The sequence below is a fragment of the Typopeltis vanoorti genome, chromosome 5 (genome assembly GCF_054136105.1).
Source record: "Typopeltis vanoorti isolate ZY-2024b chromosome 5, IOZ_Tvanoo_1.0, whole genome shotgun sequence".
Lineage (NCBI taxonomy): Eukaryota > Metazoa > Arthropoda > Arachnida > Uropygi > Thelyphonidae > Typopeltis > Typopeltis vanoorti.
Genome location: NC_143553.1, coordinates 149,829,173 through 150,270,013, shown reverse-complemented (window position 1 = coordinate 150,270,013; position 440,841 = coordinate 149,829,173). Strand labels below are relative to the sequence as shown.

Here is a 440,841-nt window from a genome sequence, read left to right as displayed (position 1 = left end):
TGCTCTATATTGAAATGTATTCACAGTAACCTAGATAACATAATTTAACAGAACTACATTTCTTAGCATGCTAATGCTAATTGTACAAATGAATAATCATTTGTAATTAAAAGTGCAGTTACTATTAAACATGAATTAGACTCATTACACTACTCTATCTCCACTTAGTTTCTCTGGTATGTTGGGATAACAATTGTAATACCCTAGCATGTATATGCCATTGTGATGAATTATTAAATGTCTTTTTCCTGTTGAAAAGGTCCTTCACCTGCATATGCCACTGAAAGCAGAGGATTGATTCAAGATTTCTGCTTATATTAGAGGATTATTGATAACTCAAAATGTGTTGTTTATTATGTAAGCTGAGCCCTATTCATTCTGAATAAAAGAAGAAATACAAAATTGCAAACATATGTTCTCTGCTTCAGAGATCACCAGTTTTGTTTAAAAAATTGCAGTTGTTACGTCGTTGTTTTCTCATATATTTTACCTCCATTGTTCTCTTTGTGGCAACTGAGATCTGGCTTCTAAACTGACTTTCTGGGGCCGTTTCTCTCTTTGAGCTCTGACAAAATTTATTTGTTAATGCTGCGCCAGTCAGAACTCTAGGATAGAAATTCTTATAGTTCGCCCGGCGATTAGAGGTCCCTCGACACTTCTGCGCATGTCAGAAAAAGGAGAATCCATTCCGATAATAGGGTAATCAATCTGTCTTCTGGGATGTGTTTGTTTATTATTACAGGTCGGAAAATTTAGGTTTTCTTTTACGAACATTGTAGTTTTTAAAGTGTAACTATTTTGCTTGTATAACAGTTGGAAAAATGTACGTAGAGTATTAACAAAATTAAAAAAGGATAGCATAAAACAAAAATTTAACTAAGTTTATTTTTAAGAAAGTTTTCTATAAAATAAAAATAATTATAATGAAAAACAGAAAATTTTTAAATGAACTTAGATATTCTAAACTTACAGTTGAGAGAACTGAGACACTTTAATGTCCTAAACCGATTAATTATTTATGACTTGTTGTGACTCTTTTAACAAACCCATGCAAAAAAAGGTTGAAAAAAAAATACCATTATCAAATCCTTTTAATCTTCATAGTCATCTGAATTGGTGTCCGAATCGCCATCACTTTCACTTAAACTGATCACCAAAGGTTCGCATAATTCTTCGATAATTCCATATCTGTCCCAATACATATTTTCCAATGAGGTGACATGAAAGATATTTTCCCCAGTTTTGAACTGTAATACTTTCAGTCGCCTGTTCAGAAAGCTTAAAAAGTTTCGACATGTCAATATCTCCAGTTACGTTGCGATGGCGAATGAAACTTTTCACTTCTGCCCAAACATACTCAATAGCATTAATATCGCAATGAATATGGTGGTAGCCTCAAAGCTAGAAATTCATGCTCTTTGAGCATTGTGTCGAATTTAAATAGTTTAGTTGTGGGCGAGTTTCTTTTGACCAAAATAAGCAATTCAATTTTTCACATATCTGAGGAATGAAAAATGTTATTTGCAGAGAGCCAATCCATAAGAACTTGCGTCTTATTAGACCAATTTGAAACTTTGTTTAATCAAATAGAGTGATATGAAGCGTTATCAATTATAATAACAGCATTTTTAGGAAAGTTTGGAATCAGTTTTTCTTCTGCCCGCTTTTCGGAGATCGTAGAATTCATTACCTATGGTAATTGGCTTTGTATAGTAAGTTTGAATTCGGTAAAAAAAAACCATTTCTCCACCTGCACACCAAATTATTATGTGCCGTGAGGCATTTCCGGTTTGTAGCACTCCACATTCTTCTTTAGACTGCCAACATTTTCCATAAGTTAAATTACTATCAATCCAAGTTTCATCTAGATACACAATCGGTCTTTTCTCTTCCCTGAAACGTCTTATTGCTCTCAAATACTGCATTCTAGAAAAAACAATGTCACTTCGCTTCATGATAAGTTTCCTTTTATTCTGGGACTTTTTAAAACAAGCGTAAAGTGTTAACTAAAATAAACCAGTGGACCAGTAGAAGGCGAATATATGGATGCTTAGGCAAGTAATCATGTCTCCTATAAGATCTGTGCTAGGGCAACTCGTAAATGCCAGTAGTAGTAGTAGTACGGTAGCCACTAGTGACCAGAACAAGATAAGATAACGAATCGTGACGTGATTGGTTGTTCATTTGATTACGTCATTGTGTGTGACATCATGAGTTTGTAATGTTTGGAATTTCCCTGGGGGCATATGTGTCAGTGATGTCAGTTCTTGTGTTTTGGTTCGCGTATGGAATTATGGGTGATGGTAGAGATAAGGATTCATGTTGTGATTGGTGGGGCACTAGTGACCAGATCAAGATAAGATAAGGAATCATGTCGTGGGTGTGTGTTGTTTTCAGATGTAGATAAGTGACATCATTTGTTGTTCTAAATAAGTGACGTAATTGTTATTTGTAAATAAGTGACGTTATTGTTTTGAATGGAAAAGGAAGATATTATTTTCGTGTCGTGATTGGTGGGATACTATGAACAAAACAGGGGTAGGGTGAATGGGGGAAGCGATGTCAGTGTCTTGGATGTGTATTGTTATGAGTTGTAGATAAGTAAATGGTTTGCGTATGGTATTATGGGTGATAAGATAAAGTTTGAAAATGTTTGGAATTTCGCTGGGGGCCCCCTTCTGTCAGGGACATCACATGGTGTGTTTGGTTCGCTTTATTGCATTGTGTGTGATGTTTAGAGATATGAATCGTGATGTTATGTGTTTGGAAATTTCTGGGAAACATATGTCTCTTTGTGATATCACATGGTGTTTTGGTTGGCCTATGGAATTGTGGGCAATGTTTTTGAGATAGGATATCTTGGAATTTTCCCAGGGTGACAAACATCCGTCATTGTCATGTTTTGTCTTTGGTTGTCTATAGATGGCTGTACTAATTTTCCAATACATTTTGGAGTATTTCTTTCCTGTTAAAGGGTGGGAATTCTTAGAGTAGAGTCATGATGGCAGCAGTGATTAGGCTTTTCTGAATAATTTAATTATATGCTGGTGTCCCTCAAACACACACACACGCGCACACACACACACACACACACACACACACACACACACACACACACACACATATTAGACATGAAAAGTAGCTAATGTAGCCATGTTGATACTCTAATATGTACCCTATGATTAATTAAGACTTGGTTAAGGTTAGGACTGATTAAGTCCTAACCTTAATTAGTACTATAAATATACAAGAAATGAATTTCAATACAAACTATAGAAAGTTCCTTAGCAACAGTTAGCCAACATTGTACATGCGATACATGTTTCACTCATTTGATACTATTTTATTTGTAATTATTCCTGTCAGTTTTACAGTTACTCATAATTGTGGAATTGTTTTAAGCCTATATGTCTGTGCCCTGAAGGTGCCAACAGTTAAAGTTTGGCGAAACTAGTTGGTTGGGTTAATAAATTTTATCAACACTTGATCTGCAAACCAAATATTATTATACTACATTTGGAATTTGTTGTTTCACCTAAAACGCAAAATACGAGCATCGAAATGTGTTCAGGGAAAGAACAAATATATTTTTTAAGATTTTGATGGTGATATATCAACTTTCCAGTCAATCTTTTCTGATTCTTAAAAACTATAATCCTTTCTTATTATAGAGCAAAAGAAAGAAAAGTGAACAATTGTTGGGCAGCAGATGGCATTGATGTGGTTGATTGGTAATAATAATAATAAAAACAATGAAAAGCAATGACACATCTTTGCAGGTTAGAAATTCAGTCGCTCTTGTTGTCTGACTCAAGTTTCTCATGATTACAAGAAAAGACGTTCATTGCATGCAGATAATTACGTAAAAGTTATCTCAAAAGTAATCCTAACCTGATTTAATTATCACATTACGATAATGCAGGCATTTCAAGAAATAAAACTAATCGGTACACAGGAAAGTTTCCATTCGCAATCGAAATTTTGTTAAAATGAACACATTTCACATTCTTTCTTATTCAAAACCTTATTCAATTAAAATCCTACCAGCTGCTCTATTGTTATGTCATTACTTTCTCTATATATTCCGTTTTATATATATCTATTCTATCTGTCTATCGCTATTTTACTTCTTCAGATATCGGACCTAATATGCTTACATCTAGGATTGTTTCCTCTTCGGATACTGGCAAATTTATATTTTACTGCGCCAGCCAGTATCCTATAGCAGAAAAGGATCCTTACTCAGGGAGACAATACTAGATTCTTAGGCGTTCTTACACAATGATCTACTTTAACACTGCTGTATAGATTCAGATTATTGCAGTCGTGATCTAAATCTATAATTATATACACTTTCTAATTCCTTACTGCCAAATCTATTTTTATAAGTGGTAGTTTGGAATCGTAATCAGGCATGACTCAGGATTAGGTAAATATGTCATGTTTATTGGAATATCTAAACAGAATACAAAATTCATACACTCAATTATGACTCAATACTAAATGAAAACTCGAGTTAAGAGGTTAACATATTCTAAAATAATTAAAGGTCATAAAGCATGCGAAACACTATAACTGCATCTTGGGATAGATAGCAAATGATATGAAGTTAAACTAAAATTCCTTTCTGTAATGCTATTCATAAGATAATTATAAACAAACATTCTAATGTTACTCAGTTACTAAAATCCACAATTCTGATCTCATTAAGTTAATCCTATCACATACAATTACTAAAGATCTTTTCCAAACAATTCTTCTTACTCTCTCAAAGGAGGTTAACTTTCTAATTAGAGACTGTCCACAGAGTTCTTTAGAATACTGTTCTTAATTTCACATTCGCAAACAATCTTCTCTCTTCTAATGAATTTTATACACAAAAATAGAGTAATTTCACCTTACCGAACTTTTTCCGTGTCTTTCAGCACGATGTGTACGTCTGGTTACTTCTTGTCTATTGGCTGTCCATACGGCAACGTAGGAGTTATGCTATCTTCATTATATCTGCCGAAAACGGACTTAAATCTTTGCGTTTCAGGAACAACTCAATGGGATTTCTCAGCGAAGGCTTGATTCTGCTAGGACTGGAAATTTTTACCTTCAGCTCTGCGTAGAATCCTTCTCCATTTTCAAGAAAGCCTGTTGTCCGACATCTTATCTTAGCACAGATGCTTCATCCCCTCCCTTTACGCAAACTCCTGCTAACTTCCAAGCCACCAAACAGGAAAACGATACGGCGCTCATCCCCCTTATATTCTTCGTTAGAGCACCCTTTTCTTCCTCAGTCCCCTTTGCACACGACCCATATCTTTTCACCCCTTGGGTTCATCCCTTTCTTTTTCCTGACGCTGTTATGCTCTTGTATTCCCAGAATTTGCGTCAATACGTTCCACTTAAGCAACTGCTGCCAGCGTTTCGCTGTACACGTGTAGTTTTATACCTTCCAAGAATTATTATTTAGTAACTATTTGATGACTTACAGTTAATTTTACGCAGCTTAAGTGAGGCTTAAATTAAGTCATATTATCCCTCTTTTAAGACATACTCTAAATAAAATCTTAATATGATCACCATAGCCAAGTTAGCCAGTCTTGGGCGTGGACAGCAGGGTTTTTTCCTCAGTTTATTCTGGGGTTTTTCATCCTGCAAAGCAGGCAAATTGGCCTTGAGAACTTAACACTACAGGTCATAGGATATACCGGGGTATATGGCTGACCACCTTATCCTGTAAACAGATTGAGGTCCGATGATCAATGGACCCTCGACACCGCAAGGTAAAAGAGGGTATAAAGAAGATGAGATGAGATGAGATGAAGATGAGAAAGATGAGAAAGTGAAGAAGTTTCACTTTTAATTTTAGCTGATGTGCAGGTATTTCTGTTTTTTTTGTAAGTTTAATATGTTGGATTCTGAATGAATGATTTCTTTGCAAGATTCCTTCATTTAGGATCTAACAAAGGCCCCCTCTTTTTATAAAAAAGTTTTTCTAATTCCTTTATAAAAACTATTTTTGCTTCTCCTTCAATCCTCTGGGGATGAACCTTGCATTCTTTCTCGGCCTTAGGTCATATCTAGATTGGACAAACCTCTCTTCTATCACTGGCTGTGCTTCCTTCTCTTATCTCTGTTGAACTTAACACATATCCCACATTACTCTGTACCTTATTCTTCCATTTACATTTGACAACACTGCTCTCTTGTAATGTATTGGACCAAATTCCATTTTTATCTGAAATATTCACAAATTTTGCACGATGTGTGAGTATGTGTACAGCCTTCATAGCAAGAGGTAAATCCCAAACTAATAACTGACTTATTGCCCTTCTAAGCTTGAAAAGAAAACATAAGAAGTGAGCATAAATTAACTGCTGCTTAGATTGTACATTTACTTTGCGTCTTCTGTTCCTGTTCCACCTTGAATAGTTAAAGGAACCTCTAGATCTTTCAGATTTCTCAATTAAATTCACAGCGATTGTTCCCTGACTATTTTCTCCTAATTTCCCTTCCTCTATGCTCTGATCATCTACTACTTTGATGTTTGTTATGAGGTAAGTCTCAGTCTAACTGTTGTCTTTGGATATTGAAGTTAATGAAGAATCAGTTTGGTTATCTATACATTCTTCATTATCCCTCTTAGACTGTATCTTAGACATTGTACAAAGTGTACGATGTTAGTCTCATTTTGCATTCTGCCTTGATGTGATTCCCTAACTTTCCTTCCATTATTATTTCTCTCTTTACCTGAACGTTTTCTTCCCATAAGGAACATTTCATTACAAGAGAAGTCGCATGAGAATTTGTACTTCTCCAGAAATCTTATTCCCAAGATGATTTGTGAACTTGGGCGAGATATCCTAGGGAGGACCAACAAATCTTGCCAAACACTCATGATAAGTACAATTTTACTCTAACCTTCTTTGTTACATATATCTCTGATGTTGAGATTCCTGATAATCTAATCGGTCTCTTTAGTTTATAACTACCTTGCCATACGCTGGATTTTATTTCTTGAAGATAATCTTTAGTAATTACAGAGGCCCAGGAACCAGTATCTTATAATAACATCCCTGTATGTTCCCCTTGATTATCATGCTCGATCCTCTTAGATGTTCATGATTCTTTTGTCCGCTCCTCCATTTTTTACCTTTATAATTATGAGGAGTGTGCCCAAACCTCGACTCATTTCTATTATTTATCATGGGGAGCCTCTTGTTCTTAAAACAGTTGCGAGCTATGTGCCCAATCTCATTGCAACAGAAACATCTAGGAGGCTCCCTTCTGTTCTTTATCTCATTGGTCTTCTCATTTTGAGGTATAGTTGATTCTGAAGTCTTTTCTGTAACTGCCGCCAGCTGTTTTAATACAGTTTCAATATGACTCACAATCGGTTGTTGTAGTCTTTTGACTTTTTTTCTTATCATCTCGTCAGTCTTCTCTGTTTGAGAGGCCTCTTCAGTTATTACCGCCAGCCGCTGAAGTGCAGCATCAAGATGGTTCATTATAGGCTGTTGTAAGCGTTCAGCTTCTTGTTTAATCATTGAACATACATCTTCAATGTCAGACAGTCCTACTTCCTTTGTGGTGTTGATCTCATAGTCAGTCACTTGATTGAAGTCGATTGATCCTTCTCCATCTTTCTCACTACTCATTTGATCATTAGTAGTCATGCTCTCACATGTGCCTGATTCCCTTTCAGTATTGTTCACACAAGCGGAATCATTCGCCTCTTTAATCATGTAAACATTGCCGTTTTTCTCTTCTCTAATGACATTGTCGGACCCAGTTGAGGCTGCGGGACAAATGTCTCCAAGCAGTTGCTCTCTTTGTTTTACTGCTGTCACACACTCCTCTAAATTTGTTATGTCCCTCCCAAACGCTGTTTCCTTCAGTTCTTGTCTCAATCCCCCCCCCCCAAAAAAATGTTGGAAAACTGCCCAGTCAATGTGGTGCCGGTCTTTGTCAGAGACACTTAAAGTATTGGCAAGAGCTAAGACTTGGTTGTGGTAGTCTGACACACTTTCCTTGTCTTTCTGTACCAACTTCTGGAGCTTCCATAAATTTGGTTCCACATTCCTTACTTTAGAAAACTGGTATATTAGGACCTGCTTAAACTTATAGTAATCTCTAGTTTCTTTTAAGACAGGCGAGGAATAAAAGTATGTCTTTGCCTTCCCAATGAGCTTACTACAGAGATGAATTAGCAGTTGGAGCTCACTCCATCTACCAATTCTTCTTAGTTCTTCTATGTACTCAAAAAACGCCAGAACGTCATCAGACTCCTCCCACGAAAGCTGAGGAAAAACCTTTTCAGGATTTATCGTCCTAAAGAATTCAGTCATCTAAATCTGAGCTCAATGGTTGAGGCATACCTGCATTCATCTTACAAACTTAATTATTATCTCTTTTCACACTCTTTGTTATTCCAACAAATGCCTGATTGCCTTATACGAATCCAAGACCTACTTATAGTGATTATTCCCTATTGACCTTAAACTTTAGGGGCCCTAATCACATTCTGTCAGTTGCACCATTGTTATATATTTTTATTTATATGATTTATGTTTAATTAGCTTGTTTACTGTATTATGTCTTTTCTTATTTTCAATTAAAATCCTACCAGCTGTTCTATTGTTACCTCTTCCTATTCTATCTTTCTGTCGCTATTTTACTTCTTCAGATATCGGGCCTAATATGCTTACATCTAGAATTGTTTCCTCTTCAGATACTGGCAAATTTATATTTTGCTCTGCCAGCCAGTATCCTATAGCAGAAAAGGATCCTTACTCAGGGAGACAATACTAGATTCTGAGGCGTTCTTACACAATGATCTACTTTAACACTGCTATATAGATTCAGATTATTGCAGTCATGACCTAAATCTATAATTATATACACTTTCTAATTCCTTCCTGCCAAAATAGGTTCTATTTTTAAAATAGGTAATCAGGCATGACTCAGGTTTAGGTAAATATGACGTTTATTGGAATATCTAAACAGCATGCAATATTCATATATTCAATTATGACTCAATACTAAATGAAAACTCAAGTTAAGAGGTTAACATATTCTAAATTAATTAAAGGTCATAAAGCATGCGAAACACTATAACTGCATATTGGGATAGATAGCAAATGATATGAAGTGTTGGTAGCTTGCTCCACCTTTGCTATGAGTTGCATGGTGTTGTTCTACTTACCCAGGTAAGATGTACAATACTATATTCAGTCCTGAAGATATTTTCAGGCGCAAACTTTGTTTGCTTTCACTGGGATAAAGGATTAAACTAAATTCATTATAGTCTAACCTAGTGAAAAATAAACTTTCAACATCTCTCTCTAAATCCAGAGTAATTTAACAAAAAAAGGTGGCAAACCTTTTGGCAACTCCTATAGGTAAAGATGATCTTGCTACTGCTTCTGCCTGGTATCTCCAACTGTGGGCCTGGCTCTCAATGAAGAGACCTCAATAAAGGTCGAAACTAGTCTGGATAGTGGACAATCCCTTAATGCATAACAGTATATATATCCACAAGAAAGAGATGTGTTTTGCATTATGGGAGATACTGAGATAGGAGTGTTGGTAGCTTGCTCCACCTTTGCTACGAGTTGCCTGGTGTTGTACTACTTGCCCAGGTATGATAGTACAACACTATATTCAGTCCTCAAGATATTTTCAGGCACAAACTTTGTTTGCTCTCACTGGGATAAAGGATTAAACTAAATTCATTAAATTCTTCTTATTCTCTCAAAGGAGGTTAACTTTCTAATTAGAGACTGTCCACAGAGTTCTTTAGAATACTGTTCTTAATTTCACATTCGCAAACAATCTTCTCTCTTCTAATGAATTTTATACACAAAAATAGAGTAATTTCACCTTACCGAACTTTTTCTGCGTCTTTCGGCATCACGTGTACATCTGGTTATTTCTTGTCTATTGGCTGTCCATACGGCAACGTAGAGGTTATGCTATCTTCATTATATCTGCAGAAAACGTAGTTAAATCTTTGCGTTTCAGGAACAACTCAATGGGACTTCTCAGTGACGGCTTGATTCTGCTAGGACTGGAAATTTTTACCTTCAGCTCTGCGTAGAATCCTTCTCCATTTTCAAGAAAGCCTGCTGTCCGACATCTTATCTTAGCACTGACGCTTCATCCCCCCCTTTACGCAAACTCCTGCTAACTTCCGAGCCACCAAACAGGAAACCGATACGACAAGAGAGCGCTTGATACAGCGCTCGTCCACCTTATATTCTTCGTTAGAGCACCCTCTTTTTCCTCGGTCCCCTTTGCACACGACCCATACCCTTGGGTTCATCCCTTGCTTTTTCACAACACTGTTATGCTCTTATAATCCCAGAATTCGCGTCAATATACTTTCCGCTTAAGCAACTGCCGCCAATGTTACGCTGTACACGTGTAGTTTTATACCTTCCAAGAATTATTATTTAGTAACTATTTGATGACTCACAGTTAATTTTACACAGCTTAAGTGAGGCTTAAATTAAGTCAGATTATTTCTCTTTTAAGACATACTCTAAATAAATCTTAATATGATCACAATTGATTAAATATATGGTACATGAAATAAAGAATGCAAATTTTATACATAAAGTGATGAAGTTTCACTTTTAATTTTAGCTGATGTGCAGGTATTTCTCTTTTTTTTTTTTGTAAGTATAATATGTTGGATTCTGAATGAATGATTTCTTTGCAAGATTCCTTTATTCAGGATCTAACACCAGTGAGTGTATTGCCATAAGCTCTTCTGTCAAATTTCTTATGAAATTTTCATAGTTTCTGCATTCGGCTTTGAAATAATAATAATAATTATTATTATTCAGGCCCCCATGGAGTCAAGAGATTCATCATGGGAGGTTCTTCTTAGGAAACACAAAGTCTATCACACCACTCATTGATCGTATTTGCTCTCGCCACTCTCTCAGACAATGCATTCCACAGTTCAACCACCCTCCACACACAGAAACCACTCCTCACCCTCTTGCTCACAGCTTCCTTTCATAACCTCCAGGGATGGCTCCCTTGTCATTGCTCCTTCTCACGGTTCCACCAAGCAAAAGAATTCCCCTCTGTAACTGCCTCTCAGCAGTTTAAAAGTCTCGATCATATCATCTCTCCTTCTTCTATCCACCAAACTCTACAGTCTGCATTCCCTTCAAATCCTGGGGACCAAATTTGAGAACAATAGTCCAAGTATGGTCTGATCAGGGTCTTGTACAACGGAATGATAACTCTTTTATCTCTGCAGGTCAGCATCCTTCTGAGTATTGCAGCAATCCTCTGGGTTACCTTCACCACCTTTGCAATATGCTCCCAGAATTTAAATTTTCTATCAGTGATCACCAGATCTCTTGTCTCCCCTTACTTCCTCCAGTACAGCTACTCCAATCGAGTATGCAACCTCCCATCGATTGATCCCAAACTTCAAGACTTTACATTTTGCTGCATTAAACCAATACCCCATTCATTTGCCCATCTGTCTAGTTTATTCAAATCCTCTTGCAGGGCTGCCACATCTGCACTATTACTGATAACCCTTCTCAGCTTCACATCATCTTCAAACAACCGAACATCCCCTTGCAATCCATTGACAATGTCATTAATGTAAAGGTTGAACAATACAGGTCCCATTACTGAGCTCTGTGGAACCCCACTTGTAACCTTCTGCTTCCTTGATATTGCCCCACTATACACAACTCTCTGATACCTATCGGATAGCCAATCCTGAATCCAGTTGACCAACCTGACATTCAAACCCATATGCTGCAATTTAAATATCAGCTTATCATGTGGCACCCTGTCAAATGCCTTCACTAAATCCAAGATAATGGCAGTATATGCCTTTCCCTCGTCTACTGTTCTTGTAATTTTATTATAAAAGGCTAGCATATTACTAAAACAAGAGCACTCCCTCACAAATCCATGTTGAATCTTACAGATAATATTACCCTCTTCTGCCCAACGTGTATATAGTCCCTCACTAATTTTTCCAAGACCTTAACAACTACTGATGACACACAAACTGGCTTATAATTAGACACTTCTAGTCTGCTACGGTCCTTACGCAATGGCACCATCATACCTTCCTTTTTCCTTTCCTAAGGAAAAATGCTGTTTTCCAGGCTGCTGCTTTACAATTGTTTGTGAGGAAGCATTGTAGTGAAGAAAGGTTAGATTTTGTGAAGAGAAGGATTTTGATAGATTTGGAGCAGATGATATGATAAGGAAAGGCTTTGTCATGATTAGGAAGAGCAGAGTGAATGTAGCAAATAACTTTGGTAACCAAAAATCAATTTATGCAGAGTAGTTTTACCCAATGTAAGATAATCCAGCACAGAACTAAAGCATTTAATAAAAATTACTAGCATTTCCTCTGATAATAATTTATTAGAAAAAATAATAAAGAAAATAATGAAATAACATCCTATAAGGTGAAAATATTTTTTAATAATCATATTTTAAAATTCTGAATATTTTTAAGAATTGTTTATGTTAGCATGTTTATTAGTTTTAGTTTCACTAATAAACATTCTAACATAAACAATTCGTAAAAATATCCAGAATTTTAAATTATGATTATTAAAAAATATTTTCACCTTATAGGATGTTATTTCATTATTTTCTTTATTATATTATTTTTTCTAATAAATTATTATCAGAGGAAATGATGTGCCCGTTATTGAAATTGTTTTGTCAAAGTGATATGTAAAGCATTTAAAAAAAATTGTGTACTTACTGGGTTTGATATTTGTATTACTTACAGGAATTTTATTGTAGTTTAAAATTATCAAAAGTTGTGTTTTATGGAGACATTCTCTTGTCACTAACGGAGACAACGTGCCAGCCTAGTTTCTCGCTTGCCACTTTCATGGAGTGCGCGCATTCTCGCCGAGAAATTTGATGTGTGATTGACAGCTGACAAGAACAGTGTTCGATATCAAAGTAACCGCTGTAAACAAGAGGAAAGAAATTAGAATGCAGGCTGGCAGACATTTAGATTTGGAGGAAATTGAGTTTTTTTATGTGACAGTCGGAGGAAAATTAATAGTATATTCCAAAAAAGGAATTGTGGAACTATGAAGTTTTAATGTGGAATAAGTATTGATAAATTAAAGGGAAATATTGCTATAGGCGTTTTAAAAGGAATATTGGAGGAAACGCTAATTGGAAGATTAGTAGTAGATTCCGAAAAGGGAATCGTATTACTGTGAATTTTTTAAAGTGGAAGAGTTAATTGTGTCAATAAGCACATTAGTGAATAAAAGAAGAAATTGCTATTTACATTCTAAAGGAATGTTTGAGAAAACTCTGATTAGGAAGTTTCATCTGTATTAAGGATGCCGGATCTAACTATTATTTCTACTAAAAAGAAACAGAATTGAGTTAGGAAGAATTAATGTGTGCTACACGAGTGATGAAAAAAGGATCCTGTGAAAATGAAGAATAAAGTCATATATCTTCAGAAAAGGGCCTTGACAGAGAAAGAAACTGGCTATGAACATTTTGTCATTGTGCAAACAAAGTGTTTAGTCTAGTCTTGAGTGTAAGTTTATTTTTAAAAGGCCTTGGATCCAATTAATTCTGTTGTTAGTTATAGTTATGTAAAGTTTTTTAAAGTGTGTGTATATATTGTTTTATTTATTAAATGTGTTTATTTTGTATTTTGGTCTTGAGTTAGTGATTTTTGGATTCTGAAAGCAATAGTAAAAAAGAGGTCATTGCACCAATTGGAGTGAACCCTTGTGCATATAATAATATATAGGTACACTCGGAAATAAATTTAAAATAATTAAACAGAGATCATTTCTATATACAGAATATTAAATAATTAAAAATCCTATATTTAAACAATGGCATAGCCGGTAGGATTAATATTACATAAACATCTCTATATAAAAATCTCTAATTATAACAACATCCTATAAGGGGAAAATATTTTATTCATCTAGATGGTGCTGCTAGTGAAAAGAATCGGTTAGAAGAAAAACAAAGAGATGCAAGAAAACAAAGAAAGAAAAAGAAAATTCCATGGGAACCAAGGTAAGTGAGAGAAAAAAATGCAATAAACCATAAATCAGGTAAGGTTAAGGTATTTAATAAGTAATTCATTAAAGATACCAAAAAATTATATACTTCATCATCATCCTCAAATTCCTGACATGTACCCCCAAGGGGTGTACAGGATATGATAGTACTGCATGAAAAATTTACATCATTACTAACTTCCTATCTACAATTTTCCTCCAAATCAGTCTATTACTTGTTAAGACCCCAATATTATCATTATCATATCATCTATTTCTATCATCTAAGGTACATTGTACCATATCAATCCACCTATATCTTGGTCTTCCTATGGGTCATTTTCCTGCCAACCTTGCAGAGAACACTTGTTTTGCTCATCTTTCCTCGCTCATTCTGTTTAAGTCACCATACCATCTGAGATTAGCTCTGCCAACACATTCCTGGATGCCAACAGTGTCAAGTGTTTTCCTACTATCCTCGTTTTTAATATGATATTGCCATTGATGCCATCTGTTCACGCTTCTAATCTTTCTCAGGACTCTCATATCTGCAGTTTCTAGTCTTTGGTCAAGTGTTTTACTTCTGACCCAGCTCTCGGAACCATAAGTTAAAACTGGTTTGAACACTGTCTTGTATACAGCTAATTTAGCATTCCAACTAATTTCTCTCTTATTCCATATGAATTTATTCAGTTGACTTCCTACCTTACCAGCTTTGTTGATTCTGTTGTCTATTTCCAGATTTAATTTGCCATCTTCATTAAAAATCGTGCCTAAGTACCTGAAATGTTTTATTTGTTCCACAGGTTCTCCATTCATAACGCAGTTGACATTTTCAACAATTCTACCTATTTTCATGATCTTTGTCTTTTTAATACTGACCTTCATACCATATCTATTACAACAGTTATTCAATTTAGTCAGGGATCTTGCAAACTTGTAGCAAATTTATTCAGAAGTATAACATCGTCCACATAAAGCAAAGAGCTGACATTAACATCTCCAATTTTGATATCATGTTTAATACCACTTTCCTTCATAATGTGATCCATATAGATAATGAATAACAAAGGGGATAATGTACATCCTTGTCTCATACCAGGTTTAACATTAAACTATCTTCCTGTACATCCTTCATTTCTAACTGCCGACTTACAACTTATGTGGTGTCCCATTGACACCATATAACTGTAGTGTATTGAATAGCTTCTCTCTTGGCACCTTGTTATATTCCCATGCTTTCTCAACTATTTGTCGTAAAGTGAAGATCTGATCCTGACAGCCTCTATTTGGCCTGAATCCAGCTTGTTCTTCACCAAGCTTTTCTTCCACAATTCTTCTCAAGTATACTTGCATAGATCTTGCCAGGAACACTGAGTAGGGAAATACCTCTGTAATTCTCACATTCAGTTTTATTTCCCTTTTTATATATGGCACTATTAGAGCTCTACTCCAATCATCGGGAATTCATCCCTCTGTCATGCTTTCTGAACTATGCAGTGCAGCCACTGTAAGACTTTTATATCACCATACTTCACCATTTCTGGTCGAATATCATCTACTCCTGCTGCCTTGCCACATTTCAAGCCTTTGACGGCTTTTACTACTTCAAGTATGGATATGTATTCCTGCATATCCATACTTGAAGTTGAGTGGTAAAAAACACTTGTTTTTTATGCCTGTTGAGTGTTTTTTACCACTGTGCTATCACTGCTTGTTTCATTTAGCAATTTTTTGAAGTAATTACTCCATACTTCAAGGATATCTTTTTTTTCCTGTTTTTGTGTCATCTTTATCATCTCTAACTCCTTTTACAGCACTCTTTCCTCCATTTCTCTTCTTCAACAACCTCCTGAATATCTTACCACCTTCTTGATATTCATTTTCTATGTTCTTGCCAAAGTCCTCCCATGACTTTTGTTTAGCTAGTTTTACACAGTGCTTTGCTTTCTTACATTTGTCTCTGTATTCTCTAAGAGCAAAAGCTGACTTATTTGCCAGGAACTTTTGATATGACTTCTTCTTTTCCTTCACTGCCTCTTTAACTTCCTGTGTCTGCCACGGAGTCCTGATTTTTCTATCCTTGCAGACAACCTCACCACATGCCTCTCTGGCTGAATCAATCAGGGTTTTCTTCAAGGCTTGCCACTGAATCTCCAAGGTTTGGTTCCTGTTCTCAAACTCTTTCATTTTTTCTTCAATAATCTTTGTGTATTTTAGTCTACAGTTCACATCTGAGAGCTGCTCAACTTTTATTCGCTTTAAAACTTTCTTACATGTTATTCTTTTCAACATGAAATTCAATTTTATCCTGCTCAAGACTAAATAGTGATTGCTTCCAATTTCAAATCCTCTGTACACTCTGGTGTCCTGCACCAGGGAGAAAACATCACTATCAACAATAACATAGTCAATGAGACTTTTCTTATTCCTTGCCTCTTCTCTCCATGTGAATTTGTGCACATTTTTATTATATATAATTATATACTTGGTTTTAATAATTTACCCAAGATAGCAAAACAATGTTTTGTGCATGAAATATATTCACATCTGAGCTACTTGTATATAGAGGTTAATGACTTTACAACACTTACCTTAGTATCCCATAATTGCAAAGCACACATTCGTTCACACATGTAAAATGCTATGATAGGAGTTGTCACTACCCAACCAGTTTCAATCTTTATTGAAGTCTTATCAGTGGAAGCTAGACCTGGCAGAGTACCAAGGTTGAAGCAATGCAGAAGTCATATATTTCATATACAAGTAGCCAAAAAGTGCTAGACCTTATTAATAAAAAATTCTCTGAATGAATGAAAGATGTGGAAAGTTTTTTACCTTGGTTCTATGATACATTTATAGATCTATAATAAATTTTTGGCATCTTTCATTTATTGAGCACTCGTTAATTTAACAATCTCATCAGCTTTTGACACAGCAGTACCATCTGCATTCAGTAAAGTTATTTTTCTACATTCATTCTTTTCACACAATACTTCTAACTTTTCTAACCTGTGCTTTATATAGTCACAACTCCTCTAAATCTTATTCCTACAATATTTCTTGCACATCATCTTCTTATGGATCTCTTGCATAATAAGGTTGCACATCCTTTCACTCCCACCCTATTTGTTCTTCGAACTCTATTTGTACATTCAGATACTTCCTCATTTAAGCACATTACCTTTCCCATTCAGTAACTGATACCTTATACCATGAGACCAATGATAGTATTCTTCTGAGTTGGCCATAATGAACCACATGATAAAGATGTTTTACTTCCCAAAAAATGTACAGCATGGTCACTTTCACCAACTAGTGGTAATATAGTTGCATTCTTAATTGATATCCCTTCTGACAGTATGATCAAATCTAACATTCTTTCTTCTTTCGCATGCTGCTTGAGAAAGTTGTCTCGCAACAGCTCAATAAATTCTCCATCTTTCTTATCATGTGCTTTCTTTTTATCCAATTAATGTTTGTTTAATTTAAGTCACTCATAATGATTACTCATTTTGTACCCATCAGCATAAATTGGCAGTGCATTTCATCATCCCTAGAAGTTGAACCACCAGGTCTGTAGTAACATTCCACCATATATTTCATCCTATTAGCCTCCACATCATATCAGATGGCCTCATACTCGCTACTGTATGGAACATTATTATCATTATTCCTTTCATGCATTTCTATCCCAATTTCTACCCTCTTCTCCTGTCTCTTCTATCATTACTAAAAATACTATACCTTTTTTTGAATTTACCTTAGTTTCCTGCCTCCACATCCCTTCTAAGATTTTCATATCACCCTGGCAATCAGACTACTAGATTTGTGCACAATAGTCCAGATGTGTTCTGATCAGAGCATTTTATATATATATATATTTATCCTTATTTTGAAACTTTTCCCAGTTTTGTGTTATCAGAAAACAACTGAATATCTGAATATCAAACATTTATATAGAGATTGAATTGTGGTAATCCAGTGTCACCATGAATGCATGGTAACAATATTTCTCAAGTGGGAGTAATTGACAAGTAAACTTATAGATGCTTACTTTAATTTTCCAGTAAAACACCTTGAATATTAGAGGCCTAAAGTGGCTATTACCATTCTTGATTTCCAGACATGATTCCAAAAAAATTAAAGTTTCTGCCCTCTCCCCACTTCCTATATGCATTTCATTTTAAATTACTCACTGTTTGAAAGCCTTTAAAGGCATGCTAAAACACATTCTGGAGACAAAGAATCCCTTCCAGTGTGTGAGTACAGTACAAGCAGTAGGCTGGCTTTTAGATACCCTCTGAAACTAAATTGGATGGTAATGAATCAGGAGACTTCCTAACAAGTTTGCAAATAATCCTTGTACCACTTAATCTTCCAAATTGTGCCCTGGGGGATGAAAGCATGGAGGAAGCACAGTGTTGAGCCCAAACGTTTACAAGAATACGGGTGAAAGCATAGTGTTCTTGGGTCTTTCTCCTCTCACTGGAAATCCCTGTTGTTAAGTTGAAGATAACATTAAAAATTACTCACTGTTTAAATATTCGTAAAATATTCAAACACCGAGATGTTTTGGAGGACTTCACTGTCTGTAGCTCCTGGCATTCCTTCTCAAATTCCAATACTGAGTATTGACAGTTAGCAGCAACAGTAATTTTCACTTTCTTCCCAATATTTTTGACCTTCTCTTAACCAGTTCTCTTTACAGATGTGGCAGCTCTCATCTTAGGAACTCAGACCGTAACCTCACATAAGTTTTCTTTTTTGTGGAGCATCCTTTATCCAACTGGTGTCTGTCTAATGCCCCTTGTCATTACAGTGGGGCTGAATTTGATGACTTCTGTGATCTCTATTGCTCCCTTTCTATGGGCTGATTACTGTTCCACATGATCCAAATGCCAAATCAATAACAATATCTGAAGACTTTTATTCCCCCCTTTCCTCTCAAAATCCCCAACTACTACTCTTTTTTTTTCTAAATGTTACCTCGACCTTATCACTTTTGATTGTCACTTTTGATCGGCACTTTTGATCTCAACTTGTCAGAAAACAAATTTGCAAGGTCAAGATCAGAACTCCAACTTTGCACTCAGCCTAAACTGCTAGTTCATTTTTTTTTTTTTTTAGGACAAAAATGTAGAAAACTTGCCTAATGCTCACATGGTACTCAAACCTTCTGGTCTCTTCACTGGGACCACCTGAACATCATTCTCCTCTTCATACAACTGTCTGGTTAACCAAGAGAAATTACATGACATTATATCAAGAACAACTCATTTTATATCTTCTATGGTCCTTTCCAGAGAATAATCAAAAACAAACCTGAATAGTATGGATTATAACAAGTCTTCTGATCCTGAAAGTAAATCGCCAATCTAGATCAATACTTGTACTGCAGAATTAATGGCCATCCTGTATTATCCTTACAGCATTTCATACTCCATGGGAAGCAAGCTTAATTTAACCTGTTTCAAAAAGGGGTGATAAAAGTCAGCCAGCTTCTGGAGGCCATTGAACAAATTAGTGAACAGCAATGGTGATTTCTCCCCCCCCCCTTGCCCACACAGTTTACAACAGATCTCCTTGTCATCCCTACCAACCTTTGGACACAAGCCATGGAAAGGCTTGCAGAAACTTATGTGGTACTGTTATGATTTCCAGGGCATTTGATAGCATCTGGCAGAGATGCTTATAGTAGTTTACCTTCTGTATTTTGCATTTGGATTGCCACTTTCTTATCTGGTCATTCACTGTATGCCTCCTCTTTTTAAATTTCCACTCCAGTATCAGATTTACTTCAGGGCCCTGTACTTTTACCATGATTTTCTTCCTGTTCATAAATAACCTTCTTTCACTGACCACATGACTTCATAGTTTTGTTGATGACTGCACCCTGTCATTTGACTAACCTTACAGTATACAATCAATCTGATCTCCTTGTCTTTCTCTTTCCTTAGTGGGACAAGTACAACCTTATGAACTTTGGTGCTGCCAAAATGCAATCTGTTCCATCTTATTTAAGAAAGAACGCTCTCCATTTGCAATTTGTTTTAGCCAAATAGAACTGAAACTTGAAAGAGTCAAAATTTTACAGAGAGCTTATTCTCATAAAAAATATTCTCTTACAGCTTATTCTCATTAACAAAAATACCAGAGGGTTTATTCTCATGAGCTGTTTGGTAATTTAAAAAGAAACGAAAATTTTGCTGTCTACTGATGGGAATATGCATTCAGCCATTCATGGATTCCAAATTTTCCAAATTCATGGATTCCAAATTTTCTTCCTGTTCATAAATAACCTTCTTTCACTGACCACATGACTTCATAGTTTTGTTGATGACTGCACCGTGTCATTTGACTAACCTTACAGTATACAATCAATCTGATCTCCTTGTCTTTCTCTTTCCTTAGTGGGACAAGTACAACCTTATGGACTTTGGTGCTGCCAAAATGCAATCTGTTCCATCTTATTTAAGAAAGAACGCTCTCCATTTGCAATTTGTTTTAGCCAAATAGAACTGAAACTTGAAAGAGTCAAAATTTTACGGAGAGCTTATTCTCATAAAAAATATTCTCTTACAGCTTATTCTCATTAACAAAAATACCAGAGGGTTTATTCTCATGAGCTGTTTGGTAATTTAAAAAGAAACGAAAATTTTGCTGTCTACTGATGGGAATATGCATTCAGCCATTCATGGATTCCAAATTTCAAGACCATACTGTACATTTAGTTGCATTCTACTGACATCCTCATTTATTTGCTTCCTCTTCGAGCTTCAGTTCTATCTAGCTAAAACAAATTGCAAATGGAGAGCTTTCCAGTGACCAGAAAATCAGGCAATCCAGTGACCAGAAAAGAGCTGAAAATTGCCTGAAAAGAGAGCTGCTGTGGTTGCAGTTAATGTAGTGATTTTGGCACACTCAGAAGAAGAGCTACACAAGATAATGGACAACTTGAAATGTGTGATTCAGAATTATGGATTATATTAATAGCAGGAAGAGTGAGAGCATGGTTTTAAATCATAGAGAAAATGCAAACATTAATGGTGTTTGACTCAATGGGCAAGTCTTGAATTCAAAACTTCATTCATCTGAGAGGTATATTTTCTGGTGATGGAAGTTCAGATCAGGGGATAAGAACTTCACTGGGCTAAACCTTTTTTTAACAGTGTAAATAGTCTTCCAACTTAGGTGGGAGATGAATTTCATTGCCCAGTGTGAGATCCCCACTCTGCTTATTTAGATGCCTGAAGTGGCTTGAAAAAAGTTCCCTGTTAGGTCTCTAGAGCAGGATTTTGAAAAATACAAAAAATTATAAAACTCAATTAAACAACAGAAAAAATACCTTGGCCCACTCACAGTACTAATATACTATTGGCTTACAACCTTTGGTAATTGGGAATCACATAATAAAAATAAAAAACTTTGAATAGTGAAATCCCACTGAAATGCAAGCTTTGATTAACAGAAGTTACTTTTTGTCCATTTTTGTCTTTTGATAAGTAGAATACATGCAATGGAAACAAAAGTTTTAAGAAGAAGATTGGCAACGACAAGGAAAAATGGAATAAGAAATGTGGACACTAGAAATGGTTCGGTGCTAAAACATGTTGAAGAAATTCTTGTGAATAATTTTTGAAGTGGTTCTGACATATGATGAGAAAATTTGCAACAATGGAAAAGGTAGAGAGAAATCAGATAAGAAATGATGTAGCAAAAAGAAACCTAAAGTGAAATAATATTCATGAAGAAAGAATTTGGGAGTAGAAAAAGAAATTGAGAGCTTTGGTTTTCCTGACAGTTTCTTTTGGAGCAGTTGTTGATAAAGAAGAAGAATCTGGTGACAATAACATTAACATAAAGGTCAAACAGCAAAGAACCCAGTACTGAGCCCTGTGGGATCCAGAAATCAGGGCTTTCTATCTGACGAGAACACCAGAAGACATCATTTTTAAAGCTATGGCAAATTAGTTCTAAGGGATCATGTTCAGCAGGTAAAGTGGAAGGAGAAAAAAAAAAGATTCAAGCCAAAAATGAGCAGTCAACTAGCTTCACAACCAAGTTCCAACAAATAAGAATGGCATAGGATTGACCAATTAGGACACCATTAATGTTTGAAGATATTCTGATATCTGAAGTAATTACTTTGAAAGATTTCTATGTGAAACAAGCAATGAGAACATAGTGAAAAACATTCAGGAGGAATGCAATCAGAAGAGCATAACAATACTCAAGGTAGAAAACCATCAAAAACCTGAAATGTGGAAGAACAGTTGTAATAAATGATACATGACCAGAAATGATCAAATATTAAGATATAAAAGTTTTATAATGGTTATACTGCATAATTCTGAAAGTCAGAGGGTAAAACTTCCAGATGATTGGAGTAGAGCTATTACAGTACCATCTATAAAAAGAGAAATAAAAACAAATTAATGTGAGTGTCAGAATTACAGAGGAATTTCTCTAATTAATGTTCCAGGTAAGATTTATTCAAGCATTAGAAAAGCTAAGAAAAATTGTGGAAGAGAAGCTTGGTGAAGAACAAGCTGTATCAAGGCCAAAAAAAACCTTGTTAAGAAATCCAAAGAAGTAAAAGCTAGACCGATTAAAGGACAAAGATCTGCTAAACAAATTAAGGATATGATTATTGGAACTTGGAATGTTTTATCATTGTATAGACAAAAAGCTTTGATGATGCTCCTGGATGAACTTAAACCCTACAATATAGACATCATCTGTTACAGGAAATAAGATGGAAAAGGGAAGATATTATTGAAAAAAAGGACTGTACAATATTTTATAGTTGTCAAAAAAAGGAACACAAGTTAGGCTTTATTGTTAACAACAGGGTTAAACACCTTGTTTTAAACTTCAAAGCAATAAGTGAAACACTGTGCTGGTTAAGAATAAGAGGAAAATTTTTTAACTATAGTATCATTAATATACATGCACCTACTGAAGAAGAAGAAGAAGAAGATGAAAATGATAAAGATAGTTTTTATGATGCTCTGGCCAAGTTATGATACATGTCCAAGACATGATATAAAAATCATCATTGTAAATGCACAAATAGGAAAAGAAAAATACTATCCTATTATAGGTATGAATGGACTACATAATAAAATTAATGATAACGGAGAACGACTTATGAACTTTGCTGCCTCTAGAAATATGGTAATAAGATTCACTTTGTTCAAACATAAAGATATACATCTAGCTACCTGGAACTCACCAGATAAATTATATTTTAACCAGACCATGTCCTAATTGAAAAGAGAAATATCTCTGACCTGATGGATGCAAGAAAATCAGTGTTCTCCCCAGAAATTTTTACCAGCCGGATTGGAATGAAGCATTAGCCAGGCATACAAAAATTTTGAATCAGTTAAGAAAGACCCTTTTTTATAACAAATTAAAATAGTAATTTTATTAGAAATTACTTCAAACAAGGATAATATTTTATATAGTAATTATAACAAACAAGACTAGGATTTTTCTTATTTTCTCATTAAGTAATGAAAAACCTTGTAATGCTCACAGCTTAAAATTCTATACATTAATTCTTCTCTTCTTCTTAGAAGCCCAGTTTCAGATTATTGAGTGTTCTGACTGATGAGATTCCTCATACAGGTTTTTATCCTTTTTAATGCAGAGAAATCCCTTTCACATTCAGCTGTGCTCACACGTATGGCCAGTCCAACAGCAGCTAGTTTTGCTAAATTTGGAAAAGACTCTTTGAGCTCAGATGTTGTTGCTAATTTCAACAGTATTTGTCTTGGATTTAGATTTTTGTATGACTGTCCATTAATCATTTTTAATCAACTTCCCATTCTAGTTTAGTACTTTCATAGTTTAAACTGCAGCTCTTCCATTTCTAGAATAATAATCAAAAAGAATCTAAGACACCTCACTTTGATCATGACTTTCTGCATTGAAAAGTCTTGAAAAACAGGAAATGATTGGCATATCTGGAAATCTTGCTTCTAGACTGCCTAGATTTTCCAGGCTGCCAGTCTATCCAAATCATCTTACAAAATTTTAAAATCATCTGTGTTAACTATTGCTCTACCCAATTTTGCATCATCGGCAAACAACTGAACAGTTCCTCTCCGATCCTTTCCTTTAACATTAATGTGCAAATTAAATAGTAGTAGTAGTGGTCCAAGAATGGAGCCCTGTGGCACACCACTAGTCACAGACCTTCTTGTGGACTCTACTCGTGAATAAACTACTCTGTGATATCTCTCCATCAACCATCCTCTTATCCACTTCACCAACTTTATATCCATCTCCATGTGCTGCAGTTTATTGATTAGAATTCTGTGTGGTATCCTGTCACAGGCTTTTGCAAAGTCCACTGTAAAACATTACCTTTATCCAACTCGGCTGTCACTGTATTATCTGAGCAAGTTACTGAGGCATGACCTACCCTTCATAAAACCATGTTGCCCCCCCCCTCCCCCCATACAGTATCCCATTTCCATCTATCCATTCCTGTATTTTGTTTTGACAATGACTCCTGATATGTGTATTGGTCAGTAATTTTTGCTACATCAGTCCTGGAGCCTCCATTATGCAATGGAACCCTCATTTTAGGACTAACTCAGAGTTGAGATTTTGATTAAACAATGTGGCCAAAGTCACTGACAGTTCCCCAGCATCTTCACGTAAAACTTGAGCTGGTATATCATCTATCCCATAACTATATTCACATCAGAGTTCTGTAATATGCTGTGCACCTCCATTTCCTCAATTTACCTCAGCTCCCATATGTCTTTGTGCCTCTTGTTACTGCAATATCTCCACCTGAATGATATATTCTTGCAAAGTGTTCACTTAGTAATTCTATTTCAAATGCTTCAGTTACCTCCCTACCATTGGCATTCATTAAATCATTCTGCCATAAACATTCTTTCTTTTACTTGCAACACATCAAAAGAACTGTTTGGATTTCTTTGGTCTGCACTGCTAATTTCCTTTCATACACTGCTTTTGCCTTTCTTACCCCACTGGTTACCCTTCTGGCTTATGCTTTGTACTGCTTGTGTTGCCTTATGGTCACCTTTCTCTTTGAATTCCCTCCACAGCTTTTTTTTTTTTTGTATCTCCAGCTTAATGATCATATTCATCCATTTAACTCCCACTTCATTTACTCTCCTGACTCTAGGTATGCAGTCTGCCATTACTTCCCTCAAACACTCCTTTACCACTTCCTATGCACTATCAATACCCAGCCCTTGCATTTTCACATACCATGACACTGATCTAAGCAATCTCCTAAACTTGTCATACTTACCAGTCCTGTAATTCCACATATACTCCCATCTCTTAACTAAACATTCCACCTATTTAGCCACCTCCCTGGTTAAGACCATATGATCACTCTCACCAGCTGGTGAGGAATAATTGCCTAAGGTAATTATTCCTCAATAATTGCATAAATTTCATTTCCTTCCTACCATGTGTCCTTTCCTCCTTCCAATCTATATTCCCATAGTTGAAGTCCCCTCATAATAATTACCTGCCTTCCACTCATCGAGATTATTTGCGAGTGTATACTGTCTCCATCATCCTTTACATCTCCTGGTTTATTGATGACAATGATGAAAGAAGTTCTGCTAAAACATGTTACAGTGGGGAAAAAAAAAATGCAAGACACATTTTCAACAATAAAAGGCCCATTTGTAAACATTGGAAAAAAGTGACATACAAAACTACATAACTGAGCATTCTTTATTATTCTGGAAAGCCTATGTAATTATGCACATACTTACGTATTTTCCAGTGTATAAGACGCACCCAAGAAATTTAATATAATTTTCTGGAAAAAAACCTAAAAAAAACTTTTTCTGTAGGCGGAGGTCCAAAATATCTTTCAGCTTCCTTATTCCCGTGTTCTTCTGCATATTTTACAACCTGAAATTTGTAACTTGAAGTATATGAATGTCACTAAAATCTATGGGGAAATATCAAACTGAACACAAAATATCTCAACACGTCAACTCAATACTGATAAACATCAGTAACTGATTACTCGGATAAGATATTATGAAACTTGAATAGGGACTCCCCGTTCTTAGCCAATGACGCGCTAGAAGTCACGTGAAGGTCACGCATCAATTTGATTGCACCATTAACCGCCTACTAATCTTGGAACATAAAAGGGAATGCGTATGACTTTGAAAAGAGGAAACAATCTTTACCTTCATTATATAAGATGCACCCCATTTTTAAGATGAATTTTTAAGGTAAAAAAGTGTGTCTTATACACTGGAAAATACGGTAGTTTTGCATGCAAAGATGATCACATTGCAATTCTCTACTTCTTTGGTAACTGTAGACAAAATACTGGTACCGAAGTTTTTTTTCATACTAGTTATGTGTTTAAATCTATTAAATCATCATCATTCTAGTAGCAATACTGACAGTAGTATGTATCTCTTACAGATGATGGAAATAAGGGAATTGCGTAACACAATATGTAAAATCAGTTTGTAAAATTAACTAATTTTTAATGCCTTTTTTTTTTTTTTTTTTCATAGGTGGTTCAAGCTGGGACAAAATCCAGTTACAAAGGAACCTGCCTGGTTATCTAATGGTGAATATTGGAAAAGAGATTTTTCAAATTGTCCTGACATATTCTGATATTTTAATTATAGCATTGCTGTTATAATTTAGATAACTAGGCAAAGTTACCAGGAATGGCATAGTTTGTCAAAAATCCTGTTTGCCTTCAGGTGCAAAAAGGCTGTACATCTTTTGAAGCACAGCTAAGAGTACAAGGATGTTTATTCTTGGACTGATGTTTTTACTATTTATTGTTTTATGCAGAGAAAAATGGAATAAGTGACAGCAGAGAAAGACAATAGAATGTTCGAGTGCAAGTAATTGAAGCTTCTAGTCAGTGCTATGGCTTGGGTCCAATTTATCCTTAACTTTAGTGTATTAGACACTGGAAAGTATAGTTAATCAAATAATGGACTCTATTTATATTTTTGCTCAGGAAATACCTGGCTCATGCTTACATATAAATAATCAGTTTCTGTCTAACAGAAGTATGTCGGTACATCCTTGTTTATGCTTTAGATCGTATAGTAAGAAGTTATAAAAACTTCTGATTTTATTGTTCAGTTGTGCAAATTGTGTCATATTTTACATTGAGGAAAGCTATTAAATGATAATTTGGTAATTATTGCCATATAAGTTATTGGCAATATAACAGATATATGAAGAAAAAAAAGCATTTGTCTGTAGTAATTTAGGAATGTGGTATGTTCTTGTTTTTGTGTAATTAAAAACAACCAAACAGAAAAAAGCAGTTGTATACAGTTTTTCTTTAATTGTCATGATTATATTTGCTTTGTACTTAAGGAACACTGGATTATCATTGTTGCATTTTTTCCAGTAATTTGTGAAATTCTCTTTGCTTCTAAAAGCATATTTTGAGTATGAGGGATTGAACAATTCTTATTCATTTTTACAGATCCTGCAAAGGTATTAACTGATTTACACTTCAAATTCTGAAAGAGGGAAAAAACTCTTAAAAAAGTAGAAATTAATATTTATGATTTTCAAATCATTGTTTGCAAGTCTAATCTTTAGAAGATAATAGTGGCTTTAGATCGGTCATTATTCTAAATTACTTGAAACTAAATATGTACTTTTGATAATTTTTATTACTATTATTTCAAATATTCAAAGTAGATGGAACTTTTGCATTCAGTTTCATATCCTTAATGCACTGGTTTGCAATCTATGGGCTTTATGTAATCCTCTAGATCAGTTGGTATTCTTCTTTTTTTTTTTCCGGTAGGCCATATTCATGCCCTGGCTTCATGATGGGAGGTGGAGGCATTCAATTATGTTAGCAGGTTAAAAAAAAAGTGGCAATAGATATTTTGTATATATTATTTAAGTGTTTTCAAATGAGATAATTATTTTTCTTGCAATTTTATATTTTGTACCTAAACAATAGCATAATAGTTTCAAGACAAATATAGGATAAAAGATGGATATTAGATATTAAAATTATTAAGAAAGCTCTAAACTTAGTGGAAGTATTCAACTGGACATTATATCAATGAACACTTCCGAAGAACGTTTTTGAAGTTTTATTAAGAATTTTTTCTGCAGTGATATTTTTAAGTATTAAATTACCGTATTTTTCCGTGTAAAAGACTATACTTTTTTTCTAAAATTTTTAGACCAAATATTGGGGGTCATCTTATACATGGGGGGGGGGATACCGGTTGAGAGACCTACAGTTGCCATGGTGAAACAGCTGGTACCTTCTCCACGAACACGCTTCCGTCAATCATTAGCCTTTGTTAACTCTGTCGATTGACATCATTAATGGCTGATTCTGAATAAACCAATCAGAACTTTGAAAGCATTCATACGTACGTTTGCAACTCGTTGGCGTAAGTTAATGCATTAACAATATTTTGAGCTCTAGTCCATAAAAATGTCCAAAAATAAAAACGATTGTCATATTTTTTAAAATTCAAGTTAACAGTCACCAATTATGCAAAAGAGCATGGAAATAAAACTGTCTGGAACTGATAGTGATGAAGGAAATGATATGCCCAGAACTGAGAGTGATGCATAATTTCTTAGTATGTATCTTAAAAATATTACCTAATTACTAAATATACTTTGAATATTTAAAAAAATATCAAATGTGTACTGTTTTATGTTTAAAATATTGATTTCTTAATTTTGGGTTAGAAAAAGTAGGGTTCGTCCTGGGAGCATCTTATACATGGAAAAATATGCTATATAAGGAAAAATATGATTCTCGTAGACAGGCTTATACGTTGGTTATGCATTATTAAAACACTTAAGGAATAGAACAACGTAGTTAAGGATATAAATTAAATTAAACTTTAATAAATATTTTCCGATATTTCGGCAAACGTCACGTTGCCATCTTCTAAAGGAACTTACAAAAAAGTTACGTGCACGTAGGCACTACAACACAGAAACTGGGAATGAAGAGATGAAGCTATTGTTCTCCTTACAGTCCTGATGGTGCCCTCTAGCGGGCTAAGTAGGTGTTCTTGGCCGTTGGGCTGAAGGTCTGCTGATGTAGGCCTCCCAAATTTGGGGCAGTCGCATACAACCAAATTTGTTGAGGTTAGAATTATCTGGCATTCTGGTAGGCAGGAACAGTTAATGTGATAGCATTGATGAGAACAGATGCCTCAACATTTGTTATCTTCAATGAACCCAAAAGTGGATCTGGAAGGTTTGCATATTCTACATACAATCTCTTTCTTTTTGCTTGATTTCTCATGGATGTTGTGTAAAAATTTTAAATGGGAGGGATATGGAATATGTAGTAATAGATTGTTTGCTGAACCATACACAGAATAACATGGACAGTTACACATCTCCTCTGCAAATCATGATGCTAGTAGTTTCCCCATCAGCACATACACACCATTACCTGGACTCACTTCAGAACGGCTTGGCAGAATAATAGCAGCAAGAATATTGCTAAGTTTCGTGTCATTAAAATGTTTCCCAAAATCATCGTTTGCTTTGATGAGAAAATGATGTGATTATAATCACATATGAATTAACTTCTGTTTAAATGGTTACTAAAGAACTATTATAAATAAGATTCTAAATGATTGTTTACCTAACAATTCCCAATTGGGCAGATGAGGATAATATTACTTATGAAGACAAGCACAGATTTGTTAAAGGATACTCTTGTTTTAGTAATCCTTTTACAATAGAGTAACAAGAGCAGTGGATGAAGGTTATGCATACACTGTCATTTTTTTGGATTTTTCCAGGGCATTTGACAGGGTGCCACATGACAAGTTGATTTTTAAGATGCATCATATGGGTTTGGATTGGTGATTGACTCTCTGATAAATATTAGAGAGTTATATATGAAGGAGCAGTATCTGCACAAACAATTGAATAGGGAGATGTTCAGTTGTTTGCAGATGATGTGAAGGTTATTGATAATAGTGCTGATGTTTTGGCCCTTCAAGAGGATTTGACTAAGCTGGAAGGGTGGGCAAAGGCATGGGAATGTCAGTTTAATGCAATTAAATGTAAGGTTTTAAAATGTGGGATCCTAAGAAGGGATGCTTTAATACTCACTTGGTGGAGTTATACTGGAAGAAGTGGAGGAAGCAAGGAATCTTGGGGTGGTTGTGGATAGAGATTTAAAGTTCTGAGGACATATTACAAAGGTTGTGAGGACATCAGAGAATTGTAGCAATGTTTAGAAGAACATTGACCATGAGAGATAAGAGTGTACTGGTCCTGTTTTATAAAGCTTTGATCACATCACATCTGGATTTCTGGTGTCAGATCTGGGTCACCGGGATTTGAAGGTAATGAAGAAACCTTGGAGAGGGTGCAGAGATGGATAACAAAAATGATGTCATGATTGTACAACATTGATTATGAGGATAGACTGAGAGTATGCATACTGCAGAGTTTGGTGGATAGAAGGCAAGGGGAGAGGGGGATATGATCAAGACATTTAAGCTGTTGAAGAGTTATTATCATATTAACATGGATGAGATCTTTCATATGGTAGAATGGGTGAAAGGAACAAGGACAAGAGAACTTCCCTGGAAATTTCAAAAAGATGTGATGAGTAAATGGGTAAGGGTAAGATGTAAGTTTTTTTGCATGGAAAGTGGTAAGAGCATGGAATGCATTGCCTGAGAGGATAGTGAATATGCAGACTGTGGATGAATTTAAGGAGTTTATGATAGACTTTGTGTTCAATAGTGTTGATCTGTTGTGATAAGTCTTGTGACACCATGGGGATCATCATCAAATTCCTGATGATGATCCCCAGGATATGATAGTACTGCATGAAAAACTTACACCATTACTAACTTCCTATCTACAATTTACCTCCAAATCAACCTGTTACATGTCAAGACTCCAACGTTGTCAGATCTTATATTTCTATCTTCTAAGGCACTTTTTACTGTATCAATCCACCTATATCTTGGTCTTCCTCTGGGTTTTCCTGCTAACCTGGCAAAGAACATTTGTTTTGCTAATCTTTCCTCTCTCATTCTGAGATTAGCTCTGCTAACACATTCCTGGATGCTAACAATATTAAGTTCCTTCTTAACCCTTTCTGACCTGAATTTTTTTTTACAAGTGAAAAAAATTTTTCTTTCTATTTATTTTGTCTTTAGGTCTAAAAAAGCAAGGATATCAAGTATTTTTCTGAAAAATACATTTTCATTTTTCAGAAAATGAAAATGTATTTTTTTTCAATGATTCATGGAAATTTCATTTTCAATGAATCATTGAAAATGAAATGATTCATTTTCAATGAATCATTTCAGAATTGGAATCATTCGCCACGTAATATGGGCTATGAAGGCCAAGAAAGTTAGTGATTCCAATTGGAATCACTAGGACAGAAAGAGTTAATATCCTCATTTTTAATATGATATTGCCACTGATGCCATCTGTTCACCCCTCTAAACTTTCTCAGTACTTTCATGTCTTTGGTCAAGTATTTTATTTCTAACCCAGCTCTCAGATCCATAAGTTAAAATTGGTTTGAACACTGTCTTGTATATGGCTAATTTAGTGTTTTGACTAATTTCTCTCTTATTCCATATAAATTTATTCAGTTGACTTCTTACCATACCAGCTTTATCGATTCTGTTGTCATCATCATCAAATTCCTGCCATGTACCCTCAAGGGGTGTACAGGATATGATAGTACTACATGAAAAAAATTACAGCATTACTAACTTCCTATCTACAATTTTCCTCCAAATCAGTCTGTTACTTGTCAAGACTCCAACATTATCAGATCTTATATTTCTATCATCTAAGGCACTTTGTACTGTATCAATCCACCTATATCTTGGTCTTCCTCTGGGTCGTTTTGCTGCCAACCTGGCAGAGAACACTTATTTTGCTAATCTTTCTTTGCCCATTCTGTTTAAGTGACCATACCACCTGAGATTAGCTCTGCTAACGCATTCCTGGATGCTGACAATGCCAAGTTCTTTCCTAATATCCTCGTTTTTAATATGATACTGCCATTGATGCCATCTGTTCACGCCTATAATCTTTCTCAGGACTCTCATATCTGTGGTCTCTAGTCTTTGGTCAAGTGTTTTACTTCTGACCCAGCTCTTGGATCCATAAGTTAAAACTGATTTGAACACTGTCTTGTATACAGCTAATTTAGTGTTCCGACTAATTTCTCTCTTATTCCATATGAATTTATTCAATTGACTTCCTACCATACCAGCTTTGTTGATTCTGTTGTCTATTTCCATATTTAGTTTACCATCTTCACTAAAAATCATGCCTAAGTAGCTGAAATGTTTTACTTGTTCTATAGGTTCTCCATTCACAATGCAGTTGATAATTTTAATGCTTCTGCCTATTTTCATTGTCTTTGTCTTGTTATTGTTGACCTTCACACCAAATCAATTATGACAGTTATTCGATTTAGTCAGGGAATCTTGCAGACTTGTAGCGGATTTATTTAGAAGTATAATATCGTCCACAGAGCTGACATTAACATCTCCAATTTTGATATCAGGTTTAATACCACATTCCTTCATAAAGTGATCCATATAGATAATAAATAACAGAGGGGGGGTAATGTACATCCTTGTCTGACACCAGATTTAATATTAAGCCATTTTCCTGTACTTCCTTCAGTTCTCACTGCTGACTTACAACTCAAATAAAGACTAAGTATTGTTTGATATAATGCTCTGTTGACACCATACGACTGTAGCACTTTGAACACCTCTCTCTTGGCACCCTGCCATATTCCTTTTCCAGATGTACAAAACTTAAATACAGGTCTTTGCTTTATTCCCACAATTTCTCAACAATTTGTCATAATGTGAAAATTTGATCCTGACAGCCTCTATTTGGCCTAAATCCAGCTTGTTCTTCATCAAGCTTCCCTTCAACAATCCTTCTCAACCGTTTCTCAAGTGTACTTGAATAAATCTTACCAGGAACACTCAGTAGTGTAATTCTCAAATTCAGTTTTATTTCCCTTTTTATATATAGGTACTATGAGAGCTCTACTCCAATCATCTGGAATTCATCCCTCTGTCCAGGCTTTCTGAACTATGCAGTGCAGCCACTGTAGGACTTTTATGCCTCTATGGGGATCAGGAAAATAATAATAATATATATTAGAATTGGATAATTATTCCTCAGCAATAGTGTTTCTGAAAATGTTTCTCATATTTGATAAAAATTCTAGTTTCCTATCTCCTCTCCAGTTCAGTAGTGTTCTTTCTTTTTCCTTCTACAAAAGACAAGGGATGCCATTGGTCATCTCTTGGTGAATATATTCCTTTGGTCATGTGACCTCATCATGCTAAGGTTAACTATGAAGTACATATAAATTATATTCATTTCCACCAACCTGGTATATCTGAATATGGTAACCATGGTATTAACCCTAATCCATTATATAATAGTCCTTCATTTCAGTTCTTTTAAAGTTTCAAGGTTATTTGAGGAATATTCTGAAGACTTTGTAAGATTCATTATTGGCGGCCCCATCTTAGATAACCTGGTCTATCATGCCATTCCTTAAACTTGTCTACCATCTACACTTTCACAACTATGATAGTCCATTGCAGTTCAAATTTTATTTCTATTTTTGTATCAGCTACTCTGACTTTAACATTCAACAAAAGTGTAAATACAGCAAATTGTTTACTATTAAATATTTTTCTTTGTGTTTATGTTTGTTCAAATATATGATAGCCAGTCTGGTTGACTGTGTGGTTAGCGTATCTGCTCTCCAGCCAAAAGGCTGTGGGTTCGAATCCTGCCGTGGGCATGGATGTTTATGATTGGCTGTGAAAATACCAGTGGTGGTGGTGGTGGGCAGTAGATGGCTTTGCTGTAGAAGACGCAATTTGCTGTAGTTGGTGGATTGAGTGGTGGAGATGAAGAGTTGTATAGTAAGTGCCCTCCGTTGATGAGTCTTTGGGACTCCTTTGAGGTATCACATAATAATAATGATAATCTCAAACATATTTTAGATTCGAGTCGTTTTTACCTGTACTATCTTCATTCTTTAATAAAGTTATACAGATCTGAATGGAGTAACTTCAAAATTTGAAGAGAAATTATAAGAGAAAGAGAGAGATGTACTTCAAAATTTAAAGGGCAATTATAAGAGAATGGTGCCATCTTAATTAGTATAAAATGGCATCTTTCTCTTATAAGATGCCATCTTAATTTGTATATTCTTATAAATAAGTACACATTATAAATAACTAAAAATTGCCAATAAATTAACTTTATTACTGAACAGTATAATTATTTGCAATGGTTACATGTGTGTGGTATTCAGTCATCATAAACAAACATGAAAAATTTTGAATCAGTTTGGAAACTTTGCACTCTCCTTATTAAAAGGAATGCATCACTTCACACTTACTTTGAATATTTGCTTTGCATTCTTTGTGTAAGTCAGGATCAGCAAAAAAAGCCTTTAGAAGTTTGAACTCTATAAGATAAGAACTTTAGTTTCCCATAACCTTCAAACAGAAGCAGGTGAAAATTTATAATTAAAAGTCAATTTAGCAAATTAGTGGCAGTTACATTAGCACCAATTAACACTTCCCAGATTTGTTTCCCCACATTTTTAACAGAATTTACTTTGTGTAAAGGAAAGTTTAACTCATTTAATATTTATTATTATTTTTGGGTTTTATGGATTTAATATATCAGATCCCAAACTTATGAAACATTTAAAAAAGATGAATAACTTTTGGTGAAAATCATTTATCGGTTTATCTTTTCTTTGTCTGTGTAAATATCAAATCAAAACTTGTTTTGGTTTATATCAGGGTTGTCCAACCTTAGGTAATCTGAGGGCCGCATTAAAAAAAAAGATTTATCCATGGGGCCACATCCAGATTAATAAGGTACATATATTATATATACAGTATATTATATATATATATATATATATATATATAATATATGTACATACATTATATACGTTGGGACAAAACAGTGCAAGGACGCTTCTTTGACACATCTAATATTTGAAAACACATGGGTATATAGTGATGTAAAAACACCAAATAAAATTGCCAACATCGAGATTATCGATTAGTGATAGAATTAAAATATCGGACATGCATTCGATTCAAATTGTTATTTTATTTTCTCACTCGTGAAAATCAAAACCCACACACCGTGGCCGTGTTTTGGACAGCCCTGGTTTATATAATAAAAGGCTTAAATATATGGCTGCCAATAAATTGAAAAATGAAGTATGTGATAATCAAAAACATTTATTCATTTAAAATTATTATAATGACATGCTATCTGTAAATATTTTTCCAGAAAAATGAGATGTGAAAGTAAAATCTTTATTAAATTACTGTTATTTATTTTATCATGGCTTCTTTCAGCCATGATAACAGAGCTTATATTATCATGTGATATATAAATTGACGTATATTTTATATCTTTCATGAAGTTCCTACCACTGAACAAAATCATCCTTACCTTTCTCCTTTTTTTATTTTTTATTTTTTCCAAGATTCATAATTTTTGTTGAGTCATTAAGTGTATGGGTATACTCCACACACAAATATATGCATAATTGTTGCCATGGAAATTGCTTTATATGGTGCTCATAAGCTGTCTTTTAATGTCAAATCATAGTAAATATTGAATAATGTGAAGGGTTGATTCAAGTGAAACAACATCCTTTAGTATTCACTCTCTCTCTCTTTCTCTACACACACACACACATATATATATATCCCAAAAAACTTCTCATCCTCTAATAATATATCACCAGTTTGATTTTATTGAAAATAGCCTAATTCCATTAGAGATCCTATGATTTTCTATTAATATACGAGCATTTTGATTTAAATGCAAAATAAATTAGACACTAAGAGGTGATGAGTTCCTGTTTTCTAACATGTGCAGTTGAGCAGATAACCTCTTCTGCTCCTTTTTATGAGGTTACATGAAGGATATAGTGTTTGTGAGGGCAACCTAATTCATGTTGTATCAGTATTGTACCTTAAATTGTCATCAAATTTCTGATATGTACTTCTAGGAGGTATATATGTACAGGATGCTTTATATGCATATCCTAGAGAGACGTGTGTACCTGTACCTCTGGGGAGTACATATGATATGTACAAGATGCTATTTATAGTCCAATATGATTAATTTACATTATTACTAGCCTACTATGAACAATGTTTGTCCAAGTTACTCTGTAATTTATAAGGATTCCAATATTGTCAGAACTTACATTTTGGTCACATTTAAACTGCATCAATCCACCTAGATCTTAGTTTTCATTTTAGTATTTTTTTCCTGCCATCTTTCCTCTGCTTTAAAGATCAAAGACCACTCTCTACTCTTTGGTCAACTGCTTCTTTAACTAATCCAACTTTTTCTGACCCATAAGTTAAAATTGGTTTGAATACTGTGTATACAGCTGGTTAAATGTTTTGTTAATTTTTCTTTTATTCCATATAAATTTATTCTGCTTGCTCCATGGCAATTGAAAGCAGAATGTGTGGTGAGAGAGAAATGGAACTGTTGAGAAAGGAGATGGAAGGAATGAAGACAGTGGAGGAGGGGAATGAAGATCTTGGGAGGATAGAGAGGTTGGCTAGTATGAGAGGAATGAGAGATGAGTGAGATAAATGAGAAAAAGATGAGAGAGTGTGGAAGCAAGGGATAGAGAGAGAGAGAGAGGAGGGATGAAAAGGGGGGGAGAGAGAGATTGCAAGCTGTAAGAGTCAGGGATGCCAGTTAGAGAAGAATGAATGAATCTATTTGGAGTGCCATATATGGAGATTCAATGATTCAGGGTGTGTAGAATAGAATGCCAGAGGAGCGCTTGCCTGGTGGGACAATAATGTGTGTGGTAGTGGCAGTAAAGAGAGATGAAAGTGTGGAGGAGATGATAGTAATGGTTGTTGGATGAATAACCTGAGAGGTAGTGTGAATCATGTGAGATTTGAGGTTGATGTTAGACATAGTGAGTAGAAATGTGTCTCAGGAAAGATAGCATGTTTTCCCAGTATGATAATGTAGAGTGGAGGAGAAGAGCAGTGATGACGATTGAGATGATTGCAAGAATGTGCAGAAAAAGGAGTCTGGAATATGTGAATGTGTGGAGTACATTTGAGGATAGAAGAGAGCTATATGCAAGAGCTGGATTGCATTTGAATGCAGAAGGGCACATGCATTTGGAAAGACTGTTGTTTTCTGGGCAAGTGAGTGTGTTTGGGACAGGGAAACTAGAATTTCACAGGTAGAATGTTGCAGGGATGGCCTCATGTGGAGATAATGGCTTGAGAAATGGGGGAGAGAGGAATGTACACTATATTTCAGAGCTAGGTGGGGTATGAGAAGAGTAATAATGGATATAAGAAGGCTGGTAATACACTGTTTTTTTTTTGTATACAAATGCCAGAAGCATTAGAAATAAAGGTAATGTGTTTGTGGCATTGATTGACTGAGGAGGATGTTCTGATAGGGATAGAAATTGAAGGGTATAGCATTTTTCACCAAAATATTGGGAAGGTAAACATTGGTGGTGAAGTGTTACTCATGATAAGAGATGAATTGTGTGCTTTCAGGGTGGAGAATCTCAGTGAAAATAACACTAATAGTTTTGAGAGTATATGGTGTGAGATGGATGTTTATAGGACAAGGTTTTTAGTGGGATGTTGCTACAGATCAGGGAATATAGATGGTGATGAGCAGGAAAGGTTTAGGCAAATCAGTCTGACAAGCACAAAGTGAGCAATCATTATGGGGGACTTCAACTATTGCAATATAAACTGGGCAGAGGAGACAGCATGCAGTAATAAGGGAACTGAAGTTTTTGATTTTTTTGAGGGACAGCTATCTTAGGCAGCATGTAGGTATCAAAACAGAAGGAAGTTATGTGGAATTATAAGGCTGTTGACCATCAGACTTAGAAACCAACTTGTAACCCTGCAATGAATGAAAGAATTTAAAGGACGAGGGGTCATTACTGCATGGGAGATACTTAAGAAAAAATTACTGTCAGCAATTGGTATACAGATTGTATACCGATTATATACAGATTGTAGGAGGAAAAATGATAGTGGACAGATTATCTTGCAGGATGCAGATGGAAATTGGATGACCAAAGCAGATGACATGTGAACTGTTTAATGAACGTTTTATTAGAATGTTCCATCCTAGCACTACAGGCATTATTCCTAGAAGGATAATGTGTAGTGAAGTGTTAGAAGTGAAAGGATGTATTTTCCAAATACTGAATACACCAAATGTCAATAAGGCAGAGGAACTAGATGGGATTTCACCATGCGTTTTAAGGGAATGTGCTATGGAACTAACTGTGCTGTTAACTTGGCTGTTTAATGCAATTTGGCAGGTTCCTAGAGATTTCTCTGAACAATTATCTACAAATTACAAATACAAGAGACAGCTGACACAATCCATGCAACATTGCATTCATGTTAATGAATTGGTTTGTATCTTTTCTAATGATTTATTTAGTGTTAACAACATCTGCTGTTATCTATTTCTATATCTAAAAGCCCTGAAAAGCTGCCAGTTTGGACATTGGCAAAACTAGTTGGGTTGGTTCCAAATTACAAAATGATTAATAAATATTCTTTAATAGTTATCTTAGGCAAAAAATTAATTTTGTTGTTAAAATGTGAAAGTGTAAAGGTATTGTATAAACTACTGTGTATACAGTATAGCCTATCACAATTTCCCTGGCATATTTGTGCATATCTAAAATTGAGTGGGTCTATACTAATATGACTCTTACACCATCTCTAAACATGCTGTTATATACTATAATATTTTATTGTAGTTTAATTGCTGTTGAAACTTAATATTTCTGAAACCTATACATAGATCAATAAATAAAGTATTTTTAGCTATGAGGTATGTGTCATTCCAGGTCTATTCCATGTTAATTCTGAGCAGACAGCTAATAAGGATTAGTTTCTGTTAACTACTTCAGCCTCTGTTTCTGCCTTTGGAGGAGAGGGGGGGGTCTTTCTTTCTTCTTAGATAACCAATCAAATGAGAAAGAATCAGAAAAGGAACAGTGTTTGCAAAAAAAAATCTCTACAGATACAGAATGTTCATTGTCATATGTATCCAACATCTTTAGAAACATTAAAAGTTTTACAATAAAACTTGGATCCTTGTCAGCAATAGATCCTTAGTTAGTTTATCAGAATTAATAGAGATAAGGCAGGGGACAACAGGTTGACTAGAGGACAGCTAGGAGAATTAAAACAAAACATTAAATTATCAGTAAATTTCAGATACCAAAATGTATTTTTTTAAATTATTTATGCCTATACATTTGGTATAATGCAGAATTATTATATTACATCCTTCATGGAGTCGGCAGACTCATCGTGGGAAGTTCATTCAACTGGCAACATATTTATCATACTGAATCTTAAAATCCTTAGCATTCTCTGCAGTATTATTATTATTATTCATGACACCTCCAAGGAGTCTGAAGACTTATTGCAGGAGGACACCCACTGTACAACTCTCCGTCTCCACCACTACACCAAACCTCTACTACCAATCGTCAGCATCAGCGCCATCCACTGCTGCCACCACCACAGCTACTATTTTTTTGTCTGTAAATTGCATGTGTTCTGAAGGGCCGATTTGTTTGTATGTGGGATGAAAAATCCAAGTGTCCGGGAGAAAAAATCCTGCTACCTCCATATGAGATCGACTAACTCACCTTCGATTGAAAAAGTCCATATAAAGATTCCTCCCATCATGACGAGAATCGAAACCAATCAAAGGGCGCAACGTACCATCATTTTTCCAATTGCGCTTAAGGGAGTGTTAAGGATTTTAAGAAAACAGAATCTGAATTAGAACAGAACTCTTGTTAGATTAGATTAAAACATGATATAAAATTAATCCAGCCACAAAAGAGAAAAGTGGAATTTTGGAATGACACATATCACACAAAAATTTTCAAATAAGGTGCTATATTCTAAGTACTGAGTTAAGTAAATAATAAATATAAATTTTTAATGAACTGGTGGACTTGTTGTAAGGCTATCAAATCTGAATATTCTGTAATAAAATACATGTGAAGCCAATAAATGTGTATGTCTCTGAAACAGAGCCAGTGTGATGGCATTTGTAAATTACACATCATTTGAATGCTCTATAAAAATTCAGCAAACAGGTAACTTATTGTAAATGAGTTTTATAGGTCATTGCTGAATAGGCTAAACCATACTGTTAGCCAACATATCATCTGATATGCTAATAATAACTGTTTGATGTTAAACTATTTGTGATTGACTTTGAAAATCAAAGTATTCCACTTAACACAAAAGCCAAAATAAGTTTTTAAAGGAAGCCTATAAGTAAAAGGAAATGTGCACACACACACACATTATTATATCCATGCTGTTGTATTGTATATATCAATATATGGATAAATTCATATTTGTGTACAATTAATGTAAGGCCAATGTAGCTGTACTAGAGTATAGCTGGTTTTTGTAAACAGAACTAATCAAGCCCAGGTGCAGTCCTGTTATTAGATGCTGCCATCTTGTTTACATTGCATTAAGCAATAGATGACTGTGTCTTTGTATATATATGAGATATTAAACAGCATGGTTGTTTGGTAGTCAAAATAGAATAACGTATTTTTCTGTTAATTTAAATTTTAAACAGAAAGAACTGTTTTGCATTATGTACAGGAATGTAGAAAGAAAAATTTTCCCTAAAGGAAAGCATAATTTATTAATTTTTTTTTTCCAGTTTAATGTACATATATTAGAGTTAAAAATATTTTTAAAAAAAGTTAAAAACAAGTGCTTATTTGCATAATTTAGTTCTTACATTTATTTTTTTGGTAATCAGAGTGAGGTCCTTCTCTCTTCCTCAGATCATTCTTTTTAATTGTGTATAATTATATAACTAATAAGTAATGCTAAATGACTAATCCATGAGTAGCATTGATTAGTAGTCATAATGAAAATATAGTGATTCATATAGTACTGAATCCATAGTTTTCATTCTAGATTGTAAATGAATGAATGGAAACTGATCAGAGTTTCAAGAGGCTGGCCTTGAAGTGCTTTGAAATGAATTCATGCTGCCATTTCTGGTCTATAACAGAATTTTTGGATTTGGTTCTATATGAATCATCCTGTATAAGTTCGATATGAGTCTTTGACTCCATGAGGTCTTGGGGTAATGATAGAGTAAGTATATGCTTGCTAGCTGAAATCCATTTAAAGTCTAATCTACTTAAATAAATGCTGAGTTTTGATTATTATTGGACTGTGAAAAGAAATTTTAAAAGAAGGTTAAGGAAGAATACTAAAGCAAATTATGTTCATAACAAGTTTTTGTTGTCTGACTACTACCTTTGTTTAAAGATGTACATCAGATTAATGTTAGTTGCTTTTTTGAATGAAATAAAAGTAGGATGGACTGGGACAGTTTGAGAACTTCCACTGGCATTGTTAAAAAAAAAAAATTGTTTAAAAAGTTTAAGCTACTTAACATAAATTAATTTTGTTAAATAGTTTAAACTTTTTCTATCATTTCTATAATGAATGTTAGTTCACATTTCCAGCCAATCTGCATCAAATACTCTCAAATGGTTTAGACCAATACTGCTTCACAAAAAAGTCAAAATGCCCATATATTCTTATTTCATATTCTCTTATATTTTATTCTGTAAAGAAGGCTCAATAATAAGTTTAAAGAAATTTATTTTATATTTATTTAAATTGTGTTGATTTATTTAAATACTTTTTGGAAAAATAAATGAAGTAGAAAGGTTGTTTTGTGCAAAAAAAAATTATTTTCAGCTTTCAAAGTAAACTGAATTTTTTAAAGAAAATAAAGTATCCTACATTTCTAATAATTTTTGATGCATTTCTTTTATGTGTTCATAATTAGCGAAGCTAATATATCATATGGCCTTATAGTGATTTATGAACAAAAAGTTCAAGAGATACACAATAAAAAAGATTAATTATATTTTCTTCTTCCTTTTACAGGTGTCTGTACAAATCAGCCTTTATTGATCTTCTTCTTCTTTTCATTTATTGTATGTTTACAAGTTAATGTTCAGTAAACTGTTATCTGTTTGATTTAAATTTTCTGTTCAATTTTGTCTATAATTTTTTCATGAAAAATTTATTATTGTATTTTCATATTATTATTATCATCATCATTAAAATAACTTGTTTTTGAGCCAGTAAATTATTTTTTGTTTTGTACTCTGTTCTCAGTGTGAAACTGAAAAAACTTCAATACTTCAACAAATTCGAATTTAGATAGTTTTCAGCAGACATTCTTATTTATAATGTTAAGCTACCTTACTATTAACCATCTAATGATTTAAATATGCTGACCATTTTTACTATCAATTTTTTATTAAAAAAAATAATATATTTTTGTATTATTATTATTAGATTACTTCCATGGAGTTCAGTGCATTGGTTTTTGGTTTACACTCCTCATCATTAAAAACCAAAGATTTTAATGATAAGGAGTGAAAGGATCTTGATAAGGATCTTTTATCATATTAAATTTACAATTTATTACTAACCAAGCATAAGTCAGGCATATTATTTTCCCCAATAATTTTTCTTTAATGATATAATTTTTTTTCATTAAAGATAAGAAAATATTCACATGCTCTTATCTTCCTATTCCACATCTACATGCACTGCTGAAAATGTAAAGCTAATTGAATATCCTTAGTAGGTCTTCCAAAAAGAATTTCTGTATATTAAAAGAAGATATAAAAATTAGTAATTTTGCCATGTTAGTTTTATTAGCATGATAAAATTAATCTTCAGAGAATGCTTTTATATTTTAGAATGTTTTTATAGGAGGAGGAATGTTTCTCATAATACACCTTTCCTGAAATGTATCAGTATTCTTACAGTAATCCCTGAATTATCTGACTGCAGTAGGAATTTTTTGCTTAAAAGTTACATGTTGTACCAGAAATCGGTTGACATACTGACTATTCAAGGATCAGTTATTTATTATGTTGGCCGAGTGGTTAGTGTATCCGCTCTCCAGCCAAAAGGCTGTGGATTCAAATCCTACCATGGGCATGGATGTTTGTGATTGTCTGTGAAAATACTTGTGGTGGCAGAGGGTAGTAGATGCCATTGGTGGATTGAGTGGTGGAGACTGAGTTGTGGAGAAGGTGCCCTCTCTCGATGAGTCTTTGGACTTCCTGGAGGTGTCATGTAATAATAATAATAATTTGAAGGTTGGATAATTGAGAGATCACTGTATTTCCTTTATTTCATGCTTTCATTGTTCAAAGAATAATCTCAATCTCAATCATCGGGATAAGGAGACATTTGGTTTTATATAATTATTGATGAAGTAGTGGAGAGGATCCAGCAGTGAGCGACCAGGATTGTGGCAGATTTATTGAATGCTCCATAGGTTGATAGATTGAATGTCTGTAGTTTCAAAGACTAGTTGATAGGCAAAAATAGAGGGGAAATGATAAAAACATACCAATTACTAAATGGGTTTGATATGAAGACCTTTTTTCATTGTATGGTGGTGGGGGGGGGGGAAATGAAGGGTCACCCATAGATATTGTGTAAGAGCATGGTTAGCAAGATTGTCAGGACCACATTTTTGTTTGGAGGGTTGCTGAATGGGCAGAGTGAGTTGCCATTAGATAGCTGCGAGTTCATTATCGGTGAATAAGTTCGAGGAGAGGTATAATAAATATGTGTAAACGTTTAGTGAGGGCCTCTGTGATCAATCCTCGACTTCATGGAGATTTCCAAGAAAATAGGTAATAATAATAATGTAAAGTGGAGGTGGATATAAGAGATATTTAACTGGATATTGCTGTAGGCCAGGGAATGTAGAGGGTGGTGATGAAGAAATGTATAAGCAACTTGGGTTAGTGATCAAGGGAATTGGTGATCATTATTTGATAATTTTCATTATGGCACTATGGATTGGAATGAAGAAATAGAATTTGGGAATAAAGAAAATGAATTTCTTAACTTCTTGAGAGACAGCTATCTTAGGCAGTATGTAAAGGAGGACATGTGAGGATCAAGAGTTTTTAGATTGATCATTTCATCAAAGGATGTGATTATGAGTGGAGTGTTACACTTCCCTCCAGTTGGTGAGAGTGATGATGAAGTGATCATCTGTGTTGTGGCTATCCATATGAAGACTTCTGTGAGAAAAGGATATATATAGAATTACAAGGCTAGTAATTATGAGAAGCTTAGGAAAGAGAGAACTTAGAGCTCTAGAGTATAATAAAAAGTTAAGCAGGAAAGAAATAAATGCTGCTTGTTAACTGACAAAGAGATACTTTACAGCATTAATGTGCAAATGTATTCTGGAGGTCAAAAGGTTGAATAAGGTATGTGTTAAATGGATTAATGAAGGGATAAAGTATGAAATCTGGGAGACAAATTCATTTTGGAGAAAGTACAAGATGAATTACAGTAAACCCTCGATTTAACGGACAAAATTTCCATCTGTATGTCATGTGAAAATTAACACCCTGTTAATTTTAAAATGCTTTTAACCAAGATTTTCTTATCATTAAATTAACAGGTTATTTTTTGTTATTAATTTCCTGTTATTTTTAACAAATTTTTGCGAATAGGCCATCATTGTATGGCAGTTTTAACACATGCCGGCCGATGTTCCGACGTATACGCTAAGCCACGCCCAGTAGTATGCATTTGTTTACTCGCGGTGAATGGTTTATGTACATATGCATTTTATAGACCTATTCAATATAAATTTAAAATTGCAACTTTTCTGTGAAATTAAACTTTTCATAGATACAGTTCTTAATTTTAATTACATAAAAGTTTCTACATAAGTAAAAACATGTAAATTAGCTAATTTGTCAATTTTTTAACATGCGTATTCAGAAAATGTACTTTATTATATAACGGACACCCCCCCCCCCTCACCCAAATTAGTCCATTATATCGAGGTTTTACTGTAATGGTAATAATCAGTTGCACAAAAGATATAATGAGCAAGCTTGGAGGATGACTCATTTGCTAAGTACAGTATGAGCAAAAACTGCACATCAGGCCAAAAAAACTCTGCAGATCTTAATATGTGGCAAGTAGATGAAAATATGTACCATATTTTTCTGTGTATAAGATGATACTTTTTTTCTAAAATTTTTAGACGAAAAATTGGGGATCGTCTTATACACGGTAGGTAACCGGTTGAGAGACCCGCGGTCGCCATGGCGAAACTTCTAGTACCTTGTCTCCATGAACAGGCTTCTGCCAATCACTAGCCTTTGTTAACTCTGTCGATTGACATCATTAACAGCTGATTCTGAATAAACCAATCAGAACTCTGAAAGCATTCATACGTCTGCAACTCGTGGCAGGATAAGTTAATGAATTAACAATATTTTGAGCACTAGGCCATAAAAAAGTCTGAAAATAAAAAATGATTGTCATGAGTGATGCATAATTTCTTAGTATGTATCTTAAAAATATTACCTAATTACTAAATATACTTTGAATATTTTAAAAAAATATCAAATGTGTTCTGTTTTATTTAAATTTGGGTTCAAAAAAGTAGGGTTCATCTTATACACGGAAAAATATGGTAGTTAGTCAACCCTAACCTAGCTTAACCAACCATTAGCTAACACATTAAAATATGGTCAAGATTCAGTCACCTTCACAAGAGATCGGAATTTAAAATTAGACTCGCCATATATATGTGTGTGTGTGTAGAGAGAGAGAGCCTCCGTAGTTCAGTCAAAATAGACGAAACCCTTTGGTCAGAAAGACCTGGGTTCAATTCCCGTTGGTGATGTGAGGAACCTTTATCTGGTCTCTTTCGACAAAAAATGAGTTAACCAGCCTCATATAGAGGTGGGGGGGGGTTCACCTGGAAACTCTGGTTTTTTGTCCCCCAGAATAGGGAAACTGGCCCAGTGAACACATTGGATTACAGTCATGAATACATCCCAGCCATATGCTGGTCCCAAGCCTGGATAAAAATTGAGGGGGGGAGGAGCAATGGTGAACTACCCTCTAAAAATCTCACCAAGAATACTTTGTGGGCAATGCCTACAAAGTCACATAAAGTCGAAAACGACTGAAAGGAAAAAACCATCACCACCACCAGAAAGAAGAATGATTATGGCAGAATGATATTAATGGATGAAAGTGGTAGGTTGGTAACTGCTGCAGAGGACATAGTTGAAGTATTCAGTGAGCGTTCATTGGAGTATTTGATCCTCAGTGTGAAATCAGGAGAAGCTCAGGTGAAGAGAATGAAATAAGAGAAGACTTACTGGTCAGCAAGCAAGAGGTGCATATAAGGAGTTAAGTAAGCTAGATGTCAATAAGACAATAGGACTTGATGGCATATTACCATGAGTTAAAGAGAATTAGCATCACCCTTGGCCTACCTGTTTAACAAAAGTCTTCAACAGCACAAGTCCCAAAGGAGTGGAAGGAAGATAAAATTGTTCTACTTCACAAAGGTAGCAATAAAGCGAAGGCTACACAGTATATGCTAGTCGGTATTTGTGGAGTTGTAGTTAGGATATTGGAGCAGTTGGTGAGAGATAAGATATGGGTTTGTAAAAAAGGGAGGTCATGTTTTATCAACTTATGTATGCAAGGTAATAAATGTATTGGACAAGGTATATTTAGATTTTGCAAAGGCTTTTGATTTTTTTTTTTTTTTTTTTTTTTTTTTTTGTGTGTGTGTGTGTGGGAGGGGGGGGTTTCCTGCCCATGAAAAGTTTAATAAATTTACAGTACATTTGTACCATGGATGGGCTAAGGAATTTTTTCCATTTTTGTCAATTATATATATATATATAATTTTTTTTTGTGATTTTTATTTATTTTTACATAGAAACCCAGATCTTGAGACCAAACATGGAACTATTTCAAGCCACTTCAGGTCTCCAATAAGCAGAGTAGTGGTCTCGCACTGAGCAATGAAATTCATCTCCCACCTAAAGACAGTCACGAACATCCATCCCCACAGTAGGATTTAGACCTGCAACTAATTGGTCGATATGCTAACCACTCAGCCAACCAGGCTGGCAATTGTGGTGTAAACCAAAGACAGAGATGACAGTTTTTCTTTTGTAGAAGGCAATAAGGATGAAATTTTGTTGATAGGAATATAAGTGGGAATCAATTGGTACTTTTTTTAAAATTCTACATATAGGTTCTGAGATTCCTGGAATGTAGGGGATTGGAACTCTGCGAACTGTTGAAAAAACCTTAGGTATTGGAACATAAGATTCAGTTATCTGTTGGATTTGATTAGAGTGGTAATTATTAGATACCATTAACTTTTTAATGATGGAAAGTTCTTGTTGTAAGATTTCTGGAGAAGAGCAAACTTTATGTGTCCTATTAACTGATGATAAACTGTCATCTCTGTCTTTGGCTGGCGTTTACAAAATTCCTTGTGAATGCGATGTTTCTTATTTTGGACAAACTGGCCATTCTGTGGAAAAAAGAATTAAAGAACATCAATATTATATTGATTACAACAAACCTCAGAAGTCTGGTCCAGCACAACACACTATTACCACTACCCATAATATCCAGTGGGATAAAGCTAGTCTACTTCATAGATGCAGGTTCAAATATGAATGCCTCTTTAAAGAAAGTTGTGAAGCTTTTTTACACCGACTGAATTTAAATCGAAATGATTGTCTCTCTCTCTCTCTCTCGAAGATCTGGGAGACTTTTATTTTATGTAATCATTAAAAAACTAATTATCTTAAATATTATTTATTAATTTCTTTGATTTCCTAGCTCGCGAGAACGTTGTATTTTAATAGGTGATCCACCGAATATTCGTTATTACTTATATTCTATTCCTATCTGTTTGTAACACTGAAGATGTACTATTATTTTTAGTACGAAATACCTACCTTATTTATTAATTAAAGTTATTACTGTGGACTTACGTGTTGTTTTTAATAATTATACTATGCCACAGGTCCCTCTAAAATAAGAATTGTGGTGTAGCAATCTTTTGATAGATTGACACACACCACAAATTTGCAAAAGTGTGTGGCAATCACTATATTAGAGCAGATGGGATTGGATGATAGATTAGTGAGTTGGATAGGCAGCTGGCTCTCAGATAGGTATCTGCAAGTTGTGTATGTGGGTGCAATATCCCAAAAGAGGAAAGTTACTAGTGGTGTGCTGCAGGATTTGTTTCGGAAACATTGTTATTTAACTTGTATATTAATGATATTGGGATTTGGATAATAAGGAATCTCCTTACAGGAGAACTTGAGTAGATTGTATGAGTGGGCAAGTGTATGGTGCTGTCAGTTCAATGTTGTATAGTATAAGGTTCTGAAATTTGGTAGGCAACAATAGGATGCAATGTATACACTTGGTGGAGAAATTCTGGAAGAGGTTGAGGAGACAAGAGACCTTGGAGTGGTGATGGACAAGTATCTCAAGTTCAGAGGTTACATTGCATAAGTTGTGAAGTCATCACATCAGATTATGGCAATGACACTGAGGACTTCAACATGCAGAAATAAAGAGGTTATGGTTCTTTTGTATCAGGCTTTGCTGACATGTTAGCTGGCCTTGATCAGACCTTGCATTGATTATTGTACACAGATTTGGACACATGGTGATGAGGATGTAACAAAAGTTCCAGAGAAGACTGACTAAGGCAGTAACTAGTCTTTGAGATGTGGGATATGAAGACAGATTGAGGGAATGGAATTTGCAAAGCCTTGTGAATAAGAGGAAGGGAGGGGTATGATTGAAATGTTTAAGTTGGTAAGGGATTATTACTGGGCTGATGTGAAAGAAATTAACCCTGTAATTTAGAGTAGAAGAAGGGGACATACCTGGAAACTATATAAAGGGAAGGTGTAAACAAGGGCATAAGGAACAGGTTCTTTACATGGAGAATGGTTGGTGAGTGGAATGCATTGCCTTGACAATGTGGTGAATGAAGCTACACCACATTGTTGAATGAGTTTAAAGCATGGTTTGATGAGCTTTGTGTGTGACATTGTGTACCGTCTGCAGTGAGTCTTTTGACTCCATGGAGGTCTAGTGTTAATAATAATATGTGGCACAGTGACTGTGACTTTTTTTTTTTAATTTGCAAAAGTAAACTGCACTTGTAGCCTTTTTTCTTTCATGTGGTTGGTTTATAAATTCAAAATGTTATCTGCAATAAAAGGAACTAATGCTGGTGAAGGGTGAAGTAACCTTTGAGAGAGTACTGGCAGATAACAGAAATGACCACCCAGCCTGGTTGGCTGAGTGGTTAGAATATCTGCTTTCCAGCCAAAAGGCTGCAGGTCTGAATCCTGCCATGGGCATGGATGTTTGTGATTGTCTGTGAAAATGCTAGTGGTGGTGAGCAGTAGATGATGTGGTTCACTTTAGTTAGTGGATTGAGTAGGGGAGATGGAGAGTTGTAGAGTAGATGCCCTTATATGCCTACTCGGTTGGTCGAGTGGTTAGTGTATTTGCTCTTAAGCCAAAAGTTTGCTGGTTTGAATGCCACCATGGCATGGATGTTTGTGATTGTCTATGAAATTACTAGTGGTGGTGGTGGTGGGCAGTAGATGGCATTGGTGTAAATGATTAGGTTTGCTGTAGTTGGTAAAGACAGAATGTAGAGTAGGTGCCCTCCCTCCATGAGCCTTTGGACTTCCCTGGAGGTGTCACGTAATAATAATAATATCAGGACTGTGCAGTATTGAGAATAAACTGAGCTCATGCAAAGTGTAGAATTTGGTAGATATGAGACCAAAGAGTGATATAATTGAGAATAAACTGTGGAAAGGTACTGGGGGATTGATACTGGGGAGGCCATTCCTGGAAATTGTGAAAGGAAGTGCTAAGTGGGTTAGCAACTTGTTTATTCAGTGTGGATAAACATTGTTTATCAAGAATTGATAGAATGACAGTACATTCACCTTTCGATTTTGAACCCAAGTTCAGTTCATCTCACTGTGAAAGAAATCTTTATATGGACATTTTCAGTTGAAGGTAAGTTAGCTGACCTCATATGGAATTAGGGTTTTTTTTATCCCTAAAACTTTGGTTTTCATCTCATCCCACACATATAGGCAAATAAGCCTGAGAACATGCATACACACAATTAACAGACAGAAATTACTATTAATTGGTGATAGATAGTCTTGTTTAGATGGTTTTATTGAATGTGTAGAGCAGCGGTCGCCAAAGTGGTCGATCCCAACCCCCAGGGGTCGATTCGGGCTCAGGGGTCGATAGAAAAATATAAGACATCAAGCCACAGTTAATATTTCATTCGGTTAACTTGGATTACCTCCATCCTGAATGAGAATGCAATTAAGAGTGAATCGTGGGAACAGTGACATGAATAGGACCTGTAAGATGGAGAAAGGTCATGAAAATAGTTATGGAAGCCAATCAAGTAGGCCAAATTAACGTATTTATCAATAAACAGATGTCGGTGGTTCCTGCCCAGCAACGAAGCACACCCTTCACATTGACAACGTTAGTAAATTGTATACTAAGTTAAAAGTCTTATTTTCATATATGTAAGGAAGATTGTATTATTGTTATTTTGTTATTTAAATTAAATTTTATATTTTATATATTATTTATCCCTCCTATCAAATATGTAATGTTAACAAGGATGTCAAAAACAAAAACTTATCCCTTTGATGTTAAGCCAATATAATAATATATGCTATATTATACATACAATAAACCCTGTAATTATAAAATAAACAATCTAAAAACTCACATAAGCGTCATTTTTGCTTGTCCTATTATAATTATGTAATAGTAAAATAGAGGGGATCGATAAAAAGTCAAGAAACTCTTGAAGGGGGTCGACGGTCAAAGAAGTTTGGCGACCCCTGGTGTAGAGTGACCTCTGTGATGAGTCCATGGAGGTGTCATAATGTAAAATTTTCTTTTTCTTATTATTTATTTATTTATTGTATGTGTGTGTGTGCTGTTCACTTGGGGGAGGGAATGATTGGAAAAGAAGACCACCACCTCCATGCAAGAAGATTGACTAACTTCATCTGAAATGCTGTTAGGCATGTTTGTGCATCTTAGGATTTCAGCCCTTGTCTTTCCAACCAGAGAGTGCATTTTTCTACTTGTGCTACAGAGCCACTCTTCTCCAATTTTTTGGAGAAGAGTGGCTCTGTAGCACACTCTGTAGTGGCTCTGTAGTGGCTCTCAAAATTGTTTTTGGTATATACATGTGTATTGTTTATTTGATCAGGAATAAATATTTGCAACTTTACATACTACAAAAAAAAAATCACATAACCATTAAATGATTCTTCTGCAAGCTTTAGAAACCATCCACCTGTAATGCACATATTTTTCATTATCTAGAAGCAGCAACTATTACAATATACAGTTATCATATAGGATAGGAAGGTTAAGCTTGAATAATTATCTCAGGGACTTTTCTACAAACTCTTCTGTTGCATGTATTTACATTGTTCCTGACAGCCATTGTTTCTTTCATGTTCACGTTGTATGTTTTTCTGATCTCTGTGAATTAACTTCCAGTATTATTGACTAAATTTGATAGATTGTTATAATCTAAAATTTGATGTGCTGCATTTAAAAATGTCAGATCATGAAAAGAAAAAAGTTAATGGCAGGTGTTTCAGCAGAATTGCTCACATTTTTCATTATGTAAAACACATCATGATTCACAAGTAATATGTGTACTATGAGTGGTTTACAGTTCCAGTTGTGCTTTTTTTATGGTACGTTTTTTTATTTATCAAAATCTGTATAACTATCATCTTAAGGGTTTGTAGGTTGTATTCATAGCTATATTGTTATGAGTCACTGACTCCGCTGGTTAATAATAACAGTAATCTGTAATAAGTCTTTTGACTCCATGGAAGTCTGATGTTAATAATAATAACATGCTGATATACATTTTATTTTTAAATATATAATTTTCATTTATCACAGTTAACAAGAAATTGAACTAGTACCTAAGAAATAAGTAATAAAAAGTAAGGAAACCATGTTGAAAGTTTTTTCACTTGGTTATAACATAAATTAAAGATGCCAAGAAATTATATTCTTGGTTTAATCCTTTATCCAAGTGTAAGTGAACAGAGTTTGCACGTGAAGTCACTTCACGACTTGACTACTTGAATATGGAGGCTGATGACTTCACATCAATCGTCTTAGTATCCCTTAATACAGTATTTCCCAACGTTTTTTGGATCATGCCCCACCTCAATGCCTCAAAGATTTTGATGTCCTCCCTCGCCGACAATGGTGAGTGTTTTGAGTATATCCGTGATGAGATGACGAATGCAACATCATTTTCTAATTGTCCCCCTGTGGGGCGTACTAAAGTATTTCCCAACATTTTTTGGACCATGCCCCACCTCAACGCCTCAAAGATTTTGATATCCCCCTTCCCCTCGCCGGCAATGGTGAGTGTTTTGAGTATATCAGTGATGAGATGAAGAATGCAACATCATTTTCTAAATGTCCCCCTGTGGGGCGTACACCCCACATTGAGAAACTGCCTTAATACAATGCACATATCCTTATGGACATGCATAATGCTCTGCATTATGGGAAGGGTCACTATCCAGGCTGGTTTCAACCTTTATTGAGGTCTCATCAGTGGGTGCAAGACCCAGAAGTGATGCCAAGGTTGAAGTAATGCAGAAGCCATATTTCCATATACAAGTAGCCAAAAGGTGTCACACCTTATTATTAAAATACTCTGGATTAGAGATAGATGTTGAAAGTTTTTTCACTTGGTTATGCTATAAATTAGAGAAGTGAAATGACTTCATGCACAAACTTTGTTTGTTTACACTTGGATAAAGGATTAAACCAAGAATATAATTTCTTGGTATCTTTAATTTATAAGAAAACCATGTATTAATTGAGGAGTACAAATGGTTCAGTGATATATAAAATCACTGATATAAATTAAACTGCCAAAGAAGAGTTTAACTGTATTGTTGCAATAGTTAATTACAATTTAGGAATTTATTTGTTACCTTGTTTTTTATATGACTTTGACTAATGAAAAATTGTCAAAAATGTTGGTAAATCACTAATGAGTAAAATCTTCTTAGTGCCTGTTGTGGTATTGTTTTTTTTGAAATGAGCAAAATGTTTGTAGAAATTTTTTTCTATGGATTTATCTCTATGAAGCATCTAGCTGCACAGCACTACATAGTCTTTTCAAGTGCCAAATGAGATATTTTAGAGCACTGCCATTATGTTTTTTTTGTAGTTTGTCATATTGGCCGGTGCTGCCTGTGGCCACCATAGATACCTCATAATTCTCTACTGCACACCGCTGTTTCTGTACACATATCATTTGTATTTGTATATACTTTAGAACAAAGTGTCTAAGTTGTGTTGAAAGTGGTGGCAATAAAAAAAATATAAAATAATGTGATTAATAATATTATTTCATTTTTTTTGCATATTAATAATGTACACAGTATATTCTTATTATTTGCTGCTGAAAAAATGTTTTCAGTGGCAAAAGTTATAATACTTTTCTTAATTATTATTATTATTTCTATTATTATTATTATGAGTCTTCCAACTCCATGGAGTTGGAAGGCTCATCATAGAAGGCTCATACTAAGTAACCATTTTTCACACAATAGCTATCATATTCCTTAACACTTTCATTGCCAAGCTGAAAATTGGAATTTCGTGTGGTGGCCAAATTTTTTATATTTTTTTATTTAGTTAGCGACATCCACGCGATAACGGGTGATCGGCCGTTTGGTGAGAACTTGCATCGCGTGATCGCGCGATATCGTTCATTGCCAAGCTGAAAATTGGAATTTCGTGTGGTGGCCAACTTTTTTTTATTTTTTTATTTAGTTAGCGACGTCCACGCGATAATGCGTGATCGGTGGGCGGTGAGAACTTGTATCACGCGATATCGCGTGTTTACAATGAACATGTTAGAGTCATTCACTCTCATAGCACTAACAGTTCCTCTGGCACTCCATTCCCATCTTTAACAATTCTCCAAACAAAAAATTTAGTTATCACACCTTTACTAACCATACTCTTACACAACTTAGGAATAACCACAGTTCTTTTTATACTTGTCATGTTTTGTACCAGTCTTTTAAAATGCCTTTAGTAATGATACATTTCTAGTATGTCCCTTATTTTCTACCTTTCAACTAAACTTTTCAACTCCACATCTTCAGTCATAGGGAGCATTCCAGAAACCTTTCACCATTTTTGTCATCTCTGGCTCCTCCTCATCAACCATCTCATTCTAAGAAACCTAGGTAACCAAATCTGAGCTCAGGTGTAGCCACATCATCACCCTATAAAGATGAATAATTACTTCTCTATGTGTACTTATCAATGTGTTCTTCAACATTTAAGTGAACCTTTTAGCTTTTTTTTTCCTCTCTTGTTATCCAGGTTATTTTAGTTTGTCTTCACCGAGTGTGTGTGTTAAATCACCTCTGATAATACTAGCTTAAGCTAGCAAAATGTTGGCTGTAAATAATTAATTTTAGCTAGTATATTATTTGTTTGCATTCCACTTTCCACCTAGATTTTTGTTCCAGAAACTTTGACATGAATAATGCTTTAAGCTATTTTGCCAATTTTGCATTATGCCCTTTGAACCTCAACTCTCTGTCCACTATCAACCGAAATCCTTAATGTCTTCAATTTCCTGCATTACCATCAATGTAATGTGCAATACGTAATCTTTCATCTTATAATGCATAACATTTAACATTTTGCTACATTAAACAACAGCCATTATGCTTTACTTACCTCTTTAACTATCCTGACTATACCTTGCATGATTTGTTCCTTCATGACTCCTCCCTTCACCTGTACATCTGTCAGATCTGACATTCATTCATTATTCAAATATTAATACCGAATGAATATTTGTTCAGATCATATTCCTGAGGATGAAGACACCCACAACTCAAATTAGCTTTCCTTCTTCAGTTCTGCAGATAAGGGAAACTAATTTGCTATATATCCTGTAAGCAATGAATATTGTTCATCTGCCAGATGATCATTCTAATGCCTATCACTATTTCTTAATCAGTTTTCTTTCCAAACCATACTATAGATCATTCATGTTGTTTAATGGAAAAACACGTTTAAAGCTAATAATTAACTAAATTTATTTAGCTAATTAGATTAATAAGCTAATATTTCTCCTTGATCACCATGGCATCATGAGCACAACAGATATGAGCACAGACATGCTAGTAGGAAAGCAAACACAGAGTGCTTGTAAAAGATTGTGCCCTATATGGGTGTGGTGATGGACACTTGTTGATGGTCTCAAAATGTTCTTCCAGATTTTTATAGTGTGATGCAGCCAAATTTGTTCAAGTTTGAGGAATGTTAGTGTTGTGGTGGATTCAAGAAATAGTCTTTCAGATTTAAATCTGTTTTTGTATAGGTGGGAGGTTTTCTTTCATTTGATCTGGTAATCTCTATCCCTGTCATGGTCTGCCACCCAGAAATGACTGTAGTATAGATGAAAGACACATTTTCTATGTTCTTCTAGATGGATGTTGACAGGTCTTCCAGTTTGTCTTAAGTATTTAAGCTTGCAGGTGCAATGGATACTGTAGACCCCCAGGATAGTCCAGATGGTGGAGAGGATCTTTTTTTTAGGTAAGTGGACAAATATAGCTCATCTTAAGACTTGAGGGATATCTCTATGTTATGAGAGCATGCATTTTTTTCTGAGGTATCCCAGGTTTAGGGGGACGGAAGTGGATTTTTTGTGTTCTGCATTTTGCTTGAGGTTGGGTTGGGCAGATGAGTAGAGCGCTTTAGGCTCTGGACCATTAATAATAATCAACATCCATACCAGATAAGTAACCATACTGTTGATGTCAGCTGTTGTATTGGTAACTCAAACGATAGCCTGTCCAAGCTTTCTTTTCTGCAGTACATATCCTTCACCTAGTAAACAGTCTTATGTCCTTTGGCACATTGACTCCGAATTGGATGACCTCCATAATCTCATCATTGTTTCTGCTCTCTCTTGATCCAAGCACCTTTCTCTGACCAAATAACTGAAATAATCTTTCTAGAATAAAGGGTTTCATCCCCAAATGTTACCAAATCCCCTGACTATTGTTCAAGTTTTGTTTTTCCAAAAATTTGTAATATGCCAAATAAAAGTGGCTTGAGAAAAATAACCCCTTGAGAAGCAAGTATGAAACAAGTTGCAAAATGGTCATTCTGTTCATTGAAGGCTGAAATGGGATTAAAAAGTACTGTTTGTTATCTAGAGCAGGGTCTCCAAATTTAACATTTATCCCACTATCCCACTCCAAGTACAAAAATGTACATTAAGCTCACAAAAGAATATATGAAGAAAAAAAATCCTATAGCATAAAAGTAAACTGATATTCTGTTTATATAAAAAAAAAAAAAAAAAAAAAAAAAGAATTTCATCACTCACCAACTCATTAGGACAATGATATAAATTTCACCACATTTAACAACTAACAACCTATGTGATTGTATTAACTGTTCAAATTACACTGATTTCATTCATTCCAAATTCCAAAACACTAAATTCATCTTTCTTTGATTTTAATGTCCACAACTCTAATTGACTCCCTTTTTCTAATTGCACGGACCAGTCTGAAAGGGAGGCAGAGATTTTTGCTTTAAGCAATCATCTCCCTACCAGAATTCCTAACAATCACCTTCATTCATCTAACACTATTGGATTTCTTTTTAACTATGCCATTAGAGGTCATTGCATCTCTTGCCAATTTATTATTATTATTCCTGACACCTCCAAGGAGTCCGAAGACTCATCTCGGGAGGATACCTACAACTGTCTCAACCATTTAGATCTCATCCAAGTTTTATCTCCAGTAGAACATCCTCGAACCATTCACAAACTAGTACTATTCCATTACAGTGATGTTAAGTGGGAGGGCTTATGCGACTTTTACTCCTTTCCATGGTCAGACTACTTTTCATTCATACTTCAGGTATGAATGAAATATTTATTGTGAACTTTATTTACAGAAATAGCCCATATTGGAATTGAATGGAAAGTTTCATTTCTCACCCTGTTCTATGTCTAAACCATGATATTCCAAGTGTGTACTAGGGCAGTCCCAGAAAAGAAAACTTATCACAAGTGACTTGAAATCAAAGCACTTTTCTTCACAGCCTACTCAGTTATCCTAACACTTTGTAAAACCATCATTAAAAGCACTAAGTGTAGTGCTTTTAATGATGGCTTTACAAAGATGATTTTTTTAAACTGTGCTAAATGCAGAATCCTCGCCTTCCACTGGCATTCATGCCTTCTGGCCTCTTGCCAAATCTGTTGAGACTACTTTTATCCATCTGTGCTCCGTCTGTCTCACTCTTATGATAGCAATAAAGACAAGGCTGATATCTGGGCTTCATTCTTCTCTTAAAACTCATTCATGGCAAGGTAAATTAACTCTTTCTTTGCCTAGAACATTGCATTGCATACTTCTGTAGCCTTCCACCAGAAAGAAAGAAGATTCTTGAAAAACTTGGGTACCAAAAGGCAGCTGGTCCTGATGGAATCAACCAATTGTGCTTCTTAACTGACACCTGTTCTTTTTCCTTCACACACTGTATGCTCGGCTGACATCTGTCCCATGTTTGGAAGGAAGCCCATATGCAGCTGATTCAAAAAAGGTGATAAATGTCCCATCAAGTTACTGACCTGTTTTTCACCTCAATTTTGTTCAAAGTAATGGAGAAAGCTACCAACAGTTAACTGTTTCAACATCTGGAGAACTAGCAGTTATTAGTGTCCACCAGTATATATTTTGCCAATTTAGATCCACAATGATAGAAACAAGTTAGTTACTAAAGGGATTCTATAAGATTGACACAAAATAAATTTTTCAGGGTGTGTGGACTAGGTTCTTGGAGAGTGGCGTGGTGAATGAGTGGAATGAATTGCTACAGATGGTTGTGAGTAGGGCAGCTGGGTGCATATGAGCCACCTTTGTGCAAACTTTAAAAAACATCTCCTTGAAAGGAATTAAAAAAGGGAACATTTTTATAATTATAATATATATATAACATCAAAAGAAAATCAGCTAACACCTTTTTTCCCATATATAGGGAGTAGGCCAGGCCATTTTAGCCCTATCTAACTTTTGGAGACTGAGTGGGCAGTTCAATTTCCACTGGTACCCAATCAGAGATAGCTGGCCAAAGGCTATCACTAATTAAGCGGCATGCAGTGAAGAGCGACAGCTCAACAAGTGCTGCCATCTCGTGGTCCCTACCACAATATATTTAATGTCTGAAATAGTGTGGGTTCTACGGTCGATTTTCTTCAGTTTACGAGACAAAAAACCCGAGTTTCCGGGAGAAAAAACCTGCTTGCCTGTGCCAGAGATCGACTAACTCGGGAACCGGTCAAAAAAAGCTTAGAAAAATTTCCTCTAGTCGCCGACTAGATTCGAAATCAAAAAAGTTTTCCGTGTGGTCAAGCACTGTGGTGTGCAAACATCCACCACTGAGCTACACAGGCTCCATTGTAATATATATTTATTATAGTAATAAGTATGAGAGTAATCACACAAAACAAAACAAGGAAATCACATATGAAAAGTATGTAATTATATGTATAACAAAATAAGTTTGAATCATATATACATAAGAAATGCGTAAGTTTATAAATACAATCACATTATATACCTTATAAAATCACAAAATTTGTACCCTTCATGCTTTTAATGCCACAAAATTCTTAATTAATTCGCCAAAGTTTAAACTATCCATAATATCATTTTCTATATATATATATATATATATATATATAGGAAAATCTGTTAAAACTTCTTGGGTTATGCTTGATTGTAAATAATTTTTAATTATTTTGAGTTTTGAGAAACTTCTTTCCCCTGAAGCTACTGATAGTGGTAATGTTAGATAAATTCTGAAAACAACTGAAATATTCAGAAACGTATCATGTAAACTGATCTCATATATATGAAGTTCAGCAAATCGTGAGGGGATATATCCTTTTTTTATGAAACGTAAAGTTTTGAGTTGCTCGAAAAGTACATTGCCATCGATATCACAATCATTTGGATTTTTATCGTTGTATAATTCCAAGAGTAAATCTTTGAAATGTTCCATTGTTTCAATGCATTGACATCATGGTTGATTTTAAATATATCATTATTCTTCTTTAACACTTTCATTGCCAAGCTGAAAATTGATAGAATGATGGTACAACATGACAAAATTTCATGCCGGCTGGGGCATCGCCCGGTTAAACAAGGCCCCTGTTATTTTCGCCAGGGAACCAGGGCGAACAGCGAAAAGTCAGCTACTGGAACAAATCTGAAAATAAACCCCAACTCAACATCACCAGAGTTGAAGATCGGTACTATCAACATAAGAAGCCTGAATGGCAAAGAAATGGAGCTAGCTGAGGAATTAGATAAGTACCAGATCGACATAATAGGGGTGACTGAAACAAAAAAGACCAAAACTGGTGAGATCTTTCTGAGCAATAAATACAAAATGTTATATTCAGGCAATGACAATCAAGGAAAAGAAGGAGTAGCCATAGTATTCAACACAAAATACGAGGCAAATCTTCTTGAATGGCAGTCAGTCTCAAGTAGAGTAATGTGGGCAAATATGAGAATGGGGAACTGGACAATGAGACTTATTTGTGCCTATGGTCCCACAGAAGGTTCTACTAAGGTAGAAGTGGAGGAATTTTTTGAGGCTTTAGAAAAAGCAACTGACACAATGAAAAATGAAAAGTTGGTCCTTGTTGGGGATCTAAATAGCAGAGTAGGAAATGATTGTCAGACATACAAAAATATTTTGGGAAAATTTGGAGAAAAGTGTAAAGCTAATAATAATGGCAAATATCTGTTGGATTTCTGCTCAGGACATGGACTGGTTATTACGAACACCATGTTCCAACATAAAAATGTGCACAAATTCACATGGAGAGAAGAGGCAAGGAATAAGAAAAGTCTCATTGACTATGTTATTGTTGATAGTGATGTTTTCTCCCTGGTGCAGGACACCAGAGTGTACAGAGGATTTGAAATTGGAAGTGATCACTATTTAGTCTTGAGCAGGATAAAATTGAATTTCATATTGAAAAGAATAACGTGTAAGAAAGTTTTAAAGCGAATAAAAGTTGAGCAGCTCTCAGATGTGAGCTGTAGACTAAAATACACAAAGATTATTGAAGAAAAAAATGAAAGAGTTTGAGAACAGGAATCAAACCTTGGAGATTCAGTGGCAAACTCTGAAGAAAACATTGATTCATTCAGCCAGAGAGGCATGTGGTGAAGTTGTCTGTAAGGATAAAAAAATCAGAACTCCCTGGTGGACACAGGAAGTTAAAGAGGCAGTGAAGGAAAAGAAGAAGTCATATCAAAAGTTCCTGGCAAACAAGTCAGCTTGTGCTCTTAGAGAATATAGAGACAAATGCAAGAATGCTAAACAAAAGTCATGGGAGGACTTTGGCAAGAATATAGAAAATAAATATCAAGAAGGTGGCAAAATATTCTGGAGGTTGTTGAAGAAGCTTAAGAATGGAGGAAAGAGTGCTATAAAAGGAATTAGAGATGATAAAGGTGACATGAAAACGGGAGAAAAAGATATCCTTGAAGTATGGAGTAATTACTTTGAAAAACTGCTAAATGAAACAAGCAGTGCTGTCAGCACAGTGGTAAAAGACATTGAGCAGGCATGCAGTCAGGAATACATATCCATACTTAAAGTAGAAAAAGCCATCAAAGGCTTGAAATGTGGAAAGGCAGCAGGAGTAGATGATATTCGACCAGAAATGCTGAAGTATGGTGGTATAAGAGTCTTACAGTGGCTGCACTGCATAGTTCATAAAGCCTGGACAGAGGGACGAATTCCCGATGATTGGAGTAGAGCTCTCATAGTACCCATATATAAAAAGGGAAATCAAACTGCATGTGAGAATTACAGAGGTATTTCCCTACTGAGTGTTCCTGGCAAGATCTATGCAAGTATACTTGAGAAACGGGTGAGAAGAATTGTGGAAGAAAAGCTTGGTGAAGAACAAGCTGGATTCAGGCCAAATAGAGGCTGTCAGGATCAGATCTTCACTTTACGACAAATAGTCGAGAAAGCATGGGAATATAACAAAGATCTGTATTTAAGTTTTGTTGATCTGGAAAAGGCATATGACAAGGTGCCAAGATATTCAATACACTGCAGTTATATGGTGTCAATGGGGCATTATATCAAGCAATACTTAGTCTTTATTTGAGTTGTAAGTCAGCAGTTAGAATTGAAGGAAGTACAGGAAGATGGTTTAATGTTAAATCTGGTGTGAGACAAGGATGTACATTATCCCCTCTGTTATTCATTATCTATATGGATCACATTATGAAGGAAAGTGGTATTAAACCTGATATCAAAATTGGAGATGTTAATGTCAGCTCTTTGCTTTATGGAGATGATGTTATACTTCTAAATAAATCCGCTACAAGTCTGCAAGATTCTCTGACTAAATTCAACAGCTGTTGTAATAGATATGGTATGAAGGTCAGCTATAAAAAGATAAAGACAATGAAAATAGGCAGAATCATTGAAAATGTCAACTGTGTTGTGAATGGAGAACCTGTGGAACAAGTAAAACATTACAGCTATTTAGGCACGATTTTTAGTGAAGATGGTAAATTAAATATAGAAATAGACAACAGAATCAGCAAAGCTGGTATGGTGGGAAGTCAATTGAATAAATTCATATGGAATAAGAGAGAAATTAGTCGGAACACTAAATTAGCTGTATACAAGACAGTGTTCAAATCAGTTTTAACTTATGGATCCGAGAGCTGGGTCAGAAGTAAAACACTTGACCAAAGACTAGAGACCACAGATATGAGAGTCCTGAGAAAGATTATAGGCGTGAACAGATGGCATCAATGGCAGTATCATATTAAAAACGAGGATATTAGGAAAGAACTTGGCATTGTCAGCATCCAGGAATGCGTTAGCAGAGCTAATCTCAGGTGGTATGGTCACTTAAACAGAATGGGCGAGGAAAGATTACCAAAACAAGTGTTCTCTGCCAGGTTGGCAGCAAAACGACCCAGAGGAAGACCAAGATATAGATATAGATTTTTTCACCCGAAAACTAGGGTGTTTCGATGCCCCAGGACAGCAAACGTTCCCTGTGAACACATGCTTCTACAGACATCCAATTTTCAGCTTGGCAATGAACGATATCGCGCGATGCGCGTCCCCACCAAACGGCCGATCACGCGTTATCGCGTGATCGGCCGTTTGGTGGGGACGCGCATCGCGCGATATCGTTCATTGCCAAGCTGAAAATTGGAATTTAGTGTGGTGGCCAAATTTTTTTTTATTTAGTTAGCGACGTCCACGTGATAACACGTGATCGGCCGTCCGGTGAGAACTCGCATCACGCGATATCGCGTGATTAGCAATGAACGTGTTGCCAACATTCTGTCCTAATGTACAATCACACGTAGACCTACACGTTTTGCCATGTAGGTATTCAGAACTGAAATCCTACGGAATAGGTTGGTTACTCCTTATTCCTGGAGGTGTCCTATGTCTGTAGAAGCATGTGTTCACAGGGAACGTTTGCTGTCCTGGGGCATCGAAACACCCTAGTTTTCGGGTGAAAAAAACCCTAGCTCCATATGAGACCGGCTAACTCACCTTTAGTCGAAAGACACTAGATAGTCTCCTCACGTCACTGATGGGAATCGAACCAGGGTCTTTCTGACCAAAAGGCTTCATCTATGCTGACTGAGCAACTGAGTTCTAGTTTTCTATACCAAAAGAAAAATCCAAACACGTAGCATCTGCAAACAATCATTAGCGCCATCTAGTGGCCAAATGGTGAAATTTTATTGAAGACTGCATAAAATGATAAATGATTATAACTCATTCTGGATTTATTTTACATTTTTAAGCTTACTGATCCATCTTTTTTTTTTTTTTTTTTTTGGTGGGGCAAGAAGTATCTCTGTCCAATTAGAAGACCAAGAGACCCATGGACTTCAGATTCAATATGGGATCTAATCAAAAGAAGGCGGTTGGAGAAACAAAGACATACAAGGATCAAATAATGTAAGATATTACATAGAGAAGTCAGAAGAGCCATACAAAGAAAAGTTTATACTAATAATGTGAAGAGACAGAATTCCAGATAAAGAGGTACAATTATAAAAGGATGTTTTTTTTAGTTTGTGACCTAAAGAACAAGTTTAAGCCTAAATTGAATGTCATCAAACACAGGAATGGAGTAGTACTAACAGAACTTAAAAACAAACATATTGAGAAAATATTGTGAGGAACTGTACAGCAGAGAGAATAAAGAAAAGTTGAGGGATGCCTGAGGAACAAGCAAGTTTTAGGAAAGGTAAGGATAACCAGACACATCAGATCCTTTGTCTTATACAGATCATAGAAAAGTATAAAGAATTTAGACACCCTATGGTAATGTGTTTCATACACTATTGTAAAGCTTTTGTCTGTGTTCAGCATATAAAACTGTGAGGAGTAATGAAAATAATGGATTTCCCTCAAGATGCTATCAGGCTAGTGTGTTACCATGGCTTCTTGCTCACTACAGTGAGCGAGAAGCCCAGTAAGAACAGGTGTTGGATTAACTGATCGACTTCAGGTTGGAAAGGGAGTTATGCAAGGATGCCTAATTTCTCCTCACCTGTTTGGTATCTATGCTGAGGACATCGTGTGTGAGTTTAATACAGGATGAGCTTAAGACAGTAATCAGGATAGATGGCAGATTGATCAGTAATCTGAGGTGTGCCGATGATGACTATTCTTTTGTAATGACAAAGGAAAAACTAAGACAAATTCTTGACAAAGTCAACGAGATCAGTAAGAACAGAGGACTTCAACTTAATCCTAGCAAGACAAAGATTATGGTTCTCAAAGGAAAGGGAAGTTCTAGAACCGTAGTGGAAAAAGAATTGAAGAAGTCAGGAAGTTCGAATACCTGGGCTCTTTTATTAATGTAAGAATTGCGATTCAGAAGACGATTACGAATGGCTAAAACAAGTCAGAGATTTGTCTAAAATCTGAAAGGATGGATCTATCACTACAGGAACAATGTTGAGGATTTTGAATATCATATTCTGAAAGGCAAACAAACGAATGGTGCTAGAAAGGATCAGTAGAACTTTAAGGCTCCTCCCCCATAATGATAGAAGAAAGCTGACTTTGGACACATTGAAAGGATGGAAGGACTTCACAAAACAGTAACAGAAGGTTTCATTGACGGTCTATCCTTTCCTAAAAAAGAGAAAGGGATAGACGCTCAATGAAATGGATGGGTAGTGTGTCTGGAGTGACTGATCTTCAGAGAGTTGAAGCTTTGAGAAAATCATACGACAGGACTATCTGGCAAAGGCTGGTGTTGCACATCACCAGGCATGTAAGTGATATTCCATTTATTGCTGTTTAATGCATAGATGGATGATAGATGGAACGCCTGTTATTCTCCTATGGGGATTAGGCGAGACCGTTTAGCCTTGTATAACTTTTGGAAACTAAGGGTAAGTTCAAACTCCACCAGTAACCAATCAGATATAGCTGCTCCAAGACTATCTAATTATAAGTGGCAATCGATGAGAGATGGGCAAACAAATGCTGCCATCTCTTGGTCCATATGAAATAAATAAATACTCTAGGATCTTTTATTCCAACAAATGGAGTAGGTGAGGCTGTTTAACCTTGCTTTTTGAACATCGATTCGCAGCCAACCTGCAAATTTAGCTGTCACTGATAGTTGGCCCAAGGTTAGCAATGATTTTATAGGCATCCGGGAAAGAGAGTATGCCAGACAACAGCAGCCATTTGGGATTCCTAATGTTGTATCAACCACTACTGCAACAGTATGAATTGGTTTGATTGTCAATGAAAACCATTTGGAATAATTGTTTCATTGACTCTGATTGTGAAAATCAGGGGCGAATATTCAGGGTGTGCTAGGTGTGTAGAGCTCATCCACCAAATAGCAATACCACCAATATTATATTTTTACATTTATTTCCGTTAAAGACCCCTAATTGTTTCTAGACTTCGCGTGATTCCTAAAAGTAAATACAATATACTAATGCTTCATGAAGAGGACACTTTTCGATGCGTAAAAATTGCATCACATTCGCGTTAATAGACCGGGTGTGCGTTCAAAATACATATACTTTTGAGCCCTTTGAAAAGATGTACAGATGGCGCAGTGGGCCAAATCTTTAGCGTTCTATTAGTTTTTAATCGCTCAGAAGGCGACGCGATGAGCTCTGAGACAATAGCACCTAGAGGCTGTGATCGGTTATTGTGTCAACCAATCCAATTGAACATTGTCATTTATCATCAGTTGCTGTTTTTGTTTTCTGAGTTTAATTTGTTTTGCATGAGTGAAGTGTGAACAGAATGTGGTTGGCAAATTTTTATATTTAATATAGGCAAGTTTTTAATATATAATTTTCGATAACTTTCGATAAATTTTCAACAGATGGCCATCAACGAACTCGAGAATTGGTACAGCAAATGGCTTCATCTCAATCAATTCAGAAAAAAAGCTCCGCAGTACTATTCACCAGACGGAAAACAGAACCGAATACAAGCATACAAATATTCGGAAAAATCATCCCTTGGCACAACTCAACCAAATATCTAGGAGTTGAGCTTGATAAACGCCTAAACTTCAAGACACACATAAACAGTATCTCCACTAAAACCAACCAGATCATATCACAGCTATACCCACTCATGAATAGGAACAACTGAATTCTCCTCTACAAATCAATGATAAGACCTCAACTACGGTATCCATATAGGTTCCAGCCAACCTTTCATATATGGGCCCAACATAAAAAAAAAAAAAAAAAAAAAAAAAAAAACTAACCCATGCCTCACCAGCCTGGGGACACACAACTAAAAGAAACATCCAAAGACTACAAACAATCCAGAACAAATGCCTACGAATGCGTTAAATGCTTCCTGGTTCATCATAAACCTTCAGTTACACCGATGCGCTAACCTGCCAGATATCAAGACCAATATGATAGGCATTGCAGAAAAATTCTTCACAGTCACAGACAATCACCCAATTCAGCTGATTCGACAAGCAGCTGACTACAAGCCATCAGATCGCTTCAAACATAAAGACCGAAATTCTTCATCACAAAAGAAAGCTGAAACTCGGATAATGGGATAAAGAGTGAAGGACTCAGTCCCTAGGGCACCCCAAAGAAGTTCACACTTCACAGTATTACAATCTCCTGAAAATTATAAAATAGGGATAAATAACTTTCAGGTTCATAAAATGTATAGCTTTTATAAAAATTTGATATTTGATGTACATAATGTTATAATTTTTAACGTTTACGTGCATGCAAAATCTTTCCTTTAATTAATGTAACTTTTATGCCTTTGTTTAGAGTTTCTAAAATAAAATGTATACAATTTTATATCCATGTTATTTTATTTCTATTGTATAATATGTAATATTTTATTAGTACAGTGTATTAAAATATGATATACTGTATGTATAAGAATATCCTACCGTCGATCTTTAGCTTCTTAGGTATTCTAATTTTGAGCTATCTGTTGTAGTTAAATATCGGACAGTGTCATTAAGTTCACGTGCTTGCAGTCGATTTTTGTTTTGACATGCTTATTATGACTGTGGCAGTTTACACAGTTAATCTCGGACTCATTTAGTGAGTGCTCACTACGCTTGTGTTCCTTCAAGCACGAATAAACATATCATTTAAAAAAAAAAAAATCCATATTTTGAATGCTGGCGATGAAAAAGAATTTTTTTTGATAAGAGTTGCCTCCATGTGTACCACCTCGGAAGAACGAATAACTCTTGATAAAGGCTGCTTTGAGTTCGTAAAACTTTCATATTCTACCAGAAGTTTGAGTTATTTTTCTGCATATTTAATATACGTTCTTAAAATAAGATTTTTTAAAAAAATTCAAATTTTTAAAAGATTTATAGGTTTATCAAAAAATACAAGTTTTTTTTTTTAAGATGATTATCAAATACACCATTTATTTATTTCAATCATTTCTTCTTAATTTATTTGGTAGACTTCTAGAAATTCTACTGGTAGGTGATTAATACCCTTGGAGGGTAATGCTGTAGCCAATGAAGTTCTAACTGAGGCTTGGCTATTGCTGTTACCCTCCTGCCATGATCATAGCTTTAATAGCTCAATAACACCTTATCCATACACTTTCCTCTACAGACAACGGGGAAGATAAAAAGCATTGCTTCGTCCCTTTAAGCCAGTCCTTATAAGGACTAGAAACTCTACTATATGTTGGAACGAGTAATACCCTTGGAGGGTAATGGATGGCAGTGCTGTAGCCAATGAAGTCCTAACTGCGGCTCGGCTATTGCTGTTACTCTCCTGCCATGATCAGAGCTTTAATAGCTCAATAACACCTTATCCATACACTGTCCGATACAGATAACGGAGAAGATGAAAAGCATTCTTGCTTCGCCCCTTTTAGCCAGTCCTTATAAGGAATATAAGGACTAGAAATTCTACTGTTGACGAGAACAGACGTATTAATTTAGATTGAGCCTGATTGGATTGCATACAGGGTTTTTCAGGAATCTCACATTGCACTGCAGCTGACAGTTTGATCCTACTGTCTCCCCTTCTGCATGAAACATGCAAGAGATCTGCCCCACCCGCAGTGAGGACCAGTGGTGGATTTAAGGTATTATAGGGAGGAAGGACTTCAATCTGTAGCCAAGTAGATTCTTGACACTCCTTTTCCCTATTTTAGGGAAGTTAACTATAATATGTTGTTGCTGGTAGAGACATCTGTGTGTCTACGGGATTTGCTAGTGGACTCCCCAAAAGTCCACAGGATTGTCTGTAATCTGCTCGCGGCACCTGAGCAATCTCTATTCTTTCTCTATCTGTGTCTTTACACATTTTTCACTTATTGTTGTCATGGCAAAACCTGTGAATGAGGCCATATTTGAGGAGGTATACAAGAAATTCCTCAGATTGGGAAAGCTGCTGCTGAGCGACAACTGGCCAGGAAAAGTTAAGATTTTTGATACATCCCCCTCAGCAGTAAACTGGACACACAAACAAAATTAACAATTTACAGACTGGTCATCACTTACGCATCCCCCGTATGGAGCCACACCGCGAATACAAATATTCAAAAACTACAGAGATTATAGAACAAGTGCTTGAGGATGATTCTAGATGTCCATTGGTTTAATAGAAACTCCCAGATCCATAGAGAAGTCAACATCCCTTGCATCTCTTCCCTTCTCCTAGATCTAGCTGTGAAGTTCTTTATCAAGACAAGCAACTACCCAAACCCGTTGATCAAGGAAGGTTCGGCATATAATGAAACGGAAAGCTACAAATATAAAATGCCCAAGTCAATCTTAAGTTCAGCTGAACACAGCTAACTTCACTGCTCTCAATGGGCGAACATATAGCTCACAAACACTCCATTCAAAGTTCTTTCATTACAGACAAAGGGGAATATGAAAAGCGATTTTTCTTCACCCATCTAGCCAGAAATGTTATTGGTTATTCGTAGAAAATCAACATTTCAACATTTGGTAAACTAGACCGAATATCAAAATCGTATTGCATATTTCTCTGGGACGGTTCAAATGGTAGCATTAAAGTGTTCGAGAATAACTTATGTAATGTAATACTGTTTTGTGAAGAGATGGGGTTCAATGAAATAATATACATTAGGACCATTTATTTATATATTTATATATATTTATAAGAACTCTTCAAATGAAAAAAGTTATCGGACCTTCTAATAAAGATGGCAAATATTTTTTATTCAAAACTCGTGTGCCTACTCCTTATTGCAAAAACAAACTTTCTCTCTCTCTCTCTCTCTTTATTTGTTTAAAATAAGGCTCATTATCGCATGAAGGTATGTAGTGTATTAAAATATACACATATCATCCACTGAATTAGAAAATTTTATGCAGATATACACACAAAACGCCAGTTCTGCAATATATATGCAAAATATTTGGTCACGTGCGTCACCGCGTCTTCTAGGCAAGTATTTAAGAATGCTTCTGGTCTGTGATTGTCAATAGTGTTGATCGCAATGGAAAAAAAAGAAAGGATCGTTAGGAGTCCGATAAATGACTTATTGTGGGTGTCCTTCTGGCTGGAGTCACGATTTTGAAAACAGCAGAGCTGACTGGTTTCTCAAAAGGTGAGATGTCCCGGATGTTTAATCAGTGGGAAAATAATCCACATTTCATGTCTAAGACGGGTAACTGTGGTCCTAATACAGTTTGTCAGGAATGAGATTGCTCTCACTAGATTCACTCTGCCCTTCCAGCTGTATGCTTTCAGATTCTTATTCGACTGCCACATCATCGGTATCGACGTTGCCATTTGATTTGAAACAGCTGAGTTCGAATCCTGTTTACGACGCGAAGAACCTTTATTAGGACTTTTCAACTAAAGGTGAGTTAGCCATTCGCATACGTGGAAGGATTTTTTCCTCCCAGAAACTTGGATATTTCATCCCCTCGAAACAAACAAACAAACTGTGCAAAAGAACACACACTTTTAATTGACGCAGTCCTCGTAGCCTGAGTTGCTTCAGTCATAAATCAAACTAGCTAAATCAATCATCATGGTTGGATATTAGTAGACTGATGTTCTTAGCGTCTAAGATAATGCTTCAATTGCAAATTAATCTCTAATACATAATTAAAAAATAAAATACATAATTAAAAAATAAACTATTCATCTATATACAATAGGCAATAAGGAGAAATTGGTGTAAGTTTTTATTATTTTTATTTAAAAATAAATAAATAAAAAGAAGCATGAACTCAAGAAGCTCCCACATCTTGGGCAAGTTTCAAACTTGCCCAAGATATGGGAGCATATTTCTTCTGTACCAGCCTTGGTACAGAAGGAATTATTATAATAATTACCCATAGATGCATGTATAGCTCTGTAGAAACGACATTTTCATCTATAGCGCTAGGATGCCCAAAGAAATACTAGTTTCCTCACAGAAAACTAGTTACAGGTTTAACTGTTACAAGACCATCAGTAATTTTATTGGCATCTGGGGAGGAAAGTAAGACAGACAAGTACCGCCATCTCGGGAACTGATAGTAGAAAATTTTAGGAAAACGTTTGGCAAACAGAATCGAACTTACTGTTGTAAGTTCGATTCTGGTTGCCAAACTTTTTCTAAGAATTTTTATATCAGTTCCCGAAATAATCGATCTCTGAAAAGAGAAAGCGTTTTTTCATTTTTTATTAGAAAATCGGGTTTTTTTTCTGTAAACTCATGAAAATAGACTGTTCATCCCATTGTTTTAGACAATATGTAATGTTAGGGTTTAAGCCGTGAGATGGCGGTACTTGTCTGCCATACTTTCCTCCCCAGATGCCAATAAATTACTGATGGTCTTGTAACAGTTAAACTTGTAACTAGTTTCCTGTGAGGAATCTAGCTGCCCACTACTCTTCAGAAGTTGCTGAGGACTAAATCGGCTCGCTATTCACTTTCGGGAATAGAATGCATTAGCGAATTTATTTTTATATATATTTATTTTATAATAATTATTTAAAATATTATGTCGCTATCGCTGAAGGGCGCCTGCCGGAGAACCCGCTCACTCGGGAGGGCTCGGCGAGGCCCCGCATAATGGTCAATGGTCATCGCGCGCTTAACACCCCGGTTCTCGTCCGATCACCGAAGTTAAGCAGCGTTGAGCTTGGTTAGTACTTTGGAGGGTGCCCACCTGGGAATACCGAGTACCGTTGGCATAGAGAATAATTTCACGTCTTAGGGGGAAAAAAATTGAAAAACATAGCAAAAATTGTAAAGTGTGCATAACCATTACACACGAGTTTTCTGTATTGGGATTGGTTTGGAATATTGATAATTATTGGTATAATTAAGATATTAAAATAGAAGATAGCGTGGATTCTAATAATAATAATAATAATAATAATAATAATAATAATAATAATAATAATAATAATAATAATAATAAGCTAACACCTTTTATTTCATTTCAGGGAGTAGGGTAGGCCTTTAAATCCTATCTAACATTTAGAGACTGATTGGGCAGTTCAATCTCCACCAATTAGAGATAGCTGGCCCAAGGCTATCACTAATTATAGGCGGCCATCGATGAAGAAACCGACAAACAAGTGCTGCCATCTCTTGGTACCTAACCCTAACAGGATATGTTACTGTCTGAAAAAAATGTGGGTTATACTGTCGATTTTCTTGAGTTTACAGGACGAAAAACCTGAGTTTCCTGGAGAATGCTAGCCCATGTCAGAGATCGACTAACTCGGGGACCGGTCGAAAAAAGGACTAGAAAAAGTTTCTCCAGTCGGTGACTAGACCTGAATTCTAAGTCTATTTTCTGGCGGTTTAGTGCATAAGATGCAAGTACCACTTTTGAGCTACACAGGCCTTAGCGTGGATTCTTCGTAATATTAAATTATATAATTGTTTCTTTAATTTTGTTATAAAATATGGCTAAACCCATAATATTGTCTATATTTTTCTTTATTTAAATTTGTTGCTTCTAATTTGTTTTTTTTTTATAAATATAAATGTGTTATTACCATTTTAAACCTTATTTGCAAGTTCTATAATAAGTTACTAATTTTTCATTGTTTTGTGTGGGAGCTCCCTGTGTGGTGGCTGGGATAAGAATAGCTCCACTGTAGCCCATGCATGTCGTACGAGGCGACTAAAATGGGTACCCAGGGAAGGTAATGCTGTAGCCACTGAAGTTCTAACTGGGCTTTGCTTTGCTGTTACCCTCCTTCCAAGATCAGGGCTTATAGCACTATATTATCCTATCCATACATTTTCTGCTACAGATAACGGAGAATATAAAAATCATTCTTGCTTCACCCATCTAGCCAAAAAAAAATTCTTTTGTGGCTTCAACGCTGTCATTTGTCTTATAACTAATCATTCATTAATGTTTGTCTTTGGGTTTGTTTGCTTCCTGGCAGATTGATCCTCTTTACTTGGTGACTGCTTTTTGCTTTGGGAGACATCGCTGAGTTTCCTGTCCTGGAGTGATTCAGATCAGGAGCGATGAGTGTAGTGATCGTTTGGGGTAACTCTGTGATATTTAGAGTGATCCTATAGATCACTCCGAATTTTTGGAGAGGAATCCCTGTGCTTTAACATTCCTTTATCATCGTATCAATGCCAGAAGTACAAATAAAGTATTATTACATTACTCTTATTTCTCCATAAGGCAATACTTTTGGCCTGTACCAAAATTGATGACCAAAAGCTAAGGACGAACTACATTTTTCCCTGAATATGAAGACGTTTTCATGACTACAGCCAAATGTAGATATTAATTTATTGCCAGCATACTAATAAATGTTGCAATAATAATAAATAATTATATTATCCCATAATAAATTATATTAGTATGCTGGTTTCGTTCACATCACGATTACTTATCTTATCTTGATCTGGTCAGAAGTGTCCCACAATCACGACACGATTCCTTATCCGCTAATATATCTTCCTTTCCATTCAAAACAAGAAGGTCACTTATTTACAACTAACAAATGGTGTCACTTATCTACATCTGATAACAACAAACATTCACGTCACGATTCCTTATCTTATCTTGATCTTGATCTTGTCAGAAGTGTCCCACCAATCACGGAACACGATTCCTTATCCCTTAATATAGCTCCCTTTTCCATTCAAAACAACAACGTCACTTATTTACAACTAACAAATGACGTCACTTATCTGCATCTGAAAACAATACACACCCACGACACGATTCCTTATCTTATCTTGATCTGGTCAGAAGTGCCCCACCAATCACAACACGAATCCGTATCTCTACCATCACCCATAATTCCATACGCGAACCAAAACACAAGAACTCACCTCACTGACACATATGCCCCCAGGGAAATCAGAACATGCCAATCTCATGACGTCACGCCCATAATGACGTCATCAAATGAACAACCAATCACGTTACGATTCCTTATCTTATCTTGATCTTGTCACTAGTGGGACCCTACTATTGATCTGTGTTTATGTAACATGGCAGTTCTTTAAAAATAGACTCGAAAGCATTAACGACAGAGTCTGCTGATTATTTCTACAGTGTTCGAATCCACGCAAATCTGGAAAAACAATCAATGCATACAAGAAGGCAACACATTCCCTTTTGCATGGGATGACATATCTGCCAAATCACATTGAAAAGTGTGTAAAAGTGTCGGGACTTTGATTTGATTGCATTTAAACTTTCTTCTAATGGGTTTATGTCTCACATAAGTAGACTGTGTGCTAACCAACTTTTCATGGTTTCATGTGGCAAATTTGCATGTTTCTGTAAAGTTTTGATACTTCCAAAACTAACTACTGTATTAGGATTATAGTAATCTGCTAACTTTTCCATCACTAATAAGGTTTTTTTTCTTTGCAGGTGAAAATCAACAACCATCTCAAAAACGGCAGATACTTGCTTTTATAACAGTGCTGCTAATATTGCTGTATGTTGAAATTGGCATACTAATCTGGGAAGCTGTACCAAAATCAGACAATCGCACATGCCTCATCAAAGAAATGTTACGACAAGAAAAACACCACATGCATTGGTGATATCTGTAAATTCCTATTTCGGCATATGATATTGTAAATAATATCTGTGAAATAAATGTGTAAACTTAAAAGAACAAACAGTGTCGTTGATGTGTTATGCATATTTAAATAGGATCACTTTTGAAATCACAGTGAATTCGCACACGATTTGTTTATTTATTTATTGAACTTTAAGATCTTAATTGTAAAAAAAAAAAAAAAACCAGCTAACGCCTATTTGTTCCCGTATAGGGAGTAGGCGGGTCCGTTTACCCTATCTAAATTTTGGAGACTGAGTGGGCAGTTCAATCTCCACTGGTAGCCAATCAGAGAGATAGCTGGCCCGAGACTATCACTGATTCATCGGTACACAGTGAAGAAGGCGGCAAGATAGTGTCGCCATCTCGTGGTCCCTAACCCTTACACGATATTTTTAATGTCTGAAAATAGTGTGGGTTCGACGGTCGATTTTCTTGAGTTTACGGGGCGAAAAACCCGAGTTCCCTGGAGAAAAAACCCGCTAGCCCGTGCCAGAGATCGACTAAATCGAGAACCGGTCGAAAAAAGGCTTAGAAAAATAATTTCCTCTAGTCGGAGACTAGATTTGAACCACCAAATCCTTTCTTCGTGCGGACAAGCGCCGTAGAGTGCAAACTGCACGTAGACAAATCAAAATATTCGGATGAATTATGAATAAAATATGAATTCGAATATGAATGTAGAATAAAATATGTGTGAGCTATGGAAAAAAAAGTGTGTGTTTGAGGGACACCATCATGTAATTAAATTATTCAGAAAAGTCTAAACGCTGCCCCCACTAGTCTCTACTATACTCTAAGAATTCCCATAGTCTTTTAACAGGAAAGAAATACCCCAAACTGTATTGGAAAATTAGTACTGCTATCTATAAACAACCAAACACAAAACTTGATGACAATGATAGACGTTTGTCACACTGGGAAATTTCAAGATACCTTATCTCAAAACATCGCCCACATTTCCATAGGCAAACGAAACCACCATGTGATGTCACAGAGATATATTTTCCCTGAAATTTCCAAACACAAAACGTCACGATTCCTTATCTCTAAAATCACCCACAATGCCTTACGAGAACCAAACACACCAAGTGATGTCCCTGACAGAAGGGGGGGGGGGCAGCGAAATTCCAAACATTCCAAACTCTATCTTATCACTAACCATCACCCATAAGGCCGTACGCAAACCATTTACTTATCTACAACTCATAACACCACACATCCACGACACAGATGTTGCTTCCCCATTCACCCTACCCCTGTTTGGTTTAAAGTGTCCCACTAATAACGCCACGAATCCTTATCCACTGATATAGCTTCCTTTTCCATTCAAAACAATAACCTCACTTATTTACAACTAACAAATAATGTCACTTACTTCATCTAATAATAACACACATCCACGACACGATTCATTATCTAATCTTGATCTTGATCAAAATGCCCCACCAATCATGACACGAATCCTTATCTCCAGCCATCACCCACAATTCCACACGCGAACAAAACAAACAAAGTGACGTCACACACACACACACACACACACACACACACACACACACACACACACACACACACACACACACACACACACACACACACACACACACACACACACACAGATGGTCTCTAGAAAAATTTCAAACATTCCAATCTCATGACGTAACACACACAATGACGTCATCATCTCAACAAACAATCAAGTCACGATTTCTTATCTTATCTTGATCTTGTCAAAAGCGCCTGGTATACTACTACTAATGTCTAACGTTAAACTCGAGCAGAGCATTAATCTCAACTTTCTTGCGTCAGACAGTTAACCAGCAATATTACCTTGAAGTTCTGGCCAAACTGAAAGAAGGAGTGAGGAAGAAGAGACCCGATCTGTGGAAGAACCTCACTTGGATTCTACATCAGGACAACGCTCCAGCCCACAGCGCACTGTCTATAAAGCACAATCTGGCTGATAAGAAGATCCCAGTGTTCGACCATCCATCTTACTCACCAGACTTAGCTCCATGCGACTTTTACCTTTTCCCAAAGTTCAAATTCGCATTGAAGGACACACACCCATTTTCAGTCAGTGGATGCGATAAAGGATTTGTTTTCACAAAATAAGAATATATAAGTAAATAAAAAAAATCAAGAACTGCATTCGGTTGGAAGGAAAAAAATCAGTATGAAGTCGTATATTTGCCCAAAAAGTGATACGTTCTCCTGTGTAACGTTAAGGAGAATAATTAATCGGTCAATACTAATAGAAGTTGGTAACTGCTGCAATCTTAACTCAAACCATAACCTCATCCTAATTTCGTTTCCTGAAGGACCACCTTCAGTCGCGTGAATTTTCGCCAAGTTTTGGTGTTTGTTTCAGGTTATAATATTTTGGTTTTGATTTCGGTTTACTATTTTCGTTTTAGTTTTAGTTTACTAGTTCGGTTGAGTGCTGCGTGGTTTAACTGTCTTTACAAACATTTATTAATGGTGTTGTGCGTTTTAATAGTGTAAACAGGTTAATATTAGTGTTTTATTCATTTTGTGTAGCTATCATATGGATAGCTACACAAATTCAACTCAACAAATTCACAGATTGATCGAATACATCACCACAGGATGCAACTGGAGACAACACATTGGTGCCATATTCCTAGACATCGCAAAGGCTTTTTACAAAATTTGGCACTACGGACTACTCTATAACTCATCATTTCTAATATCCCGTTGAAAATGATACGATTAATCAAATCATATCTCATGAACAGAATGATGCAGGTCAAGATAAATGGAAGTCGCAACCAAACGTCGTATTTTGGACTGGGTTCCAAAGGATCCTTACTAACCTCGATTCTATTTTCAATATATACGGCAAATATCTCGCATAAACCTCATGTCATCCATTGTGCAAATGACACGGCTGTATTAACTAGATCACTTCATCCACACCTTGTAACCAATTAACTTCAAGATACATTCTAAAACTAGAACATTGGTTCTCTGACTGGAGATTGCAAGTTAACCCAGAGAAGTACAGGAATACTGTTAGATAAAAAATTAAGCTTCAACAACTATATAGGAACATATGTACAAAGGTATCTAAAGCCATCGTCCAATTTTACCCCTTGAATAATAGACGCAGCAAATTAAACACAAGAAACAAACTAATACTCTACCAGATGACGATTAGTCCTATAAACAAATATGCCTCTCCAACATGGGGCCATACCTCCAATGTTAATATTCTTAAATTGCAACGAATGCAACAGAAATGTTTACGAATGATTCTAAATTCTCCATGGTTCCTCAGAAATGTTCAGATTCACCGGGACACCAATATTCCATGTATCTCCTCATTGTTACATTCTCTAGCAGCACGGTTCTTTTCGAAAGCGAATCCACACCAGAATGAACTTGTTTTACCAGTAACTCCAATGAAAAAGACCTCTACAAGCACAAAAGACCTAAAGCCATTTTAATATTCAATGATGCTATGTAACTCCCCCCCCCCTCGCCCTCAGAGCTAAATGTTCACAAATCTTTCTCATCATTGTTTCCTAGGTATCAGACAACGAGGAGTATAGAAAGCGGTAAGCTTCACCCTCTGCAACAGCAATGTTCCGGTTGTTGTGATTAATGAGATGCGTGAATTTATTTGAGTGAGAAGTGAAATTTGTGAAACGTTCTTCAATAGCGTCATGGCAATAAAACAATAAAACGAAAAAACAGTGGAGTGTAGATTTATATACAGATTTCTTATTGTCATTCAGTGGGGGTTGTTGTGTATAGTTTAAATTAACAGAGTATATGTAAGAATAAATTCCATGAACTTTCTTTAGATAGAACACCCATACAAGTTATGATAATCGAATGCAGTTCTTCCAAACGAATAAGAATTCAATTATCAATCTGTATTCTTTACAAATTACAAAAGGAAAAGCGTTTAATTATATGCTTAACTATATTATGATATAACTTCATTCGATTCACATCATGTTTACTATGAATGACACATATACGTCACACCATGAAATATTTCGAGGATTTTAAGATGGTGATGCGGAAGTCGTTTTCATATTAATATGCTTGACTCTTGCATTCGCTCTTTCTATGTTCTTAAGTAGGCGGCTAACTATTCTTGGGTACTGAAGAAGCTTAGAAATGGAAGAAAGTAAGAAACGACTCAGACACTAAGATAATAAATGTCAGATAAAAGCTGAAGGTAAAATTATTCTAAATGTCTGGAGTTACTACTCTAAAGGACCACTAAAAGAAACAAAAGTGGTAGAACAGTGTTAGGATGTATTCATGAGGAATTTAATCAGGAGGGGATGCAAGAAAAAAGCTATCATGAACAGGGAATGTGGAACGGCAGGTGGAGTAAATAATAATAATAATAACAATAAACTAACCTCCGTCTTGAATACTGGTATGATTATGCCAGTCTTCAAGAAGGGAGACCAGAAGGATTGCAGTAACTATCCTGGCATCTCTCTGCCGAGCCTGCCTGGGAAAGTGTATGCTAGGTGCTTGGAAAGACGGTGCAGGAGAATAGTTGAGTCAGAGTTCCAGGAAGAACAATGTGGCTTTCGTCCTGGTAGAAGCACAACTGACCAAATCTTCACTTTAAGGCAAGTCGTTGAGAAATCTTGGGAATATGCCAAGAATGTCTACACATGTTTTGTAGACTTGAAGAAGGCATATGACCCGGTTCCTCGGGATAAGCTTTGGCAAGTAGTACAGGAGTATGGACTGGATGGCCAACTATTAGCTACCATCAAGTCCCTTTATGAATACCCAGAATTTTGTGTCAGGGTAAACAGCACAAACTCTGAACTTTTCACAATCTCCGTTGGCCTCAGCCAAGGGTGTGTTCTGTCAACCTTCCTTTTCATAATATTTATGGACTGGATTGATTGGCACAGCTGAGGCAGTGAGTGTGTAAGAATTGAAAGATGGAGCATTGGACGTCTGCTTTTTGCAGATGACCTAGTTCTGCTTAGCTCTTCCACAGATGACCTCCAGCGGACCCTGGATAGGTTTGTAGCTGTTTGTGCAGACCCTAGAATGAAGATCAGTGTGGCCAAAACTGAAACATTTGTGGTCTCAAGACAACCATCCCAGTGCACTCTACATTTGAGTGGAGTCCCAATGAGGCAGGTGAAGTTTAAATACCTTGGGTCCATATTTACGAATAATAGAAAATGGGACATAGAGCTAGATACGCGAATTGGCTTAGCAAGCTCAATATTGCAGGAGCTTCGTCATTCGGTAGTATTGAAGTGTGAGTTAAGCCAGAAGGCAAAGCTGGCTGTCTTCAATGCAATCTATGTCCCCATCCTCACCTATGGCCATGAGAGTTGGGTAATGACCGGAAGAATGCAGACACGAATCCAAGCGGCTGAAAGCTTGGATTCGTGGGGATGACATCCCCACAACGAATCCAAGCTTTCAGCCGCTTGGATTCTGTCGAGTCTTGTCATCCCCACAACCCCTCGATTCCTTCGAGGTGTTGTAGGGATGACAAGATTCGACAGATTCAGAAGCTCTGCAATTTGGGAAACCCTCTATACTTAACCGCTGCTTCTTCGTGTTGAGAGATCACAGTTGCGTTGGTACGGGCACCTAGTCAGAATGCCACAAGAGAGGCTCCCACAGCAGGCCCTCTTTGCCAAGCCAGAGGGTGAAAGGCCAAGGACTCGCTGGATAGATTATATCCAAAACCTTGGGTGGACACGTTTGGGAATCGCACCAGAACACCTGAGCTTGGTGGCAGAGGATCGTGACCATTGCAAGTTCCTTTTGCAGCTGTTGCCCACACAACCCAATTAGGAAAGGTGGGCCTTGAAGATATATGTATGTACTAACCTCCTTTTATTCCCTTACAGGGAGTAGGCGAGGCCTTTTAACCCCATCTAGCCCTTGGAGACTGAGTGGGAAGTCTAATCTCTAGTAGTCAATCAGAGATACCTGGCTGGTGACTATCACTAATCATAAGCAGCCACCTATGAAGAGACTGGTAAGCAAGTGCTGCCATCTCTTGATACCTAACCCTAACAGAATATGTTACTGTCTGCATTCATGTGAGTTCTACGGCCTATTTTCTTGAGTTTACGGGCGAAAAACCTGAGTTTCCGGGAGAAGAAAACCATCTTGCTTCTACCAGAGATCGACTAGCTCGACAACCGGTCGATAAGTTAGAAAAAGTTCCTTCATTTAGCGACTAGACTTGAACTGAAGTTCATCTTCAGGTGGCCTAGCGTAAGACCTCGGAGCAAATAATATTCAAGTAAAAATACTCAAATCTCGATATACAGGTTTTACTGCAGATTCTTGTAATTATTCCCGAGGTTCAATGCGCATTCAACGAACTGCAGAAATCGATAGACAGAAAACGATGTACCCAATCCTGGCTGGTATTTATTATATGCATCTGTGCTCTATAATTAAGACCTTTTGCTAGAGGATCTGTCCATCAAAGGTGTTAATGGCATGAACTCCAACAAATATATAAAGTCTTACTTATATTGTAATTTAATCAGTTTATTCCTTCACGGAAATATTTTCCTTCAAACACAATGACTTACTGCAGCCTTTTATTATTACCTTTATCCTGTTGAGTGCTATCACGTGATCCCTTTGACACCGCGATTCGAAAATTTGAATGTGTACACGCTTTCAATTCGAAAGCTTGTGGCAATACTTTTATGTATTGCTACAAGCCGATTCATTTTAATTTGCGTTTGTAATCTGCAGATTGAGTGTTTATCCCTAGGTTTTGGACACCAGTGTGCTATTGATTAACAGCCTGCGAGATGATTGTCATAGAACGTGGAATGTATGTCTGCGGTATATAATATTTCACATCTGCTTCTATGTATACGTATATGTATATGTATAATATGTATAATAATTCATATTTCATCATCATTGGTGTTCTATCTCAAACATGAAAGAAATCATATATATATATATATATATATATATATATATATATATATATATATATATATATATATATATATATATATATATATATATATATATATATATATATATATATATATATATATATATATATATAAATTATATAAATTATATATATATATATATATATATATATATATATATATATATATAGATAGATAGATAGAAATATAGAAACTCATACATGGTGTAGTTAGTCAAATGCTTCGCAAAACTAACCCACGGAACTAAAAATTCCATTCGGAACTTATTATAGATAAAAATTTGAAATCAAAAATTGGTGTCTTAGATTTAATTCAAAATGTTTAAAGAGTTTTAAAAAGTTCGAAATTTAAAAAAAAATTACTAAAGAATCCTTAGCTTTCTCAAATATTATATAGGAAATTATCATTTTAAAAATAATTTTAAGATAAAAAAGAGAAAAAGTTTGTTTATTCTACTCTAGACGGAAAGAAAACATACCTGAAATAACTCTATTACATGATTACTTTATCATCATTTTGGGCTTTTTTTATGTATCGTCATCATCATCTAATTTCATCATTATCTAACTTTATTAGATTATACGATACACAAAATATCTTCCTTTTTTTTTAGATTGGTTGTATAAAAAGTTTAAGTACTCACTAGATTCATCATAAAAAAAAAATAAAATTGGTTGTTTAAATATCTGAAGATTTTTTTCAAGTGGACACTGTAGGAAATACACAAGAGCATATTATTATTGGTAATACTATTAGTCACTAAAGAATCCTTAGATTTCAGAATTCAGGTCGGTGGTGATTAATTATTATTAATACCCTTGGAGGGTAATGGATGGCAATGCTGTAGCCAATGAAGTTCTAACTGAGGCTCGGCTATTGATGTTATCCTCCTGCCATGATCAGAGCTTTAATAGCTCAATAACCATATCCCTACACTGTCCTCTACAGATAACGGGGTGGATGAAAAGCATTGTTGCTTCGCCCCTTTAATCCAGTCCTTATGAGGACTATAAGATTTCAGAATTCACCAGCACTGACCATATTGCACCAACATCACCTGATGAGATATACGACATTATTAAAAAATTAAAGAACAAAAAAGCTCCTAGGCCAGACGACATTATTAATCGGGTGATCAAACTTCTGCCCCAAAAAGCAGTAGTGCACCTGACCTGTATAATAAATGCAATTTTAAGATTTCACTATTTTCCTTCCACCAGGAAACTGGCTGATGTAATTCCTATACATAAGCCAGGCAAAGACCCACACTTACCGCAAAATTATCGTCAAATCAGTCTCATCTCCCATCTGGGTAAGGTCATCCTCTCACGACTTCAAACCTCGGTAAATGACCTAAACATCCTCCCCAAAGAACAGTTTGGTTTTCGGCAACACTATAGTACTACTCAGCAAATCCACAGAATTGTCGAATACATCACCACCAACTACAACCTGGCACCAGTGTACAGGAGCTGTTTTCCTAGACCTATCCAAAGCATTTGACAAAATCTGGCAATTTGGACTCTTGCACAAACTTATCTCAGTCGGTACCTCGCTAAAAATGGTTCATCTAATCCACTCATATCTTCAAAATAGATCAATGCAAGTTAAAATCAATGGTTCTACATCGTCTCAGCGCCATATCTTTGTTGGAGTGCCGCAAGGATCTCTACTGGCTCCATTGCTGTTCTCTATATACATGTCAGACATCCCACACAATCCGATGACTTCCATTTTGGCCCTATACGCGGACGATACCGCAATACTCACCAGATCTCTTCGACCCCACCTCGTTACCAGAAAGCTCCAAAAAAAACCTTCTAAAGCTGAAGGGTTGGTTCTCCAAGTGGAGATTGGAAGTCAACCCTCTGAAAAGCTCAGCCGATCTTTTCTCAAAAAGGCCAATGTTTCCTGCAGGAGATGTGTTACTATTCAATACTAAAATTCCCTGGCAGACAGAAACAAATTACCTGGGTGTAATGCTCGACAAAAAGCTATCTTTCAACCAACACATCAAGTCTACGTGCGCAAAGGCATCTAAAGCCATAGCTCAGATCTATCCGCTAATTAATAGAAATAGCAAGCTCAGCAACAGAATCAAATTGCAGCTATACCAGATGACGATTCGTCCTATAATCATCTACTCCTCCCCGGCCTGGAGCCACACCTCTAATACTAACATTATCAAAATACAACGAGTGCAGAACAAGTGCTTGAGAATGATTCTGAACGTGGTATGTTAGAAACAATCAACTTCATAAAGATACAAATATTCCCTGTATTCTCCCTTTTCTACAATCCTTAGCATCCAAGTTTTTCCTAAAGACGTCCACACACCCCAACGATTTGGTTCAGCAAGCTGCAGCATACGAGGCAACGGACATATTCAAATATAGAAGACCAAAAGTTATATTAGCCTCCTATAGCGTTGCATAATCTCCATGCCCATTCAGGGCGAGCAAACTGCTCATAAATTTTACCTTCACTGTAACCACAACAGATAGCGGGGAATATGAAAAGCATCTGGCTTCACCCCTAAAGGCATAATTGTCAATTGCCAATTTTAGAATAATTTTATGATTTTAGAATAATACGCGCAATATTAAAAGATATTAAAAGAATATTAAATTTTAAATTTAATATTATTATTAATAATACAATTACGGCAAACCATTTTTTTTTTAAATATATAATTTCCTAAAAAAAGTTCTTTTCTTTTTTTCTTTCTTTCTTATTCTTTTAATTTTCTTTATTTCTTTTAAGATTTCGATCACTTTTCATAATTTGAAATTATTGTTTATATTAATGACATTTATTGTAAATGAAGGTAATATATGTCGAGAATAACACTTACTGTGTTAATCTCACAGTAAGAGATTAACAAAAAATAATGATAAAATAAAACAGTTATAACAACATACTGTAATAAAAGTTATCAGAATCTGAATGGAATCTTAGCAACCTCAGCACACGTTTTTTTTAAGCATATCCGAATTGTTAGCATCATTACATCATTATTAAGTAAAATAAGGGTTACTTGAACACAAGCATTGCGATACCGCGATAGTCGATCTGACAACCGAGAACCACCCAGAACGGCGCTCAATTCCTGATTTATGAAAGGTTACAAAGTGTGTGTCGTTTTTGCCACCTTTGCAACGAGTTGCCCTGGTGTTGGACTACTTCTACTTCTGGGATCATCCGAATAGTTTATTACTAAAAGAATGAGCCACACGGCTTCATTTCGGCGATGTAAAATTCCATGGACAAAGTGGATATTAGATCCGACATTATTTCAAAGCCGAATGTTTATAGAAACTATGAGAGTTTCTAAAATATGGGAACCTCGTTTGGCTCGGTGCCAAAAAGAGTTAATTCAAGTTGAAGGGGAAAAAGAAATAAGGCGATGTACGAATCGGTCACCAACACGCGAAATCACGTGCTTAATACGTAAAATTTTCCAACTGTTATACAAGCAAAATAGTTACCACTTTAAAAACTACAATGATCATAAAAGAGAAGTTAATTTTCTGACGTGTAATAATAAACAACTCATCCCACAAGACGGATTGATTACCCTATTATCGGAATGGATTCTCCTTCTTCTGACATGCGCAGATGTGTCGAAGGGTCTCGCATCTGGGATAAGCCGAATAGCTAAGGCAACTTGGGGATGCCGATTACCTCCAAACCCGAGAAATATTATCACAGCACTATATGCGGATGACACTGCGATACTATCAAGATCTGTCAGCCCTCAAATGGCAATTAGAAGGCCGCAAGGCAGTATCAGTTTGCCAGCTAGAAACTTAGCTAACAGATTGGATGATCCAGGTAAACACCCTAAAAAGCTCGGCTGTACTATTCTCCAGAAGAAAAGTCACCAGCAAGGACGACATTCAACTCCACGGCGTCAAGATCCCATGGGAGACAGAAGTGACATATCTCGGAGTGAAACGATACAACAAACTACTATTTAGCAACCACATCAAACTAACAGGAGTGAAGACAGCCAAAGTAATTGCACAACTCTACCCCTGATCAACCACAGAAGCAAATTAGATCTACAAAACAAGCTAACTCTATACAAAACTGTAATTCGCCCAGTGATCACCTACGCTTCTCCAGCACGGAGTCATACCTCAAAAACTAACATACAGAAACTTCAAAGACTCCAGAATAAGTGCCTAAGAATAATCCTGGATGCTCCATGGTACATAAGAAACTCCCAGATCCATCAAGAAGTAAACATCCCTTACATCACTTCTCATCTCCATGATTTAGCTGAAAAATTCTTTTCCAATGCAATCCTGCACTCAAATCCACTGATCAAGCAAGCTAACAACTACAGTGAAGCAGTCCACTGCAAATACAGAAGACCAAAATCAATTCTACTGTAAACCGAACATAAATAACTTCATTCAACAAGAGGCGAGCAGAGAGTTCAATAACACCTCATCCATTGTGTCACTTACACAGATAAAGAGGAACAAGAAAAGCATTTTTGCTTCACCCATCCAGCCAGTAACGTTATAGGTTATAGGGATGCCGATTATTGTATTCTCGTAAGTTCTCAGGTCAACTTACGAAACTTTCCGAGTTTCTACAAACGTTGGGCTTTGAAATAATGTTAAATCTAATACCCACTTTGCCTATGTAACTATAAATTGTTTATTTCTGGAATTTTCCATTCAATATTTTCGGACGGGGGTTGACTGCGGATAACTGAAACCGCGGATAAGGGGGGGGGGATACTGTATACTAAATGTTTTAAAAGTTAAATTGGGTTGCTTCGTGCTCAACAGATGACTTCATCTTCATCTTCGTGTTTTTATCGAATTATCTCAATCGAGTCAAATTACGATTTGAACATGGCAATTTAGTGAGAAGTTAATTCAATGTCTACAATAGTTTGGTCAACTGTATGCTGCAGATATTCTTCACCTGGAAATTTGATGTCCAACCTCAAAAAGAAGATGACTCGGTTAATAGTAAATTGAGTTTTAATGTCGGCTTTTCTCCCTTCAAGTTGTCGTGTTAAACTCCAACATTGTTCGGAGTTTAATACTTTCCGTAAAATAGTCTTGTACATTCACTATCGTCTGCATCAGACTTATATAGCTGAGGGCAATCAGGATTTTTAAAAAAAGAAAAAAAAAAGATCACAGTGCAGTGGATTGAGATATTGAATTTTGGTGAATCGTAAAAATTTTCGGGTGTGTGTGGAGAGGTACAATAGTAACATCCGTGGACCTCACCTTTGAGTTTCGAATAAAAATTAACTACAAATTAATAACTACTGTATTTTCAAATAACGAAATCCTCACTGTAAACATCTGCTCGGTATTTTCTAGAATTGGTTAATGTTTTTTTAGAAAATGTATAGCATATAACATAGAACAAAATAATAAAAGAAAATTTGCATACACAACGCATTAAAAATTTATATTTTCATTAGTATAATTAAAAATAATATAAATTACTTTTAATTTGTTACAATAGTTGGGATAAAATATAATACACCATTTCATATTTAAAATTTAATAAATATATTTTGTTTATTAAATTGCCATGAGCATAATCTAATCGGCCGTGAGATGCCGTGATTAATTAATACACTTGGAGGGTAATGGATGATAATGCTACCAATGAAGTTTAACTGAGGCTCGGCTGTTGCTGTTACCCCCTGGGGTGCAGAGATTCAAGAGTTTGAGTTCGCTCTCTTAGGTTTTTGTCTTAAGAGAGCAACAATTTGAGTCTCCGAGGAAGGTGTTTTCCGGTGAGGGGCTTTGTCGGCGAATGCTTTTCTTCGGAATATGAGCGGTTCTGCTCGGTGGTGGGGGAGCTCGTCACTGAAATGATTCATACCCTTAGAGGGTAATGGATGACAATGCTGTAGTCAATGACGTTCTAACTGAGGCTCAGCTATTGCTGTTACCCTCCTACCATGATCAGAGCTTTAATCTTCATTTTCATCTTCCCCGTTATCTGTAGATAACGGGGAAGATGAAAAGCATTCTTGCTTCGCCCCTTTAAGCCAGTCCTTATAAAGACTATAGCTATGTAGATTGTTGTACTTTGTCATTACACCGTCTCTGAAAATTTTATGGTTAGTTCAGAATTGATTTCTTCTAATATTAAGATAATTCTAATATTTAAGATATGCTTAGAATTTATGAAGTTTTGTAGGATAAGATATAAGCAGTTCGTGATTGGTATTCAGAGGAATAGTAACTGTTTTTAATGTTTTTTTAACGAAGCAATTCCTATAAAGGCAGAATTACGTGTTCTTAAATGAAAATCATTTTTCCCCCAAAAAGGAAGAATTGAGATTGAAAGCTAACTAGACAGGTTCAAGATAATTCTTATTATTGGTATCATGTACTCAAATTCTTCCATACTTATATAAGTTATTTAAATTTAATTTAATGACTATTGATTCTATTTTATTACTTTTTTTTTAATTACTAAGTTTCTCGAAACTAAACTGGAGATGTATTAAGTTCTTTGACAAGCACTACAACCATAGAGATAACAAGAAACTTCTCTTAAATTACGCCCAAAAGAAAAAGAAATTACAAACAATTACTATAACCATTGAGGTAAATATTACTGTTTACGAATACAATCTGCACATCACGTTCTGAGAATCGTGTACAAAACTATATTACAATATTTCCAGAATAAACTAAAAGAATCAGTTGATATATAATTCAACCGAAGATTTTTAGCATATTTTTTAATTTTTTTATAAATAAAGTATTAAATAAAATAATTTAATTGATCCTTGTTTTTTTTTTTTAAATACTAGCTTAAAATTTTATAAAACAATACATAAGCTAATTAACCACTTACAAGAAAAAATAACTTCTATTAATAGGAAAGTACTCGTGTTTTATGTTTATGCTGGGGTAATAGATCGTGGAATAGATAGAGAATGGGAGAAAAGTCATTTTTAGGACTTCCAGGGTAACGAATGGCAATGCTGTAGCCATTTTTTTTTTTTTAAATACTAGCTTAAAATTTTATAAAACAATACATAAGCTAATTAACCACTTACAAGAAAAAATAACTTCTATTAATAGGAAAGTACTCGTGTTTTATGTTTATGCTGGGGTAATAGATCGTGGAATAGATAGAGAATGGGAGAAAAGTCATTTTTAGGACTTCCAGGGTAATGAATGGCAATGCTGTAGCCATTTTTTTTTTTTTTTTAAATACTAGCTTAAAATTTTATAAAACAATACATAAGCTAATTAACCACTTACAAGAAAAAATAACTTCTATTAATAGGAAAGTACTCGTGTTTTATGTTTATTCTGGGGTAATAGATCGTGGAATAGATAGAGAATGGGAGAAAAGTCATTTTTAGGACTTCCAGGGTAACGAATGGCAATGCTGTAGCCATTTTTTTTTTTTAAATACTAGCTTAAAATTTTATAAAACAATACATAAGCTAATTAACCACTTACAAGAAAAAATAACTTCTATTAATAGGAAAGTACTCGTGTTTTATGTTTATGCTGGTTGCGATAATGATATCGTTATAAGTCCTTTTTAGGACTTCCAGGGTAACAAATGGCAATGCTGTAGCCAATGAAGTTTTAACGGAGGCTCGACTATTGCCGTTACCCAGCCATGATTAGAGCTTTTTAGCTCAATAACACTCCATCCACACAGATTCACTTCATTCAGATGACGGGATAAAGAGTCAAGGACTCAGTCCATCGCCCAGTTCTTATAAGAACTATAAGAACTATGTTTATGCTGGGGTAATAGATCGTGGAATAGATAGAGAATGGGAGAAAAGTCCTTTTTAGGACTTCCAGGGTAACGAATGGCAATGCTGTAGCCAATGAAGTTTTAACTGAGGCTCAGCTATTGCCGTTACCCAGCCATGACTAGAGCTTTTTAGCTCAATAACACTCCATCCACACAGATTTTCCTCATTCAGATGACGGGATAAAGAGTCAAGGACTCAGTCCATCGCCCAGTTCTTTTAAGAACTATGTTTATGTTGGACAATCTCCTTGGAGGGTAATGTATGGCAATGCCACGGCTATTGCTGTTATCCTCCTGCCATGATCAGAACCTTATGTTTATGTTTGGTTGGTCGGGAGCTAAGTCCTTTTTAGGACTTCCACGGTAACGAATGGCAATGCTGCAGCCAATGAAGTTTTAACTGAGGCTCGGCTATTGCCGTTACCCAGCCATGACTAGAGCTTTTCAGCTCAACAACACTCCATCCATACAGATTTACTTCATTCAGATGACGGGATAAAGAGTCAAGGACTCAGTCCATCGCCCAGTTCTTTTAAGAACTATGTTTATGTTTATTTAGTGAGGAATTTTCGATGGAGATTTAGTTTTTGAGAAAGTCAAGTAAGGATAAAGGAGGAAATCAAGATATTTAAAGGTAAGATTTTTCTGTTTTATGACTACGAGATCTCTTTTTGCTGGTAGATCATCGATTTGGTCTACGGGATTTCACTTTTAGGACCAGCCTAGACATGGAAAATCTGATAGACGAGACAAGTGTGAGGACGTTTATCGGGAAATTTATTTGCTTGGGTGAGGTGCTTAGTCGTGGGTGGCTAGGAAAAGTAAAACTCTATGACACGGTTCCCACCAAAATTGTCACAGATGACAACCTGGATAAGGTGGCGGCAATAGACATCGGAGAGCGAATCTCGGATCAGTCACTTGATCCTAAGCATGCGCAAATATCCCAAAACATTGCCCACCGTATGTTGGATACAGCTGACACAGAGGAAGAATTCCAAACTGTTAAAACAAAAAAAAATTAAAATTTTCGTTACTAGAGCATTATCCAAGACAGTAGAAATGGAGACTGATATTAATAGAAATACTGAAGAAAGAATACCCCCAGTCATCCTAAGGGATAAAAATCATTGGACATCAGTTGTTACTTCACTTCGAACTCTAGAAATATCATTTACGAAAGGCACTAATACAGAAGAAGGAATTCGCATTCAGCCAAAGACTTCCACCGATTACAGACAACTAAATTTCTGGATAATAACAACCTTCCCTATCACACATTTGCACTCAATAGTGAAAAGAACCTCAACGTTGTACTCAGAGGGATAACAGAGTCCATTACAACAGATGAAGTACAAGAAGATCTCCAAAACAAAGGCTTCAGTCCTACAAACGTCAGCCGAATGCGCAGAGCTGATAAAACTCCATATCCTCTAATATTGGTAGAGATAAGTAAAGACCAGAAACACATCTACGATCTTCAGACTATTTATGATTTAGCCATAAAAACTGACTCGCTGAAACATAAACAAACAACGACGCAATGTCATCGCTGTCAAAAGTTTGGCCACCCACAACGCTGCAGCAAAGCAGATTACCGATGTGTTAAATGTGGTGACAAACACGCAACCAATGAATGCCATCGCACACAATCAGCAATGTGTGCAAATTGTGGAGGCCCATACCCAGCAAACTATAGGGACTGCATAGCATTTCCTCAAAACCAAAAGACTCAACTCCAAACCAACAAGAACACACATCCTCCCATCAAACCATAATCTCCACAACGGACGGAAGGACGTATGCTGAAGTTACAAGACCAACCTACCCTAAAAGATCCAGAACCAAAACAGTCACAGCAAACCAAGAAACCTATCCTACAGAACATAACAAGCCACATAGGAAAAATGCTTGCTGAACTCCCGGCAAACCAACCCAACTCAAGTGGCTAAGGATATCATCTTAAGACACACTCAATCTCTGCTTGTTGAAATCCTTAATGAATAAGACAAATAGAAAACCTAAATCATTACAGATTGTCAGCTGAAACGCAAATGGACTGTCAAACAAAATGCAGGAACTACAGGAGTTTGCAGCAGAAACCCAAGCAGATATCATCCTTATCAAACCTTCGTTCAAGTGACAAGGTCAGAATCAACAATTATAGCACTTGCCGTACAGACAGATCCTATGCAAGAGGAGGAGGCACTGCCATCTTTGTCAAAAGAAACATAAAGCATAATACAATAGCCGAACCCCAAACAGAACACATGGAAACCACAGGAATAGAAATACATAAGAAAAGCACAAGCAGTATCAGGATATTCGCAGCCTACAACCCCCCCCCCCTCCCCAAATAAAAAAAAAAATCCTAGATTCATATCTGGATGAAATACTAAACGCAGGTAAAGCAGTAATCGTAGCTGGTGACTTTAATACCAAATATTCCACATGGAACAGCAGAAATTCAAATATCAACGGCAGACGACTGAATTCATATACCACTAATAGGTATATGAATACAGTCATAGGACGACAGAATCTACAATCTACGGAGCAACAGGCCGTCCAGATGTACTTGATATACCAGTACTATAAAACATTGCGCACAGCTATCAAATACAAGCAGTTAACGACTTAAGTTCTGATCACAATCCCATCAGTTTGCAATTAGGAACCATACAAGATTTAACGGAAAACACTACCACGTTTATAAATTGGAAACAACTTCTCTCAGCCATTCAGAAAAACCTTGCCCCAGTGCCACATATAACAACCACCGAAGATATAGAAAGAGGAGATTGTTTTTCAAACAGTGAAAACCTTTGAAAAACAATTACTAATAGAAACATCACAGGTAACAAATATAACCAAATGTGCACCATCAAATAAACTCCCAGAGGACATAAAACGTCTTATCCGTGAGAAAAACGGATTAAGAAGACAATACCACAGAACAATGGATCCCGCAGATAAGCAGGGAGTTAACAGAGCAACAAACCAGGTTTGGTATGCTCTAAAGTGCCACCGAAACTAACTTTGGAATAAACACATGACCTAAACACAGAGGATCAGTCATTGTGGAGAATGATCAGATCACATCGTTCGAAGACTTACAGACTTCCTCCAATTCAAGGTGAATATAGAGTCGCCTACAATGATGATGAAAAAGCAGAAGCATTTGCAGACAGTTTAGAAAGACAATGCTGCCCCAATTATACCAATATAGATATAAACTTCGTAAGAAAAATCCACACACAAGTACGTAAAATTACTCAAAACGCCTCATTTCAATCCATCAACAAACTCGTGTCACCAACAGAAATATATGAGATCATAAGAAAGCTAAACAACAAAAAGGTTCCGGGTGCGGATGGAATAACGAACAAAGGACTCAAATTACTCCCCCAAGAAGGGGTTATGCATCTGATAGCCATCACTAATGCCATCCTTCAGCTACATTATTTTCCAGAGCGATGGAAGATTGCCGATGTCTTCCTAATTCCAAAAGCTGTGAAAAATACACAATTTCCTCAGAATTATAGACCGATCTGCCTTCTTTCATGTGTTGGCAAGATAGCGGAACGCGTTATACTCACACGGATTCAAGAGGCAACAGATGACAACCACGTCATACAAGACGAGCAATTCGGCTTTAGGAAATATCACTTCAGAACGCTCCAAATTTATTGAGTCGTTTAATACATCACACAAGGATTCGAAATTCACCAACATTCTGAAGCAGTCTTCCACAGTCATTTGACAGACTGTGGCACAATGGTCTAAGTTTTAAACTATACGAAGTTGGAATCCCATTATCACTAGTTCTACTTATCAAGTCATATCTGAATAATAGAAAATTTAAAATAAAACTCAATGGAATTAGATCCGCAGAGAGGAGAATCACGGCTGGAGTCCCTCGAGGCTCTCTGCTGTCCCCCTACTCTTCTCCATATACATGGAAGATCTTCCCAAGTTGTCCCCATCCATCACCACTCTTTATGCCGATGACACAATTATCATAGCCAGATCCCTCCGTCCACATCTGGCCTCAAGCAAGTTACAGAGAGCAGTTCACGAATTAGAGAATTGGTAAAAAAAATGGCGTATCGCAATCAAACCAGGAAAAAGCTTTGCAGTACTTTTCACCAGACGCAGAACCGAACACAAGCATACAAATGTTTGGAAAAGTAATCCCTTAGCACAACTCTACCAAGTATCTAGGAGTTCATCTGGATAAGCGCCTAAATTTCAAGACACACATAAATAGTGTCTCCACCAAAGCAAGTCAGGTTATTGCACAGCTATATCCACTGTTCCATAGGAACAGCTTCCTAAACATAAGCAACAAAATTCTGCTCTACAAATCAGTGATAAAACCTCAGATAACTTACGCCTCACCAACTTGGGGATGCACACACACATCTAAACAGAACATCCTCAGATTACAAACGATACAGAACAAATGCCTTAGAATGGCATTCAATACCCCTTAATTCATCAGAAACCTGCAATTACACCAAGAAGCCAAACTTCCTGATATCAAGACCGACATGACAGGCATTGCAAAAAAATTCTTCACAATCACAGGTAATCACCCAAATCAACTAACTCGACAAGCATCGGACTACAAACCCTCAGATCGTTTCAAATATAAAAAAACCGAAATCCGACATCAATAGAGAAAGCTAATACAGCTTACAGTGCTCACAATGAGCGGGTAAATTACCCACAATAATCCCCTCGCACTCAAACTAAAATCAGATGAAGGGATGAAGAGTCAAGGATTCGGTCCATCTCCCAAAGAATTTCCAAGTTCTAAGTTGTCATAGCAATGTAATGCACAGTGCAATGTTATGACAACGTATAGCAAAGTATGCACATTGAAGGCTTTTTGATTTCATCAGTTTCGAAATGTCCTAATCTGGGCAGAAATGAAGAGGTACTATTTAATAATATCAAAAACAGTTGGGAGTAGCCTTTTCGCTGTCATTTGTCATGGAAGATTTCTTTCGGTCGACAATCTGGCTCAGATACGTTGACGACGTGTTCGCGATCTGGCCGCACGGGCGACAAACGCTAAACACATTCCTCAGCCACCTAAACAAACAACACGAACGCATACAATTTACCATCGAAATCGAAAACCAAAACTCGCTCCCGTTCCTAGACACACTAGTTACACGTCTTCCTTCAGGCAGTCTATCCTTCACGGTCTACCGAAAACCGACACACACGGGCCAATACATACATGCGAATTCATACCACCACCCAGCACAAAAATATGGAGTCATAAACACCCTTAAAAACAGAGCCACAACTATTTGCTCTAACCAGCAAGCCCTGAAACAAGAACTAAAAATCATTAGTGACACATTCATAAACAATGGCTATAACAAAAATACTGTCAATAAAATACTCTATAAAACCACAACAAAAACGAATCTAGATTACGGTAAAACCATAGCCATCCCATACATTAAAGGGTTATCAGAAAAAATCAACAGAATCCTACAACATTATAACCTCAATGCCACCTTTAAACCACCCACTAAACTTAAAACCATATTCAGCTCCTCTAAGGATCCTCTCCTCCCATTAGCACATCCTGGAGTCTATTGCATCCGCTGCACCTGTAACTTACCATACATTGGTGAAACAGGACGAACAATCCCTATACGCAAGAAAGAACACATTAGACACATTAAATATAACCATTATGGTGAAGCAGGCCTCTCAGACCATGCACTTATCACCTTACACCAAATCAACTGGAAAAGCACCTGCTCCTTATACCGCACAAAAACATGGTACGAAAGAAAATTTAAAGAATCCTGCGAAATCCTGATAAACCACCCAAATATCAACAATAAAGATGGTATGAAAATTCCAAGGATCTGGATGGCACACATTCAGCCAACCTAATATGAAAGATTCAACATTAGTCAGGACTCTAGCCAATCCGCTAGTATTAGAAACCTTTCCACTCCAACTGGCTGGAATGATGTTAATATATGTATATAGTAGACAACACAAATAATAGGACTCTAGCGTTGATGTATAATTAATTTTTTTATATTTTTTTTAAATTTTTTTTTTATTTTCACCAGAGGTCAGGCCAACAGTTGTGGTAGCGGTTAGTCAGTGTCTTTAACCAACCAGTATGATTGTAGTATAGCTTGTTTCTTGTGTATATTTGTACGCTCCAGAAGATGACCTTGACATAAAGGTCGAAACGTCGAATTGTAAAATTTTAGTAATATTAAACTAAAGTTTTTATTCAAACACGGTAGTTGTCTCCATAATTTCCAAAAATGCATTCGGATCACCGTGCAAGCCTAAAAGAAAGAATGCCTTATAAGGACTAGCTTAAAGGGGTGAAGCAAGAATGCTTTTCATCTCTCCCGTTATCTGTAGAGGACAGTGTAAGAAAATGTTTTATTGAGCAATTAAAGCTCTGATCATGGCAGGAGGGTAACAGCAATAGCAGAGCCTCAGTTAGAACTTCATTGGCTACAGCATTGCCTTCCATTACCCTCCAAGGGTATTGGATCGAATGAATCAATCACCGCATCTCACGGTCGATTGATTCAGTTCAGCTCACAGGTGTAGCAATATTTTACAATAACTTTGGGATATTATACTGAAATATTTTATAAATGTAAATAAGAAGTAAACAAATTTTATATAAATTATAAAAATATATAAATTACTTAAAAATTATGCTATTAATTATGTACTTTCTTCTGTACAACATCCTAACTTTTAATTGTAGAGGTTTCCGAACAGTTTTCCTCATAGCAGTCTTTTGGTAATAATTATAGCTTGATCCCATCATGCCTCGGTCAGTACATTGTTAACCATTTAAATACTGTGGTATCTCGCTAATCCGAACTGATAAAAACCGTGCTCGTTCGGATTAGCGAATTTTCCCCCAACAGACAACAGTAGCTAGCGTTAAAATAATCAGATTCTAATGGCACATTAATTTAATTCTGTAAATAAATGAAGTAACTGATAGAAAAAAAAGCTACTGTACTGTAATATAAAACTTAAAAAATAATACAGTACACAAGTTTACTTTAATATAAAATTTAGTTTGCATGTACCTGGATTGTTGGGGATTCTGATTTAATAAAATTGCCTGGTTCAGTACATAACCTAATTTGCGTAAAAAATATCACTATTTTGTACAAAACACACACAAAAAAAATCACAAAATAACACACAAAAAAAAAGCTTTTTTTTTATTTCTTTGTAAAAGAGTCATCGATTTTCTTTTGCTTCTTGGAAGCTAAACTTTTTTCGAATGTTTCATCTTGGAGCTGCATTAGCTTTAATAAAGTTTTGTGGAAAGCGTATCATTCTGCTTAGCACATTCTATATGTGCTAAGCTTTAATATTCCATATTAAAACTGTCAACTGCCTCTTCATGTTTTACTTTTTTTTCCCTTCGAGTTCTATATCGTCATCATCGTCTTCTATTTCATTCTGTTGCATCATATTTATAATTTCAGCGTCTGATTTGATTTCGAATTCACTTTCGGTTCTACCTGTAATCCATTCCTTAACATCTGTATGTGAAATTTCAACATCTGGATTTATATTTTTAACCAAATTATGCAGGTTTTGAATTTCCTCTTTTTGTGGATCACCGTAATTATCTTCTAGAAGGCCACGGTTCCATGACCCTCGAATGCTTCAGGTTCGACAGCTTCCCAAGCAGAAATACAATACAATACATACTGTACAGTATAAAAGAGCAAACGTGGACACACAATAAATCAAAATAGACCTACAGTATGACCGTACAATCGACAGTATGAAAATAATACTGTACTGTAATAATAATAAAATAACTAATAATAGTTAAAATAATTATTATTAAATCAAAATAATAGTATACAAAGAAATAAAACTTTTTTTTCTTTCAAACCGCAGTTCGGATTACCGGAGGATTCGGACTAAAGAGGTTCGGATTAGCGAGATACCACTGTATAATCAAATGAAATATTGGTAACTCAAAATGAAATCAAACTAAATAAGCAATGTTTTTTTAAAGTACATAAGAAATAACATAAAAATGTGTGTAGTATAAAATATTTAGATAATTTATATATTTTTATAACTAATATAAAATTTATTTATTTTTTATTTATATTTGTTTAAACGTTTAAGGATAGTAGCTAAAATTTATTGTAAAATATTCTTACACCTTTTAATAATACAAAGTTTTATTTATAAATAAATTTTTGGGATTGTCTTTAGGTTTTTGGATTGATTCATTCAATCCAATACCCTTGGAGGGCAATGGATGGCAATGCTGTAGCCAATGAAGTTCTTACTGAGGCTCGACTATTGCTGTGACCCTCTTGCCATGATCAGAGCGTTAATTGCTCAATAACACCTTATCCCTACACTGTCCTCTACAGATAACGGGGAAGGTGAAAAGCATTCTAGCTTCGCCCCTTTAAGCCAGTCCTTATAAGGACTCTAGGTTTTTGGGATTGTCTTATCTTATAGTCCTTATAAGGACTATAAAGACTCTTCTCTTTCAAGTGGAGTCAATATTGAAGAATTCTTGACTCTTCTCTTTATTGTATTGTACGTTTCATGTGAAGCTTAGAAACTTTCAATTCAACAGAATGCCTAGATTGCGACAAATTAATATATTATAGAAATTCCAACAACCACAAAAACATTCATTACATATCAAGCCATATTTCTTAATGTTACTCTTAGCCACGAAATGTTCAATTCCGATTGAAATTCAATTTCAATTGAAATTGAATTTCAATGTTCAGTTGATTTCGACCCAAAGAGACCGATAGTTTTTATTCTTAATAAATACATTTGTTGATAACTGGAAACAAATTATTCCTCTAAGTCGAGGTTAAAATGTTGATAAACTGCCACTCTCCCAAACATATATATATATATATATATATATATATATATATATATATCCAAATAAAAATGTGTAGTACCGCAAGCTAGCCTTACAATAATCTTGGGAAATGACTGATTATATTAACTAGATATAAATCCCAATTTTAAGTGTACAGGTTTGAATCAGAGTAAAGTTTTACCCAGTGACGCAGATAGAATATACAGTTTATTTGCATGATTGCAAATACTGTAATAATTTTCAGATAATTATATATCGAATATTCTATTAAACAGTATCAAACCTTAAACAATCTCTTTAGTGTTATATTTTTACAAATAATAATAATTATCATCACAAAGAAATCTGTATTGGTCTTTGTTCAGCAAAACTCTACAAAATTTGAATTAATTACTTCCCACACATAGAGCAAGTACGATTGGGTCGAATCCGCCCTGTTCGAACTTATGTAAAACTCGATTGTAGCTTAAAAATATCAAAGCGATTTACATCGATTTTTATATAGGTCAAGTCTCATGAGAACTGTAAATAACCTTGTTTGTTTCTATGTATATATTTCGCTAAATAGTAATGTAGTTGACCCTATGGGAAGTGACTGTATTTACTGTTTTAACGTCAAAAACAAAGGCAATGCTTTGCCATCGGAACTTGTATATAGCTGTGTGTAAGAGCACAGGAAAGTTGTTTACAGTTTTGTATATGAGAAAGTTGATTACAAGCTCTGTGCATAACACCTTTAAAGTTAGTATCTAAGAGTTCCGCTATGTGTATAGACGTTTCCGCTGCCCGAAAAGACATGGAATGTATCAAAGAGGTCCCCTAGTTTTAGACAAGTTTTCGCTGCCTGGCAAATTACGATCAAAAGAATTCACGGAGGAGAACAAAGAGTGGGTCGAACTTAAAAGAAGATGAAAGAGTCATGCCGAATTATTCTGGGTTAACTACCCTTAGTGCAAGGACCCGAGATCGAAAAATAAAAGGGGACTGAGCCGAGCACAAGGGGCTTCCAGTCGTCAGCAGAGAGTCATCAGAAGTCGGAACCAGGACGGAGGCGAGCTGCAGACCATAAGCAGAGTCCGGACCAGAGGCAGTCTCCAGCAGAAAACGGTAAGAGGCAAGACCCCAGTTACAAAGAGGAGAGTCCAGGTCCAGTTGTCGACAGAGGAGAGTCGAGATCCAAGTGCCAAGTGAGCAAAGGCGAAGCGCTGTTAACGAAAAGAGCCAGAGTCAGTCGACGGCAGTCACAGTCATCGGCAATTAATAGCAGAAGTTCCCGAAGTAAGGAGCCAAAGGAGAATTTGTCCGTATGCTGAAACCTCTTGTATGTTCTATTCGAGTACCGCAGATTGCAGTCCAAAAGCCCGCTAATATCCAAGTGATACCACTGAAACAAGAAACTCTGGAAGGAAGCCTAAAACTCGAGATGAAAGTAAAGCCATAAAGACTTTAGTAAAAGACTCTTGACTGAATGTGTGATACAGCGCCCGTGTAAGTTACATCCTTTTGTATATTTCTCTTATAATCTAGGAGATATGATGTATATGGACTATTAAGAATTAGTTTAATAGTAATAAGAAGTGTCCATAAGAGAGTCAATTTAGAGAAACAAATTACCTGGGTGTAATTCTCGACAAAAAGCTATCTTTCAATCAGCACACTAAGTCTGCGTGCACAAAGGCATCTAAAGCCATAGCTCAGATCTATCCGCTAATTAATAGAAATAGCAAGCTCAGCAACAGAATCAAATTGCAACTATACTAGATGACGATTCGTCCTATAATCACCTATGCCTTTCCGGCCTGGAGCCACACCTCTAATGCTAACATTATCAAAATACAGCGAGTGCAGAACAAGTGCTTGAGAATGATTCTGAACGTGGTATGTTAGAAACAATCAACTTCACAGAGACACAAATATTCCCTATATTTTCTCTTTTCTACAATCCTTAGCATCCAAGTTTTTCCTACAGACGTCCACACATCCCAACGATTTGGTTCAGCAAGCTTCAGCATACGATCCAACTGACGTATTCAAATATAGAAGACCAAAAGCTATATTAGCCTCCTTTAGTGATGCATAATCTCCATGCCCATTCAGGGTGAGCAAACTGCTCATAAATTTTACCCTCACTGTAACCACAACAGATAGCGGGGAATATGAAAAGCATTTTGTTTCATCCCTAAAGACATAAATGTCAAATGCCAATTGATCTTGCTAATTAGCTGTGTATAACTTTCATTAGATGTAGGTGGAAATTTTTAACAATTATATTTAACAATTATATGATAATCGATATATATTGCATATCGCGTGCGTGCAGTAGCTGTCACCTGGTAAGAGAGATTTGAAGATTAATGTTGATAAAAAGTGAAATACGTTACCTTAAAAGTATCTTAAGAGACTTCCGGATGTGTGATAGTCCTTGGAAATGTCTGTTAAAGAGACCCGACTGAATGGCTATCTCAGATTCTTTGTGTAATGTAGAATGTTTGCTTTCTTCCAAACAAGGCGTGGATGAAATATCCCATTCAACTCTATGGCTAATATATTAGGGGCCAGACTGCACCTTTCCTTTCTTTTGTGTTCAACATGTATCCTTCTTTCTCAACTCAAAACTGCGACTTGTCTGCTCTATGTAAGCCAAACCACACGTGCATGATATCATCTAGATCCACGGATGGTTTTAAAATGGGGACATTCTGTCTTTAGGAGATCTGAGAAGATTACGAACGGTTTGTGGCCATCGACTGATGCCATAATTATTTTGCCTTTATATAATTTGGATGATGGAGAAATACAGAGAATTTACAAGCATATCCAAGCTTGTAATCCATTATCTCTGATTCCTACACTATTCTTAGAATTTCCCACATGACGTAACCTCAGTAATAAAAAACAAAACAAAATTCTACATAACCAGTGACTTAATTTATTGAAGGATTTGAGTGATAGCACAGTGGATCATAAAAAGAGGGAATTACTTTGTACGTAATATGTTAGATAATCAAGGGGGAGGGGATACAATGAGTTAACTGTATGATCAGAGAAGCACATATGAAATGTGTGTGCCTAAGCAATTAACGGAGACATGGTTCCTTATCTCTCGCTATTGTGTCCTCCCAAACTGAGATAAACATTGAAACCATTGAGAGAACTCAATGATGTCATATCAAACGAATAACTTGGGCTTCTACTAGAAAGGCAGCAGTCGCTATCCTCGGTAAAACGGGGTTTACAGGCTTAAAAATTTTGAACTCCAGGAATGCGAGATTATCGTACAAAGTTAGACAAAATTACACATCCTTGTTTAAATATGTTTAGAAGCTTATTATCGATTAAATCAGTATGGCAAGTGTCGATCTGTTATCTTAAGTCGATGCGAGGTTAAAACTATGGTGGGAAAGGTGTGCATTTTATAGTAGATCTGCGTCAACAATCTACAACAAGTATTAGCATATTCGCAGTCCCTACTCTGTGGCAGAGACTTAAGTACTGTGAACTCAACAATATATATATATATATATATATATATATATATATATATATATATATATATATATATATATATATATATATATATATATATATATATATATATACACGTGTATATATATATATATATACACGAGGATGGTCTGAAACGTTCTCGGCCTAACAATGAAAAAACGAATATATAATTTCAAAATTATTTATATTTCTCAACATAATCTCCCTCTTAACTTAGAACTGCAGTAGTTCTCAGTAAGATCTGCAAAATAAACCTCTACAGTTGTAATCACCTTTTGATTCGAAGAAAAACCTGACCAGCGAGGAAAAGTTTTAGTTTTGGAAAGAGATAGAAGTCAGAGGGATCCAAATCCGGGGAATAGGGTGGATGTTCCAACAATTCATAGTGCAGATCCCTTAATGTTCCCATTGCCAAAACACCTTTGTCGGCAGGTGTATTGCCCTGATGAAAGATGATTTTTTTCTTCTACAAACTGGGTCTTTTCTCGCGAATTGTTTCGTTCTAGTGTGGTTAAAAGATCGGAATAATATTCTCCGGTTATTGTTTTACCCTTTTCAAGATAACTAATAATCTAAATGCCTTTAGCATCCCAAAACACCAATGCCATGACCTTTCCTGCTGATGGTACATACTTTGTCTTCTTTGGCGCTGAACAACCGGCTTCTGTCCACTGTTTTGATGGATTCTGGTGAATCCAAATCCTATTCATAGTAATAAATCGAAGCACAGAATCAGTTTTATTCTTGTTAAAGCGCTGTTCAGAGATTTTCATGAGAGTGCGTTTTTGATCTGTTGCGAGCAAGCGCGGCACCCATCTTGTGCAAAGCTTTTTCATTTGCAATTCTTCATGCAAAATATATCCTACACATACTTTTGAATGCCTATAGTCTCAGCAATTTCACATGGATGCTTGAGACAGATGTACGAACTTGGAAAAAAAATTGCCGATAGTGTTGCCATCTATGTTCGAGGCCGAGAATGTTTATGTAGTAATCCACTGACAACCATACAAGACTCTTTACTCGAGTTTGTCAAAACAAAACAAAACAAAAAAAAAAAGAAGTAATCCTTTCTCTTAATTGTCCAAGTCTTCCAGCTCATTCCGAAAATTTTAAGGGCGCAGTTACTCCGTATTTCCAGATATGAAATGTTCTCTGCAATTTGACTAAATAAGGACTAGCACGTTAGCGTGTCTAACCAAGTTGTGTCATAGAAATGAAGAGAGATTATCAGCGAGAAGTTGGAGTCATATTTCAATTACCTAGTTCAACTGTATCTTGTATTCTTGAAATTAGAAGCTAATAAATAACATTAAAAATACAATTCCATTTTTTTCTCTTTATTTAAAATAATAATAGCAATAAAATAAATTCTACAGAGATGTTTCATATAGAACATGCCCAGTATCCTCGTAAATTCTTTGTTCTCTTCCCACAACTCAGCAGTCAGTCCAAACATCTGTTATGATGAATATATATTAAAACAAAATTTGGATAGATGGAGGAAGCAAGAATATTTTTCATATTCCCCGTTATCTGTAGAGGACAATGTAAGGATAGGGTGCTATTGAGCTATGAGCTCTGATAATGGCAGGAGAGTAACAGCAATAGCTGACCCTCAGTTATGAACTTCATTGGCTACAGAATTGTAATCCATTACCCTCCTTGGGTACCCATTTTAGTCGCCTCGTACGACATGCATGGGCTGGTATGTAAGTAAAGCCCTTTATAAAAATTCAGACGATCCCTGAACCACTCCTCACGAGTGGCCCGAAAGATCGTCCAAGTCAGCGTTGGTTCCACTCAATGACGCCCCCCCCCAACCACCACCGAGCAGAACCGCTCATATTCCAAGGCTCTACCGACAAGCCCCTCACGGGCCACTCCGGAGAACACCTTCCCCAGAGACTCTAAATGCTCTCTCAGGGCAAATCCCCCGAAATCTAAGCTCCCCCCCCCCCTCACCAGGAGCAAATTCTCGGAAGAAGCCTGAGAGAGCGAAACTTTCGAAACTCTGCGTCCATTTTAGTCGCCTCTCACGACATGCATGAGTTACAGCTGGGAGATTTTTAAGTAAAGCCCAGTTTAAAAATTAGAGCGATCTCTAGACCACTCCACAGTGGCCGAAAGATCGTCCAACTCAGCGTTTGCCCACTCAGTGACAGGTTCACCCTACCACCGAGCAGAACCGCTCATATTCCAGGGAAGGGCATCCAGAAACAAGGCCCCACCGGAAAACACCCACCCTGGAGACTCAAAATGCTCTTTCAGGACAAACCCGCCGAAATCTCCCCCCCCCCATCACAGGGATCAAAATTCCGGAAGAAGCCTGAGCGAGCGAAACTCTCGAAACTCTGCATCCATTTTAGTCGCCTCTGACATGCATGGGTTATAGCGGCGGTATTCTTAGCCCTAAGAATTCTTGCGTTTTTCACTTTTTTACATTTAAAAATTTACATCTAAAAATAAAATCAAATAAGAAATACAAAAGCCCTAATAAAGGTTTTTTTTTTATGTCATGAACGTAAAATATCTTTCCAACCAACAAAAAGTACAATAAGATATATGATAAAGACTTATGAAAAATCTAAATTATTAAACCTGGTAATGTGCCTAAGATTATTTCATAGAGAAATAAGTGCTACACGCGTCACATTACAGAGAAGCGTAGAAACCAACTGATTCCTGTAACATAACTTAAAAAAAAGTAAAAGATTAATTTTTTCTTAATCATTTGAAATAAGATAAGATTACTTCTGAGAGTTCCCAAATAGAAGATTCATAAAAAAAAATAAATAAAATAAAAAAAATAAAAAAATCCAAAACAATAGTGCATTCCATGGATATTGAGAAATTTTTTAAAATTTTCCGGCGTTAGTATTATTTATTTATTTATTCAAACTACTTAAATAAATAATACTCAATTGGTGTAATGTAACAATGTATTTTTAGCATTATTTGTATTATTAAACATGCTTGCAAAGTTACGTGATTGCTATTCAGCCATGGATTACTGTTTATTGGTTAAAATTCACAAGAAATGTAAAATTAGCGATTTTATTTTTAATTTTTATTTATTTTTAATAAATTATAGAAAATTTTAATAAATAATACTGTAAATAAAAAAACAATCTAATTATGATTTTTAAAAAATTTGAAAATAATCAAATTAAATTTTTAAATGTGAAAATATTTTAAAACCTTTAAAATAAAAATATCTTTTAATTATAATAATAATAACGATAGTCATATCTCTGATTTTCTTTGGGATTCGTATAATTCTGACATTTAAGTTTATTGAACTAGGTCTACCTACTCACTGATGAGATTTTGCTTTTCTCTGTACTTTTTTTTGTTTGTTTTGTTACATGTTTCCTTTTTTGTAAAGTGAAAAATCAACGACCGTTTTAGAAACGCCCCTGGGGGGGCAAACAGGTCAACTGAGGCCTCTTTAACCTACTCTACCACTATGCACTCTATCTTTATTTCCTCTCCTACTATCTGCTGACTCTCAGCCTATCTTATTCTACAGGCCGATGATGAAGATTTGTTGAACTCACAAATTATTATGAGACCTCAATAAAGGTTGAAACCGGTCAGGTTTCCCTTCATAGGTCGTGATAATCTTTCGCTTTGCGCAGAGGCAGTGTTGTAGCCAATGAATACTTCACAGGATCATTTCTGTAGTGTGGTTAGCGTACCGTAAAGTGTATCCAGTCGATGCCCCCGTAGATGAAAGCTGCTATTTCTAAGTCGCGGTTGGTAAGATCTTTTTTCTTTTTTTGCTTCGTGCCTTTAGTAAGTCCGCCTCTAGCTTGCCTAGTCGGAGATTTCTGCTAAAGGGGGAACACTTGGAGACTCTATGTCTTTTTGCTAGTAGGCTTTTGATCTACTGATTTTTTTTTTTTTTTTTTGTGCTGGTAGGACCTCTTCCTACGGGATTTTCTCTATCTACTCCAGTCCCTTACGCTTTTCATCCTTTGACTTATTCCTAGGACTAGCTATGACCTCTCTACTTCCTAGGGTTAGAACGCTTGGGTTCGATACCGAACCCACTCTGCATAAAAGGTATATCTGTCAAGCGCTATGCGAGGCAGTAGGCTCCTCAAACATCTATGGATTTACCCCATACGGGCCCGGAAAGTACCAGGTAATCGTCAAAAACAACGAAACAAGGGACAAACTCCTGGAAGGTTTCAAATGTAGGGAGATTGAAATCAACCCCTTCTTAGTGGGAAGCCTGTTGAGAACAGTGAAGGTTAGCAGATTCCCCCTTGAATACTTCGAAAAAAGTGATGATGTCATTCTCAAGGTGTTCTCTAAATGGGGAACAGTCAAGAACATAAAACTGGGAACCGATCCCGACAAACCGGAATGGAAATCAGGAGACGTCACCTTCACAATAGAGATGAAGACGCCCGTTCCGAACTTTGTCACTATTGGCTCAGCTAGAGTTATGGTTAATTACCCAGGTGTGAAGAGGCAATGTTTTAGGTGTGATTCCTATGAACACCTGGGAGCAGAATGCGGTAAGGCAAAATATAGTAATTGCGGTGATTCTGGGCATTCCCTACAACAATGCAATAACCCTTGCAAAAAATGCCACCAGGCAGACCACAGGTTCAACACCTGTACACAGAGATCATTAGCAGAACGTGCGGGGGGTGCGATACAACCGCTCCTCCCCCCTCCCCCCATCCCAGACAATACGGAAACACCCATAGAATGCACCTCCGCTTTTCCTCCTCTACCCACATCAGGGTCCAAATCTAAAGGGGGGGAACAGGAGATTTTCAAACAGACCATACTGGTGCCAAGAAACAAGCCTAAAAGCCAAGCCAAAGAAAAGCAGAAAACAAGACCCCCCCCCCACAAACAGAGACACAACCGAAGACACACAGGTAGAAGAAATGGAAACCTCTACTGTCAAACGCCAGTGGGAGCATGCGGAAGAGGAGCAGGCTACATGCAAAAGACTGCCCATTGGGGGAAATCCAATCACCCCCCCCCCCACAACTGACACAGGAACAAACCCCCGTCCATTTTCCAGAATAATTAAAGGGGGAGCTGCCATTCTCCAACTCGTTCAAACAGACCAAGAAGGTCATGAAAGGTTTGTCACCGCTATAGAAAGGGGCGGTGAGCCACGTTTCTTTACCCACTACCAGGAGGGTGCATCCAAACCCTGTGTTAATCTGGAATGGGGAAACTTCGTCGTGCCTGACATTCTTAGCGAACAACAGGACTCCTTCAGGAACACCATCGTAGCCAGTAATCTGGGCTTACATGAAAGTGACATAACATCACTACACCAAGCAGTAATTGAAATAGCTAACGAGGAGGTACTAAACCTCAACCGTACTTGAAAACGCAATTCAAGGACGTATATCGGGAGTTCATCAGATTGGGGGAAGTCCTTAATAATAACTGGCCAGTAATAATAAAGTTCTATGAAACATTTCTCCCCACAATCATCACAGAAGACAGTCTGGAAGACCGAAACCACGAGAACGTGACAGCATTAAACAACAGACAACAAGACAACACGGCTCAGACCAGTCACCAAATCCTGAGGATGCGGCAGAATTCCAAACAATGCTCACCTTATGTCGGACACAGCTGACACACAGGAGGAATTTCAAATAGTTAAAAAGAAAAAATACCTCCGTTAGTAGGGACACACCCAAACTAGTGGAAATGGAGACTGATAATAATACAAATTCCAAAGAAAAAATACCTCCCCCCCCCCTAAGTCATCCTAAGAGATAAAAATCACTGGACGTTCGTTGTCACTTCACTCCGAATAGAAATATCATTTACGAAAGCCACCAATACAGAAGGAATTCGCATCCAACGAAAACTTCCACCGATTACAGAAAACTAATCAAATTACTGAATAATAGCAACCTACCCTACCACACATTTGCACTCAACAGTGAAAAGAACCTCAAAGTTGTGCTCAGAGGAGTAACCGAATCAATTACAATAGATAAAATCACGTCAGACCTCCAAAACAGAGGCTTCAGACCTGTTAAAGTCAGTCGCATGCACAGAGCTAACAAAACACCATACCCCCCCCCCTACCACTGGTAGAAATCAGCAAAGACCAGAAACACATCTACGATCTCCAAACTGTCTGTGACTCATAAAGACTGAATCATTAAAACACAAATCAATAAAGAAGCAATGTCATCGCTCCCAAAAGTTTGACCATGCACAACGCTATTGAAAAGCAGATTACCGATGCGTTCAATGCGATGACGAACATGAAACGACTGAATGCCAAAAAGCCACGCACATAACCAGCAAAGTGTTCCAACTGCGGAGGCCCACATCTCGCAAACTACAGGGGCTTTACGGTATTCCCATAGAACCAAAAGACTCAACCCCAAATCAGTAAACCTTCACGAGAACATAGAACCACCATACAAGCCACAATCTCCACAACAAGCAGAAAATCTTATGCAAAGGGCAGCTGCGCGAAGACCAACTTACCCCCAAGACCACATACCACGATCAGACTATCCCCAAAATTCCAGTAAAACTGACCTGTGAAATTTAACAAGCTACATCGGAACAATGCTATCAGAACTTCGACCTCCCCCCCCCCCCCTTCAAGAAGCCAAGGACATCATCCTTAGGCATACTTAGTTACTATTCTCAGAATTACTCAATGGATAAACACAATAGAAAACCTACCTCATTGCAAATTGTCAACTGGACGCTAATGGAATAACAAACAAAATCCCAGAACTACAGGGATTTGCAGCAGAGACCCAAGCTGATATTATTCTCATCAGCGAAACACATCTGCGACAAACCAAAAATCAACAACTATATCACCTAGCACGGACAGATTCAACGCAAGAAGGAAACAAGCCATTTTCATCAAAAGAGGAATAAAGCACAATGAATTTGATAAACCAGAAACTGAACATTGAAACTCCAACAAGAATCGAAGTCCACATGGAAAACACAAACAGTCTCAAGATATTTGCAGCCTACAATCCCCCAAATAAAAAACTCCTAGAATCAGACCTTGAAAAACTCCTGAACGCAGTGATCATAATGGCAAATACGAAACTTGGAACAGTAGAAATTCAGACATTAACGACAGAACACTCAACTCATATGCTACTACAAGAAACATGACAGTAATAAGACCCACAGAGCCCACATACTATGGAGTCACCGGACGTCCGGACGTACTTGATATAGCAATACTAAAAAACACAGCACACGGCTATAAAATACAGGCGATCAACGACATGAGCTCGGACCACAACCGCATCATATTGCAACTAGGCACCATACATGATCTAACTGAAAACAACATCACCTTTATTAACTGGAAACAACTATCCTCAGCCTTCCAGGAAAACCAGTATCACACATGATATCTACTGAAGAAATAGAAAAGGCAGGGGCAACCTAGAGAAACAAATATTGATAGCAATATCCTAAGTAACAAGCACAACCACACGTGCACCGCCAAACAGAATCCAAGAGGAAATAAAATAACTGATATGAGAAAAGAACAAGCTATGAAGACAATATCATAGAACAATGGATCCCACAGATAAACAGGCAGTTAATAGAGCAGCGAACCAGGTTCGGTACGCACTAAAACACCACCGAAACCAACTTTGGAACAACAACATGTATCACCTAAGTACAGAAGACTAGTCAATATGGAAAGTTATGGGGTCGCTTCGCTCAAAGCACAGCACCCCCCCTCCAATTCAAGGTGAATATGGAATAGCCTACACAGATGAAGAAAAAGCAGAACCATTTTCAGATAGCTAGGAAGACAATGCAGCGCCAATGATGCTCAAGTAGACTTAAACTTCAAAAGAAAAATTCACACCCAAGTGCGCAAAATAACTCACAACGCCAAGCCCCAATCCAACAACAATCCCATATCACCAGCAGAAATTTACCAAATCATAAGAAAACTCAATAGCAAGAAGGCCCGGGACCGGACGGAGTCATGGACAAGGAGCTCAAGCTACCCCCTCGCAAGGGCATTATGCATATAGTGACCGTCGCCAATGCCATCGTATAGCTAAATTATTTTCCAGAACGGTGAAAACTTACAGATGTCTTCTTAATTCCAAAACCAGGAAAAAATATACAATTTCTACAGAACTATCGACCCATCAGCCTACTATCACGCATAGGCAAGATAGACGAACGCCCTATACTTGCACGGATCCAAGAAGCAGCAGAAAACAACCACGTCATGCTAGACGAGCAATTCGGTTTTAGAAAAGCACTCCACAACTCAACAAATCTACACAGTCGGTGAACACATTACCCAAGGGTATGAATGGCACCAGCACTCTCACGCAATCTTCTTGGACTCAGGCATTTGACTGAATCTGGCATTAAGGATTAATTTTCAAGCTACACCAAGTAGGAATCCCATTACCACTTGTTTTACTCATCATGTCATATCTGAATAACAGAAAATTTAGGATAAAAATAAATGGAATTAGAGCCACTGGAAGAAAAATCACTGCTGGAGTCTCCCTTACTCTTCTCCATATACATGGCAGATCTCCCCAAGTTGTCTCCATCCATCACCGCCCCCTATGCCGATGACACGGTCATCATAGCCAGGTCCCTCCGACCACAACTGGCCATAAACAAACTGCAGATAGTAATCAACGAATTAGAGAATTGGTAGACCAAATGGCGCATCTCAATCAATCCAGAAAAAAGCTCCGCAGTACTCTTCACCAGATGAAAAGCAGACCCGAATACAACCATACGTCATGTGCAAATGTTAAAATGTTCGGAAAAATCATCCTTTGGAAAAATTCAGCCAAATATCTCCGAGTTCAGCTTGATAAAAGCCTAAACTTCAAGACGCATATTGATAGTGTCTCCACTAAAACAACAATACCATAGCACAGCTATATCCACTCCTGAATAGAAATGGCCACCAAAACATAAGCAACAAAATTCTCCTCTAAATCAGTGATAAGACCTCAACTAACCTATGCCTAACCAGCCTGGGGACACACAACTAAAAGAAACATCCAAATACTACAAACAATCCAGAACAAATGACTAAATGGCGTTAAATGCTCACTGGTTCATCAGAAACAACCCCCAGTTACACCGAAAAGCTAACCTGCCAGATATCAAGACCCTCATGTTAAGCATTTTTACTTTATTTTATTTCTATTTTATAGTATGCAATATTTTATTTGTACAGTGTATTGAAATATGATATGTATATAGGAATATCCTACCATCCAGTTTAAGTATTCTAATTTTGAATGCTGGCGATGAAAAAGAATTTTATTTTTTTTAACAGGCGCTTGAGTCACCTTTGCTAAGAGTTGCCTCCATGTGTACTACCTCGGAAGAACAAATAACTCTTGGTAAAGGTTGCTTGACTTCGTAAAACTTGCATTTTCCTGCAAAAATTTTGGTGCTTTTCTATATATTTAATATACATTCTTAATATAAGGTTAAAACAATTATAAATTTTTAAAAGAGTTATAGGCTTTTTTTATAAAAACACAAGATTTTTAAGATGATTATCAAATATACCATTTATTTATTTCAATCGTTTCTTCTGAATTTGTTTTATAGACCTAGAAAATCAGCGGTTTCCACAGCCATTCCTTTGAGATGTTTCCGTTCCTTTTTACGAATTATCTGTTTAAGTTTAGATTTTGCTTTGGGCTTTTCACGAGAACAGACGTATTATTTCAGATTGAGCCTGATTAAAGATTAGATTTCACAAGGTTTTTCAGGAATCTCACATTGCACAATTGTACAAGCACTGCCACAGTATGATTCCTGATGTCTCCCCCTCTGTATGAAAAATGCACGAGGTCATGATGGCCGTGTAGGTCCCCACCCGAAAAGAGGACCAGTAGTGGATTTATGGTATTTTAGGGAGGTAGGTTTACACTGTGTGGCCAAGTGAGTTCTTGACACTCCTTTCCCTTTTTAGTAGGACATTACGAACTTGCTTTACTTAGCTAGTAGACTTCGGCGTGAGTCTTATAGCCTAATAGTAGACTAAAAGCCTACATAATTGCCAAAAACAGACATAACTGAACAAGCGGTATATCTACCAAGGCGCTTTGTATACAAATATGGACATCACGGTCGATAATGTTCAAGCCGTTAGCAAAGAGCGGTTGATATTAAAAAGGTTTGATACGGATTTATAAACATATACGCCCAGGTCAATGATCAAGAAGCAGAGGACGAGGATACAGAGGGCGAATTCACAACCGTCCCATCGCCCAAGAACCCTCGACAGATCGACTCCCAGGGTGCTCAGGCAACCAAAAGATGGAGCACCTCTGACGATCTTATGGAACACCAGAATCTAACATCACAACCTTCAGAAGACAAAAAGGAAAAAGTTCCACCAGTGATTCTCCGAAACAAAGAAAAGTGGACATCAGTTTCAAGGACCTTTGGTGAACAAACCATCAACTTCTCCAGGGCCAAAAACACAGACGAGGGAGCTAAGATTCATCCCTCTACTGTCTCAGATTATCGCAAAATGACAAAAATGCTGCCAAATTCCAAATTGCCCTTCCACACCTTTGCAGTAGCAAGTGAGAAAATATAAAAGTGGTCCTCAGAGGGGTTCCCGCGGGCACCACAACAGACGAGGTCACTGCCGACCTCATCAGTCAAGGACTTACCCCAATCAAACTCAGCAGAATGCTGAGATCTGACAAAAGGCCAATTCCTTTAGTGCTAGTAGAAATCAGTAACACCCAGAAAAGGATACACGAAATAACGGGACACAGACGACAGAGTTCCGAAATATAGGCCTACTTGTCGCAGACGTCTTGACACCGTTTGTCGAGATATTCGCATACCTGTGCTTGAATGGGGCCGACTTGCAAACTGACCTGTTTTGGTGTTATAACCAAAAATCTGTCTTCATGCTCCGTGGTAGAGCAAGGGAGACCGCTTAGAAAACGTCTGGAACATGTTCCATTGGTTTAAAATGCTTTCCAGAGCCTGGATATAATGCTATGTGAGATTCCAAATTCTCTGGCAATATCTGTAATTATGCTGCCTTCTTCAAGCTTTCCAATAATTCTTCCCCGCGTGAAATCTTTTCGATGATGTCTAGATGATTTGACGCTACAAGATATCCAAGTTTTCAACTTTTTTTCTTCACAAAAAGAACTTCCTTAAACATAATTCGCTTAACTCAGCCCTTTTATCCTGTTGAGTGTTACCACATGACTTCTTTGTGTGCGATTCAAAATTTGAATGTGTACCCACGTTCTACTCAAAATAACCAGTTTTACACATTGTTACAAGTTGATTCGTCTGAATTTGCGGTTGGAATCTTCTGGATCAGCGTTCGTCCTTAGGTTTTGAACACCAGCGTATTGTGTTCATTATCAGTTACTCGTCATACTAGCTTCAGTTTAGACGGAGCGGAATTTCATGTCAGTTATGTGCTTCGTAACTAATTCAAAAATACCAAATATGGTGAAATTCACACAATAAATATTTTAAGACTGACCTTTCATATCTGAACCAAACTGAAAATTCGGAGATTTCACGAACAAGAAATAATGTTTTTAAGTGTTGATGGTGGGTGGCAGATGGTGTTGACGGCAGTAGTGTCATTAGGTGTAGTTGGAGAATTTTTAGTAATAATGCTGCCCCACATCTCTAACCACAGGCAAAAAATCGCAAAAATAATCTTAAATCCGGCTGCATCTCATAGTTCAGTTTTAATTCAATTTTCAAAATCCATTTAATTCATCATTTTCCGTGTTTAGTGGTTTTATTTATGTTTCATTGTCGTCACCATTCACTTACCTCATGTTCATGACTCCTAATATTTTATCATCCTCCACCTTCTAAAAATATCCAACCAGGTATGTCTGTTTGCTTTTAGTATACATTGAATATTTTTATATTAATCATTTAACTTAGCCTTTGGTTGGAAAAACGAGGTAGCTTCATTACCTAATAAGGCTTTGTATTTTTATTTTGGCTTGATTTGTTATGAACAGCGACATGAAATCTAATTTCAGAAATTCTTAATGACTAATTCAGATTTACTGAGTGCGATCTGTTATTCCCTTATAGAAGAATAGGCTTTTGGAGACTGATTGGGCAGTTCAATCTCCACCGGTAGCTACTCAGAGATAGCTGGCCCAAAGGCTATAACTAATTATAGGCGGCCATCGATGAAGAGACCGACAAACAAGTGCTGCCATCTCTTGGTACCTAACCCTAAGAGGATATGTTACTGTCTGAATTAATGTGGGTCCTACGGTCTATTTTCTTGCATTTATGACGAAAAACCCGAGTTTCCAGGAGAAAAATGCCGATTACCCGTGCCAGAGATCGACTAATTCGGGAACCGGTCCAAGATAGGCTTAGAAAAAGCTCCTCCATTTGGCGACTAGACTTGGACTGAAGTCCATCTTCGGGCGGCCTAGCGTAGAAGATGCAATCCCCACTTCCACTGAGCTACACAGGCCTCGGAGCAAATAATATTTAAGTAAAAATACTCAAATCTCGGTATACAAGATTTACTGCAGACTTTTTTAATTATTTCTGAAGTTCGATGAGCATTCAATGAACTGCATAAATCGACAGACAGAAGACGATGTACCCAATAATAGCTGGTATTTATTATATGCATCTGTGCTCTATAATTACATATTATTATTATTAGTAGTATTATTGAAGGCCTTTCGCTAGAGGATCTGTCCATCAACGGTGTCAGTGGCATGAACTCCAACAAATATGGAAAGTCTTACTTATATCAGAATGTAGACATAATCAGATGTGTTGAAGGTCAGTTTTATATTTGTGAGGAAGAAATCAGAATTTTCTGTGGATCGTAGCTCCAACTCCGTGGTACTTTTAGTAACTTGTCAAACTGCAATTGAGCTATTCTACTACCAGAGTGGCTAAGGAGTCGGAACTAAACTGTTTTGAAGTAAATTAGACCAAGGATGAGTGAGACCTGTGGGCACCTATAGCTAGCAGAGTATTACCAGTTTATTTTCTGGGTATGAAATGCCTTTTTCGTCCTGTTCATGCCCAATCTTCTTTTGATGTGCATGCAAAGAATTCCATTCATCTTGAGTAGAACTGAGTAGCTGTTTGTGCCACAAGTGAAGAATCTACGCGTCTGGATGGTACTCCACTGAAAACGTTTTTATTTTCTTTTATTTTTGTTAAAATAACATTACGACCAAAACTGAAAAGAGAAAAAAATCTCCAGAATTTAGTTCGTGAAGAGAATATTGGAATATCGACATACTAAACGATCCTTTTCACCTTTTATCTCGGTCACGTTCATCAACGTGACCTATTTTAGTTAAACTTTAGTTTAACTAAAATTTAATTTAAATTAATTTTTTTAAATAAAAAATAAAAATAAAAAAAACTAAAATTAAAAAAAAAGTAAGTTTAGTAAAAAAAAATGTAAACCAAAATTTTAATATTTAGATATTTTGGAAATGATGTGTTAACCATTAAGTGCTTTATTATTCTGCATTTTATTCAAATATAAATTATTATTTTGAAATTTCTATTATTAAACGTCAATAATCACTAATATAAAATAGAGCAATATTAAAAATCTTAAAGGATTTGATCTAAATTTAGATTAAGTTTAGAATTTCCGGAAATTCTCTTAGAAATATTAAAACACCTTTTTATTTATTTATTAAGACATAAATATATATATGTTGCTTTGAATTGGCTTATATTCTTGTATCATCCAAGTTATCTTCTATGTCTTCTATGATTGTAGAGGGTGGGAGGCTTAACTTTTTCCCGGTCAGCTATATAACTCAGCAGTTTTCCCAATCTGAGGAATTTATTATATAAACCGCCTCGAAAATGGTCTCGTTTAGAGGTTTTGCCATGGTGATGAAGCGTTCGAGCAAATTACGATAATCCTGTGGATTGGATCCACTAGAAAATCCCATTCAGGTGTCTAACAGCAGTACGATATATAATTTAGTATGCCCTGTCATTAGGCTTAGAAGATGGTTTCCAATGGAACTAAATATTTTGAAAGTACAGTAGGCCCCCGTATCCGCGTGGTTTGGTTCCATCGTCTTCCGCCGATAGTAGCAAACCCTATATATAGTATGTTTTTTCCTATACCTATGACGAAGTTTAATTTATAAATTAGGCACAGTAAGAGATTAACAACAATAACTAATAATAAAACAGAACAATTATAACAACATACTGTAATAAAGTTATGTGAATGGAATCTTAGCAACCTCAGATATGTGTAGCTTTCTCCACCTTTGCAACGAGTTGCCCTGGTGTTGGAACAATCTGTGCGATCAGCAGAACTGTCTATTACTAAAAGAAAGAGCCATACGGCTTCATTTCGGCGATGTAAAACTACATAAGCAAAGTGAATATTAAATCCAACATATTTCAAAGCCGAATGTTTGTAGAGACTATGAAAGTTTCGTAAGTTGACTTTTCGTATGTTTATATCTTCGGACCGCGGATAACCGAACCGCGAATCCTACTGTATTTACTCACCTTCAGCTTACAAAACCCTTTCGTAATCAAAATGCTTGATCAACACATGCGAACATAATATTCGTCACTAAAGCATAAATCGCTAAAAACATTATCAATCGGATTCACAATTCACCATCAATGATACACGCAACTAACAAGCGATCCACCATCTTTTTCTCCTGTCCCCGTATAAGCCATCCATATATATATATATATATACAGGGTCACTGGATGGATCGACCGTGAGATGCGGTGATTAATACCCTGGGAGGGTAATGAATGGCAATGCTGTAGCCAATGAAGTTCTAACTGAGGCTTGGCTATTGCTGTTACCCTCCTGCCATGATCAGAGCTTTAATAGCTCAATAACAAATTAATTAAATTCTGCTGGTAGACACCTGAATGCGTCTACGGGATTTTCTAGTGGATCCAATCCACAGGATTATTGTAATTTGCTCGAACGCTTCATTACCATGGCAAAACCTCTAAACGAGACCATTTTCGAGGCGGTTTATAATGAATTCCTCAGATTGGGAAAACTGCTGAGTTATGGCTGGCCGGGAAAAGTTAAGCTTTTTGACTGATTCCCACCCTTTGCAGTCATAGAAGATAACTCGGACGATACAAATGAGGATCTCATTACTCAGTTGCAGTCTCCCCTCAGACTTTGAAGACGTATGTGTGCGCAAAACCGCTGCCACAGAACCTCCCATAAATTTTGGTATGGAAGAGGTTACTCCCAGTTCCAATCCCTCGACCGCCACGAAAGAGAGGGTTCCACCGATAGTCCTCCAGGAAAAGAAAAGATGGACACACTTAAGGTCCACCATGATAAATTTGCAGATACAGTATCTCTCGCCAAGAACACGGATGATGGTATAAAAATTCAGCCGGCTACTGTGACAGACTACAGGAAACTAACCAAAGTGTTTGACTCTAGCAATATTCAATACCACACCTTTTCTCTTGGTTCGGAGAAAAATCTGAAGGTGGTACTGCGGGGTGTCACGGAGGATATAACTACAGATGAAATCGAGACTAACCTCCACCACCAGGACCTGCCACCTATTAAGATCAGCAGAATGACTAGAGCAGACAAAACCCCTATGCCTCTGGTCTTAGTGGAAATCCACAAGGCCTATAAGAATATCTATGATTTAACATCAGTCTGTGGACTCCAGATCACCCCAGAGCCACTCCGTAAAAGGCCATCTACTGGTCAATGCCATAGATGCTAAAAATTTGGCCATGCTCAAAGACTCTGCAAGGCAGAGTACAAATGCCTGAAATGTGCCAAGAACCACCCCACGAACACCAGCACAAATCCAAAAACTACCTCGGCTAAATGTGCCAACTGTGATGGCCCTCATCCAGGGAACTACGAGGGATGTACTCAACACCCAAAGAACAGACGGATGGAGACAGCTAAACCTCCCTCTTTCTCTAGTAAAAGAACACCTAAGGCTCCTGCTCCACAGTCTGAGACTCGGCAGCAACAGTCGGTGACCTTCAAAGACAGTGGAAGCCAAAGGCAAACAAGAAGTTATGCTGATGTGGCCTGCACAAACAAACCAACATCAGAACAAAATCAGCCAACCGCACCTACTAATCTGACAGCTGTTATTACGGCCTCTCCAGCTAATATGTTACAAGATTTCAGCCTGTCTAACCCTTCAGCAACATCCATTAAAAGATTCCTACGTGAAACACAGGCCATCCTCACAGCAATCATAAATGAATAAAAACAAACTCATTCCAGCCATGCAATGGCTGGAATGAGTTTGTTTTTATTCATCTGAGATCATTGCATGGAATGCAAACGGCTTAAAGAATAAAATTCTGGAGCTACAAGATTTCACCTACAGATACCAACCAGATATTGTACTAATTGGTGAAACACATCTTAGACCCTCAGACAGCCCCAAAATACGGGGTTATCTCATGTACAGAAATGACAGATCAAACTACAGAGGCAGTGGCACTGCCATCTTCATTAAAAATTATATTAAGCACCATTCTGTGAACAATCCACCAACCACTAACCTTGAAAAAACAGGCGTGGAAGTTTTCACCAGCCTCGCCGGCAGATTAAAAATCTACTCTGCTTACAATCCACCCTTAAAAACTCTACTGCACACTGATCTAAATGCCATTTTAGGTGTGAGAGTACCCATCACTATTGCTGGGAATTTAAACTCCAAACACCCTGCTTGGAATTGTAGAACCATCAACAAGAATGGCTGCATCCTTTCCAACTATATTGGATCAAACTATGCTGTTGTGGCTGGACCTACCGAACCAACTCATCTCAGTACGTGATGAGCTGGTTCGGTAGGTACTGCTGACATTCTGGATATAGCTATCCTGCAAGACATTAAACATCAGTACAGCCTTAAATCACTAAACGAGCTGTCATCGGATCACAACCAAATTCTACTACAACTGGGAGAACAAGAATACCTTTCTCCTCCCTCTCACTCATGCATTTCGTGGGATGTTCATATGTGAGGGAGAGGTCTAAAGCACATATGGATCAAATTAGACCTCTCCCTCACATATGAACAGATGAAGATGTGGAATCTGCAGAGACTAGCCTCACCCGACAAATTAAGTCCGCTATAACGGTTGCCACCTTCTACAAATCTGTCCCCAAGCCTGGTCGTTTGCCCGAGGATATTATGGACCTGATCAGAGAGAAGAACAGAGATAAGAAGAGATTTTGTAACACTCGCGCACCTCAGGACAAAACAGTTCTTAATAGATTGAACGGCGCAGTGAGACATGCACTTAAAACTCATAGAAACCAAGTTTGGGATGAAAAGTTAGCCTCTTCACCTATTGATCACTCTATCTGGGGATTACTGAGAAACATCAGAAATAAAAACAGATCATCCCGCCTATAATCTTCAACCAGGGCCTAGTTCACACCGATGTAGACAAGGCAACAGCCATAGTAAAAATCTAGAGGAGCAGTGCAAACCTTCATATGACAACTTAGATTTCAATCACATATAAAATCCACAGACAGATCAGACACGTATTAAAACTCCCAGATAACAGTGCTGACCATATTGCACCGACATCACCTGCTGAAATATATGATATTATTAAAAAACTAGAAAACAATAAAGCTTCTGGACCAGACGGTATCTCAAATATGGTGATCAAACTATTGCCCCGTAAAGCTGTAGCGCACTTGACTATAATCATTAATGCCATCTTAAGGTTTCACTATTTTCCTTCCATCTGGAAACAGGCTGATGTTATCTCAATTCATAAACCAGGTAAGGACCCGCACCTCCCCTACTGGGAGGTCCCTTCTGGCTCCATTGCTGATCTCCATATACATGTCAGATATCTCGCACAATCCGATGTCATTCATCATGGCCCTATATGCGGATGATACAGCAATACTAACCAGATCTCTCCGACCACATCTCATTACCAGAAAGCTTCAACAAAACCTTCTAAAGTTGGAGGGTTGGTTCTCCTAATGGAGATTGGAAGTCAACCCCCAAAAAAGCTCAGCCATTCTCTTCACGAAAGGTCAATATCTCCTGCAGGAGATGTGTTACTATTCAATACTAAAATTCCCTGGCAGTTGGAGGGTTGGTTCTCCTAATGGAGATTGGAAGTCAACCCCCAAAAAAGCTCAGCCATTCTCTTCACGAAAGGTCAATATCTCCTGCAGGAGATGTGTTACTATTCAATACTAAAATTCCCTGGCAGACAGAAACAAAATACTTGGGTGTAATGCTCGACAAAAAGCTAAATCTCAACCAACACATCAAATCTATGTGCGCAAAGGTATCTAAAAACATCGCTCAGATCTATCCGCTAATTAATAGAAATAGCAAGCTCAGCAACAGAATCAAATTGCAACTATACCAGATGACAATTCGTCCTATAATCACCTACGCCTCTCCAGCCTGGAGCCATGCCTCTAATGCTAACATTATCAAAATACAGCGAGTGCAGAACAAGTGCTTGAGAATGATTCTGAACGCCCTGGTATGTTAGAAACAATCAACTCCACAGAGACACAAATATTCCCTATATTCTCCCGTTTCTATAATCCTCAGCATCCAAGTTTTTCCTAAAGACGTCCACACATCCCAACGATTTGGTTCAGCAAGCTGCAGCATACGAGGCAACGGATATGTTCAAATATAGAAGACAAAAAGTCATTTTAGCTTCTTGTAGCGACGCATAATCACCATGCCCGAGCAAACTGCTCATAAATTCTACCTTCACTGTAACCACAACAGATAGCAGGGAATATGAAAAGCATCTTGCTTCACCCCTAAAGACATAAATGTCAATTGGCTTATACGGTTATATCTTCAGAAAATATTTTTTATTTATTTTTATGGATTTATGGTTACTTTGCCTATTTTTCTTTATATATATATATATATATATATATATATATATATATATATATATATATATATATATATATATATATATATATATTTCTACTGAAAATTTACTGAAAATCGTGATATTGAAAATAGATAGTTTTATATATATATATACTCGGTGGTACTGAATTAGGAATCAAATTAGTTGTGTCCTAACATAGGCTTCCCTAATGAAATGTAGCTGTTCTTACAGAATTTGAATTCAGGTGGAACAATTATGTGTACATAACCACAAAATTGCTAAACACCAAAACAACGCATTCCATTGATAACATTTCATCAGAGAAAGCTTTCATTTTTAGGATTAATTGTTAAGCATTTGCTCCAACTGCTGAGATATAAAGCTTGTGGAGTTATCCACAAGTTAATATCTATTTACCTTGCGGATAACTGATATTTGATAAAAAATGAAGTAAAAGAAAAAAGATTTCGTCGATGCTAAAAATGAAGACGAAGATTATACGCAGGAAGTACTTAACTTCTGTTCTACGCGATTTCGAATTGCAATTGAATTCCCGAATAATTGAAGATTGGCTTGCAGCAGTGACGACAGTTTGCCATCGTCTTACAATTTCATATTATTGCTTGTTATGTTTCATATTATTATTTATTATTTTATTCTCTTATTTAATTCCTTCGCCTTTCCATAAAATATGCGATCTCCACAGTGTACGTATATAAATTAGAGAATACTTCGAAATATCACCGGAATATATGTCACTTACGTGCTTTGCATTAAAATGCTATGTTGTCACCTTGCACACAGTTGGATTAATTTGTTCAAACCAATGTTGAAAATGTTCAAACCAATTTTAAGTTGTGGATCTCAGAGTTGGGTTAGCACTTAACGACAGATAACAATGAGAGCGCATATCAGGAAATTGACTATTATTATTATTATTATTCTTAGTAGTAGTAGTAGTAGTAGTAATAGTTCAGGAGGATTTGCAGTACTATAACGCATCACGGATTCCTAATTATGGTGTGCGTGCGTGTGCAAGCTCAGACATTACACCTCAACTGGGATCAATATAAAGAGAAAAAAAATCAATCTATTACAACTTCAGCATTTAATTTCTTTAAAATAAGTAAATAAACGCTTTAATTGTAAAAATATGTATATATCGAATGTATGTATAATGTGTATTATAAATAAATTATTATTTTTATCCTATAAATAGTGTAAAATGTAATTTTATTCAAATGCAAGTGTAAATGAGTAGAGTTTCTATTATTAATCGTTATAAACAAGGGACGTTGTAAATATCAAATACATGGAATTTGCATATCACGCGACTCAGCAGGTGCTAGGAGGGTTTAAAGAGATGGACACGGGATTTTTCCTTTCTTTCTGGTTGCTAATATCATCTACACCAGGAGTGTCAAACTCAAATTGGAACTGCGGGACATTTGCTGTAAAACTGTATCTCAAGTGGGCAGCAAACAATTTTCGACTAAAAAAACCTGCACTAATTAGAATCGAAGGGAAGTGAAAAAATGGGTATAAATAAATTTGAAAAATAATAACAAAAATTTTATTTATTCTAAGCATTACAAGACATAAAATAATAGTATAATGATTATGACAACTCAAAAAAAAAATAATAATATAAAGAATATTTTTATTATATTAATATTTACAATAGATAGCATTTAATCCAAATTAAAACGAAATTAAATTTTATTTAAATAAATCAAATATTTATATATTTGGGAAAAATTATAGTATTTTTGGGTTAAAAATATATACTTGCATAATATAATTATAATAATTTAATTTTAGTATGTTATTTTTTTCCCGACACTTGACAACATTTATTATTAACCAGCCTGTTAAAATTTGGACTCAAAGATTGTGAGCATACGACCTTCATTATGGCAGAAAGATTGACGTCGGTTAGTTTTGATCTGTGGGCTGTTTTGTTACCTGTCATACATGAGAATAATTGTTCACATAAATAGGTGCTTCAATAATAACATAGAATATTTGCTGCAAACGTTTTTATTTCCGGATATTTTTGACGTAAATAACTGTATATTTTTGGTACACCAACTTCTTGGTATTTCGCTTTTAGAATGGAATCATTTTGGAAATCAATAAGTTCCATTTGAATACAAATAGGAGATTTTTCGAAATTAAAGGAAAAATGATCCGTAAAAAGCGAAAAAACTTCTTCCTGCTCTTTGAAATCTTTAAATCATCTATCAAATTCTTCTTTTATCTTTTCTAGTTTGGGACAATATTGAGAAAAGGTAAAACTTTGATTCTTATTGTTCAACTGTTCACACATAGGAAAGTAATTTAGAATATTTTAAATGATTTTGAAAGAAAACTAACTCACATCTAAAACTTGCCAGTGCATCATACATGTGTGTTATTAACCAATCTTTCCCCTGAAGTTTGACATTTAAATCATTCAAATGTCCTGTAATATCAACTAAGAATGCCAGATCTTTACTCATGTCTGATCATTAAGAAATGCATCATCAATTTTTTCATTTCTAGGAACAATTTGATCTCCTCTAAAAGTAAAAAATATCTTTTTAGAACCTTATGACAAGATAACCAACGAATCTCTGTGTAATAAGGTAGCCCTTCAAATTCACTCTCCAAGTCTTTTAGAAATTATGCAAACTGGCGGTGATTGAGGCCTCTGGATCGGATGAAGTTTACGGTATTTGTCACAGGCTTAAGTACGCTGCTCATGCTCATTTCCAACATTTTGGAGCACAGGACTTGCTGATGAATAATGCAGTGAAAATATTGCAGTTTTGGAATGTCTGGATACATTTCCTTCAACTTTGCTGCAAGTCTTGATACAAAACCTTTATTTTTGCCTGTCACTGCTGGAGCACCATCGGTTGTCACTGCTACGAGCCTGTTCAGAGGAAGTTGATATTTTTTAAAAATACCCCACACTGAGTCAAAAATGTCTTCCCCTGTAGTGGTTCCATGAATGGGAATCATTTCCAAGACCTCTTCAGTAATATTCATATTGTCATCGCAAGCCCGAAGAAACAAAGCAACTTGAGTCACGTCGTGAATATTGAAACTTTCGTCAAGTCCAATTGAAAAGCCTACGTTTACGAATATTTCTTGCAACTAGTCACGCAGATTATCTGCCATTTCGGTTATTCTTTCGATCACAGTATTTTTGGACAAAGAAATATCACGAAATACTTGCACATTTTTGGAACATTTTTGCACATTTTTACGTTTTCGGCTGCTTTTATCATAAAAGCATATCACTAAAAGGTTTGGAATGTTTCGCCAATAAATAGCTGATTTCATAACTGGCTCTCACTGCTGATTCATTATCTTTCATAATTTTTGAAAATACTTGTTTTTGACTTAGAAGTGAATCCTTCATACTTCTTAATTTTTCTTCTCTCAGTTTACCCTCAAAGCGTGAATATTGTTCTTTGCGAATTTCATCGTAGTGCCTTTTTATATTATATTCTTTGGCGACACTAATTGTTTGGTTACAAATAATGCACACAGTTTTGTCCTTTGTTTCAGTGCAGAAGTAATTTCATTCCCATTTTTCTTGAAATTTTCTCCCCTCATCAGCAATTTTTCTTTTTCTTGTTGGCTTGGAAAGCGACATTGCCGCCGTGAATAAATATAGTATTAATATTATTAACAATTTTTATAAAAATGTTTGAATAAAACCGCACAAAACTGTAGACCAGTGCACGATACTATTGCAAATAAAAATAAAAAAATAATAAGAAAAGGGATTCTCTCACTGCTAGATTGTCGTTGAATCGTGTTCGGCGCACTGACTTCAAAGATCACTGATTGACTGTAGCAGGCAATTATAAACTCATAGCTGAATTCCCATGAGTGCGTATGCTGCGCGTCACGTGAACAGCTGGTAGCTAATAGAATTCAACTTTTTCAGTACGCTACCAGCGTACTGAAAAATTTCAGTACGCTGGTTTCAGTACGCTACCAGCGTACTGAAACCAGCGTACATTGTTAATTGTAAATTAACAATGAAAGCATAAATATAGTTTATGACTGATTAGGATCGGATCTAACATTGAAATTGCGACATAAATGTTTATTATTGCAATTATATTATAGCAGATTGTTGCATCCATATTGTAACTATAAATGTCGTATGAAAACGAATAAATCGATACCGTATTTACTCGAATATAACTCGCACTTTTTTTTTTCCCACAAAATTAAAGATAAAAAATCATGGTGCGAGATATATGCGGGGATTTTTTGAAACTAAAGTTTTCTGAAAAAAAAAACTGAAAATGGGGATGACTTACCAAGAATCTCCTCTTCGTTATAGCTACTTCCGTCTCGAGAGCAGTTTCCTCGTGTGCATTGTCAAAGTCATCTATCCAAATAGCGTCATCTTCTTTCCCATTATTCCAAGTAAAAATTACAAGTAATTCACAAGATTTTAGATACGTAATGAACACCCTTCACGAATGTCTGAGAAGTGAAAGCAGAACGTGAAATAGGCAATGGTAGGCCAATAGAGATAGAACAGCTATGAAGATGTGGATATGATTGGTGTGGTGTTAACAAAAGATCGCGTTACCAAAGCACAAAGTCAAGCCGACATTTTTGAGCTGAAACGTTAATTCTCTTCAACCAAATTCCATAATATCTGAAACTGTCTTAACAACATTGATTCAATGTTGAAATTGACACAGTGAGGCACTCACACACATCTAACTAAAGAACAATAGATTTTAGTTAGATACTGTTTGCCGGTGAAACATATGGTTTTGCTTAAGTCTAAACAGCATGGTTAATGTGGGAGGGGACATGTGATTCATTAGTTAGTACAGTTTTTATACCAGTTGTCTCTAATTGCAGTTGGGGAAGGCATGTTGTTTACCGCTGGGAGCGAGTTATTGTTCCGACATGAAAGTGGTTAAACTTTATTTTCGTGTGCGATGTACAGTACATGCAAAACTTTTTAATTTCTTTTTTCATAAAGTAAAATGAGGGTACAGGGGTTTGAGTCATATGGGAGGGCGAGTTATAGTCGAGTAAATACGGTATTTCTGTTTTATTATAAAAAGCAATCATTCTTTTTTTTTAAATCTTTCCTTCAGGCGTCGGAGGCCGCACGAAATCGCTTTGGAGGGCGCCAGTTTGACACCCCTGGTCTACACTGATGGCACTAATCTTGCCCCAACGTGCTTTGTCGTGAGGCTGTGCTACCTAAACAACTGTGGTGCTGTTGCTGCACTTCGCGAATTACGATGCCTAAACTTGGAGTCAACGAGGTCCAGTATCTCCGTGGCTTACACTCATACAAAGAATGAAAACATAATATAATTTCTTGGCATCTTTAATTTATAGTAACATTAAATGGAAAAACTCTCAATTTATAACTATAATTCGGAGCGTTTTAGTAATAAGCTTTGACATCTTTTAACTATTTGTATATGGAAATATGACTTCTAGTATTTGTTAACACTGCATGTCCAAGCTCTAAAAAGTCCTTTTTAGGACTTCCAGGGTAACAAATGGCAATGCTGTAGCCAATGAAGTTTTAACTGAGGCTCGGCTATTGCCGTTACCCAGCCATGACTAGAGCTCTTTAGCTCAATAACACTCCATCCACACAGATTTACTTCATTCAGATGACGGGATAAAGAGTCAAGGACTCAGTCCATCGCCCAGTTCTTTTAAGTTTAAGAACTGCATGTCCAAATAGAAGTTGACTTCTATTCTATATTTGGTATACATTGTGTCATTCGCAGGTAGAGCAACAGTTATCAAAACAGTCCTAAAACCGATGTTACTGCACACCATTAACCTCACAAACACACAAGACAATGCCATTCACAAACATGTCACTGATTTTTTCTGGAACAACACGAGGTGCGCAGGGCCTTTCTCCATCTTCCCCCCACACAAGGGGGATTCTCCCTGCCAATCCTCAAATACTGCCACCTAACCAACACTGCTCAGATCATACGGAAAGCACTGGCATCAAATCACCCTTCCAGCAATCTGATTAAATACTTCTTAGGATTTTTCCTACCCTACTTCGGGACCACTGGCCACGCCGGACCATGTGCGGAGACGGTGCCAGAGTGGTACTACACAATATGCAAACTTTTCAAAAAAATGGCAACGGATGGAGTTCGAGTGCTTCAGCTCAGCCCAAACAAGCTGTACTGGAAAATTTTTGACCACTTTGACTGAGAAAAGCCCGATCTGGGCACAAACGAAGAGGTGCTGTTCACCAACATAATAAACAGCTGGGGGCAACCATTTCACCGGGACTTAGCCTGGAGAATCGCCTACGGCAGACTCCCGGTGAAACTGGTAAAATCAGCCTACAGCTCGCGACCGTGCAACCCTTCTGCGGCGCGGTAGAAACCGTAGGGCACTTCTTTCACTGCCCCCCAGTACAGCGTGTTTGGCACAGGCTAGCTGAGGTGCTTGCGATCCCAGCGCTCACATTCGCCGAAGTAGTTTTGCTACAGTTTCCTCCCCCAGTAACCAAAAACAAGAAACACCTGATTTTCCTAATAAATGTGATTAAACACCATATTTGGAAAATCAGGAAAAGACACCTTCTTAACGAGGAGGATCGCATCTATCTCCGTGTTAAGAACTGTCTCTCAGCCTACCTCCGCCGCTTCCTGGAGCAGGAAAGGTGCTTACGGGGTGAGAAGCGGTTCCTGAGGAGATCGTGCGACCCACCAACCATCTGCCAGATCATACAGGGGGGGGGGGGAATCCGGTTGAGTCTGCACCTATAACACCTTCAAGTTGTAGGTGTTGACGCTATCTCGATTTTCCTTCCCGATCAGCGTTTAACCCACAGGTATGTCTAGTCCTTTTGCAGTTGAAAGTTGTTCTGACCCCAGGTTGGGGTTGACCTGAACAAACCCGGACTGTGAAGGCCAACATCGAGGTGGTCCCAAGCCCTTTTCAGGGCGGGGTCTTCCGGGCCAGGTCATCTCCCTTCTTTTCCTGGTTATACTGTTCTGGGTTTGCTCGGCAAACTCATTCCTCTATAGAATTGCCTTGCACCTAGTTTATAGATTTATTTACACTTGTTAAATTTGCTTAGTCTCTCCTTTTTTTCCTTTTCAGGATTTTTCCTTTTTTAAAAGTGAAAAATCAACGACCGTTTTAGAAGCACCCCTGGGGGGTCATCAACAGCTAAAACAGGTCAGCTGAGGCCTCCTTCATCTACTCTACTACTATGCACTCTATCTTATTTCCTCTCCTACTATCTGCTGAATCTCAGCCTATCTTACTCCACAGGCCAATGATGAGATACGTTGAACTCACAAATTATTATTGTTAACTGTGCATGGAGCAATTGGAATGAAATCGACCGTGAGATGTGCTGATTAATACCCTCGGAGGGTAATGGATGGCAATGCTGTAGCCTGTGAAGTTCTTGCTGAGGCTCGGCTATATTGCTGTTATCCTCCTGCCATGATCAGAGCTTTAATAGCTCAATAACACCTTATATATCCCTACACAGTCCTCTACAGATAACGGGGAAGGTGAAAAGCATTCTTGCTTCGCCCCCTTTAAGCCAGTCCTTATAAGGACTATAACTGGGCATGATCTTGGTGAGGGAAGAGAAGATCAAGTCCTTCATAGGACTTGCAGCGTAACAAATGGCAATAATGTAGCCAATGAAGTTTTAACTGAGGCTCGGCTATTGCCGTTACCTAGGGATGACTAGAGCTTTTAACTCAATAATACCCCAACCACACAGAATTTCTTCATTCAAATGACGGGATAAAGAGTCAAGGACTCAGTCCATCTCCCAGTTCTTTTAAGAACTAAGTCTGCATGAGGAGGATATTTGAAGTTAATCGACCGTGAGATACGGGGATTAATACCCTTGGAAGGTAATGGATGGCAATGCTGTAGCCAATGAAGTTTTAACTGAGGCTTGGCTATTGCTGTTACCCTCCTGTCATGATCAGAGCTTTAATAGCTCAATAACACCTATCCCTACACTGTCCTCTACTGATAACTGGGAAGTTCAAAAGCATTCTTATTTCGCCCCTTTAAGCCAGTCCTTAAAAGGATTAAGTCTGCATGAGTCTTATTTCAATTGAAGCTCGTTAAGTTTTGACTGAGGCTCGATTGTTGCTGTCACCCAGGGCCTGAGTGGTGGGTTAATGAATGGCAATGCTGTAGCCTGTGAAGTTAACTGAGGCACGGCTGTTACTGTTACCCTTTCAAATAATAGGCTCTGCTCGATGGTGGGGGAGCCTGCCACGGTGTAGAGCCAACTGACTTTTTGATCCTGTGGGTCAAATTTTAAGATCTCCTAAGGACATTAATATATTCTTTAAATATGCAGGTGCATACAACATCCCAAGTTCCTGTAGATTAAATTACATAGGACAAACATCGAGAAGTCTGGAAATTCGAGAAAAAAAACAGAACATATAGGAGACGTGAACAACAACAGAACAGATACTTCAGGATTTGCCGATCACTTCTCGATCTCTGGCCACACCATCGATTGGGATAACAGCTCCATGCCTTATATAGAAGAAGATTTTCGATGTAGAAACTTCAAATAAGTCGCGGATGTATTCCGTTCGGGAGAAAATCTAAACAGAAATCAAGGAATGATTCTGAAAGACATCTCGAAAAGCCAAATAAATTCATTCAGCTTACCAGAATTTCATTTCGCTAAAAACTATATAATGCGCTCAATAAACAATGACTGAGTCTCCATGTTTATGATGTTACGCGTCAGTTTTAATTTATTTGACTGTGTTACTCCATTCTTCTTTTTTTACTAGCACACGTTAGTGTGTACCATTATACTTGTCCTGAAGAAGCCGGGTAGAATAGCTGGTGAAACTTGTTGACAATTTGTGTATATCATTTACAAATATCTGGTCAACGAATAAAACCAAGAAAAAGCTCAAGTGTTAATGTTTAAGTGTCCAAATACAAAACAAAAAATGATTACTAAACGTTAGTTATTAAAGTTAATGAGGTGTGTTATGATCCGTCGAGTCTTTTCCGACTCCACAAACATACACTCCATTCCGATCTGTCCCTGACCGTGTCTTTCAGAACCTCCAAGGGCACTCCAGTTGCTTCTTTAACTCCATCCACCCATCTAATTCTTGGTCTTCCTCTTCTCCTGCTTCCATCAACTTTAGCAAGCATCATCATCTTCTCCAGACTGTCATTTGCTCGCATAATATGTCCGAACTATGACAATTTTTGCTTGATGATCATGGCTTCAAAGGAGCAATCTAGCTTTATTCTGTTTATCACTGATTTATTAGTTTGCTTTGCAGTCCATGGTATTCTTAGTAAGCGTCTCCAAACCCATAATTCAAATGCATCTATCTTCCTTCTTTCACTCTTTCTCATGGTCCAACTTTCACATCCATAGAGTACCACAGGGAATACCATTGCTTTCACAATTCTGATTTTTGTTGTGAGCAAGATCTTTTTCTTTAAAGATCTTGCTTAAATTTGTCTTTGTTTTTTTTTTGAGTAATAATCTTCTTCTAACTTCTTCGGTACAATAACCATCTTTATCAATTCTCGATCCTAGAAACACAAAATTGTTAACTGCTTCCATTTTCTCCCCATCTACTTCAAAATCATTAAGTTCACATGTTGCCATAACTTTTGTCTTTTTAAGGTTAGGTTTAAGACCATATTTATCACTTTCTTCTTTAACTTTCATAATAAGTTCCTTCAAATCTTCTTTGCATTCTGCTAGCAAGGTGGTATCATCCACATACCTCAAATTATTAATATTTTTTTCACCAATTTTAATTCCAACCGAAGACTCCTCCAGCCCTACCATTCTTAAAATGTATTCGCTGTACAAATTAAACAGCTACGGAGATAAAATACATCTTTGTCGCACTCCTTTACCTATTGTGAAATACTCAGTTTCTCCAAGATCTGTTCAGATAGTAGTTTTTTGTTCCTAATAAAGATTCCTCAGAAGGATAATGAAATGCTCTGGGACTCCCACTGTTCTTAACACATTCCACAGTTTCACGTAATCTACAGAGTCAAAAGCCTTGCTATAGTCAAGGAAACAAAGGTAGACATTCTTGTGATATTCCTGTGCTCTTTCTATTATCCATCTCACATTGGCGATTTGATCTCTTGTTCCTCTGCCTTTTCGAAATCCTGCCTGTTCATCTGACATTTCTCTCTTCATTAATGGTTCCAGTCTTTTCTGAATGATCTTAAGTAAGACTTTACTTGCATGAGAAATCCGTGCTATAGTTCTGTAATTTTCACATTCTCTTGCATCGTCTTTCTTCAATAAAGGTATATAATCTGATTTTTTTCCATTCCCTAAGCCATGTAGTTGTGATCCAAATTCGCTGACATAGACCTGTTAGAATTTTAACTGTCTCTTCTCCTAGGGCTTTGAGCAGCTCAATAGGTATTCCATCTCCTCCTGGTGCTTTCTTACTGGATAGCTGTTGCAGTGCCCACCTCACTTCACTCTCCAGTGGTACTGGCTCCTGTGTATAATCCTGCTCTTCAAATTTCTCAGCAATTTTGGAGACCTTTCTGTAAAGGGCTTCTGTGTACTCTTTCTATCTTTCATTAATGTCTGCATCTTCTGTAAGATATCCTTTGCGTTTACTTTTCAATATTGTCACCTTGGAACTAAACTTCCCTGTTAGTTCTCTGATCTTTCTGAAAAGATCTCTTGTTTTTCCTTTCTTGTTTTGGTCTTCTATTTGTTGGCATTCCTGGTTAAAGTATTTTTCCTTGTCTCTTCTGGTTTGTCGTTGAAACTCTGCATTCAAATACCGTACTTCCTGCAAATTTCCTGTGGCATTCATTTTCCTCCTTTCCTGAGCAGTTTTGATGGCATCTTCTGTCAGCCATTTGGACTTCTTCTTCTTACAAACTGTTGGAATATTCTTCTTTGAGTCTGTTTTAATTATATCTTTAATCTCTTCCCATAGTTCATCTGGTTCTCTTTCACACAAATTGAGTGTGTTGAATCTGTTCTGTATGCTAATATTGTATTCAGCTGGTATGTTTCCAAGTTCATATTTGATAGAAATTAGTGTTGTTTTCAGTTTCCGTGGTTTCACATGTATCGTAGCCGCTAATAACTCACGGTCTGTTCCACAGTCTGCACCTGGAAAAGTCTTGACAGACTGAATTGCACTTCTCCATCTTCTTTGTCCAAGTATATAGTCAATTTGATTTCTGTGTTGTCCATCAGGTGATATCCATGTGTACAATCTTATTTTGTGCTGTTTAAAGCAGGTGTTAGCAACAAACAAAGAATTCTCTGCACAAAACTCAACTAGTCTCTTGAATTGCCGTGTTACGAATACCTAAACCAAAACGACCTGTTATTCCTTGTTCCTCAGTCTCTCCCACTTTTGCATTCCAATCTCCAATAAGTAGCCATAAATCTTGCTTTGGTGCTGCATCTATCACTTCTTGTAACTTGCCATAAAATTCTTCAATGTCTTCTTCTTCTGATGCCTCTGTAGTGGGTGCATAAACCTGAATGATGGTCATATTCATTGGATGTCCACTCACTCTGAGAGAAATGATTCTGTCACTCACTGGATTATAACCCAATACATACCTAGCATCATCTTTTTCTGAGTAAGAAAGATACTCCAATTTTACGACTTGTCTCGTGTCCTGAGTAATACACCATATTACTCAGGACCCTGACTGAAAATGGCCCATTCCTATCCATTTAAGTTCACTTATTCCCAATATATCCAGCTTCTTGCGCTACATTTCCATCTTTATTATTTCCAGCTTACCTTGGTTCATACTTCTAACATTCCAAGTTCCAATCCTGTCATTTCTTGTGAAACAGGGAGTCTCCCTTTTCCAACCAGCAACATCCGTGACCAACTTTCTTTCCGGGTTTGACCTGGACACATCATAAAAACTAGTTCAAGCCCTCTGTTCTTTCCCAGTTGCATGTTGGATGCCTTCAGGCCCTGGGGTTTTACCATCCAGCACCATATCGTACTTTCTCATTTTTGGCATGTTCATGGAATGTTAATTATTAATAAAGTAATTTTAAAAAGAGCAGTTTGCTTATTAGTTTTTTTTTAATGAGTTCTCTTTCATTCGCTTTGGAAATCATTTTGCAGTTTGAAATAACATTTCTTTTTTCCGTTTAGTAACGTTTAAGTAGTCCATTTGTTCCGAAATTTATACTTTCTCTATGCGTTCTCCTCCTGCTGTCTCTGTTGATTGTTATCATTTCTGTTTCCATCGCAAACCAAAATAACTCCACTACTTCCGTGGTTTCTCGTCGCTAGATGGCGAGACTGCAAACCGTTATGGGAAGTTGTGATTTGCCATATCTACGCACAAACACTGACGTCGCTAGAGTTAGAATTAGAATTAGAATCTTTCTTCTAATTTTCTTTTAATTACAAATTAAAAGATTCTATGTATTTTATCAAACAGACCTTTAATTTTCTTTTTCTAATTAACTTCTTTCCGATCGTGAATTTTGTTTTAACAACTTCCCTAAAACACACCAAGTTGTCTTAGCAGAGTCGCCTTTTACAAATATTCTTTCCCAAAGCATCTTGGTTGAAATGTGTTGCTGATCTCCAACGTTAGTACTTTATCATTCCTCCCCCCCCCTTCGGAATGGATGTTAGCGATGATATCTGAATCTAAATATTGAGTGTGTGTGCCACTCTTTAATATTGCTTGCTTGGATTTACTCATTTTCTGTATAAATGTCTAATTTATACATTTAACCCTTTAAACGTATAATTGCAATTATATTTTATGTTGAAATTATATTTACAAATTAAATGAAGTAGAAATTCGTCGTATAGTATTTATTGTTAAAAAATCTCGGAAATGTCCTCATCCTTATAAGGACTGACTTAAAGGGGCGAAGCAAGAATGCTTTTCATCTTCCCCCATTATCTGTAGAGGACAGTGTAGGGATAAGGTGTTATTGGGCTATTAAAGCTCTGATCATGGCAGGAGGGTAACATCAATGGCCGAGCCTCAGTTAGAACTTCATTGGCTACAGCATTGCCATCCATTACGCTAAAAGGGTTCATCTCCTCTCCCGCATTCTCAGTACAGATAGTTATAAAATATCTCTTCAACTTCTAAATAGGTGTATTAATCCATAACAAAATTTTAATACAATTTTTAATTTTTCAACAATTTAAGTTTAAATTATTCTTTGTTTTAAAGTTATTTATAATTTTGCTTACATTTATCTAAAAATATTTATCCACATTTGTATGGATTTCATATTATTGTTTGTGATCTCTTCATCAATTAATGAAATAGACGTTTCCTATCATCATTTTCGAAAAATATTTCTAACATTTTTAGTGGTAAAAATATATAAATTTCTATTATAAAAACAACTCTCTTTCAGTAAGAGATGCAGGTTTCGTGTAAAATGGAAGCTAAAGTGCTGCCAGTCAGTAACGCCAACTATTAAATACAATCATAATATATGCCAATTTCGCAATACACCACATTTGTCATTAAATAATAAAGTAACACGTAAAACCACAGTGATATCTTACAGATATTTCGTACTAAAAATAATAATACATCTTCAGTGTCTGTAACACTAATAGAAATGGAATACAAGCAAAACGTTTGGTGGATCACCTATTAAAATATCAATTGTTACCGTGTGCTAGGAAATAATAGAAATAACAAATTTAATCTATTAAGATAAATGGTTTTTACATAAGGTAAAAGTCTCCCAGATCTTTGAGAGAGAAATACAGTCATTTCTATTTAAATTCGGTCGGTGCAAGATAGTTTCACAACTTTCTTTGAATAAGCGTTCGTATTTGAATCTGCATCTATGGAGGAGAACTGCTTTATCCCACTGGACACTATGAGTAGAGTCAATACTGTGCTGTGCCAGACCAGACTTCAGAGGTTTGTTATAATCAATATAATATTGATGTTCTTTTATTCTTTTTTCCAAATAACGGCCAGTTTGTCCAAAATAAAGGTTTGGACAAAAATAAAATATTGTTTTTCCAACACCTACAGTTTCTTCAACAGTCCGCAGAGTTCCTATTCCGTACATTCCAGGAATCTCAGAACCTATAGGTAGAATTCTGAAAAAGAATCAATTGATTCCAACATATATTCCTATCAACAAAATTTCTTCTTTATTACCTTCTACAAAGGATAAACTGTCTTCTCTATCTTCGGCGTTTACCAAATACCTTGCGAATGCGATGTCTCTTATTTTGGACAAACTGGCCGTTCTTTGGAAAAAAGAATAAAAGAACATCGATATTATATTGATTATAACAACCCTCTGAAGTCTGGTCTGGTGCAGCACAGTATTGACTCTACTCATAGTGTCCAGTGGGATAAAGCAGTTCTCCTCCATAGATGCAGATTCAAATATGAACGCTTATTCAAAGAAAGTTGTGAAACTATCCTACACCGACCGAATTTAAATAGAAATGACTGTCTCTCTCAAAGATCTGGGAGAATTTTATCTTAATTTATTTTAATTTATCTTAATAGATTAAATTTGTTATTTCTATTATTTCCTAGCACGCGGTAACAATTGTATTTTAATAGGTTATCCACCGAACGTTTTGCTTGTATTACATTCCTCTTACTGTTACAGACACTGAAGATGTACTATTAATTTTAGTACGAAATATCTGTCCTTTTACTAATTAAAGATATCACTGTGGTTTTACGTGTTACCTTATTATTTAATTACTATGCCACAGGTTCCACTAAAAATCAGAAACATTTGTCATTGTCTCATTATGGTTACCATGACAACCATCAGAATCTCTAGAAAACTTCGCTTCGCATCATTTGTATTATTCGTATTATTGTCTGGTATGATTTAGTTATTTGGGGGGGGGGGACAAGTTTCTCTTATAATATGCATCATTACTCTTTTATTTATATATACAGTCTTCTTTTTCTGCTAAATTTCACCAAATATTTCTTTCTCTCAATACTTCCATGTCTTATGTTTCTTTATTATTTTTTCTATCAATTAATTCCACCTTTGTTGTCATTCTAACTTCTGAAACGATTTTATCCTCTTTTTCATTCTTTGTTTTCAATATGGTTCTTTTTTTCATATTTCATATAATTTGTTTCCTATTTTTCTTTTTTTGCAGTAACAGTTTAAAAGAGATACTCCGTGCAAATTTCTATTTTGTTTTATAAGCGAATGAACCAATGGCGAGATAAGTCGAAGGCACCTCTCTGACGATTTTTTTTAAACTTTAGTTCACAAACCAGATGTCTTCAAGACTTCCACAATTCCCTTGAATAATAAATTAATATCTTGAGTGCTATGTTTTTAATCCAGCACATTTTCTTCGAAGTATATGATTTCTCAGTTAATTTGTGAAATTTCCCTCTACTGTAGTTTCCAATCCTGTTCACTCAGAAGGAGCTTCTTTATATAGAACGTATTTCATTCTTTAGAAGATTTCTGACGTTGCACATTCCTCAATGGTTGCAATCGTCTTAAAGAAAATCTGGATTATTATATTAAAAAATAATACAATAAATAAAGTCCGTGCTGGGTTAAAGAAAGTCGGATGGCCATCAGTAGTCAATATGACATTCTGGGAACTATTTTAGTTAAACATAAGCTGATTGTTTTAAAAGCAAAAACACTTAAGTACGTTTTCACAATAGAATTGGTGACGAAACGAAGATGATATATTTAAAACCTCTCCTAAGAATTCCCTCAAATTGCTTTGTTCTCTTAAAAAAAAAACCCTCCCCCTTCTTCTTTCGATTATTTTCTAAAATGTGGGCTTCAGATTCCTTTTTTTTTTTTTTCACTGAAATCTGTCTAGTTATTCAACCTATCAAGATATTAATCAAGAATCGAAACCACTGAAAACCGACGGTAGCTGAACAAGCAGGAAGGTTGATGAATTTAAGAAGCATTTGGGTCCTGAGATGGATTTCCATAACAGTAGAAAGATCGAACTAATAATTAGAAAAGCAACTGCTGTTCAGCCAAATCCAGACACATTTCCATTTTTCTTTCTTTTATGTTCAGTTTAGAAGTATCAAAAAATCTCTTGTTTTATGTTTTACTCACTTCTGAAATATTTCTGTTCGTTTTATTCTATTATTCTGCCAGTAATTTCAAGAATCCTCAACAAGAGAAGATCGGGCACAAATCAGATCGGTTACGTAAGTTTTATTATTTTCTTCCTTTCATATTCGTTTCATCATATTTCATCATTCTCAACTCCTCTGTTTTTTTTCTTTATTCTTTCATCATTTAGATTGTAAATTGAAAAAATAAAGAGAAATGGTTTTCATGTAAAAAAGATTTGTGTATTCAACGGAGTCATACCAACATCAGCCTGTCTATGAAAGTAAATAGCGATTGTCGTTTAGATGGACACACACACACACACACACACACACTTTTGTCTTCTGTTGTGTCAATAATTCACCACATGACAATGCTCATTTACAGCACACATTGTAAAAGAAATGAAACATTAAATGTATTAAGCATACAGACAGAAACAAAGAAGATAATAGAAACGACCAGTGTCTTTATAACATTTCTAGCAGATCGACCTGCCTGTGAAAACAAAATGTGATTACTCTTTGGCCAGATCCAACGCACGCACACTTCTTTTATGAGTTCATCAATCTGGTTTTCACGTTCAACTCAGCTGGCTCGAAAAAATCCCCTTTTATATTTTCTCCATTTCTCAAATCTTTCTATCATTTCTGAATCAAACAAACAAATGAAGTTGTAGAATCGGAGAGTGAGCGACTTTTGAGTCGAATTCAGTTAACCCATAATTCTTTTTATTTTTTCGGAGTTTACCTTTGTATGTTTTCAAGGTATATTTTTAATAGGACGAAAATTATACTGAAATTAGTTGGATCATTGCTACAGTGATCAGAATTACTAATGAAATGGATGTTATTTAATAGCGGAGTAGCTGCAGCATATGCTTAAAAAGAGAAAGAACTAATCACGCTTTTGAGATCGAGGATATCTGGCGAAACATCGTTGGTTCGTACTGCTGAAAGATAAGTCATTTTTTCAATATTTTAGTAATAATACTGATTTAATTTAGGATACAGCTTTGTTTTATAAGTACTGGTGATAGACGGAGTTATTGAGAATAAGTAAATTGTGTACATTTCTTTAAAGAATACTGTAGACTGGTAAATGTTAAGTTCGCTGATGCTATGATCTGATACAGCACTATCAAACTTCGTGTCCCTCCCTTAAATGCTGCTTCAGGTAATTATCTCTCAGCAGATGCATAAATTCTATTTTCTTGCCTCCCTGTGACAATTCCTTCTCCCACTCTATGTCCCCCATAGTTGAAATCCCGATAATAATTACTTGGTCTGCATTCATCATGCTAATATGCCAATGCATGTCATTTACATCCTCCCGTATACCTACTGATTTATGACAGCAACCAATTGCATGTTTCGTTCTTTTCGCCTCTATCTCATACTAAATGACTTCGAACGAACTTCCCCTCTATATTCCTGTCTCCCAGATGTGCTTTACATTTTTTGGCTTCAATTCGTCTGATCTTATTAGCAACCCCCCCCCCTCCCCTTTCCAAATCTTGTTGTTTCTGTCCTCTCTGGAGACACTTATACCCTTTGCATTCTTTTCCTATAATAGAAAACAGACTGGGAACACCTGGCATCAGATTCAGCAAATATCTTATACAACAACATTAAATCACTCTGGAGGAGATATATAAGATAGCTACAAAGAAAGTCAGAATTCGTTCAAAAACAACACAAAATCCTTGGATAACACAAAACTTAATCCTAGAAATACAGAAAGGACGCTTTATGGAAAGAATTAAAGCGATATCCAAATAACACAGCTTTAAAAACTGAATATAAAATAACAAGAAATCGCCTTACAACACAAATCAGAAATGCAAAAAAGAAGCTACTACAGAGACCGACTAACCTCCGCACAAAACAACATGAAACAAACCTGGCATCTAATCAATGAGATGCTAGATTTTGTTCGCAACACCACCGCCTCCGAAACCATAAAACACAGCTTCATGAAAGACGCAAAACCTATCCAACAACTAGCAAATGACTTTAACCAATACTTTGCAGACTCCATCCAAAAACTGCACAGAAATATTCCCCCAATCACAAAACGAGACCCTCCACTTGGACCACAATCAAAACAGACATTATGGTTCCCAACCATAAAAGAAGCAGAACTACTCTCAGCAATACATCAAATCAAACCAAACAAAGGCCCAGGAATAGATGGTATCAGACCTAAAGATATAAAGCAATATGCAACTATTTCAAGTCCTATCATACTAAAATTAATAAATAAAATATTTAAAACAGGACAGATACCAAGTATTCTAAAACTACCATAATCACACCCATATACAAACAAGGAAAAAGAAATTTAATCAGCAATTACAGACTCATAGCAACATTACCAATTATCAATCAAATTATGGAACGGATCATACTGAAGAAACTCACAGCATACACTAAGATCTTTCATATTATCCCCAAAACACAATATGGTTTTCAGAAAAATAAGAGAACAGCATCTCTCTTGGAAGATTTTACAGACGTAATTAATACCGCCTCCTTAGACAAAAACTAAATTGCCATGGTAGACTTTATTGATCTAACTGAAGCATTCGATACACTTACACATCAAACCTTGTTAGAAAAGCTGAGGCATGTTGGAATAGACGGGCCTCTTCACAGGTGGTTCAAAATAGAAAGCATATCACACGTATCGGGTCAAACCGAATCAGAGCGCTACCAGTAACCTGTGGAGTACCACAAGAAGCTGTACTCTCCCCAACTCTATTCAACATTTACACGCACGATATTAATCAACTACCACTCAAAGGTAAGATATTCCAATACGCAGACGATACAGCAATAATATCCATCCATAATAACGCAAGCATAGCCCAAACAAATATGCAACATGACAAATCTGATCATAGACTGGCTCACGAAAAACTCCATACATCTAAACTCAGAAAAGACAAAATTAATGATATTCAGAAATCCACTGACTCGACAAGTTGATAACAAATATATAACCATCCAACATCCACTTTCCAACATAAAAAACACACAAAACAGCAAAACCACTACAATAACTCAGGTTGAAACAATACGATACCTTGGAATTTACTTCGATGCAGATATGAACTGGAATAGCCACATAAACCATCTACAAAACAAACTCCGAACAATAAGTGGCAAACTCTACAGGTTAAAAGACATAGTCCCATACGCCCTAAAAACACTAATATACAAAGCACTATGCCAAAATATACTAAAATACGCTATAACAACGTATGCTTTCTGTGCACCCTACAAATTAAATAGATTAATGTCGCTACAGTACAAAATGATAAAACTGAGCGTATGGGAACAAAGAGAAAATCACGACCTTATATACATTGCAATGTCAGAACACAAAATACTGACAGCAAAACATTTATGTCACTATGCAGCTTTGCTAAAACATTATTTCGATGCCAACTGCAGGAGACAGTCAGAAATACATACCGTATAACAAGACCTCAGACTACTAATTATATCACATATAAATACAATAATCACTATGGAAAGGCCACTCGAAACTTCTACATCCCAGGCATGATAAACAAATTACCTTTTGAAATTAACTTTTGAATTTGGAAATTAGGTTTCTTTCTTTTGGAGGATGTGGTTCGCTGTGTTGGTAGTAATCTTTTCCAGGATTATCCAGATATCTGCGTTTACGTAGCTTGAAAGTTCCGTTTTTTCCTTTTATAGCTAGTTTTGTGTAGCGGCTAGGTTCTTTCTGGTGGCTTGAATCTGTTCTCTGAGTAGTGCTTTCTCTATGCAGAACTATATTCGTTGCACCTTTGTTGAGGTGAATTTTCTTTTAGCCTGATGCAGTTCGGAATGATATTACTGTTCCTACACCGTTTTAAAAAAGCCAGACTATTGATCAAATTAGAAACATGAATCTTCAGCTTACCGTATTGATTGCTTGTGGGTCGAATCTCCATAAATTATCATAATCCTTTCTTTTAGTGTTACTGCGGTGATCAGCATTCATTTTATAAATTATGGATTTTACAACCGTGTTATAAATAACTTTATTTCGACGTTTCGATCTTCATATCAAGATCATCATCTGGAGAATACACATGTGTCTGATAATCGACATATCAGTATCTCTGGAGCGGTGGGGAAATTTTGAGCAAAAAAAGTCAGTAAGGTTACCACATACAGAATCGGAGATTTTGTGCTCTGTAATGAACGGCACGGGTTTACTAAAGGAAGATTGCATGGGTATTTTACTCAAGTTATATAACAATGACACGGTTGAGTTAGACTAGGCGAATGGCTACACCGTGAGAATTTTGGACTTTGTCAAAGGTTTTGACAGGATTAAGCATCGATGGTTGTTTGCATAAGCAGGTGATATGAAATTGGAATATAAAATACCATTTTGGGTAAGAGGATGGCTGTGTGACAGATATTAAAAAGAGGTGTAGAGGGGAATGTGAGTCTCCAAGATTTAAGGTGACCAGTGTTGTCCACCAGAGATCAGTCTTTGATCCATTGTTAATCGCTCTTTATATTAATAATATCCTTTTTTCTTCTTGATGTGACAAAATTCACCTCTTTTGACACAAAATAAATTTATCCACTACTACTACTACTATTATCGTGGATTAGGCTTACTGGGGATACCACGTTAAAAAAAAAGCGCGCCTGATACTCTACCTCTGAGGTAGTGTGGACAAGATTACACCTTTTATTTTCTATCAATTCTTATTAAACAGAAAAGTCAACATTATTCAAAGACGCATTTCTGGCTGCGTTTATTATTTTTTTTTATGCGTATATGTTCATCAAAATAGTAAACTATCTACCTTTGCTGTAATTAACAGCTAATAATCTTCTTTTACAAGCCAATATACTTCAGGGTTCCTACGATTTCTAAATCACAGAATAATTTATTTATTTCGTATCCAAACACAAGTGGTACAGTAGTAAGTAAGTGGTACAACATTATTTACAACAAATTAGGATACATTTGAAATGAGAACAGCTTAGGTGAATTTGATAAGTGAATTATACAGGAATAATAAGTAAAATATGAAGAAAAGAAACTATACATAAGTTATATGCAATAAATATGGTAAGATATTCCTCCAGTATCTTGCGCAATCAACTGCTCTTTCTACGAATAATGAGTGAATAGGACTTGAAAAAAGCTTCGTATCTTTCTAACTGCGAAACGTGATTCGTTTAGAAAGAGCACGTGATTATTATACATTCACACGAGTCTGCATTGAGATATTGTTTAGTCTTTTGACGAACTATTTAACGTTGAGTAGTTTCATTGGTTAAAAGATGTTTGAAACGATGTTAGCTATCGATGGTCGATGAAAAACGTCGACCCAATTATAAGGTAAGTAAAATAGAAAATATCTTGAGGTTTTAAATTTCTTTGAATATTTTAAAATTATATTCACATACCATTTATTCTTTTATATATTTTATTGGTATATATTTATTTATTTTATTTATTTATTTTTTTTGAAATATTTTTCCAACTGGAAAGCATTTACAACACACTCTAGCGGTCAAAACTATAAACATGTTTGTTACTTTTATTCAAAGGGCGGTCCTGTAAAAAATCAGTCGAATTAGTCAACGGGCACACAGAGTATCACTGAATTAAAGATACTGATAGTGATCACATATAAAATATCAATATTTAATTCAATGTAGTAGTCTAAAATCAAAAAGTAAATATTATAATTAAACTCAATCTTGTTAAATAGAGAATATATAGAAAACGATAGAAATATATCAAACATTTTGCTGTGCACTTTTCACTCGTATGCAGTTTATAGGTGGGCAATTTGTTGCGAAAATTCTTCCGTACAAGAAGGCGAAGTTCATATGGTGGAACTTTTATTGTTTATTATAAAGAAGTCACTAAAGAAGGCACTTAATATTAAGAAAAAAAAAATTCATTCTTATTGAACATCCAAACAGCAGAGTAGGAAATTATTACAAAATATATACAAAGGAGTTAGGAAATTTTTGATAAAAGAATAAAGCTAATTAACAATAAAGGAAAATACCTGCCGGATTTCTGTTCAGGACAGGTATTATTTATTACTAACACCAGGTTGCAATTGGAAGATGTGCGTAAATTGATATGAAGAGAAGACATGATTAATAAGAAAAATCTCATTGACTGTGTTATTGGTAACAGCGATATCTTCATGCTGGTTCAAGGGCACGAGAGTACCCAGAGGATTTGAAACAGGAAGTAATCGCTATTTAATTTGAGAAAGATAAAATGGAATATCGTACTGAAAAGAAGGGTGTCTATATGATTTTTCAAAAAAGTTGAGCAGCTTTCATCGGTATTGTAGACTTATATAAGCAAACATTGTTCAAGAAAAAAAAATGAAAGAGTTTGAAAACAAGCGCTCATACTTAGAGATTCAGTGCGGATTCTGTAGAAAATAAATAAATTTAGTTTAATCCTTTATCCAAGTGTGAGCAAACAAAGTTTGCTCCTGAAAATATCTTCATCTTCAGGACTACGCAAGGTGGTGCAACTGTTGGCAACTCGGAGCAAAGGTGGACCAAGCTCTCATCACTACTTGTCTCAGTATCCCCCACCATGCAAAGCACATCTCCTTGCGGACATGTATAATGCTAGGCAATGAGGGAAGAGCCATTACCCAGACCTTTATTTAAGTGCGGGGATACCTCTTCCAAAAACTCGTAAAATCCCCAGGATCACCCAATAATGAGCGACCCGCAGGATCAGAAATTCAGAAACTCAGTTGGCTCTACACCATGGCAGGTTCCTCCACCACCGAGTAGAGCCGCTCATTTGCTCATCTGGAAGAGTAACAGCAACAGCCGTGCCTCAGTTAACTTCACAGGCTACAGCATTGCCATTCATTATCCCCCACTCAGGCCCTGGGTGACAGCAACAGCGGAGCCTCAGTTAAAACTTCACGGGCTACAGCATTGCCATTCATCACCCAAGCTTCCAACCGGTTTCGACCTTTATTAAGGTCTCGTCAGTGGGAGGCAGACCCAGAGGTGGTGACATTAAGGCAGAAGCAATGGAGAGGTCATATTTACCTATATGAGTTGCTAACCTTATTATTAAATTACTCTGGATTTAGAGAAAGACGTTGAAAGTTTATTTTGCACTTGGTTAGACTATAATAAATTTAGATTAATCCTTTATCCAAGTGTGAGCAAAGAAAGTTTGCGCCTGAAAATATCTTCAGGACTAACTTTGCACCACCTTGCCAAGTCCAGAAGATATTTTCAGGAGCAAACTTTCTTTGCTCACACTTGGATAAAGGATTAAACTAAATTTATTATTGTCTAACCAAGTGCAAAACAAACTTTCAACATCTTTCTCTAAATCCAGAGTAATTTAATAATAAGGTGGTACACCGGTTGGCAACTCATATGGGTAAATATGACCTCTCCATTGCTTCTGCCTTAGTGTCACCACCTCTGGGTCTGGCTCCCACTGACGAGACCTCAATAAAGGTCGAAACCGGTCTAGGTAGTGGCTCTTCCCTCATTGCATAGCATTAATACATGTCTGCAAGGAGATGTGCTTTGCATGGTGGGAGATACTGAGATAAGGAGTGATGAGAGCGTATCGAGAATTCAAATTGTCAATACGCTCAAGACAATTTATGCTATTGTAATTCTAATTTCTTGTAGCTATCAAAATATTTCGATATAATTATGTAAGATTTTAAATGGGGTCTCTTAAATTATTTGATGCTATCCAGGAAATTTAAATAATTAAATTAATTTATAAAACTGGTTTTAATTATTTTCGATAATATATCAGAAAACTTTGAAAACATTATATTTCTGATAGCGTATGCGAATCGAATTTTTATTCCTGCGCATGCGTTATTCAGCTGAACAATACTGTGTATATTGGTTGGTAGCATTAGTATTGTTTCAAAAAATAACTCAATGGCTGTCTAAGGGATAAAAAGAACCTTTCATGTAGATTGTAATTTCGATATGCATTACGATAAACATTTCCGAATAAATCCAAACATTTTATTTCTTATATGTACATATAAGATCCTTTTGTCATGTAATAAGCAACGGTGTAGAATAACAGTTTATCACAGAAATAATGCTGTTTTAGCTGTGATTTATGTGTCACTCTCTCAAAAAAAAGATAGTGATCTTGTAATACGATAATATGGTCCAACTGGGTCTAGGAATTCACTCTTTTTGTTCATCACTGTATATAAACGCATTCCTTCCAAACACGTAGGTTATTTTTCGGAAATTTTTTGATAATGGAACAGTGGCTTAGAACTAGGACTTTTGAAAATAAGAGCAAATGAAACAGATGATGCTAAACTACAGTAGGAAATATAACAGTTCATATTTGGAATTCAGGTTTACTTGGTATGGAGATGGAAGTGAACAGAAACCTCAGTGTGTTTTTGTTATGAAGTGTTTTCTAACGATTGCATGAAACCTGTAAAACTACGACGACATTTAGAAACTAAACATTGTGATGTGAAAAATAAGCCAATTGAATTTTTTCAGCTACGCTTAGGGACATTAAATCATGGGAAAGATATTCGACCATGGGTTCCATTAATAGGAAGGCACTGGAAGCATCCCTATCTCTTAAGTTTACCCATAGCAAAAACAGAGAAACCTCATTCTATAGGAGAAAATTTACTATGGTAAAAACTGTGTTTGGCAACAAATTAATAAAATATGTTGATTTGACTCCTCATTTAATGACACTGTCGGTCTCAGAATTAATGATATGGCAGGTGACGTAGAATCTCAGTTAATAGAAAGAGTTAAGAAGAGCCCTTATTATGCGTTACAAATAGACGAGACTACTGATGTTACAAATGATGCGCAGTTAATATGCTAAGTAAGATATGCGCATGATAACAACATTCATGATGATATTCTGTTTTGTAGAACTTTGCCATCCCGAACAACTGGAGAAGAAATATTTCACACTTTCAATAATTACATAATACACAAAGGGATCCAGTGGGGAAAATGTATAGGCTTCTGTTCGGATGGAGCTTCGCGCCCTCACAGGCAGGCATAGTGGGGTTTCTATGGTCAATGAGTAGCTCCGAATATGAATTGGGTACATTGTTTCATACATAGGGAAGCATTAGCCTCCAAAGGAATGCCACCAGAATCTAAAACTGTGCTATACAACATGTAACTTTAATAAAATTAACTAGCTTTACATATATATGTAAAGCTAGTTAATTTTATTAAAGCTCAACCGTTAAATAATAGGTTATTTTCAGTACTCTGCGATGAAATGGGCAGTGAATATATAAAACTTTTGCTTTATTCTGAAATTCGCTGGCTTTCCAGGCGCAAAGCACTAACAAAGTTATTTCAATTAATGCACGAAGTTTTATTATTTGTAAATGAACGTAATTCTGATTTTGCATCACTCCTTGTTGACGAAGCATGGTTATCAACACTATCCTATCTTTCAGACATTTTTTCGAAATTAAATGAACTAAATCTCTCCCTTAAGGGAAATCATTTGCCTGTTCTTGATGCCTACGACAAAATAAAGGCATTCGAGAAAAAACTGGTGTTATGGATTAATTATGTAAAACACAGACCATTTGACCTTTTCGAACGTTGAAATCCTTTTTAGTGGAAAATTATATTTTTGTTGATTCTGAGTTTCTGGAAAGGGTTTGTGACCACGCCAAAAATCTGAAACGGAATTTTGAAACATATTTTCCGAATAACTTTTACAAGAAATTTTTGTGGGTTCGGGATCCATTTCAGGCTTGCAGTCACGAGAACGACCTTTTCGTTATCGAAAAAAAGAACAGTCAATTTAATTGAGCTTTCAAATGACAGTGGACTGAAAATGCAATTCCATGATCTTGGATTGGCTCGATTTTGGATCTCGCCTTCGGTGAGAAGTGAATTGCCCGAATTATCTGAAGACGCACTGAAAATCGTCATGCAGTTTTCTACAACATATCTTTGTGAGAAAGGATTTTCATCGCTCCTTCAGATAAAAACAAAATACAGAAATCGTCTTAGTGTGTGTGCCTATCTTCGACTGAAATTGACCAATATTGATCCAGATATCCAGCAACTCTGCAAGGTCGAGAAGTTCATCTATCTCATTAAAAGTAAGTAGTAACATAATTATATCATCTTATTTATTTGTTTAATAAAAATTAAAACTTTGTTCAATGATGATACACTTTTAATCGTTTACTTCCAACTTAATTATGTTTCCATATGTATTCAAAACATTCTTTTAGACTTATTATGTTATAAATGGCACAGTTTTTCAGAAATGTTGGTAATTCCTACATAGGTTTTTAAAAAAAAAATTCAAAAAGTCAAAACGACGTATAGGGAAATAAATTAAAAACATTATGTTTATTTTTGAAGCAAACCTTTAATTCCAACATTCTAAAATGTTATTTTTCTTGATTTTCTGTTCGCGAAATCGTCGATGACATTGTCGAAGTCTATTTCATGACTCAGTTGCTGTTTTATAGACAGTATGGCAAGATTTATTAAACGCCAAAAAAAAAGTGCCGCTGGGGGGCGGATTGCTTCCTTTCCCCAGCTACGCCTCTGTAAGTTAGTGGTCCGTAGAATTGTTTTAGGCATTTTACTGGTCCTTGTACTTTGAAAGTAGAGAAACGCTGCTCTATGCCAATCCATCAACTATGCCATCTACCGCCGCTAATAGTATATTTTGTCTATAAAGTGCTTGTACTTGTATTATTATTATTACGTGTCACGTAATAATAATAATAATAATAATAATAATAATAAATTTTATCCGCTTATTGGCCATAGGTATGGGATGTGTATTTTGTATCACAGTTGGGATTCTTCTATTCATGTTATTCTTTCGAAAATGACTTAAAACAACTCTTTCAACCGTTTTTCCATATGTCTGGACTTTTCCACAGGGTTACACAGGTACCCTAATAATATGTTACTGTACTGTATAAATTGTTGTAAAAATTGTTGAAGTTTTCGAACTAACTTAAGCGTGCGCTTTTTTTTTTTTTTTTAAATATCTAATACCATCTCTATATACGAACGGCATCTTATTTGGAGAGAGGAAAAAATAAAACCAAAATGTCATTATCTTAACGTACTTTTTATTTTTTTTTTATTCCGCTGAGCACAACAAACTGTAAACATAAAAACTCTTATCAAAATGCTTTCGAGTTAAAATGTATCGTTGTGCATTTTCCCCCATTACTGCATCTGTAAATATTACTGTTACGATCGAATTTACAGCCTCACAGCTCCTACTAACAATAACAGTTAACTATTACCGTTCCAAGTCGTTTGGGCAGTTGCTATTAATGTTTCCAGGTTAATAGAATACTTCCGTTTCTTACTGTAATTTTCATTTTTAACTTCTCCTTCTAAATATGGCAGTTACGACAGAAAAGACGTGTCGTGTTATGTATGAACCTTTGAAAATGGTTTCAATAACTCAAACATTATATCATTACAAAGCAAAACAAACAAACTATGTGAATTTAGCCAGTCATAAATATCTTTAGAAAACGGAAGTTAAAATAAACTATAAAATATTTCATCTGGTATCTAAAAAATATATGTGAATTAATTCATTTGCACGTAAAAGATTGTTCACAGTAACTTAAAGTACTTGGTTTTTTTTTTTTTATATTTTATTCAAATATCTTCTGTACATACAACCAAGCGAGGTATTCAGGCACTTTGGCCGGAAGCCAATAAACCTACACAGAAAATGACATCTTTACAATCCAATACCAACTAAAATAATTTATACAACTTGAGGCATTTAACCATTATGTCATACATAGCAAACACATATCTTAGTAGATATATATGCATCTATTCATTCAATACACGTTTAAACATTGCTTCCAACTTTTTTTTTAAATATTATTATTATTTCTACAGAAATTGTGGCCAACAAAAAAGCATAGTATCAAATATTTTCACGTACAAAGAAAAATAAAGGAAAGCCATTTTTCCAAACATTGCTACAAACAGTTTGAATAATTCACAGTACACGGCAGCTAAAATAACTGATGTATCGAAATATTAAATTATGTGTATTTACAAGTTGGCATATATAGAACCAAAATATCATTGACATAATGATCGTTTTCTTCAAACACTAATATTTGAATCGTTTTTCTTTATTATGGATGTATAGAGATGATGATTTTTGATAGAACATTCATAACAAAGTTGAATAAATGTTTTCTTCTTGGGGCCAAAACTGACTGCCAAAACAGTTCAATAAAACCCAGGTAAACATCACAAACATACCCCAGGAAAACATGTCAGTAATACCAAAGAATGGAAAGGAACAATTATCAGTCAAATTGCAAAATATTTCGACAGTCTTTGGAATGAATAATTTCAAAGTCCTATTTACATATTCATTAACAAGTTATATATAAAAATAAATAGAATACCTTTAGAAATAATGCCATTTATGTATTCAAATATGATATTATCTTACAATACAAATAATATGAACCTAAGAAAATACTTCTATTGAAATTCATAACTCTGGCATGACGTGAACATCTGTGATTTAAATAAAAATAACTTTAATATTTATCCTATGAATATTTTTCAATTAATAATCGTCATATGAATTCTGAAAGGCAACTTTGTCTAACGTTACGATCTAAGAAAAAGAAATAATAATATAACTGCACTACCTTTATCTATAATGAATAAAATAGCTTTGCAAACTTGTACTTTAGTAAGCTGTATTATCTTAAACTTGCTTACTGCATAAATTCACGTAGTGCTATACTTTAAGTAACGGCTTGCATTATTTTATTAGGAATGTAAACAGTGATTCCTAAATAAATATCGAAAATTGCATTAAAAGCATTTGAAAGAAAGCAATAGTACAGCATTTTCACTACCAGAAACACATTACAATTCTCACCTTTACCGTCATACTGATACACCTGATCGAGGCTATAAACTTATTTGTACACTCTAGTGGTGATATTAAACAATAACTTACCTAAAATTAATAAAATTAAACTGCCGTCACGTGCCATGTGAAAAATCGTCTTTTTTTTTTTTAATATTCCAAGAACAACAAAAATAGCAGAAAATAAAAAGTGACTCAGTTACATTTCTCAACGATATAACTATAATACATTCTCTGTTGTACTGAAAATACAGAATCTTTGTTTAAACAGCGCTAGAAAACACTAGAAACTACCTATTTTACATCAGCTATATTATAAATAAGAAAACGTAACTTTGGAACCGTTTATACAGTTGAGGACTTCACAGTGCTAATATTTGTTTGCAGACAACAAAGCTTCTTGAAATAATCCTTTATTAATATTTAATACTATAGCACTTCAATTCCGAAACTAGTTCTTAATTAGGAAGTTTATTATTATTATTATTTATTTATTTATTTTCTAAACTGATTCACGCACACTTTGTTTACTTAATTTAGATTAATTTTTATATTAATATCTTTTGTGGCCACTAGGGGAAATGAAGAATATTATTCGGAAGTAGCGCTCGTAGCTTTTATTTGGTTCGTCTGCAGTTGTTTACGGTGTTTTGCAGAAGGATTTATGACAGAAACTTTGTTATCCGAAGACTACCACTGATTACCGTATACTTCCGTTAACCCAGAGGGAACAAGTAAGTGATTGATCCCAATTCTTGAGGATCGTGTTTGCCATACAAAGGAAAGTTGGACTATTCAGTTATTCTGATGCATAGCTTAGTTTACTGTACACTCTCAAAAGCAATGTTTTTATTATTTAATTCCATGCCGTTATTCTTTTCGATACCAACTTCGTTTTTACTCAAACTCAGATCAGACTTTTCGTTCGTAATAACTATGAAATATATCAAAATATTGCTATTTATTGACCATTTAAAACGAAGCTACAGTTGACAGATTACATTCGCTTTATACATGATTTTACAGCCTGATGAAGTTTAGAAGGGGGAAAAAGTATAAAAATATAAAAATAAAGATTATGTGCAGTTTAACAAAATTGTTATCGTAAATAATTATTTTAATGAATTTTTTTTTAATTTAATTTTCATGAAATTTAAATATGAACGAAAAAAAATTTAATGGTGACGTTTACGAAGTAAACGCTGATAGACTAATTCTGCTCTTCTGTCTTATTAGCAACGCTTAGTTATACGAGAAATTTTGCTTAGACAGGTGAAATCGCTGATTTAAATGTAGCAGTTTCTCACACAACAGAAAGTAGACCATCGATCCTTTTGGATTGGTGATAAGGAAGCTATAATTAATAATAATAACAACAACAAAATTGTTTTTTGTTGTTGTTTTTGTTTGTAAATTCAGCTTTGAGCGTTTTTTTTATGATTATTTAACTTCTTTTTTTTTCCCCTCGAAACATCATTTCTAGTAAGTAATTCATGTTCATTCGAGCTTTGAGCAGTATTTTTTTAAAAAACAGTTATTTCTTCAGCATATGATTCTGTTAGCTGTTAATACAGTAGGTTTTGAATGAATTTGCTAAAGTATTTCTTTATTTATTTTATGATTTTATTTTAAGTTGGTAAAACGTCTTATTCTCATTATTTGTACAAACTGTAATCATTTAGTTATACTTGTATTTTACACTCGATCTTTAAATGTTTGAGATATTCCTGTCATTATCTGGTTCCCAATTCATCTTTTAAATCTCCAACTATGATAAACATTTCTGAATGTTTATTATTTCTGTCGTTTCTTGTGATTCTTTGATTTATTTCTGTTTCGTGTTTTTCCCTCTTCAAAAGAATTAACACTTATGAAATTTATTTCATTATTTTACATCTTTAATAGTATATGTATAATTCTTTCTGATGTGTAACTGCCTTTTTATATTTAATTAATGCTGCTCGTGTAGTATTACTGCCATTCCTGCTTTTACTTTTTCTTTCTTCATATTTATTGCATTGTGTGCTGTTTTTCCTCTTTTCTTACTTGTAGATAATCTTATTTTAAATATTTTAATTATTTCCAGCTATTTTAATGTTCATTTCATGGATTTCTTTAATTAAGTCTTTTTGATTTAATGATCTGACATTACAAACTGCTATTTTCAAATCATATCGTTTTCAACTTTTCGATCTCATTATCCATCTTATCGATTCCTTGTCTGTATGGCTGCAGTATTCATTATTTTCTGTTGTTCACGATAATTTCTATATGTTGAGATAGGCTACTGGTTTCATGTCTAAAATGCTCCCTCTATTCGTTAGCTGTGATGGCCATACTCTTATCAATAGTATTGAAGTTTACTTTTCTTATATAATTTATTAATAATATATTAATTTATAATGTAGGGGGATTCGCACTTTTTTTCCACACTGGCTCGTTCTTCAGTCGCCCTTCCTATAGGCTTGCCAGACGTCCCGTATTTTACGTCGAATTTTGCTGTCCCGTATTGTACTTATAAGGACAGCCTAATGTCCCGTATTTTAATGAAAGGACAAAATTATAAATATTATGTTAAGCAATTATAATTTTCAATATTCTTTTCGAATAATCCAACTTAAATTGATTTGTAAGCCATAAAACTGACTATTCGAGGAAATTAATTGTGTTTACAGTTTACGGCCACAGCATGGTGGTGACGGTCCCTTTCATTGGTCGCTTTTTATTTAGTATAAGCATTTTTATTTATAATTCTGTAGAGATATATTGCATTTGCTTATTTTCAAACAGTTCTTATTTGGACATTGTGCGGTGCGGTATCGGTACAATACGTGGATGTTATTTCAATAATTATTAAAAAATAATATCTCGCCTTTTTCGAATGTGCGATTGCAGCGGGGGACGATCGGATATTACACAACACATTAACACAAACTGAGCATTCCGAGTTCCAGTTCCCAAAATACTGATACTCATTTTGTAAAACCAACTCACCAAAATTGTCACGTATTCGGAAAAGCAAATACGAGACATGGGTGACCCCATGTGCCGTATTTGGTTTTCCAAAATCTGGCAACCCTACCTTCCCACTATCTTACGATTCAAATTTTCTAGTTTTTAGAGTCTGACTGATTTTCACGCAAATGCATTGTCGCACTCGATTCAACGACTTACCGCTATCACCAGAGCCGTACTTACACTTTTCCCGAGGCTCTAGGGTGTGCCGGAGCCCCTCTCATTGTTTGGAGAACCTTAAATTGGCAATAATTTTTCCCCCCCCTCCCCAGATAAAGCCTCTTGCACCTTTGCATAAGTACGGCCCTGGTTAACACTAGCGTCACTGCTAATAATAATGATAATCATACTAGTATTAGTAATGGTAATGATCTTTGGTATGTTTTACTTCTTTTCACAATTATGGCGTTGTTGTTGCTGTTCTCTATAGTTGAATAGTTTCTTACTGTTATGGATTAATTCCCCGAAACTGAGCCTAGTCATTGCGAACTGCTCGAAATCAAAGGCCATTTTGCAGGAGTTGGTTTAGATGAATTTTCTTAATCTATAACGAGATATTAAAAGCACGAAGATTCACATTTTCCCTTTTTTTATTAGCCGAGGCTTTTTTTTAGGAGGAAAAAGAGGGAAATAGTTTGTTAGAGTTACATAAAAACGGAAAAGGGAGATAGTTCAGCTCGAATTCCTTGATTTAAGAGATTAGATTTAGGGATTTAGATTAAACAATCGGATGAAGTTATTCTAGGAGTGGTGTTAAGTAATTCTGCGCATTTTATTTATTTATTATTTTAATTAATTTTAATCGTAATACTTTTGTTTGAGAAAATGCTTCATTTTCCCATCTCTGGCGTCTCTTAGATCAAGTTTATTTTCATATAATTGACTTGAGTCCCATTTTAGTCTATCTGTGCACACCTTCATAAGCGTCTCCCATTTATTACTATTAATGAGTTATTTATTATGAAATTTAGTTTTGCTGGTTATCCTATTAAAATAAATAAAGAAACAAGTAGATTACTAAAGATGTAATCTACTTGTTACCTATTAAAAGATTATTTATTTATTTATTTTTTCACTTGAAGATAGATTGTCGCTTGTCTCTCTCCTTTGTCACATTAAAAGTCGAAGTCACAATAAAGTTGGCATGTGTCAAAATTACAAAATATCTCCTCCAAACCATCATCTTATTTAATCTGTTCTAAAGTTCTATGCTAAGGAGAGAAAGCTTGGAAGTCGACAAGAGTCGAAAAGATGAGACACTGCACATTGCTCATGTGTCTAAGTCCATAAAGAATACTCTGATCTCTGATTTTTTTTTTCTAAGCCTAATATATTTATACAACTCTTTCATAGTGTACAATAAAACGTTAGTTACATACGAAGGGATCTTCTTTCCTTAAGAATACACAACAATAGGGTGGGGGAGAGAAGATTGGCATGAATAATCGCTGTCTTGCGTCTCGTCGCTATTTAGCAGCCCCTTAGCTGCATCCTCGTGGACCTACGATGAATTTATTTTAGCTTGTAATTTTTACATAGTAAGTGGAAGATGGAAAGTTCGTAAATGCTTTTAAAAAGGGGATGTAGAATGCGTATTTTCTTCCAGAAAAGTACGAAAGAATATTCGGAAAGTAGGTGTAAATTTAAAGTCATGCAAATCGGTTTTAAATCGAGCGCGATCTATATTTGCACTAGCGTATCTACTAAAGATACAAATGTTTCTTGTCGTTGTTACATATGGCGCCATCTAGTGGTTTGTTCTGATTTAGAACGTTATTTTGAATATACATATTATCTCTTTCTTTGTTATAAGAGTTAACAGAAAATAAAATAGGAATTTCGTCTGGCTGTTTCAAAAATAATGTAAAACGACGAAGTAGAAAATAAAATGATTTAGAAACTCAAAAATAAAATTCATTATATATAGCTTAAAATCGTTTGATTTTGTCTAAAAAAAATTATAGTGACAAAATTACTTATTTTGGTTTATTTTTTACATTTATTTCTCTTTAGTTATTTTTTATTTATCTAAATAATGTCGTTTATTTATATATTTAATTTATTATTATTTCTTAATTTCTGTATTTTATTATCTTTCGTCGTATTCATATTTTAATCTATTGCTACATTTTTTTTTTTTTTATAATTTAAAAGTAATATTGTGATATGGAAGGTTTACAGGTGTGTGATATCTATTTAGAAACTATATTAAAGTATTAAATTTTTAATTGATAGATTAAAAGTAAGATATAAGATACATTATTATTTCTAAGATAAATTAAATAAAATAAATTACGTTAATAAACCATCTAAAATTCATAACGTCACTTCGTTTTGAACAAACCATCAAAGAAAACTCTTTTATGAAATTATGTTTGTGTTATGAAATTGGATATTAAAAGAAACAGAATTGACAGTGAGACACCTGCCATCATTAGACTGGTTAAGGGCATAGGGAAAAAAAAAAAAGCCTACTTCGAAATGCCATTAAAATGGTAAAACTAGTGAAATATGTAAACTATTGAATGTTCAATGAAATACATTATGAGGATATTAGGTGGATATGACGTTCTAGAATTTCTTTGCATATCCTTTGTAAAAGAATGATGGTAGAAATTTTAAATCCGATTTTCATAATAAGGCAGTGATATTTTACATACTGGAAGATTACAGCTCAAATTACAATAAGATTTATGAAATAACGAAGTGATTTTCAAACGTTTCCTAACATCTCTATTGAATCTTATCTCCTCATTGTTATAAAACTCCTTACAATATATTGATGGTCTTTATAACTGGTTGCTACGATGGAAATGTATAAACAATTACTCCATCACATGATAGCTAAACAATATCAGAGTGGAGGAAGTGTTAAATTCTACCATTGGATGATTGTAGGTAGCAAAGCTGTTCTAGTGACAGATTACACAACTTCTCTAATATATAACAAAACACCGATGGACAACTTTTATTGGCAACCTGCTGTTGCATCCTAGACGTGCCGCTATTTTCAGTAAATATCTTTCTTTAAATGAACAAATTAATGATGCATTTACTTTCAAAATAGAATAAATGACATTAGTTATGGTTATGAGAAGCAAACGGAGGCATGTACGATAAGGTCGCCCGATTATCATACAAATCGTGTAGCAAACAGCTTTAAATGCATAAAATAGAATGTATTCTAATAAGATATTATCTACCATTACAAGAAAGTCAAATTTCTACACTAATTTTTGAGTGACATGGAAGTTTTTGACTTTTGATTTTAGACGGATCACACTGCACACTTAGCATGTAATATCATTTATTGTTTTCTGTTATATCCGACAAGGAAGACATTCTCGATAGCATTTGTCGTGACAGCTTTGTTTCAGTTCTATTTTTGCTAATTAATTTATTTTTTGCTTAGGCTTCAAATACGACATTTTTATAATTATTTGTTACATTTTAAATCATTTTCTTTTCACGCAGTTATAGTTCAGAATATAATTATGTTTCCAAACTCTGTAAGCATTTATTTATCGAATGAAATCTGAAGTAACCGCACTATATAAAAGATATTCAATATTTTTTCTCTGCCATACTTATTTGTATATTTTCGTATACTGTATTTGGAATAACATCGAGATATGTAGTGTGGTGCCATCTAGCGATTTTAAACTTAGCATCTGAAAATACAAGCTTGAGTAAATTTATTTTTATTTTTTTTTATTCATTGGTCCAACAGATTTTATAGGGAAAAACGTTAAATAACATCGCTTATTCAGTTACATATAATGAATAACAGGCAATGTAATAGTATATATAAATAAAAACTAAAATATTAATTAAATGCATTTTATTTAATTTATTTTAAATTCAATAAAATGAAGAAATTAAAATAAATGTAGTTTATTTTTAAAAATAACATATAGAAATATTTTATTTATAATGATATTTTGTTATTACTGAATATAGTGGCATATCTGAACGCAGTACTATGAGTAAAAAACAGGTTGCCCTTTTCTCAGAAGAAAAACTTACTAAGATCTACATCATCAGGTCTATGGACACGCCTAAACAGTCATATTTCTGTAATGAGCGAGAAAAGTTCTGCACTACGACCTAAACAAGTAAAAGATTCAGCACAAAGCTCAATTGTCAACAGCAAATCTTACTTGTTGGACAACTGAACTTTTAGTATTTCTAGTCTTCAGTAGAAATTTGAAAAATACCGCTGTATGGTACTTGGCCCTTAGGGTGTTCAATAAGTTTTTTAGAAGGGGTGGTGGGTAAAAGGGGTAGGTAAAGTGAAAGACTTATACAGATCGTAAGATCTAAGGAATTTCCTTGAACAGCTGTTTTCATAATTCCTAATGGAAGAAAGAGGAATACTGTCCAGCTTGACGGAATTTAAAACTAGATCTGAGCAGGTTCGTTTATGCTGGACAGAGATTTGATAGAAGAAATGGATTTACCTTTCTCGATCCATCCGAAAGGAGTTTGGACATATATGTGTTTTATTGGTCGATTTGAGATTGCTGTTTTGTACCTCCCACTTCTTAGGTGTTCTTACAAATAATGGAAGCCAGTTGAAAATGTTGCTTTTTTTTTTCATTTCTTCCGGCTTGCCTTATACGTATTTCTAGCAAAGCAGTTCACTGCAGTGGGGGTACAACAACAGCCTATTATTGCCTGTTTCTTGTTTAGCTTTTTAGCGGAGTAATCATGCTATAACCTCTTCTACGCCTAAAGCGACGTCTTGGTATTCGTACAAAACGGCCACTGGCGCATAACAACCTTCTTACGCACATTTTGATGACTCCAACCTTGTGGTTTTGTCACAATATAGGTGGTAGAAAGGTGCCGGAGTCCTCCAACGGGTCTTTATGTTCGTTCAACCTCTGAAGGGTGTCTTCACTGCTATCTGTATGGCGAAGTAGCACTAGAGGGAGGGAGAGAATGAAAGGGAGTGAGAGAGGGAGAGAGAGAAAAGGTTCAATGTATTACATGTTAGACATTCTTTGAAAATAACAGAGCTTTAACAGTTCATGCGTGTGGTAGAACCACCATGTTCAACATCTTCCCTTCATCACTGAATGCTGATATTTTAGTGGGCCTAGAACGTTTTCTAGGGACTTGCTAAAATGCATGGGCCCAAAGAAAATCTTGTACACAGAGAAGGGAAGATAACGACAAACGCAGTTCCACCGTGGATTCATTTAACTAAAGAATGTTTAATAGCTAATTAAACACCTTTCACAAAAATAAACATTAAGTTTCGTATTTTGAAACCAAATGAATCACAAACATATAAATGCGCTGTATTGGTAAGCTGCTGTTTATCTCTGTTTACTCCAAGAATGGTTTCTTGGAGGGAAACAGATTAGCACCAGCAAATTACTCATACAGATTCAAACTGTCGGAGAGAGAACTAGAAATAATTAACACCTGACCTAGCTTTGATTTAAAAATAAAAAAAAAATTCCATGCCCAAATTCCCAGAATAACTTACAGATGGACTAGATGAACAGAATAGATGCTTAAGCCTTTTACTATTTCCTATGAAACAAGTCGAGTTTCACAAACTCGCTATAGCATTTGATACACTTGTGGATATTTACAAAAGTATTACTTCTCACCCTAAACAGCGTAAAGCTGTCTCAGACATCACAATAGTTCTTGAGACCACAATGGAAATTCGGTAATCGAAAATTCAATTCTAAACAATTTCAAATTATATTGTATACAAACAGAGCTACGGTTGTTTTTCTTGAGTTGCGAGATTAAAACCCCAACCTGTTGAAGAAAGCCTTAGAAAAAAATCCCCTCGTCAGCGACTACAATGGAACTTACAAGTGTTTCTTTTGGCGACTTAGCGCTATTGTTAAATTCTGAATGAGAACATTTATAAGACAATATTATCTCATTCAGGATTTAACAAGATCTCCCATTCCCAAAGCCAAATTTTGTTATTTAGAATTAATGTGAATTATTCCTTATTGTTGTGTGTCACGAAATTGTAAAATCAATGTAAATATTTCTAGTTATAAATTGTGCTATTCTTGCAAATTCCTGGTAATACGTATACACACCATGTAAACTATACACGGAGACCTTGGAACTGAATCCTATTATGGCCTAGGGCGGGATACGTAAGCTTGTAAGTTAGGCATACATGTAACAATCTAAATTTTCACCAGAGTCCTATTTGGCGCTGGTAACCGAGCGATGCTTATGGAGACGTCCGCCAGCGCACATTTTTGGCGCCAGAGTTTAGGGAGACATGCGCTGTTGAAAAAAAAAAAAAAGGAACCAATGGGAAATTAGAGCGCGAGATACAAAAGGGAATTGCACAGCCGACATCGCCCTCTTCTCTCTGGTTTCCTGACTCCGGGCGCCCTGGATCTTCAATGATTCCAGAGTCGTGGAAGCTTCGGAAGTATCCAGCATCATGGTCTTCAATTTTGCCAGATATATCCCTTCCAGAGCCAGTCAGACGAGATGTGGCAATACAGGGTCATGCTCTATTACGATGACCAGAAAACTGAGTAATCTTTCCATTATACTGTAGAAAACAAGCCTTCTTATAGATGCAGACGGAATGTTTCCAGGTAGAAGTCCTAGGAAGAAAGATAGGCGCCATCCAGAGCACGTGACGTCAAGAAAAGTATGTCTACTGTCCTGTTAAGATTTCCATTTCTCTGTCTTACGAGCATGTGAAAGGGAACGTGTATTGTATGTGAGAATATTCTTAATTAAACTTATAGTGATTCAGAAATTGTTCCTAAGGAACGTGTTCAATTTAGATTAGGATGTTTGTTCCAAGAGAACGTGTGTAGTATTGACTTTTGTTCATAGTGGACATGTAAGAATATAACAATAGTTCCTAGAGAACGTGTGTACAAGAATTAACAATTGTTCCTCAGTAGACGTAAAAGATATTAATGATAGTTCACAGAGAACGAGTGTGTGAGAATTTAAGAGTTAATGTTAGTACTTGAGGAATATGTTCTAATTTAGATGATTTATGTAGAGTTATGTGACAAGATTGAGGAACTTTAGGCACTCTAAATGTTAGATCGTATAATGTGCTGCGTATTGAATTGAAAGTTAAGTAAGGCAGCAACTAATTAATGTAGGGTTCCGATTTTTTTTATTGCCAATGATTATTCCTTAAGAGAAATGTCGTGAGCAGAGTATGATCTTATGTTTTAGATACTTAAAATGTGTTTGATAATTTAAGTGTAGTTATATATCCATTGAAATCAACTGAGAGATCTTAATTCATGTTTTATTCAAGTTTGTAATTTCTTGTCTTAGTATAATAAATGTCCTAGTTTGATTGTAATTAGGTGCTTGCCTGTTTTGTTCTCATTTCACCACTTGCTAAAATAGAATCTAAGCGGGAAACCGAAAACTTATATAGAAGTATTGGATAGAAAGCCACGATTGCTACATGTTTAAAGGTTGAGATAAATTATTGATTTAGAAAACCTATAGTAGGAAAAAGGTGACGTTATACTTGCTGATTGTTATTTCCATGATGTTATGTGTGCAACTATCTAGATGCGGAGTGGCGCAGCGTGAACAAATTAATTTCTCTGCATTGAAAAGGAATTAATAAGTGAGAATTAGAGAAGTTAACCCTTTTCATAGATTACTTCCTTACCATCCTCGAATAAGTTTAATGTCAAATTGATTCAAGGGTAGGCCTAAAGACGATTGAAGACTGCGTGTTTAAGATATATAAGAGAGATAAAGTAATAAGTAGGGAGGATACCTCGATATAAGTTGTATAAGAGTCGCTACGGAAGCATCACAAAATAAAGTATGGTTAAAAATAAAATAAGAAAGTAACAACAAAATACGAATATATGAAAGATATAACACTATCGATGCCAACATTTTCACGGAGATATATAGGCCTCGTATCTGGGATCATTATTAAAATTTATCCAGTTATTTGAATTGGAAAATTTCAAAAATTAAGCAAACTACAATTACCTCTGCAGATTATAGGATCAGTTTTGTGTTCATGAATGCTGTCACTATACAGATATGCTATCAAAAAAAATATTTTTAATGAGTGTCGGCAATCATTCCTTTCTTGATTATAAAGCAAAAAAGCTATACACGTATAATACTTATTCTTTACTCTTTCGGTAGTCTAAGGGTAAGTATATACGTGACATGCTTACTCTTTAGACCACTGAAAATAAAATCTCGGATAATATTTATGAATTATATTTGAAGTAAAGAACACGGTAGGTTATTTTTTTTTCTGGACTTTTTTACATTCCCGGCCTGTACGCAAGAAGTGAATTAGGGGAATATACCTAATAAATAGCAGTATATTCCAAAATAAGATTCTAATTGCCAACACACACACGCATTCAGTGCTGCATGTGTATTTTTCAGCTACTACTGAGTTGTGCAATGTAATGGTTCCAAGTACCAAATTTCATCAAAATTCGTCGAGCCAGAGCTGTCCTGGCGAAGGGAAAATACAAGCTCGTCGTTAGCTATAATAATAAAGTTTCTATAAAACTTTGGAAGAAAGGAAACTTGTTTTACATGCAGTGTAAGAGAAACCTGAGCAATTAGTATTTTATTGTGTTTTTTTATTTATTACACTCTATTTTTAAGAATGGAAAGACCTGAGTTCGAATTCTGTCTAGGAAAAAACATTTATAAGAGCCTTTCAATTGATAGTCAGTTAGCTGGTTTTATTCAGAAATGTTAGATTTTTTTCCTCCCGGAAAAAAAACCTACCATCCGTTTTATCTCGCAAAGAAAAAGTTAAATCGGCAAAAGAACACACGCAATTTACAGACACAATACACTAGCCTCATGGCCTTAATTGCTTCAGCCAGAAATTCAAAAACAATCAATTTTCTTAAAAATAGCGTTGAATGTAGTACTGTAATTTATGCATTGAAAAACATAAACAAATAAAAATTGCCTATAACGCCTTTTCGCGAAAACAAACTAATTATCTTATTTTTCTTTTAGATGTGCCATATTTTCATGCTTTATGTGCTAATTTAATTTTTACAAAATATTTTTAACTTGTTATAAGAAAAATAATAATTTTAGTGTCCATTATGAGTAATTCAACTATAATTAAACTGTTTTAATCTTTGTTACTGAGTGATCTAAGTAATCAACACTATCACAGCATAGGAACATACCGCAAAATTTGTAACCTACTTACGGGATTCCTCCGATGACGTTTTGCTGAGAGAAGAGTTGGCAATGAATTCCTTCCTTCCTTCCTTTAATTTGTTGTTCTTTGCTGATTTATACGCACGAGGAATGGTAGCCGAGTTTCCATTGCCTGCAACAATAAAAAAAGAAAAATATACTTTCGTCAGGGTTTTAATTACTTTTATTTAACTCGCGAAGATTAAACGCAATTTCATTGCGTTCATATAGTCAGTTTAATAAACTAACTGGTTAATAAACTGGTGCATAAATGCTATTTCCTAAGCAGAGTTAGTGATATTATAAATACCGTATTAAATGGGATGAATCAACTCATATTAATATACTCCACTTATTTCGTCTACACTGCACGTAGTTTTCTCTTACGATATCCGTTGCCATAGCAACCACTGTTTGGCCTTACTGGCTTAAACAATTAAGTTAATGCAGCGTATAATTGGAAGGAAAAATAGCATTTCTTCTCATTCAGCCAAAATAAGTGTGATACAATATGCCATAAACTTTCGGAGACTTTTAAAGATATTTCCTTTAATTAGTGGAATAATCGCTACGCTTTGCTACTCGATGATGTATACATTTATCCATCAATGAAAGAAGAATGGGATTACAAAGTGAGTTTGTTAAACAGGATCTCATTCATAATAAAATTACACTGATATACTCCATACACCAAAAGCGCATTATATTCTCATTAACAGTTTGCTAATATCAGTGTTATTATTACTATTAAAATTATCTTTAGGCCAATCAAATGTTTTTATTTATGCGAAAGCCAAAATCTTTTTCGGCTTTTGCATAAATAAAAAAATGTTTGTTCTAACTTATTTTTGCGTATTATTATTATTAACCTGTGGAGTACCACAGGGAGCTGTACTCTCCCCAACTCTATTCAACATTTACATGCACGATATTAATCGGCTACCTCTCAAAGGTAAGATATTTCAATACGCAGACGATACAGCGATAATATCCATCAAACACAAACATAGCCCAAGCAAATATGCAACATGATATAAATCTGATCATAGACTGGCTCACGAAAAACTCCATACACCTAAACTCAGATAAGACAAAATTAAAGATATTCAGAAATCCACTGACTCGACCAGTTGATAACAAATATATAACCATTCAACATCCACTCTCCAACATAATAAACACGCAGAACAGCGAAACCACTATAATCACTCAGGTTGAAACAATACAATACCTTGGAATTTACTTCGAATGCAGATATGAACTGGAATAGCCACATAAACCATCTACACAACAAACTCCGAACAATAAGTGGCAAACTCTACAGGTTAAAAGACATAGTTCCCATATGCCTAAAAATACTAATAAACAAAGCACTATGCCAAAATATACTAAGATACGCTATAACAACGTATGCTTTCGGTGCACCCTACAAACTAAATAGATTAATGTCGCTACAGTACAAAATGACAAAACTGATCTTTTGGGAACAAAGAGAAAATCACGACCTTATAAACATTGCAATGGTAGAACACAAAATACTGACAGCAAAACATTTATGTCACTATGCAGCTTTGCTAAAACATTATTTCGATGCCAACTACAGGACAGAAACACATATCGCATAACGAGACCTCAGACAACTAATTATATCGCATATAAATACAATAATCACTACGGAAAAGCCACACGAAACTTCTATATCCCAGACAAATTACAGATAAACAAATTTCCTTTTGAATACAGAAACCTTACAAACTACAATAGCCTGAAAAGAGCTCTAAGGACATACTATGAACAAGAAACACGCACCCAAAATACCATACAAACTTAATGAAACACAATATATTCGTTCAGGCTTCCAGTTCAGCGACGCATCAATACATTCCAAGTTATTGTGTGTGCGTGCGTGCCCGCGAATTTCTCAATCATAGATTTCATAGCTCCCCAACACAGCAAAAAAAAACAAAAAAACAAATAATAACCAACTGGCGTCATCCTCAGATAAGCTTACAAGCTTCGAGGATGAAAGCAGAGAAATTAGTTCTCATCCAAGATGTATCATATGTAACCAAATACATGTAATGTACGTATCACATGTAAATCAATATATATAATGTATGTATTATATGTAACAAATGTACGTAATGTAAGTATCGCATGTAAACAGATGTAAGTAATGTATCATATGTAATGAAATGTATGTAATAACTAACAAATGTATGCAATGTAATAAAAAAAATGTAAATCATGAGTTTACACTGTATGTTTGTGAGAATTAGGAAATATAATATTTTGATTGCGTATGTGAAAATACTGTTGTATAATCACACCTTTTCAAACTGGAAAAAAAAATTATTATTCCTCCATTGAGTCAAAAACATAAATCGCAGGAGGTCCCACTACAACCTCTGTCTAAAAAGGAAACGAATTTTAGATAGAAAATAAAAATAAAACACAGGCCAATTATAATTATTCAAATCATTTATTTCAATCAATATACTCTCCCTCAGCTTCTATATAGCGTTTGGCACGGTCAATTAATTCGTTAAATGAATTTTTTATATCGGTTTTTGGGATACTGTTGAGGGTCGTGGTTACTGCCGCTTGAACGTTTTCAGTGGTATCGTATCCGGCAAATGAAGTCGGGGGAAGAGAAAGAAGTCACAGGATGCTAAATCAGGTGAATACAGCGAGTGATCCAATACACAGACTTGGTTTTTGCTCAAAAACTGTCTCACAATGTTCGAACGATGAGATGGTACAAATCGCGAATTCATTTTACGAAGGTCCAAACTCTCGGTTAAAATGTTGTGCACAGTTGAATTTGGAATCTCCAATTCATCTTCAATCAATCTCACTAACGATTTCCGGTTTTCTTTGATGAAATTACGCACTTTTTGGATGTTAACTTCGCTCAGTCCAGTTTTTGGACGTCCCAGCTTTTTGTCGTCCACAAGCGTCTCACGACCACTTTGAAATCGCTGAAACCACTCGTAAACTTAAGTACGGGATAAGCATTCATCACCGTATGCTTTTTGAAGCATTTGATGCGTTTCGGCAAAACTTTTACCAAGTTTCACACAATCGCAGCTCTCATTTTCCGACCGTTCGTCAAAACACACTGTCACTCGTGGCACCATAACTCGGCTTCTAATGAAACAAATGGCATAAACAGTTGCACAACACTAATGAAAGTTGCCGCTTTCTTCATCAAAAAAGATACAACAGGTGGCGCCACTAGTTACTTCTATTTTCGAAAAGTTCGGTTTCTTTTTAGACAGAGGGTGTATTACAGACACAATTTATGATACCTCGCCTTAAATATATTCACTGTCTCTGTACTCACCACACTCTCAGGCAATGTACTCCATCCACTCTCTACACAAAAAAAAACCTGCTCTTCACCCTTAGCTGACACTCTCCTTATACAGCTTATAGAGATGTATCCATTCTGTGCAAAACCTCTTCCACATTAATCTGGTGATTAATGTCTGAATCATATTCCCACCCCCTCCTCCTCCTATCCACCAGTTTCTGCAAATCGCATTTTCTCAATAGGCCTTTATACTCAACATTCCTGGCACCAGAAACCACTTTAGTCAATCGTCTCTGAACCTTTTTCAATACATCTTCATCTCATTTGAAAACCAGGTGATCATATGTGCTCACAGTAATCGATATGTAGCCTGATCAAAGCCTTATACAAGGGAACATCCTTACTTCTACAAGTCAGTATCCTCTGCATCATTCCCCATTATCCGCTGTGCTGTCGTCACAATTTTAGCAACATGTCCTGGAAATTTTAGGTCCTTATCCACAATCACTCCCAGATCTCTCATCTTCTTTACCTCTTCCAAGATATTCCACTGATTCTGTACTTTACATCCCATCTCTGCTTCTCAAATTTCAAAGCCTTACACTTTGAAACATTGAACTGAAACCCCACTCACTTGCCCATTCAGCCAGTGCGCTCGAGTCCTCTTGCAAAGTCACAGCATCCGCTCTGCTCCTAATAGTTTTCAGCTTTGCATCATCTGCGGACAGCTGCACATTACCATTCCGACCTCTTCCAATATCATCAACATACAAGTTGAACAGCAAGAGTCCCACTGGGACACACCGGTTGACTCTTCTCGTTCGCTAGTGGCTCTATATCTCTTCTGAGATATCGCTCCTTCATAGACAGCTCGCTACTACTCATCAGAGACATCCAGTCACCAATCCAGCCGACTTATTTACTATCTATTCCTATCTGTTCCAGTTTAATTACCAACTTGTCATGTAGCAATTTGTCAAATGCCTTTGCAAAGTGTAAAGCTTTGCGATAAAGACATCAGAAATTATAAAATATTTAAATCAAAAATTAAAAAAAATAAACCACTTAGAAATTGAAACATATATATTAACTCACATTTCTTCATCAGTGCTTTGCGTTCTTTTTCTTTTTCTTTTTCCTTTTCTTTGGCTTTCTTCTCTTCATTATTACTCTCCTTTTCACTTTCTTTGATTGTTGGAGGTTGTGGCTTCCTGGCTACTCGACGAACATCCTGGCGATGACCGGTTAACCACCTGTGCCTGTGAGCGTCTTCTGGTTTTAACCGTCTTTCTGGATTCCAGCTATGAAAATCAATAGGAATATTTGTAATATCAATTTTTAACTCTGCTAGAAACGATGAAGTCATGAAAGGCATTGTAACTTTATATCAACATGGTTTTCGTTAACTCAGTTTTTCTGCATGATCTTCAGGAAGTTAATATGTGATTGGTGTTCAAAACATTACTAAAAAGTAATTTTGTTTTTACTTTTAAGGTTGTATAAGGTAGATTATATTGCCTGTTCTTGCTGTCTCGTATTTAAATAGAAATATAGCATGATAGGTGTATCCAGTCTTCTCAATAAACAACTCCATCAATTAGTATTTTAGGCGTACCCGATTATATCCGAAGTTGCTGCGTGTATAAGCACGTGCAGACATTTCCCAACCGTTACAGTAAGTAAATTAACAGAGTCAACGGATACCGCCTTTGTTCTCCAACCAAAGATGGTATCTTAACTATCAACCAAATCGATACCACGAATGCCCTTATCAGCGTGGATGTTTGTAAATATCTTTAGGTGGTTGATGTGTATCGTCGTTTGGTGTGAGATCACCACCTTACTTATTGGAAATCTGAAGTAGCTTGATTACTATTACCATATGACCCATGCTCCTGTCCTGTATTCCCTAAATAACTTATAAATTCAAGTACGTCTCCATCTCTAAGTAAATTCAACAAATTAGAACTATTCAATTGACAAACCACATAGTTGTCAATTGCTGGGCGGCAGTCTGCTCTGTTTTACCAGTTAAGACACAGCAGACTGCATGTTTCTACTTCCTTACCAAATCACACATAAGGCCTGCATATTTCCAATTAGAAGCTATTATTCTCAATCTCGGGGATTCGTTGAAAGTGATCAAAATGGATTTATAATGCTATTAAGTCTGACATAACGTCTGCTTACCAAAAAGGAGATACAATTATCTTTCCCCGAATCTTGTCGATGGCCAAAGTATTTAAGATATTAACAATTTTTACTCTTTCCTTCTTGTATTATGACATTCCATAAATCTAAGGTCACCAGGCTAAAGATACATATTTTTGGAGGAGCTGAAGTTAAGAATTTTCAAATCAAAGTAACGTTTTTGAAATAATCAAAAGAAGAGCTAAAGACTTCATTTTGGCAATGTTAAATAGAGAACATTTAAGATCCATCCTTATTCACCGAAGAAAAAAAAAATAGAAACTTTTAAAAAATATCTAGAATCTTTAATAACCCGTAGTTCTGTGTATCTAAAGTTTTCAGTTCTTAAAATATTACTATTCGTCAACGATAGAATCAATTGATCAAGAAGTAAATATTACATCTATTTAATCCAAATGGTACACGGAAAAAAAAAAAACGCTACTGTCTATAAGAGTGAAGTAAAATGCTTTTATAATCCCTGCTATCTGATAAGGTTGCTGTGTAGGGGAAAGTTTATGAGCTAAGTGCTCTGCTCGAGTGGGTGCGAGTTATAGATCCTAGTTAGGAAATAGAATTGTCTTAGGTCTCCTATATTTGAAGAAATACGATTCATCATAGTTTGCTGTTTGTTGTACAAGTTCATTTGGATGTGAAGACGATTTTGAGAAGAACTTTAATGACGAAGGAGTAGATGTAGGAGATATTTGTGTCTTGATGAAGTTGAACATTTCTGATATGCCATGGCGCATTTAAAATCATGCGTAGGCATTTGTTTTGCACTCTCTGCAGCTTGAGGATATTTGTGCTTGAAGTGTGGCTCCAGGCCGGGGACGCATAAGTAATAATGGGTCGAATCATCAACTGATAAAGAGGAGCAATTTGATTTTGGTATCCAGTTTACTATTCCTGTTGATAAGAGGGTAAAGCTGTGCTATGGCTTTTGATGCCTTTGTACACGAGGCTTTTGTATGTGGGCTGAAGATTGGTTTTCTGTCCAGCCGTATACCGAGATATTTGGTTTCTGCTTTCCAGGGAATTTTGATAATAAATAGGAAGATGTCTTCTTTAGGAGATATTGAGTTTTTAGTGAAAAACATGGAGATGCTCTTTTGAGGGTTTACTTGCATCTCTAATTAGAGAACCAATGCTCGCAGGTTTTTTTTTTTTTTTTTTGCAGTTTCTTGGTGACAAGATGCGGTTTAAGAGATCTGGCTAGTATAGCTTTATCGTCAGCGTAGAGGGCAATGATAGATGACATTGTGTTGTGCGTCATGTTCGCCATGTAAATCGCCAGGAGGGACCCTTGAGGCACTCCTGCCAAGATTACTCGCTGGCTAGATAATACATCATTTAGTTTGACTTGCATTCGTCTGCCACTAAGAAATGACTTTATAAGGTGGACTAGATCCAATGGAATGCTGCCTAAAATCAGCTTGTAGAGTAGTCCAAAATGCCATAGCTTGTCAAAAGTCTTTTCTAAGTCAAGAAAAGCTGCTCCAGTGTATTGGTGCCAATTGTAGCATGTGGTAATGAACTCTATTAGTCTATGGATTTGTTGAGTAGTGCTGTGAAACTGGCGAAAGCCAAAATGTTCTTTAGGGAGGATATTTAACTTGTTTACAGAGACTTGAATTCTGGAATGGATAACGTTTTCTGTAATTTTGCCCAAATTAGAAATCAGACTTATGGGACGATAACTTTGAGGTTGCTGTGGATCCTTACCGGGCTTATAAATAGGGACCACGTCTGCCAACTTCCATGCAGAGGGAAAGTACTTGAATCTGAGCATGGCATTTATAAGATGTACAGTGGCCTTTGGGGATAGCGGTTTAATAACTTTATTGGTTATGCCGTCAGGCCCAGGAGTTTTTTTATTCTTTAAATTCTGTATAATGTCATTTCAGCTGGAGAAGTAGGTGTGAGTTGGCTGGTACAGGAATTATACCATTTTAGAACGTATCTGACGTGGCGGTGAATTTTATAAATATGATTGAAGTTTAAGGTATCGTATGAAGGGATGCACCGCTTTTCTAAATTTTTAACTATAGTTTCAGCTTTTTCTGCATCTGTGTGAACAATGCCTAGATCATATTTGAGAGGGGAAGGAGTTTTATTTTTGTTTTTGATATTTCTCAGCAACTTCTAGATGGTTTGATCACCAGGTGATATGGAGGCTAATTTGTCTTCCCATAATTTGTTTCTGTGGGTTTTAAGTGCGTCTCTCATTGCATCATTCATTTTGTTCAGAAATTTTTTGTCTTGGGATGCCCGTGTGTTATGGTATCGTTTATAAAATAATCAAAAAGAGAGCTAAAGACTTCATTTTGGCGATGTTAAATACAGAACATTTAAGATCCATCCTTATTCACCGAAGGGAAAAAAAAAATAGAAACCTTGAAAAATATCTAAGATCTTTAATAACCCGTAGTTCAGTTCATAAAATATTACTGTTCGCCAGAATCAATTGATCTAGAATTAGTGTTAAATTTATTTAACCCAAACGGTTCAGTTCTTAAAAGAACTGGGAGATGGACTGAGTCCTTGACTCAATCCCGTCATCTGAATGGAGAAAATCTGTGTGGATGAGGTGTTATTGAGCTATAGCTCTAGTCATGGCTGGGTAACGGCAATAGCCGAGCCTCAGTTAAAGCTTCATTGGCGATGTGTAAGTAAAGCCAATCTCTAAAAATTCGGACGATCCCTAGGCCACTCAATCGTGGGCGAAAGACCGTCCATCTCAGCGTTGGCTCCACTCAGTGATGGCCTTCCACCCGCACACCACCACCGAGCAGAACCGCTCATATTCCGAAGAAAATCATTCACCGACAAAGCCCCTCAGCGGGCCGTGCCGGAGAACACTTTCTCCGGAGACTCAAATTGCTCTCTTAAGGCAAAAACCTTAAGAGAGCGAACTCAAAACTCTCGAATCTCTGCTCCCAGGGGGTAACAGCAACAGCCGAACCTCAGTTAAACTTCATTGGTTCAGCATTGCCATTTGTTACCCTGGAGGTCTTAAAAAGAGTTTTTCAGTTTCAACAAAAACAATATAATGAATTTTTATCAATTAAATTCAACGGTGTGTTATAATAGTTTTTAAATAAATTTTCTGCATATATGAATATATTTTTATTTTCCTATATTTTATACTAAACTTTTATTTTATTTATTTTTTTTAAATAAATATATTTTGGACATCACGTTGTGTAAAGCTTTCTTTAATCATGGAAGACGTGATATAATTGGCATTATTATTAGGAATGTGTAAACACTATCGGTCGACAATTACTGATTAGAAATATAAAATTAAATCAAATATTTAATCAATAATGAATAATTAAAAAATAATTAATTAGTAAATATTTAATTATTAAATGTACGAGGGTGTGCTGAAAATTTGTGATTTGTTCTACCAGAAAATTTGTTCTACCATGAAGGTAGAACCATGTACTGTAACTTACGCATTATTCCCCACGAAGTGTTATACACTTGTTACAATGCTGCAGCATCATTTGCAATCCTCTGAGAAAAAAGTCTTTCTCTTGTTGCACAAACCAGTCCATATTGAAACAACTTTACACTATCAAATTTTCATTATTTTTGAAAAATATTTCAAGCAATATTTTTGTTAAATGTAATAAAAATGAAGTACTCACTCTAAACACCTGCAGAGAAAATGGACGAAATCTTCATCATTGCATCCGATTATAGAACCTAAAGTTTTTGAGTTGGGTTTTCTCTTTTTGCCTTTGCTATTGGTCAGTGTGCGCGGATTTCCCTTGGAATCTAGCAAATGAGAATACACTTTTCAATAAGTTATAAAAAACCTAAAATTTAATAACATTTACGATTTCAAAATTCATTAAGTATAAATGACACCATATTTGCTTATTAAGTACATAGAATTTATTTCTGTAGTGCTATCATTTCGATTTTTTTTTATCTGACCACAAACAAAAGGTCGTAAAGCCTATAGCACATCAGTGTTGAAAACTAGAAATAGGATATTCGAAACGTTAAATATGCACACATTTGAATTCAGATAGGGGAATGGAAACACGGTCCGAAAAGAGTACAAATATATTTGTTAAATATATTAATCTTCAAATTTACTTATTTTATGATTTATTATTAAAATCCATTAATTTTTTAATTAATGGATTTTAATAATAAATTAATATCAATAGGAATCCGGCATATACTTTTTTTTTATTTTCTGGTTTTTTTAGATATAGCTCTGAAAATACTACACAGCTTACCAAAGAAAAGACGCCGCCTAGAGGCAGCTTCTAGAACTATAGTTGGAGGTGGTCCAAATATTTCCATGATACAAGCTAGTTGATCTGCCTCATTTTCGCCGGGAAAAAGAGGAAAACCAGTGTACAACTCAGCCAGTATGCATCCCAGACTCCACATATCGATAGGAGGACCATAAGGAAGTCCTAATATAACCTGCAAGATAAAATAAAGTTCTTTCATTTTATCCTTCTCTCTATTTTGTTTTACTTAAAGATACAAATAGCACTTACGTTGAAGATGAGATAAGAGAAACAAATAAAAGAAGGCCCTCGAGACATGAAAAAGATGGAAAGTAAAATATTGATGTCCTGAAAATCCATAAGAATAAAATACTTCATTTTTGATCCTAAAACATCTTGTTTTAAACTTACCTCGGGCGAACGGTAGAATCTGGACTGAATGTATGTGTACACCCTCTGGTTGGCGAAACACGAACTACCGAAATCGATTACTTTAATGGAACTGCTCCCTCTGCTCTTCAGTAAAATGTTTTCCTAGAAATTTCAGGGAAATAAGCTAAATAATAAATACAGAAAACACACGCACACACAAATAATTGGTTCACTAAAAACATGCGAAGTTGATACCACATTATTAATAAATACACGTATTAATTTCAACTAATAGCAGTTATTAATAAGTTCTATTAGTTGAAACGTATGATAAAAAACATTTAAAAAAATATTATTACCAGCTGATGAAAGCAAACAAGACTGGATGGAAGAAAAATTAACACGAATTAAAAGTAATGAATTAAAAGTATTATACATGGAAAGAATGGCCTCAGATTAACATAAAAAAATCAGGAATGTTTTTAGTTCTGATTAAATATTTTGTCATTTTTTAAACATTACAAATATAAAGTTCAAGATATTTTCTGCTAATTATAAATGAATAATTTTTTGGGATGCAGGACGAATGAAACGGATCTCTGTGACTTGCCTGCATATCGATTCTTTTTGTATTATTATTATTATTATCAATCGCACTCAAACCTTTTAACCTTGTAGCATACCAACACGATGGAATGGACAGGGACGAAATAATCTAGAAATGCTACACTGGGGATCGTAACCAACTTTTTCAAGCTATTTAAGGCCTTCGATTAGTAGGACCGTGGTATCACACCGGGTGATAAAAATCATTTAACAGTGAAAGACTTTCACAAACTTGCTTGCCATAATGGGACTCGAACCGACAAATTCGATGGGAAAGAAATGAGGACTTTGATCACATGGTTATCAAGGCAAGCGAAAAATAAGATCACTAGCATTCGACGATGACCTTGGTTTTTAAAAAAAAAAACTTGACTTCGTCTAGGACGCGAGGAACTTTTATCGAGGCTTTTCAATTGAAGGTGAATTATTTTTTCCTCCAGGAATCTCGAGTTTTTCGTCCCGCGAAACACAAACTAGTCATAAAAACGCACGCAATTTACATAGATAGGATACTACGGGAATAACGATTAACCATCCTCTTCCGTCAATTCTGGCTTCGAAAAAGCATGCATGGTCTACACATCAGCGTAAAACAGGAAAGAAGGAAGCATACATCGGTGATGAAGTTAACCAGCTTCGTTTCTTATAATAAACCTAAATGGCTTATCACAGTATTCTAGTCAAAGTCTGGATTTCGAATAATAATGAAAATATATTTTAATTTTTAATTATATATTATGAATTGTATAAGAAGTATTCGAAATAAATTAGAACACATAGAATTACTTCTAGTAATTCTATGTGTTTTATATTATTACTTATATATTACTTCTAGTAATATATAGTGTCCTTAAAAATTGTATACACACTTTTGCAGATGTCATCGATGGACTTTTTTCGAAGTTGCATCCAATTACAGTAGCAATGTGTAGTATGGTGTTCTCTCGAAAGATGTTACTCACATGAATACTAGCATCAACACGTGACCGGTATAATAGTCAAACAAAATGGCTGAGGCACGATTGTCGTTCGAGGAGTGCAAGACCATTTTGAGTTCCCCTCCGCACGTTCTCCTGATTTAACACCCTTGGATTTCTACCTATGGGGGGGGGATCTAAAGGATGTAGTATATCGTAGAAAACCAGCTACATTGGTGGCCCTTCGGAAAGAAATTGAAACGGCATGCACAGCAATCCCACAGAACACTTTGGTCAACGTAATAATAAGTGTTTGGACGCTAATAGTAACCACTTTGAGCACCTCGTGTAATTGTAGAAGTCAAAGGTGACCTGTATTCATCCATTGATGTCTCTATAAATTTAGTATCACAATTTTTATGCAGGTTTTTCTTTTGCAGAAGTGTGTATACATTTTTTTCGTTTAATCATGGACCTAATTAGAGCAAAAAACGGAGCCAGAAAGAGATTCCATAATACAAGAGCCCCACAAGACAAAACAGTACTGAATAACCTAAACAGACAAGTTCGTCAAGCTTTTCAAAAACACAGAAACCATCAATGGGAAACCAAATTGGCTAATCAATGCTGAAGATCATTCCGTCTGGAAATTCCTAAGAGCCATCTGCACCAAAAAGCAACTCATACCCCTATACAAACCAAGAAAGGGATTGTTCATACAGATAAAGAGAAAGCTGAAGCACTAATAGATAACCGTGAATCACAGTTCAATCCATCTTATGCAAATCTAAATATTAACCTTGTATACAAGATTCATCGTCACGTTAGGACAACTTTACGATGATAATTCGGAACATATCACTCTCACTACTCCGGCAGAAATAATAAATATCTTAACTCACCTAAACAGTAAAAAGGCTCCAGGCCCAGATGGCATAACCAACCGAATAATAAAACTACTTCCAAGAAAAGCCATACTCCATCTCGTCAATATTACCAATGCCATTTTTAGATACCAGCATTTTCCCATTTCTTGGAAGACAGCCACCATCATGCCATTGAAGAAGCCGGGAAAACACCATCAACTCCTTGAAAGCTAGAGACCTATTAGCCTGTTATCCAGGCTCGGAAAGGTGACAGAGAAAGTGATCCTCACAAGCCATCAAGCAGAATCAGATAATTTATGAATTTTGCGCAACGAGCAGTTTGGCTTCCGCAAGGCCCATAGCACAGTTCAACAAGTACACCATCTAGTGGAGATCATCACAAAAGGCTACAATTGGAAACTCCATACAGCTGCCATTTTCATCGATGCTCAGAAGGCGTTGACAAAGTATGGCATCAAAGCCTTCTTTACAAACTCATAAAATTTAACTTGCCAATCAAGTTAATAAAATTAATCTAATCAAATGTGAAAGACAGATATATGCAGGTCAGGGTCGGTGAAACGGTTTCGTCGCAACGCAGAGTCTTGGCAGGCGTACCTCAGGGCTTTTTTCTCGCCCCTGTTCTCAATCTACGGAAGACATCCCTCCGAAAACGAGAACAACTTTCACTGCATTATATGCAGATGATACTGCATTAACGGCAAGATCTCTGGGCCCAAACCTGGTAATTAGAAGACTTCAAAGCAGTATATATATATTAGAGGGGTGACTGGCGAACTGGAGGATCCAAGTGAACCCCCAAAAGAGCTCAGCCATACTGTTTTCTAGAAAGAATCCATAGTATGGAGGACATTCATTTTATGGTAGTTAAGGTTCCATGGCAGACTGAAGTCAAATATCTTGGAATGATTCTTGATTAAAAAAAAAACTCCAATTCAGCAATCATATAAGACACATTGCCTCGAAGACATGTTGAGCACAGCTCTACCCTGTGCTCAACAGAAAAAGCAAACTGGATACACAAACAAAGTTAATAATTTACAAAACGGTAATACGACCGGTCATCGCTTACACATCATTCGCATGGAGCCACACCGCGAATACAAATATTCAAAAACTACAGAGATTATAGAAAAAGTGCCTGAGGATGATTCTAGATGCCCCTTGGTTTATTAGAAACTCCCAGATCCAAAGAGCAGTCAACATTCCTTACGTCTCCTCCCCTCCCCTCTCCTATATCTAGCTGAGAAGTTCTTTATCAAGACAAACAAGCACCCAAACCCGTTGATCAAGGACGCTTCGGAATATAATGAAGCGAAAGCTACAAATATAAAAGGCCCAAGTCAATCTTACTTCCAGCTGAACACAACTAATTTCACTGCCTTCACTGGGCGAGCTTATAGCTCATAAACACTCCACTCAAAGTTCTTTCTTTACAGACAAACGGAAATATGAAAAGCATTTTTTGCTTCACCCAATTCGCCAGAAACGTTATTCGTATTCGTTCATCATGTATACCATTATGTGTAAACAGAGGCGACTAAAATGGGTACCCAGGGAGGGTAATGGATGGTAATGCCGTAGCCAATGCAGTTCTAACTGAGGCTTGGCTATTGATGTTACCCTCCTGCCATGATCAGAGTTTTATATAGCCCAATAACACCCTATCCTTACACTTACAGATAACGGGGAATATGAAAAGCATTCTTTTTTCGCCCATCTAGCTCCCCCCCCCCAAAAAAAATCATGTTTGGTTACTTGAAAATTTTGCAACCAACTTAGCTTGATCTCTCTGTTATGTAGACCTCATGTGAAAGAAAAATAAAATACAATAATTTGCATGTTAGGATATAAACTTGATGAGTAAATTTTTTGTTAAATGTTTTGAATGTGGTTAAAATTAGAAAATACACCATTAAGCATAAAAAAAACATTGTTTAATACTGGCCATATACAAATATTTCAACATTCTATTTTATTTTAATATTTTAACATAATGATTAAGAACAATAAGTCCACTCCGTCTCTGTGACGCGAACGTGCACCCTTAGCTACTAGAGTGTTTACAACGTTTTTAATGTTCCTTTCAATTTGCATTCACTAGTATTTTTTTATACTTTTCCATCAACGCCTTGAAAAAGCTAGACAGTTTGCTAGCGAACTGGTAGGCAAAGAATGTTAAAATATTTGTATATGGTCAGTATTAAACAAAAATTTTTTATGATGAACTTTCAAACGACCAAATATGTTTAATTTGAAAAAATACACCATTCCGTATATTTTTTTTGTTTGTTTAATTTGTGTGTGTGTGTAAAGTTGATTTGAAACTACAGTATATGACGGATATTTTATTATCCTTTTAGCGATAAACTTCCTATTTATTTTATCACAGTTTTGTAAGGAATACCGAAATATGTATTCTTATTTCTGTGGAGTTTCCTACTTTTTTTTTTTTTTTATACTGCGTTGAGTTTATTTTTTGAAAAGGATCAAAGAATTAGAAAGAACGGCAAAGAGTTAAACGCGTGATCAGTTTGGCTACTCAATAAAACAACAAAAAAGAGTATTTGATGCTAGCCTGTTTTAAGATACTAACATTCATGCCCAAGACAGGATTCGAACCCATAGTCTACTGTCTGCTTGTGTTTAGGGAAAGACGAACCACCGCTCTGTCTCTCTAGCTATCTATCTCTCTTATTAGAGGCCGCAAGGGGCTTGAAAAAGTTCCATGCTTACTCTCCAGGATTGTGGGACTATGTATTTTAATCTAAAAATCGTAATAATAATAATAATAATAATAATAATAATAATAATAATAATAATAATAATAATAATAATAAAGGAAAAATCACCCTATCCATGGTACTAATATATCATAGGTTAACAGCTTTCGGGAGTGCGAGTCACATTTCCAAAAATCCCAGAACAAAACTGACTCCAGACCGTTCTAATTTCCCCTGTAGTAATGCACCGAATAAGGTGCTGCTTGCGTTTATGAAAGTACATATTTTTGCACTGAATGATAGAATGTGTTGCAAAATGTCAATTAGCGAAACTCTCAATAATTATTCAATTAAATTCACTAGAGAAATTTAAACACAAGATATGTTAAAAGTAACATGATGTGGTGCAACTTTTGTTGTAATTGATGATTATTTTTAAATTATTAATAAAGTGTCCACTCAACCTATTCCTCTTGCTAACCAGTTATGATCTTCGTTACTTTGCAGTTTTTACGTAGAAATTTGAAATTAGAAATTAAAAATAATAAAAATAAAAAATATAAGAGATAAGAATTTGATCATATTGATGCCAACTGCATCAATATGATCAAATATGATTGAAGATGAATTTGATGCAGTATGTGTGAACTAAGTCTAATTATATATATTTAATTTGGACAGAGAAAGATACTTACTGGCTTGAGGTCGCAGTGAATTATGTTTTCTTTATGTAAAAGCCTAACACACTGAACAAGTGAATAAGCAAATCGACGAATGAGTCCAAGGCTGAATCCCTGATAATTATTTTTCTTGATTAACTCATAGAGGTTGAGTCTGCAAGAAATAATAGAACTGTAAGAATTTTATTCTAGGGAATTACAATATTTTTTCAGCTTGATGTTGAATTACTTTTTACCGGAATTTGTGTGTGTGTGTGTGTGTGTGTGTGTGTGTGTGTGTGTGTGTGTGTGTGTGTGTGTGTGCGCGTGCGTGTGCGTGCTGCGACACACTGAAACATCAACTTAAAAGTTAACATAAAGGAGAATGAAACTAAAGCCATTGTGTATCGAATAGGAAACTTAGCAATTTGGGATTTCATCCCATAACAAGAAAAGTTGAACTAAGGCAAAATTGAACATAGCGTAATTCGTAAGTGGCCTGTCTCGGTGAAGGGGGTTAAATCTCACGGCAAAAAAAAAAAAAAAAAAAAAAAAAAAAAAAAAAAAAAAAAAAATTAGTCTATTTTTTTAACGCGCAAATAGGCCCGAAAAATACATGGAATTGCTAGATACGATATAAGTGTCTCATAAGCAAGCTTCTTTAATACAAACAATACTGAAAAACTTTTTGATCTAAAAATCCCAGATATGTTCTGAGGAAATAGCACATGATGCAACTAAAATATTCCTATAATTACGAATTCTAGATTGATTTTTTTTCCGATGTGAATCTTAATCGTTCACTGAGACAAGTCACTTACAAATTACACTATGTTGGAATATATTGGGTCCATCAATGCGTTTCAGAGAAACCTAAATTGCGCATATTCAATAGAGCGTGGGACCTCTGGAACTGATCGCACGTGCCACTCTTCTAGGCATGTCCTTCACTCGTTAGTTATAATATGAGTAAGGTCTTTTGAAATTGCCATATTCAAAAGTATTGCATATCTTTTCAAGATAGTAGCACAAAAGTAAAAGACTGATGGCCACTGAAACAGCATCTTTAGATATCATCCGTTTCAAATCTCAAAGATATTCTTCATGTGCCATCGACAATATGAAAGATGCACAACGGGGTATTGGATAGGGCTTATTTGTTTTCCTTGTAGCGATGCAGGCTCCACATGACACAAGAATATACACGTTCCATTCTAAAAGCGTCTTGTTTCAACACAGTGCTTTGGATTAAACGTTTTTTTTTTTTTCAATGATATTTGCATTCTCTTCATCACCATGATAACAACCTTACTCTAAATTAATGCTATTATCTGTCTTTAGTTTCTAACCTTGATATATAGGAAAAACTTAACTACCATTACCACTTCATTTATCAACTATTAACAGACATTGTCAGGTAATTTTTAGATAGCAACGCAATATTCGGCCGAAATAACCAAACCAAAGCCGTGCAATCATTTGATCAGAATCGAGAAATTGCTGAATTAATTAGTTTTTTTTTAATAGCAGAAACGATTTTTAAAAAAATATTATATATATATACTTGGTATTTTCTAGTAGATATAACTTCCAAAACGTGAACTTCAAACTCATGATTTCACTCAAAAATTACAGACTAACCGCAAAGCAGTTCTGATTAGTCTGATCTAAACAATGTGAGATAAATTGACAGTCAGTGCATCCGTGTCCTTGTGCAGCTGTCTGCATTTCATTAGTTGAGACGTTCGCCACATGCTTATGCAAATGACAGTTCGCCAGACTTGGTATCCTCGAAACTTTGACAGTATACGCATTAATCATTCCTTTTTTGTCACGTGTGTTGCATTTTTCATTTGAGGCTGCATTTTGCTCGCAATCAGAATTACAATCTTGGAGAAGTGGCGCTGGTGCGTAATGGCGGTTGTCAAGTGTTTATATATGTGATCAGTGATTTAAATAGTTGTTATGAATAATTCGGAGTGTTGATTCAGATTTTTGATATAAGCGGAAAGCGAAGGTAATCAAGTAGCTGATGATTGTGTTGTTAATTAGTGATTGCGGTCTCGCGATAGTCCTTTAGTGTGTTATATTTTGTGTTTATACGCTATACGGAAATCCTTGAGATCCAGCTCAGGTAAGTCATTTGAAATTACTAGCGCGATTCGTTAGGTTGCTAGTAGACTAACTCAGTCTACAGGACATTTGCTGGCAGGCTTCAAGCCCTGCGGGATCATATATTGCTAGTAGTCCATTTAGGTCTACAGGACACTTTGCTGGCAGGCCCCCGGCCCTGCAGGATTATTATACTGCTTTTAACCCATCTCTGCTGGCAGGAAATAGCCACTTTGAGATGGACAACATCAAAGATCATATCCAGTTCCTTAACAAGGAGCAGTCTCTAGAAGTGCTCAAACTTATAATAAGCAAATTAGAAACTGACTGGCCAGGATTCATAAAAGAGTACATTCACTCTAATGATGGAGAGGAGGAGGAGAATGAGATCACTCAAGAGGATCTCATTGCTGCTCTGTCACCAAAACCCCCCTGTCAAAACATCTCTCAAGGGGAGCACGCTTACAAAAGAAGAAGAATCACAGAAGACCAGATGGATGAAGACTCAAGTACATTAGAAGTCCCAAAAAACACCGAAAAGGTACCACCAATAATACTTAGGGACAAGGACAAATGGACCACTGTCACTACAGCCCTTAGAGAACATAAAATTGCATATTCCTGGGCCAAAAATCAAGATGAAGGTGTCAAAATCCAACCAGCCTCAGTCACTGACTACAGACAGCTAACAAGACTAATGGATAACAAAAGTCTCCCATATCATACTTTTGCTTTACCCAGCGAGAAAAATCTCAAGGTTGTGCTTCGCGGAGTGACCGAGGGGGTCACCTGTGAAGAAGTCACCACTGATCTCATGAGTCGGAACCTAACACCAGTGAAAGTGAGCAGGATGCTCAGGGCAGATAAAAGACCAATGCCACTAATACTCGTAGAAATTGATAAGACACAGAAAGAGATATATGAATTAACAACGATATGTGGCCTCAGAATTTCAACTGAGCCACTGAGGAGGAAGTCGATGGCTGGGCAGTGCCATAGGTGTCAAAGATTTGGCCATGCCCCAAAACTCTGCAAAGCAAATTACAGATGTTTAAAATGTGGCGAGGGCCACCAGACAGTCATGTGCACAAAACCAAGATCCGCTCCAGCTAAATGAGCAAATTGTGGAGGACCTCACCCTGCAAACTACAATGGATGCATTACACATCCAAATAACAGACGGTTACAAAAAAATACCCCTCCAACACAATTCAGCGATGCTCAAGCCAGCCGTGCTAGTTATACCCCAGCTCAAACTATCAGTAACCCAACAACTCAAGAAAGGAAACAAATGCCTAAAACTTATGCAGAGGCAGAACGAACAAAGACTACTCTAACTCATGACCATGTAGGCTCAAATCTTACTTCAGTACTAACTGCCTCGCTAGCTACCATGTTACAAGAATTCAGTTTGACGAATCCTTCACCTTCCTCCACGAAACGATTCCTACAAGGTACCCATTCAATTCTGACAGCCCTCAGCAATGAATAGAAGAAAATTCCATCCCAACTCTCTCATGATCATGGCATGGAATGCCAACGGACTCAGCAATAAAATCCTAGAACTACAAGAGTTCTCTCACAGGCATACTCCTGGCATAATACTGGTAAACGAAACACATCTCAGGCCAGCTAACAATCTCAAATTACGGAACTATACCATGTATAAAACAGATAGACTAACGGGAAGTGGAGGAGGAACTGCTATATACATTAAAAACTATCTAATTCACAATGTTCTGACCAATCCCCAAACCAAGAACCTAGAGATAACTGGCATAGAAGTTAATACCAACAACGCTGGAAATATCAAAATTTACGCTGTATATAATCCACCCAGCATTCCATTGCTGGTATCCGATTTGGACCCCATTCTCGGCTTCTCCGATTCCATCATCATGGCTGATGACTTTAATGCCAAACATACAGCCTGGCATAGCTCCATAATTAATGACAAAGGTCGAATTCTAAACCATTACGCAACACAAAATTCTATTGTTGTAACCGGACCTACAGAGCCCACCCATCATAGCCCAACTGGAAGTTCAGATGTACTTGACATAGTTGTCCTCAAAAACATCAGATACCAATACCAGCTGGAAGCAAGAAATGAACTTTCATCAGATCACAACCCTATTCTGCTTAAACTTGGCACACAAGAACAATTCTCCCCTCCCCACTCTTTCATATCTTGGGACAAACTCACCAGAATCTTACCTGATCACATTGGCCCAGTTCCTACTATTCACACTAAAGAGGAGATAGAAATGGCTGTAAACCACTTTATCATCTAAATCAAAAATGCAATAAAGGCAGTTACCCAAACCACAGTTTGGGTAACTGCCTTTATTGTTTTTCTCACCCTAGTGGACGGATCCCCGAAGAAATTATGGATTTAATTACACTGAAAAACAAAGCCAGAAAGCGGTATCATAACACAAGAGCCCCTTAAGATAAAGCAAACTTGAACAAATTAAACAGACAAGTACGGGAAGCCCTCCAGACACATCGAAACCAACAGTGGGAATCTAAGCTAACAAATTTAAACCCTGAGGACAACTCCATATGGAAGTTTATGAGAACCTTCCGCACCAAAAGGCAACTTTTACCCCCAATTCAAACCTCAAAAGGAATAGCTCACAATGATGGGGAAAAAGCAGAGGCTCTAGCCGACAGCTTAGAAAGTCAATGCAACCCCTCATATGAAACCTTGAACATCAATCTCATCTACAAGATTCACCGTCGAGTCAGGCAGGCCATAACAGAACAAAAAGATGATCTAGAATCTCTCACACCCACTTCTCCAATAGAAGTTATAAACATTATAACCCACCTGAACAACAATAAAGCTCCACCCAGATGGAATTACGAACAGAATAATCAAACTACTCCCCAGAAAAGCCATTGTACATCTAGTCAACATAATTAATGCCATCCTCAGACTCCAGTATTTCCCTTTAACATGGAAAATAGCAGATGTCACACCAATTAAAAAGAGTGGAAAAAACACTCAACTCCCTGAAAACTACAGACCTATCAGTCTTTTGTCTAACCTTGGAAAGATAGCAGAAAAAGTAGTCCTTACTAGACTTCAATCACAAACGGACCAACTACATATAATCCCAAATGAGCAATTTGGATTCAGAAAAAACCACTCCACCGTTCAGCAGATTCACAGGTTGATCGAGTACATTTCCGAAGGCTTCAATTGGAATCTTCATACAGCTGCAGTCTTTTTAAATGCCGCAAAGGCTTTTGATAAGGTGTGGCACCAAGGTCTTCTCTACAAGCTTATCACATTCAATATAACTATTCGGCTAGTTAAAATAATTCACTCTTACCTCAGACACAGATACATGCAAGTCAAAATAAATGAAACTGTATCAACCAGACGCAAGGTTCTGGCAGGAGTACCGCAGGGCTCACTCTTGGCCCCCTTGCTGTTTTCTATCTATATTGCTGATATCCCTCAAAACCCAAGCTCAACAATCACTGCATTATATGCTGATGACACTGCATTATTAGCAAGATCTCTCAGCCCAAAACTGGCCATTAAGAGACTCCAAAGCAGCATTCACACACTGGAAAGATGGCTAATGGACTGGAGAATTCAAGCCAATCCACAGAAGAGCTCAGCCATACTGTTCACCAGAAAAAAGCCTCAAATCAAGGAAGATATACATTTACTAGGTGTTAAAGTCCCATGGCAGAATACACTCAAATATGTTGGAGTAATTCTGGATAAAAAACTACAATTCACCAACCATATAGAACACATAACTTCAAAGACGTCTAAAGCAATAGCGCAGCTCTACCCTATGATCAACAGAAAAAGTAAATTAGATACTCAAAACAAACTGCCTCATATACAAGATGGTAATACGCCCAGTCATAACTTATGCATCTCCTGCGTGGAGTCACACTTCGAAGGCAAATATTCAGAAGCTGCAGAGATTGCAAAACAAATGTCTGAGAATGAGTTTAGATGCTCCATGATTTATCAGAAACTCCCAAATTCACAGAGACGTCAACATTCCCTACATCACAACTCTTCTTCATGACCTAGCTGAAAAGTTCTTCAATAAGACGATTAATCATCCGAACCCACTGATCAAACAAGCCTCAGACTACAACGAAGCAGATTTCTACAAATACAAGAGACCCAAGTCAATTCTATGCTCGGCTGAAAACAGTTAATCTCACTGCCATTTAAGGGCGAGCTTAAAGCTCAATAATTCTCCACTCAAAGAATTTTCCTTTTCAGATGAAGGGGAATATGAAAAGCATTTGTGCTTCACCCATCAAGTCAGTACCGTTATGCGTTATGCGACAGTCAGTGCATCAACCATTATGTTTTGTAGTCAGTGATCTACACTGCCACATACTTACTCCTGTAAAGTCCTTATAACTGTTTCAAACAATGAAACAGTTATAAGGACTTTTCAAATGAAGGTGGGTTAACTGATTTCATGCGAGAATTGAAGGTTTCCCTTCCCTATTTATTCTTTCTTGTATTTTTAATGCTTCAAATCAGAAAATCAGGCTGGCGAACATCTCATGGACGAACGTAGCAGATTATGGAAACAGAACTAATCGCCTCTAAGTTTATATTAAGCAAACTTACTTGACTATGATAGCTATTAGAAGTGTTACGCCTCGGTCTATCATGGCCATTAAATGGAAAGATGAAACGACATTCTATCTAAAGAATCAAATCAAAGCCAACTTTGTTATGAAAAAATCTTCTTTACATGCTGGAAAGAGTACAACTGTTTTCTCTTCTTTTCTTTTTTTTTTCTTAATTGGCTTCGAGTAATCGAAATGAAAACATGAAGTATTAATATACAGATGCCGAATTAAAAGAGGTGTATTGGGAATTTTTTTAGCTGTATTATTGGTTCATATGATTTTCAAATATGCTAGTTGACGTTTTTTTTTTTTTTTTAATATGAAGGACTAAAGTACAGATAAAATACAAGAATGACTCACCCCATCAACTCAAAAGTGATACACAAATGATTGCGAAAATAGAAATGGTCCAACATATGAATAACATTGTGCGATCCATCTTTATCCCTCTTGGTCACATGGTCCAGGATTTTTACTTCTACTAACGCTTGCTGGTGGAATCTAAAAGATAAAAAATAATAATTTGTTTAAAAAAGAACAGAAGGAATTAATTAATTAGTCATAAACGCTGTACTAAAATTTCCCAACTTGCTTTATATCATAATAAAACATTACAATTTATCTTGTACGAAAATCCATAATTAATCTACCGCAGCACTTCGTTGCACTTTCCCGTAATATCTATAAAAAAGTTTTTCTTTGAATTTCCTATTTATTAGTTTTGAGAAGGATAAAGCGTTGTGCGTACAAGGCTTATAATTAGGATTTAGTTTATTTTTCTAGGAAATAATAATGCAACTTATATTTTAATTAAATTTTATGTTTGATTAGTTAATTAACTTAAATTATCCTAAATTTTTAAGATTTATTTCATACTCTTTTAAATTTTTTATATCATAAAACTATAATATATTGAGAAAATTAACAACTAACTTGTACATTTTTTTCTTCTTTATGTATGTCTGGGTTCTATTTCATTTTGGCTATTTTATGCAGTTGATTTCTTTGCGTAAAAAAAAGATAATTTTTCTTAGTTGAATAAATAGATAGCAAAGCTTTCGCTACAGCCATCCTGAGTGAGCTGCAGTTTTTGGATGTGTTGTACAACTCAATATTTATTCGCTTGTACCCTGATTCGAGGATAGAACTGGTTTTTGGATAAATTTAATTTTGGAAAAACACACACAATTTAGTTTGCATGACGCTAGTTTGGTTGGAAAGATCTGAGTTCGAATTCATTTATAAGGACTTTTCAACTGAAGGTAACTTAGCTGTCTCATCCGATGGTGGCCAGATTTTTACCTCCGGGAAACTCGACTTTTTCATTTGGGAGGAAAGTAAGCCATCCAAAAGGTGACATGCAATTATTGCACATAAATATACTAGTTTTAGTTGTTCCAACCAATTCAATCCACCGCGACCTAACATATATATTTGGAAAGACTACAGTTCATTATAAATGAGAAAGCAATCTGGGATAAGTCCGCGAACTTTCTGATCATCCTTTTCACGTCCAGACGAAAAAAAAAAAAGAAGCTCGAATTCTTACTTCCCATGTTAAAGCTATCCGTGTTCTTTTAATTTCTTTACTTTTTTGTAGAGCGTCCAGAGTGGTACAATTTAGTACTTTCTTTCACTTCCTTCAGCTAGAGTACAATCTAATTTATTATTTCCTTCAAGAAAGTGGGAGAACTTCCCTTAATATCGCGTCGTCCCATTGATTCGCTTGTCGTGGGTATGCTATACAAACCGTTCAGACTTGTAACCTTGGCAGTGACCTTCCTTACTCTGTTCGATATCGGAATTAGGTTGACTTTGGAGACAACGTATGGCGCATGCGCGTGCCTGTACTCCAATGTCAAGTTCTGTGTGCCAGAAGACATCACTAATGTGATTCACATTTCCTTTTATTCTGCTTTTTTTTTTTTTTTCTTCTTTTACAAATGGATGACTTAAAAGCGCCGAAGAAATACAAACTCACAGAAACACAGACCGGAATCGAGACTTAAGTGTTAGCAATAATCACAGTTTCTCTATGAATGCTTTTAAATATACAAAGAATATCAGTTTTAAAACTAATAATTCTACAGTACTTATTTTTGATCCACCGCTCATCGAAACTTTTACTATCTCCATTTACTGTTTTATTAAAAGTAATAATAATAATAAACTATCTTGGCAAGGTTATCGTTTAAGAAAAAAAAAACGACGCAAAAATTTCCCCTGCCTGGTAGGCAGAAATGGAGATATTCTCATTCACCATAAATTAAAATAGTTAAATTTAGATTTAATTAATTAAATGGGCGACGGTCATAACAACAAACGATTATATTACATACAATTACCCATTTAAAAATAGTAATTAAAAGGTGTCCATTACTTCGTGCTTTGAAAAAAAAAAGCAGAAGTTTTAGTCGTTATTTCCACTTCATTATTACCCATAATGAAAATAATTTTGATTTGTTGTTGGCTAAAACGGAAATGACATAATAATTCCACCATTTTTAATTACTTTCACTCAGTAATTATTGCATGTTTCCACAATAATCTGGAAGATTATTATTATTATTATTATTATTATTATTATTATTATTATTATTATTATTATTATTATTACAAGAAAATCTAAACAAATACAGAAATTTGTTTGTATAATCACTTTTTCTCTTTCTCGATTACCAATAATTAATAAAATATTTTTTTTTATTTATTACATTCCTGCTTTTTTACTACATAGGCAGTGTAAACGACAATTTTTTTAAAATTTATTTCTGTCAGATGGTCTGTTTATGACAGACGTTATTTATGATTAAACAGTCGTCTGCAGATGGTTATAAGTGATATTTGCCATAAAAGACAACTTATGCCATAATTTAAATAAAAAAAAATTTAACGATATTAGTTTAATAAATTTATTACTTGAGCTTTAGAAAATTATTATTGACTATCCAAAAAACAAAATATATTAATACACCATTTTGATGTTTACCTACAAAACAATAACATGCTCTTCTATTCTAAGATGGTGAATCCAATCCAATACTCTTGGAGGGTAATGAATGGCAATGCTGTAGCTAATGAAGTTCTAACTGAGGCTTGGCTATTGCTGTTACTCTCCTGCCATGATCAGAGCTTTAATAATATACCTAATTGTTTCATTCAATCCAATACCCTTGGTGGGTAATAATGGATGGCATTGCTGTAGCTAAAGAAGTTCTGAGGCTCGGCTATTGCTGTTACTCTCCTGCCATGATCAGAGCTTTAATTGCTCAATAACACCTTATCCGTACACTGTCCTCTACAGATAACGGGGAAGATGAAAAGCATTCTTGTTTCGCCCCTTTAAGCCAGTCCTTATAAGGACCGAAATAATATAATATAATATATTATCTAAACAGTATGTTAATATTACGTGTTGTCTATGAAGAAGAGATATCCCAGAAGAGGAAAGTTACTAGTGGTGTACCCCAAGGATCTGTTTTGGGTCTATTGCTGTTTAATTTGTATGTAAATGATATTAGGAGAGGTCTGAATGATGATATGCAGATAATGCATAGTTGGGGAGAGCTATCAGGAGTAGAGCGGATGCTGTAGCATTGTAAGAGGACTTGAATACATTGGATGAATGGGTAAATGAGTGGAGATTTCAATTCAATGCTTGCAAAGGGTAAGGTCTTGAAATATGGGAAGCAGAAATGGGATGTGGAGTACAAAATCGGTGGAAATATCTTCGAAGTGGTAGACGAGATGAGAGATTTGGGAGTGATTGTAGACAAGGACCTACATTTTTTTGGGGGGGAGGGTTACTAAAATTGTGAGGACAACACAGCCGATAATGGGAATGATGCGAAGGGCACTGATTTGTAAAAGTAAGGATGTTATGGTGCCCTTAACATCCTTACTTCTACATCCATATGTGGCTTTGATCAGGCCACATATGGATTACTGTGCACAGATTTGGTCACATGGTTTTCAAAAAGATGAAGATGTGTTGGAAAAAGTTCAGAGACGATTGACTAAGGTGGTTTCTGGAATGTTGAGTATGAAGATAGATTGATAAGATGCAATTTGCAGAAATTTGTGGATAGGAGGAGAGGAGATATGATCGGGACATATAAGCTGTTAAGAGGTTATTACCAGATTAATGTCGGGGAGGTTTTGTACCGAATGGGTGAAGATAGGAAGAGAACAAGGGGGTCATTCCTGGAAGTTGTATAAGGAGGGTGTGAGCAAGGGAGTGAGGAGCAGGTTTTTTGCCGGGAGAGTGTCATGAGTGGTTGGAATGGATTGCCCGAGAGTGTGGTGAGTGCAGATACAGTAAATATATTTAAGGCGTGGTACGATAAACTGTGTGTATAATAGTGAACCTCCCACGATGAGTCTTTGATTCCATGGTGGTTTTTTATAATAATATTTATTATTATGTATAAAATACTCATTTTTTGATATTAAACACATGAAGTAACTACACAAGAATTGCCGTATTTTTCGCTTTATAAGACGCATCGTTGTATTGGTCGCATCGCATTTTTCATGTTCGAAATTTTAGAAAAAAAAAGTTTTTTCGCTGTATAAAACACACGAATTATGCATCAAATATTTCATGTAAATATTAATGTTTTTTAATTTTAAATTTTAATACATGTATTAACCATTTATTAGATAAAAAAGTTATTCTTAAAAATCATCAGATCATTAAAAAAATTTAACATACAAAAAATATATATAATATAAAGAAAATATTTTTTAGAAATTTCATTAATCTTCTTTTCAAATCTTCATTCATCTTCACTCTCAAAATTTTCTGAATTTTATTCATCACCAGAAATAAGTCATGACTTATTTCATGCCATGTCTTGAAACCGTCAAGGGAATTACTCATGCCACATTTTTGAAAACATTTCATAATAATTTCGGGTTTTCACTTCATTCCATGAAGACCCATTCGCACACCTGCAAAATTGTTTCCTTCTTTCTCCTACCTGTAGATGTTTCCCCTCAAAATTTGGAGATTGCATCCAACTGATCCATTTATCCCTGATAAATCTTTTAAATGGTTTGTTTATCGATACATGTAAAGGTTGAAGCGTGGAGATGAGTCCTCCTGCGATTACAGCCATTCTTGTGTTCATTTTGTGAACTTCATTCTTGACAGCTTCGCTTTTATGGCATCTAAAACGGATCCCATACTAACAAAGCAGGTTTCTGACATCAACTGCCAAAAAGTCCGGATCACACCTTCTTTATCCACAATTCAATCCCTTCCTCACCCATCCATCCTTTTGGATGAATATCAATGTAAACTCCTTCGGGAACTTTTTCTTTGAGCATTGGTTTTCTTTTAAAAAAAAAAAAAAAGGTGGCAGTTTTATTCCATCCTCACAGGACTACAAGCATAGTGGATTTTTTCGTGACCAGAGGTTTTAACAATACTTTTTTGACCTTTGGATTCAACAGTCTTCATAGAGGGCACATCAAAATTCAGAGCCACTTCATCCATATGAGCTATCTGTGAAAGTTTAAAATTGTCTTATGTTCTAGCATTTATGATGAATCTGTGATTATTTTTGATATTTTCGTTTTTGCACGCATACGTAAATCATTTCTCTTCATAAATCTAAAGCACTATGATGGCGACCTTGTAAAATCGATGATAATTCTTTCTGTTGCCAATAATTTTGCTCGTTGAATAACCAAACCATTTTTGTAGCAATTTGATCTTCTTTGATCCATTATCCAAGTTTTTAATTCATTTTCACTTTCTGGTCATATTGCTAGTTTTCTACGGAGATTTTTTTTATTATTTATTATTTTTTTTAGAATTTGCTCTATTAATTGCTGCTCTCGTTTCCTCCAAGTTCGTACCATTTTTTCTGTAGGTGAAGGCCCAAAGTGCCACTCTGATGCCCTCTTGTCATCTTTTCTGGGTACTCAATCAAACTACAATGCACGCATATGTCTATGCTTCGTACAATCCATGGGTTATAAAAAAAAAGTAAACATAATAATGTACTGATTACTAGTTTAAATGCGTGAGCGTTAACGAGCGTACAACTGTTCAAACTAATCATACATAAAACCGATCATACACACCGTAACTGCTCATACATAAAAAAACATTACTATATAAGACGCACCGGTTTATAAGACGCATTCGACTTATAGGACGCATCCGAGCAGTGAGTGAGAAGCTACCGTGAGATGCGGTGATTAATACCCTTGGAGGGTAATGAATGGCAATGCTGTAGCCAATGAAGTTCTAAATGACGATCGGCTATTGCTGTTACCCTCTTGCCATGATCAGAGCTTTAATTGCTCAATAACACCTTATCCCTACACTGTCCTCTACAGATAACGGGGAATATGAAAAGCATTCTTGCTTCGCTCCTTTAAGCCAGTCCTTATAAGGACGCATGCAAAGTTTCGGATAAATTTTAGGTACAAAAAAGTGCGTCTTATAAGGCGAAAAACACGGTAATTACTTATTGTACTCCTGTGCACCCTATCCATTGTATCAGAATCACCATGGAAACTATATATATATATATATATATATTTAATTTATAAATAAATAAACCGTTACGAGCTTTCTTGACTATAATGAAAGCCAATATATGTTTCCTGAAAATGTACTTTATATTAAGAGCGATACTTGAGAGATTATGTAGCTCATTATAGTAGCCATCGCTCCAAGTATTCAAATATGGTCATATCCTTGAGTTTGCATTTCTTTGATATCTGAACATGGTTTAATTAAGAATTTTATGTGTTTAACAAACTTGTTGTAAACATAAATTCTACTTTGAGACACTTATCCAACTTAATAAAAATGAATAATATATCACACTACCATATTACTGCTTTACGATCTAGCCAGAAAATTATTCTTTTTTATATTCTTTACATACACAGACAAAAACATGCTAATTTTATCCTCTCACCATCATCAGAAATGTATAAGCTAAGAATAGAACTTGTAGGACACTTATGGCCTTACTGCTCTCTGATCATTATAACTTTAGTAAAGGCATATTTCTTTAATAGACGAAAAGCAGATGACACTATTATTATTATTATTATTATTATTATTATTAACAGAGACCTGCAGGAAGTCATGGACTCATCGAGGGAAACCACATCTACACACACCAGCTGTCATACCTATTCTCGAATTCATTTACACTGTGCAAACTCAATATCCAGTGGCAATTCATTGGATGTTGAGTCTAGATCTCACCCCTTCTTGGCGGCCTTCATTCTCAGCTTCCAAGGATGCCCTCTTGTCCTTTCCACACCCTCCAAAAAATGAAACATTCCATCAACTGAACCTGTATGACCCTTTCAGAAGTTTGTAAGTCCCAATCATATCACCCTTCTTTCTCCTGTTTGCTAGGATCCGAGGCCTAGAAATTCTCAATATATTTTCATAATCAGTATTCCACAATCCTGATATCATTTTTAACACTGTCCTTTGCACTCTCTCTACTGCATCAGAATCACCATGGAAACTAGGAGACTAGGACTTGCGCAAAATAGCCTGTTTAAACGATAGCATTAAGTTATTTCGAGCTAATATTGAAAAAAAAGAAAAATCGACGAAGAGTAATAAACAATTTTAAATGCATTTTTATAAAATAATATAATTTTTTATGTGGCTTCCATCCATCCATGAAAATTTTATATGTTTTAATAGTTATTATAATTGAACTAATAATAAAATCCTTCTTTATGACCAAACAAGGAACCTTTTTTCAAGGTGCTTCAGATTACCAATACGCAGAATGTTGTCTCACACGAAGCACCGAAGCACATCTTCCACCTTAAGATTTTAACTAACATGTAGCGATTTCAACCCCACGGTGTGATTGGGAGCAGCAGTGTTATCCACTTGGTCACAATCTCCGGCGATAATGTGAAGACGTTTAATACAGTATTTTAAGAATTTTGAAAAATTAATTTTACTCATCACTGGTGAAATAAGACAATTATTACACGTTTATCCACCCACTCACTCCTTACACAAAACTGTAAGGTTATTCAGGTGGAATAATCAACCCTCTCACCCTGCTGTTCTCTATTCTCTGGCCCTGTTCTCAGAGTGGAACAACTGGATTTGGCGGATCACACCATTCCGCAAGTGTTCAGTAGTTTTTGTGCTCACTATAGCCTTGATTTTATCGTCCAGGCACGATCTGGCAAAGTAGATGGCAGGATTCGCTGTTTGGTCGGGAATCCTTTTGCGTTACTATCAAGTATATCAAATATAGTAAAATATTTTTTCTGTTAATATGGCTGTTTGACGCTGAAGTAACTAACAGAATGTTGGAATGATAGCACCGGACAAGTGCCGGCACTGTAACATTCTTATTAATCGAGATAACTAAGGTTCACCGTGATTCCTATCATAGTGGATATCAATTTTTTGGGATATTGAAATTTCACTTCGTATCATGTATGCTGGTTACCGTTTGATTCTGTAGAAGGAAGTACATGTCCAGTTAGAGCCCTGGCAACGGATACGGTAAACATTTCAGATAAATTCACTCCACACACTTGAATTACGACATTACAAATATCAGTCAAGGAAAATGAACGGCATTTTCATAAAGCAATCAAATACGACATTACTTCTTAAAGCCAACTTAAATATGGATAATATATATATGGATAATTAATGATATATATATATATATAGAGTATATATCATTAACTCGGTTAACATACATATTTTTATGAAGAGTTGAATGACTACAACCGAGATTTAAGTAAAAAGGTTTTAATATAAAAAAAACACCACTAGTTTCGGCCTGTAACAGCCTTCTTCAGGTGACATTATAAAAGAAAAAACACTAAACATTTAGGGTTAAAAGACTATGAACAACACAGACAGTCTTTATACATAATTAGCATGAAAACGTTGTAGTTGTATTTGAAGCTGTTCTTTCGTTTGTTGCATTGTTGGGAGAGTGCGTGCTTGCAGCATCACGTGAACGCCAGTACATGATTATAGCTGAATGACTATCTGGGAAGTTGTAGCTTAAGTTGTTATTTAGATGAACAGGATTGAAGATGATTTCTCTAGATTCCACGATTTTTCTCTCTATTTCGTCACTGCAACGGAAGATGTTAGTAGATTTTTCCCAGCAGACTTTGTGACTTTGGTTTTCATCATTAGGATTAGCCGAAAAAAGGATATGACTTGATAATGCACTCGCTCGCTGTCTTGTGTAAGTAATGTCCCTCATGTATTCTTCCATATGCAATTCGACAGATTTGTCTGTCTGTCCAAAATAAGGAATATCACAATCACACAATATTTTATATACACCAGGGTATTTGAGTTGATGATGAGAAGGGTTTGGGTGGCTTATTAAGATATGGATCTTTGGAAGTGGAGTGAACAAGGTTCTGATATTGTATTTTCTTAGAACTTTTGCTAATTTATGTGAAACAGTACTTCTGTAAGGAATAGATATATTGCCTTTGAATCTATTTGTTTCTTCTGAGTGATGTTTAGGAGGATTAAGAAGGAATTTTTCAATGATTCTCTTGGAATATCCATTAACTTCCAAAGAAGTTTTCCGATGGTTTATTTCTGTAAGAAGTTCATTTGGGTCATCAAGAAGAGAACGGGCTCTATGTCCCAAGGTGGAAATTATTCCAAGCTTATGAGGAGGGAAATGATGGGACTGACTGTGCAGATATCTGTTGGTATGTGTGGACTTTCTATATATCGATATTTTTAGTTTACCAGAAGAGCGAGTCAGTTTGACATCAAGAAAAGGCAAGGAATTATTCGTTTCAAGCTCGGCAGTAAACTTAATACTTTGATGTCAGCTATTCAGATGTTCTAGGAAAACCATAAGGGATTCATGTTCATGGCTCCAAACAATGAAGACAACATCCACATAGCGTTTCCAAACTTTAGGTGTTAAAATAAAGGAAGAAAAATGCCTTGTTTTCAAAAACCTCTAAGTAAATATTTACAAGAACCGGAGATAAAGGATTACCCATAGCCAGTCCATGATTTTGCTTGTATATATTATCTTGAAATCTGAAGTAACCGGAGGACCTGATGCAATGTGTAACCTGGCTATGGGTAATCCTTTATTCCCTGTACTCGCAAATATTTACTTAGAGGATTTTGAAACAAGGCATTTTTCTTCCTTTATTTTAACACCTAAAGTTTGGAAACGCTATGTGGATGATGTCTTCATTGTTTGGAGCCATGAACATAAATCCCTTATGGTTTTCCTAGAACATCTGAATAGCCGACATCAAAGTATTAAGTTTACTGCCGAGCTTGAAACGAATAATTCCTTGCCTTTTCTTGATGTCAAACTGACTCACTCTTCTGGTAAACTCAAAATATCGATATATAGAAAGTCCACATATACCAACAGATATCTGCACAGTTAGTCCCATTATTTCCCTCCTCATAAGCTTGGAATAATTTCCACCTTGGGACATAGAGCTCGTTCTCTTCTTGATGACCGAAATGAACTTCTTACAGAAATAAACCATCTGAAAACTTCTTTGGAAGTTAATGGATATTCCAAGAGAATCATTGAAAAATTCCTTCTTAATCCTCCTAAACATCACTCAGAAGAAACAAATAGATTCAAAGGCAATATATCTATTCCTTACAGAAGTACTGTTTCACATAAATTAGCAAAAGTTCTAAGAAAATACAATATCAGAACCTTGTTCACTCCACTTCCAAAGATCCATTTCTTAATAAGCCACCCAAACCCTTCTCATCATCAACTCAAATACCCTGGTGTATATAAAATATTGTGTGATTGTGATATTCCTTATTTTGGACAGACAGACAAATCTGTCGAATTGCGTATGGAAGAACACATGAGAGACATTACTTACAAGAGACAGCGAGCGAGTGCATTATCAAGTCATATCCTTTTCTCGGCTAATCCTAATGATGAAAACCAAAGTCACAAAATCTGCTGGGAAAAATCTACTAACATCTTCCGTTGCAGTGACGAAATAGAGAGAAAAATCGTGGAATCTAGAGAAATCATCTTCAATCCTGTTCATCTAAATAACAACTTAAGCTACAACTTCCCAGATAGTCATTCAGCTGTAATCATGTACTGGCGTCCACGTGATGCTGCAAGCACGCACTCTCCCAACAATGCAACAAACGAAAGAACAGCTTCAAATACAACTACAACGTTTTCATGCTAATTATGTATAGACACTGTCTATGTTGTTCATAGTCTTTTAACCTTCAATGTTTAGTGTTTTTTCTTTCTTTTATAATGTCACCTGAAGAAGGCTGTTACAGGGCGAAACTAGTAGTGTTTTTATATTAAAACCTTTTTACTTAAATCGCGGTTCTAGTAATTCAATTCTTCATTAAAAAAAAAAAATATATATATATATATATATAGTTATTTTATAAACTTGGTTATTTTAACTCCTAATCCCAAGTATGCAAACAATTAAGTTTGCGCCTGAAACAGAGTTCAAGTCTAAAGATGGTACAACACCAGGGCAACTCATTGTAAAGGTGGGTAAAGCTCTGATCATTATTCTTAGTATTTTCCCATAATGTAAAGCACATCTCACTAGAAGATGAATACTGCAATGCATTATGGGTGGGGTCACTAACTAGACCGGTTTCAATCGGTCTGAGGACTTTTTTGAGGTCTCACTGAGGAGACCTCAAAAAAGGTTGAAACCGGTCTGGGTAGTGACCCCACCCATAATGTATTGCAATATACATCTCTTAGTGAGATGTGCTTTACATTATGGGAAAATACTAAGAATAATGATCAGAGCTTTACCCACCTTTACAATGAGTTGCTCTGGTGTTGTACCATCTTTAGACTTGAACTCTGTTTCAGGCGCAAACTTAATTGTTTACATACTTGGGATTAGGAGTTAAAATAACCAAGTTTATAAAATAACTTGGTTATATATATATATCCACAATTTTGGTACATGAATTACAAGTATCCACAGTTTTGGTACGTGGATTACAAGTATTTTCATAAAGCAATCAAATAATACAATATATTTAATAAGATAAATAATATAATATCTTATCACTTATTCTTACTGGATTTAAAAATATAATTTTCAAACATAAATTACAAAAGGGTGTAGCGTGGTAAATTATTCTAAAATTAAACTCCATTAAATTAATAAAATGTTAAGATATTTTGAACAAACCATTTTTATAATCTATAGATTTTTAAGTTCTTTATGATTTATATTAATATAAATCTTAATATATAAATCGACATGGCGCCACTGTACGTCGGTTCACATAATATGGTGATCATATATCTTAGATATATTAGCATATCTCATACCAGACATGCGCATGTATTTGAAATTCTCATAGTGGAAGCGACTCTGGAGATGGTCTAAAAGAAATAATAAATTCTCCCTTTATTATTGCAATAAATAAGAATAAAAATGTTCGGCCTTTATAGCTGAATGGGAAACTGTTACTCACCTCTTTTTGTTCCTTATAATTTTCAGCGCCACCTGTTGGTCAGTTTTATGATCTAATGCTCTGATGACTTGACCAAACGATCCTTTCCCTATGACTTCGAGGATCTCATAACGGTACGCTATATGATCATGAAGTACCTAGGAAAACAAATCAGTGTAAAGAATGTAGCGCCATCTATTAGCATAATTCAGTTGCCTATTGAACGGAGGCAAACTGTAATGTCTTCTTACCTTGATATAAGACCCATTTTCATCGTCATAGCCACAATTTTGTGCACCTTTAATTTCTCCTTCAATCTTGCTTGCCTCTAGACCCAGATACCAGATTTCAGGGAACTGATTGACCTCCACCCTCTCGAAACCGTTCAACTTCGACCCATAGTACACGATGACTTCTGTAGCATTAAAAAAAGGAAGAGTTCTTATTGCGGTGATATCAAATTTCTGAAAAAAACATATTTTTCACAGTGTTCATCTTAGTTCAAAAACTGTAATGAAATATATAGCAGAAACATAATTAAGGGACACGTAAAGTTTTGACAAATATTTCACGCAGTGATGCAGGAATATTTTGGAGCAATGTTTGAAATACTACAGTGTCTAATGTAATCTTTTTATTGAATTATTTTGTTCGGTGATCTGTGTCATTTCACCATCCTGCAGTCTATGAAGGCCAAGACGAAATTAAAAAAATGTCTGAAATACCATAGCCAGTAAACACAGATGACTGAAATAAATACTAATTTAATAGAATCAGTCACCTCAAAATTGCGAAATATGAAATCATCTGGAACTGATGGAATTTCTAATGAAATGCTAAAATATGGGAAAACATGAGAAATCTAATTAAACATATCTTCCAGAAAAGAACGATTCCCAATGAATATTAGAATACAAATATTTAATTTAAGAAGGGAACAAAATTCGAACCCAAACTCCATCGAGGAATTAACTTACAGTTGGTAGACCAGAAAAGGAATGGACAAGACCATCTGATTCTAATTTTTTATAATATAATACATAAATAAATATAAATATATAATATAATACATAAATAAATATATACAAGTGCTGAAATTGCGAAATTATTTTTCAAAATATATCCAAGAGCTGAATTTGCAAAATTAACCATTACAGGATTGTTAGCGAATGATGGGTTTCCCCCCCCCCACACACACACACATTTTCTACATAAGACAGCTGAAGTTTTATATATTTATACTAATAAATAATAAAAACGGTGCATTTTTAAATATTATGTAAACTATAAAAATTTGAGTTCTACTAAAATATTAATTTTTACATCGTAAATATTTTAAATAATAAAAGAAAATTTTAAAGTTAGTATCAAGATAAAATAGATAATAAACATAATTTTCTTTTGAAACCATATTATGAACTTGGAAAGTTCTTTTATTGACAATTTACATCGTTGAACTAATCATTGAAACATTTTTCAAGTAATGGTCACGTGAGAGATAGTAAGGCATGCGATTTGTCTACTATTTATTGTACTAAGAAATTCCACAGAGAAAATGAGAAAGAATGCCAATGTGTAATGAGTGAATTAACATCAGCAAATTATGGCTTCGAACAATTTTTTTTAATGCAAAATTGTAAAAAGGTTTAATAACATCGACAACAGAATAGATTCGGAGCACAAGCTTCATTTTTTATTATAATTTGTAAATTATCATAAAATTAAAGTGCATTCAATTAATAAAATGCAATGATATTTAATATATATATATATATATATATATATATATATATATATATATATATATATATATATATATATATATATATATAATATGTTTTATAGCAAAATAATCCTTTAAATTAAAAAAAAATAAAACTAAAATAAGTATAGGTTTTTTTTTTTTTTTTATCTGTTATGATTTCTGTGGCTTTTAACAGCATGTTCAGTTATATGAATGCATTGATTCAACACTTGAAAGCAGGGCAAATTAAAAATAAAATAAATCAATTGCATGTAATAATATTTCTACAACTTGTCAGCAGTTGTCGAGATCATCATACCATGTAGATAAACAAGTTTAAACGTGTTTTCCCAAGAACTAATGCTTATCGTATCTCGCCCTGTCCAAAGCTAAACATGCCAGCTCTTTTTCATTAAATTTCCTTATGGTCACGTGCATAACATTTAGAGGATTTTACATCTACAAAAACCTCCACAAAAAAGTGAAATTAGTAATCAGAACGATCACGTTTACTTACCATTAGGCGTTAACGGGAGCCTCCTTCCATACGAGTCAAACCTCACTGGCAGTTTTGGAGAGGGCGTTCTCCTCCTAGAGGGCAGCACTGGCGTGATGTCGGTGGTGAAGTCAATTAACTGTCCTTCCTTCACTTTATTAACCGAAGTTTCGCTCCTCCTACCGTCCGTGAGAAGGTCGACATTGTTCTGGTTTTCGGTTTCGACCTGCGCGGACAGCGAATACTCGCTGTTCGACTTGGCAGATTTGGTGAGGACAGGAAGTGACGAAGTACCCGGACCGGAAGTTTGTACATGACAAGCTGAGGCATGTCCCGCACTGCTCTGACGTTGATGCGATCTTGACCTAGGGATTCTGTGGGAAGCGATGGCAGGAAGACTAGTAGATTTGTCAAGAAGAGACAGGCCACTGCCTCGAGACAGTCTTTGTGTGAGAGATGCCAATGCAGCCATCGGCCTCGATTTCGTAAACTGTAAATGCTTCACAAAAGCCCTTCCTAACCTCGTCATTGGGTCCTTGTGAGATATAGAAGGACTCTGCCAAAGAAAACAAACAAATATATTTCACTGGTTTCCAATAATTATTAATTTTTATAATAGAAACAAAATATGCAGAGACTATAATTATCAGTTGCATAAGTCGTTGATTTCTTAGGCAAGCCATAGATGGCGCCACATGGAAAATTCGAAAATCTTCCTTTTCATCATTGCGAACAAAAATGACAGTGTTAATTGCTTCAATATAATGTCTTAAACCTTAATTAGATAAAAGCGGTGCAGAAAGAACAATTAGTTTTCATTAACTTTTACGTTTATAAGGAATATCTGAGGAGAGAATCTCAAGACTTCGTCCGTCCTCGTAATTTATTTGAAAGTGCTGACATCTTTAGGCAAATGCTTAGTGTTGAGCCTGCTAATGTGCAAGATTATCGGAAACGAATTTTCGTGTTGGTTTCGCGAGCATTTTGCACGTAAATACTTTCGTTAGATTGAATTTTGTTTAAAATGCTTGAAAAATTGATTAAACATCCTCATTTATATTGAAAATAAATTAATTTGAGTTTTTATTCTCTCCTACCAATAAAAAAAAACAGATAACTTTATTTATTACACTACTGTGTGTATACTGAGTGGCAAAAATATTAGACACCTCCATTATAATTTTTTTATTAGATTAGAAATTTTTAAATCCCCCAAAACTCTTAAATCCAATTTGTGACTAGTCTTTAAGCAAATTCCATACGGGAAAAATTAGCCATAATTTATTATTAATAAAATTTATATCAATCAAGTGGATATGAAATGCAGCATCATTTCAAATCCGAATCTAGAAACAATGAAAGTTTCGTAAAAAAGTTGACCACAGAGCTTACAGGAATACACTCGGCGGCATTTACGAGTTGCCCTAGCGAGGACCATATGGAAGACATATGATCGCTCTGTCCAAGCGTCCATATATTCCCCTCCTATTGGTCCATTTTTAAAGTTTTTACTGGCCTGAGCGCTGTTTCAAACGGGTTGGTTTTTGCCAGAGACACTGTTTAAGTAAAGGTCTTTCTAAAAATTAGGCGATCACCCGGACCATTCTCTACGCGTGACCGAAAGATCGTCCAACTCAGCGTTGGTTCCACTCAGTGACAGGCTCACCCCCCCCTCCCCCCACTGAGCAGAACCGCTCATATTCCAGAGAAAAGCACCCACTGACACGGCTCCATACGGACAACGCCGGAAAGCACCTCATCCCCTCCCCTATCTAAGACTCAAAACGCTATCGATGGCAAACTCTGCCCCCTCACCGGGGAGCAAAATTCCGGAAGAAACTTACGAGAGCAAAAACTCTCAGTACTAAGGAAGTCCTTAAAAGGACTGACTAGATGGACGAAGCAAGAATGCTTTTCATCTTCCCCGTTATCTGTAGAGGACAGTGTAAGGATAAGGTGTTATTGAGCTATTAAAGCTCTGATCATGGTAAGAGGGTAACAGCAATAGCCGAGCCTCAGTTAGAACTTCATTGGCTACAGCATTGCCATCTATTACCCTCCCAGGATACCCATTTTAGTCACCTCGTTCGACATGCATGAGCTACATTGGGGGCTTATGTTTAAGTAAAGCCGACTCTAAAAATTAGGACGATCCCTAGACCACTCCATAGTGGCCGAAAGACCGTCCAAGTCAGCGTTGGCTCCGCTCGGTGATGGGGAACCCCCACCACCGAGCAAAACCGCTCATATTCCAGGGAAAAGCATTCACCAACAAAGCCCCACAGCGGACCGTGCAGGAGGACACCCTTCCCAGAGACTCAAAATATGCATATGCACTCCTGGGCAAGCCTCCCGAAATCAAACTCCCCCCTCCCTCACCGGGAGCGAAATTCCGAAAGAAACCTGAGAGAACAAAACTCTCGAAATTTAGTCGCCTCTTACGACACGCATGGATTTGCATTTGTGCTATTCTTATCCCGGCAACCACACGAGAATCATTACTAAGGAGCTTGAAACATGGGAGAGATCTATTTTTCGTAAGCAGACTCTCCGTCGGTGTGTAAGCTGTTTACAAAATTAAAGAGCTAAATGGTTTCAATTCGGCGATGCAAAATTATATAAATCAAGTAGATATTAAATCCAACTAGTTGAAAACAGCTGTCAGGCCAGTGATCATGTCTTCTAAGTGATCCGCGCCAGGGCAACTCGTAAATGCCGGCGACTGTATTCCCGTAAGCTCTCTGGTCAACTTATTTTTACGAAACTTTCACAGTTTCTGCATTCGGCTTTGAAATGATGCTGCATTTAATATCCACTTGATTTATATAATTTTGCATCGCCGAATTGAAGCCTTTTGGCTCTTTATTTTAATTATTAAAATGATTTTATTATTTCCACATGTTTTATAAAAATAAAAAAAAATTATTTTTTTAATAAATTTTAATTTCTTATTTTTAACAACGTAGTGAAAGTCCCAAATAAGATGTCACCCCCCCACACACACACACGAGTTCTGAAAACAAATAGAGCAATCTGTCTGTCTCTCGGTCTGTGATTTGTTAAAACAAATGAATCTTGATGAGAGAATTAAGAGCTGCACGGCCTAAATTCATTTAATAATTTCCGATAACAAGATAAATGAACAAATCCTTTAGGCTCTTTTCTTCATAGAATCGATATTTGTTGAGAAAATTATTGGTGGCTATTCTTTTAGTTTCTAATTTTCACGAACTAGAAGGAAAATTATTAAGAACGGTGGGGATAAAGGTTTTCACTAGTCTTAAATTTGATATATATATATATATCGAAATTCTAATATGAATATTTCAATCTAAAGTCCTTATACTTATAAGGACTTTAGATTGAAAAAAGAAAAAAAAATTATCAAAAAGTAGTTTTTACAAAAATCCATTCATGGTATTTCATCATATATGATGACTATGAAGAGAAAGAAAACGAAATATATTTTCCTTTAGATTTTTCATAGTCATCAAATCCTTATAGTTCTTATAAGGACTGGCTTAAAGGGGCGAAGCAAGAATGCTTTTCATCTCCCCGTTATCTGTAGTGGACAGTGTAGGGATAAGGTGTTATTCAGCTATTAAAGCTCTGATCATGGCAGGAGGGTAACAGCAATAGCCAAGCCTCAGTTAGAACTTCATTGGCTACAGCATTGCCATCCATTACCCTCCAAGGGTATTTTAATCACGGCATCTCCCTCCAGCAATCACAGCAATCATATAGTCATCAAATGTGTATTGCTCATAAAGATATATCATTTAATTTCAAAATAAAAAATGGTGTTTTAGTGTTAGTAGTATTTTTTTCTGTTACAAACGAATTTCAATATTTAAAACATTATATCAGATACAAGATATATTTTTAAAATATTTTACTTTTTTTAAAAATCTAAAAGAAAATATATTTCGTTTTCTTTCTCTTCATAGTCATCATATATGATGAAATACCATGAATGGATTTTTGTAAAACTATTGTTTGGTAATTTTTTTTCTTATATCACGTGGTTTCAAAAGTGCTGTGGTTTTGATTATAAAAAATTAGCAGTTTTATTTAAAAGAATTTACAATGCAGTCAATTTTTCAAAGAATTCTCATCCGGTTATAGCCAACGTATTTTTATCCGAGTTCCCATGGATAATTGACTTTAAAGATTTCATTAAATCAACGTAAAGTATATAAAAAAAAACATTAACTCATGACTGACATTTCATTTGAACGACCATCGTTTAGTTTAAACCGTCTTGACTTAATCTGGCTGACAGGAGCGTTCAAATTAGCTGTATGTGCGAAAGAGACGTTGTCATGGTAACCGCATCCATTGGGGAGGCATACGCGATAAGAATTAAATAACAATAAATGTTACAGCAGCATCCACGGATGGACATAATTAATTTTCTTTGTCAGGAGCTGCTTATCAGAACACGAATAAAATTCCTTAGGCCGCTACTAGGATAACTGCAAAGAGGAGCTAATTAATAATTTCGCTGTCTGCTACTTTGATTGCTTTTCTGATGTTTGCGAATTTTTCAAATTTTCTATTTTAACTAAAAATGCAATCGGCCGTGTATACGTGGAGATTCATACGATAAAACAACCGGAATCTATCTCTCCTTTGTATATACATATTTTTCTGACAGGACAGCATTCGAGGATACTATTAGCTCCCTCTTTCGGAGTGGACTGCTCTCAAAATCTTTTATTGATATATTTCCAACATTATTCACTTATCCTTTATCCATTCAAAAGACGATGTGATAAATATTAACTTAAGTATAAAAAGTCGCTAATCATTTTGAGAAGCTAACAGGGAAATATGAGAATAAATCCAGTTCTCCAATCCCCCTATAATTTTGAAATATAGTATTTAGGCATAAATAGTAGCCTGTTGGTGTCTGATCACATTTTTCAGTCCAGAAATTCACCATTTTTAGCAAACTGGATTTTGACAACAGTCAATAAAAACAGTCAATGTCTCGATAGGGCCATTGGATTAAATTTTGCCAGAACTAACGGTACTCAATCGGCACTGATGATGCCCTGGTTGGAAAGAATTCAAATCCTGTCTAGTATTCAATAGTCTTTTATAAAATCATTTAATTTTATAAGAGGATGAGTATGCTAATCTCATAAGAGGATAGCAATGTTTTCTTTCCCCGAAACTAGGATGTTCTTTCCACAAAAGTGGCAAAATAACCAGAAAAACACATGTAACCGAACAAACATAATTCACACTGGCTTTGGTCATAATTCAAAGCCTTACAAATCCATATCGTGAAAAGTATCCTTAACATTTTTTACTATGATCCTTCACAGTCGGTACTATAATCTCGTTGGAATCATTCCATGGATAATCATCAATCATGATTCTTCCTGGCAGGAAGAATCATGATTATATCGCGTCTTGCGGCAAACAATTAAATATCGCCCCTGATGGATTATAAGACAAAAATATAAGAAAATCTCCAATTGCTATTTTGTTTTTATTACAAGAAAAAAATGATTGTAAAACGATTACATAATAATATTAATTAAACGGGGATATCGCACAAGAAAACTATTTATAAGCTCTTCTAAATTTAAATTATAAGCTATGTCCGTCTCTATCGATATAGTTACTGGAGACCAACCAATCTTTCTTGGATCATTGCTGTTCACAAATAATTCTTAATCAGTTTAAGCTTGGAAAAACGTCTTTCCGCACTTGCTACGATAACAGGAATTGTTAGTAACGACGGCGCCTATCGCAATATGGCTGAACGAGCGCTACACCCTGTCGACAGTACTGCTTCCTGGTAATGGAAACAGTGATTATCATAACTTCCAAAGAGTGCACTTTTAACCACCGAAACGATCCTGACATGTTTACATGAACATGTAAACACCAAGTGTCCATTGAAGTCAATATAATATTTGGACATTACTGCAATAAGTTTGATACGAAACTTATATTTCATCTGTGTGGCTATTTGGGTAGGTAATCCGATGATAATGCCGCTTGTTTTGGCTGTGAACCATTGTTAAGGTAGTTAAGGTGTTTTTTTTTTTTTTAATTGGGTGTTACTATTTAATTTTATTTAACGCGATGATATCGTTGATATTAGAGCCACTGACTTTAAATATAACTTTTTTTTTAAAAAATTCGTACTAATACTTTGTTGCCCAAATCGATCCTTGGCCTCTGAATTGTCACCTGGTTTTCATTTTGGCCTTTACCAAAATTTTTAATATTTATAATATTCAAACCGAAGCCTTTATCGACTGAGCTGTGGAACCACTCGAGTTTGTAATTGTTTGCTCTTTCATCTTGCATTTGATGAAAGTAAAGTTGTGGCATTTTCTCAAATCCGGTGGTTTCAAAGGATGGATTTATTGCCATTTATTGATGGGAGAGGATGATTCTTTCCCCGAAATGACAATTGACAATCGGAAATGACAGTGGTGGTCTGTATGTATTCCTCCACACACACTGGTTCTTGATCATATGAAATTATAAATATAATACAATCACCACAAAGCTGTACTTGACACAATTTTAAATTGCAATGGATATATAGGTGACAGTTAGCAGCATATATAAGCGTTCTTTTGTTCCCTCATTTCTTAACACTCGGGCGGTCTTATCTCATCTAACAGATACCTACAAATTGTTTAATATAAATATTCTTACACAATTCAGTGATAGCTTGGAGATCATGAGTAGCTGTGCATTCATTTATAGTGATATTCCGCACTTTTTTTTGCTGTCAGTTTTGGTTTAACACGTGTTATGTAAAGGTTTATGATGTTTGACAGTAAATTGTATCTGAGAGATACCGCGACCTCCGATGTCAGTATAGTATGGTTTCGTTGTTGTTTTTTATTCTGTGTTCAATAATTTCTAGATTGTAACTGAAAATAAATAAACCATATCATGTATTACTGAAATAAAGAGCCAAAGGCTTATTTTTATCATACATGTCCTCTAGGAGATGTGCTTTACATTTATGGGAAATACTAAGAAAAGTGGTCTGTAGCTTGATCCACCTCTACTACGAGTTGCCCAGTATGGCACTACTTATGCTTGCATCCGCCGAAACGTTTAGTTTCTATATATATATATATATATATATATATATATATATATATATATATATATATTCGGCACGAAACTCTTGTAGTTTCTATATTCGGCTATGAGATAATGTTGGATTCAATATTCACTTAATTTGTACAATCATGTATTATATGACGGCTGTGGACACATATTGGCGAGAATGTTAACATCAGAGTGGTTTTGAAACCAACTACCATAATAATGGAATCATCACATCTGGTTTAGCTCATCATTTCTCAGCATCAAATCACGTTATAGATTGGAAAAACAGTTCTATGCCTTACATCGAGAATGACTACAGACAAAGAACTTTAAAAGAAGCAGCTCTGGTACTACGCACAGGCAATAATTTAAATAGAAATCAGGGTATTATTCTTAAGGATATATGGAAAAATCTCATCATCTCTCTCAGTTCGACAGAATTACAATATGCAAAAAACTACACAACACGTGGTCGTGTACCGGATTCTGACTGAAGCATTCGAACGCGTGCACGCCATCGAACACGAATGATCAAATGTAATGTAACGGCCTAATAGTTACTAAAGTGTACGTTTTACATGTACCTTAATGCATTTGTTTTCACACCAGTTCAGCCTTGAAAATGCTAGACAGTGGCTAGTGAAACTTGTCGGCTTTTTGTATATTTTATCATTTATCTTCTGGTCTGTTAACAATAAAAGTTCTTTATTTTAATACATTAGGCCAAATATGTACAATTTAAACATATAAGTTTTATAGCAATTCTGCTAACAATCGTTAATAAGCCATCTTTACACAAGATGCACTAAGCTTCAGTAACCGAATTAAAAGACGACAACTTTTGAAAATGATAATAAAAACTATTACAAATGAATTAACAAATGACATTATTAAATATGAATTTAGAAAAATAAATTGCGTGCGTCACCAAATAGATGAGAACAATATTAGTTGTAAACAAATCTCGTTGGTACTATGGGTGAGCTAAGAACTCGATGAGTTGGAAATCCTCTCTCTCTCTCACTCACACGCACACATAAAATTAAAAAAAAAAAAGCAGTACTAATGTAGTATAGGTTTGCAATCCTTCGTGAGTGGAAGTACTCTAAATATTTATTATGTTGATTTCGGGAAAGGCATTGGTCAAAGCTAAACAGATACCAAGCGATCACTAATATGAAGAAAAAGTTTCTCTTCAGAAATTTATGACGTTACTTCCGTTTCTCTCAGTGCCATCACCTGACAAAGGACTGTCACAGTTCATCTGCAGAGCTGTCAGCCTTTCTGTACCTTTAGATGGCTGCCTTTGAGCGACTTCCTTCTCGCAGTTCCACCTCACGCCTGCTTGCATTCCCTTCCCTGCATTTCAAAGGGGAAAATGGAACTCTGGTGAACAATGACATTTACCCTCGACCTCGGAGACACACGCACACAGACGCTGTTGATGGACGGCACTCTCATCAGCGAGATAGATGCGTTGCAAGTTACAGTTGGCATCGGATTCTCCGGAATGAAAGAATCGGCATCTTTAGAAATGTCAGCCAGTCGACTATTGATGCGTTGAGAGAGAAATCTTGCCATCCGGAGTGTGACAGTCAAAGCCTCCTTCGTCTATTACGATAACCTCTTATCGTGTGATCTCTCCGATTAATACATTCGTGTTGGTTTTATAGAATTCTGCCTTGTTAAATTCATCGCAAACTTCGTTGGAGTCAAGATTTAGTGGAAAGGCAGCAACCGCTTATCAGAGCCTAAACTAAGATTTGTTTTTCAACTTATATTTGAGTCTTTATTTTATTTAATTTTTGGACTTTTTATAAGATCATTCAGGTTCATATTAAAAGATAAAAGTCACGTTAGCAAAGAAAAAAGGTCGAATTGTGCCGCCTACCTAAACCTCATTTACCAACCAACTACAATCATCAATGTTGACCATTTATTGAGAAAGACATGTTTTCTTAAAATTAATAAAATTTGTTATGGGAATAGTTATCCCAAGAATTTTAAATCCAGAGTAAGATGACTATAATGACATGACATAACTTCAAACCAAAGACTGTTCCCAATCATATTTGAGACAAATTTTATAGAAGAAACATATTATTGATGTTGTAAGTAGATCTAAGATACAATTGATAAACATTTTATGTTTATCTAGATGTATCTTAGCCAGTCAATGGCATGTAATGTGAGGAATGATAAGACACCTGATCGTTTTTAAGAAATACAATCTTTTTTTTTTTGTCAAACAATAACTTTTGAAATATTTTAAACAGAAAGTTTGAGCCTCTTGCTGAGACTGTTGGTTTTGTAGAGCATTTTAACTACCAAGAGATGACAAATGTTTTGTAATGACATAAAAATCAAGAAACTTTGCTGAAAGGAATCTCAATGAAGGTATGCAAGATAATGGGAGACTTAAATACTGATTGGTTGACCAGGTTCTTTAAGAAAACTTTCAAGAAGGTAAAATATCTCATCTTTATAATAAACGAGGAAGAGTTTCCTATTGCCAATCCATAGAGAGAAGAGAGAACTGTTACAAATATCAAGGAATTGTGGTAATGAATCATACAACAGAGTTATTGAAAAGGGTAGTGGAGAAACCTCATCAGTGGTTCTAAAAGGCACTTAAGCGGCCACAACCTTTCAAATATCCTTGGATTTGGTAACCATAACTCAAGGATAAGATAGTTAACCTTATTCTTATAAGTATTCTTTGTCTGTAAACTGCGTGTGTTCTACTGGCCAGTTTGCCTGTTTGCAAGACGAAAAACCCGAGTTTCCTGGAGGGAAATCTTTCCACTTCGTATGAGACCGGTTAACTCACCTCAAGATTAAAAGCCCTGATAAAGATTCTTCGCATCGTATAGGAATTCTAATTTGGGTTTTTTCTAATCTAAACTCTTCGTCTATACCGACTGAGGCATGGAGGCTCTAGAGTGAAAAGTGCTTGTGAACAAACGAGGGGGGATCTATATACGGGGTGATTAACTCCTATTATTCGCATAGGTGAAAGAATAAGTTGAATGGTGATATGCAATACGATGTATCATGCTATTTGATATTTGTGATTGATATGATGCCAGTGACAATAAATGACAAATTGGAATTGCAGAAGGATTTAAGCCAAAAGATTAAGAAGCGGATTAGTTGATCTACTTCTTAATATATGATAGAATACGTGACGTGCACATTTGGAGAGGTAAACAAAATAAGATTTCTAGAAAGACCAATAAACGCAGTTCACTTATTGAGTAGTTAACTGGTCAGTTTTCAAAATCAAATAAATCAGTATTTTGTGAATGGATAAACTGGTCGTGAAGTTATCGAATTTTGGAACGACTAGGGAATATTATGCGATCAAAGATACGGTATGAGGTAAAGAAGGTTTTATAAGAATGTGGTAATCAACCATGATGCGTGGAGTAGGATTAGATCCAGAGTCATCTGGTATCATGAATAATAATAATAGCCCGAATATTGAGTACATCATGATGACCTTTCTGTTGATGTTCAAAACCTTATTCCTAATGTTCCACAGGTGATCAGGACTTTAATACCATTATTTAACTCAATACTGGTAATAGATAGTATTAATAGACATATTCTTACTAGACATATTTGTCAATAATGGTAAATAACAACCTTAATCTTTTTCTTGTTTATTGGGAAGCGGGACCATCTTTATCACTGTATAGCTGGAAAGCTATTGAATACAAAATATTGCTGTCGCTTACCTCCACCAACCCTGTTCTAAATAAAAGTAGTGGAAGAAGTAAAGTGTTGTTTCTGTTCCACCAATATTTCTATCAATCAGTTAGACGCGCCTTCCATTTTGTCTCCCATAACAAGACAGGTAGACAGTCTTGAACGAATTTGAGAAGTAAAATATGTTATTGTGGAATGTATCTTGTAGATAAGCATTTTTCCACTTTTGTTTTTCATTTTTCATATTTTTCATATATAGAAATTTTAAATTACCCTTTATAAGCAAAGAAATTCTCTCAATTTTTTGCAAATTTGTAAAGTACGCAGTAAAACAACTAAATTGATATAATAAATAATTATGAAATATTATAAAGTGTATTATTAATATTAAAATTTTGTTTAAACTTTTGAAAGTAATTATAATATATAAAATTTAACTATATTTATCTTTAATAATTAAATATTATTTTTAACAATTTCTATATTTTAAGAAAAACTAAAAAAGAAATAAAGAAATTTCATATGGAACCCAAATTTGAAACAGTAAATCAACTATAGTACATTACATTTCATGTGACAAACAAGCCTGGTTTTGTGAAGGATTTTAATTTGTTATAAAATACTAAAGTATAGACAAAAAAGCTTCAATTGGGCATAAATAAGATGTTAAAATGGAGAATATCATGCATTTATTGAGATTTTACACTCAAGTATAAAAAGAAACAATTTTAAAAGTTTTGCAATTTACCAGAGAGTTTATGAGAATATAAACTCGTGGTAAATTTTCATCCCTAAATAAACAAATAAACAAGCTCATTAAGGGATGAAAATGCGATATTTCCCAAACGGATCTTGAAAATCAGAAGAGCATGCTCGTTGAATCTACAACATTTTTCTATGTTCGCCCTCTTTCGGCATAATTGTAATGGATCGTTTTAAACTGCACGGGAGTGTAAAAAGAGTTTTTTTAAAAAATATTCTATTGGCAATTTCCCAACGAATGATTAAAAACAAACATGTGAGGATATGAGTCCAATCTGTACAACTGTGTTCAATTAGAGTGAAGCATTTTTGAGGAAGGACAGAATATCCTTGAAGATGCTATTAGGATTAAGACGTGTCTCCTTCAGAGGTGTAGTTATCTTACTGCAAAACTCTGAAGAGAGAGAGAGAGAGAGAGAGAGAGAGAGAGAGAGATTAGCCTAGCTAGATGAAGGTTCTGAAGGACCCCAACAAAATTTCTAAATATTTCAAAGGAACCATTAAAACTCGTTGTTATGTCAGTAACTTTTGAATTTCAAAACCAGATTAACGTGACGAAATAAATAGATTTATTTAGCATGTTAGTTGAATATATGATTGAGGAAACCTTGCTCTAGCAAACAAACGTATCTTTTCAAGTCAGTTCAGGCTTCCAATAAGTAGGGTGGTTTAACACCAAGTAATTAAAACGTTCTACCACCTGAAAATATTTGCAAGGATTCATTCCTTGAAATTCAAACATAGCTGTAGTTTAAACAGCAGAAATGCTCTCCACTAGGACAACTAGGTCGAGTTCTCTATTGAATGTTTCATGTTCCTATCTTCTCAATGTATTCTTTACCACCTGCTTTATCTCCACGTGACTAAGTGTTTTTTTTTTAAGTTTCGCCATCCAAAAGGACTTTTGTCAAAGAAGAAATCGAAGCATCCACGAGAGATGAATTTTGAGAAGTCAAAAAAAAGCCTCCCAAATGTTATTTTAAAATTCTTTACTCGCGATGGAAAAATGAATTTGAATGCATAAAGAAAGTGTTTCGAAATGGCTCGAAGAAAGTTATACTTTTTCAAATAATTAAGTGAACAAATAAGTAAATAAATAATAATAATGGAGGTATAAAGAAATAATAAAAAATAATAATACTGCGAAGTTTGATCTTCTCAGTGTTTATAGGGACTTAAGAGAATCCTTATAAATGCACTGCTTGCAAAAACGTAACAGACAAAAAAAAATTGTTGTTTTTGTGAATCTTATTTTCTTTGAAAGCGAATCTTTGATATAATAAGCATTTGGCATGCAAATTCTGAGTATCAATAGTAACAACAGAAATCGTTGTACTCTCCAACAGGTCCCTACGCAGTTCAAATTACTCATGACTATAAAAACAATTCATTACAATTTGGCTTGCTTAGTGGGTTAGTCACATTTCCAGTACCTGCAGGATGGCAAATCGTGGGTTAATGTATGGTGAAGTGTTGTCTCGGTACTATGGAAGCACCTTCAAGAGATAGAAGTCATCACAAGAAGAATTGGTCCAAGGGCTACGCCAACCAGAACATCTGGCTCTAACAGCAAGACGTAACTCTACGATGGCATATCAGCAACTGCCTCTTGAGGTTCCTGCAGCCACAACTGAAAGCCTTTTCAACCGGACTGTATTAAGAAGGCTCAATTTAAGTGGACTCTATTGCTAGGAAGCTAGTGGTTTGTATACCATTAACCACAAACCATCAGGGAACTCATCGAAATTGATACCATGAGCATGTGACTTGGAGCCTTGACAAATGAGATCAGTTTTGCTGAGCTCCTTCTCAGCCTGTAAACGGATTCCAGACATTATTTGGGGAGAGAACGAACGAGGAATGCAATATTATCCCTCCAACAAGAAAGGAATACTTACAATAGAAGCAATCTTCTCTTGTGAGAAGAAATAATGAAGGATGGTGGAATAACAGCACAGAAGTAATGAGAACAGATCCTTGTAACCTATGTGCAACTTTGTAGAGGGGTGTGGTTGGTCCAGATTGTCTTCTCATGCATGACAATGTCGCTGCCAGTAGAGCTCCAATGATGGAGGAGTGCCTTGAAACTGAAGATATCTAATCACTGCTGTGGCCGATACAAACTTAAAACCAGATCGCCCATGTGAAATCCACCGCCTCTGTCACGTGGTAAGCTAATGTCTACTCTAGTGGATGAATGGGATTTGCTGCAACAAAATCTTATAGACACCCGTATATCAAACATAGTCCACCATTATCGGGCTTGTTTAGTCAGGGGGGGACCACACGCCGTACTGGTGTTATATAATCATATTTTCGACCACAATGTGTCGACTTTCAAAATGTGATCTTTTGGGGAATTCTTATACACTCTTCTGTCTCCTCATTCCACTGTTATTATATTGTGCATGAAAATATGGTTATAATTCGTGCAGTATGCAACGAAATTTTGTCTTGCGTCATCGCAAATTACACGAGTTACACCACATTTTCTGTTTTTTGCATTTGTCTGGTTTTTTTTTTTTTTTTTTTTTTTTTTTTTTTGTTCCTCCAATTTATTTTCATCCTCAAGAATACGTAACCCAGTCAGAGGAACATGTATAATTTGCAGACAAAAATACAATGGCCTCAGAGCTTTAATTGCTTTGCTTTGCTTATAATTCGGAATAACAATCACAGCTTTTGTCTGGGCATAGATTTTTCACTGAAGTTCCTAAACATCAGTAGTTGCTTGTAATAATTATTGGTTTTCACTTCATCCATGGGGATTATGTCATTCAATACCGGAAGTTAGACTTAAATTCGAACTTAAAATTATTCCAATGCTAGTTATGGCATCTTACCTCAACGATCGCGACAACGAATCCAAATGGTCTTATTGGATTCTCTTTATCTTCAATCCATGTTTTGATTTTTTTTTTTTGTCTTTGAATTTTCAGTACACATTTAAGTAATAACTTCGTGTACGACTTCAATCTAGGATTTTTACAGTTTCTGTGCTTTCTTTTTTTCTTTCTTTTTCATCTGCAGAAAAAGCATTGCACAACAAAAACAGCAAAAGATCTGACTTTTTGGACGAAGAAATGTTCCAGCGAAGTTTTATGACTGTTCATTTGGTTGATTCGAAGTTTTTATTTCCGATAAATATATTCCATTACAATTCATTCAGAGAGCCTCCGTAGCTCAGTCGATATAGACGAAGCCCTTTAGTCGGAAAAATCTGGTTCGATTCGCGTCCATAACGTGAGGAGCCTTTATCTGGTCTCTTTCGACGAAAGGTGAGTTAGTCGGTCTCATACGGAGGTAGGGTTTTTTCGTTCCCCGAGAACAGACAAACCGGCCTCGTGAACACACGCATCTACAGAATGCATAGGGCTAACCAACTTATCCTCGGGATGGGTACGGTTTGGAAGCACTTAGGACAGCCCCGTAACAGGCCAATAGGCCTAATACGAAAAAGGAAGAAGAAGAATACAATTCATTCACTTAACCAACAATATACCTTGATCTCAATATCTCTATTTACTATTATTCTGTAGGAAGTTAACCTATTGTAATTCTAAATAAATATATGACACTCGATACAACTGGCAACACATAATGACGAAAGAAATTATACTTGAAGACTAATTAGTAGAGAAACTAAATATATGATGGATTTGCAACCTTTTGTAGAATTGTTATAAAAATATTCACATCTCAAAAAATATAGAAATAAAAAAGACAATAGAACTGTCTTTAAACACCAGTTATTTTAAATAATGGGAGGTTTACTTTAAATAGCGCAGCCTAATATATTAGGAGGGACGATGCGGTGATTGATTCATTCAATCCAATACCCTTGGAGGGTAATGGATGGCAATGCTGTAGCCAATGATGTTCTAACTGAGGCTTGGTTATTGCTGTTACCCTCCTGCCATGATCAGAGCTTTAATTGCTCAATAACACCTTATCCTACACTGTCCTCTACAGATAACGGGGAATATGAAAAGCATTCTTGCTTCGCCCCTTTAAGCCAGTCCTTATAAGGACTATATTAGGAGGGAGATTGTGAATGAATGTGATGATTGAGGATCAGACCTGTTATTTTTAGATTGAGCCTGATTGGATTTTATATACAAAGTTTTTCGGAATACTCACATTGCACTGGTGCTAACAGTCTGAAACCTGCTGTCTCCCAATCTGCATGAAAAATGCGCGAAGACCCCACCAGCAAAGAGGACCAGTGGTGGATGAATGGTACTTTAGGGAGGTAGGTTTCCGCACTGTGGCCAAGGGAGTTCTTGACACTCCTTTTCCCTGTTTTTAGATCATTTTAAACTATAATATATTGTTTTGCTGGTAGACACCTGTGTGGATCTACGGGATTTGCCAGTGGACCCTCAAACGTCCACAGGATTATCTGTAATTTGCTCGGGACATCTGAGTAATCTTTATTCTTTCTCTGTCTGCAGTGTAATAGACAGTGTAATAGATTCCAAAGGTTCGGACACGCCCAAAAATTATGTAAGGCGGCCTACAGGTGCTTGAAGTGCGGCGAGGGACACCAGACAAACACTTGCACCAAGCCACGATCTACTCCTGCCTGCTGTGCTAACTGCAGAGGACCTCATCTCGCCAAATACAAGGGATGCCTTTTCTATCCAAAAATCGAGGGTCAGCAAGAGCCAATCTTGCTCCTCCTGGCAACGACACATAAGCAACCAAGTAGGTCGCCCCTAGTCGGAAACACCTCATCTTCAACCACAGAGGAAGGAACACGATCTACGACCAAACATATGCCGAGGCTGCACGAACTCAGATTCCTACACCTCTCGAGCAAGCATCAAACCTAACATCGGTTTTAACTGCTTCGCTTGCAACCATGCTGCAGGAATTCAGCAAAACAAACCCTTCACCGTCTTCCAGAAAGAGATTCCTGAAAGGCACTCAAACTGTATTATAACAGCCATCTGTCATGAGTAAAAAATTCAAACCAAAGTCACTCACGATAGTAGCATGGAATGCAAATGGATTGATAAACAAGGTCCTGGAACTTCACGAATTTGCGACTCGTCTCAGTGGTGATATCATCTTGATTGGTGAAACACACCTAATATCAGCTAATAACCATAGAATCCATGGCTACAATATGTACAGAAATGATAGGCTTGACGCAGGAGGTGTGAGGCACAGCCATATATATCAAGAGTTACCTAATCATAATACAATACCCAACCCCCGAACTGTGAACCTGGATGTGACCGGCCTGCAGGTGCATAGTACCTGAACGCTAGCAGTCTCAAGATCTATGCTGCTTATAAACCTCCGAGCATTCCTCTGCTGACAACAGATCTGGACTCCATACTCGGATCCAATGACTTAATAATAGTAGGAGAGTGCAATTCAAAACACACAGCTTGGTACATCTCTTCAATTAACACCAAAGGCTACACTCTGTTCAACTACGCAATGCTCAACTCTGCTGTTGTGGCTGGACCTACCGAGCACAATCACTTCAGCCCATCAGGCAGCTCAGATGTGTTAGACATCGTTATTTTTAAAAATATAAGATACCAATATAAATTGGAAACAGTTAATGAAGTATCTTCTCACCACAGTCCTATAGTGCTTAATCTAGGTTCATCAGATCTCCCCTGCACATATTCATACTATGGGACAAGTTACCCAAGGTACTTTCGGATTATATTAGTCCGGTGCCTAACATTCGTAAAAAGGAAGAGATAGACTCAGCAGTAGATAACTGAACCATCCAAATTCAGTAAGTACTGTCTTACACTCAACCAACCGTATCCCAGAGAAAATCATACACCTAATTAGAGCAAAAACAGAGCCAGAAAGAGATTCCATAATACAAGAGCCCCACAAGACAAAACAGCACAAAACAACCTAAACAGACAAGTTCGTGAAGCTCTTCAAAAAGACAGAAACCATCAATGGGAAGTCAAATTGGCTAACATCAATGCTGAAGATCACTCCGTCTGGAAATTCTTAAGAGCCTTCTCAAAAACCCTACACAAACCAAGAAAGGGACTGTTCATACAGATAAAGAGAAAGTTGAAGCACTAATAGATAACCTTGAATCACAGTGCAATCCATCTTATGCAAATCTAAATATTAACCTTGTATACAAGATTCACCGTCATGTTAGGACAACTTTACGACAGCATATTGATAATTCAGAACATATCACTCCCACTACTCCGGCAGAAATAATAAATATCTTAACTCATCTAAACAGTAAAAAAGCTCCAGGCCCAGATGGCATAACCAACCGAATAATAAAACTACTTCCAAGAAAGGCCATAGCAGGGGCGAATACTGGTCTTGAAAATCACGCTTGCTCTTGTTATCATTCAGGGAGTGAGAGATGTGATTGAAGTCTGATTAGCGGAATAATGAACTACTGATCATTTAAAACTATATATTTAGAAATTTATGTACATTTAATCATACAAATACAACATTTATTTTACAAATGATATTCTATCTTTTTCAATTTAGCTCCTTGAATACAAATTCTACCCTACGGTTCTTCTTTATGAACTGGTCAATAACGTCATAAAAAGTTGGTTGTAACTTAATTTTCCCAAACAACATGCACACTTGTAAAGGCTGACTGAAGCTCACTGGCTAGAGCTACGTTGACTGCGTATGGCCTGTGGTTTAAGCAACAGAGTGAGACAGCGTGAAATGGTTATGCGAGCGCATGAAATCACAGTGCTGCTGCGAGGACCTGGAAGCTCCCACAACCGAGCAAGCCAAGGTAGCTTTGACGAGACGAGCAAGCATCGGCCTTCGATACACAAAACTCAATCATTGCCGCGCAAGCTTAAGACGTCTTCTGTCTACAAAAATAAAAGTCTAAATGGAATGCTTATAAATGCATGCATTTATTAACAAATAAATAGTACTTCTTTCTTAATTAATAAGCTTGCGCAGTAAGCATGGAGAATTCGCCCCTGGGCCATAGTCCATCTCGTCAATATTACCAATGCCATTTTTAGATACCAGCATTTTCCCACTGCTTGGAAGACAGCCACCATCATTACATTGAAGAAGCCAGGAAAAAACCCTCAATTCCCCGAAAGCTAGAGACCTATCAGCCTGTTGTCTAGCCTTAGAAAGGTAACAGAGAAATTGAGCCTCACAAGGCTTCAAGCAAAAACATTTAAGTTAGGAATTTTACCCAACAAGCAGTTTGGCTTCCGGAAAGCTCATAGCGCAGTTCAACAAGTACACCGGCTAGTGGAGATTATCACAAAAGGTTACAATTGGAAACTCCATACAGCTGCCATCTTTATCGATGCTAAGAAAGCGTTTAACAAAGAATGGCAGAATCAGGTCAAAATCGATGAAGCAATGTCGCCCAGATGCAAGATCTTGGCAGGCGTATCTCAAGGCTCTCTTCTGGCCCTTCTCCTGTTCTCAATCTACGTAGCAGACATCCCTCTGAACCCCAGAACAACATTTACTGCATTATATGCAGATGATACTGCATTTATGTCAAGATCTGTGAGCCCAAAACTGGCAACTAGAAGACTTCAAAGAAGTATACATATACTATAAAATGGCTAGCAGACTGGAGGATCCAAGTAAACCCCCAAAAGAGCTCAGTCATACTGTTTTATAGAATGAAAATCCATAGTATGAAGGACATTCATCTTTTGGGAGTTAAGATTCCATGGCAGACTGAAGTCAAATATCTTAGAGTGATACCTGATTAAAAAAACTCGAATTCAGCAATCATATAAGACACATTGCCTCGTAGACATCCAAAGTAATAGCACAGTTCTACCCTGTGCTCAACAGAAAAGGCAAACTGGATACACAAACAAAGTTAATAATTTCCAAGATGGTAATAAGACAAGTCATCACTTACGCTTCCCCCACATGGAGCCACACCACGAATAGATATATTCAAAACTACAGAGATTACAGAACAAGTACCTGAGGATGATTCTACACCCCCCTTGGTTTATTAGTAACTCCCAGATCCAAAGAGCAGTCAACATCCCTTACATCTCTTCCCCTCTCCTAGATCTAGCTGTGGAGTTCTTTACCAAGACAAGTAACCACCCAAACCCGTTGATCAAGGAAGCTTCGGAATATAATGAAGCGGAAAGCTACAAATATAAAAGGCCCAAGTCAATCTTAAGTTCAGCTGAACACAGCTAACTTCATTGCCCTCACTGGGCGTGCTGATAGCTCATAAACACTCCATTCAAAGTTCTTCCTTTACAAAGGGGAATATGAAAAGCATCTTTGCTTCACCCAACTCGCCAGAAACGTTATTCGTTATATTCTTATATTACCCCGTGTGGTGGCTGGGATAAGAATATCCCCACTGTAACCCATGCATGTCTTACGAGGCGACTAAATGGGTACCCAGGGAGGGTAATGGATGGCAATGCTGTAGCTAATGAAGTTCTAAATGAGGCTCGGCTATTGCTGTTACCCTCCAGCCAAGATCAGAGTTTATGGTTCTATATTACCCCATCCATTTTCTTCTACAGATAACGGGGAATATGAAAATTATTCTTGCTTCACCCATCTAGCCAAATATATTTATATATATATATATATAAAGTTTTTTTTACCTGGGGTATAATATATGTTAAAGATACCAAGGTATTTTAAATATAAACCTGGCTTTTTAATCCATTTCCCAAGTAAGCAAACAGAAAAGTCAGTCAAGTTTGCGCCTGCATGTCTAGCTAACCCTGCACATAGTGCAAGTCAAGACAACTTGTGGTAAAGGTAGAATAAGCTCTGATCACTATTCTTAATATTTACCCTTAATGCAAAGCACATCTCCTAGAGGAGATGTATGATGCTATGTATTACAAGGGGCCACTACCCAGACCGGTTTCGACCTTTATTAAGGTCTCGTCAGTGGGAACTAGGCTAAGAAATAATAAGTTTTAAGTAATATATATATATATATATATATATATATATACCCTGTTGTACGTGGATTCAAATAATCATTAAAATATTCATGTTCATATTCATATTCAATGGTAGCTTTTACAACTCTTTCATACAATAATAAATTTTTATTATTAATAAAATAATAATAAATTACTTTGGAAATAAATAATAAATTCTTCCAACTCATTCATTTCGGTTTGTTTGTTAGCTAAAACTTTTTTAATGTGTTTCGTTTATTTATCACATCTGAAATAATTCTTTAAAGAAATTTCTTTCATCTGAGATCTCTGTAGTACTATATCTGAAATAATACTATAGGTCTTATAAGGACCAGCATAAAGGAGCGAAGCAAAATGCTTTTCATATTCTCCGTTTTCTGTAGAGGACAGTGTAAGGATAAGGTGTTATTGAGCTATAAAGCTCTGATTATGGCAAGAGGGTAACAGCAATAGCCGAACCTCAGTTAGAACTTCATTGGCTACAACAATGCCATCCATTACCCTCCAAGAGTATTATTAATCATTAATCAGCGCATCTCACGGTCGATTTCTCTCAATGCAGCGTTCCAAATGCTATAGTTACCTATATTATTATCAGAAATAAATAGAATTAATAAATGAACCTAATACTATAGTCCTTATAAAGACAGTGTTAAAGGGGGCGAAGCAAGAATGCTTTTCATCTCCCCCGTTATCAGTAGAGGACAGTGTAGGGATAAAGTGTTATTAAAGCTCTGATCATGGCAGAAGGATAACAGCAATAGCCGAGCCTCAGTTAACTTCATTGGCTATAGCATTGCCATCCATTACCGTCCAAGATTATTAAACCGCATTTCCTTCTCCAACCTAATAATACTAATACTATATCTTATAGTTCTTATAAGAACTGGGCGATGGACTGAGTCCTTGACTCTTTATCCCGTCATCTGAATGAAGTAACTCAGTGTGGATGGGATGTTATGAGCTAAAAGCTCTAGTCATGGCTGGGGAACGGCAATAGCCGAGCCTCAGTTAAAACTTCATTAGCTACAGCATTGCCATTTGTTACCCTGATCTCATAATATCGCCAGAATCATAATAATAATGTACTATAGTCCTTATAAGGACTGGCTTAAAGGGGCGAAGCAAGAATGCTTTTCATCTTCCCCGTTATCTGTAGAGGACAGTATATGGTAAGGTTTTATTGAGCAATTGAAGCTCTGATCATGGCAGGAGGGTAACAGCAATAGCCGTGCCTCAGTAAGAACCTCATTGGCTACAGCATTGCCATCCATTACTCTCCAAGGGTATTGGATTGAATGAATCAATTACCGCATCTCACGGTCGATTGATTCCCTCATCTCAATCCGTAACCTATATAGTAACCTATATCAGATTGTTATAGAATTCATAATTGAACTCTTAGTAGGTGTATTGTCAAATAAGAAAATATTAAGCAAAAGTAAATTTGTATTATTTTTTCAGTATTATTGTAGATAATATTATAAATACATACAGGGTGTTCGGGATAAATTTGACAGTTTCGTAAGGAAAAATAAAATCTTCTTTGTATCTATTAAATTTAATGAATTGACAAAAAAACATTACAGGCAGAGTTAATTACAATACTATCAACAAGATTTACTCAAAATAACCACCATTAGCATCGATCACAGCTTCAATTCTGCTTCGGAACCTCGAACAAGCTGATGCTACAGTCTCCCTGGGAAGGGCCGCAAAAACTGTTTTAATTTTATCCATTAACTGGGCTTTTGTATTACTGGAAGTGCGATTGGTGTCTTTTTCAACTGCGCCCCATACAAAATAATCCATGGGGTTAAGGTCTGGGGAGTTTGGAGGCCAAACATTTGGACTGGTGAAGTCGTAGAAATTTTCAGACAACCATTTTTGACTTTTCCCAGAGGTGTGGCAAGGGCCCGAATCCTGCTGCCATACATACGGCCTACCATTGGCTACCCTTGTTATCCAGGGCTTGACTACAGTTAGCAACTCCACGAACAAAGCCCGAATTCCAATGCCAGGGTTCTTCAACACCTGTTCCTGCAGATTTGCGAGGAATTCTGCTGTACGAACGCAATCAGATCGTCTGCTAGGGATCTTTCTTCTTGCTACATCCTCGTAGTCACCATTGCAAGTCTCTAGTTCATGCCTGATTGTTTTTACTGTATTCAGGGAGCATTGGGCAGCAGTCGTAATATCCTTATTTTGATGGCGGGCACGAATCATCATGATACAAGTTATTCTCTTCCATGATTCAGGTGGGTTCCAGCTGTCCATCCTTTCTGACATCTTGTATATGAATGAAGAAGGGTCCAAACTTTTAAATGAAGAGAAGTGTGTGTTAATACATGTAACTTACGGAAAAATATAATTAATTATAAATATGTCAAATTTATCCCGAACACCCTGTATATATTTTATAGTCAAATATAAATTAAATTTAAATATTTAGAAGAATTCTCTTAAAGCTTCTGAATGGTTGCATCTCCTTCTCCAACCTAATATTTTATTTTTTCAAGTACTATTGTAGATAATATTATAAATACTTATATATTTTATAGTCAAATGTAAATTAAACTTAAATATTTAGAAGGATTCACTTAAAACTTCTGTTTGGTCTTTGATAAGAGCCAGTGAAATTTAATCAAATTCCTAATAATAGGGAATATACGGGCTTCAGGATAGAGTCTGCAGCTTTTAAGTAATTGAAGCCAAGTCAACTTCAACCCTTGAAACTCGAAACGTTTTAAGGTTCATTTACTTTTGGCTATAATCCTCCTTATTAAAAATGTATTTTATTTTTTAGTTTACACTTAGTTACTTTCTGTGACAATCACAAGCGTGTGCAATACTAATTAAAAAAAAAAAAAAATTCGTTACAAACCTAATTTCTTTTAAATCTAAATTTTAATGATGTTATACGTTTTGACTTAAATAGCCTCCGAATCTCGGTCGGTATAGACGAATCCCTTTGTTCGGAAATACTTTAGTTCGATTCCCGTGTATGACGTGGGGAACCTTTATCTGGTCTCTTTCGACTAAAGGTGAGTTAGCCAGTCTCATACGGGTTTTTTTTTCACCCGGAAACTCGGGTTTTTCGTCCCTCAGAGCAAGCAAACTGGCCCGTGAAAACACAGTCAAAAATACATACTTAAAAAAAAAAAAAAAAAAAAAGACGAACTGCGATGGCCAATGAAAACCGACAAGCCTGCTTACCAAGTCATGGTAAATTTCAATGTAGGAAATCGGGGATTAGGATATTTGGTTTACTGGTAGTCCAAATAGACAGAAGACGCGGATATAAGGCAGTACAATATCGAAACCTTGAATATAAAAGCACATGGCAAATGCTTCTGGAAGTAGGAGGAGAATGAGTCCAGACTGCTTTGCAGCACCTCTCCCCCCAGTATACTGACCAAACAACTATCAACTTGCAATAGATAAGACTAAGACTTATTTTATCTAAGACTTCCCGGCTTAAATAAGATTGTCATAGAGTCGAAACTTGAAACCAAATATCACATTCGTTTTTCTTATATAATTTTGCACGGAACAGAGTTTTTTATTGCTTCGAGACTCGTTCACACTTAGTTTGTCGATTTGGTTAATTTAGCCCGCCTAAATTCCGAGTGGTTACAACAAGCTACGGGTTCGAATCTCACCGTGGTCATGGATGTTTATAATTGTCTTTAGGTGGCATATGAATTTAATCGCTCGGTTCGATAAAACCTTCCTTGCTTAGTGGAGGTCTGAAGTGGTTTGATAAAATACGAAGCCTTCGCGGACCGTATCCGGCCCTCGACCTTAATGATTTCTTTTCTAAAAATCAATGTTTATAACATCCTGCGAGGATTAAAACAGAAAAAATTCAAACTTCTGAATGTTTTATGACAGCTTTAAACAAAAGTAAACTTATTACTACAATTCTTTGTACCATGTTTCTATCATCCAATGTTGGCAACACTGAATGGAAGTTCCTTGTCACGCAGCCATTTTAAGCCACGTGATACAATGGCAATAAGTTACAGGTTACCATTGTAATATGATAGTGTGTTAATAAAACGTTATCACAATAACTTATATTTTTTTTGCCGATAACAATGTCTGAATTTAAAGTTAAAAAAAGAAAAATAGATCAAGAAGGCAAAACTTTTCAAGAGAAATGGGAGAAGGCATATTTTTTTGTGGAAGTAAAAAATATTCCAGCATGTTTGATATGTAGACAAAGTGTCACCGTGGTGAAAGAATATAATCTAAAACGCTATTATGAAACAAACCATAAGAAAACTGTGATGAATATACAGAAAAGATGCGTGAGGACAAACTTAAAGATTTAAAACATGAACTGAAGAGTCAATATTTTCGAATGTTATCACAACAAGCGATGCTGCTATTAAATGTAGTTAGGTCATAAATGGAAAAATTGCTCGGGCTTCGAAACCTTTCAAAAAAAAAAGCAAGCATTTCAAAGTATTAAGCCTATCAGGAAATACAGTTGCGAAGCGTGTTGAAGATAGAGAACTTCCAAGATATTATTGAGTGAAAAAATAAACAGTTTTGTAGCATTTCGTTTTCTATTTCAGTTGACGAATGCACAGACATTATTAATACTTTCCAGTTAGCAATATTTATTCGTGGCGTTAATGACGATATGAATGTGACCGAAGAACTATTGGATATAGCGCCTATGTCAGGAACAACGACAGGAAGTGACTTATATTTGTGTATTGAGAAAAGTCTTGAAAATGCTCACGCGGACTGGTCAAAATTAGTAAGTGTGACTAAAGATGGGGCTTCTACTATGGTTGGTGTTAACATCGGACTTGTTACAAAACTTCAAATGAAAAACGAAATGTTGTGCAAGGACAAACTTAAATCGTTTCATTGCACAATACATCAGGAGTCACTTTGTGCTAAAAAACTAAAGATGGAACACCTCATGAGTGTAGTACTGTAATTAAAACAGTAAACTGGATACACTCTCACGCCTTGAATCATCGACAATTCAATGCTTTGTTGGATGAATTGGGTTCACAATACAGCAGTTTGCTATACTATACGGAGGTTATGTAGCTCAGTCGTGGCGTTTTTAAAAATATTTTTTGAACTCTTAAAAGAAATTGACATGCTTACTTCATCCAAAGGAAAATTGATTCCTAGCTCACCGATGAATATTGGTGCGAAGACTTGGCCTTTTAGGTTGACAAAACAAGCCACTTAAACACTTTGAATACTGCTCTGCAAGGACGTGAACAGTTGATGTGTCATATGTGTGATTCAATTAAGTCATTTCTGGCAAAACTCTATCTTTGGCAAAGAATAATTTAACCCACTTTCCTACACTTAAATCGATTTCTCGAATTAATAATGATGCTGAAAAGTACATTCCTCAAATTGAAGAATTTAAAACTGAATTTGAAAAAAGATTTTCTGATTTCAGTCAGTTTGAAAATGAATTATTATTATTCAGTTCACCTTTTTTAATTAATATTGAAAAAGTTGACGAAAGAATTACAAATGGAAGTAATTGATATCTTTGCGATTATAATCTTTGCGATGTATGTGAGCGATTATTTTCAATTCTGAAACTTAATAAGTCAAAGTTCCGCTCACGGATAAAAGTTTCTAGATTAAATGAAATACTTCATATTGCAACACGAAATGAAAAAGCAGTTATTGACATGTTAGTACAGAGAAAAAGATGTCAGATTAATTTCAGGATCAAAATCAAATTTAAAAAAAAGGACTCGTAGATAACAATCTTTATTTTTGTAAGTCAAAATTATGTATTTAAATAATTTTCTTAAGTATGAAGAAAATATAATTGAACATTTTCTAAACTTGTATATTTTTAAAATTTAAAAATAAAAATGGTTATAAATTTAAAAGTTAAATGGTGGTGTAACTGTTTACGTAAGTCGTAAAAGCCCGGCAACAAAAGGGCCTTTGTTAGAGCCTTTCTTTTTTTAGTTTATGTTTTGGTTCACAGAATAATATTGAATACGGCCCGCGTCTGATATACATCTAATTGGCTGGCCCTTTGCTGCGTTTGAGTTTGAGACCCCTGCTATAGAGTCTTAGTTGTGCAGATGCCAGTGAGCTAAATAAATTTTTAACCCACATTTCGTTCTTAGGATTCGAACGTCTTTCTAAACAGTCCCTAAAAGGACTGGCTAGATGGGCGAAGCAAGAATGCTTTTCATCTTCCCCGTTATCTGTAGAGAACATTGTAGGGATAAGGTGTTATTGAGCTATATATATAGCTCTGATCATGGCAGGAGTGTAACAGCAATAGCCGAGCCTCAGTTAGAACTTCATTGGCTACAGCATTGCCATCCAATACCCTTCCTAGATACCCATTTTAGTCGCCTTGTACGACATGCATAAGCTACATTGGGACTCTTCTTATTCCGGCCACATCATTGTTACCGGCTTTTTCTGTACATAATATCTGAAAATGGTTATGGTGTACAAGACTAATTGTAATTTATTATCCATTATCTGGATAAATTATGAAAATGAATAACTGATTTTGATTTTTTATTAACATGTTTTGTATTTTTATTTACTTTTTACTTCTACTTCTCCTTTCTATGTAACTCTGTAACAGGCCTACTGGCTTGATACAGAGCTATCTTAAGCCCTTATAAGTCGTATCCGTCCCGAGGATTAAGGTGACTTTTATTTCTTTACATACTCCCTAAACTCTATGGAAGTTTCATAGAGTTTAGGGATTTCAAGCCATTAGCATCCAATAATCGTGGGGTGGGAGATAATCTACACCGGGTGATAAAGTTTATCTCCCACTTAAAGGCAATCACAAACATCCATGCTCACGGGGAAATTTGAACCTGCAACCTCTTAGTTGAAGACCAGATACCCTACATTGTAACAATAGGACGACAATTAACCTGTTGCAATGGTTTCTGTTGTTAAATCTGTTTCCTACTAATTCTCCAGTTGCTTGCTCAGTAAAACAGTAATAAAATTTGATTGATTTATTTACTCTCCACAAAAATGAATTTCTCTTTTTATGTAAATCTCATCATATAGTATATTAACATACGGGTGGTCTCACACCAGGTAATGACGATAACCTCCAAACCATAGATATTCACAAATATTCATGTCCGCAAAAAAGAACTTCGTTAGAAATGAAAATTATTAAAATTTATATTTGAAAAAAATAAAAAGGTGCATTAATATATTCTGAATAAATTCTAGAGAAAAAGAAGGTAATAATTTAAATCATATTTTGTTTTACAAAATATTATATTTCCATTATTTTTTTTATTACATTCCTACAAAAAATAATATTCTTTTTTAGTTCAATAAACTGTAAGTGTTAACAAAATAAGTGTAAATAAACTAGTGCCCCCCCCCCCCCTAATGTCCTAGAACTCCTATGAGAAGCCATGTAATTGTAATAATAATGTTATTCTGCTATTACAATTTACTTTTTTCCGATATGGTAGGTATGACCGATTCGTTCAGGGATTTCAGAACAGTGAAAATATTGATTGTCATTGAATTTAAGGTATTCTTTAGATTTCTTGAAATATCATAATGGTTAGCTGCTATTTTTTATTTGCGTCCCACTGACTAACAGTTCTAACTTGTAGCACATTTATACCGTGTGTGTGGGGGGGGCTAAAGTTTTTTGTATTAATCTTTTCGTGTATTTTTATATAATTCAGAAAGATGCTCTAGAAATTTTTCAATCTACTTGAGGCTTCCTGTGAGAGGGATGATAGCTTCTCAGCGAGCAATGGGATTCATCTCCCACCTAAAGATTGACAAATATCCACATCCATATTCACATTCACAACGGGATTCAAACCATAGAGCCTCACGAAATTATTGTTAAGTCTCTAATCAGATTGTAACTTCACCAGTATACAACATACAGATGCGCCAATCCTGAATTTAGCTATTCCAATTTTATCACACAAGAAATACCATACCAAGATTCGAATCGCCCAACAAAATTTATTGCCCCGAAATAATCTAAAATGCATTTGCCATAGATTTAACTTTCGTCGATCGCTAATAGAAATTATTAGACTCTCATTTGCGAAATAAAAAGGTGTCTTAAAATATATATTTTAAATAGATTTTAAAATACAATCCTTTTCATTATAAAAAAAAATCGCTTTTATTTCATTAAGTAAAATAAAATAATTTGCATAAAATTTAGAAGTTCTAATCAACATCTGCAATTACACGAGTCGGGATAGTAATTAGCAAAGAAATTAGTGTATTTTACTTTGTCGAAATGAGAAACAAGAATAACCAGTCGGAGTTGCAAATTATTTTAGGTGGGTGAGGATGAGAATCTTTCCCCTTTAATATTACTACAGGTGTCGCTATCTCTGCATATTATACACGAATACAGTAACGGAAATGTAAATGAATAAAATGGCAAATATTAGAATAACAATATTGAGAGATTATAAACATTGTCTAGATAAATAGAAAGATGAAAAAAAAAGGCGCAAAAGGTTTCATGAAGCCATAAAGAAAAGGAGCCGATCAATCACTTTTTTTTTCTGATAGCGCCATCAGCTAATAAAGTTTATCAGATCACTCCATCTAACTTTCCACGGCAGCTGCTCGCGCTAGAGAAATGGCGGGAAATTCCTGTAGTGTTCGCACGGAAATTGAATCAATGTACTTCCTTCGAGTGTTCTTGCTCTTCTGCATTTTGGCCCGCAGAACATGTCATTTCGGGATTAAATGAAACACTGCCGCTTTATCGGAACTCTACTTTTTTCATTAAACGTCTACATCGTGGTGACAGAACTGATAGTTTTTTTTTGTCTGTTTGTTCTTTCCTTCCCTTAGGTCTTCAGCGATCTTTTTCTTTTTTTTTTCTTTTTAATGTTTTCGTAGCCACCAAATCCAACTGTAATCAAGAAACTCTCAGCAAAGAAAGACAAAAAAAAAAAAAAAAAAAAAATTACGTTATTCTGAAAGAATAACGTAATATTTTTTTTTTTTTAAACAAGACGAAATCTTTTGGTACTACTTAAAACAGCAGATGATTAAATAAAAACGTTAAACTTCAGAAATAAATAGTTTCGATTTTCCTAATATTATGTAAGAATTAATAAATTATTATCGCATTTATATCAAGCACAATATTAATTAAATTACTGATATATAAATTAAATTATTCATATATCAATAAGAGTTATAATAATAAAAGTTGAATTTAAGTAATAACAAATATTGAAGGTTGAGCAGACGAACAATTACAAAGCAAAAATGCCGAAAATTCAAACAGCAAACTTTTCTAGTGCCGAAAATAATCTACAGAAATTAAAAATAATTGCAAATTACTTTTTTAATTTATTACTTAAATATTAAGAGTAACCAAACTAGAATTTAAGTATTACGAGTACTGAAAGTTGAAATTTGAGTATAAAACTTGAACCAGCTCTTTAAGAACACACAAAACACATACATAGATTTTTTTTTAACTTGAAACTGAGAGGTCTATTAACTATCTCCCTAGCTGTGTGTTCCTCTCTTTTGCGCATTTGTCTTACTAGGCTCGGTTGAGATTATTTATGCAAATATCTCTTGCAGATGAGAGAGTTAAAGTTTTTATTTTTCTTTAAATTCCAGTAAAAAAAAAAAAAGATCATATCTCTTTCAAATTTGCAATGTGAATTACAAATCATTCCTTCACTGAGAACAGGTAGAAGCCCCTGCTTCGATTTGTTTAAAAGACAGAAGAAAGAGATAGAGATAAAATTCCTAGTTGTTTTTTTTTTTTTGGTTCAAACGCAATCTGATTGAAGACAAGATTAAGAACGAAGCCATAGGCAGAAAAATACGATGCGTCAGATTTATATATAGAGAAAGAGAGAAAAGAAAACCATGTTAAAGTAAAGTAGTTCCCTTTATTTTCTTAAATAAAAGAATAGATTTAACAACAAAAGAGGTCGTAAGCATTTTTCGTAAGAAAAGCAAGTTATTAGATTTCGTACCGGCTTGGCTTCCGATATCTTAACGCATGAAGAGGTCAGTTTCGTCATAGCTTGCCGCATGTTTCACTAGTTCGTTAGGGTGTGTAGAGATCTTTAAGAAGAATTTTGCCGCTGTAGATTGCAAGAAGGAGTAGATGTAAGGGATGTTGTATCTCTATGCAGTTGGACGTGTCTTACAAACAATGGTGCTTCTAGGATCATGCGCAAACACTTGTTTTGCACACTCTCTGTAGCTTGAGGCTATCTTGGTCTTGGATGTGTAGCTCTAGGCTGGAGATGCGTATGTCACTATGGGGCGGATCGTCATCTGGTAGAGGAGTACTTTGATTCTGGTATTTAGCTTGCTTTTTCTGTTTATTAGAGATTAAAATTGTGCGATGGCTTTAGATGCTTTCGAGCATAAAGCTTTGATGTGTGGGTTTAAAGTTAATCTTTTGTCCAGTATTACCCCAAGATATTTTATTTCTGTTTACCAGGGAATTTTGGTGTCGAATAGGTAAAGGTCTCCCAAGGGTACTTTTACCTATTAGACATATCTTGGGTGATACCAATCTTCTGGTGAAAAGCATCGCAATATTCTTTTGGGGATTCACTTGTAATCTCCATTTGGAGAACCATTGTTCTAGTTTTAGTAGATTTTCTTGCAATTTTTGGTGAGGAAATATAGCTGTAGAGATCTAGCTAGTAATGCTATGTCGTCCGCATAGATTGCTAAGATGGATGACATTGGGCTGTGCAAAATGTCTGCCATATATATCGAGAATAAGATCGGTGCCAGTAGGGACCCTTGGGGAACTCCCGCTGAGATCCGTCGCTGACTTGAAACTGTTCCATTTATCTTGACTTGTATGTGTCTGTCATGGAGGTATGTTTTAATTAGGTGGACTATTCTTGATGGTATGCCTGCTGAGATGAGTTTATGTAGTAATCCGAAATGCCATATCTTATCAAAAGCTTTTGCTATGTCGAGGAAGACTGCTCCAGTGTGCCGATGTCAATTGTAGCCGGTGGTGATGTACTCAATTATCCTATGAATTTGTTGAGTAGTACTGTGATGTTGTCGAAAGCCAAACTGTTCCTTTGGAAGGGTATTTAACTCGTTTACTGATGCTCGGAGAGAATGATTTTTTTCGGAATTTTTCCTAAATTTGAGATCAGGCTGATGAGCCGATTGATTTCAGGCATGTGTGGGTCTTTACCTGGTTTATGCACTGGGACCACATCTGCGACTTCCAATAGGAGGGGAAATAGTTGAATCTGAACATGGCGTTAATTATTGATTATTGGCGAGATGTACGACTGCTCTTCGGGGCAGCAGTTTAACAATTCTATTTGTAATGCCACCAGGACCATGAGCTTTTTTATTCTTTAGTTTCTTTATGATTTCATAGATTTCCGCTGGTGAGGTGGTTGCAGGTGTCGGGGAGTTTTAGTACATACCTGACGTGGCGGTGGATTTTGTAGACATGATCGATGTCCAAGTTATCGTATCCAGGACTACACTGTTTTTCTAAGTTTTTTGCTATCTCTTCAGCTTTTTCTGCGTTCGTGTGTACGAGGCTCCGGTCTGACTTGAGTGGGGAAAGAGATTTGTTTTTGTTTCCGAGGTATCTTAATATCTTCCAGATGGAGGGTTCGCCATCTGGAAGATATATAATATATATATTATATATATATATAGCGATATTATATAGCTATATATGTCAAGTTGCTATGTCAGTGCTATATATATTAGGATAACCAATTAATTTTATAAACTTGGTTATTTTTACTCCTAATTACAAGTATGCAAACAATTAAGTTTGCGCCTGAAACAAAGTTCAAGTCTGAAGATGGTATAACACCAGGGCAACTCAACTATTGTAAAGGGTGTGTCAAAATTCATCTAAGATTTAAATTTAGCGCCATTTGTGCGGTAAAGTATTGCCAACGAGAAAAAAAAAAGACTGCGTGACAGCTGACAGTTCAGGGTTATTAAAAATGGAGCGCTACACGAAAGAACAACGCATTTTCATTGTTGAGCAATATTTTAAAAATAATGAAGGTTTGGCAGCTACAGTTCGCAATTTTCGTACAAAATATGGTCGGAATAGTAAATTAACTTTATCAATTGTGAAAAGATTAATTAAAAAATTCAAGGAAACTGGATCAATTAGTGATGTTATACACTCTGGCCGTCCTTCAACAGAAAACATCGAAGCAGTTCGTGAGAGTGTTGCTGAGAGTCCAGGAACATCAACTCGGTACCGTGGTCTTGAATTGGGCATTTCGAGAAGCTCTCTACAGCGTATTCTCACGAAAGATTTGCATCTTTATGCTTACAAAGTTAAATTGACTCAAGAACTGAAGCCTACTGACCACACACAGAGAAGAGAGTTCGTTAAATGGATTATGGAACAACAACAAGTGGATGCTTATTTTTCGAACAAAATCATCTTCAGCGATGAGGCTAATTTTCATGTTGATGGCTTCGTTAATCGACAAAATTGTCGCATTTGGGGTTCAGAAAATCCACGAGTGATTGTTGAGAAACAAATGCATCCACAACGTGTCAATGTTTGGTGCGGATTTTTGGCTGGAGGCATCATCGGTCCATTCTTCTTCGAAAATGCGGCTGGTAAGGCAATAACAGTTAATGGTGCTCGCTATCGCGACATGATAATCCAGTTTTTTGTGCCTAAATTGCAAGATATGGATGTGGACGACATGTGGTTTCAACAAGACGGTGCCACATGCCATACAGCCCGAGAAACAATTCAATTACTGCATGAGTCATTTCCTGGTCGTGTAATTTCTCGTTTTGGTGATCGGAATTGGCCGCCCAGATCATGTGACTTAAAGCCGTTGGACTTTTTTCTTTGGGGTTTTTTGAAGTCTAAGGTTTATGCCAATAAGCCCACGACCACCCACGCCTTGAAAGAGGAAATTGAGCGCTGTATTAACGAAATTCAGCCACATTTATGCAAAACGGTCATGGAAAATTTCGACAAAAGAGTGCGTATGTTCCAGCAAAGCCGTGGAGGCCATTTACCCGATATGCTATTCCATGCATAACCCGATACTGTATACTTTATGAATCAATAAGAAATTACAAGTTTTAATTAAAAACCTGTGTTTTCTATCAAAATTACTTCTTGCGTGAATTTTGGGACACCCTATATATTAGGATAACTTGGTTATCCTAATATATTCAATATCCTCAAGTTAAAAAAATTATTATATTGCTATATATATATATGTGTATATTATATATATATATATATATATATATATATATATATATATATATATATATATATATATATATATATATATATATATATATATATATATATATATATACTGTATATATATATATATATATATATATATATATATATATATATATATATATATATATATATATATATATATATATATATATATACTGTATATATATATATATATATATATATATATATATATATATATATATATATATATATATATATATATATATATATATACTGTATATATATATATTATATTGCTATATAATAATAATTTGTGAGTTCAACAAATGTTCATCATCGGCCTGTAGAATAAGAAAGGCTGAGATTCAGCAGATAGTAGGAGAGGAAATAAAGATAGAGTGCATAGTGGTAGAGTAGAGTAGTAGAATCGCCCCTGGGGGACAAACAGCTAAAACAGTTGACCTGTTTTAGCTGTTTGCCCCCCAGGGGCGATTCTAAAACGGTCGTTGATTTTTCACTTTAGAAAAAAAGGAAAAATCCTAAAAAGGAAACATGTAACAAAAACAAAAACATGAAGTACAGAGAAAACAAACTAGATAGGACTGGAAACCAAAATAGAAAGGTAGGGGAAGGGTCTGGCCTGAGTGATGCTCTCAAGGAGCTGCACCGCCTCGCTGTAGGCCTTCGCCGCTCAGGTTCTCAGGCCCTCCCCCACCTGTGGAAACTAGAGAAAAGTATAGCTGTGGACGGGAAACCATGGGATGATTATTGTGACTGTCGCTTTTTATGGGCAGTCATTATTCTTTTAGCCACTTCGCTTCCCTTGGCCATGTCTAATTTGGAGAGAGCTATGAAGAAATCGCCGATGCCGCCTCCTCGTCTATGTCCAGCGCTACCTGTACTTGCTCAGGGGTGATTTGGCTGATGTCTTCAACAAATAAGTCACCCCATTTTGCACTAACTACTTTGGGACCATACTTCCCTGTGAGAAGAAGCTCAGGTTCCCCTATTCTCACCATTGCATCTTGGAATTTTTCTGCCACCCCAGGGATACCTTTAACTAGATGCTTTAGAGTCTCCCCTGCTTTTGCATGAGGAGTCTCTAATTCTTCTGGTTTTATTTATTTTTCATCTCCTTTTCCTCTGGGCTTAGCGGTCGTTTGAGGGGTGCGCTGTTTGCCTCCATTTCATCATGTGAGGCAGCTTGTTTATTGTCTGTTTTTTCTTTATGGATTTCTCGTTTCTTCTCTTTCTTGGGTGTGAAGGCTATGGTTTCTGTGGCGGCTGCCTTCTCTTGCAGCCGTTATTTTACCGTATGCCTCGTTTGGAGTTGGAAAAACCGGGTTTCCCGACTCTTGTTCTGTAGTAGCTGTAGGCTTCTCTACCGAGGTGACTGTGACTGGTATAATAGTACCTCCCATCCTTTCTGCATGCGTTCTTGATGGGCAGGTGTTAACTTTGTGGTCTTTGGACCCGCATTTGAGGCAAGCCATGAGACATTTGTCCAGTGAATGACTTGTTGTTAGGCAGTTTTTGCATGCCAGTTCGCTCCTAGATGGTCGAAGGATCCACATCGGAAGCATTGCTTCTTTACGCCAGGGTAGTTTACCATTACCCTAGCAGACCCGATGCTGACTAAATTTGGAACCGATGTTTTCATCTCGAGTGAGATGTTTACTTCCCCCGACTTCCATTGGGGGTTGTCTGCATCGTTTAAGACTTGTATATTTCGTACAACACCCCATTTTCGAACACCTCGTAGATAACTTTTTCGTCACATTGTATATACTCCAAGGGGAATCTGGGGATTTTGAGCAGTTTGATAATGCTCCCCACCATGAACGGAATAATTTCCTTTCCATTACATTGGAAGCCTTTGATCAATTTGTCTCTAGTCTCCGTGTTCCTTACTACAACTTAGTATCTGCCCCCACCGAAGGGAGTGAATCCAAAAATCTGGTCCACACCGACGCAGTCAATGAGGGCTTTAGCCAAAAGTCAGGGTCGTAGATCGGAGTCAGTTTCGATGCCTAGAGTCCGCGTGCGCAGCAAAACATGTTTATTATTGCCCCGGTCTGGGTTTATTCTATCTGTGCTGATCAGTTAATACCGCGAACGACTGGTGGAGTCCGTGTTTGTTATTAACCTAGCAACACAGATACTACGTTTAGCTCTTAAGCTAGTAAGAACAGATACTACACTTTCGTATTGTCCGTAGCTCTCTTTTAGGTCGTAATCACAAGGCCGAGAAGCGACAACAAGTAATAATTTTGTGAGTTCAACGTATCTCATCATTGACCTGTAGAGTAAGATAGGCTGAGATTCAGCAGATAATAGGAGAGGAAATAAAGATAGAGTGCATAGTATTAGAGTAAATGAATGAGGCCTCAGCTGACCTGTTTTAGCTGTTGACCCTCCAGGGGTGCTTCTAAAACGGTCATTGATTTTTCACTTTTGAAAAGGAAAAAAAAAAGGAGAGACTAAGCAAATTTAACAAGTGTAAATAAATCTAAAGACTATGTGGAAAACAATTCTATAGAGGAATGAGTTTGCCGAGCAAACCCAGAACAGTATAACCAGGAAAAGAAGGGAGATGACCTGGCCCGGAAGACCCCGCCCTGAAAAGGGCTTGGGACCACCTCGATGTTGGCCTTCGCAGTCCGGATTCGTTCAGGTCAACCCCAACCTGTGGACAGAAGAACTTTCAACTGCGAAAGGACTAGACATACCTGTGGGTTAAACGCTGATCGGGAAGGAAGATCGAGATAGCGTCAACACCTACAACTTGAAGGTGTTATAGGTGCAGACACAACCGGATTCTCCCCTGTATGATCTGGCAGATGGTTGGTGGGTCGCACCATCTCCTCAGGAATCGCTCTTCACCCTGCAAGTACCTCTCCTGCTCCAGGAAGCGGCGGAGGTAGGCTGAGAGGCAGTTCCTAACACGGAGATAGATGCGATCCCCCTCGTTAAGAAGGTATTTTTCCTGATTTTCCAAATGTGATGTTTAATCACATTTATTAGGAAAATCAGGTGTTTCTTGTTTTTGGTTACTGGGGGAGGAAACTGTAGAAAGACTATTTCGGCGAATATGAGCGCAAGCACCTCAGCCAGTGTGTGCCAAACACGCTGTACTGGCGGGCAGTGAAAGAAGAAGGCCCTACGGTTTCTACCGCGCCGCAGAAGGGGTTGCACGGTTGCGAGCTGTAGGCTGATTTTACCAGTTTCACCGGGAGTCTGCCGTAAGCGATTCTCCAGGCTAAGTCCCGGTGAAATGGTTGTCCTCAGCTTTTTTTTTATGTTGGTGAACAGCACCTCTTCGTTTGTGCCCAGATCGGGATTTTCCCAGTCAAAGTTGTCGAAAATTTTCCCGCACATGGTCCAGCGTGGCCAGTAGTCCCGAAGAAGGGTAAGAAAAATCGTAAGTACATTTAGAATGGGTAACACCCTGAAGTATAACCACTCATGTTCTGATGAAATAAACAGCAAGTGTAATAAATAATTTACAATTTAAATATTGTGGTTTAGTATTTAAATTTCGTGCGTTATACTTTTATTTTAAAACAAACATTGAATAAATGCTATTATAATGGAGAATATTATAGATACATTTATATTTTATAAATAAATTTAGAAAAGCTTAAAATATGAGCTATTTGCTTAAATTGAATTTGAACAAGTCCACTTATTTGACTCAAATATCCAGAAACGAGTGTCTTATGATAAATCTCAAGATGAAGGATTCTAATTGTTTATTGAAGATAATCCTTACAATTTTCGGGAAAAAAAATGCTTGTAAAAATATATTTTGTAACAATGATCAAGATATAGGCTCTTCTCTTCACAAAATATCACGTCTTCCTATCCCCCCTGAAAATGTGACGTTATTTTAAGTTGACCGCGCCCAATTCCAGTGAAATTTAGAATAGCAAATTTTTATTAGAATGTTTACATTCTATATTTTAATCGAAAAGAATGGCTTACGGAGTTTTCCCTACTAAAATTACAAAACAGCTTATTTAATTAAAAATACTTTGAAGTCGATAAAACGGTTAAGTTTTGAGGTCCAGTTTCAATTATCTCTTTTCACTTATTTAATATTTTAAATGTTACAAAATGAGGCAAACATAGAATAAATGGCGGTATTATCTGTTAATGGTAATTAAAAAACTGCTTTGAGTTTCGAGTAATTTACTTTAAAATTAAATGCAACAACAGAAGTCGATAACTTGTAATCAAAAGAAGTTCAAGTTGACTTGAAACGAACGCTAGACTCGAGATATTTCTAAAGAAATCCTTCATCTCTTTTTCTTCACTCTTTACAGATATAAATATTAACAACTCAGGGCGTAATTTATATTTTCAATTTAGCTTAATCACACAGCGCTAGAGTCTTCATTGATTGCTAAAGCAAATAACAAATGATCAACAGTAAATCATTTGAAAATGCTATTATCGATTGGAGGGGTCTTTATATCTACGTAACAAATTTTTGTTAAGCATAAAAGGCATACCTATTAGAGGTATTATCAGGTTGGATTGTGGGTAATGTAATAAGGGACTGACGACGATGTTCCGTGAACCGTAGAAAGGTCAATGGTTTCATTTTATCAAAATGTGGTAACAAGTTTCATTTACGTCATTAAGATTTCGAATTCTTGAAGAAATAGCCACATTTAAACCTTATTACACCAATGTATGAATATAGTTTATTTATTTTATTATTATTTTTTTTTATTTCGCTAATATGAAATCAACTTAACCATGAACACGACATTTTTTTCGATTTATCTAAAGAACAAAATTTGACTATTAACTTTAGAATATTCCAAGTCAAATAAATCGAGTTAAGCCCCAATATTGGCCTTCATAATTCTTTAACTAAATTGAATAATTGTTGCAACAAATTTATCACAAAAATCACCAATAAAAAGATGAAAACTGAAAATAAACATAAACATGAAAAAAGCAACTATCAAATAACTTTGCTTATCAATCAAATAAGCAAAGCTGATATGGTGGAATAAATCTATATGGAAAAAGATATTCAAAATGCTAAGCAGGCAATAAATAAGACAATGTTTAAACCACTTTTAGTTTACGGATCTTCGGGTTAGAAATAAAGCACTTGATCAAAGACTAGAGACTACACATATGAGGGTACTCTGACACTGTTAGCATCTAAGAATGTGCGAGCAGAGCTAATCTCAGGTCTCTTAGACTTGATGCCGGGAAAGACTTAGAGGAATCAAATTTAGAATGATGTTACAGTAATCAGTGCTTTAAAATATCAACATATAAGAGTTGGCACAATGTCGGAGTTCTGCAAATAACAGACTAATCTGCTTCCTCTTTTGTGCTTTATCCCATCTATTTGGGATCGGCCTTCTTACATGATCCAACCCTACCAGCGCGATCGCAACCGACTTATCGGGGAGCCTGACGTTGGGGAAAATAACAGACTAATATAGAAGAAAATTGTTCAGAGGATTCTAGAAATAATGTGAATCTACTCACAAAGTAATATCATAGTATCCGGCGCACATCCCTCGCTTATCAGAAATTTAATGATGTTAAAGATGAGCACTCAATAAAAGGATCGGGATCTTTTACAAGGTCAAGGCAGTGTGAAATAAGCTATATATGATATGATATGAAAACTGTAAATTTGAATTTATTAACATTAATCAATACAATTAATACTAGGTTTAAATATCTAAAAAAGTACGTTTAATATATTTCTTACACAACACACTGATTCAAAATACACTCTTATGCATTCTACGTAACCCTATATAATTTATCAACAAATATTTCTTCCTTTTTAAGTGGTTTATAATTTTAATCACTCACTGTGAATAGATTCTTCTAAAAGTTACTCGAATAAATCATAAATTAAATAAAGACTTTTTTTTTATTTCAAAAGGGAGTAGGTGGAAGTCTTTTAGATCTAATTTCATAGTCGGTTAGAAATTAACTCACCTACGATGACCTATGAAGTTACAATTAAAGAATTCAATCTAATCCCTGTAGACTTACAGATGATAAACGTATCAGATGAATGTTATCATCATTTTGTGTTCCAAATGCTAATTGGCATTACTGTACGACAATATTGTGAGATATAGGATCGATTTTCTGGGGTAGTGGAGTGAGTTTCCGAGAGAGAAAGAATGAGCCCCATTTAAACCCATGAGGACACGAGCACCTCTAAGAAATCATCAAAATGGAAATTCGGTTCAAAAGAGGAGTGGATTATTCCGCTTTTTGATCTTTAAATTTTAGTTTTTAAAATTTTTAGTTTCCAAAATTTTCCCTATCAAAATTTATAGTCCATTTGGTTCAGCATTTTTGTTAAATTTAATTTTTTTAAAAATTTTTATGTTTTTTTTTTTATACTGGTCTCATTTACATGCATTATTATCAACACCATTTTCTTACTGTATGTTCTCGGCTAATCAAGTTTGGCTCCATCTATCATATATATGTCATCTAGTATTACTTCAATTTATAGCAGGGCTATAAATTTAAGTTTCAACTTTTCACGACTGGAGACCAATTAATCCGAAAATGGCACAAGCAGAGCTGAGATATTTGAATCAATCTTCTGATAGATTCAAATATCTGAGCTGTCTATGTGCGATGTTTGTTGTGATATAATAATTTCCTGTTAACCTAGTACTTTAGATATTTTCAACTATTTTTATATAATAACTATTAATTCTTAAAACTATTTGGAAATATAATCAAAATCACTAAAAATCTTAAGGTTTAATAAAATATTTTGTAAAATAATAATACACCAATATATTTTGTGAAATATATTTAGTTAAAGATTAACCAAAAAAGAGTCCGGAAGAATCTACCGTCACATGCGGTGTTCAATGTCAACAATACTTCAAAGGACCATTTCTGTAGTATGGTTAGCGTTCATTTTTGTGAACCTTTCTCATAGGTGATTAGCAAATTGTTTAGCTAAGCGCAAATTCTAGTATCTGTTAGCTCAGTTATTATCGACAAAGCGTCTCATAGAGGCACTTGATAATAAACTACAGCAGCAGATACAGAATATTGTTTAGCTAAGCGCAAATTCTAGTATCTGTTAGCTCAGTTATTATCGACAAAGCGTCTCATAGAGGCACTTGATAATAAACTACAGCAGCAGATACAGAATACAGAATAAATCCCGGACTGGGATTTATTCTCGGAACACACTCGGAATAGCTTAGCCCCCCCCTCACCAGCCATGGCTTTGCCGCGTACGCGGACCTTTGGAATCGAAGTTGAAGCTGACCTACGACTTCGATGTTTGGCCAAAGCCCTCATCGAAAAGCGTCGGGGCTGAGCAGATTTTTGGTTTTACTCCCTTTGGTGGTGGCCGCTTCCAAGTAGTAGTAAGGAGTGAACAAACAAAAGACAAACTACTTGCAGGAGATTCGAGTGTAATGGAAAAACAATAGTTCCATTTTTGGTAGGGAGCATTACCAAACTACTTCGAATCCCCAGATTCCCTTTATAATATATTGAAACCGATGTAAAGATCATCCACGAAATATTCGGGAAATGGGGCGTTGTACACAAGGTGGAAGTCCTAAATGACGCAGAAAACCCCAAATGGAAGTCGGGTGAAGTCCACATCTCCCTCGAGATGAAAACGCCCGTTCCCAACTTCATTATTATTGGATCCGCCAGAGTAATGATAAACTACCCTGGTGTAAAAAAACAATGTTTTAGATGTGATGCCTTCACTCACCTTGGGGCGGACTGTCCTAGAGTGAAATGTAAAAACTGCCTCAAAGCAGGCCACAACCAAGAAAACTGTGAGTCAGCTTGCCTGAAATGTGGGGTCATTGACCACAAAGTGGACATATGCCCATCCAGAACCCTTGCTGAGAGGATGGGTGGTGCAATCACGCCAGCAACTCCACCAAGCAATGGAAATGACACAGCACAGGAAGCTTCCCCTCCTTTCGAGGCTGCTCCTGATATAACAGAAATCCATACCTCCACGTCTAAGAAAAACCGTAAGGGGGAAAAAACTTCCACAAGCAGTAAAATCCAACAAGAAGAAACAGTCGTTATTGAAACCATCAATACCAATATAGATACTAATACAGATATAGATAGGGAAGAAGGAAAGATGGAGGTGAACACCAACACCTCCAAACGGCCATTAAGCCCACAGGAAGAAGAGTTGGTAACGACCAAAACAGCAAAAGTATCTGAGACCGCCCACCCAGAAGTCCCTCACGCGAAAGCAGGGGAGACTCTCAGCCATTTCATCAAAGGTATCCCAGGGATGGCGGAAAACTTCAAAGAAGCGATGAAAAAAATAGGAGAACCTGACTCCCCCTCACAGGGGAACATGGATCTGACATCGTCAGCGCAAAATGGGGTGACAATTTCGTTGATGACATCAGCAAAGTCACCCCTGAGCAGGTAGAGGTAGCCCAGGATTTAGACGAGGAGGCAGCTTCGGCGTTCTTCATAGCTCTCTGCAAACTAGACATGGCCAAGGGAAGTGAGGTGGCCAAAAGAATAATAACTGCCAACAACAAAAGAAAGACACAGTAACCACCTTGTGGGATTTCTGTACACAGCTTCACCGGTTTCAGCTATCACAGGTGGGAGAGGACCTGAGAACCCGAGCGGCGAAGGCTTACAGTGAGGCGGTGCAGTTCCTTGTGAGCTGCATCACTCGGGCCAGATCCTTCCTCCACCTCTAAGTTTAACTTTCAATTTTTGCTTTTCTGTGTACTTTTTTTTGTTTGTTTTGTTACATGTTTCCTTTTTAGGATTTTTCCTTTTTTGTAAAGTCAAAAATCAACGACCGTTTTAGTAACGCCCTTGTGGGACAAACAGCTAAAACAGGTCAACTGAGGCCTCTTTAACCTACTCTACCACTGTGCACTCTATCTTTATTTCCTCTCCTACTATCTGCTGACTCTCAGCCTATCTTACTCTACAGGCCGATGATGAAGATTTGTTGAACTCACAAATTAATTAATACTTGAACCCCTCCTAAAAAAATCGAGGAGACGCGTGCAGTAAGAGGAATAGTCCTGCCAACTCCAAACAGAGCAAGACTGTCGTATATGCTGATGATATTGTCGGAACACTTCGGGACTCCGATTCCATTCATGTCTTCTTCGGCATACTGCGACAGTTTAGCGTGCTCAGTGGTCTTCACACCAACCCAGAAAAAACAAGAATCAAAACTTATGGAAATTTTGACCTTGCCAGTCTACCGTATGGTTTGAAACCCACACCCGGCCCCTTAACAATTCTAGGTATTCCCTTCCTCGCAACACCAGTGCTACAAACACCAAAGTTAATTGAATCTTGTCGCGAAAAACTCACCCCTTTCAACCCCAACTACCTTTCATTCGAAGGTAGAGCGACGGTCATTAAGACAATCCTGAAACCAATGCTGCTACACACTATCAATCTGACAAACACACAAGACAACGCCATCTACAGACACATCACAAACTTCTTCTAGAACAACAGAAAACACGAGGTAAGCAGGGCCTTTCTCCATCTTCCCCCAACACAAGGGGGGTTCGCCTTGCCAATCCTCAAATACTGCCACTTAATCAACACAGCTCAAACCATACGGAAAGCACTCGCATCGAATCACCCTTCTGGCAACCTCATAGATACTTCATACTTCCTACCGTACTTTGGGACCACTGGCCACGCCGGACCATGTGCGGAGACGGTGCCGGAGTGGTATTATACAATCAGCAAGCTGTTTAAAAAACTAGCAACGGATGGAGTCCGAGTACTTCGGTTTAGCTCAAGCAAGCTGTACTGGAAAATATTCGACACATTTGGCTGGGAAAAGCCAGATCTGGGCACGAACGAAGAGGTGCTCTTTACTAACATAAAAAACAGCTGGGGACAACCCTTTCACTGGGACTTAGCTTGGAGAATTGCCTATGGCAGACTCCCGGTGAAACTTGTCAAATCCACCTACAGCTCGTGACCGTGTACTCCCTTCTGCGACGTCTGTGGTGCGATAGAAACTGTGGGGCACCTCTTCTATCACTGCCCGCCAGTACAGCGTGTTTGGCGTAGGCTGGCCGAGGTGCTTGAGATCCCAGTGCTCACACACGCTGAAGTAGTCCTGCTACAGTTCCCGCCCCCGATAACCAAAAAAAGGAAACACCTGATTTTCCTACTAAACGTGATCAAGCATCACATCTGGAAAGTCAGGAAAAAACACCTTCTCACTGAGGAGTACCGCATTTATCTCCGTATTAGGAACTGTCTCTCTGCCTATCTCCGCCGTTTCCTGGAGCAAGAAAGGTACCGGGCTGGGCGAAGACAGGTTCCTCAGGAGATGGTGCGGCCCGCCAACCATCTGTAAGATCACACAAGGGGGAATACAGGTGTGTGTGTGTGTACACTTATAACCGTTTCGTGTTATAGGTGTGGGAGCACTTTTCATACCCTCCCCCAAACCAACATCCATGTTATAGATCTCTATCTAGTTCTCTATTCCCAGCCTCAGGCTTCTGTCCCTAGGTCGGGGTTGACCTGAACAAACCCGGACTGCGAAGGCCAACACCGAGGTGGTCCCAAGCCCTTTTCAGGGCGGGGTCTTCCGGGCCAGGTCATCTCCCTTCTTTTTCCTGGTCATACTGTTCTGGGTTTGCTCGGCAAACTCATTCCTCTCTGGAATTGTCTTCCATATAGTCTTTAGATTTATCTCTCCTTTTTTTTTCCTTTTCAGGATTTTTCCTTTTTAAAAGTGAAAAATCAACCACCGTTTTAGAAGCACCCGGGGGGGTCAACAGCTAAAACAGGTCAGCTGAGGCCTCTTTTACCTACTCTAATACTATGCACTCTATCTTTATTTCCTCTCCTACTATCTGCTGACTCTCAGCCTATCTGACTCCACAGGTCAATGATGAGATACGTTGAACTCACAATAAATATATCAACAATACCCTCGGAGGGTAATGAATGGCAATGCTGTAGCCAATGAAGTTTTTGGCTATTGCTTTTACCCTTTTGCCATGATCAGAGCTTTAGCTCAATAACACCTTATCCCTACACTGTCCTCTACAGATAACGGGGAAGATAAAAGTATTCTTGCTTCGCCCCTTTAAGCCAATCCTTATATAAGGACTACTGCAGGTATTTTGGTCAGCAACGTCACTATCGTACTGTCTCTACTATTTAGGATAATAATTATATTTGCATACTGATCTCTACATCAAAAATCATCTTTTCTCGAAAAAAAAAAAGATATTCCTAAGAAAAACCATCTCCCTTTGGAGTTTGCCAAATTGATCAGGTAGCAATCGGATTGCTTATCGGCATTGCGGACGTCAAATCAATGGTTGCGGACAGCTTTAATGCCACATTCTTGGTTCATCGGAGTGCTTTCTTAAGCGGTGCACAGAGACGTCAAAATTATATGTCTGTCCTACATCTGACACTTAAATTAACAGATGCAGCATCGCGTGCAGCTGTTATCGACTCACGGCTTTTCTTTGCCCACCCATAACATCTTAATGCAAGATTCGCTCATCACACTATCGGTTTACCGACATAGTTTCAAGCTCTTTATTTATTTATTTTTTAAAGTTAATCTTTAGCGCCCTCTTCCGGTAATTACAAGACAGTTGTGTTCCGGTTGGTTTCGTTTTTTAAAGATAAATATTTGTGTAAAGTTTTTTATACATTAAGTTCTTTTCAAATTATACCAGGTCTCATGGAAACAGCGGATTTTTCATCTTGCAAAACGGCAGACGAACACACGAAATAAGCTTAACGCAAAAAAAAAACCATTTAAGTATTCTGATTAATATTATGATAATCAATTAATATTAATTATTAGTATTTTAATTTAATATTATTAAGATAATAAATATTAGAGTATTACATCAATATTAAAAATAAAATATAATTAATTATATTTAATAAATTAAATTAAAGTATTTAATACTACTACTAATAATAATGAATTACTAATATAAATTATTGTTTTGTTTTATTTTATTATTAATAAAAATTAATAAATAATTATTAATATAACATATCTAGTATTAAATATTGAAATATTTTATTCTCAATATAAATTTAAGCAGTAGATAAACTAAGATAAACTCATAATACATTAATACAGTGTGTGGGCTAAGGATTTTTCTTATTTTCTTTAAATTTTTATTAATTTTTTAAAGAAAGTTTTATTTCTTTCCTAATTAATCCAGAAGTCTGCTCTAAAGGCTAAATATGGAACATTTCAATAAATTTAGAGGTTCACACCATGCTTAGAAATTCATCTCCCATCTAAATATTATTTCCACGGTGAGTCTCCAACATGTGAAGGATTCATTCAATCCAACACCCTTGGAGGGTAATGGATGGCAATGCTGTAGCTAATGAAGTTCTAACTGAGGCTCGGCTATTGCTGTTACTCTCCTGCCATGATCAGAGCTTTAATTGCTCAATAACTCCCTATCCCTACACTGTCCGATACAGATAACGGGGAAGATGAAAAGCATTCTTGCTTCGCCCCTTTAAGCCAGTCCTTATAAGGACTATAAGGATATCTCCAACATGTGGAATTGGGGTGGAGACGATGACACCATACTCTTGGAGGGTAATTAATGGCAATGCTTTAGCCAATGAAGTTCTAACTGAGGCTCGGTTATTGCTATTACCCTCCTGCCATGATCAGAGGTTTAATGGCTCAATAACACCTTATCCTTACACTGTCCTCTACAGATAACGGGGAAGATGAAAAGCATTCTTGCTTCGCCCCTTTAAGCTTATAAGGACTCTCCAACATGTGTGTATTTGATCAGGATAGTCCTTTTTAGGACTTCCAGGGTAACGAATGGCAATGCTGTAGCCAAGGAAGTTTTAACTGAGGCTCGGATATTTCCGTTACCCAGCCATGACTAGAGCTATTAGCTCAATAACATCCCATCCACACAGATTTTCTTCATTCAGATGACGGGATAAAGAGTCAAGGACTCAGTCCATCTCTCAGTTCTTTTAAGAACTTAAGAAACTCCAACATGTGGACCGTGAGATGTGGTGATCAATACCCTTGGAGGGTAATGTATGGCAATGCTGTAGCCAGTGAAGTTCTAACTGAGGCTCGGCTATTGCTGGTACCCTCTTGCCATGATCAGAGATTTAATAGCTCAATAACACCTTATCCCTACACTGTCCTCTACAGATAACGGGGAATATGAAAAGCATTCTTGCTTCGCCCCTTTAAGCCAGTCCTTATAAGGATAAGGACTCCAACAGCCACATGCACGAAAGCTTCAATAGTTATCGCCCAGCTATACCCCTTGATCAACAGACGCAGCAAACTAAGCTCAAGAAACAAAATTCTACTGTACAAGACAGTGATCCATCTCACAATTATATCGCCTCCCCAGCCTTGAGCCATACCTCCAAGATAAACATCCTGAAGCTACAAAGACTACAGAACAAGTGCCTGCGAATGATACTGGACATCCCGTGGTTCATCAGGAACGCCCAGATCCACCGGGACATAAATATCCCCTACATCTCTCCACTACTACGCTCCCTAGCAGAAAAATTCTTTATGAAAACATCTATGCATCCAAACAAACTAATACAGCAAGCCGAAAACTATGACGGTAATGACCACTGGAAACATAAAAGACCAAAAGCCATCCTAACACTCAACGATGAGTAACCACTTCTACCCATTCAGGGCGAGCTAAAATAGCTTACAAATCTCTCCCATCACTGCTCCCGAAACAGACGATAGGGAATATGAAAAGCGTCAAGCTTTACCCTCTGTGCCATATATGTCCTGCGTCCTGGAACATGTGGACTGTTGGTTGAAGTCTGTTTGTATCACATACAAGAATGGTACCTTGGTTTTTCAAATTTAAATTTATTTCCCGGGCAACAAATGCATCTAATATAATAAATATATATATAAAGGAAATAAAATGTTATTTAGTTTGAATAATGTGGTAATTTACAGTTAAATTATCAACTAATTATTATTATTATATTTAATTTTCGTTAATCTAATAAAACACTGGAATATGAAAGCATGTCTCATGGAGACTATTGCTCAAGTTTAAAGCTGATGATCATTCACAGTCATACAATCTTAGTTTTATGCTTTCAAATTGGAAATACTTTTGATAAATGCTGGAGGCCATTGGAAATTGATATCTTAGATGGATACGGGTTTTTCTTGTAAGAAGGAAAATTATTCTTAGTATTTTATAACCTAAATAAACGATCTTCTAAACTATGTTCATTCTGATACGGTTTTACTTCCCTAGAGTAGTTTCGGATTCTCTTTTATCGCATTTTTTGTGATCAAATAGTTTGGTTTCACATCTCTTACAAACATTTGATATGAAAAGTAATATCTTTCGGAGAGAATAATGGAACTCTCAAGAAAGACTAGAGGAAAAATATTAACATACTGTGTGCTGTCAGTAAAGTCATTCGATCTTCGCATTTTCACATTCACTAAGCAGATAACCTTGGATCACATAAATGAATGATACCTTGGTTTTTCAAATTTATTTCCTGATTTTAAAAAATAAAATAAAATAAATCCATTTTTAACACCTTTTATAATCCAAAGGGAGTAGGCGAAGTAATCTAGCCTTCGCTCACTTTTGAAAACTAATGGGAAGCTATCTCCCACCCTTAACCAATCACAAAATAGCTGGCTCAAAGCAATTCGTGAGGTTGTTTGGCATACGGGGAGGAGAGTACGACAGACAACTGCAGCCATCTCGTGGTCTCTAACCCTAACACTAGTATTGTCCGAAACTGTGTGTTCTACTGTCGATTTTCTTAAGTCTACAAAATGAAAAATTCAAGTTTCTGTCAGTAAAAACCAGAGATTTATTAAGTTGAGAACCTATTGAAGGCTTTAAAAAAGTTCCTCTAGTGGACAACTAGAATCGAACTTAAAACAGGATTTCTTCTGACTACCTAGCGCTATGGATGCAAACGTAAACCGATTTCGTCTTGACAGTATTTTTAAATTAAGAAAAAACAAACAGCTTCCAAGAATCGATATAGCTTGAAATATTAAAAAAAAAATCAGCTAACGCACTGGGATAGATAGCGGTCCTACGGCTATCACTAATTAAGCAGCACGCAGTGAAGAGACAGCTCAACAAGTGCCTCCATCCTGTTGTCCCTAACCCTAACCTAATATATTTAATGTCTGAAATAGTGTGGGGTCTACGGTCGATTTTCTTGAGTTTACGGGAGAAAAGAACCCGCCTGCTCGTGCCAGAGATCGACTAACTCAGGAACAAGTCGAAAAAAGGCTTAGAAAACGTTCCTCTAGTCACTGACTAGATTTGAAACCAAGAATTTATTCGTGCGGTCAAGCGCCGCGGCGTGCAACGCACATCCACTGAGCTACACAGGCTCTCTATAAATATTAATGTATCTATATTGAGCGATCAGTTTAGTAAAACATTACTTATTACTTGCTGTCTTTCAGTTGAATAATCACTTTCATGCGAAACTTTTCAGTGGTAATCTGAAAATGAATTAGCCCAACTCAGATAAAAACATTCCGTCCGCGAAAGCCATTTTTTTATAACACATTTTACGCATTCCGTACAAACAGACATAACACACTTAGGACCTTAGTTTTCTCGGCATTTTATTAAGTTTTATTATTAAATCATCCGAAATCCTTGCTAAATTCAGTCATTTATATCATCACAAATTGCGCAGCCAAACAACGAATTGTATTCAAATCCTCAGAATGAGCAACTGCCACAAAAATAAATAAATAAAATCAAACTGAGAATCACAACTTTTGTACGATTGATAACATGATTCAATTGTTTTATTAGGCTATGGTTTTTTAATTCTTCTATCATCAGTTACTGATCAAGAAAGAAAAACCTTAAATTATTTCTAAAACAACGTATAACCTTCATTTATTTTCATGGAGGAAAGATTTTCTCGTTTTTTTAAATCTTATTTTGTATTTTTTTTTACATTCCTGGGAAATGATTGAAATAAGAACTAGACTGGAACAGTCCACCATCCCCACTAGGATAACAACACTTATCTTTAGATGGTGCGAAATTATCCTATTCTGGCATCTATTTGAACTCAACATTTCTCTCTCGCTATTTGTATACATACTAATCGACAACTTTCAATTTCTGTAGGTTCTAATAATGTGTCTAGTCAGTGTAGCATACATCAGCAACATTTATTGTGTCAAATTCTAACTGTTTTCTGCTCAATTCCCCATCTGATCAACCACACGACTCTGTGAAACCATTAGCAGTAGAAAAGTTTATATATGGCGAATATTTCGCCACTGTTTTTCACATTTTTTAGTCGAAGTTGTTTTCTAGAAATACAAGAATAATTCACGCTAGCCAGAGAGACAGCCACCTTGACAGTCTTTGTCTGTGTTATTATCTACGAAGCGACAATTTCGTTAATAGAGTTGCCAGCGTGTAATGGGAACGGGTGGATTTTGAAGCGCTATAAATTCGACGGATGTCAGTTTAAAGTGCTGCAATAAGAGAAACGGAAAGTTTATGTAGGCTTTCTTTATTCTCATTGCAATCACAATAAGAGAATTTCTAATCAGAGGAATCTATTGAGGGAACCAAACTTTACGCGACATATATTCAGCTAGAAGCGGCATCATTTCTTACGGAAATAAAAAAAAAAATAGATAGAGAAAGATAATAACAGAAATTTGACTGACCTTTAACTAGAACATAGTTGTTCTTTTTTCCAATTCATAGGTTCAAATATCAGAGATTGCCCAACCAAAAAAAATTTAGAATTGTTATCTCTTCTCTGATTTTATTTTTTTCTATTTTTTATTTTTGATGGTGTAGGAAATGAAAAGAAAAAAGCTAAGATAAATAAATATTTTTTGTCTTGATTCAAGCAAAATAGCAAATAAATATCAAGATCCATTTAATATATATAGATTTCGTTTTATTTTTCTTTAATTTTAAAGTGTTTTGTGATTTTTATGAGTTGGTTAGATAAAGTTCAGGATTAATTCTGATAAAAAAAAAATTCATCTTAACCTTCTAAACTTTACTTTCTCTGGTATTTTTCTTCATGATTTTAAGGCGTATATATAGGACAGAAAAATTGCTTTCCGCTTATGATGGCGATGTAAGTCCAAATTGGTAATTTGATTCCTCACCAAACTGCCGAAAGATGTGTTTTAAGGGAAACAAAAAACATTGAAGAAACACTTAAGTCTCCTTTGTAACATCGTTAAGTCAAAAGGTGAAAGGTAAGTGGACGTACTTCTACAAGACAGCTAAACAAATCACGTACCAGACGCAAAACACCTTCTCATCCTATGTACTAACAAGGAAGAATTGGCTACGGGACGGCTGATTATCTGATGGATCTCTCTGGAGTTTCGTGTTTCTAGTTGTTCGCCGGAAAATAATCGAATTTGCCTTTAACGTGTTTTGTGTTTTTATGAACCTAACTGTGCAGCCTTAAATATCGCTGAGTTTTGGCTGTGGTAATGATTCACATGACGCATTTTATGTCAAGGAAACTGGCTTGTTAAAATTTTTTTCTGTTTTATTTTATCAGATGAAAAGAACTGGAAACGTGCCAGTTAATTCAACCCCATCTAAAAATATTAAGCCATTTTTAAGTGTTGGTTTAACTTGACTTAAATTGTTGTTTGACTTAACCAGCTACCACTTCAACATCCAATTAACATTAAATTTAACATTCTTTTTTTTTTTTTTTTTTTTTTTTTTTTTGCGTTACGATTCTAGAAAAGAAAAAAAGAAAAATCAAAAAATTAGAAATGCCGAAGAAGATGCAAAATCTCTTCCACTACACAACCCGGTCAGGAAAAGAAAAATTACTGTAGTTTTAATTAATCGAAGATCCCAGAATAATTACTTTTTTTTTCTCTCACTTTGCAAATACGAAAACCAAAAGAAAAACCATATTAAATGAAGTTTGTTTTTGATCGTCTGAAACAGCTTTGTTTCTCAAACATTCAAACTTCTGTACTTTGAAATCTACATTATTGTCACGCGAGGTCTTGCGCTAATCATGCTCGATCATGCTTCGCGCCATTTCTTTTCTATAATTGCTATCGTGTCAATTATTTCAGAATGTTTATTTCTGAGTTAGAAGGTAATCATATTCAGGCATAAAATATCCACACAGTTATATTTTAAACAAGTATGGAAATAATCCGAGACAATTATAAAAAGTGTGTAGCTCAAAATAGAATTAGTGGTATTTCACAAAGCATCACATACAGGACGAGTGTTACTTAAGTGGAACAATCCCCCCCCCCCCATGAAAATACCTTTGGAAGAGGAATTAGGATGAAAACAATGTCTTCGAGATAGTGAGCCTGTAAGAGATAGACGGGGGTGGCCAATTATTCGGATTGCCCTTGAATGATCGGCTTCATTCTCGCTTGATAAATATTCTTCATATTGATATTTACCTAAATTGGTTAAAACATTAATTTTGGTTTAAACTAAACCATTGTTGAACATTAATGGTTATAGGATAGTTTATAATAAAAAAATCAGTACTTCTTATAGCCATTCCTATAACAGTAAAAGGCATCTTTTCGATTTCATAGTTTGAAACTAACTTTGGTCTTATATTAAACAAACAATTCCCTAATAATTAGTGAAATCAGATTGGGCCAATTTTTTAAAATTTATCTAAACAATTTAAATAATTAACTTAAAAATAAAATTTTAATTATAGTAAGCTTTTGGAGGGTAATGGATGGGAATGCTGTAGCCAATGAAGTTTTAACTGAGTCTCGGCTGTTGCTGTTACCCTCCTGCCATGATCAGAGCTTTAATAGCTCAATAACACCTTATCCCTACACTGTCCTCTGAATAACGGGAAAGATGAAAAGCATTCTTGCTTTGCCCCTTTAAGCCAGTCCTTATAAGGATATAAGGATAAGATTAATTCATATTGTTTCTAAATGACGCCATTATAACAGCATCAACTCAGAACAAGAATAGTTTTATTGTTATAATCACACACACACACACACACACACACACACACACACACACACACACACACACACACCACCACCACCACCACCACACCACACACACAAATAGTTTGGAACTCATGGGAATCAGTAGCGCACTCAGGATTTAATCTTGGGGGAGGGGGGGGTTGAGTAGACGCACAGGTCATATGAGATGCACACACACTACGCATCTCATATGACCTGTGACTGAGCATCTGCAATGATCGCTAATTCATAAGTAGTATAGAAATAGAAGACACAAATCACAACATAAATAGTAATTTAAAAAAAGAATTTTAATTAGGAAAAGATTTTTGGAAAATTTTCTAGTGTTTTTTTTTTTCCTCTTTTTCTTTGGAGGAACCAGGGCCCCTTTTCCCCCCCTCTGGGTACGCCATCCACGGGAACACATTAAACGAATTTTATTACTATGATTTAGAATGATAGTTAGCAGGCACTAAAGTCGCAACAAGCCTAGTATATTCTCAGTGGATTTATTTTTACTGTTACAGTATTTATTTGCTAATAAACCTTGAAGCCTGTCGTGTGTGGGATTGAAAGAAAAAAAATGTTATCAATCTTTATCATCATGGAGTCATTACGGAAAGAAAGAAAGCTAGAATAAACGAAATTAGTGGTAGAAATGAGAGATTTCGTTTCACTTTTGAGATCATCTCATAGCGTATCGAAAATAACTTTTCTTTGCTATTTAATTGACTAGTTCATTTCTTAGACTGTTTATCGCAGCAAAGACTCCATACACCCATTTCTGCTACTTATAAACAACACGTACAAAACAAATGAAAAAATTTAAAAAAATAAAAAAGTAAGGAAAAAGAAAAAATAAAAAAGTAAGGAAAACGAAAAAATAAATAAAGATAAGAAAGATGAAAAAAAAAAACACAATTGTATTTGTTTGTATTCATTTACATATGCGATGTCAGTGTTTTCATAAGGATTGTAAGTGAAGAATTTCCATAGAAGCCATCCACATAATAACAAACGAGGACAACGAATCTTTGCGGTGGCACAGGGCCCCGCAAAGCGTAAAAAATTGAAAAAAGAAAATCAATCAATTTTTTTAATTATTATATAAATTAATATTGTAATTATTATAAAAATATTATTATATAGAAAAATATATGTATATAATTTTACAACCAACTATTGTTGTTATAGTAACCGAAATAAGATCGTAGCGCTACAGCGGTAGTATTTGAAACTACTCTAAGATAACAATATTGTACAACATAGTGTTAAATAGGGAAAAGTGCATTTTAAAACAGATGTTTTTAATAATTTTAAGGAGTTTTTTATTTTAGTTTATGGTTTTATGAACAAGTAAGTCTATACGCGTACTGTCATGGTAATTGTTTTATGTGACATTATTTGCAAAACATCTTAAAAAATATATTTTGTAAATTGGTTTTAGGTTATCCGACATCAGAATTTTTCTTCAATAGCAGTTTTCAATCTATATTAGATTTATTTATTTTCTAATATTATCTATTTTAGATATATTTGACTTATCAGGTAAGTAATTTTGTTTTAATTTATTAACTCATTTTATAATTAATCATCATCATCATCAAATTCCTGCCATGTACCCTCAAGGGGTGTACAGGATATGACAGTACTACATGAAAAAATTACATCATTACTAACTTCCTATCTACAATTTTCCTCCAAATCAGTCTGTTACTTGTCAAGACTCCAACGTTATCAGATCTTATATTTCTATCGTCTAAGGCACTTTGTACCGTATCAATCCACCTATATCTTGGTCTTCCTCTGGGTCGTTTTCCTGCCAACCTGGCAGAGAACACTTGTTTTGCTAATCTTTCCTCTCCCATTCTATTTAAGTGACCATACCATCTGAGATTAGCTCTGATAACGCATTCCTGGATGCTGACAATGTCAAGTTCTTTCCTAATATCCTCATTTTTAATATGATATTGCCATTGATGCCATCTGTTCACGCCTCTAATCTTTCTCAGGACTCTCATATCTGCGGTCTCTAGTCTTTGGTCAAGTGTTTTACTTCTGACCCAGCTCTCAGATCCATAAGTTAAAATTGGTTTGAACACAGTCTTGTATACAGCTAATTTAGTGTTCCGACTAATTTCTTTCTTATTCCATATGAATTTATTCAATTGACTTCCCACCATACCAGCTTTGCTGATTCTGTTGTCTATTTCTATATTTAGTTTACCATCTTCAGTAAAAATTGTGCCTAAGTAGCTGAAATGTTTTACTTGTTCCACAGGTTCTCCATTCACAACACAGTTGACATTTTCAATGATTCTGCCTATTTTCATTGTCTTTGTCTTTTTATTGCTGACCTTCATACCATATCTATTACAACAGCTATTCAATCGTATTTAATTCTAGAGTATGACTAGTCGTGAGAGAGATTATTATGGAAGAAAATACCCAAGTGGGCATGAAAAACGAAAGCGAAAACAAGAAGAACGTCAAAGAAATTCACTGTTTAAATTTATGAAGTTGAACTCATAGATTTGTTCAGATATATTAGTTGATAACGGGAGTTCTGAAATAACTACAAACAGTTCTTCGGCTTCAACATTAATTAATAATGAGAGTTCTGAAATATTTAAAGGAAGCGGAGAACATGACGCGTTTGGTCAAACAATGAGTATTGAAGATCGTAAAACTGAGACACCAGAGGAAGGTGAACTATTTACTATTGATGATCCAGCAACATGCCCCAAAATTTTGAACAACGCAACACTAACGCAAATTGTACAACGTGGTCCACCGTCTCCTCCGACTGAAAATGATTTTCCAAAAGATGACAACAAGAGGTGTTTTTCCACAGCTCACTATGTTAGGACAATTGCAAACGGAGAGAAGCAAAACAGATGGCTTGTATATATTCAAACTCTTCCAACTCTGTTTTTTTTTTGTTGCAAATTATTTCTTCTGATGATAATTTTTTATCTAATGATGGCTTTTCTGACTAGCGACATGTAAGTGAAAGATTAAAGTAGCACGAACGAAATCCAGTGCACATAAAATGCATGTATTCATGGACACAAATGGAATATAATTTAAAAAGTCGCAATACAATTGATCAGGCAAATCAGAATGTCATAAAATTTGAAGCAGAACGGTTAAGAAATGTTTTAAGACGAATAGTAGCAGCAATTCGTTATTTATCCGAACATAATTTAGCTTTTAGAGATAATTTTGATACTTTGTACACAGCCCATAATGGTAATTTTTTTTGGAATCATAGAATTAATTGCAGAATTTGATCCACTTTTAAAAGGTCATTTAATGCGATGCTCGGGGAAAAAATTATAGGTAAGAAACAAAATTCGTATCTATCACCCATTGTGCAAAATGAATTAATTGTTGATATGGGAACCAAAATTCAACAAAATATTGTAAATATGATACAATAGGCAAAGTACTATTCAGTAATTCTCGATTGTACTCTTGATGTTAGTCATCAGGAGCAAATTTCAGTAATTTTTAGATTTTTACATATATTTGAAGCAGATATTGAAATTCGTGAACACTTTTTGACGTTTTTAACAACTAATGACACTACTGGTAAAGGTATATATGAAAATATAAAATCACTTTTGAATAAATTAAATCTTAAATTGTCAGATTGTAGAGGGCAAGGGTATGATAACGGAGCGAATATGAAAGGAGTATATAAGGGAGTCCGTGCTTACATTTTAAATGAAAACGAAAAAGCATTTTATACTCCTTGCGCCTGTCATAATTTAAATTTAATTTTAGAGGATGTCGCAAAATCATCAATTTTAGCAATAAATTTTTTTAATGTTATACAAAAAATACATACATTATTTGCTGCCTCAACTTCACGTTGGGACATATTAAAAAAAATTTGTTAAACAATTAACTCCAAAACCGTTATGTGATACAAGATGGGAATGTAGAACAGAATCAGTTAGAGCTGTACTTTTTCAAATTCCAGAATTTTTAAATGCACTAAAAGAATTATTTAAAGCTGCATCAAATAATACTATCAAAGTAGAAGTGGTTTCAATATATGAACAAATAGATTCATTTGAGTTGATGCTAAGCCTTGTAATTTGGTATGAGCTTTTGTCAAAAGTTAATTTAGTAAGTAAAGTATTACAAAATGCAAAAATTCCCATAGACGTAGCACCTAAGCATATTAAAGAGTTAGTGCAGTACTTTGAAGAGCAGAGAATATCAGGATTTGATAGCTGTTTTGAGATTGCTAAAGAACTGTCAAATCTATTAGAAATAGAAATTAAATTTAAAGAAAGTCGAGTACTTCGAAGAAAAGTATTTTTTGGTTATGAAATGCCTGATGAATCACACATAGGTGATAAGAAAGATAATTTTAGGATAAATTTCTTTTTTGTAATTTTAGATACTGCTCTACAGTCTGTCAAAAAAAGATTTGAATTGTATGAAATTCACCAAAAATCATTTGGATTTCTTTATGATATGAAATTAATAAGAAAAAAAACAGAAAATGAATTAAAATTTTGCTGCAAACAGTTGTATCAAAAATTAAATACAGATATTGATGAATCTGAATTTTACAATGAATTAATTATTTTTATAAATATTTATAAGAGGATGCACCCATTAATATTTTAAAATTCATCATTGCAAATAATTTGGCGGGTATTTATCCAAATATTACTACGACATTTAAAACATAATTGAACAGTCCAGTTACGGTCGCATCAGCAGAAAGGTCATTTTCCAAATTAAAATTAATAAAAACCTATTTGCGATCTTCCATGTTTCAAGAACGTTTGTCGTCCCTGGCAATAATATCTATAGGGCATGAAATTGCAAAAAATTTGAATTTTGATAGCGTTATAATTGATTTTATTGATAAGCGCATTAGGTGAAATAAAATTTAATACATTAAGATTTCTTTTAAATCTTATTAGTTGTTATACATATATTTCATTCTTTATAGTAAAAATGGATTTTTTTTTATATTTTTATATTATTATTTATATTATTAAATAAATCATTGTTCTGGCGTATTCATATGATAATGTGTACTTACATAATAAAATAATATATCATGTACGTACAAACACGTTTATTTTTTAACTAATTTTTTCCCTTTACTTAAATTGATGCTAAAGATTTATGCACATAAATAAACTTGTTTATTTATGTGCATAAATATTTTTGATATTTGATTTAATTAATTAATTAACAAGATATTCTTCCATTTAAAATTTCCAAAAATGTTACTAACTTTCAGGGGCCCCGCTTTTCCATTTCGCACAGGACCCCCCAAAATGTAGAAATAGCTCTGATCTAATCTAATATTCGATGCTAAAATTAATCGATCTCTGGGCGCAGGAAAGAAGGGTTGTCCTCTCATAAACTCTGATTTTTAAACTCACAACTCGCAAAATAAGATTTTAGAACTCACAGTATCTCAAATAACAATACCAGTCAAGATTAGGAATAAAGAGATTGCAGAAGTTGTCTGCTGTAATTTCTCCCTGTTGCCTTTAAAATCACCAGTATTCATGAACTCTGATATCGTTGACGATAAGAGTGAAGAACGGATGCCCACCGATTTCCTAAACTTAGGGCTAAATGAGAGCACCCTGTATACTTCGTTTGGAATTATAAATGCGCTTGAGGATATATTTATTTTAATTTACAAGATTAAAAATTACTACAGCAAAAATAATTCTACATATTATATAAATTACCTTTAACTCGCCTTTGAGAGATATGATTGCCATTTGAGAAAAGCTACTCTTATATTTTTATGTTCATTTGACTGTTTGGAATTTAAAAGGATATTCTTCATGTTTCAGCTGATTTCTGTTTGGAACAAAGCGTAGAAATCAGTGGCGTTATAAAAATAATAGCCAGCAGCTGTTGGATGATCTTCAATATGTTCTGTGGAAAGTTTGCCTGTTTTTCGGAATAAAAAAACTCGAGTTTCCGGGAAGGGAAAACCTCCGTATGAAACTGGTTAATTAACCTTCAATTTAAAAGCATTAATTAAGGTTTCTCGCGTCATTCTAGAATTACAGATACAGTTAATCTGAACTAGTATATTTGATCGGAAGAAATCCGGGTTCGTATCCCGTCTGTGACGTGAGGAACCCTTATCGGATGTCTTCAATCAAATGATAAGGTAGCCGGTCTCATACGGAGGTGGAGGAATTTTTCTTCTCTGAAACTCGGAATATTTGTTCCTCAAAGCAGGCAAACCGGCTTCGTGAACCTACACACACATCTACACGCATAAATACTTGCCCTCAAGGGGATGCAGCAAAGAAGTGGCCTGTCCACTGCATTAATTCATCATAACCCTTAATCAAATACAGCTCCTAAGGGACGGATAAATTGAAGGAAAGATGTATGCTTGCAAATTGAAAAAATCCGGGTTTACCAGAGGAAATCTTCCATCCCAGTATTATGTGACAGTAACTCAATTTATTTGAAAAGCCATTATAAAGGAAATCTGTTCTCATCCTAAACGGAATTGGAACTCGGTTTTTTCCAACCAAAGTGCATTTTCGATATTGATTTGCGGGCCTGGTTAGCCGAATGGTTAGCGTGTCTGCTCTAAAGCCAAAAGACTGCCGATTCGAATCCGCCGTGGGCATGGATGCTTGTGATTGTCTGCGAAAATATTAGTGGTGGTGGTGGGCGGTAGATGGCGTTGGTGTAGTTGAGGTTCGTTGTAGTTGGTGGAGACAGAGAGTTGTAGAGTAGGTGCCCTCTCTCGATGAGTCTTTGGACTCCTGGAGGTGTACGTAATAATAATAATAATAATAAAATTATTCACTGAGGTTAGCTTATGTTAGAAATATTGTGATTAAGTTGATTATGAATATAAACTCATTAGCAAAACACGATGCCTCCTCCAGACATCATGTTTACATATCACATTCTCTTATTCTCTCAGAATAGAATGATGTAATTAATTTAAAGATCTAATATTTACGAGCAGCTAGAGTTCATGAAAGAAAAGTATGATAAATCAAACGTCAATATACGCTTACTTATGGTCATGTAAATAAGTAAGATCATAAGTATCATGCTGCTTATCTGAATATATATATATATATTTACATTGGGGAAAGTGAAGCGAAATTTTCTACGCTTTTTAAATGAAAACTGTCAGCTATTCAGAGGAGAGGAATATTTTTCTTTTAACAGTAGAACAAACAAACAAAAAAAGAAAAATTTAGTTTCAAATGTTTGTAGAAATTATGTAGTTTAGACACTGAATTCAAAACCTAATCAGACTTCATATCTACCACTAAATCCACTGCTGTCAAAGAGTAATTATAAATGTGGATCCCTCGGGAAAAAAATATAAAAAAATAAGTGTTTGTTCTTTCAATAGCCAAGACCCGGGTAAAGATTGTTTTGTCCCATAAGCTATAACTTTTAAGAGACCTCCTGTAGTGGGTAAATTTTGGGTTATATATATTGATGCGGAGGGTCCCTTACCGTAAGCTGTCTAGCTTATGCCTAATTCATCCCTGGAAATTAAGTACTGATTTTTTTTTGTCTTATTTTAAGCCGTTTCATCATTTTCTCTCTTCAAGAAACTATGCATATAGAACTTTTCCACGAAACATAAATTAAGAAATAATTTTTGTTGATTTTTGAGACAAAAAACGGTGTTTTAGTTTACTTGAAAAACAGAAGAAAAGAGCTTCTTGAAGAATCATTACCATCTGGTGTACACTGATTTTGTTCGAATCGAAATATGACAGAATTGAATTTTTAACTCGGATGAATAAATAAAAGGATGGGTCGAATGCATTCAATCAACTTAATGAATGGTTTCGAACAATAAAATACAGAAGTTTGGAAATTCTGAAGTTTGGAAAGCCAACACACATTCAGTTACTGTTTTTTTTTTCTTTCTTTCTTTTTTTGTGTTTAAGTTCTTCCATTCCATTCTATTTATTCTCGCTGCAATTACAAACTACAGCTTTCTACTTCGTTTTTATGGTACTCGTTTTTTCCAGCCCACTGTGCCATCATAACTCACTTATCGATCCCTTGGGACTCTCACTTGAAATTCTTTTTCCAAATATTTCTTATCTGGTTTATGTTTCGCTATAACTTTCGCGATAGTCGAAGGCACACTTTTTTCTCCCCAACTGGTTATCTGAAACTAGGAAAATGGAAAAATTTAAGAAACATTTTTGTTGTAATGGATTAGAAACCAATTTGTAATGCTATCCGAAGAACTTCCATTTTTATTTATTTTATTACTTTTTTGTTTTAAATGATATTTTGGAACTACTATTAGTAATCGATTGCTTAAATGATTGTCTTTTGCTCTTGTATGCATATTTTCAATAATTTTATATAATTATAAATTTTCATATATATAATGTATAAAATTATATAAATTAAAAAGATAATTCTTAGAAATATAAAAGCACATAATTTCAGACATTTTCAGATAATAAAGCCTCGATTTTCAGACGGAAGTGACGTAATGCATAATATTTACAATTAAATAGCACATGAATACTAAGGTAATCGATGTGAAGTCATTGTTAGCATATACAGTATTTATTTGTAAAGATACTTTATGCTCAAACTCTTCATTTATATTCAGGTAAAGAAATAAATAAGAATAAAATTTATTGATAAATTAAATTTAATATGTAACTCTTGAAAAATATTCCTATAACTCTCTGTTCGCGAAAGTATTTAAATAAAAAAGGATTTACCTTTTTATTATTTATATATGAAAAATATATGTAATTTGCATTCAACAAAAATTTACACGTGAGGAACGGATGCGAAAAAAGTCCTTTTTAGGACTTCCAGGGTAACAGGTGGCAATGCTGTAGCCAATGAAGTTTTAACTGAGGCTCGGCTATTGCCGTTACCTAGCCATGACTAGAGCTTTTTAGTTCAATAACACTCCATCCGCACAGATTTACTTCATTCAGATGACGGGATAAAGAGTCAAGGACTCAGTCCATCGCCCAGTTCTTATAAGAACTAGTGATTTACACGTGAGGTACGAAGATGAATCAATCGACCATGAAATGCGGTGATTGATTCATTCAGTCCAATACCCTTGGAGTGTAATGGATTGCAATGCTGTAGCCAATGAAGTTCTAACTGAGGCTCGGCTATTGCTGTTACCCTCCTACCATGATCAGAGCTTTAATAGCTCAATAATACCTTATCCATACACTGTCCTCTACAGATAATGGGGAAGATGAAAAGCATTCTTGCTTCGCCCCTTTAAGTCAGTCCTTATAAAGACTATAAGTTACACGTGGGATTAATCGACCGTGAGATGCGGTGATTAATACCCTTGGAGGGTAATGGATGGCAATGCTGTAGCCAATGAAGTTCTAACTGAGGCTCGGCTATTGCTGTTACCCTCCTGCCATGATCAGAGCTTTAATAGCTCAATAACACCTTATCCCTACACTGTCCTCTACAGATAACGGGGAAGATGAAAAGCATCTTGCTTCGCCCCTTTCAGCCAGTCCTTATAAGGACTATAACTTACACGTGGAGCGAGAAGGATCAAACCCTGGGAGGGTAATTTGATGGCAATGCAGCAGCCAATGAAGTTCTAACTGAGGCTCGGCTATTGCTGTTACCCTCCTGTCATGATCAGAGCTTTAATAGCTCAATAACACTTTATCCCTACACTGTCCTCTATAGATAATTGGTAAGATGAAAAGCATTCTTGCTTCCATTTAAGCCAGTGATTATCATTATATAAGTTACACGTGTCGGTTCTGGTCTATATCTTATGATTAGAGCTTTAATAGCTCAATAACACCTTATCCTTACACTATCCTCTACAGATAACCGGGAAGATGAAAAACATTCTTGCTTCCCTTTAAGCCAGTCCTTATATAAGTTACACGTGTCGGTTCTGGTCTATATCTATTTAGGTGTGACCCCTCTGGGAGGGTAATGGATGGCAATGCTGTAGCCAATGAAGTTCTAACTGAGGTTCGGCTGTTGCTGTTACCCCCTGGGACGCTGAATTTTGAAATTTTGAGTTTCGCTCACTTAAGGTTTTTGCCTTGAGGGAGTAATTTGAATCGCTGGGGAGAATGTTCTCCAGCCCGGCCTGGTGAGGGGCTTTGTTGGTGGATGCCTTTCCCTGGAATGGAAAATATGAGCGGTTCTCCTCGATGGTCGGGGAGCCTGTCACTGAGTGGAGACAACGCTGAGTTGGAAGGTCTTTCGTCCACTATGGAGTGGTCTAGGGATCGTCATAACTAATTTTTTTAGTTGGCTTTACTTAATTATTGCCTCTATGACCAACTGGGAGCGGAATGCATAGGAGCTAAATGTCGAAACTGCAATGAATCGGACACACCCTAGGCCCTGCAACAGCCCTTGCAGAAAATGCCACCAACAAGGTTAACATGTTTCCGTATCGGACAGCGGCTTGAAGGCGCAGTCGAACCACTCTCAATCCCTCCTGTCCAGGTAAATCCAGATAGCATGGACACGTCAGAACACATAAATAAACATGGCTCCCGAATTACCATCGTTACCAATAACGACAGCTAGTTCCGAGGGGTTGAAACAGGCAGACCTTATTAAGACGATGCTTGGAAAAACCAAGCAAAACCGTTTAAATTGAATCCGAGACTTCCGTCTCAAAACTACTGACATAGCAGCCGAAGAACCGGCAACATCATTTGCCAAAGTGGGCAAGACAGTAGAGGAAATAGAAATATCAACTTAACGGCAAACAAATCAAGCAGAAGAAAAATATATATATAATTAAAACGACAACCAGCAGAGAAGTGTTTTCACTTGGTTATACTATAAATTAAAGATATCAAGAAATTACATACTTGGTTTAATCTTTTATCCAAGTGTAAGCAAAGAAAGTTTGCGCCTGAAGTAACTTCAAGTCTAGGGCAACTCGTATATATAGAAGCTGTGTGAAGTCATTAGGTTCTATATACGAGTTGCCCAGTTCAGAAAATAATTCAGTCGCAAACTTTATTTGCTTATACTTGATAAAGGATTAAATAATATATACAATTTCTTGTTATCTTTAATTTATAGTGTAATTTAGTTGAAAAACTTTCAACATCTTTCTCTAATACAGAGTATTTTAATAATAAGGTATAACACCTTTTATTTATTTATATATGAAAATATGACTCGCATCACTTCAACCCTTACTGTATATTTGGATAAAGGTTTAAATCTAGTATCCAGTGTCTAGTACAGTGTATTCTTTCTCATCATATGATATGATATGATATGATATCTAATATAAAATATTTGGATAAAGGTTTTAAATCTGGTACATACATGTATGTATTTAATTTAATTTAAACCAGCCAAGAAAGAATCTACTTGCAAGGAAGGGCTGTTTCTCCCACCCACCGGGCGCTGCATCATCTGCCGAAAAACAAGTGTGCTAATTTACAAATCCCATCCATCTTCTTTTAATACATTAATACAGCAAAAGAAAACAACACCCCTTCAGTTCCAAGTACAATAAACAGAGGAGCAAGCATAATCCTCTCCTTCTGGGGAACATCTGATACGATGGCTACTGGCAACAAATCGGCGAATCCGTATTTTGCATATTTAACAAGGAAGATTTGGCCGACACCTGTGTCAACGTAGAATGGTGTAATCTCTCCATAAACGATATATTAACTGTCTGGTGAGACTCCATCTCAACCTCAAACATGGTCTTTATGAAGATGTCATAGCACACTTACACAAGACATTAATAGAAATACTAAAGGGGGAGGGTTACCATAGTAAAAAGATTAACATGACTAACAATTTCCTTTTCGCGTTGTCACCCTACGATTTGCGATCCATCTCCACAGAGTCTGCTATTTGGAAACAAGTTTTACTTCATCAGGTTCATGTACTATTTCTGCAGGAGACGCATTTTTATCAGTTCTGAGACAATGAAAACTTTGCCAGAAGTTTCCTTTACAAATTCTGATGTTATGGAAAGCCCTGCGCTAGGGGAACGGGGAATCCTTCTTTGTCACCTATTCTAGACGGGTTTTTCAAAGTACAAAAATATGTTGCAGGACGTCTAATCTCTATAGACATTTGGGGATAGAACCATTCGCTTCCTACTGTCTATGCCCCTAATAATACCCACCAGCGATGCAGGTTCTTGACGTCCCTAGAATCCTATCTTTACGGGGTTCAATATATCATAGGGGGGAGGTGCTGGAACTGTATCGCAGAGACACGTTATGACAAAGAGGGCAGTAACAACAATTCTGGGACCAGTGGCTCTAGGGAACTGCAACTCTGCTGTGATAATGTCGATCTCATTGACATCTGGAAGGAGCATAATCCAGGCAGAGTCGGTACTACATGGTCGCGAGGAAGAGTCTCAACCGCGTTTACTTTTCCAGCAACTTACAGCCATGAGTTGTTACAGTGAGGCATATAAGTATGTATGTTGGCAGTTCAGTAACAGACCATAAAATGGTTCTGTTAACTATCGAACCATCCGAAGTCGTTGACATATCCAAGTGACCTTGGAAAAGTCCTCCAACTTCCCGAAAATGTATAACGAAGATTTTCAACTGCTATGCTGCAAATGGAAGAACACTCGCTGGGACTGGGACGTGGGCCACCTTTAAAAGCGAGGTAAAACAGCTCTTTCAGAATTGCTCGAGAGATAGGGCTTATGTACCAAGAAAAACAATGAAAGATTTATACAGAAAATTAAGGTGGCACCGTGCGAACCAGAAAAAGGTTTTCCCAGTGATTCTCTAATTAAAGACGTGGAAATCGAGCTAGAGTCATATCGAGCTCGATTTCCGCGGTAGGTTCTTCCTCCGTTATGTGGAAACACCCTCGCGTGGGCACACGATTTTTATTCCTAAAAAGGGGAGAGACTTGAATAGTATGGATAGCTGGAGGCCCATTTCCTTGACCAATAAGGATTACAAGCTGTTCAAAAAAAGTGGTGTGTAATTGTCCGAAATTGGGCATGGGAAATGACCAACACTCAAGTGTACGGAGTTCCGGATAAGTCGATGGGACTCAACCTATCTTATTCGCCTCGTGGGAAATAATCGAAAGCATCTAAAATATAACAACATCTATCACCATAAATAGTCTCCCCTCGGAACCCATTCCCGTACTCAAAGGAGTTTGGCAAGGCTGTCTCTCCTGAGCCCCCTTCTCTCTCTCTATCTCTAGTACTAGAATAGTTTTTCTTAATGAAATTGGCGACTCTCACGCAGTGAGAGACCGCTGTCCATAGGCTTCAAACAGAGCAAGACTTTCGTGTATGCCGATGATATTGTTGGAACCCTTCGGGATTTCGATCCGATTTACATTTTCTTCGGCATACTGCGATAGTTTGAGAGCCTCCGTAGTTCAGTCAGTATAGACGAAGCCCTTTGGTAGGAAATACCTGGGTTCGATTCCCGTCCATGATGTGAGGAACCTTTATCTAATCTCTTTCGATTAAAGGTGAGTTAGTCAGTATCAAACGGAGGTAGGTGGTTTTTTCACCAGGAAACTCCATTTGTTTAGTCCCTCAGAACAGGCAAACTGGTCTCGTAAACACACACATTCTACAGACATAGGACACACCGAAAGGCATAGAGCTAATCACCTTTTCCTCGAGACGGTCCTCAAGAACCTCAACGGTTCGTGAAAAGCTTAAGACAGGACATACTGCGACAGTTAAGCATGCTCAGTGGTCTTCGTGCTAACTCAAACAAAACGAAAATCAAACATTTTGGAACATTCGGCCCCGCCAATCTTCCGTATGGTTTGACACCATTAACAGGACTATCAATAATATCGGCAATTCTCTTCCTTGCGAGTCCAGTTTTACCATCACAAAAACTACTACTCAATTCCTGTCGTGACAAAATCATACCAAACTAAGTTATCTTTCTTTCAGAGGTAAAGCAACCGCCATTAAAACCATTATAGTACCAATGCTATTACACGACTTAACAAACATCACAAACGCAGAGTTATTTACAGGCAGCTCATCGACTTCTTCTGGAGCCACAGGAAACCTGAGGTATGCAGGGCTCTTCTCTACTGCTCTCCCCTCCCCTGCACACACACAAAAGGAGGGTTTCCCCTGCTGATCTTGAAATATTCCTATCTCATTAACACTGTTCGAATCACGTGAAAGGTAATGGAATCAAATCAGTCATTTGGCAATTTAATTAAATAGTTCATTGGACATTTGTTACCCTGTTTTTGGACTACTGGCTACGCTGGACAGGTGCGCAGGTGGTACCAGAGCGGTAGTATACAATATATAACACACAGATGGCGTTCGGATGCTTCAGCTGAGCCCAAAGCAACTGTACAGGAAACACTTTTCGATTTCTTTGGTTTTAAAATGCCTGATCTGGGCACGAATGAAGAGGTGCCCTTTACGAATGTTAAAACAGCTGAGGAGAACATTTTCATCGGGATTTGTCTCGTAGAATCGCTTACGGCTGACTCCGGTAAAATTGATGAAATCGCAATATCATCCCCGACTTTGTGACCCCTTCTGCGAAGTATGCTAAGTAGTTGAAATTGAGGGCACCTCTTCTACTAGTGTCCACGAATGCAGAGCATTTGGCAGAGGCTGGCTAAAATGCTTAGGACACCGGTGTCAACTTTCTCTGAGGTAGTACTATTACAGTGACCCTCTCTGAGGAAAGACAAAAAATACCTAATGTTTCTTATCAATGTTATCATGTAGGGATGATACGCAAAAGACATCTCATCCTCACAGAGGAAAAAGAATCTACCATCGAATTAGGAACTGCTTCTCCGCCTATCTCCCTCGATTTCTGGAGCAGGAAAGATGCCTCTTGGACGAAGAACAGTTCCCAAGGAGATGGAGTATGCCACCAACGATATGTTGTATCACACAGGGGAGAATTAAAGTTTCCACATACACCGTCTGTCCAAAAAGAAACCAAACTTTTCGAAATAGAAGAAACTAGTGGCGCCACCTATTGTATCTTTTTGTTGTCGAAAGTGGCAACCTTCATTAGTGTTGTGTCAACTGTTTATGATATTTGTTTCATTAGAAGCCGCGTTATAGTGCCAAGAGTGACAGTGTGTTTTGACGAACGGTCGGAAAATGAGTTTCAAAAAGAGGGCTGTGATTGACTTTTGTGTTAAACTTGGTAAAAGTTTTACCGAAAAGTGTCAAATGCTTCAAGAAGCATACGGTGATGAATGCCTATCCCGTACTCAAGTTTACGAGTGGTTTAAGCGATTTCAAAGTGGTCGTGAGACGCTTGAGGACGACGAAAAGCCGGGCCGTTCAAAAACTGGACCGAGCGAAGTAACATCCAAAAAGTGCGTGATTTCATCAAAGAAAGCCCGAAATCGTCCGTGAGATTGATTGAAGATGAATTGGGGATTCCAAAACCAACTATGCACAACATTTTGACCCATAGTTTGGGCCTTCGTAATTTGAATTCGCGATTTGTTCCCCACAAGTTGACTGACGACCAAAAAATGTATCGAATTGAAAACTGCACTGCAAGGACCTCATTAAAACCGCTCCTAAGGACTCAAACTTCCTTGAAGCGATCGTTACTGGTGACGAAACGAGTTGTTTTGAGTACGAACTCGAAACAAAGCGCCAGAGTTCTGAGTGGAGACCACCAGAAGAGGGGCATCCGGAAAAAAAGTCGCTTGGAGAAGTCAAAAGGTGTATTTGTAGCATCATTGATTGCATGACGTTTTAAACTCAGGCTTTAATATCATTTTGTAATTTTAGTCTAATTTCATTTTATTCCAATGTAAGGGGGATTGGCCTCAACAAACCCAGATTGCTGCGAAGGCCAATATCGAGGCGATTCTGAGCCTTTTAAGGGCAGGATAACCCAGGCCAAATCCCTCGTATTTCCTCACTTGTTTTGATCCGTTTATTAGGTTTTAATTTTTTTTTATTCTTCGTATATTGGTTTTTATAGTATTTTAATGTTTTATTGATTTGTGTACTTTTGTTAGGTATTTTAGTGTATTTTTTTTCTTTCTTTTTGAAACTTTTCCTTAATGAGTGAAAAGTCAAACGATCGTTTTCGAAGTACCCGATGGATCAACAGCTAAAACTAGTGAACTGAGGTGAACGTCTTTCTCTCCTCTATCACTATTTTATGCTATCTTGTAATCTTTTTCTCTCTCTTTGCTGAATCTCAGCCCCACTTTTATTCTGAAAAGGCCAGTGATGAGAGACTCTAACTCAAACAATAAATATTGGCTTCTGGGAGTAGACCTAGCTTTAACGATTAGTTTAAGTTAGCGAATTATGATATTTTTGGGATCATTCAGTGAAATTTAGAATGAGTTTTACATCACTCTGAATCTCGCCGAGTTTTTGGAGAGATCCCTGCACTTTACCAGTAACTCAGTGAAGGTCTGGGTAGTGGTCTTCCCATAATGAATAACAAGCACCTCCGCACGGAGGTGGGGATTGAATTATGGGACAATAAGGCGATGTAAAGTCATCAGCCTCTAGTGAAGATAACAAGTTTTAATTTAATTAAACAAGAAATGAAATACAGGAGGTAGACTTGGAATTAAAAAAGCCTGGAGTGACGTCACCCTTCAGGGAAATTTACAGCTACAGAATGATTCTACATTCTGCTTATAAATCTCTACAAATCTTGTTAATCTTTGTTTACAATCAAAATACTCTTTAAAAGAATTATAAGGAGAAGAATGTATTTTTTTTTAAAAAAAAAAAGAACATTTTTACAGGAAATTATCATGAATGTGTTTTCTGATCATCTCTAAGGCCACAGAAACTAGGGCAGAAGTCACCGTTTGTAGTTGGACAGAATAAGACAATTCGTATCGATCAGTGACCTACAACGTAACACTGGCCACACATAATTTCCACCGACTGTCGCTTCGCTGAGGGAAATATGTGCTTTGCTTGCAATCCCAGTGACTAGCATTTGTAGCACCAGGAAATCGGAGTTCTAATTACAGCTTCGTGTCGCGCAGCTAAACCGATCAGATTTTCTTGGAAAAGTTTGGAAACTGTTATGTAGGACAGTAGCGAAACGTCAGTTGCTAAAGTACTCGGAAAGGCTTCTGATAAGCCTTTCTTGGGGTTTAGTTAGAGTCGCTTATCACACCATAACAATCCCTCGGTATCCAGATGTCAGCAATGAGGAGAGAAATTTGTAAGACGACAGCTATCTTTATTTCATATCTTGTTTGCGTGCCTAACAGGCCTATAATTAGTGTTAAAGTCCTCATAAACAATCCGTAATGGTTTTATTTAATCTCCTATTCTAATGCAGTTTTTGTCTTTATTTGAATTCATTCTATTTATTCTAATTCTGTTCTTTAATCAAAGCGTTCCCAATTATGTAAAAAACAATAAATTATGTTTTTTCCCCTCTTTCTTTGTTTTTGGAAGCGAGAACCAATAGAGGATATTAGTTTCTTACTTGTAAGTTACGCTAGTATTGTTTTCGATGAGATTAAGTGAAGGCATCATTAATTTTGCTGACATCGCGAGCGTCTCTACATCCCACGACGATTAATCACCCAGCGGTCATTAAGAAGGCGCCAAATTTACTTTTAATTCTGATTAAAAGTGAAATGGTCAGCCTTGATTAGTTTGAGATTTTTTTTTGTACTCAGAAATTTGTTTTGTGTGTGTGCATTTGGTTTACATCACTTGCAGATGTACACTACCCTCCCGAAAAGTATGGTCACACCAAGACTTGAATGATGGAAAGTAATCTGCATGATAGTAATAACCTCAGGGCATAGAAATAATTTATATTATTTCACACCTTTATGAAAGAAACATGTAAAATACGATGCGTGTTAAATGGATGTGTTCCAGTTGGTTTGGCTGTTTTGCAAAATAAACAAAAATCCATGTTTTCGGGAACTTTGCTTTCTGGATTTGAGACTAGCTAACTCATCTTCACTTAAACTATTTATAAAATCCACGCGTCCTAAAAGGGACTCGAACTCAAGTTTTTTCTAACTGAAGGGCAAATGTCCAGACTACTATATGATTGTGTTTCGGAGGTGATTATAACATGTGGAGGGTTTCCTTGGAATTCAATATTTCCCTTAATACTGATGTAGGTTGAGTACCACAACCTGCGTGCACATTGTTGATCACGTACTTCAGGACTTCTAGCAGGACAATGTTGCAGGTCTCAAGGCATTGAGAAGACCGTAAAATGTTCAAAGATCAACACCTCGTAATGTTGCTAGCTGTCTAGATCCATTCAGTTTGTGTTGTTAATGTGTTGCTCTCGGAAAAATTAGAATCTGAATTGGTGATACCACTGTCATTCGACGGACTAGATCTCTCTTGTCAGCATTTATTATATTTGAAACCCTTAAATGCTTCTTCCATCTTTGATCACAGGACTACCCCGGTTGGATGTTTTTGATTGTTTGAGTTCGCTCATTATCGGTACGCTGTGGACAATGTTTTCTGTGTATACCCCAACTCTGTAGTTTCTGATACTTGCATCCTCACATCGAACGCCATTACACACACACACACGCGCGCGTTATCTGCCTACCTGGCTTGTTGGATAGTATAAAATGGACACTGTCTAAATTGGAAGTTCCCTAGATAGGACGAATCTAATAAAATATGAAGCAGTCTTCCAGATTTTTATTGAATTTCATCTACAAATGAAAATCTTATCCTATTTAAAAAACACGTTTTTTTGCGATCTTTCAATGTCATCCTTAACTATCGTCTTAACTAACCTATTCCATTTATGAAAAATTGTAGACCCCTGAAGTGAGCCATGTTTTTTTGAAGAAGTACGAACCATAGGGAGAAAAATTATGTTACTATTACAATCATATAACATTTTGTCTGGCCAGTTACATTGATCTGTATGCTGCATGATCCAGTTTCTCGAAGTCCCCTACTTAGACATTCCAAGTAGGCCGTTAGATCATATTCGAGTTACTGACCTTCCTTCTTGAAGGAACTCTCCATGGTCAAAGTTTTCGGAATTTAAAATTCTAATGTTATTCTGAATACCAACCACAGGCTACAGGTTCAAACCGACGTGAGCATGGCTATTTGTGACTTTCTTAAAGTGAGAGATAATTTTTCACAGCCCAGTGTGAGACCACTGCCCTGTTTATCGGAAGCCTCAAGTGGTTTGAAAAAGGTACCATGTTTGGTCTATAGAGCACGGTTTCTGGACCATGTAAAAATAAATGAAAAATACAAAAAAATATATAAACATTGATGAAAAATAGAAAAAATATCCCTAGCTCGCTAACGGTACAAAATGTACCAGAAGTTCACAACGGTACAAAATGTACCAACGAATAACTTTTCATGGGTGGAAGCAACATAAAACAAAAGTAGAAGAGCTCACGCTGATTATGGGGTATAATGGTGTGGGAAATATTTACTTGGGACACGTTAGGTCCCTTGATACCATTTAAACACCGCCTATATTAACATCGTCGCTGATCATGTTTACCCGTTCATGGCTGCAGTTTATCCATTGTCCAATGGATAACCAGCAAAGACAATATACCATGCTACAAAGTGCGTAGCTTGTTGAAGTAGTTCAAGGAACATGACAGAGAACTTTCTTTACTACAGCTCACTCCCTATACCTCAACCCAATGGAGTATCTCTGGAATGACGTGTAACGAGCAGTTCGCAGAAGTAACGTTCCACCAATCAATCAATCTACGACAATTGATGCTATTGTGACAGCGTGGACAACACATCCCAGAGGTTTTCGTCACTTTGTTGAATGAATGCCACAGAGAATAAAGGCCGTCTTTAAGGGGTTTCACACATAAGGTTGTTCCTAATAAAGTGGTCATTCAGTGTATATTGATACCCGTATTCATTATCGATAATATGAATGAGTTTCCTTAATTGAATTATTGATGTTAATAAGTCCTATTTCGTCTCCAGATGTTTAAAACTCAACTTTATCTTCTTTTACGTTTGGGGGGAGGGGGGCGTTGAAGAATCAACTTCATCGAAAGCGAGACTATATTTGTTGTACAGAAAGGTTATGAACTTCGATATAATTAAGGAAGATATATATTGAATGGATACAAGTCTTGGGAATTTGATTACAATTCATAAGAATGTCGTTGTGCTTCCTAGTATTTAGAATTTCTGAAGTCTATATTTCCGTGTTGTTAATACTATGCTACGAACTAGTCGTTCGTAATTTTGTGGTGCTATTCATAAGTGAATAGTTGAAGACTTGCTGTAATAAGCGCATTGCAATTTATCACAACTCCTTCTCTTTGTGGACTAATTAGCCGTTTTGTGGCTCCGCTTGTAACGCTGCTCGCTAATGGTTAGTCAATGCAAATTCGTTGTAATTAGGAAGGGGACTGACAGATACATATGACTTTAATTAGAAACAATCTGCCGTCAATATACGACAGAATGTATCGCCTACTGACCCAAAACAGACTTCTTAATAACAAATCATGTAGTTTGTGTTGTATGCGAGAGCATTCTAATGCACATATATATTTTGTTAAAACTTTGTTTGATGTTTTGATAGCATATATCAAATAGTGCAGCTTGAATAGTATTTCACAGCTACATTACAAAGTGACGTGTGAATGTTGTTAAAACTTTCTCATAAGGGTATAAAAATCAAGAAAGACCTGAAAGAAACGAAATCGATTTTCATAGCACATTCCGTTCTTTGTGTACCGTCTGTCGACAGTCTTGCTTTCCCCAGCTGTATAGATCGGAAGTGAGCATTCTCTCATCGGAGACTTTTCAGTAGCATACTTCGGAGCATCAAAATAAGACATAACGCGCATTTCAAGTCACGTACTTAGGCTTATTTCCATTGGATCCTTAGGCGCATAATGAAAAGTTGGTTTGTACATCACACGGTACAGGCAAGATGTTGTTTACTGAAATATCAGAGAGAAGGAAGTTTGGAGAGAATGAATACGTCATCATTCGCATGACTGTCACTTTTCGTACACTTTAATTCTCACTATAGATATAGAAAATTCATTTTTACTAGAATTCAAACAATCTGAATTATAATATGAGCAAAAACGCAACCACAACAAACGTAGAACGTTACGGGCTTGATGGGTGAAGCACTAATGCTTTTCATATTCCCCTTTGTCTGTAAAAGAAAAATCTTTGAATGGAGTGTTATTGAGCTTTAAGCTCGCCCTGTGAGATTAGCTCTATTCAGCTGGACGTAAGATTAACTTCGGTCTTTTGTATTTGTATCATTCTGCTCCATTGTAGTCCAAAGCTTGCTTGATCAGCGGGTTTGGGTGATTGGTGAAGAACTTTTCGGCTACATCATGGAGAAGATGTAGGGAATGTTAACTTCTCTGTGAATCTGGGAGTTTATAATAAACCATGGGGCGTCCAGAATCATCCTCAGGCGTTCGTTTTGGATTCTCTGCAGTTTTGAATATTTGTATCCGCGGTATGGCTCCATGAGGGGGATGCGTAAGTGAAAATAGAGTGTATTACCATTTCATCGATAAGTAATTTGTTTTACAACTACTACAATAATCGTGGAACTTTTTTTTTTTTGGTAAGATGGGCGAAGCAAGAATGCTTTTCATATTCCCCGTTATCTGAAGAGAACAGTGAAGGATAGAGTGTTATTGAGCTATATAAAGCTCTGATCATGGCAGGAGGTTAACAGCAATAGCATGAAGTCTCAGTTAGAACTTCATTGGCTACAGCACTACCATCCATTACCCTCCATGAGTGCCCATTTTAGTCGCCTCGTACGACATGCATGGGCTACAGTGAGCTTTTTAAGTAAAGCCACCTCTAAAAATTAAGACGATCACCCTACGAGTAGCCGAAAGCCCGTCCAACTCAGCGTTGGTTCCACTCAGTGACGGCCACTCCCCCCCCCCCACACACACACACCACTGAGCAGAACCGCTCATATTCCAGGGAAAGGCATCCACCAACAAAGCTTCTCCGGAGTGGTCCGTCCCTCCACAGAGACTCAAAATGCTCTCTCAAGGCAAACCCCTGAAATGTAAGCTCCCCCCCCCCCCCTCACCGGGAGCACAATTCCGGAAGAAACCTAAGAGAGCGAAACTCTGCGTCCCATTTCTGGCCACCACACATGAAGTCCGCGTGGTTAGCCTAGTGGCTGTGCGATTCGCAACCATATGCCTGGGGAAGGAATGTCCTAGGTTCGATTCCCATCGGTGACGAGAGGAGCTGAAGGATCTTCCTCACCCATAGCCAAGTTAGCCGGTCTTGGGCATGGACAGTGGGGTTTTCATCCCGCAAAGCAGGCAAACCGGCCTTGAGAACTCAACACTACGGACATAGGATATACCCGATGATGATTAATTATACCCGATGATTAATAAACCCTCGACACTGCAAGGTAAAAGAGAGAAAAACAAAGATTAAGGGGCGAAGCAAGAATGCTTTTCATCTTCCCCGTTATCTGTAGAGGACAGTGTAGGGATAAGGTGTTATTGAGCAATTAAAGCTCTGATCATGGCAGGAGGGTAACAGCAATAGCCGGCCCTCAGTTAGAACTTTATTGGCTACAGCATTGCCATCCATTACCCTCCAAGTATGCGGTGATTGAATGAATTAATGACCGCATCTCACGCTCGATTGATTCACTCTACCCACAATGATAGTCTCTTATAGTCCTTATAAGGACTGGCTTAAAGGGGCGAAGCAAGAATGCTTTTCATATTCTCCGTTATCTGTAGAGGACAGTGTAGGTATAAGGTGTTATTGAGCTATTAAAGCTCTGATCATGGCAGGAGGGTAACAGCAACAGCCGAACCTCAGTTAAAACTTCATTGGTACAGCATTGCCATCCATTACCCTCCAAGGGTATTGGATTGTCTTCGAACCATCCTCACAAACATTTATTTATAGCGATAACTCAAAAATACTAAAAGGTGTTTTAGTAATTATAAATAGTAATTAAAATTTTTTCATTTCAAGTTTTAAATTATTCAATTACATTAAATATAATATAATATTACAGATTATTTATAATTATTAATTTTAAAATTCCACGTAAAGAATTTTAAAGTCAGAATTTGTAATATAAACTACTTCTTAGGCTAACCAACATCCCTCTGTAACTCGATTAGTTTGTCTTTCTCCAGAAGGATCCAGATTTGTCTATTAACTCGATCATAATCTATATATGCCGTGTCAGCCTGTACTTGAATCCCTTTCTTGTCCACTTCAATTTCTCTCTTGTCTAAATGCAATCTGTTCCTCTAATAACAAACTATCAGCAATAGGGACCATTCTTTTATTTATAATCGCACTAGATCATTTACATACTTTCATTTAGATCATTCATGCAAGTGGCATGTTTGTCTTTTAATGCATGCTTTTAATCCCAATTCTTTTAATGTCTATTTCATTAAATGCATGCGTTTAATCATTTATATGTATGCTCTTACATTTTCTGTTGTTCACACACGAAATAAATAAATAAATAAATTTACATACTGTATTCAATAAACTAATATGTTTGTAATTTTCACATAAATTTCTATTTCCCTTTAAAAAAAAGACTTGAGCTTCTTTTTTCTTCACACTATTACACTACCTACAATAAATCTATTCCCAAATTATTATTTGAAGTTTCTATTTCTTCTTTACTAAAAGTTGAATTGTACTATACTTGTTTTTGATTTAATCCACTTATATTTCGAGATTCCTGAAATGTCTGTTACATCTTTTCCTGCTTTATTCAAATTTAATTTATTTATACGCAAGATTTTCAAGACCATTGAAATGATTGCAATATTACTAATAAATTTATCCAAATATGTATGGCGAGCTTTCTTTACAACATTTTTTATAATATTTCTTTTTATTCTGTAAGCACCGAGTGATTCCGATGTTTGTTTTTGTGAGAATAGCTTTTCAATTTTTTTTTTTTTTTTCATATAACTGCTACTATATCACCATTTAAAAAGTTTAGTCCTTTTCCCTTTTATTCTTTGTTTTTCTCACAAGAACCTCGTCTACTGTTTGTTTTATTAATTTGATTGTGTTTGTGGATTATTGAAGTAAAAATAAAACGTTGGAAATAAAATCCAAAAAAAAAAAAAAAAAATGGATTAAATACATTTTAGACTTTTGGTTTCTATAGCAACCCATAGATTTCATTGTTTAAAGGTCATATACTCTAAATTGAAAGCCAAACGGCTATTTTTCTGGGGTCCTTAATAATAATTAAGGGGATACAAATCCCTTGTTGTTCAACTGCCAGAAAGCAAAACTCTAAGATCGAGAACTACGAATGCAGTTGAACAACAAGGGATTTGTATCCCCTTAATTATTATTAAGGACGCCAGAAAAATAGCCGTTTGGCTTTTAATTTATGTTATAATATAATATAATATACAAACACACCTTTATGGCACATTCGTATAGTAAAGGTATGTAAATTCTTTTCACTTAAACCTTGTTATTGGAAGTATTGGTCGACCGTGAGATGTGGTGATTAATATAATACTCTTGGAGGGTAATGGATGGCAATGCTGTAGCCAATGAAGTTCTAACCGAGGTTCGGCTATTGCTGTTACTCTCCTGCCATGATCAGAGCTTTAATAGCTCAATAACACCTTATTCCTACACTGTCCTCTACAGATAACGGGGAAGATGAAAAGCATTCTTGCTTCGCCCCTTTAAGCCAGTCCTTATAAGGACCTTGTTATCTTCCAGGTCTACCTAGTCACTGATGCGACCTCAAAAAAGGTTGAAACCGGTCTGAGTAGTGACCTCTCCTCATAATGTAATTACACTATTACATCCCCTAGGGGCTGTGGTTTTACATAATGAGAAAATATCAAGGATAGTGAGGGAGCTTGCTCCACCTTTGCTTCGAGTTGCCTTGGTGGTGTACTACCAAGTGGTCATTTACACTTGGATTCGCCGATAGTTTTTCGGTATATATGAAACTCGTAGATTCGTAGTTCTCGATCTTAGAGTTTTGCTTACTGGCAGTTGAGCAACAAGGGATTTGTATTCCCTTAATTATTATTAAGGATGCCAGAAAAATAGCCGTTTGGCTTTCAATTTATGTTATAATATACATATACACCTTTATGGCATTCGTATAGTAAAGGTATGTAAGTTCTTTTCACTTGAATATTCCAGGTCAAACAATCGACCGTGAGATGCGGTGATTGATTCATTCAATCCAATACCCTTGGAGGGTAATGGATGGCAATGCTGTAGCCAATGAAGTTCTAACTGAGGCTCGGCTATTGCTGTTACCCTCCTGCCATGATCAGAGCTTTAATTGCTCAATAACACCTTATCCCTACACTGTCCTCTACAGATAACGGGGAATATGAAAAGCATTCTTGCTTCGCCCCTTTAAGCCAGTCCTTATAAGGACTATTCCAGGTCAGGTTGTGTGACAATTGAGGATTAGATTCAATCCATTACCCTTGGAGGGTAATGCATGGCAATGCTGTAGCCAATGAAGTTCTAACTGAGACTCGGCTATTGCTGTTACCCTCCTGCCATGATCAGAGCTTTAATAGCTCATAACACCTTATCCCTACACCGTCCTCTACAGATAACGGGGAAGATGAAAAGCATTCTTGCTTCGCCCCTTTAAGCCAGTCCTTATAAGGACTATAAGGACTATTCCAGGTCAGGTCAGGCGGGTGAAGGTGAATCACTCGACCGTGAGATGCGGTCGATTGGTTCATTAATGCCCTTGGGGGTGATGGATAGCAACGCAAAGCTGTACCAATGAAGTTTAACTGAGATTCGGCTGTTGCTGCTACCCCTTTGGGCGAGGAGTTTTTGAGTCCGCTCTCTTGAGGTTTTTACCTTAAGGGAGCACTTTGAGTCTCCGGGGAAGGTGTTCTCCGGCACGGCCCGCTGAGGGGCTTTGTCGGTGAATTATTTTCCTCGGAATTTGAGCGGTTCTGCTCGGTAATCGAGTTTCACTGAGTAGAACCAACGCTGAGATTTGGACGGTCTTTCGCCCACGAATGAGTGGCCTAGAGATCGTCCATATTTTTGAGATCGAACCTTTACTTACATAGTCGATTGATTCATTAATGCCCTTGGGGGTAACGGATGGCAACAATGCAATGCTGTATCAATGAAGTTTAACTGAGGTTCGGCTGTTGCTGTTACCCCCTTGGGCGACGAGTTTTTGAGTTCGCTCTCTTAAGGTTTTTGCCTTAAGGGAGCACTTTGAGTCTCCGGGGAAAGTGTTCTCCGGCACGGCCCGCTGAGGGGTACTTGCCGGTGAATTATTTTCCTCGGAATGTGAGCGGTTCTGCTCGGTACTCGAGTTTCACTGAGTAGAACCAACGCTGAGATTTGGACGGTCTTTCGCCCACGAATGAGTGGCCTAGAGATCGTCCGATATTTTTGAGATATCACCTTTACTTACACATACGGTGATTGATTCATTAATGCCCTTGGGGGTGATGGATAGCAACGCAAAGCTGTACCAATGAAGTTTAACTGAGGTTCGGCTGTTGCTGCTACCCCTTTGGGCGAGGAGTTTTTGAGTCCGCTCTCTTAAGGTGTTTACCTTAAGGGAGCACTTTGAGTCTCCGGGGAAAGTGTTCTCCGGCACGGCCCGCTGAGGGGCTTTGTCGGTGAATTATTTTCCTCGGAATTTGAGCGGTTCTGCTCGGTAATCGAGTTTCACTGAGTAGAACCAACGCTGAGATTTGGACGGTCTTTCGCCCACGAATGAGTGGCCTAGAGATCGTCCGATATTTTTGAGATATCACCTTTACTTACACATTCGGTGATTGATTTTATATGAGATGCCCATATAGGGTAACGGATGGCAATGCTGAACCAATGAAGTTTAACTGAGGTTCGGCTGTTGCTGTTATCCTGGGTAAATGAGTTCGCTCTCTTAGGTTTTGCCCTAAGGGAGCACTTTGAGTCTCCGGGGAGTGTTCTCCGGCACGGCCCGCTGAGGGGTGCGTGCCGGTGAATTAAATTATTTTCCTCGGAATGTGAGCGGTTCGCTCGGTAATCGAGTTTCACTGAGTAGAACCAACGCTGAGATTTGGACGGTCTTTCGCCCACGAATGAGTGGCCTAGAGATCGTCCGATATATTTTTGTGATATCACCTTTACTTACACATACGGTGATTGATTCATTAATTAATGCCCTTGGGGGTGACGTATGGCAACAATGCAATGCTGTACCAATGAACTTTAACTGAGGTTCGGCTGTTGCTGTTACCCCCTTGGGCGATGAGTTTTTGAGTTCGCTCTCTTAGGGTTTTTGCCGTAAGGGAGCACTTTGAGTCTCCGGGGAAAGTGTTCTCCGGCACGGCCCGCTGAGGGGCTTTGTCGGTGAATTATTTTCTTCGGAATTTGAGCGGTTCGGCTCGGTGGTCGGGGAGCCCGTCACTGAGTGGAACCAACGCTGAGATTAGGACGGTCTTTCGCCCACTATGGAGTGGCCAAGAGATCGTCCGTATTTTTGAGATTTCACCTTTACTTACATAGTCGGTGATTGATTCATTAATGCCCTTGGGGGTAATGGATGGCAACAATGCAATGCTGTACCAATGAACTTTAACTGAGGTTCGGCTGTTGCTGTTACCCCCTTGGGCGATGAGTTTTTGAGTTCGCTCTCTTAAGGTTTTTGCCTTAAGGGAGCACTTTGAGTCTCCGGGGAGAGTGTTCTCCGGCACGGCCCGCTGAGGGGTACTTGCCGGTGAATTATTTTCCTCGGAATATGAGCGGTTCTGCTCAGTGATCGGGGAGCCCGTCACTGAGTGGAACCAACGCTGAGATTAGGACGGTCTTTCGCCCACTATGGAGTGGCCTAGAGATCGTCCGTATTTTTGAGATTTCACCTTTACTTACATAGTCGGTGATTGATTCATTCCTTACCCTTGGAGGGTAATGGATGGCAATGCTGTAGCCAATGAAGTTCTAACTGAGGCTCGGCTATTGCTGTTACCCTCCTGCCATGATCAGAGCTTTAATTGCTCAATAACACCTTATCCTACACTGTCCTCTACAGATAACGGGGAATATGAAAAGCATTCTTGCTTCGCCCCTTTAAGCCAGTCCTTATAAGGACTTATTCCAGGTCAGGCGGTGATTGATTCATTCAATCCAATACCCTTGGAGGGTAAGGGATGGCAATTCTGTAGCCAATGAAGTTCTAACTGAGGCTCGGATATTGCTGTTACCCTCCTGCCATGATCAGAGCCTTAAAATATTCCAGGTCAGATCCATACAGAAATTAATATCCCTTATATCTCTTCCTTTCTCATAAATCTAGCTGAGAAGTTCTTTACCAAGACAAGTAACCATCCAAACCCGTTAACCAAGGAAGCCTCGGAATATAATGAAGAAGAAATCTACAAATTTAAAAGACCAAAATCTATTTTAAGTTCAGCTGAACGCAACTAACTTCACTGCCCTCAATGGGTGAGCATATAGCTCACAAACACTCCATTCAAAGTTCTTCCATTACAAGACAAGGGGGAATATGAAAAGCAATTTTGCTTCACCCATCTAGCCAGAAATGTTAATGTTAATGTTATTCCAGGTCTACCTACTCACTGATGCGACCTCAAAAAAGGTTGAAACTGGTCTGGGTAGTGACCTCTCCTCGTATAATGTAAAATTACAGTATTACATCCCCTAGGGGCTGTGTTTTTACATTATGAAAATTACATCCCTTATCAAGGATAGTGAGGGAGCTTGATCCACCTTTGCTTCGAGTTACCTTGGTGTTCTACTACCAAGTGGTCATTTACACTTGGATTCGCCGATAGTTTTTCAGTATATATATATATATATATATATATATATATATTGGTATCTTTAACACATATATACTCATAGATATATATGTGTTAAAGATACCAAGCTATTTTAAACCTGGTTTTACTCCATTTCCCAAGTAAGCAAACAGACAAACAAGTCAAATTTGCGCCTGCAAGTGTTGCAAGTCTAGCTGACCCTGCACGTAGTGCAAGACTAAGGCAACTCATGGTAAAGGTAGCATAAGCTCTGATCACCAATCTTAATATTTACCCTTAATGCAAAGGGTAAATATTGCACTATGCGCAGGGTCAGCTAGACTTGCAACACTTGCAGGCGCAAACTTGACTTGTTTGTCTGTTTGCTTACTTGGGAAATGGAGTAAAACCAGGTTTAAAATAACTTGGTATCTTTAACATTTATTATACCCAAGGTAAAATACTTTCTACATTTATATCTCCTCCTGAGAGTTTTATTTAATAAGGTTAAAACACTTTATGGTAACTTGTTCTGATAAAATACTTATAAGCTCTATATTACTAAAATCTTGGTATTTCTTTTTCTAACCTGGCTCCCACTGATGAGACTTCAATAAAGGTCGAAACCGGTCTGGGTAGTTGCTCCTTGCCTTTAATACAAAGCATGATACATTTCCTCCAGGAGATGTGCTTTGCATTAAGGGTAAATATTAAGATTGGTGATCAGAGCTTATGCTACTTTTACCATGAGTTGCCTTGGTCTTGCACTATGTGTAGGGTCAGCTAGACTTGCAACACTTGCAGGCCCAAACTTGATTTGTTTGTCTGTTTGCTTACTTGGGAAATGGAGTAAAACCAGGTTTAAAATAGCTTGGTATCTTTAACATTTAAACATTTATATAAGTATTTTACCCAAGGTAAAATACTTTATATATATATATATATATATATATATATATATATATATATATATATATATATATATATATATATGAAACTCATAGATTCGTAGTTCTCGATCTTAGAGTTTTGCTTACTGGCAGTTGAACAACAAGGGATTTGTATCCCTTTAATTATGGTTATATACTCTGTCGACATAAACTCACATAGTTATACCAGTGAAGAGCTGTTAAAACTATCAAAAAATAAAGTTCAGAAGAATGAAAACAGAATAAAATTTCATGTTTTTGTTGTACAGAATAGTTGTTATAATTATTCAGCAATGTTTATTCACAGTATTCAGATAAATTACATAAAGTCCTGATCGATTGTATTTGTTTGAATACAAAATCCTATAGATGTCGCTTTTCTCTTCCTGATTACGTAATAGAGTGCCTTTTGTGAGTTCTTTTCAAAATGTCGTTTCTTTGTTCTCGGTAAATGCATCTTTTGTTCAGCTATTGAACAAAGGCAAGCAGTGATTGATTGCTAGTTTGCACAGGATGGTTTAGTTAGTCTGTGGCGAACCTTGGTTTTAAATAAATGATTTCATGCCGCAGGCGATACACAAGGATATTGTAATTACTATAGAGAATACATAAACGAAACATTACGGAAATATGACTCAACTGAATTGGTTCAAAAGTGTATTCAAATTACATATATCGGCAACAATTACAGTCATTTTAACTAGAAACTCGCCTTGTAAGAGGAGAACAATACTTCCATATTATGCACATTAGTAAGCAAGTCCTGGAGTTGACACAGTGGACCAACGATCACGTGATCCATGTTTATGAAAACATGTATCACGTGATCGTTGGTCCAATTTAAGTTACCATCAATGATCCAAATAGAATTCTTTTATAATCTTATTTACATCTCATCATAACTGGAATAAAAGCAAAAACGCAGTTACTTATAAATTATCGTATTCACACATGCAAAGGAAAAATTGTAAATAATTCTCTTAGGCAACAGAGTTTGGTCGGAATTTACATCAATTATAATCAGTATTTGTATAGAAAACATTACAAATTAACTTATCCCTTCCAAGTAAAAGACCTGATGACATCTAACGCACGCGTGCGTGCGTGTGTGTGTGTGTGTTCCTCCCAATAGTAACCCTACCAGGAGATAATTTATTCCTACATGCTCCATTGCATAGAATGCTTATATTACATGTAGCTTATAAGCACTGATTAACCTTTATATTTATGTATCAATATTCATATTTACATTTATATTTTTATATATACATATATTAACACCATACAATTCACACAATAGCAGTAATTTATGTTAGATTACAAGCACACTGGAAGTTGATCTTATTGGCAAATTTAATTAATTCTGAGAAATACTTTTCGATAAGTCTCTGTCGTGACACTGGCCACTTGTCTCCGGAAGTAATGTCGGGTTGTATTAGGGGCATTCGCAATCTGTGTAAGTAGTGTCTTAATTTTCCGTGTCCCGTTAGTAGCGTGGTTAAATCTGGAGAAATGGCGTGTCTTTTCAGCCGGAGTCTGCTTCTGATGCTTGGCAAGAATTCTTTTGTTATTGATCCGTTTTTTGATGTCTTCCATTCTTCTTCCCACAAGTCTAGGCTTTTCTCTTCTGCGAGTGTTTTTATAGCAGATTTTGAGTACTTTTGGTAACTTATTTCTAGCTGCTTCTTTGCCAGTTGATCCGCTCTCTCGTTTCCTGCTATTCCAGTATGCGCATTCACCCAGCAGAACTTGATTTCCCATCCCTCTAGAGTGAGATTTCGAACCAGATTTCTTGTCTGTTCTATTAATGCAATATCGTTGTTCTGTTTTTTATGCCGTCTATAGTGCTTCTACTATCACTGTAAATTGTTGCTGTCTTTTGCTGAGAGGTGTTGACTTCTAATTACTGGAGATATGTGAGTGACTGAACTATAGCAAGTTCTTCTGCTTGGTGGTTGGAACAGAGAGGATGCAGTCTAGAGCAGCGTTCTTGTATAATGGACTGTCTGTTGTATGCAATGAAGAAACAACCGACGTTTCTTTCGGTTTTGCTTCCATCAGTGATATATTTGAAAATCGTCGCTCCCGTAGCTTTCCTTCTCCTTAATATTTGTTCTCTTTGCTGGGTGAGGCTACCTACTGTAGTGAAGCGGGCGTTCATAGTAATTTGGATCGATGTTGCAACTTTCATTATATCTTCCGGAAGCGAAGTCATATACAAGAGATAATTCTTGTATTTCCAGGCAGATCGGTGTTAGAGCTACCATAACGCAAGCTGCCTCGAAAGATATTGTCCTGTATCCTTTAATTATGCGTATGGCTATAAGGCGTTGAACGCTGTTTAGTTTTTGTCGATTTATCTTTGATTTTAGTGTATGTTTCCAGGCAGGTGCAGCATAAGATATCAGTGGTAGTATAGCACCGGTATATATCGTTTTTAGCGCTCGTTGGCCTAATCCCCACTTAATCCTGTGGGGATGAGGATTGCCGACTTAGCTAGGAGGTTTACTACTCGTAATCTTTTTTCGGCAACATATGAGATGTGCTTATTGAAGGTAAATTGTTCATCTATTATCACTCCTAGGTATTTTAACTCACTGGCTACCTAGAACTTGTCCGGAAGACCTTTACAGGTTGTTTTGATTTTTTTGCGAGAGATGTGGAGCACTTTAGACTTGGTGCTATTTGGAGGTAACTTACTTTTTTCTCGAGTGTCCATTCTGCAAAGAGTTCTTCGTTACTTCTAACTGTAAGCCGTCGCGTCCCCTAATCATTATCATTGCATCATCGGCGAAGGCTATGACTTTTGTTTCAGTAGTGAAAGGAAGTTTTAAAAGCGAGTCGTACTGGGTGTTCCAGAAACCTGACCCACAGCAGGAACCTTGCGGGCAGCCTCGTTTGACTTCTTTCGCTACGGTTGTGGTTTCTAGTGTCATGGTTGCTCTTCTGTCTGTGAAATTATTTTTTGTAAGGTACAGTAAGTTTTTTGGGCATTTTAAATCTATTGACTGATTGATTATGACTGGCCACCACGCAGCATATCGAAGGCTCCTTGTACGTCGAGTGAGATCAGTAACACAATCTTTTTTTTTTGCTGTAGACTGTGTTCTGCGAACTCTTTCACTTCCCTAATTGCGCCTAATGTGCTGGACTGAGGTCTGAATGCGTATTGACTGCTGCTTAATAAGTTTCTTGAGTAGACATAGTGCATTATTCGGTTTATTAGGAGTTTTTCTAGCAACGTTTAAGAGACTGGTTAGTCTGTATTTGCTAATTTCGTCGGATGTTTCGTTTCCTGGTTTGATTATGGGTATATTTTTGAGCGTTTCCATATTGAAGGAAATCGTCCTCTTTTTAGGCATTCGTTGTAAACTGTTGTTATGAATTCGGGGAATTTGAGAAATGCTCTTAGAAGTATATCGCTGGTTATTCCATCCTCTCCAGGAGTTTTTCTTGGATCCATTGATCTTAATTGTGGCTCAATTTCATTAGATGTAAATAAGTCGTCGTCAGGAGTGTCTATGTCTGTTTTTATTATTTGTCTGGAAGTTTTGTGGATTTCTCATCTGTTGATTCATCGTCATCGGGAATAAACTTCTCTATCATAATAGCTACAGTTTCTGCTAAGTTTTTAGTGTAGGTGCAGTCTGTTTTCTTGATAGTTGATAATATAGGTGCTGTCTTGTTCTTGCTTGCTGGTAATTTATATATGCAATTTCAAGGATTGAAACTGTACAAAATTTGTTCCATGATTCTGTTTTCACGTTTGTAATTTTGGACTGATAGCTGTATTTGGCTTTATAGTAGTTCTGTCTTCTTCTCTCTCTTAAATCTTAGTTATTGTATGTTCTTTGGTATATCGGAGTGCTTTAACACGTTTTCTTAGGACTGTTAGTTCGTCGTTCCACCAAGGTATTGATTTTCTTCCATCGATATTTAGCTTCTTGGTTGTTCTGAGTGTTTGGTTGCTGGATTTTATAAGACTTGATGAAAGCGCAGAAGCAAGGAAATCTGTATCGGTTCGTACTGATGCCCAGTTTTTTGCTGTTTGCATTAAAATGATGTTCTGAGATTAAGCGTGAAAATTCTCTTTTTAATGCGTTTATAAATTTCTCCAAGTTGGTTTTATTGGTGAAGTACTTGATATTAATTTGATGGTTTGTGTTGTGTATTCCGTTTAAATTTTTGTTACTGATGATGAAACTTATTAAGCGATGATCCGAACAGCTTTTTCTCTTCTTTGCATTTCCATTCAGAAACCCGGGGTAAAATAGCTTTGTTTGCTATTATCAGATCAATGAAGCTACTTCCTCTGGTATTTTCAAATGATGGAGTGTTACAATCGTCGTTTAGCATGTGTAGGGAATTTGATGCTGGGAACTCTTCCAAATTTTTCCTCTGTTGTTTGTGTTTTCGTTAAACCATAATACCGAATGGGCCTTGCTACCTATGCCAGAATTAGGCCGTGGTTGATGGTAAAATTCACGATGATTCCCATTTTTTCTAAGTCGTATTTTATGTCAGCGTGATAGTTTAGATACATACTTGCAGCAAAAGTTTTAATTCCTCTGTATGTAATTTCGATAAGTACCGAGTCCTCGTTGCTGAGCTGAGAAATTAATATTGCCTCACCTTCAGGATTGATCACTAGTATTGCATCTCTCTTTCTTCCTGATCCCATTGAAAATCTTTTATAATTACTTGGAAAGCCGCATATTTTGTTGTAGATGTAGTTTGTAGTTTTCTTGTATTAATGCTAGTCCTATATTTTTCCTATTTATGAGTTATGTTAAGTTCTTTACAGCCTTTATGGAGCGTTGAAGATTTATTTGAAAGCATCCCAGGGAAGTAGTGCTTTTTCTTCTAGATTTATTATTGCTTTCCATAATCTGTGATTTGAATGTTGAGCTGTCTGTAGTAGTCGTACACCATGTGTGTGTATCGGGAAGTATTTGCTTAGTATTTGCAGCCTTTTTTGGTTTTGGCATGCTTGTTGTGATTTTGGCAATTTATGTAGTTCATCTCGGACTTATTTCGTGGGCACTCGCTGAACTTATGTTCTTTTGAGCAGAATGAACAGGTGATTTTCCCCCTGCAGTCTCGTGTGTGATGGTGGAATTTATTACAGTTAAAGTACCTCAGAACGTTTACATAGTCTGCACAATGGCAAATTCTCCACAGAATTTTGACTCAGGTTTTTAGCAATTTGGTCCTCCCCGTTGGATCGACTTCGATAATTAAGTTTCTCTTGTTCGTTTTTTTATTTGTCATGATTAATTTCTGTGTCAGCTTTGTATTGGTACTGAGGAGTCCTTCGTTCTGTATGCGGATTGAGTCAATTGCATTGTTCGTATTAATTTCACTGGGAATGTCATATATAATTAATCTTGGAAGATATTTCTTGCTGGGATTTGCTACTAACGTGTCTTTGTTCCTTTGTAATTTCGTTATGTAGCAAGTCTATGTCAGTCTTTTCTTTGGTGTGTGTGTGTGTGTGTGTGTGTGTGTGTGTGTGTGTGTGTGTGTGTGTGTGTGTGTGTGTGTGTGTGTGTGTGTGTGTGTGTGTGTGTGTGTGTGTGTGTGTGTGTGTGTGTGTGTGTGTGCGTGCGTGCGCGCGACTCCTCAACATGACGCAAAAAAACAGTACTAAATAACTACAACGATATATATGTTATGTCGAAGAGTACCTCATATCCAGACTGTTCAAAGTTATTACACAACCTAAAGCACCTAAACAGTTACTGAACATCAAAACAACAGAACTGTGGGAGTAATATAACACCACATAAAACACAGAAAACCCAATAACCAAAGCGAACACCTAACGACATGCACTGTCCAGTTAAAATATTATGACCATCGTTCTTGCTGCTTAAACTGCCACTACAAGGCGTGCCATGGGCTATGTAAAATTTTTAAACGCTTTAAAAGGTACGTTATACCACAATGTCAGGATTGCTTTCCGTATATATCGATTGTTCAGGATGGAGAATGTCTGATCTCTTGAACCATGTAATCCCAGAAATGTTCTATCGGATTCAAATCCGGAGAATTCGAAGGTCATGTTTATACCTGAAAGTTGCTATCGTGTATAAAATATAGAGGAGAGAAGTGTGGCTGTGCCGCACATTCTTCTAGCATCTGAGAGACAGGGTTAGAGGAGCGTATCTGATCAGCTGTAATGGATAGGTACTTTGAAGCATTCGGAGTAGTCAATGGATAGCAGAGATCCAAGAGATTCCCAGAAGACATCCTCCATATCATAAGGCTTTCTTGCTTCTGCTGGATCATAATATTTGGGCTTGTACCTCTACCCAGGTTTTTTTCTTAACCCTCCAGCTTTCCTAACTTTTCCAGCTTTTAGTGTTCAACGCCGTTTCTCAAACTGCAGACATAGATGTCGATGGTCCATACAGAGTGGGTATTTTGGACTCCTATCCCTCCACTCTTGGAACACCTTTTTTTCAAAACTGCTTCAAAACTGATGGGCTTCAGTTATCTCCTTTATGGGAAATGTTATTGTTTCAATCGTATGTACCTGATTATTAATTCATTATATTAATTTAGTTTTATTTATTTTAATTTTTTTCTTTATTTCTAATTTTCTTTAAATATTTTTAAATTCGGAATTTACTGACCGTCTGTACGTTGAAAAAAAAATTTTTTTTACTCTTTTCTCTGTAGATTTCCGTGTAATAGGACCAATCCTTTATAATGTTAGCAAAGACATGACACGAGTAGTGTCTGACTACACACTGATGTAAGCGAGATAGCGACACCTTACGCGTGGTAGCGTCATGGCCCTGAGGCTTACTCTGAATTCGAAGTAAGTGGCATAACAATGTCCCATCTCTCGATCCTCAGTTATCTTTATTGTTATTACTATTAGAAATAAGTGATTACTTTCCACTTAAGTCATTGCAGTACTGATTGAACAATAATTCGCTAACGCTTTCTATTACCTGGATCGGCTCGCTAACTTCAAGGGAATAGGCGAGGCCGTTTCAGTCCTACCTAACTTTTGAAGACTGAGGGGGAGTCAGTCTCCACCCTTTGTTAATCAGAGATAACTGTTCCAAACTACGACAGACATCTGCCACTATCGCGGGGTCTCTAACACTGTCATATCATTGTCAAAAATGTGGGTTCTACGGTAGATTTTCTTGAGTTTAAGAGATGAAATCTCCGAGTATCCGCGAGGAAAAAACCTGCTTGCCGTGTCCTAGATTGATCAACTCGGGAATCGGTTGAAGAAACATCTTAGAAAAAAAAAATTCATAGAAAGGGTAACATAGAAAAATTCTATGTTACCATTTCTTCATTATTGTGTCCCTAACCGCCTGTTTTTTGTCCATTATCACATTCACATTGTCTCCCACCTGCAATTCCTACAATGTATCGACTGTTTTATGCAGTGTTTTCTTCAACTTCTTAGAATCAACTGGCTTTCATTCCGAGTTGCTTCGATACTGGCTTACTCAAGTTTCCCCTTAAAACCGCATCAGAGTCATTCCTTCTCACGTTCTCCAAATTCGTACCATCATCAAAAACGAATACACCCTCTCAACTCCACCTCTCCTAATTCATCAATTGACGTGTTGAATAGTAGTGGCACAACACTACCTTCCTTTTCTCAGAAATATACTATCATTCACTCTGTAGTCATTTAAGCTAATGACTACACCAACGAAGAGAAACAGAGAGTAATCTATCAAGCATTATTCTGTCCAACACTTTTCCAAAATCTAGGCAAAACACGGTGTATTTTTCCTTTATCCAGGCCACCTGTCATCCTCATATAAAAGCCAATAAATTACTTAAAATCAGAACTTCCTTTAACAAATCATTATGTCTTTCCCATAGATCTTAATATCACCAATGCTTTCCATACTTTTGTTATTGTGTGGACAAAAACAACTCCGGCAAGTTTAATTTACAGTTCTCAGAGTGACAGCATTGGGAAAAGTAATGGAAATGTATTTTGACTGAATTGTAAAAGCGTTAGAAATATCAAATGAAGTCAAAAGATTGCATTTAGAAATTTGGATTTGGATAATTAAAAAAAAAAAAAAAAAATTTGAACATTTTTTATTTTATGGGAATTTCTTCAAGAATACTGTTGTTCTTTAAGAAAATGTATTGTATTACAGCTTGCCCCCCCACTCGCTACTGTGCTGCTCCCTTACGTGTGAAGCTGTACTAATCGCTTTGTAGTTCAAGCTCATGCTTCATAGGTCAATCTGGTGTCACACTAAAATATTCATGTATGCCCACTTTCTAAAGAAAAGCTGGGTTTTTGCGTAAGTGAATCCCAACAAAAAAAAAAAAAAATCGACTAAGGCTACAAGGAAAATGTGGAAATAATGACTTCAGTACGACACTGAGGTTCCCATTTAAACATGAAACACAAATAACTTATCCTTAATCTAATGTTTAACTTTTCGTAAGCGAAATTCACGTAATAAAACTAAAAATGTTGATGAATAAGGTACAATACGTAGAATTTAGCTGATGTCATGTCGATATGCATGATTAAGCCTAAAAATAAGTAAATAAGTTAACTCATAACATATATATTCTATTGTTTAAAAAATAAATAAATATTTAAATAATAAAAAAAAAAATATTACTAAAAAAAATCTAAAATTCAATTTATAAATACACCTTTTATTTTTTAGAATATTATTATTATATGTTAAAATTAAGAGGAATAAATCCAAGTCCTGATGTTGAATATCCAATACCCTTGGAGAGTAATGGATTGCAATGCTGTAGCCAATGAAGTTCTAACTGAGGCTCGGCTATTGCTGTTACCCTCCTGCCATGATCAGAGCTTTAATAGCTCAATAACACCTTATCCCTACACTGTCCTCTACAGATAACGGGGAAGATGAAAAGCATTCTTGCTTCGCCCCTTTAAGCCAGTCCTTATAAGGACAATCCAAGTCCTATAATGCCTACCTCACCTACCGAAATAATTGGCATCATCAACCATCTCAAGATCAAAAAAGCCCCAGGTCCTGACGGCATCACTAACCAAGTCATCAAGGCACTACCACGCAAAGCCATAGCACATCTGGCAAACATCATAAACTCCATCCTCAAATGGTAGCACTTCCCCCAGTCATGGAAAATAGCTGACATCATCCCAATTCACAAACCAGGAAAAGACCTACACCTACCTAAAAATTATCGTCCCATCAGCCTGCTATCCAATTTAGGGAAAATATCTGAGAAAATCATCCTCATCAGACTCCAAGATCATGTCAACCAACTAAATATCATTACATACGAACAATTTGGCTTCCTTCAAAATCACAGCACCACCCATCAAATCCATAGACTGGTAGAATACATCACTACAGGATTTAATTGGAATCAACACACTGGAGCTGTCTTCCTAGACATCTCAAAGGCCTTCGATAAGATCTGGCACCAAGGCCTCTTCTACAAACTTATCATCGCTAACCTTCCACTAAACATGATACACCTGATCAAATCATATCTCTCCAACAGGAGGATGCAAGTCAAAATCAATGAAACAGTCTCAACCCAACGGAAAATCCTCGCTAGAGTTCCTCAAGGATCACTGCTAGCCCCGATCCTGTTCAACATCTATATGGCAGACATCCCTCAAAATCCTCTTACATCCACCATCGCCCTTTATGCAGATGACACGGCTATTCTAGCCAGATCTCGCCAACCACATCTCGTTACCAAAAAACTACACGACACCATCCTGAATCTAGAAAAATGGTTTAAAGACTGGCGACTACAATTAAACTCCCAGAAAAGCACAACGATACTCTTCACAAGAAGACGAGCGTCCCCCAAAGGAGACATCACCCTGTTCAACTCTAAAATTTCCTGGAAAACGGAAGCAAAATACCTCGGAATACTTCTTGATAAGCGATTATCCTTCAACAGCCACATCAAGAGCACATGCACCAAAGCTTCAAAGGTTATCGCCCAGCTATACCCCTTGATCAACAGACACAGCAAACTACGCTCAAGAAACAAAATTCTACTGTACAAGACAGTGATCCGTCCCACAGTCATATACGCCTCCCCAGCCTGGAGCCTGCAAGACAAACATCCTCAAACTACAAAGACTACAGAACCAATGCCTGCGAATGATTCTGGACGCCCCGTGGTTCATCAGGAATGCCCAGATCCACCGGGACATAAATATCCCCTACATCTCTCCACTACTACGCTCCCTAGCAGAGAAATTCTTTATGAAGACATCTACGCATCCAAACCAACTAATACAGCAAGCCGGACGCTATGACGGTAACGACTACTGGAAACATAAAAAGAAAGCCATCCTAACACTCAACGACGAATAACCACCTCTGCCCACTCAGGGCGAGCTAAAACAGCTCACAAATCTCTCCCATCACTGCTCCCGAAACAGACAACAGGGAATATGAAAAGCATCAAGCTTCACCCTCTGCGCCATATATGTTCTGCGTCCTGTGTCATTTGGAGAGGGAGTTAATCGACTGTGAGATGCGGTGATTAATACCCTTGGAGGGTAATGGATTGCAATGCTGTAGTCAGTGAAGTTCTAACTGAGGTTTGGCTATTGCTGTTACCATCCTGCCATGATCAGAGCTTTAATAGCTCAATAACACCTTATCCCTACACTGTCCTCTACAGATAACGGGGAAGATGAAAAGCATTCATGCTTCGCCCCTTTAAGCCAGTCCTTATAAGGATAAGGAATAATTTTGGTGATTTTAGTATTATTAAGGGTTATTTGGTGAAAATTATGAAAATTCAAATTATTATCCGTCGAACATCGAAGACAAAATGACATATCCTGCAACATTAACGACGGTGATGCTCAGAACATTGGAAATCTTCCCAAACGCCTAGTTGGTCTTCATGATAAATCAATGACGTGGAAGAAATCATTTTGACTTACAACTAAAGCCAAGGAAAACCGGCCTGGATGAGTAACTTCGTGTAACCCTTTCTCGAAAAGCTCTTTGCTTGACCATGTGGATCTCTAAAAAGCATTCGACAGTGGGATTCAATACTAGGTTCAGCATAGTAAGTGGCCTTTGCGCTAATTAGGAATAAATAAAAATGGGAAAATTCAATTCTGGACAATCTACCGTATTGTTCTTGGAGTGGTCCTTTAAGAATACTATGAATAACTTTGCTTGTGAACCCTATAGTCTACATGAAGTTACTGAATTCCTGTGTCAAGAAATTAACACCTTTCAAGCCGACTTGTATAGTCATTTTTCGAACAAAATAACAATAAATAAAACATCATAGTGCTCGCGTTTCTCCACATTATAAATATATTAAAACGTAACGGATGTAATTAAAAACGTAAAGATTTTTTCAGAAAATATAAAGAAAAAGTTAAAAAATATAACTTCTGTGTATTTAAACATATCAAAAATAAATTGATTAACTATTTATACATGTTTAGTAGATTATTATTTTTTCAAAATGTTCATACACCATTTTAATTTTTAAAACATTTACAATAAAGATTTTAGATGGTGAAACGCTTCGACTTTTCTCCTGTTATGTTATATTTTTTGGAGATCATTCTTTGGATCTTTGGATATTACGGATGTTATATATTTTTTGAAGATCACAGATTTTGCTGACTAACTAATATAATATAATATTTATCACCTGCTTTATTCAATTTGATTAGATTTTCTTTCACTTATTAGATTCGGACTTACTTTAGATATTTCTTTCATAAATTTCAGTTATTGTGTAAATGAGATCCACGTAGTGCAATTCAACACTGAAAATTATGAGCAGTTTTGAACAATTGTAATTTCTTTGCATGAAAATCAACATACTATGTCCATTTATTTATTTATTTTTGAAGTTTGCGTATATATTCACATCCAAATATAGTTTCCTTCGGTGAGTGTGTGTGTGTGTGTGTGTGAGGGGGGGGGGGGGTTAATGAAGATGAATTACTTTTGTTCAGAATAAAATGTGGACTTACCCTATATTATTATGCCTATATTCATAATAGGAGATTCTGTACAATTTTCGCAGATGGTACCTGAATTTTTTTCGTTTCGAACCGAAAAATTTGGCATCCTTCTAGAAAGAAAAGTGGACATGAATGTACTTTTGTTTCTTGGAGTTTTTTTCCGGAAATTCTGTTGTTTCATTTCAGTAAGCATTTAGAAGGGAGTATGCTCTAACCACAAGTTCCATTATTAAGTGTCATAACAAATTTGAAGGAAAAAATGGTTGTTTATGTAATGGAAGAGTCCCAGCCGACTATGTGTGAGTGAAGAAAACAGTACAGTTGATCATGTTCGCAATCGTTTATAAGCAGCCCACGGATGTTGGCACGACAATGTAGTCGTGAGAAGAATATACGAAACTGGGTAGTTCTGCAAAAATGGCTCGCTGCACGTTTTGCATGATGGCCCACATCGAGGAGGAGGATGCAACAGTTCTGTGAACAGCTTGTTTCATTGGTGAAGTTACATTTGGGGTGTCAAGAAACGTAAACAAACATAATATCCTGATATGGATTCTGAAAAGCCAGACATCGCTATTGAGCATTCAATAACCCACTTGAAAAGCCTAACTTTTATTGTTCCCTTACATGTGAAAAAATCTATGGATTCTTCTTTTGACTTGAAAAACCAGTAACCGGAAGCATGTACTGCGAAACACCTTCGGTTACTGAAAGTGCAATTACGTTAATGATGCAGCTATGACAACTGGTTGGCTGAGTAGTTAGTGTATCCGCTCTCCAACCAACATCAAAAAGAACAAAAAATTGATAAAAATAATCCACTGTACAAAATATAATGTAGGTTCGCAAATAACCTTTCGTGAGAACAACATAAAAAATTGCAACATTGGACATCAATAGGTTCCTCCTTTGTACTGTTCTTAAATTGAGGACAAAATTCAGGTCCTATAAAAAAAAAGTTTAGACTTTCTACGTTAAGGTTCATCGTGTTAAATTAGATTGATTTTCCTCCCTGATATCCTGAGAAGAAATTGACTTTAACTTATCGTATTAGCAGAAGTTGGTTCTGATCACTATCAGTAATTCAGAGACTGTAGATTAGCGTCAACACTGTTAAACAAAAACCATTCAGAAATCTGTGAAACATTCTCGTCCGAATGACTGTAAGTGAATAGAGTGGAAACAGTTTGCAATGGAGTCAAATCTATCAACTAACTGTGTAGAGTTGAGCTAATCAACTGCAGCCTCCAGTGATGTCAATAAACTTTCCAGGCTGAGAAAACAACAACTCTTATTTCATTCAAAAGCGGAAAATCTAAAAAAAACAGTCAAAGCTATCCATTTTGCTGTCAGTATATACCATTAAATACAAATTGCAAAAAATGATGGAATATAACCATATATAAATTATAACTATTTATCCATTATATATATATATATATTCATTTTTAATATTAACTGACTTAAAACCCGAGAATTATAACAAAATGAGATTTATTTGAAAACGCAACATGTTTCGTCGAGATTTACTTCATCAGGCGTTAAGAACATAGAAAGATATTAAAAAAATAACATTGAGACACTCTAAAGCTATACAATTATAAAGTTATAAAATTCGACTGTGAATTACAGTTATTATGAACTTGAGCTATAGTCCGTGTTAAAGTTCTATTGTTGTACACTTGTGCGTGTGTGGAACCACGCGATCTCCAGTATCTGATAGTAGAGCTGAAAGAGTCAGGCAAATCATAGCTGAGCTTATTGTTCATATGAAGCGGGTCCAAGGTGATTTCTTTTGACTCCACAATGCGGTGTTCCACCTCATCATGGCAAATGTGTAGGTTTGAAGTTGATGTCCAATTTATCTCATGTTGGCGGCTTTTGTTGTTCGTGTTTATTGAAAACAGGACATGGCCCGACAGAGCAGTTGTTCTGGTTCTCTTATAAGCAGTGTCTCTCTGGTGTTCCTCGAGACGTAGTAGGATAGATTTCTCCGTTTGCCCATAGTAAGGCTTTCCGCACTCACATGTGACCTTGTATACACCTGGGAATTGTAGAAGGTTGCGAGATTGTTTATAGTTGTTGAAACGTGATCTTATTTTTGGCAGAGTCGAGAAGCACGTTTGTATGTTAAACTTCTTTAGGATTCTACTCAGCTTTTTGGATAGTGTGCTGACATATGCAAGGAGATATGACCTTTGGAGTCGTCCTGTATCTCTACGTTGCTACGTTGACGGTGGGATAATTGGTTGTTAATACTTTTTAAAGAGTAGCCATTGTTTTTAAAGGTCCATTTAAGATGTTGTAGTTCTTTTTTTATTTCTTCTTCATCTGACAGTACAGATCTTGCAAGATATCTCTATATTTAGAAAGCCAACACACACGGACAGATATTTGCATGCGTCCTCACATCACCATCCAGCGCAAAAGTTGGGTATTATATCAACTCTTGCGAATCGTGCAAGATCTGTACTGTTAGCCGCCAACATGAGATAAATTGGACATCAACTTCAAACCTACACATTTGCCACGATGAGGTGGAACGCCGCATTGTGGAGTCAAAAGAAATCACCTTGGACCAGCTTCATATGAACAATAATCTCAGCTATAATTTGCCTGACTCTTTCAGCTCTACTATCAGATACTGGAGATCGCGTGGTTCCACACACGCACAAGTGTACAACAATAGAACTTTAACACGGACTATAGCTCAAGTTCATAATAACTGTAATTCACAGTCTAATATTATAACTTTATAATTGTATAGCTTTAGAGTGTCTCAATGTTATTTTCAGTGTCTTTTAATATCTTTCTATGTTCTTAACGCCTGATGAAGTCAATCTCGACGAAACATGTTGCGTTTTCAAATAAATCTCATTTCGTTATAATTCTCGCGTTTTAAGTCAGTTAATATTAAAAATGAACATATATATATATATATACAATAAAAATTTTAGTAAGAGTATAAATTGCTATATACTTATATTTATCTATCCATAAATTACTATATTTATCCATTTTAGTAAGAGTAAATCCACTAAAAATATTATTCTCATAAAAGCCCAATCAAAAGTAATTCAAGTTTCATTAATTTTATTAGGTGTTTTTATATTTATCAATTTTTATTAGTTTTTCTATTTTAAATCAAAAAGTAAATTATAAATTCTATTGTTAATTAAATTGTTCAATAAATTATTAATGAAAAAATATATACAAAAAATAATAATTATTGTAATTTGATAAATATAAGTCGCGTGATTCTATTGGTTAACGGGCATTCTTATATTAATTCTACACTTTCCAATCTTTACGTTATTAAAAGTTAATATTATTAGATCATGGTATGATTTTCTACAGATTATAAACGATTATGAACGTTATTACAGGATTATAAGAGGAAGATTATAAACAATATAATTTTATTTATGCCATTATATATCAGATTATAAACGATATTAGTAAGGTAAATCGCACTTAGCATGCATCCTATTACGTACAAAACCTCAAGTAGCGACACTGGGTGGCCGTTTATTTAAAATATCTTACTTCCGGTATGACTAGATCATACATATCGGTTTAATGCAATAAAGGTGGGAATTAGTTACTTTATAATCGTTAGCAAAGGTATGCTTTTAAGGTGTTGCGACAATAAAAAATAAAACAATTCTTATTTTATTATTATGGACACTGTAATGAACGGTGATCTCCTGTAATATAAGTAGTGCTTATTATATAATCACATTACATTACAAAGTAATGTAATGTAATTATTATTACATTACATTACATAAAGGAAAGAAAAGAAAAGAAATTAAATTTTAATAGTTCGGTACTCGGCCAATAGATGGTATTCGGTAGTTTTCCTTCTGGTCAACCGAATAATTTCGTTTTTATAGAAGCTTTCTCTTTTCGTTTATTGAATTGTTTTTATCGTGTTGCTTCCCCCCCCCCTCTGGAATCAGCGATGAACGTCTTATAGTTTGTCTGCAGCTTACAAATCTCATGTTCACAAAGATTTCAGCGCTTTGTCAGTAAGCGAGCAAAAGCAAAATAAATACATCCAGTTGTCTGTTTTTGCCTTCGAGCGATGACAACAAATGGTGGCGTGGTGCATCTTGGAATATTTATTAGTTTAAAGAAGATGATGGGACGCAACAAGTCGCCAAAATTAACCTTTGAACATCATATTGACGCAAGACCTTAAAAGAATTAACCAATGCGTAGAGTGAAAAGATAAACAGAAATGGATGAAAACATGTTTGTATTTATAAGAGAAAAAAAAAAAGCAACTCCTGGCTTAAGTCTATTTCGAAAAGCATCGAATTACTCGAGGCTTCAAATGGCTTTCGTCGTAATGTTTGTTTATGCTGGTTAGGAGTATGACGTCATATCCATATTAAAACTTAGCGAGATAATTATACTATGTAAAAAGTATTGGGACACATGAACATTACTATGTCATGCTGGAAAACAACGCAAAAGAGGAATAGATTGTGAAAGTAGATAAAAGCCATTATCCGGAAGTAATTTAGAAAATTTATTTTAAAACACACACGGATTTTTAACAAATTTAATTATACGGAAACTATTCCGTACAATCATGCAATCATAAACTTTCCAAATTAAGGTTTTGTAAACAGCGGAATTATTTAAGAATGAGAAAAAGTAATCTATTGACAGAGGGAGAGAGAGAGAGAGAAAGTTTCATTTACAAGGATACTTGTAATTTAAGCGGCCCACAACTTTCCAAGGATACTTGGAAGAAACTGTTAGAACCCCTAATGATGATCATGATTGATTGCAAACGTTCGCTTGTTAATTTGCATTCAAAAATGCCACCAGGAGCGTGACTCGTTAAGTTTGAGCATGGATGGACAATAGAACGTCATAATGTCAGGTCTGAAATTTTCGAGGACTCCTTAATGGTGTTTTTAAAAGTGGCCCATAAATTCTTATATGAATCATCATCATGCAAATAGATGGAGGAAAGAGAAGGAGACCTAAAAGTAATAACACTTGCTGCTAAATAAATTCCCAACAGTATCTTCATTTATCAGTGAGGTTCGTAGGATATTGATTCACTTCACTGATGACCGGGTCAAGCTGCCATTTTAATGCAGTCGTAAATGTGTTTTCCCTAAGTCTATTGCAGAAGCATTCTTCCAGTGGAGAATGGATTCGTTGAAGGAGCACTACAACAAAGTTTGCAAGAGAATTATAAAACATATGAATCGTATTTATGGAAGACAAAACTACCTTGATAATAATTAAGCGGATCAAATATTGCCCAATAAATTCTAAGATTTCCCTTTAAAGTGGACGGTTTAGCGCATCAAGCTTTCTTCTCAAAGCCTTCTGGCTTTGAATTAGACCTGTCGAAAAACCATTTCTAGTATCTTTGAAATGCAGCTTGTTGGAGGCAGCCTCACTAATGTCACCTGCACGATAATGTCCAACATTATGTCGTTCTAAGTGTCTAGAAATTCTTATTAGAGATGGAATCGTTGCATACGATTTTAGGAGGATGATACGTTCAAGGAGATCACTCAAAATAACTTTTATCTCTACTTTTATTTCTATAAACTACTCAGTTCCGGATATTTGTAATTAATCCACGTATGTATGATAAGGAGAACAATGCATCAGAAAAGATTTCACAGAAGGAAATGAGATCCGTTTAAGAAACAGTTATAAATGCTGTAATACCCACAGAAATTAATGTCCAGGAGCCGTAAGATTTTCTCGGATCAAAGAATTTTGTTGTTTATGATTTTCCTTGGGTTGATTTCAGAACGTATAAATCTTTATTTTCTTTCCATTCTTCCACACGCCATCCAGATAATCATTTAATCTTCCACTTATAAATCACCACACCTGATGAGCGGTAACATCAGCGAAAGTGAGTTTCTCTCCCTCTCTCTCTTTTTTAAAGAAAAGCAGCTTATTCTATTGGTTTAGACGTACTCGGGTTTCTGTCTGATTTCTCTTACCGCATTTAACTTTTCTGCGTTCTGACATTTATTGGTGCTGTTGAAGGTCTAGCAAAGCATTCTCTATCGACTATGATAGCTTTATGACGCCGTGAAACGCACGATGTTAACGGAAACCTTTTTTGCCACGTTTTGGATGTTTATCAAAGTGACTTCATTCTTCTTTTCTTCTCATAGAAATCGCAACTACATTTTCTTGTCTTTCATCTGGAACCGAATAGAACCATCGTCGCGACACGCTAAAAGCAGACATCAATAGTCCGTATCATTTCTCATTGTATGGTCGATGCTTTTTGTTCCGCAAATTCTTTCATGTGCCGCACCAGCCAATAGGAAAGCTATTGGTGAATACTTGGAGTTTCACTGTGAATTGCTCGAAGTAATAGAAACTGTTGGTACTCTCTTCTTTTACACTAAACGCGTGGTTATGCTGAAAGTGATTGCGTTGATAAAATGGCCATACGAAAACGGACAAATCGGAGATAAATGAAGATGTCCAAGGGCAATATATTTTCACTCTTACCACGCAAAGAACTGTAGCTGAATTTTATTATTTTCCGTCAAATATTCATCTCTAAAATACTTCCTGTTCTGCACTCATATTATATACTATTATGTAAAAAATTTGAGCCTACCGAATAGTTCACAAACCCTTTATCGTTACCATCCTAGAGGTATTTGTCCACGACAACGCCACTGTTCTTCAATGACTTTTCATTTAAATTTGTTTAAGAAAGTCAGGCGTTTTGGCAATATGCATATTGGATTTGCATTCAGGTGACTTTCTAAAAATTTTCCCTCTATAGGAATTAGATGAGAACCCAAGTCGAAAATAGGACTCTTGCATTTCTACTTCCTGAAACCATTATCATGTTGATTGTTAACCAGATCGAGTCACAGAGCTACCACAGTTTAGCCAACTCAGAATTGCACAGACTGTCAGCATAAAGTTTTTTTGGCTCCTCCAAATCTTATTACTAAACGATGAATACCATTGCCACCACATTTAACACACAGGGCGATACATTCCGATAAATAAAATTATCTTAGTATCAACCATACCCAAACACATCAGCCGGATTTAAAGACTATGATTCGTCAATTCAAACTACAGCTTTCCAATTGTTTGTCCAACTGCAGAGCTTTATCATAGTCGAAACAGAGTCCTGTTTGGACGATCTTTGGCCTATGTGCAACCATTCATGTAAACTGAAATGAGTTCAAATTGTAGTGTTTTGAAATCCTTATTGAGAGAAATCACTGATAATTGATGTCAGGAAAGCACACCAGTTGGTTATTCTGTCTCTCTTTTATCCCTATTTGTCAGTTTATGTGCTTGGATTTCTTTTCAATCTGTCGTGTATCCATACTTTAATGACACACTAGCTACAGTTCATCTTTAAGGCTCTAATCGCGAACTAATTGATCTAACATTGCAACCTATGAAATATCGAATGAAGTCGTTTAGTTCTAAGCCACGTCTCATTTCCAACATTGTACACAGTTGTCATTTAGTAGGCGTGGCTAAAATTCATTCAACATTCGAACTGTGTTGATGCTCCATTTTTTTTAAAGGAAACGTATATGATACGACGTAAGTGCAGATTGTTTGGTTGACAATTTCTGTATGAAACAACGCCAAGTGGTCACTGATGTTGTCAATTGGTTTGTGCATATCAACTCTCATGTTTGTTTTGAAAGTTGAAAGTCTATTTTATTATGATGTTATTTAAATTTCCCGATATTTTAAAAATGTTTAAATTCATTGAAAATGATAGCATTGACCTCAGTAATATTTTCCCTTTTCCGTTTGTTTATTTCTAATATTATGTGTGGGCTTTCTCAAATTGAACATAGTATTATATATGCGGACACAATATTTACTACAAGTCCTTGTTCAGATAACTGGAAATTTTGATATTGTTTTTAATTTATAGAAATGGGGAAATATTCATTCCACTTATGAATGAAATAAAATATATTAAACCTGCAACTCCAAGGAAAAAATACACATATATCTTAGTATTCAAATAGCCTTGAGATTCTAAAAGAGAACTACAAGATCTTGTATTAAATGGGATATTTCGCGTCCTTCACCACAATATACTGCGTTTAACTGATAATGCTTATAAATGATTTACTTGTTTTTTTAAAGATTTTTAAATGAAAAAGTAATTTCGTGGAATTTTGCGCCATGGCCAATTTTAACGATATTCAGTTTACATCCATTTTTTGTTGGATAACGAACACCTAATATTATTTGAAAGACCACTGAATTAATAGGTTGGATGAGAAAGAATATTTCGCTTTATCTGAACTTGGAAGCACATCAATAAAAATACTCATTTTCTTTTTTGAGTGAAAAAAAAAGAAACTATTGGGCTTTAAAACCAACCAACTTCATGTCCTGAAAACTGAGATTTCTATCCATTTCTGTTCTGCTACAGTCTAGAAAATGCTAATGAACCTCCTGATGGAAAAAAATGTCTTTTGTTTTCTAGAAGCGGTAGATCTTTTAGAAAATAAAATTTTTCTGGATTTTCTCGAAAGAATTCAACTACTCCAGAAGCTGTAGAGCTTCTAGAGTAGTTGAATCCCATCTAGGGTGAGTAGAATTTTTTTAATTCAAATAAAAGTGCGTTAGCTGGTCTTCTACGGAAGTAGCAGAGTTTTCCCTCTAGGAAATGAGATTTTCATTACGGTAAAAGACAAACTGGACCAAGAACCCACATATGCAATTAACAGACATAATAAGCTCTGTTCACAGTCTTAGTTATTTTAATTCTAATCAATCAAATTTTTCACCACGATAATTCCTCCACTCAATTTACTTCATTCTGCGTTCAAATTTACGACCAAAACGGTGCGATATTCTTCATATATTCCAGATCTGTCGCTGTCTTTCTTCTTTCCCCAAAAACGGAAGTTAACACAGAAAAACAGAGGATTTAATGACATTATTACAGTTAAAAAAATGCAGAATATTCTTACCGAGTTCAAAACAGGATTTTCGTAAATATGTTTAGCAATGGCATGAATTCTGAGCTGGTAACTCAAGGTGATGAGAGAATTGTTTCACAAAGAACAAATGGAATAGCAAGAAAATACCGGTATCTCAGAGGAGTAAACTCTTTTTACATTGTATGGTATCATTACAGAATTTCTAAATATAAGGAATTCATTCAAGCAGGCAGTGTGCTCAGAATATTTAAGGACTCGTAGGGTTGAGTTACTGAAATGGGCTGGCTAAGAAGATTACTTGGAGTATCTCTGCTGGATCGATTAAGAAACGAAGACATAAGGAAACGACTAAAACAAGAAATAGCAATAATAGACAAAATCCAAGAAAGAAGACTGCGATGGTTTGGCCATGTGACCAGAATGGGAACAGAAAGACTACCATCTAAAACCCTAAATACAACGATGGAAGGTAAAAGATCCAAAGTATGGCCCAGAATTAGATGGATAGACAAAATAAAAGAGAACTCGAAAACCAAATCACAACGAGCGACACCAAACTGGACAGAACTGTTCGGGCTCTTCTGGGACAGACAGCAGCGGAACGAGTTCATTCGGCCTAGAGAGAGAAGAAGGGTTGAGTTGCTTGGAATGGTGGCCCAATCAACTAATGCTATGAGGCCGGTGTTGAAAAACCTTTGTTATTAGGTGTTTGGGGGGGGGCCCTCTACGATAAATGACTTCAGTTGAAAAAAACCTATACTTTTTTTTTTCGCTTACGAAGATTTGTATGTTAGGCAAAAATGTGTATTTATCAATATCATGCCTTACTAGACATTGGATTAATGTTAGGAATATTATTACATTTTAATTATTACGATATTATTAGTAGTAGTAGTAGTAGTAGTAGTAGTAGTAGTAGTAGTAGTAATAGTAGTATCTGAGACCTTGAGGGAGTAAAGGACTCATCGAGGAAGGCTATAAATCATCCAAACCAGCTGCCTTACTTTCCCTTAAAGTCATTCACACTAGATACACTCGCTATTTCCCCTCCCCCATCCCAAAGGCAAACTATTCCACTCGCTCACTGCTTTCTGGGAGAAAAACCTAGCTTTTATCCCTTTCTTGACTGTGAACAAACTTAACTTCCGTGGATGCCCGCGTGTTCTCTCCCCACCTTCCATATTACGAAAAATTTCATCAGATGCTATCCTATAACACCCCATTCAAAAGTTTATAGACCTCTATAATATCACCTTCTATATAGTCAAGAGGCTTGAGTTTGGCATTAATAAGATATTACAATGGCGTATATTATGGATCCAGCTATATTTTATATAAATAAAATAAAACATAAAAATAAACTTAACAAAATTTCGAAAATTTACCACGGAGCTTATGCGAACATAACCTACGACATCGAAGTTGCTTTGGTATGCACTAGTTAAAAAACTAGCTCTGCCCAGAAGCTTTTATATGTTTGTCTTTTATTAGCGCCTAAATTAGATTTCATTGGGTGTTTTGAATTTGTTGATTCTCATCAGAGATTAGGCAGAAACCCAGAGAACAAAAACTGTTTCTATGCCATAACAATTCTGTCAGATAGTTAAATTCCTGAAAGAATCTTAATATATCCATTACATACTCTTTCCTGAAAATAACTGAGGTTTCTCAATAAATTTAACGAATATCCTGGACACTAAATTTCATAAAAATCCGTCCAACTACAGTGTAATGTTTGTCTGTACAGACAGACGAACACATTCAAGGATACAGATCAAAACGGTATTTAAGTATTGTTGCAGAATACCCTAAACATGTACTGGCACACGTACGCGTGTGATATTCGCGTATCAATACATAATACGTGTTTTTATTTATCTCGTGGCAATGATGAATTGATGGCATCATCATCAAGGATCCGATCGAAGTCTGTTCTGTGTGCATCGCTAACCCTCCCAGCCAAACGTAATTACACGCTTCGCTGCCAAAGGCTCATTATTATCATTCTGATCAAGAAAGATCTATCGAACTTCGTTGTTCCACGGTGTCTTGCAAGAATATTTGAGAGATAAGTAAAAATCAGTGTCGCCAGCAGGATGTGTTTACATGGTACGATAGTTTTGTTTTCGCTTTTACATGATTTTTGCTTTATTTCTTTATTTTTCCTTTTATATTCTTCGATCTGATGTTGTTAACTTTCCATTTGTCTGACAGAAATGCTGCAAAAAGATATGGAAATCACTTACGATCAGCCATTTAAATAGGAAATAAAAAAAAAGGAAATCCCTATAGTACAATAAGATTTCCTTATGCGAAGATTGAATATAAATAGAATGATATCAGCAAATGATCGAAAACAAACTGCTTTGTTTACTCTTTTCAAGAAACATTTAATTTAGTATATTATAAAGAGCTAGTGTCATTTCATGACGTCATTTATACGTCATCAAGTAATGGTAGAGTAATTATCTGGATTTATTTCGCTAGCCTGAACTGCATTGTGCAAATGACACCGTTGCCATGGAGATGGATTAATATCGTCTGCTGTCAGTAATTAGCAGTAGCTTCGTTGTCATTGGAGTAACTTTCTTTTGTTGCTGGAATTCAGAAGAATGCCTTAAAAACTTTTTCGTATTGAAGATGAAAAGAAGCAGTTATTTTTCCGTTCCCAAAATCCTTTGAGTGACAGTTGCCGTCTTATGAATTTCTTTTCTCCTTCACGATATCTCAAGGAAGAGACATTAGTCGCAAACTTAATTTTGTTAATGTTGATTCCCTTAGCCAACCAAAAAGTATGAAAATGTTCTTTGTGTTGTCGTTAATGAGAGTTTCACCCTTTAAGATAATCTCTTTCTTGCCACGTAGGTAATTCCATTGTATCAGGTCTAATATTAGCAAAATGCTGAATTATAACTTTAAAATTGCATTATGTTTTTTTTTTTTTTAATAAAAAGCTGATTAAGCGACGTAGGCGGAAAATATAGCGCTGATGAGAAATCATGGAAGGAAAAAAAAAAAAAAAGAGAGAGAGGAAAGGAAACAAAATAAAGGTGAATAGAACAGATAGAAGTGCCATCAAAAAGTAGTAGTTTATTTTAATGAAATTTAATTTTAAATAAATAACATGAAAATGGTCTGTGATTCGCTCGGGCAGCTCATTTCACATAAAAACTGGATCGTAGAATGTTGATTAAAGAGGAAAAAAATCAAATATTTATTCCCAAGAATTGATTATATTACATAAAAAAATATAATTCATCCTTTATTTTTAATAACATTTTGAAGATTAACGGCAGATCACTTAAAAAAAAAAGAAAATATGAAACACTTATTAAACACCTAATCTATAATATAATACTTTATTTTATATAAAAATTCGCCTATAACGTAAAGGAATGAAGGGAGGTTGAGAGGAGGCTGAATGAAGAATCGACCGTGAGATGCGGTGATTAATACCCTTGGAGGGTAATGGATGGCAATGCTGTAGCCAATGAAGTTCTAACTGAGGCTCGGCTATTGCTGTTACCCTCCTGCCATGATCAGAGCATTAATAGCTCAATAACACCTTATCCCTACACTGTCCGATACAGATAACGGGGAAGATGAAAAGCATTCTTGATTCGCCCCTTTAAGCCAGTCCTTATAAGGATAAGATAAGGACGTAAAGGAAATTCGCCTATAACGTAAAGGTACTGATATTGATATAAGTCATTTTTAGGGCTTCCAGGGTAACAACTGGCAATGCTGTAGCCAATGAAATTTTAACTGAGGCTCGGCTATTGCCGTTACCCAGCCATGACTAGAGCTTTTAGCTCAATAACACCCCATCCACACAAATCTTCTTCATTCAGATGACGGGATAAAGAGTCAAGGACTCAGTCCATCTCACAGTTCTTTTAAGAACGTAAAGGTATTCGGAAGGAATACACCACAGGGTAACAGATGGCAATGCTGTAGCCAATGAAGTTTTAACTGAGGCTCGGCTATTGTCGTTAACGTGGGACGTAGAGTTTCGCTCTCTTAGGTTTCTTCCGAAATTTTGCTCCCGGTGAGGGGGAGGGTTGTCCTCCGAGAGCATTTTGAGTCTCTGTGGTGGGTGTTCTCCGGCGCGGACTGCGAGGGGCACTGTCGCTGGATGCTTTTCCCTGGAATATGAGTGGTTCTGCTCAGTGGTGGGGGTGCTCTTCACTGAGTGGAACCAACGCTGAGTTGGACGGTCTTTCGGCCACTCGTAGGGGGGTGGTCCGGGGATCGCCTAATTTTTAGAGATGGCTTTACTTATTCAGTAGCCAATGAAGTTTTAACTGAGGCTCGGCTATTGCCGTTACCTAGCCATGACCACAGCTAATAGCTAAATAACACCACATCCACACATTTTCTTCAGTCAGATGAAGGGATAAAATGTCAAGGACTCAGTCCATCTCCCACAAAAAAAAAAAAAAAACGTAAAGGTATTCCACAAAAACGACATCGACATTCCATAAACCATAGGGTATTTTCTTTATGTTGTGATGATGCGAATACAATGATTTTTTAAAGCACTTACATTTATAAATCAATGTGATATGTGCTAGCATTTCAATTATCACTTAACTATACTTATAATTCTTGTCTAATTTATTCAATGAATCTGTTACCTCGTATTTGAGCTGATATCAAATTGTCCCCACTTTAGCATGGTATAATACTATTGGGTACAACATCACTGTTCAAACACACGTGCATCCTATATCAGATTGCATCGATCCAAATCACTGCATCACCTGCAATGTAAGATGCACCTTTGGACGATCTTGCATTAGAACTATTTGGAAGACGTGGTCACAACCAGGAACAGGGAGGTTACTGAAGTCAAGCGGTAGAGTACTTAGAGAAGCAAATACAGTGAGCCTCGAAAACAGTTATTACTACAAGAAGTCGATCCAGCTCGGATCGGCTGCCGGAAGAATTCAGAAATGTAACTGGAGAAAAGAAGAACAAAGTCCAACGGCGATACCATAAAACCCTGCTCCTCAAGATCGTTGAATACTTCACAAAACAAACTACTCCGTTACCATCCCCCCTCAAAGACTACCCCACAATCATCAGTGGGATAGTCTCTGACCAGAGAATCAATCACTGTGGAAACTTTTCAAAGTCTTTGCACCGACAGAACGATTCAAATAATTCAAAACAAATGCCATGATACTAGATTCAACTTGCGTTGTGTGTTTGGCAAGATACTTTGGCTTGACCTGGTGCGTTGCTGAAGAAACGAATATAATGACAGAGTTTTTTTTTTATGTTATGGGTTATGAGATCCCCAAGAAAGTTTACAACCTTTTGTTTATATCCCAAATAAGTACAACTAAGTCCCTTTGCCTAATTCATTGTGGCCATATCGTTTTTTAATAATCCCAAAAGCAACTAAGACTATTATTATAATTGTTAGCGTATGATGATACAGCAGCCATAATTGGTACAGGGGCATTCAGAACATCTTATGACACCAATACATTATAACCTAACCTAACCTAACCTAGCCGCAAAAAATATAAAAAATAAATATTAACTGGATGTGTGTTCTTAGGCTGGTTTGTCTGTTTTCAGACAAACTATTCAGCTATGTGTGAAATTTAACTATATGAAATACTTATATAATGGCGTTATTTAATAAATTTATAAAAATTACAACAATATCTCATATTAGCATTACCTCATACACAATCTCAATAAAAGAATTCCGTCTTATTGGAATTCAGAAGAAACAGCAAAAAGACTCGATATTTGCGTTAAAAATCTTTAATAAGATTTCTACATTTAAAAATATAAACTTTCCATCGTACTTTTTATTCGTTGTTCCTGATTTAAGTTTTACCTTTATTTCCACTAATACGCGGATATCGGACCGACCTATACACACTCTGAAACTTTTTTAGTTCCAGTGTATACCTTGCTTGAAACGACCTGAGTTTGAATGGCGTTCTAGCTTGTTATCTGAACATTAGTTAGCCGGACTCATGCAGAAGCAGTAAGGTTTTTTTCTTTTCGTAAAAAAAAACCATTGACCAGAGAATATACACAATCAACAAACCTAATAATACATCCACTGGCGTAATTCTCAACAACGACCCCCCCACACACACACACCTGTATAACAAAAATAAGTTAGCATCATTCTCTTCTAGATAAGCCAAATTAGGCTGATCGGATCTAGTTCATGGAGATCATACAACCACAGTTCTTAACTATGTTATTGATCTATTACTTCCCGAGGGAAGCTCTCCTGTGCGGTTTTATTTGATTTATTTTTTTCCATTCCATCGTTTTTTTTTTTTTTTTTTGCAATTTTTTCACCAGTGATTCTCAGTATGTCTCCACCTCATCATTTATTATGTATTTTGTCTTTCTATATTTTTCATGCCCCACTATGTATCGAGTCGCGATTTGTAGCCGGTATAAATCGGAGGATGCTTCCAAGTCAGTGTAACTGTGTCCAGGTGGAATGGCTGCAAGAAGGGAACTGGCGGATTTTGAAAGAGGTGTTGTGATAGGACGCCATGTTGCAGTCTATCTGTTCTGCAAATTTTTGACAATTGGACCACCCGAGGTCAACAGTTAGTGATATCATACTGAGATGGAAGCGGATGCAAGTGCTATCCGTAGTGGACAACTCAGCAAAAGTTACGAAACATAATATATAAAAAGCCGCCATTCTTCGGCCGACAAGCTGAATCCGGAGTTCCGAGCATCGACTGGAACACAAATCTGCACAAAAGCATTCAGAACCAAGGCTCATAACATGGGTTTCAATTATTTACATGGGATTTCCCCCCCCCCTTTCTTCCCAGTCCCTTTGGGGGGGGACACTTGAGCCCTCCTAATGAGGGATTATATATACATAACTGTAAATCTGTGTGTGTTGTTCACTGGGCGGATTTGACTGTTTGGAAGGACCTGAGTTTCCGGATGACAAACCGTCTACCTCCATATGAGACCGGCTAACTCACCTTTAGTCAAAAGAGACCAGATAAAAGTTCTTCACCTCATAGACGGGAATCGAACTCAAGTCTTTCCGACCAAAGGATCTGATCTTCCTTTTCAGCCGTTTCCTGCCGTAGGTGATTTTGTAGGCATTGCTCACAAAGCATTTCTGAGATTTTTACAGGGTAGTTCACTATTGCTTTCCCCAACCCCCCAATTTTATCCGGGCTCGGGACCGGCATATGGCTGGGACGTATTCGTGATAATCCATGTGTGTTCACGGGGCTGGGTTGCCTGTTCTGGGGGACGAAAAACACGAGTGTCCGGGCGAAAAAAAAAACCCTACATCCGTATGAGACCGACTAACTCACCTTTAGTCGAAATAGACCACATCAAGTTTCTCACGCCACTGACGGGAATCAAACCTAGGTCTTTCCACCAAAGAGCTTCTTCTATCCGACTCTGATTTCCATGATAGAATCCCCAATCTGCAAGCCTCAAATTACCCGAACCAACATGCATCGTCGTCTTCAGTTGTGCAAAGATGGTATGGTCCTATTTTTCCTGATTTTGCTTCTGACCTCCGTTTGGGTGCCACGAACATTGAATTCTGAGAAGTATCTGAACATTCTGTGCAATGTAATACTTCCTACTTTGTGGCGTTTCTACGGAACTCGCTGTTGGTGTTTTCAGCAAGACAATGCACAAGGTCATAAGGCCGCTGCTGCGACTGCGTGGTTTGTAGACATGAACGTCACCACATTTGACTGATCTCCACAGAGGACAGTCAAATCTCAACCTTATTGAGCATCTGCGGGATGAACTGGAGCGTCGGGTGAGGTCAAAGGACGTCTGTTCCACAACAGTCCAGGATCTCATCACATGCCTAGAAGAATAATGGTCAAAAATTCCCATTAATTGGTATCGTAAGCTTGTGGAAAGTATGTCCCGTGGGATTGCTGCAGTCATCGCAATGAGAAAGGAAGTCCTGCATGCTATTAAAGGTGGCGCTACGGCTGTTTGTTCCTCATATTATGGTGTCCGTTAATTTCTTTCCAAGCAGTGTATATTCAGCTATCTTCATTTTCATTTTTTTTTTTTTCATTTTAGTATCAAATAATATTCCATTAGAAATAATAATGCTCATTCGGCGAATGAGTACAAAATGTGCTGTCATGAAAGTGAATTTTATTTGATAAACAGAAAGACTAATGCTTACATGTTTGTCAATTATAAAACATACAAAAATTAGTAGAAATATGGCTCTTACATTTATTATAACACATGTATTTTAGATCAACAATTTTTTGTTGTTTATCTCATAATTTTAGTAAGCATCAAATAAATAATATTCCATGAGAGGGCGCTGCCTGTTGTTTCTCTAGAGAAATATATCTGTTCAATGTAATTAGAAATTATATTTCACATTTGGCGAATGATTACAAAGTATGACGTAAAAGCTCTCCGTTCAATGAATTTATTCGACAAACAGAAAAGCTAAGGTTTAAATGTTCGCCAATTCAAAAACAGATAAAATATTTACTATAAATACAGGGCTAATATTTATCAAGACACATACCAGAGGTGAAATATATCCGCAAGTAAAAGAAAATGACTTTTTTTAATCGTTATTTTCTCTTCAAATTCTTAATCAATAAATTGCAACGCATAATAATTACTGTAAGACTCTCTTTCTACAGACATAAGGGGATTTTCTGAGTCGTAATGTATTCAAATTTATAATCTGCATTCCAAGTTTTCTCCTATTTCTTATTACACTCGACTTCATTTGTTCTCGTTGGTATTTGATAAAATTACTCCGATATTTACGGGAAAGATATTCGTTCAAATCCTTCTTTGGTCTCTTAATCATAGATACCGAACATGTTCTCTGTAATTATTGCTTGCTTTAAAATCGCTATTTACGTGTTTTAAATCCAAGTGGAATCCTCTTCAACTCTTTGTAATGAAAAGCCAGCACGTTCGCCATTAAGAAGTTTGATAATTTATTCAAATGGCAGACATTCGTGCATATTTAAATACACTTCATTAATATAAGTGACGACCAGAGCAATAATTATCTCTCATTATTATTTTTAGGCACTCTGATCATAAGAAATGACTCAAAGATTTTAGTCATTTCAAGTTAACGGATTTTTTTTCTAGAAAATAAATATACTGAGGTGAGCATTTTAGTAGAAGCACGACAATTTTAATTTTTTTTTTCTAGTCGAGTACTATAAGAAATAAAAATCCGTATTATAGAAATGAAAGGCCAGAAATTTTCATAATTATCGGATGTAATTTACAAGACCAATTAAAAATAAGACACCGTTTCAAGTGTATTTTTTAATTTATGAACAGAAGTGCGTATCAATTTGTACATACGTTTTGTTTGTTTGTTTTAACATAGACAAATATGCATAATTAATATTTATTTTTCTCATAAATAATAATCTATTTCTCATTTTAATTTAAAACTTTAGATTAACCAATATATAACATAAAATACTGAGGTATATAGCTGCATTTTTCAAATAAAAAATTTTTTTATAAAAAAAAATTAATACACCTATTAATAATTTCCATGTATTATATATTTATATTTTACCAGTTCTGAAATTGGTAGGAGACAGAAGATTACCCTTGGAGGATAATGCATGGCAATGTTGTAGCCAATGAAGTTCTAACTGAGGCTCGGCTATTGCTGTTACCCTCCTGCCATGATCAGAGCTTTAATTTAATAGCTCATAACACCTTATCCCTACACCGTCCTCTACAGATAACGGGGAAGATGAAAAGCATTCTTGCTTCGCCCCTTTAAGCCAGTCCTTATAAGGACTTATATAATTGGTAGGAGAATACGAATAGGGTTAAAAGTCCTTTTTAGGACTTCTAGGGTAACAAATGGCAATGCTGAACCGAGGAAGTAAACTGAGGTTCGGCTGTTGCTGCTATCCTGGGTGTGAGTTTTTGAGTTTGCTCCCTTAGGGTTTTTGCCTTAAGGGAGCACCTTGAGTCTCCGGGGAAGGTGTTCTCCGGTAGGGCCCGCTGAGGGGTTCTTGTCGGTGAATTATTTTCCTCGGAATTTGAGCGGTTCTGCTCAGGAGTCGGGGAGCCCGTTGGGGTGCTTGAACGGGGCGGCCGACACTGAGTGGAACCAACGGTGAGCGGTTCTGCTTAAACGGGGTGCTTGGACGGGGCGGCCGTCAATGAGTGGAACCAACGCTGAGACATGGACGGTCTTTCGCCCACTATGGAGTGGCCTAGAGATCGTCCGATTTTTTGAGATTTTACCCTTTACTTACTAATCAGGACTTCTAGGGTAACAAATGGCAATGCTGAACCGAGGAAGTAAACTGAGGTTCGGCTGTTGCTGTTATCCTGGGTGTGAGTTTTTGAGTTAGCTCCCTTGGGGTTTTTGCCTTAAGGGAGCACCTTGAGTCTCCGGGGAAGGTGTTCTCCGGCAGGGCCCGCTGAGGGGTTCTTGTCGGTGAATTATTTTCCTCGGAATTTTAGCGGTTCTGCTCAGGAGTCGGGGTGCTAGGATGGGGCGGCCGACACTGAGTGGAACCAAAGCTGAGCGGTTCTGCTTAAACGGGGAGCCCGTCGGGGTGCTTGGACGGGGCGGCCGTCAATGAGTGGAACCAACGCTGAGACATGGACGGTCTTTCGCCCACTATGGAGTGGCCTAGAGGTCGTCCGATTTTTTGAGATTTTACCCTTTACTTACTAATCAGGACTTCTAGGGTAACAATTTGCAATGCTGAACCAAGGAAGTAAACTGAGGTTCGGCTGTTGCTGTTATCCTGGGTGTGAGTTTTTGAGTTAGCTCCCTTGGGGTTTTTGCCCTAAGGGAGCACCTTGAGTCTCCGGGGAGGGTTTTCTCCGGCAGGGCCCGCTGAGGGGTTCTTGTCGGTGAATTATTTTCCTCGGAAATTGAGCGGTTCTGCTCAGGAGTCGGGGAGCCCATCGGGGTGCTAGGATGGGGCGGCCGACACTGAGTGGAACCAACGCTGAGCGGTTCTGCTTAAACGGGGAGCCCGTCGGGGTGCTTGGACGGGGCGGCCGTCAATGAGTGGAACCAACGCTGAGACATGGACGGTCTTTCGCCCACTATGGAGTGGCCTAGAGATCGTCCGATTTTTTGAGATTTTACCCTTTACTTACTAATCAGGGTAACAAATGGCAATGCTGTAGCCAATGAAGTTTTAACTGAGGCTCGGCTATTGCCGTTACCCAGCCATGACTAGAGCTTTTTAGCTCAAAATAACACTCTATCCACACAGATTTATTTCATTCAGATGACGGGATAAAGAGTCAAGGACTCAGTCCATCGCCCAGTTCTTTTAAGAACTATTTAATTGGTAGGAGGTCGGAAGTTAATCGACCGTGAGATGCGGTGATTAATTAATACTCTTGGAGGGTAATGGTGGGCAATGCTGTAGCCAATGAAGTTATAACTGAGGCTTGGCTATTGCTGTTATCACCCTCCTGCCATGATCAGAGCTTTAATAGCTCGATAACACCTTATCTTTACACTGTCCTCTACAGATAACGGGGAAGATGAAAAGCATTCTTGCTTCTCCCCTTTAAGCCAGTCCTTATAAGGACTTTAAGGAATTGGTAGGAGAATCGACCGCAAGATGCGGTGATTAATGATTAATTAATACCCTTGGAGGGGTAATAATAGGTGGCAATGCTGTAGCCAATGTAGTTCTAAGTGAGGCTCGGCTATTGCTGTTACCCTCCTGCCATCATCAGAGCTTTAATAGCTCAATAACACCTTATCTTTACACTGTCCTCTACAGATAACGGGGAAGATGAAAAGCATTCTTACTTCGCCCCTTTATTTTGCTGACACGCAAAATAGCGTCTCCCAGATGTCAATCCCACATTCCTTATAGCTTGTTGCCACAAAAATAGGAGGCTCTGAAGAGGTGAGTATTGCTGCCTTGTAAGCATATCTCCGCTCACTGGAGAAAATGCCAACCAGACCTATAGATCCCAGATAATTTTCATCACCCGGTGAAATACCATCTTCTTGCTTATTAGTGGCGTGAAATGGCTATTGCCATGTTTTTTCTTCTCCAGAGCGGGGTTTCAGCTTTGTGTCCCGACCCTAGATTGGACAGAACTTGTCAGTAATGCTTCGGAAGAGTTCCTGATAAGCTGGTGAGTAATCCTGAATCCCGAAAGAAATCTTGAGGGCACGATTGAAATGAAACCTGGGTAGTATATGGGGTGAGTGTCCACATGTCCTTCATTCCCGCTGTATGTTACTTTTCTATAAATTTTCCCAAATATTCCACTAACATGAAAGTCAGCATAACAAATTACAGTGGCACTGCTATTAAGATACCCCCCCCCCCAAAAAAAAAAAACATCAAATTTTTTGTTGCAGTGAATCGTTGATTACCTTTAATGTATTGTGTTAGTTTTATCTGAAAGAAGCATTCGACAGGACACACACGTTAATGATATGACAGTTAACGATAATAATAATAACTAGGGTACTTTCAAAACATCGAAAAAACGTCCAAATACGTGTTTTTATTCTTCTTCTTTTCCTCCTACTCCGCAGATTACAGATTGCATCGTTCAACCTGTTTTCGACGAACTTGGAATCTAGATGTTCCTTAAGGTCCCCTGACATGTCTCACACAATCAAACCAAAGGGGAGGGTGGGTTATCAATGACGGAACAAAAGCCTAAAATATCGCAGATTTAGGCTTTTGATGGTCTCACGGTCTAAAAAAATTGTTGTTACTGCCAGATGCTAGAGGTAAGATCGTTATAGTACGAATCCTGTCGTAGGCTAGAGGAATCCTCCTCTCCTTTTTTTTCTAGGCTTGTTTTTCAGCTTTTCCAAGCTCAATCATTAGCTCAGGAGTTGCTCTAGCAGATTGCAGTTGCGGATTTTATATTTTTTTGAGAATTTTAGCTAACTTTAGTGCAACTGAGCTGATATACGGAAGAGGAATAAAACCTTTTACATCATTATTATTTTCGATACGGTGAGCCGATGGATTAAACAGGAGCTTATTAATAGTCTGAGTACGATAACGGTTCTTTTGAAAGGTTGTTCGAAAAAAAAAATTACTTCTTTGGTGATCTCTTCTTAGCTGATAAGGAAGCTGCGCTTTTACCTAATGTAGAAACGATGCCAAGGCTTTTGGGATGGGTAATGATGAGATTGCGCATGAAGATATCTGTTGGTGTGTGTGAGGGGGGGAGGGGTTCTGTAAATGGAGATCTTCAATTTTTCTGACACACGTGTAAGTTGGATATCCAGAAACGAAAAAACCATGAACTTCAAACTTCGTGGTAAATCGTATTCTGGGGTGTTGGTCGGTAAGATAGTTCAATAACTGTTGGAGGGAATCAGAATCATATGGCTCCAAATTAAGAAAATATCATCTATATATTCTTGGTTTCAATGGGAAGGAAATGATGACAAGAGAGGAGATTAAGCCTCCGTGGCTCAGTTAGTATAGACGAAGCTCTTTGGTCGGAAAGACCTGGGTTCGATTCCCGTTAGCGACGTCAGGAACCTTATTTGGTCTCTTTAGACGAAAGGTGAGTTAGCCAGTCTCATTCGTATGTTGAGGTTTTTTTCAGCCCGAAAACTCGGGTTTTTCGTCCCCAGAACAGGCAAACCGGCCAGAAATTTTCATAATTATTGTTTGTGATTTACAAGATCAATTAAATATGACATATTTTAAGTGCATTTTTTTATTTATGAATAGAAGTACGTATATTTTCATTTATGTATATATTTGTACATGTTTTGCTTCTTTGTTTTAGCATAACCAGCTATACGTAATTAATGTTTATTTCTGTCAGAAATAATAATCTATTTCATATTTTGATTCTAAAATTTGGATTAAACAATAATATAATATACAAAAGATAAAGTTTATGGCAGTATTTTACAAATAAAAAGTTTATTTTATAAAATAACAAGTACACCTTTAGCTAATTTATATACAAGAATACTTAGAGGCATAGGGGGAAGACGTTATATTTTTTTTTCACGATTGAAGTCGATGAGAATAATACCATACCCTTGGAGGGTAATGGATGGCAATGCTGTAGCCAATGAAGTTCTAACTGAGGCTCGGCTATTGCTGTTACCCTCCTGCCATGGTCAGAGCTTTAATTATAATAGCTCAATAACCTTATCCCTACACTGTCCTCTACAGATAACGGGGAAGATGAAAAGCATTCTTGATTCGCCCCTTTAAGCCAGTCCTTATAAGGACATTATCTTTTTATTATGGTTATGAAATTCAAGAATATTTGGATTTGGAAGGCCGTACTGATAATGATAATGAATACAGGAGAGAAAGGGTTGATCATAGCCAAACAGAATTTCTGTTGTAACTTGTGTTTTTAAATAGGAAGTAACCAAGATTTATGTAATGGTTCAAGAATGTTAACTTTTTAGATAACTTATCTTTTAAAAGAAATAATGCCTCTTCTTCTTTGAAGACGTATGTATGTGTCTATGATAAACAATGTTGTTAGAAAGTTGTGGGTACACCGATTCCTAATAATTTTGAACAAAGTGCATAAAACAATGATATTAACGCTGGTTCTCCATCCAAAGTAATCGTTGAATTCTGATTATAAAATGTATCCTATGAAAAAAAATTCATTTCCCCTCACGTCTTAATATCGACTATATTTCCTCTCTTTCCCTGCCTCTCGGTGTTTAGTGGGGCGTTCAATCACCGTCAACACAGATCAATCACGTCAGGTACAGCTGATATCCAAAGTAACGCGGTTACTGGACTGTGACAAAGAACACGCAACCGATCTCTGCAACCAAAGAAATGTTTTTTCATGGTAAACACAATGGACGAACCACAACAAAACATCAACCAGGAAAAGTCAACCGATAAAAAAAAAAATTCTTATTTCTACAATCAGATAAAAGAATAAAAAATAAAAACATAAGAAATGAATCAATAGTTGTCGATTTCTTTTTGAGATTGTTGTCAATAACAACCAAAGATACGCGAAATTATTTATGCTTCTCACAGGAACCACGAAATATGATATCCATTTTTATCTTTCACTTTCTTGCGAAGATCCGAACCTACCCACTTAATAAAAAAAAAAGAAAGCTACACGAGTGGAAATATTCATCGTACAAGTAGCGACACCTTTCAGATCTTTGGTGAACTAATTCTTGCCGCATTTGAGTACGGGATTTTCTTTTTAAAAGTCTTTTGGCTTTATTCCAACCTCGGGCAAGTCTATCTCATTCCTGCAGACTCATGACCCAGGAAGAGGAAAGCGGAGAATGGTCGCGTTTGTTAAAGCTTGGCCTTCGGTTACCCGTACTAGGTTAGTTAACCTAGCGTGCCAAAGCAGACACACCTAAACAGACGTTCAGCTGGTATTAGACATATCGGAGATTGCGATTGAGAAAATGTGAAAACAGTACTTTTCTACTTTAGTATTTCTTAAATAGAATGACAGATGCTGAAAAATTCAGTTTTATTTTTAAATTTTAATTTTAATTATAACTCATAGCTTCTTTTGTACTATGGAAAAATACTATTAAGATAGTACATAACCATTTTGATTATAATTTTCTTATAAGGTTCTTATTTCAATATTCTGAAATGGTGTATTTGATATGCCTTCGTGATTTGTTAAATCTTATGGAAAAACTAAAACAAATTGCTATAAAATATATATTTTTTAAATTTCCTTATAATTTTTAGTTAATTTTTTACATTACTAAGAAGTTCTCTAAAATTAACTGTTTATTATATATACTATTAAAATAGAACATAAGCATTTTGATTATAATTTTCTTATTTCAATATTCTAAAATGGTATACTTGGCATACTTTCCTGATTTGTTAAATCTTTCGGAAAAATCAAAAAAAAAAAAAAAAAAACTATTAGTTATATTTTTTTAAAATCATTTTTAATTAATTTTATACATTTCTAAGATATTCTCTAAAATCTATTGTTTAATGTAATAATATTTTTTATTATTTTAATGTATTCAATTTACATTATATCGAAGTGTTTATGTACATACACTGGCGTTGAAAAACTAATGATGAACTACATTTTTACCGGTATATGAAAAAAGTTTCATGATTACAACCAAATGTGCCCATAAATTTATTGCCAGCATACAAATAAATTATATTACACAAAAAATGTGTTGTGAATTTCGTACAAATTAAATTGCAATACATTTTTGGCAAAAGTTACGCATTTTCTAAACACGTAGTTAAGGAATTAATATGCAGTGCTTACAGAAAACTATGCGGAGAGACATTTCAGTATGGAATATGTCCACCCCGAACTGTGATGCAGCTCTCGCAAAGTAGTACCATGCTTAGCGCCAAATGATTCAGGAGTTCTTGAGGCAAACTGGCCCACTCCTCCTTCAGAGCAAGGATAAGGCCTTGTTTGTTTTCTGGAGGGGACTTTCAAGCAGCAATGCATCTCCTTATTGCGTTAATAAACAGGAGTAATCCTGTTCTTGAAAGGAAACGACTCTCATCTGTAAAGAGTACATTAGCCCATTGGTGTCTTGTCCAATTTTTATGGACAAGTTTATTATTGAAAATAACTTTCCAATAATTCTTCTCCGCGTGAAATCATCTAGACGATGTCTTTGAAACATTACAAGACATCCAAGCTTGCAACTTTATTCCTTCACGAAAAGAGCTTCCTTCAAACACAATTCGCTTAGCGCAGCCTTTTACATTTTATCTTGTTGAGTGCTACCATGTGACTCCTTTGTGCGCGATTCGAAAATTTGAATATGTATCCGCTTTCTACTCGAAATCGTCAGTTATACAAACAGCCACAAGCTGATTCGTCGGAATTTGCAGTTGTAATCTTCACACCAGCCAGTGTACATTAGCCAATATGCATCTACATATCATATATTATATATATGTGAAATAAAATTTTGTGGAAAATTCTAATATTACTTTTTTTTAAAAAAACATTTTGCACCAAAATGTTGCTTATATGTATTTACAATATATAGTTGCAAAAAATTATATCTTTTTTTTTCAACCTGTGTGGTGGCCGGGATAAGAATAGCCCCAATATCGCTCATGCATGTAGTACGAGGCGACCAAAATGGACAGCCTGGGAGGGTAATGGATGGCAATCCTGTAGCCAATGAAGTTCTAACTGAGGCTGGGTTATTGTTGTTACCCTCCTGCCATGACCAGAGCTTTATATAGCTCAATAACACTTTATTAAGATGAAAAGCATTCTTGCTTCGTCTCCTTTAAGCCAGTCCTTATAATATAATATAATCTTTTTTCATTTTTTTTTAAATATTAGATCTTGGTTAAGTATAATATATCGACGTGCATCACCTATGCTTGTGGTTAAGCCTATTTGAGGACATCATTGGTTGCTATTTTATAGGTTTTGTTGTTGGAATATGCACCCTCGTATACACCCCTCTTTCCAAAAAGAAATCGAACTTTTGATAGAAAATAAAACACAGGCCGATTATAATTATTCAAATCATCTATTTCAATCAATATACTCTCCCTCAGCTTCGATACAGAGTTTGGCTCGGTCAATTAATTCGTTAAATGGGTTTTTTATATCGGTTTTTGAAATGCTGTTGAGAATCCTGGTTCCTGCCGCTTGAACGTTTTCAATGGTGTCGTATTGCTTTCCTTTCATCGGCAAATGAAGTCGGGGAAGAGAAAGAAGTCACAAGGTGCTAAATCAGGTGAATAGGGCGAGTGGTCCAACACACAAACTTGGTTTTTGCTCAAAAACTGTCTCACAATGTTCGAACAATAAGATGGTGCATTATCGTGCAAAAGTGACCAGCTGCTTGCATCACGATATTCATGCAGTACGCGACGAATTCTCGCTATCAATCGCTTCAAAACTTAGAGATAAAACTAACCATTGACCGTTTGGCCAGGAAGAACGAATTCTTGTGGATAATGCCCTTGGAATCGTAGAAACAAATCAGCATTGTCTTTACTTTTGACTTCTCCAAGCGACTTTTTTTTTTTTTTCCGGATACCTCTCTTCTGGTGGCTTCCACTCCAGCACTCTGTTTCGGGCTCATACTCAAAACATCAAAACACGCTTTGTTTCATCACCAGTAACGATCATTTCAAGGACGTTTGAGTCCTTAGTAGCGGTTTTAATGAGGTCCTTGCAGTGTTCAATTCGATACTTTTTTGGTCTTCGGTCAACTTGTGGGGAACAAATCGCGAATTCAATTAATGAAGGCCCAAACTCTCGGTCAAATGTTGTGCACAGTTGATTTTGGAATCCCCAATTCATCTTCAATCAATCTCACGGACGATTTCTTTGATTTCATCAAAGAAAACACGCACTTTTTGGATGTTAGTTTTTTGACGGGCCGTCTTTTCGTCGTCCTCAAGCGTCTCACGACCACTTTGAAATCGCTTAAACCACTTGTAAACTTGAGTACGGGATAAGCATTCTTCACCGTATGCTTTTTGAAGCATTGGATGCGTTTCGGTAAAACGTTTACCAAGTTTAACACAAAAGTCAATCGCAGCTCTCTGTCTGAATCTCATTTTCCGACCGTTCGTCAAAACACACTGTCACGCTTGGCACTATAACTCGGCTTCTAATGAAACAAATGTCATAAACAGTTGACACAACGCTAATGAAGGTTGCCGCTTTTGACAACAAAAATAAATAACAGGTGGCGCCACTAATTTCTTCCATTTTCGAAAAGTTCGGTTTCTTTTTGGACGGAGGGTGTATACCACTCCACATAAACATAGATACTTAGGAATGTGATGTTGTGTCACTGAACTGGAAAGCCTGAGTTAGTGCATCTCATTAGGTCTCCATAATTCCTTTTTTTAGGACACTTTATAATTTGTTTTCAAATTGCAGCTTGTTTTACATATCTGGAAATGTAAAGATTCTGGGTAGCTTTACCGTAGTAAAGCTACCCAGTTTCTTGTACTTATACGTGTGTAGTTAGTGGTCTCAGATTTTGTTATATGAAAGGTAATTCTGTCTTTTCTTACGTGGAAAACAAAGTAATATTTTGTTACTGTATTTACGACTATAAAAATTTATGTATATAAAAATGCTAGATAGATGTCAGCGAAACTAGTTGGGTTTGATTAATTTCATCTAACATTACGTGGACATCGTCAAGGAGAATGTTAACTACATTCAAAACAATCAATAGTGATCACTTCCCAAAACTTGGATACAGGCATGCAGTCTGATCGGTTGAGGTTCGGACGATTTCGTAGCATTTCACATTAGTTACATTTCATCCAACGTTAAGAATCATTCACTTAACGTTGGATGAAATATCTTGGAGTTTTTGAATAAAATTTTTGTTACATGTGTAAGCCGTGAAAGTTATTTGAACATATATGTAATTCCAAAACTTGTTTTATGAATCATAATATTTCGAAATAACGATAAGCATTTCTCATCACATTCTATACAGAATAAATATTTCGTTTTCATAGCTTGAATATTGCTTTTCCATTTCACAAATTATTTATGAATCATAATATTTCGAAATAATGATAATTAAAGTCATTTCTCATCACATTCTATACAGAATAAATATTTCGTTCTCATATCTTGAATATTGCTTTTCCATTTCACAAATTATATCGTAGAATTGCGAGTGACTAGGATAAATATAAATATAATATAAATATAAATAAATAAAAGTTAATTATTATTACAATAAACATAAATGCATCAAAAGCGAGATAAAAGGATTCTATAACAAATAGAAATCTATAAAATTATTGCCACATTAACATTTTATAATTCTGATGTATATCTTTAAGAGGTGTATACCAAAATATCATATTAAATAAAAAACCATAACAATTATAACAGAATATTAACGGAAGTTTAGTAATTAAAATATATAAATTATAGTTTTAAATGTATAATTTAAAATATTACAAATTTAAAAGTTATTCTGAACATTATTATTTTATATCCATATGCGGTACTACAGTTACTAAATGCACATTGGTTCTTTATTAAGTACCATTGCATATAGTAATTAAATTGTTATTTCTACAGTTACCACTTCCTTCTCCTCTTGTTTCTCTTTCTCCCCTCTTGTTTGGACTGACCCATCAGAAAGCAAATGTCCAAGTTCTTTTATCTAGTTCAGTCTTTATTATTGAATTTCGATTACGATCTATTGAATTTCTTCAAAATAAGGAACAGACAGCAGCACCCTCTATCGTCGTTAATTTCGCCATCATTTAATTCGAATTAGATATTACGAGCCATTCTGCTAAAGGGATGAGTTAGCAGGTGATCAGGAATAGATGAACTTTGTTTTGAGAACTTCGCTGACAGTTCTAAGCGATCATTAAGGGAAGAAATGAGGTTGTCGTTGGGCTTGTAACGTTCTTTCTAGAAATTATTTATAGATCAGTTGACTGCAATAGTAATCAGATTGTTGTTCAAACATCGCTATAAAACAGAAATTTTTTATGACAGTGTTTAAACCAGCATCGGTCTGATGCTAGTTTTAAATGTAATTTAGACTTCAACTGTAACGACAATCCTATGTTACATGAAACATTTATCGAATTTCGAAGGGGGATAAAGTTACCATAGAAACTACGCAGTTAGAATAAATTGCTTAGATCAGTCTGGTTAATGATTCAAAAGAACGCATACCTCAGTCAGCAAAACTAAAACATTGCTGTTCTACTAGCTGGCTTCCCTCCATTAAATTTGTGACAAGATAAGGATTGGCTTAATGTCCGGAACAGACGGATTTTCTTTTAAAACTAATAGATATTACGATGTTCATGTTACATATCAGGAGAGGAAATAATAAACAAAAAAGACCATGGCGACTATCGGACTATATATATATATATATATATCTGCATGTGTGACCGTGAAAGGCCACACATGCAGATAGAGAAGAAAATAATAAAACAAAATTCATCATTATTTCTAGTCATATGCTGTCAAAGATTGTCCAAATGTTATGATGGTCCCAAACATTATTAGTTTCCTATAAAAAGCTTTAAACAGAAGTCCAGAAACAAACTTCCATATTTTTTTTTCCCTACTTATTTAGTGAGATTGGAACATGAACCATAATTTTTCAAATACCGTTTCTCTTTGAACCTAATGGTGAAAATCCAGTGGCGGCTCGGAATAACGATGCCACCCTGGGAGGGTAATGGATGGCAATGCTGTAGCCAATGAAGGTCTAACTGAGGCTCGGCTGTTGCTGTTATCCTCCTGCCATGATCAGAGATTTAATAGCTCTATAACACTTTATCCTTACACTGTCCTCTACAGATAACGGGGAAGATGAAAAGCATTCTTGCTTCGCCCCTTTAAGGCCAGTCCTTATAAGGATAAGGACAGTGGCGGCTCGTGACTTGAAATCGTGGGGATGCTGCAACTTTCGAAATATACATACACACTGTAAGTACAGTGTATGCGTGTTTGGTTAAAATATCATTAAATTATGGTAAAAATTAAATAAAAAAAATTAAACATAAAAAATATTGTTTATTATCGATAAAATTATACACTTTAGTATAATTCAAAATTAATTACAAATAAAACCCATTATCATAACTCCAATAATGTTCTAAAATAAAAACTATAACAAATGTTATGTCTTTAATTGTAATGTCCAAATATTTAAAGAGACGAAGTAAACACGATAAGCACTACGAACACTCTACTACTGGCGCAAACTGCACATAAACAACAATGGAACTTCGCGACGGACAGTGCCGCATTACGCTAATAGCTCGCATCTCATTATGACGTGCATATGCTTGAGCGCTTAGCAATATGACACTGTGGTAAACACAGTGCTGCTAGCGTCCTTCGCCCTCCTACGTGCGACAAGATGGATTTTTATTATTTTTTATACAAAATAAGAGAATTGTATAGGATTGTTGATGATATTAAATATTACAAGCAAATATAAATAAATAAATAAATAAATTATATATATATATATATATATATATATATATATATATATATATATATATATATATATATATATATATATATATATATATATATATATATATATATATATATATATATAAATGAATTTTCTAATAATTAAGGTCCTATTATCAGATGAAACATTGTATTTGACGCACATCAAAAAAAAAAAAAAAACCGTAGACTGTATTGATACAAAGTAAGCACTCGCTTCTGTCACACACACACACACACACACGCACACGCACACACAAAAAAATAATAATAATAGTACAATATAAATACATAAAACTGTTCCAAGTCCAAAAAGTCCGTCATTTCTTTTACCCAAATACAAGAAACACAACATTCTTTTACGTTATATTTAAAATTAGATTACTTTTTTCTCTTGGTATAAAAAAACTCAAACATAATCCTGACAACTGTTCATTTTTGCAAAGTTGTCTCAATATATTTTTTCTTAAGAAAAAATATATTGAGACAACTTTGCAAAAATGAACAAATGAAAAATGAACAAATATGATGAAGGCCGTCAACATGAGATAAACTCGAACAACAACCTCAAACCTTCCTATATGCCGTGACGAGGTGGAGCGCCGCATAGTCGAGTCTAAGGAAATTGTTATGGACCCTCATCACATAAATAAGAACCTTACCTATAATTTACCGGACTCTTTCAGTTCTGCCATCCGATATTGGCACACTTGTGAAATCAGGCGCACGCAGCTGCTTAACAATAGAACTTCAACACGAACTGTAGCTACAGTTAAAAACTAATTGAATTTTATAATAGTCGTTTGTATAGTGATACGATGTTTCTCATAGTGTTTACTTGTTTTCTGTGTTCCCACGCCCGAAGAAGTCGGACAATCCAATGAAGCATGTTGCGTTTTGAATAAATTTAATTGTTATTTATTTTAGTCTCGGTTATAGTCAGTATATATAAATATAACATACCCTAGTACCGAGTTAATACTACAAATTGCTATATATATATTATTATTTATTAATTTTTTCTTAAGAAAAAATATATTATAAAATATATATATATATAAATATTTTTACTTCACAGTTTCTCTTCTAAGCAATTTTAAACCTGGTTTTACTCCATTTCCCAAGTAAGCAAAACAGACAAACAAGTCAAGTTTGCGCCTGCAAGTGATGCAAGTCTAGCTGATCCTACAGATAGTGCAAGACCAAGGCAACTCGTGGTAAAGGTGGAATAAGCTCTGATCACTAATCTTAATATTTACCCTTAATAAAAAACGTTGTTTATGTATCAATTATGTGTGGTGATATTTACCTGTATTTTCTAGTTTTTAGATACTTCAATGTTTATTACTATTCTCTTCCTTTACCTGACGAAGGCTATTATAAGCCGAAACTAGTTGTATAATCTTATTAAATCTTTATAAGTAATCTCGGTTTTTAAGTCATTAAATCTATTTTTTTAAATATATATATATATATATATATATATATATATATATATATATAAATTTTATATATATAATTTAAATATATCTTCTGAGTTATATTTAACGCATAATTTAAATATAATTCAGAAGATATATTCAAATTTTTTACAATGTAATATAAATTTCTATACCATTATAATATAATAATAATTTTAACGTAATGTAAAATTATAAAACCCAACCATAAAAGAAGCAGAACTTCTCTCTGTAATACATCAAATCACACCAAACAAAGATCCAGGAATTGATGGTATAAGAATAAGAATAGCAATCAAGTCCTTTAAGGTCTCATAGTCTTATAGTCCTTAAAAGGACTATAAAGACAACATGTAACTAGCTTAGGCCCTATCCTACTAAAATTAATAAATAAAATAGTTAAAACAGGACAGATACCAATTATGCTGAATTCAGACCGCAATAATCACACCCATATACAAACATGGAAAAAGAAATTTAATCAGCAATTACAGACCCATAGCAACATTACCAATTATTAATCAAATTATGGAGCGAATCGTACTGAAGAAACTCACAGCATATACAGAGACCTTTCATATTATCCCCAAAACACAATATGGTTTTCAGAAAAATAAGGGAACAACATCTCTCTTGGAAGACTTTACGAACGTAATTAATACCGCCTTAAACAGAAACAAAATTGCCATGGTAGTCTTTATCGATTTAACTAAAGCATTTGAACACTCACACATCAAAGCTTATTAGAAAAGCTGAGACATGTTGGAATAGATGGGTGGTTTAAAAACTACCTTCAAAATAGAAAGCATATCACACGTATCGGGTCAAACCGAAGTAGAAAGCTACCAGTAACATCTGAAGTGCCACAGGGAGCTGTACTCTCTCCAACTATATTCAAAATCGATATGCACGATATTAATCAGCTACCTCTCAAAGGCAAGATCTTCCAATACGCAGACGATATAGCTATAATATCCATCCATAATAACGCAAGCATAGCCCAAACAAATATGCAACGTGACATAAATCTGCTCATAGACTGGCTCACCAAAACTTCCATACACCTAAACTCAGATAAAACAAAATTAATGATATTCAGAAATCCACTGACTCGACCAGTTGATAACAAATATATAACCGCAGGCGTAGACTTCTGTGGCTAATTGGTTCAAAAGATATATTTCGGTGATTACACCACATTTTTTATTATTTTTAATATTCAGTTATACAAAATACTGAAATAATAGTTCCCGACAAGTTTCGTAAATCGTAGGATTTATATCTTCACGGGGTAAATAGTATAACTTAAAGTTTAAACAAGAGAATTAATAAATACAAATCATAACTGGCTATTCATAAACTCAAATAACAGAATGCAGATATAAAACATTATTGAGTTCAACAATACTGGACGATGCCACGTGTTCTTGTTCATACAGTCCGAGCTCATATTGAGGTAGATTTTTTATTAGAGCTGGCCACACTTGATGGAGAATTAAACCTTGATTTTTATTGCATTGGGTTGGGGTTTTTTAGCATATTAGCAGCTTCTTTAAATTTTCTTATATAACTGTTGTTTTCTCCAGAGTACATCGTGTCCAGTGGAAGTGGTATGGAAAGCAAGACGCGTTTTTTATTCTCTTTTTATTATTATTTCAGTTATTTTGTATAACTGAATAATAAAATATGTGGTGTAATCACCGAAATATATCTTTTGAAATATATAACCATCCAACATCCACTCTCCAATATAAAAAACACACAGAACAGCAAAACCACTACAATCACTCAGGTTGAAACAATACGATACCTTGGAATTTACTTCGATGCAGACATGAACTGGGATAGCCACATAAACCATCCACACAACAAACTCCACACAATAACTGGCAAATTCTACAGGTTAAAAGACATAGTTCCCACACGCCTAAAAACACTAATATACAAAGTATTATGCCAAAATATACTAAGATACGCTATAACAACGTATGCTTTCTGTGCATCCTACAAATTAAACAGACTAATGTCGTTACAGTACAAAATGATGAAACTGATCTTTTGGGAACAAAGAGACAATAACGAATTTATATACAGTCAGAACACAAAATACTGACAGCAAAACATTTATGTCACTATGCAGCTTTGATGAAACATTATTTCGATGCCAACTACAGGACAGTCAGAAATATATACCGTATAACAAACCTCAGACAACTAATTATATCACATATAAATACAATAATCACTACGAAAAGGCCACACGAAGCTTCTGCATCTGAGACATGCTAAATAAATTACCTTTTGGATACAGGAACCTTACAACTACAACAGCCTGAAAAGAGCCCTAAGGACATACTACGAACAAGAAACACACACCCTACACACCTTACAAACTTAACTGAAACAATATATTCGTTCAGGCTTTTCCAGTTCAGCGACGCATCAAGACATTGCAAGTTATCGTGTGTGTGTGTGTGTGTGTGTGTGTGTGTGTGTGTGTGTGTGTGTGTGTGTGTGTGTGTGTGTGTGTGTGTGTGTGTGTGTGTGTGTGTGTGTAAGAGAGAGAGAATTTCTCAACCTACGGCTGTAGTAGAAATCAAACCTATCAAAAATCAGCCTGCTTCCCAACACAGCACACAAACCAATAAACAAATAATAACTACCTTGTGTCATCCTCAGATAAGCTTAATAAAAAGCTTCTAAGATGAAAGCTTAGAAATTACATCTAAACCCAGATCAACAAAAAAGGGGGGAATCCATATATCACATTTAAGTGCTGTAGTTACAGCACTTAAATATATTAAAATCCAAATTGTAAATATACATAACTCATTTTAAAATGAATGAATGCTGTAAAAAAGCAATATTATTCAACCGCAGAAACAATAAATTACCAATGACAGTACCTCTTATTAATACATTATAAGAAGGAAAAAAAAAGCAAGAAAATCTGTACGAACTTCATTGTTAAAAAAAAAAAAAGAATTAAACCGGTTGTAAGTATGTAATCATAATTTTAATAAAAAAAGTATTGAATTAAAAAAAATATATAATCAATGTATGTATCACATGTAATTTAAATGTGTAATCATAATTTTAATAAAAAATTATTATTATCATCATCATCGACACCTCCACGGAGTCCGTTCATTCGAGGACGGTTCACTAACAATCCAGAAACCAAAAGACTGACCTTAATTTGCACGATACCTGCCATACGTTGCTTTGAACTCATTCACCGTCAGATCACTTACAACTGACTCTGGCAACTTAATTCACTTACTCACTACCCCACAAGCGAAAAATCTAAATCTGACTAACTAAACTCTTTCTTAATTTCCAGGGATAAACCCTAGTTCTCCTCCATACTAGTCATGTACTGAAAAATTTCATTTGTATCAATCCTATACCAGCCATTAAGTAACTTATAGGTCTCTATCATATTCCTCCTTCTATCCGCTAATTTCTGTCACCCACAAATCTTCAATCTATCCTCATAAGAAGCATCCCGTAGATCTGCCACCATCTTGGTCATCCGCCTGTGGATCCTTTCCACTTTCTCTACATCTCCAAGTAACCCAGGTGACCAGATCTGTGCGCAATAGTCAAAATGGGGGCCGTATCAAGGACTTATAAAGAGGTATGAGTTAATTTATTTAAATAATTTGAGTTATTTTAGTGACTTTTCCAATAAGGCCCTTTGAACTTTAACGCAGAGTCCCTAGCCTCCGTAATTTCTTGCAGTTTACTTCCATCAGTGTAGCATGTAGCTAATAATCTTTTAATCCTAATATGCCCTGGGGCACACAGCTAGTCAAACGCCTTCTCCTGGACTCAACTTCTCCATAAATTACCCTCGAATGTCTATCCATTATCCGCCTCACCAGTTTCATATCCAAGCCCATTTCTCCAGTATATGTAACAAAGCTCCGTGCGGTCCCCTGTCTAACTGAGCTCCTGCATTATTATAAAAAGTGAGTAAATTACTGATGCATGATCTACCTTTCACAAAACCATCCTGCCTCCCATAAAGTATTTGATTTCTATTCACCCATTCTTGAATCTCGCTTTAACCAACTTCTCTAATATCTTGATTACCACTCCTGAGATGCTGATCAGTGAATAATTTGCTGTTTCTGTCTTGGAGTCTCCTTTATGCAACGGAATTATTTTGCCCCCTTAGGACTATCCCGGAGCTGAGACCCAAACAATCTAGTCAAAGAGGCTGCCAATACCCCAACACATTCTCGTAATATACGAGCTGATATCCCATCTAATCCCATAGCTGTATTCATATCAAGGTTCTGTAAGATCGTGTTCACCTTTGCTTCATCTACCTCTGTTTTAATATCACTCCATATAATATCTGTTACTGTAATGATATCTAATACTTATTGTGATTTTATCAAATCTGGAGTATTTTCGAATACATTGCAAATGCATATTAAGAATTTTACAGTAACTGTAATGGAGAGTAATACGTGAATTTTTATTTTATTTGGTTGCAAATTTACAAATACAATAAAGTGAACAGAATAATGTTACTGCAACAATATTGTTGCAGTAACATTAATATCGTACTAGAAACGAATATTTTCAGTCATACTGAATTTATTATCATCCCAAATACAGCACTCTTATGAGTACATTAGGTAATATTATAGAGCGAGATAATCAATGAAGTGCCTTAATCTCGCTAACTACGCAGTTAGTAACAAATGTCTATGAAAAGAAGAATAAAATGGCTGCTTGTACTGTTTGATACTTTCATATTTACAGCTTCCATAGCTCAATTGGTATCAACAGAGCCCTTTGGTTGGAAACACTAGGTTCGAATCCCGTATACGACGTGAATAACGTTTAACCATTTTCATTCAAAGGTTAATTAGCCGGTCTCATACGGAGTTTAAGGGATTTTCTTCCCAGAAACGTCCGTTCTGAGATTTGTACCTCAAGGCATGCAAACTAGCCCTCGTAAACACACATCTACGGACATAGAATATTATTAGACAAAGAAGGCAACCGGAAATCACCTTATGCTATAAACATTTCCTAGTAAAGTAACATAACTAAAATTGTGCATTTTAAGAATTGGAAAGTTGTTCAGTAGTGTGAGTATGAGATGCTCTCATAGCCGTACCGCATGAGTTGAGTCAGTGTCTGCTTGAGTCAAGAGCTGTGTTAGATCATATCATACATTAATATGTAACTATTCTTATGGTGTAAAACTGATGGTTGGGTGCACCATTCTTTCGGCTCTAATAATTAGCGTTTATGTTTTATTATGTTGTTTATTATAAACAACACTAACTTCTATAACAGTTTTGTTATAGAAATAGGTGGTGTTTAGAATGCAGTATAAAATACATACAAATATCAGAAGAGAAGGCAAAATTAATGATTGCTTGTATCACAAAGAGTGTCATATTATCTGCATAATAGACTATTGAATTTGCGTTGCCAATTTGTGAATTTCATGCATGAATGTGTGTTGAAAACAGTCAGTGATGATGATATGGCCCTTAACGGGCTTCATCTTGTGTATACGACTATACTATAGTATTATATCATTTTTAATGATTTGTTCTTATATTTGGATTTTCTCTCTGACAGATAATTTCTAAACTAGGCAATGCGTGTGGTTGAACTATTTGGAATTACGATCGATTTTTTTTCCAACTCCAATTCTTACATTGCGCATGAGTAAGCCTCAAACTCGCTGTTATTGGCTGAAAGTGCAGCTCAGTCACGTGTCTTTGCCGCCATTACGTAACTGACGAAGAAGATAGCAAACCATTATAACTTCAAGTTGTAATACATTTTAGCAAGAACAACAGAAACATACAAAATGAATTTCTTAACATTGATTCTTTATGGATAGAAAAACAAGAGAATTTCATTAGAACATTAAATTAAATTCGGAGTGATGCATTATAGTAAACGAAGGATAATATAATATAATATAATATAATATAATATAATATAATATAATATAACACGTTGTCTGCTTGAATGAAACTTATCAAATACCGAAACAAACCCCAAAATGGTAGCCTGCAGACTACTAGTTCTTAAAAGAACTGGGCGATGGACTGAGTCCTTGACTCTTTATCCCGTCATCTGAATGAAGAAAATCTGTGTGGATGGAGTGTTATTGAGCTAAAAAGCTCTAGTCATGACTGGGTAACGGCAATAGCCGAGCCTCAGTTAAAACTTCATTGGCTACAGCATTGCCATTTATTACCCTGGAAGTCCTAAAAAGGACTTTTGGCTTCTCTTTCCCATCAATCTATATAAATATATAAAATCCCTGCAGACTATTATCCTTATCCTTATAAGGACTGGCTTAAAGGGGCGAAGCAAGAATGCTTTTCATCTTCCCCGTTATCTGTAGAGGACAGTGTAGGGATAAGGTGTTATTGAGCTATTAAAGTTCTGATCATGGCAGGAGGGTAACAGCAATAGCCGAGCCTCAGTTAAAACTTCATTAGCTACAGCAGTGCCATCCCTTACCCTCCAAGGGTATTGGATTGAATGAATCAATCCAAAAACTCGCAGGCTATTATAAACTTTCATGAATTTTATTATAGTAATTTATTTAGGATCTGACAAAGTGTGTGAATTAATTAAGTCTTTTTCCCAATATTTTAAAAATTTTAATAAAATTTAAATGATATTTTAATTTTAATTTTAATATTAATCTTATTTTTAATTCAATTATAATTTTTCTCCAGTGTCATTTTTCCCACTGACTGATAATTGGTCCACCAAAGACCCATCATTGTTCGTAGCCCTTTACTTTATTCCTACTGATTTATTCCTAAAAAAACATGGTTTTATCATTGTAGAATTCTTTATTGAGTAGTTTAATGTCATTTATGAAGGCATAATCGAAAGAATATGCTAACTTCTTTTGGTTCATATCTTCACCAAATTTTGCGGCAATGAAGTGTTGTGGGTACGTTTTCAAATGAGTAATTAATTCATAAAGTGTCCACCAGGTTTGTTTCATAGCGATACTAAATTCGAAATTTTCTGAATCCAATATTGTCTTTTTCACTATGTATTTTGATTGTTAGTTAATTTCTTGTGCTTTTGTGTAATGTTTGCAGTTGGATATATAACTGGATGATGTTTAGTCTCTTTCATAGCTTATCTTTCAGTGCGATCAATAAACAACTTTGATTGCCCTTAGAAACATAGAATCCCACAATGGCAGAGATATTTGAGAATAATTAAGTAGTAGATGACTTTATCGTTCGGTGTGAAACCAACACCTGCTTACTGGACGCCTGAAGTGGCTAACGTCGTAAACGTTTGAAGTCTAGAGCAGGATTTCTGGATTAGCCATCTAACTCTTATCGTATGTAAGGTTAAAATGGACAGCCTTTCGTGGATAGAACTGAAGTCATAAGCTAATTGAAACAGTTCAGTTAAAGAAATAATATGGTCTTTCTTGATAATGATTATAGCTTGTTATAAGTACCTTAGTCACATTAGTGGAAACTCAACGTGAAATACGCCTTGTACGTTTCTCTTGGATCCTTTCCACACTTGTTTCATTGAGTTCTACCTTTGATGTATTGTGTTCGCGTCTTAATTTTCTTCAGCTCTTTTATCTTTCTCTCCAACCTTTGATCTCCACTGTTTCGTTTGTGACCCAACTCTCAGATTAATTACAGAAAGGCAAAAGAAAGAGAGTCACAACACAAGTGACGCCATATTGAAAGAATTCTTAGCGTGACTTAATATGATAATACAATTGGATAGCAACCTTTTAGCTAGCAAAAATTACTAGTTGAAAGTAATCGAAGGAAAGTGCATATCGATTAAAAAAAAAAGTGTTTGTTAACGCATTGAGGGAATGCAGCGCTAACCCGACGAATATGATCAAAGTAAAGAATTAGTTCGGTAATTGTCAGACAAGAATGTAACAAGAAAACTCTCGAGAGAGTAAACACGCCAATTAAGCCTTGAAATTAATTTTGGGGACTCGGGAAATCTCCAGCAGATGCTTTTAACTCGAGCGATGCTCAGGTGAAGAAGTTGCTTAAATAAGAAGGCAGTGCGTTGCTTGCGTTCGAGTTATGCCACGGTGTTCTTCTTTTGACTGCTGCGTCAATATTTGCGGAAATAAAGTTAATTTTTAAAAACATCCCTCTGGCAACCTTCAACTGTTTGCAGACCTCGTGCGCGTGTATATGCATGCGTGCGTGTTGTGTTATTTCTAATTTCGAATGCCAGCATTCTATGTAAAGCCTTGTTACTTTCCATTCTTTATAGAAATATCAATGGTGGCACTTAGTGTTCATTTTTTCTGATCTATCCTATACAAGGAGTGCATTTTTTCAGTTTAGTGTTCCTGATCTGGTAGCATGCATTTAAGAAATAAAAGTTTGCTCTCTATACACAATCAGGTTACCGATTATCGTTTAGGAGATCTCGAGATTCTACTTTAATTTAGATGATTCTAATAATTTTACTATAAATATAAAAATATTTTGGGCTAAAAGATACACACGTTCAGATGAGTGTTGTTCAAGAAAGTAAAAATGCTGCCTGGTGGTTTTAAACTTTCAACTCTAAAGATGGTTAAATACTACTCTTTCCCAATCCATTGATCGTCACAAAAAAAAAAAAAAAAAAAAAAAAATATATATATATATATATATATATATATATATATATATATATATATTAAGGAAACTGAGAAGCACAGGTTAATTGAATTAGATAATTAAAAATAAAAAAACGTATTAAAATTCCATTTGTTCTATTTACTTGCCATTGTTTATTGTATGCGTGGTAGTAGACTCTCGAGAACGCCAGTACTGAACAACAGCAGTATGGCTCTCAGGGATGTTATAGCTCAAATTACTGTTCAAATGTTCAGGATTAAGGACGATCGCCCTGGATTCCACTATCTTTCTTTCAAATTCATCCTTGCAGCGGAAAATGTTTTCAGATCTATCCCAGGAAACTGAGTGACCTTGAAAATTATCATGAGGATCGTTAGAGAAGAGAACATGGCTGGATAAGGCACAAGCATTTGATCTTTTATAGGAGATGTCTCTCTTATGCTCCTCCATGCGAAGTTCAACAGATTTATTAGTTTGACCGTAATAAGGAACATTACAGTCAAACCATAGTTTATATACGCCAGGATATTTTAGATTATGATGCTTAGGTTTAGAATTGCTTATAAGAGATATGATTTTTGGAAGATTGGTGAATAACGTCCTGATGTTGTACTTTTGAAGGACTTTTGCCAATTTTTGAGAGACCGAACTGATGTATGGGATTGAGATGTTACCTTTAAAATTGGTAGTTTCTGTATTGGGTGCCTAGGAGAATCTATAATAAATTTCTTAATTGTTCTTTTATGATATCCATTTTGTTCAAAAATATGTGAGAGGTGATTAATTTCTTTTTGAAGCTCATCTGGATCGTTTAAAATAGAGCGAGCTCTGTGTCCTAAAGTGGAAATAGTTCCGAGTTTCTGTGGTGGAAAATGATGAGACAAACTGTGAAGATATCTAGTAGCATGCGTTGGTTTTCTGTACATGGAAGATTCTAAATTTTCCAGAACAGCGTGAGAGTTTTATATCCAGGAAAGGAAGGGAGTTATCATGTTCTAGTTTTGCCGTGAATCTTATATTTGGATGCTGGTTATTTAGATGATGAAGAAAATTCGTGAGAGAGTTTTTACCATGACTCCATATAATAAAAACGTCATCTACATAACGTTTCCAAACTTTTGGTTTAAATGAAGAGGAAGATATAGCTCTTGTTTCAAAGTCCTCTAGGAAAATATTCGCCAGAATGGGGGATAAAGGGTTCCCCATCGCCAAGCCCTGGTTCTGTTTATAGATTGTAGCTTGATATCGGAAGTAGCTAGATTGAACACAATGCTTTAATAAACTAAACATTTTTTTGGATAATTTATCCTTTAATAATATTAATACTTCTTCAGTAGGTACATTTGTGAATAATGAAATAATGTCTAAACTGGCTATAATATCATCCTCGTTGATGGATAAATCTTTAATACTAGATACAAAATCTAAGGTGTTGTTGATGAACGATAAAGACTTATTAGAAAAAGACTTGAGATATTTTGCAAGATATTTTGATATTTATAGGTTGGAGAGTCGACAATAGGGCGAAGAGGAGTGTTTTCCTTATGTATTTTTGGAACTCCATAGATGCGTGGTATAAGTGGATGAAGGGAGCGTAGAGAGAGAGAGAGACGTACATCACGAGGAAGTTCACTAGTATTTTGTAGTAAGTTGTTAGTACGGTTTTGTAGTTCCCGAGTTGGATCATCCTGTAATATGGAATATGTGTCACTTTGAAGTAGTAGAAATATCTTATTATGATATTCTTCAGTATAGAGGATAACTGTGGCATTACCTTTATACGCCGGTAAAATTGTTATATTTCTATTCTTTTTTAGATTTCTAATAGCTTGTCGTTCAGCTGAGGAAATGTTATCTTGTGGAGGTTTTGCATTGTTAATGATGAAAATGGTTTCCATACGGAGAAGTTTAGATAAATGAGTAGGCAGAAGTGAAGTAACTTTTTCCATTTTAATAAGAAGAGATTCATTTGGAATAAACCTTGGTGAAGGAATGATTTTTATTTTTAATTATCCAATACAAATAACCTGTGCTTCTCAGTTTTCCTAATATCTTCAGTCTTTTATTATTGTTTCTTCTATCTACAAAGATACCTAATTAAGGCCATAATAAGCCGAAACTAGTTGTATCATTAAAGTTTTCTAACTCATTCTCGGTTTGATAGTCATTAAATATCTTTTTTATATATATAAAGTATCAGCAAAATTCATATTTTATTTTAAAATAAAAAAAAATATATTTTTTTAAACAGTATTTGAAGCGTGTAAATAATCTAATCCTTTTTCTTCTGGATTAATCCTTGGATTTCATGGAGTATAATATATTAATAAAATTATTTAGAGTTAAAAAAAACTTAATTTACTCTGATTAATAAGATATGAAATGAGACCAAACAAAATATAAAATAAAATTTAATTAAAGAGTATTTGATTGTCTTACACAATGACAATTTCATATATTTAAAGATTTGCAAAATGGTAAAAAAGTTGAAATGTGTTTTACAATCGTGTTTCTTAGATCATCCTTAATACAGCATCTCATGGTGTTTAGCCAAAACTTGGCTATAATCTAATGTTTTATCTTAATACTTCTGTAAGTTCACAGAAAATATCATTTTTTACTAAAAAAGTTCAAAAATTATTACAACACCTTTTATAAATAAGAATAAAATTAATATATCAATTTTCGAAATAGTAATTCTAGGAAAACTGTCAATGGCTAGCATTTGCAATTTCATAAATGTTATTTTTAATGCGTTCTTTCAGACTTAACTCCGAATTAATGTTATAAAAATTTAGCGAAGTACTTGAAAAAGAAGGCTGCATGCGATTTACAAGTGGCTTTTGTTTAATCAGTGAAAGTTGTTGGATTGCTCGAATTTTTCAAACATTTACTTTCTCATCAAATAAAACCATAACAGCAGCACAAGTACTCTTTCTAAATTGCTTTCAGCCTCCTGCGTTTTCAGTAATTGACTCACTTTTTAATACGTATGAGATTTTTCTTATTAAGAAAATACCGCATAAGTAAAGTGCCATTCTAAAAGCACTTACTAATTACATATGAAAATATGTGCCAGTTCTGAGAACATTGGTCAATTTTACCTTAACAATAATTAATTTTTATTTTAATTGTTTATTATAGTATTTCATTGTTTTCTTATATTACAAAAATATGAGTCAATTGTAATTTTTTTAATATCTTAATAAAAGACGACGTACAGGGTGTTCGGGATAAATTTGACAGTTTCGTAAGGAAAAAGAAAATCTTCTTTGTATCTATTAAATTTAATGAATTGACAAAAAAACATTACAGGCAGAGTTAATTACAATACTATCAACAAGATTTACTCAAAATAACCACCATTAGCATCGATCACAGCTTCAATTCTGCTTCGGAACCTCGAACAAGCTGATGCGACAGTCTCCCTGGGAAGGGCCGCAAAAACTGTTTTAATTTTATCCATTAACTGGGCTTTTGTATTACTGGAAGTGCGATTGGTGTCTTTTTCAACTGCGCCCCATACAAAATAATCCATGGGGTTAAGGTCTGGGGAGTTTGGAGGCCAAACATTTGGACTGGTGAAGTCGTAGAAATTTTCAGACAACCATTTTTGACTTTTCCCAGAGGTGTGGCAAGGGGCCGAATCCTGCTGCCATACATACGGCCTACCATTGGCTACCCTTGTTATCCAGGGCTTGACTACAGTTAGCAACTCCACGAACAAAGCCCGAATTCCAATGCCAGGGTTCTTCAACACCTGTTCCTGCAGATTTGCGAGGAATTCTGCTGTACGAAAGCAATCAGATCGTCTGCTAGGGATCTTTCTTCTTGCTACATCCTCGTAGTCACCATTGCAAGTCTCTAGTTCATGCCTGATTGTTTTTACTGTATTCAGGGAGCATTGGGCAGCAGTCGTAATATCCTTATTTTGATGGCGGGCACGAATCATCATGATACAAGTTATTCTCTTCCATTATTCAGGTGGGTTCCAGCTATCCATCCTTTCTGACATCTTGTACATGAATGAAGAAGGGTCCAAACTTTTAAATGAAGAGAAGTGTGTGTTAATACATGTAACTTACGGAAAAATATAATTAATTATAAATATGTCAAATTTATCCCGAACACCCTGTATATATGCACACCCATTTCATATATGCCAAATACTTATTGGAATAAATGAAGCGGCTTTAACTAAAAAGTAGTATCTGTTCCAGCTATATGAATATATGAGAGAGAATTTTATCGGATCAATCCGATAACTTTTCATTTTCATCAGACCATTTTAATGGCAAATTAAAGAGAAACAGAAACATTTGTATTGTGGATATGTTCAAAAGAGCTTAATAGTACATGATAGGTCATAGCGCCCTCTTACGGCAATCAGTACAATGGTTGCTTTAGCAACATACAGTGGACAATATTAAACAGAAAGTAGTTATTCTCTTTATGTACAACATATGTCTAGATACGGGAAATATTGCTCAATCAATTTTTCTTGGCAATTAATATTTTCCAGATAGTATCTAGTTCCTTTGAATACCGTAGCACAGTTCCTTGTACCTGGACTTTTATATGCATGATTTAAACTATGTTTGAATCATACACACTGGGATAAATGCGAATGGTGCGAGATTTCCTGCAATCCATCTAGTTACCATGGTTACTATTCTTATAATTGTAACTTCTGGGTATTTACATATTATGCAAGACATTTTAAGAAGTCGGTCAGGAAAAGTGATTCCACTGGGAGGTTTTTTTTTTTTTAATTTTTAAATCAAATATTTATGTCTATCTGTTCATATTATGATATTAATTTTTCAGTAAAGTTAACTACCTTAGCCACTAATATTTTATTTCTAGAATTTTATAGTAAATACAGCTGAAAGAGTAATACATAGTTCATGTTTCTCAGAAAGCAAAGTGCATGAAATAATACGGTATGTGAGTCTTTTTAATGGAGATTTGTGTACGCACTTAAAATAATTTACCAAGCATGCAAACGGGTCATCTATCTGATAGATATGTCACATGAAATGGTCTCAGTGGGGTAGTTGGACATCAGGTTATTGGAGACGTGTTTTCACCGATAACAAGGTTTATGCGTGGTTCATGTTTGACAAATATACCCCCTACATAGATTGGCAAGAACTAGTTCGCCTGTGCTCTCCTAGATGTCGCCTCCGAAGTAATGAAATAAATTACAATTAGTAGCAGCATAAATATTTTCATACGATGTTTGTTATTTCCATACTTTAAGTTGCGTGTGGATAAATAGCTTACAATATTATTTTTAATTCATTTATTGTGGTTCACCGCCGTGTGTATAGCTTTGAGAAACGGCTTCTATGGTGGACAGTCATGGGCACGTGTTGGGTTTCTTGTAATTCATTGGAGATAGTGTGGCTCATTACGGTTGCCATAGAAACCAATTAGTTCAGAACTCTCTGGAGGTTCATTTAATAACTTTTGCCGAAGTTGCTGCAGTACAATGCAGCGAACAATGAAGCCTGTTAAAGAGCTAACACACACACACACACACACACACACACACACACACACACACACACACACACACACACACACACCATTTTCTTTAGGTACTTTTTATCACTCTGCATCTTCCTTAAAAGTGTCAAAATTTTTGCTGCTAAAATAAAAGAAAGAATGAATTATTTACGATCTTTTGAAAATTCATTTAGCAAACATAAGAGGTTTCAATTGGATTTTCTCATAAATTCTTAATAAAACCGAGAACTGAAATATTTTTTTTAAAAAAAGATTCTTCTGTTTTGTGCACATTTCTCTCTCTCTAACAGGTTTTAGTCCACTGCTATTGCAGATCATCATTATGAGGTGTGTTTTTAGATAAAGTACAACGGATATTTATTCTACTAAATTAGTAAGCAGAGAAGAGATCTTGGAAACTGTGCATGTAACGTCTGTTGACTGCAGATATTCCAAAGGTCGATTCGTTTATTTTTACGAAGGGTGAAGTAGTCAGCTGTGCATTTCATCAAACGACCTCAATTTCACGTATTTTTGACCAATTTTTGTTTTTGATTCGAATGTATCCTTGACCGAATTCGAATATTTTATTTTCATCAGACACGTGACTTGTATAACAACATGAACTATTCTAACCAAAACTAACAAGACAGCTGCATTAGAAAGCTAGCAGGACACATCCTTTTCTTTCAGTTGAAAGACTTGTGGTTGAATTTGATGAAGAATGGAAGGAGTTTATTTGATTTTGCTTAAAACAACGCTGAAAGATGGAAGATCTGCTTAATTTTGTTTCCACCCTTGCAGAAAAGACAAACACTGGCCTTTAAAGGACACACACACACTCTCCTATTTTTTTTTCATAATATTGTCCTCTGCAATAACTTGAATGCAAATTATTGCAGAGTCACTTTTCCGAATAAGACACGTACTCTAGTTTTAGGTGAGAGATTAATTATATCGCCTGGTGTGACACCATCACCTACCTTATTGAATCCTGAATTGGCTTGAAAAAATTCCATGTTTGTTCTCTCTATAGCAGGGTTTTCGGACTATGGAAACAATAAATAAAAAATACCGAGCAAATAGAAAATCTATAAAAAAATAGAAAAATATCCTTAGCCTCCCCCCTCCACACACACACACACACACACACACACACACACACACACACACAGTACCGTGCTGTAGGTTTACAAATAAAACTTTCGTGGTGGAAACCACAAAAAAAAAAATAATAATAATGACATATGGACCTAAATGCACTAAATGACATATAAACTTAGCATATATAATAAACTTTCTTGACTTCTGTATATAACCTAGATTTTGCAGTTATCTTTTTTGTTGTTGTTTACTTCTCGTTTGTAATTTCTTAGTTTTTAACACAAACACTTTTACTAGATTGGTGCACAATCAGTGCTGCTTTGTATAATCAAATTTGTACAATAAAATATTGTACAATTGAATTTGTAGAATATTTCTTAAGTTCTTAAAAGAACTGGGCGATGGACTGAGTCCTTCACTCTTTATCCCGTCATCTGAATGAAGAAAATCTGTGTGTATGAGATGTTATTGAGCTAAAAAGCCCTAGTCATGGCTGGGTAACGGCAATAGCCGAGCCTCAGTTAAAACTTCATTGGCTACAGCATTGCCATTTGTTACCCTTGAAGTCCTAAAAAGGACTTTTTCTTTATATCACCACCACCGCTCTGTACAATATTTTTTTTTACAAAATTATTATATAAATATTTATGATAAAAATGAAAGGGTGTTAATTTGACCGATTAAAAATAAATTTTTTTTGAAAAAATAAATTAATTTTATCTTCTGGGGTGTAAAAAATATATATCCTAAAAAACATAATTAATTAGAGTAAACTTTAGATTTTAGAATATTTGATTCAGGATAGCTGTAGATTTTTTTTTCCTTTTAATACAATGTCAATTATACTTGACAAGATATTATGTTCAACATCCTCTTTTTACGCGCAAAATTGGCTTGCTTACACTTGGATTAAGGATTCAACAAGAATATAATTTCTTTGTAATTGTAATATTGTTTAGGATAAAAAAAGTTATCCCAAATTATACGGATATAACAGAAAAAGAAAGATTTTTTAAAATTCTACTTATTCGAATTTAGGATATGTTATTTTATATTCATCAGTAAACATGGCAGAAAAACGTTCTCCTAGCATTTAATGAAATGCAAGAATTATGTGGTAATCCTAGAAAAAAAATCCAGCCTGTATTCATATCGCGGTAGTTAATGGAAATTATTCAGCTAAAACAATAACGTCGTAGTAGATGTTATAATAATTTGTATGATTCCATTGGCGAATTAATTTTCCAATGAAAACCAAATGACAGAAACTCTTGGGAATATTTCAGACTAATTTTCACAAAGTGGGCAAATCTCTTCAAAGTAGGATCATTGTTGACAACATACGTCTATCAACTGAATCATATTTGTCTATAAATGTTCCTAATATATCATTTAATGCATGAAGTCACACTAAACTGTTTGTTTAAGACGTTGTTGCTTGCTACATCCTTTTGGGTGTTGTTTTTTGGTTTGTATTTTATTGTTGTTAATAATGGCAGATAAAATTTAAAGCAGCATTGCTGTTGCGACAGTGTAAAGAAGACAACCAGTAAACCTGCATACTAAGATTAAAATTGTTATTACTATTGCTATTATTATGGGACATTTCCAAGGGCTTATCGTGGGAGAGCCCTCTACTTCGCTATTTAATAGTCCAACTACAACACACTACCTCTAGTACTGAATCTTCCAACTACATATAACGACGTTACTACTATCATCAATCGCCCACCATAACCAACAACAACAACGTTAATTTTTTTCATGTAAACTTAATTTTCTTGTACGTAGGATGAAAAATCCGAGTTTCCGGTGGGATAATCCTGCTACCTTCATAAGAAATCGGCTAATTCACCTTCAAATGAAAAAGCCCATACAAAGATTCCAGTAATCTGATGACATATAAAAACGAAATGGCCAGCACCCGTCATGTTGCTGGCATGCCATGTACATAATAACAGATTTTATGTTCTTTTTATTCTTCATTTTCAAATCTTTAAAATTCTTAGTTGTTAAGTTGATTTCTTCATTACTGGTTTATCCATTTTTGGCTATCTGATAAGAATATCTATGCTCAGATATTCTTACTGTTGGCTCAACATTTTCTACACCTCCTAATTACATACCAACTCAGCTTAATAAAGTCCCCTTATCTTTAAAAAAGATGCACACAAGTATGTCAAAATTAATAATATTTATTTAATATAATCCCATTTAACATTTCTCTAACGTAATTGGATAATTTAGCATTTCTCTAGCGTAATTGGATAATTTTTAAATGGATGCTTCTTCTCAAAGAATAGGGATAATGGTTTTTATTATTATTTTCTGTGCTTTAAATAAATAGTGAACATAATGATTTTTTTTTGGTGGGGGGGGGGGAAGATGTACCGAGTCCTTGACTCTTTATCCCTTCATCTGATTGAAGAAAATCTGTGTGGATGGGGTGTTATTGAGTAGAAAGCTCCAGTCATTGCTGGGTAACGGCAATAGCCGAGCCTCAGTTAAAACTTCATTGGCTACAGCATTGCCGTCCGTTACCCTGGATGGAAACTTGAACCACATACCACTCCCATAATGATATCATTATTCTGCATGTCATGTATATTCTGCATGTCCAGCATGTCATGCATACAAAATATTTTTATAGATGCAGAAATTATAAAATAACATACAACAAAATAATTAATGTGGTAATTAAATATTTTATTTAGAAAAAATAAAATAAATATATAATTTTATTTTCAACAAAAATATTTATTATTATTTATTATTATTTATTATTATCATATTATCACGCGATTTATTATCACTAATAATAAATCGAGTGTTCGTGCATTTTAATATGGTAATTTAATTAATTAATCCGATTTTTATAATCATCAGAAGGAAAATGAATTCCTGTAATCTTTATGATTATATTCGGTTGAATGAACTTTCAAATAACAGTAGTTTCGATGTTTTAGAATTATATTCTAAAAACATCGAAAACATTGATAATGGATTCGAAAATTTTTTTCATAGTTAAGTGCATCCGAAATGGACTTAGTTTTGAGGTAAATAAAGAGCTCTGAAATAACTGAAATGCTAAACCTTTTCCTTTATTTTATTATCAGAGTTAATGGTTAAGTCCATTTCTAGATAAATAAAGTGGAATTCATACATAGAAGAATCTGCATATTGAAATAAATCTGCGATTAAAGTAAACTAGTTATACAATCCTGTCTTAATTATAGTTATATAAGAACAGAGAAAAAAATTTAATCGCTTTATTTTAATTACTTTCAATTGTAATTTTTCTTTATCAACTTTAATGGAATAATTATTTTATTTATTATTTTAATTATATATTTGATAAAGTAGAAAATAAAAAGTAATAACTGTAAAAAAACCAATACACCAAATAGATAAAATATTAATTTTAAAATATGATGAATTATAAAGATTTTTATAATTCATTATATTTTATAAGTCATTTCTCAGAAATGATTGATTTCTCAGAAATATATCACTGGCTTTAATAATGGCTCAATAATAATAATTTTCCATACTATCAAGGGAGGTTATACTATCAAGGGAGGTTATTTTTTATGATAAACATCTGAGAATTGTTCATTGATACTGAATTGGTTTACTCAGTCTGCAAAAGTCATTGGAATGATACATTTCTATCTCACACAAATATTGAATTGTTTCATCCTTATGGCATAAATAAAGTGTACAGTGATTGATTTTTTTTTACCTTACAGAGGCATAGAATTATCCTTTATCTGCCCGATTTTACTGGCTTGGCTCGAACTGGGAGTATGAAAAATGTCACATCACGCAACCCCCACTCCCTTGAGATATCTTCCATCAAGTAAGTTACTACTCTGGAACCAGACTGCTCCCAAATAGCGCATTACTGAATAGCCAGGAAGAACGTGCTTCAAACAAGTGTACTTACAGTTGACGGAAGCTGAAAGAATTGCCAACCATTAGGGGGAACGTTCCATTTCCTCGTCTTCCCGGGAATCTATCCTCCCCTAAACGTTTCGAGTAATTACCGTTCTGGGGAGTGTCTAGTGGGTAGTGAACGACAAGAATTGACTTGGTGAAAGCATTGTTTAAGGGGCTGATAATACAAGGATGGTGATTTGTTACGAGTTAGCAAACATTGGGAAGTAATTGTGTATAGCTTTGTCCAGTTCATGTTTGAATTATTCATTCGTACTATCCGGTCGCTACTCGATCATCAGGGATGGTCGAGAAAGGTCAAGGAAATTGAGAAAGATGCTGAGATGGATGTGCAGTTAAAAGAATTATTCTTACAATATCATTTTAACAGAAAATTCTCCGTATTCAACACTCCCGAGTCGTTGTTTTCTAGATTATGTTTTAATAAAGTTGAATTAATTACTTAAGATTAGTATGGAAGCTAAAAGAAGGATGTACTCTGGAGATTGCCTTTTAATGAAAACAGGGTTGAACAATCCCTTTCAAGTGTTTATCAAGGAGTTCTCAGCAGCAACCATTTCGCAATTAGTGTAACATTCGTAGGAAGGGAAAGATAAATCACTTTCAAGTTAAAATTCCTTTTAATAAGATGAGTGGAAGATGGAAAATTATACGAGATTTGATCGAACATGGTTGGTTTCTTAATCAGTCACTATCTATCCGATGGCTCGATCGATGTATTAACATGTTACTGCTTCTGTAGATAAGGTTGCATCTCATTGAATTGCTTATTATTTGTGGTTCAGCTCTCTCTAGGAAATTCACTACAGAACTGGGCAACAGATTCATACAAATTTCTCCATGACATGCTTCTGCACATAGCCCAAATTGCACTTTACGTTTTGGCTAAAATGTAATCTCACAGTGCGGTAACACCTTTCTTATTCACGGGAGATAACTACGTATGACCTTATCACCTTTCTTTTATTTTCTATCTTATATTGCAAATAACATTGAAAAGTGAAAGATTGGCTGAAGGCAATGCAATTAAATGACAGAGCTTGTAATGATGCTTAAAATTGCATTAATATGTTTCCAGGAATTGTCAAGATCTTAGATTCAACACATTCTAGCACTTTGGCACAATTGATTACGGTTTTCATTGTCTCAAATACTTCAATTACATAAATACGTGAAACTAATTTGTACATTTTTAATAAACTATAATCATCCTAATGCCGATGACATTTCATTTGATATTATTTTTTTTTTTCGTATCACCACACACACATAAGAGGTCCAAAAGCCTCTGATACGATAGTATCGTGTATGAGCAAGTGGTTAGAAGGAAGAAAAGAATTTGTTTACATGTTTCTTAGAGACCTGATGATTGTAATCATTGGGGAAAACAGTAAAAAATAGCTTTTCTATATAATAAAATAGGTTCGTTGATATCCGAGTGATTAAAGTTTCATGTAGGAAGTATACGTTCTACTTTATTTACGTTATAACATCGAGAAGCTCTAGTTTAGTAATGAAAATATATTTATTGACAAAAATACAAGCTTAAAAGGAAGTCTGGTGTTTATTTCAAAAAAATATAAAATGGAAAATAAAATTTAAAAAAAAGCTTATATAGAACTGTAGTGTTTAAAGACAGCATCATACTTGTCGATACAGCTACTGTATCGACAAGCATGGTAGTTATTTATTATTGGTTATTTAGCGCAAATGTTTAGTAATACAATGAAAAGATGGAGTAATCACCTCTTCTTAATAAGATTATCACTATTGTAAAGAATAGTAATTATCTGATTAAGAAAGAGAAAAATAATAACTTAGATGTATGTTATTGCTAATCGAACCCACACATTGCAGGTTCGAATAGTTCCAATAGCTTCATAGCAAAATGTTTCATACTTGGTCTTCCGAGCAGGGTTTTCGGTCTATGTAAAAGTAATAAAAATCCGAAAAAATCCAGACGACCTTACATTATTAATAGACATAATTAATACACAGTCCTCATAACCTAAGATGCTTCCGGTCTTAATTTCGAAGAACTTAACTCTAAAAGGAGGTGAAAGGGTATATAAATGGCCCGATGTATAAGAGCAGGTGAAGGAAGTTGCAAAGTGGCGTCGGCGAACAAAATGTTACACACAATAAGATTACGTGCACTTTCATTACGTGCACTTCAGTCACACCTGGCATGCTATAAAACACCTGCCAAAAGAGTGAGTAATATTTGCCATTTGTCGAATCGTCAGAGGTTTAGAAACCTACTAAACCTGGATAAGTGCTTTATCTATAAAACTTCTTGGTAGTACAATATCCCACTTGTTATTGTGTGTAACTTTTTGTTCATACGAATACCATATTATATTTGAAAGAGATACAAAATAAATATATATAAATAAGTAAGATCGCACACGGAAAGTTTTACATTAAATCCTCACGAGAGATGAATAAGTTAATAAGTTTATTCCAATGATTTATTATCCTTATAAGGACTGGCTTAAAGGGGCGAAGCAAGAATGCTTTTCATATTCCCCGTTATCTGTAGAGGACAGTGTAGGGATAAGGTGTTATTGAGCAATTAAAGCTCTGATCATGGCAGCAATAGCCGAGCCTCAGTTAGAACTTCATTGGCTACAGCATTGCCATCCATTACCCTCCAAGGGTATTGGATTGAATGAATCAATCACCGCATCTCACGGTCGATTGTTCAAGTTTACCTCCGCATCATTCCAATGATTTCCTATTCTACTGCTGTTAAGATCTTCAACTAAGACAAACTTTTCATTTTTATTTGTGTCAGCTACCTTCTCTAATAACTCAAAAAATTCCTCCACTTCTTAGTTTGATAGAACTGCCTGTATGATTTTAATTGGAATAAACTTATTGTACCCGAAATATCTTTTAAAAAAACTGGTGTCCCAGTAATTCAGGCCCTGGAAATGCAACAATTCTCTTAGCAACCCGAAGCAAACATAAATTCCCTAGAAAATATTTCATAATTTATGTTAGTTGAATATTAATATTAAATTAGCAAATTAACACTGTTTAATAATTTCTCGCATAGCGAATGTAATATATTTCATTAATACATGAATTCTATACGAGTAGATTTATTTCCGCCTAATGTACACTAATACTGCTGCTAGTTTCTGAACCTATTAAGTACCGACTCTCGTTGCTATGGTTATTCATCAACTTCCTTACACGCAATGGGCTCAAAGGGTTAACGAGAGACCTAATTTTCCACCTTCACATCAGTACAAGCAAGTTAATTATCCAAATTGCACGAGTGTTCACAAAGGAAACACTCTAAACAGATAAAGAGTCTTGCCTTTTATTCCACAGATAGCGTCAAGGAAAGAACGATTTCTTTTTACACTTTATGTTGATTAAAATCAGGAGAGTGATAAATAGGAAGTCTATTTCTATAGCTGTTACTATCAATTAAATACAACACGTTTTACAAAGAAAATGGATTCGTTTTAAATTTTAACATGATGTTATAATATTAGAAAGTGCATATATGATTTAATACGAAATAACAAGTGAAATATTAGTGTTTATATATTATTTAATAACAATATAAAATAAAATGAATAATATTATATATATATCTATAAAGATTCTCTAACAATTTTAATATATAAATTAATTAAATCAATTTATCTAATACACCAATTATTATTATGTATAACTAATAATCTTAATATATTAATATTATGCGATGTTGTGGAGCGAGAGTTAGTGAATATGAAATGGCGATTTTGATGAGAATGGACGTGTTACTTTAGACTGAGCCTTATTACATTGCATACAAGGTTTCTCAGTAATCTCACATTGCACTGGTGCTAACACAGTGTGATTCCTATTGTCTACCCCTCTGCACGAAATGTGCAAGAGGTCAAATGGTCGGTAGGCCCTACCTGCAATGAGGACCAGTGGTGTTATTAAGGTTTTATAGGGAGGTAGGTTTCTAAACTGTGGCCAAGTGAGATATTGATACTCCTTTTCCCCAATTAGTAGGTTCTAAGAAGACTTTGCTAGTAGACCAACTCAGTCTACAGGACATTTGCTGGTAGGCTTCAAGCCCTGCGGGATTATTATACTGCTATTAACCAATTTCTGCTGGCAGGAAATCGCCAATTTGACATGGGCAACATCAAAGATCAGATCCAGATCCTTAACAAGGAGCAGTCTCTAGAGGTACTCAAACTCATAATAAGCAAGTTAGAATCTGACTGGCCAGGATTTATAAAACAATATATTCACTCTAATGATCAGGATGGAGAAGAGGAGGAGGAGAATGGGATCTCACAAGAGGAACTCATTGCTGCTCTGTCACCAAAATCCCCCTGTAAAAATATCTCTCAAGGGTAGCACTCTAACAAAAGAAGAAGAACCATAGAAGACCAGATGGACGAAGATATACCAACATTAGAAGTCCCAAGGAACACCGAAAAGGTTCCACTAGTAATACTAAGGGACAAGGACAAATGGACCACTGTCACGTCAGCCCTTAGGGAACATAAAATTGCATATATATTCCTGGGCTAAAAATCAAGATGAAGGAGTCAAAATCCAGCCAGCCTCATCACTGACTACAGACAGCTGACAAGATTAATGGATAACAAGAGTCTTCCATATCATACTTTTGCTTTACCCAGTGAGAAGAATCTTATGAGTCGGAGCCTAACACCAGTGAAAGCGAGCAGGATGCTCAGGGCAAATAAACGGTCAATGCCACTGGTGCTCGTAGAAATTGATAAGACACAGAAAGAGATTTACAAACTGACAACGATATGTGGCCTCAGAATTTCTACTGAACCACTAAGGAAGAAGTAGACAGCTGGGCAGTGCCAAAGGTTTGGCCATGCCCAAAAATTTTGCAAGGCAAATTACAGGTGTTTAAAATGGGGCGAGGGCTACCAGACCGTCATGTGTACAAAACCAAGATCCACTCCAGCTAAATGCGCCAATTGAGGACCTCACCCCGCAAACTACATTACACACTCAAATAACTGAGGGTTAGGAAAAACAACCCTTCCAACACATTTCAGCGATGCTCAAGACAGCCGTGTTAGTCACACCCCAGTCCAAACTATTTCCACCTCGACAATTCAAGAAAAGAAACAAATGCCTAAAACTTATGCAGAGGCAACACGAACAAAGGCTACTCCATCTCATGACCATATAGGCTCAAATCTAACATCAGTACTAACTGCCTCACTAGCTACCATGTTACAAGAATTCGGTATGACGAATCCTTCGCCGTCCTCCACGAAAAGATTCCTACAAGGTACCTACTCAATTCTGACAGCCCTCAACAATATAAAAGAAAATTCTATCCCAACTCTCTCATGATCACTGCATGGAATGCCAACGGACTCAATAACAAAATTCTAGAACTACAAGAGTTCTCTCACAGGCATAATATTGACATAATACTGGTAAATGCAACACATCTCAGGCCAGCTAATAATCCCAAATTACGGAACTATACTATGTACAAAACAGATAGACTCACTAGCAGCGGAGGAGGAACAGCTATATACATTAAAAAAATACCTAAGCCACAACGTTCTGACCAATCCCCAAACCAAGAACCTAGAGATAACAGGCATTGAAGTTAATACCAACAATGCTGGCAATATCAAAATCTATGCTGTATATAACTCACCCAGAATTCCATTGCTGGTATCTGACTTGGACTCCATTCTCGGCTTCACAGACTCCATCATCATGGCTGGTGACTTTAATGCCAAACATACAGCCTGGTATAGCTCAACAATCAACGACAAAGGTCGAACTCTAAACCATTACTCAACGCAACATTCTATGTTGTAACTGGACCCACAGAGCCCACCCATCACAGTTCAACTGGAAGTTCAGATGTACTGGGCATAGTCGTCCTCAAAAACATCAGATACCAATATCAGCTGGAAACAATAAATGAACTTTCGTCCGATCAGAACCCTATTCTGCTTCAACTTGGTACACAAGAACAATTCTCCCCTCCCCACTCTTTTATATCTTGGGACAAACTCTCCAGAATCCTACCTGATCACATTGGCCCAGTTCCTACTATTCACACTAAAGAGGAGATGGAAATGGCTGCAAACAACTTACCAGTCAAATCAAAAATGCAATAAAGTCAATTACCCAAACTACAGTCATTCACCCTAGTGGTCGGATCCCCGAGGAAATCATGGATTTAATTAGACTGAAAAACAAAACCAGAAAGGGGTATCATAATACAAAAGCCCCTCAAGATAAAGCAAATTTGAATAAATTAAACAGGAAAGTCCATGAAGCCCTCCAAAAACATCGAAACCAAGAATGGGAATCTAAGCTAACGAAATTAAACCCAGAAGACAAATCCATATGGAAGTTTCTGAGAACTTTCCGCACTAAAAGACAACTTTTACCCCCCAATTCAAACCACGAAAGGAATAGCTCATACTGACAAGGAAAAGGCAGAGGCTCTGGCCGACAGTTTGGAAACTCCATTCAACCCCTCTTATGAAAATTTGAATATCAATCTCATCTACAAGATTCACCGCCGAGTTAGGCAGGCGATAACACAACAAAAAGATGACATAGAACCTCTCACACCCACTTTTCCAACAGAAGTTATAAACATTATAACCCACCTGAACAACAATAAAGCTCCAGGTTCAGATGGAATTACAAACAAAATAAACTACTCCCCAGAAAAGCCATTGTACATCTAGTCAACATAATTAATGCCATCCTCAGACTCCGGTATTTCCCTTTAACATGGAAAATAGCAGATGTCACACCAATTATAAAGATGGGAAAAAAGGCCCAACTCCTTCAAAGCTACAGACCTATTAGTCTTCTGTCTAACCTTGGAAAGATCGCTGAAAAAGTAGTCCTTACTAGGCTTCATTCACAGATGGACCAACTACGTATAATCCCAAATGAGCAATTTGGATTCAGAAAAAAATCACTCCACCGTTCAGCAGATCCACAGGCTGATGGAATACATCTCCAAAGGCTTCAACCGAAACCTTCATACAGCTGCAGTCTTTTTAGATGCTGCAAAGGCTTTTGATAAGGTGTGGCATCAGGATCTTCTCTACAAGCTCATCACATTCAATATGCCTACTAATCTAGTTAAAATAATTCACTCTTACCTCAGAGACAGATACATGCAAGTCAAAATAAATGAAACTGTAATCAGACGCAAGGTTCTGGCGGGAGTGCCGCAGGGCTCCCTCTTGGCCCCTTTTTTTTTATCTATATTGCTGATATCCCTCAAAACCCAAGCTCAACAATCACTGCATTCTATGCTGATGACACTGCATTATTAGCAAGATCTCTCAGCCCCAACCTAGCTATCAAGAGACTCCAAAACAGTATTCACACATTAGAAAAATGGTTGATGGACTGGAGAATCCAATCCAATCCACAGAAGAGCTCAGTCATACTGTTCACTAGAAAAAAAAGAAGGTGTTAAAATTCCATGGCAGAATACAGTCAAATATCTCGGAGTAATTCTGGATAAAAAACTACAATTCACCAACCATATAGAACACATAAGTTCAAAGACATCCAAAGTAATAGCGCAGCTCTACCCCATGATCAACAGAAAAAGTAAATTCGATACTCAGAACAAACTGCTCATATACAAGATGGTAATACGCCCAGTCATAGCTTACGCATCTCCTGCGTGGAGTCATACTTCGAAAACAAATATTCAAAAGCTGCAAAGAATACAAAACAAATGTCTGAGAATGAGTTTGGATGCTCCGTGGTTTATCAGAAACTCCTAAATTCACAGAGATGTCAACATTCCCCACATCACATCTCTCCTTCATGACCTAGCTGAAAAGTTCTTTATCAAGACAATTAATCATCCGAACCCACTGATCAAGCAAGCTTCAGACTATAATGAAGCAGATTTCTGCAAATACAAGAGCCCCAAATCGATTCTATGCTCATCTGAACACAGTTCAGGGCGAGCTTAAAGCTCAATAATTCTCCAACCAAAGAACTTTCCTTTTCAGATGGAGGGGAATATGAAAAGCATTTATGCTTCACCCATCAAAACAGTATCGTTCTGCGTTCTCCGTTCTGCCAAATATTGTAATAGAGTACAGGTAGACGAAAGAACATCCCAGTCCTTTTTAGGACTTCAAGATGGCAATGCTGTAGCCAATGAAGTTCTAACTGAGTCTCGGCTATTGCTAATATAATATGAGTACGCTCTCTTAAGGTTTTTGCCTTAAGGGAGCAATTTGAGTCGCCAGGGAAGGTGTTCTCCGGCACTGCCCGGGGAGGGGCTTTGTCGGTGAATGCTTTTCTTTGGAATTTGAGCGGTACTGCTCGGTGGTGGTGGTGGCAGGTGGAAGGCCATCACTGAGTGGAGCAACCGCTGAGATGAGATGGACGGTCCTTCGCCCACAATTGAGTGGTCTAGGGATTGTCCGAATTTTTAGAGACGGCTTTACCTTTAGATAAGTTCTTTTTAGGATTTCCAGGGTAGCGGATAGCAATGCTGTAGCCAATGACGTTTTAACTGAGGCAAGGCTAATGCCGTTACCCAGCCATGACTAGAGCTTTTAGCTCAACAACACTCCATCTACACAGATTTTCTTCATTCAGATGACGGGATAAAGAGTCAAGGACTCAGTCCATCGCCCAGTTCTTTTTAGAACAAATGTTGTAATATATGTATAAAACCACCAGAGTCTATATTAGTCTCTATATTAAAACCAATAAATTTATATATTGGTTTTACCCAAGGAAGCAAAACAATGTTTTGCGCGTGAAATGAAATATATTTACGTCTGAACAACTTGTATATAGAGGCTGATAACTTCCCATCGCTTGCCTTAGTATGTATCCCATTATGCAAAGCATACATCCTTTCGGAAGTGTAAAATGCTATGCATAATGGGAAGGATCACTACCCAGACGGTTTCGACCTTTATTGAAGTCTCTTCAGTGGGAGCCAGACCCGGGAGAGATACCAAGGTTGAAGTAATGAAGAAGTCATATATCTCATATACAAGTAACCAAAAGGTGCTAGACCTTATTAATAAAAATCTCAGGATGAGAGAATGAAGCCATTAGTCTCTATATACAAGTACGCTCAAAACATTTCTTTGCTTTCTTGGGTGAACGATTAAAACCAAGTATATAATTTCTTGGTATCTTTAATGTACAATAGAACTAAGGTAAAAAAAACTTTCAACATACTTCTCTCATCCAGAGATTTGTATTAATTTGGTGTGTGTTTGTTTGTTGGGGGGGGGAGCTCTGACCAAAACGACCTTACATATGCAGTCTATAAGCTCATATAATAGTAAACGGAAACCCTGTTCTACAGACCAAACTTAGAACTCTTTCAAGCAAACTATGTAAACATTAATAATACAGTATATAATAACAAAAGCCTTAGTTCACCGAAGATATGAATGTACTATAGAATGAGAGTCACATAAAAAAATAAAGGAATTAAATTTTATTAATATCTCACTGCACAAACAGTCTGGGAAACTAGGAGACAGATTTAATAACAGATACATTGTAATATTATTAAATTATTTTCATAATTATTTTTATGGACTGGATTGATAGGCACAGCCGAGGCAGTGAGTGTGTCAGAATTGGAAAATGTAGCATTGGACGTCTGCTTTTTGCAGATGACCTAGTTCTGCTTAGCTCTTCCACAGATGACCTCCAGCAGACCCTGGATAGGTTTGTAGCTGTTTGTGCAGACGCCGGAATGAAGATCAGTATGGCCAAAACTGAAACATTTGTGGTCTCAAGACAACCATCCCATTGTGCTCTAAATGTAAGTGGAGTCCCAATGAGACAGGTGGAGAAGTTTAAATACCTTGGGTCCATATTCACGGATGATGGAAAATGGGACGTAGAGCTAGATACTCGAATTGGCTTAGCAAGCTCAATATTGCGGGAGCTTGACCGTTTGGTAGTATTGAAGCGGGAGTTAAGCCAGAAGGCAAAGTTGGCTGTCTTCAATACAGTCTATGTCCCCATCCTCACCTATGGTCATGAGAGTTGGGTAATGATCGAAAGAATGCGGACACGAATCCAAGCGGCTGAAATGAGGTTCCTTCGAGGGGTTGCGGGGCTGACAAAACTCGACAGAGTCAGAAGCTCTGCAATTCGGGGAACCCTCAATACTCAACCGCTCTTCTCCGTGTTGAGAGATCACAGTTACGCGGGTACGGGCACCTGGTCAGAATGCCACGAGAGAGGCTCCCTCAGCAGGCCCTCTTTGCCAAGCCAGAGGGTGGGAGGCCACGTGGAAGGCCAAGGACTCTCTGGATAGATTATATCCAAAACCTTGGGTGGACACGTTTGGGAATCCCACCAGAACACCTGAGCTTGGTGGCAGAGGATCGTAACCATTGGAAATTCCTCTTGTAGCTGTTGCCCCCACAACCCAATTAGGAAGAGTGGGCCTTGAAGATGTATGCATGTATGTATGTATGTATACATTGTAATAACAGGTTTCGACATAGTTGACTGCAATAATTTTCTTGCTACCTATCACCTCTACTCGTGTAATTGCAATCTGTCGTTTTTACCTTTACAATTTTAAAGTTATTTATAATTTCTAAATTTTGTATAAATCTTTTTATTTTATATTAAAAAAATAAAAAATAATAAAAGTAATTATATTAAATTACATTCTTTATTCTAAAATATATTTAAATTTATTAATACACCTTTTTATTTTGAAAATAAAACTCAAATAATTCACACTGTCCAGTAAGTTACTGGTAGTGAAGTTGGATAACCTTAAGTCCTATTCAGCACTTCCAGGGTAACAAATGGTAATGCTGTAGCCAATGAAGTTTTAACTGAGGCTAGGCTATTGCCGTTACCTAGCCATGACTAGAGCTTTTAGCTCAATAACACCCCATCCGCACAGATTTTCTTCATTCAGATGACGGGATGAAGAGTCAAGGACTCAGTCCATCGCCCAGTTCTTTTAAGTTTTAAGTTAAGTAAGTTACTGGTAGTGGAACGAATCCAATACCCTTGGAGGGTAACGGATGGCAATGCTGTAGCCAATGAAGTTCTAACTGAGGCTCCGCTATTGCTGTTACCCTCCTGCCATGATCAGAGCTTTAATAGCTCAATAACACCTTATCCCTACACTGTCCTCTACAGATAACGGGGAATATGAAAAGCATTCTTGCTTCGCCCCTTTAAGCCAGTCCTTATAAGGACTATTACTGGTAGTGAGGTTGGGAGAGGGGCTGATTTGAAAAAAGTCCTTTTTAGGACTTCCAGGGTAACAAATGGCAATGCTGTAGCCAGTGAAGTTTTAACTGAGGCTCGGCTATTGCCGTTACCCAGCCATGACTAGAGCATCTTAGCTCGATAACACTCCATCCACACAGATTCACTTCATTCAGATGACGGGATAAAGAGTCAAGGACTCAGTCCATCGCCCAGTTCTTATAAGAACTATTATTGATAGTGAGTGTTAGTGTGGTACGGAGATGCGGTGATTAATAATACCCTTGAAGGGTAATGGATGGCAATGCTGTAGCCAATGAGGTTCTAACTGAGGCTCGGCTATTGTTGTTACCCTCCTGCCATGATCAGAGCTTTAATAGCTCAAAATAATACCTTATCCCTACACTCTCCTCTACAGATATAGATAACGGGGAAGGTGAAAAGTATTCTTGCTTCCCCCTTTTAAGCCAGTCCTTATAAGGACTGGCTTAAAAGGACTGGCTTAAGCCAGTCCTTATAAGGCTACTGGTAGTCTAGATTTGTGGGTAAATAAATATAAATAAATATAGATCATGTATTAATTTTGAATTAGAAAATTAATAGAAAAAGTCATTAGTCCGCTAATTAATAAAAAAATAGAAAAAAAAGTCCTTAGTCCAATAAACCTATAATACGACCTATAATATTTTTTTCCTGCCTTTTTGTTATGAAATTTTGAGAACTTCATTATTAAAAATATGGGAGTAACATAAGGAAACGAAGATTGTTTTGTTTAATTTATTGCAAGTTATTTAAAGCGAAGATAGTTAAGTTGGTATTAAAATGTTTCTCTTACAGTAAATCTGGAAAAGTGGACACTAGTGACTAAGAAATATTGAACTGGCAGGTCTTCCTTGAGGGCTTGTCATCATATTTGCACTGTGCCTCTTGCTGTCGTTATCCAGCAATCTAATTTAACCTTTTTCGTGACCGCAAGCCCTTCCATCGACCCTGCAAGTGTAACGTTGCTCCAACGAACTGTTTTTATCGGAAAGGCGGCATGAACAAGAGAGAATTTCTGGGTTCACACAGGAATCTTTCATCTTTATCCCTCGCGGTGTTTTTAACCTATCCATACATACATCCTTGTCAGCAGGTGCCGTGATGTAGAATAAATGAGGACACTTCTATCTCCTCATGCCACACAGATTCTATGGATTAAAAGGACGTCGGTAGATACACTTCCGACCAGTATGAAGGTGCGGCTGTGATTTACTGCATTTCGTGCCATTATCCGAGAAAAAGATGGATTGCAGGATCGGCTGGAAGTGAGAAGGCCAAACTTCGAGCGATAAAATCAAACTCGTATGTCAGAGAAGGGATTAAAGGTAAACGACATCAGAGATTGAGTTAAGAGGCTTGGAACGGACTTGTGGTCCAAATATTTCCTCAGAATTCATAAAATGACTGAAAGTGTTATAAATCCTTCTTTATATAGTTTACTTTTCGTCCTTTTAGTAGATGCTTGATTATTATTTTTGGACATTTTTCAATGCAACTTTTTTCATTCTTCGTTTATTCCCGTTTATTTTATCTATAATTTATTTTGGAAATCTTTAAACATCGCATTCTTGCAATATTTTTGTTCATCGTTCTTTCACCTTATCTTCTTTAGTTATTTAGTCTGTGACAATGCTCATTCCCAGAGCATATTATCATAATTAACCTTTTGGAGTTCCAAGTAAGCTAATATTCATCTATTTAAAGCAATGCTTCTTAAACTATGTTCCGTGGAACTCTAAGATTCCGGGAAACGTTGTATGTGTGTGTGTGGGGGGGGGGGGAGGAGTTTCCCAGAACAGACAGGCATTTATAACTTGTATTAGATGTTACTTCTGAATTTAAAAACACTTCAGTGAATTGGTAAAATACTAATTTTTATTAAAATTACTTATTGCTTGAAGAGTTATGTATAATGTGCTTTCTTGATTAAAAATATTTTACAGTAATGGATTATTGTCATAATTCTTTGACTCTAATTGTATTCCTCGCAAACTCAAGAAAATAGAAAATTTTCTTGGAACACTTTGTGCTTAATAATTAAAATATTAATAATTGTAATTGATACTGAGTTTCATCCAAGTAATATTTTTTTTTTAAAAAAAATCAGCTCTTGGTAGATATAACCGATGCCTTTAGGATTGGAAAGACCTGAATTCGGATCCACTCCAGGACAGGAACAACCTTTATGAGAGCTTTTCAACTGAAGGTGGGGCACTTAACCCCACCTTATAATATAATGCACTGGTCTCAGATTTAGTTGCTCCTATTCAGAATTGTAAATTGTAAACTCTCATTATAAATCAAAATCGTGAAAACAGTGGTATTCCCTGTGGTACTGTATGGATGTGAAAGTTGGACCCTGAGAAAGAGTGAAAGAAGGAAGATAGATGCATTTGAATTATGGGTTTGGAGACGCTTACTAAGAATACCATGGACTGCAAAACAAACCAATAAATCAGTGAGAGACAGAATAAAGCCAGATTGCTCCCTCGAAGCTATGATCATCAAGCAAAAATTGTCATACTTTGGACATATTATGCAAGCAAATGACAGTCTGGAGAAGATGATGATGCTTGCTAAAGTTGATGGAAGCAGGAGAAGAGGAATACCAAGCATTAGATGGAGTTAAAGAAGCAACTGGAAATTCTGAAAGATATGGCCAGGGACAGATCTAAATGGAGAGCGTATGTTCATAGAATCACCAGGAGTCGAAAACGACTCGATGGAACATAACAACAGCAACTGTGATTCAGACTAAACCAGAAACGAAACCCTGCAATCTGAAGTCCGTGGAATCCATGATTGTTGGTAGGTCAGTGTATAAGGAGAAATGATCATCTTTATTCAATCAACAACTTATCCAGAGATGTACTAAATTCCATCGCATAGTCGATGGGAATGACTTAGTAGAGTATTAACGTCAGTCATAATACTTGGAAATAAATGAGATCTGGTAAGTTTCATTAAGACTGGCCATTTTAACAATAACAGCTAATTATTGACGCAACATAAGTAACGAGTTGTAAGATTTATGCCAGAGACAGTAAATAACATCTTGAAAATAATTGAAGGGATACGGAGATGGAAAGAACGATGGAGGAAACAGCTAAATGATTAAAATTGATGACCAAGTTAAGAAGTTTGTCCTTTACTTGTGATCAAATGAAGCACCGATCGAATTACAGAAATTGAATTACCAGGCTGAAGCTTAAGTCGCTGTAAGCGGGTTTATTTCTAGCGACATTAGCAAGGCGATTACTTAATAATCCCACAGGGGTTTGATGTTTGCCATTTATGAGACTCAAGGCCAGTAGCGATGATTAGGAATCCATTCTAGAAGCCGCCACCAAATGATAAACGTTAGTCACGATAAGTGGTCATCAGTCTGAGTTTAATTTGCGTGTCTTTAAGCACCGATCCATCATCTTCGCACGTATGAAACAGCAAGAGGAAGTAAGTCTCGTCCAATTTCTCATTATATTTGCACAAGTAAACAAATTTAGGCAATATCTGTTAATTATCACACTTCCGTTACGTAAAACGAACACATGCACGATTTTACCTCTTTCCGGTAAATGCGTTTATTATTGCTATATAATGAGCTGTTACTATGACAACGACTTCGGTAGATTTCTATTGGAGCGTCATCGCACGTGACGTAATTATCTTTTAACATAAACTTGATTTAAAGTTGTTTTCGTCTGCGCTAAAATGGTGCAGTTTCTACATTTATTAGGAATTTAAAGAAGGTAGTTACAAGAGCAATTATTTAGTCTTGTTTTTTAAGCAATTTTTATAGGTAGTAAAGTAGCGTTGAAAACTTTATGAATTCCCTTTTGTCACTCCGTTGGTAAAAACAAGTGCCACTATAGATGTTTTTTTTAAATAAAAATAAAAATAATTAAAAATAATATAGAATATGGTTTTAACCGTATCCTATAAAACTACACATACATTATTATAAATAGAAACTTCTCTGTCTAATGCACCGAATATTTTGTAAATACACTACGAAACGTTTTCTGTGGTTCATTTATTATTTATGACAGCCTGGTAAATACAAATCAGTTCAACCCAAATAGTCACTTCCAATACACACCGTATCTATATCCATTACTTCTATGCGTCGACATTTTTGCAACAATTTCTGGAAAAACCTCCCTTCAGACAACAACAACAACATGGCTACTAGATTTTGCAATTATCTCCATCTGACACCTGCCATTAACATGCCATGATTGTGTTTTGGGGATTGTCAGTATCATGGATATCCAACTATCAACACACATTTTTGTTTAATGATCCTGTCAGTATTTATATTGCAGATATTTATTTCCTTAGATATATTTTTCGGAGACTGCTTTTTCTTTTTTTTTTAAATCTTTCCTTTGTTAACATTTGTCCATTCCTGAGGTTACGGTGAACCGGATTGACATCTATATAAGAAGCAAAAATGTTTCGTGCTGGGACATTGAAATACTTGCGTTTCAAACCCTTTCTTTTGGTGGTACTTTTTTTGTTTACTTTCCAATCACTGAAGAAAACTTTCGCTAAGTACGTTTTTTATTGTTGTTGATGTGAATGCAGTTGTCGGCTTTGAGGACAAATATCTTTCTTTCTTAAGGCCACGTAAGATTATCTTCGCTTTTGAGAAGTCTATTCTTCAGTGTTTTCAATAAAACTGAAAAAGATTTAGGAGATTAAGGCGTACGATCTTTTGAAATTCTCTTTCTGCACAAATGTAAGATTTTTAGCTATGGAACAAGTTCTCTCTCTCTCTCTCTCTCTCTCTCTCTCTCTCTCTCTCTCCTGTAATATAAAAGATGATAAATACTTTAAGGAAAATAATGGGTTTTATGATTTTTTATACAGAATAATGGAATTAATGTCCTTTATTCTGTAGTCAAAATCAAATATTTCTTGAGGTTATGCACGTATATTTCTGGGGAAGCAATTATGGTTTTAATACACAAATAGTGACCAAAGTACTAAAATAAATGTTTTTAGCATAATTTAATAAAGATATCCAATCTATTGTGGAAATCATTGTCATTCTTTTAGTTATTTAGACTGAAAGAACTGTTTCGGTCTCATTCCATCTTTTCCTTGACTTCTGTATCCTTCTATATGGGTGTAGTTTTGGGTTGTGTTGAACTGTCCATTCTTTCGATATGTTCAGTCCACTTCTTTCGGTATTCGAATTTTTGGTCCAATACTGAATCTATTTTTTTCTTTTTCTTTTTTAGTTCTTTAAGTATTTCTGTGACTTTTTTGTCCCAGAGAGTATAGCCTACTGTCCTTCACAGGAATTTCACTTCAGTTTCTATTCTTTTTTTTTTCTTCTGCAGTTTTTATGGTTTATAATTCACTTCCGTACAGTTGAGATGGTCTTGCCAAAACTTTATAAACTCTTATTCTTGTATGTTTGTATGTTTTTTGAACTTGGTTAGGTTTGAAAACATTATTGGAAATCCCAGTTATCTTAAGGAAGTTTGAAATTTCGATACTAGTATCAGCTTCTTTTGTAGATGATACAGCGCATCCAAGGTATTTGTGAAGCAGTTAATTTGTTCTAAAATTTCATTTTCAATCATGATTTGACTTCTGACTGGAGATGGTCCTTTAAAAGCCATGATTTTTGTTTTGTCTGTTGCAATGAACACAAAATTTGCATTCAAATTTTTTAGCAATTATATTTAAGTAGTATATTAATCTCTGGAGTTCATCTTCGCTTCTTGCTATGATTATCTCGTCATTTGCAAACAAATGAGTATTAAGTGTATTTCCACAATCCAGCTCAAATGCTGGTATTCTATTTTTTTCCCTTCTATTTCATTACTGTTTCATCAACAGAGCTATTCTGCTTATTGATTTCTGAACTTTTCATTCATTTTTACGGCTATTTGGTCATTTCGATACATGTCCGTTAGTACTGCAAGCATCAATTTAGAATGTTTAGATTCCTAAGTACGGTCCACGGTTTGTTACTTAAGATTCTATCTATTGTGAAGACAAATCTTGCATTCCATACTTCCCTGATTAACCGGAGGGCTGTGTAGCTAGTGGTAATTTCCAGGTCGCCAGATTGGCAGAAGATACACCATTATAGACATACTTCTAGTTGCGACTAGATGAACGTTTTTGAGTCCATTGTGCAGTTAGCCGTCTTTTCACTCGAAAAGTAGGTTCTTTTTTTTTTTTTTTTTTTCCAAAATTCAAAAATCAGTTTTGAATTTTGCATTTCAGCAAAATTTATCTTACGGTGCATACGAATAAATATTAGTTACACAGTATATAAATAATTAGGCTAAGACATATAGCTTGCCTTGTCATCGGCTATGGTAAGACGGTGGAGACTTTTTATTGTGAATCCTACCTGTTTATCTTTTAAGAGTTAGTAATCCGGAAACACTGCTACTCTAGAGCTCTGATGAAAAAACATGGAAATGTTCCCAGCCGCCTAAAAACATCCATTCACAAACTTCCATGCCTCCAGAAAGAGCCTCCGTAGCTCAGTCAGCACGAAGCCCTTTAGTCGGAAAGACCTGGGTTCGATTCCCGTCCTTGACGTGAGGAACCTTTATCTGGTATCTTTCGACGAAAGGTGAGTTAGCTGGTCTCATACGGAGGTAGAGGGTTTTTTTTACCACTGGAAACTCGGGTTTTTCGTCCCCCAGACCAGACAAACCTCCCCGTGAACACACATGGATTACAGTCATGAATACGTCCCAGCCATACGTCAGTCCCGGATAAAATTGGGGATTTGGGGGAAAGCAATGGTGAACCACCCTTCAACTATATCATCAAGAACAGTTTGTGCGCTACCGATTTCAAAAAAAAAAAAAAAAAACTAGGAGTAAATACAGTTCGGTATACTTCTGGAAACGAAAACGCATTGAAAGATTTATTTGTCTTCTAAATTTCTAAATACACAAGTTGAGTCTGTTATCTCTGACTTTTCAATCACTCGATATTAATTATGCAAGAATTTAAAAGTTCTAATTAGCACCGATTAGGGACTTTGTTTTGTGTGTTTTCGTTTATGTAATTGCGTTCCAGTTATTTTCATATACAAACACTTTGTCATCTTGTTGTATTAACATACTGCAGACCATAGCAATAATCTGAGTTCATTGAGCTTATAAGTGCCCTACTTTAAACAGGAATTCTTTATAGTTTGCCATGGCGTGACTTGAAAATATTTTTTTACAAATTTAACTACGCTTATCTTTCACCCGCCTGTATAGTGCTATTTTTAGTCAAGGAGAATTCTAATCTAATATCTTGTTCATTTGGTATCTGTTTTGTCCTTCAGTAGTAGTATTTTTATATCGATTTTATAAACTAAATTTACTTAGCTTTACTCGTTGTTCTTTTAACGAGTACAACGAAAACGAAATAATAAAAACCGCCCAATTATAGATTCCTATATTATTTATCAAATTTCCAATGCTCATTTACATATCAAACACCACATAGCGTGAAACAGCAGTAACATTTGTTGGCAAGATGCCAAACTTTTACGTCACAACTTTAGAATTGTGATTCATTTGGTAATGTCGTCTGCAATTGCTAACGAAAATATGGACGGTTAGCGACTGAAAACTTCGGTTAAAATAATAATATTTTTACTTAATGTGATATACTGAATTTTAAGGCTACAATTATCATATGAGGTAAAGAACTTTACAAAAGATGTAATTTATAAAATATCAAATATTAATTTTATGAACTGATCTACTTAATTTTAAAGCCATAATTATGATATGAGATAAACTATTTTACAAATGATCTGTTTTTAAAAAAATATATCAAAAAATATTAATTATTCGAGTCAGTTGATGATTGGTTGTGTAAATTGTTCATATTAATAAAATGATACTCTTAAATAACAAAATGGAATTAGTCATATACATCTATGGATATATTTTTACTTCTACAATTTTTGGATGCAAACCGTGCTGGGTTATTCATAACAAGAAAAAAGGAAAAGGAAGCGAAAGGAACGAACAAACTTGCGTACAGTAGCTACATATATTCGGGTCACATTCTTATTAATGTACCATTCGAGTTGGACGAAATCCAACTCGAGTAGGACTTGATTCTTGATTGTTCTCCATTGCAATTCATCTTTCGTATTTTGCATAATTTCTTATTGCTCATAAATCATCGATCGAAAGATCGATGATTTATGAGCAACGAAAAAAAGTATTTTTTCGTTCGGGTAAGGCTAAAATGGCTTTAGTGGCAAATGCATTAAAGTTCCTTGTGTCATGGATCTTCTTGCTAGAGATCATCGACAAATAATAGGTTTCACGAGCGAGTAACTTTCTTATTTCTTTTCCCCCTATCTTTTTATGAAATTTTGCCGAATAATATACATTTTCATTCTCTCAAGTTAGAAGAACGAAGAGGAAACTTTCGATTGTCTGGTGAGGAGTAGTTTGTTTTTAATTTTTTTTTATGAGTGTTTTATTTGAAGAGTTTTACAGATCTGAGATGAGTAACGAAAATGAAAACCGGTAGGTTAATAGCTAAAATTTAAATATCTTCCTGGTATATTATTTTAATGCGGCCTACCAGGCTTAAAATATTTCTGTATTAATTTATAGACTCTTTTATTAGGAATATTCGTGTGCCTTATTTTCTTCTATTTTAATTCTTTGGTGTAAATAGCTGACTCAAAAAATAAAATTTGATTATTCGTTAGCCTTACTGTTTAATTAAAACGCACATAATTAATGGTGTGTCATTAATTTTAAGTACGCACTAATAGATTTTGAAAGAATCAAATGGAAAAAGGACTTTGCTAAATTCACATTTTTCATTCATTTTTAAACCCGTCGGAATACAAAAAAGGTAACAAAGGAGAATATTTTAATGCATTTGATCGTTAAGTGGTTTGATTCATTACATTAATTAACGAAGAATTCTTTGCTTCTATTTGTTGAAAGATCACTTGAGAAGCGTGAGCAATTCAAAAACATTACCGCACTTATTTATTTTTTAGTATCACGAGAATCTTAAAATACAATATAAAATGGATGGAAGTCTGTTAACCATGCGAACTTTTTTTTTTAATTTTTAGTTTTATTAAATATCTGTTTGGTCTCAAAATATATGTACTAAGACTTAAAAAATTAAGTTAAATCTTCGATTATTATTCAAATAGAATAACCTAAATTTTGTTGGCAAGTAAATACGTCAATACAGATTAATTTTTTAAAAAATGGAAAAAAATATTCTCATGTTATCTTTTTTCTTTTCTTTCTTTTTTTTTTTTTTTTTTTTTGACAAAGTAAAGTACATTACCAACAGAGTCTGTTATGGCGAACAATTTTCTGTATAAAAGTCTTTTTATGTCTATAATATTCAAAACTAAATTCCTCGTTTCAGTATCCCATCACTTGCTGGAGCGCAGATTATTATTGTATGTAACGTGGATAATAATCTATTTTGTTGTGTGTAATTCAGAAATAGATAGGAATGTAATACTCTATAGTTGGGAGGGAAGAAAGAATGGTTTTATAAAGGGATTTATACTGCATGAAATTCTGTTACACAAAATGAAGCGAAATCCAGTGATATGGATACGAGTTTGGTTCACGTACAGACTTCAAAGATTAGGAGGAATAGAAGCGATGGTGTGTGTCACAAAGCTCTGTACTTGGACGACTGCTATTTAATTTGTACATCAGTGAGGAAATATATCCGTGTGTTTTCTGATGATGACGTAAGGAGATGATCAAGGGATATAGAGATCCTACAGAATGATTTAAAGAGACTGGTAGTATGGGCAAAAGAGAACAGCTACTAGTTTAATGTGGCCTAGCGTAAGCGTATGCAATTTTTGAAGAAAATATTACAATCTTTGTCTACACTGTTGGAAATGAACTGTAGGAAATTTATGACGTTAGAGGTTGGGGGATGTTGATGGATAGAGAGTTGAAGTTCTCAGAATATATTGACAAAAGTTTACCAAAACAGCTCATACAATTACTCAGTTACTGAAGAACATGCTGACAAGGATGACCAGCATGATGAGTGGTGTCTGTAGATGCTTTTATGAAGCTAGATTGAAGGGAAACGAAAGGATATGATGGTAACATATGAGGTACTGAAACGGTTTTTGATTGATGTAGAGGAAAGTTTTCAGTAATACATATCCAGAAAGCATGGAGAACAAGAGATCATCGCTGCAAATTGATTAAGCATGTAATGTCAGCATAGGACTAAATTTTCCGCTGGGAGAATGGTGGATAAATGGAATGATTGTCCACGTTTATCGTGAGTGCCGTTTTGTAGTCAGTTAATGAGTTGGTCTGGCTTCCAGCGACGAGGCTTCGGACTTAATGGAGACGTCTTTGCGATAATAATATTTTGATTTATTAATTTAAAAATAAAGTTGAAAATCTTTTATTGATTTCTTTTCTGAACTTTTTTTTTAAAACGAGTTATTTTATTATAATTATGTACTTTATTTTAATAATTTAATTTGTATAGCAGTCTTATACAGATATGGCAGCAAGCCTTTCGTGTGCATGATGGTATAATGAGTGAGAGCAAAGAAATTACTCAATAATTTATATTTATTTGAGTAATTGCATGTGATCCTTGGGGAGAATAATATGACTAGCAAATATACAGAAGAGGAAGGAATTAAAGGACGCGCAAACTACCGGGAAGGAACAAAAATTGGTGTGTGTGTGTGGGTAAGAAAACTCTGCTTCTAGTGCAATAAAATATGATTTTATACAGTTAAAGGATTCTAGTAAGCAATGACTTTAATTTTAGAGTAATTTTAGAAGATACTTCAGCTGCTGGTGTTGTTCTTGGGCTTATTTCTCTGCCATATGGGCTCTACCAAGCCATTTCGAGTAACTTTCACAATTTTCAGATATCGGGAATGCGTGTCATTTCGGATTTATATTGCACCCTCGAAACACACACACATAAATAAATCAGTAAAGTTCTGTAGCGAATATTTTGTCTTTATTTCCTATGGCTATTGCGCAAGGAATAGAATCCGCTCTGTATTACGACACTCAAGTCAAACGTGTTTCTTCAAGATTAGCCTTTGGTTAATCTCTCTCTACGAAAAAATTACCGAAATTAACTCTGCCAGACATGTTTCACTATGAAAATGGGGTTCGCCTATTCAATCATTATAGTTAGTCAGCGTATTTACTGCAGTTTTGGAAACTCTTATCTCTATAATGTTTTTTTGCCAACTTTTAGCTTCGTATCACATCCTTCTTTTGCCACTTTTCCCTTTTCCTGACAGCACATTCTTCACACATGCCATAGCTGGCAAGGATATTTCCCCACTAGAAGATACTTTAGACCTTCTGGCGTTGTTCTTGGGTTTATTCCTCTGCCATATGGGCTCTACCAAGTAAATGGAGTAATATCCATCTATCATTTTTTTTCTTTATTTAATGACACATACGTTTTATCTGCTGACAATGAATGTCAACTCGGCTTTCTTAAACCGATCCCATTCGTGTTAGAAATAATATCTCATAGATTTGTGTTATTTTTTTTATTGGCTTCAAGAAATCGGTTAATAAAAATAATAAAAATCGTATAAATACGATTTAAATTTAAAACATAATTTGAATTTTCCTTACGATTTTAGCTTTTTTTTTTATTTATTTTTTTTTTAAAGAATTAGTCCTCTAATTCGTTATTTTAAGAACTACAGGTCACCTGCAAGCTACTTTGCAAAAAATGCAATTTGATCAGTCTGTTGTGGAGTTTCTGAACTTGTCCGTGAGTAAATGTTCTTGAAGATATAATGCCTTGCTGCTAGGAACTAGTTCAAAAGTAGGACAGTGCATGAAATATGCATCCATTTAAACTCCAAGTAGAAAGTTAGTTTGCATCAACATGTTACATTTTTTATACGTACAGGCATAAGTGTATGGAAAATATTCTGTTGCTTCAAACGTCTTCCTTAAGTATACACGCGGGCCCTGCGTACGGATGGTGGAATGACAAGTTGGGATATTATCATAGCGAATTCCATGCACTTCTAAGAATCCAAAATCATATTGTTCGTGAGTGGCTCCACCTAGCTTCAATGAGCAGATATTTCACCGTATGTGAATGTAGTTGACGATAATCAGACCATGTCTAGAGAGACGACGCCAAGCAATAACCTTAGATCAGTAATAGTCTGTCGTATGAGAGTGATGTGGATGCTGCATACATGATTCATCTTTAATGTTCTCAAAAGTATGTTTCTTTACTTCCAAAACATGGCTTTTTTCTGTAAATATATTTCTTTATCAGTGGAGCCAAAATTTTAGGTTCGTATTTTTATTTTCGAATTTTTTAGTTATATTTCATGTTTTTCTGAAACGTTTTTGTTTTCATTCTAAAAACTGCTTTTATATCCTATTTAGGTTTTCTGTTTGTTTTTTTTAAAGCATCTTCTTGCACCGTATCTGTTATCAGCTATATTCGTAACTGTCATGTTATCACTTCCTCAGAAGTCACCCAATATATATCGCGGTAATAGCGGGCTGGTTGCATATAAAGTACAGCACCACTGTAGGGGAGTGTAAGTTCAGGATAAATTTCTTACACAGAGCTATAACACCTGTAATAGATGTGAAATTCTTTTGTTGACTATACAATTAAAAATGAACAATAATATTTTCCACGTCAATTTCAATATATACAGGATTTAACACACTTTAATTGGCTTAGAAACTAATTATTATTGGCCACTAATATGAGGCAGTCTAGTTAGCCAAGTGGCCACTGTATCTGCTCTCCAATAGGCTGCCGATTCTAGTCCCGCCAGGGGCATGGATGTTTGCGACTGTCCTATTAACTCTTTGTGGAAAGGCATCTGCTACCCTACTAATTCGTCTAGCAGAAAGCTTCATTCTTAAAACCCAATGAGGTATGGGGAATGACTATAGCATCAAATGACGTCACATGTGAATAACTAACTGATATGAGAATTAACTAATGGTAGAGCCATGTAGATATTAGAATAGGCCTTGTCCTTATTAATATTCAAGAATGTTCAACTAGTGTCCAGAAGCAGTTCCTATGCATTGTGCTTAGATTTCCGTGATATATGAATTGCCATATCATAACAAGAGTGATATGGTAATCCACAGAATTCTTGTGGATCGCCAGATCCTGTGGTCCAAGACGTAGATCGATCAATCAATCCAGAATATCTAAGACATCACAAAATTAAGGGCAAACCAAATTAAGGATCAAAGAACAGTTCAGATGCAAATTATTGATAACATTTTTATCAATAATTTTAATATTTTTATTTATTACGAAATATCAATAAAATTATTGATATTTCGTAATAAAGTCGGGGATGTTGAGTGTTTTTGTGTCATCTCTTAGGAGAAACATACACTGTAGGTTACTTTAATCCAACATAAATAGCCTGAATATAAATATTGTTAAATTCCGAGCTATACATGAAGGATAAGAATCAATCCTACAAATGGATTAAAAAAAAGAGAAAAGATTATAATAGAATCAGATACCGTGTATGAAACAGTAAGACAGAGAGAAGAAAACAAATAACGATATCAATGAAGCCTTCTTTTATTTAAGGAATAGAATGACTGTTTTATTTTCTCACTTCAAATAGAAGTATCTTCTTCTATTTGAAGAATCTAGTCTTCACTAGCTACAGCCAGCTACAAGGACACACGTGCAAGTGGATTTCCTTAAAAAATCCTTTTTATTCAAATATTTGACGATACGTATGTGGTGTTAACCGGAAATACTGAATCACATCCGGTACTTGTATGTGAAATATCGCAGAGAGAGAGTAAAATGGGTTGGCTGTTTGCCAGCTGCCCAAATGCTTGATGACATTGCCTTCATCGGAAAAATTGGAAACTGCCGAGAGTCAAAAAAAAACCCGTCTTCCATTAACATTTCATGTCGAGAGGCTGCACGAGGTTGTCTGCATCCCGACAGTAAAATAAAGTCAATACAGTGTTTCTTGTCTCTCTGTGTCTGCAATGTATTCTACGCTTTGTCTCTCTGTGGACTACTCTTTGACTACTGCAAGTTCCAATATTCTTTGCTTTAGCCCCATTCGTAGTCTACATTACACCGAACCACTTACTTCTATTGAATTTTGTATTATCTACACGTTATATATTTCCGCTACTGCTAACGGTATCTGTTTCTTAATCTTCGTATATAACACTGTTTTCCGATTAGTTGTTCTTCCGAAGATTAAAGTGATCTATTTTTCAGTGTCCAAATGGAATTTGTTTTCAGATTTCATATAAACATACATCGGAATTTTTCGAGTTCCCATGACCAGGAGAAGGAACATTAATACCGTAATATTTTGGATTATACTTGGCAAAATAGACAGTATGTAAGGATAAAGGCATGCATACGTATAGATTATATTTGTTTTATGCATTACACAACACCAGACACGCACACAACCTGATACAGAACAATCCACTGATTTCAATTTAGCCTTGGTTTTCTACGAACAAGTTTATTTTTTCTTTATGCGACTTCCACAAAAGGTTGTCCACCGATAGTGCATAAGTACTGTTGACGGAATAAGGATTTTTTATATTTTTATCAGTTTATGTTTTTGCATTTATTTATTTATTTTTGCATAGTCCGAAAACTCTGCTTTACACACCAAACATGGAACTTTTTCCGATTACTTTTAAGCTCTCCAACAGCCTCTTCAAAGCTGTTGGTTGGAGAGCGGGTACGCTTGCCATTCGGTCAACCAGGCAGGAAAATGCCTAAGAAACTACACTGCCTAAGAAACTGGTGATCACTGTTGTATTCATTATTGATGTCAAAGAGTCCCGTGTTCAGGTCATCGAATATAAAGACATAAATCCTCGTGCAGAACTTGGAAAGGTACACAATACGTCGGATTATATAAAGAATTGCCAACTATCTCGGATCTAAAGACTACGACATTTTTACAGTATCATATCTCAACCTGTTTGTTTATGTCTTGGTCATAAGCGTTTGGTGAGCCCTTTAAATTTATTCTAATAGAGTGAGTGTGTGTGTGTTCCCATAATATTATCCCTCCCCATTATTTTCTCAACAACTTCTTTATACAAATCGCTATGCGAAGTTTTAGATTCTTTTATTTTTGTCTTCCCTTCTTTTGGAACTTGCAGAGCGAATAAGACAGCCGAAAACGTAGAAATAGTTGAAAACGATTCATAGCTATTGAAATGGAGATTTTATTCAAATCCTTCTTTACTTAATCTACATCTCCACAAAGATGTCTACTCGACTGTTCTTGATGCAAAGCTAATGTATGTCTCTAGGAGATCGGATGAAAAGTAGTGATGGAAGAATCAGATTTGATTCATGCTAAGAATTCTCACGGAAACAAAAGGATGATGGTAGCTATTTTGAGCGCGCATAAAACTATACCTCGATGCAAACATAGATGAATATATCTATCTATCTATAAATGTGTCGTTTGAAATCGTGTTCAATTCTGGCATTGAAAGAATTGATACGAGAAGAAATTGGAATATGGGAATGAAAGCCTCCAAAATAAATATCGCTTACTGGAGTCAAAAATGAATTGCACTTCCCTTTTTTCTAAATAAATCCATCCCTTTGATTTATTTTATATTTTTTGTTTCAAAACAAGTTACTGACTTATTTTTCTCCCGTCATACTTTGAGCTAATTAACAAAGAAAGAGATCAAAGATTGACATCGCCGAAATGAAACCATTTCGGCATGTCAATTATCTATTTTTCGGACCATAAGACGCATATTTTTTACGTAGAGAAATCGACTTAGAATTGGGGTGCGTGTTACGGTCCGAAGGTAGGTGATACCGGGTAAGTCTTGGATCCCCATGTTTTCGAGCCAACCAGGTGTCTCGCTGCATATGTGGGAATCTCCGATTTACATACGAGACGAGTGGACGAATTGAATGCTACTGGTACAAGTTATGGTAATAACAAATGAAATTTAAGGTTTGTGAATATTTTTATATAATAATATTTTTTTCTAAAAATTGTATCAAAATTTGGGGTGCGTGTTATCGTTCAAAACATACGGTATCTAGAAATAGTCAATATTAAAAAGCTATCATTACGTCAAAGCCTAATGTATATACAGACTTTGAAGGTTTCATAATTTTGATCAAAAAGCTTATGAGAATACAATCCTTGGCATCGGAGTTGACTTAGCTTGCACTACTTAAAAGACGAGCTTCCATAGCTCAGTCGGTATTGAAACCCTTTGGTTGGAAAAACCTGGGTTCGATTCCCGTCAGTGACGTGAGGGCCGGTCTCATATGGAGGTAAGATTTTTTTTCATACCAGAAACTAGGGTTTTTTGTCCCTCAGAACAGGCAAAACGGCCCCGTGAACATACATGGATTACAGTCATGAATGCGTCCCAGCCATATGCCAGTCCCGAGCCCAGATAAAAATAGGGAGGACTGAGATGGTGCCGTACTTCCCCGTAAAAGGGGCTCACGGCCGTTGAATCATCATACGAAATAAATAAAACTTAAAAGACACGAGCGCTGTGACCTGGCGTCCGTATATTCTCTTTTTATTAACGTATATTTGATAAAGGTTTCACTGGCCTGACAGCTGTTTCTAATTGGGTTTGAGCTAATATTTTTTTTCTGGTTAAACTAGTTGAATACAGTATTTGGCAGCGCTAGAGAGAGAGAGAGAAAGAGAGAGAGAGAGATGATCACTACATATAATCCATTTTTCTGTTGTTGGCATCTTAATATTTAGTGAAATATGAAATTATGTGCTTTTAACCATCAGAATATGCTTATTCCATGTCAGTTAGTTATTTAAGCAAAATATTAAACCATACAGAATATCGCGTCTTAGCGAATGCAGTAACTATTGTTTAGTTATTATAACGAGGCAACTAAGGCTATGATACGAAAGTATTCTATATTTAATTGCTCCTGTTCCCTGATCAATTTGTCTGTTTTGTACAAATAAAACTTAAGTTTTAACTATTTTAATTGAAAAATGCTCATAAGTGTCTTTCGTATCATGTTTATGGGGCTTCAAATGCTTCAACTGTTATTTTTAATTGAAAAGTTCTCAGAAATGTCCTTCGTATCATGTTTTTAGGGGCGCACAAATGCTTTCACTGTCACGGTAGTAACGAACTGTACAAGGAACAAAACTAGCCTTCTTAATATCATTTTTATAAACACGTATCGTGGTCACAAGTGATTCGATGTTATTAAATCGCTTGCTTCATGATTATCACTTTCTTTGATGTCTTTTTTTCAAGTGTTTTTTTTTTTTTTTTGTCAACATCAAGACATATTTCTGTTGCCCAAATCCCAAGGCTGTGAAATCGTGCCTCAGTGTCCAATAGTCCAATATCCACTTACTTTCTGGTCAGCACACGGATATAAACGGGGACTATATGCTTATGCACTTGATTCAATCCTTAAAAATTTACCATAATCTCAAATCGAATACTTTTGTGTAGTGGGTAGAACGTTTTATACGGGATTGGAGCCTGTCTAGGACCCAAAGAACTTTTACTAGGGACTTCACCTGAAGGTGAGTTATCCAGTTTCATACGGCGGTTGAAGTGATTTTTCCAAGGGAAATCTTTGGTTTTTCATTTTGCAACACACACGATCGCAAGCAGACCGGAAAAAATGCTCGCAATTTACAGATATAAGCCCCAGCATAAGCAGTAATCAAGTTTTAGTAAAGCCATTGAGCCTAACCCGAAAAAGAAGATAGGACGACATTAAATTTTTCAATGGAACAACCCCCCCTTGAAGCTATAAGCACGCGATATTGGTTTAACGAAAACAGGAAATGAATGACCACTCAATTCCTTAAGAAGAATACAAACGGACTAAAGGATTGGAAGTTACTCTATTATTCTTCTTTCGCCTAGTAGCTTTTTCGTTCCTTATTTTCTTTTTCTTATATTTCGACTTTCTGTACATCCGCCATGCTCTTGCTTATCCTTATCGCCATCGTCTTGCTTTCTTCCTTCCTCCTGTTCACCTTTCTTATCTTTGGCATCTTTTTTTTTATTAATTGAATGATGAAACTAACAGAAACGACCCATTTCATATTTTCGTCGCGCCGTTGTGCTACAATTTCGAATGGATTTTATCGACCTTCCTGAGAAGGGGGAGGAGAAATTTGGCAGCTTCCAATAAAAGAAGTTTGATTAATGACTTTGGTACCTGAAGAATCCGGATGTACAAGATCGGCGTTTTCCAATATGCTTTCAATAGAGCTTTGTTTAAATAAAGGAAGCAAGTAGCTTCTTTCTCAATCTGTGCGTTTCTCTAACTGTGAGAAAAACAAGAGAAATGGCAATGCATAGAATTCCAAGAAAGTCAAAATATATTATACGAGTTTTTATTATATTTGGTCGTTCATTGTTAACAGTTCTCCCAACAATTGCACTTTTCGTCAGTTATTAAATAATTTATTTTTTACTCCACTAGGTGGCACTAAGAATTATGACAGATTTTTCAGTAAATATAAATAAAAATAATTGTTAAAAAGGAAGAATCAAGAGACTTCATTTAAGCTATATATAAAATAAATAAAAATAGGGAATATTATTAAGCTATATATAAAATAAATAAAAATAGGGAATATTATTAAAGCTCCATCCTTATATTCATAGACGAATATTTGTAGAAACTTTGGAAGAGTTTTTTATAGTGGGATTCTCGGTGTGTATTTGTACACACACACACACACACACACAAAAAAAAATTAATACTCGTTGTATGTTACAAGACTTCTTTTGAACCGTAGTCCACATATTCTCAGGTGGAAATATCAGATTTCAGATTCATATTTGCCACCATTGTTATGTTACATAATCTATCATGCATTAAATGGAGCATTCAAAAAACGTAAACGGAAAAAACTTAAACGGATATCTTTAAGATATCCGTAAGAATAACGTTATTCTTCTGTCGTTTGATCAATACGTATTATAGTTGATTCTGACAGGTGTCTAAAGTTTTTGAATATTTGCAAACATTTTTTTTTAGAGAAATCTTTATATTTTCTAAAAAACAACAATATTATTTATCTTTATTAGTTGTTTATTATGTTTTAGTAGATCTGATCAAATTATCAGATCCTATCAAATGCACAGACTTCGATATTGCCATATAATTCGTGTTTCCATGACATCGCTAATCTTAATAACCTAGTAGGTAGTTTTGCATATGCGCAGATGTTAAAAGGAGGTGCAATTTTCCATTTCATTCTAAGTGAATAATCATATAACACTTGCATTCAACGTTGCATTCACAATTTTTTTTTTAAATTCTAAGAGAGTTTCTGATCCCTCTCAAGACTACTTTTCGTTCTCTTTCTATTTCCTGTTATTTTTGACTTTAATACAAAATGCTAGTCATTTTTGCGAAAAAAATAATGAAATATAATACTAAGAATGGTATTGGATGCAAAAAAATAGTGAATATTCGTGTAATGAATCAGTCCAAGAGAAATACAATAAAATCAAAAATCAAATTTTATATGTATTTTTATATAAAATTATTAAGAAAGTAAAATTCAATATTAAAAATATATAAAAATAATAGAATAAAATAAAAAACAAAGTTATTTTCATCAAAATGATATCAACAGCATTATAGGTTTCATATGCATTATTAATAATTGATCATCAACTCTTAACTAGAAAGAGTTGAAAGATGAATTGCTGGAGAGAGTTGGATGGAATCAATCGACCGTGAGATGCGGTGATTGATTCATTCAATCCAATACCCTTGGAGGGTAATAGGTGGCAATACTGTAGCCAATGAAGTTCTAACTGAGGCTCGGCTATTGCTGTTACCCTCCTGCCATGATCAGAGCTTTAATAGCTCAATAACACCTTCTCCCTACACTGTCCTTTACAGATAACGGGGAATATGAAAAGCATTCTTGCTTCGCCCCTTTAAGCCAGTCCTTATAAGGACTAGAAAGAGTTGCTTTGTTGACTTTCAGAAAGCATTTGACAGTATTGACCAGAAAGTAACATTAGCAGTTCTGGAATCCTATGGAATTGATAAAAAACTAATAGCTATATTAAAAGATGTTTATCAGAATGCAGTTGCAGCAGTTAGAATAAGTGATGATTTGGGGAAATGGTTTGAAACAAGCAGAGGTACTAGACAGGGAGACCCAATATCATCAAGCATTTTCATCGCACATTTAGAAAGAGCAATGGATAAAATGAAAGAAGATGCCAAAGGAATATTTGTACACGGAATGAGAATTAACAATCTGAGATTTTTAGATGACATTGTTATTATTGAAGAAGACGAAAGAGAACTACAAAGAACACCGAAACTGTTAAATTAGGAAGGGAAGAGATTTGGACTTGTTATGAACTTTGAAAAAACAAAGACAATGGTATTTGGTGAGAAGAACATGAAACAAAAGATACAAGTGGATGGAACTGATATAGAAAATGTAGAACAATTCACATATTTGGGAATTAAACTGACATATGACTTGGACTGTAAAAAAGAAATAAAGATCAGGATTGCAAAGGGAAGAACAAATCTGAAGGCCATGGATAACATCTGGAAAAGTAAAGTGATCAGTCTGCAAACAAAACTAAGAGTGTTGGAAACATGCCTCTTCAGCGGTGTACTGTACGGATCTGAAACGCGAGTAATAAATTAGGAATCAAGAAAAAGAATTTTGGCATTTGAAAGAACTTGTTACAGGGAGATTCTAAGAATAGGATGGGTACAGAAAATCACCAATGAAGAGCTCTATCAGAAGATACAACCAAAACAGAATCTAATGCAGAAGATTACAAAACGGAAGCTGCAATTATTTGGACACATCTGTAGAATGAGCGAGGACAGAAAGATAAAGACATTTATGTTTGGTATTTTGGATGGTTTAAACAGAAGAGGTAGACCATACAGAGAATGGATAGGCGATATAAAAGACTGGTGTGGAATGGGTGTACAAAAACTGCGACACTGTGCACTGGACAAAGAAAGGTGGAAGAAGATAGTGAAACAGGTATCAGACATCAACGGAAAGTGAGCCCATGATTCGTGATGATGATGATGAACTCTTAACTAGGTGACAAATGATCGAATAGTGATCAATCGACCTTGAGATGCGGTGATTAATACCCTTGGAGGGTAATGGATGGCAATGCTGTAGCCAATGAAGTTCTAACTGATGCTCGGCTATTGCTGTTACCCTCCTGCCATGATCAGAGCTTTAATAGCTCAATAACACCTTATCCCTACACTGTCCTCTACAGATAACGGGGAAGATGAAAAACATTCTTGCTTCGCCCCTTTACGCCAGCCCTTATAAGGACTAGGTGACAAAGAATGTTAAGGATTGCCTGTCCTTTTTAGAACTTCCAGGGTGGCGGATGTCAATGAAGTTTTAACTGAGGTTCGGCTATTGCCGTTATCCAGCCATGACTAGAGCTTTTTAGCTCAATAACACTCCATCCACACAGATTCTCTTCATTCAGATGACGGGATGAAGAGTCAAGGACTCAGTCCATCGCCCAGTCCTCTTTAGAACTAGGTGACAAAGAAGTATCTAAAATGTACTTTGTCTCGAATTGTTTTGTAATGTAATAATTGCATTTTTTCGCCTCATTTTCCAACCAAAGGGCATCATTGTCTACTGACTGTGATGCCCTTTGGGGATCACAGTCAGTAGACAGTAGAGTTTGTTTCTTTTTGCATTGATTTGGCGTTGTGTAGCACTACTTAAAATCGTGAATCCAGAAGATAATATTCTGTCTTTTATTAATGTTAGGATTTCACCCTTGTTACGAGTTGTATGGCATCCCTTCTAGACGAGACTGTTTCTTAAATAATGCAACTTATTTAGCAAAATTTGATTTAGTTAAATATTATATAATTGTGTAATTTAAAGGTGTCATCAAACAAACGTTGAGCACATAGTATTCAGTATTTTAGATAGGTTGAGGGTTAGAAAGAAAAGGAAGAAACGTGTAAATTAATATATAGCTTTAGGGATAGGTTTTTAATATGCTTCCCACTCACGTAAGACGATGAAATCCATTTCCCACCAAAAGACAATCACAAACATCCGTGCCCGGATTCGAAGCCGCGACCTGCTGATTGGAAAGTGAATACGTTAACCACTCGGCCAACCAGGCCAGTTTAGTTGTTATTTAATAATTCAAGTATGTCAAGAATAGAAATGAGAACTACATAGTGACATATTCGAATAAAGTTAGTCATCAAATATTTATTTTTTGTATGATGGAGGTATCGAGTGTGTTCTCAAAAGAACAATATTATGAACTTAAAGGGAAAACAAATTATTAATTCATGTGAGGGAATAAATGACCGAACAACTCTGGGATGTATCAGGTTTGAGCACGTTATCTTTGTTATAATTTGCGTATTTAACTTTCCTTTACACATTGTATTATTAAGAGTTTAAAATGTCCGAACTCATTTTGTACTATTTGCGACAATTTCTTTCGCGTTTTTATGTCGGTTTCGCTCAAGAAAGGTTTGTACCTCATAGCATATTTAATAGAGTAGTCATAGAGTAATAATCCGTAAATATCACACTATACTAGATGCAGAATTTTACAAGCCAGTTCATATCTTCGCTCCAGAGGGTTGGTTTGAATACCACTGTGTATATGGATGGTGGTAAACAAATCGATTCAATCAGTCGGTGTAACTTAGTGAAAAAGAGGTGAATAACATCACAGACGTGATCAAAATGCTTATTTGTACAGAATTGTGAAAGAATTCTTGTTGCCTATACAGTTTTAAAACTCACCATAGCTATATTCGGCATATTATAAGTTATTCAAATACAAACCACCCCCAAATTCGACAAGTTTCAAACTACAGACCCATGGGATATTACTAAGTTTCCCCTTTATGTTATTTGAAAACCAAGCATGACACACTAAAACTCTATCCAGCATGATTACACGTAGGATTTCTAGACAAAGAAGCGTGATTCACATGTATGAGGGGGGAGGGAGGGAGAGACAGGGTACTCTAACATTAGAAATGCAACAGCACAAGGAATTGTTAAATAAATTGTAAAAATATAAGAAATACCATAGATTTATAGTTTATTTAAAAGCGTTCTACTAAACTCAAAACACCTTAGGGATGTCATAAACAGGACTTGGCTGAATTTATTCATCGCTTTCATGAATTTTTCTATAAACATAATGACATAAGATTCCCCGTATATAAAGAGTAACCTAATCCTGATTATTAATTCCAAATATATTCTATGAGTATACAGCGTCTCGTGTTATTTAACCTCACTAAAGGCAGTTTAGTTAGCTGACTTTAGTGTGTGTAAGCGTGTACGCACACGCAGTGTACCTTCTCTCTCTATTCCTTTTCTTAGGCTTTTATATATATAAAAAAGCCTTTTCTTAGGCTTTATATATATATATATATATATATATATATATATATATAAAACGAAACATTGGCTACCTATAATATCTCTTTTTACTTTAAAAATCGTAACTGCTTCCTTAGAATCCGTTTTAATATTTAGTCTCGTGCGTTTTAGTGTTTTCACATACGATTCTCACTCACTCACTTCCTTCGTAATTCTGACATATCTTAAGAAGCCTTTCCGTAATTGTTTTCTGCCTGTTCTTTGCGAATAGCAGTTTCTCAGTTCCTTAACCCAATCTCTTGGGAAGCCTTTGATACAAGATGTTCGCGAGATATATTCTAGTGCTACTCGACGGAGAAAGAGAGAGAGAAAGATAAAGACTTTTCAGCTGATTCCCTTTGTGTAAACGTCTGCACTTAGTAAAAAGAGGAAAACAAAAGTATTTTTAACCTACTTTAAATACTGAGTGGGATTTATGATCTTTGTATTCTCCAGGGATCATCTTTTCTTCTTACCAAACTACATTGCAGACACGTGGAGAGAAGATAAGACAAAAAAAAAAACCTAATTACCTTAGGAGGGATACATGACAGTGCTTTAGCACATGAATACGTTTTGGTATAAAAAATCCATCCCAATTAACCTTTGTGACAAATAATTTTACCGAAGTCAAAGGCCAAAATTTAAAAAAATAATAATCTGGCATTCAATACTGATAATACGTGTTCTAATTAATATTTGATGTAAATTCATTTTTAATTATCTAAATATTAATCATTACACCAAAAATTATGTATCGCGACTTTGTAACAACGACTGACTCTTCACGCTTCATGCTTATCATGTCACGCAAGCCTTCCAAATTTTGTCTAACGGTTGTTAAACGTTACTGCATTTCTTTATTTTTTTTTTCATTTACTAGTAGTTTTTTACCTTCTTGTCTTGACAAAGTTAGTCAGTTACAGCTAGTATGTGTTAACCTTAAAAAAAAGACCAAATATAATGTTTATCATGAACACTCTAAATGGATATATGAAATATGAAACACAATGTACCGTTGCCTAGAAAAAGATAAATGAAAAAAGGCAAAATTACTGAACCATCTTACTTTCCTCAAATGTTATCATCCCCAAGTTTATAATTACCAAATCATATCAAGCGACAGACATATTCGGTCAACACAAGCCGAACGAAATTATTATTTATCCTTATAGTCCTTATATAAGGACTGGCTTAAAGGGGCGAAGCAAGAATGCTTTTCATCTTCCCCGTTATCTGTAGAGGACAGTGTAGGGATAAGGTGTTATTGAGCAATTAAAGCTCTGATCATGGCAGGAGGAGTTAGAACTTCACTGGCTACAGCATTGCCATCCATTACCCTCCAGGGTATTGGATTCTATTCCACAACCATCTCGAAATTATTATTGATTATAGCATGTTTAAAACTTATTTTTAATATATTTCGTTTTAAAAAAAGTGTATAAGAAAAATAGAATTCTTAGAGATTATGTTTTATAAAACTTAGAAATAAGAATGAAATAATATGTTAGTTTTCGGTTTCCACTATATTTTAGAAACTTCTTTAAGAAAGTCATGTTTTATATGTGTTTTCTACACGAATAAAGGCCTTCAATTGTACACCTGGGACGATTTTTAGTTGGTAAACTGTGCTCGAGTCTTTCTTATCTAAAGCCAAACAGTCACGAGAGTTCAGGAAATTCTAGTGGAAACGCAGAGTGCATCTCAACACAAAAGTCAAATACATTTAAGTATTTTTACAATAAGCGATGTCCTGCATTATCTGTTCTTTCTACGTTCCTCAATGCGGAATGTATAAATCTTGTCAGAGTGTAGTCAAAGTCCGTAGGCTATAATGCCAAAAACCTTGGCCTTTTTATGTCTGTTTCCATGTTTCTGGAGAAACGTTGTGGGAGTGTTAGAAATAAATGGTAAATAAGATCCCGTCTACTTTATCAGCAAACACAAGACTAGCTGTTTGCCCACACAGAATGCGAAGAAAGATTTTGTTTCAAAGCAAATAAATTCATTTTGTTTTGTTCGTAAAACATGCAATACTCTCTGAATAAAACATATCAACACACTATTTTATGTAGTTTATTACAGTTTGCGTACAGCTGAAAAGCCGTGAGAATATTTAATACTATACACAATAAAGTGATATTCTTCACAGGTAGTGAAGAATGTCACTTTATTGTGACATTCTTCACTGCCATATAAAGTGACATTCTTCTCATCAGGAGATTACGAATTGCTGATTATTTAATTCATTCTTATGATACTGTAATGTTATACAAAGTACGATACTTAGAGAAGTAATAAAAGCTAAAGTCATATAAAATAAAATTGTAATCATAAAAAAATTACAGAAATTTAAAATTATTAATTTTTTTCTTAAAAATATAACTTATAAATGAGAATAACTTCTGATTCTTTTTTTTAAATTGGCATAACAAATAATGAAATATTATTCCCTTGTGATAGGGGAGCCCGTCACTGAGTGGAACCAACGCTGAGATTAGGACGGTCTTTCGCCCACTATGGAGTGGCCTAGAGATCGTCCGTATTTTTGAGATTTCACCTTTACTTACATAGTCGGTGATTGATTTTCAATCCAATACCCTTGGAGGGTAATGGATGGCAATGCTGTAGCCAATGAAGTTCTAACTGAGGCTCGGCTATTGCTGTTACCCTCCTGCCATGATCAGAGCTTTAATTAATAGCTCAATAACACCTTATCCCTACACTGTCCTCTACAGATAACGGGGAATATGAAAAGCATTCTTGCTTCGCCCCTTTAAGCCAGTCCTTATAAGGACTATAGGTTTATGAGTGGCAGGAGGAATCAGTAGACCGTGAGATGCGGTGATTAATTCATTCAATCCAATATCCTTGGAGGGTAATGGTTAGCAATGCTGTAGCCAGTGAAGTTCTAACTGAGGCTCGGCTATTGCTGTTACCTCCTGCCATGATCAGAGCTTTAATAGCTCAATAACACCTTATTCCTACACTATCCTCTACAGATAACGGGGAATATGAAAAGCATTCTTGCTTCGCCCCTTTAAGCCAGTCCTTATAAGGACTAAAGCTTATTGCATTGCAGCACAGGAGTCGACCATGAGATGCGGTGATTAATATCCTTGGAGGACAATGGATGGCAATGCTGTAGCCAATGAAGTTCTACCTGAGGCTCGGCTATTGCTGTTACCCTCCTGCCATGATCAGAGCTTTAATAGCTGAATAACACCTTATCCCACTGTCCTCTACAGATAACGGGGAAGATGAAAAGTGTTCTTGCTTCGCACCTTTAAGCCAGTCCTTATATGGACTATAAAGAGTTTATTCCATCTAGCGTTTCTTGTTTTAAAAGAGAAATTATTACAATTATTTCTCTACAGAGTAATAAACTTATCCTGAAATTTGTTAGAAAAGCCAATTAATTTGGGGATCGCTAGCTTTAAATACACGGATTATGTTATGTTATATACTCAATTAACAAATATTATTGTAATAAATTCTAACAAGTTAATATAAAAAATTTGAAATGTATATGATTTTATTCTCTGTTTCCAGGTGTATATAGAAAAATATACCTGAGTTTATTCAAACCTTACTCTTGAAATATGTAACGTGAAAAACATTAGCGTACTTCTTAATTTTTATATCACACCTGTTTAATATCTTTATTATTATTTTTTAAAATAAAGGTTAATTATCCCCAAGAATAGTTTTATCATTCCATTTACTATAAAGTAGTGGCAACCCTGTACATCACATCAAGATTACAGGGAAGCCATCAATACAGGAGGATTGAGTTCAATCTATTCTTTATGCTATAAAATCGCATTGACCAGGCATCAAAAAATACTGATAAAAATGGACTTTATCTTATGTGTAATACTTGTTAGGCGTTTTATTGTAAATGGCCTAACGGCTCATAATTTTCTCATGCAACATTTTTGGCATATTTTAGTTTAGCCAGACATTTGCACTATACAGCCAATGAAATTTCCCGAATTCTCAAGCAACTGTTGGTTTATAAAAATCACTTGATTGAGAAAACGTGACAATGTGGCACTATTGCCTCAGCATTTATATATTCGGATTTTAATTACCGGGTAAAAATTTTAGACAGATATTTAGACTTCACTGCATAATAATTGAAGGCAAAAAGTCAGTTTCTTGTACACTATAAGTATTATTCATCAAAGTGGAAATTTCTTTTTATAACTCGAGAGTCTCCATTGCTAAGTAGGTAACGGCGATGTCCTTTGGTACGAAAGACTTCAGTTCTAATGCGTCACCGCAGAGAACCTCTGGGAGCTTTTCTACTGAAGTCGAGGGAGGGTATCCTTCCAGAATTTAGCTAAAAAGTAGTGCAATATCAGTTTGTTTTCTATACGTAAAATGAAATTCTGTGTTTGCATTCTGTTCCTGGAGAAATCAGAGAATAATAATAAGAGAAATCATAATAATGGAGCCTGTATAGTTCAGTCGGTATGATACCTAAAATGCACTGTCATCATACAAAACACTCGAAGTATTTTCTCAACCACCAAACAGTTCATTTAGCTTATTAACCCCATCATATGTAATTATCATTTTTGGCTTTCCAAAAATTGTTGAGTTTTTAAGTACATTTTCAATTACGGATTAAAATGTGTATTTTCCGGTAATACAAAAGATAGAAAAGGTTTGATTTAATTCTCTATCTCGCTCTCCCGGTTCTCACATTCCAATCAGTGCATGAATGACCACCGGGAAGCTGAGACTTTAACATCCATTTAGTTAAAATATCCTCTAGGATAGCGCTTCCCAAACTGTGGGCCATGGCCCCCTGGGGACCGTTAGTTTTGTTGAGGGGGCCGTTAAATAATGAAAACAAATTTAAAATGTTTTAAGACTAAGTGTGCCATGTCAGATGTGTATGTAAGATGCCAAAAATGTAATATTTGCATTTGATTTTTGCCATATTCGCTGTGTATGTTTTGTATTGAATATAAATACAATAAATATTATAATAATATATGTCTATATTACGACTTTTGTTCGATGGGTGCCGTGAAATATTTTAATTTTTCTAAGGGGACCTTTACATCCATAAGTTTGGGAAGCACTGGTCTAGGACGCGTCTATGTTTAGACATGCAGAGAAGTGATCTTTTAAATACACAAGAAAAGATGCATTTCTCAATCTATTTATATCCGTGCGCTAATGAAGTCTCTTGGCTTCATTACGTGCTCTATATTTGCATATTATAAGCTTTTATAGAGATGTCTTATACTTTGGAGTACCATGTATGGATTACATTCCATTTCTTCTTCTTCGGCACTACAACTCCATGTAGGGCCTTCGCCTCCCATTTTTTTTGTTTGTTTCATAACTCACTACGAGGTGGGGTCGTTACTCCCACGCTCAACCATGAGTAAAGGTCTGTGAAGTGTTGTGTTCTTAAGACCGGTTTGCCTGCTTTGCGGGAGGAAAATCCCCAGATTAACTGGGGAGAAAAACCCTGCAGTTCAAGCCCAAGACCGGCTAATTTGGCTATAGCTGAGGAAGATCCTTCAGCTCTTCACATCATTGACGGGAATCGAACCTAAGACACTCCTTCCCCCAGGCATATGGTTGCGAAGCGCGTAACCACTCAGCTAACCGCGCGGACTTACATTTCATTTACGTCATTAAAATAATTAAGTAAATTTAAATATAATTTGAAATTAATTCAAAATCTAATTTCGTAAATAAGAAAATTGAAATATTTTGTATATGACCGTTTATATATTGAAATATTATGACACTATAGAAATCCTAGATAATCAAAGAAAGGTAAGTCATCAAAATAATCAAATAAAAATATCAAAAATAACATCATTTTGAACAAAGATATAGTTCATAAACTAGAGACGTTTGGCTTATATATTATACACACTTTTCTTGTTGCCATATACTTTTAATGATTTTGCTTGTTTTCTCAAGTTTTGAGAAAACTTGATATGTGACAAATCTTACTGGCATCCAAAATGTATTACTACAGTTCATTAAATTCTGTCCAACTAAAGAAGAATAAAATTGTGTATCTTTTCGAAAATTTTGTTTACTCTTGCTCCTTTTTATATTTAAATGTCTTGACAGATTTTTCTAACGGTCTTAAATACGAAATCTCTTTAACCAGAGCAAAGTTATTATAGGCAGAATTATATACACAATATTAATGTAATAGGTATTTCCGCATTTTAAGAAATAACTAAAAATGATAAATACATGTGTCTTCCAAAATAAGCGAAATACAAAAATAGACACGCTACTCTTTGCTGATGATCAGATCATCTTTAGAAAGACTGAAGATGAACTGCAGAAATCAATCTATAATTTAAATAATATTATGCAACAATATGCCTGGGAGAAAACTAAAGTCACAGCCTTTGATGGAGATAACCATGTCAGAGATAAAATAGTAATATGTAATAAAATAATTGAGCAAGTTAATAATTTCAAATACCTAAGCCGTAAACTATCTTACATAAATGAAATAAATATTGATTTTAAGATGACAGACTTTATAAAAATCACTGTGGAGTAATTAACAGAACCTTTAAACCTAATTACATACAGAAACACACGACTTAGAGTCTACAAAATAATATCCTAACCTACATTATTATATGGAAGTGAGATTTGGACATTTGGAGAAAAAGATATACAAGAGAATTCAGGCAGCAGAAATGAAATTCCTTAGAAAAACTAACCCTATTAGATAAAAAAAAGAAATAGTGAAATAATTAAAAATCTAAAAATCAATTCCATAACATAACACACCAAGAAGAAGATGGACTGAGTTCAGAACAGGCCACGTGGTCTAGAACCTGGATAGGAAGACGACGAAGAAGAATAAGACTAAAAATGATAGATTAAAAAATTGTTGAACTTTGGTGAACTAAAGTGAATGATGAAAGAAATAAAAATGTTTTCATTAAAAAGGATATTTTTTTCTGTTTCTTTTTCTTATATAAATTAATTGCAATAATTTATGAAGCATCAATTAATTTTTGTAAGAATCTAATATGCATTAAAATCTTCAATTATGTTCTTCAAAATATTCAATCAGACAAAATATATTGGTTCAAATCTGCCAATCTGTATCAGAAATCAAAATTTACTTATTACGGAAAAATCACTTAAAACTAGCATACTATTGGGTCCAAACAAAGTATAATGATAATAAATTAACTGCCGAGTTAGAAAATGAACAGTTATCGAAATCCAAATAGTGCTAAAATCAGGCCAATATTGAAATACTACGTTTTATCGTATTTTAATACAAAATAACTAACAACAATATCATCCAGTTAGATAGGTGTCGCTAATTGTCAGTTACTGCATTTTGCATACGTAGCTAGTCAAATATAAGCAGCAAACAAATTTAAACAAAAACCTTGCTAAAAACTATAAACACAAAGTTGCTTATTTTTGAAGAGACTAAAATCATGTTACCTATTTTTTCTTTAATAATTCGAAAGTTTAATCTTAAAAATATATTTTCTTATATATGTTTTTTTTTATAAATATTTCAGAAGTTTGGTGCCGTGAATTAAGCAAAAGATTGAATTCAATATATTAGGTTTATTAACTGTGGGCTTGTTTTCCAACACACGCACAGAAACTCATTCCGTACAAAGATTATGGTAAGATCTAAAACAAAATAATAATATTTTATTAAATTTTAAGAATAAGAAAAAGATAGACGGCTTTATTTTCAACGATCATAAGTGGGCATGTAGGAGGATTCCTGCCATTTACTTACAATTAGTAAGAGTAATAAAAATAATATAAAAGGGGATAAATTTTTTAAAAATCCAAAGTTCGTTTTTTTTTTAATGACTTTTACGCAGTAAATATTAATTAGTGTACTTTATTTTAGACAGATTTAAAGACGTTGTTCGTTCGCACTTGCGAAACGTCTCCAAGGTATTCTCTGAACGAACTAAATTGCAAAACTAAGATAAAATTTAAGTCCTTACTATAAAAAAAAAAACATTCAAAATTAATGAACAGTAAACGCACTCTTTTTAATGAGACAAGGAAAAAATAAGAAATTTTATTAAACTCGAAAATACCATCTCCAAGGGACGTTGATTTAACCATTAAGTCCTTAATGATGTGCTTAATAAATTAATTGTAAGTCTGTTTGTAAAAGAAGAAGGACAATCTAGTAATCCACTGACGCATTGGATACATCGCAATGAGCGTCACAAAGATGGAAGTGGACAAATGCGATTGCTTTCTGTATAAAAGTAGGTCAAGAGATATGCCTCAGACGTAGATAATATTTTACTTCTGTTGTTAGCGCAGTAATAGAACTGTTAGGTTATGTATAATACTGCATTCTTGATAATACTCTTAACTAAGTGAAATAAGAGGATTTTCTCAAGAAAAGTTCAGAAAATTCTATTTTATTTTAAGTACACCCGTCAAGTTTTACGATACGAATTCTTATAGTTTGAACACTGGTAAACCTATGAATTTCTAGTTGTACTGAACTCGCAAGTTGCATTATTTTAGAATGCGTTTATTAAGATAGAATGAAAGCCAAATTGTGTGCTTACTATTGCTGTATGATCATGAATAGGAATATTTCCACTCATTAACTTTTATCAGCAAATGTTTTTTCTTTTTTGTTGTGTGTGTGTATTTTTTTATGAATTCAGCTAAAAGCTAAATTCATAACAAAAACCTGTTCATCACCTTCGATTGTAGTTGTATTTTAAATGAACTTTTCTGAATATTTTTTGGGATATTCGATCGATCGATTTTTCGAGTTAGTCAATCTTTAACGCAGGAGGATAGTTCTCCCGCTTTCGGAAAATCGCACATTGAATCCTACCACTTAGAGAAATGAACCGCACTACTCATGCTATTTCAAACAGTAATACCAGGGACTAGATATATGTAAGAAATGGCGGAATTTTATGAATCCGTAAATCTACGAATAATCGCTAGAGCTAAATTATCGAAGGACTACTAAGGACTGGGACCGACTTCCTGCCTATTTCCAAAAATTAGGTCTAAAATAATTCTTTCTACTCCCTTTGAGGTATTGAAAAGGCATGAGATTTATAATAAGAGTAAGAATGGTAAGATATGTATTAAACATAGAGAACTACTCCAAATGATAGAACGATACGTGACATTACTTCAGCCGTGCAACTTTCCAAGTAGTTCTGAAGATAATATTACTTGCAAGATAACATTATTTTTTAAAATCCAATATTGTCCGTCCCTTATTATCTGCCAGGAGAAATTTATAGACCATTTTCAGGGAGGGTTAAATTTTCAGTCTCACGATGGAATAATTATGTGTTTTTCCTAGTAAAAGAAACAACAATAGAGAGTATATATGATCTATAATAACCTAACTGGCTTCTCTTCTTAGCCGTCTTGGCTGTTACTCTAAATAACTCATCCATCTACTCTATAATAAAGCATGACGCTACCAAGAACTGAGTCTGGAAGAGTCTTAGGAAAGTGACCAGAACCCTGGGTGTAAAGAATTTCAACACGACTTCTCCCATCAGCAAGGACATTACCGGTGTAATCCAACGGGTTTTATAGCTTGATTTAACTTCCATTCCCATCACAATAAGAATTTGGCAATGTGAGTTCAACTTATTAACAAATATGAATAAAGGGAAAAATATTTTTCTATAAAAGGAGTCAAGACAGTGCAACGACTGTTAAAATCTTCTGTTTGCATGCTCAAAGGAAGTTTAATTGGATTCGGTATAATGTTTTGTTGTATCTAACTCAGCGCATACTTAATCGAAAAGCAAACTATGCATATTATGTATAACTAAGCATTTCCGTATTTGAATCAGAGCACCTATGACGTTGTTGTAAGTACCGTTTCGTTCAACAGAAAGATTTGTGTGGTATTAACCATGTTACCTTTTTCAGAGTAATTGAGTACTGTCTGACAAACGGACCCAATTGTTGCTTCTATCACAGTTAGTTGCATATTTTGCAACATCAATCAATACTTCCCAAGAAGACATCGCTGTTTGCTAACTTTTGTCTAGACATCATCCGATGTCGTGTCTAGACAGAGATAAATATGTTCTTTCGGATCTTCTATGTGGCAATACGGAAACGTAACTGAGGTGGAAGGTTTTAGTTAAATCGCTTGAGTAACATTCACGTATCTCAGAGAAAAGCAGCAGAAGATTGAGTGCATTTAAACGCAAGAAATGGATCGCAATAAATACCTGGGCTTTTGCATGTATCCCTTTCATCGCCAGCTCTTTTGTAGAATCTTTGTTCATTCATCAGGTGGTTTGCAACACCATCTATTGTTGAAACTCACCCAAGCAACACTTTACAAGCGTATCAAAGTCACTTTAGCTACTTATACATCTTGCATTTCCATTCAACACGTAGATTTAACCCCCCCCCTCAGACAATTTTCGTTCTTTCGACTGTCCTGTGATTCTATCAAGATTAATACTACAGGACTGCTGACTCGGTCTGTGTATATTGCTTTAACTAACGGTCCTGTGTGGCGTTACTTACTTTATCATTCCCAAATGGCATCAACGGGATGGGAGATGGCGCCAAGGGGAATCCATAAAAGTCTGAAGCAAACACGTGAGGCAATGGAGAGGGGGGGGGAAGAAGAGTGGGAAAGTAAATGTGGTATTGACCGTGAGCTTTTTTTAGGCGAGCAATAGCCTTAAGTATCCCCAAAAGAGACTTCTGTAATTTCTGAATGCACTGACTTTCCCGCTCCCCAGCCCCTTAAGGAGAATTTCGCCAGGCATTAAGTAAACAAACTTGGGTCTGATTTACTGGAAAGATTATTTATAGTGTGGGATGTGAAAGACGCTAAGCGAGCAGTCAAAACATTTACTTTGCAGTAAAACTCTCTATGCTTGTCTGCTCCCTCAAATCCCACGTGGGCGTTACCACATTTAAGAGTTTCTTGAATCAATAGGATAAATATGCTTCAGGCAGTCTTTGATTCTTACTCCCTCTGTATCCCCATGGTAATAGTTTACGCAATTCACATCCTTTAATTAACTAGTGGAATAAGTGTACTAATTCAGCAGTTCTTTGACGCTTTCTACAAGCCATTAAAATACTCATTATAACCATTTCACTTTGTATTTCAAAGTAAGATCGCTTAATCGATCATCTGCCTCTATTCTTAAGTTCAAACTTAACGATCAGGTTCGTATATCTGAATGTATAATTATTAGTTTTCTTTGAGTTCTTTCCTAAGGCTTGGTTGTTCACCTGAGTATCACTTCAGTGTAAGTTGCATTTATCGAATATTTTCTTTTCGTTAATAGAAACAATGTGAGAAGAAAACACTATGTTAATACGGGAATTTTTTTTCTGACATTTAGTTTTATGTTGCACTGTATTATATGTGGACAAACTAAAATGAAATAATAAAAGAAAACAAAAATTAGTCAAGTATAAAAAATCAATATCTCATACAGAAACAGCGACATGACGGTGTACTGGCCGTTTCGTGAGAGAGAGAAAAAAAAAAAAAAAAACGTCGTCAGGTGATGATTAGCGCAAAACTGGCTTCATATCTGACGACGTTTTTCTTTTAAACGGCCAGCACACCGTCATGTCGCTGGTCCTGTATACTTTTCACTATTTTTTTATTCCTTTTATTCTTTCAGTCTTTCCAAGTTTTAGGTTTCGTAATTTTAAATTTCAAATCTAATACTACATTCTATTCGTTATCTTCTACGTTTCATTTTGTCTATTTAATGTACGTATTTCAATTCACATAACTGAGTTTCATTCTACACTTTCTCATATTGTGCGTTTTGACTCATCAAATTGAGCTTCTAATATCTTGTTATCCTACCTTCTGAAACTGCATTACCAAGTTGTCTTTTAATTAACCCTAATATAATCTAAATTTTATATTAAAACGTATTTCACATTAAATGTAAATTTTTCTCTGGATGTTAAACTGGTTAATTGCAACATTTATTATGTGATTGAGTGTTTTTTAGTCTTATATCCGATAGAAATTACTTATTGTGCATTATACGTTATAAAATCCAAACTCGGAAAAAAAAGATTTTAAAATAAATAATTAAAATGATAAATGATTGTTTTAAATTTAAAAAAAACACCTAATTATTAAATATTCCTTAGTACACCATATATTATAAATAATAAAATATTTATTATAATAGCTTACTAATACGTTGTTACTTCTGATAAAAATTTATGATTTTTTTTTGTGTTGAAACCGAGGGAATTAGAGATGAATAGACCAAGAGTCCTTTTTATGACTTCCAGGGTAACGGATAGCAATGCTGTAGCCAAGGAAGTTTTAACTGAGGTTCGGCCATTGCCGTTATCCAGCCATAACTAGAGCTTTTATCTCAATAACACCCCATCCACACAGATTTTCTTCAATCAGATGAAGGGATAAAGAGTCAAGGACTCAGTCCATCTCCCCGACCTTTTTAGGATTGTTATATTTGAATAAATAAATCGCATTTTTTTTGTTTTGTTTTCACCGTGTTTTTCAAGCAATTTTATGCACATGTGCAACTTGAGAATCGATTTATTGTTCAAATGTTTTTTTTTTTTTTTTATAATTCATTGGTTTCTCGTAAACATGCTAAGTGAAAAACGCATTCAAGCATTACACCTCTTGTCCATCAAACAATTTTAGTATGCTTGATGGACAAGTTTATACGTCTGCAATTGGCCCAATAGTCTGAATTCGAATTCCGCTGTAGTATGAATGCTTGTAATCTTCGGTGGAAGATATTTTCATTACCAGTTATAAGGTCACCGTCCCTGCTAATTGGAAGACCAAATTGGATTAGGGAAAAAAATACTGTGCTTGTATGTAGGGAGTATCAGGAAGACATTTAACACTCTCACAGCAATTGGACTGATACGCGAATGTTGCGTATCTTATGGCTAAATGTAGCTCCATAAAACTTATGGCATGTCAAGCTCTTCCGGGGTGGTTCTCTGAAATAGAGGTGACCAAACTTTCTGATGAAAGGGCAGCATTTACGTCCTTCATATGAGACTTCGTGGTCTATATTTCATTCTGGACGTTTCAAGCAACGTTTTTACAATAATTAAAATTAAAAAATCAATATCGTATGTAATGCAGAAACTTGGAATATATTACTAAATGGTTTGTATTTTATTTGAATATATTTTCATGATTTTAAATAAAAGAAAAATCCTGGGATGAGTTAAATTAAAATACATATAACGATTATGTAATTTGGTAGTGTATGAGTAGGTAAGGGAAAAAAAGAAAGTCAGCAATTATAATTAAGGGATTTTTGAGGAACACGATAAATGTCCTCTTTCGTTCTCTTCGGGATCCAAAGCAACGGTGTTTTCCTTCAATTTGGGGTGGGAGTGAAGAGTCTGGAAGTAACTATTATCACGTCCGAGTCTTGAGATTCAACTTTTGTTGCTGCGATCAATAGAAACAGAAATGGCCCACAATGAAAAACGTATTTAAAAATCGACTTATTATTCTAAACCTACTCGGGAGAATTTTCATTTATTTCTTAGCCAACGGTATTCGATCGGGTTAACTTGAAAGAATGTGTTTCACTGCCAAAATATTTCCTTGACACACCTCCTGTTCAAGGAGAAAACTCGATATACCTTCGCGGGAATATGTTTAGAATCAAGAGAACTTGACCCACTTTTTTTTTTTTTTTTTTTTTTACTTCCGGAAGATATATTCACGAAAAGGTGTCGCTCCTTACATTTAAAAGGTAACGATGCCAATTTTAAGTTAATGTTACGGTGAGATAGGACCAAAAGATTTATTGAAAGTGTCAAAATCTAAGTACTTTTCAAATGAAAAGAGAATAGACTTGAAGAAATAGAACTAGGGATTGATTTCTCGAAAATGCGTACCGTATAAATAACTAGCGGGGAATTAATTACACTTCTTAAGCAACCACAAAGCGCCCTTCACAGTCTCATACGTTAGAATCCGACAATGCTAAAAGTCTCTAAGAGCTCTTACTTTAAATAGCTTACTCCCTCCACAGTGTTGTCATATGCATTATGCTTAGCTAAGCACCATTTTCTCTCTCTCTCTATCGGCATTACACGTCTCTCAGAACGTTCTTTTGCCGCGCGTGCCGTTAATCCTGGCGGGAAATACATTCGATCTACTGTAGTGTGACGTACGTAGCTTCGTATTTTCTATTGGCATTCCAATTTGACATCTAGCGCCAAACAGAGTTTCGTCGACTTTACACGATCCCCCCCCCCTTCTCCTAGAAAGCAAAAGGAGAGAAAATTTGTCTATAAATCAACGAAGGAAAAACCCATAAGTGGAAGCTCGTAATCTTGTTTAAATTCCACGTGTCGCTTTTGCTAGAAACTTTCTCATGAGTGAAGAATGTCAGACACGCCCGATGAGAATCGTACATCTTATGGCGTTTCCATAGCAACAAGGACGTAAAGTTCCTGGAATGTGTTAAAAGATGGTTATTTGAAAATATATTGGGGAGGAGAACACAAGCAAAATATTCTTTTTGTTTCTTTTATGAAATTGATATAAAAAGGTCTTTAGTGGGAGAACCCGTGGGGTTATTCCATTACTTGGATTCAAGTTGCCATGACATTTGATTTGGCTCCTAACTCGGCATGTTTGAGTCAAAACGCAAGTCAAGTCTTATCCTTTGGATCTTACTTTATATATCGATATGCTTCCTATAGCAGAATTTTTTTTTTTTTTTTTTTGGAATATACGCGAATTTTCCCTTCGTGAATAATGAGAAAATAAAGAAAAAAAAACATTTTTTTTAATGTTAGCTATCACATACTTTCTTTACTACAAATAGTTGTATACAGTTTATAAAAGAGATTTTGTAAAGGTTGAGATAAAATATGGGGTATTAAGCCACAGAACAAACATGAATGTCCCAAGATAATCCGCACTTGGAGTCTTGGAAAGTGAAGTCGATAAAATATTTCGTGACCAGCAAATAAATGACACTTTTAAGGAACTTGGTATTCTTAGAAAGAAATCGAAGTACTTTTCTAATTCGTTCTGGAAGGCTTTCACTAAATTTTCAGGAATTCGTGGCTTCTAGAATTTTTAAAAATAAACAGCTACAGAATTTGAACTCAAATTTATAAGAGAAATACCAAACAGTGTTCAAATGTTCATTTTTTTGTTAACTGTTGTGGTACGATGGACTGATTGCACATATGGTTCCGTTCCCTTTGTCGGATCGGCAAAGAAATTGTTGGATTAAAGGTGATAATTCAGCACTTGTCTCGCTCAATGTGGAATATTGGTAGTAGGTTAAAAAAAACTTTCCCTGTTCGTTTCGGATTTTTTGGTATGTTTGTCCGGACATAACTGTTTATTATAGTCTACTAGATAGCAGGCTAGCAGATTTATGATATTATTAAGCCTTTGGTTCGCCCATTTTGGCTTCTTATAGTGAGTTTTAAAAACCTTACCTGTTCAGTATGGCTTTGGGACATTTGTGTTTTGCAGAGTCATGCTCATTGTAGTCTGTCGCTTGGCGAATTAATGGGTTAAGATGGAACCATGATGAAGTCTAATATCTGCTTGAGTGTAATTTGGACTACCCTGCTTCTCTAGGCTCACCGCAAAAGCTTGAACTTGGTCTACATCACGGTAAACCAGATTACATTCATCAGGACTGAAGTTTTGCCTCCCTTGATTTGATAGTTTTTAAGCGCATATTGAACTTCCTTCGTGGCGTTTGTCGTTGTTCTTGGGCCATAATTCCATGGTATTGGCTCCTGGCTCTATTCGTTTCACGAATACGATTTTTAATCCCTTCCGGAAGTTAGTTGGAGATTGCGCGAAGCAAATCCGCCATAGCAACTGTTAATGCAGTTATCTGCTTTTCCAAGCTCCCAACTGAGTCATGGTTTTCCTTTGAGTTGATGCTTGGAACTGTGCCAATAGATTCCTGTAGAGAGGTCGTTAGTTGTGTCCAATTGATCTGGGGGACTGATCTGGGATGTTTTCGTATTGTAGTTCTATTAGAGTAAAACTGAGGTAAGAACTGAGGTTGTCCATCGCACTTTTTCGGTATTGGTAAACGAAATCTGGAGTATCAATATTTCAAGGACATCAAGTAATCCTGGAGGTCTTTATAATCACGATGTTCCTGTCAACAGAGAAGTCTTTGAGGGCTTTACGTTTTTGGCTTGTAGTTCTGGTATTCTCGGGTGTGTACTTAGCGTTCAGGTATCCTGCTACTGACACTATTTCGTTTGTGTCCATTTTGGATGAGTTAATTAAGTACGCTTCCAGTAACTGACTGTTTGGAAGGTTATAGAGGAAGTATATTTTCAAGTGACCCGCATTTCTGGTTTGGAGGTCATACCCCATAATTTCTATGTTGGTAGCTGTAGGATTCACAATTTCATTGTGTTCTATATCGTGCTCTATCGTTGAGTTTGTCATTTTCGGTATACAGAACATAGTTCCTGAGCATTAGATTGTCAGAGGTGAGTTTCGTTTGAATTACTTTCCCCACTGTAGCGTGTATTATGAGCAATTTGTTTCTAGATCGTTGGCGTTCCAGAGCATAATTCTTTCTACGCTTGTCAATTACCGACTAGTGCATGAAGGATTTGTTGTGTATGTCTTACAAACTTATTCGTGAAGTTCTGGCTGGAGGTTTGCTTTGCCGAACACGATTAATATCTCGTTCAAAGTAGTTACAATTGCGGCTTTGGTTGGACTTTGCTGAACTAGGACTTTTTTTTTGCTGGTTTTTGAGCTGCTAAGGATGGATGGCACCCTCTGTGGTTGGTGGGATATGGCACATCGCAGATGGCGCATTTAGTTGGCTCCGTTTTTGATTTTTTGCTGGAAGCCGTTACTTGGTTTTCTCCACATTTAACGCAGCGGTAATCGCCCTTACAGAAGGGTTACGAGCGGGTGAATTTTTGACAACGGCATTGTCCGATTGATGCGTTTCGTCATATGGTTCTAGTTTTATAGCCACGTCACAGACGGTTTTTATGTCGTATATCTCTCGATATCGTTTTCCGATTTTCACTAGGAAAAGAAGCATTGGCTGTTGATCTTTTAGGAGCACGCGGCTAATTTAATAGGGTTTAGTCCGCAAATTTGGAGGTCTCTTTGGACTTCCTCGGTGGTTATAGATTCTGCTATACCGTACATTACCACCTTGATTATTTTTTTCACTTTTTAAAGTGAAAGAAAAGAGAAACAGTAAATCTGGCAACTAACAGTACTAATTTCCATAGAAGTCTTGAACCCAGTCAAAATCATAACGAATCCATGGATCTCACTGCATCACCTAAGATTGCTAAGGGCGATAGATCAAGTGATCTTCTAACTTCTAACTTCTATGGCTGGATGGACATCAATCCCTTGGATTTTTATCCCGTAATCGGTATTTTTTTGAATGTTTAAAGAAAGAAATTTTTGAGCACCTTGCTCGTCCTAATTAGGGCTGTGTAGAATTATTTCAATCTGTGATCAGAGCCACCTTTGGGCGTTTGTGTTTCCATCTATCTTTTTCATCGTAATCTGATGATTCACGAATGAGTTGGTTGGGATGGAGTGATGCCTGAGCAAAGTACTTGGTTGCTATCTGGAGGAGAAACGTAGGTATGTCTGGAAGGTTTCCGTCTTGGAGGAGGACAGTGTTCCTTACAAACCAAGGGGCATCGAAGATCATTCGGAGGCATTTGGTTTGGATTATTTGTAATTTTTTGATGTTGCTAGGGGAGATGTGGCTCCACGCTGGTGATCCGTAAGTTAGTATGGGTGTGATGATTGCTTTGTATATTCTTAATTTGTTTTCTGGACTGACTTTGCTTCTACAGTTGAGTAGAGGGTAGAGTTGAGATATTGCTGAGTTTGCTTTGTTGCAGGCATGAGAGATGTGGGAGTTGAAGCTGAGATAGTTATCTAGTTTGATTCCCAGGTATTTTACTTCTTTTTGCCATGGGATATCAGTATTGAACATCGTCACTGCTCCATGATGGTCTGCTTTCTGACTTGTAAATAGTATGGCCGTGCTTTTGTCTGCATTGACATCAATTCTCCATTTCCGAAACCATTTTTCAAGATTCTTTGCTGCGTTTTGTAGTCTTTGTGTGGCTAAGTATGGTCTGAGCGATCTGGTCAGTATCGCCATGTCATCTGCATAGAAAGCCATGGTGGTTGATGCTGTGCTTGGGACGTCTGAGATAAAAATGTTGAAGAGTAACGGCGATAATAGAGAGCCTTGTGGGACACCTGCTGTGATACTTCTTGTAGTGGATCTGAGCCTACGGAGTTTCATCTGAAATTTTCGGTCTTTCATATTATCTATGATTCTGGTTATCTATGATATCTATGATATCAGGTTATCAGAATCTATGATTTGGATGAGGTGTAGTGAGTATTTTGCAGTTATTAGTTTGTGGATTGGTTAGAATCTAGATACCTTTGTGCCACACTTTATCGAAGGCTTTCGCCACATCCAGGAAGATTGCACCTGTATGTTGTTTCCAATTAAATCCGTTAGTTATGTATTCTATAAGTCTGTGGATTTGTTGAGTTGTGCAGTGACCAGTTCGAAAACCAAATTGTTCTTTTGGAATTAAGTCTAGATTGTCCGTTTCGTTTTGTCGGCTTTTTAGTATTACTTTTTCAATATTTTCCCAAGCCCTGACAAGAGGTTGATAGGTCTGTAATTTCGGGGGAACTGAGGTGCTTTCCCCGGTTTGTGGATGAGGATTATATCTGCCTGCTTCCAGCGAGTGGGGAAGTAGTTGAGTCTTAGCATCGCATTGATGATAGCCACTAGATGCATTATTGTTTTGTGAGGGAGTGCGTTTATAATTTTGTTTGAAATCTGAGCAGGACCTGGTGCTTCTCTGTTATTGAGGTTCTTGATGATTTGGTATATTTCATTTGCGTGGTATAGCTTGTGTTGTCACGGGTGGAGGAACGATGAAGTGCATAGCGTACTTGCCTGTGGATTTTTTCAATGAAGCGCAAGTCCACATGAGTGTAGTTTGGTTGAAATTGCAGCTCCAGGGTGTCTGCAAAAGCTTCTGCTTTTTCATCATCTCGGAAGACTATACCTCTTTCTCCATGGATTGGTTGTATGTTGGGGTGATCACTACGAAGGGCTTTAGTCATTTTCCATAATGAGTTATCTACAGTGTTTAAGGAGCTTAGTTTCCTCTCCCATAGTTGACTCTTATGGTCTTTGATTGCATATCGGACTAGGTTTGTTGCCATGTTAAGCTCTTGTTTATCCTGGGGTGATAGTGTTGCATGGTATCGACGTCTAATGCTGTTTATGTTGCGGATAAGATTTAGAATCTCTTCTGGTAGCAGGTTAGTTTGAGCTGGAGCAGTAACGGTAGAGGCTGTTGCAAGGCCAGTTTGGATTGTGCTTTCCAGTTTATTGATCGCTGTGTCTACTTCTTTGGGTGAGGAGGTGGTTGGGACAGGGCCTGTGATGTTGCATTGAGTTTCTTGAGATTTGTGTAGGATTGTCCGGAGATGGGTTCTGCTTCTCCGCCTAGGCTAAGCAGAACTGGATTGTGGTCGGAGCTAAGATCATTAATAACCTGTAACTGGAATTGGTGTGGGGTGTCCCTGAAAATGGCTATATCCAGCACGTCAGGTTTGCCCAGTGGTCCGTAGTGTGTTGGTTCAAAGGGACCTGCTATGATGATGTTTCTTGTCATAGCGAATTTGTGTAGGCTCTTCCCATTATTATTGGTGTTTCTACTGTTCCACACAGGATGTTTTGCGTTTAGGTCTCCCGCCACTATTGTTGCTTCGTTTGTGTTAAGGAGCTGGGAGAGGTCTGAGGCTAGAAGTGGTTTGCCTGGAGGGTTGTAGACTGAATATAGTTTTAGACTACCTGTGTTGTTGGTATGTATTTCAATTCCAGTTTCTTCCAGCTTTGTGGTTGCTGATTTCTTGATCTCATTGTATCTTATGCTTTTTTGAACAAATATAGCCGTTCCTCCCCCTCTGGCATTGAGTCTATCTGTCCTACGCAGTGTGTAGTTCGTTATTTTAGGGTTGTCGCAAGGCCGAAGATGCGTCTCGTTGACTAAAAGGATGTCTATCTTATATCTTTCAGCAAATTCTTTTAGTTCTAAGAGGTTGTTGTTTAGCCCGTTAGCATTCCAATAAGCAATATGTATTGAGTTAGCTATGGTGACCGTGTTATCCATTAATCATGGAGAAGATGACTTGTGTGTTTTTGAGGAATTTATTGGTGTCTGCCTGATTGGGATTTGTTTTGCTAAAGGCCGTTAACATCTCTCCTAGAGTAGCTGCGGCGATTTGGTTGCAAGATGCCGGTTTGTTACTAGTAGAGACCGCAGATGAGTATGATTTCTTGGGAGTAACAGCCCGCGTTCTGATTTCTGGTGTAATTCGCTTCTGATTGGGCAGCGGTAGTGCCTCTCTAGCCTTATGCAGGTTGGATGGATGGATTGAACATCCCTTGTAGTTGGCTGGGTGTGGGCTGCCACAGTTCGCACACTTAGCAGGCGTGGTTCGTGGTTTGACGCAAGTGTGTGAGGGATGGTTGTCACCCCACTTGTAATCCGCTTTACATAGCTTTTGTGCATCCCCATACTTTTGGCAGCGATGGCATTAACCAGCTGAAGCCTTTTTTCTGAGAGGTTCGGTCTTGATGACTAAGCTGCAGACTATTTTAAGGTCGTAAATTTCTCTATGGTCTTTACTGATCTCAACCAAGACCAGAGGCATGGGGCGCTTGTCTGCTCGGCACATGCGCGATATCTTAATTGGCTCTAGGCCTTGTGATCTGAGGTCAGTAGCTATTTCTTCAGCTGGTATGGTTTCAGCCAGACCTCTGATGACCACTTTTAGATTTTTTTTCACTCTTAAGCTCAAATGTGTGATATGGAACTTTCAGTTCAACCATAAGTCTGGTGAGCTGGTGATAGTCCGAAGTTCTTTCTGGTTGAATCCGGATTCCTTCATCTGTACTCTTGACTGATGTAAATTTGATGTTTGCGTTCTTCATCGTCTCTGTAATTAAAGACCATTTTTCTTTTGTTCTTAAAATTACTGGTGGAATCCTCTCTTTGGGTTGTGCCCTGGAGTCGATCTCTATTCTTTCATTAGGTTGTGCTGTTAAGTCCATTGGAGTTGTTCTTTCCAAGGGTTGAGGTATTATTTCAGGTTCTGCAGCTGGCGACCCCTTCTTGCGCTTCTTTCTGCTGACAACCTGATAGTTTGTAGAGTTATCAGGTTGTCAAGATAACACCAGTGAGATTATTATCTTGAGAAGTGCAGGGGAGAGGGTCAGGGGACTGATAGTCCTCTGTTTCAACCTCTTCTATTTGGTGGATTGCTACCTTTCCTGGCCATTTGCTTTGCAGCAGGCATCCTACATGTTTAAAGATTACCAATTGCTGCTTGAAGTCGAGCTCGTCATATGGAAAGTCCATAATTTGGCCTAAGAGAAAATAGCAGTTGCTCGGGTTTCCCGAGTAGTTTGAGTGATCCTGTAGACTTTGAGAGCCCAATAGCTAATCCCATAGCCAGCTTAGAGTAAGCGTCTACCAGCAAAAAGTTAGTTTATTATAGGTGTCTGTTCTAAAAACAGGGGAAAAGGAGTTTCGAGAACTTACAGTTGCAGAGACCTACCTCCCTAAAATACCATTAATCCACCACTGGTCCTCATTGCGGGTGGGGCCTGCCGGCTATTAGACCTCTGCATATTTCATACAGAGGGGAAGATAGTAGGTCTCGAATTGTTTTAGTTCCAGTGCATTGCGAGCTCCCCGAAAAACCTTATATAAAATTCAACTGGGCAGAGTCTAAAGGAATACGTCCGATCACAATGACCGCCGCGCAATATTCGAGATAGATTAAGTGACGAGACAGATCTAGATCAAGTGATGCGATCAAGATTTTTTTTTTTTTTTTTTACTGCAACGGATTATACTTATCAGTTGGTGTGGGAAGGAAATCAGTGAATATGTTTTGTGTCCGCTCTGGGGTACTTTACAGAATTTATAAAAATAGGGATATGTATATGATTAAAGATTATATGTGATACATATGTATGATATGAGTGACAAAATCGCTAAATTAAACAAATACAATAAAAATGTTTCAAAAAGGTAACAAAATTTAGTTTATCTTGATCTGATAATCAAACTTCTTATCCTTATAAGGACTGACTTAAAGGGGCGAAGCAAGAATGCTTTTCATCTTCCCCGTTATCTGTAGAGGACGGTGTAGAGATAAGGTGTTATTGAGCTATTAAAGCTCTGATCATGGCAAGAGGGTAATTGCAATAGCCGAGCCTCAGTTAGAACTTCATTGGCTACAGCATTGTCATCCATTACCCTCCAAGGGTATTGTTAGATTGAATGAATCAATCTCCTCTCGAAGGCTATTCCTAATCAAACTTCACCTTAAAATACATAAAATTATAGTAATAATAAAAACAATAAATATTGGTGTAGGAAGGAAATAGATGCAAATTTGTGTTTATTCTAAGTTTATTGCATTAAAATTCTTTATAAAAGTAGGTATATGAATTATAAATTATTTCTAATAAACATTTTTAAGAAATAAATGTAAAATAAAAAGTTTTTCATGAACTTATCCTCTACAGATTGTGGTGACAAAAGTCATATAGATAATATTATTAGATATTTGTGTTATAATACATTATTATTATAGACAATTATAATATATATAATTCGAAACGTCATTATAAATAATTGTATTAGAAATTTATAGTTGAATTATATATATTATATATTTTGTATATAATGCAATATATTTTGTATTATGTACAATATAATCCAAAAAGGTTGCTCAGGGCTAAATGACCTCTCATACTCTTTGGGGAATAAAAAGTGTATCGAATTTATTTCATTTCATAATAAAGTTATTATTTGAGATATTGTTACAGAGAATTTTATTATTCTATATACAAAAAACCTGTATTATCAATACTAAAATATTTATCAGTTCATTATACTTCTAGCTTTTTTAGCTAGATTTATAGGATAAAGTTCAGTTAACATGTTAATTATAAGCTTACTTTTAATTAAAACACTCTTATAATTAACATGCTAACTACACTTTTATTCTATAAATGGAACAACACATAATTGCTTCTCAGTAATAACAGAAGAAAATCTTTTCTAAGCTAATGTTTCCCCTTTTTTAACCCAAACTTTAACCTCCCATTTGCCTTGCCACTCAAACGTAAGTCATTGCCAAAACAGCTGGCAATGGTTCAAACTTTTAACGTGACTTGGAACCTTAGATTAGGGAAATACTAAGTCAATATGGAACTGTCTTCTCCTTAAATACCAACTGATTATCGAACATGTTCTGCCATTTGTTCGAGACAGAACGTTCGTTATCATTTTACAAGTGTCAATGAACATCGTGCGGTGAAATCAGACAAACAAAATCTTTTAATAATTTAAAAAAAGAGTTCTAGTTCTTCCAAATTCAAGGTGTAAGAAATATGTCAGTAATGTTCCAAGTCATAATGTTCCTAGTCACTGATCCTAGTCATAATGTACTTATTTTTAAATCACCAAAACCATCATATTCCTTGTATCTTATTACTTTCATCAACTTAGACATTTTCAAATGTCTTCATACGTATTAAATCTGAGCGACTTACGGGAGGTTTCTCATTACTATTCTGCAACAAAACTGCATAAACTTTCGTAAGAGGGTACATTTTCCGGCTCAGCTAGGATTTTGTGTCTATTTATAACAGCAGAGTGGTTCACTTTTGGAGATAACAAGCTCCACTGTTGATCATCGAAAACGTCCTCATAGTTCAGGATCTAATAAATTCCTTCTGTAACCTTTGGTCCACTTAAAGTGCTGGTATTCAGTTGACTAAACACTGAATAGCAATCATCCAGATTCTTGATAAATTGGACTTTATATGCAACCAAAACATAACATGATGTACGGAATGGGTTTCTAATAATAACTCCACAGTGTATTATCAATAGTATTCATATTGTTTCTTTGATAGTAATAGCTATTTTTCAAAAATGGTTTTGAATTCATCGCAATATAACCTAAACTATTGCCACAATAGCGAACCAAAGTTCGCTATTGTGGTAGTTTTCTTTACTGCTTCTTACTTATTTGAATGGATTCAGCTCAACAACAAATTCTTTCGCTAGCAGTAAAGGCTTCGAGACACGTATGTTGCTAGGTTTAATTGCATACCATTAGTTGCTGGCTTTTTAACGATTACTAAACTTGCGAAACACAATTTGAAGACAAAATGAATGCATATAAATAACTACAAGTGTCTAAACGGGTAACTAGAGGCTGTTCTTTACAAATTAGCTACACAATCCATTATTAAAAAAATTGGACTTTCAAGACATGTCTGATGGATGACGTTTGATAACGTCACCTTGGTAACTAAGAAGAAAAAGGAAAGAGTGTTGCTCAGGGCTGAAGATAAGATTTTTATCAAGATTTATGCGTTGCTGCATCCGCCTAACATTTCTTGTTTTACATGTTAACGATCAAAAAAGAACGATACAACTGAAGACTTAAGCACACTCCATATTACACGTGCCGAACGCAAATTAGCACGTGATACTTCGTTAAAATCAAACTTTACTCCAGTGAAATTCACAATCAGAACATAAAAGTTTGCATTTCAATTCGGTGAAGAGGCAATCAGCATAATTTATCTGAAGAAAGCTGTGAAAAAGCCGTCGAAACGTCTGTTATTTTGACATCATTAAAATGAGTAAAATTCGAAGAAAACTATTGAGTCACTGGACTGAGATTATTCATTATCTATGGATGGGAGAAGGAAATGAAAACACAGCCTTTATTTTCCGAATAAATGACAAAAATTATAACTTTTAATTAAGATGCAAATTAAGTGATTCCGAAATGAGTTCTTAGGTTGACTCATGTGTGGATATTAACGCTCAATGGGCAAGTAACAACTCTGGACTCGAGTGGCTAAGGAACTTTATCTAATTTAAACGTTAATTACAAACATTGTTATTTAACACAGCCATAAGCATCGCGTTGGGGGAAAGTGGGGATTTACGCTCGTATGAAGATGGTAGGAGGTTTTAAATTTAATGGTTTTATGTCAAAAAAAGATAGTAATGAGATTTTGGAAAAGTGCGAATTTGTCTGTAAGGTTTTAGGTAATCAAACGAAGTACTGCTTTATTAGACTAGGAAATTAGCTGATCTACTTTTAATAGACGGTAATAAAGGGTTGGATTATAACTAAATCAATATAATCCACGTTAATTATAAGCCAGCCACGTGAGTCACATAATGAAAGAGACTTGATTGCTCTTAGAGAGAGAGAGAGAGAGAGCATGTTTTAGCAGCCGTTACAATTGACAGTCTGGATGGCCGAATAGAAATGGATAGTATCCGTGCTTTCCTAAAGGGTATGGATGTTTGTTAAAGGCATTGGGCAATAGATGAATTTCACCGCTCGGTGTGACAATAAGCTGCTTATTGGATGCCTGAAGTGGAGTTAAAGTAGAACGGTTTTCAGAGCGATGTTCCAGTTATCCAAATAAATAATTTATTTCAACCAAGTGACTGCTTTTAGTCTTCATCTCTCTCTCTCTCTCTCTCTCACTCTTTCTTTCTCTCTCTCTCTCTCTCTCTCTCTCTCTCTCTTTCTTTCTCTCTCTCTCTCTCTCTCTCTCTCTCTCTATAGATTTGTTAGTTGAATTCTTCTAAGAATGAAAACTTCCTGTAGAAAAACCCTCACAATTCACACAATCATATCGTCAGCTCGCGAAGGAGATGACCAAGTTTTCCTACCCCTAACTAGAGAGTTCTACTCGCAAACTCCAAATAAACCCATTCTCCATCGAATGCCTCGTGTCTTTATCTGCCTTGGTGTTAATTATAAGCCAGCCGATTCTTTTTCTCTCTCAATCTTTCCAGAACAAATAAACCTCATGAATGAGTGTCATGACGCAACAGAAAACAAAATTTCAGGTGAGTCGTTAATGGGACATCCAATGCTAATTAGATTTTTATGGCAATGTTATCTTCGGATCAGTAATTACATGGTGAAATTGGTGTTTAGTAGTTTCTTTTAGAGAATTTTTCTTGAGCATATTTTAACGCAATTTGAGTTGTCTTGCCATTTGGGGGCAGCATTGAATGAGCTTGCGTCGCAATGTTTGCTAATCTCGAGAGAATTTGGTTTGGTTTAAACATCACAAATGATAATAGGTGAATTCAATAGAAATAATTTCATCATTTAAAGGAATAAAACATTGGTTAAAAATGATAAGCATTTCGTAAGTTTCATTTGTTCCGCTAATGGGTTGTTTAATCCTTATAAGGACTGGCTTAAAGGGGCGAATCAAGAATGCTTTTCATCTTCCCCGTTATCTGTAGGGGAAAGTGTAGGGATAAGATGTTATTGAGCTATTAAAGCTCTGATCATGGCAGGAGGGTAACAGCAATAGCCCAGCCTCAGTTAGAACTGCATTGGATACAGCATTGCCATCCATTACCCTCCAAGGGTATTAATCACCGCATCTCACGGTCGATCCTCTTGGGCTATTTAATATCCTTATAAGGACTGGCTTAAAGGGGCGAAGCAAGAATGCTTTTCATCTTCCCCGTTATCTGTAGAGGACAGTGTAGGGATTAGGTGTTATTGAGCAATTAAGGCTCTAATCATGGCAGAAGGGTAACAGCAATAGCCGAGCCTCAGTTAGAACTTCATTAGCTACAGCATTGCCATCCATTACCCTCCAAGGGTATTGGATTGAATGAATTTCAATCACCGCCTTGGGGTATTTAAAATTACGTCTCTGCATATACTTATTATGATTTTATAAATAATGAAAAGGTGTGTTAAGAAAAATGTTTATTATTCTAAAAACTCTAATTTTTATTTTTTAAAATCTGTAAATAAACTAAATAATTATATTTTAGATTGTTTTTTTAAATAAATTTTAACATTTAATTTAGTAAATCTGTCAACACATACAAAGTAAATTGTTGTGGCTGTTTATATTAGTCCCAAATCCATTCCCGAAATCATTTATTTTGTGCCATGCTTTATAAAAGTAGGTCTTCCTTATTTTTCAGTTGCATTCGAAAGTGAAAAAAGTTGGAATTTTAAGCATTCAATATCATACGCCGATTTCGAAAATATACTGATCAAAATGGATCTTAGCTAACCATATTAAAATTGTATAGTCTCTGCAATAATAATAAAAAATCAAATATCGCTTTTAGATGAATCTCCTGCTATCGTATTCCGAACACATTTTCTATAGCCATTACTAGGATAAACAGAAGAAGTCCTGCATCTTAACACTCCGATAGAGATGTGGAAATGGACTATTTTTTCTGTCATCCTAAGTGGCTGAGCTCGTATCGCCGCGCGCGGAGTACATCCTTTAAAACTTTGTTTCACATTTCCTGATTATTTATTTAAAAAAAAAAGGGTTGCGTGGAACCCATTAAATGAAGGTGTAGAATGCAGGCTGATCTATCATTTCTGTAGAAACATAACCAATAAAATGCCGATGTTGAACAGCCATTTTTTAGCATTAGTGTGTCGGTAATATCAGTTGCAAGCCATCACCGATGTTCTAACCAACTTTAAAACATTTTTTTTTCTCTTTCGCTGCAGTTAACGGCAGAAATTCCGCCGACTTTTCGAACGTCTTTCGATGCACGTACTGATCTAATAATACCCCTGGGAAATCTGCAGGCACTCGGAGGCGTATTTGACAATTTATTTCGTCGTTAAGTTTTTCTAGAATGCATAAACGATACTAAAAACACGTGCATTTTTAAATACTCTTTGTAATGAAGAAAATAAGGGATATTCGATTAAAGAATGGAGACAGAACTACGCACGTGTGCAACGTCATTGCCTCCTTCTGATGTCAACCAAAAAAAGGATGAAATAAATATTTATATTTACAGAAACACAACCTAAACTATACGCGTATAACATGTGTCGAAGCAAGATAGAACACTCGTGTACTGGTATTGTATGACGTGATGGTAGACAGGCAGCAGTACATCGATTTTGTGATTTATGGGATAGGCAATATAGTGTCTATTCCTTCGGTCAAGGCCATTTGGATTCCGTCACTTCTTTAGCTCAATGAGTTTGCTCGTCAAAATCCATTGCCCATGGAAAGTTGCCAGGTTTTTGTCACTGTTCGTATGAAATTGAACTTTACTTCATTAAAAGATGGGTGGATCTATAGATAGCTTTTCTTTACTGGGTAGAAGAACCAATTTCTATTCTGGAACAAACGTCCTGGATGGACCAGAAATGATTGGAGATTAGTAATCCAATATACGAATATTTTTACGAAATTCAGTTTTGCATTATTTTAGAGAAATCGTGACCAAATGTAATCTGTATCCCAATGGAATTACGTTCAAGTATTTATTATATAAATAGGGTTTGTTTGACAAATTCCAAAGGATATTAAATTTACTCTTTGTTTAGTTTTCTAATTATCTGCATTTTCCGGAAAAGTTACGATCAGATTATTAAGCAAACGTTTTCGTGTTTAAAATAAATAAATACAAAATGTAATCCTCTGTTTAGAAAGAGAATTACAACTGTAAATTCAATAATATGACTGTATTGCGTCTATTGCGTGCTACTTGTTATATTGCTATGGCAACTTAGACATAAACGGCTGTTGGGGGATAATGTAGCTCATTTCACGCTAAGCTCGAATTTTGTATAATCGCTTGTGTGACTCAAATTTATGAGTCGTTTGTACAATCGTATTTGATAAGGAATCCGCTTCTGAGCCTATAAAAAGAAAAAACTAAAATTGGTTTGCGTTCTCAGGGACCAATAAAACTGTTTAGTGAATATTTAAGCCTGTATTTAAATACATACAACTGCTCATGTGGGTATATAGTGGATGTCACATTAAGAAATGTGGCATCCACTATATACCTTAGCAAAACAATCAATAAAAGTATTATGGCTGAATTAAGATGCTGCAGAAGACATTTTATGAATTAATAAAAATAAATTGGTGTTTTAATAATTGCTAATATACTTGGACTTTTGTGATTATTTTCAGTTTCATTTATTTATTTTAATAAAAAAAATTATACTTACAAGAATTATGTTTAAACATTTTCTAAATAAAAAGGTTAGGGGATCATTAAAATTATTAAGAATCATCATCATCATCATCATCATACGCATTAAGGATTTAGGCCTAGCATGGCCTTCCGGCCTTAGAAGTCATCGTTTAATCTTGAATCGTTTAAGAAGACGTCCTGGTTTTCTTTTTCCTAATGGCTTGTACTTTAAGGCTTGTTTTGGTAATCTTTCTGTTTTCATACTTTGAACGTGTTCCATCCATTTATGTTTATATTTTTTAATTTTTCTATTACTGGTTCTTGGTTTAATTCTTTCATAATATCTTCGTTTCTTTTGTGATCAAATAGGGTATGCTTTGCACTTTTTCTCATAAACTTCATTTCTGCTGTTGTTAATCTTTGTTTGTCTTTTTGTTTTATTGTCCGGATTTCGCTTCCATACATTAAGACTGGTAGGGCTAATGTATTGTATACTTTTAGCCTGGTTTGTTTTTGAACTAGGTTTGGGTTAAATATAGAGAGAATTACACCTGTTAGTTTTAAATGTTTTGCAATTTTTACGTTTATATCTTTTTCATTTTCATATGTGATCATACATCCTAGGTAGTTAAATGAATTCACCTGTTCTAAGATCTTGTTATCTAATACTATTTTAGTTCTTGCATTAAGAATATACTGACTAAATAAAATATTTTAGTAATGCAATTTACAGGTAAATATAACTTACTGAAATTGGTAGATTATACTACAAGCTGAACATCAGGCTTTAGAAGCCACAATCTCAAGAAACAACTCAAATAGTTTATCATGACTTGAGTTGGAATTGCGTTAATTTATTTCTGTATTAATGACCTCATTGAGAAATATAATGATCAATGAATAACGATAGCAAAGTTAGCCCATCATTCTGTATGTCACCAGCTGATTATAATAATAAACTTGATTGTTGAACAAAAGTAAAAGCAACTCGTAAAAAATTTATTAAATAGACTGCTATATATTTATACAAAGGAGACAAAGCTTTATTTAGGCGTATTTTGTGAAACATTTTTTAAAAAAATTAATACATTGGATGCAATTCTGATGCTGAATTTGGAAAATTCTCTAGAATTTTCTTAATACTCGGATCTTGAGTAATGTCTAAAAATTTTAATGATTGTAGTCATTACTCAAGTTTTATGCCGCTATAGTATTTCAACTCGAATACTATTTTGACGCTTATATCCAATGAAAACAAGCAAGAATGAAAGTAGATAAATGTAAACTGAATTGAATTGAAAGGCAGAAATACTTATATTTCTACCTTTCGAGTGTCTTTGTAGCGCAATCACGATAGTTGTAAAAACCCAGATTTAAGACCCATCTACTGAAGGTGGACTTTTCAACTTAAGGTGGAGTTAGCTGGGTCTCACACAGAAAACGTGGATTTATTTCAAAAAATAGGCAAACCGGCAATATCAACCTTTCAGGATGCCAATATATAGTGTGAATTATTCTGAATTAAAGCCTAATCTGGGTTAATTGAAATCGAGATAGCTAAAGCCATATGATAAGTGCATCACGTTTTTTAATTATGTGCGGTGTTCTCTGGCCAATATTTGATTGCTTGTTGGTGGGAGAGAAATCTTCAGTCCTTCCTATAAGAGAACAACGAAGAATCTTAAAATGGCAACTTGCAGAGTTTTTCTCCATCTTTGTGGAGATACTCTTTGACCTAAGACAGGTTGACAGGGTTGGAACTTCCGTCCAGGAAGCTTTCTATCGAAATGACACGTGTCATTCAAAGCGTTTTTATGGAGGCAGGCATGGAAAACAAAATCCCTCACTGTCATCACAATGGAAACCGATTCTTCCAAGTTAGCTCAAGATACACCAAACAAGATATTTTTAAATTGGATCAAACATAAGAGAACTGATAAAACTGAATGTTTCATGAAATTTCTGAAACAACCAGACAGAGATAATTTCAATGTTTCAAATAGTTTAGTAAATAAAAAAGAGGTCACTCTTCACAAAACTGGAATTTTGTAATTTCTTCGGAAAAATTGACCACCCTGTTGAATTTACGCATTGACAGACATAAAAAAGTAGATGGGATCAACTGCTTATCATAAACCACAATTAGGATATATGAAGTCATCTTATTGTCCGTAAAAAGTTCATTGTCCTAAGAATTAAAAAGAAGATGAAATGGGGGTACGACTTGTTATAATGCGTTGAATATTAATTATCAAAGATCTCCGAAATCTTAGCTTTAAAAAAGTTTGCAACTTAAAATTTAATTGTAAACAATTTTACGCTTGTCTGTCTCATTAAATAAAAACTGCATAACGAAAGTTTGCGAAATTAATTTATTGGATAGGTAACAAGTCCATTAATATTTATTACAAATTTAATTAAATTAATATAATCACAAAGTCTATCTTTAGATTTTCTGGTTTTGTTTTTATAGTAATCCATGTTTTTTTTGAAAAAAATAGACATTTATCTTAAAATTATCTTTTTACCGCAGACACACAAAAACGAAACAAAAAATCATTCATTATTATTAATTTGTATTTCTATTATTGCATCTGAGAACCCAAAATACATAACAGATGTGATTTAACAAATTGACAAAACCGAAATCATTGCACAGCAAATATGGACATGAATAAAACATATCCTACCTCGTTTCATGGGAATGAATTAAACCTACTCGGAAAAGGCAAAGAAATTTTACTTCAGGATATAAATACATCGGCGAACGATGGCATTTTCTTGACGCTGAATATAAATGAGAAAGAAAGCAACTGGACTGTTAATTTTTGATTATTGTTGGAGTGTAGAAATAAATTAAAACGAATCTAAATAATTTATCTTGTAAACAGTTCTTTGAACGGTAGGGAAAATTGGTAGATCTGTTGCTATGGAAACGTATTAAAATTGCGTGAATTCCTTAAACATCGTTTGAGTTTGTGGAAGAGCAAGATACTCGTAGTTTGTCAATCGCCAAAAAAAAAGGGGGAAAGTAAGACAGAGATTACATCTCTGTCTTACTTTTATTACAAGAGATTACAAGGTTAATCATATAGTTGCACAGAATCTAACGACACATGTTGCTTCTCTCTACAGGGTGTCCCAAAATTCACGCAAGAAGTAATTTTGATAGAAAACACAGGTTTTTAATTAAAAATTGTAATTTCTTATTGATTCATAAAGTATACAGTATCGGGTTATGCATGGAATAGCATATCGGGTAAATGGCCTCCACGGCTTTGCTGGCACATACGCACTCTTTTGTCGAAATTTTCCATAACCGTTTTGCATAAATGTGGCTGAATTTCGTTGATACAGCGCTCAATTTCCTCTTTCAAGGCGTGGGTGGTCATGGGCTTGTTGGCATAAACCTTAGACTTCAAAAAAAACCCAAAGAAAAAAGTCCAACGGCGTTAAGTCACATGATCTGGGCGGCCAATTCTGATCACCAAAACGGGAAAGACCAGGAAATGACTCATGCAGTAATTGAATTGTTTCTTGGGCTGTATGGCATGTGGCACCGTCTTGTTGAAACCACATGTCGTCCACATCCATATCTTGCAATTCAGGCACAAAAACCTGATTATCATGTCGCGATAGCGAGCACCATTAACTGTTATTGCCTTACCAGCCGCATTTTCGAAGAAGAATGGACCGATGATGCCTCCAGCCCAAAATCCGCACCAAACAGTGACACGTTGTGGATGTATTTGTTTCTCAACAATCACTCGTGGATTTTCTGAACCCCCAAATGCGACAATTTTGTCGATTAACGAAGCCATCAAGATTAAAATGAGCCTCATCGCTGAAGATGATTTTGTTCGAAAAATAAGCATCCACTTGTTGTTGTTCCATAATCCATTCAACGAACTCTCTTCGCTGTGTGTGGTCATTTTTAATAACCCTGAACTGTCAGCTGTCACGCTGTCTTTTTGTTTTCTCGTTGGTACCGCACAAATGGCGCTAAATTTAAATCTTGCGTGAATTTTGGGACACCCTGTATAAGCTCAGTCATTATGGTAAGAGATAGTTCAATACGAAGAATGACACTCGAATAGATGAATCTGGTAAAATTCTGAATATTTAAACTTATCTACATACAAAACTTGTCCCTTGTACACCTGAAAGCAATACCTTTGATTTGATTACATGAAACGGAGGCTGAAACATTAAACCCGATCTCTTAAGTTTATATAATAAGGGGATTAATTCTTTTCAAGTTAGAATAAAGCGAATTTCTTTATCAAATATAATATAAACATATTTCTCTGGTAGAGGACGTGAACTTCAAAAAAAAAAAAAAAAAAACATTATTTCATTTGATTTATTTTTATTCAGTGACTTTTACTGGAGGTAGACTAAGATGCATGTAAAGTTGCGATTTCATTGTTTCTTGAAAAATCTTTCCATTTTATGGCACGTAACAAATCTCAGACAGAGATTTGTTACATGCTATATCATTATTCGCTGAAAGGCTTAGAAAATAACCAGTGTTAGAGAATTTCGATATAAAATATTTAAACTTTTTCGGTGTTTTTACTATCTTTATAATCTGCTACACATCTCGCATATCTTTATACCCACGCTTATGGAAAAGAAATGTCAAACTTCTAATATCCTCCCCCACTCCGACACACACTTTCTCCCTCTTTGCGGCAAACTCATCGTTTCGCCCACACACACACATACACGCGCGCAGAAAGTCAGAACTATCCTCTGGCGCCAGTAAATCCAGAAGGCTATAATCGATAGTGCCGGTATCCAACACAGAATACCTCCTTGCGCGCGCGCTCCTATCAAAATAAGACGAATAGTTGGCCACGTGGTAGTCATAGAAAGTAACAATGGAACCACCCGAAGAGAGGCAACACAACAAATGACAGTTTCGTTGCATGGCATCTTAGATTCGTTTGTCAGAATGTCCGAAAACTTTAAAACAATTTGGTTCTGAGAGCAAACAGGAAGTGACAGACAATACTGATGCATGGAGTTATCGAGTTTGAATGGACAGTGATTCTAAAAGACAATGATACACAACATCGAATGTGCTTGGCTTGTGGGATTGTATATCTACTTATCTTTGATAAAATATTAATATATTTCCTTTCATGATCAATGTTGTCATGGCAACCAATTAATCGTATTGAATTCTGTGGTTGGAGACTTTCTACGAGAGGAAATCTCTGTCTTACCACAGGATGACTACTCAATTCTCTGAAGAGGGGATCCTTAGTTTCCAAACCAGACAGATTTGTATTCCTATTGATCGCCTGCTTCTCTCTCTTACTTGTATATTAAGTGTTAAAGACACAAAATTCTCATCTGTTTCTGGAAAATTGGTTAGATGACGACTACTTTTCATCTTCTTTAAGAATAAGGAGAAAGATAAAATTAAAAATAAATTAATTATCGCGTTGCGGGCTGATTTCTAATAATAGAAATAGAAAGTGGATACTCAATTTATAGTTCCCTTTAGTGTCCGGTTTTATAATCTTTTTCCACAAGCTCATTCAAAGAGTACATTACTTTAGCCAATTTTTCATTTCCATTGCATTTAAGAGAAATATTGATCACTAAAATTAAACATTTAGTTTCAATGACGTCTCCAAAAGCAAGTTTATACTTATTGTAAATTCCAATGGGTTTATGTGGGTGGAAACTTCAACGATGTTCAGTTGGCAGAAGTTCGATTACATACACAGATTATAACCCTTCATAGTTTTTATATTTTTACTTAGCCAGTTTTTTTTTTGGCGCAGATAAATAAATAGTTTTTCCCTGGTTCTCTGAATGAAACGCGCACGACAACACCTTCCAAGCAATATAATATGGTTAATATAATATGGTTAATATTGTTAATTGTTTCCTTATAGTCCTTATAAGGACTGGCTTAAAGGGGCGAAGCAAGAATGCTTTTCATCTTCCCCGTTATCTGTAGAGGACAGTGTATGGATAAGGTGGTATTGAGCAATTAAAGCTCTGATCATGGCAGGAGGGTAACAGCAATAACCGAGCCTCAGTTAGAACTTCACTGGCTACAGCATTGCCATCCATTACCCTCCAATGGTATTGGATTGAATATCGCAATCAAATCCCCCATCCATTGTTAATTGTTATTCGCCATATTCATTCAAGTACTATTTACTCTTTAAAAATGAAAAGGTGTATGAGACTTTGTTTTTTATAAATTTGAATTTATAATTGAAACTTTCATATTTTTATATATAACTATTGTTATTTACTTTATTACCATTATTTATTATATGAAAAGTTTATGTAGATACTCTATTTTCTTAAAAATTCAAGTTTGGAAAAATCATCTCTGTATTGCAGGCCAAGACAACTTCATTGCTAAAAGGTTGTATTCTCGTAAGCATTATGGTAAAAGCGAATGCCAATTGAATTTATTTGCTATAAAATAATGACGAATTTATAATATCCATTACCTCAGAAGGAAAACAAAAATCTACATCTAACGATTATTAAAAAGGAATAGTTTAGTGCCGAAGTTATAGGACACATTTCCCCTGTCAGTTGTTACATAAAAATACATAAAGAAAATGTTATGTATTTGCACAATGGCGTGCAGAATTTTGAAGCTCGAACCGGGTTCATCGCTATAAAAGATACAGTGTCATCACTTTATTTATAGCAATCCTGAAAATCTTAAGATAGCTGCTCAATCAACTCCGATTATAGATCAGCCTATTATTTAGCTTCCTGAAGCTTAGAAGAACGCCATAGCTCGGTCAATATTTCAAAAAGGCAGTTTATCCTAACTCATATCTGTTGTTTATAATATGAAAGTGAGTAAGCGATCTCACACAGAGGTGACAGGCAAAGTGGCTTCAAGAGCATACGCATTTAACAAACATAATACACTGGTTTCGTAGCCATAGTTGGTTACATAATTGGTTGTACATAACTCAATATCACTCTTAGATTTGGTTTGATTTGAATGGGCCTGTTTTGACAGGAGAAAAATGTGTTTCAGAGAGAGAGAAAATCTTACCAATGAGACAAGTTAACTCACCTTCAGCTGAAAAGTCTTTATAAGTGCTGCTCATACTACATTATACGGTATTTAAATCCGGGTTATTTTATTCGCCCGAAATCGTTGCTATTGACCGATGACACTCTGATCAGTTCAAAATGAAGAAAACTATAAAACGTTTGTTGCTCAACTAAATTTGTATTCACTGTGTTATTAGGAAAAGCCTCCGCAGTTCAATCGGTGTCAAGATCCCCCTTTCATCGGAAAGACCGGATGCGAATCTTCTGTTTGATATGAGAGCCCATTCAATGGGCTCTTTAAATAAAGAACGCATGCGATTTGACACACACTGTTTAGATGGTGTTAACAGCACCATTAGAACATTAAATTTCTGATGCCAATGGCCGACAGCCGGAAAAAAGAGACGATGTGTATAGAAGAGGAAACAGTAAAAGTTTCTGGACTATGGGAAAATAAATTAAAATGCAAATATATAACTCATAAAATATAAATAAAATTGACAAAATTAGAAGACAAATCCTTTGCTCAAAACATTTACCATAGGTTTGTTTATAAGCTTACGTAGATAGGAACAACGTAAGTTGTTCATTTTCACAATAATCAGTCTTGTTTAGAACTGAATAAAGAATATTGAAAACTTTTGGAATTCCTCCTCGCCTTAACATAATATCTCGATCTCTATAGAAAATTTGAGAATTTAATAGCGAGACAGTACTTCAACCTTCCCTATTTAAAACTTCCTTATAAGGACTGGCTTAAGGGGGGGAGAAGCAAGAATGCTTTTCATCTTCCCCGTTATCTGTAGAGGAAAGTGTAGGGATAAGGTGTTATTGAGCTATTAAAGCTCTGATCATGGCAAGAGGGTAACAGCAATAGCCAAGCCTCAGTTAGAGCTTCGTTGGCTACAGTATTGCAATCCATTGCCCTCCAAGTGTATTGATCACCGCCCACTCTCACAAACCATCTAAAACTTATACTGATTATTTCACATAAGTTTTAGGTATAAAACTTATGTTGATTGACATAAGTCCTTATAAGGACTGGCTTAAAGGGGCGAAGCAAGAATGCTTTTCATATTCTCTGTTATCTGTAGAGGACATTGTAGGGATTAGGTGTTATTGAGCTTTTAAAGCCCTGATCATGGCAGGAGGGTAGCAGCAATAGCCGAGCCTCAGTTAGGACTTCATTGGCTACAGCATTGCCATCTATTACCCTCCAATGGTATTGGATTGAATGAATCAATCACCGCATCTCATCTCACGGTCGATTGTTCAACTTTGATTGACATAAGTCCTTACCCTTAAAAGGACTGGCTTAAAGGGGCGAAGCAAGAATGCTTTTCATATTCCCCGTTATCTGTAGCGGACAGTGTAGGGATAAAGTGTTATTGAGAAATTAAAGCTCTGATCATGGCAGGAGGGTAACAGCAATAGCCGAGCCTCAGTTAGAACTTAATTGGCTACAGCATTGCCATCCATTACCCTCCAAGGGTATTGGATTGAATGAATCCTTCACCCTGATTAACATAAGAAATCGACACAAAAATCGACATCGACACAAGAATATTTGAATACAGAATATTGAAAACAAAAATAGGTGTCTGCAGTAGTTTTATAATTTTAAAATATATTTCTGATAATCTAATTTTTTCTGTTTTAATTAAAAAATAAAATATATATTACATTATTATTTCTAAGAAAATTTAAATAATCGTTTAATAATAAAGCATATAACTTGTGCATAAGTAGTATACATGGTGTTTATTCTAATCTTTCAAAACAACGTTTTATAGAGATGTAAAAAAAAAAGATCCTTAATAAAAATGAACTCGGGTTGTTTATCGTAAGCTGCTATAATCGTCCAAGAGATCCTTAGATTTCGTAACCATTATTCGATGATAGGGTGGAATCTCACTCCCGTATGAGATTGGCTAACTCATCTTCATATGAAAAGCCCTGATGAAGGTTCTTCGTATCCTACACGGGATTTGAACCCAGGTGGTCTTTCCAAGCTATTGTATCATCGAAACCAACTGAGCTACTAGGCTCTATCCCCAAATATATTAGGAAAATTAATAAAAAAATTAATGATATTTTGGAAGAAAAAACGTTTCTAATTTCTAATAATGTTTGGATGCAGCAAAAAGTTAAATACTGAATATTCTTTGCTAAAACCTTTATCTCGCACTAAATCAGGAATTAATTTCAGTAGTTTTTGCTAGATGTACACAATGCCTTTGATATATTCGATGAAATTGCAAATAAGTTATGACTTATGTCATTTTTGAATGTTGATTAACTGATGCTTTATTCTCCTTGATGATAATAAGGAAGAAATATATAGGCGTCATAAATTTTATATATTTTTAATTTATTTATTCACATATGCTAAGTTTAATTCATAATCATGTTTACAACATGTTTAAATTATGGTATTCCACAGCGGTCTGTTTTAGCATAAAAAATATTCAATAACAATTATCAACGAGTTTAGTGATCTGTTAATTTTACTTTACACTACTCTACCACCTTTTACCTGAACACAGTTTAAGAAACGTAAACTATGGAGTACTGATCTGCTAGAAGAAAGAGGTTCCACTTAAAGTAAGCTGAATTGTTACAAAAACAATACGTAATGCAATACTAAAAACGAAGTTTTCCCTCAAATATTCGTGTATGATCGGAACAGATTCGTGTATGATCGGAACAATCTGTAATTGCATGGAAATAGAAGAACAAAAAAAAAACCATAACTTATTTAGCATTACGATTGATATTAATTTAATTTAAAAACGAAATGAAATTACAATCAACAGTTAATATAGCATAATAGTAAATATGTTACAGGAGTACAGATAATATTGTACAGAAATTATTAATATAGATTTTGAACAGATATAGATTAGATTCGTCCTATAATCACCTATGCCTCTCCAGCCTGGAGCCACACCTCTAATACTAACATTATTAAGATACAGCGAGTGCAGAACAAGTGCTTGAGGATGATTCTGAACGCTCCGTGGTATGTTAGAAACAGCCAACTCCACAGAGACACAAATATTCCCTATATTCTCTCTTATCTACAATCCTTAGCTTCCAAATTTTTTCTAAAGACGTCCACACATCCCAACGATTTGGTTCAACAAGCTGCAGCATACGAGCCAACGGACATATTTAAATATAGAAGACCAAAAACTATATTAGCCTCCTATAGCGATACATAATCTCCATGCCCATTCAGGGCGAGCAAACTGCTCGTAAATTTTACCCTCACAGTAACCAGGACAGATAGCGGGGAATATGAAAAGCATCTTGCTTCACCCCTAAAGACATAAATGTCAATTGTCAATTGTCAATAGATTACATTTTGGAACACATATTCCATCTCGGAATACTTATATTTAAAGCCTTCTACTACTAAACAGCGATAAGGAATCTGAATATTTAGTTCGGTGACAACTGGCGATAGTACAGATAGGTGAAAGGTATACTGAGAGACAACTTGTTTAGATCAAAGTTTAAAACAACTTTCTTAATATCAAATATGATATAAAAAAAGATAAAATAACTAAACTGTCCGTGTAAGAACAAGTTTTAAATGACTATTATATATAGATGATAAAAAGTTTAAGTAATTATAAAATATACAGGTTAGTTCCAAATTGAAAAAGTATTAGTAACACATAAAATGAAATAAATCTTGTTATGCAAGTAGCATAAAATTCACCCCATACTCTTTAAGTAGCGTAGAATCGCCTTAGAATTCTTGATACCATGATGCCACCACATTCTTTATTCGTTCCTTTTTTGCCACAATCTTCTAGAATAGGTTCTGTCTTATGTTTCTTTGACCAGTTTTAACCGCAAGTACAGCAGCCTCGGTGTCATGCTCCTCTTTCCGGATTTCTTCCACCAATTAAAATATCGACACTCCTATAAATACAGCTGGTCCAACAACAGTTCAAATGCTTCCAAAAAAATCATTCCTATGGCGCTCAACATCTATTGCTTTACTGTATGGTCATCCTAATTGTATTGGCTCTAAAGTCCTGGAAAGTTTTGATCCAGCAGTTCAATTGGTTGGTCGTCAAGCCTTGAAATCAGGTTAGTAGATGATAAAGGTATTGGAAGGGATACCTGTGGTTGGCTGTTGCCCATTTGTCCTATCGCCAAGTTGTTCTTCCTTAGTAGATAAAGTATAAAATAGATATTTATTAAATCACACATAAGCTCTACTTACTTACTCATTGCTTTATATTATCACACATCATTCTTCGCAACTTTTCATTTGAAATTTAGAATCATCTAATTACTGAAAAAAATGTCGTTGTTCTTTAATGTTCTTAGAGCTTTTCTACTATTCCTAAAAATAGAACCATTCAGAGCTGCATTTTTATCACCTCTTTCTTACCACTTTGTACTCCGGCACCGGTTTCGTTCTTTTTGATAACAAATTACATACTTTTTGGGACTACTTCTCTCCTACTTTTAAGCCATCGCTTTTGTTTTCGAATTCCTCTAATCGATGAAATTGTTCTTCCCTTCTCATATATCCTCTCTTTACTCACTTATTTCATCTATTCTTTATTTAATTCTTTATTTCGTTACAAACCATCTATTTACTGCTATGCAATGATTATTATTGCACGCTCTTATATAAAACTGTATGAATTTTGCATCACACTAGCTGAAAATGCATTCTAAGATTTATATATTATTTAAACATCCTGATGCCAGTGATGTATCGATGGTGGCCTAAATAAAAGGATGTGAAATGTCCTTTTTCACATCCTTTTATTTAGGCCACCATCGATATTGTCTGAATGTTATCTTTACGCTTTAAAATCACCTAGATTCATCTGATTTCTTAAAAATTTGATAAAAATACAGAAAGTATTTCTCTAAAAATGCAAAGTTTAATTAGAATGAAACTATACACCATTTTCTTTCTGGTATATAAAACAAAGACCATTTTATTATTTCCTTTATGTTTATTTATATTTATATTTTCCATATTTTCCAATGGCAACGAGATGGTAATCGACCGTGAGATGCGATGATTAATACCCTTGGAGAATAATGGATGGCAATGCTGTAGCCAATGAAGTTCTAACTGAGGCTCGGCTATTGCTGTTACTCTCCTGCCATGATCAGAGCTTTAATAGCTCAATAACACCTTATCCCTACACTGTCCTCTACAGATAACGTGGAAAATGAAAAGAATTCTTGCTTCGCCCTTTTAAGCCAGTCCTTATAAGGATTATATTTTCCAACATGATCAAAGTTGAATATATGCCATGAAAATTAACTGTGAGGTTAAGAAGTTATAATGGGTTGTAAAAAATCACATTCGTTCAGTTCATATAGATGTGAATACGTAATTATACTTAGGATAGAGTGGTTATTTCTGGTTATTAATAACCAGATGATAGCATCCAAAAAAATGATGATTGATATGGTATGATTCTGATATGTTTTATCCATAACTACTCCAAGGTAGTTAATAAACTGCATTTATTGCCTTAATATATGCATATAAAAGTATTAATAAATGCATTTTGTTTACAACAACATACCAGCTAATTCATTATTTTTTAATAAATGATTTCTCTCCTATTCATTCACAATTATTTCCCAGCATCAGTAGCAAAATACTAACGATCTAGCCGAGCTTCCTTATTCGTTAACACAGCTTTTATACAGTCGCTTATCGTCTTAATTACTGCCACTATCCAAGTAATTTTCAACCCTCTGGGAAGCAATCACAAGGCGCGGCAAGAAGCAAGCCAGCTCAATCACTATAATGCTCTACTACCTTGTAGTGCTAATCGAAAATTCCAACTACTTCCTTTCTGTGCTAATAAAAGAGTTTTCTGTCCTTTTATAATGTCGTGTCTTAGTGGCCTAAAGATTTGAAGTGCATCTACCAATGAGTCGTTTCAGCTGTCGCTCTGCATTCTATATGATTGGCTCTGAAAAAGTAATCAGTTAATTTTTCCAACAAAAGATGTCACCTACAGTTTAAAGCACACAACATCATCATCTATCTTCTGGTTATCACGTTAAGAACACCATCAGTCTTATCCAATAAATGTAATAACCAGTACATCCATCAATACTTCCCTTTAAAAGTAAATATTTAGTTCTGTGGTGGAAATTTTTAAAGCAGTTCCCTTGCTAGTAGTATTTTATATTAGGCACTAGATATTCTTAATAAATTGTTCGATTTTAGTTCATGTAATGGCGTGTTATTTAACTGGTTTCAACCAAAGCTACCTACGAAGTTGACCAATGGATAAAATTCTGTTTTCCAACCAACAGGATATAGATCTCAGCTTCATTGCCATGTGAATATTTATGAATGTCATTAGCATATAGGTAATTTCATCTCCAGGTGTAATACCGATATCTTCCTGCATGGAATGAGTGAAAAAACTTCCGTATCCAATTTCTAGAAGTGGGTTTCGATTATATAACCCATAACCAGATCACAGTACTGATATATGATAGACTTATAATCTTTCGTGGACGTGATGCTAAGTGCAGGTTTCTTTAGACGTTTACATTACCCCTGTAAATATCGCGCACCCGCATTACATAACTGTATGCATGATTGCATCATCTTCCCCTAAACGAATTAGCCTATTATAACCAGTTGTTTTACAGAAATTTAAATGTGTAATAGGAGGATTAATCATATCTTCATAATATTACGCATTATAATATAATATTTTTAAAAATTTTCATACATCTGTTGTCCGATTTTCTATCCTATGGAATGAAAAACCCACAAAATAGAAACAGGTCTCTCGAACTCAAAAGAGTTAGAAAACCTGGATTCAAGCCCATATTTTCCCAAATAAAGGCAATATAGTAGAGCTATGGTGACTACAAAATTCTAGTAAATAGATATATGCTAGTAATATAGTGATGTAGTTCAGGGTTAATGTTTGATCGTGTCGCGGCTAATATTCTCTGAGTGAATACTGAGAAACGATGAAAGCTTCTATATGAGGAGAAACAAAACTAAATAAAATCATATTTTAATTACGTATTTAAAACACATAGAGAGAGAGATCTGCAATAAAAAAATCCGTTTTACCAGGACACATTTAAGTAATTGTGATAACTTTTAAAATGGAAAAATCAATGTTAATTAACAGTTATTATTATTGCAACCTCCATGGAGTCGGAAGAACCTCCCACGATGGGGTTCACTCAGGTGACAACATATTTATCTTAATTTTACTGAATCTTAAAATCCTTAATACTCCTTGCATTAACAACATCTTTTGGTAATGCATTCCATTCACTGACAATTCTCCATGTAAAAAATCTATTCCTCACATCCTTCTTCATCACACTTTTACATGACTTCCAGGAATGACCTCTGGTTCTTCTCCTTTCATCTTCTACTCTTTTTATAATCCCCTCTGGATTAATCCGATAAAATCATCTCACTAACTTAAACGTCTCTAGCATATCACCTCTTTTCCTCCTATCCACCAAACTCTGCAATCCACATTGCTTCAACTTCTCCCCATAGTCAACATTTCAGGGTTAGTCACTCGTCTCTGGACCTTCTCCAATGTTTCCACATCACATCGAAATCCAGGTGACCAAATCTAAGCACGTTAGTCCAAGTGTGGTCTGCTCAGTGCTTTATATAGTACCACAACCACCTCCTTATCCCTACATGTTAGTGTACTTCGTATCATAGCGGCGCTACGATGTGTAGTCCTTGCGAATATTTGCAATATGCCCTCAAAACTTCACTCCTGTCAACTATCACTCCCAAGTCTCGAATGTCATCTACTTCCTGCGGTACAGTGCCATCGATATAGTACACATCCTTATATTTCTGTACTCCAAAATGCAACGCCTTACACTTCTTAATATTAAAACTACAACCTTACTCATTTGTCCAAGTCAGTCTATTCAAATATATAAATGAAATATTCATGAAAATCAATTTTAAGTCATATTAAATATTAATTCAAATATGTTTTATTTAAAATACCTCAACACTATTGCTTGTCGCATAAATATCTTCGAAAAACATTTTAAGTATGAAAATATGTGCCATTATTTGTTAAAACAATACAAAATCTCACGATTGAAGTCAGAAGTACGCTATTCTTATTAACATCGTAAATAAGTTTCATTATATAAATAATATAATGGTGTTCTCTTCTCAGTATATTTTTCACTGAATTTATATATTTATATAATAAATTTAAACAAGATTATCCATTATATTATATTTATTAATGTTTATTTTATGTTTAATGTTTGGATTTAATTATATATAGTTAATTTTTTCCTGTTGGTTGCATTCTGGTTTCTGCCATGTATGTATTTCAATGCATTATTCAGCGCCCTCTATTTCTTTTCGCTCTCAAGTCTCATATTCAAGTTTCATATTGAGAACATTCTCTAATTGAATTTACAAAGTTAAATAACACTTCACTTTTCGCTGAATGGCTATACATTCATTAAATAGACAAAATAACCAGCTAAAGTATGATATGTGCTGTAAACACTAAGCTGAGCTTTCTTTATACAGTTTATGACGCCTTAAATTAAGTATATAATATATACTTAAGTATATATATTAAATTCCTATAGATGTGGTCTTATCTGAAATGGATACTTACAAACATCCATGCCTATTATTACTTGTAAGAGTTAAAGCCATAGCCTGTGGATTTAAAAGCTTTCTACTTCGACTACCGAGGCCTTTTGCGATTTTTATGTGCCATTATACAATGCACAGAAAAATTACCAGTTTAGTTTAAAATGGAAATCTAAATGCAATAATCAAATTATTCAACCGGGTGTTAATACGCTGAAAAGATATTCAGTAATCGCTGTGGCCACCTTGTGGAAGAAATTGGCACTAATTTTAAAAATAAAAAATAAAAATATTCAGTAAGCGCTGTGCCACCTTTTGAAAGAAATTGGCACTAATTTTGAAAATAAAAATGTTATAAATCTGTATGAATCTCAAATAGCAAAATAAAATACGGGAAAATAGTACTTATATGGAGTCACTACTGGAGACACACACACACACACTGGAGGATGGTCTAATTATAAATCGAGATGATTTAGCAGTTAGCAAAGAATATTCTCTTAAAATGTGACTCGTATTTCAACTGGTTTTATTCAGCACTGATGTTAATTATATTTTTGTGTATTTTCTTCATGGTTCCATGAAAATTCATCGAAAAACGAGTTAATCGAAAGACAATTCATCGACAAAACAATTCACCGAATTCGCTATTTCAAATAACGAATCTGATTCAGATTCGCTATTTGAAACTTTTATTCATCCCACAATAATTCAAACAGAATTATTATGGGATGAATAAAATTCATCCCATGATAATTGCTGTATTGAAGTCGCATATTACTACTAGTAACAATAATAATAATAATAATAATAATAATAATAATAATAATAATAATAATAATAATGGAGCTGCGTAGGCTAGGCTTTTCCCTCCCGGAAACAGGCAAATCAGTTCTATGAATAGACAATTGAAACACTTATTGAGCAAGAAAGACAATAAGAAACCATATTGTTCTATAATTATTCCCTATTAAAGTAGCATTGCTTTCTTACTCTACACGGTTCAGTATTTGTTCTGAATGGATCACTTTTATCAGAACATTTTCGAAAAGTTCAACTTTCGGTGAATTGTTTTTTTTCTATCAATTGTATTTTCGACGAATTGTCGTTCGATGAATTATTCATTTGATTAATTGCCTTTTCGATGAATTGTCTTTCGATTAATTACCTTTTCGATGAACTCTCCGGATACCTTCTTCATTCGATAACTTTCGTTGACAATTATTTAATTCTATCAAGTGATTTTTGTCAGTTACATTAAGTCTATGCTGAAGTGTGGTGGTTAACGAGGCTAATATAGCTTTAAACAAGGAAATGCTAAAATTGCATACTGCAAATGGAAAATTCCCGACTGTTTGGCAGACAGCCATATTTACATGGGAGTTATTGGCAGGGTAGTGCTGAGAAGCTTAAACAAATAAATAAAATAACAGATAAGCTCGGTGATAGTGATAGCAAGGATACCAGTCGATGGGATTGAGAATCGTTACATAATTCACTGTAGTGAGGTCGAAAGGAATGTAGATAAAAGTTTAACCATCATGATATCAGTAATTAGAGTTCGTGGGAGGGGTGGTCTGGGTGAAAAACAGAGAAAAAATTTCAGTTTATTTTCGAATATGCAAAAATAAGTATTTCAGAAATAAAATCACAGACAAAAAAGAAGCGATATGCATGCAGAGAAAGATATAGAGAGGGAAATGACAGACACCGACAAAGAGGATGGGGAAGGAGATAAAGAGAAAAATGAGAGAACGAAGGAAAATGATATGGAGGGAAGAAATGAAGCGAAGAGAGAAAATTTGGGTGAAGATTTCTATAAGAAAAAAAGAGAAACACGAGCAAAAAAAACTGAAAGAGAAATAGATAAAGAAAGATTTACAAAGGAAGAGGAAGGAAGACAGAAGATATTAGAAGGTAAAGATATAAATAAGCACAAAGGAGGAAAGAAAAGAGAAGAAAGAAAGAATATAGATCATTTAAAAAGAGAGAGGAAGTATGTGGAAGTGTAGAGGGTAAGATAACAGAGAGAGAGAGAGAGAAAGAGAGAGAGATTAACAAATCGTAAAGTGAGAAATGTGTGAATAAGGAAAGATGATAAGAAAGAATATTTAAATGGAAAGAGAAAAAGTAACAAGACAGAAGAATATGAATATAGGTAGGATGAAACTGAATAAATAACTGGACGACAATTAGGAAAGAAGTAGGTGACTAAAATAAAGCATCAAGATTAGACTGAGAGAGAGAACAGAAAGAGAGAGAATCCTATAAAACAGCTGGAGAACGGATATATGTATATCTGCTAAGATAAAATAGGAAATTAAGAAAGACTATATCTGGGATGAGAGACAGGAAAAGATTATATGGTTTGCTGCAATTGCCTCCGTAGGGACTAAGACTGTGTGAGGCCAGTGTGTTGTTTCCTAGGATGAAGCAAATATTTCTGGAAATAAAATTCCTCCCCTCCAACGTGATCTGCCAACTCCGTTTGAAACTCTGAGGTTTCGCGCATCCTCATCTGGATTAGAACACCCATCTTTCCACATAAAAGAGAGAGGATGGGCAAATGTAATTAAAATCGCAGTACCAATGGCATCACAAGAAAGACAGAAACGCGAAATAGGAATTGTTGAAAAGGTCGATTAATCGTGTTGACACTGCAGCAATGCGACATTTTAATAAAGTTAAACAATTACAAATGCCTACTTTATTTTTCATTTACTTTTTATTTAGAACTTCATTTCATTTACGCTGACAGACGAAGTGTCCACGCTATAATCCGTATGGCCTTCGTCTTATTTGAACGTCACGCAAAGAATTGCGGTAATTTTCTCTACACTGAAAAGCCACATTCGTTGGAAGCTCGTCCAAAAAGTAGTTTGTTTTGTCTTGCTACAGAAATAAAAGGAGATTTGACTTAGAATAATGAAACCCTCATTCAAAACGAAATTACCTGAGGTACTTTTTTCAGAAAAAAAAAAGAAGAAAAATCTCTTAGATCGGTCTGAATTAAAACCAAAAGTTCTCTTCTTTACCATTCGGGAAACTCATTAAAGACTTGAACATATGGATGAAAGATGCGGAGGAAGGACGACAGAGGAGAATATTGTCATCGATCTTCTCTCTGTCTCTCCCTCTGCCATATGCACACATTGACTTTTTTTAATAAAAGGAAAATGATGCCGAAAATTAATCTGATGGGGATGACACCAGATGTAGCTACGTGTCAAAGGAGGTATTAAAAAACCCTCAAGAGAAACTACAACTATTTTTGAAAGCTTCGCATGAAAGGAAAATTTTTATTGGAGCATGCATTGATGACAAAAACTCTAAGGTAGCTAGAGATTATTAAAAGTGTCACAAGAGCAAGAAGAGAAAATTATAAGATAAAATAAAATTAAGGGTAACAGCAGGAGGATGGATGATGGAACTAAGTGATTTTAAGATTTTAATGAAGCTAAAATTAAACATTTTTAAAAAAAAGTAATCTGTCGGATTTCTCGTTGGTTTAAAATCTTATGAATCAACTGCTGATCCTCTATTAAAATCTATCATAAAGTTTCTGTGTCGATATTCGAACTAACGTAGGTGACCAACACCGTGGGTCAAATGATTGAATGTTGCAGCATTCCAACGTCTCAGAAGGCAAGTTACTGTGTCACTTTCGCTCATAATCACCAGATTAGGGATTGGAAATTCTGATTTATGTGACATCGACTTAAGTACCTTTGCATACCACATCTTTAGAGGTTTATAATTATATACATTTAAAAATATCCCACAAAAGCACATATACATAGTTCATTAATAATTGTTAGCATTTAACTCTAGATTATTTCCCTAATTCCACTGTAATTTCCTGAATTTGAACTGTCTTTTAATACGTGAAGAAGAAATTGAAAACATAAAATTAGTAAAACCCAGACATAGACTACATACAAAGAATAAATCTTATAAAAATACAAATTTCTGGTCTTATAAATAAAATCTCCCTTGTATCTTTGTAGAGCAAGCAGGGAGATTTTATTTAATGTGTTTTGGTTGGACCAAAGGCAGATTAGCAGGTTTCCTTATAAGGACTGGCTTAAAGGGGCGAAGCAAGAATGCTTTTCATCTTTCCCGTTATCTGTAGAGGACAGTGTAGGGATAAGGTGTTATTGAACTATTAAAGCTCTGATCATGGCAAGAGGTAACAGCAATTGCCAAGCCTCAGTTAGAACTTCATTGGCTACAGCATTGCCATTCATTATCCTCCAAGGGTATTAATCACCGCATCTCACGGTTGATTATTTGTCTCTCGATCATATTCCTGATCAGCAGGTTTCCTTATAAGGACTGGCTTAAAAGGGCGAAGCAAGAATGCTTTTCATCTTCCCCGTTATCTGTAGAGGACAGTGTAGGGATAAGGTGTTATTGAGCTATTAATTAAAGCTCTGATCATGGCAAGAGGGTAACAGCAATAGCCGAGCCTCAGTTAGAACTTCATTGGCTACAGCATTGCCATCCATTACCCTCCAAGGGTATTGGATTGAATGAATCAATCACCTCTTCATTCTTCCAGATCAGAAGGTTTACATCTGCTTTGAATAACTTAACACTTGATTTCTAAATAAACTAAAGGGTGTATTATTGAAACAAATAAAATAATAGATAAACCAAGAGCTATATATTAAATAATTGACAAAATAAATAATATAATAAAAAAACTAAATATATATATATATACTTCCATTAATTGACTATGCATTAATACTTCTTTAATAATTAAAAGTAACAAAATACTAAAGCGGTAAGATTGATTTATAATAATAAAATATTAGAAAGTATCTTGATTAACAATATAACATAATAAAGTATCTAGAAATTAATTAGGTTAAAAATGAACCAAATTACTTATATAGTCCTTATAAAGACTGGCTTAAAGGGGCGAAGCAAGAATGCTTTTCATCTTCCCCGTTATTTGTAGAGGACAGTGTAGGGATAAGGTGTTATTGAGCAATTAAAGCTCTGATCATGGCAGGAGTTTAACAGCAATAGCCGAGCTTCAGTCAGAACTTCACTGGCTACAGCATTGCCATCCATTACCCTCCAAGAGTATTGGATTGAATGAATCAATCACCGCATTTCACGGTCGATTGATTCAGCCTCTCAAATGCTCACTACCCCAAATTACTTACCTCAATTCTAAATTAAAGATATTTACCTTATTAAAAAAATAAAAAGGCCTATTACTTGATTAAAATTAAATGTTGTAAAGATTAAAATTTTAGAGAAAGTTTAAAAAAAATTAGTTAAAAAATTATATTTACAATAAAGTTATATTCTTAGTTTTAACTAATTCTCAATAAAATATGTATGGATGGTATTTGCTTTTAAATTTCAAAATTATTAGTTCAGATACAATAACAAACAGTAGAAGGAATGATATCATTGATATGATATGGCCTATTGATGGATTACATAGAAACGGATATGACTCGTATGGCAGTGTTTTCCCAATCATGCATGAGACTTAAACCTCAATACGTCTCTAAATGAAGATCGACAAGTTTTATTAGTGGAAGAGATCCCGTTAGCTGCAACTAGAAAGATTTATTTTCAATCCTGTTAGTAAGTCAGGGCTGAGTTTTTTGGACTACTCCACATCAAATCAAGTTAATTGCGCAATTAGAATCTCTCTTAAATTATGGATTTTTATACAGTTTAATAACCATCTTAACGATGCTTCTATACACGCTCATAGTCATTTGGTCTTAGCTTTTTTTCCTTTGTCACTAAAAAGCCATCAACTGAACATACAAGGAAATCAACGATATTTTTACTAATTATTCAATTAAGGTTTGTCGTTTTAGCGATAGATTATTTTAATCACCATCGGCAAAGACGAAAATGGAACCCCTACATTTTAAATGCGGCTATTTTTTTTTTATTAAATTGACACTCATCATGCCGTGCGTGCTATCATCAGTACTGTTGAAAGTAAAGTTGGCTCCTATCTCGTGCCTGGTATTGTTTTAAATCTTTTTTTTTTTTTTTGCAACTACGCATCAGTGAATAAATATTTTATTGTTTCGATTTCGATTCATTGCTACAATGGAAAGGCATTTTCTTTTATCTTCGTACATGCTGCGTTAGCTAAAATGTATTTTATTTTTTGTTGATTCTTTTTTTGTTTATGCTTGAAATAAAAATAAGTAAGAAACGGTGGGGGAATTAAATGATATTTAGGTACTTAAAAAACTAATAGCGTATCCCACTTGAGTTTAAAACCATTAGGCAGGTAGCCAATACAGATTTATCCCTCCCACTCTTCTTAAATAATTTCTTGCAAGGACCCATAGCGCGACTCGAGCACATAATGAATTTTCTCAACTTACAGATTTTCTCCTTGACCTGATTTTCCCACTAAGGTTAATAAGCAAAGTTTATTCCTTTCTGTGCTTAAAGTGTTTAATTTTCTCTGGCCCTTTTACCGTTTGAATAAGATTAGCTACACTTTTCTTGTGACACTAAAGGTTTCGGTTTAAAGTAAAAATGTGCTATACAGAATATAAAACAAAATTTTTACCTCGTGTGTGCAGATTTTCATTTGGTCGACTGAAGTACTGAATTTAGAGAATGTCCTTCGAATGGATCAACACTGATCGCGTCAAGTTGCTGTTGTAAGCAAATAACGTTCCGTTTTTCTGGAGAGTTAGAATGGAAATAAGTACTTTCTTGTGTCCCGGGGTTCAGCCGTGACAGCAGTTCTCAATCCTATTCACATTCATGTTTAATTAGTTCCTATTCTCGTGCAAAGTTTTACAAAAAACTTTTTTTTTTGCAAAAATGATGAAAATAACTGACAACATTGTCATAGAACCTAATATTTAATCAAGTTCGGAAAACCTCAATAATTAAATCCTCTTTATTGTTTTCGGGAACTGTGTGTGATCGGACATCGTTAATAATTCCAAAAATTCCTCAAATTCTCAAAAGTTCAAAAGTCAAAGAAGTATTAAGGCAAATACTTCTTTTCAAATGATTTCCCGCGCAAGCAAATATTATTTACTTTATACTATATAAAAAAATAAAAGTGTCTTTATTTATAAATAAAAATCTATTTAATATTTATGAAATTTTAAATTTTTCTTATGAATTTAAATAAAATATTATAGTTTACAATTAATTTTATTCTTAATTTCTTTTTCATTTTAATAAAAAATGATGGAACATAAAAATAAATACTGTTAATCTGTTACTACGCTTTTTTATTATAATATACTTTTATACTAGTATAAAAAGGCACCGTTCATAACGCAAGAACTTTAATTTGCTTCCTTAAGATTCATCAAAAATAAAAAAATAATAATAAACTAAAATTTTGATATCATTTTATATCAAAAGTATTATTTCAATAAACAAAAATCGCGTTTTGAAGTGATTAAAACGCTAGCACTAACATATGTATGCATGTATGCAAAAGTTTAGAATAATTAAAATTATTTTAATAAAAAAATATTAATATTAATATATACAGGTACATTCTATACTGAAAAAATTCCAGTATTTTTTATATATTATAGTATACTATAATAAATTATATAATTTTATTTATATTGTATTATAATATGAAAGTAGTTTTATATATTGTAGCATATTACAATAAACAGTAAATTATTTCTTATTAACTTTAGCTATAAAAAAAGTAGAAACATATTTCAATTCATATTTGGTGTGGGGAAATTTGGTGTGGGAAAACAAAGCTCTCAGAAGCCAAAAGTCCTTTTTAGGACTTCCAGGGTAACAAATGGCAATGCTGTAGCCAATGAAGTTTTAACTGAGGGTTGGCTATTGCCGTTACCCAGCCATGACTAGAACTTTTTAGCTCAATAACACTCCATCCACACAGATTTTATTCATTCAGATGACGGGATAAAGAGTCAAGGACTCAGTCCATTGCCCAGTTCTTTTAAGAACTTTAAGAAAGAACTTAAGAATTCATATTTCAATAAATAAAAATAAATAAATAAATAAATATAAATATATAGTGTATTAGGTTGGAATTGAGAACCAGGGTAACGGATGGCAATGCGGTAGCCAATGAAGTTTTAACTAAGGCTCGGTTATTGCCGTTACCAGCCATGGTCAGAGCTTATAGCTTAATAACACACCATCCACATAATTTCTTCAATCAGATGAAGGAATAAAGAGTTAAGGACTCAGTCCATAGCGTACTAATACTGCTAATAAACTCGCCAGCTGACGATTGTTACTCAGAAGTTTGGTTTATAGTAAAATTAGTTCCTTTTAGAATAAAAATGACTATGACTGGATTTAATTTATTCAGATATGCTTTGGCTTAATATAAATGAAGACCATTACATGCAAGTATCACATATCAGTATACAAGAATCATATTCATGTTTGATATATTGTAATTTGTTAACTCAATCGGGACAGTAAAGAAAATCGACAGTAATATGAAGTCAACAATAAATAATTGACATTATTACATTAATCTTGATAAAAACTAAAATACAAACTATTTCCCAACAGTTGATTAAAAAGAGACAATAATGTTAAAAGAAAGTCATTTTTTTTAAATGAAAATATTTTCATGTTTCTTGGATCCTTTGCTTTGCATATTAATCATAAAATTCCCCAATATAATACGAAAGATTGGAGTTCCATCTAAAATCAATCGGATTAAAATTCCAAGGTTTGGATGTTAGCAGCATCGACTTGGCTGAACAAATGTGACAATAAAATAAGCCTAACTTACCTTCAGCAGGCAATCCTCTTGAATATGAGGCAATTGTCTATCTGAGCACGAATCCTCCGCCATCTCTTTGCCGTAACGGTAGCTGCACCTGGGCTACAATCCACACGGCAAAGTCTCGCGAATCTAACACAGCGACAATTGCGGCAAGTTAAACCATCTGACAACGCACACCATCGCAGATGACCAGAGAACAATCAAGTCAACCACTTGCGGGTACAAAAGATGACAACACATGACACCAGAGTAGAGGGGGACTAGAAAATCACGAGGTTTCGTCAAAAGGTGAACGCACACAAATACACACGGAGTGGGTGTGAGAAACAGAAAGAAGAAACCGAGTGAGTTCGTCTTTCCCCTATTTTGCTTTGGCGATCAGCTGTCGGAAGACAGCTGCTTTACCCGTCCGACTGCGCGGCAAAAGGCAGCCTCGGAGCTCGCGCGCGGGAGAACACAGCATCGTAAAGGCTCACTAGAGGGCGCGGGTCATTAATCTCGTTGAAATAATTTCTCCCCGTAAACGTCGACGCAATATTAGTGATGAAAACTGCCGTGGAAATACACAGACGGGAAATGAGCATGGATGCGAATGGAATTATGGGTCGCATTCATACGACTCCGGACAATGCAGTCAGAAACCTTTGTTATCTTCCCCCCCTCTGCGTAATATTTTATAATGCTGACTTCTGGAATTCCGTAGATGCATTTCTCATCCTCCCTTCTCACAAAGCCACACCTAGAATCATTTAATCATTTGGTACAACACCTATTCCCTTATGGCGTCATTGTTTATTGATAACAACACATTAGGAAAGTAATTGCGTGCCTTTTACATTGTTACTTTTTTTTTTTTTTTTTCGTTTGGAAAATTTTGTCTTTTATCTCTTTGGAATATCGTATTGAATATTCTACTGTGTATTGTAATGGCTGGCTTCAGGTTTTTTTTTTTTTCAACTATTGGTTAAAGAAGTTGATAATTATGACATTAACTGCAATATTTGGTGATTATAGTGACACATGATCGTTCAGAAGATCTACAGAGAAGAATACGTAGATAAAGTGACATTACTGAAAACTTAAGTCAAAAATTTGGCACAGAATCCAAAATAAATTTCATAAGAGATGAAATGAAAAAATCAAAATACTTAAGAGTGTAAGATAGATGAAAGATTGACTTAGATCTCACAGCGAGAGAGAACAATGATCTTTTATTATCCCAATTTTTTCCTCCAAGAACGAGAAAAAATATTGAGAATTATACGATAATAATCATTTGTTTAGTGTTATTCGTGTTATAATTAATCAGGGATGGCCACTCTATCCCTCGGAATAAACTCTGGTCAATCCACCAGCATTATTACCTATTATATTAGCAACAACTTGTGTTGCTTTGCGACTGTCCTCTGTTTTCGGCTTTGTAACATATTTCCCTTTATTTGCTTATCTAAGCATGTTTACGTACAAGTGTTCAGGTAAGTGTTGGACTTTATAATGATCCTATCATTATCAAGGAACCTCCATAGTTCAATCAGTATAGCCGAAGCCCTTTGGCTGGAAAGACCTGGGTTCGATTCCTCTCAGTGACGAGAGGAACTTATCTGGTCTCTTTCGACTAAAGGTGAGTTAGCCGGTCTCATACGGTGGTGGTTTTCTTTTCTCCCGGTAATTCGGGTTTTTTTTCTCTCAAAACAGGCAAACGGGTCCCGTGAACACACACGGCTACAATCATAGGATATAGTACGGCAAGAAAGGCAACGGGAAACCACCTTGCTCATAATTATCTCCTTAGTATGGTAGCATATAGCAACCCCCACCAACCGTATGGCTGAGGGAATAGGATAGATCATTATCAACTTAAAAACATATATTTCTTTAATAAACGAAAAGAAAACGGCATTCCCAGAAACCAACTGAACTAAAAGTCTCTCCCTTAGAGCCTATTTGACGACACACACACACACACACACACACACACTCACGCGCGCGCGCGCGTTGCAATTGATCTCATGGCCTGTTGTTTGCCTTCATCCATCAAGAATCTTTATTCCTCAAAACTAACAAAAAAGGCCACAATATCTCGAAAATGTGAAGAAACATTACAATTCCAAGATGCAGTCTTTTACAGTGGCAAAGCTTATTATCCATTGAAGTGTCTCATCATTGACAGCCTTACCAGCACGTAACTTCATGGCTACGATCTGATAACATTGAGTGCATCTTCAGCACGTTCCCATAATTCACCAAAATGACTCACTGGGGAAGAATTCACAAACGATTCCACACAAACAAGTCCACAGGATTTGTGGCGCAGGAATCCATGCAACTAGTCCACTTCTACCAAACCATCATTAAGAAAACGTTTCATCATGATGCCCTTGGACCTCCCGATTGAATTGTGGAGTTCATTGACTACGGCATTGCCATCCATTATTCTCCATGGATACCCATTTTAGTCGCCTCGTTCGACATGCATGGTCTGGTATATAAGTAAAGTGATTTTTTCTAAAAATTAAGACGATCTCCGGATCACTCCCCACGAGTGGCTGAAAGATCGTCCAACTCAGCGTTGGTTCCACTCAGTGACGGCCCCCCCCCCCTTCCCACCACTGAGCAGAACTGCTCATATTCCAGGGAAAAGCATCCACCGACAAGGCCCCTCACAGGCCACGCTGAAGAGCACGCTCCCCAGAGACTCAAAATGCTCTCTCAGGGCAATCCCCCGAAATCTAAGCTCCCCCTCACTTGGAGCAAAATTCCGTAAGAAACCTAAAAGAGCGAAACTCAGCGTCCCATTTTAGTCGGCTCTTATGACATGCATGGGCTACAATAGCGCTATTCTTATCCCGGCCACCACAAGGGGTTACTTTTTTTGGGGGGGGGGAGATGGACTGAGTCCTTGACTCTTTATTTCTTCATCTGATCGAAGAAAATGTGTGGATGGGTGTTATTTAGCTATAAGCTCTAGTCATGGCTGGGTAACGGCAATAGCCGAGCCTTAGTTAAAATTTCATTGCCATCCGTTACCTGTTCTAACTCTACATCTCACTTATCCTTATAGTCCTTATAAGGACTGGCTTAAAGGGGCGAAGCAAGAATGCTTTTCATCTCCCCGTTATCTGTAGAGGACAGTGTAGGGATAAGGTGTTATTGAGCTATCAAAGCTCTGATCATAGCAGGAGGGTAACAGCAATAGCCGAGCCCCAGTAAGAACTTCACTGGCTACAGCATTGCCATCCATTACCCTCTCAGTGTACCAATTTTAGTCGCCTCGTACGACATTAATGAGCTGCATTGGAGCTTATATTTAAGTAAAACCGTCTCTAAAAATTAAGACGACCTCTTGACCACTCAATAGTGGCCGAAAGACCATCTAATTCAGCGTTGGTTCCACTCAGTGACGGGCCCCCCCCCCCACCACCGAGCAGAACCGCTTATTTACCAGAGAAAAGCGTCCCGACGAGGCCACGCCGGAGAACACTCTCCCCAGAGACTCAAAATGCTCTCTCACGGCAATCTCCCCGAAATCATCCCCTTCAGGTTTCTTCCGGAATTTTGCTTCCCGAAGGGAGCAAAATTCCGGAAGAAACCTGAGAGAGCGAACTCTCGAAACTCAGCGTCCATTTTAGTCGCCTTTTACGACATGCATGAGCTATCTATTGTTATCCCGGCCACCACACGAGTACACCCAATCTCTACAAATCTTTACATCTCACTTAAGTTCTTAAAAGAACTGGGCGATGGACTGAGTCCTTGACTCTTTATCCCTTCATCTGATTGGAGAAAATCTGTGCGGATGGAGTGTTATTGAGCTGAAAGTTCTAGTCATGGCTGGGTAAGGGCAATAGCCGAGTCTCAGTTAAAACTTCATTGGCTACAGCACTGCCATTCGTTACCCAGGACCTAAAAAGGACTTTTTTTTAACCCATCACCTCTTTACATTTACATCTCACTTATCCTTATAAAGACTGGCTTAAAGGGGCGAAGCAAGAATGCTTTTCATCTTCCCCGTTATCTGTTGAGGACAGTGTAGGGATAAGGTGTTATTAAGCTATTAAAGCTCTGATCATGGCAGGAGGGTAACAGCAATAGCCGAGCCTCAGTTAAAACTTCATTGGCTACAGCATTGCCATCCATTACCCTTCTACATTCATTCCCTTTATGAATATTTATGCGATATAATATTCTCATAAATGTCTTTAAAATTTTAACAAAATTTCTAAAAATTCAAAAGTATTAACAACTTTTCATAGATTACTAATCTGAACAATATTGTGGAAGCTATTTTTCGACTATTTTTCTCCTCTGCACAAACAAATCCTGTGTTTATAAGAATAATAGGAGATGTCGATCAAATCACTCCTCTCTTTTAATGTCATTCGTTGAGGTTAGACGTGTTAGGGAAAATTCTTTCGTTGGTAATAGTAAGTGGTGGTTGCGTTTTTATGAGAATAGTTTCAGCGTCATATTTAGACAAGAATGCAAAGAGAAAGAGAACCAGCGACTGGTTGCTTTATGTTGTTCATTTACATTCAATCTTTTGCACTACCAATGTAAGTGGATATGAAAAAAATAAAACGCAGTCTGAATAAGTTTTATGTGCAAATTCTATAATTTTTTTGTTTATTCCCGGCGACTCTCACGAGTATATCGCTGGATTTCATGGCTTTACGGTGCTTGGTACTGTTGTATTTATGTTTCTCTTTTGAATTTTATGTAGTTTCGGATAGAAGGCTTCTTATCTTACTTTTACAGAACTCGTAAGATTTTGCATAAAGTCAATTTTACATTCTATTTTACATACATACATGCATACATATACTATTATTATTATTATTATTATTATTATTATTATTATTATTTTTATTATTATTATTATTATTATTATTACGTGACTCCTCCAGGGAGTCCAAGACTCATCGAGGGAGGCACCTTCTCTACAACTCTGTCTTCACCACTCAATCCACCAACTACAACGAACCGCGACTACACCAACGCCATCTACCACCCTCCACCACAAGTATTTTTACAGACAATCACATCGATATATATATGTAAATATATATATAAGACTCGTTCGATTCCCGTCAAGTGACGCGAGGAACCTTTATCTGGTCTCTTTCGACTAAAGGTGGGTTAGCCGGTCTCATACAGAGGTAGGGATTTTTTCCACCGAAATTCGGGTTTTTGGTCCCCCAGAACAGCCCATGAACACACGCATCTAGAGACATAGGACACACCGTGAGTCATAGGGCTAACCACCTTATCTTCAATACAGTAGCAGTTAAATGTAGAAAAATCCTCTACACCACAAGGTAAAAGAGGAGAGAAGGAATAAGAAGATGTATATAATCAGCTAATGCGTTTTATTCCTTTATAGGCAGTAGGCGAGGCCGTTTTAGCCCTATTTAGTATTTGGAGACTGAGTGGGCAGTTCAATCTCCACTGGTAGCCAATCAGAGGTAGCTGGCCCACGGCTATCACTAATTTTAGCGGCACACAGTGAAGAAACGGATAACAAGTGCTACTATCTCGTGGTCCCTAACCCTAACTCAAACATTTAATGTCTGAAATAGTGTGGGTTCTACGGTCAATTTTCTTGAGTTTACAGCAAGAATAACCCGAGTTTTTCCGAGAGAACAATCTTGTTTGGGGTACCAGAGATCGAACTCGGGAACCGGTCGCAAAAAAGCTTAGAGGATTCTAAGGTTTTTTGCGAAAAGCCTTCTAGTTGGCCACTATAATCGAACTCACAACGCTCTTTCTTCGTGCGATCTAGTACTAAGGAGCGCAAAACAACACTTCTACTTAGCTACACATGCTGTGCGATCATGTGGAATACAGCATTCGCCACCAGTATTTAGCTGGGCCGCTGACCTCAATGACGTTACTTGTCTAGCTGGTCCAGAATACTTCAGGACACCTTCCGTGGTCCATTGGAGTCAATGCTAATACGAATGCAAGCAGTTATCTCGGCTAAAGCAGACCCGACACGCTACTAAGTAGGTGGTTATCCTGTTTTGCCTGATGAGTGTATAGGAACGTGACGCTTGGACACATTAAACTACGTAGTGCAAAGATTCAATTCATGAGGCAGCAACACATTTTAATTCTTGGACTCTTTTGTTTTGACCTCACGAGTTAGTACGTGGATTCTTCGTTTTACAGATGCAAGAGTTTCTGTTTATTGTCTCGTGTGTGAAATCGTCTTCGCAGGAGGACATAACCAGGTTACAATTATTCTGAACTGCGATTCAAACTGTCCAACATGTGCTACGCTCAGTTTTTTCTTTTGATACGATCATCACATGTTATCTATTGAACCTGCTGAAGTTTATATCGATAGAGCTTTAGGGAGTAGTCAGAACTATATGTATGTGGAATTTGCGATTCATTGTGAACTTTCTTGGATTTCTTCAGAATGTAATAAGTGATATCCTACATAGGATGGTCCAGATCTTCCTATACTTTGTTTTGAGCCACTGGCAATGTCCTCCAATTTCTTCATTCAGGCATACAAGTTTTTGATATGTGCTACCTTTAGATCTATAACATGCATTTCATTTTCAATTTGCGAAATCATCATAACTCAATCTGAAACACATACATAAAACGAATGCAATGTATAAACATATAATCCGAAGCATGTAAGGCTTCAAAGACACGACGTATGACTTTTATTAGATACCTTTGTTATATATAATATACATACAAATTTCGTTGTCTTTGAAGCATTTATATATATACACAATTAAAATTTTATGCAGCGTGTTACATAAAAAACAATTTGGAAACCTTGTAACCTTTTATTAATAAATGCAAAACAAAACGAGGACCCATATTCACACAAATCGTAGTCAGTATGCTATGCTTCAGTATTACATGACACACACTTATGAGCCAGAACATTATTATCACCCAGCCTATGACCGACTATTTCGACTGCACGGTTGGTCGAAAAACATGTAGGTGGTGCGGTATCCCTGTATGGGAATATTTCTCATGTACATCATCGGATCTGTCCTCTCATTCCCTTTAAAAACACCCATCTAATTCTTGCTTAGGAATTTTTCCGAACTGGGTATCTACATAGTGACAATGCGGTGTGATGGATCTGAAGTTGAATTGATTTGAATTCATTATTTATTTATTTATATTTAATCTCTAATTCTATAAATCATGTTGGCATTGGGGAGAATAGATATCAGTACGTCAGTTCTTTAATTCATTTAATTCATATCAAAACATTTGATAGCTTGCATCATAGAAAGTAGAATAGCGTGGATATAATCAGAAAAGAATTACACACACGTAAAAGATGATTCTTTGTGTCGTGTTCAAATGACTCTAGTTCAATTTCTTCACTTACTGTTATAACACACGACCGTTTAATTTCGTCTTATTCTTTTTTTTATTTATCAGACTCTTGAACTAATCAGCTACAAACCGTGTGACTGTTCCATTTTGGCTCTACAAGGCAGATGTCGATAGAATTAATGTGTCTGCGAAGTCGAAAGAATGTTATCTAGCGCCCATCGCAACAACACTGTGGCATAACCTTAAACTAGAAACCTTGGCAATGTGCCATCAGACTAGATCATCTCGCACGGAGGTTTAAGGTAGTATTTAGAAGGACAATTTTCCTTTCGAAAGACAGCCCTAATCTTCCTATGTCCTAAACGATAAATGTAACGCATGTTTACGTGCATTTTACCCTTTTTTGCGGGGTGGGACGTCGAATTAAGATTTTGGTGACGTTGACTCTATATCAGCATATTTGTTGACATTATGGTCAAATATTTCTTCCGTATAACTGCTTACTCAGCTTTCTAATCGTTATTTGCTGACATCATAGAATCAGTGTAGCGAAAACGCGTGCTTTTGGCTCAATTTCGACGATAATGCGGCGCAATGGTCAAGATTAGGCAAGAATAGGGATAACAGTGAGTAAATAAGCAACAACCGCTTCGTGTCTATGAAATAATTAAAAGGAAAACGAATTTTTGGAAAACATTTTGAAATCAATACGACAGTAGGCTTAGTTACAGTGACAGAAATGCATTTAGAATGAGAAGAGTAAATGC

At 35.8% G+C, this 440,841-nt stretch overlaps 1 protein-coding gene, 1 long non-coding RNA gene and 2 pseudogenes across 4 annotated transcripts; 3 read left to right on the top strand and 1 right to left on the bottom strand.

Moving 5' to 3' along the window:
- The first annotated feature begins 70,828 nt into the window (after positions 1 to 70,828).
- On the top strand, positions 70,829 to 70,947 carry LOC150106938 (5S ribosomal RNA; annotated as a pseudogene).
- Positions 70,948 to 147,672: 76,725 nt separating this feature from the next.
- LOC150106937 (uncharacterized) lies at positions 147,673 to 171,126 on the top strand. The gene is made up of 2 exons (XR_016548378.1): positions 147,673 to 149,667; positions 170,873 to 171,126. It is a non-coding gene; the product is annotated as an uncharacterized LOC150106937 (long non-coding RNA).
- Positions 147,701 to 433,143, bottom strand: LOC150106935 (dual specificity tyrosine-phosphorylation-regulated kinase 4-like). Of its 3 annotated transcripts, none has more exons than XM_090393383.1 (12): positions 432,764 to 433,143; positions 198,532 to 199,066; positions 196,522 to 196,685; positions 196,292 to 196,428; positions 184,168 to 184,308; positions 177,103 to 177,241; positions 171,314 to 171,436; positions 170,903 to 171,095; positions 170,300 to 170,429; positions 165,549 to 165,754; positions 161,148 to 161,270; positions 147,701 to 147,743 (listed from the first exon to the last, which is right to left on the bottom strand). In XM_090393383.1, exons 1-12 carry the CDS (start codon positions 432,824 to 432,826, stop codon positions 147,715 to 147,717), a joined length of 1,983 nt encoding a protein of 660 aa, XP_090249509.1. In that variant the 5' UTR covers positions 432,827 to 433,143; the 3' UTR covers positions 147,701 to 147,714. The 3 variants fall into 3 exon arrangements, with proteins under 3 accessions (XP_090249509.1, XP_090249508.1, XP_090249510.1); XM_090393382.1 differs by lacking the exon at positions 147,701 to 147,743 and adding an exon at positions 155,943 to 156,875; XM_090393384.1 differs by lacking the exons at positions 147,701 to 147,743; positions 432,764 to 433,143 and adding exons at positions 155,943 to 156,875; positions 411,002 to 411,084.
- LOC150106936 (U4 spliceosomal RNA) lies at positions 352,631 to 352,757 on the top strand (annotated as a pseudogene).
- Positions 433,144 to 440,841: the final 7,698 nt, after the last annotated feature.

Coding starts and splice junctions, on each gene's coding strand:
- LOC150106935 (XM_090393382.1), bottom strand. CDS start 432,826: ATGGCGGAGGATTCGTGCTCAGATAGACAATTGCCTCATATTCAAGAG. Junction 199,067..432,763: donor AAGAGGATTGCCTGCTGAAG/GTAAGTTAGGCT, acceptor TTTCTTTGGCAG/AGTCCTTCTATATCTCACAA. Junction 170,430..170,902: donor TAGGCGGCGTCTTTTCTTTG/GTAAGCTGTGTA, acceptor CTCATTTGCTAG/ATTCCAAGGGAAATCCGCGC.